This window comes from Cydia strobilella, chromosome 18 (genome assembly GCF_947568885.1).
Source record: "Cydia strobilella chromosome 18, ilCydStro3.1, whole genome shotgun sequence".
Classification (NCBI taxonomy): domain Eukaryota; kingdom Metazoa; phylum Arthropoda; class Insecta; order Lepidoptera; family Tortricidae; genus Cydia; species Cydia strobilella.
The window spans coordinates 9659663-10236378 of NC_086058.1; the positions used below are offsets into that span (position 1 = coordinate 9659663).

At 37.1% G+C, this 576716-nt stretch overlaps 18 protein-coding genes and 1 long non-coding RNA gene across 30 annotated transcripts in view; 12 read left to right on the forward strand and 7 right to left on the reverse strand.

Moving 5' to 3' along the window:
* The first annotated feature begins 8240 nt into the window (after nt 1–8240).
* On the forward strand, nt 8241–167717 carry LOC134749208 (high affinity cAMP-specific and IBMX-insensitive 3',5'-cyclic phosphodiesterase 8). 5 transcript variants are annotated; one of them, XM_063684083.1, is made up of 19 exons: nt 8262–8399; nt 20585–20599; nt 74795–74883; nt 107676–107741; nt 110599–110804; nt 128047–128106; nt 147120–147177; nt 148937–149104; nt 150850–151049; nt 151427–151610; nt 152148–152324; nt 153457–153489; nt 155303–155395; nt 157154–157405; nt 157610–157826; nt 159122–159312; nt 160571–160704; nt 160911–161065; nt 162558–167717. In XM_063684083.1, exons 1-19 carry the CDS (start codon nt 8372–8374, stop codon nt 162752–162754), a joined length of 2523 nt encoding a protein of 840 aa, XP_063540153.1. In that variant the 5' UTR covers nt 8262–8371; the 3' UTR covers nt 162755–167717. The 5 variants fall into 5 exon arrangements, with proteins under 5 accessions (XP_063540154.1, XP_063540153.1, XP_063540152.1 ...); XM_063684084.1 differs by lacking the exon at nt 20585–20599 and having other exon boundaries at nt 8241–8399; XM_063684082.1 differs by lacking the exons at nt 8262–8399; nt 20585–20599 and adding an exon at nt 65428–66186.
* Nucleotides 167718–167750: 33 nt separating this feature from the next.
* LOC134749213 (ceramide transfer protein) lies at nt 167751–209717 on the reverse strand. The gene is made up of 12 exons (XM_063684096.1): nt 209372–209717; nt 209051–209167; nt 201375–201474; nt 199130–199300; nt 196292–196442; nt 195141–195201; nt 179169–179351; nt 176058–176164; nt 173958–174079; nt 173344–173525; nt 172728–172851; nt 167751–171027 (listed from the first exon to the last, which is right to left on the reverse strand). The coding sequence occupies exons 1-12, from the start codon at nt 209588–209590 to the stop codon at nt 170900–170902; spliced, it is 1665 nt and encodes a 554-aa protein (XP_063540166.1). The 5' UTR covers nt 209591–209717; the 3' UTR covers nt 167751–170899.
* A 217-nt stretch (nt 209718–209934) lies between these two features.
* On the forward strand, nt 209935–220533 carry LOC134749589 (RNA polymerase II subunit A C-terminal domain phosphatase). Of its 2 annotated transcripts, none has more exons than XM_063684591.1 (11): nt 209935–210270; nt 210633–210780; nt 211372–211509; nt 212085–212335; nt 215467–215609; nt 216223–216562; nt 216808–217043; nt 217684–217826; nt 218338–218505; nt 219622–219802; nt 220346–220533. In XM_063684591.1, exons 1-11 carry the CDS (start codon nt 210053–210055, stop codon nt 220480–220482), a joined length of 2103 nt encoding a protein of 700 aa, XP_063540661.1. In that variant the 5' UTR covers nt 209935–210052; the 3' UTR covers nt 220483–220533. The 2 variants fall into 2 exon arrangements, with proteins under 2 accessions (XP_063540661.1, XP_063540662.1); XM_063684592.1 differs by having other exon boundaries at nt 209942–210270; nt 220352–220533.
* A 1555-nt stretch (nt 220534–222088) lies between these two features.
* On the reverse strand, nt 222089–223104 carry LOC134749742 (small ribosomal subunit protein uS17m). Its single transcript, XM_063684766.1, has 2 exons — nt 222900–223104; nt 222089–222508 (listed from the first exon to the last, which is right to left on the reverse strand). Exons 1-2 carry the CDS (start codon nt 223023–223025, stop codon nt 222149–222151), a joined length of 486 nt encoding a protein of 161 aa, XP_063540836.1. The 5' UTR covers nt 223026–223104; the 3' UTR covers nt 222089–222148.
* Nucleotides 223105–224290: 1186 nt separating this feature from the next.
* On the reverse strand, nt 224291–225715 carry LOC134749232 (peroxisomal membrane protein 11B). The gene is made up of 3 exons (XM_063684119.1): nt 225374–225715; nt 225182–225297; nt 224291–225053 (listed from the first exon to the last, which is right to left on the reverse strand). The coding sequence occupies exons 1-3, from the start codon at nt 225427–225429 to the stop codon at nt 224512–224514; spliced, it is 714 nt and encodes a 237-aa protein (XP_063540189.1). The 5' UTR covers nt 225430–225715; the 3' UTR covers nt 224291–224511.
* Nucleotides 225716–226433: 718 nt separating this feature from the next.
* Nucleotides 226434–229410, forward strand: LOC134749310 (RNA-binding protein spenito). The gene is made up of 2 exons (XM_063684209.1): nt 226434–226613; nt 226707–229410. Exon 2 carries the CDS (start codon nt 226733–226735, stop codon nt 228983–228985), a length of 2253 nt encoding a protein of 750 aa, XP_063540279.1. The 5' UTR covers nt 226434–226613; nt 226707–226732; the 3' UTR covers nt 228986–229410.
* A 9346-nt stretch (nt 229411–238756) lies between these two features.
* LOC134749666 (adenylate cyclase type 10-like) lies at nt 238757–265849 on the forward strand. Its single transcript, XM_063684683.1, has 34 exons — nt 238757–239039; nt 239953–240053; nt 240265–240378; nt 241806–241857; nt 242298–242366; nt 242749–242968; nt 244197–244390; nt 244930–245003; nt 245328–245485; nt 245853–246003; nt 248095–248325; nt 249717–249881; nt 250434–250572; nt 250801–250930; nt 252502–252712; nt 253177–253333; nt 253464–253604; nt 253998–254144; nt 254629–254732; nt 255408–255515; nt 256318–256437; nt 257447–257501; nt 257931–258071; nt 258552–258661; nt 259336–259517; nt 259940–260099; nt 260712–260846; nt 261342–261463; nt 261805–262004; nt 262352–262517; nt 263136–263283; nt 263835–263941; nt 265135–265273; nt 265667–265849. The coding sequence occupies exons 1-34, from the start codon at nt 238853–238855 to the stop codon at nt 265811–265813; spliced, it is 4785 nt and encodes a 1594-aa protein (XP_063540753.1). The 5' UTR covers nt 238757–238852; the 3' UTR covers nt 265814–265849.
* A 1087-nt stretch (nt 265850–266936) lies between these two features.
* Nucleotides 266937–271742, reverse strand: LOC134749784 (neuralized-like protein 2). Its single transcript, XM_063684820.1, has 2 exons — nt 270865–271742; nt 266937–270671 (listed from the first exon to the last, which is right to left on the reverse strand). The coding sequence occupies exons 1-2, from the start codon at nt 271553–271555 to the stop codon at nt 270562–270564; spliced, it is 801 nt and encodes a 266-aa protein (XP_063540890.1). The 5' UTR covers nt 271556–271742; the 3' UTR covers nt 266937–270561.
* A 325-nt stretch (nt 271743–272067) lies between these two features.
* Nucleotides 272068–289833, forward strand: LOC134749211 (leukotriene A-4 hydrolase). 5 transcript variants are annotated; one of them, XM_063684088.1, is made up of 12 exons: nt 272068–272227; nt 273141–273211; nt 273666–273778; nt 280490–280632; nt 282581–282692; nt 283120–283340; nt 284342–284540; nt 285157–285378; nt 285976–286120; nt 287395–287566; nt 288897–289115; nt 289505–289833. In XM_063684088.1, the coding sequence occupies exons 2-12, from the start codon at nt 273166–273168 to the stop codon at nt 289728–289730; spliced, it is 1818 nt and encodes a 605-aa protein (XP_063540158.1). In that variant the 5' UTR covers nt 272068–272227; nt 273141–273165; the 3' UTR covers nt 289731–289833. The 5 variants fall into 5 exon arrangements, with proteins under 5 accessions (XP_063540158.1, XP_063540159.1, XP_063540157.1 ...); XM_063684089.1 differs by lacking the exon at nt 272068–272227 and adding an exon at nt 272571–272643; XM_063684087.1 differs by lacking the exon at nt 272068–272227 and having other exon boundaries at nt 273032–273211.
* Nucleotides 289834–295544: 5711 nt separating this feature from the next.
* LOC134749774 (large ribosomal subunit protein uL13m) lies at nt 295545–296674 on the forward strand. The gene is made up of 3 exons (XM_063684809.1): nt 295545–295704; nt 295783–296061; nt 296370–296674. Exons 1-3 carry the CDS (start codon nt 295681–295683, stop codon nt 296601–296603), a joined length of 537 nt encoding a protein of 178 aa, XP_063540879.1. The 5' UTR covers nt 295545–295680; the 3' UTR covers nt 296604–296674.
* A 1260-nt stretch (nt 296675–297934) lies between these two features.
* Nucleotides 297935–299443, reverse strand: LOC134749233 (calphotin-like). Its single transcript, XM_063684120.1, has 2 exons — nt 299294–299443; nt 297935–298745 (listed from the first exon to the last, which is right to left on the reverse strand). Exon 2 carries the CDS (start codon nt 298732–298734, stop codon nt 298066–298068), a length of 669 nt encoding a protein of 222 aa, XP_063540190.1. The 5' UTR covers nt 298735–298745; nt 299294–299443; the 3' UTR covers nt 297935–298065.
* Nucleotides 299444–300013: 570 nt separating this feature from the next.
* On the reverse strand, nt 300014–316691 carry LOC134749256 (sorting nexin-2). The gene is made up of 10 exons (XM_063684147.1): nt 316438–316691; nt 315390–315500; nt 312848–313091; nt 312153–312338; nt 311539–311660; nt 310537–310743; nt 308819–308935; nt 308105–308224; nt 306629–306956; nt 300014–306069 (listed from the first exon to the last, which is right to left on the reverse strand). Exons 1-9 carry the CDS (start codon nt 316528–316530, stop codon nt 306798–306800), a joined length of 1359 nt encoding a protein of 452 aa, XP_063540217.1. The 5' UTR covers nt 316531–316691; the 3' UTR covers nt 300014–306069; nt 306629–306797.
* On the forward strand, nt 309258–310620 carry LOC134749258 (uncharacterized). Of its 2 annotated transcripts, XR_010128474.1 has the most exons (8): nt 309258–309364; nt 309442–309545; nt 309623–309726; nt 309804–309907; nt 309985–310088; nt 310166–310269; nt 310347–310450; nt 310528–310620. It is a non-coding gene; the product is annotated as an uncharacterized LOC134749258 (long non-coding RNA). The 2 variants fall into 2 exon arrangements; XR_010128475.1 differs by lacking the exon at nt 310528–310620 and having other exon boundaries at nt 310347–310504.
* Nucleotides 316692–316829: 138 nt separating the features above from the next.
* Nucleotides 316830–325521, forward strand: LOC134749313 (protein PRRC1-like). Of its 2 annotated transcripts, XM_063684212.1 has the most exons (10): nt 316830–316912; nt 317344–317493; nt 319262–319407; nt 320075–320193; nt 320803–320949; nt 321093–321195; nt 321635–321805; nt 322648–322837; nt 324071–324199; nt 324621–325521. In XM_063684212.1, the coding sequence occupies exons 2-9, from the start codon at nt 317353–317355 to the stop codon at nt 324194–324196; spliced, it is 1143 nt and encodes a 380-aa protein (XP_063540282.1). In that variant the 5' UTR covers nt 316830–316912; nt 317344–317352; the 3' UTR covers nt 324197–324199; nt 324621–325521. The 2 variants fall into 2 exon arrangements, with proteins under 2 accessions (XP_063540282.1, XP_063540281.1); XM_063684211.1 differs by lacking the exon at nt 316830–316912 and having other exon boundaries at nt 317000–317493; nt 324071–324213.
* A 1253-nt stretch (nt 325522–326774) lies between these two features.
* LOC134749295 (cytadherence high molecular weight protein 3-like) lies at nt 326775–329401 on the forward strand. The gene is made up of 4 exons (XM_063684192.1): nt 326775–327037; nt 327383–327580; nt 328936–329034; nt 329089–329401. The coding sequence occupies exons 1-4, from the start codon at nt 326855–326857 to the stop codon at nt 329356–329358; spliced, it is 750 nt and encodes a 249-aa protein (XP_063540262.1). The 5' UTR covers nt 326775–326854; the 3' UTR covers nt 329359–329401.
* Nucleotides 329402–331535: 2134 nt separating this feature from the next.
* LOC134749384 (uncharacterized) lies at nt 331536–333174 on the forward strand. Its single transcript, XM_063684303.1, has 2 exons — nt 331536–331550; nt 332728–333174. Exon 2 carries the CDS (start codon nt 332738–332740, stop codon nt 333080–333082), a length of 345 nt encoding a protein of 114 aa, XP_063540373.1. The 5' UTR covers nt 331536–331550; nt 332728–332737; the 3' UTR covers nt 333083–333174.
* A 5397-nt stretch (nt 333175–338571) lies between these two features.
* On the forward strand, nt 338572–340175 carry LOC134749230 (uncharacterized). Its single transcript, XM_063684117.1, has 2 exons — nt 338572–338612; nt 339346–340175. The coding sequence occupies exon 2, from the start codon at nt 339360–339362 to the stop codon at nt 340092–340094; it is 735 nt and encodes a 244-aa protein (XP_063540187.1). The 5' UTR covers nt 338572–338612; nt 339346–339359; the 3' UTR covers nt 340095–340175.
* Nucleotides 340176–359764: 19589 nt separating this feature from the next.
* Nucleotides 359765–576716, forward strand: part of LOC134749204 (sodium channel protein 60E) — a 224917-nt gene continuing 7965 nt past the window's right edge. The window contains exons 1-19 of the mRNA XM_063684072.1: nt 359765–360045; nt 434679–435022; nt 438471–438694; nt 506704–506912; nt 533416–533636; nt 543326–543518; nt 546270–546489; nt 557386–557520; nt 558016–558233; nt 570684–570793; nt 572018–572268; nt 572593–572716; nt 573789–573923; nt 574556–574770; nt 575016–575186; nt 575404–575597; nt 575839–576070; nt 576283–576557; nt 576644–576716. The exon at nt 576644–576716 is cut by the window's right edge and continues 166 nt beyond it. Coding sequence (XP_063540142.1) covers nt 434770–435022; nt 438471–438694; nt 506704–506912; nt 533416–533636; nt 543326–543518; nt 546270–546489; nt 557386–557520; nt 558016–558233; nt 570684–570793; nt 572018–572268; nt 572593–572716; nt 573789–573923; nt 574556–574770; nt 575016–575186; nt 575404–575597; nt 575839–576070; nt 576283–576557; nt 576644–576716 — 3453 coding nt within the window. The 5' untranslated portion in view covers nt 359765–360045; nt 434679–434769. The remainder of the gene's footprint in view (nt 360046–434678; nt 435023–438470; nt 438695–506703; nt 506913–533415; nt 533637–543325; nt 543519–546269; nt 546490–557385; nt 557521–558015; nt 558234–570683; nt 570794–572017; nt 572269–572592; nt 572717–573788; nt 573924–574555; nt 574771–575015; nt 575187–575403; nt 575598–575838; nt 576071–576282; nt 576558–576643) is intronic.
* Nucleotides 518304–523615, reverse strand: LOC134749218 (uncharacterized). Its single transcript, XM_063684102.1, has 2 exons — nt 523189–523615; nt 518304–519275 (listed from the first exon to the last, which is right to left on the reverse strand). Exons 1-2 carry the CDS (start codon nt 523585–523587, stop codon nt 518316–518318), a joined length of 1359 nt encoding a protein of 452 aa, XP_063540172.1. The 5' UTR covers nt 523588–523615; the 3' UTR covers nt 518304–518315.

Below are 576716 nucleotides of genomic sequence, written 5' to 3' on the forward strand. Positions count from 1 at the left end.
AATTTTATATGTATAAGATAGACAAACTAATTACGAATTTAAAATGCGTAAAGATTATTTATTGGATTTTGTCATCTCTTGCGTATTTAAGTGCTTTTTAATGAAACAGCGAAGTGCCTCAAAAATACGCACGTCTTGAAATGAAATGAAATAAAAACATTTATTGTCAGACCACAGGTAGAAATATAAAAGATGTTAATGGTGATAATTTAAGTCCTTTTCCGCAGTCTACCGTATTTACGGTGTACAATATTTAGTGTCATGCACAACATGCAGGCAAGTTATTTACACTATTTACATATGTCACAGTATTTCATACAATAATGTCCCCAGTTTTGTGTCACTTTATTACGCTATATCTGAATATGTCAAGTTTTCACCGCCTCCGTCGGGAATTTCGACCCCAAATTAGCTTTAAAATTTCTTTCTTTAAATGTCGCTGCCTTTGGGCCCCGCACAGTCTGAAAGTCTGAAATCATCGACACGAACAACAAAATTCTCCAAAGTTAGTGAAAAGGGGGTTGAGTTTGTACCTAACAAACTCAAACCCCTTTTCACTAACTTTGGAGTTTTTTTTTTAAAAACGCCTTATTTGGATTACAATAAAATATATTTTTACGAATTTTTACGAAGTTCTTAGCTTAAACTACAACTTGTACCAAATTCTTATTTCTCGTATAAATGTACCTCAATGTGCAAAATTCAACTTTCTAGCTTTAAAAGCTTTGTGTTTGTGTTGTGTTTTACATTTGTGTTTCGCTCTGTCGGTCAGTCAGGACAGGAGTCAGGACATACGCTTTTATACATGTATATATAGAATTTTCTTTTGTAGGTACCTATTAAATTCAAAGGATTCCACGACAATATAGCTGATTAGGCACAAATTCTATTAAAAGTAAAAAAAAATATAAATTCACCTTCTTATTTTTGGTTCAAGAGAGATTTTGTTAAATTATTCAGGGCCCTACTTATAGTTATCCACATATTTTCTCGGAATGAATGTGAAGGGTTTCCCTTTATTTCCCAGTGGAAAAGTAAACAACAAACAATAGTTATTTGTTTTACAATCGCTCGTGCTAATATTGATACCCGGGCAAGCGAAAGACTCCAAAATTGAACCACGAGCGTAGGGAGTGGTGCGAAAAATGCAATCTTGGATTTTGCGAGGGTTTCAAGACACGAGGGTTAAACAAATTTTGTCACCGAATGAAACACAAAAATGTTCACTACACCAACGTGAAGAAAATACTTACTGTGACTACATGACATTTGGCGCGACGCTGCATTACGTGATGTGTGAGTTGGAGCTTATCTGTTGTTATCAATGACGCAGTTCGCTGACGGACACCTTTTAGTTTTTATGTAGGTCGCCGCTGTACGAATCAATATGTAAATAAAATCTGACACTGTATATATAAAGTTCTGAATAATCTTATATATAGGTACAGTTAGGTCAAAATATAGTCATGTTTAAAAAAAAATCCCATCGGCTTGCTTTCTCATATCATCTACCTTTATAATAAATCCTTATTTCAGTTAGTGCCTGCGCATAGAAAAATACATTTAAACCTGCGCATAGATAATTACATTTTCGTGAGAAATATTATAAGTAAAGCACTTTGGTATCCATGTACACCCAAATGTTCGCAAATACTAGTTCTAGAATAAAATAAATGAGCACCAATAATCATATGTTGTAATTATTTTCCGCACCTATTACTGTTTGATCTCTATTTGGCATTCAAGTCGCCTTTTGTACATCTAAATAAAGTTTTACTAAATAAATAAGTAAATAATAAGTTCAACGTCGTCTCGAGATAGTAATTACCGAGACGTGAATAATGCGGTTAAGTCAGGTTAGGCGCTGAATCAAATTTGCCATGCGCGAGGCGACAACCACGGCGCCTAACAAGCTTTCCAGTTAAGAGTCGCCGATGCGAAATTTAATAACTTTACAATAAACTAGTTTCAAATTAATTCTATTAACGGAACTATGGAAACTCATACATTTTAAAAACCGGCCAAGTGCGAGTCGGACTCGCGCACGAAGGGTTCCTTACCATTACGGGAAAAAACAGCAAAAAAATCTCGTTTGTTGTATGGGAGCCCCATTTAAATATTTATATTATTCTGTTCTTAGTACTTGCTGTTATAGCAGCAACAGAAATACATCATCTGTGAAAATTTCAACTGTCTAGCTATCACGGTTCATGAGATACAGCCTGGTGACAGACAGACAGACGGACAGCGGAGTCTTAGTAATAGGGTCCCGTTTTTACCCTTTGGGTACGGAACCCTAAAAACGAGCGTTGCGTCTTCACCGCATTTCTGTATTGTCATTCGGCCCAATTCGAACAATGCTTCTAATCTCGTAGTTGATAATATGTGTTGCCCGGTATATTCTCGTAAGGCCCACAGTCCTACTTAGGGCCCATATCTCGAACGGTATTAGTCTAATATTATTAGTGTGTTGCCATGGTTACCCATACGACTTGACAGTCCGTGGACTAATAATATTAGTCTAATACCGTTCGAGAAATGGGCCCCTGTCGTAATACCTACTAATTACTACCTGTTATTTGAACCATTTTCAATTGTACCAGAGTTGCGTTTCTTTACTTTCATTCGATTTCAAAACAAAATAAATTAAAATCACTGGTTAGCGTTAAATGGATTTAAAACAGAGTTTTGGAGAAAATGCGTTTCAAAACCTTATGTATATATAACTATATGTATTCAATGTGGGGATTTATAACGTAAAAATTATTACGTCTTATATGTATTACCTACCTATATATGTATATTAAAAGTTCATGCTGATTAGCATATCTGTTAGGTAATCCGTAGCGGAATGCACTGATAGTATAATAGGATTGGCATGCAAACAAGGCTAGACCTAATCCAGTTTTCACGAGAAATCACGAACAGATTAGCATAATTTAATCTAACGCGCCAAAGCTAATGAATAGAACAATACAGTTTGGAAGGATTGTCTTTTGATTGTCGGACTGCGAGTGGTTAATTCATCGTTGTAAATAAATACTATAATACGTTAATAATATTGTCCTGGAAATTTCACTTTTTATCCAAATAAATAAAAGCTCTTTAGTTTTTTTAACCAGACAGCTAAGGATTACTATGGAGACATACTTTAAAATTCACATACATATTATGAAATGATACACATTATGACTGCGATTTTCCAAGAAATCCTCAAAATATCTCACATGCTGTATATGGGTTTATGAAACATATTATACATCGCATATTTCTATATGATATAATGTCATTAACTACCTACACAAACATTACATTAATTTAATATTTCTAAGTTATTCAATTCAATTTATTTATTTACTGAAGATAACAGTGATCTTATTTTTGTACATTCTTAAAAATAATGTTAGTACTTAAAAGCTAAATTTGACACATGATCAGCAATCATCTTTAGGATGCTGTTTGGGCTGTCCCTTGTTCTGATCAGCAGAGACGCTGCTGTTTTGCGAAAAATTGCTGCAAATCCATCGGTGCGTGACTCCGCGAACATGGTGGATGCGCTGCAGAATTTGGGCAGGCCAATCAGCATCCTAAAGGCATTGTTGTACTGCACCCTAATAGCATTGTATGACTTTTGGGTATATCGGACCCACAGGCTGCCAGATCAAATAATATGAATGTTATGATATAGGCCAATCAAAGTTTTTTTTCGTAGGATTAATTCCCAGCAGCAATATCCTTATTTGGTCCTAAATGCGAGTTTGCTCCATCCCAGGTAATGTGCATACATTTTTGTTCTTTTTCAGTTTTTTGTTTGTAGATCTAAAAACGTACATCCGACGGAAAATTTGTTCATGATGAAAATTGATATCTGAGGATCCGAAAGGTACCTTAATATTAATTCGTAGTCTAAATTGTAAAAAATGGCCCCCACTTTAAATTCCTTTTTTTTCGTAAAATCATGTTAAAAATCGGAAAACGCCTTTTTACCAGTCTGATCCACTAAACCTTGCTGTTAGTGCCATTGTAATTGATTGGTGGGTTCCTTCTAAATCGAGTGGTTTGGCAATGCAATGCAAGGATTCAAACGATATCCAGCTTGCTGGGAATAAATTCCTCAAAACGCTATTTTTGGACCTATTAATTTGATTGGCCAATGGCCTAATATAAATAATATATAGTAATAAATATTAGGGGACATCTTACACAAACCCCAAACTACGCAAAGCTTATATGGGTGCTAGGCGACGATATACATAGAAAACACCCATGACTCAGGAACAAATGTCTGTGTTCATCACACAAATAAATGCCCTTACCGAGATTTGAACCCAGGATCATCGGCTTCACAGCCAGGGTCACTGGTAAGAAGAATAATACTTTATTTTGTTCAAGTTAAAACGAACACAATGACGTTTCCATAACGTGTTCTTCTTGCCTCGGTGTTCGTATTACCCCATTTCATCTTAAAAGTATTTTTATTTTTTTTGTATAGTGTTAAATACGTTAATATTCCTTCGATTGTGGCTGGCGTGACCGGACATAAAAATATTTCTGAATCGTTCATTGCATTTAAGTTGTAAGCATCTTCAGGTGCAATCTTATAAAATGGCTTAACTACCGATAACAACACTAATTTAATGTAATTATCTCCTTAACCTAAACACATCAAGCTAAGAAACGTCATTTTAATCATCTTTACAACCTCCACCATCAAAATAATTTAAGCTAACAAAAAGAGCATCCTCTTTCCACAACAGAGGTTTCTTTGTTGGGATCATTGATTATATTATTAGGATTGTGGTGGTTTAAGGCTTCTTTGATTTCCCGAGAGTTAGAAGACATAAACTGAAATAAATGTCATATACAAAGAAAAAGTGCCCCAGGCTGGAATCGAACCAGCGTCCTCTGCTATCGCGGCAGGTGCCTGTGCCATTCGGCCACCGGGTCACGGCGGCATAAGTCGAATTTTTCCAAGTATATGCACTTCTTACTGAAGGCTTATGGCATAGCTGGAAGACATGTTATAGAGATATAAAATAGTGGATAAGAACTACTTAAGGCTCATTTCGACGGTGCCAGAACTAGCATGAGAGTTTCATTACCTTGTGGTATTTGATCGGTCTGCTAAATTGGATGTAACTTCAACAGTCCGCAATGTAACTAAAATCGCATGGGAATCGCGCGCCATCAAAGAGACGCACTGACAAGTGCTGAAGCATACCAAAAGTTAAAACACTCATGTGTTGATTAGGGTACCTACTATGAGTATAAGTATGTTACATACTGTATGTAGTAGGTACGAGTACATCCAAACTTTCACGTGTATACATAATATAAGTAAGTTACCTCGCGTCGGCGGCATGCTTATCACCCGACCTCCAGTCTCGTGTGCGTCGCTGACGTATGTTCGATTAAACAGTTCACTATTAGCCCCGATAAAGATGAAAATATTTCCCATGTGCTCACTTTGTTGAGAGACTCTTGGCAGCAAAATAAATACATTACACGAAGTAACTGAACTGCTTCGCGTGTCATTTTCAGAAATGCAACGTATTTAGGTACCTACCACGAGTAGTCACCGATCAGTTGCGCCCCGGTTTCATGCGTTCCGTCAGATGTTTGTTGCTAAAGTGAAAATGCGCCATAACGTCGTTGCGCTTGTAAAATTCCGTTATGTGATTTCTCAACATTTAAGATAAGAAAACCTTATACCTATAGCGTTTTATGTTTCATTTCAGTTTTCAAAGATTGAGCAAATATCAGAATTTACAGGCGGAGCGACTATAATTAACCATAGAAATTGAACCAAAGTTAAAAAGTAGTTTCCCAATCCATAAATTGCTCTCGTGAGTAGGAATTTAAAAACCCATGGAGATGATATGATGCTTTGATTCAACGTGAATTCAACCATATCAAAGGCTGTGGAGTTCAGCAAAGTAAATGCACGCTCGAAAATCATTCCCATTTCTTCTTTATCTGTTGGCACAGTATAGGGGTATAAATTTACTAAGTTTTGACAAGTGGGTAGGTACCTAAATACTTACTGAATACCGAGACGCGTTCCCTCTCACATTGCCTCAAAAGTAGACCGAAAGTCAGTCAAAGGACAATAAAGAGCAAATGCCTATTTCAAGAGATTGCTTGAGACATCAAATCGATAACAAGTTCTATTGAATGTTCAACTTGCGTATACATAAATCGAACTATCGAATAGGTACCGAAAATTTATCGACTAATTAATGGCCCGCAACATTAAAAAAATTTGAGCACGCACACGAATTACACCTATGTATGCAAGGTAGTTACCTACTTCAGTTTTATTTCACATAAAAGCAAGTAAAGAGAGAGTAAGAACCTAAGTAAATATTCATTGTTGCTGGTAGAGTTTGTTTAATTTTAAAATAATGTATTTTTGGTCTTTTTTAATGTGCTATTTATCTATGCTCTTTGTTAAGTACTGAACGTCTTTTAGCTGATATAACAAACATTAGATGAAAGTGTTTGGTACTAGAAGATTACCTACTTGCTGCTTATTACAACGGTTCAACCCACTTCTCCTTTTACACTTGACAACAGTTCCACATTAATTTAAAAGCTCCACGAGGCGCAATTCTCTCCGGTGTATTCCATTTTGCGGAATGCTTATTAAGTAAATTGCACTAAAAGGAAATAAGTCCGCTGGGTACTATTTCGCACGTGAAACGTAAGCCGACACAGCAATGTGAGAATGTTTAACCCTTTCACTTCCAAGTAACTCAAAAAAAATAACATTTAGACGTTTTATTTTATTTTATCTGCTATTATCGAATTAGAGTTAAGTTATTTTACGAGTGATGCTTGTCTTGGGGTTTCTCCGAAATAACCAACCCATTGAACATGTATTCAGTAAGTAATCACAAAATTAATTTCGTATCGTGGGATTCGTGGGTAATTTCATTATTGTGTGATAATCCCGTTGCCAACTTATAATACGTTAATCAGGCGTAAGATGTGTCTTCTGTAGCAAAATGGACCGTATGGTTGTAACAACAAGTATATTAATGAGACGTAATAATATTTGCTCAAGGCTGAAGGGTCAAAAACATTTCAACTCGAAATTACTAGAGAAGCCTATTTTATCCTAATTTTTAATCAGTTGGTAAACAATATCAGCAAAACAAAGCTCTGCTTCTAATGTATCTTACGAGTTAATATTTTAACCATAAGCTCTACAACATTGCTGAAAGCAGTTTAACAAAGGTCTTTTCACTGCGAACGATCACTTTCACTGCTATTGTAAATATTTTCTAAAGAGGAGGAACTATTGTTGTATAACTGTTTGCCTACATTACAAAGTTGTTAAGAATCTTTTCTTATTTTTTCGTTTAAATTTATATATTTTTCTCATTGCTTAATATACCTAACAAGACGTACACATAAGTGGAAAATGATCTAAGGTATAGCAAACAGATATTCAATATTCATGACCACGTCCATCTCGGATGATTACTAGAGTTTTTTAGACACTTGACATGTGTGTACATTATGTATGACTTACTTAATCTTTAAAAATTGGGTGTACACAATTATATGTACATACATAAATACGCTCATATAATTTACATATTTGCATTAATGTACATACCATGTTATTATAGATATAAACTACCTTATTTCCTCCCTATAGTAAGGCAATTACTTCATTGAATGACCTTTTTAGGGTTCCGTACCCATAGGGTAAAAACGGGACCGTGATAGTTAGACAGTTGAAATTTTTACAGATGATGTATTTCTGTTGCCGCTATAACAACAAATACTAAAAACTGCGGAACCCTAGGTGCGCGAGTCCGACTCGCACCGGTTTTACTTATATGATTGGCCTTAAGACAAATAGACCAATTAAATCGAAATAATAATCTCCTTTTCAAAGTTGGTCAGAAACTCCTGCAAACTTAATTAACACGATCAATATATTAAATGTAGTTATCTGTGTAACTCAATCTATCTCCGTAAAGTTATCGGCGTGGTTTGTCGAGCACACGCTGCCGTATTGTTTACGAGTGTATCATATGACAAGCGATAAGGCGTCACCGACTCGATCGCTTCGCCGCGATAGTGTTAGAGTTAGAGCGACGCCGCCGCGGCTACCGCGTCTCATCGTGTGTACCGCGCTTTAATTACACTCGCTGTTCTTGTTTCATAAAATCTGTACAGTAAATCCGCATTACTTTTTTCTTCACTTTATAATCAGCCAATTGCATAAAGGTTCCTTAAAGTCATCGAATTCTCTGTGTAAACTTTTTTGTGTATGTTTAAGTGGAAGTGTAATGTGTTAAATTTAGTGTTATGTCATATGTATTATATTCATAGATCGAAGCATGCATAGCTGGAAATGGAGATAGATACCTTGGAATTTAAAGGTAATACATGAAATTTTAAATTTTTGTTAAACTTAGTTTCGAGACAGAGCGTTGTAATGTGCCATCATTTTCAGATTTTCGTTAAAATGTTGTATATATGTATAACCTAAACACAATAATATATTGAACACTCAGCTAAGCCTTGTCAATGGTTCAATAATAATCAATTCACGCAGTTTCGCTTGAAGCCAATGTAATGAATTGACCATTCAATTAAGTGCCATATTCCTCGCATTTAGAGCTGAATTTAAATCGCCCGTGTTATAGATAAAGTTCACGTTTTAGGTTATCTAGCTACCGTAGCTATAGAGATTTCAACAAAAATCAATAATAACTTCTACGCGCACTCTTGCATAGATAACGTTTATCTTCTCCTAGATAAAGATGCTCTATCCTAGGTCATATATGTATTATTTATATATTCTAATTAATCTTTTTGCAAATTATTAACTGCGGCATTTATTATGACCCAATCAGAGCACATGTTTATCGATTCATGCAATTATTAGTTACATTGTTTTGTTACCGTGTAGGTACTTATGAGTTATGTTACATAACATCAGGCGGGCCGTATGCTTGATTACCGCCGACGTAGTATAAAAAAAAATCATAACCATTCAAAGCGAAATATTTTCCTGTATGCAAATCCAAAATTATAAAAATAATTACGTTGATCTTGTAGCCCCGTAAATTAATCAAGAAAATATTTATTTAAACTAATTTTATTAATGAATAGCGTATAATCATTTTAATTTAAGGTAAAGAAACTACAACTAAAATGTGATGTTTTTATTCATGCTGATAAAGTCCTATACAAATAAGTCAGTAGATAGAATTAAAAATACTTTACAATATACATTACCACGATGCAAGTGTAAGACTTTCCTCACGTGTGCAAGTTAACACCGATATTGGCAAAATTACCCTGTTCAAATAGAAGTCTGAAAAAAATGTGTCAGAGTAAATATGTACTCGTAAGTGTGACCATTCTTTCAAGTCAGTTGACGTCATAAATTATCGATAGGTAGGTAAACCGGGTAAACGCATGAACTTCCCGTTCATTTCATCATGAGACAATCGTTCACGTCCGTTGGATTTCCATCATTCTAACTTAAGGTCGAGATACCTACCTTAGTTCAGTAGTTAACCCGGAGAGCAAAACTGTCATTGACTAGTACCGATTGGGAACCATAAAAATTACACACATATAGACCGAGCAGCTAAAATCATAACCCGTCCTTATTGATAAAAGTATGCAAGTTGCAATGCCGTCATAACAACAGATAAATATAAAAAAGGTAAACGTCCTAATATAATGCCCAATAGAAGACACTCTGCTGTCACCTCTAACTATTGAGGCTGACGAGCATTCGGACGTCTTCTTTATTATGCCAACAAATTCTTTATGTAAGTAATTATTTCGTCCTACACAAGGATAAAAGGCACGAGACAACAACATAATAAGGAACGCAAGGTCTACAACCCTTTAACAACTTCAAAGATATTTCGTATTGGCATGACAATATAAAATGCTTCAGACGCATCCAAGCGCGTACTGCGGTAATTGTTTCAGTCATATTTTGTAAGACATCAAAGTGAATGACGTTTACAGCATATAAAGTTCTAAATAAATTAGCTACACAATACGACGTACAATTTAAAGAAAAGTATTTGTAGACCGTATTCAGAATTATACCAATATATACCAATTGAATACTATTTTTTTTTTTGCATAATTATTATGTATAATGCAGTGTTATGAAATTCCGGGTTACACGGGGGAAGGGAGACGTGTACTACACATAAAAATAATTGTGTTTTTATGTTGCTTGTACATATTAGAATATAAAACAAATTAATGTATTTAAAAGTAATTTTTCGCTACAATAAAATAAAATATCGAACAGCCAAAAGTCAATTAACAATAGTCAATCAACTTACACTGTGACATCAAAATGATATCTAAATGTTTTCTGTCGTCCGTGCGTCTCGACCGCCAATACAGGTATGGACAAGTACGAGCGAAATGCCCGCGCGAATGATATCATTTAGATAATATTTATGTTTTTAGATATAATTTTGATGTTGTTAGATATAATTTTGATGTTTTTGATATAGTTTTGATGTTACAATGTTAGTTTGAATTGGCCTCAAAGTTTTGCAGACGCTGCCATCCTTTTCGTTTCTGTGCGTCAATGTGCAATGTCTGTACGACCACACACTTGGTTTAACCCCTCGAACGCCTGTGTCAAAAATTTGCTACCGAATTAATAACCTTGAAATTGTTAATTAAAGTTCAAATTGTCTGTGACGTATACGGGACAAGGCATTCGAAGGGTTAAGCAACAGAACTACTGATCCTGATAAAGGATTCTTTCGCAATGTCACGTGTGTTACTTAATGTAAGATGAATGAAAATTAGAAAGGCCCTAGCTAGAGTAAGCGAAAACAAACAGTCAATGTGATAGGTACACGTCATCATTTTGGAGCGTCAAATAGACATTAAAGAATGATTCCAAGTTTCATGCTGCGGCAAACTGTGCGTGAACTCGTCGGGACGGTGTTTACGATTATTCGAAATAGAATAGTATCACGCTGGACAGCTGCCAATAGTGACAATGCCACCGCGGTATGTCATACCTTAGCCACCATCACCCTTATGTTTTCATTCGATAGCGTGACGAGCGTTCGCGTTTGCGTTATTTTTAACAGCGCGCCAAGCGGGACGTTTTGGAAACTCAAAATCCCGTACAAAATGACACTTAACGCAAACGCGTCGTCACGTCATGCTATCGAATGAAATTTACACTAGGGGTACTGATGACAGTCTAATCTGCTTTATTTCTACATTAAATATTAGATAGTAAACATTTAAAATTCTAAATCTTCCTATTTATAATTATACGAAAAAATCTTAATGACCATCCAGTCATTAAGACTTTTTCGTATAATTATAAATAGGAAGATTTAGAACCATGAAAATAATAGTATCTTTAATACATAGAAAGCCTGGATTTTGTTCAGCTTACTCTATCTAAATACTGCTGTAGATAATAGAAGATGTTATATAGAAATTGAAAAAAACGCTAAAATAGTTAAAACTCCGCTTCCAGAATATCTTGTTTGGTTTGAAAACAATCAGTTTGGCTCCACATTATACTATAGCTATACCTGTAGTAAATATATATAAACCCTCTAAAAACGCAAATGTGTAAAGAAAATTATTTTTGAACTTTACAAAAAATAATTGTGTCATATTAGTATTGCGGGTATTGTGACACACAAGAATTGCATACGTAACTGAGTAAAAGTTTCCGAGTGAAGTGCATCGAGTGAAGTGCATCCAGAAATGAACTAGAAAATGTAAAAGCTTCAGAGCTCCCAAATTACATTTACTACAAAACTCCAGTTTCTTAAACGCGAAACCTCTACGAACCACATCTCTGAAAGAATCGTTGGCTGATGTAGGTATACGTCCAGGAAGCGAATTTAGATCTTAAAATATAATTTTGATTTGATTTTTATCTCAGTCCGTCTTACTGACACTCATATATTTGTGTAAGAGGGAAGCATTGAGAGCAATATCAAATCCGTAGTAACTAAGTACATATTTTTACAACCTGAATCCGTGTGATTATTTGCGCGATGGCATGCATTAGGTATATGCAAGGAAATACCAAATACATATTACTTATATAGTAGTCAAAAGGTAAATGCGAACTTCACGCTCGTTCAACTTTGAATTTTACCGACAGGATTCTTAGTTCATATTTTCCGAAGCAGTCACGGTAAAGACAGACTTCAGTTGAAATGTTAAGTTTAAATAAACTCAACCGTGATGTTTAAATATAAGACCAATTTTGCTGTGCGATGAATATTCTTTGAAGTTATTTTTGTTTGGAGGATCATTCTCTTTGTAGAAACTGCATTTTAGATGTAAATCAACCTTATTCAGACGCCTTTTATATAGTTAGTTCGTGTTAAACAGTTCCATGATTTGATATTGCAATTTGTTATTGTCCTTTAAGAGCGCTTTTTATACCTACTTCATTTTTTTTAATCCCAAGTTATTGCAGAGTTTTATTGAAAGTTTATGTTTTGAACATTACTGAACCCTTGCAATGTTAAGAAATGGAAGAGAAATACGACAGGGTGGAGAATACGATTATGTTGTGTTCTGCTAAAATCAAATAAAATCTCTTTTCGTAAGTAAGTACTTACTAGTTTTAGTATTAACTATGTATGTTTATATTAAGTAATATGCGTGCGCTATAATAGCAACAGCAACAGACATCGATGATAACAATCATAATTTATTTTGAACCATTTGTATAACTATTTATTATAACTGTTTAAAGTGGTTGTAAATAATTTGCACGCATTTCCGTTGTAAAAATAACCAAAGTACTCACAAAATCAATTAATCTCTTCCGTGCAATCTTACTAATTTGTCAGAATATAAGGCAAGTATTCTGACAAATTAGTAGGATTGCACGCATGTTAACACGCGAGCGGCGTGTTTGTTTATTAATGTATTAGTTTGTTATTGGCCGCGGGCCACGGCTCGATGAAACTGTCCGCGTTTACACGCCCTAACGCTCCAGTAATTAAACCCGTCCTGTTGCTTTTCTAAGGAAATCGCCGCATTTAACGATGCGGAATCTGTTCGATAATCTGATGGAAAAATATTAATGTAAATGTAAATGCCATCATCGTCGCTCGTCCCATTCGTTTTTTGTCTATTTTCTTCTTTATTTATCTTGTTCGGGGTATCCTCCTTTGATCAAACTCTTAATTTTTCACGGTTTTTCTTGGTCTCATTCGTCGTTCGTTTCTTTCTTTGTCTACACTCTATTTTAATAACATTGACACTAACGTAGACTTTCCATAAAACTTTGTTCTGTTGTTAACTAACGTTATGTTGCTTTTTTTGTCGATCTAATGCACTTTTTTTATTAAATACATAATTCTCCTGTTAACCAATTGTTTTCTCTGTGGCAAGCTGTAATCTATCAATTAAAGTGATTTCTCAATAACGACTATGTAATGGTATAAGTGCAGATTGCTGCCACTATAATCATTTGTTTTTACGACCATCAATCATGTGGAAATAATGGATATTTGACATCGAGTTTCAGAACGATCTCTGTTACTGTTTAAATTGGTCTAGATTCAATTTATTGAAATGAATGAATTATAAGGAAAATACATTGCCCTTTGCCCTAGTAACAGTTAATTTATAATGTGTTCAAAAAACCGTTTATTAATGTATTCTTGCAATTGGGTGGATGCATTTTTAAGCAATGGAATAAATAAAACTCGAATATAAGTTTCGTACATTTTATATATAATTCAAACGTAAACGATATTATTTTTCACTCTTGGATATGATAATGGTATAGGTACTCGTATCTACTTATTTAATCACTACGTGTTCGAAGACGCGTTATTATAAATGCGTAACGGCCTCCTAGCCTAGTCGGTAGTGACCCTGCCTACGAAGCTGGAGGTCCCGAGTTCGAATCCTGGTGGCATTTATTTGTGTGTTTGTCACAAATATTTGTCCTGAGTTATGGATGTTTTCTCTGTATATGTATAAGTATTTATATATACTCATGTATAATACAATTACATTGTTTTTTATTTGTTTAGTGGTCAAATGGTATAATTTAGCTTAATTTTTAATTTTATTTGTTTTATTTATTTTATTTACTATATAATTTTTATTATGTTTATGTATCATATATATCGTCGTTTAGTGCCCACAACACAAGCCTTATTGAGCTTACTTTGGGACTTTAGGTCGATCTGAGTAATATTGTCCTATAATAATATTTATTTATTCATTATTATTGTAACTGATTTAGTTTTACTTGTAAAACGCTAATTTTGAGTCAAGAAGAGTCACCTGCATTATCATCAATCAGTTATTTTTGGTAAACACAATTAATGTTTCCTTTCTTTTTAAGCATATTTCATGCTGTGAAGATTGTAAGCACTCAAACTACAAGTTCGGAATATGATTCAATGTATACATACATAGCAAATCAGATGGAATTATCTCAAGCAAAAAAATATGCAGAATCAAGTAATTTCATTTCGTTGCATACCTGCTCCTGCTTTTATATATTAACGCATTCACTGCCAACGTTTTCGTTTTGTAGTGGACCTACGAACAGAGAACCCACCGAGCGGGTTCCCGGCAGTCAATGTGTTAATGAGCACATGTCGTACTGGAAGAGTCGCTATTTCAGATGCAAGTATGTAGTTGGATTGTCTAGTAGTGGAAACCTCATTTCAAAGTTTGTCTTAACACCCGCTCAAATGGTAATTCTCCCAGCCGTGTGCCGATAAGCGGTATGATATTACACGTTGAACCCGCGACCTCGACCACGTTAATCACGGACTGACTCGAAGGAGTCACTATCGTTATCGGTGTCTACGTCAGATCGCATGCTGATAACACGCGCAAGGAGAATTCCTCTCCTTTTAGTTTTTGCGTTGAACCGAGACAATTGTGCTAATAGTGTTGATTTTTTTGTGCTGTGGGTAATGACATCGTGAGGTCACTATGTACCGGCCTTGCAAGATACGCAGAGGTAACAAACATGCGATTTTTACTCGTCCATTTTTATAAACGAGCACGTTTAGGTAGCGCGCTATAGCAGTATTATCATATGAAGGTACATATAAGTACGTCATATTTTTTATAAAGTAAAGTATTAATTCTAGTAATGAACACATAATTATTAACACCTAGAAAATGTACGTGCTTTAAGAAATGTTTAATAAATTATAATGCTCTTAATACGACTTGCTCGCATTTCCTTAAAATAATAATTCAACTTTGACAATTGATACGTCTTTCTTTTTTTCTAGTACCTAAAACATGTATTTATTATTGTGTATATTTTATATTATTATCATCTGATTACTACTGTCACTTACACAAACGAGTTCGGTACTTAAATCAACAATATTCAATTTACAATCCTTCATTTGTTGTTGGCAATACGCTTAGAATTGAAATGCGCCAATGCCCATAACCTAATAACCCTTCTAAGTAAAGGTTGAAGAATTGGCTTCACGCCACTTATTTACTGACCTCTAAACATATATGTAAATCCGTAAGGACAGCTTTATTATTGTCACCGACCTATATACGTCTCCATGCCACCTCTCTTTTTAGGGTTCCGTACCCAAAGGGTAAAAACGGGACCCTATTATTAAGACTCTGCTGTCTGTCTGTCCGTCCGTCTGTCGCCAGGCTATATCGCATGAACCGTGATAGCCAGACAGTTGAAATTTTCACAGGTGATATATTTCTCTTGCCGCTATAACAACAAATACTAAAAACAGAATAAAATAAATATTTAAGTGGGGCTCCCATACAACAAACGTGATTTTTTTGCCGTTTTTTGCGTAATGGTACGGAACCCTTCGTGCGCGAGTCCGGCTCGCACTTGGCCGTTTTTTGTTAATCGAGGGAGGCTAGACTATTAGTCCTCATACTGGCTCAAAGAGAGTTGAAGACTTAACAATCTTAACATACACCTTTGAACTCTTGTAGGTTTTTACACGGTCCTTTATATCTATTATAGTCTGTTTTTTTATTTCGTAGACTAAAATGACATTTCATGTGTTGCTAGTTTTTTACGTCTTATAAAATAGTGATGTGCTACAACCGGTACTTACCGAAAATAAACTATTGGGAGGTACTTATATTTGTTGATGAAGATGAGAGTAAACGCACTGAATACATCCGATCACTATTCGAGTAAAGTAACGAATGTCGAATACGTAAACCAAAAATACCAAAATGGCGTTACGTCAGGTCGGCGATACGTCAATATCATTTTTTAGGGTTCCGTACCCAAAGGGTAAAAACGGGACCCTATTACTAAGATTCCCCTGTACGTCTGTCCGTCTGTCTGTCTGTCACCAGGCTGTATCTCATGAACCGTGATAGCTAGACAGTTGAAATTTTCACAGATGATGTATTTCTGTTACCGCTATAACAACAAATATTAAAAAGTACGGAACCCTCGGTGTGCGAGTCCGACTCGCACTTGGCCGGTTTTTTTAATGTTTGAGTAGATTAGTAGTTTACTCAAGATTTCATTTATTTTTATTTTGAATCTAAAATAATGTAATATTTATCGGTTATTAACAAACCGAAATCAAAGATCAGCACTGTTTGTTTTAAGCTGGTCACATTATTTCTACGTTTGACATTTGTGGTTGTCATTTTTTTAGTCTACCTACGGAATTAAAAAAAACAGACTATTGGTTTAGTCATGGTTGATACAGACTATAGGTTTTACCACCGAACAACGTCGTGCTCTAAGAGCATTTGGTATTTCTACCTCTAACCGTGTCTGGCTAGAGCCCTAGAGGCCCATAATTTTATTGTTTACCGTACACTGGCTATGGCCGATGGCCGATATGTTTTAATCAAGAAATATTAATTCGATCCCACGTGGATCCCACTTTGACGTTGGCGAAATCATCGACAGTATCGATGGAGCCATACTACCTGAAAAATTGAATTAATTGACTATAGGTTTACTGGTTTATTTATAGAGTTAGACCAAGCTAACTTGATAGCACAGACTTTAAGTTTAGAAGTAGGCAGAGGTAGATCCTCAGCAGTGAAAAAACGTCGCCATTGATCAGATCGCCTCGCCAGAAGCGGCTTTACGCCGCAAATGATCTGAGCGCGCAAATCGAAGTCACGATTCAATTCCAAAGTCCCTAAAGCCATTAGTCCTAATAGGTTGTCAACGTACACTCGGCAGAATGTACGCCACAACATTGTTCTACCCCAACCTAAGGCAGCTGTCCAATGTGTCTATAGGCTCAGTTTTACAATTCCGTTAAACGTCAGTTACATCATTTTTTTTAAATGTCAGTTTATATAATTTTATTGAAATAAGTGGCTAAGGGGTCTTAAAAAAGTAAAAACACATATGTTTTTATAATCTGAAATGAATATGAATATGAATAATCTAAAATCTGTATATTTAAATAATACATTGTTAACAGTTACCAGGCCCCTGTTTCATAAAGGTGACAACTGTCACCTGACAGTGACAATTTGCCGTACATTGCAGGTTCGACAAGTAAACATCGACGGTACCATCGTTACTTATCAATCCCGAAATGGACAGGAAATTGTCAGTGCCGCATGTCAATTGTCAGTTTGCTGATATTGTTGAAATAATTCACCACACAAATAGTTAATAAATATCATTGATGTTGACTATACACTAAAGGAGCAGAACTTACGTTGTTTAGCTGTTACATTTTCCGATGATGGACTGTACGCATTTGTTTGTTTAGGCCTGATGGAACTTTCAATTCGGTTACTTAGGGACGAAATTGGTTTACGGTACGCTTGCGCTCATGTCGTTATTACCTACCTTCAAACACAAACTACACAGATATTGGATCACAGATAAGACACCGCATCATGAAGAGCAAGCGGTCACCACACGTAGGTACATTTTACTTGTAAAATCCTATGATTCGAGCAGCACAACTGAGTTTAATTTGCACCATTTTATACTATAACAGCTGAGACTGGTAAAGCTCAATTTTGTATATCTTTTTAATTTACATGAGTATGGGTCGTAACTGTGGTGGTAGTGGTGGCGGGTGTGTGTGTGTGGTGCGAACACCGAGAAAGATGCCCGCAATTTGCGTACTTCGTGGTTTTGATGGCTTGCTACCATCACGTACACGTATTTTTATGGGAAAAATAAATTACATAGGTACGTAACCTGAAAATATTTAAAAATTAACAAAGAAACAATAGATAAGCATCTACTTAGTATTAATTTGAGTTCATTTTATCTTTCTCTATCTCTTACAGACCAATTCGAACGTGCACTGACATCAAACCGATATTGGAATGATATTGAAATCATATCAGTTAGCTGTCATTCGCGCGTTCAATTCGCTCATGCAGAACTTATCTGCACAAGTATTAGCGCGAGCGAGACGCCCGCGCGAATGACAGTTAATGTGTTGTATAGCTGTTTGCGTGAAAACATTTATTTATTTATTTATTTAATCTTTATTGCACAAAAGAAAATACAATCGTACAAAAGGCGGACTTAATGCTATGAGGCATTCTCTACCAGTCAACCTTCGGGCAAAGCAGATAATTTGTAGGCGGTGCAACATAGTGATTACATATATATATACAAGTATAGTTAAATAATGGACAGGCATAGACATACATACATATATCTGCATATATAATATTCATATAAATACATACAATATACATACATACAAATACATAAGATATCAGATGAAACTTTCAAAACAGAAACACTAAGAATTCATCGTTCTGCCAGCAAAGTACTCACGTAAGGATTTTTTAAATGCAAATCTATTCGGACACTGTCTAATTTTAACAGGGAGACTATTCCAAAGGCGAGCTGCCTGAATAGAGAAAGAATAGGACATGAAACCTGTTCGGTGAGATGATATGGACAAAGAAAGGTTGCCAGTAGAGCGAAGTTGACGGACACGAGAAACACCATAGTAGTTGAAGAAAGATTTGAGATATTCGGGAGATTGGGGATCATTAATAACAGAAAAGAGGGTGCAAAGCATGCGAATATTTCGACGAACACGTATAGGAAACCAGCCGAGTTTAGAGCGGAAAGAGGAGACATGGTCGTATTTACGAAGACAGAAAATGAAACGAATGCAGTTATTTAGTAAACGATCTAACTTGTTCAAGAGCTCTTCATTTAAGTCTGGATAACACACATCACCGTAGTCAATTATAGGTAGGATTAATGTCTGTGCTAATAATATTTTTGTTTTAACGGGTAAAAAGTGTTTAAGTCTGTTAAGGGCATGTAGAGATCCAGTGACTTTTCGGCAAATTTCAGCTACCTGTATCTTCCAACTCAGGGTGCTGTCTAAATAGACGCCTAGGTCTTTTACACTCTGGCTGTAAGGAATCGGAGTGCCATTAAAATATACGGGGGGTGTAGAATCTATTTTCGCGAGCTGGCGTTCGCTACCTATGACAATGGCCTGACACTTAGACGGATTGACAAACAGACCGAACTTCTCAGACCATCGCTGGATATGTAAGAGGTCTAGATTTAATTTGTCAACAGTAGCAGCTAGGTCAGTAACGCTACAATGGTCATAGAGTTGCAGGTCGTCGGCGTAAAGATGGTACGAGCAGCGAAGGTCAGGAGTAATAAAATTAATAAATATGGAGAACAGTAGTGGTGAAAGGATACCTCCTTGAGGCACGCCAGTGGCTAGGTCACACCATTCACACCAGTCACACCAGTCACACCATTCACACCAGTCACACCAGTCACAACATTCAAACCTGAAGACTGTCTATGGGATGGCACGACATCTATCGGTGTGATATTTTACGTTAGTTATCAGTTAGTCTATTGTGCCGGTAAATAAATACTTCACACATTATATTTAAATAAGTTTTTGGCAAAAGTTTCATTTTTGGTACAAGCAACTCATCGGGACAATTTTAAAAACCCCAAACACAATTAAGTTGCGTTGTTTTATCAAAGAGTTCCTATGGACACCTCCTGTCTAATATGTCTCCATCATCAGATCACCTCGATGGTACCATAATATTGCATTGTTGCCCGACTTACATAATTATGTATGCAAATTTTCAGCTTCATCGGAAACCGGGAAGTGGTTCAAATTTAACTTGCAAGATTTGACCTGTACAAACATAGTTACATAGATACATAGGTACCTACACACATTGCAAGTTAATAAAAAACTTAGAGCAAAAATGTTTTTTTATTTGTTTCAGGTAAGTTTTTCACATTCTGCAATGAAAGAATCTGGTAAAAATTACAGTAATTTTATAAAAAACCCTGATTGTGTTATTGATAAATTAAATAAATTAAAAGTTAAGCTTAGAATAAATTTAAAAGTGGAAAAATTACTGCCTTGGGTGAGACTTGAACTCACGGTCTCTGGAGCCAAGTGCAAGTGGCCAAGGCAGTAATTTTTCCACTTTTAAATTTATTCTAAGCTTAATAGCATCGATCGCAGACGTTTCTGCTTGTTAAAAATTAAATTAAAAGTTATTGTAGTTAAATACCTACTAACAATTAGTTGCTATTAATACTCATTGAAATTGTATTTAATTGAAACTATTGTTTTAGGTATGGTCAAGTGGGGTAAGTGGAACATTACCTGTTTTTATCCCTACTGGGGTAAGATGCTGTTAAACGTTTCGTTCCTTCCTCCGTTTCTATCACCCTTATTCCACCTGACTTTATCTCATATTACATTTTTACCTAATAGCGATCAAATTATGATTCAATATACAGTAGATGTTATAAAAGTAAGTGCTGGTAGCTATAGGCGAGTAGATAATTCATAACTACCTATAGAGTCGGACCACTCGGACCAAATTAACTCTACGACGATTTTGACGTAACAAGTTGTGGAAGAGCTACAGTAACATCATATTTATTATAGAAACGTTTATGGCGACACGTCCACACTTTGTCATTGCAAAATCTGTGCAGTGTTAGCTTAGTTGCTGTTATTATGTAGAACTGCATAATTAACAAGTGTGTTTTTGGTATCGCAAACACACTTGTTTGTAATTGCTTTATTAACATGCTTTTTTTTATTTAAAACTTTTCTCATAGTTCTTTGAATAGATACTAACATTTCTATTCTGATGGTAGGTATATTTCTAGATTCCTAAAGTGACATCATTTTCCGTACCCTGAAATTTTAACATGTGGTTTTAAAATACAGTCGATCGCTCTCTTTGACATTTGTTATTCCAAAATGCCGCTTTCTACAAAGTTACTGTAATAGTTTATCCGAATTTTCAAACATTAATAAGGGAATTTTCAACTCCGAGCCTCACTTTTCCATTTGTCTTATTGTAATTCTCGAGCGCCATGTATTCTCGACCTCATCGAGTTGAGTTGACAACTGATATTGAAATACGGATGTCTCGGTGAGGGTCTATAGCTATCGATAATTAACATGTTGTAAATAACTATCGTAAAATTAGCAACTTTTCTCCAGATTTTGCTTTTAGTTTTAAGGTTAATAATTATTATACTGTGGTATGTTTATATATATTATGCCGACATTTGACTTGTGTCGTTTCCAAGCAAAAAGGCCCACTTTGTCGCTTGCCCTAACGACATTTCGACAGGTTATTCGTATAAAGATACAAGCAAATCTCGTCCTTATAGTAAGCGACAAAGTGGGACCTTTCACTAGACTTCGACACATTTTATGATTTTACGGTACCTACACTACCTACTCAAAACGTATAAAAATCTATGCTCTATAAATACCTATCAAGATCATTTCGCAAATGTATTACAATACAGTACCTATCAATGCTTGGAAACATTTCGCTATTAGATATTAAATATACGATAGTAGGGACTTCCCTCGAGTATATAATACCTGAACTACAATGATTATAATTGCATTAATAAAGGGAGATAAACAGTTTTAATGAAACTTAAAATAGTCGTTACACCATATAGATGGTCAAATTACTTTTTATATAAATTTAAACTACCTATACTATTCTCTATAACTATATATTTTTTATTAATACAGCATATATTATTTAAACTTTTCTTTTTACGATTATGTAGATTATGTACGATTACTTATGTATTTTTACATCCTTGATTTAGAAACCTATACTTACCTAGGTACGTACTTAGTTTGGCACTCAATAAAAATTATGGAAAACTAACCAGCCTGTTAATAGTAGGGATGCTACCCCAGCATTATCCTGAAGTTAGTTTCGATAGAATTAAAAGAAGTAGGTATAAGTAAAATTTATTAGTACGTATTTAAATTATTATACTCGATATAAACTCTCTAAATAGCTACTTAAAGGTAAAGTTTGAATAGAATACAGGTATCTACTGATAGTAAATAGGCATTTTGTAATTTCTTGTCGATTTTTTCTGGCAGATTTTGTTAAAATTTGCTAAGTTTTGAGAGCTCCTCATTCTGGGCGGAATAATATGAAATCCCAATTTGGGACATAAAAAATATGTAATTTTTCGTTGCGTTACGCCAGTACCAATGTTACAAGTACCATAGAGTAACTTATACTAGAGCGGTACTGTCATAGTAAATTTTGTAACCCCTTTAAATTCACTACCATCTGTCGACACACTTTAAAACTAAAAATTAAGATTTATAAAAATACGATAAAATGTATCTAAATATAGATAAATGATTTTTTTTATTTGCATTAATTATTTTTATGATTTTGACCCATGTTCTTTCACTGATATGCGTTAAAATTGTTAAATAACAAACGAAACCGTCAGCGCCATCTATACGACTGTAGGCCAAAACTAGTAGCGCCCTCTGAACGAGAATCAAATTTTCTTGATTTTCGAGGCACGTTTTTTCCTTAGACTGTATCCATCTATTACGGAGTTATATCTATCTTTGCAAGTACCAAACATTTTCTTAACTAGGATGAAGATCTTTTAGGACACTAATACGGTGAAATTGCGCTTATACTGTGGGTACAGAATAGGGAACTCTAGCCATCCACCAAATTTTATAAAAAGAATAAATAAAAAAATGGCCTAATTTTTTTTCATCATTTCAAGTACCGTCAACCGGGGTGAACATGAATGGCTGAGGTGAATAGCGACAAAACTTAAAATGTGATTTATCTGACAATTAAAAAAAACCGGCCAAGTGCGAGTCGATCTCGCGCACCGAGGGTTCCGTACTTTTTAGTATTTGTTGTTATAGCGGCAACAGAAATACATCATCTGTGAACATTTCAACTGTGATAGCTGACTAGCTATGAGACGGCTACGGTTCATGAGATACAGACAGACGGACTGACGGACAGCGGAGTCTTAGTAACAGAGTCCCGTTTTAACCCTTTGGGTACGGAACCCTAAAAATACCCACACAAATTGTATCATTCGATTGAAAAAAAAAGTGGATTTTGTTATTGATCACATTTTAAGTTTTGTCCCTATTAACCCCAGCCATCCCTATACACCCCGGGTATCTAAAGAATGTGCGTTGAAACTCATTTCTACCTAAACATCAAAGACTAGTATCGAATTAAGATTTTACGTAGATTGAAATAAAGTTGAATTTCGAAAGTTATTTGTGCACCCTAATACATGAACACTTTATATGGACATGACATGCTCATTAAATTGACTGACGATCAGCGCTTGCCCTAAATACTGACAGACAGATTGATAATGTGGAGCTCGATTTAGTTAAGATACAATTTAATGGAATACGAAGGTAATTCACTTTGAATTAACATATTAAATGTTGAGATAGTATTAAACTTGCTTTATGGAATAAGTCGCTACGAGTTCAAACGTAATAAACCGAACAGGGTCCTATAGTTAGCGACTAACGTACTATAAATGTAATTCAAATACAATCTGATTATTACTCGTAATGGAAACACTAAGGGCCGTTTGCACCATTGTTAGGCCAAGAGCGCACAACGATTTTTGTCGTGCCTCGTGCGAAAATTTTGTCGCAGAAATGCATCGTATGTGTTTATATGTCAGTATAATAGTAGTCAAAAATATGTATTACAGCGCGATTCTAAAATCATGTCCCAAAAATTAATATCGTAGTTAATTAAAGTTAGATTACGGCATAGAGAAATAACCTCACTCCATACATACCTATATAAAAACTCATCTGTAATAAGCTTTAAGCGAGCTTTGCGAAAACTTACTTATTAAATATAACATTGAAACTTAATAAGTATCAAGTTTTAAATGAGATGGCTCTCTTTATACTTAAAAAACAAGAGTGAGTTTCCTCATATTGGCTATAGACCTGTACCAATAACTTCTGAGGTTATAAGAATATTAATGTTGCTTATTTTTTATATATAGTTTCCAGACCATATACTAAACCTAAAAATAATATTTTGTGTCATCCTAGGTATTTGCTTAGGTAGAAATTTAGGTATTTCTTTTTTCAATCAGCATTCTGTAAAAGAAATATTCGAGACGAAATTCTTTGTTTCCCTGTAAAGGCAAAGTGGCTTCCGACGTACACACGCATTTTGTGTCATTTTCATCCACGGGTATAATGGCATTTAATAAATACCTAATATTGATCCTAAAACGCCTAAAAAAATATTAGAGTCGGTAAGTGAAGTGTTGTACTTTACAGAACATTGTTATATGTTATTCAAACAAATCTGTGTCAAATTCATCCACCGCTTTTATTTAAAAAAAATTTTTTTCTAATTAACACCCTGTATCTGCCACAAAAAAAAATTCATATTATTAAGTTTACGTCTACAATATTATAATACCACATTGAGACATCATTCATAATTTGGGTCATTTTGATCCACGGTTTTTTTACTATCTGGCAAAATAAAACTCAATTGAGCAAGAAGGGCGTGCGCGGGGAAGGGTACCTACGCGGGTGGGGTGCTTATTATACTTGCCGCAATATCAGCTGGCGACTGAGATCTTAATACTATCTCCTTTACCCTTGTTAAGACCAACCAAGAGATGGCATTATGAGCTGTCTCGCCACTTAGTTTTGCGATACAGTGTATTTATTTCATTCGGAGGCATAATTACATTGTCTTATCAATCTTACCGTAGTAGGTATATAAATATAATTAAAAATAAACTGTAGGCTGCACTCCTCATACTGACCAACATTTGTGACGTTCCTAATCAAAAGGTACCACTTTCTCTGACAGGTTATTTGTATAGATATAATCAAATTTCGTATTTATGGTAAACGACAAAGTGGTACCTACCTTTTGATTGAGAATGTCACAACAGCGACTTAAAAATTACTTTTATTTCGATTTTTAGTAGACTTTTTAAGTTTATTTTAAGACGCAATTTATTGTGATTTTTGTTATGTTTAAGCGTGGCAAGCAACATTAATTACATTGATGATGATGTTCATTAAATACAATATTTTTTCATATTATACTGAACTGTCACCCTATACATGAGAATGAACAGCGCCCTCTTGACAATGATCATATATTACTGGTCAGGCTTTAATATGTGTCATAATTTAGTAAAGTCCTCTTTGTGGATTCTAAGTTTCCGAGTTACAGCAGTTTAGTGAAAGCGTTTTTTTTAAATATAAATTAAGGGTTGAATAAAGAGGAAAGAAAATTTGATTATTTTTGCGCTACGACGCACGGTTTAGGAGATACAGCCCTATAAAGTTTTTTTTATTGTTTTTTTCTTTTTTACGTTGTGTTTTTTGTATATTACTTTGGGGTTTCATAAAGGGGAACGAAAATTTAATTATTTTTGCGCTACGACGCATGGTTTAGGAGATCAAGCCCTATAAAAAAAAACTTTTTTTTTGCGTTTTTTTTTTGTATAAATTAATGGTTACATAAAGGGGACCGAAAAGTTGATTATTTTTGCGCTACGACGCACGGTTTAGGAGATACAGCCCTATATAGATTTTTTCTTTTTCTTTTTTACGATTCTAAATCTTAATTAAGGGCTTCTTAAGGGGAACGAAAATTTGATTATTTTTCGCTACCATGCACGGTTTAGGAGATACATCCCTAAAGTTTTTTTTGTTGTTTTTTTTTTCTTTTTTTTGTCATTGCGTTTTTTGTTATTACTTTGGGGTTTCATAAAAGGGAACGAAAATTTTATTATTTTTGCGCTACGACGCACGGTTTAGGAGATACAGCCCTAAAATGATTTTTTTCTCTTTTTCTTTTTTGTGTTTTTAAATCTTAATTAGGGGCTTCTTAAAGGGGAACGGATATTGATTATTTTTGCGCTACGATGCACGGTTTAGGAGATACAGCCCTATAAAGTTTTTTTGTTATTATTTTTTTCTTTCTTTTTCTTGTGTTTTTGTATATTATTTTGGGGTTCCGTAAAGGGGAACGAAAATTTTGTTCTTTTTGCGCTACCACGCACGGTTTAGGAGATATAGCTCTATAAAGATTTTTTCCTGTTTTTTTTTTTGTTTTTTTTTTTAAGTATTAATTAAGGGATCCTTAAAGGGGAACGAAAAATTGATTATTTTTGCGCTACGATGCACGATTTAGGATATGCAGCCCTATAAAGATTTTTTTGTTTTTTTTTTCATTGTGTTTTTTGTATATTAGTTTGGGGTTCCACAAAGGGGAACGAAATTTTGATTATTTTTGCGCTACGACGGTTTAGGAGATACAGCCCTATAAAGTTTTTTTTGTTTTTTTTTTTCATTGTGTTTTTTGTATATTACTTTGGGGTTCCGTAAAGGGGAACGAAAATTTTTATTATTTTTGCGCTACGACGCACGGTTTAGGAGATACAGCCCTAAAATGATTTTTTTTCCACTTTTTCTTTTTTGCGTTTTTCAATCTTAATTAGGGGTTTCTTAAAGGGATTTTTTAAATTATTTTTGCGCTACGATGCACGGTGTGGGAGATACAGCCCTATAAAGTTTTTTTGTTATTTTTTTCTTTTTTTTCATTGTGTTTTTAGTATATTACTTTGGGGCTTCATAAAGGGGAACGAAATTTTTATTATTTTTGCGCCACCACGCACGGTTTAGGAGATATTATATCTATATATATAGCTATAATAGCTCTATAAAGTTTTTTTCCTGGTTTTTTTTAAAGTTTTAATTAAGGGTTTCTTAAGGGGAACGAAAATTTGATTATTTTTGTGCTACGATGCACGGTTTAGGAGATGCAGCCCTATAAAGATTTTTTTCTCTTTTTTTTCTTTTTTGCGTTTTTAAATCTTAATTAGGGGCTTCTTAAAGGGGAGCGAAAATCTGATTATTTTTGCGCTACGATGCACGATATAGGAGATACAGCTAATACAGCCCTATAAAGATTTTGTTTCTTTTTTTTTCATTGTATTTTTCATGTATTACTTTTGGGTAACATAAAGGGGAACGAAAATTTTATTATTTTTGCGCTACGACGCATGGTTTAGGAGATACAGTCCTATATATTTTTTTACAATGCAGGTGCTCGAAAAGTGCGTTTCCTACGGAGCCATATCGTGCGGAAAGTACTGCTTTTCCGCACTAGTGCTTTTTGTTTTCAATTTTTTTTTACAGTACATATGGTGCTACTTTCTCGCACTAGTGCGGAAAAGAGCACTTACCGTGCATATGTCGAAAGTTTAAAGGGCCATATGTACTGTAAAACGTACGATACAAGTGCGAATAGGTAATTTGCAACTCGTGTCGATTTAAAAAACTCCTTTTAATAATTAAACTTATTTGCCATGACATGTTTTTTTATTTACTCGCACAATGCATAGTAAAACATTGTATGATACACGTGCGTAAAGATGATTTCCGCACTTGTTGCATAAATAGCATTTTTTTTTATCAAAGAATGAAAGAAAGTCACGGTATTAATAACCAAATTTTACTTTAGTGGTACCTTTTCCCTATCACTGTCACAAATGTATGTGGCGTTCACTAAACGCGATATTTTTAAGATTTCCCTGCGCAATGTTGCCAGCTCGCTCGCAAATCAAACATGTACTTACAGTTCTTTTGCATAATGGTGACATTGTACAATATCTATGAGTTTTAAATAGGTAAAAGATAATTCGACGCATTCTTTGCTTGCTTGTTGCTTGTTGTTGTGTTGTTTGCGTAACTTCTTTGAATAAGTTGCGTTTATTTGGCGCACAGGCGAAGTAAACATGCGTTGCGTACGGCAAGGTCACGCCGCGGCCCCACCCTGCACGGCCTCCGTTGCCCATTCAGACCGCCCGCTAGCTTCGTTTGAACGCAAATAATATTTTTGTAATATTTGTTTATGCAGTGGATGCAAGTGACACAAATTCATACATCTTATTTATCCCGCATTTCAAATTAATAAGATGTAAACTCTAATATCTTTAATATTCTTTTGTAACGGTGACAGCCTGTTACAACAAAATCATCAAATATCTTATGAAGCTATGCCTTAATAAGACACAAAACCATTTAATGGACCTATTTAAACGATTAAATTCGACCTAAGTAATTTTTTTTAACTCTAATTTTTTTTTGTGTCATTTAGAATATTATGACATAGTATCAGATTGCAGTGGACGTAATTGACACAAACTATGTTTTCACACTAAAAACACTATCCTAAATGCAACACAGTTACATGTTTTCTCTCGAATATTTTTTTCTCCAAGATAATTCAAAATAAAAAATAATTACCACAAAATAACAAATTACTAGAAAAGCAAATTATATATATGACACAAAACAAAATGTAAGATTTACATCTTAACAAAGTATTCATAAGCGAAAACAGAATAGACTTTAATATTTTTATAACCTAGGGGTCAAAATATAGCCAGCGGTACAGGTCTACTAGTAGAATTGAATTTGAAGTGGTAATTTTGAAACAAATATTTAATAGCGTTCACGCTGATTTAATTTGTAATGTTTTCAGTTAGTATTTTCATCGCGTTGGTGTGGTGAAAAATATTCTGTTTCACTCGGTACTCTCGGTAGCAAAGTTTGTTTAACCCTTGTGCCTTAAAATTCTCGTAATTCAAGATTTACACTGATCAAATCTTTTTTCAATGTTGGAATCTAATTTTTTTTTGTTAAAGGTTCTTTGAATATATTAAACTAGTACATATTGGAAGTATTTCCTTTACGGCTTTATTAGCTAACTCCGAGGTTTCTCCGCGAGATAAGATACATCCTAATTAATTATTGTTATTAAAGATACGAAACTAACTAATTAACTGAGTCTTTACAAGGCTTCTGTTTCCATTTCTAATTTGCTTTTGAAATTCAAAATCACCACTTCTTAATTAAAATACCTTAAAAGACTCCATTCCTTTCATAAATAAAGCCATTGGCATGTCAATCGCTATAGATATCTGTACCAGTGGCTGTGTATGGGCCGCGCCGAGTCTTGGTCAAGGCGTCTGGGCTTAGCACCTACGGTCTAATTGGAACCATGAGCTCGATGTTTCTATGTAGCGAGTATATTTTGTCAGTGGTTCCACTATCACTGAGTCTTATGGAATTTAAGTATGAACCTATATTCACAGCTTTTTTTTTCACAAGAATCTAAATCTGTTTAAACAATTTTTATATGTTAAAGAATTTTCGCTAAAATTAATAGGATCCCAGTGTCTTTTTAAGTATAAAACCCTAAACTATATGTATTGGTATATATAGGTTGATTCTAATTTAAAAATTTGTTATGGTTATGAACTGGTTTCGATACGACCTTGACGATCCTCTGATTGGCGCGCATCTCACGTATGACTTTCACTTCATGTCGCATGTACCAATAAGTGAGATGAGAGCTATCTTCTAGGTCGTATCAAAATAAGATCATAACGGTAACAAATTGTTAAATCTGAATCGGGCCCCAGATCTTGTTTTAAACAAGCGTGCATTATATACATACTAGCTTTTTCCCGCGACTTCGTCTGCGTTCTTCGTCTTTCTGGGATAAAAACTACCCTATGTCCTTCCCCGGGGCTCAAACTATCTCTATACCAAATTTCAACTAAATCGGTTCAGCGAGTTTAATATTTTCGCATTAATAATATTAGTAGGTATGAATTTACAATTTACTACTGTAAGTAGTAGGTCTATACCTCTTATGCCGAATGATGGTTCCTATAACAGTTCCTTCAAGTCTCTTTTGGTTGAGCTTAATTTTAAAATAATTATCGAAATATGTTTTATGTTGTGTTTAATTTATATGCAATGTTCCTTTTCATATTGGAGAGCAATAAAGAATATTTGTATTATAATGTATGTTTTTACCGTATTTTCATGACTTAAATAATACATTTCTAAATAAATTTATGTTGTAAACTTCCAAATAATGTCTTGTTCCAAACATTTTACGTGACAACTACTCCATATAAAAATTAAGTCTCCCAGGGACTATCATTCCACGCGACAGGTTTTCTCTATTAAATAGAAGAGCTTTATATTCTTTCTTTTGAAATACTTTTATTTTTTCAATTTATTGTTATCCCCAGACGTGTCTACGACCTATCTTGTCACTATATAAACAAGGCGCGACCGTTTGTCGTGAAACAAGCATTGTGCGAGCTCTGACACCCGTGACTACTCTATACCGCAACATGCTTACAGAATAATTCTGACAGTTTATCACGAAACTCTACGCGATTAACACGCCTTTTCTAAACCGATATTGCACATACCGGTGCAAGCCAAAAACTACATATCAGTGATATACATAAAGTGCAAAATGGCTTGATAGACGCTAATTTAATAAAATCGCCGTGTAGAATAAAAGCGTGTCAATGCAAGGTAGTGCGCGCAAATTACAGTGTCAGAGGTGTTATAATGTAAGATAATGGTAACCTTAGTAAAATAACACTTAGTCAATTGCAGATAATGACAGCTGTGCATTTAGGTATTATAGTTCGTTTTTTTAGCATTAGACGCGAGGTAAACAATCTTGACGTGTCTTTTTATTGAAAAATATTAATAACCGCTTTTAAAAAAATTGCTTTATATTACTTATGAAAGCAAAATAATGTAAAAGATCGTATGATTTATAATTGTAACATATTTGCTATGACTTATTTTCCAAAAGTGATTTTTAATAAAAAGATACGTCAATATCGCTTAAAACCTTCTTTCTAATGCTAAATAAAACGAACTATAGCAACAATATTAGAATACGTCTAAAGCTGGGTTACGCCTGCAGTTCAACTGCACAGTTGAAGCTGGTTAGAAAACTGCACAGTCGAATGCTACATATGCTACTTTTTACCTGTGCAGTTGGCAAAACTGCGCAGGCATACCCTAGTGTGTATAGCCAGCTTAAACTAACTATACACCGACTTGAATAGAACAAAGTGAGATAGTGTCATTATGAACGGCATGTTTTCTTATAGAAATTTGACATTTAATTATGACATTGCCTTAGTTTGTCATTGCAAGTGCCATGAAAGTTAGCTTGGTCCAATTCTAGAGTCATAAATATCTTAAAATAATAAAGTATCGGTGTAGATACTTCTGACTACATTATTTACATTATTAGGTTATTGGGTTAATTAGGTTAATCTATTACAGGCAACTGTAATAGATTATAGAACATTTACTCTAATAGATTATTTTATGCAAAGAAAATTTTGAGGAAAATTGATGTGTTCTGTTTCAAAGTTTCCTTTGGTTCGAAGTGATCATTTTACAGTTATGTAAGTCTTGTCAAAACCAAAAAATATATAGGTAAGTGTCTAATAATAATATTCAAACAAAACCAACAAATAAATATAGGTACCCAATTCAATAATATTCACATTTGTTTGTATTTTTACACCTTTGTCGAATATAAAAGTTGTCACGGCAGGTAAATATGAATTTTTACTATAGCCAGTGGACATGCAGCGGTACCGGTAGTTTTCAAGTGTAGCGAATCTGGAAACTACTTATGGCGTATCTACGCTGTATGTTACGGGTAATGTTAGAAGGTTAATTAAACTCAAGTTTACCCTGGTATAACTAGCCAAGCCTTTTGGGTAAAGTCCGAAAATTTAAACAACATTAATCCGTAATATGTATTCAAGTAAATAAGCATGGCGTCCCGCAAGGGAGTATCTTAGGACCTCTTTTATTTATTGTTTATATAAACGATCTACCTGACTCAACAAACCATAACTGCATATTATTTACCGACGACACTACATTAGTAATTAAGGGAATAGACATAGATAATTTTGAAAATGAAATAAATACAGCTTTGCGAGATGTTATCGACTCGTTAGAATTTAATAATCTTAAAATGAATGTGGACAAAACCAAATTTATGTTATTTAAAGTTTCCTTTGGTTCGAAAATGTATAATTTTGGTGCAATAAAGAATATTTACTTACTTACTTACTTACTTACTTAAATCATATAAATCTAAAAACCACCAAGTTGTCATTAAACATAACTTAGGTTTAGTTGAAGAAGTAAATAACACTGTTTTCCTCGGTATGACACTCGACACACATTGTAGTTGGAAAGAACATGTAGACACAGTAAACTAAACAAATTTATTTTTGCGCTTTGGCGCATTAAACGAACTGTTTCATTCAAAACTGCCTTACTAATCTATCACGGATACATTATGTCTACTTTACGATACGGTATAATTATGTGGGGTAACTCTGTAAACGCTGATCGCGCCTTTGTCGCTCAAAAAAAATGTATCCGAACCCTTTGTGGAGCAGATAGACTGGCGCCTTGCAAACCATTATTTATTAAACATAAGTTACTATCCTTCCCCTGCCTCTTATATTTACGAGATATGTGTTTTTGTAAAACTCAATATTCAACTATTCACGTTCGTAGAAGATAAGGAAACAACACGGTCATATAGACGCTGTAGGTTAGCATTACCAACTAGTAACAAATTAGTACTAAGAAAAAAAAGCGCCCACAACATGTGTATATATTTAATAAAATACCAGCTGACATAAAGACATTGTCTATAAACGAATTTAAAACAAAATTGTATAAAATATTGATTGATAAATGTTTTTTTAGTATTAACGAATTTTTATTGTATACATTTTGAATATTGACTGACATTTAATTTCTTCTTCTTCTCTGTCGTATCGCTCTTGACAGAGCGGTCGTGGTCACGTTGAGGCGTCCGCATCGGTAGTAGCGGCGGACACAGCTCTTCGCACGATCTCCCGCCATCTCTCCCTGTTGGCAGACTGTCTAGCACACTCAGACTACTAGTGCATAGGTGATTTGCCGCCATTGGTGACATTTAATTTACATGTATTTAAAAGAACTTAACTTATTCTAATTTTAATTGTAATTTCTTCTTTTTTCTGTTAATCTGATTATCATCACTCTATTGATTTCTTATTAAATTAATTATGTACTATTATAAATATTTGCGCCAAATTGTAATTAATCGTGTAATTGTATTTAATTCAAATTTTATCAGACTGAGTGACATATATATATCACTGACAAATATTTTCACATGTCTATCTTGACTGAATGTATAATGGGAAGCAATGTATATAAATTAAGATCATATGTTACCATATGTTCATTGTGAATAAACGATTTCATTCATTCATTCAATACTAGTTATACCAGGGTAAACTTGAGTTTTATTAACCTTCTAACATTACCCGTAACATATACAGTACTTGAGTACAGAGGATATATGTACAGCATCGGCACTTACCATCAGGTGAGATTGCGGTCAAATGCTTGCAGTTTCGTAATAAAAAAAAGCAACACGTAAGGTACCTGGGCCATAGAAGGCCCGTCGCTATTTGTGTTCTTATGTTTAATATGAACTTAATGGTACCGTCAAACTAGCCAACTTTGCCCGCTTTTTTCGAGAAAACACAATTGTATGAAAAAAAAATCTATGAAATGCTAACATTTATTATTGCTTACTGTATACATTGCGATCATACGCATCATTTTATTTACAATTTTCTTTTTTAATTATCATTTGAGGCCACTTTTTTGCCAATTTTGAGGGCGGGTATCCTAAGTTTTAGACAATATTGTCTGCGACAATTTCGTATAGAAAATTAGAAATACAGCTCGTAGCAGCGCGAGTGTAGCCCTAAACTTTTAATTTATTATCTGACGTCTTGAATAGGTAGCCATCAAAATCAATTATTCCTTATCATTGTTTCACAGGATTTCTCCGAATTTCGCTGCTGCTACACTAATTTATTGTATCCTACATTCCGGTTAATCCTCTTAACCCTGGCCTCCGCTCAGCGCCGCAAAAATCATAGTTTCATGTTACCCGGGCGGGTAAATTCCTTTATTTTTTTCCCACTTTGCACCGCCGGTTTCACGTTGAGCGATTTCTTCAAATAACGAACAAGTTAAATAAAGCGCAAACGTTTAAAAACACACACTGAATAGTCAAATGTGGTAAATTTATGAGTATAAGTATCAAATACGGCTGTCACATCGGTGATAATATAAAATATGTAAAAAAACGGGCAGTCCTAACCATAAATTAATTAGTAAGTTGCACACAAACCTATATATATATTTTTTAAGTATTTACTTATATGTGTAGCGAAATACATTAAGTAACGCCATTGATAACTTACTTAAACCGTAAGTCATCAATAATCAAGTTAATTAAACGTTTGGCGTTTGATTTTGATCATGTAATTAATGCAATTATCGGTAATATCACGTTCTCAGTAAATTGGCTGGTGTTGTCACACTTGTGATTATCGTAAATTGGAATTTTCTTGTCACTGGCAGGATTATTACGCCAATCGAAAAGGAAAAAAAATGTATCAGGATGACAGATTTGAACGAAAGCCACGTGATCTTTTTCATACATAATTTTAATTTTGATTGGCGTTTTCTGTAAACGATTGTTAGTTTGCTATATCAATATCACCTCCGATATATCTGTATTTGATTAACGCCCGATTGCAATCAGACCCGATGGTTACCGGAATATCTTATATCTTATCTTATGGTTTTCGGGTGCCCTTGCGACTAAACAGCAGCAGTTACCCCCTAGCAATGATCCGTCAAACTACTCAAGAGCTTTTTCCACGATCTCCCTGTGCCGGACGATGGAGCTCATAGGTAGCATTTTGAATTCCTTTGGTTCTAGATAGCCTGCTCCAAAGTCCTTCATTCTTGGTCTGGCGAGGGCGTGACATTCACACATTAGGTGTTTTACTGTCTCTTTCTCTTCGCCACACTTACGACAATCGGTTTTGTCATCTTGGCCAGAATTCCTTTGACCCCGTAATGACCAGTAAACACCCCTGGGCCTGTTATGATTTGGAGTTGTCTTTTGCCAAGTTTCCAAAGCTTTTTGCTCCAACCGGAGTCTACTTCTTGTATAAAGAGCTTTGAGTGCTTTAGACCCGTCAGACTGTCCCATTCTTTTTGATGTTTGGTCTTAGTGAGGTATTTGATAGCCGTTATTATGGTTCCCTGTGAGAGCCCCACTAATGGTTCCGGACCTATAAGGCTACTTACAGATCCGGCTCTGGCAAGTTCATCTGCATTTTCATTGCCTATGAATCCCTCGTGCCCTGGGGTCCATACCAGTTACACTTTGTTTTGCCTTACAGGCTTGTTCAGAGCTTGGACGCCATTGTATACCAGTCTAGAGTCCACTCTGGTCGCCTTAAGCGCTTTGAGTGCAGGCAAACTGTCGCTGAGTATATAGATATTCTTCCCTTGGGTCTTCCTAACAATATTCTCATGCACACAGGCAATTATAGCGTATGTCTCGACTTGGAAGAATCGGATCGGAATAAGAATTGGCACCTTAATTGGCGGTAGTCTTTAATTGGAATGACAGTATTTTATTCCACAGATTTAATAGGCTAGATGACAATTTTTTATTAATGGTATCAATCGATCAGGTTTATTTTTAGGATCAAATGTCTATATGGGACCCATTGCATTAAAGCAATACAAAAGTCAGAAATGATAGTCAAAGCCCGACAGTCGTCCTTCACTCGCGAAACGCTTCTAACAAAACGATAAGTGAACGTGACGTCAAGTTCACTGAGAGCCCATTTTGAATGTATGGACAAAATAAGAAAAAAAAATTTTGTCGGTGAAATATTGCGTATATGTATATTATGTATATAGTTGCTGTACAATATTTAGATAAAATGTAAGGAATCGAATGGTACCCTTTTTTTTCCTTTTTGAAAGTTGAAAAATTACTTAATTAATTAATTAAATTTTGAAACTTTCAAGGTCTGTGTTTTTGTATTATTTCCATATTATATTTTAATATCTACATTATTGTGATAAATTGCTCATTTGCTATCTATGTTACTAGATATTGTTATAAAATTCAACACGTGTCATCCCTATTATTTAATTCAATTCTTTAGTTTAGTATTAGTAGCAAAGTATGCTATTTAATTAGTCATTTTCACAGCTTTTTAATGTATGTATAAGAATATAAAGGTATCATTTTTAATTCAATTCAATTATTTATTTAATTCGAATCATTTTGATCCATATAGTGTTAGTAAGTAGTTAGTTAATACTTTCTCTACTTTTTTTTAAAATAAGCTCTTTGTTTTATATTTCTCAATCTTAAAAGCTTCTTAGTCCTATTATCCAATGTTCCCAAAATATCTTGAATAAAATAAAAGGTGTGCTGAGTGCCTTTGTCACGTTTTATTTTATGGTGCGATGTGGGATCTAATATGTATCTAATACTTCTAATAGGTACTTATTAAGTGTAGAACTCTTCACATTCTAAACATCTCTTAACAGTTGTAAGTTATTATCATTTTTCATAATTTAAGGGATCTACATATTCATTAATTTCATTATATTTACACACACCAAGTCACCTAAAAATGTGTCTTTTTAGCCAAATGGTTCAGTAATCAGTAATCAGTGTGTTTATTGCTGTCATAGGTATACAAGTTGGTACATTTATTGGTTTAGCTATGAAGCCCTGTAGGGCAATGCAATATAACTTAAATCTAACTTAATTACTATGGCTTAAAGCTAACCCTAATACATTGCTTATAATGACCATGCATCATATTATATTATATTATATACATCTTTCACAAATATTTTTAACTTGCGATATCAAAACTACTATACTATACATGTTTTGTCACAAAGAAATGCAAATATTTAAAATGTCATATGTATTGCATGCTCAAATTACTTATACCTACTCTATTACAAATGTATATCATTGAGATATTCTTGAATAGTATAATATGCCTTAGAGGCTAAAAAGGTATACAATGCAGTTTTAAATTCTTTAATGTTTTCTAGTTTTAGGATGCTTAATGGTAAGTTATTAAATATTCGGGGCGTCATACCAATTATGCTTTTAGACACAAAGGCGGTTCTGGATGACTTATAATTATTTTTTTCCTGATGACGCAGGCTATTGTATTTTGTAAATTTATTCATATTACATTTGACATAGGTTGCTATTTCATACACATATAAACAAGGGACTGTCAGTATTTTTAATTCTATAAAATGAGGTTTACATGAATCCATGGTTGTAATACCGCATACTGATCGTAGACATTTCTTTTGACTCATAAAAACCGCTTCACGATCAGTGGCATTTCCCCAAAACATTATTCCATACCTTAAAGTAGCCGTTACATGTGCATGATAGACTGTCAGTACAGCTGATTGATTAACTACTTTCCTTAAATTATACAATGCATAACTAAATTGATTAAGTTTTGTACATATAATGTCAATTTGATTTTTCCATGTCAGACTACTATCTAAGCTTAAACCTAAAAATTTTGTAGAGTCAGTTTCATTAATTATTTGGTCTTGGTAAGTAACAACTAGATTAGGTGTATTTTTGGTCCGCAAATTAAAGTTCATAAAATTAGTTTTTTCAAGATTTACATGTAGGTTATTCTTATTAAGCCAATCAATAATACTATGTAGGGCTTGATTGATATTGTCCTGATGGACCTGCATGTCTGTCTCCGTAAATATAATTGTGCTATCATCGGCAAACAATACCATTGGGTGGTTAACGGCTTTAGGCAGGTCATTAATGTATGCAAGAAATAGGAGTGGACCTAAAACACTGCCTTGTTGTACGCCGGTACACGACTTCCTTTTTGGTCTTTGGACATATCCTATCGATTTGGGTGCATTGTTTACGTCCACTTAAATATGATTTAATAAGTTCATAGACATTGCCCCGTACTCCGTATTTGTATAGCTTTGACAAAAGTATTTGGTGGTCAACAAAGTCAAAAGCTTTGGACATGTCCATGTACAGAGCGCAAACAGGTATCCTTTTATCAACTTGAGCCATAACTGTTTCTAGTAGATTATAAATAGCCATATTTATGGATTTATTTTTCCTGAACCCTTTTTGTTCTGGCGCAAATAGATCATTTTTTTCAAAGTATTGATATAAACTACTGAAAATTACTTTTTCTATTATTTTAGAAAATATTGGTAGTAGGGACTGGTCTATAATTACCTACATTTTCTCTTGCACCCTTTTTGAATAATGGACGAACAACTGCTATTTTTAATCTTTCGGGAAATGTACCTTGTTCAATGCATAAGTTTATGATATAGCTTAAAGGTGAGGCAATGGCAAATACAGCTTTTTTCACGACTTTTGTGGCTATCCCGTCGTAACCTGTACTATTAGAATTTTTTAGAGAGGTAATAATTAAATGAATGTCATAAGGATTGGTTGGACGCATAAATAATGAATTTCTCGAATTATATGTCAATGTGGAATTTTTATTGTTCAAATTGAAAGATTTGGAATTTATTTGATCAATGAAATAATTATTAAATACTTGCGCAATTTGGCTTGCATCGCTGATCATATTATCCCCACTTTTTATTTGTGTTATACAGCAATTAGGGTATCGTGTTTTGTTCTTGTTTACAATATGCCAAGTTGCTTCAGATTTATTTGTGGAGTTTTCAATGAAATAGTTATTTTGAGATTTTTTGGTTAAATTTATTATTTTCTTAAGCCTTTTGGAGTACTCCTTGAAATAATTACGATCCGATTGGTTTGGATTTAATCGGCATTTCCATAATAATTCACGCTTTCTCTTACAGCAGTTTCGTATACCTTTAGGTTCGCATAGGTCATTTTTAGGGTTCCGTAGCCAAATAGCAAAAAACGGAACCCTTATGGATTATATGTCTGTCTGTGTCCGTCCGTATGTCACAGCCACTTTTTTCCGAAACTATAAGAATTATACTGTTCAAACTTGGTAAGTAGATGTATCCTGTGAACCGCATTAAGATTTTCACACAAAAATAGACAAAAAAACAATAAATTTTGGGGGTTCCCCATACTTAGAACTGGTTTTTTTTTCATCAAACCCATACGTGTGGGGTATCTATACTAATAAGAGAATGATAAAACTACAAAAAATATATGATGTACATTACCATGCAAACTTCCACCGAAAATTGGTTTGAACGAGATCTAGTAAGTAGTTTTTTTTAATACGTCATAAATCGTAAACCACAATTTACCTTTCACTCACGTTACACATAAAAAATACATTGTTTAAATTGAGTAATGTACGGAATCCTCGGTGCGCGAGTCCGACTCGCACTTGGCCGGTTTTTTGTGAAGCGGGTGCGAACGAACTAATACCATTCACTTGAGAATTCCTCGCGCTTCTAATACTGCCCCAAAAACCAGTTCCATCTATGTCAACTAGGTCAGCATTTTATTCCCTCTTATTAAATCAATATTAAATTACCATGACAATTCATACTACATCACTAATAAGTGCGTCTCACGACAATCGTGATGAATCTGCATTGTTACAAAAGTCAAGTTCGTTTGAATCCCACTATCGTGACTGCCACTGCCACTGCCACTGTCAAACTAGTTATGACCCTTGTTTACATGTATGGAGGATTTAATTTAGGTTAATGCGGGAAAGAAATACGAACTACACCAAAACACTTTTGTGAGAAGGGCACGAAAAGGGTATCCAATTTGCTTGTTTAATACGCCAGTTCGCTTCGCTGAGTGTTATAATGGAAGCTCTTAACGCTTGGCGAAATAACAAAAACATGTAAACTCACAGATAGTTAAAAAGCTGAAAAAATATTTATGAACTACAAACTACAAATGAGTGGTACAATCAGCAGGTTATACCGCCAAACACTCCAGAAGTTTGTTTGTATACATATACCTATACAATTGTGTGCAATATAATAGCAGTACATAAGAAACTGAAAATAAGGAGAAAACTATAAATAGATCAATTGTATTGGATCTTTTTTTATAATTCTTCTGTATTACTTGACATTGTTTCAAGATTAACTGTAGCCTTTACTTAAATAATATTGAAAGAAAAAAAAAACAGGCCAATAGCGAGTCGGTCTCGCGCACCGAGGGTTCCGGACTTTTTAGTATTTGTTGTTATAGCGGCAACAGAAATACATCGTCTTTGAAAATTTCAACTGTCTAGCTATCACGGATCATGAGATACAGCCTGTTGACAGACAGACAAACGGACAGACGGACAGCGGAGTCTTAGTAATAGGGTCCCGTTTTTACCCTTTGGATACGGAACCCTAAAAAGAAACATGACCGGTTTTTTTACTAACTCGCGGAAATTCTTATAAAAACGTAAAACCCTACGAAAAAAAATTTTTTTTTTACTATTATTGTAATTTAATATTTACAGATAAGCTTTACATCTAAACCCATGTCAAGTCAAGTAATGCAGAAGAATTATAAAAAACCGGCCAAGTGCGAGTCGGATTTGCGCACCGAGGGTTCGTACTTTTTAGTATTTGTTGTTATAGCGGCAACAGAAATACACATATTTGTGACATTTTTAACCAAAAGGCACCACATTGTCGGTTGTCGTTAAGGCTGATTTCAAAAGCTATATGGAAATATCGCATTATTAACAACCGACAATAAGTACCCTTTTGGTTGAAAATGGCACATTTAATCAAAAGAGAATTATACCTTTCATGCCGCTTATTTACGTCATGCAGTAATAATCAATTACGTACTACATATAATAAAAAAAACGGAGTATTTTGTGTGTGTTGTCCGTATTTTCATTATAATTTACCAAGTTATTTACATTTAAAATAATAGTACTTACCTTCTAAATATAATTAGATTATCTTTTTAGTTTGTTATTCGGCCTCAGGCGTTGCATGAGGCGTTATGTCACGAGTGTCATGATTGTCTGTTATTTAGCTCAAAATAAATTACTAAAAATTTGTCATTTAGTATCTAATATTTAGACTATGATTATTACTAAAACTGTAATAGATGTCATATATTAAAGAAAAAGTGACGAAGCCCTCCAGTGGTGAAGGCCGGATTCGAACCGCTATCGCGGCTAACGTCATGAACCCCTAGGCCACCCCGCCACGGCGGTGCCCTTTTTCTTTAATATATGACATCTATTACAGTTTTTAATTTATATATAGTAGTGTGACTACTTAAAAAAACACAAATCAAAATATTTAATAAAAATAATTTGATTTGTTCCCAAACTTGTTTATAATTTTATGTCTAGTTTCTTTTTATTTATGATATAGGAGGCAAACGAGCAGACAGTTATTACGCGGTCAACCTCTGCTGTGTACCCCATGGTAATCCCCAAAACGAGGTAGAAAGGAGAGCTCACAGCGGTCCAGTTTGTGCTTTTTTCTCTGTGCCCAACGCCTACTTTCATTAAATACCTATAGTTTGTGACCATGGTCGAAACAAATACCTAAGTTAATAAAAAATAGAATTTTTAACTAGTCTTAATTCGACTTACCTTAGTAGTATAATAACGCATTACACGTCATCTATTCATTAGTGGAAACTGTGTGGCTTGTGAATGTGTTATCTGATGTACTATGTTTGTTGTTTTTGTCTGTTTGTTTCCCAAAGGTTTAAAATAAATCTAACTATTAAACTGGCGAAGTGTGCATGTTGCGAAGATTAACTTGCTGAAACTGAGTTGCGTTGCGTGCGGTTGCAGTTCGACTGCAGAGTGCACACAAACAACGGATTCGAACAATGTTCGCTTCAACTTGTGGGATTGTTCAAATGGCATTGTACTGTAGGTAGATTATCCTACTTATAAATGAAACTTAGTATGTTTACGTATTTGGATGTTCAAATCAGTTTCTTTTTTCAGAATATTAAAACGATTCACCAGTCATATGATATTTGTATAAATAACAGGCGTACGGCCTCCTTTTTTGTATATAAGTATCTAATAGTAGTTTTACGTGATTATTTTTAGGGTTCCGTACCTCAAATGGAAAAAACGGAACCCTTATAGGATCACTCGTGCGTTTGTCTGTCTGTCTGTCCGTTTGTCACAGCCTATTTTCTCCAAAACTACTGGACCAATTAAGTTGAAATTTGGTATATATATGTAAGTTTGTGACCCAAAAACGGACATGTAACGTAAACAAATGAATTTTAAACATCGGGTCCACTTTTGGGGGGTAAATGAGAAAATTAAAAATTAAAGTTTTTCTAACTATATCGTGTTACATATCAAATGAAAGAGCTCATTGTAAGAATCTTAAGTATATATTTTTTTATAATTTTAGGATAAACAGTTTAGAAGTTATTCTAGAAAATAGGCAAAAAATGACCATTCCCCCCCCCCCCCTTTTTATCTCCGAAACTACTGGGTCTAAAATTTTGAAAAAAAAATACACAAAATAGTTCTTTACCTATAGATCACAGGAAAACCTATTAGAAATGTGCAGTCAAGCGTGAGTCGGACTTAATTACTTAGTTTTTGTTTCCGACCCCTAAGGGTTTTTTAAAGACGTTTCACATTTAAAAAATACATTGTTTAAATTATGTAATGTACGGAACCCTTGGAACGCGAGTCCGACTCGCACTTAGCCGGTTTTTTATAATGTTGGTATAATAGTATAAAGTAAAGGTTTATTATATTCTATGTATTTCCTGATGTTTCTTTTTAGTTGCAATGCCATAGCTTATTTTGAATACACGCCGATTTTCATTTTTTTTTTGGACATATTATGGTTTACGTATTAACCGTAATTCTCTTGAAGACGTTCACTTTTGATTTATAGCAGAAATGTTTATCTTATACGTTATACCTAATTATTAAAAGGTTACTCCGTATTCAACATTGTTTCTCTATTACCTACCTACTATACTTATTGAAACAGCCTCAACTTACTTTGATTTTTTCCACCCACACTATTCCAGTTATGTACCCTTTTATAAAATTTTGCTCCATTGACTTAAATATTCTATGTATGGATTCAATATCTTAGAAAAACTTATCGTATCTTTTACTTAATACGAATCAATGAGCTTTAGTAGGAAATCGTAGCAACAAGAAATCGGAACTGAAAATATAATATTTTATTTGCTAAGAGGCTTTACTGCCACTATTAAGTAGGTATATTTATCAATGAAAACGGTTCTCTGATCAGATTAGCTCATTCATGTGTGAAAACGTTACGTCACTCGAATATAGTATTAATCATTTGTGACCAGTTCGCTTAGATAATGCCAAATGATTTATTACACACACCTGGGCCCAGACCGGTTGTATGGAGCGGACCTTACGAGTATGCATTCGAATCTAATGCAGGTCTGGTACCTATCTATTCTCATTACTTGCGATAACGCTGGGCAGCTAAGTTCACTGAGACGCTGGCACCGTGAGGCGACGCCGGCGGCGCCTCGTCGTCTAAGAATAAAATAAGATGGATTTGATTTATGAAATACATTTATCAAATATTTAAATCACAAAATCAAAATTCTTACATACCGACCATTCTTATCGTGCGTGGTATGTCGTCAAACGTCACCATTGGCAAAATCCCACCTTCCAAAACCTACATAGGGGAAAGCCATAATAATAAAAAAGTACGTTTTTATATCTGAGTTTTTGACTGGCCCATGCTCGGTATACGATTGCAATGAACCCCAGTTCGAGGCCTATCTATTTAGGAGTGACGAAAGCGACAGTCTGCTGATTTGTTAGCCAATTCCGGTATTGTTTTACCCTTTTATTTTGTCTAATGAAAATGTTGATTGCATTCGGATTTCGTATCACAGCATAAATTACATGTCAAAGTCAGTTCTCACAGTTCCCAGTAGGTTCTTATAGGTAACAACTTTTTTTCAACACCAGTAAGCTCAACATATTGCATGCACACCTGACATACCTTACAATGCAATATTTTGAGGATAACCGAAGGTAACCGATAATATAACCGATCCATTCGACCCTCTTAGAAAATATCTACCCTATTACCTTTTCTTAATACCAAAATCACAAAATCTGACAGTTGGATTTATCCGAGTTAGAAGTTAAGCGACTCATATACACTTTAATAAAACGACTTCGTTAATTAAAGTGCATATTCAATGATATACGTACTTACTTAACATCATCGAATTTGGGAATACCTACTCTTTAGAATCGTTACAATAATTATCAGAATCGTCAGAAGAACAGTAAGGTCGTCAAAAAAAACGAATACGTAATAGGTACCTATCGAAAATATTTAATTCATTAATTTTATTATATTTTAGTATTATCCATTAATGCGAATGTGGGCTAATGGGGACCAACCTCTATCTAATGCTCCGTAAAACTCGTGCAATTAACAATATGTTCTACGATCATGTGACAAATTTGTTGGCGAAAGTTTTAATGGGAACCTTGTTCTTTGTGCAATAGAACACAGATTGTATATGTGGAGCAACAAGTTTTCATGTTCTTCTCTCACTGAGCGTAAGCGTGAGTGAGATGGAAGTGCGTGCCCGGGAGCTCGGTTATCATGTTTTTTATTTAATTTTTTTGGACGTTTCAATAAAATATAAAAACTTTTATAAAAAAAAGATAAACCGCCTTCAAAAAGGATGAAATAAAATATTATCCTTTTTAGGGTTCCGTGTTTAAGTATATGCGTTACCAACTGATATGTTTGAAGTCGGTGCCAAGCCAAATTTTGAACCAAATATTCATAGTGATTTTGGTGCAATTCGATAAGGCTGCGGCTATATAAGTATGTACGTTGGATTGCCTAACGCAGCGTACTACGTAGGTGAACAACATGCGAACGCTAAGCGGCGCGGCACGGCGCCTTAATTAATCCTTTGATACCTATAGAAGTGTCCTACGTGGGCGATCTCTTTGCGAACGCGAACGCCTTGGGCCGGCCGCACCGCGCCGCGTCGCTTCGCTTCGCGTTCACGAGTGTTCGCCTATGTAAGACGTAGCGTTACACGACGACAATAAATGAACTTTCTGTAGGTATTTAAGAACACACCTCAGAACAGAACACACGGTTGAACCTTCTTGGTGCAGTTCGTACCATGCTTGTCGGCACATTAGTGTAAATCTAATGCGTTTATTTATCGTCGTATTTTTTAAAGAGCATTTCTTACTAATTCTTGAACAGTCCATAGCACGCAAGTGTGGGATTGGGACTGAGTTATTTTCTGTAGCTTATCCAGAGGACTACATTTCAAAATATAAAAAAATTCAAGTAACCTTCATGCCAAATTTCAGCTAAAGCGGTTCAGCTGTTTAGCCATGAAAAGGTAACAAAGAGGCAGACAGAATTACTTTCACGTTTATAATATTTGTACAGTTGGTAAATTCGTAAACTTTATTAAATAATCAGATTTTTCCTCGAGTCCGTCTGGGAAATCATTTGTCATTAAATCCATTCTCCGCCCCGCCACTGTCCCAATCCCTCAAACCCCCCGATCACTCAACCTCACGGCACATCAACCCCTGATCACTGAACCCCTCGACCCTAAACCACCAACCCTTCAACCGCCATTCCCCGACCCCTAACCCCAGACCCCTTAACTCCTAACCCTAACCCCCAATACCTTAACTCCCAACCCCTCAGTCCCCGACTCATCAACTCACCTCCCCTCAACCCCCAACCTCAAACCCCCCAAATACTACTATATACTACCCGCTACCTTCACCTCTCACACCTACCCCTCACTTCTCAGTCTCTTTGGTTGTTTCAACTTGTTTCCAACACTACCCATATAACCATTCCGGTCGCAGAATCATCAAAGTAGTAACAAAATGTCAGATGTGTCGAAACGGTGTCGTAACCGTTACTACACTTTGCGACTGTGTTCAGTTTTGGTAACTTAGTGTGGTCGCCGTGTGCACACAATGTGACCAGAATTGTTTCAGTAACTAAGTGTCGTCGCCGTGTGTACACTTTTCGGTAACAAGGTGTCGACACATTGTGTACACTTTGCGTTCAGTTTGTGACCAAATCTCTACACAAGGTGTCGTAACGGTTACTGAAATGTTTCGAAACATTGTGACCGCAAATGACAATATAAAATACCTCTTGAAAACCAAGGTTTGTCAAACTGTCCATTAATAGCAGTGTTGCCAGATCGTCCCAAATAGGACGATTTTCCGTCCTTTTTAATGCCACACCGTCCTTTTGTCGTCCCTTCCGAACTACCGTCCCTTTTGGGCATCGAGCGTCCAGTATAATAGTTATTTGTTATACAAGGGTGCAAAGTTGTATTTTACCCGCGAGTGTAGAATTGAAACACGAGCAAGCGAAAGGATTCTATAGGTGAACCACGAGCGAAGCGAGTGGTTCTAAAATAGAATCCTGAGCGTAGCGAGTGTTTCAACACACGAGAAGTAAAATACATTTGCGCTCGTGTGTAACACAAAACTTTTCACCTCACTATAGCGAGGAAAGTGCAACATCCACAGGCGTTTAGATCATCTTCATCACTGGAATCACTCATTTCTTTACGATATTATAACAGAAAACTCTGGAAGTTGTGTATTTTTACGCGAGTCGGTGAGAAAAGGTTTTAAGTAAAAAAATTGTTGACAATGTTGACATTTCTGATGTATGAAATGTCAACGATGCGTTTTGAAATTGCACCGACTCAACTTGTGCGTTCAGAATTATATTTAACATCATTATAAAAAAACAAACGTTTCTTATGGAATTTTAAGGTTTATGACTTAAAATCATTAAATAAAGCTAAATTTGGTATTTTTATTAGATTCTCAAACCATTTATTTAATGATAATTAATATCGAACGAACCATTATCATGAGCGATTTACGTTTTGTTATCTGTCAAGCTACTTAAACACGCTCCATCCAAGGTCAAATTACTTTCCCCACTAGTGGATAAAACGCGTTTTTCCCCGCTTGTATTGAAGGATAAACGACAACTTTCCGAGCTAGTGAGGGGAAAAAGATTTTATGCCATGTTGTCAATGATTGACGTTATGAAGTTCGGGTCTCTACCTTCTCTTAGCGCCTATCCTTTTGAAGGTATGCTTTACAGTATGTATGCTTTACAGTATGTATGCGGTATGCTTTTTTAATAAAAAACCTGTTACGAAAAGGGGACCAACCATTGGCGCAAGTAGCGAATCGCATACAAGAACTGTCGAAATTGAATATAGAGACTACTTGCAAAAAATCAGATCCCGCCCTCAAAAACGAAATTTTACTGGAAACTGGTGAAAAAGTCTTTAAGACAGTCAGAATTAGTAAAAAATACTCGATATCTAAAAACAATAAGGACAAGTGGTTTCTAACTACTGACAAAAATTTAACAGAAATGCAATACGCTACTTGTGTAGAAGGAAAAATAAAAGTCTCCGGCGGGAAAATAAAAAACAAATATAATTTTTTTGAGTTGCCATTTAAATCATCAAACATAAACATATATGCCACAGCGCTCATTTATGAAACTGAAGAATTGAGAGAATATAATTTAGACGACATTAAATGCAAAGTTTTTGATATGGATTGCAATACCGAAATGGTATTCTTTCCAATATTATCAACGCTTCTATAAATAAACATTAATTATTAACATTCTCTAAGCATACTTTTTTAACCCTTATCTTGGCAAGGCTCAAAATATTTTAAATTTTAATATTTGTTTAGTGGTTGACCATACTAAACTATTAAAAAATAACAAGAAAAAAACCAGGGTTTCCACTTTACGAGTTTTCGCCCGGGAGGCTATTGGTCATTAAAATCGGTTCGTGTCTCGCAGTCTATATATTATATCACAACCATCCGTTTGTACTTATTTAATACTTATTTAAAACTTAAACTACTAAAACGAATTGCTGAAATCATTATACAGGATAATTAAAAATTAACGACTTAATTATATTAGGTATTCTAGTGAGATCCTCATAGATAAAGAGTACATATTTAAAAAATGCAAGAGATGTCACGGAACGCTCACTTTTTGTATGTACTTTATATGTAACAATATGTGAAAAATAAACTTTTATGCCAAAAAAACTTCTGGACACAATTCAAGAATCACCAATATAGTACCATGTTTTGTATGAAAAAAAAAAGCTTTAAATGATCTAAAATGACTTTTCACTAGACTTATATTGACCGGTATATAGACCGTGATTACCTTTTGTATTGTTTTTGAGCTCCCGATATCCCCGATATGATATAATGAGGGTAGACAGAGCGCAGTCTACACAACTTTGACACCCACCCGCTATCTTCAGTCACCCGTGAATAAGATGCATGTAACTGCGTCGAAATATCGGGAGCTCAAAAACAATACAAAAGGTAATCACGGTCTATATAGGTAGTGAAACTAGCCGTGAATCATTCAAAACTCTTATAAAAACTTTTATGACAAAAACAAAAAATCTGGACACAATTTAAGAATCACCCGATTGCGTCGAGGAATCATTTGTATTTTTGTTTGTTTTATTTCCTTCTTGCTTCTTTTCTTTGTCATTTGTATTCTGTAGCAATTGGTTAGATCTGAAAATAAAGATAACTTGCGGTCACGTTGGGCAAAAAACTATGTTTAGTTTGTTTTTCTCGGGGCAAAAGGAACAGTATTAATATGCAAAATCGTAAGGTACCAAAACAAAAAAGTCGCAAATTTTTACGCAAATAAATCGTACTTTTTTGGTCTGTCACTATTATTTCTACGCCATTATATATTATATATATATATATATTTTTGAATCGCTCATACGAAAAGTACGTAAAATCGTACTAAAATGTGAGGTTTAGCCAAAAAGTACGATTTTAGTACGGTTTTGGGCGAGGTACGTTTTAAGTACGTATGCTATTCAAAAAGTACGTAAAATCGTACTAAAAGCTCTGGCAACACTGATCTGAAAACAAATGAGTACAAGGAGCCATTTTGCAAATCCAGTAACTTTGTTACTACTTTTGACATATGTCTACACAGTGTCTACACAGAGTCTACACAGAGTCGTAACATTGCGACTACTTTGTGACTGGAATTTTTCTCAGCCTTAAACCATATTTTTACATCATAACTACCAAGTTTAGTAGTATGTAAAGCGTTTTTTTTTATTATTTAGGTATAGTATATGCATCGGAGCACTAAAATTGCATCAAATAATGTAGTTATGAACACATGCACTGAGAAGTAAATAATTTCATTTCTGGCTAAACTAAAATAATGAGGTGGCGCGTTGATAACATTACACCTAGTTAATCAAATCACTCGAGCAGTTTAATTTCCCATAGTATTTAAAGCCATAATGTAATATAAATGCAAACAATAAATACTTACGTCTTGTAAATCCTTTTTAGCGATGGCGTTTGTCACTTGTTTATTTTTATTTAAGTATATTTCCATCTGACAGTTCCCATTTGAAACGAACAAAATGAACGAATGAACGAATGATTTTGAGATAACTAGTCGCAAACTGGTAACAATGTGTGCACACGGCGACGACACTTTGTGACTGAAATGTGTCTGTGTCGAGCCTTCCCCATTTTGGTAACGACGACGTAACGGCGACCACACTGCGACCGTTTTGTGACCGGAAAAGACGGTGTCGACGCAAGATGTGTCTACACCGTGTCGTAACGGCGACCGAAAATGGTTGTTAGGGTACCTACATCCAAAATCATAATACACATACGAGGGAAGTTCCACATTTCGTCCGTGGTCTATCATCATCAGTAGCCTTACCACGAGTTTGACATTGATATATTCGCTATCGTGTGCGTAACTTACTGTTTATGCATCTCCCTCGTACTGGCATATTAGTGTACAAACTTACGAACACGCTAGCGAATATTTAGTGTCAAACTCGTGGTTAGGCTACAGTTGCACTACATCAAATTGGTGGTTTTTGGGAGGAAATGCTTGAGTTACTTTAGAAAACACCGAAATCACCATACACGTGCCTTTAAAAATTGAGGAGTTCCCTTAATTCCTCACGGATCAAAACCAAAAATATTACGAAAACACCTTGGAGGTAAATTCTTTCAAACAGAAAAAGAATTACTCAAATCGGTTAACATACATAAAAAAAATTAGCCCAAACCGAATACAGAACCTCCTCCTTCTATGAAATTGAAGTCGGTTAAAAAAGGAATCGATACGTTCCCTCAAACATGATATTGCCGATTTTTAGAAGCAACTTTCATATGTTTTAGCTTTTGTGCATAATTTGTTACAAATGTTTAGTGCATTTTTTTTTCGTGATTTATTTCTTTCGAGCGAAAGTCAAAAACTCAGGATTCTAATCGATACATCCCTCAAGAAAGGCCTCAAGATTGCAAATTAAATTTATGGCAGCCGTATTGTAATCCAAAAAAGCGCTATGTCTTTTTACACGACTGCCCAAAAAAAGGAGTGTATTGTTTTCAGGGTTCATGTTTGTATGTGAGTTTCTTTATTCCACCATAACTTCTAAGCCTTAACCGATTTAGATGTATGATATATCATTAGAATCCTTACGTCATCCCGGGTGACATAGGCTATATGACGTCATAATAAAATCAACATGGCGGACGTAAAACACAATAACGCGCGACATTTGGAAAAAAAATCTTGCAAACTTATCGAGTGGGATATCAAAATGAAGAGCTTTGAGAGACGATTAAAATTCCGCAGTCGTCTTTTTTAATTTTTTAATTATTCAAAACTCCTTTTTCTGAACCTACTGCACTTTAATGAGAATATATCTATCATACTAGCGAAGCGAGGTTTGCAGAGAATAAAGTACCTAACATTGAAAATCTGTCGTTTTCAAGCAAACTTGTCGTTACAAATAATACTAGGTAGAATCAGACACTTCATTTCATTTATTTAATATGTAATATTAGCACTAACAGATAAACCTTATATGCTAAATATTCAGATTACATTTATGACTTTGCGGAAATCCATAATAATAATAAAAACTGTCGCTAAAAAGGTAGTAGGTAATTTAAAAAATCGGCCTACTCTTGACAATTAATTATATCACGGATTAGGATATACGTCATTGTCAATATTGACAGTGATAGAGCTTTTTTAGATTTGATATTTTTGACATGGGCAGCGTAGAGTGACTTCAGTAGGCCGAGCACATGATTGGCGCGACAGTATCTCGCCGCGAGATAGACTACCCGTCTTTTACTAACTGTATGAATTAAAGGGGGACGGGTAGTCTATGTCGCGGCGATATACTCTCGCGCCAATCATGTGCTAGCCCGGCAGATGCGTTATCATAACGTAGGTATCGGGTATTTTACTATAAATAAGGACACATAATTGTGACGTTTTCAACCAAAAGGTACCACATTGTCGCTTGTCGATAAGATTGATTTCAAATTGAAGCTTTATGGAAATAGCGCTTTATTGACAACCGACAAAAAAATACCCTTTTGGTTGGGAATGTCACAATTTATTACATAATGTGATAATAGTCTCGGTGGCTTTCGCTTTCACCAATATCAATATATCACACCAATGTGTGAGAGGGACGCCCCATGATTGATATTATCTTTAGCGTTCCGTACCTCAAAAGGAAAAAAACGAAATCCTTATAGGATTACTCGTGCGTCTATCTGTCCGTCTGTCACAGCCTATTTTCTCCGAAACTGCTGGACCGATTAAGTTGATATTTGGTACACATATGTAAGTCTGTGACCCAAAGACAGACGTGTAACGTAAACAAATTAATTTTAAATATGGGGGCCAGTTTTAAGGGGGTAAATGAGGAAATTAAAAAATATAGTTTTTCAAATTATATCGTGTTACATATCAAATTTTTCATTTCTGTGTGCTCTTTCATTATGAGAATTTTAAATATTTTTTTTATAATTTTATGATAAACAGTTTAGAGTTAAGGCAGTTAAGTTATTCAAGAAAATAGGCAAAAAATTACCATTCCCCGAAACTACTGGGTCTAAAATTTTGAAAAAAATACACAAAATAGTTCTTTACCTGTAGATGACAGGAAAAACGTATTAGAAATATGCAGTCAAACGTGAGTCGGACTTAATTGCTTAGTTTTTGATCCGACCCATAAGGGTTTTTTAAAGACATTTCACTCACGTTTCTCATAAAAAAAATACATTATTTAAAATTGTGTAATGTACGGAATCCTTAGAACGCGAGTCAGCCTCGCACTTAACCGGTTTTTTAAATCTAAATATGCTTACAACCACTTTGGCGTTTTGTTTTTCGTAGTTCTCCAAGGGAATGAATGTTCATGTTTATATTTATCATTCCTCATATCGATTAAAATCCGAGTAGTAATTTGATGTATAAGTAGTTAAGGTTTTAAAATTTAGAGAAAACAGCGAATAAGAATTCTAACATCATTTAATTAGTCGCGCTCAAGAAACCCTCATAATTTATTCCACATATTGAATAACTTTTTCACTGTTACGAACCAAATAAAATTTTAATGCAACATAGTACTTAACATAGCATTTTAATGTTAATACGTCCAGATTCTTAAGGATTTAGTAAGATAAGTTTCCATTTTTGGTTAATTATACAAGTAAATATAGATGCCAAAGAATCTTTTAAAAGCACTTGATTAAATATTACGACAAAAATCCATACTATCCATACTAATATTATAAATGCGAAAGTGTGTCTGTCTGTCTGTTATCTCTTCACGCTTAAACCGCTGAACCGATTTAGTTGAATTTGGTATAGAGATAGTTTGAGTCCCGGGGAAGGACATAGAGGGTAGTTTATATCCCAGAAGTCATGGGGAATCAATAAAAAGCAGATTGGATAAAAATAAGCTACCCAAATTACTAACTCCACGCAGACAAAGTCGCGGGCGAAAGCTAGTATTTCCATGAAGCTACGTGATGTTTAAAAGCAGCGGAATATAGCACAATTATACTAAATAAATTAGATAGCTCATATTTAATTATACGATACGAACGGGTCTAGTCTACCGCGATTTAAATTCATTGTTTTTATTGTCTTTCCGTGATCACAGCTGGTGCAACTCAGCTGAAACGTCGGAATTTAAGGTAAAAACAATGGAATTAAACTGCGGTATAGAACCGTTCGTATAGTTAAATATGTGTTCAAAACGCGAGAGTTTAAAGTCTTAAATCATACAGCTGCAGAATATAACTGTTCCTATTTAAGTGTTAACCACATCATTGATCATTGCCAAGGTCAGAAGGCGGCATTGACCCATTTTGGCAACATGTTGTTTTTAATGCAGTAAACACGTGTGTAATAAACACGCGCGGTGTGTTGTGATCTGCGGTTGGAGTTCATTTACATACATACACACAGTGGAACCCCGATAACACAAATCTCAACGGAAATGCTGAAAACTTAGTGATAACGAGTTTTTGTCTTATAGAGGGTATCGACTTAGGGTTCTCATAATTCTTTGTACGTTTTAAAGAGGTAAAATGCTTGGAAATTCGTATTATTGTATATTGTTAGAGGCAATTATACAACCGCATTAAATAAGAAAAATAATTTTTCAGTCATTTTACCTACACCGTGTCCAATAAGTCCGAATACAGTACATACATTGTATAAAATAAATGTACGAATAGTTACTACAATTAAAATTATATTTTATTAATGGCACACTTACTAGTATAATATAAGTGTAGTTTCCGCAAAGTGCTTTGGTGTAAACTTGTTTTTTACAAATTATTCAACAATTAATTTCCGTGATATGAAAACAATATATTATTTTTTTATTTAATTAAAATAAGTTTTTTTTTACGAATAGAACGAAAACGATATTCGAAACGTCCCAAAAAGTCAATTTAGGTCAGAATCAGTAAGTAATTCGGAGTAAGATACAGATATACAAATCCGGACAAGTGCGAGTCGGACTCGCGTTCCAAGGGTTCTGTACATTACACAATTTAAACAATGTATTTTTATGTGAAATGTAAGTTAAATGTCTTTAAAAAACCCGTAGGGGTCGGATCAAAAACTAAGTAATTAAATCCGACTCACGCTTGACTACACATTTCTAATAGGTTTTCCTGTGATCTATAGGCAAAGATCTATTTTGTGTATTTTTTTCAAAATTTTTGACCACAGTTTCGGAGATGAAGGGAAGGGGGATGGTCATTTTCTGTATATTTTCTTGAATAACTTCTAAACTGTTTATCATAAAATTATAAAAAAATATATATTTGAGTTCTCACAATGAGGTCCTCCATTTGATAAGTAACACGATATAGTTTGAAAAACTTTATTTTTTAATTTTCTCATTTACCCCCAAAAGTGGTCCCCATGTTTAAATTTTATTTGTTTACGTTACATGTCCATCTTTGGGTCACAAACTTACATATGTATACCAAGTTTCAACTTAAATAGTCCAGTAGTTTCGGAGAAAATAGGCTGTGACGGACGGACAGACAGACAGACGCACGTGTGATCCTATAAGGGTTCCGTTTTTTCCTTTTGAGGTACGGAACCCTAAAAAAGTTTCGAAGTTTTTTTTTGTACAAAAATCTACTATATACTATACACGCGTGACGGGGCGATTAAGCGCGCACGCCGGAGAAAACTCTCAGCCTTGTGCTAATTTTGCATATTATTATTATTTATAGTGGTCGTTATCCGCGGTGACCATGCCACTGAAATAGACTCGTAAATTTATGCTCAGTTTTCTTATCCACAAAATTTAGAAGCAAGTAACAATTAATTCAATACCAACTTGAAATTTAGTTTGACTTTAAGGCAAACAAAATTCCAAATATTTAAAAGATTTTTTAATTATCCACAATTTAGGACTCCGTACGCTAAAGATGACAATCACAATTCTTAACTAAGATTACTTATCGCACTTAAACTATCGTGAGACATATTTCAAAATATTTATCAGTACGGTTTTTACTCACTATTATTACATGTCGCCAAAAAGCGACTAAAAATAATAGTGAGTAAAAACCGTACTGATAAATATTTTGAAGATTACTTATGTTCTACAAAAAGTAGTAAAAGTAAATAAACTAAAATAATAAAAACCTCAAACGAATAACTGATGTTTAATATGCTGCAGTCACGAGGGGATACTTAAATTGGAGTTCAATATAAATGGCAAATAAATAATGTAGCCAAATATGACAGATTTTGTTAGTATTTGACAAAGGTATAACCTAACATTTTTACAAAAGTTGATTATACTGAAATATTAATAACTTTACATATATTTACATTTTAATTTAACTAGAAACCGTTTGTAGCCTAGCCTGTGCGTGGCTTCACGCATTGCCTTCCCCTCGCTAGCCACACTTTTAGATAACGATTCTTTAAGACGCGCGGTTGATGCCTTGCGTTTAGGGTGTAAGGTGCGCGAAGCACATCCTTGCATTTGTGGTGTCATGGTTGAAGAAGACGGTCATCATGGTTACATGAAGTGCAAGGGCCATTTTTCCAAGCATCATGCCATCAATGATGTCATCCGCAGGGCTTTGGTGCTCAGCCAATGTTCCTTGCGTTTTGGAGCCCCAGGGTTGTGCCGCACGGATGGCACGAGGCCTGATGGTCTGACATTCGTTCCATGGCAGAAGGGACGATGCCTCTTGTGGGATGCAACATGCGTGAGTACATTTGCGCCGTCCCACTTGAGTCTCACTGTCAGTGTCAGGTCTGCTGGGACAGCCGCGGAGTATGCCGCCAAAATGAAGCATGCCAAGTACTCTGCCCTGGAACCAATGTACGACTTTGTGCCAGTTGCAATCGAGACTGCGGGACCACGGGCTGTGGAGGCCAGGGACTTTGTGAGGGATTTGGGTCGGCTGCTAACGGACAGGGGGTGCGACCCTCGGTCCGGACCGTACCTGGTCCAACGGATCTCGTTGGCCATTCAGCGCGGTAACGCTGCCAGCGTAATGGGGACATTTGAGCCAGGTACGAAGTACGATTCGTGACGGTTATTTTATTTAACTAAGATTATTATTTAAAAAATGACGAGGCTTGTTGCAGATATCACCATTGGTATTTTTGGGACAAAGCATGTTGCTGATTTGCATTTGTAGCCATTGCGAATTTCTTACATATAACTAGATTATTTATTAAGATTTTGTGTATGTTGATATAAGATATACCTAATTCGATTATTGTCTACTACAAATTAATATATAAATAAAAAAAATTAAGAAACTAAGGACCATTAAGGCATGGAACGTCACAAATTGATTTTAGTATTGCGTACAAAACAGGATCCTAATAATGTATTCATAAAGATGGATCGTTTAAGCTCAGGTTTGCTCACTGGCTTTCCGTTAAACCGTGAACTATATACTATCTGACTACGGAGCCCCTGTGTTCGCTAACCATTAAGTCGTTGAATATTAATGAGTAAGACCTTAGTATTTATAGTCTTGTCACTTAGTTGAGTGTTCCACAGCTGGGATAAGACAAGCGGGTGCACCAACGAAGGATAGTAGTGCGACTTTGAACTTCGGATAGTTCGGATTTGAAACGTGCGATGAACGATTATGCGACAGATTGTTATGCGACAGAACGGTTGCTCGACAGAATGGTTTTGCGATAAAATTTTGTTCGAAAGATCACATAAACGATATGATGACTATTATGATGCAGGCAACGTAGCGGCAGTCTCTATAAGAATTAAAAAATCTATAATATCAGCAAAAACAAAATGTAAAAGTAATTGCTTGTATAAACTATTGCCATTAAAACCAATTATTGCCACAACGTGCATGTAAATCTTTATTTGCTTGCACTTTATTAGTTCCTTTTATTGAAATTAATATAATATATGTATTATAAAATATTCTTAAGTTCACCGCTTAGTAGCGTAAGTACAAAGTGATCTCACTGTGTTTATGTATTTCGGTGAATAACTTAGTATGCACAACTACTCAATTAAAGTGTCCTGTTCAATAAAATCATACTGATTCTCATTTGGTTTTACGAAATTGAGGAAAATAAGAGATGCAACTTTGAATGTTTTGCTTTTAAGAAGAAAGTGGAGGACCTATGCGAAATCGCCTTTTCATACAAACGTAGTCCTCATTTTACCCTCTGAATATTAACATTATTGAAAATATTTTAACACAATTTATTGTTCATTAACCACAGCTATGCCCCTACGTTTCATTATTATTATAAGTTAAGAGCATTTAAAAATATATATGAAAACTGTTATCGCTCCTAATTTTTACAATAAGTAATCCAAAACGTAGGGGCATAGCTATGGTTAATATACTAACATCAAATGATGTAAAATATTGACATAGAAAAGACTATTGGTCAGAAAGTCAAAAGACATTAGCGAAGCGACAATCAAAATCGAGATAAATTTGCGTTATCTGATGAGGTTATCTGAGCTTTATCTGTCCCATATAAAAAAATTGTACAAAATTTTAATTCAATGCCACACACAAAAATAAATATTATTGTTGTTTTTTTTAATAAGCGTTTAATAATCACATTTTTTAAGTAACTTCTTACAAATTTTTGATTAGGTTTTGTCGAGTTGCCACCACACAAATTGGATTCGGCATTGGATTTCGCCTTAACACGAATGTAAATAGGAATCTATTTGATTGAGAATTTATGTCGATGCAGCACTCGCTGGAGAAGTGTATCGTCTCTTTATTTGAGAAAGGAAATAAGCAGATTTCCTCCCTGTTTTGATTTAAGATTGTTTTTTTTTATTGGTTTTATGTAAATCACCAAGACGATTAGAGGTTATCTTATGTAAAATGATAAATTTGGAATTAGAATATTGGTAGGTATTACGCAAGAAAACGGTAAACGAACATTAGTATGGCTTTTATTCTTACGTGCTGGGGTTTTTTCGTTAATAGTTCCTAATCAAGCTTAGCGTTTACTAAATTCCAATCAATGCTGATTTAATAAAATAACTTGAAAACATAGGCTCTCATAGTCTTGAGAAACTGACGCATAGGGTAGGTAAAGGGGTCTTTTTCACGCATTTACCTTTCAATCCCCTCTAGCAGCACATTATAACATTAAATAGGTTGAAAATATCTAGTCTTGCTCTTGCGAACTCATGAAACGTAGTATCTATACTATAATATTATAAATGCGAAAGTGTCTGTCTGTTACCTCTTCACGCTTAAACCGCTGAACCGATTTAGTTGAAATTTCGTATAGAGATAGTTTGAGTCCCGGGTAAGGATATAGGGTAGTTTTTATTCCAGAAATTATCCTTTAAGGGGTGAAAAAGGGGGGTGGAAATTTGTATGGGAAATCGATAAAAAGCAGATTAGATAAAAAATAAGCTACCCAAATTACTAACTCCACGCAGACGAAGTCGCAGGCAAAGCTAGTAGAAAATAGAAAGATCTTTTTATAACCTACTATTGTCTCGAATCCCTTCAAAATAGGTATTTTAGCATTAAATAATATATCGGCTCCTTTATTCATTATGGAGGCATTAGTATAAGATTACGCCGTAAAAGTCAGAGATCACGGTATTATCAGACAAAAACTGTTACGCGCGTCATGTGGATATAGAAGTCTAAGGTGAAACACAATGGTGAGGTCAGCGGTATAACTGTATCAAGTTTCCCACAACGTTATATTAGTAAGTAAGTCGTTTATTGCAAACCATGGTACAATACAATAGATGTTACAATTAAAAAAGATCACATGGCACCCTGGTAGGGTATGACAATTATCCTTAAAACTACATTAACTAAATACTAAATAAATTAAATTAAACGTAAGGATGAACTATGTAATCGTTAGATTTACAAATTTAATAAACGGCAATAATTTTTGAATCTTCTTCTTCCTCGCCTCCCTTCATTTTAGGCTCTCCTCGTCTTTAGGCGCCAGGATCGCCTATCTTGGGTTGTCTATGTGTTCAGATGAGCCCTTTCCAGGTCTTTGGATACGGTCGTCCAGCATGCAGCATGGGTGCCCTCTGCCTTCTCTCTTTTCCGGTATAACTAAAGCCTTTTTAACTGAGTACTCTTCGTCCCTTCTCATCACGTGTCCGAACCACCATTTAATTTTGATAGAGTGAAATGCTTGGAACACAATTTTTGACTTCGTAGCTTTGTTTGGACTAGATAGGAGGTGAACATATCAAAAGTCCCCGGTCGTAACCTTTATGCTGGGGGTGGGGGAGAGGGGGGTTTAAAGGTTCAATTATTCGGTTTTTCGATTATATCTCGGAAACTATTCGTCAGAGCGACTTGGCCACATACCTACAAAATGAAAAGAGATTTAATTTGTTACAAGTTTTGTTTTGTTACATCACTCCGACTACAGCTGTTTTGCTGGATTTGTAACCACTAAATAATTAAATACCACATTGTCTGAAACTCCGACTTCTCAACCTTCAAGAAGGTTTCGCATAATGCACTGTGTTTTTACTTTTATCTATTATCCTGGCTAACGTGCATCAATACTTATACATTTTGACAAAAGTATGTATACACAATTACACAGTGACTGTCATTTTTAACCGACTTCAAGATAGCAAAGGAGGAGGTTCTCAATTCGGTTGTATGTTTTTTTTTGTTTTTGTTTTTTTTTATGTTTGTTACTCCATAACTCCGTCATTTCTGGACCGATTTTGATTGGTCCCGTTTTTGTCAAAAAGCAGTTCTGATGATGGGATCCATGAGGAATCGAGGGACCTCCTCAAATGTTAAAGGCATACATATAGTGATTTTAGTATTTTCATCAACAAATCAAGCACTTACATTAAAAAAAGTGACATTTGATGAAGTGGAACTGCTGATGATGATCAGAACGGAACGCTTTAATGACGCATAGCTCACGTTTGGCGATTTGTCCTCTTCGTTATGTTTGTTAAGCAAGTTAGGTTTTCAAGAAACATTTTTGTCAAGTTCGAGTTCTTATGATGGGATCCATGAGGAATCGAGGGAACTCCTCAAATGTGAAAGGCATACATATAGTGATTTTTGTATTTTTATCAAAAAATCCAGCATTTACATTTAAAAAAGTGACATTTGATGAAGTGGAACTGCTGATGATGATCAGATTGTACTTTTCAATGACACAAAGTTCACGTTTGGCGATTTGTTCTCTTCCTTATGGACCCAGACCCAAACTTGGACCCGGACTCGGACCCGGACCCGGGTCTGGACATGGACCCCAACTCGGACCCGGACCCGGACCGAACTCTGACCCAAACTTGGACCCGGACAGCCGGACACGGACCCGGACTCGGATCCGGACCCAGACCCGGACCCGGAAATGCTACTAGAAAAGTGGGTTAGGTGGGTGGGTGGCTTTTGAACTGCGATTCTCACAGAACAGAACTGCTATCAGAAAAGTAGGTTAGGTTAGGTTAGAGCTGTGACCCTTACAGAAACGAAACGCTATCAGAAAAGTAGAGGTTAGGTTAGGTTAGAACTGCGAACCTTACAAAAACGAAATGCTACTAGAAAAGTGGGTCGTTTTACCTCCTTTTCTACATAATTAGGCAAAAGATGCTGTCTTTTTCATTTCATTGTCTGAAATCTAAGAGTGCACCATCAACAATAAGTGAACTTTCAGCGGCATCCCCCATTGAAGTCGGTTTTTTTTCTTAAAAATTATATATGTTTGCTGTCGCTGTCGCGGTCACCTTGTCGCAATGCACTCATTGATAGTTTATTGTCAATAAATATTGACGAGTTTTCTTGCAATTTCCATTTCCACTATTGTTACCCGCCGCCGCATAGAATCAATTCTTAAGAGCTGTCTGTCATATCAATGCACTTTGTAGCAGACATTAACGTTTTTGACACAATGTATTGTAATATTTGTAATGGTAGCTGACTTTTATTTGGCAGCAAATTACAAATTACAGTACACACCTACATTCATTTTTATATTAGTTATGGTTACATTGATGTTTTTTAAAACAATATTTTGTTATTAAGACTTCTATTCGTTATAGAACAAGAGTCTCGAATGTCAAGTATTTTTGACTCCAGTTATTAGGGGTTAACTTCACTTCAATACAGTTGATATAATGATAACGACTGAACATCCTGTCAGTAAGTATCTTCAGCTATGACAAGTGAAAACTGTTTAGAATCCGTCTAAGCTATCATTGCACCGATTTGAATAAAACAAACTGAGTGAGTGTCAATATATTTTCATAGAAATAAACGACATATTTTCATAGAAATTTCATTATTTGACATTAATGATGCCAGTGCCACACTTTGTCATTGCAAATGCCATGCAATGCAGCGTTATCTTAGTGCGACTCTATATTCTCATTAGTACCTATATTGTCTTTTTTATTTTTAGGTGTGCGAATCCCCTGTCAAAAAATAATTCGGCTCAAGACCGAAACTTCATCTTGACTCAAGAGGCAGCTTTATCGATTTGGGCTTATGGATTACTGTATTGTAGGTATTTTTGTAATTCGTTTATTAGCTTTAGCTTCGGTCTTTTCTTATAAAATAATTTTGGTAAGGTCAATGCGGGGTCTACCAGGCAAGTCCGTCTACTCACTATAACTTTTATATTACGTACGCTTGCAGAGATATCTGACGGGATCGTAGGTAATTACCTACACTTATCACAAATACAGCGTAACTGTCATGAAGGTTTGAAAAAAAAAACGATTAATAAATACATCACATTCTTACATTTTAAATCAGCCTGTTTTCGATAAATACGTATTTATTATGAAAAAAAAGAATAAAGCCCAAGGAAACAAGAATACCTACGTACTTTTATTCGTATGTACTTTTTTCTGTACTGTTGTGTTTAGGTATATTTTTGTTCAATAATATTATAAATGCGAAAGTTTGTCTGGCCGTTTGTCTGTCTGTCTGTCTGTCTGTGTGTTACCTCTTCACGCTTAAACCGCTGAACCGATTTCGTTGAAATTTGGCATAGAGATAGTTCTGGTCCCGGAGAAGGACATAGGATATTTTTTATCCCGAAAATCATCCCTTAAGAGGGTCAAAAGCGGGGTGGAATTTAGATAATTATTGAAATGATTGCCATTAGACTTTATCAAGGCGCTATTCTTACTCTAGCTGCGGTTACTAAGTCCACGCAGACGAAGTTGCGGGCAAAAGCTAGTTAAAAATAATTGGCTTACCTAATCGTATGCTGCATTATCAATCATTAACATTTGTAAATATTAACATACATAATAACTATATACATTTGGTCCCTCAGTCAAGGAATTTGAATTTAGTATCATTTCGTACCCTGTCGCAGTGACAATGAATATGAAAGTTGCTAAGGGGCTTCATACTATATGTGATGTTATTGTGATATATATGTCACTGTGACAAGGTACTAAATGGTACTGAAATTAAATTTCTTGACCGTACATTTGCGCTAGTATGAGTTAAATTTATTTAAATTTAATTGTCATCCCTACCTTACCTTTACGCCGGACTTATTCTATTATATAACTATAACTACGCTGACCAAGTTAAATAAATTCCACCTAATTCCTTTCATTGAATTATTGGCGAATTTTACTTCCTAAATAGTTACTGACTTCTAAACTAAATGTTTCTGATGATATTTTCTAATGTAATTTCTCGATGTAAAAAGGGGTTCGCCTCGGGCTTACCAAAGTGAGGGTCGGTTTAAGGGTGCCCATCGCATTTTTCATGTAAGTATCTTGCCTTAGGCGTTTCTTATCCAGGAGGCCAATTTAAACTTACCTATACATTTCGATATTTAAATGATTTCGTTTTGTTTTCATTCGCTTGTCGTGCGTTGTGCGTCTCGGTCGAGCCAAATACATACACGGATAAGTACGAGCAAAATGCGTGCCCGAATGATAACTAAATGAAATCATTTAGATATCATTTTGATGTCAAATGCACGTTCGTATTGGCCTCGTACCTACTTCGAAAACGCACGCAGAACCTACTCAATGCAAGGTACATTTGGCATGAAACGAAAATTAAAAACAATTCGGAAAGCGTACTAATATTCATGGGCCTCATAAGAAGGCTCAAGGTCACGCAAAGGGCAATGGAGAGAGCTATGCTCGGGGTTTCTCTGCGTGATAGAGTCAGAAATGATGATATCCGCAGTAGAACTAGGGTCACCGACATAGCTCGCAGAATTGCAAACCTTAAGTGGCAGTGGGCGGGGCACATTGCTCGCAGAACTGATGGCCGGTGGGGCCGGAAGGTTCTGGAGTGGCGTCCGCGTACCGGAAGACGAACTGCCGGTAGGCCTCCAACGAGATGGAGCGACGACCTGGTGAAGGTCGCGGGAATTCGGTGGTTGCGAGCGGCACACGATCGGTCGGAGTGGCGAGCCTTGGGGGAGGCCTATGTCCAGCAGTGGACGTCTATCGGCTGACATGATGATGATGATGATGATAATTCATGCGATTCTATACATCTCGTTACGTACCTGATTCACGTATTTAAAATTAATATTGCATTTGTACAAAATCGAGGTAAATGCAACACACTTTTATATGTTTTTCTAATGCGTTCTTCTAAGTTTCAACCCTTACCTTACGTCTTATACGTTAAACATTAGATTTAGTTAGACATTCTAATAGAATTTTAAATATGCATGCTCGTTAAATTTAGCCACCAATTTACTTTCAACAGATACACGAATATGGTATAAAGCAATTTGGTTGTTACATAAGTTTGGAATACCTATACGTACCAGATACGTATTCCTTGAGCAAGGCATTCATCACGACAACAGCAAACTAATTAAAGGGTGGGGGGTTTAGAAACCAACTTTTATAACTATTGTATGTGTCCCTGTTACTCGAAATAAATGAATTTTAATTTAATTTATAACTAAATAAAGTATTCTCAGTCTGTTGTACCACTTGTAACATTTACAATTAATAAGCAGCGGTAAGAAGAAGTTTCCCGTTTTTAACTAGTTAGTGATATTTTACGTCATGCTCTCTGGCAACCCGACATTGCGTATTGGCATTTTTTTTTGCATGAGGTGAGTGAGGTTTTATGTAGTACACAATTTGTACTTACTTGAAAAAAAAATGTACCTCTTGTTTGGGAGTACCTACAAGCCAAATGATGTTGGGGTTGCTGAAGAGCATCTCTCTAGCAAGTAGCAACCCCTACTGAATTCCAACACAGGTTCTTTTCAGCAAACGAGAGGCTGGAATTTGTACTTGTAATTTTTTTCTCAAATTAATAAATTTAGTTTAGTTTCATTTAATACAATCTGTTAGTTGCCAAGAAACTTAAAATTGGGCCAACTCTTTATACTGATTTAAATTGGTTGTGTCGTGGTACTAAAGTACGAAATAATTACTACATTTATATAGAAAGAATGCTCGTAAAAGGTAAATCGTGATATCATGATTTCGCAAAAAATACCTAAATGGGAGCCAGAGGTCATTATAGCTAATCTTTTGACGAGGAGATTTAATTTGCAGGTTTTATTTGATTAATCACAATGAAATGAAACAAATGAAAAAATAAATACCAATTGTTCCTCATATAATAAAAAAAAATTATATCACATTTACAACCGAATATCTATCGCCAATTTATTTTGTTACCTTTAAATGTGATTTAATATGTGTTCAAAACGCGAAAGTTTTAAATGTAATAAAAAAATGCCAAAACGTAATGTGTGGTTGCCATTGCCAGAGATTATGACGTGATATTTACATACTCATAGGCCTAGGATTCAAACTGGAACATTATTTTTTCAGCATTATAGGCATGCTTTATTAATGTGCTATAGACAACATTTTACATTACTTTAGATCAGTTTTAGTCTAAATTTTAAATAACATTGTTGCTGCAGTATTTTATGTGTAAACCGAATCCTAATGCAGTGCATGCAGTAAAGGGTTAAGTAGGTAAGTGTAGGTTTAAGATAAAGTTAAGTTACATATCAACCGCTAACACAAACGCAAAGGAGCCTCGTCTGCCAACAAACCACTGTGTGGTTTGGCAGAAGAAAATATGTATTTAATTGTAAATCTTACTTACAATTAAATACATATTTTCTTCTGCCAAACCACACAGTGGTTTGTTGGCAGACGAGGCTCCTTTGCGTTTGAATAAACGTTTATTTAATTTAATATATTTTTTTTAATGTGAATAAATTATTATTGATATATGTGTATATACGTAAACATGTTTGAACTATTGAATAGTTTTGCTATCATCAATCATCAAATAATGCACGCTAATACCTTGTAAATTTAGTAAATTCCTACGTTTAGTAAATTGTAGTCATTAATTTACAATTTACTAAACGTAGGTATATTTTGCGACTTCTAATGAATTACTGGTTTGCAGACGAAACAACGTTAAACATTTAGGTATCTATTTATTTGTGATTTTTTATTCAAATTATCAGTATCTTAACTTCTAACTTATCAATACATGACATAAAAGCGAAATCGCGGCTTTAAACGGAATCTGCTGAGATTCTACGCTCGTCACATATGAATTCCCCTTTTGCCTATTATGCATAACAAGCAGTGTCGCAAGCAGTCGCTTCCAGCACACGGCAATCTCACAGACGTACGTTCGTCCTACATTCACCCCCCTTCTTCGATCAACTGTCTCGACTTGACGACCATTACCTAACCGGCCGCTCTACAAACTCCTCGCTATAACAACAAACCTATCAATCGCCGAAATGACACACAGCTCTTAATACCTGAATACTAAGGTCAAACATCCCATGAAAGTAAATTTTGAAATGGTAATATTAAACTTGCCTTGTCAATCTGTTTACACACGCTTGACGATCGTCATTTAATTAATTCAATACTCGAATGCACGCGGTCATATATAGAAGTTTTGTTTTAAAACGTTTATTTTTATCGCGCGTGTAATTTGTGCAACTGCCAGCATTCATAAAATAGTCTGTGTTGTATTTAACGTAACATTACCCGTTCTGTTTTTGAAGTTGCTGGTGTAATGTGAAACGAGTTGCCAAAATACTGGCATGATAGAAAGTGAAACTTATGAAGTGAAATGAATGTGAATATGTGAATGGAAAATGCTGGCTGGTGAGGAGACCAGCATCGACATAGTGCAGCGATGGTTGATGCGACGGAGCAGCGGCGATGACACGGACACAGGTGCTTTATTTTTACTATATTTTATTAATTTATTTTTATTTGTACAGTGTGTATAAATTGAGACAAAAAAATACGAAAAAACAAAAAAAAGGCCTTTTAATTTAAAAAATGTATAATTTAACTTTTGGAGTCTAGACAGTCTTCTGCAGCAATTTAGAAAGTTTTATGGTAGGCACCTATAAGAACTTCTTATTTCTTGTATTTCAATGATAGGTTGCAAAACAGCTAATGAGCGGATATGAAATGTAATAGGAACTTCAGACTTTACACTAGGAAGACTAGCGTTAGCTTAGCTTTACATTTGCTGGTAACTGGTAACTCACTATAGGTAGGTACTTTTCTCGAAGAGTTCTCGTTAAAAGTAAAGTAACTAAACTTAAATAGGAATTTATGATTTCTAAATTCAATTTCACTTAATTTTTCAGTCAAACTTTAAAAAAGTTACTTTTCCATCTTTATTAAGCTGCTAAAAATTAATCATTCAATACTGAAAGCCAGGCGATCGCTTCTGGCGGCGTCATTCACACAACTTCCCCAACTAACTTTCATTCCGGGAATTTCGTGTAATGTATTCAAATATTGTTTTTTCTTTCGTAACAAATTTCGGTACCTATTGTTTGGGAACCTGTTTTACAACGTTTAAAAGAATTTAAAACATCTTGCCTGATTAAATAAACATTATAGCGTTTGCCCGGGTACCAAAACTGTTTTCGGGTGGAAAATGTAAATTTATCAGTTTTCTTTTAAGGATGATTTTTGAGTTGATAATGTATTTTATGTCAATCTATGTTATGAGCGGCAACGGCATTAAAAAAAAGTCATATGTCAGTCTCTTGGTGGTAGACATCGTTACTTCACAAAATCAAAAAAGCTTATTATCGTAATGTCACGTGCTGTCATTAAAATATGTCGAATTCAGCATCTGAGTGCGCAAAACAAATCTGTGGCCCTAGTGAATAAGGGTACAAGGATTGGGCAGCGCAGCTGAAAAGGGTGTAAGTTCCACGTAACACTTCATATTTCATATTTATTTATTGCAACCATGGTATTATAGGTATTACAAAGTCTGGGTAGTTCCACATGGACCCCGTGCGCAATATTACATGCAATCTAATCTTAAATCTATGTGTAATATAAAAGTAGGTCAATTTAGTAGTTTTAAGGGTTCCGTACCTCAAAAGGAAAAAACGGAACCCTTATAGAATCACTCGTGCGTCTGTCTGTCTATCTGTCCGTCTGTCACAGCCTATTTTCTCCGAAACTAAGTTGAAACCAATTAAGTTGAAATTTGGTATATGTAAGTTTGTGACCCAAAGACGGACATGTAACGTAAACAACTGAATTTTAAACATGGGGGGGGCTACTTTTGGGGGGTAAATGAGAAAATAAAAAATAAAGTTTTTCAAACTATATCGTGTTATATATCAAATAAAAGAGCTCATTGTGAGAATCTCGAATATTTTAGAAGAATTTAGAAGCTATTCAAGAAAATAGGCAAAAAATGACCATTCTTCCCCTTTATCTCCGAAACTACAGGGTCTACAATTTTGAAAAAACCACACAAAATAGATCTTTACCTATAGATTATAGGACAACCTATAAGAATTGCAGTCAAGCGTGAGTCGGACTTAATTACTTAGTTTTTGATCCGACCCCTACGGGTTTTTAAAGACATTTCACTCACGTTTGACATAAAAAATACATTGTTTAAATTGTGTTGGAACGCGAGTCAGACTCGCACTTGGCCGGTTTTTTTATACATATAAGTCGAATTGAATCAGATAATTGTCAGTGTATTAAATACAAAAATAAACGGGCAACTAATTATTTTAAGTGATGTCAAATTATATAAGTATTAAAATAATAAGAATGTAAATGTTTTAGAAATAGGATTAATAGTAAATGGCCTTTTAGACCTAAGCTGCGCGAGACTTTTCACTAGGGCCACAGAAATTAATTTGTCGAGATGCATAATTTCCATTGAGTTCGTACTGTCGGTATAAGTCATAGACATAGTATATAAATACAAGTAGTTATAGACGCGCCACCGAGCGACCGGGGGTAAGAGAAAAAAATATTCATATAAAATTTGGGCAGCATAGGATTTTTTCTCTTTCACTCTTGTAAATTTCGGTAGGTATTTCGCCATCGGCATCGCCTCCTAACTATGATGCCACCCGGTCGGTGATAAGGACAAAGCATGGCACTATTTTCTCCTTCCTCTTATAGGAATCGCAATAAGACTATCTTTCTCTATCAAAGAGTGTCAGGCCCTTGGTATAGATATAAGTATAAGTAGATATTTTGTATCATAGTCATCTTGGCCACGACATTGCGCGACTGGCTTCGGTTAAGGCGACAACCATTGGAGGTTGGAGCAAGACACAGCGATTGGACCTTTCGTTCCCACTTATGATTTTCGCTTTAGCCGAAGCCAGTCGCGCAATGTTGTGACCCAGACGTAACACAATATACGAAGGTTAATTAGCTTTTTAACAAGATCCGATGATTGATATTAATACCATTCGTATAAATATCAATTAGGTTAATTTATGAAATATTTTTAATCACATATTTAGTTAATGTTTTCGTGTATTATGAGTGCGCCTTATCAATATACAATTCATACTGCACAAAGTGAAAGCAAATTAATTGCTTACGTATGTTTTAATAAAGCTGAGCTACCAATTATAAGTTTATCAATTAGTAATTATTGATTAATAAGGACCTGATCCACTTTATTATGTAACAATGCCGGTCGATTTGGCTTTTAATAATGTGTAGCTATTCACAATTATTGTGTATTATCCTATATGCACAATTTCCACAGGATATTGGGGACTTCTGAGATGTCACATATAATGTCTGACGACCGGTCTGGCCTAGTGGGTAGTGACTCTGCCTGTGAAGCCGATGGCCCTGGGTTCGAATCCCGGTAAGGGCATTTGTTTGTGTGATAAACACAGATATTTGTTCCTGAGTCTTGGGTGTTTTCTATGTATTTATGTATTTGTATATTATATATATCGTTGTCTGAGTACCCATAACACAAGCCTTCTTGAGCTTACTGTAGGACTTGGTCAATCTGTGTAAGAATGTCCTATAATATTTATTTATTTATTAAATGTTAAGGATTTAAATGAATAAGATATGCGTTATAAAAGGTTCCGGAGGGCGATTAGAACTTAATCATCATGTTATGAAACGGTTATGGATAATTATGATTCTGTCAGCTGTCAACAGTAACATTTCTTCAACTAGAAAGGTCCATATACCACAGAATAACTAATAGTACTACCGCATATACGTTACATATAACAACGTTACGTTACAAATAAAATATATTCTGTTCTATTCTATTCTATATATTATGTTTCGTTATTCTATGTTTTCTTTTTATATTATGTAATGTTTGTTTGTGCTTACGAATAAATTTTTATTCTATTCTATTCTATATACAATAAACACAGTACCTATAACACAGACCACCCCCCTATAAGTTCCTTCCAGAAAACTTATAAAAAGTACATGTATAAGCCGGGACTAAATAATTAGAATAGATAGATATACATGTACCTAGATAAATAATTTATTGCCACAACAAAGGTTTTAAATAACAATATTTTTACACACATCTATCAGAGAAATATATGGGTATATTAGTTACAAAGTGGTCAGTATCCTCTGGAATGAGAGATGAATTAAGGGGATCCCATGCCCCAATGACCTTCGATTTGAATCCCTTAGTTTTCTAATGTTTTTTGTAGCTTATCACTTTTTACTTTATTTTATTTACTTCAAAGTTCATTTTTTTCGAAATATTTGGCATCAAAGTTGAACAATTTTAGGCCAAAAAACTGGTTTTCTGGCCATAACTTTTGTGTTAATTAGTTTAAAATTAAAACCTTAGAGACGTCTAAGACGAACCCAAATATGTAGATTTCGTATAAGTAAGACCTTTCACAGCAATCGAGATACGAAAAAAGTTGTTTTTTAGACAATGTTTAAAACAATCATAAATAAATAAGTATTCATTTTTTTCACAATCCGGTAGACAAAAATGGAGATAAAAGATTGAAGAACCGATAGCCGCTTGTCTTATAATTCTATATGTAGTGCAAAAGTAGGAGATACGATTCAAAACTTGTCAAAAATCGATGAAAACCTCAGGTAGCCCCTTAAGAAAAGATTACAAGATATTTCACGCACACAACGTAATACTAGGTTGATCAAGTTGATTTATTGCTACGGCGAATAGGAGCAGGCCGATTTGTGTATTTTTTATTTTCTTTTCTCCATACGAATTTTAGGTAATCTTGTAACTATTTAGTGATGTCACTAGTTAAAGTTGACTAGCTCACTTAGCTTTTAAAGACAAATTAGGTAAGTATGTACTGACATGGTAAGTACCTATGCTTACATTTTTAGTAATCTTATTAAAACATGCAAATCATCAAACACAACAAATGATAGTTGTGAGCGTGGCGTAGGTGTTCTGGAGAGGGACGCGCAGTCAAGAATGGTTTTAAGAACATAAGATTAACAAATTAAACAATAAACCGATTTAATCGTGTCGTAATAATCGATCGAATCTAATCGATAATACAAGGTGGTTAAGCCATATTTTCAATTACACAAGTAGGTATTTCACCTACTTTATTTTAATTACTTTGACTCTTTACACAAGACAATAATGCTTATACATACACATTCATTACTTACATACATATATTGCTTTGTCAAATGAACTAATCGTTATCGAGTGCAATTTCGGTATTAGTCTCGTTTGCACTATTCTGGGAACCTAGGCTAGTTTGAGACTACTCAGGTAACAGGCACGGGAAGATGGATAAATTAGGCACTAAAAAAAAAATCCTAGGTAGGTACATATAATAAAGATCCAAAAATGAATACACAACCCTAAGAAAATATTTTGTATATAGGTTAGAGTTATGAATAAGAATATATTTGAACACGAGACAACACTCGTATGGAAAGGTCTATTTTAATAATAAATAATAATAGTTATTTGTTATACAAGGGTGCAAAGTTGTATTTTACCCGCGAGTGTGGAATTGATACACGAGCAAGCGAAAGGATTCTATAGTTGAACCACGAGCGTAGCGAGTGGTTCCAAAATAGAATCCTGAGCTTAGCGAGTGGTTCAACACACGAGAAGTAAAATACATTTGCACCCGTGTGTAACACAAAACTTTTCCCCCTCACTATAGCGAGGAAAGTGCAATATCCACAGGCGTTAGATCATCTTCATTTCTGGCATCACTAATTTTTTTACGATAATACGATATTATAACAGAAAACTGGAAGTTGTGCATTTTTACGTGTCGGAGCCGGTAAGAAAAATTTTGTTGACAATGTTGACATTTCTGACGATGCGTTTTGAAATTGCATCGACTCAACTTGTGCGTTCAGAATTACATTCAATATCATTTAAAAAAACAAATGTTCATTATGGAATTTAAGGTTTATGACTTAAAATCATTAAATAAAGCCAAATTTGGTATTTTTTATTAAATTCTGAAACCATTTATTTAATGATAATTAATATCGAACGAACCATTATTATGAGCGTTTTACGTTTTGTTATCTGTCAAAAGCTACTTAAACACGCTCCATCCAAGGTCAAATTACTTTCCCCACTAGTGGATAAAATGCGTTTTTCCCCGCTTGTTTTAAAGGATAAAAGACGGCTTTCCGAGCTAGTGAGGGGAAAAATAATTTTGTTTCGGACAATAAATCCATAGTTGAGATTTTATACAATCTTCTTTTAGCGAAAATCACACCAGATCGTGCAGATCCGCAGTAAGCAAATACCAGTGAATCGATAATTGCAGAGTCGCAATATCAGAGGCAGTATGTTATTGTACACCTACGTAAACAACTTGAGCCGAATGGTTTAATATTGATTTGACATTATTAGTACATCTCGCTCGTATCTTCTTACTAACATTACGACACACACAATAATATGCACGAGAACTGTGGTGCTGCGAGCTATGCTAAATCAATATCAAATTGAATTGAGAAAGTGGGAATTTAAAAAAAATGTGTATAAAAAAAGCTGTATTGTAGTGGATAAAAAGGAGATTGTAAAGAATCGAAAGAACCTATGGTGAATTTAGAATAAAGCCTAGATATACTACTAATAGAAGGAATACTGATGCTGCTTTTAGTTGAATACTATATTTTATACCCGTCCTCGCACAAGCAACCAATTTTATGCATTTCGCAAGAGTTCATTAAGCTAATGGGCGAGTATTTTAACCATCTGGTGTTCAACAGTTCCGAGTAAAATATGTCACTACTATTGGGTTATTACCGGGTTGATGATGAAAACTATACTTGTACCAATATTTTAACTTTATTCATTTGTTTTTGTTACAAACATAATAACAACCAATTTACAATAAATATTTCAAGACATAATTCACTGTAACTTGTCCTTACTCGAACTGGCCAAATGGCGGGAACCAGTGACAAGTAAGAGTCAATTGATACTCTTTTATAAGCTAATCATAAATAAAAGTAAAATGGTCAACATATAAGCTATAAATAAATAATCAATCAATCAATTAATTTATTTTGCTATAATAAGGGTTGGTTTACAGGTGTTATTACAATAAGTATTTTTATGTACACTCCTTAATTAGCCATAATCTATAGCATGCAAAATATTCACAATTATTTACATATGTACAAATACAATTAAATTTAAACTTAATTAAAAAATAAATAATATTATGAGCCCAATTAATAAATATTTCTAACCTTATTGCATTATAATATACATTAATATAGCAAAAAATCATTCAATTTATAAAATCTGCGTTCTAAAAGCCACTCACGTATTTTTTTATTAAATTGGTTATCGGGCACTTTAAGCTGTTGTGGTATTTTATTATATATGTTTACACACATCACCGTACAATTCTTCTTAAATCGGCTTGTTTTTTGTTGTTTGCCCACCACAAGTCGGTTACAGTTCCTTGTGTTCCGTGGAAATAAATCACTAGCAGTCTTAAAAAGTGTTCTGTGCTTTCTTACAAAATAAGGGTTTACATGATTCCAAAGGATTAACTCCACAGATAGCACGAATACATCTTTTTTGGGCAACAAACGCTCTCTGAATGTCACCATCATTGCCCCAAATAATCAAGCCATATCTTAGTACAGATTCAACATATCCATAGTAGGCGGCCATAACTGTTTTGTGATCTGTCGTTTTTCTTAATCTACGAAGGACATATACAAATCTATTAATCCTATTACACACATTATTTATCTGGTCATACCAATTTAAATTACGGTCAACAAATATTCCTAAAAATTTTGTAATGTCGTTTTCTTTTAATTTATATCCATTATAAAGTATGTCTAAATGCTGATTATTATTATTAAAATTAATAAAATTTGTTTTATCTAAGTTAGTCTTTAAGTTGTTACGTTCAAGCCACTCGACTACAATATTTAATAATAATGATCCTTACACTATATATATTATTTCGGTAGTGCACCAAGTGTCGCAGAGGCTTGGTAAAGTAAAACCTAACTAACTAAAGTCTGTGACATACCTGCAGACATAGTAGGTACAACGCAGAGTTGACACTATAAACTATTAGTTGCAGGTTTTACAATTATTTGTTAGACACTAAAAAAATATTGAAACGCAGTATAATTTCGTAAGCGTGGTAACAGAAATAGTTTTTGACATTGACAGCTTTGGTCAGAAATTAGTAGGTATATTTCAATACATAAAATAAAAACAATAGATTACCTAGTACTTAATAAGATAAATGACGTAACTTTTTTTTTTCAATAACATAGTTGATATTGCACACAGACGTGTTATGTTTTTTCTGGAGAAAAAAAACTAGTGCGTTAAAAATCAGATTCTTACTTAGATATTTTTACTTGGAGCAATTACAGCGCGGTCCAATCGGTCCATTAAATCCGTTAACACATGATCGGCGTGTGTTGTGTTTATCGACAATCGATATTTGTTGTTTTTAATAGGGATGACTTAAACCGGCCAAGTGCGAGTTGGACTCAAGTCCCGAGAGTTCCGTACCATCACAATTTTTTTTATTTTGTCCGCTGCCCAGTTATTATTATTATTATTATTATTCCTTTATTATCATACCGAGTTCGAGGTTTGAATCTTTAACCTTTATATAGATAAAAGGAGTTGAATAACACGTAGTGGCGCGATCGAAGCTGGAACCCCTTCAGCGTGTAGCCGGTCTTCTGGTGTACGTACCACTTCAGCAGCCATGTGTACATTTATTGGAACCCGTTTCTCATATCAAATGATAAGTAACATTTTAGAATCTGTAGAAACCTAGGTAAAATGGTAGGTCATTGTGTGTTTTGTGTTTAGGTACTTATTTCCACAAAAATGTGTTAAATAAAAGTAATTGCGAAAACTGGAGCGAATAATTACCCTAACGTGGTTCCTAATGAGTAAAAATATAGCTGATTTAAATCTTCACCTATGTTCCACAAAAATTTACTACGTGAAATTAATTTCGACAAATTTGAAATTACCCGTAACTATTCTTGCCCTAACCGTGGTTCCTGTTGTTTGCAGGCAGCTCGAGCGGGTCGCCGGGCGCGCGCGCCGGCCGGCGGTCCTCACTGGCGCTCACGCCCGAGGACGAGCCCCTAGTCGACGTCACCGTAAGTACGCGTCTTCTTTTCACTATCTCTTATCTCTGACAGGTGCGATTCGTTTTAAATATCATGTAGTCGTACTTCTACAAGTACATACGTCATTTATGAAGCTTTAAATGCCAATACATGCTTATGCACCACTATTCCAGCTCTTTGCGTAGAGTCGCGTGTGCAAAGATGGGTGTAATGTTACTATATATGTCAGCTGTCATATTGCTTGCGTTGTGCGCCCTGCGTATTACTACAGAATAAGTAATTATCATACAGAACGGCCACGCACCGCTCCGCACCGATTGGGATTACTTCGCCCCGCGACAGCAGATTGATGACCTTTTGCCGACCGCTCAGTACTGTTTTTAAGCAACTTACTCAAACAATGACGCATGCCGCGTGTACAGACGTGCCATTCACACATAGAAACGCAAGTGATTTTTGATGTATAGCGTGTCCGCCCCGGATTACGTTGCGAAGCGAACATTGCATGCATATGCAACTAGCCAACTACTGCGGTTCAACTTTAATTTACTGGACTCGGACACTTACCTTACGGATGCATATTATATCATTAACAATATCTCGATCAGTTATCAATTAGATCATTAAAAATTATCTTCTAGTTTTTACCATGGACCTAAGAATAAACTGTGTTCACTGTGTGAAACGAAAATTATAATTGTTTTTTATAACTGATTTTTTATTGAACTATAATTATTACTTATAAAATTTGTATTTCATTTTGTCTTGTAAAATGTACCTTAATTTTACCAATAAAAATCTGTATTCTGTATATCATAACACGCCGATTTTCTCATATTTATATATACAAGTCGAGAGCTCAGCGCGGTGAATGGGTAAACCTGATAAATCCTGTCTCAGCATCGATGCATCCGTGTATTCCGGGGTTCGTGGGTTTTACTTGTTTCCTCGGCAAATCGAGAATCATAGTATAAGCGCATTCAAACATCAATTGTGTCGTTGTTGACGTGTAAACAAATAAATTATTAGAAATTTTGGAGGCTGCAGAGGGTGGATTAAAATATAAAAAATAAACCCATTTTTCATATCTAATGCCATTAATCAGGGAGAAAAACAGGAAAGTACTATTCCACTATCCTCTTAATCTGCGAACGGCTTAGTTTAGCAATTCTACAGAATGGAGCAGCGACCGAATGTTTTATCGGAACTTATACTCTGTAGCTAAGCTATGGAGACTATGTAGGTACACGAAAAAACTGGTTTATTAATGTATGAAGAAATACCATGGTGAAAGACTATAAGAGCTAGCCCAGGATAATGGTCAAAGGTTTCAAGAGCAAACCGGTAGTTAGATTGTTATTATTTTTTCTTTATTATCATCCCGAGTTCGAGGTTTGAATCTTTATATAGATAAAATGAGTTGAATAACACGTAGTGGCACGATCGAAGCTGGAACACCTTCAGCGTGTAGCCGGTCTTCTGGTGTACGTACTCCACCACTTCAACAGCCGTGTGTACATTTGAAACCCGTTTCTCATATCAAATGATAAGTATCATCTTAGAATCTGTAGAAACCTAGGTAAAATGTTTTTGTCTGTTGTTGATATGTTGCTGTTATATGTTGGTATATTGGCTTGTCTTATATATTTGTTATGTATGTTTATCTATCTTTGTCTATCTGTGTCTTCCTATATAGGTAGGTATGTTTATCTACCTTAATTATGTGTATGAAAGTAGGCTTCACGACGTTTTTTGCAATACCTTACTCTTTTTGATTCATTGTTTTGTTTTCTCTACTCAAAGGTTGTCTAGAAGAGATCGCTCTTTAGCGACAAGACCGCCTGTTGTCTGCCTCTATCATTACTTAATCAATATTATTGTTTTTCTTTAAGCTGTATATTTTACTGAGATTTGATAATAAAGATTATTCTATGAATTATATCTTCTATCTATCTATCTACTATCTACGGTATCCAGGCATCCGGCAGCTGGAGGCCAGAGAATGCAGGCCACTTGAAGGATGCAAGTTATAGAATTCTGGGTTTGGTATTTATTAATCTGTGGTTTGGTTTAGTGGTCTAGTTTCGTTGTTCTTGAAATCGTTGACCATTTTAGTATTTAGACATTCCCTTTAAATAAAAAATCATCTTGTACGCTAATAACAGAACAGGCTAAGACGAATAAATAGAAAACCGGCCAAGTGCGAGTTGGATTCTCGCAAGAAGGGTTCCGTACCATTATGCAAAAAAACGGCAAAAAAATCACGATTGTTGTATGGGAGCCCCCCTTAAATATTTATTTTATTCTGTTTTTATTATTTGTTGTTATACATCATCTGTGAAAATTTCAACTGTCTAGCTATTACGGTTCATGAGATACAGCCTGGTGACAGACGGACAGACAGACAGACAGCAGAGTCTTAGTAATAGGGTCCCGTTTTCCGTTCCCGTTCATGACTTGTACCTATTGTCGTATTTGCATATGTGTACATAGTAATCAATTTTACCTATCGCCACTATTAAATAAAAGTTAAAATAATTTAGTTATATTAACTCACTTAGAAGGTATCTTGTCTAACTATTATCTAGGTTAACAGCGCCGATTGTGATAACTGATTCAAAATACTTCGGCATACTGATGAAAATCAATGATTAAAATATTTTAATCAGCAGGGCTCTGATTGATAATACTGGTGGTATATTCTTATCACGACTATCGGACATTAAGACGATCATTATTATGAATGGTTGTACTAGTCTTTCTTGGAGTCCGCCATTGCGCAAACGTCTGGTGGTGCTTTAATTTTATTTAGTTATTTAATTATTGTACAATGCAAAAACATGAAAATGTGTACAAAATGTGACATGTGACATGTGTTAAAATAAGATATCTGTGAATGGGTTGCAAAAAGTGTAATAGTTGTAACACAACGTGACTAGAATAGTTGAACTAGTGATCATCAGTCCAATTTATCAAATGGTTGATCGAATAGCTCCATGACGTTTTAACTTTGCTTGAGTCATCGAAAGTGAGTTTACAGTCTACTTAGGTAGTAGGTAGATACGTTTTTCGCTATCGAAATCGTACTATTATAGTTCGTCAATCAGGAAATCACGCTATTATCGGATAATAAGCGGATTAATATAATACTTCCCGTGGATAATCCTCGAAAACCTCTTCAGTAAAGCAGCATCGTTTGTACGATAAACATTATGGCAAATAATGTGGATAAAACTCGCACTAAGCAAGTTCAAGTTGAAAATCAAGAAGAGCGAGAAAAAAAGGATTTGGGATGTTGGGCGAAATTCAAAAGCTTATTTGAAGACAGAGGGTTTGATTTGGAATACGAATACCGCTCTCCTGCGCTGCACGCCTTCGAAACTGGCCGTCACTCTGATGGTTTCAGACGTGTCACTGAAAGACGGCGTTCTTCTGAGGAGAAACGGAAATCTTTTCAAGAAAAAGTGGCACATTTAGAAGAAGAGGAGAATGTTAACAATTTTTACGATCAATTTGATAATAATGATAATTCGTTAGAAATTACCGAGTCTCAGAAGAGACACTCGAAGTACAGAAATCGGGTGTCCATTAGGCCCAGTGTTTACTTGACGAATATTCAAGAAGAAACAAATAGTATGAAAGATTCCGAAGTGGATGAGTTAGAAGATGAATTAGAAGAGGTAAGTAATTTTCAAGTGTGCAACTTAGTTTTGAGAGAGAATGATTTGGTTCAAGATTAAGTACCTATATTTAAGACGAAAGTGGAGGACCCGCGCGAAATCGCCTTTTCATACAAACGTAGTCCTCATTTACCCCTCTGGATATTAACATTATTGAAAATGTTTTGACGCAATTTGTTGTATTTCAACCACAGCTATGCCCCGACGTTTGATTTTTTTCGAATTTTTAATTATTATAAGACATATGGTTAATATGCATATGTAAAAATGTTTTCCATAAGGTCCAGACAGGAAAATGGGGACTACGTTTGTATGGAGAAGCCGCCGTCCCCTTTCCTCTTAACCAAATCCTATACGGTTTTCTTTTATAAAACAGCAATAAGGCAAAATAAAGGAAATGTAGTCTGCCTGCGGAGCACGACTCGACTAATTACATATATTGGGACCGCGTGGCCTCAAAAATGTGACTTGTCCGGTAACGGGGGATGAGAAAATTGTGCGGTTCGAAAATACGATAATTCCACTGATTTAATTTTGTTCACTGAAGTTAAAGCGTTTCCGATTTCGTTGTTCATTAGGGGCACATTGTCTGAATTACAAAGTGAAATTAAGGTAAGCTTGTCGCACAGTTAGATATAATACCCATATCTTTTACGTGTTTCGCTCTATTTATTTAGTAACCAAAACATTCACCTAACAGATTTTAAGATATTTTCGTCTCGTGCATGGGCACTTTTTAGCGGTTATATAGAGTTAATATAGTTATATAGAGATAATATTGTTTGTTTAAATCAAAACCCTGCAATAATGTAAAATAATAAAAAATGCAAGAATTAGTAGTTTTTTAAGAGCTGACATGTAAGTATGTTCAGTGCTTTTCAAAATTCATCCCCTAACAAATTTAATAATGGGTTGAAAGAGTGTATCGACAAATGATAAATCCAAGCGAACGAAGTCGTGGGCAACAGCTAGTATTTTACATACTTCTTGATAGGTAATAAAGCCAAGATACTATTGTAACGCAACCGACAAAACCTCAAAGTATTACATCATCACCTCATACAGTCAGCATCAAAAGTAGCGGATAAGACTACGCGTCCAAAGTTACATTCTCAAATACTTTGACTAAAAGAGACAATTAAGTCAAAGGGACATGACTTGTATGTAGCATAATTTCACTGTACAGAAAATATTGAACGAGAACTAGACATTTATCTCCATTTGGATAATTTTAGCGGGTGGCAGATACTTTAGGCACTCTGATTCATCATTCATCCGCTAGTATTGACGCCGACTTTACCTAGGTAATATTATTACATTTGATAGATTTATCATTTTATAACGAAGAATTCTAATGTGCAGACTCTACGCCATATTTTATGTTTATGTAACTATATAGCGAGGTTTAGACTAGCAAGAACTTGCTTGCAATTTACTTTACATTGCCGACTACTAAGGGAAACTGCATTCAAAAGTTTGGACAGATACCGCAATGTAATGAAAATTACATGCAAGTTCTTGCTAGTTTAAACCTCGCTTATTAACGCTTTTTAGGGTTCCGTACCCAAAAAATAAAAACGGAACCCTATTACTAAGACTCCACTGTTCGTCTGTCTGTCTGTCACCAGGCTGTATCTCATGAGCCGTGTATGTATGTATGTAAACACTTTATTGTACATAAGACAGATTACAAACACAATAAAAGAACATAAATATATACAATGTACAAAGGCGGACTTATCCCTATAAGGGATCTCTTCCAGTCAACCTTTGAGCAATTGAGAATAAAACAATAAACAGATCAAGATAGACAAACGAACACTATGAACAGAAAGTAAATTATGGTTCAATTATTACAAACGTAAATAATTAAAACCTGTAATCTAGAATATAAAATAAACATATATATAAATATACAATACATATCCATATAAACACAAATATATACCTATATATATATATATATATATATATATATATACATATATATATATATATATATATACATATATATATATTATCACAACTAAATAAATAATCTTAGTACTCAACTAAGTACAACACAAGTCATCAGAAAGCCGTGATAGCTAGACAGTTGAAAATTTCACATATGATGTATATCTGTTGTCGCTATAACAACAAATACTAAAAACAGAATAAAATAATTCCCTCCCTCTCTCCCTCTCTCTCTCTCCCATACAACAAACGTGATTTTTTTGCCGTTATTTGCGTAATGGTACGGAACCCTTCGTGCGAGTCCGACTCGCACTTGGCCGGTTTTTTTACGATTAACCTCTAACGCGAATCGCGAGTTCAATCGCGAATAAAAACGGTATCATTTCCATCAATGTAAAACAATACTCGGACAAAGCCTACTAATTTACCTAGCATAGTTTCACACAATACGAGACCTGAAAGAATTAATCTATTGTACTATATGACGCAGGAATAGCTGCATAATGTATGTAAATATCTGTTATTGAAAGAAATCGCAATCTCACCGGTAGCGTTGTGGGAGGCCGGAATCGATATTCTCCCTTTGTTCAAAACCACTAGTCACATCATAATATGAAGAAAAAACTTGAATATTTAAAAAAAAATAGAGCTAGGGGCATGAATGAAACTATATTGTAGATCATTCTATAGTTAATAAAACCAAAACAACAACAACACCAAGGTTGAACCGTTATTCATTTGTTTATTAAAGATTACATAGAAAACAAATTATCAACAAATTTAACGTAATTATCCAAACATTATTTTGTAATTATTATAACATTCATTTTGTACAAACGGGAGCACCTCAAAATATGGTCTGACCAGACGAGACCATATGCATCTGGCACGCATCATTCTACCATAATATTATTCTAAACTTACGTAATAAACGGATACTTACGTAGGAAGTTTTTACACAATTCAACCAGGGAATTATAATTTTTGAAGAAATATTTTTGGGCGACAAATAAATTAAAAAAGTAACCATTGACTTCAGCTGCAAAATTTAAGAAGCTCGTATTATTAAAGTCTATAAGAGTTCAGGCCACGTAGTATTAGACCATAGTTTACCTTACCAAGTTTAGGTTCAGTACCTCCCTTATGTAATTTCAATGGCCTTTGGTGCCAAATTTCAATGGCTTCCTAAGTAATTGTCTCATTGTATGAACACGTAAAAGGAGTAAATACATACATAATCACTTTAATCACTTGAAGGCTAGTTAGATTTTGACACTACATCGTATATGTAGGTATATTCTAGACGTTATAAACTTATGGAACAGTCGCCATCAGTTATATCTGAACGGCCAAGGTGCTAATAAATACCTGATCATGCAATTTAACGTAGTCTTGATAGAGACTTTGTTCGGATATTTGTAAACATCTTGGCCGCTTCGAATCTTCAATGTATCTGGTGGCGACTGAACAAGCAATTAGTTTATTATGTATGCATGTGTGGTCCCCGCGCCTCAGTCCGCGTGTCCGCTGTATCCTAGCCTGCGCGCCAGGATGCATGGATGTGTGGAGTATTTGTTCCATTCATGTAGAAAATTAGGCTTAAAGTCGACGTTAAGCTAATAGTTACATAGCTGTGTATTTTCAGACCTCATCAACTTACGCCACAAGAACTTGATGCTAATCCAAGTCCCATCAAGTGTGGCATTGATTTTAAATGTGGAGTATTTCTCCATTCGGTGGATTAGACCTAAATCCTGGCATTAAGCCCGCATCGCCATACTCCTACGTGACTGGAATGGGATCCTCTAAACAAATCCGCCGTCTGTTTGTGCGCTAAATTGAAATTTATTTACACAGATTGTTGGGGATATGTTCAAAATACGAGGCGTGTCTTTGAATATCTGCTAAACAATTAGTATAGTCTAGTGTACTCGTAAAGTGAATTAGTTGTTTAAAAACGACCAAGGCACAAATAGACTAGTGTATTTGTTGCACTTTATGACTAAATAGTTTTAACAATTTATTTATGATAGCTAATGGTAAAATCATTATCAACAGTCAAGATATTATGATATTTGAAATGGGTGAGTTCACCATTTGATTCATGTGTACATCACAAAGTTTGCGATTATTCCACAAGTTGTCTTAAAAGAACTTCAAAAACATCATGGATTTCTTTGTCATCCATCATTATCACTTTGACTAGGTAGTCGTTTACTAGTTTTCTAATTCATTTTTGTATCAGTAAAATAACATAGAACATACGAGTATTCTTATATACCGAGTAGGTATGTATTGCCTACCCTAGCATTATTAAGATAATAACTAGCTTTACGTGTTACACCAATACCTATTGTAAAAAGTAACATAGAATCTGATTGTTCAATAAATAGTGATTGGCAGTTTTAGGATTAAGTATTCCGCCTGCTTATTGTTTACCATTCGACACCTGTCTCGTATATCCAGAGACCGGCTGGCAAGCCTCAGTCCTGATTTACTAACCATAAATAACGCTTATAAAACTCTAACGAGAATAAATGATCGCTTACACTTTGTTCAACAACGTAAATTACGAGGATGGTCAACAGTTTACTCCCGGGAGAGTTGTTGTTGCTTTTCGTTGACAATTAATAAATAGAATAGGTGTAGTGTAGTGTCAATCACAATGTTTTTTCATTGTGAGTGACATCTGTATATACAATTTACAGATTTTATTGTTGACAATTTGTTTAATGATTGTGTTCCGTATTCGTAATTTTTTTGACAATTTCTTACATCGTAAAACTCAACTTAAACCTTTTATGATTTATGATTATACCTACTTATTTTATATTGTACGAAATTGAGAAAGTGCTAAGAGAGGAGACTTATATATATTATGTATGTACGTATGTATGTATTTATAAATATATATATAAACATTTAATTAAGTAAGTTGAGCGCGGCGCGCCAACAAACTGGTTACTCCAGTTTGGCGCATTTATAGTATATATGTAACTGTGTAATTGTTTTATATGAATAAATGAATTAATAATATATCTATATATCTGATATATATTTAACTATTTGGTTGTAGCCAGTTCGTACGTATTTATTTAATTGTATATGTGTGTAATCTTCTTATTCCTGTAATTTATTCGTGCACTACCTGTTTTTTAGTTTTCTGTTCTTTATATCCTGCTACCCTAAGTATACGACAGCCTCTGTTGCTACCTTTATTTACAAGGTATATCTGTTATTGAATTTTTCTTTTGTGGTGCAATAAAGTGTATTTACTTACTTACTTACTCTTTATGTCAGCCCTTACCCAATTTCTTACTTTGAGTCTTGGGCCTGCTTTTGGCAACTACATATATCTAAACTGGTTGTTACCTGATTTCCTAAGCCAGATGGCTAGACTTCTTATTGAGATTACTCCGATTTCCTTGAGACGTTTTCCTCCATCGAAGAGTAACTGATAAGTATAGCAAATGATGTTTCGCATTTTCATGAAACATATTGTATGAGCCGAGGTCTACGACCTTCGGCTTGGAAGCCGCACGATTTACCGCGACCAACCCTCTATACTGTACATCAATGTATAAAAATATAGTTAGGTACTTACCTACCTGTATTTAACTTCTTGCCCGTTTGATATTTAGGGTGTAAATTAATTCGATTCTAGGTACAATTTAAATATAAGTATTATTTTTATGAAATTTATCTTTTATACAACATGAAATTATCTATATAGAATAGAATAGAATGGAAACAATTTATTCGTGAGCACAAACACAAAAATAGAAAATTATACAAAACAGAAATACATAAAAAAACCGGCAAAGTGCGAGTCGGACTCGCGCACCGAGCGTTCCGTACATTTTAGTATTTGTTGTTATAGCGGCAACAGAAATACATCATCTGTGAAAATTTCGTCTAGCTATTACGGTTCGTGAGATACAGCCTGGTGACAGACAGACAGACGGACAGCGGAGTCTTAGTAATAGGGTCCCGTTTTTATCCTTTGGGTACGGAACCCTAAAAATGAATATATTGATATATTGAATGTTATTAACTACAATATCGTGGCGTATTCAATGTTTAAATCATAAGTCACAAAGTCATTACATTATTTAAGCGACAACATAAAATTATAACCTTATAAAATAAATTACAACTAAATAAACACTAAATTAAAACCAACTAAAATAGTCCCCCAGATCTGATCCCTGCGGAAGGGTGCCCATAATGCTGGCTACATTCCCTCGCTGAATGACAATTCCGATTCTTTGGCCAAGGAATGAGCCAGCCCTAGGATCTCTGGTGGTGTCAAACAGCATCTTCTTTAATCTTTAAAAAAACTTAGCGCATCCTGACACCAAGGTCCCAAAGTCTCAGCCGCAAACGCCGCAAATACTCGATCGATAGTCCAGCATATTTGCGGCGCTTTAGAGCTTCAGCTGCTACCACCGCTCCGCCAGGCCTCAATGAAGAAATTAAAGTTATTAAGTTTATTAAAGTCAGTGGCGAACCAAAGGCAGCATACACGGTACTCCCAAACACTAAATACCCTGAATAGCCTAGGCCGCACCAAAGACGGCGGCCAAGACACGTTCCGAGCACTATAGCGACATCATCGTTGGCATCAAAGCAATTAGTAAACAAAGACGCGACAGTACTGTTGCTATGTACCATCGACGACACAATTTGCTGAACAATCGTAAACCTTTTTGCAATAAGATAAGGTCTACCAACAGTCAGTTTAGGGTGCTGCTGTTATTACTTATATATACAGAATGTTGTTTCCTACCAATAGGTTGTAAACAACTGAATTATCAAAATCATTCCATCTTTGGATCTTCCACAAGTATTTTTTCTGCATTCGATTGTTTAGGTACACAAACAGACAAACAACACTACACACCACGCGTTAAACAGAGCGTTTATTGTAATATATAACACAGTCAAGTTTAGTCAAAGATTGAGTCTCGTCCATCGCCGACGTCGGCTATAGGTACTACCTTTGAAAGTAGGACTAACAGTTCTTCCATGACTGACTCAAGGGGATGGTGCCTAAGGACTAGACTCCAAAAGTTTGTACCTTTATAACATTCCTTTGCATATTTAAAGGCATAATTGCTTAATTATGAGACCCCTGTATATTACAGGGTCGCTTGACTCGCTTGTGTACACAATAAGACATTAAATAAACCGTGGAATCGTGGAATAAAGTACAAATTTTACTTCAAGACTCTTCATTGCACAGAAATTTGCCAGCAATATTGTGTGCGAGAATGGGGCACTGACATATTCGTATTCGTATCATAACTGAATAAAAAATTACACCTACATATGGTATAAGTCAACAACGTATTAAAGAGACCGGGAAATACGGCGTTATTATTAATAATAATCTTGTAATTACAAGTTAAATCAGCACAATCATAAGATAATGAAATTATCACTATAACTGTCGGTAACTTCCAGATATGTAGTGTTTAATTATTATTAGAAACGATTATTATTTTTTACTTTCGGTACTTGATTTAACGGAATTATTTTTCTCAACATAAAAGTTGAATAGAATAGACATAGTTACTTGACTTTCATAAATACTTACTCGTAAGAAGTGTTCTTGTGTATCTTAGTCCATTTTCATCCTTGACAAAAGAACTACATATTATTCTTCGTGCTAAATCAAAAGAAATGTTTTTAAACTTTTCTAAGTCTGTGTTTTTGTTTGTTTCTAATCAAGTTCACGGCATTTCTTTGAAGAATTTTTCATAACCAAAAATAGCGATTTGGGTAGTTTCTTTACCCGAAAGAAGATACTTCGATTTCATGGCCACATTGGCATCGTTTTAGGAGTAGGTAAAACAGTAGTAGATAAGGCACTGAATACTAATTACCCTGCGTTTAGTTGCTACGTGCTACTCCACCGAGCCAGTCCGAAATGTCGTAAATAAACAAGGAATTGTAATTTATAGGCTCTATTGTGTTAAGCAGCACCAGCCATTTACATCCCAATTTGCATTCAAGTTAGCGCGGACTATTATTGTTCAGATGACATGACAGTTGACGACCGCTGTTAATGCAAACATTCAGATACTTATTCAATATACACACACCAGTGTGTTTTATATTTAACATTTATCTTCAACATTCAATTCATATTGCTTGTCTTTCATGTCTTATGAAGTTATGAATCGCCATGACAACGTATGAAAATTAAATACGTGCTCTTTGGAGTTTGATCAAAACTTAAGGTAAACATGAATGCGTAACTGTTTTGCCTATTTGTTATTCACAGCAATATAAAGAATATAGCACTTGATTGATAAGCTCATTAACTAGCTCTATGAAGTCATTGTTTTTTTAAACTTTCAACTACACGGAATATCAGGGAATAGGTCAAATTTAACTTGTAGGTAAGTTTTGATTACACACCTGCCACAGATACCGAAACAGGTGAAACTTAATACGAGTACTTAATGAAACCAATTTATCGAAGTAACCTATACTTTTCCGAGGAAAATTAACAAAAACTGTAAATTAGAGGTTCTTCTCCTACGCAACAATATCTTCGCATTAACGCGCGTGATAAAATATCCATTTGGGAGACGAAATTGACGTGTCCAGACGGGGAGGTGGGAGTTCGGTGGAATTTTCATTAAGTGGAATTCGGGGATTTCATTAATAACGTGATTAGAGATCGCTACGTCGCCCATCTTCACGTTCGATAGAGTCTGTTCGAAAAGAGAAGAGTCGTGGAATATATTGGGCCCCATACATTCCACGACTCTTCTCTTTCCGCACAGACTAAGCTGCACAGGAGGATTAAGAAAAACAACACTTTTTACAAGAATGGACCTCTTTTCTCACTATCTTTACGGCAAAAACTGTCTAAGCTTAGACTCTACGCACAGGAGGATTAGGAAAAACTACTTTTTACAAAAATGGACCAATTCTCTCACTATCTTTACGGCAAAGTCTGTCTGTACAAATTTTGAAGTGACAAAGTGTGGAAGTCAAGAGTTTGACGTTTATGATGGAATTTCTACTCTTTCACTGCAAAGTTCGTGCAGATACGCAGCGGAGCTCAGCACACGGAGCGTAAGCGTAAGAGACGCGTAAAGGTGACTGTCCAATTGTAACTGCCGCTGCACTGCAGTTGCGACGTTACGCGGTGCCGCACTACTGTAGCAGCACGACTGCGGCTGTTGCGGCGTGCAGTCGCGACAGCGTTCGTTGATGGCTTGTCAATGTCAAGTCATATAATGTCATACGTACAAATAAAATACTAATTCACTTTTGTATTTTTTACGTGAAGAAGCGAGTGACGATAATGCTACATGCTACATGAAAAAGAAGACCAGTTTGCCTTTCTACAATAGTCAGAGTCCGACGAAGGCAGCTACGCAATATTAATAAAAAATCTGATATTTAATGGTGATCCTTTATTCAGATAATATTGCCGATTAAATGAAAAGCAATTCAACATTGAATGAGACTTAATAATTGACGAAATACAATCAAATTACTCAAATAAAATTAATGCAGAGGAAAAATTATTCTTAACATTAAGGTAAGTTCACAATGTGAAATTTTCTTCCCCATCCTCTTGCCTAAATGCGTGACCACCGCACACAGCAATCCGACGGAAACGGGACTCATGGAGTTCGTGATATATACGGGGGGAGTGCGCACTTGATCCACCTGCATCACGTATAGGTACTCGGCCGTCAGAAACGTGCGGCTGGAGTTAGAAGTCTGTAATAAACGTCCCCTCAAAACCATGCCAGGTAGGCTCTTTTAGCAGGCCTTTTATTGATTTCTGCAAAGTGATTCGTGGGTTCTGGAGATGACGATGCGACACGTAAGAATAAAATTATCCAATGGTGGGCAGGCAGTCGTTCGGTGTTAGCAAAATATTACAGATTTATCTTTCTAAGTATCCATATTAAGCCAATTTTACTTTCCTTAGGTACCAAACAGTGAAGCATGATGAATAAAATAATTTGTAATTTACACTTCATATTGTCCAGTTGCAGGTGTGAATGGGCGACGGCACTCTATGATATGACCGCACCATCCATATAAAACTTGACGGGCGAGACAAGAAATCCTTTATGAAGAAAGATATTTCCCTCGCCTTGGCCGATAGAAAGAACTTTTAATAAATTAATTTGAATAATAAATGGTTTCCTCGTGTTGGTGTGAAGAATTACGTGTTGCACTGTAACAAAGTTTGTTTAACCCTCATGCCTTGAGACCTCCGCAACTGTCAATATTCTAAATTTTAAACCATTCGCTTCTCTCGTGGTTCAATTTTGTATCGTTTCGTATGTTTGGATATCAATATGTTACCATGAGGTATTAAATAACATCTTTGCCCCTTGTAATAAAAATAAATGATTGCTTCTTTTATTTAGCTCAGGAATGGCTTTGCAATGACAAAATGAGAAATTGTCACCATAAACGACATTATATAATATGATATATTACAATACAATTACAGTTGCCAGGAATATCTATTACACTCCTCTATTACAGTCTAGTACGCAGTCACTTAGAGTATGGTAGTATCGTCTGGCGACCACATTATGCAACTCATTGTCTTCGGATTGAAAGATTGCAAAAAAGATTTATGTGGCACTTAGCTCGATCGGTAGGTCTTGCTAAAAGATCTTTCTCTTACAAGGATAGGTTAAAACGTTTTAAAATGATATCTCTTGAGAATCGTAGAGATTTACTCGATTTCAAATTTCTCACTAAGCTTATAAGAAATAGTATAGATTGTCCACAACTCCTGAGTAGCTTTCGATTCTCAGTGCCTAGAAGAACACCGCGTTTTGCTATCAAGCCACTGTCTCGCCCCCAGCAGCAATATTTAGTTTTAATTCCATATTTAATAATACAACTTAAACAGTCGACATCATAGTTGCGCTTTGCTCCTTATTCTACAATAATAAGGTGTTCAAATGTGTCGGCTTTGTCGTTGACTTTGCTTTTATATTATTCGCATGTGGTGTTTACCAGTAATTAGTTATACATTTAGCATATAATTAATGTTTGAATATATGTAAGCCTCAATGTAATAACTGTCGGTGAACCTTAAAATAAAATAAAATAAAAATAAAAATAAAATATTCGGCAACTATTCGGTATTTGGCCACTTTGCCGGATATTCGGTATTCTATTTGCCTCTCTATCGCTCGTGCCCTGTCGAGCTTATAGCTATCCTCGCAAAACTACGAAAAAATAAAAGAACAGTTTATTTAATGAATCTATAAATAATATCGTCGTATTATTTGAATCCCTAAATCAATAATCTCAAAATACGCTAAATTTGTGAAAACTGATTCCACAAATCTGCCTTAAGTTATATACCTTAGTTTTATTGGATGTATATAATGTACAAATTTCTAGAGAAGGCGGAGAATGTAAAGTTATAGCAAGAATAGTGCCTGGGCGTGGGCATAGATTTAATAATAAACTATACAATTATTTTCTGGATCAACAAGAGTAGAACCTAAATCAACTTCAACTGAATGCTACTAAATAAAGCCCTCAATGTCAACCTTACGTGCAGAACATGTTGAACATATAATGTATGCACTTTTTTGGGAAACAGGTTTTTCGTAAATTAATAAAAAAGTAAAAAATAAGACATGTTTTATTTTTCACAACTCTTTATTAACTTTAGTTTTGTCCGCCATGATCGTGATATCAGCAGCTTGAGCCTTGAACTGCAACTTGTAGGTACCTGGAAATTAGAAATTATCTTTTCAGTTTCATGTTGTATTTTGAATATAACTATGTATTTTTGTATGTATATGATTTATTGCTTGCAAGTTACATATATGTATGTCTGTTTGTTGAATTTAACTTCAAATCAGTAAAACGGAGCTAGTAGCGAACAAGCTGTGTTAAACGGTTTGTCTTTAGATATTCTGGCCACATCATCACAGAAAATAAATAGGTAATAGTGACCCGACCACCAAAATGGACTTTTAAATATTCGTAGTAAAATAATATTAATTTTATACTTACATCGACGTGATCCTCACAGCAATATTGTGTGTAACACTTGAAGTATTCCATTCCATATTTACTTCACGACAACACCGTCTTTCACGTAGGTCTTCGCGGACTATAATTTTTGTAAATCATTCCCACAAGTGGAAACAAGGTTTTTGATATATTAATCAATCAAAATCTACTGTTTAGGTATTAAAAATTATAAATCAAATCGTAAGAAACTAGCGGTTTAACTGAATTTTTTTATTATGACAATTGATGACAATGACATCTTTGACAATTACGTAAGTGACGGATTTATTTATTATGGTTCGATAACTTTTACTATACGATGACATTATTATATTCAGCCTCGCGAGAAGGTCAAAGGTTTGTTGAAATATCTTCAATCCTCGATTATTATATCGCAGCAAATGTCGGAAACTGTTTAAAAACCTAATATCTCGAAATGGTTTTCGAAATAGAACATTAAAAAAAATTAACAATCCTAATTAGAGATTGGATTTTGCAAGTAGTGAGTGAGAAGTGCGACTGTGTGCACGTTTTCCCCCGCAAAAAATGGCAGAACGATTTGTACGGTAAGATATCGCTTGGGCTCCTCCCTTCCGACGTGTCGGAAGCCGGTGTTGCTCGAAGGGTTTGCCAGACTATAGTTAACTTCCGAATTTGACACTCTCTTTTTCGGACCTATCATTCTAGTTTCCTAACTGGCTCTGTGATACTCGTATGGCTCAATATAGATTAGCAAAAAAGTTTACAGTAGTACTACAGTCACCATCAGATATGTCGGAGCGACCGAGGTGCTAAATATATCTGAACATGCACTCTAGCGCCTTGACAATAAAGGCGTGTTCAGATATCTGTGAGCTCCTTGGCCGCCCCGATATATCTGCGATATATGGCGACGGTACCATCGGGGTTGTTTATCCGTGGGTGTAATAACTCCTTAGAACGTAGTGGTTATATCCTCTTTGCTTAAAACTACTAATATCTGTGATCTAAGACAATTCAGTGCAGGTGACAGATTTGACGTGCGGTCTGCAGCCGCAGTTGCAATAATACACCAAATACGCAAAAATGGCCATGCTACGTGCAGTCGGTCTCGTCATTCATTTTACTATGGAAATTGACAATAACACCGACGTGTCGGAGCAGTAGTGCAGCTGCGGTCGGGAAAACGTTAAAATCACCATATTACGTGCAGTCGATATCGTCATTCATTTTACTATGGAAATTGACAATAACACCGACGCGTTTGGGCCGCCGCAGTAGTGTCGGAGCAGCAGTGCAGCTGCGGTTGGAAACGGACAGTCACCTTAAGCGTATCGTAATACGCCCGTAGAAAGAAAGCGCTACGAGCACGTACATGGTCAAACAAGTCCGCACTCGAAGCGCGTCGTCGTAGGGTGGCGTATGAGATTTTTGTCGTCATTACAACAGGCGTAGGTGTAGCGTAAGCGTAAAGAACTTTTTATGCAAACAGAACGCTTACACGACGCTTGGTGCCCAGATCTACGCGTCTCGTACTCGTAATGTTTTTACGATACGCTTACGCGTCTCTTACGCTCCGTGTGCTGAGGGCCTTAAGGTTTACTTGTTCGACAAAACAAATCTCATTCACAGTAAAATGCCTTATGCTCTTTCGTGTTTGCTTGCTAAATAGGAATATTAGCACTAAGCGCCACGCAACGCAACCAGTAGGCACAGTCAACTGCAGCGAAACTGGTCTCCTCGAATAGTTTGTAGGAAATTAAGTATGCTAATGTGTAAAAAATCTTTTCTAGTTTCTAGTTCACATATGTCTGGATTTTCAATCAAGAAATAATAAATATAGGTAGGTTCAACCGGGCTCAATGCAACTATGGACATTTGCGTCTTTTATTTATTTCTCGAATACGATTGGCCGCCCTCTATGTTTTATTTTCAAGAAGCTCAAGCTTTTATCACTAGATAACGGGAGCTTTTGTAATTCACGTTGCTTAAAAAACTCCATAGTTACATTTATCACTGCCAACCTTACCTAAGTATTGATTTTTTTATCTATGGGTATATTACATAATATAAAATAATGATTTCTAAAGCTCATTGAAACGAAAAAGCCGACCTCCTTGTCTATCCATCACTATCAATTACCCAAATCCAGAATTGACGCAAAATCTATCAAATTCATAAACCCAAATAGATTACAAAAGTCTTATATTGACCGGGATATATTTTATGGACCGTGATAACCTTTTGTATTGTTTTCGAGCTCCCGATATTTCGGTCCCTTCGGTTAATATAAGTCTAGTGAAACTAACCGTGAATCATTCAAAACGGTTTTAACAAAAGTTTTGTAAATCCGGGGCAGCTCTATTTGCTCACCATATTTGAACTAGGTATATAGAGATATTACATAAGTTTCGATACTATTGCAAACGGCTCGAATACCATCACATTTGTGGTGGCTGGTTCTGGATATACTTACAATATAAATATATTATATTGACATGAATAAATCTGGAGCCCGATTGATATTAATTTAACGTTGACGGTCGTTGTTGACATCGCATCTGTATACAGTTTTGATATCATTTATTGTCTATGTTTTAGTTTAAGTTCTTTTTCTATTCCATATTTAAATATTGAGGCTTGTTTGTTTATTTATCTTTTTAACGTCAGTTCGTATTAAAATCTGGTTCTGTATAAAGTCAATTGCTTGTGTTTCTCATTAATTTTTCCACTTTTCTAAAAGCTATCGAAACCCCTCTTCTTCAGTCGTCTAGGTGATAGGCGCGCATTTCACGCTCGACTTTCAATTCATTTCGCATACACCAATTAGCGTGAGCGTAATTCAGGGTCGCATCAAAATAAGATAAAAAACATTAACTTAAATCGAATCGGGCTCCTAGCAATCGAGGCGGTTACACGAAACGGACTCTAGGGCTCCATTAGGAAGGTAAAATCGGCCAGGATGAAAAGCACTACAACATAGAGCGACAAGGTGATTGAATTTGACATATGTACTTAGGTATTGCAAAGTGTGTCACAAGAAACAACGATCTCAGTATTTATAATATAAATACTTTTCTGCGATGTGCTCGGAATTGTTCGTCGTATTGTAGCTAAAATACTAAATAAATATTAAGGTGGATGGTAGTGTTTGATGTTTTTTATGTTAGGATTCGAGTGCACGAGTCATGCACGGGTGAAGCTTGAATACTTAATTGATTATTTTACCTTATTTCCTGGCATGTAAATATGGAGAAAAGCACTATATGTTCCTCGGCGAGAATAGCAATTCGTGGCTTCGTCTCTTTGTCAGACTTAATTTCGTCCGACAAAATCGAATCTCATCCACGAATTGCCGTTTTCCAGCCTTTTTATAAGCCTTTTCAAAAGATGTGTTTATGAGCCTATGTTATCATTGTTCATATGATGTGATTAATTGATTATATATTATCTTTCTGATTACTTACAAAGTACTTGTAAAAGTAATAGGTAGACTAACGACTAAATTAAGCCAAGGGAACCATCTAGAATACGCAAACTATAGACCTACCGCTATTCTGTCTGCCGTAAATAAAATTATAGAGAAAGTTATCTTCGGTCAAATCAGTCAATTCTTAGAGCGTCATAATATAATCTCGGACTCGGAACACTATTTTCGTAAAGGACGCAGCACTGTGTCGATTCAAACGGAGTTTGCGGACTATGTAAACGACTGCTTAGACTCATCATGGACTATAAAAAGGCCTTCGATACTTTGGATCACGATACTTTGCTACAGGCGGTGGTCCCACGAATAAATGGTTTAAAAGTTTCTTGACGGGCAGGAAAATAAGTATGCTCGTGCGTAGCATCGCGGGGGAGACGGGTCAAGATGCGGCGGTGGAGCTCGGAGTGCCGACCGAATCCGTGTATGGTCCCGTGGGATATGTGATGCATGTCAACAGTGTCGCGAATGTTGTGAAATGGTGCCGGGTGTTCATGTACGCAGATGACATGTGTCTACTTTGTGTCGCAAAAGATATAACGGAGCTGCAAAAGTGCATACAAGAAGACTTTGAAAGTATCACAAAGTGGGCTCATGACAACGGAATCATCATAAACTTAAACAAAATGCATGTACATTCACTCGCCATATAACCAGGTCGCAAAAAAGTGATTAAAGAAAATTTGGATATAATAGGACATACATAATATGATTGCCTGCATGCAGATAAAAATAATTGTAGTAGTACTAAATTGTTATACGTGGAAACATTCAAATACTTGGGTTTAACTATTGATAAAACTTTAATTGGAAACCGCATATTTACGACGTTTGTAATAGGTAAGATCTGTGCTAGGCAAATTTTACCAATTAAACAGAACATTGAGTAAAAAAACCGGCCAAGTGCAAGTCGGACTCGCGCACCGAGGGTTCCGTACTTTTTATTTTTTTTATTTTTATATTCGAGTTGATTGAATGAAAGGTAACTTGCGGTTTACGATTTATGACGTATTAAAAAAAACTACTTACTAGATCTCGTTCAAACCAAGCTTCGGTGGAAGTCTGCATGGTAATGTACATCATATATTTTTTTAAGTTTTATCATTTTCTTATTTTAAAAGTTACAGGGGGGAGGGACACACATTTTACCACTTTGGAAGTGTCTCTCGCGCAAACTATTCAGTTTAGAAAAAAAATTATATTAGAAACCTCAATATCATTTTTTAAGACCTATCCATAGATACCCCACACGTATGGGTTTGATCAAAAAAAAATTTTTTGGGTTTCAGTTCTGAGTTTGGGAAACCCCAAAAAATTATGTTTTTTTATATATTTTTGTGTGAAAATCTTAATGCGGTTCACAGAATACATCTACTTATAAGTTATTTATTTATTTATTCAGACAAAACTTATACAGTCTGACAGTATACACCAAATCACTGTACAATCTAGAGAGCTTTTAACTTATTAGCTAAGGTACACAACACTTTACAATAACACTTTCCCAAGTTATACCAAGTTTCAACAGTCATACCAAGTTTCAACAGTATAGTTCTTATAGTTTCGGAAAAAAGTGGCTGTGACATACGGACGGACAGACAGACAGACAGACAGACATGACGAATCCATAAGGGTTCCGTTTTTTTGCCATTTGGCTACGGAACCCTAAAAGCACTAATGTTTGTCTACTACGCCCTTGCCGATTCACTTATTAGCGATTCTAGTTGTATACGGGGAACATTCATAACTTCATCATCATTCATAAATATCATTTAGAAATATGACGTGTAAAAGATTGTATTATTTTTGCCAATAAATAATCGAATCTGAATCTGAATCATAATTATATGTATTAGAAATATAAAAAATTTGCACACAAGACTAATTAAATTCCTAGTTAGTAAAAAAGTTAAGCCAGAAACGAGCAGAAGTGAGTGTCAAAATGAATATGATAAACTATTTCCCTTATGTAAAATTGTACCCGTAGATAACAAAGTCGCATACCTCATAGGATTAGAGCATTATTAGAGTGAAAAGTACAAATTATTCATTAACAATAAATATAATACTAGCGAGTGTAGGAGAGAAAAAGCTAGTGCAACCGAAAATTTAAAACTATTACAGCAAAAGAAAGCTCTAAGTACCTGGTACCAATAATATAAAATAAAATTAGTTTGTTAAAAACTAGATTGAAAGAATGTCTTCTCAATTGATCATTATTATAAAGTGGACTTAATTAAAAAGTGAGATATAATGTAAACAAACCAATTTATATTTGTAACTTTGTAGCCTTGCCTTGCACACTTGATGAACAATTTATTAATATTTCAGTGAAAATAACCTGCGTAAAAAATATTTGTTTACATTATTTGCCATTTCTATTGAACCATCGTTTTTATATATATATATTTATATATACACATACAGGATGGCTAAAAAATAATTCCCGTTGCCAGGGAGGTTTTGGGATTATACTGAGCAACTTTTACTATGGGACCAACCACGAAATAGCGAATGCAGTATTTATTTGTTTCTTTAAAAAAATAAAAGAATGTTTTCTTTAAGTAAAATGAAACTGTTAGTTTATGTTATAAAAATAATATAATAGGTTAAGTGTATATAAACTGAGCGCATCTCGCTATCAAACGTAGCAGTTTGGCGAGAATATAAATGTTTAGTAAGTCGTGAATTTGAATATATAAAAATGAGCATGATTTTCATAATAAATTAATCTATAGTATCAGACGAATAATTACCTTTCCGTAGCTAAAATTGAGTGAGAACATGTAAACCTACATATAAAATGTATAGTCGTAAGTCGTAATTAAAGAGCCGCGCAGGGAAGTAGCCGGCGAAATTGCAGTGATTTCGCACAATTGCCGCCCGAATGAAGTGTTTGCCGTTGGCCTTGGAGTTACAATACAATTTGACGTCATTCTTATGTTAATTAAAACTTTCGGATACTAAGACGGTGAAACTAGATGAACCTATAGTTTTCAAATGACTGTCTCATTTCAAACATAGACAGAGAATCATACTATCTTTGTCTTACACTAGTACTAGCACCCAAAGGAAAAGGATAAGTATAGTTTTTTTTGTACTTATTTACTGACAAGATTTGCTTGACCAACTATAGATTCTATAGAATTATCCTGGACATGTGGCAATCGTGGGAAAGTACATAAAAATATATTTTATAGAATTGATCGTCTGTAAGTTTTACTCTTAGTAGTTAAATAATTCGTTTTCTTTCTTTCAAACTACCATCATTCATCTTATTTGCAGTCTTTGCATCATATTTTGTATTTATTTGCTGCCCAGTTGCATTTGATAGTGCTAAAACTTTATTTTTATTGTATGTGTGTACTTTATATATATACCTATATAACATGGTTTCTGCCCAATCCTGATATAAATAACTGGCCATCTAGATAATATTATTTTTAGACTATATCACTCCGAAAATGAATTGAAGGCATTATATTCATTAAAACACATAATAATCTAATGCTTTATCATAGCTTAATATCCCATTAAGCTTTTATTTCACCTCTCGCTTAAAACCTTGGTTCCAGTGTTAATTAGTTCATTAAAACCCTGTTAAGCTACTACGGGTACGTAGAAATAATAAACTGTTCGGACAACCTTTTAAAAAAAATGAAGACAAATTAAATTAAATATAGGCAGAGGCATGATGGCGCTAATAGCCTTCGATGTGTTTAAACATATTGATAGGTTTATGTAAATATTATTAAAACACTGATATTGTTGCGATTTAAAATATTACAAGGAAAAATTAATGATTTGAGCGACATCGGATTGAACGGCAATCGCTTCGCTATTCGGAAACATCGTGAAGAACCCGGAAAAATCCTGTAACCGGGGTAGGAATAGAGTAGTAGGTCGAAAGTCGAATCTCCTTTCGGGAAAACATTAAAAAAGCAAGGATAATTGAGCAACAATATCTACAATGTGAGACAAAAATAGTGGGGATCCGTTTAAGGGCATATTCGATATCGTGGTCTGATTAGGAAAAAGTAGAAGAATTTTTTTTTTTGACACAAAAGATTTTTTTTTCCATGGGGCAGGTCGTCCAAGATCCTCCATTCAAAGGCCAACAATTATTTGCGTCAAAAAAAACTAAAGATACACCTATAAGAAATTTCCATTTTATGTTTCGGAAACTTTCAATCTCCATACAAAAATGTTGAGAAGATTCTGAAATGTGAAAGGCAGAGCCTACCTACAAAACTGACAGTTTTTAGTTTCGAATCCCGCTAGGCGCAATAATTAAATGAAGATTAAGATTATTTGCTTCTAAGCCTACGGTAACTTCCCTATAGTAGGGCGGCGGAACAGGTTTTAGATTACTTTTCGTTCATGTTATCTCGGATATGGGTGAATATGGTATCAATGCATTCAGTTTGATGTCCTGAACACAAATATATGAGATGACAAGCGCGAAAATGGTGAGGGTAGTTACTGTGACGTCATAAAGTCGGCAGTACATCGAGATGACATGAGCGCAAATCGATTACTAGAAGACTTCTAGACAAAATACCGACTCATTACTAAGCCTTATCTAACTGTGGGGCTATGTCAATTTGTGTAATCGTGCAATAATGTTTTTTTTATTATTATTACGTACATCATAAATCCACTACACAACTTTCCTATAAGTAGCTTTCCTTAAAGCCGTTACCCACATTTTCCATCCTTTTAAATTCTAATGCATAGCCGCCTAGCACTATAAATAATCGGATCATATTGCCACTAGCATCCCGGCCACCTCCAAGATACTGATCGCACATACCCGGCAATGCCGCCAGGAATCGGCCCCCTCGGGGGACTCGACCGGGTTCCGTAATACGATCATTGTCACCAGAGATAAGTAAAACAGACAGGCCAATTCGAACATACAGTGACATCAGAATGATATTTGAATTATGTTATTTAGTTATCGTGTATTTCACTCGTACTAGTACGTCCATGTATTGGCGAGACCGAGACGCACGATAACAAAATTATGTCTACTTAAACAATGTAGATCGTGATACAAAGTTGACTTGTCATAGTGGTTAGAAATAACAGCGCAATGCTATGGATTTAAACTCTCTCTTAGAGAGCTTACTTTAGTATTTTTCAAACAGCATGGGTACGGTTGCACATGTCATCTCTAAATAGTACTGAGATGACATCTGTCATCGTACCCATGCTGTTTGAAAAATATTATAGTATAGGTGACGGCATGCGTTATGGATGTTTTATATGTACATAATATATATGTACCTTTTTATCGATTCTATCTGAGTATTGCCTATAAATCGTCGTCTCATACCTGCAAAACAAGCCTCATCATTTAGCTGACTATGCGACTAGAACGATATTACTTATATATTTGGTTAATATTTATTTCTAGGCCTCTGTTCTCTGTTACGATTTTACGAATATTATTATTTAATTGTTATTAACGATAGAAATCGATAATTCATATAGATACTTTCAAATTAAATGTTTTAATGTTTAGGTTTACATAAATTTAATTAAGGAAACTGTAAGTCTACAATATTACTAACTACCCTTGTACCTAATGTTACATATACGAGACTGTTTGTTTCATAATAAATAAAATAAAAATAAATAATAATGATACTCACTACATTCTTAATGTGACTTTTATGGAGACTAATTGTCTTTATTATTGACTAGTCTCTGGCCATACGATCATGCCCACAAAGCGTAGTGTGAACATTATTTCTCGAGGGAAACTTTAGAGACGAACATCTGTGCTTGGTAATGACTGCAATCATCTATCTGGGTTGCAATCTGAAGAAAATAGGACACCCTTTTCCTTAAAAGAAAAGACTAATCATCGAAAAATGTGGTTTATGATCTGTCTGCGGTTAGTTTCTAGATGAATAATGTAGTGGTCGGCAACTAACGAAAAAATTTAATGGGCCCTGAAGGGAAAGTGCCTTAAAACCTTAAGTTAGCTCATTTTACCTAAATGAAACATTCTTTTATTTTCAAAAATAAACAAAACTGCATTAACAGTTTTTTTTAATTCGCTTTTATTTTATTTATTTATTAACCAACTTTACATTTACAGTTAAACCAAACATGCAAGTTATGGGTTATAAACATATATGTACTTAAAACTAAAATAATATGCTTATCACTAAATTAATTAATATTAATAGTTGTGGGCGTGGATATTGATTCTAGGTAGCGGGCTGCTGTGGCTAGGAATTTCGGTTCTGATTGCGAGAATATGTCAAGGGTGGGATTATGTAAAATTATGTTATTAATATGGTTAAGTGCGATAAATAGAGGACTAGTGACTAGTGTCATTGTGCTTTGTCTTTGCTTTGTTGCTAAATCTTTGAATGCAGTTTTGATTCTTTTTAAAAACAAAAGAATGTTTCCTTTAAGTAAAATGAGCTAACTTAAGGTTTTAAGGTACTCTCCCTCCAGGGCCCATAATTTTTTTCCACACTGTATAATATAGCTCTGTAAATAGTAATTTTCTTAATATTGAATTAGTTCTGAGTAATAACACTAGACCCTACTCGTAATTCTGGAGTTGCAGGTTGCAGGCGTCCATAGGCTAGCGGTGACTCCTTACCATCAGGCGGGCCGTATGCTTGTTTGCCACCGGCATAGTATAAAAAGAATGTTGCGAATTGCGTCCTAAGGGAGGCGGTCATAACATTAGCTAGTTAATAAACATAACTTTGGTTCTTTTATGCAAATTCTTGCTGATCTACGTAATATCTGACATGTCGCGAATGGTAATAATGATTGCCTGATGTTATGTTTATGTTACTAGATACACACTCCATATATTTAGCTTCAGATACCATAGTTAAAAAAATACAGCGAATTTAAGTTTTTCATACTAAACTTGTTTTTGCTCTATTTTGTTTGTTTTTAAACTGGAGCTATATAAACTAATTTGAGACCTAGATATACCACATGTCATTCTATGTGCAAAGTTTCATTACAATCCAACACGTAGTTTTAAAATGAGAGTGGAACTACGTTTGTATAGGAAGGTGCAATTCGGCCGAGCTTGCCGGGGACTCTTAATGGTTAGAGACGGTTTGGTGCAACCGACCCTAAGTACCTACCTAAGTACCTATGTAGCCTTACCTTACCTAAGTAGTAGTAGCCCTATAATATATTGTTCTGCAAAACACCTCGAAAGGAATACTGTCAGTTTCCTTACTCTAGTGAATCCTTCGCGTTTAGGTGGATAAAGAATCAGACATTTTTGAACGCTCGCGTACGTCGACGAAGCATCTCGTTCACGCTCATTGTCATTTTGTTTAACACAACGAGGGGGCCGTGACACGTATGAATGTCAATTCCGAACAATATAAGAGGCACTTTCTTATTTTGCGAAATAAAAGAAATTGTACAAGGAGGGAATACTTAAAATTTACTTGTGCTGTAAACGAATGTGATATTACACTGGTTCGTATATTACATCATATTTGCTTATATATTTTGACTTATAACCTACAATAATGTATATTAACCGAAGATAGAAACAGTAGTTTGCACAATACATATGTAGTACCTACTAAATTACAGGTTATACTCGTAATGACATACGCATATTATCCTGTTTCATTTTCGTACCTAACGTATACTTACAAATAATATTGCTTAGCCCTAACATATTATGTATTCATCATATACGACTGAACATAGAACATATCATATAAAATTATATGTTTAATGTTATTTCTGAGATACTTTAATATTTTTTTACTTCTACTTTAAGTTATTAATATTATTTTATTTAGTAACCAAAAAAAAGGCACACCATCAGATGATTTCTGAGATGATTCATACTTTTTCTCTATTTGCTATGGGATTTGTAAATCTACACGAGTGACTTTTTTGAAAAAAGATGTTTTATTTTAGGACAATACTAAAATGCAGCAAAATGAGTGTCGTTGCTCCGATCATGAAGATGTTACAGTCGACAGTTCGAGTCCTGCCAGCGTTACATATAAGTATACGATCTTAATTAAATACTTTTTTGCAGTTTCATAAGCAAAGTAACTAAGTAATCTCAAGAATAACTATTACGTTAGCTAAACAAAAAAAAACAATAATATATTGTTGTACAATTAATTTTACCTTAGCTGTAATGAAACCCACGATGCATTACGATTCTCATAATATAACTATAACTCAAGAAACGTTTATAAATTATTTTTTTCTACTCGTCGACTGTAATGGTTGAATTAAGATTTCGTATAGGTACCAAACTATAATTGCGTACTTTTCATGTATGGACTCCGAACTCAACTATTATATTCATTTCGACACGCTGTAGTCAATTTTAAAATAATTTGACCAATCACCTGCCGCCGTGCTCCCATAGAAAAGAAATAAACGAGCGCCTATTTTTGTCGTACAGACAGACGGACAGACAGACAGACGCACGAGTGATCCTATAAGGGTTCCGTTTTTTTTTCCTTTTGAGGTACGGAACCCTAAAAAAGTATTATTTTAGATGGCCCGTAGAAAAAACATTTTTTCTACTCGTCGAGTATAATCTGTGTATTACAACTTCATATACAACACTATAACCTTATTCTTTTCAACGTTGGATAGTCTATGGCACTTCCGACTCAAGCATAAGAATTTTATCGATACGGTTTAGTCAATTATATAAATTTTGGAAATAGAACTTCATACATTTCGATAAAATATTTCTTGTTTAAGGAGACTCAATTCAATGAAAATTAGCCTACTTGAAGACGCTGCTGCGTCGCATCTGCTTTGTGATTGTTGGCCAACAAAAACATTTTATTTTATGTTGTACCTAGTAGAAACAATTGCTTCATAAGTCAGAAACGCACATGTGACACTTTGAAAATGAAACTACGGTGGCCAAAATCGAGAAAAAAACTGTCTTAAAATTGAATTTAGCAAGGAGCAGGTACCAGGGCCTCATGAGTTACGAGGAGGTGTCGTTGTCCAACCCGCCGGGGGCACCGGGCCCGCGGCGGCCGCGGCCGGGGCGCGTGCGAGTATGAAGGTATCGCGGGCTGCGGCAGCTCGCGTATCTTAGCTGTATACTTTTGGTTTGTGTAGGTACCTATATGATTTCACTAATCGAATTTAAACTGTTGTGAGACATACTAACATTAAATCATTTTACGGTTCAGGCTCACTTGTTTAAGTCACTCGCGCGATGTCATCAAAATGATTTAATGATTTCACTAGTTGAAAGTATTATTTTATTGTCTCGTAGAAAAAGTATTGTATACAATAGTGATATAATCCAGCTTTTCAATCTCGTACTTAAGCAACTCAGCAAGCTTCGTTGCTTAAACACGGTACTCGACTGAAAAGCTCTCTATTATATCACGATTGTATAAAATACTAATATACAATAGAGATATAATCAAGCTTTTCACGGTTCTCGACTGAAAAGCTCTCTATTATATCACGATTGAAAAAAAAACTATAATCAATGAGGATATAATTATAAATAACAAACGAAACCGTCAACGCCCTCTATACGAGAGTAGGCCAAAACTAGTGGCGCCATCTGATCGAGAATCAAATTTTCGTGATTTTCGAGGCACGTTTTTTCCTTAGACTGTATCCATATATTACGGAGCAGCGGCGGCTGGTGATTCTATATTATGGGTGTTCACTATCACAGTAAAAAACTACACATTCAATTAACCGACACAAAATACGGTCATTGAACTCTCTTATAGAATTTCGCTATTACGAATATCTTGACGACCGATAGACGCTAACTGCAGTTCATTTTACAAATGGATTCTAGGTTGTGAATGTTGTTTTAAAATTTTATGGAAATATGTGCTAAATTGTTAACACATCGGTTTCGGTCCAAGCAAACTCACCGCACAGCCGTCGCCCGGCCCGCCCGCGCCCGCTCCAAACAAGACATATGTACTTAGGTAGGTAACACGATAAACTAAAACACCTAGTTACTTTTATCACAGCGACATAACACAACCACGGTGTTTTTGCATATTGATCTTATTTAATGACATATAAGTTTTTGTTTTTGACGAACATTGTTACGAAAATTCAAGGTTTTCCTTTTATATTGAACTCGAGTCGATTTTGTAAACTTTTTTCACATTCTCCCGTTAAATTCATTCATTTTAAATACCTCACAACAAACAAATTATGTGCACTTACTGCTTAAACTCTTGGTTAATTATTTATAATAAAAAAATGCCAAAATTCCATTCACGCGCGTACTTTAAAATTGACTACTAACTAAGGTCTGTTTACAAACAAGTGACAATATGGCGCGCACAATGCGCGCGCATTCGACGAGAGGGCGCAAGGTCAAACGGGCTACGGAGCGCCGCTCCAATTTTACCTCTTTCTTCATAGAAAATCTTCTGTTTCACGTGCGGAACTGTAGCGAAACTTCTCTTTCGCTCTCATTGAATTTCCTATTGATTTTATGTACTAAATCTTTTTCATAGGAGCGCAATCCAAAGCGCTCCGCTTCGCGCGTTACCTATGATTCCTATGAAATTATAGGAGTAGGCCGAGTAGTATAGGCCGTCTATAAACTTATAATGAATAAAGGTAATTATTTAATTGGTATTTTACTTTTGTACGATAGATCTTAAAGAGTAATATATTAATTAGGCACTATAATTTCATTATGATTATTTATGGGAGTGCACTGCACAAGCGCTCCTTAGAGGAAGCCGCGCCTGTTACGGAGTTATATCTATCTTTGCTATAATTAAGCAACAGTATTTAATAACGTAAAACTGTTGTATTTGAATGTAATAATATTACGAAACATCGGTCTGAAATTCAGGGAGAGAAAGCAAAGGATAAAGGATCCGAACATATCTGTAGCGATTATTAGCGCGTCGTAGCACGTATCCGTTATCTACACACGCGTTACCAAAGTCGCCCTTGAACTCTACGAGGCCATGAACTCTTAGTCATCATTCAATTTAAGAGCTGGGCTCTTGTCGGTGCAGCGTGATGAACTTGTCTCCACCTTGGTCGATCCAAAGCCAGCCCTTTAGTGTCCTGGTACGACACGGCCCCTACATGCTCCTTTATTTGGCTCATATAACTTTTTCCCTTCCCCTCCCTCTCCTTCCATAAAAGTCTAAATCATCATCCTGCTAGGCCTTGTTCCCATTTACTTGGGGTCGGCCTTCCCTGTTCTTTTCCTCCATTCTGCACGATTGAGTGCAATGTCGGCGTCTATATTAAGCTCTTTCAGGTCTCGCTGAACCGTCGTCAGCCAGGTGGTAGGTGGTCTTCCACTTCCTCGCTTCGTCGTTGGAATATCGAGCGCTACCTTAACCATGTAGTCTACTGGACGCCTCTGTACATGACCGTACCACCTCAGACGTTTTTCCGTCAGCTTTTCTGTTATTGGCGCTACTTTGAAACTACCCCGGATATACACGTTTCTTATTTTGTCCATCATGGTGACACCCGCTGACCAGCGTAACATGCGCATCTCAGTGGTGTGGAGCTTGTTCAGGTGGGGTTTATTTGTAGCCCAGCACTCGGATCCATACAGCATCGCTGGTCTTACTGCTGTCTTGTATACATGACCCTTCACCTTCAGAGGTATTTTTCTATCGCATAGGACGCCTGTGAGTTCTCGCCATTTCATCCAGCCTGTCTGAGTTCTATGGACTACATCGCTGTCAATCTTTCCGTCGTTGCTGAGTACGGAGCCAAGATACTTAAACTTTGTAACAGTTGGCAGGCGGTCATTTCCTATATAGAATTTGAAATCTTCTGGGTTATTAGCCGTTTTGTCGAACAGAAAGGACATATGTTCGGTCTTTTTACGACTTATTTTTAGGCCGTGTCCTTCTAGCGCTTCTATCCAGCTATTCAAATCGTGCTGAAGGTCAGTCTCAGTCTCTGCTATTAAGGCCACATCATCGGCATATAAAAGGTGCCAGGGTACAGTCCGTTGGCATTTTCGAGTGAGGTAATCCATCGTGACATTAAAGAGAAGTGGACTAAGTGTGGAACCCTGGTGTACACCGACCTTGAGCTCGAAGCTATCACTCACACCTGCTGGGCAAATCACCTGTGTAGAGACGTCTGTGTACATGTCCATAATAAGATTGATATACGGCATAAAAGTCTAAATAAAAGGACAAAAAAAATAACTCTTGACTCCATTTAACTCTAAGTCTGTAAGTGTAATCTTAATTAACAAGTTACATTACATTTTTCATCTGCACAACTACATCCGACCTCGGTCACTGGAGGGCTCACCTCTCGCGTGGAATGATGGTGGTGGTGGTATAACAATTCATTTTTATATGGGGTAGCTGTCATTTAATATTTTTGTAGTTCTTTTATTGAAAGTTTTGCACATTAATTTATTTAGAAATGCACAAGGTATTTAAGTTACGACAAAAACATATTTTTATTTTTAACATGAACGATAAAACAACGTGGGATTAATTTTGATCATTAATTAATGGTTCCATGGTTGCAATAAACGATTATGATTATGTTTATGATTTCAAACGATTAATTATTTATTAGGTATATTTGATTAATGATGAGGAAATGGATAATCCAATGTATGTATAATTTATTGTATAATTGATAGCTGTTGGTTCTCCGAAAAAAATAAATAAATAAATAAATAATAAATAAATAAATGTACTTCTTTTGTTGTTTTTTTTTTTTGTCATATGTACCTATACATATTATTCACCATTCATAAGTGCTTGTTGCTAGACCTACATGAATAAAGTATATTTTAAATAAATAAATAATAATAAATAAATAAATATTAGGGGAAATCTTACACAGATCAACCTAGCCCCAAACTAAGCAAAGCTTTTACTATGGGTGCTAGGCGACGATATACATACTTATATAGATAAATACATACTTATATACATAGAAAACACCCATGACTCAAGAACAAATATTTATGTTCACCACACAAATAAATGCCCTTACCGGGATTCGAACCCAGGACCATCGGCTTCACAGGCAGGGTCACTACCCACTCGTCGTCAAAATTTTGAACTTTGAACTGTAACTTTACTTTATCTTATTAAAAAAAGAGCACTCCAAGCTCTAAAACAATCAATCTTCTAAAATTAATGGAAGTAACGAGTAGAATTTCGGTCCGATTTTTTCCTAGAGTGGTGGTTTTCTAAGCGTGTATTTCTGTAGCCACGTGTACGAAAGCCACCGCAGAGGATTCCACTTGTAGCTCCAAATTTCCCCCGAGGCCTTATTTCGAAACGTGTAAATTAATAAGTCCCCGATATTGCCAGCGGTTCTCAACGCTCTTATATTAAATGTACGCCTAACTCTCAAAATATTAAGTGTTAATAATAATCACTCACGTCTTGAATACCTATACATTAACCATCAAATATTAATATATAATATCTGAGGGAATAAAGATGCTCCCATTCATAGATATACGGAACGCTACTCTATTGTGAAGACTACCTTCACGAAGTAACTGTCGTGTTACGAGTTTTATTAAGACGTATTTTAATGTATGTAAATAAAGTCAAAAGGTTTTGTTTTGATTTGTTTTTTTTTTGTTCTCGAAAGTTAGAACATTGATGAATGACCATTATTTTGAGTTAGCCCAAGTACTTCTTGTTTTTCTGCGTGTGTATGACCCGGTTGTCTCTTTGCAGAACAGGTCGCCGCCGCCCGCGCACATCCCTACTGCCCTGCTCTACGCGCCGCCGGAGCCTCTCGAGGTACCTTTTAAGTATAAATTAATTAGGGCCAGTTGCACCAATTGTGAACTAGAGTTAGACCAAGACAAGTGTTCAACGATTTTTATAGCACACGCAGAGCAAGTGTTTTATACGTCAAACTTCTATGAAATTATGAATAACACTTGCACTGCGTATGCTATCGAAATCGTTGCAGACTTTATATTAATTGTACTCTATGAAGTTTTCCATACAATAAAATTTAGTGCAATCGAGCCGTAGTCCTGTTAAATAAGGCTGTTATCACCCTGGTGCTGCATTCGGAAGTCGCATCAGCATGATAACCGCCTAAAAGGACACTTCTTACTTTAGGTCTTAAGTCACGAGAACTTAGTCGCCTCCATACAATCAAAGTTACACTCTTTTTAAAACGACATGCTAAAATAACATGAAACTTGGCATGAACATGAAAGTATTATATATCTATATTTGATATTACTTTTCGTTGCTAGAAATAGTAATGCAAAAAAGATATAGCGAGTAGAAATTGCACTCGCAAAACTTGTAGTTACTCAATCTACTTTTTATGGCTGCGGCAAAGTGGTTGTGACCTTTTAATAAACTGAATAACTTAAAATAATTTTAAACTAACACCAGTCAACGTCAGGCCATATAGATAAATGTAAGTTTGTATGCGATCAAGTCCCGTGTTAGTTTAAAATTATGAGTGAAAATCGTTTTAGTTTAAATTAATATAACTTAAAACTGACAAAGGCACCTTGGTATTTGACATAATAATTTAAATGTCTGCGTTCTTATTACTTAGGTACCGTGTTGTCGACAGGCAGTCAGACGCAGCCGCAGACATGACAATAATGTTGATTATCGCGATAATATCAGTGTGGCCGTATGAAAGACGTCCATTATCCCGATAATCAACGGCGTTTCCCGTTAGTGTAGCCCCGGCATCAGAATGACCGTGCATTCCGTACACCTTAGTACTAGCGGTACACCCCGAAATTCATTAAAATGCTGCAAATGTTGTTAAAAGTGTTTAGGCCATTTGAATCAAATTCTGCGTGCCTACCAGTGTACTAAACGGTTACATTTTTGACTCCTTTTTCACGACGATGGCTGGTGGTTGGCTAACTTTTTAAGATGACATTATTTTAATGTTCTATCTTAAGTTCGAATCTTGTCCGAAGTGCTGTGTATATAAGCATTTTTCCTTTAATTTAAAATAATTGTAGGTTGTATTGTGGCAAACGTATCTGCTTGATAAAAATTGGTTTCGTGTAGATGGTATTTGAAGTTAAGTCTACGGCGTAGCATTATTCATGTAGATTGTATGGAGTTTTTGAATGAAATCGTAACTCCTAGATACGCAACCTCTACGCCGTAGCACAACATCCATATTTCAAGTATAAAACTTACAAGGTAGCGTAAAAGTATCTCTTTAGGATTTAAAAAGTCGTGGTTGCTAATATCTACTAAACTATTATTACATATTGTAACAACAGTATGCTTAAGATGCCATGTAATAAGCGTTGCAGTAGCGATAGCTTAACAAGTGTTGCTAAAGTATGAAATGCTTCTGGTTTAGTCGATATTAGCCATTTACAAAATTATCGTGCATTCGAAGTTACTCTAATGCACTTTACTAACGTTTTCATTTTGCAGCTTTCTTTATTCTCGTATCTTTGTCTACTCGTAAGTAAAGATATATAAAAATAACCTTATCAGATCTCACATCATCAAAAATTCAGTTACGGAAAAGCCTTTTCCTTATTCTTCTACCTATTTATACATAATAATCATTTCTGAGAATATCTTGCTTACTGACGAATAATCCGCAGATCTTACGCGCAAATACGCATGATTTATTGTGTCCACCTGTTTCAATAATCATTAATCACGAACTTTGATTTAAAGATAAGACTGCTTCTAATGTATTTTTGAATGTTTTTCGTGCGATGTAAAAGGATGACTCATGTTAGACCGGGTCGTGTCCGGGCCGGAGCTTCCGGCGCTTACTTTTCTATGACATGACATGTGATCACGTGATGCTTTCCATAGAAAACGAAGCGCCGGAAGCTCCGGCCCGGACACGGCCCGGTCTAACGTGAGTCATACTTACAAGAAGGATACAGATTTATCTATTTCTAATTCAAAATGAAAATGTTATAAATTATTTAAATTTCAAAATTTTCTCACGTCAATATAATTGAGGCAAGAGGGTCAGTTGAGCATGCCGGGGCGGCAGATGATGGGAGGAGTACACGAGTAGGCCCGAATACGCGTCCTGGTTTGGAACAAGTTTGTCTGGAGGTCTGGACGGAGGTTGTTATAGCGTACCGTAGCATATGCCTCTGACCGACGGCCTGGATCTTGCCAGAACGTGCATTTGAGCAAGCTTGATGAGCCTCCCCGTCCCTCCCTGTCTTGTGAGACCAACGCCTCTGCGTCCTTGCAGCAGTAACTGCTGGCTGGTGTACCTAGTCACTTACGGTAACGGTGTGAGGTTCATAATAAGCTACAGATTATAAATATTATAATGGTTCCAACTGTAACGCAAAAAATACTTTCGCACCACCGTCATGTGCGATAAACTCGAAAATCACGACACAAATATGCAACATTGATAAAAAAATAAAATAAAAATATTTTGAGGGGTTTTTATTACCTCCATGAGCTCATGAGTCCTGAACAACATAAACTTAGGGTCGGTTGCACCAAACTGTTTGTCATCGTTAAAGAGTTAGTTTCATAGTAAACCGCCGCGGCGCGCCAGGTGACGTTGATCAGTCTGTCCAGTGCGGATGGTGCAACTGATGGTTATCTGAGCTTACTTTTGCGCGTTTATCCTTATTAAATTAAACTTATACTATTTCCTGTTCAGCTGCTATGCGTGTTCCCGGACCGTGCCTCCCGCGTATGCGCAGCCGCGTGCGCGGCGGCGGCGCGCTCCGGCGGCGAGGCGCGCGCGGTGCGCACGGCGCGCGAGGCGCTCGACGCGCTGCGGCGCGACGGCGACGCGCGGCTACCGCATGTCGCCGTGGTTGACGCGCGGCAACCGCAAGCGCTTGATGCTGCGAATCTCGCCAGGTTAGTTTTAAAATAAGATGACCTAGTAATGTACCACCATCACATAGCCCGCCTATCGACAACATATTCGTATTCTTAATGATATTGGTCCGATTTTATTATTTTTCTTTTTTGTCGTTATGTAGGACATTGTCCTTAATTTTACACGTCATGTATAGTCTGCTGTCGTGTTTAACATGATTCCAAAGTTACGCGTTAGGTAGGTAAACCAGTGGACACAATGCCATGGTAATGGTGTCAGTAAGTACATCCAGTGATGGTGGTAAATTGGTCCAGTATTCCTATTGCTTTCCGAGCGTAGACGATTCAAAAGCTCAGGTCACGTTTTATAAAAGGCCTGTAAATATTTGAATCTCTTTGTAACATATAAAAAGAGGCAAACAGCGATTACAGGTTATCGGCCTATATAGATAGATAGATAGAGAGATAGAGAGATTTATTATTCAAAAGTTAGTTTGTCTGCAGGTAAGATAGTTAACTAAATTATTCTACTTGCTATGCTACTTAACTTATTGCTTGTTATGCTAAAAGTTAATTATTGGCACACTTAGGCGACATCCTGTTTGTGATACAGGTGTCACTTTATAGGTACACGATAGGTACATATAAAATGCGGCCCGAGCTGAAGGGCGAACTTATAGATAAATTATTATTGAAGGTTATTTATTGTGTGGAAAACTCAGATGCAATACTCGTACCTGTACTATACAATACTAGCTACCTATATAACCTTTCAGGGGCTAAACGTTTTTTGCACTTAAATTATGTACCTTCTACGGTACTATCTTCGGTAAGCGGTCGTCACAAAACCAAAGGATAATATCAAACCGTATACATTTCGTAAAAAAAGAAATAGTTAGAGTAAGACCAAGATAACTCTGCAGCGATTTTAATAGCACAGCCGTGCAAGTGTTATTTAAACGTCATAATTTCATAGAAGTTTTACGTTTAAAATATCACTTGCACGTCTATGCTATAAAAATCACTGCAGAGTTATCTTGGTCTGACTCTAAACGTGACTTACCTTTTACTATTTTTCAATTAAAAATGCTTTCACGGTATCCCAGAGTTCCATTTTGCGAAGTGAACTGGCTGTTTGTTAATTATCATTGTTCAGCGAACAATTTTAAGACGTCGTCATTAGTCCATCGAGGATAATCGCCAGCCGCGGTAATAGCTCGTTAGGAGTCCTCTTAAACTCGGGACGCATTCGATGCGTTCGCTAAGAATTTTATTGTAGGTACCAAGATATCATCATAATTTTATTTATACTTATCAGAATTTATTTTCTACCTACCTCTCTCCCGTCTTCGTATCTACGATTTTCCTGGTATTGGGGTATAATCATATTAAAAAAGGCAAATCACCTCAATATGACGTAAAAATATAGTAGCGTTAAGGCGACCATATTTACTTTAAAAGATCACCGAAATTGCGTAAATAATTGCAAAATGTTAATTTTTACTAACCAAAATGTATGTATCGGAGTCGGGTGGATCTTATGAGCTTTTAAATATTTAACATACTATTTGTATATGTAAGTTGTCTTATTTTAAAATTTTAACACTTGCTGGTATCCGATTGAGCTGAAATTTGATAAAACATGAATGGCAATGTAATCGATCATATTTTAATGGAGTTCGTGTTGTAGGTAATAAAAATTCTACGCGGTCTTAATGATCATTACTTAATAGGTTTAATGTAATTACAATGCAATTAATATACACGCATATAATATGCGTATCTAAAGGTAGCATAAACTAGAAACGTTAAGTCTACGTATATGTGACGTATTAAGCGTCGCTTACAAAGCCGCAGTGCAATTAATTTGACATTCAGCTAGTACGTGGAATTAATTTCTAATATCGTGTTTCCTTTGAAGTATCTAGCTTTGACACGGATGCTCGTGATATACTGAATAAATCATAGACCTAGCATTATATAGATCAGCTATACGCGTGCGCCCGTGAGGGATAGACATAGATGACGTCATAAACGTGGGGATACCATATTGGTAAAAATTACCCCAATATTTGATATCACGTTGGGGCGATTACCCTGGAGGCAAAGTTAGCTTGTTTGACGGTATTAAAATATTGTTAAATAAAATGTCAATGGGCCGTTCTTTTTAGGCGTATGAACAATGAAATACCTCCTATAATTCACGCAGGAGGTACAAAACTAAACGTGTTTAGTAAATAAAACGTACAATAAAATGTATTATGGGTTTTAATTTAAAGAAATCACAAATCGCAATCACACCAATTAATGTACACCACATTTAATCTTCACAACATTTGGTTTTTTTTTTGGAATTAGAAGTACGAAAAAACTTCGAGGTCAAAATTACCCATAAAATTATGATATTTTCATCTGGTATCCCTAACATGATTGTTATGCAGCTAAATTAAGAAGAAGTTTAAAAATGGCTGACCTCAGACTCTCTACGTAATTTGGGCGGATAATTTTACAAATAATGTTTTGTTAATTTGCGTAAATAATTGTGATGTTTTTATTGAAATCGTTTGATTCTACATTGCTTTGAGTGTAACGTAATTTTACGATGTTATTCTCACATATTGCGTTAAGAGGAAGGTGTAAAATACCGTACTTACGTGTGAAAGGTTATGATCTCATATTTTTGCTCAGAGCGGCTATTACAGCCGATTACAGAACAATTCACCATTATTTTATCAAAGTTCAAGCATTCATAACGCTAACCATCACTATATGTCACGTACTTATTTGTTTGCCACAACCTCGGTTGTGGCAGCGGTGGAAAATTGAAACTATTTATGACAAGGACAAACAATAACAGCGCTTTCTCTGCTACTCCTACTGAAAGATACATAAGACTATCCCGTTCGGTCATTTTCCCCCACCCCTCATGACCGATCCAGTTTATACTAGATTCATGGAATAAATACAGCGTGTTCATAGTTCTCTCGATGGTATCCATTGACGTACTACGTAAAAATATTAGTGAGAAATCCCACAATTTTACTTTTTAGAGGTACGTTGCCTAAGGGTGCTAATAGGACTATGTTATTAAGTCTCCATTGTCGGTCTGTCTGTCAACGAGCTTTATTTCACGAATCGTAGCATGCAAGACAGTTTAACATTTTACAAATGTGTATATTTCACATTCATAATAATAATAAAATAATTTAACAAAGAAGTCCTGTCAGTATATAGTTCATCTTTAAAACCACTTTGGTTCGAATACAATCCTTTACGCCTCGGTGTGCTAAAAAAATATTTTTTTCTTGTTAAATATAATATAAATATCTGCTTAATTAATTAGATTGTAACATTTCCTGGTGAACATAATTATTTTAAAAGAAAGAGAAATTTATGAAGACAGCCCTTCCCCTAAAAATAAACCGTATCTTCCTGTCTATTCTTGCCTCCCTAAAAGTAAAATTATCCCTTCACTTCCTATTATACAGATAAATTTAGTGTAAAAACAGGCATATTCTGCGTACATTGTACAGGTGTTTGTTATATCTTATAGGGTAGGTATATTGAAACCTTAAGTCAAACAAATATTGGAACAAAAATTTACCTTTTCACTAGGCTTTTTTGTTGGTAACATAAGCGGATCTCTAGCATTAATATTTAAAACTCACCCACCAGACATAAAAGTACTTTTATAGCATATTTTATGCTGATGGCTGGGAATGGGATACGCTAGAATTCCGATAGACGCGTCAATGGAATAAGCTTATTACTACGCTTTCCTATTCCTATTTAAAGGTTATTAAATACTTTTAAACATTAAAAAAAAAATTAATAATCTCCGTCTTAAGCAAAAGTCGACGTGCTCTTGATTTTGCACTGAACTATATTCTTTTTATTATACTTTAAATTAATTTGCTAAGGTCGTTGTTTTTGCTTGATAAATTATATAGTGCGAATGTGATTTAAGAATCAAAAGGTAAACCTTTTTCAAATAGAAACAATAATAACGTGATATAGTATCGCTTCTGAAACCTTACATATACACAAAGGAACATTCAACAATACATTTTAAAATAAACGCATATGTAATATAAATATAACTGCGTTGCGCTCGCACAAATGAGGCTCCACTGTAGAGTACGATTAAGCCAGAGCAATCAAAACCAATGCAAGAATATGAACGCTGTTGCCCCACCGCCACCGAATTGCGAGAAGGGATAAGCGATGAACGAGTTTTTTCTTTGTCGATTCTAAGGTAAATACTAACTCTGACAGTGTTAATTTTGACCGATCGGCGCTTATTTATTTACTTCTTACTTATTTTTTATTCGCACTACAGCTCGCTATGTCGACGGCTGTGGGACAAGTTTTTGATGAATCTTTTTATTTGCCAACATTAAAATATATTCAACTGATAAATCGCTCAGTCAGTATTTCCCCTTAAGGAACGCGAAATATTCGCGTGAATTGCGAATACCTATAGTATATGATATCACAAGAATTTCTACAGCTACACATTTCCATATATTTCGTTCCCTTATAAATTATCCGGTGACGGAAAAATCACAAATACCTATGGGCCCCTTTTGCGCGACTCGAGTAAAAAATCGGTCAGGTGGTAAATTTTCCCGCAAAAGGGTTTAACACTTTGCAGGGGTGCTGACGCGTCCATGAAATAGATTGCTCGTGATTCTTTTGTTATTATTTGATGTCGCACGTGATCGCATCAGATAAATACCTTTTTTTTGTTTCTTCTTTTCACTGATGTAGGCATTAAGTATTTTCTGTATTTTATTTTATTTATTTGGGGCATTTTGGGCAAATGAGTATACGCATGCTTTCGTAAATAAAGATTGTTGCTCATGATATTGAAATTACCTAATATGATCCGTATTACACTGATTTAAACTTTCACGATTTTTACTCATTATTATTTACAACGACGGGACTTACTCCCTCCCCCCCTCCCTTCCTCCCTTCTTTTTCTTCTCCGAGACCACGGGGACAACGCCGTCCTCGAAACGTCGGAGGTGGGTTTAATACTTATTTTACGCGATTAAGTCCCGTCGTTGTAAATAATAATGATCCGTATTATTTGGATGGAATACTGAATCTGTATTCAAAGATATATTTACACCATTATGTGAGGCCCCATATTATACGAGTACCTACTATTATAGGTACCAAGTACGTAGGTACATACCTAGAGTTAGACCAAGAAAAGTCTGCAACGATTTTGATAGCATACGCAGTGCAAGTGTTATTTATACGACATAATTTTATAGAAGTTTGACGTATAAAATAACACGCACTGCATGTGCTATCAAAAATTGTTATTACAGTGTTGTCTTAGTTTAACTACATTTTTTATGTCTGTGTTACCATGTCCAACAAGGCAATATTAAAAAATGGCATCATCATGTTTCCGCTTATTTAGCTCGCAGCACAATGAGGGTCAAATTTCATTATTGTCAGACTTAGCTATTAAGCGGGCGAAATGTTATACCTACCGAGCTTGTAAGACGATAAAATTCTAAAAAGCTAGAATATGAAGTACTACATTTTTAATTAACATAAAGTAAGCAAACCCCGTTACAGCGGACAATAACCGTACAATCCAATTAACAGACTATGCAATAAGTACGTATGTTACATATTTTTGCTAAAAAACTGTTATTTATATTGTACTTTATTTACACAAATACGAAAAATCACTAGAGTCAAATTAATATACACGGTGTTTCCAGTAACAGAAGGCTGTACGCCTCAAACTGGCCAACATTTGTTCAGCATCTTTTTTAAATTATGAAATGTTTAGATTATACCTTTTTCATACTAGGTAATTAAAAATTATTTTCAATGTACGCTGCCATCTGTGTGTTTGACGTTGCTTGTCATCCTTTATATTAAGAATAAACTTTAAAGTGTAATGAAAATCAAAAGACAACTTACTTTTTAAAGTTGCTGAACAAATGTTGGTCAGTTTGAGGAGTAAAGCCTACAGTTTAATTTAATGCTCCTGTTACACGAAACACCCGGTATATGTAACAACAAGATTACCTAGTTTTCTAAAAGTAACTAATTATTGAAATGGGAATCCAATAACAGTAACGGTTAACAGTAACGGTTTAGGTATTAAGTCAAAAAGTTTAATCCAGCTTGTCAACCCAAAATCATAATTAAGTATACTTACGCAACTTTAATAACTGATAAAACTGGTCTTGGTGGCTCAGTTGGCAGAGCGCTGGAGTATCGATCCAGAGGCCGTGAGTTCAAGTCTCACCCAAGGCAGTAATTCTTCCACTTTTAAATTTATTCTAAGCTTAATAGCATCGATCGCAGACGTTTCTGCTTGTTAAAAATTAATTTAATAACTATGCAGTAACTTTTTGTTACAGACCTTCACTTTTTTAGTGTCATGAGTGATCGTACTCATAACAAATGCTGCCAAATGAGGAAGTCGGTATACAAATGGTGTTCACGACGTTGGTTCCTTTTTATATAGGAAATTGGAGAATACAGTAGGCAATCAATTTAAGAATTGTTTTCCTCATTGAAATTTACATACATGTTAATTTATTTTGAACCGACCTCAAAAAAGAAGGTACTCATTCTCAATTCGTCGAAATCTTATACCTACTTCAATGCAAAAATTGTCAGTTCGCTGGTGAAATTGCCATTTTATAGTAGTTAAATAAAGTGACATTATTGCCATCATCGTCATCAAGATGTTATTAAGAGAAAAACAGATTTCCTACTCTTACTCATATCATGTGTCTTGTCTTATTAACATTACTTATAAGTACAAATAAAACAATACAACTATGCCTATTTTACAACTGCGTAGAAAAGCAAAAATCACTACTTATACTACTTATACATTTTATTATTTGACTCTTGACAGAATAGTCGTCATTTCAGCTTTGCTCCATTCTTCTCTGATAACTAACTGCCTGTCATATCACGTATATTATTTATATTACACCTGAAATATTAACGTAGAATAAACAACCCACTCTTGATTTTCTCTGTAATAATGCAGTGACCGTTGAAGGCTGGCGTTTCCGCGTAATTTGGCCCGACCGAGCCCGTCGAGTCGAGTTGATGGACTGAAAACGCACCGGCGAGCGCGGACATTAACGAATGGGCCAATTAACTGCGGGGATTATGACAAGTTATCATTTTACACCTACTCCATTTGTCAATTAATAAACCTATATAAATTGTTCGTTAACTTTTGACTTCTGTAACACAGGTTTTTACCTAGCTCAGAAGTCAGGGACTTCAACACCTATTTTGTACTTGCTTCTGTCAATAAACTTGAAAGGATTGTATTGTAGCTGAAATTGTGTACTAAAGAAATTTTGACTAGTTATACTACTGTCACCGTACCCAAGATATGTGAAAAATACTATAGTTTAAATCAAATATTTCATGTAACTGCATGTTATAGATATTACCTAGGTAATTATTGAATAGGTATTAGGTAGTTTCCTAAATACCTATTCAATATGCGTTAAATTTGAGTCATCTTAATTGTCCTTTATCAGAGTGAGGTTTGGATGGTTCATTATTTAATAATTAGAGTCAAGGGCAGCCACGTCAAGCATTAAATAAAATGATGAGGCAAATCCGCAAAACCCATCGAGCTGGCTTTCAGAGGATCTCGTTATCATACGCATGAAATTTATAGACTGAATCCGTAGAGCTAAAGTCAACTTCACAGTAACACGATTGGATGAGGACATCATGAAATTAACTTGTTCAAATTTAAATCACTATTCTTATTTATTTTTAAATTATTGTTAATAATAATAACATCACATGCGTAACTATATTGCGTATATAAACAATTCTGGGGGTTACTTAAACTCTAAGCGTACTTAACTACTTACTTCCTAAATGTACATTTTATTTATTTAGAACACAAACAGTCATAATATGCATGTTACATATGTTGTACACAATGTACAAAAATTGAGATACGATACAAACAGACCTGGAGGTTCATAAAAACAATATTAACAAAATAAAAGGGTAGGTTAGAACAACGTAGTAGTTTAAGAATACATAACCAACTAACAGAATTAATAAAATAGTTTACGTCTTACTAGCATTTTTAGACTAGACAAGGAATTATTAAAAGGATCAATATCGAACAAATATTTATTATAGAAACTGGGGACTCGTCTGAAAAAGGTATGTCTAGAATAGTTCTTGCGAGAAAAGCTTACATGGAATAAGGATCTAAGTCGTAAGGGGAGACGCGGACAACCAAACGTCACTAGTTTTAGGAGATCAGGACAGTTGATGTTACCTTTAAGAATTTTAAACAAAAACATAATATCTAAGTAATACCTACGATTAAGAAGAAGGGACACAAAAATGCTTTACATTAAAAATATCATGCGTCACGTCTTCATGCTTCAAACACCTGACGAGCATAAGCTTGAGTAGTATATTAACGAATTGATGATACCTATTTTGTAACATATGGAATAGATGTCACATATAAAAGAAAAAATGACGAAGCCCTTCCAATATATACATACCTATATATAGCAGTGTGACTACTTAAAAACACAAATCAAAATAGATGATAAAATAATTTGGTTTGTTCCCAAATTTGGCTACTAATCAAATCAGTTTCTTTTTCCGAACTGTCCAAACGATTTGCTACTATGGAATTTTTGTAAAACACTAGCATGTGACGTCACGATCAAATTACCTACTCTTTATAGTTTTATGCAGGTTTTAAAATAAAAATTGTGTCTAGAATTAACTGCTGTTTACGTTTCTCTATTATTGTTCTGGTGCTTTATTTCTTGCATTTTATTTTAAATACAGTTAAATACCCTATTTGCATACTGTATTTAGACAGTTGGAAAAGATTATACAATTTTATAATTACACTTACTAACACGTCTAATGCAGATTACCCATTTTCGCCAAATAAATTTATAAATTTCATCACACTTGCTCGAAAAAGTCTTATTTATTGCAGATGTACTGAAGGATAAGCTATAACTCCCTAGGGAGTTATACCTTCCTTTTATTATGTCGCCAATTCATACGCACCAAGTAGATTATAAGTGAGATACTTTGTTTAAGGTCAAGGTATAAAGGAGTTTTACTTTTAAAATACTGGCGTTTATTATTAAATATTTTTGTTTATGTTTAAAAATAATTGTGTAACTCCGGGGGTTAGAATATTGTAAACTCGAGTCTTTAATTCACTCCATCCTGTGGCTGTCGTGAATTATAGAACTCGTTTGCAAAATTTCGCTTACTATTGTTTCTAGCGGCTACGAGTAGAGCTTAATTACTTAGTTTTATTTTCATAAAAATTAACCACGGAGTTATTCAAAGTTATGTGTACTTTGTTTTTAACTTCTAGACGAACGAACAGCTCTTTCAATGTTCATGCCTGCCTCATATCTGCCATCTGCCTCATAGACTTCCTTCCTAGACTCCGTTTTACGAAGCAACTCTCAGTTTATAGTTCACAATTTTGCTCAAATTTTTATGTACAGTAAGCTGCACAGATAACTGCCCTCCGCCCCCCTTTGCAAACAAGTTCCTATGCAGGGGGGGTAGGTTATCTCTGCAGTTTACTGTACACATTTATTATTATTAAGGCGGTTCCCTGAGCCAGAAGGCGAAAAATCTCCTTATATGATCATATTTTTCTAAGAGACGTTGATATTCGTAGACGTGGAAAAAATGTATGTAGTTTTTGATTATATTATCTTTAATTTATAAGCTTCCGATACACGAATTATGACACTTCGCTCGATACAATTAATTCCCAAAGTAACCTTTAACTAGGACTTTTAATCCAACTTTACTCGGTTATTTATTATGTGATACTATAAACAAATAAAAGAAGAAAAAACAATCTTAATTTAAATAGTAATTTTACCGCTATAATAAAACTACTAAAATAAAAATAAAAACAACAAAATTCGCTCAAAATTGACACTTGGCGCGCATGACTTCCCGTTCTTTCTTGTGAAATGTGAGTGATAGCGGCAAGCCGATGGAACGACCTTAAATGCGACGCAAATTTTGTCGCTATCTCTCGAGCCTTTTGGTGGTAGGTAAGTAGATATGTAAGTGATCTGTGTTTCACCCGCATAGCGAGTTAGCGAGCTAGGACCCTTATATCACCGCCAACTCGTACAACTCTTCCACGCGATAAATATATACGAATACGGTACAAGCACGGGGTACAACACAACACCACGTTTTCTGGACCTAAAAATGTCTTTATCATTACATTACAGCTAAAAAAACACCGGCCAAGTGCGAGTCGGACTCGCGCACGAAGGGTTCCGTACCATTACGGAAAAAACAGCAAAAAAATCACGTTTGTTGTATGGGAGCCCCATTTAAATATTTATATTATTCTGTTGTTAGTGTTTGTTGTTTTAGCGGAAACAGAAATACATCATCTGTGAAAATTTCAACTGTCTAGCTATCACGGTTCATGAGATACAGCCTGGTGACAGACAGACGGACAGCGGAGTCTTAGTAATAGGGTCCCGTTTTTACCCTTTGGGTACGGAACCCTAAAAACAATTGATTCACATAATTGAACAACATAGATAAAAGAACGTTTGTTCTATTACGATGGTATAAATTATTCAACCTTCTAAGTCCCAGTCCCACGGATTGGTATGTGTTTTATTTTATTTTACTTTATTTTATTCATCACTACATAGTATAAAACAAAGTCGCTTCCTGCTGTCTGGATGGATGTCTGTCCATATGTATGCTTAGATCTTTAAAACAATGCAACAGATTTTGATGCGGTTTTTTTAATAGATAGTTATTCAAGAGGAAGGTTTATATGTATTCCATTATTTTTCTTACCTACTTGTTATATAAAGTATGACGTAAACGTGCTTAGTCAAACGTTTTTTTATAGTACATCGAATAATTAACTGTTCTTTCTTCTGCCAACCATTGCATATTTTTTTTATTTTGTTCACATTCTACTACATTTAGTAGTAGAGTTAAAATTAAAATAACATAGCCAACGACATTATCCATAAATTACAACAAAATAAAAAATTGTGCAATGGTTTTTACACTGCTCCCTGCAAAATATCGGACGATAAAATTTATGTGTTTTCAGGCGAACAATACGAACATCTCTTCTAAATACCTAAAACTGGTATGGATGTGTTCCTCGTGGTCTCAAGAATACGAATTGACCGGTTTTAGTTTATGGAGGGAGGGACGGGTCGAAAAAAGGGTGCGGAAAGATGGCGGCTGACCATCACTGATATTTAATAACATTAATTGCGGTAAAGTTATAATTTACTGAGTTAGAAGAATGTTTTATCAGTATTTATGCCATCCATGCACGGTAAAAAATCATATACTTTAAAATATTTTGTACGACGACTCTCTCAAAACAGGCCGGTTTCCTCCAGTCTGTGTAGGTAATATTTTAACAGTAAATTAAAACCTCTCTGTAAGGCAGCCATCTTTTTTTTGTTTTTGAATTGCCATTACGTTTTTAGAATTTATGTAAAAGTGAGATGACCTAATCTGCCACATTCCTAGAAATGAATAATACTTTTTTTTACTCACCTGTCAAGAGTAGAATTTATATTACCTTATGTGTTTCTACTACAGTCGTACTCTATAAAGACCTACATCTAGAAGTGGTAGGGATCAACAGATCACTTTATTTATAATAGTAGCTTCAGGAAGCTACACTTTGGTGAAAATTGTGAAATGCTCTGAAATCTGTAAAATAAACCAATTAGTGGTTTTAACGCCACACCGTAAATTTGATCCGTTCAATATTTTCGGCTTTAATTAACAATAAATAACTTCATTTATTTATAATTCATATTTAACCTAGAACTAGCTCTAAGACAGACACGTTAAAGGGAAGTGTTAATGTTTAGGTACACATACACCATTTTTACCTGGGTTCCGATTATTGTTCCTAGTAAAAAAAACTGGGGGAAAAACATTTCAATTAGCGTTTCTGAAAATTCCTGGCTTTCATTAAAATATAGGAAAAAAATAATATGGGTACCTAAGTGCCTTAAATTACAGAGATATTCCAACTAAATACATTAGGAATTAGAGCCGGGTCGGGACCCTCTACTCAGGATTATACAGCGTAACCAACTGAAATTAATACCTCCTAAGCTCCAAGCAAACCAACACGCCTACCTACGAAGTAATTAAGCATTTCATAAACTCCTCATTAGAATATGCTAAAACACTCAGTCATTAATTATAAAGTATAATAAAGTGTAAAAAAACGTAACACGGGTTCAGGGGTATATTTTTATTTAAGTAGAACCTTTTTACGGAGTTTAACTTCTTCTTCAATTAAGAGCAAAATACCTACGATGAAAAATTCAAATTATGTCAATTTAACGTACGGAGAATTATGGAGTAAGGAAATAGAGACTAAAACAATGTCGTCGGCATTTCACTAGCACTTATTTTATAATTTCTTTTCATTTTTGCTAATGGTGTTGGAAATTCGGGTTTATGGGGTTGGTCTACAAGATTATGCTGATTTGAATTATTGTATTGAATCCAGATATGACATTTATTGTAACAAAGTTATAATTATTATGGAAAAATTTAAAATTAAATAAACTAAACTAAACTTATAAAACTTAAAATAAACTTATAAATAAAAAATGCTCCCCAGGTCGCTATCATGTGTTATGGTGCCCAGAAGACTGGCAGCGTTATCTCTTTGGATGGCCAGACTTAGTCTCTATTTATCTTAATATCACTACATACTATAAATCAAAATCGCTTTCCGCTGTCTGTCCGTCCGTCTGTCCCTATGTATGCTTAGATCTTTAAAACTATGCAACGGATTTTGATGCGGTATTTTTTTTAATAGATAGAGTGATTCGAGAGTAAGGTTTATATGTATATTTTGTAAAGGTTTTGGGTAAATTAGGTGAACTACCCGTGCGAAGCCGGGCGGGTCGCTAGTTATCTGATAAACATACTACCTACTTGGCGTATATCAGAACTTGATTTCGATTAATGAATATCATTAAATATAGTTTGCCGAAAGGACTGTCACGTTTCAAACATAGACAAAAGAATCATATACTATCTTTGTCTTACACTAGTACTAACATCCAAAAGAAAAAGATGAGTATAGTTTTTAGGGTTCCGTACCTCAAAAGGAAAAAACGGAACCCTTATAGGATCACTCGTGCGTCTGTCTGTCTGTCCGTCGGTCACAGCCTATTTTCTCCGAAACTACTGGACCAATTAAGGTGAAATTTGGTACACATATGTAAGTTTGTGACCCAAAGATGGAAATGTAACGTAAACAAATTAATTTTAAACACGGGGGCCACTTTTGGGGGGTAAATGAGAAATTCAAAAATAAATTTTGTCAAACTCTATCGTGTTACATATCAAATAAAAGAGCTCATTGTGAGAATCTCAAATATATTTTTTTATAATTTTAAGATAAACAGTTTAGACTTCAGTTCAGTTTAGACGTTAGAGTTTTCGACTTAAAATACGTGAGTGACCCGTTATTAATATATTTAATAAGTTTAGAAGTTATTCAAAAAAATAGGCAAAAAATTACCATTCCCCCCTTTATCTCCGAAACTACTGGGTCAAAAATTTTGAAAAAAATACACAAAATAGATCTTTACCTATAGATCACCGGAAAACCTATTAGAAATGTGCAGTCAAGCGTGAGTCGGACTTAATTACTTAGTTTTTGATCCGACCCCTACGGGTTTTTAAAGACATTTCACATAAAAAATACATTGTTTAACCTGTGTAATGTATTACGGAACCCTTGGAACGCGAGTCCGACTCGCACTTGGCCGGTTTTTTTTTTTGTTCTTATTTACTGACAATTTGGTTTGACCAAACATGTATTGATTTCATTTTATGACTATCGCATTTGCATAATATTTCTTTCTAAGGGTTGGTTGCACCAAACCATCTGTCACCAATGTAATAATTAGGTACTAGATACGAGAACAATACGAGATCTAATAGATACGTTATAGTTTAGTTCTCAACTAGTTATCTTTTGCAGTTCGATTCGAGAAACCAATTGTCATTTCACGCTACAATTTTTGTTTTGTTTTGGGATATCCATTATATATCCATTGGATATCTAAGTAATATCTTAAGCAAATCTTAAGGCCGTTCCATAGGTTTGCTGCTGTCACTGTCACATTTCGTAAGAAAGAACGGGAAAGATCATGCGCGCCAAGTCTCAATTTTGATCGAATTTTGTCGATTTTTATTTATTTTAAAAACGTTACCTTACAATATCGAAATTCGAAAGCTATGAAATTACTATTCAAGGTAAGATTGTTTTTTCTTCTTTTTTGTTTATAGTATCACATAATAAATAACCGAGTAAAGTTGGATTAAAAGTCAGTTAGCAGTTACTTTGAGAATTAATTGTATCGAGCGAAGTGTCATAATTCGTGTATCGGAAGCGTATTGAAGATATTAAAGGTAATATAGTCAAGAACTACATATATTATTTTCACGTCTACTATTATCAACGCCTCTTAGAAAAAATCATATAAGGAGATTTTTCGCATTCTGGCTCAGGGAACCGCCTTAAAGAGATTGTTCAAGAGGACATTCGGAATCGCGGAAATGTCAAATTTGACATGACTTTCTTAAATATCTCGTTATCGTTTCTGTTTCATATCTAGTGGATATCTAGTTGATATCTAGATCATTGTTCGGATTGGCCCGATAGAGTTGACTAGACGCCGACGCTCGGGAGACGCTAGTGGGGTGGCTCTAAAGCGTTCGCTAAATTTTGTTATATGGGAAGTTCCATAGTTCACTGCTGAGAGTGCTGAGTGACGTTGACCAGTCCGCTAAATGTGCAACCGGCCCTAAATGTTACTATGTGAGTACCTACCTACAATTTTTCATAACAAACTTCATCGTAATCGAGCACCTACCGAACCTAATATCCAACCGGCCAATGTTAATACATTCCAGAAATAACTCAATGCCAGAAATAACTAAATTAATCCTACCGATTAATTAAGAACAGAAAACAAACAGAACGGGGGTAGCAGAGTTTGATCTGGTACTTAACCAAAAAGGTTTTCCAAGTAATTTTGTACCCAACATCATAATTTCAAGTGCCAATTAAAATGTAATATTAGCTTGTACTCGTAGTGGTGAAGTTTACGTAAAGATAATATATACTGTGTTATTACGTGCGCTTCAGAAAGCTTACCTTCATTTTGCGATATATGATAGCTATAACAAAACTGAAGAATATATGACAAACTGTGAAATTTTGATTGGTCAAGAAAGAGTAGAACAAGTGAAAGATATTGTGTATCTGGGAACATTACTCACTAGGGACGGTAAGCATGATAAAGATATTGAAAGGAGAGTGAGTGCTGGAAATCGCGTGAATGGAGCACTTAACGCTTTTATGAGCAGCCAGAAGGTGTCGCAAAAGGCACGGTTGGCTGTGCATAGAGGGGTGCTGGTGCCTACACTTATGTATGGTAGCGAAAGTTGGGTATGGCAGAAGAGGCATCTGAGCCAAGTGAATGCAGTGGAAATGAGAGCGTTGAGAAGTGTGTGTGGTGTGAGATTACAAGATAGAATTAGGAACAGTGTTATAAGGGAAAAGTGTGGACTGAGCGAAGATGTAGTGACAAAAATTGAGAAAGGTATGTTGAGATGGTTTGGACACGTGGAAAGAATGAGTGAAAGAAGGCTAACAAAGAGTGTATAAGGGAGAGGTAGAAACGGGAGTTGGAAGGGGCAGACCTCGGCGGACTTTCTCTGATCAGATCGGGGAAATCCTGAAGAAAGGCCAGGTCAAGAGCACCCTAAACCGGCGAGCGTGTATGAGGAATGTTATGAAAGTGAAGGAAACGCGAAAGAGGTATGTCAGGATCGTAGCAAGTGGAAATCCGTGGTCTCTGCCTACCCCTCCGGGAAATAGGCGTGATTATATGTATGTATGTATGTATGTATAACAAAACTCTTTGGTATATTTTAGGCTTATTTTAAATACTTAAATACATAGAAAACACCCATGACTCAGGAACAAACATCCGTGTTCATCACTGAATAAATGCCCTTACCAAGATTTGAACCCAGGACTTTGGCTTCACAGGCAGGGTCACTTCCCACTAGGCCAGACAGGTCATCAAACATGGTTTCTTATATAAATCTACACATGTTTTTCAATTGAATTATCTTTTTATGAATTCGATTTCTCACCTCTGTCAGCTTACTTTATCGCGCAGCTCGCGCTCTGTCATAATCCGCTTGTTGAGAAATCGTTCATGGCGGATCGGAGGGCTCTACCACCGAACACCGCACACCTTTTAAACGTGATTCGCTGAATATTCCTAGGGGATTCTTATGGATACTACTGACCTTTAGCAATACGTCGCGTAGGCGCCGTTAAACCATTCAACCCTTCCAATTAACCCTTCAAAGAAACATTTCTTAGTGGAGCTGTACATTATTTAAAAACTACCTTTGTTTTAAATTTATATTGCAACCTTCAGAGTTTTATCATTTTTAGTAATGTAGCTAGTTGGAATATTAACTAACACTACTAATACTAAAAGGTAATTATTAAAGGTAAAAATTAAATACCTAGGTTTAAATGCTACTACAACTCTACCTCGAAGCTTCGCCAACTACATCATCCAAGTGCGGAACGTATTATAAGTTTTAATAAAACTTAAATTACGTAGCTCCAGATTAGCTAGGTAAATATTATAATATGTCAATAACTTGTTAAATGGAAAGTCTCTCACCCTGTATTTCAAGTAGGTACATATTTCATAATTTACAACCAGGCTAATTGCTCACATCCACTTCTAAGATTACTTAACTTTTTTTTTCTTGTTATGGTATTTATTTAAGGTAACAAAAACATATTTAGGTTACAAACTATACATATATATAAAAGTCAAAAGTCAAAAGCATTTATTTGTTCAACATAGGTAAGGTACATAAGTACAGGTTTTTATTATAAAAACTTCTCATAATAAAAACTAAACCAATCTAAATTAAAATACATCTAAGTAGGTAAGGCCCCCGGCGGAATTAACTTTAGCATTTTAAATAATAGCATAATGTCATCATTTTTTATGAAATAAAATATTTTAATGACAACTGGAAAATTATCAGATGACTTCTATCATTTCACATAAGTACTTCTGAAATATACGTGTATTTCAAGGTGTTCACATTTTATACGTTCATTAACTAATAATATTTTTCTTCTTTTCAGAACAATACGACAAGCCAAAAACACTCAGCACATAATTCTCATAGCAGTTGTCAAGAAAAGGTGAGTCCACATATTTATTTTTATCTTATTTTAGAGAAAAAACTCTTCCACGAACGACAGAACCCATAAAATTTAAAGCCTCGTTAACAGGCCTGGTATTATATTTCAAAAGTTTTAAGCCTTCACCAAATAATATTTTCCAACATCGCGTGATATCAAAAGCACAATTTGTTTTAATTAATAGCGAAGTGGCAGTTATAAAAAGTATAAAAACCGCCCGTAGGTACGAGTACGCTTGTCGGGATTTACATAGAGTCTGCATTTAATTAATTATCTATGGTAACAATACCTCTCATATCTAATTGCCTACAGTTTTTTTATCGTTCGTTGTTCCCTTTGACATGATTTAATTACTTAGTTGTGTTTTTCATGTTTTTAATAAACACACGTCGTGTAAAAGGTTATTATTTATTATTTGATGTTATGTAGGTCCTAAATGACTTATTGATCGGAATAAACTTTTCAATAACTACCGGTACAAATTGTCGGCAGATCAAAGTGTATTGTTACGTGGGGGCCTAGGCAAGATGAAAATCGTTGATAGAAAACTCCAATCGAATTTTAAATAATGTATGGAAAAAGTCACGAGACTTTTCGTAACTCCTGTCATCCCGATACACTTTTTCTCTTCGTTTGGCGTTTGTCGATGTACGATTGTCATCTTGGCTAGGCCCCCACACAACTGACATTCTATTCGGCGAACGACTTAGAATTGGCGCAGTGTAATTGCGCCATTGATTGATTGTAACGCAAGTAAATAGCAGCGCAGCATTGAAAAAAATTATAATTAATAATATTCTATGAGTTGTCCAATTAATACTGTTACACGGGCTAACTTTGGCCATATAACAAGTGGAAATCAAGCTTAAGCAATAAAACGTATAAAGTCTAATACTTACATTGCTCCCTAAAAAAGTTTCGATACTCATATTTTGAATCGTTAACCAATGTACTTATATATTTTTCTTCATAAACATTTTGAAGTTACTTAACAACTTAGCCCGTATATCTCCTGGAAATTGTTAAGGGAGTTTCTAACTTTGCGAGGTACAAAGCCAACGACATTTTAGAGGTATAAGGAAAATCAATATTCCCACGCAGATATTTATTTTAAAAGTTACAAAATTCCGCCATTTTCCAAAAGAAAATTAGAAAATGTCGCTGCCACGTTGTCGTGAGCCGTTGACACGTTTAGTTGAAAGGATCATAAAACGCAATACCGACAAGAGGGTGCAAAAACACCACGCAGTTTTTTACAGACCTTATATTTCATTTATACAGCACAACTCAATATTATATTAACTCGTAATGTCATAGTCGTAGTCATAGGCATTTATTCATAGAACAATATACATTGCGCTTGAATTTTACATTATATCACAACATGTTTACTACTACTATTTAAATATGAATGGATGAAAAGACAGTGTGGCTATCAGTCAACTTTATACAGGAAATCAATATGTAGTTAACAACTTTAAAGCAAACAAGACCCTCGATAACGGTCACAAATTGATTAATAAATAGACAGAATAATTAAATCGTATTGTTGTTGGCCAGAGCAGCTGCCCAGAATAAAAGAGAAGACAGATTTTACAAATAAGTATGTACCTATTGATACACTGACGAGAACGCAGGCTGTGGCTAACCTCTACTTCTCTGTATGCGTAGATGCTGCTACAACTAGTTAGTATTTTCATATTTTGAAAACCTCTATTCAACAAACCGAAATAAGAATCAAAATAAAAAAAATATAAGTAGCTCGACTATCGAAGAAGACTAACTAATTATAAAGGACGTAAGATTAAAGTCAGTTTTCTAGATTTATGAATATTGTATTCACCGTAGGGTACTTAGTTATGGTTTCCTTGCATACATTTGTCCCGTCTGCGTTGAGATTATGCAAAACTAGCAGACTATTCTTTGAATTTAAATTCGCTGCGCTTGAGCTCAAGTCTAATATGTATTATAGTTTAAACGACGCTAATACTCGTGAACTCGAGTTTTACTTGCATTAACTTCAATGTTAAACCTTGCTATTTTAACTTGTAACTTTGCATAACATCTATCATCGTAAAATATTTTTTAAATCTAATTCTTAAAAATCGTATTAATCTACAATTGGGATTTAAGTGTAGAAGATTGTAAGTGAATACCTAATCAAATAAATTATAATATGCATTAAATCAAAACTAATCTGAAACTCTCAGAAATAATTATCCGGGTAATGCTAACTATTTAAGAGTGTAAGTAATGCGATCATTACCCAATGTTTTTGATTAACGCAGTACCTAGCCATGCATATAAGTGGTATTTTGGGCGTGGACAAATAACCCAAACGCAAAACTAAAAACTTTTACTATGAACAAGTTCAAATGATTTACCTTTAAGCAATTTCAACTAAATTGCACAAGAGATTTATTATTTATACCATAGAATTTACTCTTCTAACAGGCATGGCTCGAGGGAAAACCCGAGAGTTGAGAAAGTCATCATTTCTTTTTGTTACTTCTACGAGACGCTTGAGAAATAAAATTAACGGATAAATAGACCGCCATTTATGTAACTAATAAGTTGTTATATTATGTTACCACTTCGAAGTAACTTGCGGAGTTTATTAGTGACTTGGCGGAGTTGGGTACTAACTTATATTGTAGCTGCGAGTACCGGGCCTGTATGATAGATTAATTTTTATGTAGATACGTGTAAACATTTTCCCTTCTGTGTTCTGCGCCCTTTCAAATAGATTCAATAGGTACTTAAATACCTATACAATTCATTCATTCATAATTTAAGAGCATGGCTCTTGTCGGTGGAGTATGCGCCAGTTTTCTCGGTCCTCGGCCAGGTATAACCTATACAATAAGTATCGTAAAATATGTATTGATGATATTACTAATGTGATCGTAAAATGAACGGTAAAGAGTAGTACGGTCACCATCAAAAGTAGCGGATCAAACAACGCGTCAAAAGTATCTACCATTCTCCAGTAACTTGACAAAAAGAGATACGAGTCTATATTATGTAGAACAATTAGACGGTTACATATACTTTTAAAATGCAAACTGTAGATATATATCTCTACTAGTTTTTTCCCGCGACTTCGTCTGCGTGGACTAATGGAGTTAGTAATTTGCGTAGCTTTTTTTTTCCCCATTTTGCTATTTATCGATCCCCCATACAAACTTCAACCCCCCTTTTCACCCCGTTAAAGGATGATTTCTGGGATAAAAACTACCCTATTTATATCCTTTCCCGGGACTCAAACTATCTTTATACCAAATTTCATTTAAATCAGTTCAGCGGTTTAAGCGTGACTGTACAATTGTACATACAAAAAATAATTTAAAAACGTAAGAAAAAATAAAAAGTCACTCATATTTCAGTACTTCAGTCATAGTCAGACAAGTTCTTCAGGTTTGATTCATTATGCCAGACAAAAAAAAAACTATTCAAATTGTGTTTATAACATTCTAAAATATAAGATTCCGAGAGGTTTCTTTCATGATTGACAAATTAATAAATGAAATGCAAACAACTGCCTTCTTAAATCGATAATAATTAAGACACAGATTTCGCTTAACGTGTTTTAAATATCATTAATTATAATTAGTCACAACGTAATGTACATTCCTTAGCTCGTGTATTTCTATAAATACCTTCACCTCGTCTTAAATTCAATCTAGTACCTACTGTAACCGAAGCGCGTGAAAACATGTAAGTATATATCAATCTTAAAAGAGTAACGTATATTCGACATACTCGTGTCTATGCGAGAAAGGCCTCAGGGTAAGTTCAGGCATTTAAAGATTTTAAAAATACGTTACGTATACCAATTTCAATGTCAGGGTCTACTGCTCGCACTTAAACTTATATATTTGTGCGAGAAGGATGCGATGAGATCGGTATCATTTATATTGACATTTTTTTTTTCACCTTAGCAGCTCGAACAAGCCTACTTTCGTCACTCCATGGAGTGAGGAAAGTGCGACTTTCCTCACTCCAGGGAGTGAAACAATGAAGCTTTTTAATTTAGTGAAGGCCTTGTACTTTTTTACATTTTTTTTATGGTACGGTACGGTCCGGTCCGGTCCGGTCCCGTATCGTACATATTATAATACTTTTTTTTTCTGTTTATTCTGTGTAATTCGAAATACATTTTAACCTTTAATATGTTCTCACTACTGAGGTGAAAAATTATGTGTGCAACACGAGAGCAGTTATTTTACATCTCGTGTTTTTGAGTCCCTCGCTACGCTCAAGATTCTACCTTAGAATCACTCGCTTCGCTCTTGATTCAATTATAGAATCTTTCGCTTTCTCGGGACTTAAAATAAACACTTGCAAGAAAAACCAACTTTCCTCTCTTGATGCACAAATAACTATTTCTGAATAGACGCTTTAGACATCGTACACGGCACTGATTTAATTATTATCTGCTTGTCGCGTTCTCTAAATTTGATGTTTGGCTGCCAATCTCTTCGGTTCCATATATAGTTAAACATGAATATATTTATTCGAGGAATATTTAGGTACTTACCTAAATAAAATATTTACTCAGAATAAATGTTTTTCTTGCAACACAAATTTTGTGTTACCTACAATCAATCGATCATTGCATACCAAACAATCGATTGTTTTAAAAACCGAATAAATAATACAATTCTCACTGAAACGTAACCTTAAACCGAGCTTAGAGAGTTTAATTAATCAATAATCATACACTTTTAGAACGTGTTAACTATTGTTTATTTTTTATATTTAACAATTTTGTGTAAAAAAAGTAATTATTTTATCACACAGGTGAATAGAACCTGTATGTACTGCTCCTTTTGCGTTTTTCACTCTCTTCTATTCTTCATCATCATCATCAATCATCAACTTCAAAATCAAGAAATAGGCATTCATTGATGGAAAATTATTTCTCCATGGATTTTCATTACGTAGGGAACTATCATATCCACCACGTTAACGGGGTCTCTTATATATTCCCGGGCACAAAAATACTTTTTTAAAGAGAAGTAAGTCCATAAACGGATACTGATTGTACTCGTACTCGTACCTACTTATCGGGCCACGTGACGGCCATGTTGCTTTATGATCAGGTTTAATGCGGCTTAAGACATAAAACACCCCTCTCCCCCTGAAAGCTGGATTTGCTCTCCAGCGTGCCACTTTGCTCTTACTTTTTCAAGGCAGTTTCTGTGAGATTATGAATTTTCAGTGACTACCTTACTTAGAACGTCTTCTAGCATTATTTTAGTTACATACTGCTGTGTATACGATTATTTACGTAAACTTCGGTCGAGATAAATTGAATAGAAGTTCACTGATTTAAACTTTCACGATATTTACTCATTATTATTCACAACGACGGGACTTAATCGCTTAAAATAAGTTTATTACTTACTTATTTAGTTAAGTACTTATTTTACGCGATTAAGTCCCGGTGTTGAATAGAAATTACCATACAATTTCTTAGAAATATCTCTATACAGCTTTCACTTATACTACTAATATGTAAAAATTGCAAAATATTTTTCACCACCCCAGCTGGTAAAGGTTCTCTTGATTGTTCAAAAACTGATAAGAAAGTTGCATTTCATTCACACGTGAAGCAAAGTAATCAAATGCAAATTTTGAATTGTTTTCTTATGTTGGCTGGTATAATAGAATTGACTTTAAAATCACTGATTTAAACTTTCACGATTATTACTCATTATTATTCACAACGACGGGACTTAATCGCGTCAAATAAGTTTTAAATTTACCTCCAAAACTTATTTTACGCGATTAAGTCCCGTGGTTGTGAATAATAATGACTTTTAAATGATGATTTTAAATGATAAATATTTAATAACATTCATTTTGAATCGATTTGCTTTGATTTTGTTTTATATTTTACAGTTAGTATATAGTTAGTGTGGTTAAAAAAAATTCCCCTCACTAGCTCGGAAAGCCGTCTTTTATCCTTTAAAACGAGCGGGGAAAAACGCATTTTATCCACTAGTGGGGAAAGTAATTTGACCTTGGATGGAGCGTGTTTAAGTCACAGTCCTAAAATTTATGCTTATGTTATCCTAGTTCTGTGGTTTAAGTAGCTTTTGACAGATAACAAAACGTAAAACGCTCATAATAATGGTTCGTTCGATATTAATTATCATTAAATAAATGGTTTGAGAATTTAATAAAAAATACCAAATTTGGCTTTATTTAATGATTTTAAGTCATAATCCTTAAATTCCATAAGAAACATTTGTTTTTTTAAATGATGTTGAATGTAATTCTGAACGCACAAGTTGAATCGATGCAATTTCAAAACGCATCGTCAGAAATGTCAACATTGTCAACAAAATTTTTCTCACCGGCTCCGACACGTAAAAATGCACAACTTTCAGAGTTTTCTGTTATAATATCGTATTATCGTAAAAAAATAGTGATTCCAGTGACGAAGATGATCTAACGCCTGTGGATGTTGCACTTTCCTCGCTATAGTGAGGGGAAAAGTTTTGTGTTACACACGGGTGCAAATGTATTTTACTTCTCGTGTGTTTAAACACTCGCTACGCTCAGGATTCTATTTTAGAACCACTCGCTACGCTCGTGGTTCAACTATAGAATCATTTCGCTTGCTCGTGTCTCAATTCCACACTCGCGGGTAAAATACAACTTTGCACCCTTGTATAACAAATAACTATTGTGTTTCACTCGGTGGCAAAATTTGTTTAACCTGTGCCTTGAAACCCTCGCAACGCTCAAGATTCCATTTTTCGAACCACGACGTAAGCTGGTGGTTAAGTTTTGGAATCTTTCGCTTGCTCGGGTTAATCAATATTAACACGTGAGGTTAAACAACAACTTTGCCCCTTGTAAAACAAATAACTATTATTTTTTCCCCGTCAGTTTGGGAACGCATATTTTTTTTTCTTCTTAATCATCCAGTATCTTATCAAGGTTTAGAATCTACCTATACACACAGCTCAACAGGAATACAATTTTACTTGTAATAAACGAAAATTTAGCGAAATTTAATGAGCAGTTAAATTCGTATTTGCGGATTATCAACCACAGATCCGAATAGTTCAAACAACATAAGAGCTCTCGACTTGGCTTGTTAGGATGCTCAGCAGCTCGCAGATTTCAAATCGTAAATATCCGTCTTAAACTTGGGCCACTTGCACCATTCACTAACCCAATACCTTAACCGGGTAAACCTGGAGTTACCATGGTTACCAGTACAATTTGACACTGGGTTAATGGTTTAACCGGTTAACCCCGAGTTAGTGGGATGGTGCAAGTGGTGTTAAAAAGCGGCAGTGATTAGTATCGAGTATCTTATTATTATCTTATCTTTTACACTAGCGACCCGCCCCGGCTTCGCACGGGTCACACAAAACCTTTACAAATTATAAACCTAAACTTTTCTCAAGAATCACTGTATTGATAGGTGAAAACCGCATGAAAATCCGTTCAGCAGTTTTCGAGTTTATCGCGAACATACACACACACAGACAGATGCGGCGGGGGACTTTGTTTTATAAGGTGTAGAGATTATCGCCGAATAACTCGAAATATAAATAAAATACTATATAGTATAGGTACAAATATAAATAATACTTACTAATTGGGCAAGAGTAGCTGTTTTTTTTAATACGAAGGTTCCATGTAGAGCAAACTTAAATCAGGCATTAAAAAGATATTATTTGTCGCATAAAACTCCTGACGCAAAACAAGTAGGAAATAGGAAAGCATTTTGGCTTTTTGACGGCATCATAAAAACGCTTTTACATTTCATACATGGCCTGGATTACCATAGGCTGATATTATTAAGACTGATTCTACTAGATAAGCTCTATAAGGCCACAAGGGGGCACGATCATTGTTTCTTTTATGTATTTGACACCTAATTCAATTTATAACTTATACAATATACAGTCTGTAAATCCAATAAGGGCAATAAATTAAAGCAGATATGGGATTTACCCGTGTAATCATTAATTAAGAAGTTTTCTTAAGTTACACTTAATTTTGACCCTGTATTTTTTTAATATACCGAGCAGCAATGTGCCTACTGCAAACATCGAGGCATAAGATGACAATGACATTACGAGATACGAGCTTTTTACAGTAACTGCCAACAAGCTGTCAGTTACCTTAAAAAGCTCATATCTCGTAACTTGTGTGTTGCATTACATTGCGGGCTGAATTATTTTGTATGGTTAATATTTTCATTGTATTTCTACGTTTATCTCAATATACTTCTTAGGTCCTATGCTAACCACCGTTTAAATATGCACAAATAAATATGTTTAAATATGTATTGGATTTACACACTGTAGGAACATATATGTATAGTAGGGTAACTACTTAAAATAATTCGAAAAATGTATCCCTAGTTGTAAATCGAAGTTAAGAACGTCAACTATAGTGACGTGACCATACTAAATGATTTGTTAAATAGAGTTTTCTAGATTGAAATCGAACCGAAAATAATTATCACAAATAACGCCTTAGCTCCTTTATTATTTTACAGTTCTTGTTTCCACCACTGGAAAAAAAATACACAAACAAAAACGATGTGATAATTTTCAAAATAAATTTTAGGGAAATTAAGTAAAAGTATCATCATCCTCGCGTTATCCCGGCATTTTTTGTCCACAGTTCATGGGAGCCTTGGGTTTGGGTCCGCTTGGCAACCAATCCCATGACTTGGCGTAGGCACTAGTTTTTACGAAAGCGACTGCCATCTGACCTTCCAACCTAGAGGGGAAACTAGACCTTATTGGCATAAGTCCGGTTTGGTCACGATGTTTTCCTTCACCGAAAAGCGACTGGTTAAAACCAGTCGCTTTATGTATGAATTATCACTTGATAAAACATATATTCCGAAAAACTCATTGGTACGAGTCGGGGTTTGAACCCGCGACCTATCCGTATTGAACTAGGCTAGGCCACCAGCGCAATTTTTTCAATTGATAGTAAAAGTATTGTGCTAGCGAAATATATTACGACATACAATCTTTGAAACCCGGTGAAATATTCGATAAACATTGTAATATTAATTGAAGAGCCATTTGATTAAACAGCCTGTGTTAAATATTTAGACAGTGGTAATTTAGGGGTCGTCCAATAATTACGTCACACAAAATTTCGATTCCCTCCCCCCTCAAAAGATAGGTCTAATACGTACTGTCACACTTGGCATGACCCCCCCCCCCCCTGTTGCTGTGACGTAATATGTGGATGAACCCTTATGGCTTTACTTGTCAAACAAATAAACCGTTCATACAGGTGCACAACATTATAATATTATTATTTAAAAAGAAAGTTTCACTTAAAGCTTCACAAAGATTTCTAAATCTGCACTAATACAAAAGTTTGAATACTCATAGTATGTACTTAAATACTAAAAGATAAAATACGAAATAAATCTGTTATCAGTGAATCTTATCAGATTCACTCCAATAAATATTGTATGCATAAAAAAATCACAATCATATTGGAATGCAATAGTATCCTTATCTTATGATAAGACTAAGTCCAATATTGCTTCCCATTTTGTAGTCTATAAAATTACACATTCCTAACTCTAATGGAGAAATAATGAATGTAGAGGCGAGTAAATAAAATAGGTATTTATAATTTTAAGACGTAAGCGAAATCGCCTTTTCATACAAACGTAGTTCTCGTTTTCCTCTCTGGATATTAATATTATTAAAAATATTTTGACACAATTTGTTGTATATCAAGTATATCAACCAAAGTTATGCCCCTACATTTGGTTTTTTCGAATTTTGAATTATTATAAGAGTTAGGAGCATTTAAAAATTTGTATGAGATCTGTTTTCGCTCCTAATTTTTACCATAATCAAAAAATCGAAAAAAGTCAAACGTAGAGGCATAGCTATGATTAATATACATCCAATTATGTAAACATATTTTCCATAATGTCAATATCCAGAGAGTTTTGTATGGAGTTTACGTTTGTATGGAGAAACTTCCGTCCCCTTTCCTCTTAAGCGCAATGAAAACGAGTTTTCAAGCTCTTGGAACCTGTTTTCATGTCTCGCCAGTGTATTTTCTACCTTTTCTATTCATTTATTTAAAACTTTCACGGTCTTTTAAGTTAAAATTGCTTTCATTTCATGCACAAAATTGCTGCTGCAATGTTAAAATTCTGCAGCAATCTACACCTGAATACTGTGACCATATTCAATGGAGCACGTTCGATTCAATTGTCAATAGAAACCATTTTTTCAGCTGAGAAGGAGAGTGGCCCCGCTTGGCTAGACCCTGGGGAGCAATTTCCTCGCCGTGTTTTCACATTGGCTATCTAAAGCGGGAATGAAACCGCGAACTCATCCCTTTGAGGGATCTCTTCCAGTTAACCTTTGAGTAGATGAGAGGGGAGAGTGAAAAGAGGGTGACAAATGCAGCAAAATGTACAACGAGGTACCAGAAAGACAAAAGATATAAATAATTAAATACATATAAAATGTATAGGATGAACATATATTACACAAAAAAGAATGGGAAAAATACACTTTGCCATACCCTACCAGGGAGCCATGTGATATTTTTCCTTCGTAACATCTATTGTATTGTACCATGGTTTGCAATAAACGATATTACTATTACTATTTGAAAGAAGTAGAAAAATATAAAGCAACTATACAATAGAAATATAGGTAAAATAATAAGTCAGATAACCATAGCTTCTCCTTGAGCGACGCAACCGATTACGCCCGTCTGAGCGAAACAGGCAGCTCATTCCACAGCTTCGCTGAACGCACTGCGACAGGGTTAATTAGTTGTTAAAATAGTTTAAAAGGTGTAGTGACAATTAAACAAAAAGATAAAATAATATATCTTTTTTTTTTTTAATAGTAAGCATAAACTATCGCCATGCATGTTCGCTTTTGGATAGTATCTAAGTTTAAGTTTAGTTTAAGTTTAAGTTTAGTTTTTTAAGTGCATAAATGCTTAAAATGTAAAAATGAACGCTATCTCGCCAACAAACTGCAATCGCAGTTTGGCGAGAAATATAATTATAAGAAAATTGTTGTGATGTACATTGAGATAAATAAATTAAATTTAAAAAAAAAGGGACTTGTTGTATCCACGAGATTTGTGAGGGGGGATGGCCGTGATGCGCTAGAACGCAGACGGTGACCACTGCCTTCAGGCAGAAATTGAACTTTTTGAGAGAGGTATAGAGAACAAGGTGTAAAAAGAACAAGTTCTCGGGAAAACCAGTGTAACGTGGCATTAAGACCGTTAGATAACAAGTATGCGGTTTTCTCCACTCTTGTGCTCGGCTAGCTATTGCATTAGGACATTTAATATCTGTATATTAAATCGTAAGTCAGCGGAGGCGTCCAAACCGACTTTTACGACCATATAAAAAAAAATTGAATTTTTTACAATTTATGAAGCAACCTACTAATTCGCATTTACATTACGCCCTTCAGCGGTTAATTTGGTTGTATGTTGGTTATATAAGTTTATTTTGTGACGAAACTTGACGTGCAATTAAAACATATTCTATAATATTAAATGAGTTTACAGTTTTCAGGCAAACAACTCCTATAATTTGTATTCCAAAAGTGAACAAAATGAACCTACCTCCTATTTCAACGACCGACGACGATGTCGGGCCGTCGGGTATCCATATATATGACGATATAAGCGTTCATATAGTTATCGATGACTTTATTTATATCATAGAGTAACTTATACTAGAGCGGTACTGTCATAGTAAGTTTTGTAACCCCAGTAAATTCACTGCCATCTGTCGACACACTTTAAAACTAAAAATGAAGATTTATAAAAATACGATAGGATGTATTTAAATATAGATAAATGATTTTTTTTTTATTTGCATTAATTATTTTTATGATTTTGACCCATGTTCTTTCACTGATATGCGTTAAAATTGTTAATAACAAACGAAACCGTCAACGCCATCTATACGACTGTAGGCCAAAACTAGTAGCGCCTTCTGAACGAGAATCAAATTTTCTTGATTTTCGAGGCACGTTTTTTCCTTAGACTGTATCCATCTATTACGGAGTTATATCTATCTTTGTTTATATGCACAAATCATAAAAACAAAAGTCGAGCTATAAACATGGGTACTTACTTGTTTATGTAGCGGGTGACCGAGAATAAAATTATCCCATAAACATGAGAACCCTTTCATAATGTTTAATGGAATCATATCTAAGGGCAGTTGCACCAACTAGAACTAGCGGACTCATCAACGTTACTCAGCAGTAAACTGAAAATTTCCACAGAATAAAATTTTGCAAACGCTTTAACGGTCACAGATAGTCTAACTTTAGAGTGGAATTCTGGCAAGGTTTCTTTCATGGGAAATTTCTCTAGTTTTCTTGGTAACTCAAATATTTACCTCTACGTTGTGACGCTCCACAATAAAAGGTTCCTTACGCTTGACGCTTTACGCCTATGCTACTTAACAACGCTCTAATACTAATGCAGTGTTACGCGACGTAAACGCCAACCACCTTACGGTACTATTACCCGTAAAACGTCACATATACTTAGTAGCTTCTGCCCGCGACTTTGTCTGCGTGAAATGATGATGATGATTGATAAAAGCTATCCTATGTCCTTCCCCGGGCTTCAAGTTATTCCCGCAATATTCCCTCACGATATAAAGATTTCTAAGTTATTTCTACCTCTTAACATAGTGTCTTCTAAAAGTCCTTAACTTTTGAACGGACGAAATTTTTAGGGTTTCGTAGTCACCTAGAAAGTAGAAACCCTTATAGTTTCGCCATGTCTGTCTGTCCGTCTGTCCGAGGCTTTGTTCCGTGATCGTTAGTGCTAGAAAGCTACAGTTTGGCATGGATACATAAATCATGAATTGCGACAGAACTGTAAAATAACAACTATAAAAAAAAATTTTTTGGGGTACCTCCCATACAAAATGTAAGTTTTGTCCCTATTCACCCCAGCCATCCCTATTCAGCTATTCACCCAGGTTGACGGTACCTACTTTAGTAAGTACAGTGATAAACTCCAAGTAGCCTTACGAAAAAATACGATGCAATATCCTCTGCCTCATCGGGACTCCCAAATTTAATGAAGCAATCCCTTTTACTGGCTATAAAGGGTCCAGCGACCGGCTGAAAATGGTAGGGCTGCCACATTTAAAACACTTACGTAATACCAGCTTCTGCCCGCAACTTCGTTTGCGTGGAATGATGATGATGATTGATATACGATACGATACGATACGATACGATCATATCGATCGATATAAACTATCCTATGCCCTTTCCCTGGCCTCAAAATACCTCTATACTAAATTTCATCTAAATATGTTCAGCGATTTAAGCGTGAAGAGGTAACAGACAGACAGAATTAGGTAGGCACATTCACATTATGTCCTACCCCGGGCCTCAAATTATCTCCGTACCAAATTTCATTTTAATCGATTCAGCGGTTTAAACGTGAAACGGTAACAGACAGACAATATTAGTAGGGACTATAATTATAATTATAATTGTACCTAAAATATAATTATTACATTACATTGTAGTAAAGTGTATGGGAATTTCAGATGGAAGTCTGCAAGTGTTCCTGTTACAGGAATGGCCTGATTGTTTATAGGGTGTTTTAGGATAGTATCAATAGTTCAAAAGAAACTCTTTATGTTTGTTGTATGCGCGTTGTTAATTGTTAAAAATAAAAATAATGAACACCCTATTACTTATTATAGTAATATATATATAGTACAATCGGATTAGGTTTAACCTCGAAATCCTTCCAAAGATATGAAATTTGCTATGTATGTTAATTAAAGGTCTCTTTTTCATGTCCACACTATTTGACATTTGGGGACCTCGAGGAGTCGCAGCCATCTTGGAAAATCTGTACCATCCTGGAGAAATTTGCGTTTTACTCTAAATATACGTTCTCTATGACAATATGGTGTAAGGCAACATTAAAGCGTATTAAATTTTACACAAAAAAGTCCTAGATATCTTTGCGGAAAAAATACATCTTGTTATAGAAAAATAATAGCTGAATCCAGATTTAGCGCTTATTTATACCCTTTCAGGGGATATACTCTTAATAGGAAACTTGTAGGAATATGAATTCCAATTTTGTCTATACATTTGTACACGTTATACCCCAATATCAACATTTTACTCGACTGCGACTTAAACAGAAAGTAGGGTCATGGGTTTAAATACTGATAATCAGATAGAGAACTTAATAAGCTTTCGTTTCGCCATACACAGTATTCACATTGCCGGCCGGCTGAACAAATGCGCGCCATTCCGTTCTACGCATCGCAATTTCCTCGGTACCTTGCAAGTCATATAAGAGCGTTTCATGTTCCTAATTAAAAACAGAGGAGGACTATATAATATAGGGACCTGAAAATTGTTAACTTTTCGAAACTTTAAAATGAAAACTAAGCAATTCCAACCCTGGACCCCCTTTGAAACTCAGCACAAAGGTTGTTCACTTCTATCAATATATGTAGTAGGTATCTTGAGCCCGTTCGCGTTCGTTCCTACCCCTTTAATCCGTCTGCAAGACTCCGATAATTTAAGACAGACACATTTAATGCCAGATGCCACTCTCGGCTAATGCAGTTTTAAACTTTACGAAAGTTTCACGTTAACTACATTCATTAGCAAAATGGTATTAGCTTGTAACGTTTCAAAACATGTTATTTATTTTCAAGCTCCAAAAATACCTAGTATCAAATTGTTAAATTGTTGCGTCGAAGAAATGTATACATATTTATGAACTCGACTGTACAAACAATAGGTACCATTTATTTATGAAAACAAAACCTCCCGTGTTTCATTTATTTCAGCTCTTTAATAAATTTTATCTACATCCATATCATAACGTCCCTATAATATAAGTATTCAGAACCGATAAGCAAACGGCTTATATTAACAAACCCGTATCTGTGGATGCATCGTAATTTTAACTTTACTTTATCGATAACCGATACCTTAATTACATTCCAATTTAGAACATCTCTGAGAAACAAAGAAATTTGAATTGGGGTCTATTCTAATAACAGTCGAGATGACGTTTTATTCGAAATGAAGTGTCAGTTGCAAACAATTTCGACAAATTTCGCATGTTACTTGATATCGAACGATATGGCAGTCGGCCCCCGACTCTAGTTTGAATAAATTAAAAAAAAAACAGCGGATGCGTGATATGCGCGATAAAGTTTGCATTACCGCCATTTGACATTTAATTAGTTTGTATGAAATTACTTTGTTTTGTTGCAGCTTATGATATTGATGTAGATAAAGCATTGTATGTACTCGTAACTGTACATAATTAGACATTAAAATACTCGTGTGATCCTTTTATGAAACTCATGTCATTCGTTGCATAAACCCACACTCGTATTTTAATGCCTTTCATTATGCAGCAGTCACATAAAATACTATACATATAATTGTGCACCACAGTAACAGCTACTTTGGGTTATATAACCAATTGTAATAAATTTCTTGTCTTCGCAACACGTATCTCATACGGCATCATCTCCTTGGCAATTACATTACATCTCATCCTTGTTCTAAATAAATAAATAATACAAAAATTCCAGCCCGTTTTTTCCTTTCTACAATCTAGGCTGACGGTCTCTTGAATCATATCGAGATCAAACAGTGTGAATATAGTGAATAGCCTATAAAAGTTTTCTGCGTTAAAGCCGTGTGCAATAACTGCAATACTATATAAAGGCCTACGTATTGTTAATATACTTTTTCTTTTAAATGCATAATATTTCTTTCGTAATACCTAATATCATGAATTTGCTATACAAATCACTAACCTAAAAAGCACATAGGAAAAACTCATAACAAAGCATATTTTTTCATATGTCAATAAATATGGACCTCGAAAACACAAAGGAACAAGCTCCAAATAAACCTCTTCTATTTTGTTTGGTAGGTACGCTGAACAAGCATTTTATTGAAGTTCTAAATGTAAAACTGTAATATGTGAATTTACGCTTTTATATAAATTTTGCACGTATTGATCTTGTAATTCATTTATTTTAACTTGTAATAAAACCATTTGACATTCGTTAATTATTTCTGGACATTGAATTTATTTCTATTTTATGTCGGCAATTGTACCATATTGTTTGTAATTGTAAGTATGTACATAGGTAATTTTATAATGTTAAATGCTAGATTATAAGTAAAGTTTGCGTGCCTACACCCTCGACGAGATGTGATGTTCGATTCTTGCAAATAAAAGATATTTATATTTCTAAATGTGTCTACGTCTTCTACCTATAGTCTCGTGGCTAGGCATTGGTTACAAATATTTTAGTGCTGGTACATGTATTGGGAATCAAAAACTCGTTTTTATTTATTAGTTATATTTGAGAATCAAATATTTATTTACATAAAAGATATATACAGTGGTACTACTAAGCTAAATTAATAACTAGCTTAAATCTAAAATAGGCCCTTTTGTACATACCAAGAATGCTTATTTATTTACGTGATTCAAAATATTCCTACAACTTTTAACTAAGCATACCATATGCCTAGACAGGTAGGTAAACAAAACTATAATTTTCCTTCGGGTATTAAAACTTTTGCCAAGGGTTTAGTAACCGCTGAAAATTATGCTCCTTTACAACATTTTGCGTAAACAAAAAGTTTACACCGTCATAAAAGCAAAACACAAACACGGTGCGTAACAAAAGTAAGAATTCTGTACATACACACACACACTGTATGTACACTGAAAAGAAAAATGTATAAATTGTACTCTTTTTTTTTTAGACATTACATTATACTTAAGTAATGTGAATTAAACTGAAAGAATTAACAAAGTTTTGCACGGAACACTAATTATTTTTAAGTTGTTGTAGCAACGACATGTTGAAACATGGTTCAATAGGGGCATAATGTGGGCATAACTAATAAAACGAAAAACTATGTCACTTTACATTTACTTTTAATTATAATCATCCAACCCGTTTTGTAAAAAAAGTCGTAAAAGCTTTAGAAAGAGCACAATTATAAGCTATTCAAGCTTTTCGCGTATAGTTTTAAATCAGGGATAATGGAAAGTAAACAAGCACTCAACGACACGGCTCCGACACGACGTGTGCAAACATAGGATATCCGGAAAACGTTACTGGTTTTACTCGACCGCTTTGTCCATGGGGTTTTAAGCACATAGCGTAAGGTCTGTTAAAGTATGTACCTACCTACCTATCTACCAGAGCGTTTTACTACCCTATTTACATTTTATCCTCTCATTAGGGACCAAATCTTATTTGAAGTGCATCTGAACATTCTAAACCATATATATGCTCGTACCTATTGGTGATGTATATCGGCTTTCGTACAATTTGTCTGTGCTGCGGTTCTCAATATGAAGCAGGAAACTTGATTGTGACAAGCTTGAAATAAGGGGCAATATTATACATACCTAACGTCCACCTTAAAATGGGAAGGGATTCAAAGCGTATGTCAAAACTGACGTCATCCCGACCTCACTAGGTATAAATCCTGTTTCCGAATTCAGAAGTCCGAGGCATTTACTTCTCACAATAAATTAGACATCTATGTATATGTAAAATAATGTAGGTGCTCCTGTTAAATATTTACCTATACATTTAAGGCAAAGTAAAATTTGTATTAACTATGACTTCTACAAGTACTATGTTGTTCGTAATAATACTTTTACCTATAGTTTAAATAATACAATAAGGCTGGCTGTGATAATTTTATCTGTAACCCTTAGATTCCATTGTCAAATCATCACAATATTGTATGAGCCCTTGCAGACCGGACACTGGACTTGCCTTTGTCGGCTTTGTCTCAGCCTTCCCTTGCCGTATGTGGCTACAGTAATGAAATTATATAATATACATAACTATAGATCGGATATACTCATACATAAGGAGCACAAAAATCCCTACTAATATTAATATTTTAAATGCGATTGTAACTCTGTCTGTATGTCTGTCTGTCTGTGTGTCCGTCTGTTACCTCTTCACGCTTAAACCGCTGAACCGCTTCAGATGAAATTTCATATGGAGATAGTTTGAGGGGGGGATAAGATAGTTAAGGTGCAGTAAGTTCGTGTATGTCTCTCACTCTAACTGAGCGTAAGCGTGAGCGAGATGGAAGTGAAGATATACCTATGTCTAAGAGTAAAAATAAAAATCTATAGTTTCAAAAACAACCTGTTCACATGTAGACCTTTTGTGTAACTATGTCATGTATTATATTAGGTATTATACGACCTACTTACATGTCGGACGTTGGTGCTATGATTTGTGAGTGACGGGCCGGCGGCCGGGTCTCCAACACTCTCACGGACACCGCATTTACTATTGTTTAATACAAGAATATGCTTTCGTTTTTATACTGTGTTGCTGTTTCTCTACCGATACGTAGGTAGAGCTATTATTTCACGTAGCACTACTGCTACGTGAAATAAAATAATAGCTTTACCATACGTGCGTCGGTACTTAGGAAAATAAAATTAAAAATTCTCAAAATTTTATCCTAGGCAAATTATGTAGGTAATATATAACTACGAGTAGGTACAGCTACCTGTGATATTTTGACAAGATATATATATAATGTTTACGTATTTCCTTACCTATTATTTTTTGGGTGGAATTATATCATTCTATCATGGTGACACTGTCATTACAGTTAGGTACTTTATTTGCTCATAAAACTCATTATCTCTAAAATTTTAAAGATGAACCAAGTGATAACTCGTCAGTCGTAAATCGATAGACTTAATTCGTCAAATTAGATCAAGATTATCAACCTAATTGTTCTTAATATTTCTAAAACCATTTAATGAATTGTTGCTGCTATTCGGCAGTTGTTAATCACTTTATAGCTAATTATAAATTCAATATACGCGATATAATCCGATGTCATAGTTTTATTTCATGAGTAACTATCGCGGTAACCGAAGACAATATTAATTACGGTTTGTTTTTGTTTTAGCGCCTACCTGAAAGATGACTTCGCTACTCTGCCTTATCTGGAAGTGGGCTTCAATAGGGTAAGTACACACCTATTTTTTAAAGCTCATTACGAGTTGACCAGTATAGTAAGACCCCTCATCAAATCGCTTTTGGGCCTTCAAGTTCCATAACCTTAGAACCAGAGAACTTAATAAATATAATCCCCTATATACACCTACTTACTATGTTCTTGCCTAATTTCATTTCAATTGGAACGAAAATAACTGTAAAAGTATCACGAATCAAACTATCCAAAATCAAATAACTTTGAAATGCCACATGAGGACCATCTAGCCTCCAAGTTGAATGAAAGAACTTCGCTTCCTTTCATTCACTCTTTCGAGAATATTGGTAGGGGCAGTTAAAACTATTGCAGAGCACGATGGGATGAAAATGTGTAAAGAGCGGGAGAATTACAGTGACTGTTGTTTACTTAAAAAGTAATTATTATGCCCAATTGTCCATAGGTGCCGGCCTGCGCTCTGGACTATTTCCTTACGAATATATTTTTGTAATAACGGATTTCATTCTTTAACATTTTCCCTGACTTCACTTTATTATTTGACTGACCCTGACTTCACTTAATAGCATTCTTATCGATTGTTTATTCGCTTTCAAATTTTTCAGTAGGTACAGTCAAGGGCATAAATATATGTATATACATTCCCAAAGTTTCAAAAATATGTGTACGCTCTTACACCTTAGACAATAAAGTCGCGTTCACATATTTTTGACCCATTAGTCTGGATCGATATTTTTGCCTTCGACTGTACATCCGCCCATAACAAACGGGTATAATAATTAAACTTTTAAAGTTAGGTGGAATGAACTATTTACGTTTAAAATGGCTACTTATATTTTTTTATTCCTGCTTTGAAATGTAATAAATAATCAGAAATAACTAACAGAAATTACGTACCTATGTTATGCAAATTTTTGTTTTCTTAAAAACTTGTACTTGTACAATCAGCAGCAATACTTGCTAAGCGGGCGAGGTGTTCAAAATGATCTTGACGCGACTTTACTGTTAAGAGAATAAGAGCGTGTCAAAGTAATTTTGAGCACCTCGCCCGCTTAGCAACTTCTGCTGCTGACTGTACAGCTATTCATTTGAAAGCTTGAAGTTTTCTTGCTTCTAAATAGAAATACAAAATCCTTACTATATTATATTCTGGTATTAAGTACTTAAATAACTACCTACGGTTATTTCTTTGCACGAGTGATTCAAAACAAGTTACTGCGGGTGCCTCAGATTTGCTTTGGATAAAAGAAATTGAAACTGGTAACCTGCCTACTTTACAGGCATTATGCCAAGTGGAATTACCCTAAATTACGGACAAAGAACGTCTTTACAATTCGGTAAATTCCTTTCTCCTTGTTGGCCTACATTTCGGAGTTGTTACAAGGGATATTTTATAATTGCGACGTTGAGAAGTTTGTCTATCTCCTCTGTAGGTACATAATTGTACTATTATTTGTTAAATAGATACGCGACCTAACCTTCATATCTATGATTTTTCATTGAGCGGTTAGACGCTGACATGACCTGAATTAGTTTTTAGTTTCGAAGGTATTAGGTACATGCGACTTTCATACTTAGGTCGTAGGTTCGAACCCCGACTCGTACCAAAGAGTTTCTTAAAATTTATGTATGTACCTACGTCCGTACAATCGTCCTAGTTTTGTGTTTTGTGCTACTTTTAGTCAGAGAAAGGAGTCTTAAGTTATCTCGCCATTGTCGACGAGGTCTGCCGGATCCCTGGTATAATACAAAATGAAGATCCTCCTTAATCTCAGGTGATGGTGGAGACAGTGGGCGCGACGGCGTGGTGCGCAGAGGTGCTGCAGGCGCGAGCCGCGGCGGCGGCGGCGCGCGCTCAGATCGCCGCCATCGCCGCGCTGGCCGCCGCCGCCGACCGCTGCCGCGACCTCGTCGCCGTCACCGACGACCAGCAGAGGATACTGGTAAGCTAAACCTTATGGCGGAGACACTTTTCTCGACATGATGTAGCAGATACCACACGGGGAGTAGTACCTACCTACCTATCTACATGGGATGCGGAGAAGGCGAATAATATACTCGTACTTTCCAAATAGATACTTGTTAAAATAAGTGTTCAACCACAGAGGTGTCTCATCTCATAAGACATAGGATAAGACTGTAGACAGCTTCTAATTAAATTCTAAAAATAATTCTGAAATAAGTAGTAGTAGTATTAAACACTTTATTGCACAAAACAAGTACAGTCGAATGCAAAAATATCAATCCAGACGAATGGCTCAAAAATATCTGAACACGACTTTATTGTCTAACGTGTAAGAGCGTACATATATTTTTTAAACTTTGGGAATGTATATATATTTATGCCCTTGACTGTACATAACACCGAGAGAATACAGTAAATGTGTACAAAGGCGAATAGGTACTGCTAAGTTATCGCGTTCCTGAAAGTTGAAAACACTGAAGTCTTATTTCTCGGAATGTATCTGAATTTAATAGGAATTGAAAAAAGGAATTTATTTTCTAATTTCTTTAATTAACCCTTAAATGCATAGTGATGGATGCAGCCTACACAACAAAAAACATATAGTTTTATTGCATAATTAGATAAAATCGATTTGGTCCTTATTTAAATCGTAAAATAATACACTTTTCATTGTTTTAATTAAATTTGCGCAGTATATGTATTAGTTAAAAAAATACATTTGTTTTAAGACGAAATGGGGGACAATTCGGAAAATATGGAAAAGTTGGTGATTTTTAGTATTGTAATTTAGACAGTTTTTTTGGGGTTTGCAATTATTTAATATTTAAAATCTTTTTTATACATATATTACAAATAGCGTAAATTTCTAATGGTAGTATGATTTTTCATATGTCTTTTACCAATAGTTGTATATTTGCATAAATTTTCATTTACCCTATGTAAATTCTAACACTGATTTAGCTGTGAAAATTGATGTTTTATTTTATTTTTTTATTTTTCCCAGAATCAGTAAACAATTATGTAATACATATAGGTATTGGCTGCTACTGTATGAGCAAGGCCTCCGCTGCAACTATTTAATTAGTGTTATAGCTTATTAAATTTTAGTTTAGTTTAGAATAGTTAAATTTTATATAGATAGCATGTACAAGTTATAACTATTATTATTTTACCCATTATCAACCCATTGGTTGATACCTAAATAAATAACATTTTTATTTTATTTATTTATTTATTTGAGACAAAAAGAAAAAAATATGCATTTAAGGGTTAAACGTACAGATGTAGTGCATAATTGTTTTCCATCGTATTTTCTCGTAAACGTTCGTATTTGTCATGCTAATTCAGTCAATATCAGTACTTTGTGTACCGAGACTGACAAATAGAAAGACACGTTCGTAAGTTTCCGTGAAAATACGATGAAAAATAATTATGCACGACATCTGTAACACGTTATAACATACATACATGTCAGAAAGAGTAGGTAAGAAACTTACTAACATAAGATAGTTTTCGTAGGGTACACACTACACACAACCCACATGGTTTTGGTTTGGTACGAAACAAAAAAAAATTATACTATCAACACCGTTAATGTTCATCGCATATCGCATGCTCTGTGTCAGCCTCTGGGTCGCATTGCTTCTTAAAGTGTGGCGAGAATTATTAAGCGCTCTCGTGTACGCTCTTGGCTCAATAACTGACAATGTGTTATAATGTAAGGTGACAAACAAAGCCTGGTGCCGGGTACTTGGCTGGCGGGCGGAAGACGGAGCGCGGCTCGCAGATTCGGCGGGTGGCGAGGCTATGAGACTGGCTGCTAGCGGCGCGCGCGAGTGGGAGGCACCGGTCACGTTGCGTCGGCGCGGCGCTCCAGATCCGCTGCTGCTGCCATGCCGGGGTGCTTCTATAGCCTTGAACAGGTAAGCATGGAGACTCGAGCCGAGCTTGGAGATTTTGCGGATGTCGAGGCGATAAGATTGGCTGCAAGCGGTGCGCCTGAATGGAAGACGCCGGTCACGTTGCCTCAGCGCGTCACCTCGATCTTGAGGTGCAGTTATCCAACTATGAGCGGTATACGATGAACTACAATACAACCGCTCGACCAACTGCTCAGATCATAGAAAGTACAACCCTATTTTCCATCTTTAAATTGTAGTTTCAGCAGTGGTGGCGCATTAAATTTTAATAATTTGGCCTTCAACTCAACTCTTACTTTAATTAGGTAAGGATTCTCCGCTGAGTCTCAATCTCGTGAGCTCCCATGTGAATTCCACTTTACATTTGCCATTGTTCACAGGAGCACATCTCACCTCGTTCTGGTGTGCGAGCCTGGCAATGCCACCGAGGCCGGTGCGGCGCGCGGCTCGCTCCACTCCATCCGGCGCGGTTCGCTGGACGTGCGCTCCGTGGCCTCCGATGGGCTACGGCGGACTTCGCTCGCCAAACTACAGGGACTACCACTTGAAGCTCCTATCACTAAGGTACGCTTCATGTTAGTGAGTCCAATAAGACTGGATGCACGTAGCTCGCATCTACATGATTTTAAAACAGGCGTATTCTAATTTTAATTATAGGATATGAATTCGATCTGGATTAGACATGAATCCGATGTGTCAGTGTTTGCCATATCCTATAATTAAAACTAAAATACGCCTGCAACAAAGCTGGGTAAAGTTATGGGATTTGGCGTACTCAACGCTTAGAACAGCTACAGTCGATAAAAGGCACAGTTCTTTATAATCTCATAAAAATGCATAACATTATCTCTACTTTGAAAAAATCTCGTATCTCACACCTGCTACTCAAAGTTGAAACGCAGTAACTCTATTATGCATCTTATACAATTTTTCCTTTCATTAACAAAACAAGATACGAGTTTTTTTGTTTTCAAAGTAGTGACAATAAACATATTGTCAGCAACAGCTGACGATCACACAACCTTGACTATCGTGCGAGGTAGAACAAGGTAGGCTGTTTGAAGCTGACCCCAGTTACCATTCACGACCATTACGTTCCAGGTGATATCCCTCCTATCCACGGCCACAGACGGCGCCCCTCCATCCACGATAGCTTGCATCGAGCGCGCCGTGGACATGCTTAGGACCTCCGAGCTCTATTCTCCACAAATGAAAGATGAGCCCAAACTGCGAGTCGAAGATCCCATCGCTACTGACCTTATTGGCGCATTGCTGTCGGTGAGTGGCTTGTTTGAATTTTACTTCTAACTTATAGTTGTTATTGCCTTATTCCCCAGCTAATTCAAAGCCAAGCAAACTTGTAAAACTTATACAACTCAAATAAAAAGCGCATAATCTAGAAAATCTCTCGACTCCAAAAGTTGTTCATAAAAATGAGCTATAAAATCTTTTGCTGCACTGGTTTTATGTTGATAAAGTTTTGGCGCAACGCGATAAATTGGACGTCGAGTCTGCATTGCGGCATGCAGGACTTATAAAATCTCATCCTGCTGTAAATACGAAATAAGCCATAATTGGAGAAATACGATCACGCGAGCCTGAATAAAATAGAGGAGTTGGATCCGTTTACTTTATCTGCTTTGGTTTTGGCTAATGGGTTCTTGGTTATTAATATATATATATATACATTATAAAATGACGATGTAAATATCTTTCACGATTTTATGAAAGATGCTTATGCTAAATCACTTCTGGTTTGGTACGTAGTTTGGCGAATGTTTACGTCTTCCCCGTAATTAATACATATGTGAACTTGTGAAGTAAAGTTCCACAGTGTTTGTTTATAACTACCTACGTACTTATGTAGGAAATTAATGATTAAATAGCATGTGTATGTGAGCCGAAAAATTGAGTTGTGATAATAGATATCCACAATAATTGCAGGCCAGACACAGAATTGATTATTTAAACATGGGGAAAATTCAGCGTAAGTATATTTTGTATTGTTCACAGTTTGAGAGATAATGAAACTAAGAAATATAAAGTTTACAGACCAAGTACACCACCACCACCACGACGACCATATCTACCTACTTCTTAACGAAAGACGATTGTGTCCATATAGGTCGATAACTTTTTTCTTTCATAGGTATAACAAAAAAAAAAGCGACTGGAACTCATAACTTGTGAATGAACCATGAGATAAGACCCAAGATGTTCTCCCGAACATGTAGAGATTAACTAAATTACGCGATGGAGTTTTATTACCGTTTTACCGATTCTACTGACTAAGGTCTTGAGCAATATTGTCACAACTCTTTTTCAGGCTAAATATTGACCGTAGGTAGATGGTACTGTATTCACTAACGTTGATATTTATTTGTTTATGATCCTGTTCGGCCTGGAAAAGCGGGAGCAAGTGAACACAAACCTATTTTATATGGTAGGAGGTTTGAATATAGCAAATGCTGTACCTACTTCACCCTAGCCTCTATTTTCTGCAGTTCATTACAGTACACTTATCAAAAATAGTACAGTATCTTTATACTTTGAAATATTCATCTCTTTACGATATTTTTGGTTGCATCTAACAAATCCGGACCCGTCGTTTCGGGGGCCTAGCCAAGTAACAAAAGTTTGTTAAAGACTTCAATAGAAATAGAAACTTAGATCATGTATTGAAATGTAAGTTTCTGTCCAATTAAAACTTAATAAGTAAATTTTAACACAACAACAACACTTGTCGTAGACAGAACTGAATCTGAAATCAACGGTTTAAGGTACAAAAACAATGCGAGCTATCTAATTATCTATCTGGATCACTGTACCTATAGTCCTATGCACAAAAACTCCCTTAATACATTTGTATCAAGGTACTTTACTGTTGGAGATCTGTGTACTTTACCATCTCTCTTAGCTGATTAGTTTCTAAGTGGTTGAGTATCTTTTCGTAAACCTACCCGTGCAATAAACATGTGCTGCTATCCCAATCGAACCTTAGTTGAAAAAAAGGGATACCTAATGCGATTTAGCTGTACGTTTAGGCCTCATCGAATTGTACTCAATCAGTGGTTAGATTAGAAAGCCACATTCTGGAGCTTTTACTACCAGCAGCATTCCGATTTTAGGAATCTATTATGTTTCATATTGATATGAAAATACACTGCATCGCGCTTCCACTAACGCATATACGCTAGCGAAATGCACTAAGAGTTATGTCAATATCAAATTAATAACAGATTTGTAAAATTCGGAAGCCGCTCCCGGGGCCCGTTTATGAATGATAGTAACTTGTAGTAAACGCGTTAACCTGTTTTTAATACAATTTTTAATAGAAAGAGATTTCCGCTTCTATTACTAGTTACAAGCTTTCATGATTCCGGCCTAAGGACCGTATTTTATAGAGCTAATACAATTTTACGGGTGTAAGCCTGCAACATTGAAGCGATTAAAACCCGCTTGACCAATAGCGAAGGCCTTTTAAGACCAGTGTTGCTGTGGTTTAGACATAAAATTGCAATTTGTAGCTTTATGAAATGGGGTCCTTTCCCTGCTTTCTTTTCCATAAAGCAGAGTAAATAGTATTTTGTAATAAAAATGTTTACAAAATAGATTGTTTTGAAATAATAATTATAAACCCAATTTGAGTATCCACTGTCAATTCCAACCTATGTACCGTTTTAGAAACGGTACCTACTTATTAGTGCTTACATATTATCAGTACCTAATCCACATGGCGCTACTGCCATAATCGATCTTATTCACAAACCCTTTTACCTAAAACCGTCCCGTTTGTACGAATTAGAACTTTTTCCTCCAAATTACTAAACTACCTATATAGGTACCCTTTACTAGGCTTTCCCGAAATTAATGCTTCTAACAATAACAAGTAAAAAAGGGTCATTAACAATTAACGTAGCCTGTTAATTCACAGTCGTTACTAATTATTCGACTCGCCGCACGTCGCCAAATTATATTAATCCTAATGTTAGGTACTAACAATAATCTGTTTTAATTTAGATATTCCTAAGTTGCCCATAATTACCGTTACCAGTAGAACAAAAATACCCTAAATGTAAACAGTAATCGTCAGTAGTTTGCTTATCTGTCACTTTTCTCTTGTAGATAGAAGTCATAAAAGTATTGTAAGTTTAACACAATTGGCAAATCTTCTTCCAAAATTGTCTTTAGGTACTTGGACTTTTGTCTGGGTTTTATTATCGTTAAATGTTACAAGTTTAATGTTAATGTTCCAGCAAGGACCATCAAACGTGTTATCATCGCGGCGAAGCAGCAACGATTCTACCGTCGTGCGCTCTCAGACCAACAGAACAAACATTAAGCATAAGGTAAAATCATAAACAATCAATCGTACCTGGTCCAACAGATCTCCTTGACAATTCAACGGGGCAACGCTGCCAGTGTCATGGGGACGTTTGGGCCGGCTACGGTCCGGGGTGGCACCATAGCCTAAATAGTTTAATTTAGTGGTTAAGATTGACAAAGCCTGTTGCGGATTACATCATTTGTAAGTCGATGACGAAGCCTGTTGCTGATTTGCTTTTGTGTCCACTTGACGAAGCCTGCGTTGCCGATCACGATCTATGCATGGACTTTCTATTTACTGTTTTATTTATTGTGACGTGAAAATAAATGATTGAAATCATAAAACAATATTCTTTTCGCCACACCAGTTCGTAAAGGCTTTCTTTATGTTCGGGCCCTCTGCGTGTTCAGTTAGTAGGCTGCTTGGCAAGTGTGAGAGGTACGGGTGGTTCATGGACTTAAGTACCTACAACGAGGGGTGCGAAACTTCCTTTCGGGTATTCTCGCCTCTCGGCTCCGTTCGGCTCAGCATTGCTCCGAGCAATTATTAGGGTTGATACAACTTGACGTCCCTTTGCGTGTACGACCACAATTAAAATAAATACAAATTACTTGATAGTGCCATACATTAGAAAGGAACAGCATGACTCGTCCTTGAACCGCTGTCAAACATCGGTTTTGTAGGAAGTTTCCTTTCTGTACGGTAGTAGTACTATTACTTATTCTGTGGTACAACATGACGACGAGTGAGGTACTCGTATTACAGTCGCGCGGTTTTAAAGTGGTCAGGATCCCGAATATTATGTTAAATGGAGTTCCACTAAAAAGAGCCGCTAAATTGAAGTACTTAGGTCACTAGGTCACGAGTGCCTCTCGGACGACCTGGACATTGAGAGGGGCTGTTCGAGGAAATTTGTTGGCTCGCAGGTATGCGCGATGCAGTAATAAAGTAAAAAATACTTTATTTAAGGCGTTTTGCCAGTCTTTTTATTCGTGCTGCCTGTGGGTGAACTATATATACTCAGCGGGCAGTCAGTGCCTTAAGGGTGCAATACAATAACACGCTCAGGATGATGTTGGGAGTGCCCAGGTACTGTAGCGCATCAGGCATGTTTGCGGAAGATCATGATAGAATAGAATAGAATAGAATAATATTTATTCAGGCAACACATCATTATTACATTACAAAGATACATTAACAACAACAAGAAAGAAAAAAAAAACAAAGGTGAAAAATACAAAACTAACAGATAAGGATGTGAGGCTGAAATGATCATCATCATATCCATCATGCGCCGTGTGCGTGGTTGTAACAACGACATTCTTGGCGTAATTGCTAACAGTTTGGACTCCCCCATAACGAGACACTGGAATAGTTTGACTGCACTACTAACTAGTATTAATATTTATTTTGTGTTTGTTTGTAACTTTTATTTGTATAAGACTAACATTTTAATTTTAATAATTTTAAGTGTTCCTATTTATTGTTATTTTAATTGTGTAGATAATTTTAATGTAATATACTTAGATCATTTGATCTGCAATCCACAAGAGCGGCAATTTTTTTTTGTTGTTTTCTCATGTTGGCTGGTAGAATTGACTTAAAAATTATTATTTTTTGAATACTAATATTTAATAGCGTTCATTTGGATTTGATTTTTAATGTTTTAGTTAATATTTTCCTCGTATTGGTATGGGGTAATTTTTTGTGTTTCACTCGATAGCAAAGTTTGTTTAACCCTCGCAACGCTCACGATTCCAAAATGGTGATAACTTTTCAGACATCGGGGCAACTCCGAGAACTTCTTGATACAGCGCTGAACTGGGACTTCGAGATCTTTCGACTCGAAGAGCTAACACGTGGACGGCCGCTGGCACATCTCGGCCTAGCTCTCATGGGAGGTCGCTTCGATGTGTGTTCGGCGCTCGAGTGTGATGAGCGTACGCTGCTGCACTGGCTGACTGTCATAGAGACCAATTACCACGCCGTCAACACGTACCACAACTCGACTCATGCCGCTGATGTTCTTCAGGTGCGTTACTGTTTCTTGATTTATCAAGACATTATCAAGTACTTATGATTCAGTCCAGTGGTATTGCAAACCAATGAAATTTCATCTCCCACATTAAGGCATGGCTCTCGGCAGTCCCGCACTCAGATCAGAATCTCTGTGACATAAAATACTTTCATTAATATGGATCAACTGTAATACTATCCTATGAATCATTATTTCCAGGCAGTAGCATACTTCCTCGAGAAGGACCGCCTGAAGACAGTGCTAGAGCCCATCGAGGCGGCAGCTGCCCTCATTGCTGCAGCGGCACACGACGTGGACCACCCCGGCACCACGTCCACCTTCCTCTGCAACTCGCGGCACCCACTATCCATCCTGTACAACGACATCAGCGTGCTCGAGTCGCACCATGCGGCGCTCACCTTCAAGCTCACATTTAGTAAGTGTTCCTTTCAGGCAACTTCCTTGATAAGGACCGCTTGAAGACAAAGTGCTAAGACTTATGGAGGCGGCGGATACACAACAAGTGGACCACCCTGGCACCACGTCCACCTTCCTCTGCAGCTCGCGGCGCCCTCTATCCATCCTGCATAACGACATCAGCGTGCTGGAGTCGTATCCTGTGGCGGTCACATTCAAACTCACACTCAGTATCCATTTACTGAAATAAATGTCAGATACGAAGGAAAAAATGACCAAAGCCTCCAGTGTCCAGAGCTGGAATCGGGCCGACACCGTCCGTCCGTCTTCTGGGTCGGGACATTTATTTCAGTTTATAGTTTAAATAGTAGTGTGTCTACTTGAAAAAACACAAATTAAAAATATTTTCATAGAAAATAATTTAATTTGTTCTTACAGTATCCATTTCATTAATAATATTTTATTAGTTTCAGACTGTTGTGATATCCCAGATTGCCAGAGATACACCTTTTACTTACTTACAGATTTGCTTTTTTCAATTAAGCAGATCATTTCATTCATTTCATTTATTCATATACAAATACATTGTGTTTGAATGTTTACATTATTAAATAAAACATGCCTATTTACAATTAATTTACAAATTAAATAATTTCATTTACAATTTCTATATTCAATAACCATACCTATAATCACATTCACAATACAAAGTAAAAATTGATTACTTAATATTATTGATATTATTGATTTTATTATAATATAATTAAAATCCATAGAACACAAAATAATACAATATGTCAAAAATAATAGCCAATAGTCGAATCCATGATTAAGTCAAATAATAAAAGTTAAAACTCGTCAACGCTGTAATATTTTTTTTTCCAACAGAAATAATTTAAGTTTCGCTTTAAATTTCTTGTGACATGTTTCTTGTTTCATTTAAACACGATAGGCAACTTGTTGGACAACTTCACTGCTTGAACTCTAGCAGTCACTCATGTCAACAGAAATGCGACACAACATTCAATCAATCAATCAATCCCCTGGCTTTTATCCCTATTCGGAGTCAGCCCTCCTGATACTTTTTCGCCAATCTAGGCGGTTTTGCGTCATTTTTGGCGTTAAGCCCGTCGTCAGCAATATTTTTTTTTTTGGTATCAATAAATAAATATATCTATGTAGTCAGTTAAGTAACTACAATAATAGAGCAATTTGTGTGTTGTTTATGTAGTTTTTTTGAGACACTAAAGGCAATTATACAATCTCAGTGCAAATTTTAATTGTTTTTTTAAACCTAAAACACAATATCCGCAGATGACGACCGCGTGAACATATTCAAGAATCTCGACCGCGACACGTACAAGACGGTGCGGCACAACGTCGTGGACATGATCCTGGCCACGGAGATGACGCGTCACTACGAGCACCTCGCCAAGTTCGTCAACGTGTTCTACGCCAAGGGCAACGTGGGGGGCAGCAAGGAGGACAACATGAATACTGATGTGGTGAGTGAGATCAAGACGGAAGAACGTGATTCAGTAAGTACATGAAACAGACGTGAAGCGCTATAATTTTTAAGAAAAAAATCTTCTTGGGGGATGCCGCTGAAAGTTTACTTATTGTTGATGGTGCACTCTTAGATTCCAGACAATGAAATGAAAAAGACAGCATCTTTTGCCTAATTATCCTAATCCATCTCTTGCCTAATTGCCTAATTATTATAATATTGCCTAATAATGTCGAAAAGGAGGTAAAACCACCCACTTTTCTAGTAGCATTTCGTTTTTGTAAGGGTCACAGTTCTAATCTAACCTAACCCACTTTTCTAGTAGCATTTCCGGGTCCGGGTCTGGGTCCGGATCCGAGTCCGGGTCCGTGTCCGGCTGTCCGGGTCCAAGTTTGGGTCAGAGTTCGGTCCGGGACCGGATCCGAGTTGGGGTCCATGTCCAGACCCGGATCCGGGTCCGAGTGCGGGTCCAAGTTTGGGTCTGGGTCCATAAGGAAGAGAACAAATCGCCAAATATGAACTATGTGTCATTGAAGAGTTCCATTCTGATCATCATCAGCAGTTCCACTTCATCAAATGTCACTTTGCTGGATTTGTTGATGAAAATATAAAAATCACAATATGTATGCCTTTCACATTTGAGGAGTTCCCTCGGTTCCTCATGGGTCTCATCATCAGAACTCGAGCTTCACAAAAATATGTCTTAAAAACTTAAGTTGCTTAACAAACATAAAGAAGAGGACAAATCGCCAAACGTAAACTATGCGTTATTTAAGAGTTCCATTCTGATCATCATCAGCAGTTCCACTTCATCAAATGTCACTTTTTAAAATGGAAATGCTGGATTTGTTGATAAAAATACAAAAATCACTATATGTATGCCTTTCACATTTGAGGAGTTCCCTCGATTCCTCATGGATCCCATCATCAGAACTGCGTTTTGACAAAAACGGGACCAATCTGTATATATATAGTTACAATCAAAAAAAGAATTTTCAAAATCGGTCCAGAAATAACGGAGTTATGGAGTAACAAACATAAAAAAAAAAAAAACAGAACCGAATTGATAACCTCCTCCTTTTGAAATCTAGGAGAGATGGAGCTGCGAGAGATGATGGATTAACATTCTGGATTTTAAATTACCCCCTATACATTCAAAGAACTGAAAATACAAGCAGTGCCTTCTAGTACTGCATTGACAATATTCTATAAATCCCGATCCGGTAAACCTCTTCAGCTCCCGATTTTAATTCCAGGATCCACCCTCCCTGGACCCGGCAGCCATCACTCAACCGGAGAACGTGGTGCTGGTGAAGCGGATGATGATTAAATGCGCTGACGTGTCTAATGCGTCGCGTCCGCAGAAGTTTGCCTTTGAATGGGCTAGACGGTAAGAGAAATCCTTATTAGTATGACTTGAAAAGTGTAGTCAGTAATATTGACTAAAGAATTTTAAACTTATTCACTGGTTAGAAGACACAATTGACCCTAACAAATAGATTAGTACATATTTGGTACAAATAAATTAAAGTTAACATTAAATTTATAAAGTTATCATAAAGAACCATGATGTCTTTACAAATACCTTTTTCACAGAATTGCGGAGGAGTACTTCCTACAAACAGACGAGGAAAAGGCAAAGGATCTGCCAGTGGTGATGCCGATGTTCGACCGAGCAACCTGCTCTATCCCACGCTCGCAGATTGGTTTTATTGACTACATCATTAAGGACATGATGGAGGCCTGGGCCGGTAAGTGCTCTATTTTCTATGGTCCCGGTGTTTAAAAAGCGGAATGAGTATGATGCGAGAAGACAAAAGACTCACCATTAGTTTATGCAAATATTTGTGCGTGCTCGCAGAACGGCGTCGCCGGTTCTATAGTCAAGGGCGCCATTAGATAGACGATCTCGTTCTTTTAAGCAGGCTGATAATAGTATTTTATACAATCGTGATATAATAGAGAGCTTTTCAGTCGAGTACCGTGTTTAAGCAACGAAGCTTGCTGAGTTGCTTAGGTTAAGGTACGAGATTGAAAAGCTTGATTATATCACTATTGTATACAATACTTTTTCTACGAGACAAAAAAATAATACTTTCAACTAGTAGAATCATATACTTAGGTAAACAAACTAAAAGTATACAGCTAAGATACGCGAGCTGCCGCAGCCCGCGATACCTTCATACTCGTACGCGCACCGGCCGCCGGGCCCGGTGCCCCCGGCGGGTTGGTCAACGACACCTCCTCGTAACTCATGAGGCCCTGGTACCTGCTCCGCGCTAAATTCAATTTTAAGACAGTTTTTTTCTCGATTTTGGCCACCGTAGCCTAAGGAGACTAACAAGCAACGCTAAGCGGTTTTCGTAGGATATGGATGTTGCTATACGAAGGGTGTCACATGCGCGTTTATGACTTATGAAGCAATTGTTGGCCAACCAATCACAAAGCAGATGCGACGCAGCAGCGTGTTTAAGTAGGCTAATTTGCATTGAATCGAGTCTCCTTAAACAAGAAATATTTTACTGAAATGTATGAAGTTCTATTTTCAAAATTTTTATACTTGACTAAACCGTATCGATAAAATTCTTATGCTTAAGTCGGATGTGCCATAGACTATCCAACGTTGAAAAGAGTAAGGTTGTAGTGTTGCATATGAAGTCGTAATACACAGATTATACTCGACGAGTAGAAAAAAGAGTTTTCATTTCTCATGCTCTGAAAGAGGGTCATTGTTGTTCTAAAAGGTGTGCAGAAAATGATACGTGTCTGCACTAGAGCATTTTACGTTCGAAGTACGATTTTTTGAATTTTTTTACGATAAGCAATTGAAATTTGAATTTAAATGTATTTGTTATACAATTTCCATTCTGATATTTGACTCTCCATTCTATAAATAGAGACACTTTTGCCTAAATTGTTAACTGAAGGTAGGGTACCTAAAAATACTATAAAAAATTATACTTGGTCATGTTTTAAAAAAGACATGCATTTTACTTTCCTCGTATTCGAAATGAAAAGTAGAGTGTTTAACTCGGGTGAAAGGCATCATTTCAGCCTCGGACTATTGGCGCTCTCACTGCGTTCGAGCGCCAAAAATACCTCGGCAGAAATGACTGCCTTTCATCCCTTGGTTAACAATCTACTATTACAGATCTAGGGGGCGGGCGAAATTATACATTATGTCCCTACTTACGTTATCAACCCTAGGGCATTCGAATACATTTCTCATTTGTTCTGTTCCAGTATTCATCGACATGCCGGAGCTGGTGACGCACGCGAAGCAGAACCACGCGCGCTGGAAGGAGCTGGACGAGGCGGGCGTCACCACCACCGCCGACGTGCGCCGCGCCCTGCGCGCCGCCGCTGGGCCATCCGCCGCGTCCGCCTCCACCGCCACGTCCGCCTCCACCGCCACGTCCGCCTCCACCGCCGAGGAGTAGCCGAGAGGTCAACGGCCGACACCCTCCTGAACACAGGATGATTCTCGCTCGAAAATATATTCTAATTTGTCTGTCCTCTGATTCGCTAACGTGCGACTAATTTCGTAGCGATTCTCTCGAGAACTGATTGAAACGCCCGAAGACGCAGTCTCGCGTCGTGTGCGGTGAAAGAGTTCGATATCGACACATCGAGACATCGAGTGTGTTCTGTGCTGCTGCAGCAGATTTCTACAAGTAGTGATCCGCCAGATACAATTTTGTGAAAAGTCCTTCGGGTTTCAAATAAATCTCTGTAATAGTCTTTTAAACAATGTCTGCTGTGGTACCAGTTTCATGCCTAGTATGACGTCAAATAGGTTATAAAAAAGTCAAAGAATTATTTTACATCTGATAGACTCGGCAACACTGAATGACAACTTTGGTTCACTGTGAACGTAGTAATCGCTCATTTACATGAGATTCAAATAAACGTGTTGACGTCGGTATATAAGCATTTTGTAAAAACTAAAACGGCTTCTACATTAATATTCATCAGGCGTGAGGATGATGGGAAAGTACTTTCTTCCTTTTTAGGGTTCCGTAGTTGAAGTAACAGATATGACAACTCGCACTGAAATAGCTTTGAAGATAATCAAGTGAAATATAATTCACAACTAAATGGTTTATAAAAACTTGGGTTTCTACTATTAGTAGGTATGGTCGTCTCTACTCGGAAACCTAGAAAAAAGATCAATTACTAAATGTTTTTGTACAATCGACATCAAAAATAAATCTCGATTTTACTAAAATATAGGCAAATTTAAAAATTACGGGTGTAACAAAATTCTGAAGATCTATAAAATTTATATAATGTTCTTGTGAACATGTAGTGCCTAATTGAAGAATTGGATGTGGCACTTTAAGGCCGGAAACGAGACCAAGTAAAATATACTTTACTTGTATATGGAATAGGGTTGAAAGTCCAACAACTTTCTGTTGTCTGGATTAAATTTGGAGTGTTCGGGTAAAGACTGGGCGTCTAAGACTACCCAGTTGCATGCCGACCGATAACTTTTTTCAATTTTAAACCTCTTTATCGTAATTTTGGAATTCATACTTTATTATGTTAGAAGAAAGGTTGCTTTTGCACCGGTACCAATTAGTGAAAAAATTGATAAGGTAATCAGTTTGGGCACGAACTGGGTAGGTAAGTCTGAAATGGAACATAGAATACTTAGACAAGAACGACGTCTAACGGACGTGTCCGAAAATACGCTTATTTTATACTTATATCCATGTTAGTGTGAATATCATTGATATAATAGTTAATCTACTTTTTTAAGTAGCCATATTTATTAGGTAATATTGAATCCAAAATATTTACTATATTTATACCCCATCATACCAAAACTGATTTTCATTATTCTACTATAGATGTTAATAATTGGCATAATCTTTAATAGGTACAAATATTATTTAGGGTGACGATGTTTAGTAGCCTTCTACTATTCGTCGTGTACTTAGCTACTTTTATTGTTGTTTTAGAGTAAGCCGTGATAAAAGTGCCATATATAACATTGGCCAATCGTATCCACTGATCATTCTATCCCTCATATTTCACTGCATCCCATGACAGTATATCCATTTAGTTTTAATGTATTAAAACCTGCCAAACCATTCTCAAACTATTGACTGTCACTTTATAGTATGAAAATTGAAAACATTGGTCCATTTATACACTTGAGCTTTCAGAGAATTCCTATTTTTATAAACTTTTTATAGTATTTCTAAATTTTCGGATTCATATCAATCTTAATAGGGACTTTTTAAGTATTTTATTCTACCAAATTCCAAATTTTCCAACCACTAAGTTTTCGGTTTTTTTCACTCCTGAAAATGTATACTTTTTCAACCGACTGTACTTTGTATACCAGTGGTGAGGTGTTTTTATTATATCTCGAGACGGGCTTGCGTATTAGTAAGTAAGTAAGTTCTTTGTCCAATGTCATTGCATCTCACTCTTACATTAAGCAAAATGTGAGACGCAATACAATACACATTGGACAAAGAAATTGAATAGGTGGAATGCCACCCTTAGATACAGCATGATGTGATTGGACACGATTTATTGAAGGAGCCTAATCCTTCGGGAATAGTAGATTGTTAACCAAGGGATGAAAGGCACTAATTTCTGCCGAGGTAGTTTGACCAATAGTCCGAGGCTGAAATGATGCCTTTCATCCGAGTTAAACACTACTTTTCATTTCGAATACGAGGAAAGTAACATGCATGTGTTTTTTTAAAACATGACCAAGTATAATTTTTTATAGTATTTCTTAAACGCTTATTCTTCGGTTAACAATTTAGGCAAAAGTATCGTTATTTATGGAATGGAGTCAAATATCAGAATGAAAATTTGTTATACACAAATCCATTTAAACTCAAATTTCAATTGATTATCGTAAACAAAATTAAAAAATCGTACTTCGAACGTAAAATGCTCTAGTGCAGACACTATCATTTTCTGCACACCTTTCAGAACAACAATGACCCTCTTTCATAGCATGAGAAATGAAAATAATTTTACAGTACATATGGTGCTACTTTCTCGCACTATTGCGTAAAGAGCACTTTTCGTGCATATGTCGAAAGTTTAAAGGGCCATATGTACTGTAAAACGTTGTACGATACACGTGCGAATAGGTAATTCGCAACTCGTGTCGATTTAAAACGCTCCCTACGGTCGTGTTTTAATTTATCGCCACTCGTTTCGAATTTCCTCTCTTCCGCACTTGACACTTGTATCGTAAATAACTATTGACACCTCATCACTGTTAAACCTACAACGCTAATCTAATCTAGCCTTTACTTTCTGTTGTGTAATTTGGAAGAGTAAATATTGCCAAAAAGCGATCTTTCAGATGATTTCACGGCACTGTTGAAAATTGTTATGAAGGTGTTTATGTCTTCGTGGAACAGAGATAATAAGTTAATTACTTTTCCCTACTAGTTAATTAGTTTCAGTTATTTCCCGTCAAACAAAAATAGATTACATATATTGACAGAAAGATGCTGTAAATTCCAATGTCAAAAACTAGCCAAAAACGTATGACGCGATTAATGGATGTCTAAGTGGCATGTTTACAAATGACAATGTGCAAATTAAAGTCTAGAGAGATTAGCGTTTGTACAGTTGGGTCCATATTTGTATAAGTAGTTGTAACATTAGTTACGAATACATTGTATACATCAATCACTTGAATATTTGCTGTAGCTACGTAATTAATTTTCGAATAAGGTCTACTATTATTGATAATCATTTGTTCTGTATACAATCGTCTGCGCGACGCTGGTCTAATATTAAATTAATTATTACCAACTTGTATTTTATAGTTAATATTAATAATTAATTAATGAGAATAAGAATACGCTTCCTTGTGCTCAATGTCAATACATAACGGTCTAACATTAATATTTACTATTATATTCATACCTTTCTACTTATTTATATTGTGTAACCACTTATTTCAATGTGTTACTTGTAGGTCGCGGTTGTTCAATCTCATTAAATGCCCACTTTATATTTTAAATATTTGCCTACTAACAGTATAATATGATACCAAATTAGATGATTGAATTATTATATTGTTATAATCGCTGTTTAGCTCAATTTACTGTGTAGACTAACTGGCTACATGTTAGTTTTAGAAAGCAGGACGAGTTTTAATAACAATAATAACCGTTGATATCGGCAGTGTCATGGTATTCTTTCCCAAGTATACAACATTATATACCTATATATTGTATATTTGAAAGTATATTGTCGCTATCGCGTGCCAAATACACGCAATAATCTCTAAATGTCTCTAATAGGTCTATCTCTAAAGCAGTCTGTTCAGAGGTAGTAAATAGTAGTAGTTTCATGTTTGACATGTTCTTATTATTACGCGATAAACGACCTTAACTGTACTTACCTCTAAACCAATTATCGAGTACAAAAACAGTCAGAAGATCGTGAAATCTTAGTTATATAGTTGTCAGACTTGTCTGCAACTGCATATTCCCACAAGGGAATCGCCAGGAGTGTACGAGTACCTAGCTAACATTGAAATAGCGACATAAATTCAATGAACTATCATAAATTCCTTCTTTCTCAAACCAACATGACAGTGTATTTCTGTTAATTTACTTTTAATTGTCACGTTTTAGTAATAACTAATTAAGAATAAGGGGGCTGGTCCCTATGTTTAATTGTGGAGGTAAGTAATTACGTTGTTGTGAATTTTATATGCGAAGCTATGCGTTGTATAAGTACCAATTAATCAATGTTATTATAAAGTTTAAATTCTAATACTTCCCAAAGAAGTGATGCATCAGGTCGTCGCTTTATTCCTTAACCTTTTAACTGCCGCGACTATTTTATATAACTCGCCCTCAGAAAACCTTACTGGAATGAGTAAGTGAATTTAAACTACTCGCTGTTACGATCGCTGGCGGTCGAAAGGTTAATACTTATTGATTGAGAGTTTCTAAGTTAACGTGGCATAATCATATTTTTTTAAGGCGATATGAACTTTGTTTCCAAAAGAATGTAGTTTTACAGATCTGAAGAATTCTGACAACTCAATACAAATCTTGCGCCAGTTCTTACAAATCGACCTATCTACGTAAACATCATAAATCGGCCTACTTACCTCTCCTCAAATTAACGAGTTACCTAATAGATCAATACAGTATACAATAAAGGTATAAAGCGGCGAACAGTATTTCTTTCTTAATATAGATAAATGGAGACAAAAATTGTTGCTTGAGATTTAACTATGAAGGATTTTGACAAAATATCTTACTTGTTCTAATTTAACATTAAATCTTAAGCAACAGTTTTGAATAACACACTAATACCTACATTTTGAATGAATGTCTATGTTTGAAGTAATATGAATGCAAATTGTTAAGTGTTGTAAAATAAAAGAAATATTTACAATTTCAGTTTTTCATTGGACATAATTAAAAACAGTTTTTCGATAATAAAACATTTTATTACAAACAATAATTAAAAAACATATTTATACATTATATAACTTATTACAATTCCAACATCGCGTTATATATTATAAATGCAATTTATATATTATCCCGTAATATTTTGTTATAACCGGGATTTAATTTACATGAAATCCTGTACAATATCAGCGTCAAACAACTGGAATGGAAATAATATGTAACTTCAAAAAGTATGTTTCATAATTACAAAGAACCACTATGATAACAATATAAGGAATTAACCGAATACCTACTTAAATAAGGTATAACGTACGTCATCATGTAAAAAGGCATCATTATTTATACAACAACTGAATTTAAGTTTTCGAAGTATGACTATACTTCAAAAACATAAATTCAGTTGATAAGGATTCAACTATTATAGTTGCCCATGTTACCGCCAGTGTCATCTGAATGAAGGAGAAAGCTATCGAGAGGTGGGTAATCCCTTGGTATGTATCATTCTTTATTTACATGTAATGGTGCCTTTAAAATATTATTTATATGCAAAAACATTCATAGTTTCAACATTTATGGTATAACAATAATCCCTTTGAGTTTCCAGCCCAGATGTATAAGCATCTATTAATATAAAATACATGGATACTCGTACTTCGTGGAATTTGGCATTCAATAATTTCAATAATTGCCTTTATTTGGACAAATTACGTTCGTAAATTTAAAATGTAAAACCTGTTAGCTTTTCTTAATTGTATTGACTCGGGTTTTAGCGCTTTGCGTCCTTTGCGTCAGTGCTCAATTATAATAGTAAAAGCAGCATGGAATCATCATTCATATCATCAATTGAAACTACATTCAGTATTCTGGTTTGATTAGTGATTGGAAGAGTGACAGTTCATAATGCTGGTACAGTTAGCTTGCGCTGTTCATATTCGCTGTAATCTTAAACATGACGATAATATACATATATTTTACTCGTTGGAATAATATTACACCACGAAAACGAATAAAACTAAATAATGTAGTTTCTGAATACGAAACGACGGTCGTTGCATTAAAAAAAATTAAGCGGTAATTCTTACTTTTTATTATCGAGGTTCTTTAAATTTTCTCCGTCCTGCGCAAATTATTATTAAAGTAGTGCCTATAAGAGATGTACTGTACCGATAGGTTAGGCACGCAGTTAACTGATAAATCGTAAACCTTATCGCAAAGACATAAGGTATGCTAATGACCAGTATTGCTGAGGAAACATTTTTCGAACAAGTACGTTTCTTATACAACACGGAGAACGTACATGGGAACACACTGTACTATACGCAAACCAAACTGACGACCGCGGCCATATTTATTACTGCCTCTTTCACTGCTGCTATGTCCATGCAAATGTGAATGAGAAGTTTTACGACACCGGTCATCAGGTTGGTTTGCGTTTAGTATAGTCCCTACACGAAATTTCAGTTAACATTTATATAACATAAATCCATAGATAAGTAGTATAAGCCTCGGTTTTATAAGGATCCCTTATCTATTAAGGCTTATGATAAATCAAATAATCAGTACATTTTTTACTTCACTTGCTGACATACATCTAAGTGATCTAAAGGACCTTTATAAAATCTGGCCTTAAAAATGCGCGTCGCAATCCTAAAACGAGATCATTATCAAGACTGATCGCCGGACGAGTTGTGCGATAATCAGGTACAACAAACTGAGTGTACACTCCTGTTCATTTACATTCAAACCACTCACGTTTTTGATTAATTTGCGATTATTTAACCTTTCATATGTGTGTGTGGTGGTCAAATATCGTGGGTTCAAACCTCGGTGCCTGAAACCTCTGCGGTATATAGCAGAAAAAATCTTTTAGAATGGCCAAATTAGTAAACAAACTGTTCCTTGTGTGAGGGCCCATTTGACAGCCCGGTGATTTCGATCGAATGTAAATGAACTGATCTGTAACTCATCATGTCATCACACTAAACCGACGAAAACCGAGAAAATCTCAACTGACTACACCCATGTGCGACACACATAACACCTTTACAATTTACAACAATTAAATAATGATCTAACCTGATTACATACAAAATTTAACTATAGTGGACGTAAACAGTCGAAGAAAACGTGTAGTGGCTTCAATATCTGAAGTCATTCTGAACTAGATGGCGCAGCCGGGTAGTCGTACGGTCGTGGTAACTAAATTGTCTTCGTGCTATAATTTGGTAATTTTTATGTCACAAAAAGTACAGCGCCTTGCAACACCATTTTCTTGCTCGTTGCCTCATTGCTGAGGATGGCGACCATCTGTGATTTGTCTCAATTTTGAGCGGTCACAAGGACTGCACGGTGCAGACTGCCACCAGCCGACCTCTTTATAGCGTTCAACCATCTCATACGAATCCTACCCCTAGCACGTTTGCCATTCACGCGGCATAAATTATATTTTTCTTTCGTCTATGTCTGCTAGCAAAACTACGTCAATATTTAATCTTCAACAGTGTACGTCTACTATAGTTATTTTGTTTTTGTTGACTATATCTACGTGCATATAATACAAATAGGAATTTACCTCACATGCCGCATGTAACGGCCGTTGATCCCTTCAATGAACCATACACTTGATATACTACATAACGTAAGACCGTTGGGAATTGTGTTGACGACTAATGTATTTTTTCCCAACATTATATTTACGTAAAGTTCGTAGCCTAAACCAGTCATAAATCTCAAAAATACCTTGAAAGATTTCAGTTCGGAGGAAGAGCTCGACGATAAAATAAAAACAATATCTGTATAATGTATGTGCATAATACGTGGTCACTTCATTTTAAAGCAGAAGACATTTGTATTATTCAGACGTAGGTCTTTGTCGATGCTTTTTTATGACAAGTAAACACCGAAGACATTAGAGCGCGTTCATATTAATCTTATCGCCGGCCACAGTTCGAACTCTTCGTTCTAAAACACGGGTGTTAGTTTCACCGCGAGCCGAAAACTTTGTGAACGCGTCTCTAACAGCTTTTGATTGTTGAAATCTCCGGGTACGCAAGTGTCACACGACATGTACTCGTAGCATTGATTAACATACAGTCCACTCGGGTCACAGTCGGAAGTCACGTGACAGTTCCCTGGCTGGGGTGTGTGAGCGGTCAGCGGACGCTAGATGGCGAGCGGCTTGCCCCGGCACTGGTCGACCACGTAGCCGGTGAAGCGCTTCAGGAACTTCGGGTACTCGCGCTTATACACGGCGCGCAGCACGCCCGCCGGCGCCCAGCCCCCGGGGTTCACTGGGGGAGAAAAATTACTGCGTACACTACAAAGTTCAAATTCCTTTGACAATAGTAAGGCTCCAGCCGGCCAGTTTGATATGAATCGTACATAAAAATTACGAGTTGCTGCTTGCAGAGCGAAGGCCTCCAAATCGTTAATGATTTGGACCTAATTATTCTCTGGCTTATCATATCTACTCTCCTCTAGACTTAAGACGTTATTCATAAACGCGCCCCAAGCCTCAATTACCTATTAACCGTTTGTGGCTCATCTGTCACTTTGACGGGTTACTGACGTATTACGGATTTTTTTTGCCAAATTTTCATATCCCAAACTATCTTTCCCAAAAATTAAAAATCCAACTAATCATTTCCCAACTTAACATGTCGCATATAAATATTTCCCAAAAGAACGTTATCCAAAAAAATGTTTTGACATTTCCTTACTTTGGCAACATTTATTTTACCAAATTTTAATTACTCGAAATGATTAGTTGCCAAAGAATACAAAAACCATAACAAAACATGACAAACTATTGTATTTTGTCAATTACTTAGGGTCATTGCGCTAGTTTCCAGCCATGCTCTAGTTTTCGTCCACTTGACGAATTAGCAAATAATATATTTCATTTTTAATTTGCTACTTGCGAAATATAATTTCTATGTATTGTTTAGACATTAAGGGGTAAGGCAAAGGGGGGCCGCTCTTGGGACTTCGAAAATTTCAGTGTAATTTTTTATTGCCAACATAACACCAAATTTTTATTATTTTGTCGTGTAAGAAATATCAAATGAAGTGTATTTTGTTATGTAACATTTTTCTCTAGGATCAATAATTATGAAGATAGGTGAGGTGAACAATAGTAGGTAGGTACAATAACATCTCTGTTTGATCGCGGTCAACCTAACACACTCCTCCTCACTTCGCTCGTCGTCGCACCTATCTTGCCTCTGCTACTTAAATTTACTGTTTACACATTTTTTATAACACAAAGTTGTGGATAGACATAATTTGTCAAGTAGTGGTTGTGCAATACAGTTATTTGAACAAACATTTTTTGAGTAAAGATATCTTTGGACAAAATAATTTTGTCCAGTCATTTATTTAACAAAAATAAATTAGAGCAAATATTTATAGTCCAAGTAAAACATTTGGGAAAGAAACAGTCGGTCTTATAAAAGTTGCTAAGTAACAGTTAGGGAAATGATCATTTGTCGGATTGTAAGTTTGTCAAATGTTTATATGGGAAGGATTGAGTTGACAAACGTACAGTTGGTAAAGTTTGGTTGGGAAACGAAATTTGGTCAAAAAAAAATCGGTAAAATGAAGGGATCCCCAATTTGACTCGTGTATTTGTAAGAAAGGGATTAAACATAAATTAACTGAGACCTGTAATTATGAATAAGGCCCACTTGCACCATTCCGCTATCCCGGGGTTAACTGGTTAAACCTAAAGTTACCATGGTTACCAGTACAACTTGACACTGTGTTAACGGTTTAACTACTTAAGTCCGTGGGCCTAAGGGGGTTAATGTCGGCTCGAATTTATTTTTTCTTCCTGTCTACACGATCTTTGGAAAAATCCAAAGATCGTGCCGATCATGTCGTGATTTTTTTGTCTAGAAAAAAAATTCTAGACCTATTTTTTTTTTAATTCACTAGCTGGTTGTGCTATATTGACACACCTTAGATTCAGTCAACAAAACACGAAACCCACCTGTGCTGCAGTAGGCGATGCTGGTGGTGATGTTCTCGCGGGTGGGCTGCTCGCCCGCGGGGTACGTGCTCCGGCACGCCAGGCACACCGTCACGAACAGACGGATGCAGCCGCTGGCGTTGGCCTACGAACAACATACAACACTAACTATATTTGCTTGTTTCAAATTAGTTTATTAGTTTACAGGACACCATGTGGCTGTATTTCGACACAAGGCGAGTATCAACCTAACTGTACCGAAGGTATTCCTGTAGATAATATCCCAACTAATCTCATAGAGACGGTAAAATCTTACAAAAATGTATTTCATTGGATTAGATACGATTTTCGACGCCCCTTAGCTCGCTGGAGCGACTATTCTTGGTTGCGGTTCGCGCTTGCCGATGCAGAAACGAAAAAACTAATGTAGTTTCATTTCGGACGAGACTAGGTCTTTACTCACCGGATAGTAGGGGTCAGTTTTGGAATGGTTGATGACTGTCGGAGGCTCGCACGTGCGACCAGAACGTTGAGAAACGGACCAGATGCGTTTGGACTTTTGTTGGAACACCAATCACGTCTGACGTTATCTCTCCTATGTTCATGTTTCGGGTGAGACTGGGTGGTTGTTACTCACCGGATAGTCGGGGTTGGTGGTGGAATGGTTGATGACCGCATACGTGTCGTCGTCGGAGGCTCGCACGTGCGACCAGAAGAGCGCGTCACGTTGAGAAACGGGCCAGATGCGCTTGAACGTCTGGTGGAACACCATCGCGTCTGACGATATTTCCTCCACTATGTTCATGTTCTCTAGTGTCGCTGGAAAGTTAACGTTTAATTTTAAAATTCTGACTACAACTGAACAATAAATATACGTTGCGTGTATAGGCAACGTAAAGGTGTTCGATGTATAAACATAAAAAGAGCTATCGGTGCCATGAGCAAAATAAGGGGCTTTGGATGGCCTTTTTTTATCCTTTCTTATAAATCATACCTATGCCGTAATCAATCAATGCAATCTTTAGACAAAATACGCTTTTTAACGTTTTTTTTTGCATTAGTTTTAAGAACTAGCTTTAAGAACTATTTTTAAGAAGATACGTGCTATACCCTGCCAGGGTCCATGTGAAACTTTGATCATCTATAACAACATACGTACCATGGTTTGCAATAGACATTTATGATTTACGATTTAAAATCCAAACTTACTTGACTAAACCGTTTATTAAAATAAAATGAACATCGACTTACTTTCCCACTCGTACCGGTAGCGGGGGTTGAAGAAGTAGTGACACATCTCGCGCGCCGACACTCCGCGCACTTTGTGCATCGCCTTCAAGGGATCCATCACCATCCCGTCCACTTCTACCTCTCTGAAACAATATTTAAGATATTAGCCGCGATAAAAGTATAATATAATATAGCTTTGTAAAAGTATTTACGGATAGTTATGAGATTTTTCTTTTGATAGCTTCTGGATAAAAAAGATCGACGCGGGAATGTAGCCTCTGAACGAGCATGTTTATTATTGAATTACATACACCTATGTCACATATGCACATGAGTATGTAGCATATTTAGCGAATATTTATAATAGTTTATATTATGTATATCGTTGATTATAATAATTTGCTTTTGAAAGTGTGCGGTAAAAAAAAACAAACTCGAAATCGCGAAAAAAAGACCAACTTCGCAGCGTCACCGTTTTTTAGACAGATAATTTCAGATACAAAAATAGATAAAACAATCCATTAATTTGGATTCACTGTATCCATTCCATTAAAACAATTATCGTAAATCAATCTAATAAAGGGTACACAATGTTGTTGAAACAAACAAGTAACTCCAACAATCATGTATAAACGGCACGTGATATTTGTTACAAGTAAATCGCTTAACGCAAACTTATCCAGGGACAAAGCAATATTGTGTAATAATTACATAGTTTAAGATAACACCACATATTTACATAACAATAGGAATTGAGTTTATCTTCGCTAAATATACCCGAGGCGCAACGATAACGAAGAGATAATTTGTTACGATGAATATCCTTAAGGTATTTGAATAACTTTATGGTCATGGCAAAGTCCCTCTAACTCACTATTGTCATCACCTCTCCTGAGAAATTTCTCTGAATACCGGGAAAATTTGCCGAGTATAGATGGAATTATACCTATGCCCAAAATACAACCGAATACAGTATTTTGAATAAACTCTCACAGCACTCACTGATGTGTCAGTACAACGCGTCTATCTCGAACAGCTAGAAGTCGTTACTCGCAACTAAATTTTAAATTATTTTCTAGTTATTAATTCCCTGCTGAATAAATTCAGTCTGCCTCTAGTCTATTAGTACAGTACGCCAGTCAGTTGCAACGCCGTCCATTTTTATCCCGAATAATAAACAAGCCCAGCGCGCGATCAACCTTCGCCACTGTTTACAAACCAAACTGGCCAGGTTTGAACCGCTTGGCATAATAAGAAAATTCCCTTTAAAAAAAGGACGACAGAACGTAATGTTATTATTATTAACGTTATAGTCCCGATTACAGTGTCGTCTATAAATGTCGCGAATGTTGCGATCATTTTCGAGAAATGCAGCTTGCATTGTCATTGAGATAACAACTGTAAGTTCATAGAATTAAGGCACATTAAGGTTTGACAGAATTCAACTAAAAACCCTCTGCCCGTTCCAGCGATGTTTTGAGGTGGTTCAAAGTATGTGTGTATACCCTGAACTTAATTGCCTCAAACTAGGCTAGACAAACACAGAATAAGGTCAGGGAAGAGCAATTGAGTTCAGCACTATAATTACACCTAATTACTAGAAAAACTGTCGTGTGAGGTTTTATTTTAAGGTATACGTTAGATTGTTAGATATGAGTGTCTCACACTGTACTGCGTCCATGTTCGGCTATCGGGTGGCTTTAAAGCGGATAATTTGTGTGACAGGCAAAAGTCAAGATTTCGTTGTCGTTTATTATTAAATAATTATATGACTCAAAAAACTTGTTCTATTTTCAGCTAAATAACATTCTACTTGTTAGAAGGAAATCGCATCATAAATATTTACAAAACAATGATTAGCGAAGCTATATCTGTAAATTATATTATTAGTACAAGGTGTTTCGAGTGCGAATTCTCACAATTCAAACTTTTATATTGCTTTTGCTCATTATAAAAAGAACTCATGGAGACCGTAAAAATTTAGTCAACATGTGAATTGGATGAGTTTGCAAAAAAGAGGTACGGTTATAGGGCAGAGTTATGCAAAGTGAGGCAGAGTAGCGCCATTTATGTAGTACAATGTGGTAGTTAGTTGTTAATATTAAGAATAGAAACGCGTACCTCCTGTACATCCTCATGTCGCCTTCTTCAGCGAATAACTGCCAACCATTGCCGCCTCCGACGTCCTCGAACGCGGCTTGAATCTGCTCCGTCGATATCCTGTCGATCTGGAAACAAAATATTCCTGTCAAACCACACGTGGAACGTAACACCTAACACGTTTTTTGGCATTTGAACTACAAACATAGGTATGTAAGTAGACAACGCAATACGCACCGCAGTCTTTTTCTATTTTGGCAACCAAATTGCACAAATACCGTATACTATGCAGATACGTCTGAAAGCAATACCACAAATTTTTAAGTTTTTTTATTTATTACAAAAAGGCAAGCATTTGACCGCAATCTCACCTGATGGTGAGTGCCGATGCAGTCTAGGATGGATCATGCTTACCTAAAAGATGTCTATTCACTCTCAATTTAAAAAGATCCAAGTTATAGTGGACCTCCTAGTTAACCTCCTAAGCCCAGCCATACTAATGAAAAATCCAAAATTTGCTACAGAAAATTGAACCTATAGTGTAAGAAGTAGTTGATTTTGCGTTATTTGAAAATTGAAACAATCAAAACAAGACCGACGTCCAATTGAATATGATTTAAATTTCATCGAACTGAAGAAGTACTATAGGTAAATAGGTAGGACCTTGGGCCTTAGGAGGTTAAAATAAAAATGTAACTGACGAAAACATCTAAATTAAATAAAAATCATCTAAATTTTTGCGATTTTATAAATAAAATCACACGCTTCTAGTTAAGCTTTGGTAGCTCAGTTGGTTAAAAGCGGAGTTTCAAAAGATGGCAAGTTCGAGTCTTGCCCAAAGCGGTACATATTTCAATATTTCCTATAATTATAAACATCCTATATATGCCAACACACATATACGTTTTAAAAGCTCTTAGAGAAAGGCTAGGAGCTTGTTCAATATGAGTACGCTCTGACTGTAGAGGCACTCATTGCGTCACTTCGTTAGCGGCGGCCGAACTGCGCCAATTTCGCTATGAATAAATTTACAGAAAGCATTTTCCATGCATTTACGGGTAAACACAGTTCTTTTTCACGGACGTTTATTTAATTATTTAGTATTTTCGAAATTAATCTAAACTATTTTCTCTGGATGGGAATAGCTATAAGCCGTGTAACATACGTCGCTCAGAGCCGCTTAGTTTTCAAAGGAATGCAAACATATTTCGATGCATGCAACATAAAGTATACCTAAGGGGCGAACCTTGTAATAAATAAAATAAATTACCATATTCTGACGAGACCTGAAATATGTACCTATTAATAACTTACTTATGATTAAGGTTATAGTAACATTTATAGCACCAATTTAGATGCTACGTTTGAAATGATTATGACACCATACAGTACCGGCCAATAATTAACCTTTGAGTGTTTTTGTATGAGCTTGTATAGAATAAACAATATAGGTTAGTTTGTACATTGCATATTTTACTAGTCATTTTATACAAATATATGATGAATATTGCAATGAAATACTGTGAATTACAATAGGATACTCAGCATATTACTAAAAAACCTCTTGTAAAAAAATGAAGTTAACAATACATTAAAAAAAAAAACTATGAAAAAAACCATTACATGAGACCAATTTTTCTCATCGCCCGTACAAAGGAATACTACTAGACTGCCTAAAGCAGTGAGGTGGAAGTCACTCACAAATACATATAAAAAAGTTATACCGTAAAAACATGGAGGTGATATATTATTGGCCGGTACTGTATAAGTGATATACATGACGTCACGATGGCGTGCGTGTCATACACCCCAAGCCATTAACGCGAGCGTTGGGAGCCGAGTTGCCCTGTTAGCTCTATTAGTATTTGGTCCCCCCTAATTGTTTTTAAACTTATTAGTGTAGGTTTTATGTTATAAAAAAATAAGTTACTATTGGGTACTAACAACATCACTTAATTTAATCTTATCGTTTAGCGTTTAGGGTTTTACAGTAGGAGATAAGACGCAGCAATTATTTTTAGACATAGTTCCAGAGTACAGTCAAGGGCATAAATTCTTGCCTTCTACTGTACAAGATCACGATGAATTTCTAACGCCCGTATAAGGCCGGTACTGTATAAGTGATATACATGACGTCACGATGGCGTGCGTGTCATACACCCCAAGCCATTAACGCGCGCGTTGGGAGCCGAGTTGCCCTGTTAGCTCTATTAGTATTTGGTCCTCCCTAATTGTTTTTAAACTTATTACTGTAGGTTTTATGTTATAAAAAAATAAGTTACTATTGGGTACTAACAACATCACTTAATTTAATCTTATCGTTTAGCGTTTAGGGTTTTACAGTAGGAGATAAGACGCAGCAATTATTTTTAGACATAGTTCCAGAGTACAGTCAAGGGCATAAATTCTTGCCTTCTACTGTACAAGATCACGATGAATTTCTAACGCCCGTATAAGGCCGGTACTGTATAAGTGATATACATGACGTCACGATGGCGTGCGTGTCATACACCCCAAGCCATTAACGCGCGCGTTGGGAGCCGAGTTGCCCTGTTAGCTCTATTAGTATTTGGTCCTCCCTAATTGTTTTTAAACTTATTACTGTAGGTTTTATGTTATAAAAAAATAAGTTACTATTGGGTACTAACAACATCACTTAATTTAATCTTATCGTTTAGCGTTTAGGGTTATACAGTAGGAGATAAGACGCAGCAATTATTTTTAGACATAGTTCCAGAGTACAGTCAAGGGCATAAATTCTTGCCTTCTACTGTACAAGATCACGATGAATTTCTAACGCCCGTATAACCACAATGACAGTATTCCCGGTAAGACACGTAACATACACCTATTACACGTGACAAAGAGAAGAGACACGAGACACGTATCGAACCTCGTCAATACGTCACTTCACAGCGAATGCACGGTCAGCACGTCAGCACCCAATACCCTGACATTTTGTCAGTCGGTCTATGTCAGTGTCACCTTAGTCAACAGCGGGTGTACGATGAGCCGGTTATCAATAGCAGGGGGCGGTAGGTCGACTTGGTCTCGCGTGTGTACGGTAGGAGACACCACGCGGACACACCGCTCCTCTTCAATTTTGTCAAAACCTATCTATTGTAGCATTACCTCAGTCCACAGCGGGTGCACGGTGAGCCGGTTATCAATAGCAGGGGGCGGTAGGTCGACTTGGTCTCGCGTGTGTACGGTAGGTGACACCACGCGGGCGCACCGCTCTTCTTCCATTTTGTCAAATCCTGTCTCCACGGCATCGTAGAACTCATCGTCGGGCAAAGTAGAGTGCGGTCCCTCCTGAAGAAAAAGGCGTTTATTAAATACTTAGTTGTATTCATAATATGTTTGTAACAAATGCGACAGGAAGATAATAAAACATAAATTAATTCATACGTATATAACAACTTCATTAATGCCGCGGAAACGGCGCCACATTTTGTGGTTGTGGGAACATGAAATTTGGGAAAAGGACAGCCCAGTGGAGTAGGTACATCTTACATCTTTAATACCGAAGATGGGGGTTTTCAAAAAAAATGGTACCATTTACTTTTTTTCGAAAAACCATCAACTTATTTAGACTCAAAATCACGAGTACTATTGAATGACACAAAGAAAAAAAGTGGGCCTAGTTTTTCATACAAATTTTGGGTGTCAGTTTTGTAACGGTCCATACAAAATGTATGTGAAAATGCGTTACAAAACTGTAATGTTTTGGGGACACATTTTTTTTCTTTTTATATCGATAGTCCTCGTAATTCTGAGTAGAAATAACCCAAAAGTTGATGGATTTTCGAAAAAAAGTAAATGGTACATTTTAAATGAAAATGCCCAGATGTGAAATCGAAAACATAACAAAACACAAAACACCTGCTGCATCCAACGAAACATCAATTGAGGGATATTATAATTCCTCGCACGTTAACCTAGATACCAAAGGACGTCGTTAGGACACGAATTCTGTTGATTACATGTAGTTGTATGCCTAGCATGACAAGTTAGGCCTAGTTCTTGTAGAATAGTGTTACTACACCATAAAAACAGTGTCCTTGGACAATGGGCTGGTATAACCTTTAACAAAAAAAGAACCGACTTCACTACACAGTTTAAAATGCCATCATTTTATGGTCGTCATTAGCAGATCAATTTCGCAAAATAGTACTTCGTTAAAGAAAATGCACGTGTTACTCTAAAAATCACTGAATCACTTATGCCGAATCCACATATTCGGCCAACGTAGGCCAATCTAAGAGACGCAGCTATGCGGTGGAATAAGATAGCATTATCACTTGCTCCCTCTAACGAATAAATGCGTCCCTTAGATTGGCCTACGTTGGCCGAATATGTGGATTCGGCATAAGCGATTCAGTGATTTTTAGAGTAACACGTGCATTTTCTTTAACAAAGTACTATTATGCGAAATTAATCTGCTAATGACGACCATAAAATGATGGCATTTTAAACTGTGTAGTGAAGTCGGTTCCTTTTTTGTTAAAGGTTATACCAGCCAATTCTTAGGATAAGGTTGCAAACATACCAAGGCTACATTAGGAAAAATGCCGAGCCGTGGCCACTGGCCACAAGCCAGACAAAGTTAAAAATGAAGTTGTATAGTGACTCAATAGCATTGATCTTATTATGATTTTATCGTGGTGCCTTACTCTAAATAAATATAGAAATTACGAAGAAGTGCAGGGTAATAATCTAATAATTTCCTGAACTAAACTGACCGGAAGTGGACTCGGCTCGGATATCATCAATCAGATCTGCATTGGTAGGTAATTAGGTATCATAAACCGATCACCACAATTATGTTATGTTGTTATGTAGCATGACAAATAATGTATCGTTTTGTATAACAAGATACCCTGTACTGTACTGTGTCTGATAAAGATCTAATATACACTCAAGAAGACAAAAAACGCTTTGTGTTTCTTTTTAGTCACTAGGCCTCATTCTGGCCCATTTTTTTTATTCGAGCTTCTAAACATGATTCATCATTCATTACACAAAATATGATAAGGTGCGTTGACCTTATGATTTATTTTCATATAACCTTGATAAGCGTGGCGATTATGGGTTCAAACTGGAACGGAAGCATGGCCGCAACAAATAAATGATGTTAAAACTACTCGCACTAAAGTCTTTTTAAAATGTGCTACTGTTGTAGCTAATTAAAGATAGTTATCTGTATAAAACGTTTACCAGTTGAATGCCTACTAACAACTTTAGTATCGATTGATGGTACAAATTCACGAAAATCACAAGGTCACATTAACTTCGAAACAGCATAAATCGTTCCCACCAATGACATTGAAAGTATAAACAATCACATTGATCAGATATGCAAGCTCAGTTTAAATACAAAACAAATAATAACAAAACGTGCAACTATACCAACTTATGGTCAATGACGGATAGTAAAAAAACATAAGCTAGGAATACCTAGTGTAGTTATCTGGTACCTAATTCCTATTGGAATAACGACACTTCCTAAATTAAATTAGGACTAACAGACTTAAACATAATCACATTATCATTATGCACAATGGTAAAAATAATATGTATGTAGTTGTTACAAAGTGAAAAGGATACCTAAAAATTTAGGGCAACTATCAAAAGGTGGGCAAAATTTGTATGCTCAATTAAGAGAGACTAATTGAGTCCAAAGATGTTAATTGATACATAAAAAAATTAACCCAAATCTGTCAAATTGTAAACAACAGACACTATTAACTAAAGGATTTCATTAATAATAGTAGACATAAGTTGGGTCTGTTCTATGACGCCACAGGAAACGCTGCCTTCCTTGTTCCTTGACTCGACGCTAGTGATGTACCTACTGTCCCGAATCACAAAGCTGGTTATCATAATTTACTTCAAGAGATAAAACGCGGTTTGTTGTGTTATGTGCATGCACAATAATTATGCTTACGTAATAGTATGCAAATCGTCAATCAGCAACGCCCGAAAGCCTTTGGAGTTCAGTATTACATATATAATGCGTACATTTTTATAACAACAAAAACCTTTGATGAAAGAACAATACTAAACCTAGGAAGATGTAAAGTGCTTGCTGTTTTGTTTTTTATATCATAAATAACTTAGGTCTTAAAATGTTAGACAAGTATGTTGGAAGAAAACTGCCAACCCTAGAGCAAATACATTTATACAAGTCGGTAACACCCAACAGCGCAACTTGTAGTTTGTAAACTATCCACACGAACTATCGAAGGCGATCCCTATTGTGGACAATGTAGGTTAAGCGGGTTTGCACCGGTGACCTATATAGGAATAATGAAATGGATTTACTCTTTTAGTGACACGGTGTGGCATCGCCCTGATACGCTTGGAAGCTCGTACCTGGACTGAACAATAAACAAGATGACTGCCTTGATAGATAAATACAAGTAGCAGAATGGACTTATGAAATTTGTTGTGCTTTATTTGTGTTACGTTCAAACCTTAATGAAATGTGATACTTCGCAAGCGAAGCCTAGTTAATTGTTTAGGTAACCTATCTGAACGCCGCAAAACGTCGGTCGTCGATTCCCTAATCCCTGTGATGAAACAGCATGTGAGGTGTGTATTAACATGGTATGGTTTCGATAGTTCGTGTGTGCGGCTAATATTAGGCACGTTTTATATTAGACTACATATTTCCGGTTGTGTGTGACGTGACAGTCTCCATCCTACATAAATATATTTATTTATTTATTGATAAAATAAATAAGTAAATAATATAGGTATTTAGGTAGCTGACTTGCTGGTTGTTTATGTTTACTGTGACATCTTTTATTACGTTGTTAAAACATAAAATTCCCACTAATCTAATCATGTTTAAAATAATGGCTTAGTCACACGTCACACTGCATCCCTGGCTTATCTTGCTGCAAGATAAGTATGCTGAATAATAGGGTATTTGACAACAAGTCAAATCAGTTTCTTTTTTCGAACTGTCAAAACGATTTTGCTACTATGGAATTTATATGAAAAACTAGCATGTGACGTCACAATCAAATTACCTACTCTTTATAATTTCATACGAGTTTTAAAATAGAAATTGTGTCTAAAAATAACTGCTGCCTACGTTTCTGTATTAATGATCTGTTGCTTTATTTCATGCATGGTGTAAAATAATTTATTTTAAATACAGTCAAATACCCAATTCATGTGAATGTTAAACGCTGACATAATACTAACAACCACTTACAAGCACATTTTTCTACAAAAATCAGTTTTTAAATATAAACAAGTGGTAGAAAAACTGCCATAAAGTTCATATAATATTCCGTAGCAGAGAAGGTACTATTTACTTTAACTGAAGATAAGAAAACACGCCACAGCCGCTATCAGTCATTTGAAAATAAACAATATCTCGGCCTTTTCCGCTAAATATAACTGAAGACAGCGGCATTGGTGCGTTTCAGGGACGCGCACAATTAACGGGCATACTGAGCAAACTGCGTAGGGACCTTCGAACGTTTGCTTACGATGTGATCAGCAGTGGAGAATTTAATTAAAAACAGCATACGGTGGAATATCAATATTAATTTATTACGAAAATGTGCACTAGCTAGGCTTATTTTAGCCTTTTAGAGCTTGAAATTTTATAAATGTAAGCGACAGATGCCATTTTAGAAATTAATTAAAAGAAAAGGTTCACTTAAATGTTCAATTGTTGTTATACAGTGTTTGCAGGATTATCGCCCAATGATAAATTTATAAGGTTGCAAGTCGATAACATTCCTTAAGGATCAATGTTACTGAATTAAATGATTTTATTAATATTATTAAGGGTACTAGTGTCGACAATTGCTATGTGCGCGACTGTGTTGCCCGCTTTGCGGCAATGGTCCGCATTCATTATTTTGCAAATTACACATGTAGGTACATTTACATTTGGCGTTGTCATACTTGTCACAGTTTTCAGCTCCTAGATATATTTGCTGCGCTTTCTTGCATACAAACCCCTAAGCAAAGAAGCGCGGAGAAAACACGACATTTAGGATTGGCAATTGTACGTCTAGCAAGGAGATAACTATTTATTTTCAGGGACGACACTACGCCACGCTACAATTATTTGGAAACTAATCGAAAGCAGACGCGGCAAGGTATCATCGTTCCGAGGGAGGCACACCCCTTTATGGCGTGTCGGACCATTTGAACCGATGACGTCACTCCGCACCCCACTGAACACAACTATACCTTCAACCATCCTGACCTGACAACGCGTATTTTTGGACGGACAGACAGTTTGACTACCCATGACTGACATAATAGCCATTCCCATGTCTCATTTGGGTGTGAAGCACGCAATCTAAATATCATGGACGCTCTTATCCGTTCATTGAGCTTTTCAGTATCATGGTAAAATTTATATATGCCTATGCATATATAGCTCGTAAAGTCGTGATAAAGTTCGTACATAAAAAAAATGTTACCTATGAGCAATTAACAATGAGATAATAAATTCTAGCATTAGAAGACAGTCTTTTTTTGATTTATAATAGTAATATCATCAAGGAAACGCACGAACATGTTACGCTTTTTCAGCCAGTCTCAGTACAAAAAGTACTAAGGTTGACTAAAGTAGCATTGTTTCCGAGAAAATACGATGGCAAAGGATTGTTTACTACAAGTATAAATTACGTTAATATTTTAACAATACTTTGGCTATGCATACAAAATTCCACTGTACCTAATAATAATTTACTACTTGCAACAAAAAAAAACATAAGCGCTCGAAAACCGGAGCACATTTGCTGAACATTTCATATTGCGAGAAATTTGACATCTTTAACGATGCTCAATACGGCTTCCGAGAGAAGCGATCTACAACCCTAGCAGTGTACAAGTTTGTTCGAGAAGTACTAAATATAATTAACGAAAGAAAATACGCTATAGGCGTTTTATTAGATATGAGCAAGGCTTACGACCGAGTTAAGTATAATATATTATTAAAAAAACTAAAAGATATAGGCATAAGAGGAAATGCTCATGACTGGTTTTCCTCATACCTTTCAAACCGTGTACAATATGTCGAAATAGAGCATCACAATCACAACACTGATACAATAAACTATGTCCAATCACAAATAACAAAAGTAAACCAATCGATACCCCAGGGAAGTGTCCTTGGGTGTATTTTATTCCTTCTCTACATAAATGATTTGCCCAAAATAATAAATAGCCCATGTACCTTGTTTGCTGACGATATTTCTTTTGTTATATCGTGCGAAAACGAACAAAACTTGAACAGTGATCTAAACTCTACCCTAAAAGAAGTTGTAACCTGGCTCAGCGACCACAACTTACAAGTTAATTACGAAAAAACTAAAATTATACAATTTAAACCTTTCCAAAAGCGAACATTAAACATTAATTACTCTTACAACAATAATAAAATAGAATCAATAAGTTCAACGGTATTCTTGGGTGTTAACATAGACTCAGCCCTTAACTGGAAAGATCACATAAATAAAATAAGTAGCAAATTAAGTAGCTTCATTTACGCACTATATCACCTAAAAAAATGTACTGACATAAAAATAGCCACAAATGCATACTACGCCTATGCTCACTCTTGGTTACAATATGGAATTATACTGTGGGGTAATAGACCAAGTGTGAACAATCTTTTTTTATTACAAAAACACTGCGTTAGGATCCTTGTGAACATTCATCAACTGGAAAGCTGCAAACCTCACTTCATAAAGTTAAGAATCCTGACCTTAATCTCCATGTACATACTGGAAGTGTGTCTATTCGTAAAGAATAATGAAAACCTCTTTCCCCAATACTCGCGATCGGCCAACCTACGACCTAAAACTAGACTAGCCACACCAAACTCTACTTTGCAGATGATCCATAAAGGCCCCTTTGGCATGGCCATAAAAATATATAATAAAATCCCAAACGAAATAAAAGAAATAAATAATTATAGTAACTTTAAAAATGCATTAAAAACTTACCTAGTAAAAAAAGCATACTACACATTAAATGATTTTTTTAACGATAATATGGACTAATAACGTTACCGGCACCGATAAAAGTTTGAAAAAAGGTTACAAGAGTGACCATTATAAATTATACACTAGTCTTTAGGAATTGGCTTATGCCTATGATGCATGTTATGTCATAAGTTAGTGTTAAGTATATTGCTATACCCTTACAGGGTTCATGTAGAACTGTATTAAATAGTTTTAAGAACTGTATACTAATATGAGTGCAATAAACAATTCTAATTCTAATTCTAATTCTATTGCAGTTCCAAAACAGCATATACACATTCTTAACTCGAAAGTCTAGACGCCTCTCCGGCTATAACAGAGACCAGAGCCTATCTATCAGCAAGACAAGGTCAGAGATTTACATTACATCACTGCCGCCGGTAAAAAGCCGGGCCCGCCACAATAAGGCCTTTGTTCTGGGACTCGTGTGGGAATTAGCATATTAAAGGCGTCATACATACAATCCTGTGAAGTCTTGGGGTAAGAACGAGGCGTAAAGTTTTAATGCATTGTAAGTACTTTCTTCTTATCACTTGAACGAAATATACGTATACCCAACGAGCTTACGCTTACTAATTTCGCTAAAGTAATGCAAAATCATAGATAACGATTTTTTTTTTTCAGAAGGAAGAGAAAATATTGACAGATTCATTTAGTACCTACCTATCGTGTGCCAACGCTCAAACTACCTCTTCTAACTTAACTCCTGAAATAGATCAAAATATTGAATACACGTCACCGTTAAAATTAGTCACCAATGACATACTACAGCGTACTGGACTATAAAAAACATCGTTATCAATAAAAACAATGAATAAGAAACTATAACCCACACAGAGGCATGAGTCATGGGTCCTGACTAAATAGATCATTTTATACATGACTGGTGTTATTGAAATAACATCGCTGAGTGCAAACGAATTCAGGCTAACGCACTTCAATAATCTTATGATTCATATGGTAAACTACCCAATGATTGGCCCTTTATACCAAACTCCCTTATTGTTGTAAGAAAGCCACCACGGCTGCCTTTAAATAGAGTTAAAGGAGCCATTGATTAGACGGAGGACCCACACTAGTATAATTACTACTATCCTACCATATGTACCATACTACTATCTCGAACTTAGTTACACATCTCAAGCGCTCTACTTAGTTGCTTTCGATAAACAAGCTCATTAAAAAGGTTAAAGAACTTTAACCCGACTTAGGATTTTTCGTAAGAGACACATATGTCACTATGGCCACAAAAACGATACGATCGATACCTTATTCATCAAAATCGCGCCAGTGGTTTTGACACTATGGTGGAACACACATAAGTACGTATCCATTTACTCACCCACATAGGTATATATGCTAAAATCATGTGATCATAAATCCTCCATTTTGTTTTTTTCGTAGTCTGATAAAAAGGGAATACACAGCCACAGCCAGTGCAGGTAGAATTAACTATTTCAGCGACGTAATAGCCACAGCAAATGCCACGAGGTCAATGATATGAATCAAATCAGGAAGCATTTAAACGTATGAATAGAATTCCAATATCAGTTCAATCACATTAAATTAAATTCCGATGGGAATGTACTTATCGATACACGGAATTTCAAATATTCACTTCAAAGATTGCACCGTACGTATGAAAACTTTTACCTTCTTTCACCCTTTATGTGATTTTTTTCAATGTCCGTCGTAATAGTCAGTCAACGCTATTGAAACCAGATATAAGTTAAGTGTTAGTTTGAAAAGAACTTTAAATTCTTTACAAACACATACAGCTCCAAAATTCCTTTCGTGGCTGCTTCTCATGTCAAACGTGGCAAGAATAATATATAATATTAATAAACAAGGACAATAAGAAATTTCTTTACGAGAGGAATTTCTAGCAGTTGGCTACAGTAAACTTTACGATTAGCACAATAAAATTGAATTTCGAATGTAGACTGCACGAGAAAAGGCGCAATTGATTGCTGCCAACAGTGCCAACCACTAAAAGGTACACAATCGTATACCCCAAGGGACTGTTGGCACACAGTATGCATAAAGGATACTAATTAAATATAATCAATAGTTCCAGTAACTATTAAGAAACGAGCGTAAGCTTTATTAAATATATAAATGTACATTTTTTATATACCATGTCGGTGGCAAACATGCATACGGCCTGCCTGAAGGTAAGTAGTCACCATTCATTGACTTTAAAAATCAAAAAGGACGATTAACAGTAACTGTGTGTCAGAATTTATGGCAAGACTAGGCTACAAGCTACAACTTAAAACCAAGCGCAGCGGGCGACCTAGGCCCGTTGCCAGATGGACTCCATTATGATGTGCTGTGTGATAGCGTATCGAGTTACGGTAACCGCAGCCCTGCTACGTAATAAATGTGACCCTAATATGATTTCGCAATGCACTGCTGTTTTCGCACGCGTAATTTAAATCGCCCGCATTGAGGGCGACGTGGTTATAATGAAGAATTTCGTGCTCAAAATCATTAGTTGTCAACTTGTCATTGTTGCGAAATGCAAAAAAGGTAAACAGATTTTTTTGTGACGCGTTCAATGACGGACGGATTAGATTATTGTTCAATTTTGTGATTTTTAGCACGTATCTGGTTCTGGTCTAGGTATGTGCTAAAACTTGATAAACACACTTGAAGAATCTTCGCGAAAACACTGAGCAATGGGTCGGCGGTCGCGCTTTGAATTTTTTATTTAATATTTATAGCATAATCTGCATAATACATGATAGTACAAATGCCAGGACAATTATCTACCAGCCAATGGGAAGTAAAGTAGAAAGAATATAGTGGTTCAAGTTCAAAGCATGGTTCGTCCAACGTTTTAAATCGAATCATTGTTGAATTATCGTTTTATCCTATTCTACCTACTAGGGGCATAAAAACCCTAGCCCACATTCTTTGTGCTTTTGTCCCTTTACAAAAAAAAACGAATCTACAAAATTCAAAGTGGGTTCTTCGAACGTGCCTGTTTATTGCGCTACCCAATAGAACCAAGTGTTTCGATTCGCTTCAATGTGAGGAATGTTTTGATGCTCGATAATTAAGTTTACACTGAACTCTTAAAAGCGCTAAACGCTAGCTATAGTAACAAAAGCTTTGCAGATACTTTCTAATTCATAAAAATCATGAAAATGTTAACCTTACCAGACAGAAATGTAAAGGTATACGAGTAGGTGAATTGTTTTTAGGGTTCCGTACCCAAAGGGTAAAAACGGGACCCTATGTATGACTAAGACTCCTCTGTCCGTCTGTCTGTCACCAGGTCTGTATCTTATGAACCGTGATAGCTAGACAGTTGAAATTTTCACAGATGATGTATTTCTGTTGCCACTATAACAACAAATACTAAAAACAGAATAAAATAAATATTTAAGTGGGGCTCCCATACAACAAACGTGATTTATTTGCCGTTTTTTTGCAGTTTTTAAAAATCATTGTACACCTTTGCCAGTATTTATATAGGATTCGTCCTGGATTGTAAATTGAACATTATAAAATATAGGTATTTGTATGATATGAACTTATAAGTAAGGGTTTGTATAAAGTAGTGATTTTTTCAACTTTTTTGGAACTTATTGGCAGAAACCTTATAGATCTAGCGGTTTCTCCCGGAATTACACCATAAGAATTCTAAATATGTCAACTACATTGTCTGATTATAATACCAATTCTTATTTAATTTCTTATACATTAAGTTTGATGTACCGACATTCTATTATGTCCCGTTTTGAAGTGAAAATCTCGTAACATGAATGTCCCGTACATAAAATTGTTATGGTAGCCCTATCGTTAATGTGGGTCAGAGAAAACCGGCACTGGCATTGCGATGCAGCGATGCACATGTGAAGCTTTTAAGCCAAGGAATTTCTCCATTTCTTGAGCAAACTTACATATGTCGTTAAATAGAAGGGAATTTAATTTTTAACAAGCAGAAACGTCTGCGATCGATGCTATTAAGCTTAGAATAAATTTAAAAGCATTTATCGATCCAGAGGCCGTGAGTTCAAGTCTCACCCAAGGCAGTAATTTTTCCACTTTTAAATTTATTCTAAGCTTAGAAGGGAATTTAGTTAAGGAAAACGTCTGCCATAGAACCATGTTGTATTTTATAACTAAATCTAGTTAAACAGAAAATAGAAAATGAGCAATTTATAACAATAAATTGGAAACCTAATAAATATATGATAATAATAAAAAAATACAATACCTCAGTTTTAATATTTATTTATTTTTTTACTTCCAAATAAATAGGAAAAAAATAATGGTACCATTTGATTCCTTACATTTTATTAAAGAAAATATTGTACAGCAAAAATATACATTAACGCAATATTTCACCGACAAAATTGCAATTTCCTTCTTTTCCATACATCGAAACGGCTTCCAAGCAATAGCGACGTTACGAGTACATCGTGACATTCGTGACGTCACGATGTATTGCCATTTTGTTGGAGCGTTTCGTCAGTAAAGTGCGGGTGCCAGACTTTGACCATCATTTGTGACTTTTGTATTGCTTTAAGACAATGGGTCCCATACAGACATTTGATCCTCAAAACAAACTACTCAAAAAATACCATTAATAAAAATTTGTCGAATACCCTAGTTAGTCAAAGGGGTCACAGTACTAAAAAGGTTAGGAACCACTGCCCTAGTGGGTTGCTCTCTCGAAATTTTTGCATTAAGGTAGTGTTTTGGCACAAATAGCTCGTTAGCTCCGTTCAAACTCAAAAGCAAGTACACATGTAAAACATATTTGTATCGAAACTCAAATGGTATACCCGTTTAATTCTCGTGAAGAAAGGACGAAAAACAGCCGACAACGAAACATATTAAAAATATTATTTGTTATCTTTAAAATTGGTCCGTATTCTATTACCTATACTAAGTATTTGTGACTAACACTAGTGGAATTCGGTTATAAATCACGTAAGCAATTTGGTTGTCGTTGCACAAAAAAAAACAGCCTAAAAACTATTGATTCTGCAAGTATACTATTTTTTTACATATTGAAAGCGATAGTTAAGACGATTGTTTAATAACTACATCTACTTACTAAGGTAAAAGTTTCTGAGATTTAAAAAAAATGAACTATTAAACACATTAACTTGAAATACTTTTGAATATATAGGTTGAATATCATAAAGCAGAAAATATGCACAAAGAATGTTTGACTGATAAGAATACAGGACTTATAGTTACACATTATATAGGTTATATTATAATTATAACAATGTTTTATTAACGAGTGCCTGTTTAAACTTAGTTAAATATGAATGCGTTGCGGATTTATATCTCGTAACGAGCTAAACTAAGAAATGTAAGAAAATAACGTAGTTAACTTTAAAATTTAATATTTATTTCTCTTATTAGGAAGTTTAGGTAGTTAATTAAAATGACGTAAACACTGAAACACATCTGTTTCAATAATCCTCACCTGACGAATGCTCTTCTTGAAAAGTTTGAACTTCATTCTGATCCAACAAAAATATTTTCAGTAGCAATTTATCATCACAAAACACATCTGAACCGATTGATTTCACGCACTTGATCGTATATGCTTACCTATTAATTTCGTTTACGATACGATGTTTACGATACGCTAATTTTGTAAAGCGGTAGCGCGGTAAGTACGTCTGGCGGCGTCGACCGGTCCGCGCCGAGTGAGGGGTACAAAACAAAACACGATGCGCCTTTTACATATTTATCTATAGTCTTTAGTTTATTGTTTCAGTTTTACGTAAGCGCGAGTTAATTCAGCGATACTTGCGGATAATCGAGTTTATTAAAAAAAATCAAGGAATTCTGCACTTGAAGTGGAACAACACTGATATCAGTATCACAAGCGAGTAATGTTTAATTCATGAGACGAGTTTTATGGCTTTAAGAGTATACAAATGAGAAAGTTATGATTATTTTCATGTTTTAATGCTGCTATTGCTATAGCATAATCCTACTTTATACACGCTGGGTACTTTTATTATCTCATCTAACGCTCACAATACCTAAATAAAGAACCTATGGTAAAAAAGTTTACTACATGTCATAGAACATAAAGTGAATAAAAAACCATTGATGAATGTCACAATGCGAATAATAAATGGGGCTGGCAACTTTGCATAGATGGCGCCATCATAGCTTGCCCCGTTCTCTAGTTTAGTTTTATGAGATTTGGCTTAAAGGGCTGGCATCCAGGCCATACAATTCCATTAAAAAAACATGAATTTGACACAATTTTAGGGATTGACAATGACAGGGCAAGCTATGCTGGCGCCATCTGCTAAATACTTCGACTGGCCAACCCCATTATTAATATACAACACAATACACATGTACGAGTATGTGAGGAATGCTTTCACATGTCATGTCACATGCATTTATAAAATTGGGAAAAGCATTGACGTATATCTGAGGACGGGTCTAACGGGCACAAATAATGATATATACTAGTTCAGCGGTGTGCCTCAAGAATTCGAGCCAATCGTGCTGTCGCGCGTTGTAGCTGTGGCACACTAATGTACTAGCCCCATTCTTATTGTCCACGAATGCCCGTAAGGCCCGTCCTTAAATATAATACGACAATGGGCAGAAGGTATTTAATATTGCGTGTATAAAAGGTTTTATACGTTAGAACTTTAGCAACGTACAGGGTTACTGGGTGGATTTATTAAATGGGGCACTGAGGGCAACTATCAGATTCTTTGCTGCTACGCCAAAATGGTCTTAGGAGACCTTCCTTAACTTCAATGATTTACCATTGCAGATTTTGTAAAAAAAAACGACAGTCAGCGACAAAATCGTACATGTTGGCTTTATTCTTTATGTGAATCGATTGCATTTCTGTACAGGGTGCGTAGCCAACGTGCAATCGTTAACGCTCTGTAGCGAACGAAAATGTAACTGTTACTGTCACACTAGTGTGGAAGAGTGATAGAGAGAGATGACTACGATACGCTACGGAGCTTTGACGATTGGCACGTTGGCTACGCGCCCTAGATCAATTTTCTTAGAAATCAACCTAGGTTAAGGCGGCATTAGAAAACCCACAAATAAAGAAACATTTAGATAAACATTTACTTTTTTAAAGATTATAGCACAGTGGCTTATGATGCCATCAACAGTGTGATATATTGATTATTACTCATTTCGGACTAATTTGAATTATTGTACAAATATTTCTAAATATAATAAATTAGATCACCTATTGAAGTATTTCGGAAAGAAATAAAACGGAAAGAAGTGTTGAAGAATGCTCACTAAAAAAATTTTAGTTAACAATATTTATTGGTATGCAAATTTATTTTATTTTTTGTATAACAAACATCTACATTAGGCCAAAATTAATTTAGTTGCCAATAAGAGGTTATTGCCCCCCGAGTGTATCAGTAGTATCGATGCAGTGCATTAAATATGCATAATAAGACAAATATAGAGCAACAATGAGCGACACTTCGATATCGCTGACCTATTTGAATCGTATTGACTGAAGTTAGTACTATAAGCGCCACTTGCACCATCCCACGAACCCGGGGTTAACCGGTTAAACCTTTAACCTAGTGTCAAATGGTACTAGTAACCATGGTAACTCCGGCGGGCTGAGCACGGTCGCATTTTTATCGCTTGTCACCATACCTGTCACGTTCTGACAAGTATGTAAAGGCGAAACTGACATACATACTTAACAAACAATTAGGCGACACTAAGCACCTATTTTATAACCTTAAAAGACATAGAACGGCGGTAATTGTACCGTTCTTGAGCTGCATAGTTTTAGCCTAAAGGCTGAGGTGATATAAACAAAAAAAAAATCTTATCTTAAATAGTAATGTGATAGCTTTCGAATTTCGATATTGTAAGGTAAGAAGGTAACGTTTTTAAAATAAATAAAAATCGACAATATTCGTTCTTTCTTGCGAAATGTGACAGTGACAGCGGCAAACCGATGGAACGGCCTTAAGTATCATGAGGGTTATTTTGAGTTTTCGGTATTTTTCTTTCGTTTTTTCAGAAAAAAATTAGAACTGCTGAAGGAAGGCAATAAAACAATATAGCTAAATTAAGACACGCGTCATTAAATTATATTATTATACAGACCTATACTCTGGATAATTATCAATCATACTCTGGATAATTGGAAACTCGAATAACCGGTTACGATTATTTTCGGTTATTTATTTATGACTTCAATTCTATGGATTGATCTTCTAATCACTACAAAATCCTGCCTTTTTGGCTGTGACGCCTGTGACTACAATTTGTGTCATTCGTGTCTTTAATAACGAAAATATACACTTTCCTTATTTATGAATTATTTTGATTGAATATTGTATCAAATCCATTGTCATATTTTCACTTTTACTGTAAGTTTTTCTGTTTGTGTGTTTTATTTAAAAACGAAGACATACTCACATTCCCTAATATTTACCTTTATTTCGTATTTTTTTAATTACTTCAGTGTAAATTTATAATTTTTTGTCGAACGAAAATAACCGTAACCGATTATAATCGATTATCGGTTACATTTCGGGCATAACCGTAACCGAAACCGGTTATGAAGATTGGCCGGTTATTGCATTCCCTAGTTACGACCAAAGATAGATATAACTCCGTAATAGATGGATACAGTCTAAGGAAAAAACGTGCCTCGAAAATTAAGAAAATTTGATTCTCGTTCAGAAGGCGCTACTAGTTTTGGCCTACTGTCGTATAGATGGCGTTGACGGTTTCGTTTGTTATTTAACAATTTTAACGCATATCAGTGAAAGAACATGGGTCAAAATCATAAAAATAATTAATGCAAATAAAAAAAAGCATTTATCTATATTTAAATATATTTTATCGTATTTTTATAAATCTTCATTTTTAGTTTTAAAGTGTGTCGACAGATGGCAGTGAATTTACTGGGGTTACAAAATTTACTATGACAGTACCGCTCTAGTATAAGTTACTCTATGGTACGACTTAGGGGGCAGTTCAAGTATCAGTGAAAGGTTAGAGAAAACCTGTCCTATTTAAGACAGATGGTTTAGGCTTTCGTTTAGCGATGAACGTGACTTACCTCGTGATCAGGCCCTGGTTTTGACGCCAACCTTGCTTCTGTTAGTTGGTTCTTCAAAGCCCTGCAACAACAAGAATGTTTTAGATTTCAATTCAACAACATATTTAAACATACCTACATTAAGAGCCCGGTATCGATTTTAGTCGCAAAAATGTAAAATTGATAGATTTATTCGGTGAAATTGTACACCTTTTGTTACGTAATAGAGATAACAAGTACTGGTTTCTATTAACACGTCTTCTCATCAAAGTTTTCCTGTTTTGAATTTGAACTTTGTAATAGTAAACTAGTGGTCCCGTCCCGGGCAAGCAGTGATCCGTGTAGTCATAAACAGAACACCCCTTTGTTGAGTTTATTCTTCATACGTTTCTTTCAAACAGTTGGTGTTCCGTGGCAAAATAGTTTTTTTTTCCGAATGGCCCTGGCAAGCTCGGCCGAATTTCACCTTCCCATACAAACGGAGTTTCGTTCTCATTTTAAAACTACGTGTTGGATTGCAATGAAACTTTGCACATACAATGACAGGAAGTATATCTAGGGCTATAATTAGCTTATATAATAGCTCCAGTTTATAAAACAAACGAAATAGAGCAAAAACAAGTTTTGTACGAAAAACTTAAATTCGCTGTATTTTCTAAGAACAAATTAAATTATTTTCTATGAAAATAATTAAATTAATAATTAATTATTATTTTAGTTTTCGCTGTATTTTTTTAACTATGGTATCTGAAGCTACATAAAATAATTACAGACATAGCCTTTATACCTTATCCTATTGTAAGTACAAAGTTTCAGAGCAAACTAGCTACTCGTTTTAAAATGAGAGCATTTGTATGGAGATCCAAACTTGCCGGGGATCCTTAACGCCAAAAGGAAAAAACGCACGCGGGAGTACAGAATAAACAATAGTACTTGGTACAGAGGGTTCACTCTCTAACAAAACGCGTCTATTACGACAGATATGACGGCTAGGTGGCGCAAGCGCGAGCAGGCGTCCGTTCCGTAGCAGTGCGCGGCAAATAATATGGCTAGACACCAAAATTGGTGTGGGCCGCATGTACTTGAGCGACGATGTAGCGACGTGACGAAATCGCGGAGTGACCCACGCCCGGCGGGAGCTAGGTCGGGAATAGTACTCGTAGTAGACTCACATGTACAGCTCCTCGGCCTGGCGCGCCTGGCGCTCGCGGCGGCGCATGAGCGAGGCGCAGTGCTGCAGCGTGCTCAGCGTCGCGCCCACCGTCGCCTTGAACGACGTGCTCGTCGCGCGCACTTCGCCTGCGTGGAGGCTAAGCGGGTTACCTGCACAGAGAAAAGGAAACTTAACACAAGTTAACAACATTTAGATGGAATTCAAATGGAATGCTATAAACGCGAGTTCGCAACGAGCGTATCTTAAGGTTAATCGCTAGTCGAAAGGCGAAATCTGCGAGTGTGTACAATTTTATTAGCAGATGATTGTGCTTAGTAGGTACACAAAGTCGACGTTGCCGGTTAAAAAGTGGGTCGCGAAGTGCGTAGTTTATGGTCAGTCAAAAAATTAAAAAGTTAAAAATATTGCAGTCTCGATGTCGGGACTGCAATGTTGCATACAAATTCCATTATTTCATTATTTGTAGTTCCAAACTTTTTAAAAGTTGAAGTGGCCATATCAAATGAAGGCATAGGTCCATTATACAGCCAAACAGATGATCAGTACTTATTCTTATAATGTTGGTACCGCGACTATTTAGGTGTCTCAAATAGGTTGGCGACTGGCGTATTTTCGGCAGAAAAATACACTTCCATTTTTTATTTAAAAAATAAAACGGCGGCAAAGCAAATCTTTTTTGGCTTTTCTGTAAAAATATATACATAAGAACGTTGCTTCTGTAAAATATTCCTATTATAATTGCATTAATTGCGCCCTTTTTGAGAAAAGCACTATAAATGACTCGGCTGGAATGCTGGCTTCGGATTCAATTAAACGGACTCCCGAGGTCGTCCGTTTTAAACGAATCCTCAGCCAGCAAGTAGCTACTTCCGAGCCTCGACAATAATGTACTATTTTCGTTGCATTGGTGTGGTGAAAAATTTTGTGTTTCTCTCGGTGGCAAAATCCTTGAAATCCACTTGAAAGATTCCACTTTTCGTATCTTTCGCTTGCTTGGGTATCAATATTAGGACGAGCGGTTAAACAACAACTTTTCCCCCTTGTAAAACAATAGTACATTGTGCAACATGGGGCGTAAGTTAAATATTGCAAACGAGAGTATAGTTAAATCGCGACCGCTTGCCGGAGCGATTTATAGACTCGAGTTTGCAATATTATTACGCCCCGAGTTACACACAATGTTTTTCATCACACTTGCGATACAAAAGTGAAGTATAAAGACAAAAAACTGTTAATTATAATACTAGAAACTTCATAACTCCCTAGGGAAAACTAGGAAAGACGCTTTTTCTATAGTTCCCGCTAAGCCTGCGTGCAATTCCACAGTTACTGAGCGAGTGTAATGAAAATAACTATTGTAGTAGTCAGCGCATTAATGTGCTCTAATTCTATTATAATTCTAATTCTCACTGCGTGACTCCGGTAGCTTAATAAAGAGGAAAATATGGAAAGAATTTTAGCAAAAGTTCACAAATCTACACTATTTACAACTGACACACGATAAATAATTCACTCATTTAAGTAGAAAATTGTACCTACAAATGAAGTACACACCATGTCATTGGAACCTATTAGAAGTGTGTATGGTATTGGAACTAATAATATTTATATTCCTTAATCGGCGTAAATTTACGATCCATTAACACCAATGTGTCAAACGAGGACACGAGGACACTGCAATATCGTTTAACGCTTTTAGTACCTATAGCATCAAAATTCTAACTTCTAAACGCCAATAATCTGGCTTAGCGACATATTAAATAATAGGGTACTTGACTACTAGTCAAATTTTTTTTTTTTGAACTGTCAAAACGATTTTATTACTATGGAATTTATATGAAATGCGACGTCACAATCAAATTACCTAATCCTTATAGTTTAATACGGGTTTTCAAATAGAAATTGTGTCTAGAAATAACTGCTGTCTACGTTTTTCTCTTAATCTTCTGTGCTTTATTTGCATAGTGTAAAATAATTTATTTTAAATACTAATATTGTCTTCGCTTACCGCGATAGTTACTCATGAAATAAAACTATGAAAACTGATTATATCGCGTATATTGAATTTATAATACATCCCGACGTTTCGAACTCTTTACAGCGTTCGTGGTCAACGGGTGTATTATAAATTCAATATACGCGATATAATCCGTTTTCATAGTTTTATTTCATATTTTAAATACTGTTAAATACCCCTTTCGAAAGCAATTTAACGTAAAGATTTAAAATAAACCGGACCAGTGCGAGTCGGACTCGCCCACCGAGGTTTCCGTACTTTTTAGTATTTGTTGTTATAGCGGCAACAGAAATACATCATCTGTGAAAATTTCAACTGTCTAGCTATCACGGTTCATCCGCACGGCTGGGCCTGGTGACAGACAGACGGACAGCGGAGTCTTAGTAATAGAGTTCCGTTTTTACCCTTTGGGTACGGAACCCTAAAAAGTGAGGCAAGACATTGGATTCCAATGTTAGGCTTGTGTAAAATGTGTTTTGATTACGGTTATATTTGTCAAGTAGGTGACAGACATAAGCCTAACAAAAAAATCCTTACAGTCACTTAACTCTACCGTAGTTGCGTTTATTACCATACCGGACTTACCGGTAGCTTGGCCACGCATGCAAATGTCAAAGTATTGCTGTAGTTGTGTCGACAGCTTTGAAAGTAGTAGACTAATAAGGTCTACTTATCATCAGCCAACTCAACAGCGTCGATAGCCTCGGTGTCGTAGTCTCCGATCTCCGGTAGCTTGGCCACGCAAATATCAAAGTACTGCTGCAGTTGTGTCGACTGTTTTGAAAGTGGTAGACTAATAAGGTCTATGACAAAACTTACCATCAGCCAACTCAACAGCGTCGATAGCTTCGGTCACGTCGTCTCCGATTTCCGGTAGCTTGGCCACGCACATGTCAAAGTACTGTTGCAGTTGTGTCGACTGTTTTGAAAGTAGTTCGCCATATGTGTCCAGTTCGGCTATCTTTTCGGCCAGCCGGCGCGATGTGCGTCCTGCGAAGTAAAAGCAATTTATTAACAAAGTTGCAATAACAGACCTCTGAATTTCTAGAAGACCTTTTTTAGGTATTATTCGAAGAAATTGCTTATTCAACATTTTGTCAATGAAGTTTGGAATTGAATTTAAAAGTATGTAGTTAGTATACTCGATCCTCTCACATTGTAACTTGAATAAAAAGCAATGCCTATCATTGTGTGTGTGCTCAAAGATAATATATAACCACTACGTTTTATTTGTGCTCTTCTAATAGTGCGCGTCGGAGGGTCTACCATCTTGTAGCCTTAATTGTAAACTTGAACTTCACATTGAAATTTCACACCAATAAGCAAATAAGGCTCCTTGTACTTCATGGGCGCTTTAAGTGTCCCCCTATAGTTCACAATCGTTTCTTACATAAATATTCTGAAATTCATATGCGCGACTTAAAAAAACTTACAAATCATATCTTTTGTTTTCACATACTTAAATTTGTGATCACGTTTTCATAATGTTAAATGTCTAAAACGTATTTAAGCAGAGAAAAACCTAGTAGATTAGCGTTGTGTATACATTATACATACATATGCATATACATGCCTACATATTATATAGGCATGTACTCCTACTCTCGCTTCGTTACGTGTTTTTTTAGGGTTCCGTACCCAAAGGGTAAAAACGGGGCCCTATTACTAAGACTCCGCTGTCTGTCTGTCCGTCTGTCACCAGGCTGTATCTCATGAACCGTAATAGCTAGACAGTTGAAATTTTTACAGATGATGTATTTCTGTTGCCGCTATAACAACAAATACTAATAACAGAATAAAATAAATATTTAAGTTGGGCTCCCATACAACAAACGTGATTATTATTTTTTGCCGTTTTTTGCGTAATGGTACGGAACCATTCGTGCGCGAGTCCGACTCACACTATATTTTCCTAAATATAGTTGTGAGTCGGACTCGCTATGTTATAAAGGAAAAATGAACAGTCCCTCATATCCCGTAAAAGTTCTGATTTACAAAAGCATGATCGCAAATCTAAAAATAAATTATTGTTGATTATTCGCAGGCCCGGGACAAATTCCTGTGTTATCTCAGTCATATTAATGAGGTTGATATAACAGACGCCAACGTAGTAGCGAACGGATTTAATTGCCAGTTCATTGTAACTGGCGAGCAGCAATCACAGCAAATAACATAACATCACATCACCATAAAATTGAGAATTAAAGACAACTAGCGGTACTGTACCTACAAATTTAGTATGACAGATGCGTCCACGTTTACCTACAACACCACCTGCACTCGTGTAAATGAAAGATATTTATGAAACTTGAGTTCTAGGGGTGAGCGTGGGTTGTCGACTTGTCGTAGTATAAAATAGTGTACGGTATGCAAATAAGTGGTGGCACTCGGGACGCTCCTCATAATCGCTTCCTAATGTAATATCTGTGTAGTTTATGTATAACATTGAAACCTGAGACTACGATTCCCTGTAGCAAGGACTACATTCCAAGACGAGTAATGAGGGCAAATTATTGTAGCCGCTTATTTCTACGGCACTGTACCAATGAACTGCCCTACCAAGATTGAGAAGGTTTAAAGTTGGATCTCGATTACATATTTTTTCGTGAAGAACCTTAAGAGCTCACTTATTAAAATAACCTTGTTCATAACAGCCTATTTAATGATATAATTCGTAATGGAACATTTGATAGAATTGTATAATAACAGAAAGATGAATATGTAGAATTATATTAGTGTATAATCACATGAAATAATTACTAACAACACTATTAGCACGTAAGGTTTATCTGTAAGTGCTGATATGTATAATAATAAACAAATTGCAATGGGGAACCTACGTAACATGAATACATATACATAGACCGCCTGAAGAGCGCCACACCGGAACAGGGAACTTGAAACCATATACAGGCAGTAACGTGTCATGCATTGCGTTTTTGTCATACATTTTGCTGCGTAAACGGGTTAACGTCTTTAGAGCAACGCCTTTGGTGTGGTAGATCCTCAAATCATAAGTCTTCCTATTAATTGCTGTAGTCGGGTGAAGTAAAGAGAACCTTACCATGAGAACCCGTTGACTGTAAGGATGTGACGGACCCGTGACGCCGCAAACCGCCGCCGTTGGAACTGCTGTCTGAGCTTGTGCCATATCCCGACTCCACCTGAAGAGAGGAAACAATATTTTTTAGAGCCGGAACTGAAATAAACATAAAATTAACACATATTTAAAAATAATGCAATCTCCACGGCTGACTCTACTGGGTCGTCTAGTGCCGCTAATGGCTACGAGCGTCAGTGAAACACCGCCCGCCGAAACATTTATAAGTTATTTAACAGTCATAAATATTAGTTTTATAAAGATATAATAATACAACGAAAGTGTTTCCTCTAGCACGCGCTTCGCGCAAAGCCTCATGAGATTAGTTTTCAGTTTCGTCAAAAAATCTTAATTCTTGACTATAGGATATAATAAAGCTGTGTGGTGATATTCTACTGGAAGGTAGCTTGGGTTTGGAACTAAATTAGTTTATAACTACATTTTGACTTATTTAATATAATACAAATCAGCTTCATACAGCCAAGCCTTTAATCATAATACCTATAATTTAGTCGGTCAAATTGTTTAGGCTGATTGTGTCACAAAATAGACAGTAGATACTCACATAAAAATACAACATACATCCAAAAAACATTACCGTCGAGACAATTTGCCTTTTTTATTTATGGTATACGAATGAAACACAGATTTTTCCGTTTCCCTAAAACTTTAATATGCGTTTATCATTTATATATTGTTATTACCTTTCCTCTCATACATATTATACAATAGGTACCTATAATATACCTACGTCACGTTTTCAAGTACCTGTTCGGCTTATTATCTTACTAGTCATCAATATTGAAATCCTCGTCGATACGATTGATAAAGTGATAAAGCGGGTGGAAATGGTACGAGTGCACAATAACATGTTTAGTCTGTGAGTCACACAACCGAATTCGTAATTCAATTACCACTGATTACGGTTATATGTGTTACATTAGTAACTCGGCGAGAATGCTATACAGATGTTACGCATGACCGAATCAAAGCAAATTAATACAGAGATTATAGAGACAATCCATTAAATCGCTCGAGTGAAGAACCACTTTAAATTCAATAAAGGAAAATATTATCGTATTATGAAATAACCTTGACAGAAAAGTGGCGGTTTCATGTTATATGCAAATAACTTGATTGTTCGATGTTTACGACTATAAAAATAATTTCAATTGTAAATGCAGGTACTTCCTATCAACTTGCTACACACATAGCTAAGATGGTATTTTATTTCAATTCCATGTGGAAAAATAAAAACCGTTTTGGGATTGATGCATTATGTCGCATTTGTATTGAAGCGTTACGCGAGAGAACGTTAGAAAGCCGTAAACCAGAACCGAAAAGGACAAAATAGATAAAAGATTTCACAGAATGGTACACAACAGGAAAGAAAAGACGCCTTTATTATTATTATTATCGTATGGCTTTATTGATGAAAAACACAAAAAATCTGATATTACAAAGATAAAATTAACATTATGTGTGCTATAGTCTTAGATCTAAGTTTGATAGCCATTCCTGGCATCCGCAGTTATCGCGTGCAGTTCTTTCTAAGATAACTTTATAAGACGCCAATGTAAACCGTACACAAAAGAAGGGAAGATGACTTTCCTGAAGACTGGAGAAGACTCAAAAAACCGCGAGGAGTGGCGCCGCCTAGAGGAGGCCTATGTCAAAGACAGCCTGACAAAGAAGAAACAGAAAAAGAAAAGAGTAAAAACATAAATAAATAAAATATACATACTTGTATAATTGTAACAACACGCAATTGTTTATACACCAACATTGAGTTATTATTACTTCATAAAGAGAAGTCAAGTCATACCAAACAATTAAACTGTCGCAATTGCAACCTGTAGGCGAGGCGTGAACCACGTGTCCAAAACGTCGTAAGCGCCGTGAAATTCATGGCGCTTACAACTTTAGGACGCGAGATTTACGCTCCGCTTCTATAGTTTGTTGTCGGCCGGCAACAACTCATAGCGCAAAACACTGGTTCTCTGTGCCGGTTCTATACTTGGTAATAATAGTTCAATGGTCGCCATTAAATTATGCATAACGTAAAGAAAATAGAATAGGCTAGGATAAGCTTCACATGCTACAGTAAATGATAGCCTGCTCAGTGATTCATTCTAGAGCTCAAATTACTTTAATAAATCTTGCCTAATTAATCAGATCAGATTTCATCAACTTTCTTATGATAATGAGGTATAAATTTCAATGTCTCAATTTTTATGCACCTTTTATGCTAGTCAAAATCAGCTGACAAAAAACCGGCCAAGTGCGAACCGGGCTCGCGCACGAAGGGTTCGGTACCATTACGCTCAAAAACGGGAAAAAAATCACGTTTGTTTTGTATGGGAGCCCCACTTATAGGTTATAGGTTTATAGCCCCACTTAAATATTTATTTTATTCTGTTTTTAGTATTTGTTGTTATAGCGGCAACAGAAATACATCCTCTGTGAAAATTTCAGCTGTCTAGCTATCACAGATACAGCCTGTTGACAGATAGACAGACAGACAGACAGACAGACAAACAGACAGGCAGACAGACAGATAGCGGAGTCTTAGTAATAGGGTCCCGTTTTTACCCTTGGGGTATGGAATCCTAAAAATGATTCATTGCTTACATAGGTGACAATTAAGAGCCCGTAGTCGATTTGAAAACGCGCGAAGATACGACTTTTACACAGTAACCGAACGCCGGCCGCTGCTTGAAATAACGCGACCGCCTAAACAATATTGATACTTTCGCAACATTATGTGTCACTTTATAACTTTAATTAGGTTATAATAAAACTTTCGGTAAATTTGATATAATCGTTTATTACTCCTAACAATTTACCTATGTATTCATATAATACATACAAATTATATAGCATGATGATAATGATTTGCACTAAGGCAATATCTTATATATATATAATCATCTTACTCGCGTTATCCCAGCCTTTTTGCCACGGCTCATGGAAGTCTGCTGGGGTCCGCTTGGCAACTAATCCCAAGAATTGGCGTAGGCACTAGTTTTTACGAAAGCGACTGCGATCTGACTTTCCAACGTTCCAACCCAGAGGGGAAACTAGCCTTTTGTTGAGATTTGGTATACAGATACTTTGAATCTTAAGGGGGTGGAAATTTGTATGGGGAATCAATAAACGCTGAACCGATTAAGATGAAATGAGGTATGGACATAGTTTGAGTCCTGGGGAAGGACATAGGATAGGTTTTACCCCAGAAACGGGGGGAGGGTGGGTAATGGAAATTTGTATGGGATCCAATAAAACCGATTTGGATGGAATTTGATATTATGGAGATAGTCTTAATCGTTGGGAAGGGTGATAATAATTTTTATTTCCTAAGTCATCCTCTTCTCTTCTCCACTCTTGTAACACTCGCTCAACGTGTGGTTGGTTGTACGATGAATACTGCTCAAGACCTGGAACACCTGGAGTGCTACTGGGTGCAAAGGGTCAGGGGTAACACTCGCTCAACGTGCCGCTGGTAGAGTATGATGGGGAAAACTCAAGACCTGGAACACCTGAAGTGCTGCTGGGTGCAAAGGGTCAGGGGTAACACTCGCTCAACATGCCGCTGGTAGTGTGTAGTGTACGATGGACACAGCTCAAGACCTGGAACACCTGGAATGCTTCTGGGTGCAAAGAGTCAGGGGTAACACTCGCTCAACGTGCTGCTGGTAGTGTATGATAGGGAAAGCTCCAGACCTGGAACACCTGGAGTGCTGCTGGGTACAAAGGGTCAGGGGTAACGGGTAACACTCGCTCAACGTGCCGCTGGTAGTGTATGATGGGGAAAGCTCCAGATCTGAAACACCTGGAGTGCTGCTGAGTGCAAAGGGTCAAGGGCAAAGGGTGGGTAACACTCGCTCAACGTGTTGTGGGTAGTGTATGACGGAGACAGCTCAAAACCTGGAACACCTGGAGTGCTGCTGGACGCATCGGATCAGGGGTAAAACTCTTTTAATCTGAAGTTGGTAGAGTATGCTGTAGGCAGGTTAAGTTCTTCAAGACCTGGAACACCTGGAGGGCTGCCAGATGAAGCAGGCACCTGACCAGAGCTACCACACGTTTAACATGCAGTAGGTACTGGGGGTTAAAAGGGGGTGGAAGTTCTGATAACAATAAATGAACCTGAGTTCCACTAAGTACAGCCAGGGTACATCATCAGCTCTATCTTGGGTACTGCTCTCCCATTTGCTCATCAAGACGTGTCAGAAGACCAAAACAGCGTGTGCCTATATTGCACCAAACCTGAGTTCCACTAGGTACAGCCAGGGTTCAGCATCAGCTCCATCTTGGGTACTGCTCTCCTAATTGCTCATCAAGACGTGTCGAATAACCAAAACAGCGTGTGCCTATGTTGCACGAAACCTGATTTCCACTAGGTACAGCCAGGGTTCAGCATCAGCTCCATCTTGGGTACTGCTCTCCTAATTGCTCATCAAGACGTGTCGGAAGACCAAAACAGCGTGTGCCTATGTTGCACCAAACCTGCGTTCCACTAGGTACAGCCAGGGTTCAGCATCAGCTCCATCTTGGGTACTGCTCTCCTAATTGCTCATCAAGACGTGTCGAATAACCAAAACAGCGTGTGCCTATGTTGCACCAAACCTGCGTTCCACTAGGTACAGCCAAGGTTCAGCATCAGCTCCATCTTGGGTACTGCTCTCCTAATTGCTCATCAAGACGTGTCGGAAGACCAAATCAGCGTGTGCCTATGTTGCACCAAACCTGCGTTCCACTAGGTACAGCCAGGGTTCAGCATCAGCTCCATCTTGGGTACTGCTCTCCTAATTGCTCATCAAGACGTGTCGAATAACCAAAACAGCGTGTGCCTATGTTGCACGAAACCTGATTTCCACTAGGTACAGCCAGGGTTCAGCATCAGCTCCATCTTGGGTACTGCTCTCCTAATTGCTCATCAAGACGTGTCGGAAGACCAAAACAGCGTGTGCCTATGTTGCACCAAACCTGCGTTCCACTAGGTACAGCCAGGGTTCAGCATCAGCTCCATCTTGGGTACTGCTCTCCTAATTGCTCATCAAGACGTGTCGAATAACCAAAACAGCGTGTGCCTATGTTGCACCAAACCTGCGTTCCACTAGGTACAGCCAGGGTTCAGCATCAGCTCCATCTTGGGTACTGCTCTCCTAATTGCTCATCAAGACGTGTCGGAAGACCAAAACAGCGTGTGCCTATGTTGCACCAAACCTGCGTTCCACTAGGTACAGCCAGGGTTCAGCATCAGCTCCATCTTGGGTACTGCTCTCCTAATTGCTCATCAAGACGTGTCGAATAACCAAAACAGCGTGTGCCTATGTTGCACGAAACCTGATTTCCACTAGGTACAGCCAGGGTTCAGCATCAGCTCCATCTTGGGTATTGCTCTCCTAATTGCTCATCAAGACAGACCAAAACAGCGTGTGCCTATGTTGCACTAAACCTGCGTTCCACTAGGTACAGCCAGGGTTCAGCATCAGCTCAGCTCTATGTATACTAAAACCTTCTCCAGAATGTAACAAACACTTTTCTAAAAACCGCATCAAAATCGGTTCAGCCAAATGCGAGATAATCGCGAACAAACATACATACATACATACATACATACATATACATACAAACATACGGGTCAAACTGAGAACCTCCTTTTTTTCGAAGGCGGTTAAGAAACAAGTACTTACAACCCAAGGATTAAAGTTTCTGGTCGCAGTTTACACGCACACAGTACAGCCAAACACGCAACAAATATAACTTTTTACACGGCGAGCGACGCACACAATGATAAATAACTTCGTCGTCGTCGATGCAACGTGCGGAGCCGATCAACAAACGTCCTGCCTCTACCAGCTCCCGCGCGGGACTGAGGCCGCGAGCGCGTGTCACCGATGTTATACCAGAAAAAGGGGAAGTTTTTAAAAAATCGTCAGAAAATAAAAGTTGCAATTTAAATAAAATGAAGTACAGCAACAGTTTAAGTAAACATTGCAGATTATTTGAGTATGCAATCTACGTCGAAAATAAGTAGATTTTCGGAGAAATTGTCACTTGTTTTGAGGTCATTTCTGGAGAAAATTGAATTCGTTTAACTTTCATTTCCTCGAACTCTAAGTCATATAACAACAATGTAATCTGATAAACCTAGAGTACAGAATATGTGTAATACAAATTTACCATTTTTAGCAGTCCAAACTTTACGAAATTTACAAATAAGAGCATCAAAGTCAGTGCTTTACACGCGTTTACCTAAACGTCCATCAGAAAAAAATTCATTACTAATTTAGTAAGCCTTTTTTCAAAAAAATGATCTGATAAACCTAGAGATAAGAAGTCGTGCTAATAGAAACCAGTACTTGTTATTTCAATTAGATAACAAAAGGTGTACAATTTCACAGAAGAAATCTATCAACTTTACATTTTTGCGACTAAAATCGTAACCGGGCTCTTAAAGAAAGTAGATAAGATGATTACCTTAATACTTATATCTTATATTATGTACGATATAAGGATGCTTTGTCAGAAGTGTATTCTTTAATTTTATTGATAGATATAGATATTGATTATTAAAACCTCTAGTTCCCCTTGAAACAATTCAATGTGTTGTTTCTCACATGCATTTGAATATTATATGGCATTGGCTGAATTTAATATGGTGTGTGGTGTATAGTGGATTTCCATCAGTAGCAGAGTCCCTATAGAAATCTATAGAAACAGGCTTGCCTAATATCTAATATTAAGCTAATTTTACAGTTTAACCTGTCGTCTGCCCAGAACATATCTCGGGCCAATTGTTTGTTGCCCTTATCTGGCGCTCCCCACCCGCGTGAGCCACCCCAGATTTGTTACAAAATTTAAAATGGCCGGATCTCCGTCCACAAAATACTGGATGGAGATCTTCAGCCGGGGTAGTTAAGAGGGGTGCTTTTTTTTTGACAGCTTGGTAGTCAACAGGTTAACTCACATGTTTTTAGTCACTCAAGTGACATGTTTCAGAGAGCCTAGGTCTCCATTCCACCAGCTTTCTGTCCAACACCCACTGGACAATGCTCAATTTACATAGTATGTCTTTGATGAAAACCCAGGTTTCAGCTCCATAGGTGAGAATAGGCAAGATACATTGGTCAAATATGCGTGCTTTTTGTTCGGCCTTAAGGTTCATCTTGAAGGCAAACCGGATGGTGAGTTTTGCTTGTCACCTGACAATATTCATAAATGTAAGCCCACTAATCATTAAGAAGAATAGTACTTGTTGGTCAGACCAATCTGCATCTAATTTCCATTGCATTGTGATCTTTAGTCCTGCCAATCCATCAACTCAATATGGCTCGAGATGAAACAATCACAGGCAATTAGTGGAATTACCTAGTCATGACCTGTTGCTAATTATGTATACACTTAAATTGCACTTGAATTCATTATTTTAGGATTCATTACCTTTCAAGCCATGGCTATTGGTCGCTCCATAATTATGGTTGTAATAACAGGGGCGATAAGAACTTAGTTGATGTCTTGTTGGTTTGATTGCGCGTTTACATGCCACGGCGAACCTACATGATACACTCATGTTATAATAGCTTCTGAAACATATGAATACACCTTAAACAATATAGGGATTCAGTACTCACTTTAAATGACTCCAAAACATCAATCCATTGCTGTTTCTCCTCGGGATTCGAAGCTCGCAAGTACCACACGCAATCACTGACGGAAACATCAAAACGACAATCGTCAAACTCATGGGGCTGCAACAAAACGTGGAATCATCAATCTAAGTATATAAGAGGTAATAATAAGCAATCACAAGGCCGTACCGAACTAAATACATTAAAACTAACTTGTTTATCTATTAAATAGTATTGGAGTGAGTAGGAAGGAAACCAGTCATTGCAAGGGCAAATACATTTTTTGTGCGGCGAGGATACGGACGAGTAATTAATTGTATTTACCTTAACTTTGGCTTTTTTCAGACATAAGGCACCGCGACATCCAAGATTGCTCTCTAATTCGCTTTTGTAATAGGATAAAGTTGAATCCTTCAAAACAATAAACCTGTCCTGCCAACCGTGGATATAGTTTGTCCATTTACTCAGATATCCACGAAGCTCAGCATTCCCGCCTTCCTCGATGTCTGAGTTATCACTCATAGTTAAATTATCTTCAGACATAGTGAAACCAATTTCACAGATATTTTTACATAAATTCTACACAGAAAAAAAGTAGAAAATAAAAATAACAACAAATATTCGACCGTCAGCGACGACGAATGAAAAGTTGCACAGATAATGTCACAATAAATTGTAAATAGTCACGTTCCGTCATCAGTAAATCAGTATGACAACATAAAAACTAGAATTAAAATCGATTTGAAATAATTTCAATTCGATTTCACCGCCGTCGATAGTATTTTTTTAAAGCGTAGTAACATGGTAACATCGTAGTTATTTGGCACATTGACGCAGTGCGTTACTTCCGGCTGTCATGTGATCGAAGAACTGAGCCAATCAGAAACATACTAGTTTTGGTTGTGTATTATTTGATTGGTAGATATTAAGATACCGCCAAAATATATTGTTACTGACCAATAAGATATCGGTCTTTCAATAAACAAAGCGCAATATCCGTTCAAAATGGCCGACCAAACTGTGCCTATTTCTGTTCCATCAGAAAAGCCTCTGAAACTCACAAAATGGAAAGTGAAAGAAGGTGCATTCGTATCACAAGGCCAAATATTATTTTTATACAACGATTCGTCGGGCCAAAGTAGTGAAACAAAGAAATACAAAGCTGTTCGCGCTGGTACGATATCGTGCATCAAGGTAAAGGAAGGCGACATTGCAGAGCCGGGGTGAGTGACGTCACATAAACTAATCTTGTACATTTAATCTTTTAATTATGCTTTCATATTCCAATGCAATTTCATTAATAATAAACACGTTATGTTCTCGTGTAATTAGCTCTTATCTCTTTCTGGCACGGCCATGTTAATCTTACTTTCCCGCCAAATTTGAACTACTTTGGTTTATTAAGTTACTATACTCATATTTTTATAAATGGGTTTGTTCGGTGAGTGTTGTAGAACTTAGTAGTATAAATACTTCTAAATTTCCTTATCAGTGTTACTTAATTTCATTATCATTATCAACATTTTGTGGACATGTTATCGTTTACACAAATAACTAACTGCTAACCAACACATTACACTTACAGGACGGCCATAGCAGAATTAGAAGAATGTCGTCACCCGACAGTGATGAAGGAGATGTGTGCGGAGTGCGGCGCCGACCTGCGGACCGACGAGGTCTCCAAGAGGGACGTGGCGGTCGTTCCCATGGTGCATTCCGTTCCTGAGCTTATGGTACTTTGATTCATCGATTTATCATTACATCAGGGGACAATATTTTTCAGTGATTTGGTATAATTTTTCTCACTGTAAAATTTATGATTCATCAGACCTATTCAATACATATAAATGAAACGTAGAAGTAGGTAGAGCGAGTGGAGCGGCTGCTCTAGGCGCCGGATGGCAAGGAGGGCGCCAAAATGCCAAATGAGAAAAATAAAATAAGTTTTAAAAGACGCGAGTGTCACGCAGGCCCAAAATACGGTTCGTTTTGCTTTTGGGCGCCAAAACCCGATTTCGCTCTACCCTGATCAAGGACTCGGGCCGGCACTGCTTACATAATTACTAACTCCTTATATCTACTGCATATTTAAAAGACTCATAATACAGACATAATCATACTAATTGCTAAAGTATGAGATTTTTTCTGTTATGACTATATTTTTGGATCCCAGCATTCTCAGCAGATGCACATGTCCACAAATCAATTAGTAAAACCTGATTGATTATTTATTAATAACACTTATTACTTTTGTATTAATAACCATTGTATTTTCCATCGATTGTCATTTATTGCTCTATTTTTGTAATATGTATATTTCCCAGGTTTCAGAGGAGCTGGCTCAGAAGTTAGGCCGGGAAGATGCAGAGCGCCTTCTTAAAGATCGCAAGCTGGTGCTGCTAGTAGACTTGGATCAGACATTAGTGCATACAACTAATGATAATATTCCACCTAATTTGAAGGTAAAGTTTTAATATTATTTGGCGCATTTATACATAACCCTTTGGACGCCAAGCCTTTCAAGTGCGGCGCGTCATCGTGATCGACAAGGAATGCCCAAAGGTTAATATTGGGCTGTACCCGCGCGCGTCTGTTGACGTCTGTAGCAGTCTAAGGGTTAGTAATAATAGTACAGTGAAATCTCGATAATTTGGCATTCAGTGGTCCAATATACCTAAACACGAGTCTAGGTTTTTCAAAACACTATTTACAGAAATTGAGGTACAAATGGGAAATTATCCCAAACACAATGAAACACACAAACACTTGAAGGAAAAAATTCTGAAGTTGATTTCCTACCAGACAGTAGTACAATTAGAATCCTCATTTTCCATAAGCAATTCTGGGATGTGGATTTGTTTGACTCCACAAATATAAGTCAGCCACAAATAAAATAACAAAAATATTTATTTACTGACAACTTTGCTTAGGCTTCATATTGCTTGTTCTACTTCTCTAAAGAAGAAAATGATCAGGTAAAAATTAAAATTATATGTAGGTATTGCTTTAGTAACGCTATTTTAATACTTGATTACAGGATGTACTGCATTTCTTCCTGCGAGGCCCGGGCAGCCCAGGGCGCTGGTGCCACACCAGGCTCCGGCCCCGGACCCAGGAGTTTCTTGAATCAGCTTCTAAACACTATGAGCTCCATGTTTGTACATTTGGCGCCCGACAGTACGCTCATGCTATTGCTGACTTGTTGGATCCTGAAAAGAAGTACTTTTCCCATAGGATATTGTCAAGAGATGAGTGTTTTGATCCTAGAACAAAATCTGCAAATTTAAAGTAAGTACTTAACTTTTTTTAATTTAAGACACATTTCATCACAGATATAAATATACCATAGATGACGCAAATTCATCTACTTCGCGTGTCCGAACCCCGACCAAGCGTCGAGGTTGACCGTCGCTCTTGACAGTCCACGCGCGTCAGTTTTTGCAGCCAGACGTCCGTGAAAACTTAAAAAATTCTTAAATTTTGTATGGAAAAGTTGGCACGCTTGGTTTCAACTTTCAACACAAATCGTGATATTTGTCATCTAGCTTATATATTCAATCTGTGCATCTCACTTTATTGCAGAATTTGTAGATAAAATATGTAGTGCTAAACACGCATCCAATATATTCATATAAACTGTAAACGAAAAGCATTTGTACTACTTGAACTTGTTTGTATTAACCTTTTGAACACCAAGAACGCCTAAAGGTGTCGTAACTAGCAGTGCCCACCGCGCCATGGACACAAATAGGTGTTAGGCCAGGATTACACTCGTAAGTTTTACTTACGTAAGTAGGGACAAAGCTATTTGCTAGAATGAGATAACCACGAATTAATAAACTAGTGGATGTGAAATGACTCCTATTTAGTATGAAAACCAGTGTCGCTAAACTCACACATTCATAGCCACGTTAAAATACGTCACACACTTACAAAATTGCTCTGATTCGTAGCAACTTTCCATACCAAAAGGTTATTACCGGTGGACATTTCTCGAACGAATATCAACTGTAGGCTACATGAGTGACGGTTTAAAATATAATGTCAAAGCTATATGACATACGACTCTTTCATTATCTCATTAATCTCACAAAAGCTCGCTCAACGTTCACCTAATACAACTACTCAACACCAGATGGCGTTATTTTATAGTTTTAAAATCACTTACTTATTACAGGCGAGAAAAGGGCTAAAAAACCAGTATAAGTAAGGTCTAATTACGCATGGTTTGTTACGGATCTCACGGTCACGTTACACTGGTCTTTTCGAGATCTCTACACGCCTGCGAGTAGCTAACTGTTGGAACTTCTTTCCATTCCACGATATAGGGAGGGGTCAGTGTAATCGGAGTGTTTTATCGATATTTGTGTGTTCAGTTAGGTATTGATATTTCATTACCGTATGTTTTAACACATTTAGATGATACTTTATTTATGATTATAATATAGGTAGTGATAATCGTGATTGTATGAAAAATAATATGTAGTACAGTACAACAAATATCTAACTAGAAATTTGTTTCTTATTAATTGACCAACTAGGTTGTTAATGTGAACATTAAATATATCTTAAAGTCAAACAGATAAAATCATAGTTCTTTAAAGGTCTATTAACTCAGTATTGCTGTTATTTTGTAATCACAAATCTGCAATTACTTACATAGGTAAGTATTCGTCTTTAACAATATATTTACTTGTAGCAGCATTTAAGGCCAATCTAGACGGGACAACCTGATTAAATTGTCAAATTAATTGTATGGTGTGAAAGCATACATGAAACTGGCTCATCGATCCCGCTTGATTTGATTGTAAGATTGTGACCTATCAAATCAGGAAGGGGGGCGGCAAAATTCCAATATTTGACGCTAGTTTGCGTGGTACGGAACACTTTTTATTCATTTAGTGAGCCCGAATGTCACTAATAATTACTAAATTAGTAACTAAGTTTTAGGCGTGTGGACGCTAGATGCGATGCACCGATGTATGGCAATTTTATCCCCAGAGATCTTTCTCTAAGAAATGCTCCTAGCAAATGGTGCTATATTTTTGCGGAAACTAATTTTCTTGCCCAGTAGCATTGATCCATTTATTTTTAATATCGGCATCTTGTGGTAACCTACAATAATTAATAATAAAGAAGTAGAAAATATAAAACGTTTATTCATGGCACATTGCATGCATTGTACGCATAAGTGCATTAAGTACCTAGTCTAATTATATTAACGATGAAAATATGATGGGTGTAAAAAACAAAAACGTATGTAAAAGAATACGAAGGTTTGAAAGGTTGCCATGAAATGACCCCGACTTAACTTAGTGCTTGATGACCAGAGCTGCCATATTTACTAAGACATTGATTATCCCAAATAATAATTAGAAACGTGTCTAAAATAATAATTTATTACCGAACCAAACATCAAACTTGAAATATCGTAACTTTAACTTTATCGATATAAATATCGACATTGCGCAGCATCTGAGTAGCGAAGTTATTTGACATTTAGGATAGCGAATATTCCAGATAAACGTAAAGAATAGTGACAAAGGATTGTGAACTCTAAGTTCTAACTGATAAAATATAGATTTACTTAACGAACATTCGTAAATAATGCAAAATAAACAGATTTTTCGTATTTATCGGATTATATTTAAATAAATAACCACCGGTGATAGGAAATACCTCCACGTGAAAGATTTTTTAAACCGCTGTGATTTCTGCAGCTTAATACTGCACAATACGGCATTTTAAATTTAATTATCAATTTTTGTTAGACGAGTTTTTTGAGAGACGTACGACGTGAATGTCATTCGAGCATAAAGTTTACACAACAACTGAGCATAGTCTGTGCATAAAGTGAGTCGGTCGCTACTAACTGTCGGATAGACGGGAACGCCCACTTGCCATCTCCATCCTACTCCGTGGAGATAACGATATTCATCTCTCATTCTGTAGAATAGCTGTGTCCCTACTTACGTAAGTAAAACTTACGAGTGTAATCCTGGCCTTAAGGTGAACGCTGTCAAACTAACCTTCACACTTGGCGCCCCGGACCTTGGCGTGTCAGTGACGATTTTGTTTATAAGTAACGTAAAGCGTTCAAAGGGTTTAAAGAAGTTTCATAGAGAATAATAACTGCACTTGGTCCGTATTTCTTTATATAAATTCAAATAGAAACAATCATTAGCTGCCTTCCACTTCTCTACCAGTGCGACTTTGCGGTTTAGAGTTCGTCAAAACTAACTTTGCACCGATTTGAATAGAACAAAGTAAGGTGGTGTCATTTAAAAACATCACATGTTCATAGAAATTTAACATTAATGATGTAATTGCTAATGCCACGCAGAGTTAGCTTGGTTCGACTCTAGCTAAAATAAACATTGTTATCTCAACGTACAGAATTTTTTTGTTTTGTTTTTCAGGGCATTATTTCCTTGTGGAGACCACATGGTCTGCATCATAGATGACAGAGAGGATGTGTGGCGGCACGCGTCTAACCTGATCCATGTGAGGCCATACTCATTCTTTCAGTCCACGGGAGACATCAATGCACCACCTCAAGCCAGTAAGTATATAATTAAAAAAGTAATTAGGCGGATTCACACAGGCAGAGCCGCATCGTGAGGAAATTGCCGCGCGAAGCACATCGGCCTCGTGTAAACGTGCCTCGGGCGAAGTAAACTCGCGGACGCAATGCCTCGGGCGAGGCAAGACTCCACTGATCGAGCTGTTCGCGCGGCAATTTCCTCGCGAGGCGGTTCGTTCTGTGTGAACCCGCCTAATGGTGACGAATTTGTCATTGGTGATCCACTTTGTATATAATTTGCTGAGAATTACACTGAGAGCTTTGACATTGGGATTTTACGTTACAGCGCGGCAGCTTCCTGTATAAAAAGGAATATTGGTGACAGATTTAGCATAGATTCACTATACCATCATGCCTCTCACGAGAAACGCAAGTGGATTGATTGATATTACTTAATAGATACATTTTATACTGATAACATATATCCTTCCAATCAGTCCAAATATGAAATAAAGAGTCCTTCTGAAGACTCTCTTTTGTATTAAGCCTTAAAAGGGAGACAGATACGAGGACTACATTACATTATCATGCTTCTTTTGTACTTAGTACATTTCATAAGACACATTTTAAATTAGATCGTTTTTAATTGCAGTGGATGAGAAAGCAAAGCTTATCAGTGGTAAAAACGGTTCCCAAGTATCCCCTGCCAATCAAATGCCCACATTAGATCCCGAACCAGAACAAAAGAAGGACAAAGAAAGCAATAGTGATAAGAAAGAGAAGGAAGAAACTGCCGAGAAGGATGGTGATAATGGGAAGATTGTTAATGATACAGATAAGGAAGATAAATCGGAAGCAAAAGAAGACGGAGAAGATGTAGCTGATGAGGCTCAGGAGCCTAAATGGGTGGAGACAGCTGACGGACAAATAGAAGTTGAGGATCCTGATGACTATTTAATATACTTGGATGATATTCTATTGAGAATACACAAGTAAGTAACAATAATAGATCATGTTTTAATAAAAAGTTCAAGAAACTATCAGAATTCTGAGTGTATGCCTGAAAAGGCAAACGAAAATTTAACTTAATGTCACTAAGAAACGATTTGCTAAAAGCATTTTTTTATCAAAAGTTAAACTTTGCAATACTTACCTAGGGATATCATACATATCAGACCCAAAATGACTTAGGAATTTTTGGCAAGGAGTAAAAAAATTTTATCATGTTTTTTTTTAGGTCTTTCTACGAAGTTTATGACAAAATGGATGGTAAACAAATACCAGACTTGAAGACCGTCATACCGGAAGTGAAGAGCAAAGTTCTTGAAGGGGCAACCTTAGTTTTCAGCGGGCTGGTGCCCACGCATCAGCGATTAGAAACTTCTAGAGCGTATTTAGTAGCAAGGAGTCTAGGAGCCGAAGTGACGCAAGATTTTACTGAGAAAACAACTCATTTAGTAGCTGTGCGGTCAGGTATGTGACTATTCATGAAGACTGCTTTTTTAGGTTTCTCCCATTAGCACATTAACACTTTAACGGTTAACACATAAAGAGTGTTAGAAATTATGCAAACCTGAACCCTTTCACTTTCCAATAAAGTTCAAAATCATAGTGGGAAATATATTCCCTCAATCTTATAAAGGCTTCCTGTGGCCCTAGTGAAAAAGGGTACAAGTCTCGGGCAGCGCAGTTGTAAAAGGGCGTAAGTCCACGTACCACTTATGCCCTTTTATACCTAAGCCTCGAGGACTTGTTCCTTTTTCACTAGGGCCACAGCAAAGAGCCTCAGATGGGAGAGAAGAGGCTAGATTATAGCCTCAGCTAGAATACCTCAATCTTGTCAACCATAGGCGGAAATCGCGCCAAACAAGTCTACTGATTCACACTGGACTTGTTCAATCACTGGGCACCTACTGGCTTACTTTCTTGAGTCCCAGACAAAATCAAAAATCTCCAAGACTCCAGAGGTTTTTAACTTTTCATACATTTTGTATGAAATCTCTTGTACGATAACGCGTCTGTGGGATTTAGAGGTAACTTTTTTGTCCTCGTCCACTCGGGCTCGAGGGGTTAATTGTACATGAATAACTGATGGTTTAAATTTAATTTTTAGGAACTGCAAAAGTGCACGCAAGTAGGCGTATGGGCGAAGGAAAGAACAAACTACACGTTGTGACACCAGAATGGCTGTGGGCGTGCGCGGAAAGATGGGAGCGGGTTGACGAAAGACTATACCCCCTACAAAGGGGTGGACAGGTAAAGTATATAAAATAATGAATATAAAAGTAAAACATGTGTTATCAATTTAATTTTGGGTAAATAAATGCAAGCTTATTTAAAGAGTGTCAGCCACTGAGATTAGCTCTAAGGCATCTGTAAAGTCTTAGTTAAATGATTCCGATTTACCAATCTGTTATGGTTTTGATCTCGTGATGATACGATTTTGACACGACTCACAATTCATTTCACGCGCAACAATATAAGAGCGAGATGTCTAACGATACGGCTTCCATCGCACTTCGCTCGCACCAATGAGCGTGAGCTACCATCAAGATTGTATCAGAATAATATCGAAACCGTAACAAATTATCAAACCGTAGAAATACATCATCTGTGAAAATGTCAACTGTCTAGGTATCACGATTCATGAATCGTGAGATACAGCCTGGTGACAGACAGACGGACAGCGGAGTCTTAGTAATAGGGTCCAGTTCTTAAACCTTGGGTACGGAACCCTAAAAAGTAATGGATGGTGCCCATTCCACAGAGCAGCGCGCGGCGTCCGCCGGCGCACTGCAGCAGCCCGCCGCCCGCGCCGCCGCCAGCGCCACCTGTCGCCGCCGCGCGCAAGCGCACCGCCTCCGGCCGCTTCGCCGACACCATCAACCCGCTGCTCTCCTTCTCCAGTGACGACATCGCCGACATGGACCGGGAGGTACCCACACCCCACACCCCACACCCCACACCCCACACCCACCGACCATTCCCTACATCGAATGTGAATCGACCAGTTACGGTGCCCCCGCCCGAGACTCATTTCACGGGAGCTGTACGAATTCTTAAACCATCATTTGACAAAAGAAACTTTGTTTATTTTATTAGCTTTAATAAGCGGGCCTCGAATCTGGCTAGCGTGCCGCCAGTCGACAGTTTTGTAAGGTATTGATATGCTCCCGATCGTTTCATAGTACGATTTGGCAATTTGCATAAAATGACGCGCATAAACAGCGCATTCGCCGATATGGATGGACGATTAATCATTATGGACCCCGAAAGCCGACTTGACATACATACAGATGTAATAAATAATTCTTCCCCATCGTATTTTCTCAGAAACGTACCAACTTGTCATGCTATATCAATCAGTCTCAGTACAAAAAGTACTAAAGCTGTCTGAAGTAGCATGACCTATACGAAAATTTCCGAAAGAATACGATGGAAAAGCATAATAAAAAAAATTTAACATAACATCCTTCACAAATACCTACGTATACTTATAAACCAAATATAAACATAAAATTTTATTATCATCATAAACCAAATATAAACATAAAATTTTATTATCATCATCGTCATCATGTCAGCCGATAGACGTCCACTGCTGGACATAGGCCTCCCCCAAGGCTCGCCACTCCGACCGATTTTATTATGAAATGAAATGAAAATCTTTATTTCAGGTCTGTCGGCCCATATTTTGTTAGTTTACAGTTCTTAAAAGTATATTAGTAAGCACACATAAATTGTAAAATAAATTAATTAAAATTAATAATAATAATTGTAAAATAAATTAATTAAAATTAATAAATAATACTTTACTATTATTTCACGTACAGTCTAAAATTTACTTTAATTCTCATCTTCAACCAAAGTGACAGAGACAGCCTTCTTTAAAATCTTGACCTTTTTACCGCCAGAGACGTCAACTGACGCGCGCGGCTGCAGCCCAATATCAACCTTCGTGCATTCCCACAAGGTTCAGGATGGCGCGCCGCGCACGATAGGCGTGGCTTTCAAAGGGTTAAAATATGATTTACATTTTGTAATTATTTAGGTCGAGGACATCTTCAATGAATCTGATGAGAGTTCGTCCGACGACGAAGCGACCGGTGCGAAGGATGACGATTTGGATGATGAAGAGAATCCTCCGGAAGACCGGCTGATCACACTAGAAAATGAAGACAGTAGACTAGAAGACACGCGGGATGGTGAAAACTCCAGTGAATCAGACACAGGTTAGTTTGCAAGAGACCGCGTTGTATTAAAAAGGTTCATTACAAATCGTGTAGCCATTATTCGATGAATTGAACGATGTAGGTCATACAAAAGGGCATTATAGTATTAATAATTAGTGCAGTTGGTTAGGACATAATTTTAATCATTTTGAAATGTTTTCAAATAAGAATAAACTTTAGGAAAATGTGACTTGTCTTCAAATGAATTATCAAAGCTTTTGATAATTCATTGGAATAAATTTGGCTTTTTTTATTCAAAAACCTTGTAGATTGGTGCGGCCTGGAAAAGGGTTAATAATAGGCTTAGAAATAATAGGCTTTCAATTTAAAAAATCTGCAACCTATGCTATGACACTAACTTAACCGAAATAAATGAGAAGGACAATTTTAAAAGTTACGAAAACTGCATCTAGCAACTGATCCAAATCTTCACCTTTGTGATACCAGTACTGATACTGGTAGTAGCATCTGATTTGACTATTATATGGTTGGTCCTTGCCAAGAGGCGTCCTCTAGTGTGTTTCCTTATTAACTTAATTTTAGGTACAGACGGTGAAAGCCGTCGCAAGAGGCCGCGCCGGTCGCCTCCGTCGGACTCCGAGCCGCCCGACGACGCCGACGACGATAGCTCCTGGAACCTCATGGGCGCGGCGCTCGAGAGAGAGTTCTTGGCTGAATGATGCTGGTTTACTTTGAACAATTGCGGGTTGAATAAATTAATTTTTGCGTTATCACTTGTTTCATTTCATAAGTAAACCCAATTAAGAGCCCATCAATGTGCACACTAGCGCCACTGCTAAATAATTGTGATTTTTTAAAATTTAAGGCCTGGATTACACTTGTAAGTTTTACCTAATCGGTTCTCGGCATCTTGGCTAGGCACCCTGAACAGACCCGATCACCTAGGCGAAAAATTTTAATATTTGTGCTATAAAATGTACCTATGATCACATTGATCACCTAAGGATCAAGATTTTCTAATCGCAGTATACACCACTTCTCGGAACTAGCTCGCTGGGTACGAACGAAACAAACGTATGACGATCGAGCACAGGTCCGTCCCCTAAGCGCGCTCGGCGGAGACTGAGCGGCGAGCGCGCAGCGTCGGTGCAGCGTGATTTATACTTATACGTCTTAAAAATATTTAAATTTACGGGAAAATAGGTCCTATAGTTATGATTTCTTTTTATGGGTTCACATAAAGTTAGAGTTTGCTATAATATTATTTTGAGGGTAAAATATAAGTACAATTTGCGATAAAAAAATATAATGCGACCCTGTTTTCACCGAAAAAATGAAGAAAACTCTGAAGGTATTTTATCAATTTTTTTAAATGAATCTTTGATTTTCAATCATTTCAGCCCCTCGTACAAGATATGGTGAATTGAATTGTAATCATTCATGTACCAAATGATTCTTGTTTACTGCAAAATTGGCAACCGAAACGACACTTCTCACAATAAATTTTGAAAAATACTTTCAGGAAAACTCATTTATTTTAGGTTTTAAAATAGAAAATGAAAACTTACTATTTCAGCCGCTAGTTTAGGAAATGATTATTTAAGAACGTTAACAGTTTTTGAATAAATACTAATAGTTACGTCGTAATGTTAAATGAAAAAGGAAGCATTTTGCAAAATACGCTCGTTTGTTGGAATAAGGCCTCTTAACAAAACCTGAATCGCGCTATCAAGATTTTTCTTGGGAAAAGCTCTGGTTTCTCAGCTGGCCTGGCTCAGGAAAGCGGTGCCGAAATACAGCGGTGAATGACGTCACTAGAACGTTGTCTATGTCGTCATTCCTAAGAAACCAGACTTTAAGAACCCCAACTCGTACATATTTTATTTAGTTTACGAATTGTACGTTAGACGGCGCTGTTCAGTGTAGTTATAAAATCCTGAATCGCGCTATCAAAGCTTTTCTTGGGATAAGGACCTATCTAACACGTACACATTTTATTTATTTACGAATTGCATGCCAGATGGCGCAGTTCAGTGTAGTTCTAAATCCTAAATCGAGCTATCAAGATTTTTTTGGCCTAATGACCCCCAACGCGTACCTACTTATAGGGAGCGTACATGAACTGTAGACGGCAGCACAGACGCCGCCTATTCATTGGCGCGAATCATTATGTCAAGTTTCCATTTTTAGATTTACGCCACTAGATGGCAGACCCTACTATGCGGTGAAGGTTGTTTGTATATAATATATCTACTATTTTTCTTATAGGTGTCACACTATGAGTAAAGGTTGCAGGTAACTTCACATTGGATAAAATAATACCAATTATAATATCTACATCATTTTATTTACCTATGAAAACTATAAAATAACTAAACAAACTACTTAAATAGCATACGGATCATTTTCATCAAATACATGGAACTTCGTGTAAGTAGGTTTAGAAGAAAAGTCTTTTTTATTGTCTTGCCAGCCTCTTGGAGGTGCTTTCTTATAATCAAATGTAGACTTCAGTTTTCCATACAGCTCCGCTTCTCTATCAATATCTTCTCTGTATTTTTCCTTAGCCACTTTCTTGCCTGTTACTGGATCGGTTACATCGCCAAATGGATAAACAACCTCCTTTACTTCATGGGTAATAAGTTTAGTCAGCTTTTGAGGTAATGCTTGGATTAAAACTATGTCTCCAGTTTTACATTTCTTTGCAGGATCATGGCAATAGTAAAATTCGTCTTTCCTGAAATACTGTAACAGAACAAAGAATGCGAATATGAAGAGCATTACTGCTTATTTTAATATAGAACTTTAATTTGTATCATGTTATTATTAGTATAGGTATTGTTTAATTACTATTTACTGTGATTGCAAAGCTAATGACTTGAAATGTATTTAAATTATTTTGAAAGTATACGTGGTAAATTTAGATATTAAGCAATAGGTAATATATTTTATAAGGTAATTTTAAGTATTTAGCTATTAAGGTAAACTTGCTATACCCTATTCAGGGTTCATGTTGTGACAATTTAGTTTAGGATATCATCTGTAATAACATATGGAATGCAATAAATAAATGAAATGAAAGAATAACGAATTATTTTGTTTTAAGAGTCCCTAAAAAGTATTATTTTATACTAACCATGAGTAAGTTTTCATCCAATTCTAACCTCTTGACTCTAATTTTAGCTGCATTTTGTTTAACAGACGGGACGCATTGTCCCATTAAAAGGAATTTTCTTGCCGTTTCAGCCACATTACGGGCCATTTTAATTTGTAGTTAAATTGTTTTCAACGATTATTGAGGATAATGAAGATATGAAGATCTCTATTATTTTATTTAGGTTCTTTTGACAGTTATATTGACATGACACCATGACAGAAAGTAAAAGTAGTGCGTTTGGATACCAAAAACTATGTGTACCAAACTATAGCCGGTCAAACGACTTTATCAGTAGTAAAAGGCGTGAAATTCAAATTTTCTATGGGACGATTACCGCTTATTTCTACTGACAGTCATGGCTTGACAGACTATACTCTGAACGCGTCCTAGATTTTAAATTGCACATGACGCACCTTATTCGCTCGCGTAGGCCCCATGCCCACGAGAGCTTAAAAAGCGTTGCGTGTTGACGCACCCATAAGTAAGAGCGAAAAAGCTATGGGGCCTAAGCCGGCAATTATCTAAAATCGAATGCATGCAAACAAATCACGATTTGTTGTAAGGTCTGTGGAGGCTTTATAACCCTCCCAGTGCTTCAACGGGTTAAATGCACCATGTGCTAGAACTTGACCAAGTAAACTATTGTATAGTTAAAGTGTAATTGATCGAGGAACCATATTAATGTGTGGTATGAATTTATTAAGTTGTCGTGCTATAGGGACCAAGTGCAGAAACAGAATTTCATCTTTTTATCCGTAACAGACAACCGCACCTAGGTGCGGTGTGGCCCGCGTGTCGTTAATGTTTAAGGTGGTCGCCGTACGTGCGTTAAGTACGCAGCTATAAGTTAGAGCGAGCTAGAGGTAGTTTGACCGCACCGCGCACCAAGGTCGAGGTGCGGTAGTCTGTTACGACTATTTAGTCAAACAAGAAAGACTGATTTTTAGGGTTCCGTACCCATTCAAATGGTAAAAACGGGACCCTATTACTAAGACTACTCTGTCAGTCTGTCTGTCACCAGGCTGTATCTCATCAACCGTGATATCACGCTACATCACAGTTGAAATTTTCATATATTTTCGATACACTATGATGTATTTCTGTTGCCGCTATAACAACAAATACTAAAAGTACGGAACCCTCGGTGGGCGAGTCCGACTGGCACTTGTCCGGTTTTTTCAGAATCCGGTTAGCATGCTCATAGTTGGTAAATTACATCACTACTAAACTGACTGTTTACACAATCAAATCATTTTTGTTTAAATGACAAACAAAAGTGTTTACCAGATACCAGCTACACAACACAACTGAGGACATGTAAAAGGCATAGGGGGCCTTTACCAAGCAGCAATGAAATAAAACAAGAGAAGTGATAAATTCTTAAATTGTGACATTTAATTAACATGATTATAATGATGCAACATAGAATACATTAATATCATAGTATTTATGATTAAAAAAAACCTAAAAAATAACCCTCGCAATATAAATGGCATTTAAGAAACATCACAATCCTTACCCAGCACCACAAAACAATATGAAACCAGCCTTATAGTTTGATTTCATTTAGTAAATTAACATATGTATGAGATTATGGAACTAACTTTGTTATTGGTTTTATAATAGTGACCAAGGCCGCTATTGATGATACAGCTCCTAATGTACCAACGGCACTTGGACTGAGCTTTGTAAAACCCAGAGCTGTTAAAGGTATAAACAAATCACAAGAATTCTTAACAGTATCTATAAATATATCTTTGTGACAAGAAACTAATGCATGCACATGTTTTAAACTGGAAGACAGATCAAATTGCCTAGAAGTTACACCAAGTAATTCTGATGGTTTTAAGAATGATGACCGATTTAATTCTAAGACATGTAATATTTCATATAAGTCTCTAGCCAAATTTGCTATAATAGATAGTAACCAAAATCGGTTTGCAGTTTTGTTCCAGTTATCAGAATCTGTTTTTAGAAAACCACTTTTTGTTAGCCATACAATGTGGTCAGCGTATAAGTATAGTCCATGAGCCAGTTTGCTTACTGTAAGTGATATTCTGAGAAAGGGGTCCTCAATATGCATGCTGTCCAAGGCAGTGTAGCAAATATCTATGCATCTTCCCAGACGCAAGACTAAAAAAATAAGAAGTTAGTTATCTGGCATTGAGAAACTCTTATCATATAATGTATTAATAACTATTTGATCAATTACTTAGGTACTATCTATATGTATAATGAAATGAGGTATGTTGTTTACTTACTTTTACGGAAAGAACTGAGAGCAAGTTCTAGATTTCGAATTCTGTCAATTGAATATTTATTAGCATTTCTAGTTTCTAGCTGATGCCATATTAGGCGGCTAGTATACTGGAATAATCTGAAATTTACAAATTAATTAAAGACCAGAAAGAACTTTTTTAGTATTGAACCATGTTAATATTTAATATGCTTACCTGGCTAATTTATCTCTGCCGTTGGACTGATTATTTACTTTAATTATAATATCCATATCTTTGCTATTCGAACTTTACCCTCTAGGATCAGTTTATATTTTTTTTTTGAATTCTATACCTAGTTGACTTTTGCAAAAAAATTGCTTTTTGACTAACTGATCAACTTGCTCTTAATATCTTCAGTTTTATCTCGAGTTTGTAATCCGTTTATGAATTTCCTTCATCAACAGCAATTAAATTTAATCAAACTACACAGTAGAAGTTTAGTTAGTGGACTGACAAGTGAAGTGTAGGCTAGGCTTGAGTCGGTCATGAACTAAGATCTGTTAAGAATGAAATCCCGTGAAGGACCGAAAGGAACTAAATCTTTTTGCACGCTCTTAATCGGTCTTTAGGTCCTTTAGTTCAATGGAATTGGAGAGCGCATGACTGAGTGAAACGGTAAATGGATGGAACGAAACGGTTGACACTGTTCGGCACGAGTGTGAACGAGATGAATGAACGTCGTGACCCTCCTAAAATATGTACGTGATTTTTTTTGTATTGTTAAGGTGTTTAGGTTGTTAAGGTATCCAATGAAAAACCGATTCCTATTCATTCCCGGCTCTCAACAACCGAACTGAACTAAAGCAACTAAAAGACCGAACTAGTTCGTTTGACCGAGAGCGGAGCGCTCTTAGTGACCGAGCAGGCACAAGCCTAGTGAAGTGACATACATAGTACACAACTACACTCTACACATATTATACTACTCTTTGCTCTACGCAGTCCGAAGTGTCTGAACTTCCGAAGTCACAGACTAAACTAGCTATAGTTGCCATATATAGGCTACAAATGTATCATAAACAATGTAGACGAATATTTTTTTTAAAACTTTGGCAGGAATAATCGAATCGGAAACAATAAATCGATTTTTCTTCATCCATATTTTTCGATTTGGTAACATTTTTTTTCTCTACCAACCGCCCGAACGAACCAATCACCAATCATTTGCGTTGCGTATTTTGCGTCGCCGTCGCAGAGCAGAGTGAAAAGTGAAACGGGTGGGGCAGGCGCGATGACGAAGGCGAAACGAAATACAACGTAGTAGCGATAGCGACGCCATTTTGATTTGTCAAGAAATGTTAGTGAGTGACACTGTAGTAGTGTTCTTGTGAATTTCAATAAATCGCGTGTTATTTTCGTGGAGTGGAGGTGTTACGGTGTTGAGTGATCCGAGAAAAGTGACTAATAGTTTGTGGTAAGACTTCCATAACTCTGTGTGCTGCAGTGATTGTACATTTTCTGGAACAAGGCGACATTTTGAAGTGACGTGTAATGTTGTGCATTTCAGATAGTGGTTCATCGTACTGAGCTTTCATGATTGGATTACCGCGTAGCGATAGAGATAGAGATCGTATAACGGTGAAAATTCGTAACATGAAGAGGAGCTCGTCCAGGGATAGTATGCCGCGTTCGAAGAGGACTCGCAGTAGCATAGGCAGGTACGACGACAGCTCGGATGAGCGCGTCACACCGGAGCGGGTGCGACGGAGGGTCCGGTCCCCGAGTCCCCGGGGCCGCTACGTGTCACCGCATCGCGACGATTATGTGCGCTCTCGTGAAGTCCGCGAGGAGTCTTCAAGACCCTACTATAAGGTGCTCTGCGTTAGTGCACTTCACCCTAAAGCTTCCGATGAAATCGTAAAGGATACGTTGTATAGGGAGTATAAAAAGTTTGGAGATTTCAGCATCAAAATTTCCCATGAGTTAGATGAACGAGTCGCCTACGTATGTTTCCGCAGCGTTGAAGATGCGCGAGACGCCAAACATGCCAAACCGCGTATAATATTGTATGATAAAGTTGCAATTGTTGACCCTGTTTATGAGCCCGTACGTTCAGAGTACCGGAGCAGACCCCGCAGTATTACACCACCCGATTATGACCGCCCCTATTCCTACGCTTGGTCTCCAGTTCCGGAGCGCCGTCGTCCCCCACCTGATGACCGAGCTTATGGCATTCCACCCACTGTGCCTCCCCATCACAGAGATTTCCGCCCACCCATGCATGAATATCCCATGGCTGGTCCTCATGGGCCTCCAATGCATCACCGCCCACCCATGCATCACCCTCCGCATCCCCACTACATGCCTCGCCCATACATGCCAAGACCTCATCACCCACCTTTTGAGAAAATGGAGAATAAGAAAGACAAGTTCCCTAACTATTTGCACCATGTCCACCCCGAAGATGATCCATTAGCTACCAGGACATTGTTTGCAGGCAATCTGGAGATAAACATATCTGATGAGGAACTGAGACGCATATTCGGCAGATATGGTATTGTTGAGGATATTGACATTAAACGGCCACCACCAGGCACAGGTAATGCTTTTGCATTTGTTAGATATCAAACTCTTGATATGGCACATAGAGCCAAAGTAGAGCTCTCAGGTCAATACATCGGCAAATTCCAATGTAAAATTGGATATGGTAAGGCAACACCAACAACAAGAGTTTGGGTTGGTGGTCTAGGACCTTGGACCTCAGTGGCGCAGCTGGAAAGAGAATTTGATAGATTTGGAGCTATAAAAAAGATTGAGTATGCGAAGGGTGAAGCCCATGCCTACATTTTGTACGACTCCATTGATGCAGCACAAGCAGCAGTCAAGGAAATGAGAGGATTCCCACTTGGTGGTCCAGATAGGCGCCTTCGCATAGATTTTGCTGATGTTGGTAATGGTGGACCATACAGACCTAAAACCTATGCACCACCAGTTGGTGAAGATGGTAGGCCCGTGGAAGGCTATGAAGGATATGAGGGTACGTGGGAGGATGGATATGCATATGGTACTCCTGGTTACAGAGGAAGAGGCAGAGGTGGCCGTGGTCGCGGTGGTATGTTTAGAGGCGTTTATCACGGCAGTGGAGATTACCGTGACGACGAATGGCGCCGCCCTCCTGCTGATGGAGAATATGAAGGGCGACTTCGTCGATCTGGTTCACGAGAGCCTGGAGTGGACCGCTCGCGTTCACGGTCGCCGCGGCGCCGCTCTCCCGATAGCGATTCAGATGGCTCACCGCGCCGAAGTGGAGGCATGCTAGCTTCGGCCCGTACACTACCAGAAGTTGTACGAAAAGCAACCACAATTTGGAATGGTGCACTCATTCTTAAAAATTCTCTATTTCCAACAAAATTACATCTCACAGATGGTGACTCTGAAATCATTGACAGTCTAATGAAGGACGAAGATGGCAAAAACCAGCTGAGAATTACACAAAGATTGAGACTAGACCAGCCAAAACTAGATGATGTGCAGAAGAGAATCGCTACATCTAGTTCCCATGCTATATTTTTAGGTGTGGCAGGTTCTACAGCTTCTATAACCAATGAAGATACAAGCATTCAGACAAGGCCAATGAGGAATTTGGTATCATATTTGAAACAAAAAGAGGCGGCTGGCGTCATCTCACTGTTAAACAAAGAGACAGAAGCCACCGGAGTGCTATACTCTTTCCCCCCTTGTGACTTTTCCACAGATCTACTGAAAAGAACTTGTCACAATTTGACAGAGGACAGTCTGAAAGAGGACCACTTGGTGATTGTGGTGGTACGCGGAGGCTCTGCTTAAAAAATATGAGTTTAAATTATGTAAACAAAATGATTATTAGTTAAGATTTTTTTTAAATTCAAAATGTTTTCCACTTTTGTTCTGTATTCTTGTGTTGTGTAGTGCTGTTGTGAGGTGTATGTAAAATTAGTTAAGTGGAGGTTTCATTAACCAATTTTAAATTGTGCAAGTGCTGTGTTTGTTCACAGTTTTAGTGTTCAGCAATAATTGTTACAAATAAAATAATAATAGGTGTTAGTTTTTGCTAGTATTGTAACAATCAAAAGATGGTAAACTGATGACTAATAAACATTGTTCAAGTGTATTTATGAGATAGTGACATAAATTCAGTTTTTTATATGTTCAGTTATAGTGTAAAACTAGTGTATGGTAGGTGAGGTGCTAGTGTAAGTGTGTGAACATGCAAATAGATTACCTATTCCTTCTGAAGTTGTAGTTTTTTTATACCTTGTGACAGTGAAAGCGGAAGTGCAACCTTCAGTGTCTCATTTTGTGTTGTTCAAGATGTGATGCACTTCAGTGGGTTACCCAAGCTGGGGTGACAGTGATGTAGCTATTCAATGTGTTAATGCCCACTGATGTTTGTGCTGTTATATGTGCCTGTAGACTTCTTAAACAAGAATGTTAAGTTTTGTGAAAGTTGAATTAGAGCTTATTTAGACAAAGGTGCAACATTTGCAGTGAAAAGTGCTATTGTATTGTTCTGTGTACCCTAGTTGAGTCTTATTGGTGAGTAACAAACAATGGATGCAAAGGTCTGTTATCATATGAACCGAATTCTTACTATTATGGTTTGGCCAGCAAATATGGATAACCAGGATGTATGGCCATAATATTTCCTAATTCTGATTCTGAGGGTGCTACTGGTCACTTCCTGGTACAACTAATAGGTATTGAAAACAAATGCCTTACTGAAAGCCATTACATATCCTTTTTTTGGCAGTTTCAATGACAGTGTGCTGGCCAGGCTTGGTATTGTTGTTTTTAAGGGACACTTTTATTACTGATTCTAATAATTTAGTACCTTCCTAATATTTCTTAGCCTGATTAAAACTGCCCCCCATAAACAGGTACATTGTTATAACTATCTACTTCTTTCAAAAATATTAAATTAACTTGCATTCCCTTTTATGATCTACACACTGTTCTTTGACAAGAATAAGTCTTGCCGGGCTCATTTTCAACACCTCACCCACCTACTTCTGTTGTTGAGTGCACCTAATTACTTCTTTTGTCATGTACATGCTCTTTTTTAGAGAATAGCCAATAGGTACAGTCGCCATCAGATATATCGGAGCGGCCGAGGTGCTCAAAAATATAGAGGCGTGTTCAGATATTTATGAGCACCTTGGCCGCTCCGATATATCTGATGGCGACTGTACTAATCTATGTACATACACATCCCTAAGTTATCAGCGGGCTGAGCACGGTCGCATTTTTATCGCCTTTCACTATGTGCGTTCTAACAAGTATGTAAGTGCGAAAGTGACAGGCATATTGACAGGTGATAAAAAAGCGACCGTGCTCAGCCCGCTGATATCGCTGGATCGTAAAATTAAGGTCTTTTTTTATTGGTAACTAATTAGGCAAATTCCCGCTCATTACATTATGGGGCATACCAACCTACCTAAGGTTTAATTTGATCTCTGCAACTATTTTTATGGAGCCACGCGTATAATATACATACGTACTTAACATTAGCAGAGGCTTGAGCTTGATACACCTCCCTGAATCTAGTCTGAGGACGCAGCGATACGTTGATGCGAGATGGAGATATCTTCTTGTTTCATTGCGGCATCCCTCTCGTCAGTTACTCAATTCAGGAGGGTGTGTCAATCGCTTTAGTTACTTAGGCGCCATTCATTTATTACGTAAGACCAAAGAGGATATAATAGGATAGAGCGGTACTGTCATAGTAAATTTTGTAGGCACAGTAAATTCACTGCCATCTATCGACACACGATTAAAACTAAAAATAAAAATATCAAAAAATGTATTATGTACATATATGGATAAATGATTTTTTTTACTGCATTAATTATTTTTATATGATTTTGACCCATGTTCTTTCACTGATATGCGTTAAAATTGTTAAATAACAAACGAAACCGTCAACGCCATCTATACGAGAATAGGCCAAAAGTAGTGGCCATCTAAACGAGATTTTTTCCTTAGACTGTATCCATATTCCATTTATTACGAAGTTATATCTATCTTTGCTAAGACTTGTTGCCAGTTTTTACCCTCTCCCTCCCCTATGTAATAAAAAATAAGAATAGGCCGACCCTCTCCCCCCTATATTACGTAAGAATCAGAAGGAAAACTTTAATTACACGTTTAGTTTTTATTAAAAAAAACAAAACATTTTGAATGTTTATTTGTACCTACAAAGGTAGTGGAGCCCGTCTAAGCTAACTGCACCGTGTTTGATAGCATAGTGTGGGAGTATTATTTTAAACGTCATCATTTCATAGACATTTCAAGTTTCTCATCTTTGTAATCTTACGTAAGAACTATGAAAACCGCCCCCCAACCCCCTTGTAAGAAAAAATAAGACATGTTCGATTCGACACTCCTCATTCTCTAAATCGTCTTACGTTATAAATGAATGGCGCCTTACCTACTCAAGGATTCACGAAGAACTAAGCTGTAAAATTATGCTGTTGCTTATTAGGTACGTACGCACCTACGCCATAGGAATAGCATTCTTGGCTCTACGGGCACACCGGGAACGTTCAACGGGGAAATTGTTATATTATATGTAAGTAGGTAGGGTAGTTATACTATTTTGTGCTTGGATTTCCAGGGAATCAGCATCGACTTTCCGATTGTAGACGTCGTACCTGGTCGGCGCTCACCTCACCATCTACAGGCCTACGTCATACATAAGAGGAGTATAATATTGTAAAAATTACTAGGAATGGCCTACGTCATAAGAGGAGTATAATATTGTAAAAATTACTAGGAATATATGGCCTACGTCATACACAAGAGGAATCTAATATTGTAAAAATTACTAGAGTAAAAATTATTAGAGTTGGCTTCAAAAAACTGACCGACGACCTAGCTACTTCGATGTAGCTTTAAATTAATACCTAGCGACTTCTTTGCATTATGAGATTCAATTTCACGTTATAAATAAGTTGTGGTGACCTGGTTCCAATATCATGTCATTGACTTCTCAGCTATTAAGTAGGTACCTTTTATATCTGGCATAAGGCAGATGAGTCATGCTATGCTGTTATAAACGATATTAAAGAGTTAAAAACGTCGGAAATCTGAATCTACTTCTTATTCTTTACGGTATCTAATTTTCTAATCTAATACACTAACTAGTATCAATCTTTACTTCCAACTGATTTAACAGCAGTTACAAACGTTTGTCATTGACATTTCTCTGCTAAAGTATCTCTTTTGGCAACTATAAATTTTGATTCGTCGGTTAATTAAAATCGTTTGTCCCACAGAACTTAGTTATATTCGAATGGACATAAATTAACCTTAGTTATTGAGAGCTGCCATCTTGCCCTGCAACAGTTTTATTTCTTTGATCCCGAATGGATGATGCTGAACTTAGAGAAGAGCTACGCGACACGGTTCCTCTTTACAACTACAGGTCAACCTGCAACGACGTTGGAATTATCTAGTAGGTATTCTTGGTATAGGTAAACTACAAGAAACGAGCGATTTATTCGATTACCAACTCTATAATGTGATATGAAATTAATAAAATAATTAATGTTAAGTTTTGTTTTATTTTTATACTCGACCAGCCCTGTTATTGAGGTATTTGATAAGTAGGAGTAGCATTATTATTTAGTCTCTTTTGGCGACATGTTTCGGATTCTTTGGGAATCCATCCTCAGGCACGAGTGTCCACGGCGGTTGTACGTCGTGCACGTGCACTGCCCGCGCCGTACCCGTACTGATAAATATTTTGAAATATGTCTCACGATAGTTTAAGTAGGAGTAGGTGTTACGAGTCAGGCCAAGCTAAGTGTAAGGCCTGAGTGGACGCTCGAGTTGAACGTACAGCGGGGCGTGCAGCGTGCATGTTTAACAAATGCAAAGTTGCAAACGGATAGGAGCGGCCTTTGTGCACGCTGCTCAAATTACTTGTGAGCCCGACGCGACGCTGCACGCCCCGCCGAACGCTCCGCTTTGAGCGTCCACTCGGGCCTTACACTAACTGCAGCGATTTTGATAGCACAGGTTGCAAGTGTTATTTTATATTTTAAACGTCCAACTTCTATGAATTTAACAAAATCGCTGCAGTTACCTTTGACTAATGACTGTATTTTGTTTTTTAGTTCTCTTGAGGTCCTTATGGTCCAGAAGTTAAATCATTTTTTGACTGATATGATGATGATTGATGATAGCCATATGGTTGCCGAACTGACCTCAGGTTCACCGTGAGCCGTAGCAAAATGCCGAAGGATGATGCTGATAGAGTTTGGCTAAAAAAACTATCAGGCGGCTCTTTGTTTATGATTTCTAGAATATTAAAATTATATAAATAATATTGCTGTCGAATATCTGCATCTACATTCATCCAGTGCTCAAATTAAACATGCCTTAATATTTAATTAAATCTGTAGGTACCTTTATAATTTCTTTCCCGTAAAGTGGCCCACTGTCGCTGCCTATGGATGGTGTAGAAGTCGCTGCCAGTATAGGTATGCTCTTCAATATTAGTTACTCTACCACTTTGCTCTACCAACTACCAAAGCATGTATTAATTGGACATCACAGTAAAAACCAACAAACCTACTTGCACTTTCTAGAATACTTGTAAAAATATTAAAAACGTCAGTATGAGATATAATATGACAGAAATATCTTCTGTCAACTCTTCGGTCTCAACGGAAAGTGACCAGAATTTTGTAAGTATAAAAGATAAAACTTTAGGAGTAAGTATTCTTTATCAGCATTATTACTATGTAAGTATGTACTTGGATGAGTTTTGTATAACAAGAACAACTTTTTCCCCTCACTAGCTCGGAAAGCCGTCTTTTATCCTTTAAAACAAGCGGGGAAAAACGCATTTTATCCACTAGTGGTGAAAGTAATTTGACCTTGGATGGAGCGTGTTTAAGAAGTGACAGATAACAACACGTAAAACGCTCATAATAATGGTTCGTTCGATATTAATTATCATTAAATAAATGGTTTGAGAATCTATTAAAAAATACCAGATTTAGCCTTATTTAATGATTTTAAGTCATAAATCTTAAAATTCCATAATAAACGTTTGTTTTTTAATAATTATGTTAAATATAATTCTGAACGCACAAGTTAAGTCGATGCAATTTCAAAACGCATCATTGACATTTCATACGTCAGAAATGTCAACATTGTCAACAAAAATTTTACTTAATAACTTCTCACGTAAAAATACAGAATTTCCAGAGTTTTTTGTTATAATATCGTAAAAAAATTAGTGATTCCAGTTGATGAAGATGATCTAACGCCTGTGGGTGTTGCACTTTCCTCGCTATAGTGAGGGGAAAAGTTTTGTGTTACACACGGGTGCAAATGTATTTTACTTCTCGTGTGTTAAAACACTCGCTACGCTCAGGATTCTATTTTAGAACCACTCGCTTCGCTCGTGCTTCAACTATAGAATCCTTTCGCTTGCTCGTGTATCAATTCCACACTCGCGGGTAAAATACAACTTTGCACCCTTGTATAACAAATAACTATTACCGAGGGGTGTGCGTGGAGGATCCGTGTCCAGCATTGAGTTATTATTACTATAGAGAACCATAACAATCAATTGTCGCCTAAGATTGTCGCAATCACAACATGTACCACGCGACCAAAACGTCGTAAGCGCCGTAAAAATTCATGGCGCGAGATTCACGCCCCGCTTCTATAGTTTGATATCAAAACATCACCTCATGGCGCAAACCTACGAGGGTTGATCCGTATGCACCACCCCTAACCCTCTTACAATGAAACTACATTCAAGATTTATTTTTCTACATAGTCTCCCTCAACACTAATACACTTATTCCATCGGTGCTCCAGCATTTCAATAGCCTCCTGAAAAAAATAATGTCCGACCTCTGAGAACCACTCCTCCACAACAGATATCACCTCTTGATTATTCAAAAAAAATTTTCCACGTAAAAATTCCTTTAATTTTGGGAATAGCCTGTAGCCGCTGGGGGCCAAGTCAGGCGAATACGGTGGGTGCTCCACCAATTCGAAGCCTGCTTGGTGTATGGCAGCCTTAGCGACACAGGACGTATGGACGGTAGCATTGTCTTGGTGGAAGAGTACGCCACTTGTCAACTTGCACCGGCGTTTCTCTTTAACCCTTAAATGCATAATGATGTATATATGCATCGTATATTTGATGGTCCGTGGCTCAATATGCAGCTATCCAAAATCACATTTATTACTTTTATACAGCATGACACATCTATTTCAATTTATTAAAAAGTTATACAAAAAATCATGCATTTAAGGGTTAATAGCCTCTCGCAATTTTACAATTAAGTTTGCATAATAGGCCCCTATAATAGTCTCTCCCTTTTTCAAATAGTCAGCCAGGATTATTCCTTGAGCATCCCAGAATACAGACAGCATAACCTTTCCTGCAGACGATGCCACTTTAAATTTACGTGGTGGCGGAGAACCACTGTGTTTCCACTGCTTACTTTGAATTTTAGTTTCGGGATCATAGTGATGTACCCAAGACTCGTCCATGGTTACGTATCTATAGAGAAAATTATCTTTATTAGCTTGGTACATATCCAACAGACGCTGGCAAATCAATACTCTATGTCTTTTCTGATCAATGGTCAACATTCGTGGCACCCATCTTGCACTGATCTTGTTCATACCCAATTCTTTAATAAGTATCTGTTGCACTACATGATATGACAAGCCAGTCTCTTCAACAATTTGCCTGATACGTATTCGCCGGTTTTGTAACACCATATCGTGAACTTTATTAATGTTTTCGTCTGGAGTGACCGTTAACAGGTGGTCCACCGCCATGTTGGTTTTCACAACTTGATCTTCCGCACTTAAACTCTCGACACCAACGTTTTACTATGTAATAGGATACTGCACACTCCCGTACAGTTGCCACAATATCTTGATGGATTTAAGTTGGTGTAAAATATATTTTTTGTAGATATTTTATTACCGCCCTCTGCTCAACAAAATCCATTTTCATACAAAAAAACCACGACTCAACAATTACAGTAAGCTGTAGCTCAATAATAGTTCGACATTTAAAAATGTTTTTTTTTTTTTATAACCTCTAAATGTCTATAAACCTACAGCAAAAAGGTTTTAATAACCAAGTGACAGCAAAGAGGTCAGGGGTGGTGCATACGGATCAACCCTCGTACTGGTTCTTGCCGGTTCTAATACGTTAGAAATAATAGTTCAATGGTTTTCAGTAAGTATTCTCTTTGATTCTATCTTGTGGCATAAGTGGCTTTAAATCTAGATTGAAAAGAGTGGCGCAAACGCACGTTCCCTTATAAGGGCTCAAAGACTGCATTAGTTATCATCATAATTTTTGCCACTAACAAAAACAATACTTTAATTACGGAACTCAGCGCCGTGTGCTAATCACAATTGCTAACTGAATTAGATGTACAGCGCCATCTACTTAGGCTATCAATATTTCGCACTATACTTAATTTGTGTTAGGTTTAAAGCAGCGGTCGGTAACAGTTTAGCAACAGGCGGCCCGCGAGCCTCCCTGGCTATTTTGTATGTAATATTGACAAACGACAATATCTGATAGTCACAAAATATTAGCGGCCCGCTTCAACTTCGTTAACTACTATCTACTATGTGGCCCTTGGCTGAAGTTGGCTGCTAAAACGTTGCCAACCGCTGTAAAGCGTGCGCACAGTTGAATGTGTTAGGTATGACTTATTTAATAATTTAAAGCGTCAATAAAATAAATCGATATTATTTTGTACTGAATCGAGCGACCTTTCGTTGTTATTTAGAGGTTAAGGACCGAGAGTGACCTATAGATATTGAACATTGATCATTTCTAGACAAAATGGAGCCAGGCGACCGATATAATGAGTGTCTGTTAGCCATGAAACGAGCCCACAGGGAGTCAGCGACCAAAACTACGGCCGAGTCACCGCGAGAGCGGGACGAGGGACCTTCGGATTTGTAAGATACTACATTATACACATCTTAGGTAGTATGCAATCAGCAGCAGAAGTAGTTAAGCGGGCGAGTTGGTTAAAATGATCATCGCATAGATGGCGCCAGCATAATTTTTCCTGTCTCTAGTTTTGTTTCATGGGGTTTGGCTAACGTTTTGGACGCAAATGACGGATATTAAATCACATTTAGTACATTTACAATCGGGTCTAACGCGAATTTATTTTGTTACCTTTATTTACCGACGTTTCGACACAGGTCAAACTTATGTTTGCGCCATCTGTAAAATACTTAAGACTGGCCAACCCCCATTATGGTCCTTGCGCCATTTTGATGAGTTGCCATAAGTATTTATAAAACCATGTCTTCATAAAGCAGATATTGACCTAACTATAATGTTACCAGCCGTTGTAGTACTTGTTGTGCAATACGTCGGTTCCGACGCCATCTGTTGAATGCAAATTGTCAGTGTCGATATTTTAGAACTACTTTAAATTAGATATCAACCTATATTCCGTGTTGGATTAGCCTATATAAATAAATGGAAACAATATAATCTGATTAATGACGCTGAAGAAAGGGGGCCGCGCACCACGGCTTTAAAGTGACCAGCACTTGCTGTCGATCTTAGGCCCTCAGCACACGGATGACACGGAGCGTAAGCGTATCGTAAAAACGTTACGAGTACGAGACGCGTAGAGTTCTAGACAGTAGACACCAAGCGTCGTGTAAGCGTAATCGTTCTGTTTGCATCAGTTACTCTTACGACTGTTAAGACAGAACTATTATGATCAACAGCAATGAAGGCAACATGACCGACGCTCTAGAGACTGCTAGGCGAGGAAGCATCATCGCGTCAATGGTGCCCGACGAGATAATACGCCAGCATTCTAACTACTCAGTCAGGCAGTACGAGACTGCACTCATGTTGATAGATGTCTCAGGTTTGTTCATTCCCTTCGCTTATATGTATGTGTGGGGCGTTCATAGCATTATAGAACTCGCTGCTTGCCTATTTTATGTATATTGAGCAGCACTGTATAAAGGTCTTGAAAAAAAAATCTGTAGGAGTACCTATAGTAGAAACGTGCTGGGCCCATAACCTGATGGATTTAGGACACTACTGGTACTAATAGGCACTGATTCAATTTGTCTGTTTGGAAACCGAGTAGTGTAAGTAGTGTGTGAAAATCGTTACGCGAACAAACATATATATTAAAACCTTTGATGGCCACCGGCTATAATTATGTAAATCTACTAAACAAGATAGTCTGCGTTTGCGAAGTTACGTGCTAGTCCAACGCTCAAAAAACCAGTGTAAGTGCGCTCTCCGATAACGCGCCTTTGTTACGCATCTCGAGGACACATTATAGACTGGTTCTGTAGCGTTCGACTCGCCGGCATTTAGTAACCGTAGTGGGACCACCCAAGAAATCGCAAATAATTTTTCCATTTGTTCATTTTGAATCTTATTGCAATTTCCATAGGAGTTATAATTTAATAATCGGCTATAGGGACCGAAACTTTTTTATGCAGGTAAGTAGGTATCACGTGCGGTGTAACAATAGACAATGAGTTAGCTGTAAGGGCCAGCTTGAAAACTAAAGACTACTGTATTTATGTATAGGATTCACGGATCTCTGCGAGAATTTCACTAAGGCTGACCACGGCAGCCCCTCCCGGCTCACCCAAGTCCTGAACTCATACATCGGAACCATGGTCCAGGAGATACTCTCACACGGCGGCGATATACTGAACTTCTCTGGAGACGCTATTCTCTCCATGTGGAAGAGATTGCCTAGCTTGTCCCTGCAGAGCGTCGTGCACTTGGCTATAGATTGTGGATTGAATATTCAGAAGAATTATGGGACGTTGCATTCTGATGTTGGCGTTGTACTTAGAGGTTTGTGTTGAGAAAACTGATCAAAATATAGTTGGTCAAGCAAATCTTGTCTGTAGAAAACGGCGCGAAATTTAAATTTTCAATGGGACAATAACCCTTTGCGCCTACATTTATTAAATTTGCCGCATTTTTCTACTGACAAGATTTGCTTGACCAACTATATGTAGCTAGTTTGAAGATGGTATGCAAGTATTAGGTTAGGTTAGTACGGTTAGTATTAGGTTAGGTTGGGTGGTTAGGTTTGGCCAATCTTATTCTAGAACGCAACTTTTGATAATATATATGTAGGTAGTGCTGCCCTTTGCGTAGTGACGAGCTATATAGGGACGATCTGTCTTATTTCTATTTCATTTACTAATACTATCCTAATTTTCCTGTTCCCCTTTAAAGAATTGAAGCTAGGAATTTCGTACATTCACCCGCCTGTTTCTAATATTTCTCTCGCACGCGAGATTGCTGTCTCGCTCGCACAGTGTCATTGTCGTCGATATCATTGGCGGGACCGGGACAACAATATAATTACGCTACACGCGTGCGAGAGGGATATAGTTAACAGGCGGATCACGAATTTCCTAGTGCTAACTAGCACTAGCAGCTTTACGCAGCGTCTTACGTAAGCGAACAACTCGCGAACGCGAAGCGAAGCAAAGCGGTGCGGCGCGGCGAGCCCACGGCGTTCGCAACGAGATCGCCCACGTAGGACACTTCTATATATAGGTAGGTATCAAAGGATTGATTTGATTTTCCCCGCGCCGCATCGCTTCGCTTCGCGTTCGCGTGTTGTTCGCCTACGTAATACGCTGCGTAAACATCCTCGCAATAAAAGTAGCAGTAGTGTGCGACCTACTCTATATAGGGACTATAGGCAGCTAAAACATCAGCATATCTTTCAACACTGCATGTATCCTCGCAGTGAAAGTAGCGATATCCTGCGGCGTGTCACACTTCGCGCTCATCGGCGACGCCGCGCACTCCCACTACGTGGTCCTAGGTCAGCCGGTGTGGGACATCAAGGTATTAAAAATTACTGTTTTTATTATAAAGACTGATTTTTCTTTACTTATTGACCGAGCGTCAGCGAAGGTCTGCGTTTCAGCTTGGGCAAAAATGCTTTCGTACCTATGTCCGGATGTTCTCCTACTACCTACTGGGTCAACTATCTCTGCTGCTGACTGTACTTACATATGAACATATGAAGGCATTAAATAAATACTAAATATTGAAGGTGGCGGAGTACCTCGCCGTAGCCGGTGACGTCATCGCATCGCCCAGTGCGTGGAGGCATGCCAACCAGGCGGAATATATTTCGGAGTCGTTTGGAGATGGAACTCATACGAGGGTGATTTGTTTAATATTTTGAATTGGAGTGCGTCTATTTCATATTAAGGGCCACCCCACCCCCACACTATCGTCTTTTGAGTATCGGAATCTAGTCAGCGCTATGCAAAATGGCGTCGCTGCGCAGTGCGTCAACGTTGTGTCGCGCAGCAGCCATAGAGTTGACTAAACGCCCGACGCCGAAGCTCGGGAGACACTAGGGTGGGGTCACTGTGGCCCTTAAGTGGATTTAGATACTGAAAGTAAGGACCTATAGCTCGGTACTTGCCATGTACTTGCTGTTTCAAATCGCAGCTTTGCTACGAAGTGCTACGCCGCGCCGTAGCACGTAGCAAGTAAATGCCCCTTGTAGCGGAAAATTGTGACGGTTGCTAGTGTTTCATTCATCCACTGAACTGAATAAAGTATTGATTTCGTATGATTTAAATTTATGTGACTGTCTCTCTTGCACGATCTGCAAGCGAGACGCATGAAGCTCAAAGTTAATAGGGTACTTACTTAGTTTAATTTAAAACCTGAATGTGCCTTCGGTAGGAAACCGACGTATTAGAGCATTTTCACATTGTCCGACCCGATATCGGATGTCGGAAGGAAGTAAAATGTAAGAAAATATGTGTTTCTCTGTATTTATTTGTACATATAATAAATCATTATTACTAAAAAACGATAGACAACTCAAAAAAGGCGGACTTATACCAATGGCACTCTCCTACAGCTGTTTTTTGTCATAGGCGCCTTCCGAGATCCGATATGGCGTTTCCGATAAATTCAGCCATGTCGAAGCCCCCCGTCAGCTGTCGGACCGATAATATTTAATTTTGTTTGTGTGCGTATGTGTAGGCAGAATGTTTATTGTAGTGTGCTAGTGTGCGTGACCGCTAAAGCGGCGCCCGTGCGCGACCCCGCGGCCCGATTACGCGGATGTAGGATCCTACATACAATATCGGATCGGACAGTGTGAAGACGCTCTTATTCTGTCTATGTGCGAAGTGCTATATTTTTTTTTTGTAAGTGCTAATGTGAATTGAGTCACGAGAATATACAGAATATATATACACCGTGTAGAAGCAGTCAGCAACATATCCAGACAGAATTACAACAAAAAAATATTTGTCGCGACAATTTACATATTTGTATAAATTTTCCATTACAAATTTCGTGATATGCCCAGTTGTATTTTATACGTAGTTGTAACTTGTAATAGTTAGTTTCGTGGGATAGGTTAGGGCCCAGTTTTTACCCGTGGATGTTGCTGACTTTGCTTCTAAATGACTCAATTTACATTACCTTTGACAAGTTTCACAGATTATTTGTTACGAATAAATATGAGATTGATGCATCAAGGCGGTATTCTTACTGTTTGTGCTAGTGGCGCCCCCTACGTAGAGTTTTGCGTAATATTTTCTATTTACATCATTTATTTTGTAGGTGCTACAAACCACAGGTCCATGGAAGAGATTCAGCCCCTCTTTTATTAACGGTAATCGGTTGTATATGATCGTATTTTATATACAGGATGGAAACAATGAGGGCTAACGCGTATGAATTTGCCGCTAGGGGCGCTAGTGTAGATGGTGGTCTTTTCCATAGTCATTCAAATGTCAAATGTCACTTCAATGACTGACAGCTGTTCTTTAGTCTTTTGGACCACCATCAACAGAGGCGCCAACTGGTGAACAAAAAAACGATAGCCCTCATTAATGGACCCTTCGTTTTTTCGGATATTTTGTACGACAAACGAGTGTAAGACCTAATGTTTGTTGGAGAAATGTTATCATTAACATTAACTGTATCGACTAGTAGAATAAAATAGCAAGTGTTTATTTTTTAGAATTTTTAGTCGGCTCGATTCCCGGGCGAGACAAGCTAATTTAAATAAATCATATATATATATAATATCTGGCACTCCATTATTTTTAGACAAAGAACTGCTTCTTCCAGCTATCGACTTAACTGGCGACCTGGAGCAATACTACAAAAAATTTGCACGTAAGATTTTAGTGCTACTCTACAGTACTAGACTGTTACTAATATTATCCAAAATCCAAATATCTATTAAAAGTCGCGTGCCTTGCGTGTTAGATGGCGCCACTTAGATAGGCCTCAGCTCAACAGACATAAACAGAGTTATAAAACTAGAATTGTAAAATCTAAGAAATGTTACCGCTCCGAATTTAACAGCTGCGATGGCGTTATACGAAAATGAGGAAACTGGTTAACAAAATTTGACTGTTTGCAATTTAGTGACCACAAAAAATATTGCGCAATGTAACGTGATTTACTTTAGCTGTCAAACTTTGGAACAGTATTTTTTTTGACTAGAACTCTTCTACGAACAATAAATCTTTGATATAATTATGAAATTTTTCAGTTCGGCCAGTTATAGTATCAGCGTTACGTAGCCTATGGTGGCCTACGCTTCGCAAGTTCATGGCGCAACCCGTGATTTGGGCCGTAGAGAATGACGAACCCATGGAATTCCTGACCGAGATACGCCGAGTGGTAGTCATTTTCTTGAACATTGTGACCAAAACTGTGACTGATGAAATGCTTGTCGAAATTGTGGATACTGCATATAAATGCGTTTATCGGTTGGTGGAGGTTATGGTTTACTTTACAGAATATAATACTTTAGCATATCCGTTCAAATGACGTTCATAACTGGACATAGGCTTGCCTAACCTATTAGTTAATTCCTTGGCTACCCAAAGGTGAACACACCAAGAAAAATACTGACTCCAGTCCATTGCTGCCCAATGTCACCAGTTCGGGACAAATAGTGAAAATATTAATTTCCACTCGATTACTCTACGTAATATGGTTCCCTTTATACAAAATTGGCCTTAGCTTTAAGAGGCCGGTGTCGATTTTAGTCGCAAAAATGTAAAATTGATAGATTTAGTCCGTGAAATTTTACACCTTTTGTTACCTAATTAAAATAACAAGTACTGGTTTCATTAGCACGTCTTCTTATCTTACCTTTTATCAGATCAGTTTTTTTAAAACAAACTCACTAAATTAGTAATGTTTGCTTTTCTGATGGACGTTTAGGTAAACGCGCGTAAAGCACTGATTTTGTCGATCTTATTTGTAAATTTCGTAAAGTTTGGACTGCTAAACATGGTAATTTTGTATTACACATATCCTCTACTTGACGTTTATCAGACTACATTTTTATTATTATGACTCTGAAGTAGTGTAAATGAAAGTTAGACGAAATCAATTTTCTCCAGAAATTACTACAAAACAAGTGACAATTTCTCTGAAAATCGACTTAATTTCAACGTAATTTTGATACTTAAACAATCTTCAACATTTGCTGAAACTATACTTATACATCAATTTGTATAATTTACCACCATGATTTTTTGATGAATTTTTAAAAACGGCCCCTTCTCTTCATGCATTACCGGTGACGCACGCTCGCGACCTCATTATTTAAAGGCAAGATGAGAAGACGTGCTAATAGAAATCAATACTTGTTATTTAGATATTAGTAATATTATATTACGTAACAAAACGTGTATAATTTCAACGACTAAATCTATCAATTTTAAATTTTTGCTCCAAAATCGACTACGGCCTCTTAACTCGCCTTAATCGTTCATCTTAAGGTGAGTTTTGTCATGGGAAATTTTCCGTACACAGTGCTACACACTTAACGCCGAACTTTAAGGCGGTAACAGGCGTTCATCAACCAGTGCGTAGCGAAGAATGGCGGGATCTGCATTCTATCGAGAACTGTCATTTGTCGGTGACTGTACTCGGTATCCCCGTGATATGAGCTACCATCTACCATCATGTAATCCATTATTTCAGCACATCGTCAGCAGCAGGCGGCCTTTTAAACAAAGTGTCCTTGTTCGACAAAGACCTAATGTTTCTACTCGTTTTCGGCCTCCGAGGGATGTCCCACGGTGACGAGGCCCAAAAGAGCCTGCTCTGCGCTCAAGCTTTGAAGGAGAGGCTGATCGACCCTAACATTATATCAGTCTCAATTGGGATTTCGTCTGGTGAGAATGTATTAAGTTCTTTATTTTTCCGTTGACGGCTGACCAAGATTTTACGTAGTCGAGACTGGAGTCGTCTCTTCCGTGGATAATGACCATCTTGGTCATAATAATTACCTACCTAAATGACCTAAATCCCTTAATTTTGATTATTTCCACCTGTTACCACCAAGTTGTTATGTTACCGTAACAGCTAAGGTGTTTTTTATCTGTTATTCAACAAAAATATAGCGTTAAATTCAGGGATCGAATACCGGTATATTTTTCATACAAATTAACCGGTATTCAATTTCGGTATTTCGGTTGTTTGTGTATATTTTTCAATTTCATTTAGGTGATCTGATAATTCATTGTCCTTACCTAAATAGCTAAAAGTTATCAAACATTATCATGATAAATATGTTCTTCTTTAGCTTTATCAGAAGTGTTAAAAAATCACTTACCCGACACTTTTCTGGAATACCCCTGTTACAACAGGTTACCGTGGCTGTTACTGTGGGAGCAGGTGGGGGTGGTGTCTGGGAATAACTTTTGGTTTGTAGGAACAACATACTGCGGTGTGGTTGGTCACGTTCTCCGGCGGGAATACACAGTTATAGGAACAGCAGCCAATAAGGTAATCACCTCGTGATAACAAATGTAAAACCGTTGTTTTGGTTAATTCACAGTTAGTTTTACAACATAGCGTTATGCTGTTGAGTTCGACTAAGGTACCTGAACTCAAACTAAACTCTGCGCTGATTTTGAAAGGAACTGGACGTTAATATGATGGCACCTTCACACTCTGTCACTGCAAATCGCTGTGCAGAGGGTTAGCTTGATCCGACTCTACCTGCAGTTCTAGCGTCATACCTGGTCATACAAAATATATTTTCATTTCTCATGCTCTGGAAGAGGATCATTGATCGGACTTAATTATTTCGTTAACACAATTTTCCAGGCAGCACGATTAATGACAGCGTATCCCAACAAATTAGTTTGTGATAAGGAAACATTCTTAAGAAGCAAAATGGATCAAGACTTTTTTAGGTTGATGGAATTCATCCCAATGAAAGGCATTCAGAGGCCTGGACCAGTTTATGAGTTCAACAAATATGGGTCAGTAAATCGATACATTTTAAAACCTCGCTCTCTTAGCTACTTCTTTAAACAGTATTTTTATTTTGTTGAAATGCAAACCTTCGGTATTTTGGATCGGTGATTGGGTGCAGAGGTAAAAAAATCACTGGCTTCGTGCAACGCTAAGTTTTTGTTGCCACTGATTATCTACAGCGTAGAAGAAGCTACGTGTGTAACTACAATAAAATGACGGTTGAGTGACGTAATAAATATACCGTTTTCAAGGGCTCAGTGGGCGTTGCAAAAGTCATAATGGCATATTAGGTATAGATAGGTACTACCTAATCGCCTGACGCACTTAAATTTATTGCCTGAGTACGACATTATTGTTCAAATGTTCACGCAGATGGCCTGAAAAGCCAAGCGGCAGACGCCAGCCTATCCTAGGCAGAGAGGAGGAGTTGCGAGCCTTCATACTGGCTTTCCAGCAGGCAATGGAACAGCAACATGAGCCGTTTGTAAAAAAACGGGATCTTATCTACGGAGTAGTGCTCATTGTAAGTACTTATTGTTATATAATAGTACATTGTGAATTTGTGATATGCTACGTTGGTTACTACACCTGAGGCGATATTGTGCGCGCGAGCTATAAGCGAGCGCGCAATAAGAAAGCCGATATGTGTAATGACAAATGCACACGTGTTTCATACGACGTTTTTCAACACACTTGCGAGGAAAAAAAAAGAAACTTTCATATTAATCAAATTTTAATTGTTAAACAGTATAAGTGTAAAATCTGTCATACTGCCTGCCGCCCGTCTCGCCTAGCTGCCACTGGCGGCTCGGCCGGGTCCCGGCCGGCGGTCGGCGGGGCGCCGGCGCCCGCAAGTCCGCGTGGTAAAATCTATTTGACCAATTTAAGAAGGCTCCGTTTCCATTTCTATACATATTATTAGGATCTTCGACTGCAAGCACCGACTGCGCTGTCTACTAATCGAGCGCGAAATTTAAAATGTTCGAGTCTCACGACAGTTTAATAGTAAATTGTAAAGTAGTGGCAAAAATTCATTTATCTTGATGAAAAAAAAAAAAGTGGTTCTAGTTTGACAGCTATCTAATGTAGATGGTGCTGTACGGCTTCGTTGCATTAGGTATTGCGGTAACTTTTCGTTGTTAGATGCAGATGTTGATACTTACTGACGCCCTTGAGACGCCATTTAAAGAAAAAATACTTTCTCCGCAGGGACCTCCTAGAATAGGCAAAAAACGAGTAGTGGAAGAATGCATATATCTTACGCCAAATTGTGTAAGGATTGTAAGAATATCTTTAACGGAAACTGAAAAGGTGAGTTTTTTTTCCTTGTTAGGATTCCGTACCCAAAGGGTAAAAACGGGACCCTATTACTACGACTCCTCTGTCCGTCTGTCTGTCTGTCACCAGACTGTATCTCATTAACCGTGATAGCTACACAGTTGAAATTTTCACAGATGATCTATATCTGTTACCGCTGTAACAACGAATAGGTACTAAAAAGTAGGGAACCCTTGGTGGACGAGTCCGTCTCGCAGTTGTCCGGTTTTTTCATAATTAAATACATCATCATCTTCCTCGCGTTGTCCCGGCATTTTTGCCACGGCTAATGGGAGCCTGGGGTCCGCTTGGCAACTAATCCCAAGAATTGGCGTAGGCACTAGTTTTTACGAAAGCGACTGCCATCTGACCTTCCAACCCAGAGAGGAAACTAGGCCTTGTTGGGATTAATCCGGTTTCCTCACGATGTTTTCCTTCACCGAAAAGCGACTGGTAAATATCAAATGATATCTCGTACATAAGTTCCGAAAAACTCATTGGTACGAGCCGGGGTTTGAACCGGCGACCTCCGGATTGCAAGTCGCACGCTCTTACCGCTAGGCCACCAGCGCTTCATAATAACCGAGGGTCGGTGAAGTCACACAAATTTTAAAATGATCCTAACTTTGATAATAATAAAAACATCGAAAAAAAATCTAACGGAGGGGCAATGTTGATATCCAGAGAGGAAAATGGGGACTACATCACAGATTAATAAATAGTTACTACATTCACTGAAGTGTCGCTAGGTCAGTTGGTCAGAGCGGCCGCGCGATCGCGTGTCCATAGTCCATACAAAAAATGTAGTGGACATTGCCCCTTGGTTAGGTTTTTTTCGATGTTTTTATTATTTTATTATCAAAATTAGGATCATTTTAAAATTTGTAGGTATGGAATAGATTTTACGCTCCTAATTGACTTTTATATGTAAATACATAATAAAAAAGTCAAACGAAGGGGCATAGCTACGGTTAATATACATCAAATTGTGTGAAACCCTTTCCCATAATGTATGGAGAACCGTCTCCGTCTTCTGTAGTCTAAGTGACCCTTCCACGAGCGCTTTTTCAACGCGCGTTAAAAAAGCGCTTGAATCTGCCCGCACGCTAAATTCGATTTAAAGATCAAGGCTTAAAATTGAAAATCCAACAACGCTCGGTAAAAAGCGCTAACGCCATCGTGTGAAAAAATTGACACATGTTTCCATTTGTGTCATTCAAACGCTTTTTTAACGCGCGTTGAAAAAGCGTTAATGAGGCATTGTTTATATTATAATTATTTTGTGTTCACCATCCAGATACCATATGGATTGTTCCGTCAGATTGCTCTCAAAACACTGGCAGGGAGTTCCTCAGAACGAGATAAGTGCGAAAACCAAATACGGACAAGGTTTACAAGCATTGACTTTGATATTGGAATAAGCACACTGCAGTGCTGTTATACAGGGTGTCCCTGGAAGTATGGTCAAATCGAATGGGGATGTAGAGAAGGCCATTCTGGGAATTTTCTACCACATGTACTATTATGCTAAGTCATGCGAGTTCACATTTTATCTTGAATTTTCATAAATTTATCTTAAAAATGTACCATGAGAAATCTTACTTTTAACGCTTTCAGAAGAACACAATGTTTTACAAACCTTTATTTTGTTGGCAAGTCCAACAGAACATACTTGTTATATAATGTATTAACTCCTTTTTACACTCTGTTATTTTACTTTTTCTGTTTCCATGTAAACGGATAACAATTAGAATCTATCCTTCACATTCACCTTACAGGTGCTTACATTGTGTGTGCTTTAAATATAATAAATTGTGACCATCAAGACGGGCTTTCCTTCCTCGCCTTACTGAACCAGCCATTCCACCTCACCGCTGAACATATTTAACTTTCAATGTTGTAATGTGTTCGGGTCAACTCTTGCAAGCTAAATAATTAGACCCACTTCTTATTATCCGATTGAGCTGTAACTTCACATACATATGTAAGTTGGGTTCTCCATAGGAACTCTGTGACCCATATAACCATTCCGGTCGCAGAATCGCAGAAAGTAGTAACTAAATGTCAGATGTGTCGTAACGTTACTACACTTTGCGATTGTGTACAGTTTTGATTACTTATGTGGTAACAGTGTGCACACAATGCGTTCAGAATTGTTACAGTAACTAATTGTGGTCGCCGTGTGTCTTTTCGGTCACAAAGCGTCGAAACCTTTTTTTATACACTTTTCGTTCAGTTTGTGAGTTTTGTGACCAAATCTATACACAATGTGTCGTAACCGTTACCGAACTGTTTCGAAACAATATGTGCAAACGGCGACCACACGTAGTGACAAAAATGTGTCTACGTCGACTCTTCCCCATTTTCTGGTAAGTTGGTAACGGTGTCGTAACGTCGACGACACTGCGACTGGATTGTGACCGGGAAAAAACGGTATCGACTCATCAAAATGGTTGTATGGGGATAAAATAACGCAACCTAATTACATGTGTTTTCTGAGGATTGGTTGCGTGTTTAAAGAAAAATAAAGTAAGTAATATTAGCTTGTACCAAAAATGTAATTTTTAACAAAAAAACTTCTGTTTCCATTAATTCACAGCAACTGTTTGAAAATCTGGAAATCGAAAATGGAAATCTACTTAATTGAAACATCTACAGAGGCAATAAAATGCAGTATCCATTTAGGATTTACGTTTGTGTTTTCGACACAAACTGGTTAAATTGTATGTGAACCATTGTACGTTTCTGTGTATTTCTGATAGCGTTAAAACATCGATAATTCATAATAAAATGTCATATATATATCAACAATTAGCACTTGTATAATAGTAAATGTTAGTCGAAAATATTTAGAATAACCTCCTCTACACCCCTATCCGATTTAATCCATACTTCTGTGGACAGCCTGTATATTGTTAAATTGAACACTCCAGTTTGGACCTCAACGCATTGACTCCAGTTGAGCTTTATGCGATAAATATCATATTCGGTTGTCGCTTGGAGTTGCCCGACAACTTTAAATTTCCGGATGACATTCTCGAAGAAAGTTGCACGAAAAATTTAGTGCGTAATATTTTTGAAAATGTAAGTACATACTAATAACAGTAAAATGCACTAGGTCTCGAGTAAACGATTTATTTTCGAACTGGATATACGACAATGCTTCAGACCGACGCTACCGTGGATTTCGCGGAAAGCCATCTTTGACTCCGTAGCCTGTTTTTAACCGCCTTCAGCCTTTTGCTACGCGGCGCTCGTAGTGCCCCTGTACCGCGTAGCAGCATTTTCCCCGCTTGGTAACAAACAACAACAACAGTCTGTAATGATCTACTAGAAACATATGTGGATGTTTTTAAGTGGAAAAAAATATCTACTTAAAGGAAGTTAAACAGAAGATGTCAATTGAGTACCACGAATGCTGTAAAGGGTTCGAAACGTCGGGATGTATTGTAAATTCAATGTACGGGATATAATCCGTTTTCATAGTTTTATTTCATGAGTAACTATCGCGGTAACCGAAGACAATATATTGATTTTATTTAGTCAATCTTGAAGTAACAAAAGCTTAACCATAGCTTAACAGATAAATGTTTTTTTCTGCTAAATCAAAATTCTGTAAACATTGGTTCTTTACAGAATATTCCTTCAATGTGTATAGTGGCGATAGAAGAGGGAATGAACATGGATGATGAGTCTTGGAGGTTACTTTTGGTTCTATTGGATACCAAAACAATTTTCGTCATCTTGGCTCTTACTGATCAAACAAGCATGTCTGGTAAAGTGCTGTCTAGTGTCTACCTATTAGTCGATCGCACTTTGTGACATCCAGCAACATCTACACACTACCCCCATTTTTTTTCTTAAGTCGGGTAGTTTAAATACTATTATTGTCTTTTATTATCTTCTTACATATTTTGCTGGGACGTCCAATATAGTCAGGGAAACAGTTGATGCACAATAAAAACCTATGCACTTAATTGTACAAATAAATTTCCGTCTACAGAAGTGGCCCTCCAATGCTTATCGAGCAACAAGCTGCTTCAAATGCCGATTTCCGGACTGAGCCATTGGTACCAGTTGGTTATTGCTTGCCAGTTCCTTGACGTACAAGCTGTTCCGACAGATTTGGAGAAGTATTTATTTATTCTTATGTTACTTTTTATATGTTATTTTGGGTAATGCAGACCGCAATGTACGTTTCTTTTCTACGAAATTATAATTTGTACTAGCTAATTATTTCCCCCAATAAATTGCGCCACGTTGAAAGTACTGGTAAAACCTAGCCCCTTTCATTTATAAAGGCCGGTACAGACGGATTACAACTTGGGAACTTGACGCCGACGAACACGAGCGCTTTTTCAACGCGCGTTAAGGCCGTTCCATCGGTTTGCCGCTGTCTTTGTCACATTTCGCAAGAAAGAACGGGAAAGAACATATACGCCAAGTGTCAATTTTGATCGAATTTTGTCGGTTTTTATTGATTTTAAAAACGTTACCTTACAATATCGAAATTATAAGCTATGAAATTACTATTTATGTTAAGATTGTTTTTTCTTCTTTTTTTGTTTATAGTATCACATAATAAATAACCGAGTAAAGTAGGATTAAAAGTCCGAGTTAGAGGTTACTTTGGGAATTAATTGTATCGAGCGAAGTGTCATAATTCGTGTATCGGAAGCTATGTTGTTAAAGATAATATAGTCAAGAACTACATATATTTTTTCCACGTCTACGAATATCAACGCCTCTTAGAAAAACGCTTGAATCTGCCCGCACGCTAAATCCGATCAAAGAGGATATAATAAGATAGAGCGGTACTGTCATAGTAGATTTTGTAACCACAGTAAATTTACTGCACTTATTTTATTTTATCGACACACTTTAAAACTAAAAATGAAGATTTATAAAAATACGATAAAATGTATTTAAATATGGATAAATGTTTTTTTTTATTTGCATTAATTATTTTTATAATTTTGACCCATGTTCTTTCACTTATATGCGTTAAAATTGTTAAATAACCAACGAAACCGTCAACGCCATCTATACGACAGTAGGCCAAAGCTAGTAGCGCCCTCTGATCGAGAATCAAATTTTCTTGATTTTCGAGGCACGTTTTTTCCTTAGACTGTATCCATCTATTACGGAGTTATATCTATCTTTGATCCGATTTAATGACAAAGGCATAAGTTGTAAATCCAACAACGCTTGATAAAAAACGCTACCGCTATCGTGTGAATAAATACACATGTTACCATTTGTGTCATTCAAACGCTTTTTTAACGCGCGTTGAAAAAGCGCTCGTATCTAAGTATTAAGCCTTACAGTTGGCGTGTAGTTCTCATACAAGTTGCAGTCGGGTTGCAGTCCGTCTGTATTGGCCCTAAAGGTAGGCTATACTTTGACCGTGTTCATCCGTCTGTTTGCCTGTCAAATTGATCATTAATATCAATATCATTATAAAGTGCTAAGCACATCAAATTGAGCATTGGTGCTATGCGGCTGTAATTTGGCATAAATATATTCTCGTCGACGAAGTATAGGTAGTGGTAAATAATATTAATTTTATAGAAATAGATGTCACTTAAAATTAAGCAAATAAGCTAACTGCATCGATTGAATAGTGTTGTAATTACAAACTCTCCCTCGCCAATTCGTTGCAGACTTGCAGAGGTAGCTTCGACAGACATAACTGTGACTTCAGGTTAATACAAAGCGCAAGCAATGGTGTGCCCGGCTGGATCCAGGACTTCATCATATCGCTCGTCCAGCAAGGAGACTTGAGTGTAGAAACCACGACCAGGGCTAAGGCGTTGGAGCTTGGAGCCGTGATGCCTACGCCGTCTTTACTGTACACGACGGTGGCTTTAGGAACAACTACCGACAACCAAATTTCGTTAGACGCGTATTTTAAGGTGAGCTTAAGCACGCAATGTTATGCGGCCCACCTCAAACTGACAGTGACAGGTACAGTCGCCATCAGATGTATCGGAGCGGCCAAGATGCTCACAAATATCTGAACACGCCTCTATTGTCAAGACGTTAGAGTTCAGTTATTTTTAAGCACCTCGGCCGCTCCGATATATCTGATGGCGCGACTGTAATATTCATGTAGACGGGCCTCACGGGCGATACGAAGTGGTCCAGTAAATTGGTGCGCAACACGCGTAGTGTTCACCAATGCGAGCCAGTCGTGCAGTGTAACGCAACAACACGCACACGACGCGATTTGCGCACCAATTTGCTGGCCCACTTCGTTTGGCCCGTATATATCGCTAGTAATATTTATAATTTAATGGATGAATTTATTTTATTTTCCATCTGTTTATCTACATCAGAAAAATACTTACATTATCTTTGTTTTATATTAATGTTTTAGGAAGTTTTGGATAAATTGAATACTCATGAATCTCATGATACCGATAAATTTAAAAGTAGCGAAATACTTGGTTTAAACCCAAAGGAGCACATTCAGATAGCAGTTCTTGCGGACACATTTGACGTTTTGAATATTCGCATGACCGCTGACGCGGATGGTAAGAAAATATTAAGTTTTTTTTATAGTCAGGTTTAAACTGGATTTGGTAAAACAGTTTTGTATAATGTATAATAATTTTAGCTTATACCTATAAAAAAAACTAAATACCTAATGATTATACCTTCCAGTAATGATCATGAAGACTTATGACTCACTGACTCCGTTCGAAAAGATGCTGTTAAAATGTTGCTCCGTTTTGGGTGTTGTTTTTCCTCGACAAATGATGGAATATCTGGTAGAGTGTGATTCCAGAAGAAAAATTGCAAAAGGTAGCAAACAAAACATGAAACTTCAAACAATTTAAATCTGTTATTGTATTATATATAGGACTATATAGCCCGAACCCTCTTAACATGAGAGCAGGCTTATGCCCGGCAGTGGGACGTGATGATTTTTCTTTTTGTTATTATTGTATTATGATGAGATTGATCGAGACGAACAAGAATTTGTATGTGATTGTGTAGTGTAGCTAAATGTACTAAAGGTATTCACTCACGTGACTAATAATTGCATTTGTTTTTCGTTACGGCATTTATTCGATTGATTTAATTATTTGCGCTTGCTTAGCCGGCAATTATCTGAAATCACATGCAATTTGTTGCAATGTGAGTGGAGGCCTCAATCGAACAAAGGAGTAACATAAACAAACATTCTTATTTTAGCTGTAGCGAAGTTATTCTCAGTTCGTGTTCTGGAGTGTGAAGGGGGTGATTTTACCCAAGAGACATCTAAGGTGTTGGTGCATCGATCACCGGAGATTCAAAATGCTCAGCCACCATATTGCTCCTGTCGGGGCACTGAAGAATTGAGTAAGAAATCTGCGTTAAAATATAAATGGTTGTTGGAGCCGTCTCGGATTGGCGTGTCCTGTAGCTGTAGTATGATATTGATGAGTTTACAAACCCATCATATCATGTTACATATAAACTGAAAGAGCTCATTTTGAGACTCTCAAATATTTTTTTTGTAATTTTAAAATAAATAGTTTAGAAGTTATTTAAGAAAATAGCCAAAAAATTACCCTTCCCCCTTTATCTCCGAACCTACCTACTTATAGATGACAGAAAAACATATTAAAAATGTGCAGTCAAGCGTGAGTCGGACTTAATTACTTAGTTTTTGATCCGACCCTTAAGGGTTTTTTGAAGACCTTTCACTCAAGTTTCCCATAAAAACATACATTGTAAAAAAATGTGTAATGTACGGAACCATTGGAACGTGTTCCAAGACTCGTGAGTCCGGCTCGCACTTGGCCGGTTTTGTCTATATTTATTGCCCATATATTTATTTCAGTCAACTGCGCTGACCTTCCCAAGTATGCATTTTGTGGTTACATAAGGTTTAAATCTACTTTGTTCCAAACCACCACATACGATTTACTCACGGAGACTCAAAAGGTAAAATATAATTAAAAATAACTTTTATTCTTTACTGGCAACACTGTAGATTCAACCGAAAAATAACCATATTATTATTAAGGCTTCTACAAACGTCGCCGATGACAATTTTTGCATCCGATGTGAGTAGTCCTTTAGGCGCATCAATTTCAGAGAGAATTTGAGCTTATGTTATCTATGTAATCGTTTCAGTTTTGTATGGAAAAATCCTAATGGTCACGCAATATCTGGTATTAATCCGTGCCCAACTGCCCATAAATTCAGGCTCGAAATTTCTCTCAAAAATCGGTGTAGACTCGCCTTAAATAGAGACATCCCGTAAATGTTAGTAGAAAAAAATATAACTGTACCCTTTTTACTCTTTTTGGGGTAATAATACTAGCATAAGAAAAGCACTATCATGATTATTTGTGCCTAAAATGCTCCTTTCACAAACAACTCTTACTAATGTATACTTATGGCTTTTCATCAGAGAATTTTCTTCTACGCATAAAACATAAGGACCCTTAAATAATTTCTTTAGACTCACTTGAGTTTTAGTCACTCGCGCGACATGTTTCGGAGAGCCTAGCTGTCTCCTTTCTCATCTAGGTATAACAATGAAAATAGGTGCATGCAGGAAACTCCTGTTGAAATCTTTAAAAAGTGCGATTCTGAGGTTTTTTTTGTATTCAGTATGATCTGCACGCTCGAGCTGTGCTGTATTTGAAGCAGTACACTCGAAGGTGTTGGTACTGCGGAGAAGGCTGTTTCCTCAAGCTGCTCGGCAGGCGCACTAATGATGTAAGACACTTTGTTAACTCTTGAATATGTTTTCATCGTGATCATTTCAGCCCCTTATTCATTACATACGCCTATTTTCAAGGACACTACTTATGTCCGTCCAGCCGGCCTAGCCAAGGTGACTCGCTATCGCTACGACAACGAAACGCTTTGTATCTCTATTGCCCTTCCATATTAGGGCGACAGTGACAGTTGCGTTTCGATCGCTACGGAGTGTAAGCGATTGGCATGTTGGTTCCTGCCACTTGAAGGGGTCTTCAAGTGGCAGGAACCGGCTCCCGGAAAATTTGCGTTATTTAAATTTGATTAATTAAAATAAAATCGAAATTCCAATTTCCAACAACTCAAAAATGACGTATATATTGAAAAGCTACGCGGCCTGGGATAATCTTATCAAGAAGTGACCGGCAATCTTTGAAATGTCGTCCGATTAATACGGACGTCAAGTGAATCTTTCATTTAAGGGGCCCACTGATATCGTCCGGCGGGCTGGTACCACCGGACGATATCAGCCTGTCAGTTAGAACAAAAAGTTGACAGTTCCAAACAACTGACAGGCCAGACAGCAGGCGGACTGGTAATCAGTGGGTCCCTTCAATAGCGGCCTCCGATCCGTCAACATTTTGGTCCACCTGCCGGCCAGGCAGAGTGCTGTGCTGCCTGCTGTCTGGCTACGTGTCCCGTCCCACCTAACGAATATAAAACAGAGTTACGTTACAAATTAATGAGCGTGTCGATAAAAATCATACAATTCCATATAACAGGTCGGCAACTAACTATATTATAATGTGTTACCGAACAGGGTCTCGTCAAAGAGTCGACAGACTTGAAAAATACGCAAGAAATGATTAAAAGTCTGGCAGAGGAGTCGCATCATGTGACAGGAGAATTAATTCGGTCCCCGAAGTCGATGGAACACTTGGTATTTTCAGTGACGTTTATGCGTTATTTATTATTTACTTTATTTAAAATTTTAATCGGGCAACAAGGCCCTTAAGTTATTTGTATTACAGACTAATATACATATGTATAACCGGTGTGGCTCCGTTGAATCGGCTGCTCTTGTATCGGTTTCGGCAGTTTGCCCCGGAACCTCCGAATCCGAAACGATACCCTTCGGCGACACCCCACTAGACACGCGCACCACAAAAGAGTTGAAGGGCACTTGTGTTATATTCTCTGCTTGTGCTTTATTTTTATTTTTTTATAACATATGTCCCCATCTTACACAGATGAACCTAGCCCCAAACTAAGCAAAGCTTGTACTATGGCTGCTAGGCGACGATATACATAAATATATAGATAAATACATACTTATATCACACAAATAAATGCCTTTACCGGGATTCGAACCCAGGACCATCGGCTTCACAGGCATAGTCACTAGTCACTACCCTATCCCACTAGGCTAGACCGGTCGTCAATATTAATAATATAAGTGTAATATTAGATTTAAGCAATATCATAAAAGCGTCCTGGATAAATTTATTTTCTTTCTTTCTCTCTTCTATTATTACTTTAATTAATACTTCTATTATTACTTTAATTATGTGTATCTTCTTAAATGATTGGAAAACATCATCCATAACACATCTGATGTGCTTAGGACTTCCCTGACTTCTGAAGCCTATGCGTGGGTACCGATACCGACAGCGCCGGTTTTCTTCTCGCTGAGTAGGGCTTGCTTAGAGGAAACTCATCAGGATTATTTCTTACATGTTTACCTATCTCAAATATAAAGAGCGAAGGTACAGTCATCACCTTAAGGTTAACAAATAGCTGCCGTGCAGGTTCGTCTTCAGGGACTCGGGATATCTGTAGTATAATATTCAATTCATTTGTAACATCTATTCATGTATCTATTTATGTAAAGAATATTTATATAACAACTCATAAATGCATTATATAAGATAATTCTATTTTGTTATCAGTTCCACTCATCGGTAATGCTACGGATTTTCTCGGAAGAATTACTCCGTTTCCCAGGTACTTACCTAATTTTGACATACCTAGTTTATAATTAGGCATAGTTCTCTCTAAAGTATTACTTAGTGTATGTGACGAAATGTATACAGTGTCGCTTGCATAATGGATCAGACGTACATTAGGTAATAATTATATATGTAATGTTAGCGAAAATTAATAGTTTCGGAAGCGTGCTGGGCCCATAACCTAATAAAACTATTTTAATGAACTCTGTTAAATTACATTTGAATAACATAGTTAATAGTTATGTATAAAAAGTATGTAGCTGATGCCAGTTTCAACAGAAATCATTACTGCCGTGTTTGTCTAGCAGGCTCAAGCCAAACCTCTACAATTGCTACAGGGTGGATCGCTAATTCGAAATGTGACGGTGTCTCTGGGGGTGTATAGGGGTGGTACCCAAATCATAAACAAAAACATTAATTACAGGCCAAGGAAGTGAAATTGGAGTTCTACAGAAATCTAATGCCTACGTGCGGTCGTTCTCCTCGCTCGACGTGGCCAATTGTGAATGTCTTTCAATAGCTTTGGCAGCTTATGTTCAGCTTATTGATCATTGCCGTGGAGCAGGTGAATTGCATTTTATCATACGTGTTTTCATCAAAAGAAAGCATTATTGTACGTAATACATATGGTACTAAAAACTTCTATTTATCTCTGGTTGAAGATCTAGAGGCAGACCCAAAACAGACTCTGTTTGATGAAATAATGTAACTTGCAATCTAAGTGAAAGTCTCTCTTGAATGAAAAGACTTGTTTGAGTTATAGGAAGAAAAAGCTTGTATTAAAAGTTAAAAGCTTTTATGACACAGAATCACAGAAGGCTTTCCTTCCTTCGAGATAGTCAAGACAACCTTCAGAGATAAATCAAATCAAATCGTTGTAAGCAACGACACCCCCCTAAGCCAAGGGGGATGTTGCTTTCAATGATTAGAGTATTTCTGTAGACATCTTACTCAACTGCGCTTATGTTCCCATAAGCGCAGTTGAGTATGTTTACTCTAGGTGAGTACTTTTATCAGTTTTATCTCATGATTATGATGATTACAGGCGAGCACGAAAAATTATTTGAAGCTTACTTAGAATATGCGGATTTGTGTGTGAATTCAAACACAACACAAGCACTCTGCTTGCTGAATGAAGCGGAAACCGTTATTATGGTAAGCTAGTCGCCAAAGGTTCAGTAAGCCTATAAGCGACAGGAGATTAACATTAACGTTATACAATTAAACCTGATTAGATTAATGTAAAGGCAGATAAAGACTGCTAATAACAAAATAGCACGGCGTGGTCTCGACACAAGCTATTTAGCAGTGCGTAACTGCGTAGACAATACGCAATAACTGCACTTGTATATCTGTGGGACTAGTAAACATAACAATCGTACATCGACACACGCAAAAAGATTAGAAAGTATTGGGATGACAGATGCTACGAAAATTCACGTGATTATTTCCATATACATAGTATTCAAGTTTCGATCGTCGTTTCTAATTTTTATCAACGGTTAATCATCTTGGCTAGGCCCCCGTCGCCGTATCGTCTTGTGTTTTTCCTTTAGGCGCCACTGCCCCGCAGGCCTGTAAATGTGCTGTCGCCCAGCCGTAAGCATAAGCCTATGTCACTCAGCCGTAGCCGTACGTACATCTTCGAGGTGTGGAGCCGTTTCTGTTACCTATTATGGTTGATGCCTTGTTGGCGGCGATCCGAGGAGTTGGGGCGACGTTTACTGCCCCAACCTTAATTCTCATTGAACCTTGTGAATCTTGTGATGGACTACCTGACCTGACTGACATATGTTCACTCAGTTAACTCAGCTATATGTTTATTGCAGAGTGACGAATACTGGTCCAACTGTCGATTACATTGCAAGATTAGATGGTTCAAAGACTTCTGCTTGGGACGTATTGTGTCGCTCCGAGGCGGTTGCATGCTTGCGGCTGGAGAACTTATCGAAGCTAGGAAACACCTACATCGCGCGTTGGGGCTGTTTCGTGACCCGTTCCCTACGACTAAGTAAGCTGTTTTAACTGGGCAATGAGCTCTGATGCTTTTTCATAGACTTCAAATTTAGCAATTTGTGGTGGCCAACTCACGTTTTATTACTCATAGAGTTTTTACATTGACCACAATGTTTCATAAGGCAAATCTACTACACCTTACTTATTACTTATTGTACCTATGTCCTATGTACCTACGTTAATAATGACACTCCCTTACTTTGTTTTGTTCAAGTCGGTGCCAAGTTAGCTAAGACGGACTAACGATATTTAGGTACTTATTTTATCCGACTTCATAATACCTATCCAAGGAGTTTCTCAATTAGTCGCGTTGTTTTTAATGTATTCAGATCCCCGATTTCTCGACGACTGGGCTGAAAGGGTTTTTAGTTGATCCCATTACTTCACTTTCAATTTTTAATCTTTCGTCGGTGTTTTTAGATATCAGCAATTGATCCGCAATATGCACATTACCGTGCGGCAATGGATGGCTTTCAAAGTTGCGCCGAAAGCCTTTGTCGGGACAGAGGACGGCTTGATTGGCTTTTTTTACGAAGAAGTTGCAATTACATTAAACCGGCTTTATACATTATTTATAGTATGTATCTTGAGCTTATCGTAATGCTGTCTGTATATAGGTACTTGTACATTTAAAATATGGCAATTGATAAAAATATTTTTATACCAACGGAGCGGCTGCTGACTATAACGAGGTTCTAATTTTGCATCAAGCAGAAACGTCTGCGAACGATGCTATTAAGCTTAGAAATTAAAAATTAAAAGACCGTACCCAATGCAGCGAATATTTCCACCATATATTAGCCATTAGGGAGGCTCTAGCGACACCGTAAGAGTGTTACACTTCTTAAACGGTTACCGGAGTTTGGAGTCTTGGTGACTCAGATGGTAGAGCACTGTACTAGTGATCCAGTGGTCGTGGGCAAGTCCCACCCAAGACAGTGAATTTTTCCACTTTTCATTTATTTCTTAGCTTAATAACGAGGTTTTGTTGTACAATTAACCAATTGTCAATTGGCGAGTTATCAACCTTGATGAAGTAGGTATGGACGTTAACAATCTACATTCCCCTCATTAATATGTCTCCTAGAATATATTTGTAGAGTTATGAACGTGTGATTATATTTATTACATATTGGTCGCTTCGTTGTACATGATTATTGCAGATGGATGTACCTGGTTTCATTTTTAGGCGTGCAAAGAATATTCAAATACTGAATTAACGGCGAAGTGGTCGTTTGACTACGCCCTACGGAGCAACTCGAACTTCAAACTTCTCTGCGAATGTTATGGAAACATGATTACTACTCATTTCAACAATCAGGAAGTATGAATTCGAGCAAGTTTTACACTCATAACCATAACCGTAGACAAGAATACCTACTAATAAAGACGCGTAAAGTAGTGCAAAATATTGTTGCTGCCATTAAATTACGTTCTGCCCGAATGTTGAGACTAGAAACCACAAAACAAATCTAAGCGTTGTTTAAGTTGTTTTTCACCTCAATCTTTAACTCCTTTAAATTTAAACTCTATTTACACCGTCGTCGTAAAAAGGCCTAGTGTCAGAGGCCCTACCTTGAAAAAAGGAAATTGGAATTTCGTTATCTGCCTCATATTCGAGCGATAGAGAGGCGGATAAAGAAATTTAAATTTTAGTTTTTCATGGTAGGACCTCAGGAACACTTTAAAGTATACGCTATCAATGTACACATCATCCTGTTCTGTCAGGCAAGGTCAATATGCTCGCTTTACCATAATCTTTCCGTGTCTGACGATTTTGTAAATGATGTGTAATTATATGAAATTGTGTTATTTCCAGTTCTCTAAATGTGTTAAGATAGTAAACATGGCCATAGAGCTTTGTCGGCGTAAGCGCGGTAGATTGGACGATGCGGAAGCACGCGCGGTCTGCGTTCTCTACACCACCGTGTTTTTGTTTTAGTTAGTACCTTACTAACTAAAATTTTAGAAAATGCAATCGCATGTTATTATTACGGTGTAATTAGTGCCCCGAATGTTCCTGTAAGGCGATAACCTAGGTAGGTATTCATACCAACCTAGTGGAAAAAAATTAATGCCAGTAATGCCTCACCTAGTGTTGCAACAGTGCTTTCTTTCACAGGAAAACCAGTGGTAAATATAAAATTATAACTTCATCATTCATTTGTCCTTTTCCTTTTTACTTCGGGTCGGCGTCATCTCATGAATCTCATCACTGATACATGATATGAATCAATTCACCTTTCCCTGGTGTCTGATGTAATCTAACTTAATATTTTCAGTGTCGAATACGGTAAGAAGAACGAAAGCCTAGAGTTCGGTTTGCCGGTGATGCACATGGTGTCCATGCTCCGAGAGTCGAGCATGCGCGTGCGTCTCGTGGTGTCTGTGTTGAGGCTACTGCTCAGTGATCTGCGCATTAATGAAACGGTGCTACTTATGAGAGAGAACTTGTATATGGATGGCGAGTTTGACTTGAGCTGTATGTTTACTTAAACTGCGGTTTTTCAGCCAGTTCTGTCGCTTAATGCTAAACTTGAACTTGAGAGATGAGTAGTAGAGCAGAGGAGTAGTAATTCTTGCTATATGGCAGATAAAGTCATTTATTTTCACGAGTTCAGTTGTCTGGAAGCTATTTAAAATTTAACGTATACATATTTTTTCAAGGAAAAATTGAGGGTTATTTTGTAAGTTGTCAACAGTTTCTTACTCCGAATATGCTTTAATATGCCCGTGTAAGGCTCGTTCTGCTCAGGTGCATTAAGTATGTGCCAGAGACAGTGCAGATCTACCAGATCTCGACGCACCTTTACATTCCTGTCCTTTCAGCGACAACCTGGTACTACACGTACTCGTTAATGATACTAATCGAGACTGGCTACTGCGTTGAGTCGTACCAGGAATGCGAAAGGTTCTACATGCAGCACGGAGACACCATGCTGGCGTTCAATAGTAAAGACGCCGCGTGGGACTATTTTGGTTGTATGTGGCTTATGTAAGTTCCCGCAGCAACCTCTGTTTGTCTAAACGTAAATTCCAGCGGTTGCATGATCTCTATTAACCTTCCATATGTGTGTGGTGGTAAAAAATCGTGGGTTCAAATAAATCTCAGTCGTGCCGGTTAAAGCAGAAAAATCCTCCTTATCATGCACAGACAAGAAGTTAAATATTAGATACAGCTCCGGAGTCCACGGTGCGAGTTTCCAGTTTTTCATTGTCCACTTCGCAGTTATCGGAATTCTATTTTGTAAGACCACACACGAATGCAATGTCTCCCTATTATATTATTATTTCTTAAGGCGGGATTCCACCAGTGTGCGGCACTGTGCGGCACAAGCATTTTTGTACAGAATTTACTTGTGCCGCACACTGGTGGAATCCTACCTTTAGGGACACACTATGGACATTCGTAACTATACACCTACCAGTACAATCACCTGCAATAATATGTTACACAAAGGCCGCAAAAATATCTGACACGATTTTATTAGTAGAGCCCAAGAGCCATAAGAGCGTGTCACATATGTTTGCGGCCTTCGAAGAGTAACATAGTGTAGTGCAGGTCCCTGTACCTACTAAAAACTAATGCTCCTTCAAAGAATGTTTCTTACAGAACTGTCAGAGTATGCGCGTGGGAGACGTCGGTTATATGGGAAAAGAAAGTAAAAGAAATAATGTCCACCGAGAATAAACAAATTGAATACAAAATTCATCTGCAATTAATTTTGTTGGAGGGATGGCTTATAATGTTAGTGAGAGAGGTAAGTTTTGTTTTCTGCCAAATACTTTTGCTGAAGTAGATGGCGTTGTACTACGTCAGAGAAGGAGTGGTAACTGGATTTATCAAACGTAAGCGCGTGGCAACATTAATTGCTGTATATGTAGCCATACAGAGCTATCTACTATAACTGGCAAATTTACAGTCACGTTATTTTGCACTCCTTCCTTTACGCGTTTTAGTTACTTTGTCTGTATTCATAAACGTGATAAGGTCAGACCAAGCTAACTTGGCACCGATTTTGAAAGCACATACTGTGCGAGTGTTATTTTAAACGAAAATCGCTGCGAAGTTAGCTTAGTCTGACTCTAATAACATTTTTTTCATCAGAGGCGAGGCCACTGCTGGGCAAAGGCCTCCCCTCCTTTCCTCCACAAGCTTAAGCTTAATAGTTTTTCTCTAAGTCTAATATTAATTAAAGGTCCTTCGATCCGGATTGCTAATATCATAATTAAATACAAATAATTTCAAGATATTAGTAACTGTAATATACTAATATACGATACGAACTACTAAACATACAATATATTACAGATTGATGCAATGAACGAGAGCCAGATTGCAATTATTAAAGAAACAATTAAGAATACGTTCGAAATGTTAAGCAAGTCTTGTCGGAGAGCACCAATATATCAACCGAGGTTAGATTGTTTATTTTAAAGCCTAAAAGGACAATTAAAGCCGCTCGAGAGACGGTCAGATATTGAGGAAGTAGATAATTTCAAACTCTTAGGTATTACCCTTGATAACAATATTAATTTTAAAACACACATAACATGCACTAAAACTAATATATCCCAGTTTCTATATGGACTTTTTACGCTTCGCAAAACCACAGATTTAACAACAGCTCTAACTGCCTACTACGCCTTTGCAAATTCATGGTTACGATATGGGATCTTAACATGGGGTAACAGTACTGATGCACACGACTTATTTGTGATGCAAAAAAAATGCATTCGTGTATTAATGGGAATTCGAAATAGGGAATAAACCATATAAAAGCAGAGGAAAGAGACGCGACATACGAAAAAAAGTTGAAATCATTCCTTGCAGAAAAAGCATACTACTCAGCCACAGAATTCCTAGATGATATTTTTCATAAGTAATTAATATAATTTTGATATACCGCTATTATAAGGCTTGTTAATGTTCCAAAGTTAGTACGTAAGTAAACTTATTAATACTTAGCTTAAGAAAATGTTTGCAACACCCTTCTGGGGTCCATGTGATACTTATATACTCTGTATTTTTTTGTAACAACTTTTTACCATGGTGCAATAATCGATATTATGATTATAAAGATCCTACGTAGGTATTACAAGCACACGAACTCTACAGTCTACTAATGTCGTCCCTCTCCAATAAATTCATTTCAGTCTTACATTGAGACAGTAATGGTAAATTGTTCCCACTAAGGGGCCATTGCTTGAGAGGGCCAGTCATTGATCATTGGGTATATGGGAACGGTCTTTCTAGATTGACCTTAATAACCTGTTAAACTTTTAAAACGAAGAGCCAACCGCAGTAGAAATCAACGAAGCAACAACCGCAATAGATTATGGTGGATTATGGTATTAATTTATTGGGAGAATGAAAATGCCGCAATCGTATTCTACCTAAAGCTTGCTTGACGCACACACACGGGCGGAAGCGGGAGCGGGCGTGAGCGTGACCAAGCGGATCCGCGGCGCGTCTCATCAGCTGGTGTTGTATGTCTAAGATGTTAAGAACCGCATGCGGCTCGAGAGTCGCTGTCGCTGTGTGTGAGTCGCTTGCAAACCCTGACCTAACCGTATAATATTAAATTCCCTGATAGTGATTTTATTTACAGATATTTTCTTCTCCTGGCCTACTTCAACTTTATAAGAGGCAACAAGTTTCGTGCCCGTAGCTATTTAGAGAAGACGTTTGAACTTGCAAAGGAATTAGCTGAAGGAACAATATTAATGTGGGCGGAGCATACGCGGCAGGTTGGTATCTACAATCGGAATTATATTTTTTGACCGTAATATTAAGGTTGAAATTATTGTGTACATATTTCACAAATGAGACAACGCGACATACCCGCATTAAGTAAACGGTGTCAAAGGTCAGTGAACTATCTCAATTATTCACGAGTAATCACAACATGCATAATGATCTACAATTGCATGGCAAATATGGGACATTCGAGATTGTATTTTATGAATTATGGTTTGGTAATTGCACATGGTGCGCTCGCTTGCACGTCGAACGACGGCCAAAATATGGTGCCCCGTTCATCTAAACAATAAAATTGTTACTCTTGTTTTTGTTATTAAATAGTCCTTAGGGCTAGGAGGCTTGATACACTACATGTTAAAAATATATTATGTTTTTGACAGCACTGGACGGGTACACTGGACCCAGAGCTTGAAGACTATTGGGTAGAGCATATCGAGCCGGACAACCTTTTGGATTACAGAAATTTCAACAAGAACGTAGGATTTGTACCATTTACTCTACCTTTACCAAAAGCAGTATTGAGATAGTACTTCGATTTAAGTATACACTTTTATTTTAGTTCCAACAAAGGATCTCGAACCTTTTGACCCGATTCGCTATGATATTTTTTTATCTTGATTTTTATAATCTGCTATTCCGAGATTCTTTTAGCATAATAGTTTTTCTCTAAGTTCAATATTAAATAAAGTTCCTTCGATCCGGATTGCTTTGTCTTGATTTTTAGTTCTTATATTCGTCTGAACACAAATTGGTAGGTTATTACGTACAGAGGCCGGTGTCGATTTTAGTCGCAAAAATGTAAAATTGATAGATTTAGTCCGTGAAATTTTACACCTTTCGCTACCTAATTGAAATAACAAGTACTGGTTTCATTAGCACGTCTTCTTATCTTACCTTTTATCAGATCAGTTTTTTGAAAACAGACTCACTAAATTAGTAATGTTTGCTTTTCTGATGGACGTTTAGGTAAACGCGCGTAAAGCACTGATTTTGTCGCTCTTATTTGTAAATTTCGTAAAGTTTGGACTGCTAAACATGGTAATTTTGTATTACACATATCCTGTACTTGACGTTTATCAGACTACATTTTTATTATTATGACTTTGAAGTAGTTTAAATGAAAGTTAGACGAAATCAATTTTCTCCAGAAATTACTTCAAAACAAGTGACAATTTCTCTGAAAATCGACTTAATTTCAACGTAATTTTGATACTTAAACAATCTTACCACCATGATTTTTTGATGAATTTTTAAAAACTGCCCCTTCTCTTCATGCATTACCGGTGACGCACGCTCGCGACCTCATTATTAAAAGGCAAGATGAGAAGACGTGCTAATAGAAATTAATACTTGTTATTTAGATATAACGTAACAAAACGTGTATAATTTCAACGACTAAATCTATCAATTTTACATTTTTGCTCCAAAATCGACTACGGCCTCTTAATTTGGTTGTTATGTAATCACTTATATTGTTTATTTATATCAATATGTCGCTCCGATATCTATCTATCTACATGTCTCGCTTAGTTTGTGAATGATCAATTATTGTGGTTATGTCAAGCAAATGGAATTAATTATGGAAATAGATTAAAGGTAAAGTAAACAAAGTAGAAGCGAGTTAGATTTAACATTTAAAAAAAACAACGGTCAAGTTTTAAACAATAAATTATAATATATGAATTTTAATCATACTTAACTATCACTAACTACATAGTACAATCTATGTTTTCAATTTATTTTAGACATTTGTTTAACAATCAAATAAATGGTATTTGTCTGACTATGAACGAGGAACGCATTTATGTAATGGTCGTGTCAATTCCGAAGTGATAGGGTTCGTCCAAGTCAATAAGTCTGCACTGCAATAAAAAAATTGGCTAAAGGCTTTTACAGACCGTGCAACAAATGGCATGGGATACAGATAATTGCCGGCTTCCGATTATCGGTGACGTATGTAGAGGCCATAATCCACAGTAAGGACGGATACCCACAGCGGCGCACGGTGCACACGAATGCAAGAAGGACCCATGATTTTTTGAACGATAATTAGAAATGATAATTGATAAGGATAGGTAAGTTAAAAAAGATAAAGGCTGCATAAAGTGGCTAACGATGTTACTCGTTTTACTTTCGTAAAGACTCCACTCGTAACTCCTTTTAGCTTGTACACTGCATGCAACGCAATTACGTCAATTACCTACCTACCCCGTTTTAAAAGCTTTAGTTATTAAATACATAGGTTTTCGATTCAAATATTTAATACTCGTAGTGTGGTCGTGCGCCGCAGTGGGCTCAATAGAAGTCGGATTATAATTTGGTGTTAAATATAAATTGTTGTAGACTTATCTTAGACATTTAGTTTTGTTTTTCTGATAGGTATATTGCGAATTTAAGATGATTTTCAAATGATATGAATACAGGTCCCTTGTTCACATTGCAACTTTAGGAGATGTGCAAAACCACAGAAATAAATATACCATAGAAGACGCAAATGCATCTACTTCGCGTGTCCGAATCCCGACCAAGCGTCGAGGTTGACCGTCGCTCTTTACATTACAGTCCACGCGCGTCAGTTGTTGCAGCCGGACGTCTTCGTTGCATGATAATTAACTGCAACAGCCCAAAAATTGCGAGCACCCAAAGGCAATTTTAAAATTATATTATGCGTAAATTTTGTATGAAAAAGTCGGCACGCTTGGTTTCAATACAAATCGTGGTATTTGCGTCATCTAGCGTATATATTAAATCTGTGTGCAAAACTGAGTATTGATTTAAGATTTAAATTGCTGATAACCTAACTATTACAAAAACTTGTACATATATTGTTTAAAGGAAAAAGGATCGTATGTTATTTTAGAAATTGAATTAGCTTTGTAAAGTTTTGATATCTATATTCAAAAGATAGTAATAATTATTTACAAATTTCAGATCAACTCTGGCTCATAAAAGCATCATAAATTATATTATGTATTGCCCCAACCAAACCTGTTTTTAAGTGACTACTCCGCAAGCATCTTCTGTCAGAAGAATTTAAATAATGTTTTCAATCATGTATGTAGTAATATGTATCACTTTATCTTTTGTATATTATATAAGTATTAGTATTTAATCATAATTTTGTAGGTTTATTTTATTACTAGCTTTTGCCCGCGACTTCATCTGCGTGGAATCAGTAACAGCAGCTAGAGTAAGTTTAGCGTCCCGGAGAATGGCTAATAGCAATCATTAAATTTGAGCATAATACAAATTACACACAAATTTTTAGGCAACTCATTAATTATCTCAATTCCACCATGATTCCACCCCGCTTTTCACCCTCTTAAGAGATGATTTTCGGGATAAAAACTATCCTGTGTGCTTCCCCGGAACTCTAACTATCACTATGCTAAATTTCTAATAAATCGGTTCAGCGGTGTAAGCGTGAAGAGGTAACACAGACAGAGACAGAGGAGACAGACAGACTTTCGCATTTATAATATTACCATGGATGTTTATATTTGTCTTTTTGGTTCAATTTCTTGTTATAATTTATGAATCTCTCCTACACCAACATTTATGTCCTCTGTTTGACCCCATGGTTGACTGGTAGAGAATGATTTTTGGCATTAAGTCCGCCATTTGTACATTTTTATATGTTTGTGCAATAAAGTTTAAATAAATAAAAATAAATTAGGAAATTCACTGAAATTTTCATGATCATACATAATACACATACACATTTTTATGATCTCTTAGTGTATAGGTATATATAAATCAACAAACATTTGATACAATTATGTTAAAACATAGGTGGAATGTTTTGATCGTTTTTATAACATAATCACAAGTATTATTGAATAACTACTCAATGTTAGGAATTGAAAAATGACACAACATAAATTCCTGCTATTAGGATATTCTATCTCAAAGAGATCCAATATCAAAGACATAGAAGTAATGGCAAAATGCAAGCAAAATATTATAGTTCAAGTAAAACATTCAAGTAAAACAATAAAATGTGGAATAAAAGTGACTTATAATTATTCAAATAAATTAATTTTAAACTGTGCTCCAGCTTGCAAAGCCTATGTTATCATGAGACAATGAAATACTAAGTTTGTGCAGAAGTACCAAAGGATTGAAGCCCTACTTGTAATTAGAATAGATTTTTGCCACCAGCATCCTCAGCAAAAACAACACGTAATTTAAAAGCAGAAAAATAAACTAATGAGCCCCTAGTATATGTTACTTATACGGAAAATGAAGAAAAAACTTGGCTGTACCCTGTATCTATGTTCCTTTTAAACATAATTACTTTTAATAACTTTTTTATCAAACAACAACATAAACACGCTTATCTGACCATTTATGGAAAACAATGCCTAAGGTTATTTTACACATCGCATATGTCCAAGAATACCTTTATCTTGGCCAAATAGTCTCTTTCCAGACGCGGCAGGACAAAGAAGTCCAAAGACGCACCGAAAACGCCTGGAAGAGCTATTGGTCAATGAAACACCTGATGAAGGGAGACCTACCTCTGTCACTCAAGCGTAGGCTCATGGACATGTGCGTACTTCCAGTTCTCACCTACGGTGCTCAGACCTGGTCCTTGACGGAAGCTCAGAAGTCCAAACTCGGGGTTTGCCAGAGAGCTATGGAGCGCAGCATATTAGGTGTAAAATTAAGAGATCGAGTCCGAAACACCACGCTGCGCTCTAAGACTCAAATAATAGACGTAGCTCGGAAAGCGGCCAAGTTGAAATGGGACTGGGCTGGTCATGTCTGCCAAATGCCGGATGACTTGTGGGCCAAGTTAACCACGGAGTGGGAGCCCCACGAGTCTAACCGGGGATCCGGCAGACCTCGTCGGCGATGGCGGGATAACTTGGACTCCTTCTTGACAGGCTGGCCGGATATAGCATTAAACAGAGACGAGTGGAAAAAGAGGGGGGAGGCCTTTGCCCAGCAGTGGGACACAGTGGGCTCTGAATAATAATGAATAATAATAAGGTTATTTTAAACTAGGACTATTTTGGACATAAACTTCTTTGAGTCTGTTAAGTTTTACTGTAAATAACTCAAATTCATGTTTATTAATAGTCCCAATAGCCCCCAGGGTTTCGAATAGTCCCATAAAAAAGTATTTCGAAAATGTACCGTTTATACTCACACTACAGTCAAAGTTAATGAAGGACCTGTTAAATCCTGTGTTGTGCCAATTAAAACTACTACAGTTGTTCAGTACCAGCCTTATTGTCTTCTCGTGACTTGTTTTAGCTTTTAGCCTCATCTATGAGAGTAGAAAGTCTTTCATGCATTTTGGCAAGGGCAATGACTTCACAGAACCATCCTGCACATATTGGAGTATTGCGTCTCTGCAGACTAACTGTAGGGTTTTCACTGAAACAAATAGGATCCATATAAAAAATGGTAATAAACATTGACAACAACAGTACATATTTAATTAACTTAGCACTGTGTATGTATGAATTTGAGAGGGACAATATATTTAGTTTATTTGAATGTACAAATCCAGTATACAAAAATTAAGATATTCTATTCTATTAAGTAAATAATCGGAATTAAATCTTACCTCCGTAAATTTGAACAATCTTCACTTGTTTTGTAGTTCCATAAACATCAACCACAGCATGCAGTGGTCCTCTTGAGTATGGTATAGCTTTAGTACAAGGGCCCTGGTCTTCACCGTTAATAATGAAATGCATCTCGGCCAAGTCAGGATCATCTTTACTAGTCTTTGGGCATGGGACAAACATAACACCAATGCGACTGCCAGCATCCATAGGCAATATGCCTTGTGGTGTACCATTTTGAGATAAAGTTTGTGGTTTTAGAACCATTTTAGATATGTAGCCGCGGGGCGTTCTGACGCTGTGACCGTCGCCTAGCACAGATACGCGGGGCTCGCACTCGCGCCGCCCACTCGCTTGGTTTACAAGTTCAATTAGTACATTGTTCTGAGACTTTGAAATAGGGAAAATCCAGGACATACCCGTGTTCGCCAAATCTGGGAGCGCATATTGCGGTAAGCCCTTATCTCCTAAAGCTGCTGTCTGTGGATCAAGAAGCGTGAGACCCAGCCTCATATGGCCGCTCCATCCGCGTTCCGTTTTCTCTATCTCTACTAAAAATATTTCCCCTGGCAGCAGAGGCTTCTCACTAAAAGTCAATCCATGGGCAAAACTGGCCTTCCGATAAGCTACTGTGTTCTCTTCAAAGAGAATAATGTTCGAACCGTGATAGTGGTGAAATCTGGATAACATGTTTACTGATACATCAGGTGCACTAACACAAATTAACACTGATTTTAGTTACGTATTATTGGGACGATAAAATAAACAGTTTGAATGTCCCATTCTTAGATATTACGAACTGTAACAATGATCATCAGGCTTTTGCGAATTTAACAAAACCAGGAAATCTGCAGCTTTCTCATCAGACATCTACCAACTGACAATGACATTAGACAGTAGACACATTAGTGAGTGACAGTACTAACATGACATTGACAACTGTTTTTTTTCTGCTATCGACATATGTAATTCATTTCTAATCATGCAGCTTACATGTTCTATACGGAAAGTGGTTAAGGGCTAAATACGAATTAGATTTTTCCTACATTTAAGTAATATAGAATAATAATAATATTATCTTTTATGTAACAAGATGCCAGCATTCAGCATTTTTGTGCTGTCTTAATTTAACTGCTACATTTCCATTCAATTCAAAGGTTAGTGAAATGAAATGAAACGAAACGTAATCATGGCTGTCACCGGTAAAGTGTTTACTTTATTTCGCCCTACTTTACGTTTATCCGTATTAACTAAAAGTAGTAGAACTTATGGTTTATTATCAGCTAATTTAAGATTCAAGAATACATTGAAAACTCCTGTGCAAAGTATTGTTAGCAGAAAGATAAACCCTATAAACAAAAGGTAAATTGAGAACTGCAGCAGTCATTCTAACCTCACTTTTGTACATTTAACTACGTTTAGTTATTGCTTTAACTAAAATGACGATAGAAAATTCTTTAGTTATAGTTTCATATCATATGGAATGTCTGTGACTGAACTTTTGGTATCTTTTATGTACACTTATTTTAAAACTAAAAATGATAATACAGTATTCATTATATTACATACTCATACTTATATTAAACCCTTTTCTTTATTGTGTATTTCTAACTAAACAAAACGCAACTGCCACAGGTACAAAATGGTTGTTCTCTCGTGATTCCTTATCAGCAATATTTTTTGATTACTCACTTAATAACAAATAGTTTTTATTATTAGCGGAATTACTTTCATCTCATTAATCTCTTGCATCAGTATTTTATTTTTACTACACGCCGGTAAGTTATAATATCATAGTACTTTTAAAATAAGAACTTAATAAAATACAAACTTGGTACCGGAATGATTATCATACTTAACACAAGATCATTTAAACAACAAAAACTTGAGTAATTTAATTTCATAATCTTGTTATATAAACAGATCTTACTATAACTAACTGAATAACTGGAACAACCTGTTAGGTTATCTAATATATCATCATACATATACATCTGTAGTATATTTATATATATATCTGTATCTGCCTCTTCTAAACGTACACACAACCACTCGTAATGTGTAGCCATGTAGTGATAGTGACCAAAAGATTGCGTATACCTACTTGATTACATTATGTACATTATAGGCAGTTGCTCCCGGCATTCTAGTCTAGTTGACTACTAGATGTATTAGCAGTAATAACTGTAACTCGTAAATTCGTGGGCAACTCTGTGAATACAATGGGCAATATAAATAAAATACAATTCTTAACATTAGTTGAATTCTTTTACAGTTTATTCTTAAGTCACGCTTCAACCATGAGTGCTTTGAGTCCTTTGGATCCTTCTTCGTACTCACGGCCTGGTAAGTGTATTTATAATATTGATATATTAGGTATATTTACAATCTGTATTTTAAGCACATGTGTTAATTTATTTGATGCCCTTATTAAAATTCAGCGGTAAAATATGTTTAAAACTACTTTAATTGACTAATGACTAAGTTTAAGTAACTATTGAATATTATTATTATTTGATTGTGATGGTAGTAAGACTGTCAGCTTATATAGTGATTATGTGGTGAAATTAATCACTTTCAATCAATACATGAGCTGTTTTCAGACAAAAGGTACCACATTCTTGTATGTACAGATGATTTATTTCAGAGTAATATAGCATTAGTACAGTATTGCATTTCTATAGTAGTAGGATTTATTAAAAATCACTTGGCTGAAAATGGCATAAATACATGGCATAATAATAATATGTAATAGACAACAGTAGAAAATTAAATTAAGATGTTGAATTATATTTTACAGAGATTGCTGTGGTGAAACACACCTCTTTCTCCCTCAATGTGGACTTTGAGAAGAAAGTACTAAGTGGGTCAGCCTTAATCACTGTAGATGTTTTGCAAGACACTGGTGAAGTGGTAAGATTTTGTTATTTTTCTCAATTTTTCAACATGTGACATACTTAATCGAATTTAAACTATCGTGGGACATTTATTTCACATATTAACCTAACTAACATAGCGGTTTGTGACATACTTACATATCAGTGTTATATCTAAGTATGTCATTCAATTTAAAGTCTGTTTAATACTGAAACCTGATTTGTCCTGATTTTAATAAACAGGGTAATGTGACATCAGTGTCATCACATACATATATTATTTTTCATCATTTATGTGATGGCCATTACTACAAGGTTGGCAAAAGTTATGATCATACTAAGGTAAAACTATAAGGGAAATTCCACCAGTAAATAAATTTATCAAAAGCTAAGCTAAGTGCCATTGTTATCTAATCCAATAACATCTTTAGAGCTGTCATCCTATTGACACTATCATTTGAGAGTTAATTTTATTACATTTTTCTGAACTTGTTCCCTTGAGAAATGATATTTGATGTCAATATGTTTTGACCTTTTGTGGCAAGTTGGATTATTAGCTATATTTATGCATCCGTTGTTATCTTCAAATATAATGATTGGGTCAGTTATTTTTAACCTTTTGAACGCCAAGCATTGACGTAACTCGACGTGACACCGCAATGAAGCAAAATAAAACCTTAGAGAACAATAGTGATTACAAAACAGGATATCGATATTTTCACTGATTTCGTTTTTGACATACTTAGATTAGAAGAACCACTACACAGGTGTTTTACAATATAATATTAGATAATTCTGGCTTTTAGCTCTACTAAAAACCTTTAAATAACGTATTTAAATATCAAAATGTACTTGTAACTTCCACTCAAATCTCTCAATAATGCCACATCACTACTTGGTGGTGACGTCAGGCATCGGACGTGAAGTGCCGTCATGGGCGCACGGAACACTGATAAGCGCGCGTTACTCAGAGATGTGCAAACCCGTTGTCGATTATTATTACCTACTAATTAGCAAACTGCAGTATCGTTACAATAAAATAAATGCATAAGGGGTTACATTATCACAAAAGGTCAGTACCGTCTTTCAAACCAAGTTGTTTAAATTAAGCACGAAAACAAGTACCGTAACAGCACAAATAGCAGAGTTATTTTAGCAAAAACAACTATTACAAAATGTATGGGATTAAGCCATATCTATTATTGATGGCGCTAGCGTGTTTGTCGGAACTGCGCGAAACGATTTCTATTAGGAGATTGTTACTTTCATGTAATAATATTATTCCTCCATGACTCGGTCACATCACTAGGCGACGTGAAGTGCCGTTTTTGGCGTGGCTAGCTATGCTATTTACTGGGTAAGTCGTATTATAACATAATGTTGTTTTTTTTAAACCTTCTATTCATAGTTGAATTGTAATAAAGTTATACAATAAAGTAGAAGGGCAAAATAAAATAATGCAAATACAAACAAAGAAATATAGTTATTTATTAAAGAGTCTTTGATAAATTAAGTTTGGACGGCAAATGACGTCGGCGGCGTGAGTGGCACAAAATGTCGACGACGTGATTTACCGTCTTTGGCGGTCAAAAGGTTAAATTAATACTGTTTGCAAGAGACTTAAGCCACATTGCTTCTTTAACTGCTTCATATAAAGCCATATATTCAGCTTCAGTAGACGATGCTGCTACTGAAAGCTGTCTCTTTGTACACCAAGTAATTGTGCATCGCTCAAATAATTGAAATACATAACCAGTAGTACTTCTTCTGTCACTAGTATCACTGCCTCCCCAATCAGAGTCGGCATACCCACTTAAAAGGTTTTGATAGCTACCTCTTTTGTAGGTTAATTTTAAATCCATAGTACCTTTTATATACCTAAGTACCCTTTTTAGACATTGCCACAATTCTTGATTATTATTATTTGTATACCGACTTAGTATATTTACTGAAGCACTCAAATCAGGTCGTGTACATAACATGAGATACATTAAACATCCTATAAGGTTACGACAAGGGGCATCATAATTTGTTTTTGAGTTTAATGCCTCATAGTTTAGTTTTGCTTCAGTGGGGGTAGACACGGGATTACATTCACTCATGTTAAATTTACTAAGTATAGTTTGAATGTATGCACTTTGGTCTAAGGTAATAGTGTCACTGTACCGTGTTACTTTTATACCGAGAAAGAATTGAATGTGCTCAAGATCAGTCATTTCAAACTTAGTTTTTAAGTAATTTTTAAAATCATTCATTATTTGAATATCGGCACACACTATGACCAAATCGTCAACATACAATACAACGTATATATTTTTATTGATGTCTCCTTTATCTAAAATATATATACATCTATCGACTGACGAATTTTGAAAGCCTTTTTCTTTAAGTGATTTCTCGAAGACCTCGAACCAACACCTCGCAGCCTGTTTAAGCCCATACAAAGCTTTGTTTAATTTACACACGTAATTAATTTTATTTAAAACACCGTCTGGAACTTTCATATATATTTCTTCTTTTAGAGTTCCATTTAAAAACGCTGTCTTAACATCCATGTGATGAATCAACAAGTTATTTTGATTAGCGAAGCTAATTATAAATCGAAAACTAGCTATTCTAGCAACAGGTGCAAAAGTTTCATTATAATCAGTCAAGTATTCTTGGCTAAAACCTCGAGCTACAAGACGAGCTTTATACCGTAAAGGCTTTCCAAATCCGTCACTTTTAATCGTAAAAATCCATTTACAATCGACTATGTTTTTATTCGCGGGTCGTGGTACAAGTGTCCACGTGTCATTAATTTTTAATGAGTTTAATTCATCCCTAACTGCCTTCTCCCACTGAGGCCTATCATCAAGGGTTTTAATTTCATGAAATGTTTTCGGTACTTTACTTGTGATTGACTGTACACTATACAAATAATCATCATCAATTTCATTATATGACACAGGCGTACGACCTTTAAGCCTATCACGTCGCCTAGGTGCACTTAGGTTCGACTCATCACTATTTACAGGTATCTCCGATGTATCAGAGTTTATCTCAGTTTCAAGTGGTTCATTGGAATTTAATCTGCGAATTTTACTTGGCCTGCCTTGCTCATCAACTTTCGAATACGTTGATTTAGGAACGTGTGTATCTTGAGACTTTTGCGATACTGATTTTGGCACAAGGGCACTATCAGTTTTGTCCTGGGAATATTCAACTTTACTCCCTTCTGGCCTTGGCCTGGACACAAGAAAATTCGTCTCATCCACCACAACATCCCTGACGGTAACACACTTTTCGCATTCTGTGTTCCATACCTTATAACCGTTTGGCTCGTACCCTACCAATATGCCTTTCCAAGATTTATCATCAAATTTAGTTTTACCGGTTTTATTATGGTCAAACACAGTTGAACCAAACACTTTAAGGGTTTTGATACTAGGTTTTTTGTCGTGCCACATCTCATATGGTGTTTTAGTTTGTTTTAAAGCCCTTGTTGGTGTTATATTGATTAAGTGTACAGCAGTTTGAACTGCCTCACCCCACAAACATTTATTCAATTTAGCACCAGTTAACATAGAACGAGCCTTTTCAGTTATTGTCCGCACCATGCGTTCAGACACACCATTTAACTGTGGAGTCCTAGGTACTGTTAAATGATAAGTTATACCCTTTTCCTTGCAAAATTTTTTCATGTCGGTAGATAAATATTCTCCACCGTTGTCACAATACAAATTTACTAATTTGAGGTTAAACTTTGCTTCACTTTTTGCAACAAAGTCCTTAAACGCTGAGAAAACGTCTGATTTATACGTTAATGTATATACAACACAATAATGTGTATACTGATCAACAAACAAAACAAAATAATTTTTGTTGTCATTTGTCGGTGGAGTAATAGGACCGCAGACATCCGAGTGCACAATGAATAAAGGTCGTTTAACATAACTTTTATCCTTAACCTTATTAAAGGGTAGTCGCGTCTGTTTCCCATTTATGCAAGCTTCGCACAAATTGTCATTTGGAACAACTTTTTCAATTTGTTGCATGTCTTCAACCATATTATTCCCTTTCATTTCAAGGAATTTAGTTTTACTTATATGACCTAAACGTTCATGCCATAATTTGTAAGAATCATTACTGCTTTGACATACTTGGGAAACAGACTGATTTATTCTGGCAGGCAAATCAAAATCTACGACAATTAAATTGCGCGAAGGTTTACCTGTCATGATGACCTCACCATCCCTCGTGATGTGGCAGGTCCCATCTGGATAGAATATTATTGTGAAGCCAGCCTTTTGCATCTTCGAGACTGACAGCAAGTTGTGTGGCACCTCCGGGCTGAACAGTACGTTCTCCAAAACACCAGGGACACCGACATTGCTAACGACATTAATATGGCCTCGTTTTGTTGCTGAAATAAATATATTAGTTTTAGCAATAGACATTTTTACAGGTGTACTTAATGTTTCGCAAGTATTTAAAAGATCATCCCTGTTTATAAGATGTTCCGCTGCACCGGAGTCCAATAAAAACGTCACTTTATTTGCGTTATTTTCTTGCAGGTGCTCGCCGGCCATAAATGCAAATCCAGAGAAATCATCTGACGTCGACGCTTGATTTAATTGAACATTTTGAACTGTTCTCGGCCTGTCCGAGTTATTTTGCTGGTTTTTGTTCCTCTTGAAGTAATAACAATCATTCTTAGTATGCCCTTTGCGACCACAGTGATGACATTTAACAAAATTCGATTTAAACTTTCCTTTGAACCTTTTATTATTTTGTCGAGGGTAGTTATGATTAGGATTTTCATCGCTAAATTTCCGTTTTTTGCTTGTTTCACCTTTCTTCTCAACATGTAACACTTTTAGGCTTGTATCACCTCCATCATTTTTCAATTTAATTTCATGATCTAACAGCCTGGTTTTGACAAAAACCAAAGTCAGGTTATCTTCCGTCAAAGTTTCAATAGCCGTTATAACGCCGTCATAGGATCCAGGCAGGGTCAGCAACAAATGCGCAACCTTGTCCGTTTCGTCTAATTTTGCCCCGGCCGCAATCAACTCCGTGATTAAATCATCAAATATAGTAAAATGTTTTACTAGGGACATGTCACCCTGTAGCTTCAAACATAACAGTTTTTTTCTTAAAGCCAATTGAGTTGCTAAACTTTTACGTTCATATAACAAATCAAGATTTGTAAACACTTCTTTGGCTGTAATTGTGTCATTTACAAATCCAATATACGAATCAGATAAATACTCAACTAGGATGTTCTTCGCCATTCGATTGTTGCTCATCCAGTCCTCGTCTTGAACTGCGGGAATTTCGTTGTCAATTACATCAATCACATTTAATTCACTGAGCAACGATCGCATTCGAAATTTCCATATACTATATTTTTCACCATCAAAAGGCTTAATGTTCCGTTTTTGTTTAAACTTGTCCATTGTTAACGGTTATAATTTTTTTTTTGCTATGACACTTTCCCTTTACACTGATTTTAATATTTACACTTTTACAATGACCATACTACTTTTAAAATGCTGGACACATAACCTATTGTAATTTAAAGGCCGTGGAATAAAAGATTATATGCGGATTAGATAATTATATTGATTTATCTTTTATAAACACTGGGAAGCAAGTACAGGTCTGTTCATGTTCAAAGAGAGGGTATATAAGAATTGCCACAGTAAAAATAATGTAACTTAGTGTTGCTACATTTCAATGATAACTCGATTTAATTAACTATCGATTTGCGTTTGATTAAATTATTGTGATTGATTTTTGTTTATAAATATTAAATAAAACCAACAATAACATGTCAACTTTGACATCTACCTCTTTATATCTGTTTTTAGGGTTCCGTACCCAAGGGTAAAAACGGCTCCTATTACTAAGACTCCACTGTCCATCTGTCTGTCCGTCTGTCTGTCACCAGTCTGTATCTCATGAACCGTGATAGCTAGACAGTTGAAATTTTACACAGATGTTGTATTTCTGTTGCTGCTATAAATACTAAAAAGTACAAAACCCTCGGAGGGCGAGTCCGACTCGCACTTGTCCAGTTTTATATCATCATTTTTTAAATGAGTACTTACAAGAGAGACTTAACTATAGGAACCCATAAATAAATATATATAATATAAATATTATAGGGACATTCTTACACAACTTGAGTAAGTCCCATGGTAAGCTCAAGAAGGCTTTTGTTGTGGATACTCAGACAATGATATAAATAATATAGAAATACTTAAATACATAGAAAACATCCAGGACTCAGGAATAAATATCTGTGGTCATCCCACAAATAAATGCCCTTACGGGAATTCGAACCCAGGACCATCGGCTTCATAGGCAGGGTCACTACCCATTAGGCCAGACCGGTCGTCAAAATGTTACTTATTATGTTGTTACAACTTTTTGACCTCAAATTTCGGATAACTATACACTATAATGATTATAATTATTTACCACTCTAAAACCAAAATCTTAATCCAACCTTCACATTTTCTTAGCAATAAATTTAAACCAATTAAATATTATATCTAAATTTCATAAAAATCCGTATATACAATAATAATTAAAATGAAAACTTTTTTTACAAAAACATGCATTGTTCTAGTGTTGGTATTTCGTGAATTAATATGTTATGTTAGGATGAATCACTCAATAAAAAGGACAATAAATTTCATATCTGGGATTGGGTTTTCTTACAAATCCGTGTATACTCTATTATAAATATTGTTTACAGATTCTAGACACAAGCAATCTTACCATCCACTCAATAGAATTAGAAGATGGCACCCCTTTGAAGTACACACTTGGGGATGATTTACACAACTATGGCTCCAAGTTGACTATAAAGCTGCCTAAAACAGAGATAGCGGGAGAGACGTAAGTAATTCAAAATCTTTTCAAATTAATACAGCGTGGTCCTGACTAACCAAACCAACTTAATCTTATATATTTCTTAGCCTCGGTAGAGAGTATAATTTCATTCCATTTGGAGTTGAAACTCTAGGTCCATGGGGTCCCAGCGCGCATAAGTTGTTTGCAGAAATCGCGAAGCGTCTGGTTGACGTAACTGGTGACCGAAGAGCTGGCGGCTTTCTCGCACAACGTATCAGCATTGCGATACAGCGGGGAAATGCCACCAGCATCCTTGGTACAATGCCTCAAGGGCCTATTTTAGATTTAAGCTAGTTATTAATTTCGTTTACGTAGTACCACTGTATATATCTTGTATGTAAATGAATAAAGTTAATTTCTGATGTTAGGTGTAAATAATGTTATTCAACATAGGTTCAATTTTGCCAGTCTTATTTAGTAATTTTGGGGATCGGAATAAATTTTAGACCAATCCTTTTTTGTAGACGGCATCTTAGGGTGCGCTAAGGTGATTACGATTAACAACTGACGCCAAATGGATTATGACATTGAATCGATTAGAATGAGTTGCCTGAATACAAAACCTTGAAAACGTATTCTAGATAGAGTATTTCTATTACTTTCTAGTTAATTTAAATGTAATTAAGGGTTAAGTGACATTTTCACTCGGAATATGAATGACAGACTGAGAGGACATTCTGAAGCTGGCACGGACGCAGAGTAGTAGCAACCCAAGACGACACTTCCTGTCTAACCGTGTAGTGAAAGTGTGGAACAGTTTTCCCGAATCCGTAATCAGTGCGCCTTCAGTGAACTCCTTTAAAAACAGACTCAACAAACATTTTACGAATGGACAAAACACAAGTGCAGGACATTGATATGCACGTATCAGCTATTTTAAGCTGCCTGTGCATTCGTATATAATAATAATATATATAATTTATTCTAGATAGGTTAGTTTTCTAAATATCATAATTGATAATTTTGAAAATGTTGAATATAATACTAATAAAGTAATTTTAGGCAGCGGTATCTATCGATTGTCCAACCTTGCCACCCTTAATCTTATTTTTAGTGTCAATACATGTCCTAGGAGTACCACATCATCTATGGCAGGATGTACATCTTTGTCGTTCCACGACACCTTTTACAAAATAGAAAGCACCCAGTGTCCATCCTCACCGTCGCTAACAAGTCCGTCTCTCGGCTGTCGGTCGTCGGTCGCTCGGCGGCGGTCGGTCGGCTCGGTCGACTCGTCCACGTCCTGCTGTTCGTGCGAAGTGTGTCGGAAGCATGGCCCGGAACAGCCACCCGACATTAAGAGTAGGTTAGCAATAAATGTTGGTAGTATTTGTAGGTGTAGGTAGTGTTGCTCAGTGTATAGTAGTTATTGTCAATTGTCGTCTTTCTGCTCGTGTAATATAATATTATATATATTTCATATTAATGGCGGTAATCTCACTAAATACACGCCCGCAAACGTCAGTTAAGTGTAGATATGGAATATTGTCACTGGTTGTCAATTTATTTATTACTTTCGCTACATTCATTATGATAAGAATTTTGTGATTTATCAGTATTTGTGCGTTTCCCATTGTTTCTTGCAACGTAAGTAAATGTGTAGCGAATATTGTTGTAAGTAGTTGTAAAGATTGATTACTTACTTAGTTACAAGAAAGTATTAAATTAGTACTTGAAGATGTGATATGTGTCTATGTGTCTAATACTCCACCGACAAGAGAATACCTCTCAAGTTCATGATGATGACATATATTTTTCTTATATCTTGTATTACAAATTGATTATGTTTTGGAAGTACTTAAAGAAAGTATGGTAAAATCACTGTCTCATGCAAGATTCGAACTCTCACCCACTCGCTCTACCATACCAACTAGGCTACCAAAGCTTACCCTCAATACAACCTTCATTGTTTACACTAGTTATGTTGTTGCAGGTTAAAGATTAAAATAGACTACGCATCTTCGCAAACCGCGTCCGCTCTGCAATGGCTGGAACCAAGCCAGACCTCGGGCAAGAAGCACCCATACCTCTTCAGTCAATGTCAGGTGAGATGAACCGTATATTTTCTGTTTTTCGATGATTAGTCTATTTTAAAATAGACTAGACCAACGTCCAAGAGGGGTGGCAAATATCTTACCTGATGCTTTCAAACAAAGAGTTATCGATTGTCAGAAAAATTCTACCGATATTACTGGCTCTATATAACTCGATATATTATGTTGTAACTCTGGTTATCAAAAGTTGACGTACGACAATATATTTACCACAAAACGTTTCGTCGAACAGCGTCATATATCGGTATACTACAGCTGTCAAACTTGGAGACACGATTTTTTCTTAAACTTATATTACGCCTTTATAAGGCAGAGATACATTTCCCACCTGATTTTGAACTTTATTTCAAAGTGATAGGGTTCAATTTTGCATAATTTCTGACATCCTTATTCCTTATAAAGGGTGAACTGTTTACAGCCTATACACGCTCGCTCCATCATCCCCTGCCAAGACACGCCAGCCGTAAAGTTCACATACGACGCGGAGGTGACAGCACCTGAAGAGTTCACTGTCCTCATGAGCGCTCTCCGCGGAGAGAGCCGCAGTGCTAAAGCCACCTTCCGGCAGCCTGTGCCTATACCAGCGTATCTGCTGGCTATTGCTGTGGGCGTGCTGGACTCTAGAGAACTCGGCCCGAGGTAAGGATACTATCAGTTAAGGTTACATTCAGGTGGCAGCTCCTGAAGAGCTCACTGTTCTCATAAGCGCTCTCCGTGGAGAGAGCTTCTCCGTAAGAATATTATCAAGGTTACGTACGATGGGGAGGGAGCTCCTAAAAAGTTTACTATTCTCTAGTTGTTCTGGTCCAGGGAACTGAGGCCAAGGTAAGGAAAGTCGTTCTACAGTATCGCGTACTTGGTGCTCATTAATGGTCTTTTAGAGAAGAAAATATCAGTGCCACTATGGGGGTCGTATTAAGGAAATTGATAATTCAATGTATGTACTTCTTTTGTTGTTTTTTTTTTACATTTGTATTTTATTCTAGTAACATTGAGTCTAGTATTTTTTATACATTTTTTTATGTTTGACGATCTTTTTGTGAAATTATTAGTAATAAATTTGATCTGTATAATTCAATATTATAATGGAATAATATTAACATCAATAAATTGCTCTGATAATAAGCTTAAGATAATATATATGTACATATTATTCACCATTCATAAGTGCTTGTTGCTAGGCCTACATGAAAAAAGTATATTTGAACATATTATGTATGTTCATAATACCAAAGAGGATATAATAAGATAGAGCGGTACTGTCATAGTAAATTTTGTAACCGCTGTAAATTCACTGCCATCTATCGACATACTTTAAAACTAAAAATGAAGATTTATAAAAATACGTTAAAATGTATTTAAAAATGGATAAATGATTTTTTTATTTGCATTAATTACTTTTATATGATTTTGACCCATGTTCTTTCACTGATATGCGTTAAAATTATAAATAACAAACGAAGCCGTCAACGCCCTCTATACGAGAGTAGGCCAAAACTAGTGGCGCCCTCTGATCGAGAATCAAATTTTCGTGATTTTCGAGGCACGTTTTTTCCTCAGACTGTATCCATCTATTACGGAGTTATATCTATCATTGATAATACCAAGAGGATAATAAGAATAATACCTAACCTTCGCAGGTCCCGAGTATGGTCAGAGAAGGAAGAGATCGAAAAGAGCGCTTGGGAATTTGCGGAGACGGAGAAATACCTACAAGCTGCCGAGCGTTTATGCGGGCCGTACGTGTGGACGCAATACGATTTGTTGGTGCTCCCACCTTCTTTCCCGTACGGGGGGATGGAGAACCCGTGTTTAACGTTCGTCACTCCTACTTTACTGGTGAGAAACAATTACTTTTACTCTCAGATGAAGTGGAGGGGGGGTGGATAAACCCGTGTTTAGCGTTCGTAACTCCTATATGTCGGCCCTACCTGTGGACGCAGTACGTTCTCGGTGCTGCGTCTTTCATTCCCTTAGGGAGGATGGAGAACCCGTTTGACGTTCGTCACGCCTACTTTACTGGTCATAAACAATTAAACACTTTAGGGGAAAGGAATGTTCTAAAAACAATTGAAAAGTTTTGCTTTGCCTTTTTGTAAATAAAAAATAGAAGTGTATTTTCCTGCTGAATATACGCTAACCTATTTGAGGCAGCTAAACACTATTGGTACCGCGAACCAAAATTATAATAGTAAGTACCTACTGATCATCTGTTTGGCTGTTTAATGGACCTATGCCTTCATCGTGTAATATCAAATGTGATATGGCCATTTCTACTTTTTAAAAAGTTTGGAACTCGACAAATAATGGAATTTGTATGCAACATTGCAATCTCGATTTCGGGATTGCAATGTTGCATACAAACTTTTAATTTTTGATTGACCATAAACTACGCACTCGCGACCTATTTTTTTACCAGCAATGTCGACTTTACCGTCCATAAATATATTTCCAGGCTGGCGACAGAAGCTTAGCAGACGTATTAGTCCACGAGATCATGCACAGCTGGACAGGAAACCTGGTCACCAACAGGAACTTCGAGCATTTCTGGCTCAACGAGGGCTTCACCGTGTTCCTGGAGAGGAAGGTTGGCGCCTCGCTCATCGATGATAGCGCAGAGGCCAAGAAGAGCAGGGACTTCCATAGCTTGCTGGGGCTTCAGGAATTGACTGAGGCTGTAAGTATTACCGAACCGTATTGTGGTGGTACTTCCTGTCGAGTTTTTTTTTTTCGAAAAACATAGCATAATACAATTCTTTGAAAAAGGAGTGTAGGTACCTACAGGTTCTTAAAGTTAGAGGACATCCATGGAGTTGCACAAGTAGGCAGAGGCACAGAATAAATAATAGTACTACCGTACAGAAAGGAAACTTCCTACAAAACCGAAGTTTGAGAGCGGTTCAGGTTCAGGGTCGAATCATGCTGTCGCTTTTTAATATATGGACTATCCCTTTCGATTATTTAGGGTTGTCAAAATTCAAGTCATTATCTTATCTGTGGTCGTGCACTCAAAGGGACGTCAAGTTGTGCCAACCCTAATAATTGCTCGGAGCAATGCTGAGCCGAACGGAGCCGAGTTTGCCCGAAGCGCCGAAACAACAACACAAAATAGATATAAAACTGTCAGCGTCATTTTAAACTCCGTACTTTTTTAACAATGTGACCAACCATTGACCCTTACTATAATATTAAGTAAATTAATTAAAACTCTAACTCTAGATAAACTCATTAATATATCAGAGCCATTGAATCTCTATATCCCCTAATTTTGCAGGTGACCACCATCGGTGCCACCAACCCCCTAACCCAGTTACAAGTCAACCTCAAAGGCGTACACCCGGACGACGCATTCTCCCGGGTCCCTTACGAAAAGGGCTCTCTCTTCCTCCGTTACCTCGAAGACTTAGTCGGTGGTCCTGGTAAGATGTTCTAACTTCTCACACTATCTAACATTTCAGGTCAGTGACCTTGGCCAGACCAATCCGCTGACACGGCTGGTGGTGGACCTGAAAGGAGTTCACCCTGATGATGGGTTCTCGACGGTCCCTTATGAGAAGGGGTCGCTGTTTTTGAGATATCTAGAGGATCTAGTCGGCGGGCCGGGTAAGGGCAATTTGAATTTCCGTTTTGCACTGTGGGGTGCTTTTTAGGGTTCCGTACCCAAAGGGTAAAAACGGGACCCTATTACTAAGACTCCACTGTCCGGCCGTCCGTCCATCTATCACCAGGGTGTATCTCATGAACCGTGATAGCTACAGTTGAAATTTTCACAGATGATGTATTCTCCTCGTGAACAAACGTGATTTTTTTGCCGTTTTTTTCGTAATGGTACGGAACCCTTCGTACGCGAGTCCGAATCGCACTTGGCCGATTTTTGTTTTATTAAAAACATCATCGATTTATCATTATGAGCATTATATCGTCAGGGGACAACCAAAACTCACTAATTACTACCAGAAGTTAATAGCCATAGTGAACCATATTATTACCTAAATAAGGTTGATTTTTGTTTAATAATTTTTTTAGTAATTAGTGAGTTTTGGTTATCACCTGACGATATACTTGACGTCCATAGCTTAATATACTCCGGGCACTTACATATAGACATACTGTTATATTCATTAGCATTTTTCGTCTAAGCAAAAATTACATTTGTCACGTTTTCGTCGAATATAGGCACCATATCGACCCAATACTTAAAGTTTTTTTTTGTATATCTACTGAGTTGGTCCAATTGTAAAAAAAAAACACAATATTACCTGACGCAGTATGGTTAATGATTGAAAAAGCTCCACAAACCTAACTTAAACCTAACCATTGATAGCTTACGCCATATCAAGTATACTTTTAGCCGTTTTTGGCGCTATCTTGCTCTCTGCGCTATCTATCTCGTAACATCTTTTTGCGTCCTCGTCCTTGCTCCTAAAAGGGTTAATAATCTTCACCCTTAGCAGGCGTGGCTCACTCCGCGATTTCGTCGCGTCGCTACAAGTACATGCAGCCCACACCAATTTTGGTGTCTAATAGCCATAGTAGTTGACGCGCACCGATACAGAACGGACGCCTGTTCGCGCTTGCGCCACCTAGTGGCCATATCTGTCGTGATAGACGCGTTTTGTTAGAGAGTGAATTTTCTGTACCTAGTCCTATTAATTATTCTGTGCCCTTAGTAACATCCTTTCTCCCTTTACAGAGGTTTTCGACGACTTTCTCCGCTCGTACCTGAACCACTTCGCGCGGAAATCCCTGGACACGGACCAGTTCAAGGCCTACCTGCTCAAGTACTTTAGCGACAACGAGAAATTAAACGCGGTCGACTGGAAGGCGTGGCTCAACACCAGCGGCATGCCTCCGGTTATTCCTGAGTGAGTTGACATTTTGACAATAGATAAAAATCGTCTGGTGACAACCAAAAGTGACTAATTACTACCACAAATTCAGAGGCATAAGTCAACCGTAGTAATATCAAAATAAGGTTGATTTTTGTTTAAAGGTGGTATTTCTCTCACACATTTTGCATTGGACAGGCGGCATATCATCCTAAGTTATTACTTAGTAATGAGTCTTTTTTTGCAATTAGGGAGTAGTGGCTGTCACCTGACGAAATATTAAGAACAAAATCTTACCGCCGTAAAACTTGGCCGCTGAAGTAGATGGTCACTGGCCTGCTGGACACAAAGTGGGCTACAAAAATATTAAACGCTGCTGTACGATGTGGTAACTGAATTGTCAACCTAGTTACCGCATAATGTACTCTTTACAATGGTACTACGTAAACGAAATTAATAACTAGCTTAAATCTAAAATAGGCCCTTGAGGCATTGTACCAAGGATGCTGGCGGCATTTCCCCGCTGTATCGCAATGCTGATACGTTGTGCGAGAAAGCCGCCAGCTCTTCGGTCACCAGTTACGTCAACCAGACGCTTCGCGATTTCTGCAAACAACTTATGCGCGCTGGGACCCCATGGACCTAGAGTTTCAACTCCAAATGGAACGAAATGATACTCTCTACCGAGGCTCTTATATTTATTACGTTTTAAAATTTCGGCGCTTTCCGCCGCTCCGCCCGCTTTTACATTAGTCCGTTGGAGGTGGGACGGTGCCAGTGTGTCTACGCAGGTAGCATCCCACACCAACATCCGTCCCAAGCTCCAAGGAACCAAGGACATCCCATCGGGCCTCTTGCCATCATCTCTGATAATGCCAGTCGGCTCAAGAAGAGCGGGTACATTGATGGTGGCAAGAGACCGACGGATTATGTCATTAAGCGACGCATGTATATATCTTATATTACCACTGTATATATCTTGTATGTAAATAAATGCTCTTTACAATATTCAACACTAATTTACGCATCTTAAGGCCCGTTTTCACGTTGTTCTGAACAGTTCAGTTAATGGAAACACACATTTGCTTAACACAAAATGTTTGTTCAGAACACTAGTGAAAATACGGCTTTAGTATTATGTTCTCTTGTCACAGTTATTTTGTCCACTATTTGGCGCCACTGGCGAGCAACTTTATGTAACTACAAGGGCATGAAGACTATATTTAAGGGGTAAATCTAACGATACTCACATCTGTTATTTTTTGAGACACTCAATTCATCATCTGTCATCTCTCCACATAGAAAACGTCCGTCAGCATCATTTCATCAAGGGCATTCGAAATACTAATTCCATTTTTTATTCCAGCTATGATACTTCAATGACCAAAGCGATCACAACACTATTGGGACAAATCAACGACAACCACGAGTTTAAATACGGCGACGTCAAAGTGTTCACGCCCCACCAAATAATTCACTTGCTGCAGGAACTGATTGAGCGTCCGCCGCTGTCTGTGGATAGTCTGCGCAGTATGGGACAGGCGTATAAACTGGATACGAGTAAAAATGCTGAAATTAAGTACAGGTAGGTCCCAAGATTCAAGTTATATTCTATAGCCCCGTAAGCCCCTTGTACTTGTACAAGTACAAATTCGATTCGAATTTCGAACTTTTATAGAAATAAAAGAGTTCGAAATTCAATAACAAAAATTGCCCTGGCTCTTACGAGGATACGAGGTTACGAGGATCTTTAGATACTGGAGTTACGTATATTGTCAGTTTATGCAATAATAGCGCAAATCCTTATTATTATCAGATTTACTAGGCCTCAACAATTTAGACAAAAAAATGTCAAATGTCAGTGGTTTAGTTTGAATCGATAATAAACGCAAAATGAGGATAAGCTAAATACACAATGCCTGCATAATTTGTAATTGTAACGTAACCACGTTAATAACGTTATTTTTATTTTAGATGGCTGAGATTGTGCATCAGAAGTAAAGATCTAGACAAAGTACCCGAAGCATTAGATTTCGTCAACAAACAGGGCCGCATGAAGTACGTGCGACCGATATACAGGGACCTCTACGCCTGGGAAGAAGTAAGACAGCAAGCCATAAACAATTTCTTAGAAAACGAAAAATACATGATGCATGTGTCTGCGTACACAGTACGGAAAGACTTGCATCTCAATAATTAATGAAATAGTGTTAGATAAATACAGTTTTGTATTCTTTTATTCATGTAAGCTGATTATTATTTTTACATTTTTGTTAAGTGAATAAAATAATGTTCTATTGAAATGTTTTTGTTTATTTTGAATGTCGATATAAAGCCCGACCAGAAATATATGATTATTGTCAAGAGGGCGCTGTTATTCTTATGTATGTGGTGACCTCAGAATAATGACTAAAGCATAGAAGTCGGGCAAAAATGCTTCGCAAATATGTATACCCGTACTTTACTTCCTTACGAATTAGATAATGTGCCGAAAAGAGATGCATATATGCTTGTTATTTCTCATTTACGTACGGTGTCATAAGTTTGATAAATTGCTAGGGATGTGACTGTGTCGACTTTTTATATCGATAAATTATGCATAAGTTTATGTGCCGTGTAAAAGAATAATCACGAAATTGGCAAATTGATAATAGTCTGGCTAATGAAAGTTGAACCTGAAAAAACGCGGCAATTTCAAGAAATCTGTAGCAGGCGGCTCGTTGAAATGAAATGAAATGCGTGGAATACAAGGATTGCATAACTTTTATACTTTTTATAATTTTCATATTCTAAAAATCATTAAAAAGTATAAAAATTATGCAATCCTTGGAATCAAAGAGCCGCCTGATATGAGGATTAATGCATGTACCTAATATAGCTTTTATCTCATTTGCAGTCTACCACTCAGAACCGTCTAACTATACCTCTCGTTTTTTTATCATTAGAAAGAAGGCGAGCGATCTTAACGTGTCGTTTTATCGAAAAACACTTTGAAAATAAGTCACAACAAATATAATATACGATCATTTACATACTTTTGCTTTCATAAGTAAAATATTGCTATGAAATAAAACTATGAAAACGGATTATATCGCGTATATTGAATTTATAATACATCCCGACGTTTCGAACTCTTTACAGCGTTCGTGGTCAACGGGTGACTGAGGAAAAATTACAAAGTGCAAAAATACCCACATACTAAAATAATGAACAATCATAGACTACAAACTTTAAGGCTGGTTGTACATGCAAAATCGGTTCATAAGGCTAGTTATACACTATAATTATTTTTCAAGTAAAGATATATATATATACGCGATAAAAAAAACTATGCCGGCTCCAACCCTACACCACGGACCCGAGAAGATTTAATTCCCTCCTAAATTGTAGGAGGGTATCCCAATATGGGACCGGCAACAAACTCGGCGGGACACATCTTTTCAAAACATCAGAATGTCCAGCATCATCCAACACTAAGGTCTCACAGTCTATGTCTCGCTTGCTCCTTTATCAGGTGGACTACAGGATCCCAAGCTGGTGGTAGAGAAAAGCCATCTTCCCTATTAAAGTTTGGATATTTCTTAATCTCAATGGCCTCGCGCAGCATTCTGGGTATGTAACGCTTCTCCTTGGCAAGAACCAGAGGCTTATCAAACTTGATTGAGTGATTGGCTTTATCCATGACATGCTCACAGACAGCAGACCTAGGTCGACGGTGCTTGACATCAGCTATGTGTTCCTTCACCCGAGTGGAAATGCTCCGTTTCGTCTGCCCGACATATGATAGGCCACACTCACAGTCCAGCCTGTACACTCCTGCAGTCTGTAGAGGGGTATTGTATTTTACAGGCCTCAGGAATTGTGACATCTTCTTCATTGGCTTGAAATATGTTTTTATAGAAGCACGCTTCAAGATGTGGCTGATCCTGTCCGTGACCCCCCTGACAAAAGGCAGAATGGCAGGCCTGCGCTCGACTGTGGGGATCTTAATGTGGGACCTCTGGTTGACCCGCGGTATCCTGAGCTCATTTGCCTGGAGCGCGCGCCTGGCATGCTGGAGCTCCGCGGCCAGATGCTGGTCATCACATATCCTCTGGGCTCTCTGAAACAAAGATTTGCCTACTGTAACAAGTTGACTGGGATGGTGATGCGATTTGCCATTTAAGTACCTATCAGTATGAGTAGGTTTCCTATACACAGTGCGACCTAGGGTATTATCAGGATTTCTTTTTACCAATACATCTAAGAAGGGGAGAGAACAGTCTTTTTCCAACTCCATAGTAAATTTTATTTTGCTATGGATGGAATTTAGGTGATCCAAGAAAGTTGAAACACTACTTTTTGGAAGTATAGTAAAAGTGTCATCTACGTATCTTTTAAATATCTTCGGTCGCACAGGAGCCAATGAGAGTGCCCTCTCCTCGAAGTCCTCCATAAAGATGTCAGCGACTACTGGAGACACCGGAGACCCCATGGCCTGCCATTCTGCCTTTTGTCAGGGGGGTCACGGACAGGATCAGCCACATCTTGAAGCGTGCTTCTATAAAAACATATTTCAAGCCAATGAAGAAGATGTCACAATTCCTGAGGCCTGTAAAATACAATACCCCTCTACAGACTGCAGGAGTGTACAGGCTGGACTGTGAGTGTGGCCTATCACATGTCGGGCAGACGAAACGGAGCATTTCCACTCGGGTGAAGGAACACATAGCTGATGTCAAGCACCGTCGACCTAGGTCTGCTGTCTGTGAGCATGTCATGGATAAAGCCAATCACTCAATCAAGTTTGATAAGCCTCTGGTTCTTGCCAAGGAGAAGCGTTACATACCCAGAATGCTGCGCGAGGCCATTGAGATTAAGAAATATCCAAACTTTAATTGACAGCGAAGATTTTACTTAAATACATTTATAAATAGGATCTTTAATGTTGAATTCCCTTTCCCTTTAATCCTTTCAACTTTAATAGGGAAGATGGCTTTTCTCTACCACCAGCTTGGGATCCTGTAGTCCACCTGATAAAGGAGCAAGCGAGACATAGACTGTGAGACCTTAGTGTTGGATGATGCTGGACATTCTGATGTTTTGAAAAGATGTGTCCCGCCGAGTTTGTTGCCGGTCCCATATTGGGATACCCTCCTACAATTTAGGAGGGAATTAAATCTTCTCGGGTCCGTGGTGTAGGGTTGGAGCCGGCATAGTTTTTATCGCGTATATATATATATCTTTACTTGAAAAATAATTATAGTGTATAACTAGCCTTATGAACCGATTTTGCATGTACAACCAGCCTTAAAGTTTGTAGTCTATGATTGTTCATTATTTTAGTATGTGGGTATTTTTGCACTTTGTAATTTTTCCTCAGTCACCCGTTGACCACGAACGCTGTAAAGAGTTCGAAACGTCGGGATGTATTATAAATTCAATATACGCGATATAATCCGTTTTCATAGTTTTATTTCATGAGTAACTATCGCGGTAACCGAAGACAATATTAAAATATTGCTATATTTATAAAAAAAATTGTCAATAAAAAGACACGTGAAAATGGTTTACCGTTTTTTCTAATGCTAAGACTAAGTATAGTTTCTAGTCATGTACAGTCAGCTGCAGAGAAAAGGCACCCCCCCCCCTGCATACAAAGTTCTGTAAATTAGTATGGACGTGGGGTACCTTTTCTCTGCAGCTGACTGTACCAAATAGGAAATGAAAAAAAAAAAACGTTCGTGTAATATATATTTTTTTATTTAATAATAGGCAATATTACGCGAAACTCGGCATAGGTGGCGCCACTATCACAATCTGAGGGTCTATCGCGAAACAAGAAAATCGAACTTTCGTTATCTAACATCTCTGTCACTCTTGCGTATTCGAGCGATAAAGAGGCAGCTAGATAACGAAATTTTGGATTCGAGTTTTCCGGTAGGTCCCCTGAAAACTTGTCAAAAACCTGTTAAAGGTACAGTATGAATAAGTTACGATACGGTGCACTAAAAAAGCTAGTGCTGCACTCTGGTGGCAGAACATTGCAGTAATATCCCCTATTCCTCGTCCTTTGGAAATCTGAAATAAAAAGTTGAGTTTTGTGACCAACAATATTAATAAAAGGAACATTCATCAATGATCATTAATGTCTTTTTTATTAGGGTTCCGTACCCAAAGGGGTTAAGACGGGACCCTATTACTAATACTTCGCTGTCCGTCTGTCTGTCACCAGGCTGTATCTCATGAACCGTGATAGCTAGACAGTTGAAATTTTCACAGATGATGTATTTCTGTTGCCGCTATAACAACAAATACTAAAAAGTACGGTCCCCTTGGTGCGCGCGTCCGACCCGCACTTGACCGGTTTTTAGTATTAAACTATAGTCTGGCAAACACAATCTGTCAGTAAGTAAGAACAAAGAAAACTATAGGTACAGTCGAAGGCAAAAATATCGATCCAGACAAATGGCTTAAAAATATGTGAACACGATTTTATTGTCTGAGCGTACACATATTTTTGAGACTTTGGGAATGTATATATATTTATGCCCTCTACTGTACTCATCAATTAAAACGAGACAGTCCTGGGCCAAACTATAAGAAAGCTGTAAATGTCGATAGGTTATTGATCTGAGGTCGATACATCACTATGCCAAAAATATAACCTTTCATACTTAGCAGAAAAGTTCGAAAATTTATGCAAAAATCTATATAGACTTGAATGCAAGTAATAATTACATAAACAATATATCGATTTCTATGTTTAGGGTCAGGTCCTATAAATTAATTTCTTCAAAATTGAACAAAACTCACCGATTAAAGGTTATCGGTTCGTGCGTATTTTCTTTTCTTCCTGTATGCGATTTACAGCCCTTGTTACAGTTGACACCTACCTGTGAAATAACGAACTTATATTTTATTTGGCTGGATTATATTATAGAACCACATAGGACCATTTGACATTTCCCTCAGTTCATCTTATGACAATACTGAAAAAAACGAAAGAACTTGCGGATTGTTGTCTCACTCACTCATAGACAAAAAGTAATAACGTGTTGTGAATACGATATCTTTTACCAAGCTTTTATTTTTGCCCGGCTTCTTTGCTTTAGTCATTATTCTGAGGTGGTGACAGTTCAGTTTAGTATGAAAAATTTAGTTCCAATGAAATTCCGCAACATGGCGCGTGATCATATATTCCTGGTGAGGCTTTAAAACTGTAGAAGTCTCTTTCAAGAAGTATTTGACCGCTAAAGACGTCCACGATTAAACTTAGAAGAACGAGATGTGGGAGTTGAAAGAGGAAAATAAAATATTGGTTGTTATGAAGTAAGAAACCGAAGGCGAATCTAGGGCGTGTACCCCGTTCCTACTGGATTTCTATAAAATAAAACCGGCCAGGTGCGAGTCAGACTCGCTCACAGAGGGTTCCGTACAAATTTACCTTTTTTTTTAATTTACAGTTTTCAGACTACATACTAAAATTAATGTTTTTTTTTGTTGTGCACATGCACCAGTTAATATTATTGACATCATAATTAATTACAAAATAAATTACGTATATAGCTGGTCAAGCAAATCTTGTCAGTACAAAAAGGCGGCAAATTTAAAAAAAGTAGGCGCGAAGGGATATCTTCCCATAGAAAATTTTAATTTCGCGCCTTTTTCTACTGACAAGATTTGCTTGACCAAATGACCAGCTATAAAAGATATCAGAACTGTAATGTAAACTATGTAAAGTAGTATCTTTTTAACATTGGCAACATGTGCGAGTGAGACACAGCTCCACTTTTGCTGTCTCAAGTGGACCGTTTTCCCTAATCTGGTAATCGTAGTCTGGTACCTTTCTGACTGTGATAAAGTTCAATTTAGTATGGCAAAAAGTATGACAGCGCCCTCCACTTTAATGGATTATGCACGTTTGAATATTTAAATCGAATGGTTAACAAAAGTATCGATACTATACCACTCGGACTAAAGTATTGCCTTGGTCTAGATTAGATATGACTCCAAAGAAAGAAAACTGTCATTGAATGTAGTCTATGGTTGTTCCTAACCTAACCTCAAAGTAATTAAAAATAAACAATCACAATAGAATTATTTGTTACATACTAAAATAGTGCTCTTTCAGCCTTGTTTAAGTTTTATTTTTGCATAAATTCATTAGAATGTCAGCAGCAAAACGAGTCCAGGTAATCGGCGGTAAATCAAATTTTGTACTTAATCTAACCCAATCCTTCTTCTGTTCTCATGTTAAATTAAAATTTCAGCAATGGGCTACATTCGCAAGGACTTGGCACGTATTCGATTGCAAATGGCAGGACCCTTATGAGTCTGCAAATATTATTAAGAAGTATCTTATGGGATTGCACAAACCCATCTATCATCCAATGAATGACTGCGGCGATGTTGTCGTGTGCATAAACAGCCGGGACATTGCGTTGCGTGGTGATGATTGGCGGCAGAGAGCGTATTTCCACCACACCGGGTACCCTGGTGGTGCTAGCTGGACTCTTGCTTGGGAGTTGCATAACAAGGACCCTACTATGGTTAGTATTTTTGATGTTGAGTCTTCTTTCTTGTATTTGAGCTCTGGGAGACTATCTTTTGTACAAGAACATAAGGATATTTGCTTTTCGCGAATATTTTCTTATGTGAAACAGTGTTCTTGATAAAATGAGTGCTACAGACTCTCCTGAGAAAAAAAACTATGGGCAAGATGAAGCATATAAACTCCAAACTACTATTGTATTGTAGCCAAACAAATATTGAACTCATGTAAATTTAAACCCTTATTTGAGCAAGCCTTCATATTATCAGTTAAATTTAGTTACTTACTCGACTCGCTTAATTCCAGATTATTAAGAAAGCTGTCTACAGATCAATGAAAGGCAATCTCCAAAGACGCCACACCATGGAAAGGCTGTTTGTATATCCCGGTGGAAATATTCCAGAAGACATCCTCCAGAATGTGAGCAACCAGATCCGGCAGATCCGCAGAGTTCCAGACAGACTAGACCACATACCTGAAGAGGAAGTGAAGAAATTCCCTAAAGTCATGGAGTATCCTGATGACTATGTCCTTAAATAAGTTATTTTTAAATATTTAAATAGATTAAAGTGTAGTCAATAAAATGTTGAAGTTTAGTTTAGTTGTTTATTTACTGGTATTTTTAATTATACCCACCTATTTTTATTGTTAAAAGTATGGTACATTTTAAACTTATAAGTTTACCGACCTACCAGTTTAGTAACCTAGTATACTAGGTTCGCCAAATTTACGTTTAACGGCGAAATGATGCACTCATATTCAACGTTAGTACCTTAATTTAAATAATTGATTAACTTATATTACTAAGGTTAATACCTGCTTTTATATCATATTAACAATGACATCATATGGATATTGTTATATTAAATTTGCATTCATAAGTGCATTGCTAAGTATGTCTCTAGATTGAAGAATAACATTTTTCATTTTCATAAAATGTATCACAATATAATATAAAGTTAGCCAAAAGAAACTTATTTCAGTTATTTCTTTTAGTTAGACCTTTTAATCTGAAATAAATGATTTTTATTTATTTATGTCATTTTTCTACAGTTTGTCTATAATTGATGTGGTTCCAACTGTCTGGCTGGAACCCAGGAAATTCTGTAATCAATGATTTATGTTTCTTTGAATTCGTCATATTTGCTGACATGTTTTTAGGGTTCCAAATTTTTTAAACGATTGCAGCGCCATCTACGTTATGCCTTGGTTTGTCCTCATTACATATTATATCTGCGTTTGTATAATTTTGGTCCTTTGCTCCAACAGATGATGGTGTTCTAAATTCTGTAGGCTCAATTTAAATGGGCAGGATTCATAATTATTAAACATCATAGAATGATAAGATAACGATAGGATACATAGAACTGTTAAGTTTCTCCCTCTAAAAATGGCTGCTTCTCTTTCTATCGTTAGCTTTCGGGAACTGTGACATTCTAATTCTAACCTGCGTAATATTTGAAGTGCGTAATATGACATCAGTTCGGCTTCGGATCAATAAGAAACGGAAGGCAATGCGTCACTGAGGCCAATCGCCGCACTATCGTATAGGGCACAATTTGTATGCCATTATATCATGTATAGTTGAGTATCATCAGCCCTAAGAACTGGTATTGACCATGCCTATTAACTGCAGGCGGCATCCAGTTTTGGATGCCAAGGCGGCACATTTTGGTATATGAGGCAAACGAGCAGACGAATCGCCTCATGGTAAGCGATTACCTTCGCCCATGGACACCAGAAACACCAGAGGGGTTGTACGTGCGTTGCCGGCATTTAAGATGGGAGTTCGCCACATGCTATCGACCATGACTGATTACGGGGTTTGTGAAAAAAATGAAGAATGACTTCAAGTAAAATAAAACTATTACTCTTGTTGTCTTTGGATGTTTATTTTCTTTAGAAAATATGAAACAAAAAGATGATTCATAATCATTACAAAACAACGTAAAAAATCCTACACTGTTATTGGTAAACCCTGAAATTTAAAAATAAACTATTCTTAACGCCACATTGGGTCAGGGTAACCCTTAGGTAGCATGTTGACGGGAACCTCAGGAGCCACATCCACAAACTTAACTGCAAAGTCATTGCTCTCTATGGGGGCATCTGCAATCTTCACAGGCTCTAGGAGAGGCATCGCTACTGAGTCAGGGAGGGGCATATCCACAATCTTAATTTGGAAGGGGGTATCGATGGGGATGTGGGAGGGGGTCTCTTCGTCAACATCAGCGATATCAACGATTTTGACAGCTAAGTTTTCCACTGGAGCCTTGGCGATGTCAGCGGCCACATCGACGTCAGCGTTATCAACGATTTTGACAGCTAAGTTTTCCACTGGAGCGTCAGCGATCTCAGCGGCAACATCTACGTCAGCGTTATCAACGATTTTGACGGCGAAGTTGTCCACGGGAGCTTCGGCGATCTCTGGGGCTACATCAACGAAGTTGAGGGTGAAGTCGGCAGGGACGGCTTCAACGGGAGCGTCGACAACCTTTACTGCCTCTACGGGTGCGGCGGCTTTAGGGGCGTCGACAAATTTGAGTGGAGACGCGACAGGTTGGGGGATCAGCAGGGGTGCGACTTCGGGCAGCGCGGGCTGCGGCAGACGCACGGGCTCGGGGAGCGCCGCGGCCACGGCGACGAGGGCGAATGCTAGCAGGTATTTCATCTTTGTTGCAACTGTAAGGCATATTCATTTTATTAGATTTATTACATAATTATATATTTTTACTACGGCGAACGCAAGCAATAAAAAAAAATGTAGAGGTAATTTAATCTTAACTAGATGGTGCTAGTAGTACCGTACCTATAGGTATAGCAATTAGTTCTCTTTTTGTTGTTTTATTATCTTCTGCATAATCATAATATTAGCTTCTACTTCTAGTAATTAATTACAGGTAGAATTATGTACTAAAGCTAAAATAGTGATTTGTTGATATTTAAATTATTTCTCACGACTGACGTCGCGGGCTAAGAAACGAAACGTACGGTGAAATTCGAGTATGCTCATAATTCATATCAATGCAATAAGATATCAACGGATTTTTCATCTTGATCCGATTCGCCTCGGTCTACTCTACTTGCTTTCAAAATGCGCCATAAATAAAAATATGATAGGTAATTGTTTTTATAATTTGGTTCTTCAGTAAGCATATACAGTAGAATACAATTGCAACTACCTTCTTCTCGAAACTTCCACAAGATTTTTTTTAACAAAACACACTCACCTGTCACTAATTGTCCAACAACACAGCGATATCTGATATAGATTACTTATTTATATAGTTTCTAAGTGTTCTGTGATATCGCTTGATATGATAAGGGGCCATGAGTTATCAGTTAAAAGTGATTAGTCCACGTATGTACTGATTTCATGTAACTGATTGTTTTTCTTAATCTTCGTAGCTTAAAGGATCAATAGGTACATTCGCTAATTAGAAATGGAAAAATATAATTTACGTATTTATCAATAGAACTGATAGTCGTTTTCAGATAAGGGACATACAAACAATTAGGTTTATGTCTCCCCTGTAGCCAAAAGTTAAGGGCTATAGTCTAATTTTCTGATTGAACCCTCATCCGCATAACTCGCGTATTAACCGTGGTCCCACTGCTTTGTACCACAGTGGGTCTACGGGTATTTTTTTCCCCGTAGACCCACTGTTCTAAACAATGTTCGCCAGTGGGTCTACGGGTAATTTATTTTAACCAAGGTCCCCCACACTGTTTCTTTTCCAAAAACATTTCCTTCACAACTTAACTAGACTTTTCGCATATCTGAAACTACCTAACAATTCTAACCAACCTTACCTACGTACCTACCTTTCTCATTTTAATCGTTTGTGATAATTGTGATTTACGATGATAGCCCACACTTACATTTACAATAGAACAAGGGAAGGGACCATCAAAATAAATATTCTGATAAAATACAAATAAAACAAGTGTTCGTATTTGAAATCAACATTATATACTTTATTGATATACATATTTAGGTATCCGTCTCTTCCAATACGCAGATTACCGCTAAATATATTTGGCAATATAAAAAATAAGGAATACGTTAGACTCGAGATTTACAATCATGCTAACTAATATAGATCTAGGGTACCTATTATATACATTCATTTTATACAATTTCTAATACGCGATACCTATTATTTCATTTATTTATAAGTAATAAAAACGAATGACTATAAAATATACAGGGATATAACAAAATCTGAATAGTCTTAGTCTAAAGCATGCTCACAGTGATGTCATTTCTGATTTGTAAGGAATAAATCCCAGCTTGGAAATATTCTCTATACAAATTAGAAATTTCACCATGCTCTACATTCCCAAGATAAAAAAAGTCAGGAAAGGATAAAAAAAAGTATTTAGGTATTCTTGATCAAACAAGTGTTACCATTTGCGTTCCAACTCCATGGGAATGTAGAGATAGCGCAAAAATAGAAACAAGCTCAAATAACCTAATGAAGAATGTCGAAACAGTAATGCCTTCTGGCTTCACCACAGGGTCAATAATCATATTTAAATTGAAATTACACGGCTTTAGCATAAAAACCCAACTACTTATTGTAATTTGTATATTAGTACATATTTTTGGGGATATTATATTATTACCCATAAATAGCATTTTGAAACTTTTAAAACTTTTTAGGTGAAAAAGTTTAAACAATGTGACCATGTTATGGAACTTAAGGAATTGAGTAAAAATTATTTGAAGCTATTTAGTGTAGGTTAGTGTGAATGAAGGCCACCACCATACCACCATATGGAACCATAGGTACGTGTACAACTTTTCGACTTCAAAGTACAACACTTACTAAGGCGAAAAAGTTTATACATAAATTACATTTATTTAGTCGTATGGCATATTACAATTCATAGTCGCTTTACAAATTAATAAATGTAATTTATAAATAATATAATTATTATTTAGTGAAAAAAGTTGATGTTGTATTGTGGATGAAAAAACTGCCATGGCGATATTATGAAAAGACTTTTGTGAGTACGTCAAAGCGAGATTTATTGAATTGAAATGGACATTTTGACTCTTTATGTTAGATTATAATCAGATAATGAAAGGATAAAATTGTGCCACAATAATAATGGTATCAGTTTCACCACTAGTTGTAACTATGAATAACTTCAAGTAAAATCGAAAATGGAATGATAATTTTTTTTTTTTTTATTGTAGACAGATAATTTATCTACATATAATGCAGAATGGAAATCTAACGATTCGAGGTAGTTTATGTAAGTAATGCTATCTCGCCTGTATTAAGCACAAAACTTAAATAAATTACTAAATACATACTTAGATTTTGTATATTATTTTCTTACCGAACGATTTTGGAAATGTAAATTAAATCTCAAAAGCATAAAAATAAATCTTACATCTTTCTTAACCCTCTCAAATACTTATCAACTCTTTCAATCTTTTGTTAATTTTATTACTTCTAAAATACAGTGTGTAAATCCAATACGGGCGATAAATTAAACCAGATATAGAATTTATTCGTTCATTAATTAAGAAGTTTTTAATTTACACTTAATTATGACCCCGTAATTATGGTGGTGTAGTCATTGGTTTTAGTCCTTTCTCATGCTTTTATATGAAAATAAAAAGCAAGAAAATATTTTTTTCATCTCAGTGGCTCGAACAAGCCTACTTTCGTCACTCCCTGGAGCTAAAGTGCGACTTTCCTCACTCCAGGGAGTGAAACAATGTAGCTTTTTAATTTAGTGAAGGCCATGAACTTCATACTTTTATTACATTTTTTTTATGGTACGGTACGGTACAGTACGGTCCGGTACGGTCTGGTCCGGTCCGGTCCGGTCCCGTCCCGTCCCGTCCCGTATCGTATCGTATCGTAATCGTACATATTATAATACTTTTTTTTCTGTTTATTCTGTGTAATTCGAAATACATTTTAACCTTTAATATGTTCTCACTACTGAGGTGAAAAATTATGTGTGCAACACGAGAGCAAAGTTATTTTACATCTCGTGTTTTTGAGTCCCTCGCTACGCTCAAGATTCTACCTTAGAATCTTTCGCTTTCTCGGGACTCAAAATAAACACTCGCAAGAAAAATCAACTTTCCTCTCTTGTTGCACAAATAACTATTTTTTAAACTGTCACTTTAATAGAGTTACTTCGGATCGGATACTACCCTCTAGATGGAAATAGAAATGGGACCCTTTTCTAACATGAAACTAAGTCAAAAAGTCTAGAATCAATTAGTAAGGAATTTACAGGCAAAGAGTTCCATTATGATGATTGTAAAACGAGAGGAATGAGGTATATTCAAAGTATTAGATCTGCCCAAACAAAAGTAACCCTGCAGCACCAAAAGTAAATAGTACAAATTCTTTACATTAAAAAAAAATCTATGAACGAATTTCGATACACTAAAAGTATTATAAACAGGTAAAAAGTAAAAATTACTTTTTTATTCGAATTTATAATTAGTTGTTCTTTGTTGGCTTTATGTGGGCTTAGGTAAAATACCAAAGTTTGGTCTGCGATAACCAGACAGCTATAGAGCATTCAATGCTATTTTCTAACTTCAGAGTATACACGTAAACTTAGGCAAAAGCATTTTAACAGATCTCTTTTTTTTAGATAAATCCAGTCACCGAATTATGCAGACCTGGGGGCCTAGCCAAGATGTCAATTGTTTGCAAAAAACGAAACGAAACGTAAACAATATATGGAAATGATAAAGTTTTGTTTCGTTTTCTGCGAACGATTGTAATCTTGTCTAGGCTCCCTGTTTAATAAGTCTCATCTGTCTGATTGTGGTTAATAGAAACGGTAAAAACGCTCTTAAACCCACTCGCGTTAACTACACTGTACTGATGTATATGAGTTGAAATAATAAGTCAGTCAAATGAGGTATACTTTCATTTAAATAATTTCAGACCAGCCAAAAACGACCTTGGAATTTTAGGCCAGGAAATAAATGCCCAAAAAAAGGTATAGAGGGAAATGCTTGGAACACAATTTTTGACTTCGTAGCTTTGTTTGGACTAGTGAACATATTAAAAGTCCCCGGCCATAACCCTGGTGCTGGGGGGGAGAGGGGGGTTTGAAGGTTCCAGTTTTCGGTTTTTCGATTATGTCTCGGAAACTATGCGTCTGAGCGACTTGGCCACTTATACAAAATGAAAAGAGATTTAATTTGTTACAAGTTTTATTCAGTCAAGTTTTTCGATATCTTGTATAGTTTTTGAGATATCCGCTCGTGAAGGTTTATTTAGGGCTCTCATTTTTATCTTGATTATCTACATCAGTGAAGCTGCTAGGCCGGGTTTGGGATCGTTTTCTTATAAATCGGGGGTGCTGAATTCATTTATGGTATCAACATTGACACCATTCCTAAGTAAAAACAAAATTAAAAATAACGATTTTTTTATAAAACTCCTCTTTACGCTTAAACCGCCGAACCGATTTCGTTGAAATTTGGTATAGATATGGTTTGAGTACCGGGACAGTACATAGGATAGTTTTTATAACCAAAATCATCTTTTAAGGGTGTGAAAAGTGGGGTGGAAGTTTGTATGGGGAATCAATAACCGCTGAACCTATTTAAATAATATTTGGGATGGTTACATGTTTGATTTAGTTGATAATGATACCAAACATGACTTCAAACCTAAATTTAAACAGTATTAACCTCAGGAATTCAACTTCGGCAAAGAAGCTGAATTCCCCTCACTCCAAATATCACACCTTCAAAGTATGATTTTTGACATAAAAAACTATAATAATATAGTTTTTGTTTTAGATATAAATCCTGTCTCGGGACGTAAAACACCTATTTACCAAATTTCAACTAAATCGGTTCAGCGGTTTAAGCGTGAAGAGGAGTTAAAAAAAAGTTATTTGTTTAAAGCTTATGTGTTTTTACTTCAGAAAGGTGTCAATGTTGATACCATAAATGAATTCAGCACCCCCGATTTATACGAAAACGTTACCAAACCCGGCCTGCAGCTTCACCGCTGTAGATAATAAAGATAAAAATGAGAGCCCTAAATAAACCTTGAAGAGCGGATATCTCAAAAACTATACAAGATATCGAAAAACTTGACTGAATAAAACTTGTAACAAATTAAATCTCTTTTCATTTTGTATAAGTGGCCAAGTGGCACAGACGCATAGTTTCCGAGATAAAATCGAAAAACCGAAAAATGGAACCTTCAAACCCCCCTCTCCCCCCAGCAACAGGGTTATGGCCAGGGCTTTTGATATGTTCATCTAACTAGTCCAAACAAAGCTAAAAAGTTAAAAATTGTGTTCATAGCATTTCCCTCTATACCTTCTTATTGCTTGGCCTATTTTACTTAAATGTGGAATTAATTCAGTTTTTTTTTCCTAGCGTTGTCCACGCGTTTGGTCGGGAGTCATGGGAGCCTGGTGTCCGCTTGGCAAGTAGTCCCCATAATTGGCGTAGGCACCAGTTTTTTTGTGAACGACAACTCACTTGATAACGCGAAAATCACTACATAGGTATAAAACAAAGTCGCTTTCCGCTGCCTGTCTGTCCCGATATATGCTTAGATCTTTGAAACTACGCAAAGGATTTTGATGCGGTTTTCACCTAGGGTTTTGTGTAACCCGTGCGAAGCCGGGGCGGGTCGCTAGTATATACCTAAAAAACTGGAGGTGTCAAATTTTCATCAGAACAGTTTAATTTACGCTATCTTTCGTAATAGTAATGTACAGATACAGTAACAAAAAATTATTTTAAGCGCTTGGACTTCCTACTGCCACGAAATATATCAAATAAACAATGGGAATGAACATTTTACATTATATATCAATAAACAATTATTCCTTTTATTTAGCTAAAAACTAAAACGTAGTTCAGTAGACGTCGCTAATATTTAAGACAACATTTTGGCAACCATTAGAGAACCATCGAAATTATTAATATACAACGAAAACCTACCTAACTGTCCGGCTCCGATTTGATTTAATTTAATTTTATATATGTTATAGAGTAGTCTAAAATAACAGACTTGTATTTTTTTTAGCTGCTCAAACAACCTATTGGGAGAAATTGTTCTAGTCTCCCAATTGTCAAATCCTAGAGGGCAAGAAGTATGAAATTTTGAAGTAGTTTTTTTTTTGTGTAAAATATGAGTTTGGGCCGAAATAACAAAAAACGTGTCCATTGCTATTTCATGTTCAACATATAATCAAACAGAACTTTACAGAAGTTAAAGGGTTTGGTCATTTTTCAGTAATTTGGAGGACAATTTCTCCCAATAGGTTGAGTTTGGGCAGCTAAAAAAATACGTGTCTGTTATTTTATACTACTCTATTACATATATAAAAATAAATCAAATCGGAGCCGGACAGTTAGGTAGGTTTCCTTGTTAATCACATTGAAGAAATACTTAATTCCAGGGAAATTCGCGATTAAACCTATCTTAAGCTATATTTAAATTCTTATTTATAATTCTAAAACAAAATGTATAATATTGTTCATCAATTTTGCGGCTGCCACTAAACTTATTTTATGTGAACAAACAGTCAAAGGAGTTTCCTAATGTAGTAAATCTATAGTGATTCGACTTTTCGAGTCATACCATGAAAAAGTAACACGGGTCACGATTTCATTGGGTGTTTTAATTAATGACGTAAATTTAAGTGTCTATCTACGGACAAAAGCCAGCTAAAGATTAAAAAAAAATACAATTTCGTCATAAATAAAAGGAATACGCAATAAAAAGGTGACCCGCGTTACTTTTACCGCGGAGTGACCTCGCTACATTGCTTAATTACTTACTGTTAGCGACATCTACCGAGCTTCGTTCCAACTCCTCGGTCCCAGTCTTGTCATCCGAACGTCAAGGTAGAATGAGGTCTATTCGTAGGGCGCTAGGGTTCGGTTTGCGTCGGCCTCGCCGGTGTGCAGGCGCCGTCAGAGCGCGCCTCATTTGATCGCGCGCGCCTCGGGCAGGAATGCGTCCCAGTAGCGGATAGCCTAAAAACATTAATAAACTTTTAAACATTCGTAAACTTTTGTCAATTTTAACACACCGTTGATAATCGTTTATCCCTATCCGTCATTTTGACATTTCTGTTTGTTAGAAAGAGCCAAAATTTAACAGAGCTTTGTAAGAGGTTGTTAAGTTTTATGAATAAGGGGGTAAGGTAAGACACGTGTCACTCGTGTCAGAGCATTCCCCATTTAAGCTTTTAAAAGGGGGCTTCTGTGCGGTCTCCTATTGTTCGCGCCATACAGGGGATTCCTTGAATAGGTTTAAATTAACACTTTCAGTGCCAAGCGCCCCATTTCCAACACAAAATGAACAGAACAAACGTGTTCTTGGCAGTGAATGTGTTATGGAAATATTAAGATTCAAATCTGTCCCTGGTGCTTCATGTGTCCTTCAAGGTACCGCAGCAGTGTGGCTCCCATCTCTACAACTCGCACCTCGTCCCAGCGCTCGAGCTCCTTCTTGATCACTCGCGAGATCTGATCGATCTCCTGTTGCCCGCGTTCCACTTCCAATTCCCACTGTAACTATAATGGTTCATACCTGTGCCTGGTGCTTCATGTGTTCCTCAAGGTACCGCAGCAGTGTGACCCTCATCTCTACAACCCGCACCTCGTCCCAGCGCTCGAGCTCCTTCTTGATCACTCGCGAGATCTGATCTATCTCCTGTTGCCCGCGTTCCACTTCCAATTCCCACTCTAACTATAATGGTTCATACCTGTGCCTGGTGCTTCATGTGTTCCTCAAGGTACCGCAGCAGTGTGACCCTCATCTCTACAACCCGCACCTCGTCCCAGCGCTCGAGCTCCTTCTTGATCACTCGCGAGATCTGATCGAACTCCTGTTGCCCGCGTTCCACTTTCGATTCCCACTGAAAATAATAAATTTAAAACTGCTGCAAATTGTCTAAAGTAGTCCCATAAAATATTCCATATCTTCATGCAAAGTGTAACTGATTGTGTAAGAGGTGTAAAATCTAATAAAAAATCCTTGCTCCCAAGATTGGGACCCGAACTAGATATTTCTATACAACGCTATGTGTTTTGTGGTAGCTAAATTGTCAAACTCAACTATTGACAACCAGAATAACTGCATCATGTATGGGGCTCTTTGCTTCTTCTTCTTCTTCTTTGTCGTAACCTCATGGCTGAGGGACGTGACGAGTGTGGACACTCTTCACCAGTGCTCTCCAGGCCGCTCTGTCTTGGGCCCAGTGCATGCTAGCCTGCAGTGTGGCGTTTATCACTGATGTTATTCTGTCCGCCCAACGCGTGGCCATACGTCCATCCCTACGCTTCCTTGCCATGCGGCCAGTCCAGCATTATGAGCCTTTCCAGGCTATCTGGCCCTGTCCTGCTCAGATGACCGAAGAAACCAAGTAAACGTTGGGAGCAAACAGTGGAGAGCCTCGTTGTAATGTTAAGTTCGTCGAGAATAGACGCATTTGTACGGCGTTCAGTCCATGAAATCCGGAGCATTCTCCGCCAGCACCACATCTCGAACGCATCTATCCTGCGACGGGTAGCGGTTTTGATGGTCCAGGTTTCGGATGCGTACAAAAAGATCGAGAAAACAAGGGTCCGCATTAGTCTGACCTTTGTTTTGCGGTTCATGCTTCTGTTCTCCCATATTTTCTCGAGTCTTTTCACCGCACCTTTGGCCATCTGTGCTCTTCTAACCACCTCTTAGCCGCATTCACCATCGTCGGTTATTTGGGATCCCAGGTACACAAACTTGTGTACAACCTCCAGATCGTGCAACTCGTTCGTTCTCTGCGTATGACCAGGGCGATAGATAAACATCAACTTAGTCTTGCTTCTGTTCATTTTAAGACCATACTCATTGCTGATGAGCTCAATCCTTCGCAGCATCAATGCAAGTTCTTTTTCAGAGGCACCTATTATAGTCGTGTCATCTGCGAAACGGAGGTTATTAATTTTTTGGCCACCAACCTGGATACCACCCTCCCAGTCTTCCAATACTCTTTGCTTCATGCGATAAGAACTGTTGACCAAATACCTCGATGATCTCCTGCGAGGCCTGCTCGATCTTCTCGGGCCGGTTGGCAAGCTCGGCCTTCGCTTTGTTTTCTCTCCGCTTCGTCAGCTGCATTTGTGCATGCTGCCAGTTCTGGAACACCTGGGGATAAAACACATCCATTAAGGACATAATGTTGGAATGTTGTAAGCACATACTTATGCAAACTATATTACAAATTTTGAAATTAAAGCAAGGGTTTTTTTGTCTTATGGTAATCGTAGCAATGTGCCTTCCTAAGGCGTAAAAACAAAAAGGAAATAAATAAATCACATGGGTTTGGCAAGCTCTGTTCGAAACAGTTGCGAGTTCGAATCTTGCCAAGAGTTTTAAAATTTGGTTTTATGAGTGAACAGAGCGATAGTAGGACTGTGTAGTAATTATTAACTTCCAGTGTTATGTAAAAGACTGTTTGTTACTTAAATAAAAATAAAAAAAATATTTCATTAGAATTTGCATTACCTTGACTCGTTCGTGAAACACGTCTTTGATGGCTTGGATCAGCCCGAGGTAGTCCTTTATGTGCTCCGTTAGCACGTAGAAGTTATAAAAAAATTATTTCATTAGAATTTGTATTACCTTGACTCGTTCGTGAAACACGTCTTTGATGGCTTGGATCAGCCCGAGATAGTCCTTGATGTGCTCCGTTAGCACGTAGAAGTTATAAAAAAATTATTTCATTAGAATTTGTATTACCTTGACTCGTTCGTGAAACACGTCTTTGATGGCTTGGATCAGCCCGAGGTAGTCCTTGATGTGCTCCGTTAGCACGTAGAAGTCGGTGTTTGACTGCTCAATTCTTAATTGCTCTATCTGAAATATAAGACATTTAATACATTTTGATTAATATTTTAATAAACTTTGACTAAAGTACGTACGTATTGTCGAGTACGAAAAATTACACAAGAATATGATTTTCTGCTTTTGTACGCGGCCAGCTAGTAAATATATTACAAAATTAAACTGGTCAGCTAGATTCGAATCTATGGGGTATAAAAAGTTGGGGAAGGTCTCCTGAGACTGCTTTCGCGGAGCGGTAGCCGCCCTCGGTGCCCCACCCAATCAAAACTACCAGCCAAATCCACCCTGGAGGGTCCCTACCTCGCACGCGCCGCACAGGCACGCAGGCGTGTACTAGTGTCCCTACCTTCTCGTGCAGGTCGGCGAGGTGGCTGAGCGCCCGGGAGAGCGGCGCGTGCGGGTCGGCGCCGGACAGCGCGGCGGCGGCGCGCGCCGTGTCGTGTGCGCGTGCGCCGAGCTCGCGCCGCTCGGCCGCCAGCGCCTCGCACGCGCCGCACAGGCACGCAGGCATGTACTAGTGTCCCTACCTTCTCGTGCAGGTCGGCGAGGTGGCTGAGCGCCCGGGAGAGCGGCGCGTGCGGGTCGGCGCCGGACAGCGCGGCGGCGGCGCGCGCCGTGTCGTGTGCGCGTGCGCCGAGCTCGCGCCGCTCGGCCGCCAGCGCCTCGCACGCGCCGCACAGGCACGCAGGCATGTACTAGTGTCCCTACCTTCTCGTGCAGGTCGGCGAGGTGGCTGAGCGCCCGGGAGAGCGGCGCGTGCGGGTCGGCGCCGGACAGCGCGGCGGCGGCGCGCGCCGTGTCGTGTGCGCGTGCGCCGAGCTCGCGCCGCTCGGCCGCCAGCGCCTCGCACGCGCCGCACAGGCACGCAGGCATGTACTAGTGTCCCTACCTTCTCGTGCAGGTCGGCGAGGTGGCTGAGCGCCCGGGAGAGCGGCGCGTGCGGGTCGGCGCCGGACAGCGCGGCGGCGGCGCGCGCCGTGTCGTGTGCGCGTGCGCCGAGCTCGCGCCGCTCGGCCGCCAGCGCCTCGCACGCGCCGCACAGGCACGCAGGCATGTACTAGTGTCCCTACCTTCTCGTGCAGGTCGGCGAGGTGGCTGAGCGCCCGGGAGAGCGGCGCGTGCGGGTCGGCGCCGGACAGCGCGGCGGCGGCGCGCGCCGTGTCGTGTGCGCGTGCGCCGAGCTCGCGCCGCTCGGCCGCCAGCGCCTCGCACGCGCCGCACAGGCACGCAGGCATGTACTAGTGTCCCTACCTTCTCGTGCAGGTCGGCGAGGTGGCTGAGCGCCCGGGAGAGCGGCGCGTGCGGGTCGGCGCCGGACAGCGCGGCGGCGGCGCGCGCCGTGTCGTGTGCGCGTGCGCCGAGCTCGCGCCGCTCGGCCGCCAGCGCCTCGCACGCGCCGCACAGGCACGCAGGCATGTACTAGTGTCCCTACCTTCTCGTGCAGGTCGGCGAGGTGGCTGAGCGCCCGGGAGAGCGGCGCGTGCGGGTCGGCGCCGGACAGCGCGGCGGCGGCGCGCGCCGTGTCGTGTGCGCGTGCGCCGAGCTCGCGCCGCTCGGCCGCCAGCGCCTCGCACGCGCCGCACAGGCACGCAGGCATGTACTAGTGTCCCTACCTTCTCGTGCAGGTCGGCGAGGTGGCTGAGCGCCCGGGAGAGCGGCGCGTGCGGGTCGGCGCCGGACAGCGCGGCGGCGGCGCGCGCCGTGTCGTGTGCGCGTGCGCCGAGCTCGCGCCGCTCGGCCGCCAGCGCCTCGCACGCGCCGCACAGGCGCCGCAGGCACGAGTCGAGGGCTTCGATGCGCCCGGCGCGCTCCTCGAACCACTGCGGAAACGATAAGTACGTACATAATCATATATGGTCCCATGTATCGTGCTACGTGGAATGTAAATCTTCTAAATAATAAAAAGAGTACTATAGTTTTACACAAATCGGCTTGTATTAAGTAATTTCCAAAGGGACATTTATTATAATGTTATAAAACGTAAACAGATGCGAGATATTTTTCAATATCGATCTACTTCATGTTGTAAAACCTTTTACCTGTAATAAAATAAAACATTAAATAAATAGGGTATTCCTTAAGGTATCAGTCGATCGGGTTTGTTTCAAGGATCAAATTTTTGTGTGGGACCCATTGTCTTAAAACAATACAAAAGTCACAAATGATGGTCAGTATGGCACCCGCACTTTACTGACGAAACGCTTTTAACAAATTGGCATTACATCGTGACGTCAGCATGTAACGTCGCTATTAATTAGAAGCCGTGAAAAAAAAAAAGAAATTGCGATTTTGTCGGTGAAATATTGCGTTTATGTATATTGTTGCAATACCATTTTTTTTAATAAAATGTAAGGAATCGAATGGTCATCATCATCATCATGTCAGCCGATAGACGTCCACTGCTGGACATAGGCCTCCCCCAAGGCTCGCCACTCAATTTTTGGTGATAAATTGCTCATTTTCTATCGATTTAGTTATAAAATTCAACATGTGGAAACAACCCTATTACATTAGGAAAGTTCGTTTTCAGAAGTGAATAAAGGATGTTCTAATTTTAGCCGGCGGTTTACCGCATTAATACAATATGGTGACTTATGTACTGTAAAGATACTTACAGCGTCCGACTCATCCATCCTATACGTAATCTTGTTAACGGTCTCGCCCACTTTGTTGAAAAACCGCACCATCCCAGCGCCACTGAGCGCAGACGTGCTTGTCGCCTTGGGCAGCTCTGTGTCTAAACGCAAACACAATATTATGCTAATACCATTTTAATATAACTTAATAACAAATTAAAATGTTATTAACAGCCCAACATTGAACACCATATTAAAGCAATTCTACGACACCACGATATAATTTGGCTGGTTTACTCCTGGTTAGCTCCTCATTTATTCTTCATTTAACCCACCATATTCACACTTTGGTGCAGTGGGATGAATTACCACCATTTCCCAAATTATTGAGTGGGCCCTGAAACTACTATAGGGCATCTCAAATAATATTTTATGTCCCCTTTTTAAGACGGCCAAGAGGTGGGTCCCGAATTTGGCAGTTTTTGTTAGGTGGGTCGGAGCCCAGTCAACTTTAAAACCACTGCCTTATATAATTCTTTTGCGGTGCTGCGCCACTCGGTTGTGGAACTTGAAACGCTCGGTGCCGCTTGACAAACTGCGACTGGTTGTTGGTTGTAGTATTTATTCCTTTGTCAATGACTGTATGTAGTTACCAGACTCGAGGAACTGCCGGAAGTCCGGGTCGATACAGAGCACGGGGTGCTGCGCCACTCGATTCAGGAACCGCTCCAGAGACGCTCGCCGCCGCTCGACGAACTGCGATTGGACGTTGGCGGAGGCTGAGCCGCCGTTGGCGCTCTCCGTTGAGGGCGTTGATGTCATTTTTAGTTTTGTTGTTCCTGAAATCAAAACTCGGTAAATTTTTTGAAAACTATAGAGCAACTACGGATGTTTGTTGTATAAACTTCGTCTCTTTAAAAAATCATAACACTTCCCGTCGTCAGGTAAAACTTGAAATTAGTATTACCACTACTGTTAAGAAGCTTTTTTGAGTTTAACTTTTTGTGTAAGATACATACAAGTACAAATACGTATACGAATACGAAAGCAATAAAGAAAGATAACGTCGAGTAAAGGTGCTTTGGAGTGGGTAGCGCGCTTAAAATTACGCATCTATTTGATACTAGAATTCAGTATCTATTGTATTGGTATATCTGATAGGAAAATTATGTATAGCTAAATTATATTTTCCTGTAAGATATTAGTTGTGAAAATATTTCCTCTTTACCATTAACGAAAGAGGTTTATTTATAGGTATTTATATATTTTTTTTAGTGTTTCTGGTCTGGTCTAATATAAAACGTTATTATATATGATAATGTGATTGAATTTATATTATCTTCCTTACCCACAATACTTTTCTCAGGCGCCGGCGGTATGATTCTTCCTGAGCGTAAATATTTCTCCATCAACTTCTCATAAAGCCCAAGGAAATCACTAAAACGTCTCAACACAGAGAAGTCGTGTTTACTGAATATGGGCATATTGGTGTTGGTTAGTACTCTATACGCTACGTAAGAGCTCATGCCTTCTCCAATTTTTTGTGGCTCCGTGACTGTTATTATTATGTTGTTGGCCCTTTCTGTAGCAATCTGAAATGATTTGTGATATGTCAAAAACAGCATTTTCAATTATATTTCATTTCAGTTTTTAGTAGGGTTCTATACGAATACAGTACCGGAACCGGGAATTCCCGCTTCTCGCCATACAAACTCAATACCGGGAGCATTCGCTAGTTCTTACTGTGGCTGTGACAGCTTACACTCTGGTACAATTTGTGACTTCATAAAGCAAAATACGACTTCCGGTTCGAGCGCCATCTTGATAGTTAGCATCGTGATTAATTACTTTGTTTTTTGCTTATTAATATTGTTTAAAGTGTAATATCGATAGCTTATTATACAGTAAACTAATGTGGTAGTGTGCAGTGAATGGAGAATTAATATTGAAGCGCGTTTAACCACCATCTTGGAGTCAACGGCCGGTAGTCCACGTGCTTTTCTTGTAAAGTCTAGCTATCGATTTACAAGAGCTAACAAATCACCGTACACTGTCTTGTACAACCGTACAATTTTTTTCGTTTGTAAACCTCTCAATACCTTGATACTGGCGAAATAGTCCCACTGGGCTGAAGCCATAATTTTAAAAAAAGAAGAAGAAAGCAAAATACTTGGCTGGTACTTGAGTGACAGCTCACTAATCCCGATACAATAAGAAAATACCTCTTAAATGGGTTTTTTATTTACAAAAACGGGACTACTCGCGTATAAGTTTTAAAATTGCCTCCACCAAGAACACGGGGACAATGCCATTCTCTAAACATCGGAGGTAATTTTAAATATGCGACTAATAATAATAATAAATAGGCCTTTGTCATCTGTGTCAGATGTTTCAAGCAGCATCGCGGTTACGAGTGTTACGACACTTGCGTTCGTGGCTGTAAAGCCCTATACGAGAGAGGATCCCTCGGCCACACACGCAGCAGGTGTATATAGGTGTATATAATATGCGACTAATAATGTGTAAAAATCATGACTGTTTAAATGAGTGTTATGATTTTCATATGTTATAAAGTGTAATACTCTATTTCATTGCTATTAATGGGTTACATTTAATAATAAAATACCTACAAATAATAAATATGTAATTCACCCAACAAGATTTGTGTCTAACTAGGCTCTTTTGAGTTATGTTCAAATCCTACTGGATTGACTTTCATTATTTAATCTACCATGCTTGCATGCATTTTATATTATTTTTATATACCATGCTTTCATATTAAACTGTTTGTATTAACTAGTAATGTAAACAAGCCTGCACATAGTTTATCATTCCCAATAACACTATAGAAAGATAACAACTGTTTCATTATCAGTGTCAAAACAAAGCCAGTGACAACATTATTTGGCAATCATTGTTCAAAACATGACTATGAATACAACTGTAGTCTGATTACACTAATGAAACATGACTATGAATACAACTGTAGTCTGATTACACTAATGAAACATGACTATGAATACAACTGTAGTCTGATTACACTAATGAAACATGACTATGAATACAACTGTAGTCTGATTACACTAATGAAACATGACTATGAATATAGTCTGATTACACTAATGAATAACGCACAAATTTAGCAAACCTGGCATCATTATTGGAAACCTTACTAATGAAAAATGAAAATGAAATTGTTATAGCGGCAACAGAAATACATCATCTGTGAAAATTTCAACTGTCTAGCTATCGCGGTTCATGAGATACAGTCTGGTGACAGACAGACGGACAGCGGAGTCTTAGTAATAGGGTCCCGTTTTTACCCTTTGGGTACGGAACCCTAAAAACAACCAATTTTCATTGCTTTTGAGAGTAAATATTATAAGATTTATAAGCTCTATTGGTAAATCAAAAAATTCGACAAAGTTTATTTGTTTCACTCATTCTCTTGTGAATTAGACATTTATTTATTGTTGAAAAATAATACAATAACTTTCAATTTTGAAATGTTGCCCTTTGATAATTATCTACAGCCAAGTAGATAGTTGGTTGGTTGGTGGTGTTATAGTTGGTCAAACCAAATTGTCAGTAAATAAGAACAAAAAAAAATACTTATCCTTTTCTTTTGGGTGCTAGTACTAGCAGGGGTGCGAAACTCCTTCTTTCGGGTATTCTCGGCTCCATTCGGCTGAGCATTGCTCTGAGCAATTATTAGGGTTGACACAACTTGACGACCCTTTGCGTGCACCACCACAGATAAGAAAATGCAAAGGGACGTCAAGTTGTGTCAACCCTAATAGTTGCTCGGAGCAATGCTGAGCTGAATGGAGGAGTTTCGCACCCCTGCTTTAGCTGTACAGTAATTTATGATTAAAAATTTTGTAACATACCTCCTCCATGATAGGGCTTCCAATAGATCCGGTGTTGACAGGAGCATTGCTGACGGAAATCTGATCCAGGATCTCTCGGGTCCCATTCACTTCTGGGTCCAGGCTGACTTCCTGTAATAAAATAAATAATATTCTTGATGGTTTAGAAAATGTGTTTATAGGTTCTATTGTGAAGTCACATTTATGTCTATTAGCTTTATAACACGGTAGCATCCACTGTACACCCTTATATGCTGTTAATTGTATACCATCAGGTGATCCGTCTGCTCGTTTGCCTCCTATTTCATAAAAAAAAAAAAAAACAAATAAGTAGTGGGTAATCATGAGTTACAGTTAAGTCAGTTATTTGAAACTACATTGACTTTTCAATTGAATAAATAGATTATTGATTGCTAAAAGGGATCAATATAGTCATTTTATGCATTTATGGAAATAAATCATGTTTTATTGTTTTAGGCACACTATGAATGTTGAAAAGGACTGAAGTCAGCAAAAATGTAGACTAAAGTGAGAGTAAACTATTTATGTTGATATGAATGATATGCCAAAGGCCTTATTATAAAGTTATGAATGTGTTTCATTACAATTATTATGATACAAGGTAAAAATTACTAAGCTGTTTCATTAGAATAATGCATTGCATAGAAATATAAAGATGATTCACTGGATTAATTATCATCTGCAACATTATCTTAGATACCTACCTAATCATACTAAAGCTACAAACAAGTTTTGAAGTTTGTACCTGTGATAGTAATGAGACTGAACTTGTTTGGCATCCTAAAACTACAAACAAACTAGAAACTCAATGATGTTCAAGGTGACTGTTAACCTGAAAACGCTAATTAAGTATTCAGCAGAGCTGTAATAATAGCCAATTAGTAACATCCCCATTCAGACATGTAATTACAATTTAAAAGAAAATAATGGGTGTATGTGACAGGAACAAGGGGGCGTTGACGGCTGCGGAGCCGGCTCGGCGGGATACGATTAGATTTGGGGCGGTAAAGGCACCTATAACGAAACAAACAGGATTCTTGTAAGATACCTGGACCGCTGATGCAAAAAGATCCTCGTCATCACGGCTCTCATTGTTAATATCGACGGTGCTGAAGGGCGGCGTATCAGGCTCCTCAGACATGATGAGTGACTATGCACGAATTAAATAATACACTATTTAAACTACAAGAGCAACGTTATCACAAACAGCACAGTATTCACTTCAATTACACCGAGACGAGCTAAAATGAAAAGAAAGATAACTGTTTTTCTCTTTTTCTATAGACATGTCGCAGTTGTCTGTTTGAGACAACGTATTAAATGCTCATTTTATTGTATGACACTACAGTTTGAAAAATTAAAACGCTCATAAAATAGAATGTTAATGATTTCTGAACTGTCAGCCGAGCTGTCCTGTGTCCTGTCACTGTCAGTGTCAATGTCAAACAATCCGAAATTCCGTCAACACATTTTATTTTTCAGTTTTTTCAACATAATAGAAAATCAATCATTCTTTGTTCCCTGTAGGTATACACCATTGTGGAATATCTCGAATTTAATTATTTGTTACACTTTCGACTGTGATATGAACTATTTAATGATACATAAATAGTCCGTTTATCAATTTGACACCACGCAACTTACGTGTCCTAGATAATAAGCGTTTGATGTTTGTTTGATGTAAACCGCACAAGCGAGCGAACACGGTATTCTTCACTAGCGCTCATAAAGTAATTGGAAATGTTTCGGAAATTGACAGCCTTCCGAGTTCCGAATGTTAGAAAACGAATATCTGGAGGGAATCACTTTAGCTTCTCTAAGAAATAAATCAGAGTTGAAAACATACTGAGAATTTCAATCGCGTTCATGTTTTTTTAAATTATTTACTTCATTTCTTGGCAAACTTAGTGTAATGGTTATAAACATGTTTATATTTCAAAATGGCTGGCTGTAGAAAACAAACATGAGCAACAATGAGAAGAAACGCATCCCCGACGCGCCGGTGCCGGCGGCGGCCCCGGGGAACTTGCTATCAAGTGTAGCACCTCCTTCACAGCTCCCCAACTTTGTGATGTCCAGTCCGGCTCCTGTGCCAGTTGCTGTGGTACAGTTATTGTTTCTATTAAAATGTGTAGTGCTTGAAAATTTGTTTGATATGTTTTTTAAACAATACTGTGAAATCTCGATAATCCGGCACTTCCCAGTATACCCAGTAATCCAGCACTAAAATTGGGATACAAAGAATCATTTTATGTCCTAATTTATTATGTGCGCTTATATTTTTGCCCTTCAATCTCTTTATAAATGCCTACATTCCAGATAAGAGTAGAATTTTCTTTGAATTTAGTATTTTAGTAAAATGTATTTCTACGACATTACTAAAAAACACATCAATAATATGCAGATTTGCTCTAACTTGCAGTAATCCGGCTCTCATGTGTCAGCATTAGTGCTGGATTAGTGAGATTGAACTGTATTATTGAATTGTATACATTAACATTTTCATTAATAGTATCAAAAAACCATGGGGTGGTCCCACTTTTCTGCCACAATAGATTTTAGATTTAGATTTATTTATTTCAGGATAAAAATTACACTATAAATTTGCATCAATGTCAAAACTATGCTTATCTTCTTATCATGATCGTCAATAACTGGAGTAGTTGCAGTTAATAAGTTTTTACTATTTCAGTAACATGACTTTATACATTACATCATTGAACTCATGGGTCATGTTCGCCACAAGTCCCTTAATCAAATACCTATGGAAGAAATGTTTAGTTTAACAATAAAATATAACTACCATCCTGATGACCGGCATCTTACATATATGTACATATGTGGCGTATATATACATACGCCACATATGTTAGGCTCCCATCAAGTTCTGACTTTTTTTTTCAACTTAATAGGTTATCAAATTTAAACTGTTGTGAGACATACTAACATTAAATCATTTTACGGTTTAGACTCACTTGTTTTAGTCACTCGCGCGACATGTTTCGGAGAGCCTAGGTCTCCTTTCTCAAGCACTAATAGTGCGAGCAGCGTTCACGACGACCGTGTATTGCGTACTGCCGCTGCCGCGCGCCGCGTCGCTCGCTGCGCGCGCGCCGAGAAAACCGGTTGGGTAGGTCTTGCGCTATCGTTGTAGGCGGGCACAGTGGTGTGTTTGGGTTTGGGTCACCTAACACCCATAACAAGGTGGTCCAAGGATATTATAGCCACAGCCGGAGAAAATTGGCTAATCAAGGCAAAAGACCGAGAAAGGTGGAAAGATATGGAGGAGGCCTATACCCAACAGGGGTCCTTAAAATAGTAAAAATGGAAAACAATAATATTAGAAAACTTTTTTATCATGTAAAACTATTTAAGGAAAAATAAAGGCTTAAATAAAATAAATAAATAAATAAACACTTGTAGCGCCACACAGCACGAACTCACTATGTCCACTACACTGTCACAACACTCACCGGCATTCTGCTGAGGAATCACAGGCTTCCATGCTGGCGGCACAGCCCAGCCGCTATCCCGAGTGAGTTCGTGCTGTGTGGCGCTACAAGTGTTAGGTGACCCAAACCCAAACACACCACTGATACACCGATAGCGCAAGACCTACCCCAACCGGTTTTCTCGGCGCGCGCGCAGCGAGCGACGCGGCGCGCGGCAGCGGCAGTACGCAATACACGGTCGTCGTGAACGCTGCTCGCACTATTAGTGCTTGAGAAAGGAGACCTAGGCTCTCCGAAACATGTCGCGCGAGTGACTAAAACAAGTGAGTCTAAACCGTAAAATGATTTAATGTTAATAGGTTAATTTAAAGTAGCAAATTTTATTGCCCAGTCATCAGGAGGCTATATTAAAAATTACAGGTACCACAGCTACCACCACAGTTGGCAGCTACTTTAGCCCCTGCTCCACCTGCATCGGAGCCAATAGCCCCTACATCAGTGCCTATTGCGCCTGCACCAATTCCTGCTGTCCCAGCTATGCAGTCTGATTCACCTGAGAGATTCTGGTAATCATTTCTTATTATTGCACTAATGATACATATTCAGAAGTCCATATGCATAGTATGGTGAAGTCTATACATACCTGGTGTCAGGTAATTAATGGATAACCTTCTAACCACCTAGGGCACCTTAGGCTGGACCAGGAAATGGACTTATAGGTTTAGTAAAAGTTTTGTGGTGATAATCAAACTTTTAGTAAAGTAGCTGGCTATTAAAAAAGAAAGAAAGGCGTCCTGTATAATGTATAAGGTTTCTAAGCATCAATTTTATTCACAAGATTTTTTTTTAGTTCTACTTTCATGCTTTTGGTTACAAAACTTTAAAAAATTGTTTGACTCCTCATTATGCACTATAGCCGCGGTTCTCAAACTTTTTTGGCGATGGAACCCTTTTGGAAAGCGGAATATTGACGGAGCCCCAAATTAAAAACGTTCGTTCGTCACTATTGTCACACAATTTATTTATTAATTCTAAACTATTGAACTGTGGACTAGACATAGAAGAGCTGGTTATTGTTTTTTTTTTTCGTTATTTCGCGCGGAGCCCTCACAGAGGCTTCGCGGAGCCCTAGGAGTCCGCGGAACACCTCATTGAAGTATGCTATGTAGGTATTGTTTAATGTGGCATTAAATATTTGTAAGTAACAATAACAACTATACATATTTTCCCCAGCCCTGCAATACCACCAAGTAAAGGAGAACCTATGCTGTCAATAAGGTCTCCAGAGGATTCCCAAACTACTCAATCACCAGATTCCATGTCAGATTCAATGTCTGATGTTGATAAACTTGGTATGTTATAGTTTTATGTAACTCCTACTAGAGTTATCATGAAATGCTTGCTTTATAACATTTTGTAGGCATTATTTTTAGCACTTTCCTATTTCTAGCGGTCAGTTCATAATAAATATTTATTTATTTATTTTAAGCTTTATTGCACATCAAAAAAGGTACAAATGACGGCCTTAATACTTACATGAATTGAAAATGCTAGTTTCCTAACTGGTTAATCTAGCATGTTTTTTAGCATGCTAAATAAATTCAACATTAAATTGTTTATTAGTCCATATGAATTTTGTAAGCATTTACATTATGCAACTAGCTATCAACTTGATAGTTCCATATTATAATGCTAATACAAATGTAAAAGATAAAAAATTAATAATCCATTTAATTTCATTTATGAAATATTTTTACTTGGATTCAAAAAAATATTCCATAGGGACAGAGATGTCACAGCAAAATTTTTAACAATGTTGCATTTAACTGATATATCTTTCATTGATTACTGTCACATGCAAATTTGCACCCAAATTGTCTAATATAAGTTTAAATTCCCATTGATTTGCAACTGCTTTTCGACTTGGCACAAAACTGAAGCATATATGTATTTGTTGGCAGGTGACATAATGCCCGGCAGTGGCATATTTACTTGGGTAAAGGGAGCTGTATCGTCTGGCGGGATCCTGCAGCGTGTGGCTGAGAAGGCCAAGAACTCCGTTGACTCTATGATCACCACGCTCGACCCGCAGATGAAGGAGTACCTCAGTACGTATCTTATACTCGTAGGGCCCACCATACAAAGATCATTCAAATAGACCTCAAAAGCATTGTTCAATTCTTAATTTTTTATAATTATTTTTAAAATAAAATATACTATTTTTATTATAATACTTTGTTATTACGTACAGATAGCGGTGGCGACGTGAACGTAGTGGTAGCTTCGGACAAGGATGTCAAAATATCACCAGTTCGAGAGGCATTCCAAATTGTTTTCGGCAAAGCAACTGTCACGTAAGTCCTCTTGGCAAATACCTATCTTATTGTCTCGTAAACCTTAAAGTTACATTTTATTTATTTTATTTAGTAAAATTGGATGCCTTCTAACTAAATAACGTAAAAAGTAACCACTATTTCATACCAATTTTAGTTTAATAATAATTTAGAAGTTGTAGTCTTTCCCCAAAAACCCCAAAGTAACCATTAACCAACCTGTTTTAAAAAAACTTTATACACCCCAAGCCAAAAGATGAAACCAAACAAACTTCGTGCCGTTGTTTTGGACAAATGTGGCCACATAAAAGCTTTTGATTCGCCCTAAAAATAAACAACATCTTCTTGTCTTGGGCAAAGAGGCTCCAAAGTTGGATATTGGAACAATGTCATAGTTTTGTGTTTCCAATTTGTCATACTTTCGGCCAGGGGGATTATAGTAATGTAGAGTATTTTCCAGAGGTTACGAGGCCCAGAGCGACGTAACAGCAGCGCAACCAGTAGGCTACGCCGCTGCTTATGCGGCCGCCAAGCAACGCATCGCGCACATCCGGTCAGCATATACCGAAGTGCATAACAATATACCCATCGTAGCCATCGAGGGGTTTTTGCATGAGGCTGTCGCTGACAGGTAAATAACTTTTCAAATAGTGCTGTTAAGTGCAACACAGTGACTCAATGTGTTAATAATATTCGACGCGGCGGCCAAGCAGCCCAAGCAACGCATCGGGCACATCCTTTCAGCACACACCGAAGTGCATAACAATGTACCCATCGTTGCCGTCGAGGGATTCTTGCATGAGAAAAACGACTTTTCAAATAGTGCCGTTAAGTGCTCAATAACTATTCAAAATAGCGACTTGATGTACTATTACTCGACGCGTTACAATTTGGTGCACCGACCAGGATATTGGGATATTCTTACTAATTGTTAGCGGGGTAAATATTCCATACTTGAAATGAGGGTAATTATTATTTCGTACCTGCTTTTGAGACGTCGGGATGCTGGGCGTCAAGAGGCTATATAGCGTTTATTAAGGAAGTGGGGCGCTGAATTAGAGAGAGGGGCTCTGATGCTCGCACACAGGTTCTTACCTGATGCAAAAATTGTGCATGGCCATCTAACGTGGTAACGCGGCGAGTGCGACGGGCACCGGGCCCGACAGCGGGAACTTATTTGACTAGTTAGCTTACATTTTTTTTAATAAGTTGTAGTCTTAATTCATGTGATATGTTGATCTAGTATATTATCTGACCTAGTATATTTTTTGAATATTATTCCTTCCCTAAGTTAAAAAAATTTAATTACTTTACTGTAACAATACATTTTCAACTTAGTGCATACTTACGTGTTTACCTACACACGTAAAAAAAATAATTACGAAAATTGGTGCCGTGACCAGGATATTTTTATTTTAGTAGGCTGCTAAACGGCAACTCAAAACTAAATAAACGATGCTCATTTGTCAATAGATGGTACGCGATAGACCTGCTAGTCCTCTCCCAGCCTTCCCTCGGCATCGAACTGCAACTACAGTCCCAAGGATGCCCAGTACCCGCGGCCGCAGTCGCGGCGGCGCGCGCCAATACGCCCGAACACTACGCGCATATACAGACGGGGTTTAGCGTCACCGTGCCCTCTGTCATGGCTGACAGTTTGCAGGTACCTTACAGTTACAGACAACACGACTAGTGCTCTAGTCACAAGGCTGCCCCGTACAAGCCGCAGTCGCAGGCAACGCAGCGGCGCGCGCCAACACGCCCGAAGACTACGCGTATAAACAGATCGGCTTCAACGTCACCGTGCCCTCTGTCATGGCCGACAGTTTGCAGGTACCTTACAGACAACAAGACTAGTGCTCTAGTCACAAGGCTGCCCCGTACAAGCCGCAGTCGCAGGCAACGCAGCGGCGCGCGCCAACACGCCCGAAGACTACGCGTATTAACAGACCGGCTTCAGCGTCACCGTGCCCTCTGTTATGGCCGACAGTTTGCAGGTACCTTACAGACAACACGTATAGTGTTCTAATCACAAGGCTGCCCGCCCGACCCGCCCGAAGACTAAGCGCAAGCGGTGTAAGCGCATAAACAAACCGGCTTCAGCGTCACCGTGCCCGCCTCATGTTGATGTGCTATGTACGCAAGCGGTGTGCCTGCCGATGTAATGGCCGGAATAATAAAATACAAACTTAATAGACAGTTAGGTAACTTGTGATATTTTTAAAATGAAATAAAACTATGAAAACGTCAAACATCAAACGGATTACAAGATACTAAAATTACGGAATGATTGCCCCAATTTTTATGTACCAAAATTATTGTGTACCTAGTAAATTTGCCAATGTGACTGTCATTTTAGTGTCTGGGGTATAAAAACAGCTTAATTAACGTAATCTTAGGTTTCTTATCTTAGCTTAGAGGATTCTCATTTTTATCTACATTGTATTGTATACTCATATCAGCTTGTAACCGCATAATTTTATGCAACGATTGCCTAATAGCCTAATATAACAACATATAACACGGAGGCTTCTTATTGGCACAGAATAAGTAATAGTATTATCATACAGAACGGCCACACACCGCCCCGCTCCAATTCGAATAACCTCGCCCCGCGACAGCAGATTGACGGCCGTTTGCCGGCCGCTCAGTACTATTTTTAAGCAACTTACACTATGACGCATGACGCGTGTACAAACGTGCCGTTCACACATAGAAACGCAAGTGATTTTTGATCTATAGCGTGTCCGCCCTGTGCTATAAATTTAGTATCATTAAAGTTAGCAATGATTCAAGACAAAAATGACAAATTTCTGCTTTGATCCTCAAGTAAAAATAGACTTGATTATACTTAATTAGTAATCTAATAAAAAGTTACCTCAGCCAATGTCCGCAGGTCCCCCACACGCAGTGGCATGAAGCTAGCACTGGTGTAAGCCGGCGTGAACTTCTACTGCTAGCGGTGCGGTCGCTAGCTGGCTCTTACAAGAAACTACTGGCGGTGTCCGCCGCTGAAATATGAACGGTATGGTTTGTAGTGTAAGGTTCATTTCAGTATGTACTCCACAAACAGTATAGACAGTACGGGTTTAAGCCGGCGTGAGCTTCTACTGTTAGCGGTGCAATCGCTCGCGGGTTACTGCAAGAAACTACTGGCTGTATCCGCCGCTGAAATATGAACGGTATGGTTTGTAATGTAAGGTTCAGTTCTGTTTGTACTGCACACGCAGTATGAAGGCAGTCCGGGTGTAAGCCAGTGAGCTCGCTGGCTCCTAAAAGAAACTACTGGCGGTGCCCGCCGCTGAAATATGAACGGTACGGCGGCGATGTAAGATTCATATTTGCACGTGCTTCTCATACTTTTGTTGACATATCTTTACGCAAATTAAGATTTACTTTAAGAAATGTATGAATTTGTAATGATGAATATAATTTTGTTGTTTCAGAATTGCTCCTGGAATTTTGACTGATGTACCTACCTAGAGACGAGACCATATTTGTATATTACGCTAATAAGATCTACCGGGAATATTCCTTAGATTAAGTCAATTTCGTGTGTATACAAGTAACAAGAATATAAATATCATAACAATCTCCTCTTGGGTCTGAAAATCAAATTGGTTACTTTAATTTGAATTACATGACAGTGTAATATACCTATGGGTACTTTAAAAAAAATGCTTTTGTAAGGTAAAACTGTAAATTAGATATTTACCTCCACAAAAAATAACGCTACTTCTGAATTGCAAGAAATATGTTGTTTAAGTATTACTGTGAAACCACCCAACGATAGTCCAAGATCTCCGAACTATGGTTTAAAACTTCTAAATATTATTTTAATGTCGCAGTTCTGAGACAAAATATTTTCATAAATGAATAAAAAAGTTTAGGCAACACCAATAAGAAGATGGTGTATTGAACTTTAAGACGTTAACGTTTTTAGTGTGGTTTTCCGGTAAGTATAATTACGGCATCTCATAATTAGCTTCTTAGCCCTTTTTGCCACGGCTCGCAAAGGAAGCTTAGGATACGCTCCACAAGAATTGGTGTAAGCTCTAGTTTTTACAAATGCAACTGTCGTCTGACCTTCCAAAGTAGAAAAAAAAACCATTTTGAGATCGACTTGGCCTCATTTTTAGCCTCATAAATTAAACCCGTCTGGTTTTAAGTTTTAACATACGAGTCTATTAAATTATCAATAATATAATTATTATAATTAATATGAAACGGTTTAAAGGACAACTGTTACGTGTAAATGTTGTTCACTATATATGAGGTTTTGAAAACTTACTATTATATAATATAGATAAACATATACATACTTAAATTATATTGATAAGTTACGCATAATTTTAAGATAAAAATTAATTTACGAATAAATTTTATGAGGAAATAAATTGTTTTATTTTGTACCAACCGCCACCACACACACTAAAAACACCAAAACTTTATGTGACTGTACAGTTGAGCTCTGTGACAAATCTTGAATACAATAAAACCTTTTCACCAAGATAATTTTTATTAATCATAAAGTTATCTATCATAAATTTTACACTTAAATCTATGGTCGTAATGCAGGCTGATTAATTTGCTAATCCCCTCACTAGGTACTGCCAGACATTCAATAATCATTAATCAATTTAAAATGGTATAAATATTGAGAACGGGTAAGCGATAATTAAATCGTTCAGCGATTCGGTAAGTGCCTATCGTCTTCGGACAATAATTGATAAAATTAGTCAATTAATTAATTAATTGACTTATTTTATACAATTTCATTAAAATATATTTCGTTTTACTTCCGAACTTTAAGTAGGTATTTGTTGCTGCTATTTAAACAGGGAATACTTAGTTGGATTGGGGTTAGCCGGTCGAAATATTTAGCAGATGGCGCCAGCATAGCTTGCCCTGTCAATCCCTAGAGTTGTGTCAAATTCTTGTTTTTTTAATGAAATTATATGCCCTGGATGCCAGTCAAATCTCATCGGACTAAACTAGACAAAGGGGCAAGCTATGATTGCGCCATCTGTGCAAACCTACAGTACTACAGTATGGGGTTCTTTAAAAAAGGAGTGTACAGGTTTTTAAAGGGTCGGCAACGCGCATGTAATATATCTGGTGTTGCAGGCGTCCATAGGCTACTACGGTGACTGCTTACCATCAGGCGGGCCGTATGCTTGTTTGCCACCGACGCACGTGGTATATAAAAAACATTTGACATTTGCCAATCACATTCCTGGATTACAGCACCTAAAGTAATTTCAAAATTAGTAATTAAACTTTTTTTTGCGTTCCTCTCATTCCTCTGTCCATGAGTGTAGGTATATAGTATAGTAGTAGACCGAGGTGAAGTGGATCACAGGGCGAATCGGGTCAGGCTAAAAAAAGTCAGATATTGATAAAAAAATTGAAATATTGCTCTGCCTGGCGTCGCAGGCTAACTAGGTAACATAAGAGATGTGATATACAGCGCCATTTTAGTGGACTCAGGAAGCAAGAGGGTGCCCATTGCGCTGGTCGCGGGGCTAGGCTATGATTCCTCGGAATTCGTGAGCAGACTGTATTCGAAAGCTAAAAAGTTCAGAATAACTTCATTTAGGTAAGATTTATGAAGCCTCGTTGATTTTTCTCGCATGAACATTGACCAGTACGTTTAATTCCAGCAAATATAAATTTCACAATGAAATTCTTCGCCGTCTTCGCTGTCGTCCTGGCCCTCGCGGCCGCCGCGCCCACCACCCAGTGGACCCTCAACGAGCTGTCTGAGGCCATCCAGAACCCGGCCACCCCCGCCGAGTATCTGCCCTACCTCGAGCACGCCCTTAACAACATGATGGAAATGCTCTTTGTTGGCCAACCTGTTGTAAGTTAATGGATATTTTTTTGCCATATTATAGCAGGGCAGGGTACCTACTCCTGCTAAAATTCATAATTATAAGGTTATATCTAATATGTCGATTGAGCCCCGATGTGTAGGGCTTCTATTCCTATGAGATACCCGAAATCTAAAGAGACCCAACTAACTTATCTACTTCACAGACCAACAATTAACCCGCTTTTCACGTAGGTTAAAAGCCGCTTAAAAGCGGGAGAAAGGAGTGAAAAAGGGTTGGTAAAGAAAAAAAAAATCTAAATAAAACGCTTGTCAATCCTACGTACCTTGCACTTTTTTCTTGAACTAAGTGTAAAATATAAAACAAATCCGCAGGATTCCATTGTCGTGCCCAGCCCCGTCGGCCTCCTGCCCGTCAAGATCGGTTCCCCCGCTGTCGTGATGCCCGTCGAGGTCGTCGACACCCCCATCGCCCCCGTCGCCCCCGGCGTCGTCGCTGAGCCCATCGTCCCCGCCGCCGTCAACGACGCTTCTGGCAACCCCCTTGTTCAGATCATAGTCAACATCAACCAGGTATGTTTAACTCCTTTATCGGTTTCGGTTCTAAACGAGCCCAGGGGTGCGTAGACAAGATGTCAATCGCTTACGCTACCTAGCGAACGAAACGCAACTGTCTCTGTCGCTCTAATATGGAAGAGTGATAGAAAGAGATAGCTATGCTACGCTACGGCTACGGAGCGTTAACGATTGGCATGTTGTCTACGCACGCTTCCAGGGTTTGCTCAGAATATGGCACTACTACTACTACTAAAGTAAATGAACTGTGTAAAACTTTCTTATGATATTTTATTAATCAATCTAATTAAAGAGTTTGGCTAGTGAAAGATGAACCTAAAAAAACGCGGCAATTTCTAAAATTCTGTTGCAGGCAGCTCTTTGATTACAAGGATTGCATAATTTTGATTCTTTTTATGATTTCTAGAATATAGAAATTATAAAAAGTATAAAAATTATGCAGTCCTTGTTATCAAAGAGATGCTTGCTCTATATCTTTTGAAATTGCTGCGTTTTTGCAGGTTCAGGTGTCATTAGCCAAACTCTACAATTGAGAAATCGAAAACTGACGAGTAAATAGTTAAATCAAAACAGGCCACTAGACAACTGGGTACCTATTAAATTATTTTACAGTACATATGGTGCAACTTTCTCGCACTAGTGCGTAAAAGAGCACTTTTCGTGCATATGTCGAAAGTTTAAAGGGCCATATGTTCTGTAAAACGTTGTACGATACACGTGCGAATAGGTAATTCGCAACTCGTGTCGAATTAAAACACTCCCTGCGGTCGTGTTTTAATTTATCGCCACTCGTTTCGAATTTCCTCTTTTCCGCACTTGTATCGTAAATAACTATTTCATTTCTCATGCTCTGAAGGAGGGTCGTTGTTGTTTTAAAAGGTGTGCAGTAAATGATACGTGTCTGCACTAGAGCATTTTACATTCGAAATACAATTTTGTTAATTTTTTTACGATAAGTAATTGAAATTTGAGTTTAAATGGATTTGTTATACAATTATTTCCTATAGTTTTTATTATACAGTCTGATATTTGACTCTTTATTCCATAAATAACGCTACTTTTGCCTAAATTGTTAATTGAAAGTACCCTCAAGAAATACTATACCTAAAAATGTATACTTAGTCATGTTTTTAAAAAACACATTCATTTTAATGTCCTCGTATTCGAAATGAAAAGTAGTGTTTAACTCGGGTGAAAGGCAACATTTCAGCCTCGGACCGGAAAATACCTCGGCAGAAATGAGTGCCTTTCATTCCTTGGTTAACAATCCCCATAACCCTTAACCCTATTCCTTGCATAACTATTAATATTCCTTATATTATTTATTCCTTGGATAACTATTAATATTTCAGGAGTCCCCCGCCGCCGTTGAGGTGCCCTCACCCGTGGTCGTCCCTGAGGCTCCCGTTGAGATCCAGCCCAACCCCGTGATCGTTGTCGATGAGGCGCCCGTCGTGATCGCTCCTACCCCCGTTGACATCGTGCCCGCTCCCTCTCCCATCGAGATCGTGCCCGCTCCTTCTCCTATTGAGATCGTGCCCGCTCCCATCGAGGTCGTGCCCGCTCCCTCTCCCATTGAGATCGCTCCCGCTCCTGAGAACCCCATTGACGTGATTGCCGTCGAGATCCCCATCCCGGCCCCTGAGCCCATCGTCATCGCCCCCGAGAACCCCATCGATGTGATCGCCGTCGGTGCCCCCGAGGTTAACCCCGCTGATCTGCTGGCGCCCGTGCCCGTCGTCGCCGCCGGCGATGCCGACGGAGACCGCGTCTAAGCTGAAGAATTTTATGTAAAAATATATTGATTTACTTTTATACCTACTAAATAATTTACTTTTTATTTTTCTAAAGTTGACATTTTAGTACAACCTTAAGCAAGTAGTACAGTCAAGTGTAAAAATACGGGTGTAGAACTTACTCAAAAATATGTCCAAAGCGCAAGGCCGCACTGGCACGATCGCCATGTGAGGCGGGGCGTTAAAGGATAACTACATCTGCTGAAGTATAGGTTTATTGTGTTTACTCGTATAATGACTTAATGTAAGAGCTTATATTATTATGGTATTTAGGCTAGTAATTGATATTGAAACACGGAGCTCACGTTAACAGTTTAATCTATAATTACAGACTCACTCAGGGTAGGTGGTAGAAATCCCAACTACCGACAACATCTACCATAATTATACTATCGGTATACACGTGTGAGGGTAAGGCGTAGCTCGCACTACAGTATTGTATTACTACAGATTAGAAATTATGTATATGATAAATTTATTTAGAAACCGAATTTTCATTGCTAATTGTAATTGTAAAAGAAAAATGAAGAAATAAATAGGTATATACTTGTAAAGTAAAAATTCCTATAGGGCTGAAACGTACCTATCACTTTCAACCTGCTTCACTACATAGTATAAAACAAAGGCCTTTTCCCCTCACTAGCTCGGAAAGCCGTCTTTTATCCTTTAAAACAAGCGGGGAAAAACGCATTTTATCCACTAGTGGGGAAAGTAATTTGACCTTGGATGGAGCGTGTTTAAGTAGCTTTTGACAGATAAAACGTAAACCGCTCATAATAATGGTTCGCTCGATATTAATTATCATTAAATAAATGGTTTGAGCATTTAATAAAAAATACGAAATTTAGCTTTATTTAATGATTTTAAGTCATAAACCTTAAATTCCATAAAAAACATTTGTTTTTTTATGTATGTAGTGTAATTCTGAACGCACAAGTTGAGTCTATGCAATTTCAAACCGCATCGTCAGAAATGTCAACATTTATTGTTTGTATAAATTGACATGTAAAAGTGCCCCTGTGGCCTATTTGCTGAATAAATGTTTGATGTTTGATGTTGATGTTTGAAAAATTTTCTCACCGACTCCGACACGTAAAACTAAAAATACACAACTTCCAGAGTTTTCTGTTATAATATCGTATTATCGTAAAAAAATTAGTGATTCCAGTGATGAAGATGATCAAACTCCTGTGGATGTTGCACTTTCCTCGCTATAGTGAGGGGAAAAGTTTTGTGTTACACACGGGTGCAAGTGTATTTTACTTCTCGTGTGTTAAAACACTCGCTACGCTCAGGATTCTATTTTAGAACCACTCGCTTCGCTCGTGGTTCAACTATAGAATCCTTTCGCTTACTCGTGTTTCAATTCCACACTCGCAGGTAAAATACAACTTTGCACCCTTGTATAACAAATAACTATTTCCGCTGTCTGTCCGTCTGTTCCTATGTATGCTTAGATCTTTAAAACTACGCAACGGATTTTGATGCGGTTTTTTAAATAGAGTGATTCAAGAGGGAGGTTTATATGTGTAATTTGTAAAGATTTTGTGTAAATTAGTTGAACTACCCGTGCGAAGCCGGGGCGGGTCGCTAGTTAGGTATAGATAAACATTAAGTAACTTTCAGTACAACATCGTACATATTATATACATAATACATATTCTATGATTAATTTTTTTATTTAATTATATAATTCGTTTGTATCTAATAAACAATCGAATATTTAGAACACAAAAAAATTATAAATGTGCCGCTATAGTTTTTGTTTTAACGGAAAAATTAAATTATGAACTTTGTATTACCTGCTGGAAATAACATAAAGCTATTTAAGTGATAAAATAATAATCAATAAATAACTGATAGTGTAGTGTAATATTATCTACATTTGTCAAAGTAAGTGTGACTTGTAGTACCTACTCACGAAAAATGCTATTTTGAGAAGCTTTTGAATCGACATGGTTCGCATGAAAACATTATGAGTGCATAGGTATTTAGGGCTCGTTATCACCTGCGAATTTTATCGCGCTAGATAACTCGCGCTTCGGTTTCGACCGATGACAAGCCAGACCCTGATTGTGATTTGTTTTTAAGAGTGGTGACACATTGAGGTGACGCTAGTACGTAACTGTTATTGTGCCTGTGATATCCTGTGTTCTCGATCGTCCCAACATGTGAGTACTGAGTACTTAACTTCAGTTAACTGAGTTAACTTACTTTTTCATTTAGTTCCATGTTGTGTCGCTGATGATAAAATGGATTATAATTAATGTAAATTATTATAAAACATAGGTAGACTGTGCATACCATTTAAACATTAGATTACCTACCTATTATGTACAAGAAAAACAAATCGGAGGAAATATGCTAGTTACCAGAGTTCCTAATGCTAAAATAGTACATTTCGATGCTAGTGCGGAAAGTATGTCATTACTTCACGAGTACCGAGATATCGGGACGAGTGAAGAATGACATTTCCGCGCGTGTATCGAACGACGTTTTTTAATACAGTTGCGAAAAAATAAGAAAAACAACGAAAGAAATTCGAAACTTTTATATTATTAATTTTGTGACATCATTGACATTGACATTATGAAGAGGTGTTTTTTTTAGCTTTTATTCGACTAGAATGGATTTTGTTATTATTATTGAACCCACTTCAATGAAAGTTTTTTTTCAAATGCATGTTCTAAAGGGCCCTCCACACTCATGCGCGAATCACGGCGTGGAGCCGCGAACGTGAGTGTGGAGTCTAGTTCGCTAATCAGCGAAATCGACTCCACACTCGCGTTCGCGGCTTCGCGTCGCGTAGTCTGGAGCGAGCTTATAAGACAGAAACAATTGTAAATATTAAAACATTGTACTATTATTAAATATCGTTATTTACGATTGTTTGTGTATCGTATATTTATAAAAACAATATCGAATGTTGCCTTTGGAAACTTAAAACATTCTTGCAGTAAGAAAATACGCCTCTTCTTTGAAAGGCGTTCCGTTCCATTCAGACAACTTATTAAGAACGGTTTTTAAACATTAAAAAATAATCGTGTAATGATGAAGAGGTAAGTAATGAAATATGCATATTTTTCGTATTCTTACATTAACAGTAGGTTTTTATGTTGATTACGACGTTTAAAGGAAACTAATATTAACACTCATCAATAAGTAGTCATGAATTGGAACAAGTAAAAATTTAAAAAAATTGGAAAAGTAAAAAGCACTAGTTCGCGAAAACCAACTTTCCGCACGCTAAACAGCCACGAAAAGTAGCACTTTTTGAGCAACTGTATTAAAAAAATATTTTACTTAGTAAAATTTTCTGCTGTAACTAATGGAACCCCATCTTCACAGAAAAATCATCATGGCCACTATAACCATGGTCGAGCTTTCTGCTGGCATCGAGGACGCCAACGCTAAGGCGCCCTGTAAGAAGGTTTTAGAAGGAGTCCTAAACGATTTCATGGATCTCGCGTACGGAAAGGAAACACCATACACCACCGGAAAAACTATTGTCCCCACAGGATCTACCATTGAAGATGTAGATAAGGCAATCGCTGATGGCACCACGAAGAAATCTTACAAAGATGTTTGCGTCAGAATCTCTGAAAAAGTAAAGAGTGGAGATCTTACTCCTCAAGAAAATGATGGCAGTTGGGATGCCAAGCTAACACCAGTTCTGGTGCTTGTAAGGGCTAATAACATTTAATATTTTGGCCAAGACTATGTAAGGTAATTTTTTGTAGTAGAGTCCACTGAGAGCATGGATTTACGCCCAAATTATGCAACTCCTTATGCTTTAATACTGTATCATAACCACTTTGTTATATCATGTCATTAATTTATTGATGTCCATTTTAAATGTACCCAGGTAGCGTTTATACGTCATTATGACGTCAGCGACGTCTTTGTGGCGTCATAATGTCGTCATTGTTACGTCATTATGACGTCGCTGACGTCACTTTGCTACTTGGGTACCTACTCGATTTTGTTTATACTAACAAATAAATATTTAAGCCATATGTATAAGCGTTTTATTATCCTGATTGTTCTAAATAGTGTAGTATACAATACAACTATACATATACTTAGGTACCGGGTGTTTCCTGTAACAGGAGCATTAAATTAAACTGGAGGCTGTACTCCTCAAACTGACCAATCTGACAGTTTAATTTGTTGCTCCTGTTACAGAAAACACCCGGTATAATCAGACATATGGGATTGGGTGAGACTTTGAGCCCATGCCGTTGTTCTTATTAGTAGGTACTCAGATTTGACCTAGAGGCTATTCGACTCAGCAAATGAAAGAGCGTAACATTTCCACCATATGTCAATTTTAATGTAAATAAAAAAAAAACATTAGGTCACGCTACAGCTGTTGATTTGATAAGTCGAACAGACCCCTATTTCTATATACTCTACGTATTGTTGCCGTATCCTAAGTAATCAGCTCCATGCATGTATTTATTTTTATTTTTGGATTCATAATTTATATCGTTGGAACACCGGAAATGATAAAAATACTTTTGTAAACCTTAACATTATTTTATTAAAAAATATTAAAAATGTTGAAAATTTTTGAGCGGTTGAAACGCTTATAATTTTTGGCGCGAATTCGACAGAGCGTGATGACGTCACACGTTGGGCGGCCCAACTGACGTTTGCTACTAATGACACTAATCTGTTGAACGCGTGACGTCACGTGGCGTTTCGAGCGTTTCGCTCACTAGCTTTTCGCGGGCAAATTTTTGTAATTTTTATTTATAATTTTAAGTAATTAAATGGTAATTTAAAAACGGAAATGCATTTGTAACATGATATAACGGTAACAAACATCCGAATAAAACATATTTCGTTCAAATATAAACTTCATGCATGAGGCTAATTGCCCTAGGGAGCGGCCGAACAAGCCTCGAGTATAGTTATTCGCATTTAGATCTATTTTGTTTACGTGAACTGATCTGTTACGATCAGTCGTAAATAGAACGCTTGTATACAGTCAATGCCATACGTTTTGCTGAATCACAACACTATGTAATCTATTCTAATCAATGTAGGTATATCCTTTTTGAGAAAGGCCCAGTCTCTGCCTAGTCTAGCTTGTCTACCACTGTAAGCGTAAACAGAATAACAGAAAAAAATAGTCATGTGAACAAGATGTCAGACTTTAGCTTGAAGCACCTAATAAGTAATAGTACTACCGTGCAGAATGGACACTTCCTCCAAGCACGAAGTTTGACACCGATTCAGAATCGAATTATGCTGTCCCTTTCTAATATGTTAGTGTGAATATATGAGTATGAGTATGAGTATGGCACTATCCCTTTCGGCTATTTAGGTTTGTCAAAATCCAAGTCATTACCTTATCTGTGGTCGTGCACGTAGAGGGAATTCAAGTTATGCCAACCCTAATAATTGATCGGAACAATGCTGAGCCGAACGGAGCTGAGTTTGACCGAAAGGAGGAGTGTCCCCCCACTGCTTGAGGGAAATGCAATATTTTTTTGTGCCAGTGCCAGTGTAATTACGCTTACGTTTTTTTTACGTGATTCATCACGGCAAAGTCATATTTAAGTGTTCGAAATGTTACCACACTTATCACAGTAACATTTTGACTAATGGATAAAGTTATTTTTATCATATACTGCTATGGCATTAATTATTATTTAACCTTTTGGACGCCAATGACGGATATATCGGCAACGTAGGTCCAACGCCAAAGACTGATTAATCCGTCACAGACCACAGAGCAACATAGACCATCGTGCATTCGCATAAAGTTCAATTTCAGTTTTGACACTTCGGTGGCGTGGCGTCCGAGTTACAGCTTTTGTGTTTGACACGGCGTCGAGAAAATTAATACGACCGATACGACCTTCACAAGATGAGAGTCTCACACGTGACACGCGTTATACGTGCGAGAAAGACACGACTCCCCAGTGCATTTTGCGCGCACCAGCCAGCGTGAGCTATCATCAATGTCGTATCATAACAAGATCACAATCATAACAAATTTTTAAATCAGAATCGGCCTCGTTAGACAGAAATCTTTTGTTGACTGGTCTACATCGGAACAATATAACGGAATGTTGAGTAAATCTGTTAAAAGCAACACTTTGCAGTGATCTCATTTGTTGCCGTTTCACTGACATCGTGATAAACTGACGGCAATATAACAGCATTACAAATCGCTATTTTATGGGACATATTATATAAGGAATGGAATGCGCTCCCGCCATCTGTATTCCCTGATCAATATGACCTCGGTCTCTTTAAAGCAAGAGTGAAGGCTGTTACTGAACAAAAAACTGAATAAAAAGTACCTACCTATAAGTCTGTCGAACAATAGATAATACCTAAGCTAACTCACCCAAGCTAACTTTAAATTTAGCTCCCCCATAGAAGCTAAGAAAGTCCTATCAGGGTTGCGAAACTCCTCCTTCGGGCATTCTCGGCTCCGTTCGGCTCAGCATTGCTCCGAGTAATTATAAGGGTTGACACAACTTGACGTCCCTTTGCGTGCTCGACCACAGATAAGATAATGACTTGTATTTGGACAAAAATTGAGTTTACGGAAAAAAAAAATCCTAATTGGGTCTTGTCCATTACTGGTGCCACCGCCTAAATAATGTTTAAGATGCTAGAATAAATGTTCCGGTTACTTTTTTAACCGACTTCAAGATTTCAAAGGAGGAGGTTCTCAATTCGGTTGTATGTTCTGGACCGATTTTGAAAATTATTTTTTTGATTGTAAGTATATACATACAGATTGGTCCCGTTTTTGTCAAAAAGCAGTTCTGATGATGGGATCCATGAGGAATCGAGGGAACTCCTCAAATGTTAAAGGCATACATATAGTGATTTTAGTATTTTCATCAACAAATCAAGCACTTACATTTAAAAAAGTGACATTTGATGAAGTGGAACTGCTGATGATGATCATTACGGAACTCTTCAATGACGCATAGTTCACGTTTGGCGATTTGTCCTCTTCGTTATGTTTGTTAAGCAACTTAAGTTTTTAAGACATATTTTTGTCAAGCTTGAGTTCTGATGATGAAACCCACGAGGAACCGAGGGAACTCCTCAAATGTGAAAGGCATACATATAGTGATTTTTGTATTTTCATCAACAAATCCAGCATTTACATTTAAAAAAGTGACATTTGATGAAGTGGAACTGCTGATGATGATCAGAATGGAACTCTTCAATGACACATAGTTCACTTTTGGCGATTTGTTCTCTTCCTTATGGACCCAGACCCAAACTTGGACCCGGACTCGGACCCGGACCCGGGTCTGAACATGGACCTCAACTCGGACCCGGACCGAACTCTGACCCAAACATGGACCCGGACAGCCGGACACGGACCCGGACTCGGATCCGGACCCAGACCCGGACCCGGAAATGCTACTAGAAAAGTGGGTTAGGTGGGTGGGTGGGTGTTTTTTTGAACTGCGATTCTCACAGAAAAGAACTGTTATCAGAAAAGTAGGTTAGGTTAGGTTAGAGCTGCGACCCTTACAAAAACGAAATGCTACTAGAAAAGTGGGTCGTTTTACCTCCTTTTCTACATAATTAGGCAAAAGATGCTGTTTTTTTCATTTCATTGTCTGGAATCTAAGAGTGCACCATCAACAATAAGTGAACTTTCAGCGGCATTCCCCATTGAAGTCGGTTTTTTTTTCTTAGGTCCTCTTCATGAAAATACATAAGTTGCGATTCTACAACGCGGCAGAGTAACTATAGAGTTGGGCAGATTAAGTGATCCAGTTTAAAATAGCCATAAAATTAAAACAAAACTTCAAATTCCAATATTAAACTTGTTTTTATTTTAAGCATACTCTATATTTACAAAATTAATTCTTCTTTAACCTGTACAACTGTACGCATTCTACCATAGAATGAGTTGCACGCAGCACGCACTACCTCATATATGTTATATCGTCCCATATCTTGACCAACCGATGCATGAGAAAAGTCCAACGGATTCAAGTCTGGTGAAGATGCAGGCGATTCTTGCCACGGTATAAAATCTGTCTTTGTTCGACACCAGTCTTGTTGAAAGCAATAATAGTCATCCCCATACAACTTTCGGATATTTTTTAGCATATGACCCTGCAACAGGTTCTGAGTATAATACTCGTAGTCTTGGTTAATTTTTACTCCCCGATCCATGAACAGTATAGTGGTAGTTTGCCCCTCTGACCCCTTTGACCTAGAGGTGATATGGCACCCCATACCATGACGGCCGATGCGCTTTGAAACCGCTGTACGGCTATAATTTGTCTACTGGAATATCCCACAATGAAGCACCGTAAACACGGTCATTTTGTTGATTGTGAAACATCTTTTCGCCGGTAAAAAAAAAATTCATCGCCCTCATGCCAAGCTAGCAAGTCCCTACATTTTTTCCACTAGATTTTTTAGGGCATCTGTTCATCCATCTTTTTTTTTGTTTTTTGTATGCCTTCAAACCCAAATCATGTCGTAATATACGACTCATTGGTCGTCGGGATATTTTCATATCTTCAGCGAGTTTACTTGCCGAATACGCCCACGAACGCTTTTTAATTATATTTTTGACACGAACAGACGGTTTTCGACCAGGTTTGGGCCTGATTCTTGAAAATCCTGTTTTTTTTTAAATCGCTTAATGGTCCGAGATATGAACCTTACATTAATATCTAAATGTTTTAGTTTCTTAAATATCTCGCACGGTCGGAATGTTTGCTTGTATACATTTACAACGAGCTGAGATTTCGCGTCCATATTCAAAACAATATTAAAAACAATATATATCAAGCTCACGTCTGGAAATCATATAGACGCATGCATTCTCGTATAATAAAAAATTATATAGTTAAAAGAAGTTCCGCTATATTTAAGTAAAATTACAAATTACAAAAATAGGACACTTAATCTGCCCAACCCTGTATAGTTACAAAACTTTGCATGTATACCAACTATAAAGTTTTATGTAGGTACACCTATACCTATAATTAATGGTTTAATTTAGATACGGTAGGAGTGCATATCTAGTAATTAACAGGACAATAGAAGTTTTATCATTGACAAAGGTAGTTTATTACTTATCGGTTTATTGCTTATATATATCACCATTACATTTTTATAGAGCTGGCTGATCTAAATCCATGGAGATTAAGCTATCGCCGGCTTTAATGTTGGCGATATTTGGTTGTATTCCATACGGCTTATATCCTTCGTCAAGAGCGCAGGTAAGACGACATGTAAAATAATATTGACATGATATAATTTATTATTAAAATATATTGTAACTGCAAAAGTAACTTTGTATATAATTATTACAGTTACTTTTTTATGCAGTTCTTAAATCTTTAAAATGTCACTGATATTGCAATATTTGTAGGTTTTTTTATGGCTTGATAAGCTAAAAACTACTTACCTATGTTTAAAATTTAAAGCTTGTTGGTCTGCTTGAAGTACCTTAGAATTATAATGATCGTGAGGAACTTAGACGTGCAATAATTCTTAAACTACAAGTTCGAATTGAATGTTCTTGGGAATATATCTAAGCCATATTATGCCCTATATGCTCCTGAAAATTCAGGTTTCCAGCTGAAGCCAACACAAAATTACAGGACGTTGAAAATGGCCTGAATGGATACGAAAAAAGGAGATATATGGTACGGCCATGCCTCTTTGTTTTGCTCGACTTGGCAGGGGCACTGCCGTGCCCCCAGAAAGTCAGGCTGTGATAACTAATTACTTCAATATCACAGTGATATTGAAGTAAGGAAGTTCAAATAAGACTCTTTTATCCTTGTCCGAATTGTATTCGAGTCGGGTGCGAATAATTGCATACAAGTTAGAACCAAATTACAAACCCTAAGCTCAAGTTTATTCAATGACTTATATACTATTTTACTTCTATAGTTCGGTACTACCGAAAACGTATCTTTACTAATTACCCAGTAATGTTTATTTTAGGTAAGTGAAACACCATGAAACTTCTACTGTTGACTTTGTTCGTTGCGGTGGGCTTCGCCAACCCCATCCCCGCGGATCCCTCCGGAGATGCCGTGGAAGTGGTTGTCAACGGCTTAGCCGAGGGCGAGGCTTTGGACATCGGGCATATCGTCGACGTCAAAGTGAAGGAAATCGTGGATGGAGAGGTAGCCGCCGTCGCTAACGCTCTCCATCCGTTCACCGCCCAAGGACTAGCCGAGGCTGCCGCCGCCGCCGAAGCTGAACAAGCTGCTGCCATGCCTGAAATTGCTGAGCCTGTTGTCCCTGAGGTCCCCGAGGTTATCGTGTTGCCGGAGCCTGGTACTCCTGAGGTGGTGCCTGAGCCCGTAGTTAAACCTGAGCCCGCTGTCCCTGAGGTTATCCCCGCCCCCATCGTGCTGCCTGAGCCTGCTACGCCTGAGGTGGCTCCTGACCCCGTTGTCCTGCCCGAGCCCGCTGCCCCTGAGGTCGTCCCTGCCCCAATCGAGATGCCTGAGCCCGGTGCCCCTGAAGTCGCCCCCGGAGTAGTCCCGGAACCGATTGCCGTCGGGGAGCTCCCCGAGGTTCCCGACACTCCCCAGATCAACGGCGAGATCTTTAACAACGGCGTCGTCTCCATAATGGTGAACACGCCCGAGGACACTGGTGTCGTCGCCACGCTCTCTTCTTGGGTCAGCATGATGGTGAACTACGTCCACAGCGGAATTGCATACACTCAGCAACTCATCTAAACAGTCATATAATATCCGTCATACTACGAACTCTTTGTAACCATTCTAATATTGACTTAAGATACATGAATTCGACGGATATTACTTAAGTTTTATTGAATTTCTTACATTCCACCCCTGTTTCTCCAAGTGTCAAAGAGAAATTACCATTCTGCTGTGCGCCTTGAAGCCGTGCTAGATCCTACACTAAACTTTTCTGCCAACTTTCTTGGACACTGCGCAGCATCTTGCTTGACAAACTTAATCGTTTAACGGCCCCCTTATGGTCACAGATGCAAATATATTGGGGTGTAAATCGAGAGGGCCGTCTGCCTAATAAAGTTCATGGTCCGGCGCGACCTGGCAGGCGCCCAAGCAAGCCGGCGACAACCACGACGTTAGCATTGAGTTTGTTATTTCACAGTCAAGTCATAAACAGTAGGTACCTACAAAATGTAATAGCCTGACCTCTTCAATCGACAAATCTATCTCTAGTCGAGAAACCTTAATTACGCAGAAATCCCTGAGTAAGATCGCAAAAGTATTCAACTTAATGAGATGGTGGTAACCTGAGGGAAAAGAGAGCACAACCAGACCAGGATGGTATCAATGTCATGCGTGAGATTGTTTTTTAGAACATTTAAATTAGGTTATGACATAATTTATTGTGATCTCTGTATTATCTTGTAGAATAAAAATTTACGAATATTTCAGTGCCTCGTTATCCTGTTCAGTAGTAAATCAAAGTACTGTAAAAGTACTTACTTTGTGGCCAATCGACGATAGAATCGATCTAACGGGATTATGAAGCCACAGCGTTGGCTAACTTTGACCGTAGACTTTTTATACTACTATTACGGTTGGTATAGATAGACTGTGTGAGAGCTTAGAAATGAAGTTTTAGTATACAGTGTGGCTTGGTTAAAGGATGATTCACGTTAGAACGGCCCCGGCATCCGACACACGAACAGTAAGTGGTTCCTGGTAAACAACGTAATATCTTTTTTTTTTTTTTTTTTTTTGTTTATTCATTATAAAAACACAACACAAATTTGTATCACAAACTTATACGTATTTTAAATAATTATCGTCAAACATCATAATATTCATAATTATATAAGTACATATGTACATTACAATTTATTTGAACTTAAACTAAGGACAAATTATATTTACCTACTTACACTATTTTTTCTTTAAATCGACGTCAAATTTGGAGTAGTCATTTGTGAGGTATTCTTTAACGCTATACAGTGTGCGAGATAATAGCAGCGTTTTCAGGCGTATACGAAAAGAACTCTCACTTTCGATATTCTTCACATGGTAAGGTAGTTTATTGTAAAGTTCACAGCCCATTGCATTTGGCAAGCGTTTTGAAAGTTTCAGCCTGTACACATTCGGTACTATATCAAGGGATCTTTTGGTATGGCGAGGGTTGCATTGAGACCGTGTCTTGAATTCGTGGATGTTCTTTCTCATATGCATGATTACCTCCATTATGTAAACTGAGATAGATGTTAAAATACTCAATTTTATAAAGTGCTCTCTACAAGAATCTCTAAACTTTGCACCAACAAGTACTCTGATTGCTTGTTTTTGCATCTTCAGGACGCGTTCATTATCAGAAGAGCCCCCCCACAGAATTATTCCATATGATATTATTGAGTGAACGTAAGCGTAGTAGGTCTCTTTCAAGCTATCATCCGATACCAACGTTTTCAACTGTTTCAATGCATAAACACCCTTTGCCATTTTATTGCACACCATTTCTATGTGTTTATTCCACTTTAGTTCAGAGTCTAACCGAAAACCTAGTAGTTTAACTTCATTTACTGTTTGCAGGAGTCTATTATTACCTAGATTTACATTTATTGATAATGTTGGTTTTGTGGGGTGGAATAACATTATGTTCGTCTTATCGGAGTTCAGTTTAAGGCCATTTGCACTAAACCAATCTTCACACAAGTGTATGGCTTTAGCAATTTTAATTTCTAATTGTTCTAGTGATTCAGCACTCACTATGATCGATGTGTCATCAGCATATAACATGATCGTGCCATCAATATTCAAAGCTGTTAAATCATTATCAAATATGAGAAATAGTGTATTTCCCAATGCGGATCCCTGCGGTACGCCAATTGAAATATCCTTAGCGGAAGATCTTACTCGCATTCCATTTATATTTAGTTCAACTGATTGTTTTCTGTTTGATAAGAATGATTTGGTTAATTCTCCGCTTTGACCCCTGACACCATATATTTCCAACTTTTTTAGAAGTAATACGTGGTCTACGGTGTCAAAGGCCTTTGACAAATCTAGAAATATCCCTGCTACTTTCAGTTTACTATCCAAGCACTTACAAACATGTTTTATAAATTGATGTGTCGCAGTTGTGGTTGATTGACCCTGTCGGTAAGCGAATTGCGCATCTGAAAGTGCACCATTGTATGTTACATGCCTGATAATGGTATTTGACAAAATCGCTTCAATTAATTTTGATATTGTAGGTACTATGGTAATGGGCCTATAGCTCTCAACATCAGACTTTTCTCCTTGGCCTTTATATATAGGACATATGCGGGTTTGCTTGAGAGAACTTGGGTACACTGTTGATACTAAGATTTTATTGATAAGATGTGTTATTTCCATGTGTAATGTGTGTAACACCGCATACACCAATTTGCCTGAGATATCATAAAGGTCCTTAGTATTGGATTGACTAATTTTAGCACTAGCAAGTTTCATTAGTTCGTCTACGCTTACGGTACTGATTTTGCACTCCAGTTGTTCAGATGTATAATTTATCAGATATTTCAATGCCTTTCTATTATCGGGAACATTATTGATGGCGACCTGCGACCCTATTTCACTAAAGTAATTGTTGATGTGTTCTGGGGCCGCGTGATTTGGAATAACTTTGCCGGTAGTTTTATCTGTTAATTGCCATTCCCATTCTTCAACTGCTTTATTAGTCTCCTCTTTTATTATTGACCATACTTCCTTTTTCGGATTTTTTGATTTATACAGTCTGCTCCAGATATTTTTTCTTGCTATCCCAAAAAGTACTGTCTCTAATGATCTTTTTATCTTTAATCCGATTTTTAAATGAGATATTTGGGAATTGTTTTTGTAGATGGTGCAAGTCTTCTATGTCTTTTTGTAAATTGCTTAACTCGTTTGTCATCCATGGTAATCTTTTTCCTTTCGTAGTTTTAATGATTTTCTGAGGGAAATGGTTATTTAAAGCAAAAATAAACTTATTAAAAAAAACGTTAAAAATATTTTCGGAGTCATCTTTATCTAAAATGGTTTCCCAATCATAGGATAGCAAGGTGTTCATAAAATCTCGCATATTTGAATCGGTGTAGAAACGTATTTCTTTAAATCTAGCGCGTGGAGTCGCATTCTTGACTTGCAATTTCACAAGTTGACCATCATGATCCGATATACCTGTTGACAGTGGTAGAGCTTTGATTATATCCATGTCGATATTAGTGACTACGCAGTCAATTGACGTACTTGCAGTCCCGTCTATTCTTGTGGGGAAGTCCACTATATTTTGAGCACAATACGGTGATAGAATATCAATAAGGGATGTTCTCTGTACAGAATTTGTTAAGAAGTCCACGTTCCAATCGCCAGCTAAAATAACACTATCAGATACGAGGCGCGATTTCATTTACATATTAAATAAATTTGAGGTATGAAAGTTTAGTTTACGCCATTATGGAATGATGTAACCCACTTTACAATGTTCTCGTACTTAGCTTCGGCATTGCTACTTAGTTGCTGCAATAGAAAGCTCGTAGATTTCGCGTTGCGGGCAGCCTACATGTGAGAGCGGGACGCACATAATATTGATATTGGATTAACATTTTTAATCGGTACATATTGTAGGTACCTATGGCAAGTACATATGGCATTTTAGAAAAATAATAATAATAATACAACATTTATTTACATAAAATATGTTAGTGCTCGGCTTCCTTTTGAGCGCTATTCGTGGGAATTTGTAGTAGGAGGGCTGAGGTCTTCGGTGAAGAAAAGAAACTTCGTTGTAAAAAACTATTAGTATTTATCGTTTATTTATAACTTTATACAACACACTTTTCAAACTATCAGCACTAGCTATTTTGGTAATATTAGGAGCACCATCGTACAGCAAGTATCAATAATACACTTTTTAGGACACATTTGTTAGCACAGGCTGTCTTACTCCTAAGGCTGCTCAGATAATAATCGTCTCTTCAATGAGGTGCCCGGCCTTTTATTAGATCATTACCCGTCCAAGCCTGACCGCTTTTACCTGCTGGTCAGGTGGGCTGACCGGTAGTGACGTCACAATGATTTATTCATTCTAACTAAAGTTAAATTGGGAAGTTAGATCATAATACTTTTTAGAAATGAGCACTTTATTACTCTATTTTTGGAAAGCCGCTAACATATAGGTATATACTACTAAACTAACAAACATTACATTTTGTTATCATTGTCAATAAATGTACGAACAAGTATGAGCGACATGCACGTGCGAATCAAGAAGACATCATTTTGATATCATAATGTAAGTTGGAATTAGCCTGTCAGTCACATTGTGGTCCACTCGTATGGGTGCATACCAACGAAATAAATTTGATTAGTATTTAGTATAGTATCGAGTGTTATGATTTGTGAAGCTTTTTCGTAGTAAATACGTAGGTAAAGCGTGTAGATACGTAACTTAAATATTCGTTTTCAGTGGATTCTCTCATTGCCCCCGACTGAGAAGTCTTCATACATCTTCATACGGCCACCAATCTTAACATCATCACCTTAACGGAAATGGATGTAGACTATTATTGTAGTATATTTTCCTATTCAACAAATGACAGTTTGTCATAGATTAAAATAAGCGATATGATATACTGTCAAGCGCAATCACCATTTTTGTCTATAATATTTTCTGATTGCTGAAGACAACTGTTTTATACTAACCCAAGTAAAATGTCATTGACATTTCGCCGACAAAACGGCCATATTAGCCCCTACCGATTTCCCTTAATCTAGATAGGTACGAGTACATAAAATAAAGAGGGGCTATTATCATGAAACGCGACCAAAATGCCGCCCGCGTTTTAGTATCCCTAGCGTTTACGACCGTAAGTACGTAAACGTGGCCGAATTTGTATCTTATATACAGACCATGGGGAACCAGTAAAGTTAATCCTGAGGGCAAGTGAGTAAAAATTAAACTTCAATATAGGATAGGACTCAACTTATTTGATAAAGGATTGTTGAATAATATATACAGTACCAACCTTATGAAGATATTACCTCATTGCCATTGACATTTGGAAAGCGGCTATCAAGCACGATTCATATCTTATGAAAGATATTTGAATAGGTACTTATAAAAGTCTGTCAGGACTGTCTCATTTCAAACATAGAGAGAATCATACTATCTTTGTCTTACACTAGTACCAGCACCCGAAAGAAAAGGATGAGTATAGGTTTTTTTGTTCTTATTTACTGACAAGATTTGCTTGACCAACTATACCTATTTGAGATAGATAACATAAGAGAAAGCTTTAATAGTGACTGTCAATAATTTCTATTCTATTTCACCACAACCGAGTTTTGTTTTATTTAAATTGATAGCCATCCTATTTAGGTAGTTAAGTACTTAATATTTTTATGCTTATAAATTTTATTTCAGACCAGTTCATAGGAAGGTACATAGCTGGACTGTGCTTAGAATAACTATTTCATAGTTTTTCCTTAGAAGTACGTTTCTTATTGAGATAATAATAGCGTTGATTCCAAAAAAAAAGGTTGCTTGCATTAGCTCACATTTTTTGCAAAAATACTCTTAGAGCGTTTTCACATTGTCAGATGTGTTTCCGATAAATTTAACCATGTCGGAGCCCCCCGTTAGCTGTCAGATCGATAATATTTTTGTTTGTGTGCGTATGTGTAGGCATAAGATAATTAATCACAAATTCTTCTCTCCTAGGAATTGTAAATTATAGTATATTGCAGTGCCCAACAGGGTTCACAAAGACCTAGCTTATAAGTTTACCACCTGTACAACTACTGTGTGAATTTGCAATAAAATATTGAGTACTCATACTCATACTCATTTATTTATAATAATATTTCATATTACACGTCATAATTGGATTTACATAAAAGTAAGTAAGTAAGTATTGCTTGTTGTAGTGTGCGTGACCGCCAAAGCCGGCGCCCGCGCACCCACGGCCTGACTACCTACGCGGATGTAGCTACCTACGCGGATGTAGCTACCTACGCGGATGTAGCTAACTACGCGGATGTAGCTACCTACGCGGATGTAGCTAACTACGTCCGATATCCTTTAAAATCGCTCTCATAGTTATAGCGCTACACCGTAGCCCAGGCATGAGTTTCCCGTTATCTATCGAAAACGTTTCATAACAAACGTGTAGGTAAAAAAGGTTTGTTGAAAAAATCTTATACCTTTAAACGAGCAATTCTTGTATATATTTATATATTGCGGGGATCTCGGAAAGGGCTCTAACGATTTCGATGAAATTTGCTATATGGGGGTTTTCGGGGGCGAACAATCGATCTAGCTGGGTCTTATCTCTGGGAAAACGCGCATTTGTGAGTATTATATGTTTATCGAGCAAAGCTCGGTCTTCCAGATATTACATATATTTAATTTGAGCTAAGTGTTGGTATTGCGTATATTATTACAAGTGTGCAGTAAAGTCCATATAGAATGCAATATTTCCACCGTTTGCCATTTAAGCGTCCTATCTTGCAATCCTTTTACGAAAAGAAAAGCCAAACGCTATCCGCATTTCCTACAGATTTGTAGAAACCCCAATGCTATGTAAGAAGGTACTTGTTGCTTGTGGAATGCTATCGTAGCATATAAATCCCTAACCTAGGTACCGATGAATGAACAAGTAAGCACCTACTCAAATCACATGTCATTTGATTACTTATAACTCTTAAGTAATATGAGTAATATTAAAGTGCTCCATTTCCAGTAAAACAAACGTACCGTAAAATGGGGTGAGTAGAAACAAAACTGACATTCAAAATTTCGATAACATTTTATTTTTACATATGCAAACTAATGTATATTATAAGTGTTCCGGACGTTTGTATTTTAGTTTTTATTTTATTTTGGGTAGTTCCATTTCATAACTTTGACGATAAACAGGAAATCCCACCTCACCCCGTAGTCCCTCGTAATTGGGGTGAGATGGGTTATCATACAAAAGTGATTTAGGAAGATTGTTGGATCGATTTTTTTTATTACGAGTATTACTATAGCTCTATTTTAAATTGGAATACGTTATTTTTGTAGCAGTAGCCTTAAAATACTATCTCACCCCCCTTTCATACCTTCTCTCTCCATTCGTAACCCAACTCTCCCCGCGAACCCTACTCCCCCATTTTACGGTACCATTGCTCGACGTGCTAATGCTCCATGACACCTCTATTACTCAGCTGTAAGTTTGAAGGTGACATGTACCTGGGACAGTAACGTCTGACGTCTACCAAATTTTGTAACCACTGTAAATTCACTGCCATCTATCGACATACTTTAAAACTAAAAATAAAGATCAAAATATTTATCAGTACGGTTTTTACTCACCATTATGTTTAGTCGCTTTTGGCGACATGTTTCGGATTCTTTGGGAATTCATCCTCAGGCACGAGTGTCCGCGGCGGTTGTACGTCGTGCACTGCCCGCGCCGCCCGCCTCGTCGCTCGTTGCACACGCGCTGATGAATATTTGATGAAATATTTTGAAATATGTCTCACGATAGTTTAAGTGCGATTAAAAATAAAGATTTATAAAAATACGTTAAAATGTATTTAAATATGAAAAATGATTGTTTTATTTGCATTAATTATTTTTATATGATTTTGACCCATGTTCTTTCACTGATATGCGTTAAAATTATAAATAACAAACGAAACCGTCAACGCCCTCTATACGAGAGTAGGCAAAAACTAGTGGCGCCATCTGATCGAGAATCAAATTTTCGTGATTTTCGAGGCACGTTTTTTCCTTAGACTGTATCCATCTATTACGGAGTTATATCTATCTTTGCGTCTACATTATATGGCAAGATAGATGCTGTTATCCCAAGCATTCATAGCACGCTCATTCTCAAGTCTGATTGCCGCGACCCATACAAAATATATGAATAGAGTCGTGGCAATTAGACGCAACCACAGATTAATAAATAGTTACTATGCAACCGCAGACATATTCTCAGAGAATGACCAAGCCCAGCATAAGATACCTATTATTAAAAACCACAATTTCAACAGAAGAGTTAAACTTTACTACATACTATATTAGGCGTAGGTATATTAGCGGTTATACGTTTTCAATCCGCACACGCACCGCCGGCACGCGAACACGAGGGCTGCGAGCCGCGCTGGTCAACCGCAATATGCAACCTATATACGAACAACCATACACCAGCAAATAATATACATTAGGATGCCTTTCCAAAGAGCGCGGGGGTATAAACCAATAGCATTCACTCAGAGCAGAAATGTGGATTAGGTTCAACTACTTGGTTCCGTTGTTTTATTGATACTGACTGTACGAGTGAGTAAACAACGCGTATGAAACAACTCGCCAAAAGTATCTGCCACACTGGAATAGGTACTTTTCCAAATAGATATATATCAACAGGTAGCGTTCAAATGTATCTGTAATAGTTTAATTGTTCCATAATATGGAACAATTAAACCTGTTGTCTGTGCCCAAGCGAGCGAAATGAGATTATACAGACGGTCTAAATTGTCATAGCTGTTCCTGAAAGTTAAGGATATGTGATATTTAAATGCCAAATGCGGACCCAAATTCCGTCAGAAGAATTTTTTACGGCCATATAACTCACTATGATAGTGATACAGAAACTCTGTATATGGAATCCATATACAGGATGGCTAAAAAATAAGTGCATTCCCTTTACCTGGGAGGTTTTGGGATTATACTGCTCCCATAGAAAATGGACCAGCCAAAATGTATGAAAAGCCAATTTTTTTTTTGCGATTTCGGGGTTGGTCCCATAGTAAAAGTTGCTCTGTATAATCCCAAAACCTCCCTGGCAACGGGAATGCACTTATTTTTTTGCCTTAGGTAGATACTTATGACACATAGTCTGATACGCAAATACTTTTGATGCTCACCGTAACTTGTACTGCTACTGCTACTACTTGTAGTACTAAGTGAGCCAAAAACACCTCGTGTGATGTTATAATAAGTAATATGAAAAGAAAACTACACCGAGTACTGATTACTTATTAGTCACTGATGAGATAATATGCACCATTTTTGCACCTAATAACTATCTTATACCTTTAAACGAGCAATTTCTTGTAAGTATTTATAGTATATATATATATATATATATATATATGTTGAGTTTCAAATTTGATATTTTTTGTTTAAGGTAGCTATTTTTTTTCTTAATACTTTAAAAATGTAGGTACTTGTGAAAACGCTCTAAACCCTTCCAAGCTACCTATCCCTTGCCAACGCGCACAAAGCCGTATCGCCGTCTCGTTTTACGGCACTTATATGAGACGCCATCTTGGCGAAGTCAGTTCCCGAATTGGTGCTTGACTAACAGCATCGTCTCTAATTTGAATAAATCAAAATGTGTGAAAACTAGCAAAAACTGTTGAACTGGAGTGAATGTGATACACGTGATTGACGCTGAAGTCTTGGTGAAAGTTTTATGAAGTGCTGGCCAGCCGAAGAGACACACAACGAGCTCCAAAGGTATGTGCGCAGGCATTTCTTCTAACACCCTTAATTCTAAGCGTCAAACAAGTACTTCTCGTTAATTTTAGATACAGTCCACTTAATATTTCAATTCCCTTCTGGTGTCTTGAGGGCTCCCATACATATCTCCCCGCATCTTTTTTTTCTGCTTAAATATTGGTATAAAGGCACTACCATATTTTTTGGTCCTTCGAACCGGATCTATATCCATTTGTCATAAATATACCGCTAACTATATGGTCATTGTGTTTACGTAACTGAAATATACTGTCATTTATCCTATTATATCTCCCGCATCGGCAGTTATTTCGTTTTGTTTCCGCTCCGCGTTGCTAAGCACGACAGATCGTAGGTTATTTCCTAATTTATTTTAATTTTATGACAAACATACTTATACACGTGTTCCACTTTTTCTTTGTTCACATTCCATAATTGTTAGCCATCTTGGAAATAGTCTAAATAATTATTTCAATTCATTCGTGATAGTTCGGATTTGTTCGGCTAGTTCATTTATTCCGCTCGTTTCGCACCTATACGATTGCACGTTCCACGGCACAGTTAACGTCACACCGCTCGCTCAAATATTTCGGGTAGAAAAATATTCCGTTCGCTATATAACGTCGTTGACTCGCGGCTTGTATTCGTTAGGTATACCTATTTTTAAAGGGAACTCATTTATTTAAACCGCATATATTATATTCCATTCACATAAATACGTTTAGTCAAATTGCTATACTAAATAGTACACTACACCTGCATACAAATAACTCGTAGGTACACTATTTATTTACGACGTTTTAATTTAGTTTTATTGCAAAACTTATTCATACCCAATAAGAATGACAAAACAAACAAAGAATGGAAAAGGCAGCGAGGACGCTCATAGCGATACAAACAAAAATCAGCTTGCCCTCTATACAGTTCGGCGCGATGTTATATACAAGCGCGTAGAAAACATCTTGGAACTTGCTTATAAGGCGGAAACCGATGCTACTCAATATAGGCCATTTCACACGAGTGCATTAAATTTAGATAAATTGCGTGAAGATTACGAAGCCGTTTTGGAGTCATATAATTTATTGCAATTACAATTGCATCCTGACTCAGAAATAGATTACGAGTCATGGACGGCCTTTGAGGAAATGTATTGTTATATCAAGCAAGTTCTGATAGATAACGAATCCAAGGTTCCCTCTGAACCGGCAAATTCGTCGAAACCAAAATGCCGCCTGCCTAAATTGGAGTTAGTTTCTTTTGACGGAGATGTCAAAAACTGGCCTTTGTTTTACCAACAGTTTAAAAGTATTATTCACGAAAACGCATCGCTGACTGACAGCGAAAAAGTGTACTATTTAGTTGGCAAATTAACTGGCAATGCAGCAAATGTTTGCTCCGGCTTGCCCACAACCGCGGAAAATTATCCAATAATTTGGAACGCATTAATACAAAAATACGATGATCCACGTTCGTTAGCGTCAGCGTATTTTAATCAGCTGCTAACATTTAAACAATTAACCGCAACCAACGCCGCCGGCTTGGATTTGTTTATAAATAAATTTAACTCGTCTGTAGAAGCCCTTAAGCAGTTGCACCTGAATGACTTAACCGACTTCATGCTTTTACATTTAGCGCTGCAAAAGTTGGATTCCGATACAATTAAATTGTTCGAAATTACATACCGCAAAGAGAAAATTCCCTCTTATCAAAATTTGATTGAATTTGTTAAAGAACAAAATAAAGTTTTATCTCGTTCGCCAAATGCGACAATTAATAAACCGGTTGATAATTCTGCTAAACAACGCTTGTTACAAAAAACTAAGTCGTTTGTAAACACAGATGCGGCCAATAGCACAAGCGCCAGCGATAAATGTTCATTGTGTAAAAATAAACAACATGAGCATTTATATTCATGTCAATCTTTTAATAAAATGACACCGCACGATAGGTTCAATTTCATAAAATCAAACTCTTTTTGCAATAACTGCTTAAGTGTGAAACATAAGACATTAGCTTGTACTTCCAAGCATCATTGTTCTCATTGTTCGTTAAGACATCATACGATGTTACATTTTAATACGAAAGAGAAATCTCACTGCAACGTTAGTGCAGTGGTATCCGCACCCGCTTCTAATAATTGTTTTCCCGCAATAACAAATAATGTTGTTACTCCCGCACCCGCTACCGCTTATGACTCGACCCCAGCCTTTTCAGCTGCACGGGCCGATAACCCCGCTCAAGCTAATATAGACCCTGCAATTGCCGCAGTTAAGGTCGAAAATAGCTTGCCACCTCCTCGTGAGGTAATTTCCGCGTCCATCCGCACAATGGCATGTAAGGACAATAGTGGTCCATGCCTAACTACCGCTTTACTCGCAACCGCTAAAATTAAGGTTATTGATTCCTTAAACCGCACGCATATCCTTCGCGCATTAATTGATCCGGGATCAATGTCGGATTATATTACGTTCGCTTGTTGCAATCGCCTTGCGCTTGCTATAAATAAACCGCTACACGCTACTGAAGCCTCTGGCTTGGGAGAAATAGCTCTCAAGACAAAGGGCAATACCGCGCTCACCTTTTCATCTTTATTAGATGATTCACATAAATATTCGATCCGTCCGTTGATAGTAAATCGCATAACCTCACAGTTACCCGACTCGCGCGTAAATAAGGAGGTTATTGATTTTGCTCGCAACTTACCGCTCGCCGACGGTGGCTTTTCGGAACCTGGACCCATAGATATACTCTTAGGGGTTAATATTTATTGCAAAATATTGCTGTCTAGGAAAATTGAGAGTTCGGATCCTACAATACCTACCGCGCTAGAAACGACCTTAGGGTACGTAATAATGGGTGACGCCGCTATAGCTAACCCGCCCACCGCTTCTCGCACGCTTTGCGCGTTTACTAGCGATCCGCTTCATAGGCTCGTTGAGAACTTTTGGGCAGTAGAAGAGATACCTTCGCGTACCTTTTTGAGTCCAGAAGATCAAAAATGTGAAAATATTTACACTTCTACCACTGTCCGTAATACTGACGGCAGTTATACGGTGGACCTTCCGTTTAAAGACAATCCTCAGACATTGGGCGATTCTTTTAATACCGCAAAAAGGCGTTTTTTACTTTTAGAAAAGAAATTCGCTAAAAATCCTGATCTTAAGTCTGGATACGACGAAGTTATTCACGATTATCTTGATAAAGGTATACTCACCCGCGCGTCAACTGATGACGAATCTAATATTCGTGGATTTTATCTACCGCACCACCCTGTATTACGCAGCGATAAAATAAGTACAAAAGTGAGACCTGTCCTAGACGGAAGTTCAAGGACAGATACAGGTTTATCTTTAAATGATATTTTACATACCGGATGTAACCTACAGGCTAATATTTTTCACATTTTATTAAATGTGCGCATTTATAAAACAGCATTTTTCGCTGATGTAAAACAAATGTACTTATGCATTTATGTGAACCCTTCGCACCGCAAATACCAACGGATTTTATATCGGTTTTCTGATACCGACCCGCTCGAAGTGTTAACGTTCACGAGAGTGACGTTTGGACTTCGACCTTCAGCCTTTTTGGCAATTCGGACGTTACGTCAGTTAGCGGCCGATGAGCGGCACAAATGGCCGAAGGCAGCCTCTGTGCTCGAAAGAGATGTCTACATGGACGACCTTGCTTCTTCTGCTTCTTCACCCGAGGAAGCTGTTAAGATAGCAGACGAATTGATCGTCCTTTTCAAAGCAGGTGGATTTGATTTACTCAAATGGTCTTCCAATTCACGCGAATTGCTCGAACACATACCTGAGTCGCACCGACAATCTAAATCTATTTCCTTCGACGATGGAAGTACTTTTAAGGTTTTAGGTTTGAAATGGTTACCTGCACGAGACAGCTTTGTTTTTGATATCTCGAGTCCTCCGTCCGTTTGTACCAAGCGCGCCATTCTTTCGGCTACCGCACGCCTGTACGATGTCTTAGGACTCGTCGGCCCAGTTATTTTGTACGCCAAATTGATAATTAAGCAGCTTTGGCTTCTTTCTATCGATTGGGACGAAGAGCCCCCCTCGCATATTGTTAAGCAGTGGCAACAATATTTAGCCGAGCTACCGCAAATATCTCGCCTTAGTTTTCCTCGACATTTAGGCATTGAGATGAGGTCTCAAGTTTCGTTGGTTGGTTTTTCCGATGCCAGCGAATCCGCATATGGGTGCGTAATATATTCCCACGTCGTGAATGGCAACGAGCCGCCTGTGGTCACGTTGCTTTGTTCGAAATCGAGAGTAGCTTCCGCTAAACCTAAAATTACTCTTGCTCGTTTGGAACTTTGCGGGATATTACTTCTTTCTAAACTTCTTAAGGAAGTTCACGACACCATGTCGAATAGGCATAAAATAAATAATATTTTTGCATTTTCAGACTCAGAGGTCGCCTTATGTTGGTCGGTCGCCTCTCCACATAGATTTGACACTTACGTTGCGAATCGCATTTCGCAAATTCAAACCAATATTTCACCTGACAACTTATATCACGTTGCAGGCTCGCAAAACCCCGGTGACTGCGTGTCACGTGGTCTTACTCCTTCCCAATTGCTCCAGCATGAGCTTTGGTTTAAAGGACCCGCTTGGTTATCACAACCTACAGAGTGTTGGCCCATACAAAGATTCGTTCCGAATCGGTCACACCTGCCCGAGGAGAAAACCTTGTCCCACGTGACCATGGAGGTTACTAAAATTGAACATCCTCTATTAACGCTCGCCCTCCGTTGTTCTACTTGGAACTAACTTCTTCGAACTACTGTTTATGTGCTTCGTTTTCTGAAGAAGCTGCCGCGATATGATGTAATTACCGCTAATGACCTAAATACCGCTGAACTTAAAATTATAAAAGCGGTACAAGATGCACACTTCTCAGCTGACATCAAGTCCATTTCTAAAGGACGTAAATGCTCGCTAAAGTTACAGAAACTGTTTCCTTTCCTTTCTGATGGGATTTTACGCGTTGGAGGTCGCTTATCGAACTCATCGCTGGATTATGGATCTAAGCACCCTATAATTCTACCTAAAAAAGGTCATATAGTAGAATTAATAATTGATTGCTATCACCGCAAAAACCTGCATGCAGGGCCTCAGCATTTAGTTGCTATATTAAAAACTAAATTTTGGATTATTTCCTCGCGTCGCATTGTTCGGCACCGCACTCAAAAATGTAACCGTTGTTTTAGGTTGAATCCTAGACCTACTTTTCCTCTTATGTCAGATTTGCCGAAATGTCGCTTAGAGCAATGCAAAGCCTTTATGCATACAGGTATAGACTTTGCTGGACCCCTGTATGTTACTCCTTACCGGAAACGCGGCATACGCAGCGTTAAGGCTTATATATGCCTTTTTATTTGCCTTGTAACTAAAGCCGTTCATATAGAATTGGCCTCAAATCTAACTTCTGCATGTTTCATAGACGCTTTCAAGCGCTTTCTATCGCGACGAGGTCCCTGTAACTTTGTTTACTCGGATAACGGGACGAATTTCGTATCCGCAAAAGCTTATTTTAAAGAGCTTCACGATGTTTTACAATCGGACGACTACTATAAGTCTTTCAGCGACGAGCTCGCGAAACATGGTATCACTTGGAAAATGAATCCTCCTACCGCTAGCCATTTCGGAGGTATATGGGAAGCTAATATAAAAATCACTAAGACCTTACTGTTTAGAGTCATAGGAAAGCAGATCCTAACCTTTCAGGAGATGGAAACCGTCCTTACTCAGGTAGAAGCTTTGCTCAACAGTCGACCTTTGTATGCTTTAAGCTCGGACCCTTCCGAACCGCTCGCGCTTACCCCTTCTCATTTTTTGACCACGTCTCTGTTGGAATTTCTACCCGCGGCTGATTTATCTGATGAACGCCCCGACTTACTGTCTCGGTTTTCATTAATGGACTCGCTAGTGCAGTCGTATTGGAAGAGATTCAAATCGGAGTATTTACATAATTTGCAGCAACGGGAAAAGTGGAATACTCCCTCAAATCCAATTAAAATTGGTACCGTAGTAATATTAAGCGTTGATAACGCCCCGCCTTTACAATGGCCATTAGGAATCATAACCAACGTCTATCCTAATAGCCAAGACGGAGTCGTACGCGTGGCGGAAGTTAAGACGAAGACTGGAACGTATAAACGTCCCGTCATACGGTTATGTCCGTTACCGACTCAATAGTAGTCTTATGTTTAGTTAAGAATCTTAGGTTTAGTTCACGTCTAATATAGACCAATTAAATATAATACTTAAGTTAGCTTAGCTTATACTTGCGTTTTACGTAACTTACTTAGTTATTAGCACGATTGTTGTGCATTGTTATTTAAACCTTTTTTCTTTGGTTGTGGTGTTCGGTAAATTTTTTGTTTGAATTTTTATTACGAACTTAGCAAGTAACTTGGCACAATGACCATATGCCGCGATTATATTATTATAGTTTGAGCACTTTTGCTCTCCCCTTCCTTTTCTTTGAAGGGTTCCTTCAAGGCCGGGGGGATGTTGAGTTTCAAATTTGATATTTTTTGTTTAAGGTAGCTATTTTTTTTCTTAATACTTTAAAAATGTAGGTACTTGTGAAAACGCTCTAAACCCTTCCAAGCTACCTATCCCTTGCCAACGCGCACAAAGCCGTATCGCCGTCTCGTTTTACGGCACTTATATGAGACGCCATCTTGGCGAAGTCAGTTCCCGAATTGATGCTTGACTAACAGCATCGTCTCTAATTTGAATAAATCAAAATGTGTGAAAACTAGCAAAAACTGTTGAACTGGAGTGAATGTGATACACGTGATTGACGCTGAAGTCTTGGTGAAAGTTTTATGAAGTGCTGGCCAGCCGAAGAGACACACAACGAGCTCCAAAGGTATGTGCGCAGGCATTTCTTCTAACACCCTTAATTCTAAGCGTCAAACAAGTACTTCTCGTTAATTTTAGATACAGTCCACTTAATATTTCAATTCCCTTCTGGTGTCTTGAGGGCTCCCATACATATCTCCCCGCATCTTTTTTTTCCGCTTAAATATTGGTATAAAGGCACTACCAATATATATATATATATATACACACGGTGTTACTTATTACTTCTGGGAAATCGCGCATTTTTGAGTTTTTGTTTTTTGAGCAAAGCTGGTGTCCCAGATATTTATTCATATGTAAACCAAAAAATCGAAAAGATAAATTTCCTCATAACGTTTATGGTTATTTGTAATCAATGCTTTAAGTAGTAGTAGTAGTAAACTCTTTATTGTACAAATATACATATTAAAAATTACATGGTACAAATAATAAGATGTACAAAGGCGAACTTATCCCTTTGAGGGATCTCTTCCAGTTAACCTTTGAGTAGATGAGAGGAGAAAGTGAAAAGAGGGTGACAAATGTAGCAAAATGTACAACAAGGTACCAGAAAGATAAAGGATATAAATACATACAAAATTAATAGGATAAACATATAATATATTACACAAAAAGGAATGGGGAAAATACACTAAAAATTGGAAAGAAGTAGAAAAATATAAAGCAACATACAATACAAATATAGGCACATTAATCAATCAGAATAACCATAGCTTCTTTAACCTCTCCTTGAACGACGCAAGCGATTGCGCCTGTCTGAGCGAAACTGGCAGCTCATTCCACAGCTTCACTGAACGCACTGCGAAGGCTTTAAATAATGAAACAGAGTTTACTTCCACTAAACTTGCAATTCAAACCTTTCGTACCTTACGTAGCTTCATATAAACCTTGGCTAGAAGTTGAAATTCTCTCAAGAAAAGTGTATAGCAAAGAGGTTGCTATTTCCTTTTGAGTTCTCTAGTGTCTAGTGGCAGTTCAGAACGTTACATAAATTATTCGTTCTCTTTTGCATTTGCAGCTTGTAAAGGACAGTTTTCAAGACGCGACATTTAATACATAGCTGTGACTGTCTAACACACTTGTAACAAACAAACAAACAATATAGGTAATAAAATCTCGCATGACGATTTTAACCCACTTATATACATATATGTTAATAGCGCGATTTGGAAATTTGCTTTATTTAGCATAGTAGATAATTTATTAATTTAGATATATTTAAATGAGAAATGAAGCACATGTATAGTAAATAATAGGCTTGGCGTTATTTCAGTATCGTATCAAGGCTTGGGGCTTAATTTTGATCTCAAAATATTTTTTAATTAACCCTTAAATGCATAAATTAAAATTAAATTAAATAATAATTTATTTCGGAATATCAATTTTCATAATCTATTAATTAGTGATGGATGCAGACTACACAACAATAACATCTAATAATATACCTATACATAATTAGATAAAATCAATTAGTTCCTAAATTTATTGTACATATATTATTTCAATAGTAAAACTAATCCGTTTTCCGATTTTTTACTCAAATTTACGCAGTATTTTAATTTATAAAAAATACATTAGTTTTAAGCCGAAATGTCGGAAAACTTGGAAAAATCCAAAAGTTGATGATTTTTAGTATGTGATTTTGAACATTTTTTTCGAGGTTTGTAATTATTTTATATTTAAAAACTTTATCATAGGTATATCACAAATAGATCCTTTCTGATTGTAGTAAAAATTTTCAAATATCTCTTACTGAAAATTATATACCTATATATGTAATTACATAAATATGATTTAGCTTATGCAACTTCTAACACTGATTTCGCAGTGAAAATCGATGTTATATTTTTAGGGTTCCGTAGCCAAATGGCAAAAAACGGAGCCCTTATGGATTCGTCATGTCTGTCTGTCCGTCCGTATCTCACAGACACTTTTTTTACCATTTTCCCCATAATCAGCAAACAATTACGTAAAACATAATTATGTATATTTACAATGCCATTCCGAGTGACATTCAAAATATAGAAAATAATAATTCATTCTACCAAGAATTAAAGAAATGGTTAATTAATAATGCCTTCTATGACATACGTGAACTTTGTGTGAATTTTAATTGTAATTTTTAATCTGTTATTATTTTTCATTATTGTTATTACTAATTTAACACTGACATTGTATTATGTAATTTATTTAAAATGAATTTTCTTTATTGTAATTTATTTTAATAATAGAAAATGTATTTTCCTTTCTCGAACTGTTTCTGACGTGTAATGTTTTGTGGGCATTTACGAAATAAATGATTATGATTATTAATTTCAGACAAAAAAAAAATCTTACAATATTTAATTGTTAAGAGGCCTTCCGAGACGTCTTAGAGGCTTCCCGAGGGCCGTCCCAGGCTCACAATAAAGAAAACAGAACATCAACTTTATACAACCATAAATGTGAGTAAATTCAATCGTTCTAGACGTTGCTCCACTGTTTCATTCCTTTTACTCTAGTAGGAGGCATTTCGTTAAAACGACTAGTTTAATGAAACCTTCGTATAAGAATCGCTGGAGACGAGATTCAGCTGTATGCTGACATTTTGATATTATTTGGCTCTTATTTATATTCATTCGTCGTAGCACACGTAGCAGCGGTGACGTAGCAGCGTAGCGCCGTAGCAGCGTTGTAGCCTGTCATGCCATCCGTAACCGCTGTCAGGTTACCACAGAAAGCTTTTATGCGGTCAGGCAATAGTTTCAACTTTAACCAAAGATGGGTATTTTTAAATTTAAACTTATCTTCAAAACTAAAGTTAGTGACAGGTTAGATAAAAAAATATGACTGTAGGAGGAGAGTTAAGGAACTCATTAAAAAGTTTTCTACCCGGCTACGACCTAGAAAGCGGGTTCGTTTCCGATGGAAAACAGCTCAGACCGCATTGTGTTCGATCAAGTTAACTTTTTACTTTCACGAAACGTACACGTTACGGAGCGAATCGATAGGCGGCCGTCGCGGCTGCAGCTGTACGACAATTATTGTGCGGCGGCTGTAACGCGAATTTAGGGCGCGGGCGGCGGCGCGGGCGGAGGCCCCCGCCCGGGCCAGTCCGTGCCGCGCCGCGCGCCGAACGCCCGCTCGTACCGCCGCGACACCGCGCCGACCGCGCCGCGCTCGCCTCCGCGACCGCGTGCCGTGCTGTGCTGTGTGTGACCATGCGCGCGCCTGCCGCCGCCGCGTGCGACCCCGCGCCCGTCTAACACCTACTTAACTGGACTAACATGAACGTTACCTACCACGGAAATCACAGGTGAGGATTTCTTACTAATTGTAGTTTAACGAGAAATCGATGTACTTTGCGTCACGAGATCGATATTAGTCGGCGTAATTGCCGCTACATTATTTACGAATGGTACAGTAATAGATTTCGGTCAAAATGTTGACGAGCTCTGCGGAACCGCCGATGCCGCAGCGGCGGGTACTTGTGGAGCCGCGAAGGGTAGGACAGGTAGCACTAGACCTGTCCTGACCTATTTCAACATTAAATCGATTGCAACAACTTCTCAACACTTGACGCAACACCGATACATCTCCCGGCTCCGATCACCGACACTAAACATACCCAAAGGTAAAGGTCAAAGATCAACATTAAGACGCGACTATGAAAGAGGACTCGTTTGCCTTACTCCAATATTTCATCAAAAGTAATGCAGAATCAGAATTCAGGACACGTGTTACTGACAAATATATTTTTCCTTGAATATTAAAAAGAAACGGTTCCATGAAATTTAAAACTCGGCTCGAAGAAATGAGTAAACAGGTGGAGAAAATAAATTATTCTTTTGAGGCGGAAAATAAGAATATTTATTTGAAGTTGGTGGGAAGGAGAATACCAACAATTATTTAACGTGCGTTGGTAAGAGACATGCGGTGAGCACTGGCGCGCACAATAGGCCTTTGTAACATCTTACGTTGTTCTGAGCTCACAAATGTCACCAAATCGTATCGATTCCGAGCTACTCAAATAGGACATTTACCAACCAAATATCAAGCACACGTAAGTCCATGATGTATACTGGTTCGATGATTTTGAGCCACGTTATGAAAGTATATCCAGTTTATGAGTATTGACGCTGCATTTATGACTACCTACTAAACACAAAATTCGAAATCTGAGTGTTCCTAACATGTATAGAGTCGGGTCAAGCTAACTCTGCATGGCATTTGCAATGAAAAAGGGTGGCAATGTCATCATTAATGTCATGAAAATATGACGTTTATAATGTCACTGCCTCACTTTGTTCTGTTCAAGTCGGTGCAATGTTAGCGTACGCGGACATTGCAAAATATGTAAAAATACCTCCATAATATACATAATGAAATATTTACACTGATTTAAACATTCACGAAAAAAGATAAGATTGCAATCCTACAAGACAGTAGCCGCGTGATCATAATTCCCAATGCATTAGTAGATAGTATTCGAGAGTATCTAAAATATGTACGAGTACATCTTAATCGATTGGAAGTTTCGTGTTACCAAATTATCCGAAAGATTATCCTTATCGGAACATTAAATAAAGATTAGCGTACAATTACATACAATATTGTATGGCCTCTCCGAAAAATCGAGATCATAGAACACCATTAAGGCGCTCTGGAGGTATTAACTTTATATTGAAATTAAAAGTGTCTATATTTTTAGTTGTACATTGTACTAAAGCCATGACGTCTGCCGTGTTCTACTGGTAATTTAGAAAGGTTTCTTGAGTTGGCTTCCGTAAATAAATAGAATAATTAATGAAGAATGAGATTAGACAACGTTGGGTGCAATAGTACCAGAATGTGCTAATGAAGTAAACTTGTGTTTTTACAAAGCCACCGTCTTTGTGAACAAATTCTGGAATAGAAGGAATTTAGATCATAGCGTGTATTTTTAATACAACCGCAAATCGAAACAAGACGTAGGTATCAGTGCTATGAAACGAATTTAAAAGGAATTTGTATTGAATTAAAATATTTCCATTAAATTTTAATTTTTTTGAGCGTTAATGCGTAAGTACATTCAGTCTGTGAAATTTCGAATAAAAACAAAGTATGGATACAATGCGTGCTCAATCATTTTATAAGGAAAAAGAATAATTATTAGTCATAATTTTTTTGCAAGTACAACCTATGTAAGCTAAACCCTTAGAATTGGTCGTCTTAAAATACTCGCAGTAGACCAATCGTATTCGCCCGTGAAGGGACACTAATTTATATTTATACAAACATCAGAAAGAAGTTCATAGAACTGTATTGCAGGTTTATATTAAGTTTATTAGGTTTTTCTTTATATTAAGTTCAAATATCAAATTGTAAATTCCAGTTCAGTAGGTATTAATTATCTGTTTACGGTTTCATACTCGTACACTGATCGTGATCTGCTTCAACATTCAGCCTCACAATTGGGAGTCTCAGGCTGAAATGAGACCAGAGTGGCGTCGAGATCTCAAAGCGGGTGTGGACAAACATGACGAGGACTGGTTAGGAAACCTTAGGCAGAAAAGACTCTGCGCTGCTAGACCTCCTCCCTTGGACTCACGTCATGTTTGTGATTGCTGTGGCAGAAGATGCCGCTCTGGTATTGGACTCTTAAGTCATCGCAGACGTTGCAATCAACCTCCCCGTAACACCTGATTTTACCTGACGCTGCAACAATCATCTGCTATAGATGTCGTGGCCAATGATGATGACCGTACACTGAAAACTCTCACTGAACACTCGTTTACTGTATTTTTGGTAAAACAGTAATGCATACAGGATTAAATGAAATAAATTAAATACCTAATCATTTATATCAGGCGTAACAAAACACATAACCCATAGGTATATGTGTTAGTAACTTACATATACCTAATAAAAAATAATATGCAAATTAATTGACTAGGAGCTTACTTAGAGCTAGGACAAAACCGGATGAGCCTTATAATTTAAATACAACATATATAAAATAAAATAAAATTAAAAAGCCTCTTATTTCTTGCAACTAAAACACAACGATTTTACGAAATACTAATTCTATCTTATGAATCTTATGATTAACATTTATAATATTGTCTTCGGTTACCGCGATAGTTACTCATGAAATAAAACTATGAAAACGGATTATTCAATATACGCGATATAATCCGTTTTCATAGTTTTATTTCATAACATTTATAATTAAATTTTATGAGACTATAAAAAATACTTAATCTGCAAGAACCCCTCCGCAGGTGAAGGCACAACAACATATCATATTATTAACATTAGGATTATTATTATTGACTAGGAAATGCAGCAAAAAATGATCATTTTAATTAAAACTCAAAGCAATTCAAATTAAACAATTAAAATCTAATTAAAAATTCAATTTGTTTTGACAAGGAAATGCAACAAAAATGGACACATCAATTAAATCTCAAACAATTCAAATTAAACAATTAAAAAACAAATTTAAAAAAGTGTGTGCGTGTAATCTTTACGCACGATTGAAGTAAAACTTCTTTGATTATGACGTTTATGGCTATGTTGGCACTTTGACGTGTGTCCTATTGTGCGTGTGTTAGTTAATAGTTACAATTATTCCGATATTTATTCACTTATAAACATCAACATTTGTCAGGAACATACAAGGTCAGGAACTATAGACGGAGAAGTAGGTGGAACTATAGGAAGTAGTCTATAGAGCAATGATTGTCGCAAAAGTATCCATATTGAGTACAAACTGTTATTTTCGTAGATCTTTTTGTCGCATTTCCCTCAATTTCCTTGTTTTCCTCAGGCTCTTCGAGCAAAAATACGTCGAATACGTAGCATTGTTACATTTTGTATACGAAACGTGACTTCAAACTTTGCGGGGCTCCGGTTTGTTGTGCAAATTTGAAAAATGCCATTTTGTAATGAGCCTTTTGAAGACGTGGCGTTAAATGCGCATACAACTAACAATGATGAACATAAAACTAGATGTACAAGACTTATTTATACCACCAGCCATACTCTGCGTATAGTGACTCCCTGAGTGATTTCACCCTTATAATCCAATTAAGATAATCATGATAACTTTGTTCATCAAAATAATTTACTAATGGATTATGCTTCGAGTAGAAAATAAGAATGTCTGTGTAAAAGTCCTCAAAATATTTAATTATATTTACCAAGTGAACCCCAGGCTACCAGCATGAGGCGTGGCAAAAGGCCGGGGTAACGCGAGTAAGATGATGATATTTTGGGAATAGACACTGATTCTTTACATGCGTTTCATAAGTTGTCATTTTTTCCAGAATAATTTAGGAGTGTTACTAGTAGGTACAATAGGTATCTTTGTTGTTTTTAAGCAAAACGCTGTTACACGCTGGGACTGCAGTAATGAGAAAAGTTGCGCAATATACTTACTCGCAGCTCGATTGGCGCAACGGTTTTGGGTTTTGCATATGGGAACTGATGAGAGTGTTTACGTTTTTGAAGAGGTTTTAGTAAAGCTGGTATTTAAACAATCAGCAATAATACTGACCTTATTTAAAAACTAACTGCACAGCAAAAAAACTAGTCGTATAGCAAAACAGCAATCCGCTAGGCAAATCAGAACTTTTTGAACGTATTTTTCTTGAGGGATGATAAAAAATATTATATCTTTTTATAATACAAAAATAAAAAGAGGTACCTACCTACGGAAACCAAACCAGACCAAAATATTTTCTGTGAAATGCTATTTTAATTTTCGTTACCTACACATTTTTCATCGTTTAACATAGCTTCGAATATTTGGGTCAAAAAGTTTTTTTCCCCTCACTAGCTCGGAAAGCCGTCTTTTATCCTTTAAAACAAGCGGGGACAAACGCATTTTATCCACTAGTGGGGAAAGTAATTTGACCTTGGATGGAGCGTGTTTAAGTAGCTTGACAGATAACAAAACGTAAAACGCTCATAATAATGGTTCGTTCGATATTAATTATCATTAAATAAATGGTTTGAGAATCTAATAAAAAATACCAGATTTAGCTTTATTTAATGATTTTGTCATAAACCTTAAAATTTCATAATAAACGTTTGTTTTTTAATAATTATGTTAAATATAATTCTGAACGCACAATTTTCGATGCAATTTCAAAACGCATCATTGACATTTCATACGTCAGAAATGTCAACATTGTCAACAAAAAATTTACTTAAAAACTTCTCACGTAAAAGTACAGAATTTCCAGTTTTTTGTTATAATATCGTAAAAAAATTAGTGATTCCAGTTGATGAAGATGATCTAAAGCCTAAGGATGTGGCACTTTCCTCGCTATAGTGAGGGGAAAAGTTTTGTGGTACACACGGGTGCAAATGTATTTTACTTCTCGTGTGTTAAAACATTCGCTACGCTCAGGATTCTATTTTAGAACCACTCGCTTCGCTCGTGGTTCAGCTATAGAATCCTTTCGCTTGCTCGTGTTTCAATTCCACACTCGCGGGTAAAATACAACTTTGCACCCTTGTATAACAAATAACTATTATTATTGCGTCTTTCCTGTAGACATCATAAAATAAAAGGAGTTTCAACCTTCTACTTCTTATATGCTATTTATATGGCTTTAGTAAGATATACCTAAATTGCTAACTATTGTGTTGTCCACGGAAAAGACTTTGTTCGCTCATTGTTTTCCTTCTTCTTCTCTTTTAAATATTTATGCAATCATATTAATGGAATTGCCGCGTACACAAATCACAAAACTCAAGGCACAGCAATAAGAACTTAACCCACGTCAGTAAAGCGCAGTAATTTAGTAAATAATTCATGCACACGTTCCGGAGGTAGCATCAGGCGGGTAATATTATTACTCCTTATAAACAGCTTGTTATTAGCCCTTTTCCGCAGTTGTTTGACGCAGTATTTATTATTTACCCGGTAATGTTTTGATTTTCGCGTAGGGTGCAAAGGACCTTTTTGGAGTTAGTTAAATATTTACCAATAGCACAATTGGTTCGAGCTGAAATGAAGTTCCTTATTGGATTTCCGGTTTCCTTTTTCTCATTTTGTTTTTAATAAATATTATTTAAATTTTTGAAATATTAATTAGATGTAGGGTGCGTACTCTAAATTGGAACAAAATATTCAAATAAAACAAAAGAAGTACGATTGATAGAATGAATGGTTGGTTGTTGGAATTGAGGGTTTTTTTTAAAGGTTTCTGGGTAGGTTCTTCATAGGAATATTTATAATATCTAATATTTATAATTCATAGGAATATCAAAAGCAACAGTGGAGAGTGTACACCATTATTAAAAAGTAATAAAACTACGAGCCACTTATTCTTCTTAATACATTTTTTATGGGCAAACATACCCTCCAGGGCTAAGATGGACGTCACGGTACCCAATCTGGCATAATAAAAAAACAACAACAGGACGAATTGATCCTCCCCGGGGACAACACCGGCAACCGACGTTGTAACAGATATTAATGACTCCGGGAGCGATCGAAACTTAACGCTGTTACTTGCGAATCGAGGATTTATTACCTGAGTTTAACAAGTCCATATTAGGTTTCCCCCTCTGGGTTGGAAGGTCAGATGGCAATCGCTTTCGTAAAAATTAGTGCCTACGCCAATTCTTAGGATTAGTTGTCAAGCGGACCCGAGGCTCCCATGAGCCGTGGCAAAATGCCGGGATAACGCGAGGAAGATGATGATGATGATTAGGTTGATGCAGGGTAGAGGGAGCCCGGGAGACGAACCATTTTATTAAAGGAAAGTACCAAAATCACAATGTTATTTTTACAGCACTCATAACCACCGTTCGTCCGTTAGGTGGTATTACCTAACGATACCATCTAACTAAACTTTACGGGCCTGATTTAGTAAAATTATGTTATATCCCTTTCTTACAAATACATAACTCTAAATGACAGATGAAGACAAACGATTCATAGCTAATTCAGGCCAGTAACACGTTTATGAATAACACCATAAGTCTCCCACACGGGCAAGTCTCCCGGACTGTGCTATTGTGCATGGCAATATGGCTGCCAAGTACATGTTTGAAAATGACCTTAGTATATCGATTTGAACTAACACGATTTTCGTTTACGTTACAAATAAACGTAAGTTTTAGGCGTTTAGTCCCGTGTTAGTTTTAAAATTATGAATGACCTTAGTGTTTTAGTTGCCTCGAATACTGTGGGTTGTAAGACACAAGTTACGGTGTTGCCAAGCGTAATGAACAGCATGACGTTGCTGAAAGTAAAATGCTTAGATATAAAACATTTCAAATGAAATTTAAACTCGATTTTCATTGAGGTATCGTACGTTCCTCATGCTATAGCGATTTTAATGCAAGTAAAAAAAAACACCCGTGACAAAAAATATATACAAAAAGGTGTGACCAAGTTTTGGCGTGTTCAAGCTTTAGTACTATTTTATACATTATACATGAATCTTTCTAATAACATTCCACATTTAAAATCAACAAATACCTGTCATTGTCACACTTACAAAACAAACGAGAAAGTAATTCTATCGCTGCAGTGTATGTGTGCGTTAAGGTTTATTCCAGCAACATAAATTGAAATGTTTTCCACGCTGCCTCATTTATTATTAACGCCTTTAGCGTAGTCTATTGTTCCACGTCTCTCGAAAAGCGCCGCAACTAGAGATGTTCAACGGCATATTCTTCGTCGTTATTTAATCTGTTTTGAAGTAGTGTTAATGTTAGGTGTAGGTAATAGTGTTTTATGCAATAGTTGTATAAGAGAAGTCTAACCAGTGGTGTGGGTTTCACTTTTAATGTGAGCCGAAGTTGCTGGCGAATTTAGTCTATCTAAAGACTAAGGACAAAATCCGGGCATGCATGATCTGGTACATCTTTTTATCGGATGCACATATTTACGCGGTTGTTTTATTTTAATATTTTGTAATTATTGTACTATCTACTCGTACTGAAAATACAACCATATTACAATAAATGGGCTTCTGTGAGTTTTCGCTTAATATATTCCATCATACTCATACCTTACATTTTTTGTACATCGTTTTTTGACAATCTTCACTCGCTTCCTGCCACAATGCTACAACTTTATTTATATTTTTACAAGCTGTTTTATTCTCACTAGAATGTCATCTTATCAAAAACATACTTTTTTTAAAGTCTTTTCTATTTGAGGTAGTCAGGAAGACTCGACTCAATGCACTGAAAGTCGTTTTATATGGCCGGCATTTTTTTGACAAAAAGTCAAATTCACTAAAGTTAAAACACCTCAGACTATTTCAATCTGAGTACAATTAGAAAAGTTTGAACTATTATAAAAAGATAATGTAATGAGATATAATTTGGCTTGTATAATTAAAAATAATAAAATGTTTTTAATAGGAGAATTTGGTAAAGACTGTCAGAAGACCGTGTACAAAAAATACAGGTACTGTGGAATATATAATGGTCACAGACAACCTAATGTTAAATTATGTTTATAATTTTATTATGTACTTTGATAACCACAAATTATTAAAAAAAAGTGCTGCTTAATAATGCACATTCATTTAAAAGATTTACCATATCATGCATGGTCGGATTTTGCCCTGTACAGTCTTTACATATTATTAGGGTTCCGAACCCAAATACCAGGCTGTATCTCATGAACCGTGATAGCTAGACAGTTGAAATTTTCACAGACGATGTATTTCTGTTGCCGCTATAAAAACAAATATTAAAAACATAATAAAATAAATATTTAAGTGGGGCTCCCATACAACAAACGTGATTTTTTTGCCGTTTTTTGCGTAATGGTACGGAACCCTTTGTGCGCGAGTCCGACTCGCACGTGGCCGGTTTTTATTTATGTGAAGTCTCCAAGTCTCCAACTCACTTTGGGCCAGCGTATAGGAAAATCCCTCTCGAGCATGACAGGGGACTTGTGCCCAGTAGTGGGAAGTATTTATACAGGCAGAATCATTATTGTTCTGTGTCTACCTGTGTTCCAAACTATCTACAATATTATAAAAAAAACATTAGGTATACATATAGATTAACTGAAAAAAAAAAAACCGGCCAAGTGCGAGTCGGACTCGCCCACCGAGGGTTCCGTACTTTTTAGTATTTGTTGTTATAGCGGCAACAGAAATACATCATCTGTGAAAATTTAAACTGTCTAGCTATCACGGTTCATGAGATACAGCCTGGTGATAGACGGACAGACAGACAGAGGAGTCTTAGTAATAGGGTCCCGTTTTTACCCTTTGGGAACGGAACCCTAAAAATTATTACGAGGAAAATTAATGGTTACGTGTTTCAAAATTGGTTAAATAGGACTCACCGCTAGTATTATTTTAGTATTGCCTACTGTTAATTGCATTTGACAAAGCGCTTTGTGGCCCGTTAAGCCTATAAAATTTCACGTTGTTTCCCATAAACGCTAATAAATTTGCATATCACGATTAAATTGTTCTTTTTGGCACTTAACATAATTTACGTAGTTGTATTTTGTTCATTTAAATCCTTGCTAGGTAAATACTTATTGAAAAACGCCTCATTCAGAGCCTGCCTGACCTTTGAATAATAACATAAATATGACTCTCAATATACGTGTAAGAAATTTCCCTCATACCTGGTACCTTATTTATTAAGCGCTCAACTTGATTAAATACGTTATTCAACCAATATAACAAAATGGGTTCCCCTTAGTGCGAAACGTTTGTTATATCTCAGTTGTTTAGACGTTTTTCTTCGTTATCTCGGAACTAAAAGGCAGAGGTCGTGACTTTTAAGACGTATTGTGTTATAAGCAGCGGCCATTTGTGTGATACCCCTGCCTTAAAGGACTTAACTGGCGCGGTTATTCTAGAAAACCCATCCATGTCTGTAAGGTAATGTTTTATAAAAAAAATGAGTAGGTATGATAACAAGCGGAAATATGACGTCGGTCATGAATTTTAGCGGCCCTCACAATCTATTTGGCATTATTAGGTTAAACTGGCTAGTTTCAATGGTGGCATTTTGGATGAAAACTAAAGTACCTAGTTCAAATGAGCATTACTTAGTTAGTTGATCAATTCATATCGGCATATATTTTAAGTCCCTATTTATTCTTATTTAGCTTCTTACCCTAATTTATATAATATGTGTTTTGGAAATTGTGTTGATTTTATTTGTTTATAAAGCAAATGTTGGTGAGGATAATGGTGGAAAATGAATGTTCTATTGATTGCAGTAGTTTTCTAATTGCTGCAATTAAGAAGTTCTTTAGCAAGTTTTTCGTACCAGTGTTGTCAAGATGCAGCGGGTATTAGCAGAAACTTGTCAATAAATTAATTTATTTAAGCCGTTGAACCGATTTACAAGTAATATGGAGATATTTTGAGTCATACTAAGTATTCAACGGTAGTTTACAATATATTTCGTACTTATGTACCGGAACACGCAGACGCAAGCAATACTTATTCTGCTGGATTGGGGTTGTACACTACTTGACCGTTCATACCCGGAGACTGGTGGAGGCATCTGTTTAGAAGTTGATGTCTAGCTGATGTCAAAGAATGAAAGAAGTTTTTGATAAAAGTTCACGGCGGCGTTAAGTTACTAGGGAAGTCATCTTATTTTTTGTAGTTTACTATGTGTATATTTTATTGTCATTGCATGGCTCATGTCTATGTCTATATCAGCAAATAAAGAACTGAATACTGAATGTTAAATAGTTAAATACTAAAAAAAGTGTAATTTTTAGTACTTTATCATTTATCGTGAACCCTCTGACAATTCAGTTTTTTGGCCTGACAGATAATAAATCATATCCAGGCGTGATTAAGCATAATAGTGCTGGTAATAGAAAACAGGAAACGATAATTTATACTGGCTTTCAAAGTAAAAAGGCTGTAAGGTATTTATCTTACACATTTATATTACCTTTCACGTACTGTAATTTTCCTTAGAAAGTTTGCAGGAAGTTTGTATTTAAGTGACATTATATAACAATTTTCACACGGACAAAGCCGTGTTCATGTTAGTAGTACATAGATGTGAAGCCTCGTTATTACCCTGTTTCTTCAGCGTCGTAAGAAAAATAAAGTTATTTTTCCAATAACTGGATACCTTCTAACAGCGCTCTAAGCTTTATTGTTCGATCGGTTTACTTTCCTGAGGTATTGGTACTAAAATAAAATATTTTATTTAACTTTACTAAACTGGAAAAATAAATGAAACTAATAATATTAAATTAATTTCTATAAAATCTTGAATCCTTATATTTACTTTATCTAAAATTTATATACGGGAAAGAAAAAATAATAATATTTTGAGAAACAAGAACTACCATCATCGATAAAATGTATATCCCATTACTTAGATCGATAGGTACCGATGTTTACTCCATTAACTTGCCGATCGGGAAATCTGATAACAGATTGACTAAATGAGCAAACGGCTTAGCGCGCGAAGCCTTATTAGCTTGGCGAACCCTCTTGCAATGCGTAAGCTGTGCCTTAGAAATCTTAGAATATACATAACAAGAAGATAATATGGCGAGCAGTGTACTTTCGTTACGCGTGTTCTATGGCAGGTATATTATTGGGAGAAGGTTTGGAAGATTTCGGTATGTTTGATGGGAAGTTAACGGTTTTATTAAATACTGTTTGTTAGTTATGAGGAAGGGTTCTACGTTATGTGTTATTGTGTTGTTTTATACATACATACATATAATCACGCCTATTTCCCGTAGGAGTAGGCAGAGACCACGGATTTCCTGACATACCTCTTTCGCTTCCTTCACTTTCATGACATTTCTCATACACGCTCGCCGGTTTAGGGTGCTCTTGACCTGGCCTTTCTTCAGGATTTCCCCAATCTGATCAGAGAAAGTCCGCCGAGGTGTTGTTTTATTAATTTTTTTCATTTATTTTAAGTTTATTTTAGAGCTATGACCATAAAATATTATAGGTACCTACTATAGGAAGCATATTTTATATATTGCGGGAGCATATTTATTATACCTAGATCATAAAAATTAAATATTATAGGTACTATTGGAAGCATGTTTTATATATATTGGAATGAATTCTTTGTTTTCATCATACATAAAACAAAACAAGTTTTTAATCCAATCGAATAAAGAATTTGCACAAAAATATGTTGTGTACATAATGATGACGAAAATACTTTTTTAATAAATAAATAACAAGAAATTGAGAGCATAAGTTGCGGGTTACGGGCTTTTATTTCTAAGATGCTGTGAGCACCTGATTTAATCTGGACGCAGCGGACTAACCACCACATTCTTAATTGACCGACGGTGGACCTTATACCGTTGCAATAAGGTTTAAAAATTGCCGGTGAACAGTGTGAACGATGGCAGTATTAAGAGTTGTTGGGATCTCGATAAATAATCCCTCCCTACACTTATTTTGTTTCAGAAGAGAAAAGACGTAACTTAGATGATTTGTCAATGAATGCAGGTCTTTTGTATACTGGGAAAAAGTACTTGTCCCGCAGGACCAATCGCTGATATCCAATACTTTCGCCTTCTTACTTTCCACTTTTATGTGTAGAATTGTTGTAGAGCCTGCTCGTTGTCAGGGCTTACTTTATGACTAGTTTCGTTAGTTACTTGACGAAGAACTTTGAGTGTTGTTTGATCAGTTGAATAAACATAAAAAAAGAAATTGTATACGTACATAATGTGTATATACGAGGTTATGTATAATTTTGGGCATGCCACTGTCCGTAGCTACTTCTAACTGGTGCGGCAAGCACTGCCGAAGCTCTAACTTATCACGTACCCACGGATATTTCAAATGCAACTCCACTCGTAGCAGTTCGTAGACGCCTACGGCGTAGCATGAATTTGTTAGGTGAGTGGTAAGACTGGTAGGCTAGTTGTATATCGAGTGGAACAGAATGAGGGACTTTTATGCAAACGGGGAATTGTTTAGGCACGTAGCCTAGCTTTATTTTCTATTAATCACGTTAATATTTCTAACAGTTTGTGAGATTCAGTTTATTAAACATTAGTGCAAAAATCCACATGTTTCAATCCTAGCAATAAATAGATCCGAGCATCGAATGTAGTCAAGTTAATGGCATGTGTCAATTCAAAATGTAAATAAGTTAAATAAATTTATGGTGGTAGGGTTATCACTGATATAAAAAAAAAAAAAATTTCAATGATTTTGTTTTACTTTTTGAACCATCTTTACGATTAAAATAATGTGATTGTAGATCACTTAGATAATACTATCCTTTCAGCTCAGTCTCTTCAAATGTTCCAACCTGTATAATACTAGCAAGCAACTACACATAAATAACTTTTTTTTACACTACGTCGGTGGCAAACAAGCATACGGCCCGCCTGATGTTAAGCAGTCTCCGTAGCCTATGTACGCCTGCAACTCCAGAGGAGAGGAGGAGGAGGAGGAGGAGGAGGAGAGGAGGATAACTATTTGAATACATTTAATTGTCACTATTTATAAAGTTCCGGACCATGTAATATTTCAAATACTGTATGGTGTCCCGGAGGCCAATATTAACTTACATTTCGATATCAAAATGATGTCATTTTATTATGATTGGCCGTGTGAATAGCTTGCGCAAATTAATGTACGAACAAGTACGAGCAAAATGCACCCTTTTAAAATTTTAATGGAATGTGAGGAGAACACCGAGTTAAAGGCTGTTGAGGGTTAATGGAAACTACAATAACTGGGCTACCACACAAAGCGATATGTAAGGTGGCTCAAAGGTATCAGTGTAGAGGGCTTTAAATATAATATAGTAAACTTGCGACTTATGGTTCCACATCTAGCCTCCAGAACAGTTTTTTTGTTACAAGTATTAAATATTATCTGCACAGAACATCAAGTCTGAAACAGGAGAATGTGAATATAGGTCAGAGTATAAATATCATCGCTACGGATTAACGTAAGGCGGCGTTTTTAGCCCACTTGTGTGGTTATTCTTTTTTTCGTCCACTTTGCTAGCTGGCGCTATGAGAACATTATGCAGGCAGTTTTTTCCGAAGGGTCGTTTTAATTATCTCGAATGTTTGTGACATCAAACTTTTTTTTGTCAAAAAATATTTGTAAGCCATGAAGTGGAAACTTTGTAAGAGCGGTGTCTACTAACTAGGTTTTAACATGTGTAAATGCATAACAATATGTTTAAATTGAAAAATAAATCAATATACTGTTGTCTAAATGTTGTCAGGAAAAGAAGCCACTCACTTCTGTGCATTAGTTTAATAGAGATTTGGCATTAATTATCCAAACATTCAAAGTTAAATAGAATCGATTAATGTTTGAGTGCAAAAATCGGTTTGCGTCGGTGTTTGCTTCAACCGCAGCGCTGCGGCCCTGCTAGTTAGCGGCTCGACGGAAACGAACTGCCTACTGCTACGTGCAATAACCGATATCCGGTTTGCGGTGGTGAACGTCAGAATACAGCCATTCTCCAGTCCAGTCATGGTCCAGTGACCATGAGAGTACAACGTCTGACCAAATTTCTTGTGATATTTTTCCTTAGTTTACAAGATACCTAATTATTTTTCTATAAACGACCTGTTTCCGTTGCTTAGGTTTTTTGCTTAACTTAGGACTGCCAGGCATAGAAGCCTACTTCTTTGAAGCAGTCAAAGTGAAAGGAAATTTGGCTCTCATTTCCGAGTGCAAAAATCGGGTTGAGTCGGTATTTGGTTCAACCACAGCGGTGCGACCCTACTAGTTAGCGGCCGGTCATTGGAAACGAGCTGCCTGTTCATACGTGCAATAACCGATATCCGATTTGCGGTATGAACGTCAGGATGGCTGGACCGTTGAGAAACTTTTGTTTTAAATTAATTTCAGCAGTAAAATTAATAGCTGACCAATTTTGTTGTGATATTTTCTAGTTCGAAAGGTACTTAATAATTATCGTATATTATGTAACCAGAAATATTTATTTGAGTACTCAAAAATGGATCGGCATTTAGACTTATTAATAAAGGCGACAAATAGATCCAGCTAAAATCGTTCTCACGACCTCACAGGTAACCCCTGTAGTATTTGTACCGACATTGTCTATTAACCAGATAGAGAATAGGACAAAATACTTAGTCTAAATAATAATAAGTTAGTATTGATATGTGTAATGTATATGGAAAACAATAGAGAGACCCAGCTATTCTGACGGACATAGGGCAACCAAACACTAGTCTATATTCAAACACGTATTTGACGCATCATTACATCAAAAACGTATTGCTATATAAGGTAATGTAGGTAGGTATAAGGCTAGGTAAGTATGGTGCTCACACTTATTCGCTCAAGCTTGCGAGTCGTACCAAGGTCGTATCATAACAATGACAAATCAAGTCAAAATTATAACTTAGAATCTTCTGAATGAATAGTGAACTGCAGTTGACACGCGGTTACATTTTCCTAATCACCCCCTAAACTACCCTATTATTACTTCTAAGTCTGTAATGACTGAACCAGACCTTTAATCATTGTCCCTTATGATCGCAAACAAACCGTTTTCGTGTAATAATATTTGTTAACGTGGCTAGGGTATCGCTAAACTTCGGCTTCGGCTTTCGACTACAAGTATGTAGCAAGTTGGGGTGAATTGGGAAACTTTGGATACTGCGGGAAAGTACTCCTTATTATCTGAATAAAAACGCCTATTCAAACTTTGGTTGACACTTTAGCTGAGGGTGTTAGCGGCACATATTACATATAAGTATTTATGTATTAACGTTGTGATGAAATTTTACGCTAAACTTGGCAGTTTATCTGATGTACTATTTTTTATAATCTCGTCCTATAAATATATCAAGTGCTTTAAGACGGTATTTTGCTAATTATTCACGACCTATTTAAAATACCTTGACATGTGTTGAATGGTTGAATGATAAAGAATGCTTTAGACGTTGAGTCCGTCATCTATACTTTAATGTATTGTGCAAGAAAGTTTAAATAAAGATAACTATCGTGCACTCTAGCATCGACATTTATTTAATAATTCGCATGTCGCGGTAGGTCGGTACCATTTCGTTCGTTTAGTTTACCGTGAACCGTTATTAAGCACAAAAATAGCATCATGCTCTGATGTTGTTAAGTGCATTTACCGTTTCAAAACTAGCCCCTGCAAGAGCGATAGCGTTTATGTCCGCTTTCTCTAGCATACTTATTTATCAGTAAGAGATGTATGTTTAAGACATAAACTTGAAATGTGAAGTGGCTGGCTAGTTCGGTATGGACATAGTTTGTGTCCTGAGGATATATAGCATAGCATAGCATAGTTTTGTCATAGAAATCATCATTCTACGCAGACGATGTTGGGATTATTTTCTATATGAAATGAAAATGTGATAATCAATAGTGTACTCTAGCTCGTGTCGCCATTGCCGCCCATTTCCGACGGCCGGAACGGAGCCGCTTCCATCGTAATTAAGTATTTGCGTCAATCCGAACCTTTGTCCGAACAACCACTCTATGTATAATTAATTCATTTGTATGTAAAGATATTTAAATCGGATGAATGATCAGCCAACGCTGGTAGAAGTTAGTTAAAAATCGCTATATAAGGTACTCTGAAGAATTGGAAGGAACACGAAGGATTTAAATAGTGTATTTGTTGATTTACGAAGGTTGGCATGAATCAGAATGTTGACAGTGAAGTACAAATCCCACTTCAGGTCTTATGAATTAACCCTTACTTTGTATTATTGCGATTAATCTCTATAATAAATTTGTATTTTCGTCAGTGCATTGTTTGTTTAGTGCTCATAGATCCCGATACCAGTTTTTGTTTTTGAAAACATTAATCTTAGATTTATCTCCCGAAGATGAATGCTCGGTTTATGAAGCATGTTATTTATAGTAAATTTGCTCACAGTCTAAAAGCCTTATAAAATAGGCATGGAGTGTGCCTGAATAGCGCATGTTATCGAGTCAATCGTGCCTGCCGACGATTTGTGTCTAACCATTTGTCAGTCTCAGTGGCACATCTTGCGACGGACCAAGCGTATGTGATAGATTGAAAGTATTTCTTTGGAACTCTTTAATAAATAAGTTGTTTCGGCCCTCCTTTAATTTTTTCATTTTGTTTTTACAGTTGCCTCATAAAGGAACCTATACTTTAGGTTAATGTATAAACATTCGAAGGATGAAACCCTCAAATTTGGTTGCACGGAGGAACAGCGAATTTAATCTACAATGGAACCATCTAGTTTAGAATACCTGTATAAGGCAACACGGAGCTTCTAACTTGACAAATTACGAAAAAATGCCACCGCCTAGGCAAAGCATTAGAGTAGTTTCTCATTATTGTAAATGCAGGAGCATATTAATCATGTTTTTCTAGTGTAGTTATTGATAGCGCGAGCTCGTGGCACGCACCAGTGAAACGTGAGCTTGAGATCCGTAATTACTTTGGGTAGAGGAGTGCACATATACACTAACTTAACTGAGCACTTTTGCACTCGCCCACGATTATTTAGAATGAAATGATTAATTTGAATAGTTTTGAACTCTGTTTTGTTAATTGTATCACACTTGGCCGTGTATTTACTGAACTCAGTAAAGGTCTTATAAATGGCCAAAAATATATTTAAATATTTATGGGGCCAATCATTATTATATACTCTAAATATTAAGACAGTCAATATATCACCTGGATTATGTTTGATGAATTTGAGAACTTTTTTACTGACAAGAACTTTAAGACATAAACAAGAACAGTAGAAACAAGCGATATTTGTTAAAAAATTAATGAATGTGTTCATATAAATACCTTTTTCTAACTGGACCTCGAGCTTCGTGAACAGAATCATAGTAAAGGCGATTAAAACTCTATATATTTAAACAATAAACACGTTGAACAAGTTTGGGAACAAATCAAATTATTTTATTAAATATTTTGATTTGTGTTTTTTTTTTTTTAAAGTAGTCACACTACTATATATAAATTAAAAACTGTAATAGATGTCATATATTAAAGAAAAAGTGACGAAGCCCTCCAGTGGTGAAGGCCGGATTCGAACCGGCGTCTTTAGCTATCGCGGCTAACGCCATGAACCCCTAGGCCACCCCGCCACCGGCCACCGGCGGGGTGGCCTAGGGGTTCATGGCGTTAGCCGCGATAGCTAAAGACGCCGGTTCGAATCCGGCCTTCACCACTGGAGGGCTTCGTCACTTTTTCTTTAATATATGACATCTATTACAGTTTTTAATAAACACGTTGTTTATTAGATTCAAGTTAGTTATTAATTTCGTTTACGTAGTACCACTGTATATATCTTGTATGTAAATAAAGAGTATTATTTATAAAAAAACACGTCATAAACTTACTAAAATGTAGCATCGTCATAAAAGCCTTAAAGATCCCTTCAGTTCACTCAATTCAGTATCGGATTAGTAACTTTTATATCCGCGTCGTGTTTGGGCGTAGGTAGCTTAATCTTTTGCTTATCTCCTGGAGTACCTACTGCATGACCGTAATTTCCCGGGGCAAATGTCAGGCACTTTACGGTATTCGTAACACAAGGCGTTAAGATAACATAAAAATTGGTCAAGAGCATGTCGGGCCATGCTCAGTGTAGGGTTCCGTAGTTACCATTCTGTCAAAATATTGGAGTAACATTTATTGATCAAAAATGTTAAAAGTTAAATTTTAGTTAAAAGTTAGATCCCATAAAGATTACCAATGTGACTGCCAGTGTCAGAACACATTTTAAGCGTTGCTTTTAGCTTAATCGACAAATCTACTTTTTCAATCAGATAAAAACTTGCCTAAAGTGAACGTTACCGTTCTTGTTTTTAGTGTACAAAACTAACTGCTTAATTACATCGTATAAACTGGTTCGTATTTGTCATGTGCCGCGCTTAAGGCTTTGTTGAGCAAGAGTCAATTTCGCCTCCTCACTAAGCTCGGTAATTCGGCGGATCAGATGGATTTGTCCTCATATTAATTTGTAAATACACTCTGTCTTCGTCCTTTGAGTTCATTACATCTTGGTAAAACAACCGAGGCCTGGTTTTATATTTAATTATAATAGGAAATGATGGAAGTATTATTCATAAGTAAATATTAGCTATACAATTCATGAAATAAAACTATGAAAACGGATTATATCGCGTATATTGAATTTATAATACATCCCGACGTTTCGAACTCTTTACAGCGTTCGTGGTCAACGGGTGACTGAGGAAAAATTACAAAATGCAAAAATACCCACATACTAAAATAATGAACAATCATAGACTACAAACTTTAAGGCTGGTTGTACATGCAAAATCGGTTCATAAGGCTAGTTATACACTATAATTTTTTTTTTTTTTTTCAAGTAAAGATATATATATACCGGCAACAAACTCGGCGGGACACATTTTTTCAAAACATCAGAATGTCCAGCATCATCCAACACTACGGTCTCACAGTCTATGTCTCGCTTGCTCCTTTATCAGGTGGACTACAGGATCCCAAGCTGGTGGTAGAGAAAAGCCATCTTCCCTATTAAAGTTTGGATATTTCTTAATCTCAATGGCCTCGCGCAGCATTCTGGGTATGTAACGCTTCTCCTTGGCAAGAACCAGAGGCTTATCAAACTTGATTGAGTGATTGGCTTTATCCATGACATGCTCACAGACAGCAGACCTAGGTCGACGGTGCTTGACATCAGCTATGTGTTCCTTCACCCGAGTGGAAATGCTCCGTTTCGTCTGCCCGACATATGATAGGCCACACTCACAGTCCAGCCTGTACACTCCTGCAGTCTGTAGAGGGGTATTGCATTTTCATAGTTTTATTTCATGAGTAACTATCGCGGTAACCGAAGACAATATTATATACAATTCATTTTAACATAGATCAGATCTGCGGAGTTAGTAAACAAGTGTTTTTTAAGAACTGGAATAATTGTCAAATTAAATCCGCGCCAGCTTTAGTGAATCTACCTATACCTAAATTGAATTAAGCTATTTCATTTTTTTTTCCTATAAAGTGTGTACCAAAAACCTTATGCATAGGGACATATTTGGAGGTATGTCTAACGGTAAAACATAATTTCATATGTACTACTTATAAAAAGACGTAAAACTTTTATACTCGTACTTACAAAGTTACCTGCTTGTCTATCTTCTTTTGAGCCTACCTCGACATGTAAAGCTATCTCGATGTTATTTAAGAATAATAGTCTCAACCACTCTTCTGAGCATAGTTCACAGTATGTTAAGCGGCCCATGTCTTTATACGTTAAAGATGGGTCGGCCTCTAGCGACCCACGTCAACATTGACATTTCGGCCATCGACGTTTTCTATTACGTTAGATATGAGGAGGAACACGTGCAGAAACTGACTTTTAATTCGTGCTTATTGTGAGATCACCCTGTTTAAAAAAGGTTCAATTTTCACATAAAATATACATGCGCAGCTATCTAAGATGTATGTATATGTAAGGAATAATCACGAGCAGTCGGGCATATTTGAGTAAAAATTATTGTTATATAATCTATCTATCTCCAGTAACTCTAAATCTCTTTTTTTCATTTGAACTTTGACATACGGGACTAATGTGATGAGAACGCGCTGATTTGAACTTTATATTCTTGAAAACGGTTATGAATATGATCTGTCAGCTGTCAGCAATGACGTTTCTTCAACCAGGAACTGTCACTGTTACTGTTTGCAGCTGACAAATCGCTCTCCCTGGTAGTGCTGGTAGTGGATATTGGAATAACATAATATTTTGTAGGCATATACGTAAATATATGCAGGATGACCAACAAGTAATGGATCTTGATATGACAATGTCGTAGCTTTATTAATTATCAAAAATCTGAGAAATTTATTAGACACTAAATAACAGCAGCTATTTGATTTTGATTTGATTTCGCAGTCTCACTGGGTGACGTTGTCATTTGTTTCAGCAAATTTAATAAACGGATATTTGTAACATTTCTGTTGAAACTGTAAAATATAAGGAGGCCGATTCCGATTTAACAACTTGCTTAAAGTTTTGATCTTACAGATATTGACACTATAGTCTCTCTCTCTCTCTTCTACCTAGTGTTATCTCGGCTATGGAATGTTTTATAATGCACCTTTAAGATGTGTCCCGCCGAGTTTGTTGCCGGTCCCATATTGGGATACCCTCCTCCAATTGAGGGGGGTTTTAAATCTTCTCGGGGCAGAGGTGTATGGTTAGAGCCGGCGTAGCTTTATTTGACGTTCATAAGCGCATTGTAATATGCCTACTTGAATAATAAACTATCTTTATTTTTACCTTTTACCCTTCCCGTGGTAAAGTCCCTCAGCAGGAATATCTATTTGAAATTTAATTATTTGAGTGAATGTTATAATTCCAACAAGTCAAATTGTTGTATGCCATCTGAGTTATAAAAGGATCACTACTCAAATGTAATGTTTTCAAATGTGCTCAGAATTACGATATTACGTACCTACTCCCTGCTATATTACTTACAGCCATAAAGTTTGAAAAGCACATATCACCCCCGAATGACATCTGGTCCCGATATTAAAATATTATCGAGGCCGACAGGCGTAGGCGCTGCTCTTGACACGCGCCTCTCGGGCTCTCGTCTCGAGCACCCTCGGCCGGGGGCTAAACAGTGACACCGTGTTTGTTGCCAACAAAGATTTAATTCTGGTACTGGGTTTATTTGTTTTTTTATTGACAAGAGTAAATGTTAGATCTACACCCGTAATTACTTGGGCATGCGTTAAGTGTCTTGATTTTATCTAAATACATAGATTTAATCTATTTGGTTGCAAGTGCTTTCCGCTTACATGCAATAACTATCCGCATTTGGGAGGCGTACTAAACGTAATAGGCTAATAGGATTTAGAAACAAATATGAGTGCGAGAGATGCGTTGAAATTGGTATAGTTTTGGTATCATGAATGTAACATTCGGATTTAGACTGCAGCCGCGTTGTTGCTGGTGTGCATTGCTACAGCAAATGTCTAAAATCCAGGCACCAATATCGGTTTTGACATTTCCTGGCCGCAATTAAGTACGTCATTGGCTGAACGACTGGGTGTTTTTTTTTTGTTTCCATTATTTAAAATCCGTATAATCTACCCAGGTCTTACAATTGTAAATAATTCGCATTTAATAAACGTTTAAAAACGCTGAGACGATATTTACTAGATATACACTGTTATCTCGCTTACCAATATTATGTAAGTTTGCGTGAAAGCACTGCGAGTAATATCAAAGTAAAAACAGGTTTTTTTAATTAAAAATACTGCTCTTTTATTTGCTTCTGTAGGTGGTTCTATTTACTGAAATGATGATTATTTATAAATCTCAAATAGGGTATACGACAAATTTTTATTAATTGCCTTAAAGCGATATAAAAGTGACAAATGATGGTCAAAGTCTGACAATTGTGCTTTACTGAAGAAACGCTTCTAAAAAAATTGCAATACAATACATCTTCACGTCATGATGTAATGTCACTATTGCTTAGAACCGTTTCGATGTATACAAAACAAGGAAATTGCGATTTTGACGGTGAAATATTGCGTTTATGTATATTGTTGCAGTACAATATTTTTTAAATAAAATGTAAGCAACCGAATAGTACCATTATTTTTTCCTTTTTGGATGTTTATAAAAAAAACTTAATAGTTTGAGGTCTTGTATTTTTTTTAATTTCCTTTTTTATATTAGGTATATATTTGAAGTTTCCAATTTATTGTGATAAATTGCTAATTTTCTATCTATCACTAACAACACACACAACACAGATACAATACAGGTGCAACCTAGTGCGGGGGCCCCTGGTAACTATGTTTTGTAAATCTGTTTGTGAAATAAACTATTCTATTCTATCTAACTAGTTTAGTTATGAAATTCAACATGTGTCAATAACCCTATTGTGTGCAGGTTTTAAGGGTAAGAGGAACGAAGAAACAGTTGATTGCTTGTGTAAATTTAAGTAATGATTATAATTATTACATAAGTTAAATACATAAGGAGTACCAGTAGCCCTACCGCGAGTTTGACACGGACATATTCGCCAGCGTGTGCTTAACTTACTTTCTGTGCATCTCGTTCGTACTGTTATATTAGTGCGAGCGAGATGTATAGAAAGTAAGTTACGCAGACGTTACCGAATATGTTAGTATCAAACTCGTGGTAAGGCTACATGTTATAAGGATAAGGTATTAATCAGAAAATTTGGCTTCCAAAGCCATTTAATTTGGGCGTGTTACGAAGGAACTCATATCACTTTAAAAAATCCCGGCAAACCAGTTTAAATTTAGAATTTGTTAGCTCCAATAGCTGTTAAGTGCTACAGCTCAAATGCGTGATGGATACAGATCAAAGTAAATAAGCAGCCACTTGACCATGACTGTTGCTGTGAGGCATCTAGCACCGCAAAGCTATCGAAAAACGATTTACCGCCTCTGAAACTAATCCGGTGCCGCTGCAATCTCACAAGTGCACGTCAAACATCGCTTAGTGCTTGCACCAAGCGAACTTTCCCTTGGCATAAGCCAATACGTGAAGGTTTTGGTTCCGAAAAGAATATTTTGTAAATCCGCAAAATACGAATTATGTTCTACAAGTCTACTCGCGCTCTTGGTTTGGTATCTGTTACTTTTCTTTTTTTTAGGGTCCGTAAACAAAGGGTAAAAACGGGACCCTATTACCAAGACTCCACTGTCCGTCTGTCTGGCACCAGGCTGTATCTCATGAACCGTGATAGCTAGACAGTTGAAATTTTCACAGATGATGTATTTCTGTTGCCGCTGTAACAACAATTACTAAAAAGTACGAAACCCTCGGTGGGCTAGTCCGACTCGCACTTGCCGGTTTTTTCGCTGTTTAATACGCGCCAAGGATCTAACATCCGCCAGCGTAAACTTACGAGCATTATAAGACCTAGCAAAAGGGGTCCGTTTCGATATTTTTAGTTCTATAGTTATTTACTATCGAATTCGCCATTCATTAAACACACGCCAAGACACCTGTGGACTTATTAGCCTAGGAGTTAGTAGCATTACTTTGCAGTGTATGCGAAATTTCACAATCGCTTTCAACTTCAGTAACACAAAGCAGAGCTTAATTTGTTTGTTGTGATGTGAGTCATGATATCAAAGGTACTTAATTCATAAATTGTCATGGCAGTCTTATACATGTAAGTAGAAGTTATTTTGTTACATGCTAAAAATAGTTGTCGTTTACTGGGAAAGTAAAGCGAGCGGTATCTCGGCATGCACGCTGAAGTATTTGGAGGGATTCTGCCGAGAGCCTGGATCTTTAATGTTCAATGCGATATCGATTTGCTTTCCCGACCTGGCGCGCCTTCTTTTATTTTGAGAAAGCATGTTATAAAAACTAAGTTTTATTATTTTACGGAAGAATTGACTTCATTTTAGCTATGTTTGATAAGAGATAGTACAGGAGACGTGAATAAATGTTAGGGAGTAAGTACCTAAAATATTGAGTAATTGACTGATTCACAGATATAGAAGTTTGTTAATTTTTTTAAATCTCGTATCATCATCACTATCATTAACCTTGCCTTATCCCATTTACTCGGGGTCGGCACGTCTAACACTGGCGCCATTTTTGGCGGTCTTTTGTCACATCCGGCGTCAAGCCTTGCGTCAATAGATCTTTTTTGATGGTCGCAGCCCGTTTGTCAGTGGTTGGCCTCTTCCCATTGAGACCTCAGTTCTTTCGGTCTAGCTGAGACTTAAATGCTATCCAGATAAGTTGGCTGGGAATACTGTCAAATGCCTTTTCATATTTCTTTCCTACATCATTGCAATGTTTACGAAAGCTTGACGTCCCAAACGGACGCGAGGCGTTTTCGCGTGAGTTTTAAAGTTGCTATACAGAAATGCAATTATTTATGTTAAATCTTAGGAGTATAGCTGAAATATTGCGTTTTTCGGAACTAATACAAGTGTACCGACAATATTAAAAGGATTTCAAAATTTGTCATCATGCCAATTCGATAAATATAACATAATGATACCAAACAGTATTTTGTTCCCATTTTTTCTTGTGGTTGACCTGACCTTGTGAGCGGTCCCGGGTTCCTTCCCTGGCTGTAACGCCCACACTTACACCACAGCTAATCATATCACGTATTTATCTGATTTATAACCCTGCGTGACTGCCGCCATTGCTCAAAACTGATTTCATGAAACCATCTCTCAAACGAATCTGGATTTTAAGCCTGGTGTGATTAAGCTCAATGTAAAGAACGCGGAACAAAAAATGGTGTCATGTTGGCGCAGTGTAGCCCTGAAATTAGGAATGGTAAAACTAATCAAAATATCATTACTTTCTCCGTGGGAGCGGTTTTCTCAAGACAAAAGTTGGTTTGTAAAGTTGTGAAAAATAACAACCAACGTTTTGAAATTATGTCCAATAAGATTCTTCTATCCCTATTGTACAGCCGTTGTTTGTTTGTTGTATTGTACAGACTACAACGCTAACAGGGGGTGGACGCAACTATGGACTACTGCAATGGCTGGAAAATTTGGATCAGGGATTATTCCGGGTAAGAAAATATATGGATTTGAAGTGCCGAGGCGGACATGGTGTAACCTTAATAGATTGCGCACCGGCGACGGTCGCTGTGCCCTATATAAATATCGTTGCGGGTGGGTGGAGTCTCCTGCATGTCACTGTGGTGAACAGACTATCCGATTTATAATAATAGTAGAACTTACACCATCGCCCGCATATTTATCCACTGATTATTTCATTGCAGCTCTTACACGGTACAAGTGCTTACAAAACATCAACCTAATCTCGCCTTCTCTCCTAAGCTCTCCACGCAAACAATCACTGTAAGGCTTTCTATTAAATGAAATAAAACTATGAGAACGGATTATATCGCGTATATTGAATTTATAATACATCCCGACGTTTCGAACTCTTTACCTACAGCGTTCGTGGTGGTGGTGGTGGTGGTGGTGGTGCAGCTTTCTATTAAAGTTTAAAATCCTTTACCGCAAGCTCGTTTAGTGAGTTTCTGATGTCAATAGTCGGTAGGTATTACGCAAGTTACGTAGGTATACCTACGATAATTGCCCACGATTAAGGGAAATTGGAAAGGAGTAAAGCCGACTTCCTGATTAAGGTTTCTGAGATAAATTTTGCCCTTTGGCTGAGATCGCCCTGACAATTTACCTCACCTCGTAATTGCAATTTTAATGAATCAACGAAATTTAGGTGAAAACAGCTGTCCAGTGTTGTTCAACTAAATTAAGGAATTGATTTAATTTAGATCCGGCCTCATAGGCAACGTTAACGGAATTTACTGCTATGCTAAAATGGCTGAAGTCTGTAGTTTAAGGTGGCTGCGCCTAAGAAGGCCCATTGTTTTTTTATTTGTTGTCTTTCTTATTTTTAATGTGAACTTGCAGTCTATGGTACTAGCGAACATGGACACACAATGTGAACTCATTGACACATTATAAAAAGTATAAAATTTTGAAAGTAGGCAAGCTTAAGAATCGGGTTACCTTATAAAAAGTCTATAAGTAATGATAAGATATTCCTACCTAAAAAGTTGGTGGGTATTGATGTGAAGGTATGAATATAAGCTTATACATAAAATGATAAATGCGATATGTTGCGTTTATTGAAAAGTTTAGTAGATAACAACACCTAAACATAAACATACGCCTTTAGCACAAGTTAAGCATTTTAAGTATTTGGGCCACTGGGTCACTGATGACATGTGTGACAACATGGACATTGAGAGGGAACGCAGAGCGCTGGCTGTGCGCTGCAATATGCTGGCTCGTAGGTTTGCACGATGTACCGAAAAGGTGAAGGCTACGCCTACGCTTTTTAAAGCATATTGCCAGTCCTTCTACACGTGCAGCCTAGATCAGTTATACGCAGCGGGCATACAGCGCTCTGCGGGTACAGTACAACAACGTGTACAGGGTGGTGTTCGGGCTGCCGCGACACTGTAGCGCATCGGGTATGTTTACGGAGGGACGGATCGATGGCTTCCACGCGATCATCAGGAAGCGGTGTAGCTCGCTGTTGAGGCGGTGGCGCGCCAGCTCGAATACCCGACCGGTGGGGCTCACCGTAGCTGAAGCACTGGGTGCAGCTACATGCCCCATTATGTAAGAATCTGTTTTAATGTTATGTTTGTACTAACCCTATAGATTTAAGTATTAGTATGTTACTAACACATTATGGGCTTTTATTCTAAATATTTAATTGATTGTTGACTGATAAAAGTTTACAGTGGGCTTGCGATATTTCAATATCTTTTTCGTATAAAATTGCACAAGTTCCGACGGCCATTTAAAAAAATCAAAACACAATTTAAACATCGCAGTAATGACTCGCACAAAAACGTTCAGCACGCCATCCGCTAATCGATGCTTATCGGATTCACGTAATGTCAATTCACTTTGATGTGACACGTTTATTGCCGATATTCCCATTTGTGAGAATATCCCCATGTGGGAACACTGCCCGTGCCCGGAAAATTTGTTATTTTCTAAGTGAAATAAATAGAAAATATGTGTAATGTTTAAGCAACTCATTTATTATTTGCTCAAATTAAAGAATTGACATTTTACTTTGCGGAATAGAAATGTGCTGAATGAATGAATTGAATCTGTGTTTTCTAAGTTGTAGTTCAGTGAGACTGGAAAATATATTTTTAAGGGGTGTTTGCAATTTGAATAGAAACCTATATCTTTAACACGATTGCTATAGTAGGTAATTCTGCAATCACTAATATTTGTACGTTGTCGAATCAACCCTGCACCGCAGTGAAAAGTTTTGCTTTTAAAAAGTACTGTTCGAATTGGCGAACCGATATTTTGATGTTATTTAGTTATCATTCGCGCGTGCATTTCTCTCGTAATTGTTCCTACGTGTTTTAACACGAGCGAGACGCACGGGCACGGGAGAAGTTTAATTGAATTGGCCTCTGATTTGTATGTGGTCGAATCAAACCCTTACCGCAGCTTGAAACAATGATAGTCAATTTAAATCTGGCCATAGTAGACCAGGGGTGTTTTAATTTCGTATTGGCCTTGTTATCGTAAAGTTTATATGCTCCAAGGATCAAGCGCCTATTTTACCAACTTGGCAATTAACACCTAACACAGACCATTTCCTGTTCTGGGTCGATAAGTAATAACGTCAGTACGGATATGATGGTCGTTCTTGTCTACGTGACAGCGTAATAAAACGGTGTCCGTCACTTTCTATCCCACGGTGTTAAAAAATTACAGTTATTTTATCACGTGAATAAAGCTATCCATAATACGCCTGCAGGTGACATTAGGTCAGCGTTGTGAAGTTGTGAAATAGGAGCCTGGTGGAATCTTTGGATTTATGTGAGTGTTCTCAGATTTAAAAGCAACCAGCGTATAGCAAGTTAAACCAGAAGCGAGTCCGTAATCTCTAGAGATGCCGCCGCGGAAGTTTTAAACAACTACTAATTTTTGTAAAATTTCTCCAGAAATAAGTCATTGTTAATACTATCTGCGATCCTAGTGAGCATTACCAGTTATTTTTTTAGTTGAATGCTAAAATCATAGTTCCTACCTACTTACAATTATTAATGTCCTGCGTCACAACCTACAACGATTTGTCAAAAGTGAAAGATAAAAACACCCAAGTCATAGGAAATACATGTGGTTCTTTTAAATCTATATAATCTATATATAAACGTAAAAGTCCTGACTGACTCACTTAAATCAACGCCCAGCCCAAACCGTTGGACCTAGAGAGCTGAATTTTTTACAATAGGTAGTTTTTATAACGTTAGTATTAATATTAACGATAAATGAATAAACACGTGTTTCAGGTTTTTTGAATATTTAACCCTTAGAAGGGGGAAATGTGCCGACAAAGTCTGAAAATCAACATGGGTATTGTTTCTATGGTTTATCGTGGATTACGAAAACAACGATTTTAAAATCCAAGGCGGGACGTAAAAAACCATCTCCCCTGTTGGGGTGCAAAGGGGTTGAAATGTCTAAATATCAATATGGGTGTCGTTTTTATGGTTTTTTGGGACGTTAAGTACGAAAATGGCATCGATTTTGAAATTTAATAACGTGGTCATGAAAATTCTTGAAAGTTAAATCATTTTACGGTTTAGACTCACTTGTTTTATTCACTCGCGCGACATGTTTCGGAGAGCCTAGATTAATGAGCCTAATGATTTAATGTTGGTATGTCTCACAACAGTTTAAATTCGTTTATTCTTGAAAGTACTCGTATTTGTGCCAAATTGCAATTCAAACGGTCCAGTAGTTTCGGAGCAAATCGGTTGTAACAGACGGACTGACAGACAGCCACACGTGATCCTATAAGGGTTCTATTTTTGCTTTTGATTTTTAACTTACTTACCTTACTTACCTTAACATCAATATACATTTTGGAAACATGTAAGTTTGTAAAAAAATACCCTCAATTTTATACCAAACATTCAGACATACCCCGACGCTACGCCAGCAGGTTTGAAAATAAGTTGGTGCAGGTTATCCCCTCGAAACTAAAACTACATTCAAAAAGTCCTAACTCGATGGCAATAAAAATATTCAATAAAATTAGTAACGAAATAAAAAACACCAAGTCCGACAATGAATTCTTTAAAAAATTAGCAGAACACCTGATTAAAAAAGCCTATTACACATTAAATGAATTTTTTCACGACCAATAATTATAATTAATAAAGTACCCATTATAACCTTGTACAAAAACCTCGTTCTCCTCTTGAATAAACTGTTTGCTGTGCCCTACAGGGTGTCATGTTGTACACGATTTTATGTTAAGTATAGGTTAAGATACAATGTGATATGCAATAAAGATTATGAGTATTAGTATGAACTTTGTATTTGGTGCCATGCCATCTCGATCGTCGTCAATCGGTACTTAGGTGCGGGTGGCGCAGCGGGACGGACGGGGCGGGAGTAGTAAGTCATCGGGAAACTTCCTGCATCCGTAATGAGTACATTCAAGGTGCTGCAAGGAGGTGGTTGTCTGTTTGCTTCTTATAAGTTTAGGTTTCCATTGTAAGTAAAATGCAAAAAAACTTAAGTACCTACATATATATATATATTCTACCTACGAACCATAGACCATACAAACCATCTTTTGTAAGTCGTCATAAAACCATATTTTCTTAGATCGCCTTCCCCTGCCTCCCCAGCATCCTATACATTAGACAAAACGACATATTGTCAATATTGTCATAGATTCTTAAATCACGCGGGCGAAGCCGCGGGCAAAAGCTACTTAATAATAACTAGGTAATTGTGTTTTTATTTACCTTTTAGCTTTTGAAAATGTTATTAAAACGGTAGTTACTATATTGTGTGTTAAAAAAAATACATCAAAAAGCTTGCATTTAACTTACTGTAAAATCAGCTATTATTGAAAGCTTTCCTCGGAAAGAAAAAAATAACCCGATATCAAATTAGTTGGTTGTTAATGAATAATATCGCTATTTCAAATTACAGCGTCTATGGTTGAGCTAAATCGAAATATGCCGATGTTCGGTCCATACTGTTTATCAATAAAATTACTGCGCAGTTTCATTGAATTGATTACATCGTAGCGTCCGATAAGCCGATTTTATATAAAGGGACGGACAATTTGATTTAAGCGGCTTAGCTGCAGCTAAGCTAAGCTGCTGCATTAGATGCAGTAGCATCACTTCAGTAACTTCCTATTTTAAAAAGGGCTTTTGTAACGTTCACCACTTTAACAGGATCAGAGCTAGCTACAATTACAACTTCTCTTTTTTTCCCTGCAGGCCAATTTGCAAAATAGTGTTGTATTAGGCAAATTGTAACGCATATATTCTATTCTCCCAATTGTTTGCATACTAAGGCAAAATGTAATCGACAAAAAAATTGCATACGCCGATTAAAAATATCGACTATTCTTAGCTGTCTTTTTTTTTGAGATATATTCGTGCATTTTATTCAAATTAATTTTGAAATCATACGTCATTTGAAAATGGTCTATTAATTGATTCGCCAACAATGTTGTCACGAATGATTATTCCAATACCTAATTAGTTCATTAAAATGTATTCGTACAACACCCATCTCATTGTGTCAGCCTCTGTCTTCCCAGAAACTTGGCATACATAATTCCACAAGTCGAACTCATCTCGAACTTCAACTTGCCCAACGTCACTCAAACTTTCTGACTACCTATTTACCTACAGCATATAAGCGTATGTTCATAACCTTTTAACGATGCTTAGGACCTTTTTCTTGGGAAACAGAGAAGCCAGGAATATTCAAACAGTGATTTAATATCTACTGGATGCGGCAAGCGAAGACAACGATACGCTTGTATAGGAATGTTCAGCATAAACAAAAGAAAATTATGATGTGTGCATTTGTGTTTTGTTTGACACAAAACGTCGGCTGAGAATACGTTTGTGCCATATCCATAGGGATCTATATGGAAAGCTTTTATTTAATGAGTACAAAAGTTTAAGGTAAGTTTATAAAAAAAATAACGAATTGTAGTTACATTTGTGATTGTTGTTTAGCTGGGTGCTGCGGTGGGTTAGTTAATCCTATATCAGTCATTATTGGCCACAGTTCTATAAATTTACCACTAAAAAAACTTGTAATATTATATTCGATAAATTTTATTGCGAATTAGGCTAATCAGATGAGAAGAATAAATTCCCAGTAAGCTGGAAATCGTTTTATTACCTTCATTTGGTCCTAAATGCGTGTAATCCGAGTGTGCGCAATCCCAGGTGCATACCTAAATATTTGTTTCTTTTTCAGTTTTTTGCTTGTAGCTCGAAAACGGTGCGTCCGACGAAACATTTGCTCTAATCACAATGAAAATTGATATCTGAGAATCCGAAAGGTTAAGGTACCTTTCATTCATGTATTCGTAGCCATTATTTGTAAAAAATGGCCGCCATTTTTAATTTTTTATGTTAAAATACGAACACTTCTTTTCACCAGTGTCTGATCTACAAATTTTGCTGGTAGTGCCATTGTAAATCATAGTAATGATGGTGGGTTCCTTCTACCTTGAGTGGTTTGGTAATCCTAGGAAATATTTATCTTCCCAGGCTCCCAAAATTTATGCACACCTCTTGGATTACACGCATTTAGGACCAAATTAAGGTATTAAAACGATTCCCAAATTGCTGGAAATTAATTCCTCAAACGCTTTTTGTGGATCTAATTTGATTGGCGATATGCAGTACGCATATTTACACCAGAAGATTAAATTTTTATATATGATGAAAAATCCTAACCTGACATTAGTCTTAATATAGCAGGATCGGCATAGTTTTAACGATCCCAGAGAAGGAGCAGATAAGACCCTATGACAGAATGAGCTTTAGTAGCAAGACACGTGAGGGCTTTGCTTTAGAGAGTAAGACACAGCGGGGATGGCAACCGCCATTTTTAGTAGGTATCATATTTTAGTATAGTCTAGCGGAAGGTCGACTTAGATGGTACGGGCATGTAATGCATCGCCCACCCGAACACATGACCCGACAAGTACTCGAAATGTTTCCGGCGCCAATAAGAGTGAGTGTCCTCCAAACATGGATAGCTACCAATACCATTAAACAAAGACATGAAAGATGCAAATGTCACATCTGAGACAACCCAGGACAGAGCATCCTGGCGAAAAAGGACTAGGAGAGCCGACCCCAAATGATGGGATAAGGCTAGGCGGAGAGAGATATATTTTAGTATAATCATCAAAACCTAGAGACAACAAGAATAGGTACCTACCTACTTAAGCTTCGAAAAATATGCATTCCATTTGACATGTAAGTTATTATCACGCACTGTGTTATGGTTCACTAGTACTATCCTGTATTGTACAATTAAGTCTAAATAAAAATACAGTCGTCATCCAATTTTTCAATTAAATATGAGAACATATTATTTTATTTCCACAGGAAATAATACGAATATTCTCTATCCAATCCAATCTCCGATCGATCTGCCATTTCCAGTCGTCAGTTTTCACACTTCCCACAAGAAATACGTTTTATGGGCAAGAGGTGGATTCTGATTTAACAATTTGTTACAGATTTGATTTATTATTATACGACCTTGACACGTTTCGTTTTGACTGACAGTGTTTCTCACGCGCACCGCGCACCAATAAGTACGAGCGAGGTGCCTAAGTAATGACACGGCTACCACTGCATTTCGTGGTGCGCACCAATCAGCAGCGTGAGCGATGGTCAAGGTCGTATCATTACCAAGATCAAAACCGTAACACATTGATAAATCAGAATCTGTCTCAAGTTCCGGGATATTTGTAAGCTATTTGTCCAACTTTGGTCATCAGTTAAACTGTCGTCAATCATCCGATGGAGCTGTAAGCCGACGTTGGGGCATAAGTCGATTAAACTGTGATCATAACTCATAATCAGTAAATTGTTGACGGAATAAACGTGTTGTTTGAAGTGGTCTTATCACTATCATGACGTCAGTTTCTAAACAAACTTTAACCTCTAGCCGCCCAGAGTTGTATGTAATACTTGAGCTCCAGGGGGGGGGGCAGGCTGCCCTTCTCCCCTGCTCCTGCGCCCATGTCAGTAAGTGCAATATTTTGAATAAATACAAAAATAATATTTTATTTGTATGTCTTTTCCATCACGGAACAATGGTGTTCCGGACCTTTGGGAGGCGTGCGCGGAGCCGTAGCCAACACAAGTCCTCGGTAATTAGTGCTACAGGTTTGCGCCATTATTATTAAACAACATGTAATATGACACATTGCTTGAGATGCGTGTGAACCAGTGCAGCAGTGCATTATATACGCATAAGTATATTGTGGAAAAGCCTTTTTTTATATATACTAGTCTAATCTAAGTAAGCAAAATCTGAATTCGGGTCGAACCACTATCCTCACTTAATAACCTTGGATCTTGAAAAACATGAAAAATGAATCCGCACCCCTGCTGAAAAGTAATTCTGTTTTTGCCCCCAAAGGTTGGCTAATTATGAACCAAGCGCGTCAAGGCCCATTTGTAGGGATAGAAACAAAGGCTCCTACAAATCCAGCCGTAACATTTGAAAGCTCGCAGTGCGCTAAATTTATTCTTTCGAATAACAAGCTTTTGGGTGCTGTAATAAGGTGTAATTTTAAGTGAACGATGAGGCGTGGTACGAACTTGTGGCTGTTTTCATGAATGCTTGTCACGGCGAGTGTTGCTGCGTCATCATGCAGTGGCGAAGTCCGGGCTTGACTAACCGTTGATTGTGTTTTGTTTCATTAAAACGTTTTGTCAGCTTTTTGTATAAGTTACTGCTGTTATGATTAAAACGGGAAATGTGTATTTAATCTGGTATCTATTTCTAATAAAATTTAGTTCGCTTCATACTATTTGTTTAATTAAAGGTTAATATTGCAGCTCTCATTAATTCAAGTTTTTTTTTCTTTCGCAGGTAACACCCAGTCCTGACATATATAATCAGTCATCAATATCATCTATGGAATCAACGCAATGATTTTGGAGGTTACTATATAATATTTCAGTTCTGACATTTAGAGACTTTATACCGTATACGTCTAAGTAATTGTAATACTTTAGTTTGAATTGATATTTGCAGTTAGATGGATTTTATAATTGTTGATGTATTTTTATTGCTTGTATGTAAATTCAATGTTGACGTGTTAAAGTGCCCTTGTGGCCTATTTGCTGAATAAATGTTGAAGTTTGAAGTAAGCTATTAGTTTCTGAGAAGCATTAACAAAATTGACTTACTTGCACTTAATCTGTCCAGTGTAGATAGGACAGAGGGCCTTCACAATGGTCGCCATTAAGATCGGTCTTGAGCTTTGTTTTCAATTCGCTCCAGATTAGGTAAACTGGTTCTACCCCTATACAGGGCTGCCAGCTGTGAATGACAAACACACAACATTAGAATATTTGTCTTTAGGGAAACATTTTTTTTACAACGCACACACAGGTATTGAATATTGTCATAACTCAATATTCAACATATGAAAAGGAAGGAGGTAATTAGGCGCAACCACTGGCTTTTTTTCTTTATACAATAGAGTAATTCAGTGTGCTCCATTGAACCCATTAAGCGACAGCTTATTTTCTTTAATATCACGACGGTCTCAAAGAAATGGACCGGAAACCTAGTAGTTTAAAGGATAACTCACGTTAGACCTGGCCGCGTAGCCAACATGCCAATCGCTTACGCTCCGTAGCGATCGAAACGCAACTGTCACTGTCGCACTAATATGGAAGAGTGATAGAGAGACACAAAGCGTTTCGTTGTCGTAGCGATAGCGATTGTTACCTTGGCTAGGCCGGCAGGCCGTGTCCGGGCCGGAGCTACCGGCGCTTACTTTTCTATGACATGACAGGTGATCATGTGATGCTTTCCATAGAAAACGAAGCGCCGGAAGCTCCGGCCCGGACACGGCCCGGTCTAACGTGAGTCATCCTTAAAGTTCGCTTGCAAATCTTGCAATTGCACTAACGACTACAAAGACTGCTCTGTGGAGACAGGTTAGAGACAAATGCACTCCCTGTGTGTCCTCTGAATTTCCGACAATACCGGGGAGTTTTTGAAATTGTTTTATACTATGATTATTCAAACTGGGTACCTACAAAATTCAAATTCAAATAATTTATTTCAGAATAAAAATTCCATATACAATTACACTTACATTTAAAATAAAATAACTAATCCAGAAACAGAAACAGGCCAGAAGGCAGAAGTGGAAGCTAGCGTTTACTATCAGCAAACAAACAAAAACAAGGCATTCAAAGGACTACAAACAAGAAGGAAACCAAGCGTGAATAAAGGTACTAGGTGTTTCTGCTGCGGGGGTGATAATCACCTGCGTTCAGAGTGTACGCTGCGCCAAAAATACTGTTCGGAATGCGGACAGCAAGGACACATTTTTAAGGTCCGCCCCAAGAAGAAAAGTTTCAAAATTAACAGTATAGAGAAAGAGGAAACCGAGGAAGCATCTGAAACCTTAAAAGTGGATGAGTACCAAATGTACTATGTAAATAAGCCAGAGCTACAATAAAGAAAAGGTTCGCAGAAGTATTTAGTGAAGGATGGGGCAATGTCAAAGGTGAAACCATCAGCCTCAAATTAAAAAAAGATGCCAAACCAAAGAACCTGCCGGTACGCCGAGTTCCATTTGCACTCCAAGACAAGGTAAAAGCTGAAATTTCTAGACTATTACAAAATGGTAGAATTGAACCTGTGGAAACCAGTCAGTGGGGTACACCCGTGGTTCCAATTTTAAAGGGAGATGGTTCGGTAAGGTTATGTGGAGACTACAAATTAACTGTCAACCCACATTTAGAGGTGGATCACTTTCCATTGCCTCATGTAGAAGAAATATTCAATTCCCTAAATAATGGAAAATACTTCTGCGAGCTGGACCTGAAAGAGGCATATCATCAGGCACCATTAGACGAAGCCTCAAAAGATTGTACAGTTATTGTTACAGAAGTGGGCACATTCAGGTATAATTACCTGCCTTATGGTGTGAGCACAGGACCGGGCTCTTTTCAGCGGCTCATGAGTAAAAAATTATCAGATATTCCAAATATTGCAGTATTTATAGATAATATTTATATTAGTGGTAAAGATCTCCAGGATGCAGTAGACACCTTGTCTAAGGTTTTAGCAAGGCTACAACAAAGTGAATTTAAGTTAAAAATACAAAAATGTAAATTCTTTGAAAAAAGCATTGATGTGTTTGGTTTTACGATTGACAGCAATGGTATACGGGTAAATAAAGATAATATAGAACCATTGTTGCAGGCCACACCACCCACAAATGTAACAATGTTAAGGTCATTTTTAGGCAAAGTTAACTATTATTCTCGTTTTCTAAAAGACATGGCCAGCATATTGACACCACTATATGAATGTACCAAAGAAAATAAATTTAAGTGGACACCTCAATGTGGTGATGCCTTTGTAATGATAAAAAATAAGCTAGCTAGCATGGAAAATTTAACCCACTACGACCCTAACTTACCTTTAATTCTAAGTTGTGACGCATCAGACACAGGCTTGGCCGCAGTAATTTCAAATAGAGACAGGAACGGAGTAGTAAAACCAATTGCTTATGCAAGTAAAAAACTTAATGAGACAGAGATTAAATATTCTACTATAGACAAGGAGGCTATGGCTGTAGTGTTTGGTGTGACAAAATTCTATAATTATACATATGGTAGGAGTTTTGAGTTGGAAACTGATAGTGCAGCTCTAGTACGCATTTTTGGCCCAACTAAAGCCATTCCTAAAATGGCAGCAAAAAGGCTGCAACATTATGCAATTTTTTTTGTCGGCATTCAACTACAAAATTCGACACATTAAAACTGATAAGAATCCAGCTGATTTTTTATCACGCACCTCTATATTCATTAATAAAAATCAAGAGCCTATGCATCCTATTTGTACCGATGCAGAGATAAGTAATATTTATTATATTCAAAATTGTGAAATTAATAATTTTGACTGGAAATCTATACAAGAGGCAACCAGAAAAGATGTAACATTAGCCAAAGTTATAAGATACACCATGGACGGATGGCCTGACTTAATGACAGACAAAGAATTGTCAACCTATGGTAATAAGAAAACTGAAATACCCATCCCATCTAAACCTACATGACATTAACCTACGTAATGTTATCTTGCTTTCTGTCAAATCATTATTTTATATCAATTTGAATGATTCTTAAAAATGTTCGATGTAAGTACCTACTCATACAGTGGATTTACTATTGGCCGATGATAAGTAGATATATTATATTTATGTCAGAACACATCGTGTGTCGCTGGCATGGACAGAATGATACACCCATGGGACTTACCTTCTCGGCATTTCTGACAAATCTTTTGCAATCATTTTAAAACAACTAGGATTTTCAAAAGGATTTTTTTTACTTTCTATCAAAGCATATACCTATATACCTTTCTACCTTTAGAAGGCTTCTTAAAAAGGTTTGACATAAGTCATACAGTGGGGTTATTATTGTCCGCTCATTAGGTAGTATACACACACACACACCGTGTGCCGCGGTGCGTGCGATCGATGTGACCTTCACCGCCGTGAATGGCGTTGCCGGCTGTCATGGCTCCTAACGACCACTAGTCCTGGCTCATTGATAAAGAGGGTAATTTGATTTATCATGGTCAGAAAAAAGACATGCTTAAAAGGAAATTAGGAAAGTAGGTACCTTAATAGGACCATTGCCATAATAATACTGCTTCGTACTCTGTAAGCTCTGTTTTTAAACGATGATTCAATATTTTAAAATTACTGTTACATTGCTCAATACATAACTGTATTCATAATATTTACTAACCAATTTGTCTAGTTTTTTACTAGAATTGGATAGGGCAGATTGGAATCTATAGTAGATGTGCCAATCGATTCAGAATTCAGTTCTATAATAAAAAAAAACAGTTTTAGGTTTTATAATATTGTCTTCGGTTACCGCAATAGTTACTCATGAAATAAAACTATGAAAACGGATTATATCGCGTATATTGAATTTATAATACATCCCAACGTTTCGAACCCTTTACAGCGTTCGTGGTCAACGGGTGACTGAGGAAAAATTACAAAGTGCAAAAATACCCACATACTAAAATAATGAACAATCATAGACTACAAACTTTAAGGCTGGTTGTATAGGTACATGCAAAATCGGTTCATAAGGCTAGTTATACACTACAATTTTTTTTCAAGTAAAGATATATATATACGCGATAAAAACTACGCCGGCTCCAACCCTACACCACGGACCCGAGAAGATTTAATTCCCTCCTAAATTGTAGGAGGGTATCCCAATATGGGACCGGCAACAAACTCGGCGGGACACATCTTTTCAAAACATCAGAATGTCCAGCATCATCCAACACTAAGGTCTCACAGTCTATGTCTCGCTTGCTCCTTTATCAGATGGACTACAGGATCCCAAGCTGGTGGTAGAGAAAAGCCATCTTCCCTATTAAAGTTTGGATATTTCTTAATCTCAATGGCCTCGCGCAGCATTCTGGGTATGTAACGCTTCTCCTTGGCAAGAACCAGAGGCTTATCAAACTTGATTGGCTTTATCCATGACATGCTCACAGACTGCAGACCTAGGTCGACGGTGCTTGACATCAGCTATGTGTTCCTTCACCCGAGTGGAAATGCTCCGTTTCGTCTGCCCGACATATGATAGGCCACACTCACAGTCCAGCCTGTACACTCCTGCAATCTGTAGAGGGGTATTGCATTTTACAGGCCTCAGGAATTGTGACATCTTCTTCATTGGCTTGAAATATGTTTTTATAGAAGCACGCTTCAAGATGTGGCTGATCCTGTCCGTGACCCCCCTGACAAAAGGCAGAATGGCAGGCCTGCGCTCGACTGTGGGGATCTTAATGTGGGACCTCTGGTTGACCCGCGGTATCCTGAGCTCGTTTGCCTGGAGCGCGCGCCTGGCGTGCTGGAGCTCCGCGGCCAGATGCTGGTCATCACATATCCTCTGGGCTCTCTGAAACAAAGATTTGCCTACTGTAACAAGTTGACTGGGATGGTGATGCGATTTGCCATTTAAGTACCTATCAGTATGAGTAGGTTTCCTATACACAGTGCGACCTAGGGTGTTATCAGGATTTCTTTTTGCCAATACATCTAAGAAGGGGAGAGAACAGTCTTTTTCCAACTCCATAGTAAATTTTATTTTGCTATGGATGGAATTTAGGTGATCCAAGAACGTTGAAACACTACTTTTTGGAAGTATAGTAAGTGTCATCTACGTATCTTTTAAATATCTTCGGTCGCACAGGAGCCAATGAGAGTGCCCTCTCCTCGAAGTCCTCCATAAAGATGTCAGCGACTACTGGAGACACTTTGTAATTTTTCCTCAGTCACCCGTTGACCACGAACGCTGTAAAGGGTTCGAAACGTCGGGATGTATTATAAATTCAATATACGCGATATAATCCGTTTTCATAGTTTTATTTCATGAGTTTTAGGTTTTGTTTCGTTTATGATCGATATAGTATTATAATCCTTCTTCTTCTTCTTCAGGTCTTATTCCCATCTCTATTTGGGGTCGGCTCTCTTAATCCTTAGTCTCCAGAGTGGTCTTATCTGGGTCCGAGTTGAAGTTTTTGAGATCTTTCTTTATGACGGATAACCACGTAGTTCGAGATCTCTCGCGATGCCCAGGTTTCGGTTCAAGTTCCAGCACTTTTCTTATCATGTGGTCGGCAGGCCTCCTCATGACATGATCATATTGACCATACCAGCGAAGTAGTGTTTTTTTAGCTTTATTTTGAAGCTGCCACGGATATACCGGTTAGGTACCTTGCCATGAAGTGTAACTCCTGACTCCTGACGACCACCTCAGCATTCTCATTTCAGCAACGTGAAGCTTGTCGGTTTGTTGTTTCTTCAAGGGCCAGCATTCCGCTCCATACTTCATAGCTGGTCTCACTGCTATTTTATAAACTTTTCCTTTACCCCGTACTCTAGTGTCGCACAGCACTCCAGTTAGGTCTTTCCACTTCTGCCATCCGGCGCCAATTCAGTTTGTGATATCAGCGTCAATGGTGCCGTCGTTTGCCAGTACGCTTCCTAAACACTTGAATGTGGTTACGGTACTTATGGCAGTATGTTGGACGTAGAAGGTATAAAGTATCATAATCCTAAGAGAATATAATCACTTGGGCCCATCTAGGAAGAAGTTTGGTAGTATAAGTCTCTTATTTCCTGGTTGATAGGACATAATCACAACGAGAAATATTGGATAAATACATTGAATAAGAACCGGTTCCCAGAGGCGTATTCTGCATGTAATAACTGGTTATTATTTGATGATGAAGCTTCGTTTTTTTTTTCTTATCTGGCTTACTCCCTGCAATTTTGCTCAGGGTGAATTTGCCCGCGTCGTTTTTGGTTGAAGAAATATCACTTTCGACACTGACATATCATACCCATAACAAATCCGGATCAAATTCATAATCTGTTCTTACACCCAGAATACGCCTCTGAGTCACAAACAAGGAATTGAGTTCAGTTTGACGACGCCTAATTTATCGCTTAATAATTGGATATTGGAACTCCTCGTTTCCGTTCTGCCGTCAACTGTCTATTTAAGTATTTTCGTACTGCCAATTCTGCTAATAGTTTTGTAACAATTCAAGCGAACTTTAGCTGAATACAATTGAAATGCTACCAATGTTACTTATAACCAGGTTTAAGTTTAAAAAATATAATATTTCGTATTATCCGAAATCATTGGTTACGGAAATTGCCTTTCGTTTGTACCTACTCCTCATTCGTTTCTCTCTCACAAGAAAGAGGTTAGGCAAAAAGTAACCTCGAGCATAATTTAGCTTCATATTTACCCATTTTTGCCGATTGTATTGCAGAAAATAATAATGTACCTACAGGAAAAAAGATACCTCATTTCTCCCTTCTCTTTCCTCATCGGTGCTGCTATGAATTCATAATTTGGCGGATATTTTTAATCATCATCACTAGTTTTTACGAAAGCGACTGCCATCTGACCTTTCAACCCAAAGGCATAGAGTAACTTATATTAGAGCGGTACTGTCATAGTAAATTTTGTAACCCCAGTAAATTCACTGCCATCTGTCGACACACTTTAAAACTAAAAATAAATATTTATAAAAATACGATAAAATGTATTTAAATATGGATAAATGATTTTTTTATTTGCATTAATTATTTTTATATGATTTTGACCCATGTTCTTTCACTGGTATGCGTTAAAATTATAAATAACAAACGAAACAGTCAACGCCCTCTATACGAGTGTAGGCCAAAACTAGTGGCGCCATCTGATCGAGAATCAAATTTTCGTGATTTTCGAGGCACGGTTTTTCCTTAGACTGTATCCATCTATTACGGAGTTATATCTATCTTTGCCAAAGGGGAAACTAGGCCTTAATAGGATTAGTCCGGTTTCCTCGCGATGTTTCCCTTCAATGAAAAGTGACTGGTAAATATCAAATAATATTTCGTACATAAGTTCCGAGAAATTCATTGGTACGAGCCGGGGTTTGAACCTGCGACCTTCGGATTAAAAGTCGCACGCTCTTACCGCTAGGCCACCGGCGCTTGCTGAATATTTTTTTATGATATAATAAAAAAACCGGCTAAGTGCGAGTCGGACTCGCGTTCCAAGGGTTCCATTACACAATTTAAACAATGTATTTTTAACCACCTTAAAAAAAAGGAGGTTCTCAGTTTGACCCGTATGTTTGTATGTATGTATGTTTGTTCGCGATTATCTCGCGTTTGGCTGAACCGATTTTGATGCGGTTTTCAGAAAAGTGTTTGTTACATTCTGGAGAAGGTTTTAGTATACATAGAGCTGAGCTGATGCTGAACCCTGGCTGTACCTAGTGGAACGCAGGTTTGGTGCAACATAGGCACACGCTGTTTTGGTCTTCCGACACGTCTTGATGAGCAATTGGGAGAGCAGTATCCAAGATGGAGCTGATGATGAACCCTGGCTGTACCTAGTGGAACTCAGGTTTGGTGCAATATAGGCACACGCCGTTTTGGTCTTCTGATACGTCTTGATGAGCAATTGGGAGAGCAGTACCCAAGATGGAGCTGATGAACCCTGGCTTTACCTAGTGGAACTCAAGTTTGGTGCAATATAGGCACACGCTGTTTTGGTCTTCTGACACGTCTTGATGAGCAATTGGGAGAGCATTACCCAAGATGGAGCTAATGATGAACCCTGGCTGTACCTAGTGGAACTCAGGTTTGGTGCAACATAGGCACACGCTGTTTTGGTCTTCCGACACGTCTTGATGAGCAATTAGGAGAGCCGTACCCAAGATGGAGCTGGTGCTGAACCCTGGCTGTACCTAGTGGAACTCAGGTTTCGTGCAACATAGGCACACGCTGTTTTGGTCTTCCGACACGTCTTGGTGAGCAATCAGGAGAGCAGTACCCAAGACGGAGCTGATGATGAACCCTGGCTGTACCTTGTGGAACTCAGGTTTGGTGCAACATAGGCACACGCTGTTTTGGTCTTCCGACACGTCTTGATGAGCAATCAGGAGAGCAGTACCCAAGATGGAGCTGACGCTGAACCCTGGCTGTACCTAGTGGAACTCAGGTTTGGTGCAATATAGGCACACGCTGTTTTGGTCTTCCGACACGTATTGATGTGCACTTGGGAGAGCAGTACCCAAGATAGAACTGTAGTATTTTGGTAAATGTAGGTAGCTCGTAAAAATATATCAAATGTCAGTTTGCCGTAAAATACATGTCCGTTACATTGCTATCCGAGTGTTTTAATTATAATTAAATCCCAAACACAATATTTGGCGACGAGAAGTACCTAACGCGTTAAAATAAGTGACAAACTAGTGAAATAATTGTTAAAAACGATGGCGGCGAGCGCTAACGTGATTTATGGCGGCAATCTCACGTTCGACCACAACGCGCAAGAATGGAGGATTTTTAAGGAGCGGTTTGAAGCCATGTGTTTTGCAAATGATTTGACGGACACCACCGACAAAGCGGGCACAAAGAGGCATTTCATACTTCTTACGACGTTTGTGGAAGAAACTTAGCGCGTTGCAAAAGATTTGGTGTATCCAAAAACGTTGAACACCATTGAATATTCTACTCTCCTTAAAAAGCTAGATGCTCATTTTGAGTCACCTAGGTGTTAAGAACTGATGCTGAACCCTGGCTGTACCTAGTGCTTAATCAAAAACAGTAATTCCAAGTGACTGAAATGAAAACAATTAGTTATTTTAACATTTTAACTACCAGTACCTACTGATTATAAAACTCACGTGATACTCAAACATATCAAAACCGATTGAAACCTGTCAAGAAATAATTGACTTAAATCACGTGAGTAACCCGTTATATATTTTGCTTGATGTTTTCACCTTAAGTGCTCTCTCGGCTGCATTTTAAAGGAATCCAGGATCCGTTTAACTTTTCACTTGATTTAATTTAGGTAGATATTCACTTTAGTATTACTTTTTAACCGATTTAAACCCTGAGAGCAAACTTAAAAACCCCAAAGGGTTCGCGTGAGATTAGTTTTCAGTACGAAAGTACGTACCGTACCTCCGTACGTTTTGATTTATATCGAAACAAACCTAATTTAACACTATTTGTGAGCTCCGTCTATTCATCTACTATCAATGATACTGTAATTTTCAAGCAACTAGATTTACAATCCAATAAAGCGCAATTAGAATAAAACTCCCAAACGGTTCTCCTTTGACAGCTCGGAATAATTAAGGTCAGTTAAATTGCACGCATTGAAGCAGAGACGTCGATGGTGGGCGGAGGGGCTGGAGTTTTAGTCACAGATTAAATATTGCTAACAGATGCAGCATTGTATAAAAAAATAACCTCATATGATCCGAAAACCTAACTAACCTATGCTCGAAGTTTAGTGGGCTAACTCTCTATTCATTTATGGAAACTAAGAACTGTGTTTTATATTGTTTAAAATTGGTGCTTTATAGCATCGCTTCAGTATCAAGAAGGTTTAATATCATCTGTGCATCAGGCCCCAGTGACTATCCGTTATCGAAAATGTAATTAGGGACCCGTGGGAGCCGGCAATCGCACCGCTGGCTTCCAGCGAGACTGGATGTTTATTTCTATTAGTAGCGTGTGCGGCTCGAGCTCGTCATCCACCAACTTAACGTGACCTCGAGATTTGTACCAACTGTTCGAAATCAGCGAGCGTGTTTATAATGGTCCTTCTGAGCCTTCTATTGGAACGATAGCTTTGCTCTTCCGTTGTACAAACTTTGTACTTTGTACAAACGGGGGACTTTGAAGTTGCAATTGGAAATGGTTTAGGTACTTTGAAATTAATCTGCGTTGAGTGTCGAGTCTTGATTTACAGAGAGATAAAGATTAATAACTAAATTATTATTTCAAAACGGAAAGCGAGTATCAGTTTCAACATTTGCAAGCATAGGTAACTGAGGTCAATTACCTAAAGATTAAGGTGCAGTAGGTTCAGTAAACGGATTTAAAAAAAGTCGTAGCGCCTTTTTGGATCACAAAACGTCTGCCATAAATTTAATTAGCAATCTTGAGGCCTTTCTCTAGGGACTTCAGCGAATCGAATCCTGAGTTTTTGACTTTCGCTCGAAAGAAAAAAAGTTACGAACATAGGTCTAAAATGCACTTTTAAAAAATATAATAAATTTTTCACAAAAGCTAAACATATGAAAATTATTTCTAAAAATGAGCAATAGAATGCTTAAGAGGCCGCGCGGTGTTGATTTTAGTCGCAAAAATGTAAAATTGATAGATTTTTTCGGTGAAATTGTACACCTTTTGTTACCTAATTGAAATAACAAGTACTGGTTTCTATTAGCGCATCTTCTTATCTTACCTTTTATCAGATCAATTTGTTGAAAACAGACTCACTAAATTAGTAATGTTTGCTTTTCTGATGGACGTTTAGGTAAACGCGCGTAAAGCACTGATTTTGTCGCTCTTATTTGTAAATTTCGTAAAGTTTGGACGGCTAAACATGGTAATTTTGTATTACACATATCCTGTACTTGACGTTTATTAGACTACATTTTTATTATTATGACTTTGAAGTAGTGTAAATGAAAGTTAGATGAAATCAATTTTTTCCAGAAATTACTTCAAAACAAGTGACAATTTCTCTGAAAATCGACTTAATTTCAACGTAATTTTGATACTTAAACAATCTACAACATTTGTTGAAACTATTCTTATTCATCAATTTGTATAATTTACCACCATAAATTTTTGATGATTTTTTTAAAACTGTCCCTTCTTTTCATATATTACCGGTGACGCACGCTTGCGACCTCATTATTAAAAGGCAAGATGAGAAGATGTGCTAATAGAAACCAATACTTGTTATTTAGATATTACGTAACAAAACGTGTATAATTTCAACGACTAAATCTATCAATTTAAAATTTTTGCTCTAAAATCGACTACGGCCTCTTAAGGGAACTCAGTGTATACTTTTTTTTTAAATTTTAAAGCACAAAAAATTAAAATTAAAAACATGATATCCATGCTCCCGGGCACGTACTTCCTTTACTTTCCATCTCGCTCACGCTCAGAGAGTGAGAGAGGAACACGAACATACTACACCTTAACATATTTTATTTCTATAAAATTCATGCTCAGGTCTGATTACATTAAATTAGACAGTAACATTTCTATTTCATTTCTTACTAACGCAAGGCTGAAGGTACATTTGTAGAAGTATTCTATGTTGTATGTATACAAAGTTAAAACACAAGAGAAAAATCAACTTCATAATTTATCGTATCATTTATTCAGATCCTATTTTCTGTTCGCTTTCGGAAAATTAGATGTATCTTGAACAGAAGATACCCAAAATTCATTTTTATAATACCTACTCTTTTTTAAATCATATAATTTCATTTCCTGAATTTCCATTCGTTCAGTATTTCCTGAAAGCATCACAAAGTTACTCAGCTGTAATGTAATACTCGACAGCGATATGCATGCAAGTATAAGTATTCCATTAAATAGTTAAGTTTAAAATCTGCTGTAGTAGTTTGAAACTAAAACATGAAGCGTAAGGCAGGAAGAACATGGAAGTAATGTCATTACTGTTCCCCGTGGAAACTTTAGCAAATATTTGTGTTTAGGACTCCCAAGTATTTGTCTCAAGTCTGTGTACTCTGCACTTTTATGTTTAGTGCTACTTTCCTGTTATGAACATGATCTAGGTAAGTAGTTTAAAATAAATGGTAAGATAGTTATGATTTTATAACGTTTTTATAAGTCATGTCACTGATACATGCGTAGCTGTAGCGTTTTATATTCACAACGTTATCGTTACTATGTTTACAATGTAATTAGGACAGTACCTGACCTACATAGGACATAGGATTCATTGATATAGGATTACGCATGATATGCGTACGCATGGCTACGGTATGGTGTTATTCTGTGGGGAGAAAGCACCGATGTGCATCAACTGTTCGTTATGCAGAAAAAATGCATTCGTATCCTAACAAATACGCGCGTACCAAACAGCTGCCGCTCATGTTTCAAACAACTTAAAATACTAACACTACCCTCCATTTATATAATGGAGGCGGCACTTTTTGTAAAAAGTCACCTTCAGTTGTTTGAGATAAAAAAACTGTCAAGACCAAATCGCAAACCTGTCGTTCCCCAACTATTATTGCCACCCTCCAAATTAGCTATGGTAAGAAACGGCCCTTACTGTCGATGTGTGCGTGTAATGAATAAAGTGCTTGGTTTTCTGAATCTAGAAGTTAGCGATAAATTATTTAAGAAACAGTTAAAGGAAATTGTCGTATATAGCTTTTAAGATAATTTTATTGTACGTTTTGTGATTCTCTAATTTTGTGTTTTATTATTGTGTAACTTTCTATGTCTTTTAATCATTGTGTGTTTATGTTTTTATTTCAATATTTCGTGCATAGTTATAAGTCAATCAGTGTGTATTATTAAGAATCAATGTCCCACAATAAATATTACCTATTCCCTAACTTTGTAAAATAGCGTAAGCTGATTGGCCAATAAATGGAAACTGACTCTGCACAACTCACCCACGTGACACAGTGGGCGGGGCGCGGTCGCGCTCTCATATAAATATGACTGCCCAATCTAGCCTCGTCAGTCTTTCTACAACACCTCTACACTTAACATCTTATTAACCCTAAAATAAGTGTTCTTACTAACCCTCACACTAACCCGGTAACATGGTGGTGGTATTTCTGAGGTAATTGGCAGTGGTAGCTTCACTTCGGCCAGCGCGTTCCAGTCTTCGGCGTACGAGCTTCAAGAAAAACAGTCTACGCTCAACAATTATGGTCCTTCGAGCCGGATAAAGAACAAAGAAACAAGTACGCGCTGAGTGTCGAGATTTTTCTCAACTCAGATAGAAAAAAGAAGCTTGAAAAACGAACGCGCTGAGCCTTGAAGTACGCTTCGGCTCAGACCCTTACCCAATTAACCCTCACACTAACCCGGTAACATGGTGGTGGTATTTCTGAGGTAATTGGCAGCGGTAGCTTCACTTCGGCCAGCGCGTTCTAGTCTTCGGCGTACGAGCTTCAAGAAAAACAGTCTACGCTCAACGGAAATGTTATTAGAAAAATGTTACTATTCAATGGATGAATTTTTTAATGATGAAAGTCTGGATAATGCGAAATGATTAAATTGTTTATGAATTTTATGATCTATTATTAATTTATTGTTAAATTTCATTCGAGTATGAGTATGACTATAATTTATGATTATTAATGATTAACGCATGAATTAGTTTTATCTTATTATTATTGTTATTTTTATTTTTTTGACAATTCTATTTTATTTAAAGTTTATATAAGAAATTAAAACTAGGTATAAGTTCAAAATAAGTAGTTTAAGATCCAATATTGTACACCCTAGCAGGGTATCATGTACCTACTTGACCAATATGTAAGACCAGTATGTACAAATGAACATGATTACAATGGAATAAATGATATGATATGACATGATTAATATTACTATTAACTCCGTGGGTAAATACACTAAATAACTTATAGTGTGTTTCTGATTGTGAGTAAAGTTGCCAGGGCTCTCGAGGTTGCACTGTCACCGGTGTAGATATCGGCGGTGAGAGTAAATCAAAAATAATCATTGTCAATTAGGTATCATATCTCATCATCTCGTACATTTAGCATCATATTTGCATAGTTTGCTTAGCACAGTCGGGTTGACAAAGAAAATAATGCCACATTTAGAGAACAAAAAAGTATGTGGCTTATGCTTTTTTGGTACTGGAATTGTGCTCGTTTCGTATCTCGTTGGTGCACTGTCATATGCAGGATTAAAAATTAAGGCAGCGTTAAAATATCTAGCGACTGAAAGAATGTTTCAGCAGTTTGTTTGTGGGAACTATCATCATTCTTTACTTTACAAATATACAAATCGCGTATTTGTTGTAGTGTAGTTTTATCATGAGTTTAAGCCATGTCGGCTATTGCCCAGTTGTACCATACCTTTACGGGTAGGTATGTTCTTCTGTTACAAAGGAAAAACAATTAAAACACTAGCATGTATTATGTTTGAACCGATTTATTGTTTAACACCGACACGGACGAGTCTATCGACCCTACTAACTACTCTGCGACAATGACAGAATTAAACGCATTCGCCTTTCAATTACAGAAACTGGCATTAAATACGTTTCTTTTGACTAAACAAGGAAGAAACTAAGTACTCAAGACTCCGAAAAAGGGACCAGCCTGTTATTTTTAGTACTTACAGAGTACTCGTAGAGGACATACTGTATAAATATGATTTGGAAACTACGTTATAGTTACTACCTATTAGTGCATGGATTTTAGTCTATGACGGTATGAAAAATTAAATGATGGGAGGACAGTGCATTCGTTTTCATACTACGATCACCACCATCAGTCATGATGGCCAGTTCGACATAGGACATTAAGAAGAAGGAAAACATTGTGAGAAAGCAGACTTCATCTTGACTACTCTAAATCTCACGACGTCAAACGGTTTAACAAAGAAAGGAGCAAACCTTTCGGAATGAATCCTGGAAGGCTAGGATGGGGCTTAAACTATCCCAAGGTTATATTTCTTCTGGACGGCTTGAGGCAAGTACACGGAAAGCGACAGGAGATTCGGGGCCAGATGGAATTATCTCGCTAGGGCTGCGTCGACCCGGCTTAAGCAAGCTTCGTTGGGCACCATCAACCCGATTTAGCTGGTTCAAATGATGCAGCCTTCGTCCGCCTAATAATTCACATGACGCTGACTGAGGATTTTCGGAACATTTCTTCTACTATTTGAAGGTCAGCTGGTATCAAGGTCGAAAATAAAGCAGAGATACAGTATCAAACTCTCTTTTTCATGATGACTTTATTCGCAACGCTTTACCCATGACTGTGGGATTCAGTTAGTCGTATACCTCGTCGTCTAAGGGTCGGTTGCACCAAACTGTTTGTCATCGTTAAAGAGTTCGCTAAATTTTATTGTATGGAAAGTTTCAGAGTAAACCGCCGCGGCGCGCCGGGTGACGTTGATCAGTCTGTCAAGTGCGGATGGTGCAACTGGCACTAAGTAGAGCGAAAAACGCTAAGTATCAAACTTTGCACAGACTGTAAAATGACAGTGTGGGAGTGTGTGTCATAATAAACGTTAGATTTTCATGACGTTTATGGTGATAGTTCAATACATTTTCATTACAAAAGTCTGTGCAGAGTTAGCTTGGCCCGACTCTAGGCTTCTGCGAATATTGTTGCTCCGAAACACTCTTGAAAGTGCTTAAATTACATGCACGTAGGTTCATACGGTCGCATGACTTTTTATGCAGATTCTGTTTGTATTTTGAGACGTTAAACCTTTAAGTTTATGAGTTAAAAATTACATATAAGTGTTTACTGCATACATTTGAACGTCTCAATATACTGAGAGAAAAAAGACATTTAGGCACTGATTGTCAGATAATCATCTCTAAAACCTGTAGGCGACGAACTAGGTCATCCGGCCTCCGTGATCCCTTAGGGCGGCTATAATGGCAGGGAGGCCGTAAGTCTAGCGCCCAACTGTCTGTTGCAAACGTTGGAGACATTAGGAACCAATGGATTATCGCGAAACTTACCTAAGCTATTCAACAAACTAGGTCTAATCGAAACAAACCACAATTGAGAAGACTAGAAATTCGTTCAAAGTAAGTACTACAACATATTAATTATTGTAAAATTATTAAGAAAACTACAAACACATCACAATTTTGTTGACCTGTAGAGTGGAATTTTCTGTTAACTGTAAGAAGGACTGAATATTTGATATCATATTACATCTTACTTTGGTATCTAACTGTTATCTCCATAGCCAATAATGTGATCACTTTTATTGTAACGTAATATGACGTATATTAACGTAAGATGAGTGAATCCATAAGTAACGAGATATCCAAAGTCAGATAAAGTAGGATTCTAGGATTATAGGTGGAAGTACCTCCATTTTAGTTTTAAAAGCAGCTTCTTTTGTAGTCTGTTGTGTTAGTAAAAAGTCAAAGTCAAAATATTCTTTATTCAAATAGGCCTAGCAACAAGCACTTTTAAATTGTCAAGTTTTACAAATATTGCCTTAATTTAAATATTTGAGCAATTTATTGATACAGTTATTATTGTTCTTCAAACTTAATAATAAGAATTTTACAAAAGGATCATCAAACACCAAAATAATGTAGCAGATCCTCCCCAAGGCATATACGTTTTTAAATAGCCGGTCATAAAACGCACATTTGTGTGAACATCATAAAATGCATATTAATATAAAGAATATTCCGGTCAGGTGTTGGCCCACTGCACTGGTCCGGCAACATGACCTACTTTTTATTTTACTAGGGTTTTCTTTCAGCGTTATTCGTTAGTTTTTATGCTTGGCTTCATTAAAGCCTACTTTAGTTTAAGTTTTGTTTTAAGTTATATAAGTTTATTGCAGATTGAAATGATTACATAACTACTCAAATCAAATTATGCTTACTACTACAAATATGCTCAACTTAATGCAGAACTTCTTTTGAAAAGTTACATTTTGTTAAGTTAAAATCACTGCATAGTAATTACATTTAAGGAATGTCCGTTGGCTGTTTACACGCGGTGCTAGTTCTTGGAATGTTAAAAGTACCTTATCATGTGTGGACGTTACAGTATAGGCCAAGCAATAAGAAGGTATAGAGGGAAATGCAAGGAACACAATTTTTAACTTCATAGCTTTGTTTGGACTAGTTAGGAGATGAACATATCAAAAGTCCCCGGCCGTAACCCTGGTGCTGGGGAGGAGAGGGGGGTTTAAAGGTTCAATTTTTCGGTTTTTCGATTATATCTCGGAAACTATGAGTCTGAGCGACTTGGCCACTTATACAAAATGAAACGAGATTTAATTTGTTACAAGTTTTATTCAGTCAAGTTTTTCGATATCTTGTATAGTTTTTGAGATATCCGCTCTTGAAGGTTTATTTAGGGCTCTCATTTTTATCTTGATTATCTACATCAGTAAAGCTGCTAGGCCGGGTGTGGTAACGTTTTCGTATAAATCGGGGGTGCTGAATTAATTTATGGTATCAACAATACACCTTTGCTCGTTGTTTTCTCGATAAATAGAGTGTGTTTGTGAATTATTCTCGTGTGGTAGGTACCTAGCTTTGTATTTACAACGTTTTAGTTAGTTTCTCCTGTGAAATAATGTAACAATTAAATGTATACTTTTCTGTATATGGTGTCATTTACCCCGGGCTTAGCTTAGGTAAGTATCTCAACTACCACATGGTTACAATCGATGGCCATTCCCACGATGGCTCGCCAGTAAACTGCTAATGATATCGTTGGACACAATTATTATTAGTTATTCCATCGATCTCGTATGACGATTGATCAATTATATATACTGCATAGATATTGTCATAAAGAGACAACGCGATTGCATTGTGGTGATATCTAATAAAGCGACCATTTTCAAGGTCAACAATTAGATACTGCAGAGTCAGCCAAGTATACTTAATGGGTTAGGTTAGAACTAGGCACATGAGGCCCCATGTAGACGGTTAAAGAACTTGCATGCAATACTCGATACATTGCTAAATACAGAGTACAATTAATTCAGTCGATCGACTAAACCGCAATGTAATGAAAATCGCATGCAAGTTCTTGAACCGATTAAGGGCCTTTTTAGGGTTCCGTACCCAAAGGGTATAAACGGGACCCTATTACTAGGACTCCGCTGTTCGTCTGTCTGTCTGTCTGTCCGTCTGTCACCAGGCTGTATCTCATGAACCGTGATAGCTAGACAGTTGAAATTTTCACAGACGATGTATTTCTGTGGCCGATATAACAACAAATACTAAAAACAGAGTAAAATAAATATTTAAGTGGGGCTCCCATACAACAAATGTAATTTTTTTGCCGTTTTTTGCGTAATGGTACGGAACCCTTCGTGCGCGAGTCCGACTCGCACTTGGCCGGTTTTTATGTTTTTGTCGATTTTATTTTTTTGACAGTTTTTGAACAAAATTGGTAGGTTTGAAAAGCTCCTTATTCTGGCCGGAATAAACACGAAATCCAAATTTGTGACACAAAAAATGTATGACAATTCCCATTGAGTTACGGAAACCTTTTATCAAAACCGGAGAAAAATGACAACAAAAATAAAAATGACCCTTAAATGGGGCTTTAGTGCCGTCAGACTAATGTTACTATTTGAGTACCTAAAATGGTCCTAATTTGCGCCAATAATTGCTCCACTTTAAGGAAATTTTTAATAATTTTTTACACTGTTCATAATTAAATATTCAGACGAATTAATATTAAGAAGAACATCTTATGTAACATATTTTATCGGTAAATCAACTTTATGAAATATTGTTTTATATGAAACGAAGCTATGAATAAGGAGCACGAGATACCAATTGTTTGGGTATTTTTGCTCCTACTTGTAGTTTACTTAGGGGTGCAAAGTTACCCCATTGTGCGCCAAATTAATAGGCCCCGCTAAAAAAGAAAGATTAATTTTATGTCTAACGTAGCAAGTCAAAATATATATACAATTTCGTTTATCTAATTATATAAATAATAATATAGAAATATTACTTATGTTGGAATATATTAGACGTATTCATTTTATGAATTAAAGCAAAGTTCCTACCAAGGAGCGAAGTAGGACCATTTTACTTAGCTGCGGAAGATATTGATGATTATTGTACGATGGAGTTTTGTACCATGTTTCAAATAAAAACCTGATTCTGTAAATAGTTAAGTATGGGCCTTTTAAAACAGTGCATCGCGCTCTCATCATAGGCTTACGTTACGTATAACTGAAAAAACATGCCAACAAGTATAGTTACCTAGATAGGTACTAATACAACGAAATACTATACCTAATTACATACGAATTTTTATTTACTCTTCTATCAATAATCGCATTACAAAATAGAGCTTACAAAATTACTTGTAATAGCACGTGCGTTGCCGCGGCGGGCGCTACCCATAGTACCCACGACGACGGAACCAGAAACCTCTAAAGTTTGTGAACTTTGACCGTTCTGTAGTGTTCTTATTGGTTAAATATTGAAATATTGACTAGACATTGTAAAAGCATAATTAGGTTTACTTTAGTAGACATAGATTTACAAAAAATACTACAAAATGCAATAGACAACAGATGACATGTTTCCTTTTCTACTTATTTTATGTACAACTTTTATATTTAATAGTAATGATCACAATGCACGCTGTAGCATAAATACCATAATAAACAATAAAATTCTCGGTCCAACTTCATAACATCGGTATAAGACATACAATGTTAACTCCCAAATAAATAATGAATTCCAAATGCGCCAGGCGGCACCACTGTCATGCCAGTAGGTAGTCATTTTATTTTATTGGTTATCCAATTTTTTCTAAAAGCTACTTACGAGGAAAAATAAATGAACAAACATCTCTCACGTGTTAAATTATGCATCAAAATCAAATCAAAATATCCTGAAAATGCAATAAAAATGTTAACCTCGCAAAATTGAAATGGCGAAAACATTCATTCAGAGGAATAATTCCAGACAAAGCGGCGGAAAAACGTTACGCGTACGAAAGACAAATATTTACTTTGGGAAGATTGCCAGATGGTAGGAACTCGGATTGAGATTTAATATAATTTCAATCTTAGTGTAAATAAAATAATATGCACGTTGATACTGTAAATTCAGAGGTAATTTAAATCGTTCGGGGCCTTCCCATGCTTGCGGATCGGTATGCGGCCAAACGGTCGTTTAGAAATCTTACTAGCAGTTAATTTTTAGGGTTCCGTACCCAAATGGTAAAAAGGGACCCTATTACTAAGACTCCGCTGTATATCTGTCTGTCAGTCCGTCTGTCACCAGGCTGTATCTCATGAACCGTGATAGCTAGACAGTTGCAATTTTCAAAGATGATCTATTTAGATAAATATTCAGCTAATAAAAAAACTTATTTTTTGGAAAACATGTAACTTTTTCGTGACAAGTTATATTTTAAAGTTATACAAGTTATCTATCTATACCTAGAGGCATTTTCTGGGCATTATAAAATAAATTATCTGCGCTATGTTTGCAAGCTGACGTCAAGTGCGTGAGTTTATTTTAGCACCGTTCAATGTGCACTTAACTAAGCAAGTGCAAAGAAGGGCTAATAAAACGTGCCTTATCCGCTTCTATGAGAGCGTTTATGAGCTTTCTCAAGAATCTCAAGATTCACTTGGTAGCTCCTTTTAATAATATCACTTAAACGGAATATTGTAAGTATTCCTTTTGATTTTTAAGTATCGTCGAACAATGGCCGGTTGGATGGAAATTGAATCGTGCCACGGGAAGTGGGGCAAGAGACTCAAGATTTATTTTACTTTCAAGAAACGCATGCAGTGGTTTTAATTTATTTTCCGTCATTATAGGTGTTTATCCTGGGTCATACCAAAATGTTTTATGGATTCTGTACTTATGTCATTTAGTATTTACTAGTTGCTTTTCAGTAAAACATCGCTATAAATAAGAGGTTTCGTAGGTACTTTGAACCGTAAATCTTCTCTTTCGAGCTACAAAACGTTCACGATGCACTTATTTGTCTCTGAGACGTGCTTTCAGAATTTAGTTACATTTTTGTTTTGCTAACATTATGAAATCCAAATCGACGAACGCTCGGATACTTCGCGCTCCGGCGTCGAGACACCGCCGGAACGCTTTGACGCATAGTTGAGGTGCCTCAACCGTCGACCGGCGAATTTAAATACATTCTTCTTAAAACAAATATTACGCTCCCCTTAGGTTTGCAAGGTGTGTGATGTGTGAGAGTTGCGTTATAAAAAACGTACGTTCCCTCTAACGTATTTGATAAATCTGATTCATTTTGCTTGCATTTTAGTTTCACTTCATGGCTTCGTGATATTATAGTAGGTATACATATATTTTCCGGCCAAGTACAAGAATTACATCTTCTCTTTTTCATCTTTACGCTCTGACGATTGCTTCCTTAGCAAAAGATGAAAATTTATGCCATCTGACCTTTCAAGGCTGAAGGAAATCTAGGCCAAACTGGAATTGAGAAGTCCAGTTTCTGTGTCATTGTTTTATTTACGAAAAATTGCGTAATTTTGGTGATTATCAAAATACATATATTTCGTACATAAAATGCATGAAACTTATTGATATGAGGTGATTCTTCGACCTCCGGCTTCGAGGCCGCCTTATCGCCGTAGGGCTTACTGTTAGACCACCGGTGCTTGTGATACGTTACTTCCGTCTGTTTTCTATGTAACCACATAACATGTTATTTAAAAGCATTAATATTATAATGGAACATAAAAGATATAAATATAGGTATGTATAAACAATTAATAAGAACATTAGTTGTTCCTGGTATATCGGAGGAGTTAGAACGAATACTTGCAAGTAAACCTGAATAGACCATTCCCAGGCGACGTGGACGGGCCGATAAGGAGACCCATTCACTGCCACGAATGAATTCTAGCACTGTGTCTGAGAGTATGAGATCGCTGGGCTATTCATGATCTTTTCCTTTATTCTTAATACAATGTGAGCAGGGTTTGTCGATGCTTAAGTATTTACCTATTTTCTCGAATGACAACAAGACGTCACACAGAAGATAACTTAACAGTGGCAGTGGTAGGTAACTTCACAGTAACGGGTTTCTTTTATGGTTCTTGCTACTGTTGCCGGGTTTGCTTTATTTAAAAAAAAACCGGCCAAGTGCGAGTCGGACTTGCGCACCGAGGGTTCCGTACTTTTTAGTATTTGTTGTTATAGCGGCAACAGAAATACATCATCTGTGAAAATTTCAACTCTCTAGCTATCACGGTTAATGAGATACAGCCTGGTGACAGACGGACAGACGGACAGACGGACAGCGGAGTCTTAGTAATAGGGTCCCGTTTTTATCCTTTGGGTACGGAACCCTAATGATATTCGGATGACGACTGTAACAGCATTAATAAAAAAAACATTCATTTCGGACGAAATTACAATCCATATTTTGTTAGTTACAAAAATACTTAAATTACTATGTTAGTACCTAAACTAAGATGTTGGGAGGTCCAGTGCCTAATTAGTGTACTGTCACATCTCCCTGCCACGACGGCCAGGAGACTGTGGCGGCTGTCGCGCACCCTTCGGAGCGTCGCGGCGCAGCGCTTGCGCAGCGTCGCTTGGAAACCATCCACATGCGCGTCGGCGAACATGCCCGATGGCATTCATGGAACGCTGCGTGTACCTCGTCCACAGGCTGCAGGCGTACAGCGAAGCATTGTTGTTACGAAGTTACTGCTGCAGCATTGACGCGGGAAATGCCACTATTGACAGTGACATTTCCGGCCTCCTTCCTTGATGATTGGCGTTGGTGTCGTTGCCGCATTAGTGTCGCGATTAGCCTTACTATATTGTATTTTTAAATCAGACAAAATAAGATTTAATATTGTTAATATGCAGTAAAAAATATATATCTGTTTATTATGCTTTTATAGCTTTCTTATTTCTCTAGCTTTCTCCGCAGTAGCTTGACGACTTTGTATCTTTATTAGGGGTTAAAGCAGATTATATCTGGGTACTGATAAATAATGTGTGTTGTGAACATAAGTATATTGTGATTCAATATACTTATGTTCACAACACACAACAAATTCAAAGTTACCACACGAGTCAGTCATGTGGAGGGATAAAGAAACATGTTTTTGCTACGTCCGTGAAGTCACACGAATATTTTAGATAGTATATATACATATTTAGTTAGTTTTACTTTAACATTTATCGTCTCATTCAAGGCGCTGAATTTATAAAACTACCTACAAGTTATAACTTTACAAGTCTAATCTGGAACAATTGATGTTTGAAACAGATTTGATATTAACGAAAGACACAGTCAGTCAGTTCTTCCGGTTTAAATAAATAAAAAATAACATACAGCTTCAATGAGATTAATTATGTGAACAAAACGCGAGAGAAACGCGTAGCTTCAAAACACAAAATATTGTAAAAAACGCAACGACTTGCAAGTGACACGTGTCAGAACAAAAAAATGGCTTATATCTCCTGATGGGTCGAACAGGCCCCTCTTACTTTAAATCTACATTTTATGGTCTGTTCAAGACGTCACATCCTATATAGGTCAGTGGTAAGCTCTGGGCAAACACCTTTATCCACCGACTGCGGAAAGCTTTTACACCGAGTTCTCCAAAGGGATGAATACGCCGACACCCTTCCATTCATCCATTCACCCGGTGAAAGAACGGAATGATTACTTTCATTCGTTCGTTGTTCTCTTTAGAAAGGGCGATTTATTTTATATATCGCTAATGGATTTATTTTTTACTTATCCCAAGTTTGATTCATTTTTTAAGCACGTGCCAATCCATTCAACTAATCAATCGATTTAACTGTAATTCAGCTTATTTGCTTTTTAATTTGGCCTTACTATTCCAGTTTAATTGAGTATTTTGGATTGAGATTACGTTTTGGCAGCGGTTTTGTTAAGTTTTAAGTTTAAGGTTTTTTTTTTGACGAAGCTTGTTGTGAATTTAGTGTTTGTGTATATACTGGCGAAGTGTGTTGTATATACCTACTTATTTGCGCTATAGATTAAAGGTTTTATTGTCAACTATTTTAGAAAAAAAAAGTTTTTTTTAGTTACGAATTGGTACTTCTAGATACTACTACGTAGTAGTAGTAGTGATTACGAGTAGTCTTTGGAAAGACATATATACTACTTAAGTTAAATCCGGTATTAGGAAAGATAACAATAATTTAAACAGACATGCAAAAAACTCCGTTACCTATCCGTATACGATACGATAAAATGTATCAATAATAATGGCACAGATAATAATAAAGAGGCATTTTATTGACATCGAGGCCTTATTAACGTCAGGATCGATTGAGGCCACATATGGCCCGCGCGCGGTAATACGACAGGCATAGAGAAACGAAACAGAGTAACAGCTTCGTATAACATTACCGTAAGAGCGCGTTCCTCAGAGGCGGTCATATGTCGTCGGTTCATGAGTTACTTTTGCAAACGCTCAATTACTTCTTAGGTACTTACTCATGTTAGTTTTCTTAATTCTTCAAACAATGGTGTGCTTTCTGTATACGGTGAACTTTTTAGCGTTAACGAAAATATAGCGTTCTAAAATAGAACACCTCTAGTACTTAAACTAAAATAGCTCGAAGGTTAAAATAGACGGTCAAATATTCATTATTTAACGGAGCAAAACGCGGAAAAACTTTAAGAGGAGGTATGAAAAAGGCAAGTTTTGGAACACAATCGTAATAAAAGTTTAAAATAACTTATTATTCTACCCAGCAATATAACTTAATTTCCTAAAAAACAGAACTCGAAATGCGCGCACCAATAGGAACCCCTTGATAACTTGTTCAGCTCTGCCGATTAGGTTACCCTTAACCTAAAAGTACCTAGATAAAAACTTAACTTACATGTGCAGTGCTGTGTTAGAAAATGTAAGAAAACAACAATATGATTTTTTCGGTTAAATTCGAACAATGCTTATAAGATGTCCTTAGCGATACGATACCGATCTGCCAGTGTCAGAAGTAATAGGTATTCCTTCAACCAACTTTTTTATTTTTTGTTTGTGTTTCAACCTTTTAAAACCTGTAAACGCTCATGTGACACCCCTGGAAAGCAAGAGTACCAAACAGCTTACTTAGCCTTATTTGCCTACAAAAACAGGATCGGGCAAGGATACAATAAGACATTTAACAAAAAAGTACGTAAGATTTGAACGGATTAATGTTTGGTTTCTTACGTTTTTATACTTTTTTTTTATTACAGTAAGAGCAGCATGCCGCTCTAAAACATTTCATAGCGAGGACAGGCCTTAATAAATGTTTGTTTACAGTAAAAATTCCTAACGAGCGGCGACAGCGCGCCTGCAAGCCTCGGAGAAGGAGTAATGAAACTTAGATATGTCTGCTATTTCACCTGCATAGCAGCAAAAATACTTCTATTGTTTAGTCAGTTTGTCATATTAGTTAGTAATTGAATCAGTTGTTAGACATAGACATTTATTCATAATATTTTTAAATATTCCATGTCAAGCATTAAATATTCAGTCGTATATAGGTAACATTAAAATTCAATAAAATATGAGTGAGTTTGTTGTATATGTTATATACATTTTAAAATTCTTACAGTGGAAATGCATTATATATTTACTCTATTGGATGTACTAGCTAGATAATTTAATACAAAGTAAAATAAAAATACGCAAATATTGTTGTCCCCTATAGATATTTATAATAAACAAACAAGGTTAGCAAAAAAACAACACGATAACAAAATAACCGCCATATTACAAAACAAGAATAGCTTTAGGTACTAAACCGTCATGTAACTTACTTCAAAAGGAATATTTTCTGCAACCGCCCCGTAAGGTATAACCCGTATAACTAAATTGGGTCACATCTCAAATTTGTAATCATTAGTTTGAGCTCCCAGCGTATAAGTAAGAAAGATGTTCAATAATAGGCGGCCGTAGAAGTATACAGTCAAACCGTATCAGTATTGAGCTCTGGCGAGATGCCAGGTTGGGTAAAAGTGACTAAAGTGAGCCAAAACATTGCTTCCGACAAGGATGATTAATATCACGTACTTGTTATAAACTTGGTTTTATCCAATATTTTATTACTTTTGCCAACAATTTAAATAGTGTTTTTATTTTGACAGGCATACGCTTTAAGTATGCGCTTATTTGTAGTTACGTCAACGACTTATTTATTTTCATGTAAAGTAACGAAGAAGCGTGTATACTTAAGATATACAATAATCAATAGCAAATACATTGGTTATGCGTCAGCGTAATATTTAAATTAAATTTGAATAGACTACATAATACGTGGACTACATAAACAACTGAATTCGTATTCAGTTGTTTATGTAGTCCACGTTTCGTTTCACACAATAACGGTGCCGTTATAGCAAATTCACAATTTGTTACCATTAGCGTAGAAATGGTAAAAGGCTTTAATGCAAACCTAAATAGCTCGTATATAGTAGGTACAATAAACTGCAGCACGAAATGTGAAACATTTCAACACAGAAATCCTTTAAAAGCATCAGAACGTGACTTACATTGTTAAAAAAAACGGACGTAACACCCTAATTCAGAACAATAAGTCTTCTGAGATGGAAGTCGTTAATCAAAACTGTTGAGCTATTACCGGCTAAATGGAGCCACGGCAAACACCATAGATAAATAGGTAAACAACGAGTTATCCAGCAGAAATGATGAATGGCTGCTGACTTGAAAGTAAATAACATTGGTTTTGTCTCACAAATTAGCTTAAGTTTGGAAAGCAATAAAACGAGTTTGGTGTTCAGTATACATTTTGGAATTCCCATTCAATTGTTGTTTTGGACCCATTGAGATCTTGACTTCTCTATTATTTCAAGGTGTAGGTATTAAGTAACATATGTTGTATGTAGTAGAATGTATCTCACTAAAAACCTTTTCATGTAAAATGTTGCCAAGACGAAACCATAAGGCTCGCACTGTCAAAAAGTTATCAGATCTCTTGTAGAGCCAAGCTTCTAACTCTACAAGCCCTAAATTCACAAACTCTACACCTTAGTTAAATTATGTGGCTTAGCCGTTTCGCTACCGTCATATGGACGTAAGGTGAACAATTGATTCACTATTCATTATTTTTTATTATACAGTAGTTCTTAGGGGCTAAAAATTTCAAGTTTTTGAATATTTTTCTGTTGTTTGTGTAATAAGACTATACAACATACCAAATTTCAGCTTCCTTGGATTTCAGGCAGTACCCTAAAGGTTTTGATGATCATCAGTGAGTGAGTGAGTGAGTGAGTGACGAAATCGGGGATTTTAGATATGAATAAAATCCAAAGTACAGAGCTCTAATTGAAAATGTTTACGCTTAATAAGTCCACTAATGACATCATATCCCTAGAATTTTGTTTATCTGGTATAATCCAAACCCAAGTTATGAGGGTTCAAAAAATAGTGCCCTTATGCTTCGCTTTGCTCGTCTTGGCTCGTCAGATCCAGTACATTAAAAAGTATGGTTCATGACAATCAGTTATTTTTTCTTGTACATGTTTCCATTCATACACAACTAGAATTAGAACACCTACTTTGTATAAGTAAATTCAGCATATATAATGTAAGGTGCCACAAATTTCAACCACTGATCAAATAACGATCATACTCCATAAAACATTAGGTAACATCAATTAGAACGTTTAAAATATTACCAAAGAAAATGCAAAGAAGACGCTACAAGTTCGAACAACTGATCAATTAGCGATAACATTGGTACGAGTAAGGGTCGAGGCAGTTAATTTTCCGATCGGTTTCTTGTTTCTTGTTCATAGGCTCAGGTGTGCTGGGGTGGTAAGTCAAAAAATAAGTAACGATGTGGTACTCGTGTGGAAAATTGTATTAGCGAACAATATGTCTGATTTAAACTCGATGCTTACTCGTACAGTCGCCATCAGATATATCGGAACTGCCTAGGTGTTCACAATATCTGAACACGCACTCTAACGCCCTGACAATAGAGGCGTGTTCAGATATTGTGAGCGCCTAAGCCGCTCCGATTTATCTGACGGCGACTGTACATCGTGGAGTATTGAAAATATTAAAATGATTTGTATAAAATCGTTTTGAACTCTTCGTTTAGTTACAGATTTTTATACTGTACGCGCATGTTATGATCAGATATCGGATTTTCGAGGGCCTGCCATAATGGAATTCTCAGTCACAGCTAATTACACAGTCATCTTTTTTTTAAGCTATTAGAGACTAGTAGATATTTTTGACGCGCAGTCTGATCCGTTACTTTTGATGCTGTACATGTAATTGTGTTCTAAATTATCAACTAGCCAGTGCTCTTACTTAATCTGGAGAATATTTATAGCTGCATTTTTAATATCGCTTTATAGCTTCACAAAATAACATGCAACATAACATGCAGTTAAGGTATCCAAAAAACCAAGAGCCAATTTAAACTTACATTTCGATGTCAAAATGGTGTCAATTTGATATCAAAATATGTTCGTTTTCGCCTCCAGTGGCTCAACACGGGTTATTTGAATATTTAACCAAGTGCATTTCGAGAATTTATTGGCGCGCTGGACGCGTATTTCGATTGTAGTAACCGGTTACAAATTTGATCTGGATTTGTTATAGATATGATCTGTCAGTGTCAAAAGGTTTCTGGTTGAAGAAATGTCACTTTTGACACTGATAGTTATGAGTATATTCACAAAAAAAAAACACATCACGTTTGTAACCTGTTATTAATATCAGAATACGCCTCCTGGACTTCGAAAACTGGCTTGTCAAATCTACTGGCGGCAGTTTTCTTTATATTTCTACGTAGATAAACATTAGATACCACGTTAACGAAAAAAGTGATTAGATTTATTTTTAAAGACATTCTTAATCAAATTACCTAGTTCTAAAATCGCTATACAAATCTCTGTACTCTTACAGGCCAATTCTAGATTTAGTTATTATATCTCATTCCAATACTGATCTGTCAGTGTTATACCAGTATCATATTGGAATGAGATCTAATAACTAAAACTAGAATTAGCCTGCAACTGAGATTCTAAATCGCGACCAATATTATATGTAGCTTCGCAAGCAGATTCGCTTGTGATGTAGAGTGATTAGAGTCGGATAAACTAACTCTGCAATCTCTGCATGCCGCCATTCATTTATTACGTCAGACGATTTTTGCCAGTTTTTGACCCCCTCCCTATATTAGTTATATTACGTAAGAATCTAAAGGAAAAAATGAATACACGTTTGGTTTGTTTTAGTGTATATAAAAAAAAAAACATTATTGGAACGTTTATTTGTATCTACAAAGGTACTGGAGCCCGTTTAAGCTAACTCTGCACTTTGTTCGATAGCAACATAAGTGTGGAAGTATTATTTTAAGCGTCATAATTTCATAGAAACTTAAATAAATCGCATCTTTGTGATCTTACGTTACGTTACGTTACGTTTGTGTTCTTAGTTCTTAAACTATGAATACCCCCTCCCTCCTCCCACCCCGTTGTAAGAAAAAATAAGATATGTTCAACCCACTCCCCCCTAAATCGTCTTACGTAAATGTAAATGAATGGATGGCGCCTTTGTAATGACAAAGTGTGACAGTGTCATCATTAATGACAAATTTCCATGAAAATATGATGTTTACAATGAATGACAGGCGAATTCGAACGTACACTGATATCAGAATGATAACTAACTGATGTCATATATTTAAAATGCACTGTTATTTAGGTAGTACTAGAAGTGAGAGCACACTGATACACAGAGCACGTCTAGTATATTATTTATCCTTGGCGCTCCGAGTTTATAGCCGCGCTGGACGCTCGGAACTGGTCCACGGACGCCGTCCCTGGAGGTTCTTTGCTACGTAAAATAACTAGTATGTGCAAAAGTGAAATATTTGATTACAACAATATGGGTAGAAGAGTACCTAGTTGCACTTTTTTCAATTTTTCTCTTACAAAAATCAGACATTAGAAAATCAGAAGTACCTACTCTCATACTGTCTGATTAATAATAATTTTAAGTTTTATAATGATTGGTATTCTTAGAAGTATTGTCAGAAATTGCTATGTGGACAGACCTCCCGCTGTAATATTTCATTTCAATATAAATTTCATTCCATCCTTTTTAATCGTACTTAGCCCGACCGGAGCCCGGAATAATATTAAAAAGAAATAATAATCCAGTTGTATCACTTTACTGTCATTTACATAAAGCATGTTATAGCATTTTATACAGAATCAATCAACATAAAAAATTATTAAATCAACCGACATTGAAACAAAAATCTGTCAGCCAAAAAATATTTCTCAGAATAATTTTCGTGGAATTTAAAGCGGACATTAAACCGACAATATTCAGTCGTATATCACCAACACCAATTTAAATGCAGAGCTGGATTTTTCATTGGGAATGGGATTGGAATTTTATTTTTTGGATATGGTTCATATAATGTGACAAATTAGAACGCTTTTTGTGCGTAATAATACATATATACATTTATAATAGGTAATTTCATATGCAGTAATTATATAAAATTCACGTAATGAAATTTCTTGTGATATCATAAAATGTGTAGTAATAAATAAAAATACGGGCCGTGTAGCTACTTTTACTGTTTAGATTTATCTCTACGGCGAACTAAAGCAAACTTAACGCGCTACGAGTTTTGTAGCATGTCTACGAGTAGGTACAGCAGCCTAGTACTACGGAGTGCTTCATGTGAAGTTCAGCGAAGAGCACAAATGAATGCTGTGATGAAAAGTAGCATATTATTGTATGCAAGCAAAGTACGAAATTACAATAAGAAAAAAAAATGTATTAGTTAGTTTGAGAATTGCTTTGTTCACCTGGATCCGTATCACTGTGTAATAGGCTGTTTAATATAGCTTAATTTATGATGCAATTTTCTTTTACCGATAAAGTTTGAACTTTTTTTTTTTGCGTTGTCATTAATTTTTATTATGATTTAATTTAATATATATACTTAATTGTTGTTTATTCATATGTAGGTACGTGAAAAAATATATTTTAGGAGTTTACACACTCTCTCTGTAATTATGTGTTGAACGAGTCCTACGTCACTGTATGATATAATATTTAACGTATTAACACCACGGGCCCGTCAAACTGTGAACAGGGTACGGATTCCCTGTCGGAAATGAAATTTAAGGGTCCCGTGTCGCGCGCAAAACGTCACCGCGTCGAAAAGTAAAAAGCAACAATATTATCTGAGCGTCATTGCAATATGAATCATAAAATATGTCATTAGGAGTCAAATTGAAAGGTATTATTTCAACAAAAAATGTATAGCAATGAGTCGACATGATGAACAATTCAAATTTGAATTTTAGTATCCGTTGTTTAAAGTTATAATTGTTTGTCACTTTATTGTGGAAATTACCGTATTAAAGTCACAACCATTCAGTTGTGATTATGTACGTTACGTTTACGAATGTAGGACATTTGCTAGCAATAAGACTGGGCTTACCCGTTTTTCCCGTACGCAGCTGGTGATTCTGATTGAAACAAATTGGGTTATTTGATCGAGGAAGTATGCGATGTGATGCTTTATGTACAACTCAATTTCATCTTCCCGATTACATGTTGTATTCCAAAATAACTATACATTAAATAATTTCACGGTTTAGACTCACTTGTTTTAGTCACTCGCGCGACATGTTTCGGAGAGCCTAGGTCTCCTTTCTCAAGCACTAATAGTGCGAGCAGCGTTCACGACGACCGTGTATTGCGTATTAACGTGAAATTATTTAATGTTAGTATGTCTCACAACAGTTTAAATTTGATAACTATGCATATTGGTATTAGAAATCAATGAGCTTTTAAAGTCGGGTGCTACCGTTAAGTTTAAGAAAAGTTTTGCATTTTAAGAGCTAGGTAATCATCAGGTACAGGTAACTAAGGAAAAGCTGTATGATAGTAACTTTCTGGCTCAATATTATTTTTTAAATGCATACTGGTGAGTTAATAAAGTATTATAAAATACAGACCGACTATTATTGTATTTGTAAGTACTTGATACATAGTTATCACAATGATGCAAAGTTTTTATCATCTGTTGTCCGCGGACCGCGACTCCATTCGCGTGGATTTTTATATTAGTTGTTGTAATGCTACTTAACATTTTGCTGCAAAACATAGCACATTTAAGTGGGGCTCCCATACAACAAACGTGTTTTTTTTGCCGTTTTTTTTGCGTAATGGTACGGAACCCTTCGTACGCGAGTCCGACTCGCACTTGGCCGGTTTTTGTTTTTACCACCATTTTATAGACACCGTAAAATAAAAGATAACACCAAGTTTGAAGCAAAATAAAACACTTCGCGGAAAATTACACAGCAGAAATATTCTTTTACTCGTACATTCCAAAATTTGTAACTGAATCATTTATAATTTTTAAACTCGCATACGACTGTGAATTATTACTTCGTCGCTTTAACACGATATAAAAATTTGTCTGCAAGGAAAATAAAGCACAACTATTTTAAAGTAACAAAGCGAAAATTGCTTACGTCTTCGCGCTCGAAAATACAGAACTTTATACCACTAACGAAATACATTTAGAGTTTAAAACCTAGTAGTAACGTGGAAGCCCACCGACCGTTAAACATACATTTTGTGGTCTAGTCAAATCAAAACTTACGACCTCTTGGCTGTTAGCCAAATGAACATTAAAGTCATATTTCGAGCGTTCGTGGCATATTTTTATACAGATACGCCGAGCAAAGTTTCCCTCTGTAAAAATACTTCCTAGTGTCCGGACAGTGCCGCTCTGAGACAATGGTACAATGGGGGGAGATGGGGGCGGTCTCAATAACGAATACCTTTTTATGCCAACGAGTGAAATGCGAACAGATAGACGTGGGCGCTGTAAAATTACCTACGTGGGATCAACGGCGTATTTGAAGGAGCATAATAAAGGTCGAAACTCAAAAGATTTAGTTTCTTTTATGAATAGTAAGTATATCCTTAGTAAACCAAATATGTATAAGGTAGTGCTAAGCTAATAGTTTTACTAACTGTACTTATTTAAAAATAAAAATAAAACTGGCTAAGTGCGAGTCGGACTGGCGCACCGAGTGTTCCGTACTTTTTAGTATTTGTTGTTATAGCGGCAACAGAAATACATCCTCTGTGAAAATTTCAACTGTTTAGCTATCACGGTTCATGAGATACAGCCTGGTGACAGACAAACGGACAGACGGACAGAAAGACAGCGGAGTCTTAGTAAGAGGGCCCCGTTTTTACCCTTTGGGTACGGAACCCTAAAAACGCCTTTCGCACTTATCTACTTGTTAGTGACTTTTGTTAGAGATAAATGGCTATATTATGTAGCTACGGATGTGTACAACGGAGTAGGCACCTATTTAGTTGTGGAATTCTCAATGACGATAATATTTAACTGTAAATAATGATGATTTCTTACTCCCCTATTCATAAAACTTCATGGCTCAATTAATTAATTTGTGTTTTATCCCTTTCTTACAGACACTTAAGTCAAAATGACAAACTAAGACAAGCGATTAATAGCGAATTGAGGCTTGTAGCGCGTTTATAAATAATGCCATTAAACTTTTACGATTTTTCAGATATAAAGTGATGTATCGTTCATTATCAGGTCCTGTACCTATGTATGTTGTAATAAATTAAATGAACTAGAGCAGCACGTATCCAAAGATTGCGTTAAATTAAATACGTGATGCTGATGACTACTAGTTCACATTGTTTTCCTTAAGCCGGAGTTCCCTAGACAATTGGAAAAGCACGTTTCTAATAAAGCAAACCCGTGTCAATCACGGAACCTAACGCGGCCTAAATTTACCTATTTTAAGGACAAATCGTAACATGGCAAACATATCTCTTTATGGGCGATATTAAGTGTGAACTATCAATTTTTGCTGTTCGAAAGGAGTCATAGAAAGTTGTAATATGTTACAAATTCCGTTCCAAAGTCTCGAGCTGTCTAAGAAACAAACGTTCGCAATCGCTTTCCAAACTCCATTTCTTATTTTTGCACCTCATTAATTTCTATAGGCAAAAAAATGAGGTATATAAAAAATCTTTAACTGTGTTTGCCGAGTCCTTTCGACGCCAATATAAAAAATTCAAGACATTTTCGACGAAATTTTTTAAGAGATTTTTCAATATTCATTTCTTAAGGCCGCGGCGGAAAGATAAGGTTTACTTTTCTTCTTAAACATTTTCGACAAATCGTCGCTCCAGACTGCGAATGCGAAGTTACCACAGACTTATCCGGATAGCTAGACTATGTTGAGTTAATTTTCACGTTTTCACTTGTTAAACTACCATAAATTTAGTTGATCAAACAAAAATCTAATTTGTTAGACGGTTTGGCGCTCCTTTTACAAGACAAATACATTTAAAATATCACGCGGTACGATTGAAGTCACACAATAAGCTCTCGACATGTCGCCGCTGCTTTTGTCGCACGAGCTTTATGCGGTCTCATATACAATGAATATATGGTATAGGAATGGCTGACAGGGAGAGAAACTATGTAGCTACTTAGCTTCGACGGTATGAAATAGCTATCCGATTCGAGGACCGACCCGACTTTACATAACTTAAGTTTTAGTATACTTGCTAGTGATATTGTATGAGGTAGACGAGTTTTATTAATGACTGCTTGCTAGTAGGTACCTATTTAATTCTGAGAAAAGGTTAAAACTGTATAAATACAACATTATTCGGTGAATTATATAGAAGAGAAAAACTTGGCGATTTATATAATAAAAGTATGTAAAAGGATTTTACCGCGTTTACAGCGTTCTTGAACCCTTTATAGCGTTCGTGGTCAACGGGAGACCACAAATGCTTTAAAGGGTTCGAAAAGTCAGGATGTATTTTTAAATTCATTATGCGCGATATAATACGTTTACTTAGTTTTATGACATGTCACTCATGTGTTAAAACGATGTATCGTGTTAACTGAAGACAATTTAGCGGATTATGCCCAAAGTAGTGTACTTATATTATGCAAAGGTACCCGCGAACAGATCATAAATGTGCGTCAAATAATTGAAAAGGCTTATGAGTTCAATTCACCAATCATTCTATGCTTCATCGATTACAGCAAACCTTTTGACTGCGTTGTTTGGTCAACAGGTATACGGAGGATACTGGAGTTTTTCGTTCACATAGCCAGGGAAAGAAGGGTATAATCTTGAACAACTCATAGTTACTGGCAAGGTTGATAGCAAACGACCTGGAAGCTGTAACCCAACAAGGTGGGCAGATCAAGTTCCTTCTACCCTGGACACCCAACTGCACGCCGCGCTTCACGATGCCAAAAACAGGCACAGATGGCGGGACAACGTCAAAGAGAAGCTGATTCCACAGGGATTTCACGACCCTCAGCAATGAGGAACACGACACGAGGAGGAGGAGATGGACTTATAAAGATAATCCTAATAATATTGCAAGTGAATATTTAGTTTTAAATGGCTGCTATCAAAAAACTCATTAAAATTGTCAGCTATCGAAAACAAAGTGGAACTACGATGGGTAGCAAATATTACTTCAATGTGCATGTCGGTTGCTGTTAATGAATGTACACACGATCTAAAGATTCTAATTTTACTTCGGATGCCCCATATTGCGATGCATGCATAATGACGAGTATTCATGCAAATCATAGTTTCCGAGGTCGTAGTGTTTACTGGGGTTAATTCTATACACTGAATTTGTATACGTAGTGGATTACCGTAAAACCACCGAACTTATGGTCTAATACGACAACTGTGGTTCAAAGGTTCAACACATATAATTTGGAAGACTGTCTCATTTCAAACATAGACAGAGAGAATCATACTGTCTTTGTCTTACATTAGTACTAGCACCCAAAAGAAAGGGATGAGTATAATTTCCTGGTTCTTACTGACTGAAAAGTTGTATATGCCAGACTGATTTAGGTATTAATACCAATTTGGCTTTTGTTTTTTTTTCTGAGTAAATGGAAGAATCCAGTTATGAAAATATTTTGCCTTAGGACTGTGTTTCTCAATTAATAGTTACCCTAAGAAGAAGAATTTCGGGTTAGTTTTGGCCCATAGTTGGTAAATTTTGGACTATAGTTTGGAACAACATTTTCTCACAGAGTTCGTACTTTAAAATAATAAAAACTCAGCTTAAATAACAAAAACATTTTAATCTTAGTCCTTCAAAATGTACATTTGAGGATAACGACAAAAACTAGCAATTAAACGCTTTCTAAAATGCAGGATAGTGTCCCTGGATGTGTTTGGTACATACGTTTTGGTATGCTGATTTAATTTGACGAATTAAACGGTTATTCGCATTTCAATTTAGTATTCATGTACAGGCTTGGTAGGAGTAAAGGTATGATTTCAATAGTATTTTCATTAGTCTCTAGAGCTCTGACTATATCACGACGGTTGATGTAAATTAAAAGATAAAAGGTTTTGTAAAGAGAGTTTAAATATGAAGAATAGAAGCCAGATATGGCATGGCTTATGAGGTAATAATGATACCGAGTGGGAACCGCACTTACAGCGCTAAATATTTTAGATTGTCATTGTGTCTACGATGTTTTTTTTATTCATAAGCGTTTATAGTTAACAAAAAAATATGTCTTATTACCCGACAGTGCGACGCAACAGAGGGTAATGTGTTTATCAGTCTATGTATGTATGTTTGTTCCTTTGTAGCACTAGAGATCAAACGCATGGGCCGATTTTGACGATTTCTATTGTGGACAATTTTCCTTTCAAATAAACATGTGGAAGGACGCGTCACTGCTGGGGTTTTTCACGGGGTCTAAGCACAAACGTGCCGGATAAGCCCGGTTAACCGGATATCGAGTGTGTCCGGGTCACTGACCGCGACCGTAATGGCAGCTAATCGGACGCTAAACTGACGCGTCGGTGCCTACTAAACCTGTTTACTATACTATAAGTAGATAAAGTATGTTTTAAACACTATTTGTTAAAAAATAATATTTTTAAATATGTCTTTCTTTTAATAAGACTTTTAAGATTACTTTTTATTTAAACGAACCAACAAGGTCGATTTTAATTTAACAATTTGTTACGAACTTAAACCGGTTTTGATACGACTAGTGTTGTGCCGGCAGTAAATTACCGTTATCAGTAATTTCCAATTTGGGAAACCGGTAAATACGATTTATGGCAGGTTTTTACTTCTGTTATGGTATTACTTTTGATAATATACTTTAGAGAAAAATATGCTATGATAAAAGTAGTGGTTCTGTGAGCTGTGGACCTCGCGATAAGTTTCACCTGTTTAAAAAAAGTCAAGATAAAAAAATGCATTATTTGTTGAGTCGTTATCACAGCGAACTCACAATGGTCTTATGTTACATAGACGCTACTGGCACTTAAGTCCTTTGTGCCAATTTTTACCATTTTGAAACATGTTTCAAAAAGACAGAAAAATTAAATCTAACTACCTAATTCGCAAAATTTCACGAAAATCAATTAAGAATTGTGACCTCCAGAGGAGAACATACGGGCAAAAATGATTTCGTGTCTGGATGTTTTCCTCTAAAAGAAACATTTTTTTACCGATTTTAGTGAATTTTTGCTAGCAAGTTCGGTAGTTAGATTGAATTTTTCTGTCGTTTCGTTTTTTGGAACATGTTCAAAGTAGTAGAAAATGGCATAAAAGACTTGTGCCAATGGCGTCGATGGAACATAGGACCAGTTGTGAATTCGCTGCGTTAATGACTCAATGAGGTAAGGACATTGATTTTGTTGAACAAACCTAATTTTTACGTTTTGTTTCATTTTCTAGTAAAATCTGTAATTATTTAACATGTAATTAGTTTTGAGTGTGAGCAGGCAAGGAGTAAATTTACTGGTAATATTGGGAAGTTTACCGGTTAATTTGGGAAATTTCCCAGTAATTTCGATAAACTTTTTAATTAGTAAACATACGTAATGTTGATTTATTTAATTTCATATGAAGCAATAGTGTATGTGTAATGTTTTAATGAAAACAAGAAACATGGTTTATAATAGAAAAAATATAGTTTACCGTAATTTACTGTTTTTTTTAACGTTACTGGGAATTTACTCGCCTTGGAAAATTTACGACCTTTACGATCGTCTTGGTGATCGGCGCGCGTCTCACGCACGACTTTCACTTCATTTTGCATGCATCAATCAGCGCGAGCGATCTTCAAGGTCGTATCAAAATAAGATCAAAACCGTAACAAGTTGTTCAATCTGAATCGGGCTCCTAGACTTGAAGCTAGGCCTTGTTGGGATTATGTAGTTCGGTTTTGCTCCGTTGGTTTTGGGTTCCGTACCATCATCTTCCTCGCGTTGTCCCGGCATTTTTGCCACGGCTAATGGGAGCCTGGGGTCCGCTTGGCAACTAACCCCAAGAATTGGCGTAGGCACTAGTTTTTACGAAAGCGACTGCCATCTGACCTTCCAACCCAGAGGGGAAACTAGGCCTTGTTGGGATTAGTCCGGTTTCCTCACGATGTTTTCCTTCACCAAAAAGCGACTGGTAACTGTCAAATGATATTTCATACATAAGTTCCGAAAAACTCATTGGTACGAGCCGGGGTTTGAACCCGCGACCTCCGGATTGCAAGTCGCAGGCTCTTACCGCTAGGCCACCAGCGCTTTTAGGGTTCCGTACCCAAAGGGTAAAAACGGGACCCTATTACTAAGACTCCGCTGTCTGTCTGTCTGTCCTTCCGTCTGTCACCAGGCTGTATCTCATGAACCGTGATAGCTAGATAGTTGAAATTTTCACAGATGATGAAATTGCCGCTATAACAGCAAATACTAAAAACACAACAAAATAAATATTTAAGTGGGGCTCCCATACAACAAACGTGATTTTTTTGCCGTTTTTTGCGTAATGGTACGGAACCCTTAGTGCGCGAGTCCGACTCGCAATTGGCCGGTTTTTTGTTCTCTAGCTTACACTTTCAACCAAACCAACTCAAATCTCTTATGTTTTATTGTGTAGATATTTATAACCGTTGTTGTGATATCACTTAATAAGTAAAGATATATATTTTAAATCACTAAACTAGTAGGTATCTATAGCTAAACTTACAACACGAGATAATCATGATTCTCGTAAAATTCGTAAAAACGCCAAGTAGATACCTCTTTAAAACTAAAAGTTTTCCTTTCAATCTTAGTTGTAATAGTGGCCGTGAGCGACTGGGCTTCTGCCATCTTGTGGCCTGAATTGGAAACATAAACTGTACATTGAAACTTCACGGCAACGCAAAAGCAAGTGCTGCCTTCTACAGTACACGTAATTTTTCGCGTGCATTGTAGGTTCTGCCATCTTGTGGGCTACATGGGAAGCTTAAACTTGACATTTACACTTCGTGCCAATAAACAGAGGGCTCCTGAGCGGCCCCCTACAGTTGTTATGCACTTTCCCTATACATTTTACAAAAGGTTATTCCACCAATTTATAACAACAACTGACTATTCCGAAGTGTGAATCAACGCATGCATATTCAGTTACAAGTAAATCCTATAATTAATAACCAACTGGTGACGCTGTCAGTCAGTACACACAGTATAATCACCCAGTGAAATTAATTGTTACTCTAACAGGAGGCATATTCTGAAACGAAATATACGATATCAATAATATGTTATATTTTAGTGCGACGACTGGCTTTAACGTTGCTTTTTTCAAAGCTGATCCAACATTGATAAGACCCATACATCAAGTAGTCTTGTCAAGGCTTGGAAAGCAAGGAATTACCTACTTCATAAAAGGATCTCATAAACGAGCGCAATGCACTAGTTAAATAAAATATATATAAATAAACTTCAGGGAAATTTGTCGAGGAATTATTGGGCTATTGCAAACCTAGACAATCGGAAAGCCGGAAAGCGGTAATGATCATAATACGTCGGTTCACTCGCTCGTCACGTTATTAGGTATGATATTGACGCAATCACATTAACATTCGGAATAGAATAATGCAACTAAGGTAATTTTAGCTTATAATAATTTCTATTAGTAGGTTGCACAGTCATTTAATTTACTGCTATTTATGAGTTTAGGTTAATAATAATAATATTGCGACAAGTTACCTACAACTACCTAATTTTGATACTGATCTCACGAAAGATTATTTCATATGAATTAAGTATTTGAATGTAATCAAGCGAGTGTATAGTGGCAATAACTGTTACGAAATAGATCTCACCTAAAATTAAGACATGATCATTGCCATATTATTTTTTTTACGTTTTGACATAGATGCTCAACTAACTTTGCGTTCTCTTTTTTTGCAGGCAGTAATCCAAAATGGCGTCGACATTCGGTGCGAGCGTGTGAGCTCGCGCGGGGCCGCGTAGCGATGGGCGATCGCACGTAGCCCCCGACATGGAGGAGGACGAGCGGCGGCTCTCGTTCCCGCCGCCGGCGCCGCTCAACTCGCCCGGCGAGGAGATAGACGGCTCGCGGCTGCTCGGCGAGATCGTGCGCACGCTCGAGGCGACCAACCCGGAGGCGGCGGCGCCGCTCGTCGCCTCGCAGTCGCGCGATGCGCTCGACGTCGAATGCGAGCGGCCGCGGCGTGAGGAGTTGCGTATACCGCTTGAGGGTGTCACCTTCTCCAGCGATGCGCAGGGAAAAAGTGAGTCTATAACTTGTTATCGGTAGTATCATCACTGGATACCCGTTGTGCAACTAGGTATATGACGGAGTGGCAACAACAATACCTATGTAACTATATTGAACAAAATCACCACGCGGAAAGCTAGTGGCCGCGACGAGAGGAGTTACCCATATATCGCCCGAGAGCGACACCTATCAGTTTATGAACTTTTTAGATACGAATGGTAGGAAAAACATTCACCCAACCTTACATACCTACTATCATGAATTTATATGACAGTGCTTATCATACTACCTGTTCATCATATTGCCATTTTTCTCATCAACCGAACTCCAAAACCGTTACTCAGCAATCACAACGTAATGTCCCTCGAACGCTAATCCATACGTTACCTACCCGATTGATCGAAGAAAAACGCTTTGTAACGCTGACGCGCCGATCACACGCGAGTGAGCTATCCGGTGTTGATCCAGCTTGATTGATAGCGCTGGGTGACAGCAGTCGATGTCGCATCTGGAGACACATGGACGCTACACTCTGGTAAACGAACACCTATGCTGAGTGTTTTTTGTGAGATTGAAAACCGTCTCGTCCCGTTCATGTTGATACACCTAATCGGGATTGTAGTATTTTTTGGGGATACCGCCGTTTACCCAAAATATTTTTCGCCAAATTTCACTTCCCAACAAACTTATGGCATCAGTTTCATTTCCCAAATGAAATTTTTGCAAGTTTTTTACTTCGCAACCATTTCATTTCCCAACCCCATACTTGCGAAATGAAAATGACGTACTAGGTTGGCGTAGGGTAGGTTGGATTATGAAAATTTGCGAAATGAAACTTTGCCAGATGATAATTTGCGTAAAATAGTTTGGGAAGTAATACTTTGGGAAACGATTTTTGGCAATACATTAGTAAACCTATTTTTTGTAAAGAAAAAGAACGCAAAAATACTATAAAAAGACCTTCGGCTCTCACCTATTTCCACTATTAAATGTTCCACTATCTTCGGTTTTGGGCATAGGGAATGTGTACAGTAAAAATTACATACAATTTCGCGACGTTTCATACATTCATACATTTTCTTGATTTTCCGAGGCACGTTTTTTCTTAGACTTCACTATCTTATACGGAGTTACATGTATCTTTGGTAATACCTACAGGCAATTATCCGCGGCGACGTCGCTGCACATGAAAGAGCACGGATTAATTTTATTGCACATAAAACATCAATGCCATGGGTTAGTTTACGTTATCGTGTCTATTAATAATCGTTGTAATTTTATTTAAAAGTAAAATGCAACTTAAGTATATTGGTTATATACTGTAAATCCACTGTAAATGCATCTAAACATAGCGGTACTTATATTTATAACAATACCTATTTATTTGTCAGTAGGTAGCACATTGTGCCTGCTTTAGCCGGGTTAGTCTTGGGGCAATTCAAGTGTTAATATTCTCAGGGGCATTCTCAGGGGACGTAAGCTAATTGCTCTGAATTCTGCTACGAATTCCTTCTGAGACCACGACAACTATCCTTAGTCGCCTTTGACGACAAGTACCTACGACCTTTGCCTGTTTCTGATTGAGGCAGTAAGGTGAGCTGACCTGCAGTCTCAACTTACTTAATTCGTTTACGACTCCTACGTTCTGCGCATGTATTTTACATTACACGGTAAGTCCTTTAGGTATTTTCTATTTTATGGTTAGTTTACATGCAAAATATAGGTATCCATTGTTTTTCCCATTCAGTCGATGATAAACATTTTCGCGCGTGCTTGTACAGTTTAGTGTATTTTAGTGCTTGTGCAGTTTATCCATTAAAACGAGTGACTCTGTGATGCAAATACAACTCTGCCATTTTGAACAAGAAAAACTGATCGACCAAAAAAAATATTTAAGCTGCTCACAAAATCTCATAAGCTTGAAACAATTGCCTAATTTTTGAATAAAATGATTATCGCAATGTCAAAGTGGGTTAACTTCTTGCCAGCTTTCATTTTAAAATAAACCAATGAAATTAAATAAAACTATGAAAACGGATTATATCGCGTATATTGAATTTATAATACATCCCGACGTTTCATGAGTAACTATCGCGGTTACCGAAGACAATATTATAAACCAATGAAACTCAAAATGCTTTCGAAACCACGAAATAGTTCCCGTTTGGAGTTACTGACGAAAGCCCTTAAGAAATTGGACTTGAAGAAGACGACAATGACCAATGATGAATGTTTCAAGGTATTACTATAATAGTTAACTGAATAGAAATTACAAAAAGTGATGAAGATTGACATTTTTACTGAATAGCTTTTTCCGTTCAATCATCCAACTTATCAAATGAGTAGGCGTAAATTATTTTACACTGAGATTTGTATTGATATAAAACTTCTTAGAGCTTCAAGCGTACTACAGAAATATTTAAACTTCTGTACTTCTAGTTTAATTTTAATTTCAAGATGATTTATACTTTTAAGAAAAAAGATCTTTGAACGGAAATAAAAAAGGCGATGTGCTACGAGTCGCTGCATAAATGCATAGATATGAGTGTGGCCTTTGACACGACGCTATAAGTGACCTATGGGTGTAGACTTGAGACTAATGCACCTTTAGAGTAAAGCTCAACTACTCCGCTTCAAACAAGGCTAAGATATTATGTTCTCTGTATTAAAAAAATCTATACAGTGCGGTAAAAAACTATGGACCCTGGAGGGAAAGTGCCGTAAAACCTTAAGTTGGCTCATTTTACTTAACGGGAAACATTTTTTTATAAAAAAACTGTAGTGCTTAGCGTCGATCGAAGACCAAAGCCTAACCTGAGATTGATTAGCCAGGGGTTCTCAAACTTTTTTGGTAACGGTATGCGAAATATTTGACGAAGCCCCAAGTTAAAATTTTCACGGTGGACCAGACATACCCATAGAAGAGGTGGCGTGTTTTCCTTTTATTAGAAGAATTTTCGCGGAGCCCCTACAAAGGCTGTGCAGAGCCCTAGCTCCGCGGAGCATACTTTGAGAATGGCTGGATTAGTCGGTGTATTATGCGCAGACTTTCTGTATTAATATAAGGTTAAGTTTGTGATCGTTGTTGATGAGGGAAATAGGAAATTAATGTCATTGTCAACATACATTTTCTCGATTAAATTAGCGAAAGAATACTGAACGTTTCAATCTCAACAGGGAAAGGGATTGACAGTGACATCGAGGCCAATTCAAACTTAAACCTGACATCAAAACGATATCTAAATGATGACATTTTGTTCTTATTCACCTGTGTATCTCGCACGCCCTAATACATGTACGGACAAAAGCCGGAGCGAAGTGAAAGCGCGAATGATAACTTAAATCACATCATTTAGAAATAGTTTTGATGTCAGTTCACGTTCGTTTGGCCTCATCCGCATCAACACCGCAACAGTAAAGATGCTGCAGCAATCGGATCTAACCTTAATGTGTTGTTCCAGCAGGCGGACGCGAAGAGCCGCGCGCCGCCGTCACGCCGTTCACGCGCGAATCGGCGCGGCGCGCGGGCTCGCGCGGCGCGCAGCTTGTGCGCGAGTTCGGCTTCATGCCGCGCCGGCGCCTCAGCGTCGAGGACGGCGCGCGGCTGCCGCGCAAGTACGAACCCTTCCCGCCCAAGCTCTACGGACGCCCGCTTGAGGAGATCGACAACTTCATTTATGATGAGGTCAGTGATACAAACTGTATATTTTTACGTACGTATTGCGAACTTCTTTAAATAGTTGCTGATTCGATTCCTATTAGTGCTTGTCAAATACTAAATAATACGGGCAGGTTTATTTAGTACAGTAGGCAAAAGGTACTTTAGGTAATAGGGTAAAAAACACGCGTTAAAAGAAAAAAATAGATACATATAATGTAGATAGGTATGTACAAATAGATACCGAGGCTGTAACGGGTCCGAGTCCGTTGGCCGAGCTAAATGACGGGATTGTACGGAATTTTGAATTAGTGTAAACTTTTATTTCTCACCACGAAACTATGTAAACAATAGTAAAGTTGAGCTTCGTCGAGGCCTCAGCCATTCGCAGATAATCGGATTAGATCAGTCTGTCACAAACAATTCCGTACAACATTTCCTATTTCGAAAACGCCGCCCATAAACCGTTGTTGTAAAACTATCTCCCTAGTTTTATATTACTACCAATCCGGCAGCGCATAATAACTCTGAAAAAGTTGTCGGTCCATAATCATAAAATTCTTTGTTCGCCTCCTTTTATGATAATCCGTGAAATATTTCTCCCGGCCGGAGGCGGGTATGATATTTTTTGAGTTTTGCATATTTTGCGTAACTCTATGCATTTCCACTCAAATTAGGGTTGAAGTGGGCCGCATTATGCATCTCATAAATCATTTTTCGTAAATGTGGACAGGTACAAAAATACGGCTAAAAGAGTAAAGCCCGCTCCACACTCTCGACAAAAATACACGAGACTTGCCGAATACGAGAGTGTAGAGTGAGTATTCGTTTATGTTCGTATTATCTGTGGCCATGCGAGCGAAATGAGATTATACAGACGGTCTAAATTGTCATAGCTGTTCCTGAAAGTTAACTGTTCCAATAACACGACCGATAAGAGCCTAAGTTCCAAGAAAAGCTACTCTGAACAGTCTGAACGCACACTATAAAATATAAATACGTGTGCATTGTTAAGAATAAGAGGTTTTCCTGAATCACATTGTCGCATTATTGGATTCCGTTACGGCGTACCATTCTCACATCCACAGTCCACCTTTCCGTGTCCCATTAACCTTAAGTCCACTACAGAAACACCAGCCTTACTTGACCCCTGTTCAGTGATACTGACTTCATCAGACAATTCTACTTAGAATTGCCAGGGTCAGTTTGACGAGCGAATCACACGTGGGATCCGGATGGCGCCGTAAAAAATAATGGTATTTACGAGAATGTGTGCCGGCTTGTATGGCAATTATGTCTTTTGATTTGAGCGGGACGAGACATTAAACAATTCGTGAAATATATAGCCGTTGCCGTTGTATTAAAGCTATAACATGAATGGTTTATTGTGAAATAATAGCGATCATCGATGCTTAAACAAACCTGAAGAATTGCATTAATTTAAACCTTTACAAATTTTAAATCGTTATACTTATACTTCATAATATACTTCAATGGGACTTTAAAAAATTTCCTCAAGGATGTTCGTAAAACTATGCTATATTTTTACTACCCAATGTTTTTTATCGAAAGCCTACCGAGGCAGGCGCAGATTTCTAACTGGCGGTATAACGGAGTCCGCATGCATGGAGTCCAATAGCCCAGCTTTTCCAACCGATTGCCCTCGCTATACCTTCGGTTGCGATTTTCTGGCTGTTTTCCAACTTCTGCTGAATTGGCCGTCAGTTTTCTGACAGATATAAAAAAGCCCGGGTTTAAAGCAAAATTGCACAATCTACGAAGTAAACCTTAGAGTTGCTTTTTTTGTCTATATTAATATAAGTATTTATAAAAGTAGATCCTTTATAGGTACTTATATTAAAATGTTGGGGCACCTGATACGGCACGATACTTACATAAAGTCTATAATAGAAGGAAGAATAGAAAAAGGAGAGGCAGAGGAAGACCGAGACGTGCGTTTTTGGACCAAGCCAAGGAGAAAATCAACGTAGTGACGTATCAGGAGCTCGAAACAGTGGCAGAAAGAAAAACGGAGCGGCGGTTACTCCACCGACAAGAGCCAGGCTCTTAAGAGTTATGATGATGATATTAAATTATAATGCGTAAGTGATTTAATTCAGAATTAACTGAAAAAAAATTAAGTAACAATTATCTACCTAAGTTATAATGATTACTTCTTGGACACATCCCGCGCAGCAAAATCATGTTACGCGCGAAATAGACCGCTCGCTTTTTATACAATTTGCATGGTTGGTGAAGTTTTATTTTAAGATAATATGATTTTCATGTGAAGCATCGACGATCCCTCAGTAAAGTAGGTATTAGAAAAACTTGCTCGACGTGAAAGCTATCAATTTTCGACGGACCAATTTAAAGTTGATAAGATGATTCGAGTGGATATCGATTGCCAAACTTCGCCAACCTAAAAACTTTATTTATTGGGCTGGGCATCGAATGTAACTTTGTGACATACATTTTGAAAGTAACATCATAATTAAGAAGTAAAGTTAATAATTTTATTTATAAAGAAAATCTTAAAAAATAATAATATTTAGTTACATGTAAAAAATCCGCAACGCAGGCTTCGTCAGGTGGCTACAAATGCAAATCAGCAACATGCTTCGTCCCAAAAATACCAATGATGATATCCGCAACAGGCTTCGTCACTTTTTTTTTTAAATAAAATAACCGTCACGAATCGCACCTGGTTCAAATGTCCCCATTACGCTGGCAGCGTTACCGCGCTGAATGGCCAACGAGATCTGTTGGACCAGGTACGATCCGGACCGAGGGTCGCACCCCCTGTCCCTCAGCCGCCGACCCAAATCCCTCACAAAGTCCCTAGCCTCCACAGCCCAAGGTCCCGCAGTCTCGACTGCAACCGGCACAAAGTCGTACGTTGGTTCCAGGGCAGAGTACTTGGCATGCTTCATTTTGGCGGCATACTCCGCGGCAGTACCAGCAGACCTGACGGCATCATAATTATTTAACTATTTAACTATTTTGACTATTCTAATCGATTTTAACGTGACTCACGCTACGCCGTAGCGTCTCCATCGGCTTTCCATACATTTACCAGTGCCGCATCCGCGCGTCGACCAGAAAAAAATAACACCAGTTTAGCATGGAAAATGCAATGCAAAATTTATAAATTTGCCAGATTTTTAAAATTACATAATTTGAAAATGAACTTAATAACCGTAGTATTTTGGTGTTTTATTTGTCATATTTGTAATGTCCGAGCAGCAATCAACGTGACGCGCGCCGGTTATCCCCGAGCTGTCGCTCACTGCGACGGCGCCTGACGGATTGCTTATTGCTACACTGTCGAGAGTATGTCGAGAGCCCGCGGCGTGGATTCGACAAACCGGCGAATATATATGTATTGACAAAAAACTACTCATATACATTTGAAGCTTTATATAACATTTAACCCTGCAGATATCCGCAGGATGTACAAACATTTTAATGAGACAAGTGAAGAGAAATTTTGCTCTCAAGCTTTACGATTTGTTTACTGTACGAAAATGCCGAACTATAGTTTGACTTTCGCTCTTCTGACTATTTTTTGCTGAAGAGAAAGGCCGTTAAAATCGGAATTAATAGGTACCTACCTAACATCGCTGTTATGTTGCTAGAATAAAATTGATGCCGCCTTCTCAATTTGAAGGCTTAAAATAAAGTACAGTCAACTTAATAACGATATTCAATGTTGTGTTCCATAAAATTGTGAGAGTTGAGTACATACATCATTATAAAGCATCAATAAATATAATTTACACATGTATCTATACATTATAGTATACATAACATCAACACCGCCACAATGAAAGTATATATGTCGGTATTTAGTGGACACAGGCCACAGGTGACCGGAGGCAGCACCGCTTATCTGATCAGCCGCCAACGCTGACGCGACTTGTTGCGCCTCTTCAGACGACTCTTTTAACGATGGCTTTTCGGTCGCCCTCTTTTGTGTTCAGTCTTTATGATGGAGTACAACTTTAGTTTGACTATTTTGGAATAATGATTTATTTTAAATATTTATTAAAATTTACGCCTCCAAAACGTATTCCAAAGCTTATGCACCAATTGCACCATATTATGCTTGACATGGTATCAGGAATATTATGGGCTCACTTGTACCGTATTTAGTACGACATAAAACAGTAGAAATTGAATAAAATGGAAATAAATCATGTCTATACTAAATTGTTGCCATGTCATCTTACATCAAAAATGTGACAGTTACGTAGGAAGTGGCGCCCTCAATAATTTTCTACAATTTCTTGTCGGACTAAAGGTACATACCTGTTACCATTACCAATGCGCAATGAAGTTGACGTTTTCTGTATCATGTCATGCACAATCAGTGGGATCATAATACGGCTGCACCGCGTGTCAAAGAATTATTCGCTCTATGACAGGACTTTATCAGCCCGCCGGACGATATCGGCCTGTCAGTTGTTCGGAACTGTAAAATTTTTGTTCTAACTGACAGGCCGATATCGTCCGGCGGACTGATATTAGTCAGTCATAGAGCGAATAATTCTTTGACCCTTCGGGCCCCTTTAGATAACTGTTGACTGTTAAATAAAGATGATACCGTTCCATGAAGTTTCACATTTTCCCAATGCCGTGTGACCCGTGTGTTGTCGTCGCTCGTATTTCCCTCACCAGGAACAACCCAACCCAATACAAACGTACAAGCAATCTCTTCTTCCTCGGTTGAATAAACAGCACTCAGTTTTCCAACATTTCGGACTAAATATTCGCGAACAGCTTGGTCGGAAGCAGGGTGATGGATTGGCGACGTTAAAATAATTCCAAATGCGCTCAACACTGTCTCAACAATTTCCGCTGAATCTGGGGTGACATTCACATAGTTTACAGAGTAGCGGCAAATTAAAAGCCAAAACACAAAAAAAAGTTTTGGAAGAGAAGATAAAGAGAATGGTTTTTTTCGAGTTGTAATAGCGTTACTAGAATACGGGGTGAAATTTTGTAAATAATACAAAATATATTTACGCGACTGTACTCATTACTGTAAGCTTTTGCAATGAGAAGAGAGAATGAGAAGAACCCTGAAATTGTTTAAAAAAATCAGGCGTTCCATACTACTAAAGTTCAATTCGACACAAATTGGCACTAAGTGAATGGAGACTAGGACTTTTTTTTCCGAGTTGCTGCTATAGTTAGTAAAACCTTATCATAGAAATGAATGTAAATGCACTCAGCATTTATATCTTGTATCATCTAAAAAATATCAGCTCGTATATTTAGACGAATTCAAATTTCATTATTGTCTCTCGTATTTATTTACCGTTTCGTTCGTTTTGTCCCTTTTGCTTTGCCATATTACTTCTTTTAATTTATAATTTTAAGTTTATGTTAGGATTACGTCTTATGTCGCGAAAATACCATTTAGTTGAGGTTATACCGTGCTTGCAGTTGCAGGCAGTTTTAGTTTTGCCAGTAGTCGCTGGCGCTAGCAGCTGCAAGCTGGTTTTTGACAGATGGTATGGTCGCATTCATAATTATTAATTGTATATGGATTTGTTTGTTTGTTTCTTGAAAGTTTTTCTTTTTTTTCTTGTATACTTGTTTTTTTATTTTTGTTTGTGCTCCTCATGTATTTCTTTTTGATTTGGTTAATATGTTTGTAATTTGGTAGTCTTTGTGTGTATCTTTGTAATGTTTTAATATGTGTCTTTAGGTGTTATCTGTCGTGGCATCACCGAATGGGCCCTACAGACGACCAGCGCTGGCTTTATAGCTAGCATTATGCTGAGTTGGGTCCATTTCGTGATGCACACTTGATGATCTCTTCTTTTCTTGCTGTTGTTGTCTGTACATGTTCGTACTTGTATTGTGATCATCACGAATAAATGTCTTTTATCTTTATCTTTATTATTTTTATTGTGATGTCGCGTATTTTTTTTGTGTAATCATGTTCTAATTTTTGACGTTATGCTAGAGAACTCTATTCTTGCACCAACAGGAATATACGGCTTGGGCGCAGCGCCGCGCCGTAAGTAAATGAAATTAATTTCAGCAGTTTATTTTGAGCAAATCCCTTGTTTGTTGAGTGAGAGTATCTGTTTCATTTATTTCTAATGGATCCTATAGAATTCAGATCTGTGTTTATATTAAACACTGTGGGGTCGTAAACTAATTCTGCTTTGAATAAAATAGATAACACCTACTTAGTACCTACTTTCCTAATTAGATAAATCGAAAAGTTCATACGACAAGTTTTTGAGACGAAATTGATTGACATATAATTGCTAAATTAGAAAGTACTAAACAAAAAATACAAAGTCCCTGCACCAGTTTCATAAACTAAAAAAATAATCTATAAAACGGGAGAATACCAATTTTTATTTTATCCTTTTTGAAGACAGTTTGACTTTTTTTTATTAATTTTATTTTTACATTTTATTTTTAAGTTTTTCTTATCATTCTGTAAGCCTCGTTCCTGTCTGGCCAAATTGTCATGTCACTAAACATTTTTACGCTTCGGGTACAGGTAAGGTCTGGATCTAAAGCTATCACGATTTGAGGAGTTTGACCTCATGGAACCCATCATCAGAACTAGATCTTAATACAAATGTTTCTTCAGAACTTACTTGCTTGCAAATCGCCAAAAGAGAAATATGCGTTGTTAAAGAGTCCTGTTTTGGTCATCATAAGCAGTTACATTTCATCAAATGGCACTGTTTTGTGTGAAAGTGCTTGGTTTGTTGATGAAAGTACTAAAATCGCTATATATATGCCTATAAGTTTGAGGAGTTCCCTAAATTCCTCACGGATCCCATCATCAGAACTGGGTTTTGACAAAAACGGGGCCAACTTGGGACTATATTCATTCGAACAAAAAAAAAATTTTCCAAATCGATTCAGAAATGACGGAGTTCTGAGGTAACATACATACAAAACTTTTTATGAAGTCGGTAAAAAAGGAGGGAGTATAAGAACTGAGAGTATAAAAATCATCACGTTTAAGGAAGCGTTCGAAGACCGTTCACTGAAGCGATTATTGTCATTTAGGTATTACCAAACATATAAATTCTAAAATAATTGTATTTGAAGGAAATGCAAACCTAAATGAAAATTAATTATAAAAAGAATAGAGCAAATTTAAACTAAAAGTAATGCAATCAACTAATTGAATTTTCTTATTCAATTACCCGAGTCCAACAGTTCACTTTAGTTGGATCCGGTCCAGGCTCTTTACATTAATTTATATTTTTTTTTTTTATACTAGCTGTTATTGTATTTTATTTTATAATTTATGTGTGTGTTTTGTGAATTGTAATTGTATGTCACTAACCTTATTTCATTCTAAGTTTTGTTGTATTTACTAACACTATATGGATCAAAATGATTCGAATCAAATAAATAATTGAATTGAATTGAATATTTAAAAGAACAGGCTACTAATAAACGAGCCATTACTTTTTTCCGTACGCCAAAAAATATCGAGTGTCAGTCTCCGATATCAACAAAGAGGCTGATTCTGTTATAATAATTCGATATGGTTTTCATCTTATTTTGCACCACCGTGTGTCGTGTTATCAGGCATCTCACGCGCACTAATAAGTGCGACCTAAATGCCTTATGTTCAACAGTATCAACAGTGACATTTCTGCGGCTTTAATGTCTTATGTATGCTGCCAAATCATATCCATAACCGTAAGAAATTAAAATCTGAATTCAGGTTACATTTCGTCAACCCAAAGCCAAAGTAAGCCGCTAACGTGATTGATGTTGTACGGTCAAAGTCGTATCAGAACAAGATAAAACCACATCAAATTGTCAACAGAATCCTCCTCGAAGTAGCTGGAGTGTGCCACTTTAATTTTGGACATATTTTATTCACCGCGTCAGCACCACACTCCTGCCGCTTATCCAACTCAATGTTAAATAACTGAATATTTTTACATCAATTTGGTGTCAGCAAAAAACCTATCAGTTTCAAAGGGAATGGGTAATTTTAAGAAAACTTGTTCAGTTGCTGCTGTTAGCCAGCACACCGTTTGCAATCAAAAAAATACTTGGTGGATTCGCATTCATATGAATTCGTTTGGACCCAGTAGTTCTTTTCTTAAGACCGTTTTTTTAAACATGTCTAATACCTATTTGAACTTCTTACTCAGAGGAGAAACGTATTGGTATAATACTGGTTTCCTCTCGATGTTTCCATTCCTTAGGTACTCTTTGAATGAAAACCAACTTCGGGAATCACAGCCAATTTTGACAATTATTTGTTTTGCTAATAGATTCATTCTACAATTTTTTATATGCTCCTACCTACAAAGCGCAGATTAGAAAATAACTAATGCCCACCGCCAACTACATTTCACTCACGGCCAACCACATTTTACCATTGAACTGTACGCATACCTATTGACGAAACTACGAGAAAATTCTCGTTTTTTGGTTCCGGCGGGCTTGTAACTTTATTTCCATTAGTATAAGTTTGCATTTATGTCTATAGGTTTATTTCAGATGTTGAGAAGGTTAGTGGGTATGGGCTCGACTGGGGACTGGAAAATTTATAGGCGGACCCAAATTCAAGTAACCTCCGAGTCTATGGAAATAATGCATGCATGCCTGAGATTTATCATTTAATATTTTTTCGGGCGAAAGGGTTGAGTAAAAGTGAAGTATTTTTATGTACGAAATAGTTTCACTTTACATTCTCCGCGGCTTCGCCTTACTGAAAACTGGTTTGGATTCCCATTAAAAAAAAATCACCTGCCAATTAGAAACGGGTGGCTCACAAATTTGTTGACAAATATTTTTACTGCCGCATTTTGTTGATAATATTGTATATGTAACAAACCTTTTCATTTGTGTTTTGTGTATTGTAGCTGAGATAATTCGGAGGGCAAACTTACATTACATCCAGTAGCGCCTGGCAGACCGCGTGCTGGGCTGATGTGTGAAGATCCTCGGCTTTTTCGACAGCTGGCATATATCAGATAGGCACTGGGTTACGAAGGAGTCTTTGGTTGATTTTCACTTAAATTGCAGCGACAGAACTCGAAATATGAATTAGTTTAACCGGAGCGCGGCGCGGTGCGTGCGTTCGCTTTCAAAGGCAGGAGAAGTTTTTTTTTTCTTCACTAGGTGGCGCGTATGTCGATACCGCGCCGGAAAGCAGGGCTTTGGGACAAATGCAGTTGCCAACACAAAAATATCTTGCTAACATACATGAAAATTATATTCTTTCCTACTTGTGTTGCTTTGTATGTAAGAAAAAATACCTATTTAAATATGCATAGAAATTAATTATTACTTATCTGTTCCTCGCCGGAACATGCCGCTCACCTTAAAAGCACGTAGTGACTTTTAAAAGAACATGCGAAAGTTTAGCAAGATAAGAAACTTATACCTAACTTAAATGCTAACATTAAGAGTCGTAACGAATGTACGAATTATTCTAAGGGCAAGGGACAGACCTTAACTACGGGTCGTTTGAACAATGTGTTCCCACTTTTTAAAGTTACGACGCGAATAACTTGATCAGTGCCCGGATGGACAGCATGAACGCGCGCGAGTTTCCACTGTAACGGCGGCAAGTGGTCATCGCATACCACAACAACAATGCCTTCACGGATGGCGGGACCGCGATCTTGAAGCCACTTTGTACTCTGTTGCAGTTGATGGAGATATTCACGGCTCCATCTACGCCAGAAATGCTGGACAGCTTGTTGTACCCAGCGCCAACGCGTAAGACGATTAGGGTTGTCGTCGATCAAAGAAACGTCCGGTAGGGCCGTTAAGGGCTCTCCGATTAAGAAATGGGCCGGCGTAAGGGGCAACGGATCAGAAGAGTCCGAACTTAACACGCAGAGCGGACGACTGTTAAGTACCGCTTCAATTTGACAGGTCATAGTCTGAAAAGAGTCATACGTTTGCGCTTGTGTACCTATTACGCGATGTAAATGGGTTTTGAAACTCTTAACAGCCGCTTCGAATAGTCCACCGAAATGGCTAGCATACGGTGGCTGAAAATGCCAAGTTAACCCTTGTTTTAAGGTTTGTTGGTTGAGAACGCTCATGACCGAATCGTTACGTAAGAATGCGTATAATTCTTTAAGGTAATTATTACAACCAACAAAGTTACGTCCGCAATCGGTATATATATCTGTACAATATCCTCGACGGGACGTGAAACGTCGCAACGCGGCTAAAAAACCTTCAGTAGAAAGTTCAGAAACTACCTCGAGATGTACAGCCTTAACGCTCATACATACGAAAACCGCAACATAACATTTTATTATTTTTGCATTACGAACTTTATTAGCGCGAACGTAGAATGGCCCGCAAAAATCGCACGAAGTTTTACTAAATACGCGCGCGGGGCGCAAGCGAACCGAAGGTAGCATGCCCATACGAGGCTGGATGCGAGTGGGCCGTGCGCAGAAACATGGTATACAACGATGCACGCGCAGACGCACAATATCGCGACCCGAAATAATCCAATATCGCTGTAAAAGCGAGTTTTGCACGCACTGCGGACCGGCGTGCAATTCGTTTATATGAGCATCGTCAATAATAAGATTTGTAAGATGATGTCGTTTAGGTAAAATCAATTGATGTTTTGACTCATAAGGTAAAAACGATTTATGAATACGTCCGCCGACGCGTAATAATCCCTCACTATCTAGAATAGGTGCGAGACGCCGCAAACGTAAAGAAGGGGATTTATTTGACGAAATATTTTTAATGTCGTCATCGAACATTTGTTGTTGCGTAATGAATATAAGTCGTTTTAATGCAAAGTGGTACTCTGGTACGGTGACGTACTCAGGGAACGTTTGTATATGTTTTCTACATTTTTTATAGAAACGAAATATTAATGCCGTGACGCGAACTAATTTACCTAGCGACGAAAATCGCGTGATAAGGGTATCATCGTCCGGGGAAGTAGGCAGTGTGGACACACATGCGCAATGAACATTTGTTGATTCAATTTTATTACGTTTTTCCTCCGTTGTGTTTATTACCGGTTTTTGTATAGGCCAGGAGTCGTGACTTAGTTGGAGCCATGTAGGACCATGGAACCACAAGTCATTTTGTACGAGTGCGGCGGGCAGCAGACCGCGCGACGCCGGGTCAGCGCTGTTGTCAGGTGACGGGACGTGACGCCAGCAGCTCGCCGGGACACGGGACAAAATCTCACTGGTGCGGTTAGAGACAAACGTTTTCCATTCGTGCGGGGGTGACTTAAGCCACGCGAGCGCGACGGAACTATCTGACCACGCGTAAACTTGGTCGGGGCGAATGCGATCACCGTAAATACGTATTACTCGTTCTATCAATTTTGACAGGATCACGCATCCCATTAATTCCATTTTCGGGATAGTAAGGCAAAGCCGAAGTGGAGCTACGCGGGTCCGAGCTATAACTAAATAAGTTTGAACCTTGCCGGTATTGTCCGTAAGACGTATATAAACACATGCGGCATACGCAATTTGACTTGCATCTGCAAATCCGTGAATTTCGATTGAATCGAAGTCGTCAGTATTAAAAATATGACGCGGAAATGAAATTTGAGATAAGAGCGACTCACGAACAAAACTCGTCCATGAGTTAACTATATCGATAGGGATTTCTGAGTCCCACGGAACCTTTGCTAACCATAGCAATTGAATTAAATGTTTGGCAAACAATGTTACCGGAGATAATAACCCGAGGGGGTCGTAAATTTTTGCAATTTCAGATAGGATTGCCCGCTTCGTACTGGCCTGAGAAGTACTCTGTACTTTGAAACTAAATGAGTCTGATCCCGGATTCCATTGAAGTCCAAGGACTTTGACCCCTTTATCATTTTCCATTTCGGCAAAATGAACATTTTCGCGCCGCTCACCATGAGAATCTGGGGATCGCGTAGCAGCGAGAATAGCGGGCGAGTTACTTTGCCATTTACGTAATTCGAACCCGGCCGTGGCACAAATACCTATCAGCTCCTGCTGCAGAGCGAGGGCCTCGGCTGTGGTATCTGCACCGGTTACCACATCGTCGACAAAGACGTCATTTAGTAAGACTGGTGAGGCGTGCGGGAAACGCTCAGCTTCGTCGTCAGCCAGCTGTTTTATTGTGCGTAATGCGAGATAAGGGGAACTACTTACACCGAATGTAACGGTACGAAGCCTATAATCGCGCAGAGGTTCCTCGGGCGATTGGCGCCAAAGGATGCGCTGAAAGTCCCTATCACTTTCACGCACAAGAATATTACGATACATCTGTTTGATGTCGGAACAAAATGCAATGTTATGCACTCGAAATTTTAGAAGAACGTCAACGATGTCTAAGTGTAACTTAGGACCCGTTAACAAAGTGTCGTTCAAGGAGTGTCCACTTGTCGTGCGACACCCCGCGTCGTAAACTACGCGCGTGCGGGTAGTTTCGGAAATTTTTGACACAGAATGGTGGGGTATGTAGTAACTCGCGCCAGCGGGGGGGTTATCGTCCGCGAGCTCCATGTGGTTAAGATCCACGTACTCTTGGAGGCAAGCGTGATAATCCGCCTTCAACTGGGGGTTACGTTCTAGACGGTATTCCAATTTATGGAATCGTGCTAAAGCAATTTGCCGAGACTCACCGAGCGGCGGTGCATCGGGCTTGAATGGCAGAGCGACAACGTATCGCCCTGTTTCATCGCGCGTATGCGTCTTTTGAAAAAAGGATTCGCATAGCTTTTCTTCGGGAGTGTAACTCCGCATCTCTGGTACTGACTCCAGCTCCCAAAACTTCTGAAGGTTGTCGTTGTCGAACGACGTAAAACAAGTATGGCGTGGAGTCGAAACATTGGAAGTAAAGTTCACTTTACCTCCTAGCAAATAACCAAACACACTATTTATTGCGGTGGGCGTTCCAGGTTGACCCCTGACAATGCCATCGCGAACAATATCCATGAAAATGTCCTCGCCGAGTATCATATCAACCGGCTGAGGTTTATGAAATTCAGGGTCGGCTAAATCGAGTCCCTGCAAATGAGGCCAATCAGCGAGAGGTGCTAGTGGTACACTAGGCATTTGGCGGGTTAACTTCGCCAGAATAGACGCCTCTAATGGAATAATAGGATTTTGTTTGCCCTTAGGCGAAATTGAGCACACAAAGGTACCCCTAGGTTTCAGCGGCAAGTCGCTGATACCGAGCAGCGGCTCGCTAACATGTTGCCGCGGCAAATTAAGGCGTTGCATACACGATTCTGTAATCAGAGCTGCTTGTGAACCCCCATCTATCATACAGCGAATAGTAGCAATTTTATTGCCTTCGTAATAAAGGTCAACCAATGCTGTTGACAATAGAACCGTGCTAGGCAGCTTACCTAAAATGCCTAAACTCTGAGGTGCGTTTACGCCGTGGACTGCGGACGGGCTGCTCGTGCCAGGCTGCTCCGTAAGAGCGAGCGAAACAGCAACGAAATCCGCAGCTTCGTTGATAGGCGATCGCGGAATGTTTGATTCGAAATGAATCAACGTATGGTGTCGTTTATTACACTTACGACACTTAAAACTTGATCTACAATTCCTTAAGTCGTGCCCGGGGCATAAACAATTGTAACATACATTATTTGTTTGAACAAATGCAAATCTATCTTTGACTGATAAATCCAAAAACTGCAAACATTTACTAAGTGTGCATTCCTTTACACTTCAAGCAAGATCGAACCTTATTTGTATCGTCGTAAGGTCGACTTTGGGCTGACGCCGTACTAGTAGCAAACATGTTTATTATGGCTTGATTGACTTGAATTTAAATTTGTGTTATTTTTACCACTTAAGGAATTGTTTCGAGTGGACTGTGTATTAGAAACTGAAATCATCTGTTCCGCCGAAAGTTCGCGTTCGAGGAAAGTAATTAGGCTTTGAACTTTAGGTATTTCACTCGGGTTGGTTAAAGAACGTTCATATTCTTTTCGCGTATTGACGGGAATCTTACGTAATAATAAATTTAACAGAACGAAGTCCCATTCTTTAACCGGAAAGTCCATTACTTCCAACGCCTTTATGTTTTCCTGATAAACATTTAGTAAATTGCGGATAGCAACAGCTGACCGCGCGGAACAAATATCTATATCGAGCAACTTATCCAGATGTTGTGATGCAATAATGCGTTTATTGTCATAACGGGATTTTAGAATATCGAGCGCAATTGAATAATTACTTTCCGTTATGGGAATTGATTTAATCAGGTTATGTGGCTCGTTTTTGACTGAAAGTAACAAATACCTAAACTTCTCCGCATCCGTGTAGGCATTGTTATTGTGTACCAGCGATTGAAATAAATCGAAAAAGGCAGGCCAACCAGTCGGTTCGCCGTGATATTCGGGAAGCGATAGTTTAGGTAAATTTCGATAATCGTTTCTAAGCGTTTCGTTGGGGGTCAGCGCCCGACTAGCGCGACGCCTTTCCACGTCTACCTCCTTTATGTTATTTAAATGGATAACTATCGCGTAATACAAGTCATTAAAATCGTTACGAATCTTAATATTAGCTTCTTTGTTGAAACTTTGCAATTTAATTAACGCTTTTTCGATTTTAGTTTGAATCTTAGTAAATTTTCGCTGATGCACAGTTAAATCTGTGGTTCTAGAACGAAATTGATCTGTATTTGTCGCTGCGAATTGTAATGTTCTCTTTAATTCGTCGAGAATTAAATCTCGTTCGAATATGTCTTGTGTAATACACGATGTGTCGGCTTCAGTAAGGCCTTCTGTAGGGTTAGGAACCATTTTGCGAAGCAAAGATGGCGGAAATGACAATACTAAATTGAACTACAAACGTGTCTTAACGAAAAACTGGGTACGTAATACCGCAAAATACAAGAGCAACACAAACAGAGAAAGAAATATCCGGCTCGAACGGATCAAAAAACTATGTAGCTGAGATAATTCGGAGGGCAAACTTACATTACATCCAGTAGCGCCTGGCAGACCGCGTGCTGGGCTGATGTGTGAAGATCCTCGGCTTTTTCGACAGCTGGCATATATCAGATAGGCACTGGGTTACGAAGGAGTCTTTGGTTGATTTTCACTTAAATTGCAGCGACAGAACTCGAAATATGAATTAGTTTAACCGGAGCGCGGCGCGGTGCGTGCGTTCGCTTTCAAAGGCAGGAGAAGTTTTTTTTTTCTTCACTAGGTGGCGCGTATGTCGATACCGCGCCGGAAAGCAGGGCTTTGGGACAAATGCAGTTGCCAACACAAAAATATCTTGCTAACATACATGAAAATTATATTCTTTCCTACTTGTGTTGCTTTGTATGTAAGAAAAAATACCTATTTAAATATGCATAGAAATTAATTATTACTTATCTGTTCCTCGCCGGAACATGTATTAAAACTAAAGGAGAATATTTTGAAGATAATACGTTTTGTTTTAATTAAAAGACAGTATACTTGTGCCATGAATTTCAAGTTTTAACTGGTTTTGCAATGGCTGTTACTGCTGTTATGCGAGTCAGGGCACCTACGTACGTGTACGTACATTCATACGCATGTAACAGACTGCAGCTGCATTACCAACCGCTACATGGTGCATGTCTACAGGGACGCACCTAGCACAAAGACTTGTTTTGTACAGATAGCACTGCATTTGTCTATGTTGCATTCCACGGCGGAATGGAGGTGCACATTTTAGAAGCGAGAATTTCTACAGCATGTGAACTGATTTAAATATTTATACTAAGTATTTACAATCGAATTTAAACTGTTGTGAGACATACTAATATTAAATCATTTTACGAGAAAGGAGACCTAGGCTCTCCGAAACATGTCGCGCGAGTGACTAAAACAAGTGAGTCTAAACCGTAAAATGATTTAATATAAGTATTTACATTTACTTCCCTTGGTTTTATAACAGCATGCATAGTGTGCTATAATTTTAATTAGGTTATTTAGTGTAAATAAGTATAAGTACACTTACTATGAAGTTCTGATACAATTTGTGATATTTACTTAAGAAGTATCTGTAATGAATTATGTTGGTATAGTATTCTAACTAAACACTTCTTAGGCATTTCTGAGTCAAGAAAACGACTAGCTATCAACTCTGTAGAAGGACATTATATAGTGAATGAAAGAAACATAGCCATTTATTAACAAAGCTGGCGAGTACTTTTTTTAAGAACAACACACTCACAAGGAAAAAAATCACTCATCGCTTTTCTTTCAAAATTCTTTATTGTAAGAAAAAAAAAATATTTTCCACGAAGTAAGTATGATTTGAAACATACGTAACTATTGAAACATTTGTAACACTTCAGCCCCTCCCCAAAATTTAACCATATATATCATCGTGTCATCCCCTGTACAATAAATCTCCCAGAAGTTCTACCACAAAGAAGCAAATTCACCAAACGTCTTTTTAAAAGGCCTAAACGAATTTCCCGAAAAATGCAAATCACAGTGTACACTACGGGGTGGAACAAATGGATAATGCGACCCCATTATGACGCTTACACTTTCTCAACCTCATATCTCTTATCAACGCTAGGCTCCAAGAAAAACTGTATTTCGTAGACGTAAGGTTGTTTTTAAAATAATCTGGTTTTGATATGAAATGTTGTGATAAGAGCTTTTGGGACGTAGCGTGAGTAATGCGAAGCGGGCGGTCGTGCAATTTGTTGCAGTGTCAAACACAAACGTCTCTTTATACGGTGGGACGGATAAGATGCGACTATACTTATAATTTTGCAGATTCTCAGTTTCAGCGCTGAAATTTAGATGTAGCTTCTAGATATTCCTATTAGAGACTGGTAATTTTATCTGATAGTAGGTACTAACACAATCGAATCTACCTGTTCCTGATATGAACTGAGACGGCAATAATTTAATAATCTTATTTTTTTAATGTGTACGATACAATATGAGAATAGGTACTATAAGTGTAACAATGGCTTATCCTATCTCGCGTTTAATTTTACTTTTCTTTGAGCTATGATAATTTATAACATAGCTCTTCAAGCTTTAAGCCATTTATTTGACATCGATAACTTGTATTGACTGCATAAAGTCTTTTATCCCTTGGCACTGAAACATTCGCATTTATCGGCTGATGTAAAAATATTTTATGCACCATAATCACGTGCCGTGTACGTGGAGTTTTCTTTTAATTTAAAGTTGATGCTGGGAAAAGGCTGGCTGGAAAAATTGTGTACCAGGCTATTTAAAAGTTCGTGACAATAATAAAGTGACTGAATAGCTTAATCTTAGCAGACTTGTTAGCGACGTGCTCAAAATGTTTAGATGTTTGATTTAGATGTTAGCCAGGCGCCAAATGTTAAGTAAAATTTACATTATCAAATCTTAGAAGTAAATTCTATTTAAAAAAACATACAAGGAAGTAAGTGCACGAAATGATGCACATAAAATAATATTTATAATGCATTTAAAAATATCGACCGTGTATTACGATGTTTTTAAATTCAGTCCTACTTTCGGGTAGTTAATCATTAAGACCTAAACATATTATAAGGTACTTAATACTTATTCCCAAAAAATACGGTTTAAATGAACGCAATTTTAGTCACTCGCGCGACATGTTTCATGACCTACTTAGGTATATCTAACTACATAAATCTTTATTTGGCAAGTTGTATTTATTAAACAGGATAAAGACCCTGTTAAATATGGAAAGAAAAGCTAAACAGTTTTACACAAAGTTATTCGTATTTAAGTCACTAAATTCATCTGAAAACTCCAACCCTGTGTGCGTATGCCTCAATCAATATGAGCTCTAATGCCTCACAGATCCTTAGTACGATCGTGTTATTCACATCTACATGACTGTATTCACAGCCCATGTTTTGAAATTAAAACTCAATGGTATTATAGTTCCAATTTAATGTGCATATAGGTACATAAGTGCTTAGCTGGGCTTCAAGAATGAGTGCACGTCACAAATAAGTTTTCGTTTTCATTTTGACACAGGAAAAGCGCATAGAGAGTAAAGCTTCGTGTTGTAGGGTGCATCCGAATGCACCCGGGCCGTGGATGCAATTAGTCGCCAGCCTCAAAGGCACCGAGTGAAATGCATTTTGTGCTCACTGCAGCCACATTTGAATGGTATACGATAGTTGCAAATGTATATGCTGAATTAATACTACGGATATTTTATCTGACATTGCCACTGTTGTCTGTTATATGATTTTAACATCTACCTATCTCATATTATACTTTCGCTGCAAATTGCTTAATTAAAGTGGAGAATTTACAGCTTGAAATATGCTTAAAACTGATGTTTATTTATACTACAAAATAAAACGATTTAAGTTACAAGAATGTCAAATTATACTTCCAAACCTCATTAATACATTTTATAAACAATATTTGAGGGATTTATTAAGTACTTCTTTGTAGGTTAGTACTTACATACCAAGTTTAGTATAGGAAACTTAGGTTTTGATAAATTTAATTCATTCGCGGACACTCGGCAGAATACAAAGTGGTCACCCATTCAGTATCGCGTCCGTGTGCTCTGTAGCGGATCGCTACGATGGACCGGCAGGCGTTAGGCTTAGAACACACTGCGATTAATTTCTTGCGGTTTCAGTCTTGCAAGTGCGTGCACTTATGTATGAAGTATGCCGTATGACTTTTTGCGGTTCTGAAACCGCATGAAATTAATCGCAGTGCGGTATAAGCCACAGGCTTACCACGCATGATATGACATTATATAACGCTAACCTCTCGCTAACGTCGGTGTTAGATAAGGTGATGCGCACTCAACAGCATAAGTAACTAAGCGGGCTAGGTGGTCATAATGATAAAGTGTGTGCTCACCTCAAATGAACACCTCGCTCGCTTAGCAACTTCTGCTGCTGCCTGAATGCTGTGTATTATATCTTTCATGTTGTGAGCAATAAACTCGACCATAGTACCTACGCCTGTTGTGTCTGTCATGAGAAAAATTGCAGTGAGTAGTTTAATTTTCAACCATTATCATTATGATACATTTCATTACACGCTGCGCCAGTCCACTTTACTGTTAAATACAGGCCTTAATCTCATAGGAACTGTTAGAAAATGGAGTTGTAGTCATATATAACCTGTGTATTCGTGATACATATTCGACTACAAATGGTAGGACTCTAGAACTCGAATGCATAAACCTCGCTATATATTTGCTACTCGCAACATGCATTTGGGAGCGAGTCTATAAGTATAGGTACCTACAATCAGTTTAGATTTGTTTTGTCTAACCTTGAAAGATAACCTATTGAATGAACTGAAGAACCTGCTTCATTTAATTCAATCGAGGAGGAACGGTGGGGCGATAGAGCGATAATATCGGGACATAACACTTCCTGTTTCCGCTGACATGGCACAGAACAGATAATGCACCCCGCGGTGGCAGGTTAATAATAATAATAATAATAAGCCCGCAGGGCAGCTTGTGGCGAGCTGTTGGGGAGTGACGACCCCACGGACCCGAGTGCTCCAGAGAGTCGGTCAGGGTCTCCGTCTCCGGCGTGTCTTCGTCGGTCGGAGTGGACCCCAAGGGGACCCGCAGGACTCTCAGCTCTGGCTTGCCTTCATTGGCCGTCCAGAGGGGCGTCGTAAGAGCTATATACTCCAGGGGTGGAAGTGAAAGATGCATAAGACGCGAGTTGGCACAGTGGCTGTTAACAGTCACTGGGTAGAAAGCGGCGCACACCTCTCGACACCCCTGAGCCGCTCACACCGGTGTTGCTCCTGGTCGTCTTCACGACGGCAGTTTCAGGGGCCCATCTAGTCAGCGGCAAGTCACCACCTGCCGCGATAACGTGTATTAACATTGTTATGGCAGGTGTCCGGAGTTCTTTACAATAGCCCAGTCTCATTGCCCACCCAAACTTCAATCCATAGACCGGTATACTGTTCACTTTTTCTGCAATAGTCCCAATGCCTGCTGCGACCGGTTCATGGGTGTCTATTGTTGCGCCTGTGAACGGGTTCCAGCAGGCGTTCTACATGACATTAAAGCTCTCCAAGGGGCCTCTACGTGTTGGATCTATATCCCCACGCAAGCCTATCAAAAGACCGGGATTTATAGGCCCGTGATATCCAAGGAGATACAAATAATAATAATAATAATAAAATACTTTATTGTGCACTACAAAGAAAAATACATGTTACAAACAATGACAGGACATAAGTGAGTAGGTAACAACAGGCGGACTTATCGCTAAAAAGCGATCTCTTCCAGACAACCTTCAGATAGCGATTCACTGGCTAGAAATAAGTTAATGGGCAGTGCAAAATAACAAAGGTGTAAAGTTTACAAATCAAATACCTAAGTATAATTAATAACAAACAATGAAAAATAAACTACATAAACTACATATATTATTTAAGCAACAATAATACACTACATAAACCTACACAAAATACATAAATACATAATGAGAATTCAAGCAAGAGAAGAATAACGACCAGGTAGCGTGAATAAAAAGAAAAATATATATGTGTAAGTGAAAGGACCAAGACTAAGAAAGAGATTTTAAATAGTGTTCTTTTAGAAGTTTTTTAAAAATGGGTAGGGATTGAGCACGTCTTATATCAATGGGCAAAGCATTCCACAATCTTACAGACTGGAAAGTGAAGGATTTGTTGTAGAACTTACTAAATGACCGAGGGGCAGCAAGAAGGCGATTCTGAGAACACCTAACAGACAAAAGAAAACTAAACCGTTTTTTAAGGTATTCAGGAGTATTTGGAATAAATAAAGTGCGATAGAGTAGAGACAGGATATGTGTATTACGTCGGAAACGAATCGGTAACCACCTGAGCTGTGACCGGAAGCTGGAGACATGATCAAATTTTCGTAGCCCGAAAATGAAGCGAATGCACACATTTTGAAGCCGTTCAATCTTGTTCAATTGCTCTTCGGTAAGATCGAGATAAGAGATGTCGGCATAGTCTAAAATGGGAAGAAGAAGGGATTGGGCCAGCGCGGTTTTAGTGGAAAGTGGTAAAAAGTTGCGGAGACGCCTAAGAGATCCCACAGCGGCAAAAATTTTACGACCGACTTCATTAAGTTGCGGACCCCAGGAAAGAGTACGATCCATAATCACGCCCAGATTCTTTACTTGGGCCGAGTACGGGATCTGGACCCCATCGAATAAAATAGGAGGCAGACTCTCAAAATTCACCTCAGGTTCATTCATTCAGGTTGTTTACGGATTGACAGAATCTCAGTTCGTTTAGCAACGCGATGACGGAAAGTTCAAAATGCCCGTGTAAAGATAAATAAATAGTTTATTATTCAAGTAGGCATATTACAATGCGCTTATGAACGTCAAATAAAGCTACGCCGGCTCTAACCCTACACTTCTGCCCCGAGTGTGTGTGTGCGCTTGTCAATTTCAGTAAATAGCAACTTTTTCTACTACCACGTTTCCATGGCTACGCCAAAATATTTTCAACTGACTGTCCTGTGTGTGTTTTTATGTATGTCTATTGTCTGTGTGTTTATGAATAAAAATTATTAAATTATTGCGCTACATCATAGAGTAACTTATACTAGAGCGGTACTGTCATAGTAAATTTTGTAACCCTAGTAAATTCACTGCCATCTGTCGACACACTTTAAAACTAAAAATGAAGATTTATAAAAATACGATAGAATGTATTTAAATATGGATAAATGATTTTTTTTATTTGCATTAATTATTTTTATGATTTTGACCCATGTTCTTTCACTGATATTCGTTAAAATGGTTAAATAACAAACGAAACCGTCAACGCCATCTATACGACTGTAGGCCAAAACTAGTAGCGCCCTCTGAACGAGAATCAAATTTTCTTGATTTTCGAGGCACATTTTTTTCCTTAGACTGTATCCATCTATTACGGAGTGATATCTATCTTTGGCTACATATAAGATCCTGTCAGATAATTTCGAGGCCCTCGTTGTGTACAGTGTAACATATTATAGACACTGGTGACTGTACACACATTAATGCGTATACGGACATGTCGTGCGCACATAGATACTTAACTGATACGGAGTGGCATAATTATATGACGTGTCCGCTTACTGAAAAGGTTAACTGATTGACTCACCCACAATTTAATAGCGACGGGAATATGAGACCACCCGCGCGCTGATGTTTCGCCACGATTCTTGATGGAGTTTACCTTTTCCTGAACTTTGAACATTTTTATTATATCGGTGAGACGAATAATGACGGTGAGTATCCGATAAGTATACATAAGTACATTTATATACATATAGATGCGTACGTATGTATACTTATGTAAGACTGCATTGGTTGTTAGACAATATAATCCAGCGCTGGCATAAAGCTAGCATTATGCTGAGTTGGGTCCATTTCGTAATCGTGATGCACACTTAATGATTTCTTCTTTTCTTACTGTTTTTGTCTTTGCATGTACATGTGTTGTGATCGTCATGAATAAATATATTTTCTTTTTTTAGGGTTCCGTACCCAAAGGGTTACGGGACCTTATTACTAAGACTACTCTGTCCGTCTGTCTGTCACCAGGCTGTACCTCATCAACCGTGATAGTTAGACAGTTGAAATTTTCACAGATGTATTTCTGTTGCCGCTAAAACAACAAATACTAAAAATAGTACGGAACCCCTTGGTGGGCGAGTCCGACTCGCACTTGTCAGTTTATTTTTATTTTTATTTATATGTAATTTATTTGTAAACAACATATTTGTGATTTTGCTACCTATGAAATTAGTCTTGTGTTAGTGTTGTGTGATGTGTCGACCGACATGTCTTTAGAAATACCTATATATCTACTATAATTAAGGCGTGTCTCATTGAGGCTTATACCTTCATAATTTAAAAGCCATAAAAAGCTGTGTTTACGACAGCTACCAACTAGCTTATACGTTTTCGGCCCCTTTCTAATATTCACGTGTTAAACCCACGTGTTTTTTAGGGTTCCGTAGCCCAAAGGTAAAACGGGACCCTATGACTAAGACTCCGCTGTCCGTCCGTCTGTCTGTCTGTCTGTCTGTCCGTCTGTCACCAGGCTGTATCTCATGAAACGTGATAGCTAGACAGTTGAAATCGTAACGGTACGGAACCTTTCTTGCGCGAGTCCGACTCGCACTTGACCGGTTTTTAATTTTTAAATACCCTACCCTACTAGAGGCCAATTCGGACTTACATTGCAATACCAACTTAAATCATTTTATTATCGCGTTCGTTTCGCTCGTACTTGAGCGAAACGCACTAATAATAACAAAAGAACATAATATTGACATCAAAATGTACCAAAATCATTTATTTACATACAAGATATATACAGTGGTATTACTAAACGAAATGAATAACTAGCTTAAATCTAAAATAGGTCCTAGAGGCATTGTACCAAGGATGCTGGCGGCATTTCCTCGCTGTATCGCAATGCTGATACGTTGAACAAGGAAGCCGCCAGCTTTTCGGTCACTAGTTACGTCATCCAGACGCTTCGCGATTTCTACAAACAACTTGTACGCGCTGGGACCCCTTGGACCGAGTTTCTACTCCAAATGGTACAAAATGGTACTTTCTACCGAGGCTCTTACATTTATTACGTTAAATGTACCTAAGTTCGAATTGGCCTACATATCGTATTAAGGAGGGCTTAAATTTGATTAACAAAATAATCCAGGAATTCATTCAATTACATTATTCATTATCTTTTTGTATATTTTACAAACACTTAAGCCTGTTTTATCGTGGGGATCGTGCTAGGAGGCAAGTGCAAGTGATTTAGGTAAAACCTTTGACAACAGGAAATTGTTAAGGAAAATAGCGATTTTTAATCGACAGGCAATAAAAGAAAGAAACATTTGTGTTTACGTTGAAATAACATTTTTTGTAGGCACCTAATAAATAAAAAGAAACGTGGTAAAGATTTCTAGTTAACCCTTTCAAAGCTTGCATACGAGTATACTACTCACATACATACATACTTGCATACTCTTTAAACTAGGGAGGGTGCCACTTTCTTTAATACATACATACATACATGTTACTGTAAAAACCGGTTTTAAGTGAAAACGCTTTTCACTAGTTTTTGCAAAATGCCTTGGTGCAAACTATGCCAAGCGCTACCTACCGATTTTATGTATTTTATAATGTTAATAAAAAAAGTTTGGTGTATGTGTATCGTTTAGTTAAAACTAGTTTTTACTGAAATAAATGTTCGAACCATTAGTCAACACTAGTTTTCGCCAAGGAACTGCGAAAACAAGTTTTGCCAGAAAAATCCAAGACAAGTTTTCACAATGTGCCTCAGTGAAAACTATTTTTTTTTAACTAGTAAAACTAAAAACGCGTTTTCACCGAGGCACCTCGTGAAAATTTGTTTTGTTTTAACTAGTGAAAACGCGTTTTTACTGACGCGATACGGAAAACTAATTTTAATTAGAGAAAACGCGTTTTTACGGTAAGACATATTTTCAACAGTAGGCATAGGTATCTACAAAAACTTGCTTAATACCGATTTGATTAGTTAAACTCTTTGCTTCGCATATGAAAATCTAACTAGAAAGAAAATAGATACATGAACCTTTAGCAAAAATCAATATTGCTTATTGTGACAATCGGCTTGATTCGAACAGCTTGTAAGTAGTACATTTCTTCAACCAAAAAAAGTCACTTTTGACACTGATAGATCGGTATCGTATCGCTGTGACTTCTTAGAAGCATTGTTCGAACCGGGCCGAATGTATTTAGTTTATACCGCCGACATAACCGCAATTTGCCCGTTCATTTACCGTAGAATTCATAATTCATACCCATTAATAATATTTACCACTTCGGCCCAAAAGCTTATTAAATATCTAACAAATAATAATAACTCAATTTTAATTTTATATTCGAAATTACTCTACAACCGCTTTCTGATACTGACATAGGTACAGTCAAGGGCATAAATATATATACATTCCGCTCTTACACCTTAGACAATAAAGTCGTGTTGACATATTTTTGAGCCATTTGTCTGTATCGATATTTTTGCCTTCGACTGTACCGTAAAACGGGAAAGACGGGATGGCGGGGACAGTAGGGATGTGTATCCTGAATTATTTTTTGAGTTGCTACTTTAATTATTCACCATCACCGTTTGATTACCTATATTACAATGTGTAACAAAACAGTGGGGATCCGTTTAAGGGCTGATTCTGATCCACCATAACTCTGTCAACTAAAATTATATTACGGTGATATTTTTAGGTACCTATATTTTTACTTTTTGGCTGTAAATGCTGCGAAATAAATAGACACAGAAACAAACATACTTTCCTTTTTTTGTCAGACGGTGAAAATATATTTAATCTTATACATTTCTGATCTATTTATACGGATAATGGGAGATTTGCTATTGGTCATATCTGCTTTTTACCAAAAATTTATTGGAAAAAACCACAATAAAATAAGCTATAAAGTGCCTTTTTTACACGAGACGACCAGTAAAAAGTGTAATGGATTCGTGTTTGTTTACCGTGTTATTTATTCCATCATGAACGGGTTCGAAAGTGTGTGGAATGTATTTTAAGAATTCTTTTGGCAATACGGTATAAAAAGATCGTATTCGAAAATCTTTGCATCGCTAAGAAAAATCGAGGTAGGCTGAAGATCTTTAGTCAATATTTAGAGACACGTATTATGACGATACGGATTACCTTATAAAATGAGATCTTCACAAGTGAAACTTGAATAAAACAGACGGAACCCTTGTAAACTAGCCAACATAAAGCTAAACTAAAGGGTTCTTAGTAGCTAACAACAACGGATTCAATACAATTAAGTAGAGTGATTAAAGAAGCGTCTTCGAGCACCGAGCGCCGAGATAAATTCCAGAGCAAACATTAGACTCCCGAGTGTATTGGCGGATTGGCGCCAATACATCGACGGGGAATGGGATATAAATCTACGAAGTTGTGCTGTTTTGTGATGATAAAGCAATGTTTGGGAGATGTGTTTTATTGTGCATCTGTTGCTATATTAAGAATCAGTAAATGCGCTAGAGTTCACGTTTTTGATGAAATTTAAGCAAATAGCTTGAATTAACGTGGCATTTCAATCAATTGTGTAAAATTCCTTATTAGGAATTTCTACCCTCCTATTGTTATTTGACTGTGAAGAAGAATATATCCTAATAATCTCTACATGTGTAATTACTTGTTGATAAATTGCACACGCGTTGCTTAGTTAAATCCCTGTCTGAGTAGTGAGAAATAGGTATCTGATATTATACACGTAATAGCAAAAATTACCGACCCACCGAAATCATAAACACTTGGAAGCCTTTAGCTAAACCAGTAAAAAGTCAATAAATGGGCAGTAGAGGCGTCCGCATCGCGTGACCGCGCCACATAAACAACGCGGCAACGCGCAACGCGCGGCAAATGTCCTCAAACATTATTGACCTCTTGCTACAGTATAAACCTTCTATTGTCCTATACTTAAATAGGATGACAGTGCAACTGAAGAATGGGACCCAAATTGACTCGAGAACGTGAAAAAAGATGACCAAACCTTTCGATATCGCTGTTGTCTTTCAAAATTTGGCATAGTATATAATTATCGCAAAAGATATGATTATCATAGCTGCGGGCGGCTACTATACTTTCATTTTGATTAATCCCTAATCGATTTATAATTCCATGAAATATTATTTTAAATACACTACATAAAGAATTTAAAACATTATTAGGTATTAATGGATTAAATGGATCAACTTTTATTTTTGTTTCAATATTTTCATTTATTTTATTTAATATTTTTTTAGGATTATTCCCCTACATTTTTACAAGTACTAGTCATCTAACTCTTTCATTATCTATTTCCCTTTCACTATGATTAAGATTTATATTTTATGGATGAATTAATAACTCTCAACATATATTTGCTCATATAATCCCTCAAGGAACTCCTAGTATTTTAATACCATTTATGGTTTTAATTGAAACTATTAGTAATATTATTCGACCTGGAACTTTAGCTGTTGGATTAACAGCAAATATAATTGCAGGTCATTTATTAATGACCTTATTAAGAGGAACTGGACCTTATATAGCTTCTTATTTTATTATTGTCTTAGTGGTAATTCAAATATTATTAATAATCTTAGAATCAGCTGTCGCTATTATTCAATCATATGTAATCTCAATTCACTTATGGCTGTCAAGCCACCTTCTGTCGTTTTGGAAAGTCGTATTGGCCTCAGAACGGATTGCGCTTCATTCGTTTTTCATTTGTGGCCGTTGTGTAAACTGTGCATGGAATCCAAATATTTACCGTCACTTTCATGACTGCAGGAGAGTAAAGGGTACGAAAACTGATTCGTTATTCGAATTTCGCTGTAACGAACCGCAGTGGCAGCGCGCTCATTATGCGCAGTTGATTTTGTTAACGATAGCTTCATTAACACCGGGAAGTGGCCCCAAGCCGGGCACTTTATCGATACAACGGAATCGAACCGATACGACGTTTCGAATAAAAACCCGTTGTATAACGGAGCGTGCTTCAGCATTTTGTAAAATTAGGTGCTCGGAACAAAAACTCCGATCCAGGTCGGCCATTGTTTACTCCGACATTGTGGAACAATTCTACAGAGCTGTCCAATGCTGCGTGCTTTTCATTAAAACGTATCGGCAAAAACACCTACGCTATAAGAAAATGTTTTTCCATTTTCATTGTGAATTGCGATTTAATTTTGATTACATTTTTAGAAAACTGTACTAGTCATTTAACGTGTTTGCGTTGGGTGTGTTTTGATGTGGCCAGCAGGGTAATTCTTGCATATGATATGAATGTTAAATGTATGAATATTACAATTGAATTGAAAATATAATGGTTTGCGCGATATTAAACGATTAACTAAATCTGTAACGTCGACGCACTAATTAATACATAACCAGTTTGAAATGCCATTAATAGTACATTACTACACTCTACAGAGGCCGTGAAGTAAGGGGTTGCCGGTCGAATAGAATAGTTATGAGGCCGGCAACCCTTTTTCACGCCAAAACGACTTTCCAAAACGACAGAAGGTGCCAGCCATAAGTATAAGTATAGTAGCCGGCAGCAGCTATGATAATCATATCTTTTGCGATAATTACGATGCCAAATTTTGAAAGACAACAGCGATAGTGCGGTTATCGAAAGGTTTGGTCATCTTATAGTGGTTTTCTCAAACATGCAATGAAATAATACTTTATACAAATATGATGATGATGATGATTGTTTTATGTCCTGTAATGTGATAGGTTATTCAATGCGTGGGGAATACGTGCGTATTATAGGGGAACGAATATTATATTATTTTTGCGCTACGACGCACGGTGTAGGAGATACAACCCTCTAAAGATTAGGGTTTTTTTTAAAGGGAAACGAAAATGTGTCGTACAGCTGCGTTCGTTCGTGGCCCTCAAAATGGTCTCGCTGGAAGATCAGCGCTGACTTATGGGTTAGCATGATGCTGAGGCGGGACCATTTCGTGGTAAACTATTTATTTTTATATTTATATTTCTTTGTTGTTATTATACTTTTTGTATGTCATAGTTTATCACGAATAAATGCGATGATTTCTGATTTCTGATTTCTGAAAATTTGATTATTTTTGCGCTACGGTGGTGCACGGTTTAGAAGATAGAACCCTATAAAGACGAAAAAAAAAGAATTTAGCTGTTTAGCCTGTTCATGAACACAGAATTAATAGTTCATGTTTAACATCTTGCCTTCAATTTTGTATGATATTCCTTTGGGTTCTCTCGAGTTGCTCTGCCCGAAACGTATGATACTTTGAAGCCTGTTGTAAAGTACGTAATGACGACATTTCATTGTATGTTTGAGAAAATTTATATTTTATATACGCTATATACAGTGCCAGTGAGGAAAAAATAATGGGCCCTGGAGGGAAAGTACCTTAGAACCTTAAGTTAGCTCATCTTACTTAAAGGAAACGTTATTTTATTTTTGATAATTTTTAAGAAAAAAAAACCGACTACAATGGGGGATGCCGCTAAAAATTCACTTATTGTTGATGGTGCACTCTTAGATTGAAATGAAATAAAAAAGACAGCATCTTTTGCCTAATTATGTAGAAAAGGAGGTAAAACCACCCACTTGTCTAGTAGCATTTCGTTTTTGTAAGGGTCGCAGTTCTAACCTAACCTAACCTAATTTTCTGATAGCATTTCGTTTCTGTAAGGGTCACAGCTCTAACCTAACCTAACCTACTTTTCTGATAGCAGTTCTGTTCTGTAAGAATTGCAGTTCAAAATCCACCTACCCTAGGTGGGTAGGTGGATTTTTGGATTGGGTCCGGGTCCGAGTCCGGGTCCAAGTTTGGGTCTGGGTCCATAAGGAAGAGAACAAATCGCCAAACGTGAACTATGTGTCATTGAAGAGTTCCATTCTGATCATCATCAGCAGTTCCACTTCATCAAATGTCACGTTTTTAAATATAAATGCTGGATTTGTTGATGAAAATACAAAAATCACTATATGTATGCCTTTCACATTTGAGGAGTTCCCTCGGTTCCTCGTGGGTCTCATCATCAGAACTCGAGCTTGACAAAAAGAAGAGGACAAATCGCCAAACGTAAACTATGCGCCATTAAAGAGTTCCATTCTGATCATCATCAGCAGTTCCACTTCATCAAATGTCACTTTTTTAAATGGAAATGCTGGATTTGTTGATAAAAATACAAAAATCACTATATGTATGCCTTTCACATTTGAGGAGTTCCCTCGATTCCTCATGGATCCCATCATCAGAACTCGAGCTCGACAAAAATGTTTCTTGAAAACCTAACTTGCTTAACAAACATAACGAAGAGGACAAATCGCCAAACGTGAACTATGCGTCATTGAAGAGTTCCGTTCTGATCATCATCAGCAGTTCCACTTCATCAAATGTCACTTATTAAATGTCAGTGCTTGATTTGTTGATGAAAATACTAAAATCACTATATGTATGCCTTTAACATTTGAGGAGTTCCCTCGATTCCTCATGGATCCCATCATCAGAACTGCTTTTTGATAAAAACGGGACCAATATGTATGTATATACTTACAATCAAAAAAAGAATTTTCAAAATCGGTCCCGAAATGACGGAGTTATGGAGTAACAAACATAAAAAAATAATAATAATAAAATACAACCGAATTGAGAACCTCATCCTTTGAAATCTTGAAGTCGGTTAAAAAGAAACAAAACTGCATTCAGATTTTTTTAAATTCGCTTGTCTCGCCCCGGAAACGAACCGACTTAAAATAAAAAAAATGTTTCTTGTTAAAAATATAATAATGTTTTCTTTAAAATATTTAGATCAGTACGGTTTCACTCACTATTATTTTTAGTCGCTTTTGGCGACATGTTTCGGATTCATCGGGAATCCTTCCTCAGGCACGAGTGTCCGCGGCGGCTGTACGTCGTGCACCGTACTGATCTAAATATTTTAAAATATGTCTCACGATAGTTTAATTTCGATGAATGTTTTCTTTAAGTAAAATCAGCTAACTTAAGGTTTTAAGGCAGCACTTTCCCTCCAGGGCCCATTAAAATTTTTCACCCTGTATATGTTGACATAAATGCAGAGCTATTGTCTAGTATGTAGCCTAGCCTAGAGCATGTGTGCATGTGTGTGCAGAGTGCATATTTCATGAACTGCAGCAAAATTACTCGACGCGTATGTAAAGCTCACACTTGTGACATTGAACCTTAACTTTAGGAGTCAAGGTCGTAACAGAAAGTAACAAAACTCCGTTGTTTTTAATATTCTGCGTTATGACCTGGTTATGACTGCCTAATATAGTTTTGCAATATTTAGGGGCGATATTTCTTGCCAGTTCTTTTACTACATACGCATACGGCATAGAAAGATCAACATATTGATTATGAAATACTGATAAGCATATATTTATTTATTTATTTAATCTTTATTGCACAAAAGAAAAACATATCGTACAAAAGGCGGACTTAATGCCAAAAGCATTCTCTATCAGCCAACCTTAAGGTAAAGCAGAGAGATATACGTAGGTATTTATATGATCTTTACTTTATTCCAACGACATAAGACAAATAAATGTTTAACGTACTTTTTCAGAATTGCCTTTAAGTTCAGATAAAAACTTCGTCATAACATTGGAACACTAAGTAAAACAGGGGGTTACTGTATTTCATGTGGAGACAGTGCGATTTAGAAAACTTTTGTAAGTCCATAATTTGAGTTCTCTTTTAAAGGCTCAAGTTTTTACAAAAAAGACTCGATCGAATTCAAAACTGAATCAAGTCTAAGCAGATGACTCAAAGGACTTGATAACACTAATTAATACTTGCTAATACTCAATATTTAGTCTTCCCAATGCCACTGCCATACACAGGTACGGCATTAGACGGCTGAATAGATACATAAAATGTGGTCAATATTTTATAAAAATATAACAAAGTTAATATTCCGTAATTGGAATTCCTTACTGGCTGCCGTCCACACTAAGTCCCTGAGGAGCGCGGACCAATTTGTCTCTTGTAATAATACTGCAGCGAGACGCAAAAAGGACATCAAGTTACGTCAACCATATTATATTCCATTATAAATTTTATCAAACAGGCGTAACTGTTCAATTTATAGGAGCGCATAAATAAATGCAGTTAAGGCATTTTGGATTCAAGTGCCTTGAAGGCTCATAGTTAGTTTAAAGCTAGCGTTTACTTGTTTCGCTGAATGCTCTTGCGTTTCACCTCGAGGGATAGTTACTGAAAATATTGCACTTTTTCCTAAGTCCGCTGATTGGTTGCGCCATTTTTTTAATGAGAAAACCTTTCATGTGCTCACAAGTACACTTGAACGTATTTGTTATTGATCAGAGTATACCTCCTGGCTACACAGATATTGAAGATTAGTGGAGTTAGCCAGCGGCTGATATCGAATGTATCCTCGGAGGACTGCAATACGCACTATACCTAAATTATGCAGACCGCATTTCCGACTCGTGGTATTGGCTTCGCTTACATCTATTCATAATTAGTAGCCAGTAAGTAGGTATTGAAAGTGTTTTTATTAGTGGATTGTGTACAAACTGTATAGATATACAGATATCTATCACAATGGAAAATTGAACTTCAACTATGTATACATCGTTGGAATGGATTACCGGTCAAACGCGGAATTTATAGTGCGTTGGCCCAGCAATCGAAACATGTGGGTTCGAATCCCACGTTAGCCAAAGTTGATCAGTTAATTTTTTCATTGTGATAGACATCTGTATCTATAATTTATAGAACCAATGTATGATTTTATACCAGTTGCGGTGGAGACTGCAGGACCTTGGGGTGCGGAGGCTAAGGAGTTTGTGTGGGAATTGGGTCGGCGACTGAGAGATAGGGGTTGCGATCCTCGCTCCGGATCGTACCTGGTCCAACAGATCTCCTTGGCAATTCAACGGGGCAACGCTGCCAGTGTCATGGGGACGTTTGGGCCGGCTACGGTCCGGGGTGGCACCATAGCCTAAATAGTTTAATTTAGTGGTTAAGCTAGACAAAGCCTGTTGCGGATTACATCATATGTAAGTCGATGACGAAGCCTGTTGCTGATTTGCTTTTGTGTCCACTTGACGAAGCCTGCGTTGCCGATCACGATCTATGCATGGATGTTATTTACTGTTTTATTTATTGTGACGTGATTTATAGATTGAGATGTGAAAACAATATATTATGTTTATTAAAAGAAATATCAATTTAATAACAGTATAGTAAATTGTGTTTTAAATTAAAATAAATAAATATTAGAGGACATCTTACACAGATCAGATCAACCCAGCCCCAAACTAAGTAAAGCTTGGGCTATGGGTGCAAGGCGACGATATACATACTTATATAGATAAATACATACTTATACACATAGAAAACACCCATGACTAAGGAACAAATAGTTGTATTCATCATACAAATAAATGCCCTTACCGGGATTCGAACCCAGGACCATCGACTTCACAGGCAAAGTCACTAGGCCAGACCGGTCGTCAATTAAAGGAAATATTTAACTATTCACCACCCACTTGGACTCATCTCTGTTTAGTACAAAAAATATATGAATGTATGTGTTATTTGAATTTGGCTTTATTTTCTCGTCTAATTATCCTTATAATCCTAATAATCCTTAGTTTCAGAAGTCCCCATGTTAACGTATTTAGCATTATTTTTAAATATGATTTAAATAAGTCTTAAAGTAAATGATGTTCCTAAACCAATTCTTTTATATTTGTGGATTTGTGAAATACTAATTGATAGGATAAACTCAAATTAATTGGTAATAAAATCATTCTTTTAAATAAAATAATCACTATTAATTTGTTTTGCATTTTTAATGAACGCAAATCAGTCTTTCATTAATTTATTACACGACATTATTCAAAAATCGTTTTTTACCGTTTGCATTTCCAAGTCATCATCGTTTTCCTCGCGTTATCCCGACTTTTTGCCACGGCTCATGGGAGCCTGGGGTCCGCTTGGCAACTAATCCCGAGAATTGGCGTAGGCACTAATTTTTACGAAAGCGACTGCCATCTGACCTTCCAACCCAACGGGGAAACTAGGCCTTGTTGGGATTAGTCCGGTTTCCTCACTATGTTTTCCTTCACCGAAAAGCGACTGGTAAATATCAAATGATATTTCGTACATAAGTTCCGTACCGCTAAATTTGGCTTTATTAACGGATGGTTATTGTGTAATTTGTCGAATTAAAACTGTAGCCATCGTTCGCCCCAAAAGTAAAGTAAGTTATAAAACATAGTGATGTGCTGACGAAACATTCCCTGGGCATTTGCCCATAGGAAATATTCGCGTAGCGCTATAGGCGACGATATATGCACATGACGACTCTGATTAATACATACTACATACTTACATACATAGAAAAAATATAGTATATCTTTTGTGTATAAACACACAGTTAAATGACCGTAATTGTATCCAGGAAACTGAAACATGATGCATTTACAAGTCTACACTTAACATAGTACTTATTTCATTTTCTAGGCAAAAAATTAACGAATTGAAGTATATTAGATTTAGATTTAGATATTTATTCTCATAATATAAAATTACAATATAAATTATCTTAGACTCATCTACACGAATTTATGTTATGATCGTCAGTATATACAATTTACATTATTTCCATGGAATTTTACGTTAAGATAAAACATAATAAGACTAAACTTTTCCGTGACACTTCCTGCAATCGCGAATTTATCACACTCACGCTCCAGGTGTGGAATGAACTCCCTTCCGAGGTTTTCACGACGGACTACAGTGTTTCTTAAAGGGTGTATACAGGTTTTTAAAGGGTCGACTAATGTGTCATATCTAGAGTTTTAGGCTTTTATACCCAATGTATATAACTGTTTATCATCAGGCCATAAGTTTGTTTGCCACCACAAAGTAAACGTTTTCAACACAGCTCATCACTAGTAACAACAGAGTGGAAAGTGTTCCACAGACGGAATAAATAATAGAGCAGCTGTGAAAGCGATTTGATTTGGTTTTCTTTGTTCCGAAGAATGAATTATTCTCGGGCAGGTAAAAACCAAGGGGCGAGCAAATGAAAACAGCAAACTTGGACGCTCCATTGTTTCGTATTGTAAGGCTTTCAGAAGTTTTGCTGGTGTCTAGTCCAGATAGTTATGAGTGACTATGATTTATGTTCTAATACAAACGTCTAATTCTTTTCCATTTTATTCGAATGAATAGTAATGCATTTAGTTTCGAGTTGATTGCAGAGTACCTATATTTTTCATACATTTTTAAAGCGATGCTAGAAATGAAAATAAACCTCAATCTGAGCATGTAAAACTAAATCGAATTAAAACTTGAAAAATGATAAGTTAAATCGTTTCAATTTTAAACTGCAAACATCTAAAACTAGTGGCGTTGAAGATTTATACAAACTGAGTAAGTCCGGCAAGATTCTTAGGTATACCCTTTCGAGATAAATCCCGTGATAAATTTCGACATCATTAAAATTCACTGTTATTTTTTCATGAGAGTAGGTAATATGTAAGAATAATTTATCATATTAGCAAGATGGTACTCAAATCAAAAAGAAATCTTAAGAAAATCACACATTGAAACAAGAATGGTCCCTAATTACGACCCAATGTTAAACCCTAAAGCCTCTCGTTTAACAAATTGAGCTATAAAAATATTTTTAGCAGTAACCCGAGCTCTGAAATAGACTAAACTGGCTATTATCTCTCTATGGCAGAAAAACCTCGGCGGTGACAGATTACTCGTTCGGGCGGAATTTTTTATGGAAAATTAGTTTCCGAGCCGATAAGCTGCACGGTCGATATCAATATGTTCAGAAAAATTTATTTTACTTTTTAATTGTTTATTTACGATTTTGACTGCGTTGCACATTGTCACTGTAAATTACAAATGGTATATAAACTTCACATAGCATTATTTTTCAATCAAATGTTGAACAAAATCTAAGTCTACATACTTCGTTGTAAATGTAACATTACTTAATAAAATTGTACTTATTCTATAAATATCGTAAAAATTTAAATCGATACCTATGTATACTTCGCAGTACTTATTTGTGAATATGCAAACTTTAATTAGAGTTCGTTTTTTTTTGTTGGTGTACCTATATTTTTAGGGTACTTAATCTGTAACACGCCATAAGGGTGAGGTGAAAAACAGTGTTATAAGTCCTACAGTGCGTAATTCAGAACATCATGCTGTCTTTAACATGTTACCGAGCATCTTGTAAATATTTTATAATTATTTTGTTTAAATGTTTTACGAAAACGTACTAAATATGTGTTTTATATAATTATTTATATATTTAAAACACATAAGGTAATACTAACATGTTTTATTTTGCTCGAGGCAAGACTAACAGTATGAGGATTCCATACAAGTGATAGTCCTACATAATTCACGGATAGTTTCACTAGACTAATGCGTCGAAATATCGGGAGCTCGAAAACAACACAAAAAGTAATCACTGTCCATATCCCGGTCGATAGTTATTACAAGAGTGAAGCAGCATTATCGAAAAGATGGGCCCCTTCGCTCCACCTGGCGCCTACGCCTGAAGCAATCAAAACGGCCCTTCTTTTATTAAAGTCGGGGTAATTAAATTGACGACATAAATTAATAAAAGGAGAACCATCGAGACGTGCTGATGATTTAAGGTAATTTTTCAATTTAAGATCGCGGGAAGAAGAAGAAAGTAATGGTTAATAACTTTATAAAATACTGGTTCGGAATATTTTATATATTACGGAATATTTCTAAGACTCTGGGTAGATCACGTCTCTTATAATCGTATCTTTAATTTGAGTGATAATATTAGTCAACTAAAAATGAATAATGCGACAAAAAATGTCATAAACTTACAACAATCACTGAGGAAATAAACTCGACATTTGAAACATTTTTTAAATTAATATAAATGTAAACCGGTGTAAACCGGTTACACTATTTAGAAGCTATGATTTTACAGATATAGTACTCGTATACGCAAAGATATACTTGTTGCAACAGATACGTTTCAATCATGAGTTATTCAAATACCCAGTATTTATTGTATAATAAGTTTTTTTTTATAGAGTATATCCCAGTCCCACTGCTGATGCCTCCCCTGCCTTCCGCCACTAGTCACGGCTTTGTGCATGTTACCGCCAGGCGTATAACAAGTATAAAATATATATATTGAAAAATATTTGATATGTTGTAAAATACTTTAACATTTGTAAGCAATTATCGTAAGTTAAATAACATCATGAAATTGCTTGATATTTACTAGGGTTAATTGTGAATAGCTCGGAGTGTCTTGCTAATTTAATTTCAGTATTTTCACATGTTTATTTTGTTTACCCAGTAAGCACCTACTTTACTTTTATGATAAAAACGGCAAGATCACAGGTTGACTGGTCAAAATGGTACATTAATGGTTTGAAGTGGCATTATGGTTACGTTATGTCATATCACGATATTAATCATATTATGTATGTTAATATTTAGTTTATAAAGGTTGTTTTTAAAATTAAAACTTAAATACAAACTCAACTAATTGCAATTCATTCTTTGTCCACAGGTAATGTTTTAATTTCAAGATCAGTTAGACAAAGGCAAGCTGAATATTCGGGCCGCTCTCATTTCTGTGCCGGCTACAAACGTTACAAATTGCGATTATGTTATGACTCTACCGGTCGCAAAATAAGAGCTCCATTAAAATAATAGTCAATGTGTAACCTAGTTGCTGCTATTATCTTGTTTTTTATTTTATTATATTATTTATACAGTAATTTCATTTTTAATATCCATCGACGTCAGATTAAATTCAGGCCAATTTTTTTTATAACACGTCGGTGGCAATCAAGCATACGGCCCGCCTGATGGTAAGCAGTTACCGTAGCCTATGGACGCCTGCAACACCGGAGATATTACACGCGCATTGCCGACCCTTTGAAAACCTGTACACTTCTTTTTTGAAGAACCCCATACTGTAGCCCCTCGGGAAAACCTCGGCAGGGAGCTCATTCCACAGCCGAAGCGTACGCGGGAGGAAATTCCTCTTAAACCGCACAGTACGCGACCATTTAGGTGCTAGGGTGTGAGGATGAACACCCTGCCGATGGCGAGCAGTGCGGTGATAGAAGGCGGCCGTTGGCATCATGTCAAACAATTCTTCAGAGCACAGCAGATTGTACAAGTGGTAGAACACACACAAGGAGGCGAAGTCTCTCCTTAGAAAGAATTAAGTATAATTTATTTATTCTATCAATACGAGTAGGTACGGTGACTTTTCTATTTGTGGATTTACTAAGTGCACCTTTATGTTATTCGTAATCAGAACTCACTCACTACAGAGGACGCTAAGGGGAAAAACGTCCCTTTGGCAGGTTTGCCTATAGTTTATCTTTTTTGCTGTCCTTCAGAAGAGGGCTCTGCAAAACGTCAATCGGAGCAATATTTTTCTTTTGTTAGCTCCTGTTATCGGACTTTCAGTGCAGCATTTTCCCAAGGGCACCAGCTGTATTTGTGACAAGAGCTGATATAATGATACCAAACAGAGTTACAGACACAAATTGAGAAATAAATTAAATAATTTTACAAAAATAATAAAACAATCATTGTATCAGACCTCATAACATAAATAGACTTTGTCGGTTGCATCAAAATTTACGATTACATGAGCTGCACTTTAAACTTGGTGGTTCCATGTCAATTTGCTGTTTGCGTCATTCACTCTATGCTCCAGCAAATATGACGTCACGTGCTCCTCGGCATTATACGATGAACACACGCTATTTACTAGCCAAGTTACAATACAGACGATCGCCAATGGGTTGATGTTAGAAATTTTACAATCTAAATGTTACAAAGCTTCGCATAGAAAGTAGAAGAACAAGACCAAGTTTAACTAAATATTCTACAGAAGATAATAAATAGTGTGCCTCCCCCAACTATTGTGCAGAGTAATAGTTATTTACGATACAAGTGCGGAAAAGAGGAAATTCGAAACGAGTGGCGATAAATTAAAACACGACCGCAGGGAGTGTTTTAAATCGACACGATTTGCGAATTACCTATTCGCACGTGTATCGTACAACGTTTTACAGTACATATGGCCCTTTAAACTTTAGACATATGCACGAAAAGTGCCCTTTTACGCACTAGTGCAAGAAAGTAGCACCATATATTATATACTGTAAAGTATATTTAAGCGGTTTTAAAAACCTATGACCTATGCTATCCTGTGACCGAAAAAAAAAATTGATTTTGTAAACAGTTGTCTTAAAAAATATACCCTACATAAGTACTATACATTAGTAACCAGAAAGGTACAAACCTACTTTCAACTACTTAACATTGAAATGTTCTTGCCTATTGTAAAAAACAATATATTTCTTGCAATATAATAAAATTTCAGAGAGGAACTCAACCGGTTGTTAAACGAAATCAGATTTGGTTTGAATTGTAGAATCTGTTTTCTGTTAGAGAGTTTTTGTAAATATCATATTCTGTTTGAAGTGGGATTCATATCGGTAATATCTTTGATGAAATTTGGTGCTCCTCAGTTCAGAAACCACTTTGTGGACGCATCGGTATATTTGCGGATACATTGTAAGTACGTTAAAAATGAGTTATGGAGTTACGTTTCAATCACGGCATTGCGGCAACGAGAATATACAGGATGACCCTAGCCATTGAACAAATCCGAAATGTATGTATGCATTAGGATATTTAGAACCAGTATACAAAGTATCATATCAACCGATGTAGCGGTTACGAAGAAATTAACAAATTACGATTTTTTTACTTTGGAGCAGCTTGTATGTGTTAGTAGCGCCTGAAGTAATAAATAGTATGAAACCTTCTTCGACCTATTTGATTATCTTTTTATTTATGACACTAATAAGATTCTGACTTTATCTTTGCCGCATATTTTCGAACAAATTGTCAAAAACACTGCCAATGAATAATACAGTATGATTCTTTTTAGCAATAACTTTTGTTTGAAGTTTTTTTTTTGTCTTTTGTTCTGATTAAAAAAATATTAACGTTAGAGCATTCCTGAGAAGTAACCCTACGTGGGGTTTCAGGGTTTGTCCAATAGCTAAGGTTACCTTGTATAACTCAATTTATTAGGAAAATTGACAGTGACATCGCGCGTTTCCCGGTGCTGCTAAACTGCAATAGCAATGCTGTTATATTATATGCCAAATCTCTAAGTTACAGAAACCGGTGATTCTAAGCCAAATCTGGGCTGCGATCGGTAATCGTCGGGAATACAGCCAGAAGCCCTTCACAACACGATTCAGATCAAAGGCGATTTCTTGAATAAATTACATCATTATCCAGGTTTTCTGTTTTGATTGATTTCTGTCCTAAATTATTGAATTTGATGATGGCGTCGGAGAATATGGCTCTTCATGGTTTTATTTGAAAAAAAAAATGAATTAAGGTTTCTTGTTATCCGTAAATTTTGTGATGAGAGGTAAATTCAAAGTTAGATGTGATGAAATGAGACAGAATTAATATTTTCAATATTAAATAATATAAATACTCATTACTAAGTACCTATCGATACCAGCTGAGTATTTTGACATAAGAGATAAAATACAAAAGGCGATTCTACTCTTTTATATACATTATCCGATGATTTTTAAATTAAAAAGTGAAAAAAGACTACTTAACTAGTTTTGGAGGAGTGAGTTTCCAGCTGCCACATGAAACTGCAACTATAAATATCAATGTCTTACGAATGGGATAGGTACATTAGTTTTAGAATGTTGAATTGGACCACAGCTTATTCATAGATTATATTTTTTCCTCACATCTTGATGATGACTAAAATAATTTTGATGAAAGTAATTGTGCCAGTGAAGTCACTTAGGGGCGTCGAGTGTGTCGATAGAATTACGATTTAATTGGATTCCCATATATCCCATATATCGTGCGGCATCATTGGTGCTCAAGCGCCGTGAAAATGTCCCCTATTATGAATGCATAACGAAGGCTTTTAATTAAATTCCATCTTATGTTAGTCTTTCTCTTAGCAAGATAAATATTATTTGTTATAAATAAATATTAAATATTAGAGGGCATTCTTACACAAATTACTAAGCCCCAAAGTAAGATCAAGAAGGTTTGTGGTGTGGCTACTCAGACAACGTTAGGTATATATACTATACAAATAATTAAATACATAGAAAACATCTATGACTCAGGAACAAATATCTGTGCACATAACACAAATAAATACGGTAACCGGGATTCGAACCCAGTTGACTACCGAACACCGGTCGCCAAGCGTCGTTTCGATTCGAATTTGTTATTACGACAGATCAGTATCATATTGGCATGAGATCTAATAACTAAAACTCGAGTTGGCCTGTATATTTATCACGGGCAGGCCATAAAGTTTTTCGATGACACTCAAAAAATAACATAGCATAACGCTAAAGTCGTCAACAAAACTTGCAAATTTAAACGAACCATTTTACCTTCATTATACTTCGTAATCTCGCTCTTTAAAAGGACAACCATGACCTTATCAACAGTCTGTATAGTTAAATATTTTATTTATATGAATTGTTAGTTAAATTGAATGTTAATTATTACTATTTCAGGGAAAATATTAGCCTTCGTAAAAATGTTAGGTTATGTGACAAACGCTAACAAAATCTGTCATATTTGTTTACATTATTTGCAAGTTCTATTGACGACGACTTTAATAGTCGAGCAAACTGAATTGAGCGCACGGAACCTAATACCTAAGTCGATCGACTTGGAAGCAGCCGGAATGCAATTTGTGCAAGCAAAGGGAAACTGCGGCGCGGCGAGCGGCTGAGTGGAATAGTTTTCACATGTTCGTTTTGTCTCAGGTACCTTAGAAATGTATCTAATCAGATCACAGATAGGAAGTCATGCTTTACTCAATTACGTTTTTTGGAAGCTATGTTTACAAATACCTATCTATACTTATAAATATTAACAAATAAAGAATTCCAACTAGAGAATAAATCAAATTATTTTATGAAATATTTTTCGATTTGTGTGCTTTTGTGTATTTCATATTATAAATAAAGAAATCATTAACAAATAAAATTAAGGCGGTATTCACTCTTCATATTGGATGTGAACACTTCGATGTGCGACATCGCTATACATGCACGGTGCTGTCTCGCTCACACATCAAAGTGGTGTGCGGATACGCAAGTGTGATAACACTGATTAGTTACTGCATATTACTTAGCAGGCTGACCAAGAAGCGGCGTAGCGCTACGCCGTAGCACGTAGCATATACACATAAGTGATTCAATCAATCAATCAATCGTTTATTTGCAGATGGAACCACCACCGGTAATGTCAAAATGTCAAAATTAATTACACAAATCAAAAGAATAAAAATCCATTACAATTAAAAATATAGTTAAAAAAATATATATTATGTATATTAAATGTCAGTTAATTCGTGAATTGCCAATAAAATTAAGAGAATAAGTTAAAACAGGAAAGCGAAAAGGGTTCCTGGTTTAAATAAATAACGCATTTATTATCAATTATCATACACAAGTAAATCAAATATCTAAACAATGATCTTCAAAAAGTTATTAAGTTGTTAAATAATGCAGTGATACCTGGATAAATGGTATGGGAGATTTAAATACATATAAGTATCTTTCCGAGAGTTCCATTAATAAAGGTTATTTCAGTAATATAAGTGCGATTAAAATGATGTATTTTGTAAACATTATGCATGAGCCGTAATCTTTAATAATCAATTTTAAAATACGATTTATTCCGAGTGATTCTACAACGAATAGATTGTGATGCATTCAATTGAACACAGACTTCATTGTGTCCGGAGCAAAAGCAAAACCAAAACCAAAGTAACACTTAAGTCATTCAGGCACAATTATCCGAGTGCGGAATTCGTGGGTAGACTTTTAGTCTACTATTTTTTTAAATAGTACTTGAAACGGAAATTGATTTGCTATAAAGTCCGAGTGTGTTATCTTATCTCAGATACAGAGGTTACCAACTTAAATCCATTAAATTTAAAGCAAACAATGAACCAAAATTAATTTTAAAATGTAGTATCAGTAAAAGAGGTAAAATACACTCGCTATCTCAATTATAGAAGTAGTTATGACGGTAAAATTGAAAGAACTAATCTCAGATACAAAGGAGGTAATTTAGTGCTAAAGTCTCGGGACCTCAGCGTGAGTTCTAGCTATGGAGGTTTCTCACTTATGCTGAGGCCACACTAACGAGAAATGCCGGAAAACACGTTAATTCGACGTTATTCTTACGGCCACACTGAGATTATCGCGATAATCAACGGCGTTTCCCGCCGTTTCCCATTAGTGTGGCCCTAGCATTAACGAGGTCCCCTTTAACCAAGTTTTACTGTTATACTCTTACATTAATACTGTTCGTTTAATGTGCTTGGAATTTTAGCCGTGGGACAGCTAAAAATGCTCATTTGAATATGGTCTGTATGCATGTTTACATAAGTATCTATTTCCAACCAATTACTTCCACTTTTCCCAAAGAGAATAAAAGAACGATTGCGAAATATCTTTAAAAAAAGTACCCACAGCAGTAATTGACCGTGACCGACTTCACGGTAGCGTCAAGCCTTCCCACGGGGGTCGTAGGACGCAAACAAGTGGATTGGGACGAAATCTACTGGATAACTAGCTATCAGTACGTGCATGTCCGTAATCCACGTTCAGATACGGATTTGTTTCCAATATCATACTGATCCGTCAGTGTCAAGTGACGTTTTTGGTTGAAGAAATGTTACTTTTGATACTGACAAATCTGTATCATATTGAAAACAGATCGAATAACTAAAACTCGAATTGGGCTGCAAGCGCTGGTGACCTAGCGATAAGTCCAGAGTGCGACTTTCAATCCGGAGGTCGCGGGGTCAAACCCCGGCTCGTACCAATGACTTTTTCGGAACTTATGTACGAAAAATTTTATATCATTTGATATTTACCAGTTGCTTTTCTGTAAAGAAAAACATTGTGAGAAAACCGGAGTAATCCCAATAATTTATAGTTTCCTCTCTGGGTTGTAAGGTCAACAAAAATAACATACGTACAACGTTACAAGTGATAATGAAGCCTAGTTCACATACGACTGTTTTCTAGAACATAAAATATAACTAGTTTAATATTATTGAATTGTAAGGATATGTAAAGAACGATAAATAGAGAGTATAAAAACGAACCGAGAAAGTTCTAAGAACTGAGGCAACAAGCACGGATATGAAATAGTTTGATGTGTCGTGAGTTGCAAGATATTGAATCTAGTGCACGCGGAAATTGGCTGGAAACGTTGCCGCGGGGAACACACTGATTAAAGTTCCAGCTACAATTTATTTTACAGTTATTATTTATCTAAAGGTGTGGTAAGTATTTCTCGAACTCTCAAGAGCGATAAAAAGAGGTACTTTACATACACTTTGTTTAGAAATTTATTGCAAACTGAACTCATTTTATATGTACAATCGAGGACATTCCCGGTGAACCACCTTAAGGGCAAAAATCGTTTACGTCTTGCAAACGGTCAGGCGGTATCATAAAAGTGATAACTGATAGTAATGAAGTAACGTGGTTCTACATACCATACATAATTGACTACATACAAAAACATTGTGAGTCTACGGAGCATGTATTTACCAGTATCTAAATATTTGCTCCTGTTTCAGTCCCCACTGAGAGCGAATTTTAACGAATGCTATCTCGAAGCTTAAATTTAGCATTACGTTGTGATTGTTTTACTTTCCTGTACGTCTGTGTAAATTTCTTAATTTCATTTGATAGCGTGACGTGAGGACGTGACGTACGTGTTTACGTTAAGCGTCATTTTGTATGGTATTTTGCACAGATTTAATATATAAGTACGCTAGATGACGCAAATACCACGATTTGTATTAAAACCAAGCGTGCCGACTTTTTCATACAAAATTTACGCATAATATAATTTTAAAATTACTTATCTGTGATAGAAAATATGTTCTTGCCTTTGGGTGCTCGCAATTTTTGGGCTGTTGCAGTTATCATGCAACGAAGCATTTTTTAAGTTTTCACGGACGTCCGCTTGCAACAACTGACGCGCTTGGACTGTAAAGAGCGACGGTCAACCTCGACGCTTGGTCGGGGTTCGGACACGCGAAGTAGATGCATTTGCGTCTTCTATGGTATATTTATTTCTGTGGGATTTTGAGTTTCCAAAACGTCCCGCTTGGCGCGCTGTGCAAAATCCCAAACAAAAATAGACAACGCGAATGCTCCTCACGCTATCAAATGAAATTTACACTAGGGGTTCTGATTGTTTTAATTTTGTTCGCGTTTTCATATTACACGCCACACTGACTGGGCCTGAATGAGACAGTCTCATTTTGTATACTGAACTACTAGTGATGTGAACTCGCACGATTGCGATTTCGTATGTGTGTGTAACATTAATGTACTCTTAGGATCGATTGAACCAAACCTTCAGTGACCATAATTACATTCGCTAACATATCGTATCGTATGGGAAGTTTCAAATAGTTTTTTTATCGAATTACGTTAATCAGTCCGTCGATTGTCCTTGATAGAACTGGTGGACGTCTAGCCAAGGTGACAATTGTTGATAAAAAACGTAAATCGAAACTTAAATAATGTATGTAAATAGTCACGTGACTTTTCGTAGCATCTGTCATCCCCTAAGAACAAATAAAATTACTTTCTTCTGAAAATATTTTAATTTGTGTTTTTTTACAAGTAGTCACACTACAATTGTGTGTATGTATGTACGTATGTCACTTTATTGCACATAAACAAATTTACACAAAATAGACATAACAGAATAAAAGCTGTAAGAATATGTACAAACAACAATTGTATATGTATAATTTAAACTATAAACGAAATAAATGTCATATATTTACCAAGAAAAAATGAACAAGGCCTTCAGTGCCCGGGGCTAGGCGGGGGTGGTTGAGGCATCTGTCGCGTACACGGAGGACGCTGGTTCGATTTCAGCCCCGGGCACTGGAGGCCTTGGTCATTGTTTCTTTTGTATATGACATTTATTTCGTTTCTGTCATCCCGATACATTTTTTCTTTCTTTTATCTTGGCTAGGCCCCCTGAATTGATATTTCAAAAGAATAACTTCACAAAATAGTTATAAAATTGCTTGGTTGTTAGTGAAGAGCGAGAATTAGTTTATGTAGGATAGTAACATCACCAAAAATATTTTACCTTTCTTTCACCAGACTGTCGAATTAAGCAAGCATCGTAAACATTCCTTAACTTAGACGACTTCAACATTAATGCAATATCAGGCGGCGACCGCAAGTAATCAGGAGCGCGCGCCATCGGGCGCTGAATTAAGCGGCCTCATTACCTTTGACGCGAGTGACGCGACACTCGTGAACGTGACGCATACGTATAGTAACGAGGCGGTTGAGATGGCCGGCCGTGGCTTAAGAGGTGTGAAATGCCATCTTAATTTTTAGATTTTTTGGTGGGAGAACCTATTTTATTTCTGTTTTGGAAAGTTAAAAATTGTTTAGGTGTAACTTCGGCGCGTCTTTGTGTACGTTGAATGGGATATCTGAAACATTGTTTAAGTTGTGTCTGTACCTACGACGAGATAGAGCGACAAATCGCTTCAAAGAATTTTTACTCTACTAGGAATCCATGGAAACCCTTTTTCACAGTCATTAGATCATTACGAATCTAATATTCAAATAATAAATATTTAAAAATAGAACAAAAAAACATACAAATATCAAACAAACCGACTTTTCATAAATTTATTAAAAAACTTCCCAGGTTTTCATAAATATTGCCTATGCGTGCCTTTTGCTGAATACACAGTAGAAAATAATTATGAGCTCTGGAGGTAAAGTGTCTTAAAACCTTAAGTTAGCTCATTTTACTTAAAGGAAACATTCTATTATTTTTTTAAAGAAATAACACTGTATTCAAAGATTTTTCTTTATTTCTTCAATTTCGCTTGGCTAAAAATTATTTAGAATTTTTAGTCCGTTCGATTCCCGGGCGAGACAAGCGAATTTAAAAAAAAAACTTGAATGCAGTTTTGATTCTTTTTAAAAATAAAAGAATGAGCTAACTTAAGGTTTTAAGGTACTTTCCCTCTAGGGCCCATTAATTTTTTCCACATTGTAATATAAATCCATAGAAAACATTCAAGACTTTCAAGGAAAAAATATGATAAATATAAATAACTGCCCTGTCTACTCAAAACCATTGCTTTTTAGGATTCCGTACCCAAAGGGTAAAAACGAGACCCTTTTACTAAGACTCCGTTGTCCGTCTGTCCGTATGTCCGTCTGTCCGTCTGTCTGTCGGTCACCAGGCTGTATCTCATGAACCGTGATAGCTAGACAGTTGAAATTTTCACAGATGATGTATTTCTGTTGCCGCTATAACAACAAATACTAAAAAGTACGGAACCCTCGGTGGGCGAGTCCGACTCGCGCTTGGCCGGTTTTTTTAAACAGGGGTTGTCGAGGTACCTACTGAACATCACATGCCATAAGTAAAAAAATAATCCCGAATATTAGTAGACCATACACAGACAAACATTTAAAAACACATTTGGCTAAAAATACATTTCGATAAATACCTCCCTTTGGCTGGTTAGCTTTTTTAAAATATAGTAAAACACGCTTAAGAATATCACCACCACAGAGGACCACGTCAAAAACGCATCATAGGCGGGAAACCGTGAGAAATAACCGTAATAAACCGTATGAATATAAGTTGCAGGAACCAGTGTAAAATACCGTACAACATGGGAAATCGTATCAAACATATCTAATCATATTAAGCTTCTACACTAGGTGTAATTTAATCTACCTATAGAAAAAAAACAAAGTGATCCTGAAGTTTCTATCTTTTTTAACGATTCTGAATAAATTTTGAGGAAGAAGAGCACGATTTAAACGTGTTAAAATAATCTGATTGGATTCGGAATATTGAAATTCTTTTTAGCTCATGTAATATTCAAGCTTGCGATTGTGGCAGAATTCAACGCATAGCGAGATATAAGATAATTCCTTAAATAATGAATGTGTAAGTTCTACCTAAAGTCAACTATAAACATAAAGCAAACAATTAGTTATGGATTGAATAACATGGCTTCAACATGAATTTGCCTTGATGTTACTCTGTTATTAATCCTTTCAGTAGCTACATTTTCCAGCGGGCTTAGCACGGTAGCATTTTTATCGCCTGTCACCATGCCTGTCACGTTCTAACAAGTAGGTAAGTGCGAAAGTGACAGGCATAGTGACAGGTGATTAAAATGCGACCGTGCTTAGCCCGCTGGAACCCAATTTCAATAACCAATTCCAATCGATATTAAACAATAAATATAAAACTCACGAAACTTCATTCAAGTTAACTACCTATAAATCAACCTCAGTATAAATCGAACCTTGTTTGTGAATATTGAAAAGTAGACATTAGCGTGGATGTCTGTAAGTAAGGTAATGTAATAGTGTTGGAGCACGTGGGCGCGACGGCAATGCGACATCGACATGCCGTGACGTCACCGCGGGGAGGAGCGGCTAGGGTTGCTTAGCTGTTGCGTCGGTCATACTAGTTCTGTATGCGGGTCAACTTATAACATTTCAGACGCTATTTTTGTTGTTTTAGAAATTTTCGTCAAATTTAAAGTCACAGGGGCAACTAAGAGCCTACCCGCCAAAATCAAGAACGCGAGTGCTTGATACGGACAGGTTTCCACCGGTGCACTTTCATGTTCAACAAACGTCAGTATTATATGCGCTAAGTAGACGTATAAAAAGTTGAAAACGCAAGTTGATATACACAGATATATGGTATAGATGGAAATAAAATATCTATTATCGTCCTGGAAAAGGGCAAGAATTCATCCACTATCAACCAAATGTCCGTGTCCATTCTCCGTGTCTGCTAAAGATTGATAAGTCTGCTGAAACGCTATTGTTATTTTCTCTATAGGCTTAATACTTTTGTGTTTAAGGTTGAAATTAGTTTGAGGTAAATAATGGTAGCGAAAAATATATTTGGCAGGCTGTAAAATATGGCAGATAAAACTAAGCTTCTTATTTAAATACTTAAATTTAAAACCAATAATATTTAGTGGTGATAGAGCTTCTAGAATTTCCATGGCTCTGCCAGTTTGGAAAAAGAAATCAAAATGCGATTGACTAAAAAATCCACTGGTTAAAAAATTTCGGTTGAAGAATGTGACCTGTAGAGGAGAATATGAATCGGCTATATTAAATATTTTTTGTCCAAGATGCAACGGAGAGGCTTCGATGTCCAGCCCATCGCCATTTTTGTGTTTGGGCATGCTTGAGGGCGTCTATTAGTTTTGTTACATTACATTACAGCTCTTATATTTATGTGGGGTATCCTTTGGACTTTTTTAATGTTTAGCAAGCTTCTCTCCATTGCTATCTGGCATGTAGTTATTTTTGATTAAATTTTTACAGTAAACAGCCAGGTTTGACTTGCATAAGTTATGAAATAAAACTATGAAACAAATACAATACATCCCGACGTTTCGAACCCTTTACAGCGTTCGTGGTTAACAGGTGAATAAGGAAAACTGCAATGTGCAATGTGCAAAAGTACCCACATACAAAAATAATAAACCATAATAAACTATAAACTTTAAGGCCGGTTACCCGTTGACCACGAACGCTGTAGGGTTCGAAATAACGGGATGTATTATATTCAATATACGCGATAGTATCCGATTTCATAGTTTTATTTCATTAGAATCATTAGAAACTATCGCGGTAACCGAAGACAATATTTTGCATAAGTTTGTGAAGGCAAAATACACATATTCATAACTTTCTTCTTAATTTTCATATTCATATTACATTTCAAGATTTCCTTTAGGCTCCAGTATTTATTCCAAGTTTTCAAGCTGTTTTTACTCGTCGGTCTACTTCCTCTTCGTTACGTTGACTGTTAAATGGTATATGCTTACCTAGGTAGATAAAGCTGTCTACGTACTCTATAGTAGCGTCCCATCAACGGTTGTATCCTTTTGAGTGTATTGGCCATAAGTTTTGTCTTTTGAAAGTTAATTCTTAGGCCGACTTTTGAAACACAATTTCGGATTAAAATATGATTGTAAATGTTTAAAAGTAGCTAAGGTGACAATGTATGCATATTAACATTAAAATTAGGTACCTAATTAAAATTTACACCCAAAGTCTAAACAACAATTAAACAATCTGTATATTCATTTGAGTTGCTGAAATAACGTTTTCCAGGGTGTTTTGAGGGTACAAAATGAGATATGCCCTTATTAAGAGAGGGTAGACTCGTTTCAAATAATGTAATTCCGTCCCTGGAATGAACCCACACTGCGGGGAAACTGTTTTGTCGGCAATAATAAAATAAAGGTATTTCATACATATTATTAAATGAGGGATTCTATTACTTAAAAACTGAATTCGATTTTCAACTTGGATATACAGCTGCGAGCGATATAATAGTAGACAATAAGACAAAGAAAATTAAAGGAAAACCATATCTTTATTACAGGTCACATCATTTAATTAAATACCTACATTAATTTTTCGAACATGTCAAGCAGCTTTAGAGAGAAGTATTTTAAATATTAAAAGGAAAGACAGAATACGCAACGTCGATATCAGGGAAAGAACGCGTGTTATAGACGCCCTAGAATACTGCAAGAAACAAAAATGGAAGTGGGCTGGCCATGTTGCCCGTATGAACCCCGAAAAATGGACAAGAAAAGTCACTACATGGACAGGCCCGCCCAATAAAAGCATGCAAGGAAAGCCGAAAGACAGATGGAATGATGAGATTATCAGAGTGGCGGGAAAAGACTGGATAAAAAAAGCAAGAGACAGAGACACCTGGAAGTGTATGGAGGAGGCCTTTACTCGCGAAGAGGTCCTTAGAAAATATTTTAGCTAACAAAAAACTGCATGTTAATATAAGTATTTTTGTTTAATTTTAATCTTAAGTTTACTAACTATCTATTCGAATGAAATGAGTTTGAATTATTTATCTATTTTCAAAATTGAATAATAAAATACAAACAAAATGTGAACTAATCTTTTTAAAATACAATTTTTTTTGTCTATTTATTAACTTTAAAACTGTGATATAAATATGATTATTTCAATATTTCAAATTAAATCAATCAAATTTTAAATAATTTTATACAACAATTTTTGCTCATTGATTGAATTAATTTATACTAGGTATTTTTTTAATGAAATTTTAATTTTGGATTTTATTCATTCATGACTTCCCAAATGTTAGTGTTGAAGTAATTTAAATATCATTTTAACTATTAATTTAATTGAATAATTTTTTTTTTATTCTGAAAAAAAAAAATTAAACTATTATTAATTGTATCTCCTTCTGGATTTCACGGGCCTATAAATCCCGGTCTTTTGATAGGCTTGCGTGGGGATATAGATCCAACACGTAGAGGCCCCTTGGAGAGCTTTAATGTTATGTAGAATGCCTGCTGGAACCCGTTGACAGGTGCAACAATAGACACCCATGAACCGGGGGCAGCAGGCATTGGGACTATTGTAGAAAAAGTGAACAGTATACCGGTTTATGGATTGAAGTTTGGCTGGTCAAAAGATTGGGCTATTGCTGAGAGGTCCGGACACCTGCCATAACAATGTCTGTACACGTTATCGAGGCAGGCGGTGACTCGCCGCTGACTAGATGGGCCCCTGAAACTGCCGTCGTAAAGACAACCAGGAGCAACACCGGTGTGAGCGGCTCAGGGGTGTCGAGAGGTGTGCGCCGCTTTCTACCCAGTGGCTGTTACCAGCCACTGTGCCAACTCGCGTCTTATGCATCTTTCACTTCCACCCCTGGAGCATATAGCTCTTACGACTCCCCTCTGGACGGCCAATGAAGGCAAGCCAGAGCTGAGAGTCCTGCGGGTCCCCTTGGGGTCCACTCCGACCGACGAAGACTCGCCGGAGACGGAGACCCTGACCGACTCTCTGGAGCACTCGGGTCCGTGGGGTCGTCACTCCCCAACAGCTCGCCACAAGCTGCCCTGCCCATTATTAATATTATTATATAAAAATTAGTATTCATTTAAGCATATTTGTAATTAAATTGTTTTAGAAATAACGCTTGTATACCTATGTTGAAATGTGTTACTATTTTAAGCTGTAAAATTATATTATACCTATACATGTAACCAAATGTGATTTTTTTCTAAGGAATAAAGAGGCTATAATAATAATAATAATAATTTTGCTGGTCAAGAGATTAATCATCTCTCAACAATTATAATTATGCATAGTAGACGGTACATTAGTATCAGTTCTACTTGAATGTAATATGTAAAAGGGTTTGTTAGAATAACCATAAATAACCAGAAACACTTTCCCATTATGCGAAGGCTCACAACTAAATCTGGTTGTAAATATGAATGTAACTGTCGTCGACACCAGGGGCTTTGGATTCACATTGCTAATATATTTATTTTTTAAAACGTATTCAGGTGGGGCAAATAATAAATAACACTGATCCAGTGACAAAGCTTTGTGTGTATTTCAGCATTTTTTTCTAAATGTTACTAGAAATTACTTATTTAACAATAATAGTGATCTCAAGAAAAAGAGTTTTAAGTTTATGTATGTCGATTACTTTTAATAGATAGGTATGCTACTTGTCGCCGCGTTTATTAATGAGAATGTAATAGACGACAAGACTAAAAATTGATATTGAATAAAGTATCTGCATTTAGGTTTTAGAACTGCAATATTTACATAAAACTTTGTGAACATTTATTAACATTGTAATCTGACTCGAGCGACCCGTGGCTTCTGCACGGCTACGGTCTAGCCTCGCCTAGACGAGCTATTGACATCACGGGGAACTAATCTTGCCACAACACGGGGTCATGGCAAGGTGTGCAATCACTACATTGATCGCTTGTGTAACATACCCTAACTCGAGTCATATTTGGTTGGAACCATTTAGGTCCCCACAAGTCTCCTCGAACCACTTACAACCTGCCCTGATATTGCCTCACTTGATATATTGACTTGACTTGCAATGAGTATCACACTCGACTTTGCTTGTACTACATATTGCTGTTCCACAACCGTCCAGTGCGGACTTGAATACTTGTTATATGCTTTATTCTACGGTTCATTAGAGAATAGAAATTGTATAGGAAACTTACCACAGCTGGTAATCTATTCTTTATTTTATTACTCACTCAACACAACTTTACCTATTTTGTTCTGTCTGACATTGTTTTCCCTCCTTCTTGAACTAACCTTTTTTTAATGTCCATCGACAACATTGAGGTTAGTGTTGCAAGCAGGGTTGAAGATATAGAAAATCTATAAATTATTTGTTGTGCAACTTACCAACTGCTTGATACTCGCGGTTCTTCGCGACACTACTTGTTTCTTGAGATCTTACTTTCCGAGATCTCAAAAGAAATAATTTTTCCAAAGGTGTGATCTCAAGTAAAGTTTTGTTGTTTTTTTATAAGAATTACGCATTATCCTCCCTTTGTTTTGTTTATTTCATTCAAATAAAAAAAACCTGTAGATTTGCACAATGTGTTTTTTAAAATTGGTAAACTGCTGGATCCGCGCTGGATCCAGCTGGATTTATACCGGTCCAGCAAAAAAACAGCTGGATTGAAAACGCTGCTTGATCCCTATATAGTCATGAAGCTCATGACACGACTTTGAGGTTTATTCTTATTTGAATAAAAGTTATGAATTTGATCTCTGGTTGAAGAATTGTCAGAACTATTGTCAGAATCCAGATCAAATTCATAACCTGTTAATACAGCCCGATAAGCCTCTTTGATTGCATTTCGCGTACACCAACCAATCAGCGTGTATGAGCGATTGCCAAGGTCAAGCCAGACCAAAACCTTAACAAATAAGGTGAAATAAGTAGGTGAGAATCGGGGTTAAGAAAACGTTAGTATTTAGGTATATCAGGATCTCCAGACATTATTATATATTTCGAATTCAAACTAAGATTCCAAAACGCTGATGCGACCTTAAACTTTTGTGAGACATATTTTAAAATATTAGAACACAACGGTTACACGAACTTAAATGTTTAGTCGCTATTATCGCTAAATAATAAATAAATAAATATTATAGAACATTCTTACACAGATTGACTAAGTCCAAGGAGGCTTGTGTTATGGGTACTTATACAAGGATATATATAAATACTTAAATACATAGACGACACCCATGACTCAGGAACAAATATCTGTGCTCATCAACAAATAAATGCCCTTACCGGGATTCGAACCCGGACCATCGGCTTCACAGGCAGGGTCACTACCCACTAGGCCAGACCGGTCGTCAAAATATAATAATATAGATTTAAATTTTACGATTTTAACAAATAAACTTTAATTTCAGGACAAGTAGCTAAACATAGTCTCAATGTATAGGCAGCCTCTGCGAGGTATTAAAAAAATTAACAGTCTTAATATGCCTAACGTAAGTATGATATTAATACACACAATAAGTACCTAATTAAAAAAAAAACACAACGCGCCAGCTTATTGTTTTGAGACGTGAAAATAAAATCCTGTCCTTTCAAGAATCAGTCAATGGTCCACTTGCCCCAAATGTTAAACTATTGGCTTTCCCTATTGCCCTCCATCGAGATTCATCGCACATGGATATATTGAATTGCCGACACTGAAGGGTATGCAAATTGAAAGGTCGGGTACTGTACCCAATCTAGGGTTCCGTAGTCAAAACCTTTATTTACAAGGACAGATTATTGGTGCTGAATACCATTTTTTGGGGTCGGTTAGCGAATATTTGTTGAAGTACGTAATTTTTTCCTCTTTCATATTTAAACGGTTGTTGTTAGATACCTACCTACGTGGAAAATTTCAAGACTAAGGGCTCATTTAGACGGTGTGAAAGCTCGTATACGAGTTTCATTACAGCGGTATGATCGGTCGGCTGAATGGATGTTATCTCAAAAGTCCGCAATGTACTTTAAAATCGAATGCCAATTCGCGCGCCGTCTAAATGAGCCCTATCCACTTTTAAAATGTGTATAATGAAGTTAAAAATAAAACTATCAGGAGTAAATAGAGCATTCGTTCATAACTGAAGACGATGAATGTATTCACCTATTAAAATACGGAACCCCTACACTAAGCAAATCTCAATATTTATGCTCCAGTTTATTATAACACTGCGGGCCCGGCAGCGTTGTTTGAACAAGCAGTGATCGATGTTAACCAAATTGTGAGTTTTGTCGACTTTCAAAAACGGGACAAATTCGAAAGCTATCTCAATGCATTTTTGCATTTGTTTTTTGTTTAGCTGACCCTGAACTCTTACGTAAGATCAGTACTACTAAAGGGTAAGTGTAGCTACGGGACAAGGGTAACTGACTTTTATATTACGTAAACTAATTGAGATTCTGCTATTGCTATGATCTGTGGTCATGATCGTCATTTTGAGATCTGACAGTTTGTTTAATACGAGTTGCGCCGTGGTTACGCCCCACACGAGCCATTTCGCTTTGTAAAAGTTGAAGCAAAGTCGTCAAATCCATTTTTAGGGAATAGGTAAGTACTAAATGTTATTATTTAATTATCAAGTAACTTTTAAAATTTCTTTTAAATTAGGGATAATAAGAGATTTGTGTGTATTTCAAAATATAGCCTAAATAAATGAGTGACTGGAAAAGTGTGTCTATCTCACTTGAGGCAATTGTATTTTCAATGACTAGATTTTGCTCGCGACTTCGTCTACCTGGAATTATTAAATTAGGTACCTACCTTATTTTTTATCTCACTGCTAGGTATCATGTATTATGTTTTATCTAATAACCATATTTCGTCGGCGAAGACAACGAGCGCGACAGCGCTATAGAAGTTTGTTCCCTTAATCCGAGAGTACCGCGACGAGTAGATCCCTATTTTTTTTATTAAATATAGGTAATTTTTGCGTGTTCACATATTTTTTTCAAGGCTCTAAATAGATTTTTCTTAAAAGTATTTTTCATTAAAAAGGGTTTTCCACTCCAGCTTGGAACATAATATTATATGCCACAGTTACTCCGGATTATATTTTATCATAAATGATGATAACTAAGTATTAATTTAATAAATTATCATCGTTTAGTATCATGGTTATTGCGTATTCATATTAAAAATTGTTGTCTAGCGTGCACTTACAATGTAGTCACACTAAGTGTCCTACCTCATTTTTCTAGGGAAGTGTGACTCTGACTCTGCTTTCATTAAAGATCTTAAATAATCAAACTAACATAAAACACATTTTTTTCAGCTAAAGTTAAATATTTAGTTAAATATTTAGTTCGAAATCCAACTGTTGATCCGACTCTTGATTTACGAGTATGTGTTCAAAGTTAACTTTTACAAAAGTATGTCACACACCCATATTGACCTTACCTATTTATAAACCGAATCATACAGTGACTAAATCCAGTACAGGCGATAAATTGAAAGTTTTTTAAGTTATACTATACAGGTTGTCTCATTTAAATCGGTCAGTATGGGAAAGTCTGAAACTATAAGACATACGAAGATCTGTTCGTAGGAACCATGTCATCGATTAACAAAACAATGCATTTTATTCATTTTAGACATCATGTTTCATAGAGCCATTTACTGCTTAAGACCTACACAATCGATATCTAAATAGAAATAGTGTAAGTTATTTTTTTCAAAACAACCGGGTTCGATTCCCGAGCTGAGTACAGGTTTTCTTAAATGTATGAATGCAGTTTTTCTTCATATTAAAATCGATGACATGATCTTCGTATGTCTTATAATTTCAGACTTTCCCATACTGACCGATTTAAATGAGACATCCTGTATAGTTATATTTTTTGTACAATAAAGTGATTTACTACTACTACTACTATACTTAATTATTACACTTAATCAATTTTTGAAAATTTACCGAGCTGCAAACATTGAGACATGACATGACATAACTAGACATGACAATACGAGATACAAGCACTTTATTTTATTTATAGTAACTATCAACAAGCGTTAACAAAAAAATACATATCCTATAATATATGTCGTTCATGCAACTTATTCACAATTGTATCACTTCGGGCATTCAATTCGTTTTGAATCGTGTCAAATTGACAATAAATTATATTTACTTATCGCATCCTGTGTTTAAACTTCATTTGAAGGTGTGATTTACACACACACTAGTACATTTGTATCCCTCTTGGGGTTCCCTGGTGCTTTCTATTTTAATGTTCTTTCCCAAAATAGCACTGACGGCCAACAAATACGAATTTACAAGAAAAGTTTACAGCAATTTGGAGCAACAAATTAATTAAGCCGACGTTGTGGTTTGTGTTTCAGTTGGGAACCTATTTGTTCAGAAACTAAGCTTTGTACAGGTGTCGACACAGTTATCATAACAAATACAGCAAGCCCGAAACGGCGAAAGATAATAGCAATCATTTTCAGAACATTAGTAAAAGTATTTAGTGGAGAGCATTATTTTTTAGCGATAAGGCTGCCTCTTACAAACACTATAACAGTTTCTTTGTTATATTTTACCATATGGTGCCACTGTTTACTTCCTCTCAAAGTCTCAATACAATCCCAAAGAATCATTTTGTAGTTCCTAATTTCATCTTTAGAGTATCACCAATAATAATTTACACATTTTTAAAAATTTGTTTCAGGAAGAATTTGTTCTTTCGGAAAATAATAACGTTTTAATTTATAAGGATAAAAGCATCGTAAAAACAAACAAAATAGCATTGCCGGGGAAAATAGTAAATCGAATGGTATGATATTATTTTCATATTATGTGGCTTTCCGTCAGAGAAGGGTCCTTATGCTTCATCTGCAAGAGGGACCTTTTTATCGGAATTTCTATTGGAATTTCAAATGGTCATTATTGCACTTGAAACATAGGGACTATATGGAAAGCCACATAAATATGTCATTGCCATTACCCAGAATAAAAACAACTACACCATGGAAAAATGACCATCAATTAGAATTCATCTAAGCTAACTTTGCACCAACTTGAGCAGAACAAAGTGAGGGAGTGTCATTATTAACATCATATTTTCATTAAAAAATGTAATTAATGATGACAAAGCCACACTTTGTCATTGCTAATGCCATGCATGCAGAGTTTATTTCCGACTCTCTCGCGGTGTCCCGGCTTGCCACGGCTCATTGGCGCCTGGGGTCCGCTTGGCAACTAATCCCAAGAATTGGCGTAGGCACTAGTTTTTACGAAAGCGAATACCATCTGACCTTCCAACCCAGAGGGGAAACTAGACCTTATTGGGATTAGTCCGGTTTCTTGACAATGTTTTCCTTCACCGAAAAACGGCTAGTACCTAAATATCAAATGATATTTTCGTACATACATAAATTCCGAAAAACTCATTGGTACAAGCCGGGGTTCGAACCCGCGACCTCCGGATTGGAAGTCGCACGCTCTTACCGCTAGCTCTCTATTCTCTTATTGGGTTAACTGCATCAGTTCCAATATTTTATTCTGGCCTGCTGTACATACTATTCATTGTAACGCACGCCCATACTTTGTGTACTGTTTGCTTAATAGGTACCCTAATGTTGTATGACGGTTTTGAGCGCGTACTTGCCATTGATGTTAGCAGTTAATTTGTACGGTAGCAATTAAGCACTGGGTTTAACATTTTGCAAAATTATACGATTAAAATAACTTTCATTGGTATGGGAAACACTTAAAGAGTACATGTTGCTAATTGATACTTATTTTGAATAAGTATGTATTTTGATTACAACCACATATTCTAAGGCCCTATCCTAAGGTTTAACAAAAAATAACGATTTTTATTTTTCCTTACCTATATTAAATTTGAGGCATATTTTCAGAGGCCTATGTCCAGCAGTGGACGTCTATCGGCTGACATGATGATGACATTAAATTTGTGCTTAAATTTTAAAAACTAAGTAATTGCACTCTGTTAGTTAGGGATAATTAAAAAAATTCTATTAAAATAGCTTCATAGCACTAAACCCTACGCCTTGTTTCAATTTGCGGTTGCATTAAAAATGTACGCTGTATTAACTGGGTTAGTAATTAAAATAGTCTCCTATTGGTTATCGCCTCGAAACATAGCGTTATCGTTAGAAAGTTACGTTAAAGACCCATGATATTTTTCAGACGTTAGAAAAGAGGTTTTAAGAATTTAATGATGCGTAGCATATTTTCAAAAGCAGTTACCCTTAAGTCCATAGCGGCAACATGTAAAAACGTATGCTTAAATTTCAAAAACTAAATAATTGCACTCTGTTAGTTAGGGATAATTAAAAGAATTATATTAAAATAGCTGAAGCTACGAATAGCACTACCAAAGATAGATATAACTCTGTAATAGATGGATACAGTCTAAGGAAAAAACGTGCCTCGAAAATCAAGAAAATTTGATTCTCGTTCAGAGGGCGCTACTAGCTTTGGCCTACTGTCGTATAGATGGCGTTGACGGTTTCGTTTGTTATTTAACAATTTTAACGCATATCAGTGAAAGAACATGGGTCAAAATCATAAAAATAATTAATGCAAATAAAAAAAAAATCATTTATCCATATTTAAATACATTTTATCGTATTTTTATAAATCTTCATTTTTAGTTTTAAAGTGTGTCGACAGATGGCAGTGAATTTACTGGGGTTACAAAATTTACTATGACAGTACCGCTCTAGTATAAGTTACTCTATGGCACTACTAACAAACCTACGCCTTGTTTCAATTTGCGGTTGCATTAAAAATGTACGCTGTATTAACTGGCTTAGTAATTAAAATAGTTACCTATTGGTTTAGTTATCGCCTATAAACATAGCGTTAGAAAATTACCTTCAAGATACATCCATGATTAATTTTTAACAAGCAGAAACGTCTGTGAACGATGCTATTAAGCTTAGAATAAGTTTAAAAGTGGGAAAATTACTGCCTTGGGTGATACTTGTCTTGAACTCACGTCCTCTGGATCGATACTCCGGCGCTCTGCGAACTGAGCCACCTAGACCTCATACACCCATGATATTTTTCGGACATTAGAAAAAGAGGTTTTAAGATTTTAAAAACCGTTTTATCTATGATGCGTAGCATATTTTCTTAGGCAGTTAACCCTTAAGTCCATAGCGGCAACCACCTATGTAGTTCAAGAAACATAAAAGTGAGAGCGCACTATTCGCCAAAAAACTGTCTTCAGCTTGGCGAAAATATTGTAGTTTTTTTTTTTATAAATAAATAAAAATAAACCGACCAAGTGCGAGTCGGACTAGCGTTCTAAGGGTTCCATAAATTACACTATTTTCAACATTATTATTTATAACGTGAATAAGCTTTATTATTTATCATATAACACTATGTATCTGTAAATCGTGTGTTGAATGTCTTTAAAAACCCGTAGGGGTCGGATCATATACTAAGTCCGACTCACGCTTGACTGCACATTTCTAAAAGGTTTTCCTGTCATCTATATATAGGTAACGACCTTTTGTGTGTATTTTTTTTTTTTTAATTTTAGACCCAGTATTTTCGGAGATAAAGGGGTGAATTGGTCATTTTTTTCCTATTTTCATGAATAACTTCATAATCATCGAAACTGTTTATCCTAAAAAAAAAATATTTGAGATTCTCACAATGACCTCTTATTTGATATGTAACACGATATAGTTTGAAAAACTTTATTTTTTATTTTTCTCATTTACAGATGGCAAAAGTGGCCCCCATCTTCAAAATTCATTTGTTTACGTTACATCTCCGTTACAAACTTAATTGGGTTACAAACTTAATTACATATGTGAACCAAAATTCAACTTAATTGGTTAAGTAGTTTCGGAGAAAATTGGCTGTGACAGACGAACAGACAAACAGCTACAGACGCACGAGTGATCCTATAAGGGTTCCGTTTTTTTCTCCTAGGTACGGAGCCCTAAAAACGCATCTCTACAATAAGAATTATGAGTTATTAGAGTTCGAAATCGAATGTGTAATGTGGCAAATGTCCTCTTTCCGTGTTTGGCAGTAACGATTTGGTTTACTGCGACATAAACGCATATTGCTTGTGTCAGCGACAACCTACATGTATAAAAGGTTAGGCATTATCAAATAAAGTGTTCAATAACTACTTGAGACTAGCCTTGTCACTGTGCTCCGCCTAATCCCTATCACGTCACGTTGCGCACCCTACAACGATATCTGGAGTAATACTTCAGATATTGAAAATGACTGGAAAGCAATGACAAATGGAGACAAAGTTTTCGGTGTGACGATCACTTCCCTACTGGACAAAAACGTAGACTGACAATTTGGTCAAGATGAAGAGAAAAAGGCAGGAATATGATGGCGGATGAAAGCTGAATGCAACCGGTCGTTGTGTGGATCCTTGACATTCAAAATAAATGCCCTTTGTCCAGCAGTTTATTTCAGTATTTATGCTTATGATGATGTTGATGTTAATGATGATCCCACGTTTAACATGGACATTAGAATAAATCCAGTAAATGTACGTATACGTATGTGTTGTCTGTATAGTTCTGAAACCGGGGTTTGTTTTGTTAGATAAGCAATGAAGTAATTGGCTAACAACCACAAATGGTCGGATGCCGTTTCCATATTATAGAGCTATTTGCGGTTCAGATAGAGGGGAATTAGGAACGTTACCTACTGCGTTTTCAAATATAGTTTACAACGATTTCTCTACATGCGGTCGTTTAACTTCTACATCTATAGGTAGGTACAATCAGTGGCAGAAGTGACAAAATACAAAATAGTAGACAAAATGTAAAAGATAACCTTTTACTTTCTTTAACAGAAATAACGTGAACTTAAAAACACAGAACTATAAACTACCTAGGTGTTCGAAGTCAAAATAAATAGGTAGGTAGTAGTACTTGGTAGCAGAATATATAAAAATAATACAGTGACTAACAGCTGACAGTAAACACGCATATTTATGCTTGTGACATTAAGGAGGGATAAATGTGTTTTTTAAATAGCTTCACAACAACGGACAAGCAAAATGAAGCCGGTACCTACTATATAAGAAGATAGTTTTTACAAGTTTTTCGTATGGTTTGATATTGCAAATGCTTTTTTAAATTTATTAATCAAGGCTGGCGCAACCAACCATTTAACACATAATGCTCACCTAACCAATATACGAACAAACATTTACGTCATAAAACACCGGTGTAAGGCAAAACCCGGTGAAATTTAATGATCCAAATAACAATGTTGGCTGAGTATTACACCGGCATAAACACGAAGATATTAAATATTAGGTAAACAACTGAGTTTGACGAAACCCGTATTAAGGGGAAACGTGAGTTAGGGTTTAACTTATACATAAACTTCGATTTAGAGGTTTCTTATCAATTGTGTTCTGCCTTCCTCAATGTTTGATAACTTATCTTAATAATTTATCGAACACACAACAGTAAGTACACCCAACCGCAAGATTGCATGGCCACTTTATGAATGTATCCATAAAATGTAATATACGTAGAATATAGGCATTTAGGCCTCCTTCATGAATTTCCACAACGACCGGCCATGTGTTGTGTCCACTTTTTAAGCAGTCAATCTCCTGCGCTATAGGTATATTTGATTTGATTACTACTTCGGAGATAAGGGGGGAATGGTATTTTTTTCAGATTTTCTTTCATAAGTAATTTTTTTTTCACTATGAAAAACAAATAAAAAATTGTTTTCTAATGCTCTACTATGCTTGGAGTGTCATGACCTTTCAGATCACTAAAGAATTTAGATAATTCCTTATAGTAATTAAATAGTTTAGAAAAAAGCTAAATTATTTATTTAAATCAATCATTCCTTAAATTATTATGTAATAATTCCTATCAAAGTTAAAACAATTTCCTTCGATTAATCTTAATCTGATATAATATTTCAGAGTTCAACAAACTGTTGGTAACTATAAAAATATCAAATGGACTTTCATGAGCTACATTAACTCTGTTATTTGTTTGAATTTCAGAATTAAGAAGCTTCACCCACCCAATAATATGCTTGCTACGGGAAGAACATATACTTGTAAATTTAAATAGATAATAACAAATGGTATAAATATTTCACAAATATCTATATTATAGAGTTAATATTTTATAAGAATATAGATTAAATTTCTTTATCGCTGGATTGAATTCTAGACTGGATAGCAGAATAATGGTTACTTAATTCTAGAAATTATCAACTCAAATGGGTTATGATGAATTTATTTAATTAAAAATACCCTGGAATAATTATCTTAATTAAAAGTTAAGTACTATTCCTGAATGTCCAATTTCCTGTTGGCTCTTAAGGAAAAACAAAAACAGAACTGGATTTATCTCGCGAAAATAGTCATTTTCAACTTTGCTTGTACATAATTGCCTCAGAGAATCGAAGAAAAAGATAGAGCGCGAAAATTCATTATAATTTATGTTCAGTCTACTTATAATAATTAAGCACTTTCAATTAAATATTCTTGGGCTGGTTCAACTAATTACCGCGTCGCTGGCGCGCTCTTAATTATTTTACCAACGCTATTATATTTGCGTTTTATGAAAAATACGCTTGAAAGTGAAAACAAGCTATTTGTTAACACTAAAGATGACGCACATTAGCCATGACGCTCATTTGCAGAGACACTTCCGTTCCATTAAATGCAGTATTTAAAATAGCTACCACCAGATTTTAATATTTTGTAAAGGCCTTTGACTCAGCCTTTGATATCGGTTTAAGCTAGCCAAATCCGGTTTTCTCAAATCTCGTACATTTGGACCTGAATAACGAAATGTCACGTAGTGAAACTTTCAACCTAGATAGTGTAGCGGTGGTTAGCAGAGCCCAAAACGTCAATTATTAGTAACGTATCTGTTAATATGTACTGTGTGTAAACATATTTAACCGACTACAATTCTAAGAAGTATTCTGTATTCGGTTGTGGCAATTTTTTATTATTGTATTTTTATTACATGTAGAGCATTTTTTTGACGCTTATCAGGCATGAAACACCGGATTGCCGGGGGCAAAAGTGCACCAGTGCTAGTGATTAATTAAAAATCGACTAAATTTATCGACATCGTAAAAAACAATTTTATCCATCATTATCAAAATGGCTAATGGCTAAGTTTAAACACATTTAATTGTAACTTCTTTCATTTATACTTATCACAAGTATAAACAACCGATATCTGACATTGACGGTGTCGAGTCACTTGTGACAAGTATTGTAATTACATTGAATAATTAATTCAGTACAACAATATTATTTAGCATTCCAATTAATTAAAAAATGGATATTGTCGCCCAGGCGACGAAAATTATAGTCTGAAAATGTGGAAAAAATGTTGATTGTATTTTATGAAAATTATATAAAAAAAAATACTGCGTGAAGTCCCTCCGCGCGGAAGAAGTGAAACTCTTATATACATATACATATTGATTTAATAAGAAGAGCATCAATTACCCTACTTTCGGGAAATTACCCTATTCAACTTACTGGTCACACTCTTGTTTCAAAGTTTGATAATTTATAAAAATTTGAGCGTAAACCTCCTTCATAGTTATGTTCGCCTGGTACATGTATGTATATTCAAACAAGTATACAAACAATGTTTTCGATATTACTGTTTAACATATCTATGTTTTCGTATAAGTAATTTCTGAGAACATTTTCATGTGTTGATATGAGTAATCGTGTGGTAAATTAATCGTTGTGTGCAAAGTCAGGTAAGGGCGTAATTTTACCTGAATTCAAATTCAGGAATCAATGCTACATTAGTATACGTACCTACCTCATTACATTACTCCCGTGCAAATCGGGAAAATAACACTGCGTAATGTTTACTATAGACCAAGCATGTTATTCTATTGATGCTTTTAGGAAAGAGCTTATTTAAAATTTTGTTGTAATAACAGCTAGTGCACAAAAATTATGTAAGGAACCGTAAACTTTGATCTATGTATTTTATCTAGAATTGTATATAACTAGCATGTTTCTAATGTACCTGTAAAATATTTTTTACCACTAAAGAACTAAACTAATGCATCGATTCTCTGCAACTTATAAAAGGCCGTAAAGAAAAAAATGGAAACGCAACCATACGGCTTTGTGCGTATCAAACAGCGCCTGCACGTGACCTGCATACCACAGTGTGCCCTAATTAGGGTTTGTTTCGGGACTTTTGCGTTACTTTCTTTGCAACTGTATGAAAACCAGTAATTATTCGACCATGTTTTAATTCTTGAGCATAATGGGAAGTATTAATTAGGCCTTATAGACAGTAATTTACGGTAATAGACACGTTATTAAGACTCACTGAATAATTTATTTAAATTTAATGCTTTGTCTTGCTGGACGTGAGTTTAATTTAAGATTAATATGATGAAGTAAGTTATGACTAAATACCAAATGCTCTTAATACTTGTTAATTTTCACATTTTTTGGATCCATTACGTACTTATTTAGTACCTACACGTTTCACTCAACTCCTTTTCAAATGTACAGATTACACTTAGGTATAACCTTTGTTCAGATTTTGATCTAATCAAAGAAATCAATCTCTTTGAGCTATTTTTGTATTTAAATTGTTTAATTTGAAATCGGATCTCCTAAAATACCTAGGCTTTGCTGTTCGAGTAACATTCACTTTAGTAGATAAAAATAATATTGTTTCACTTTACTTTATAAATATCACACTATAAAGTAGGTAAATATAAGTAAACGTCTCACACCTGTTACTTTGGCGTTCGAAATAAACCCACAGTTCTTCTTAGAGCTTTAGAGTCATAAACTCCTGTCTTAACTAACACTACACTTACTATTTATTAAAGCAAACGCAACAGTAACTTTACTTATTTTCCAAGTAGTAGTTTTCATTGCAACTAGAATGCAAATAAATAACTCGGCGAATAGACGTATAAATCGAACCGTTCATCTAAAAGTTAACCATCGCAATGCATTTGTTAAAGTTTACTACGTGCTTACTGCTTAGTTAGATTCTTGAGACTTAGCAAACTTCGTTATGTATTGACTACAAACCTGAATTATTTAACTTATATTTCAGATTGTTTATGTGTATCTATCGAAATATAGAGTATATAGAGTAAAAGCAATGATAACATAAACATAATTGCGAATCGTAAAAGAAGATTTTTTTTACCACGGCTTTGTATGTACTAATTAAAATCTGTTGTAAACCTCTACACTTATAAAAACCGGCCAAGTGCGAGTCGGACTCGCGCACGAAGGATTCCGTACCATTACGCAAAAAACGGCAAAAAAATCAGGAGCCCCCACTTAAATATTTATTTTATTCTGTTTTTAGTATTTGTTGTTATAGCGGCAACAGAAATACATCATCTGTGAAAATTTCAACTGTCTAGCTATCACGGTTCATGAGACACAGAGTATATAGACAGCGGAGTCTTAGTAATAGGGTCCCGTTTTTACCCTTTGGGTATATACGGAACCCTAAAAATACCTCAAGCTAAATGTAATTTAAACAAAACGCCGATTGATTGACAGTCAATCATTGACTGAGGAAGATTCAGCGACACCTCCCACGGTACTCATTAAATCTTCTAAAAATATTATTATAATTAAGGTAAGGTGGGGTAAGATTATCACAGGGGTAAGACTATCACGACTCATATCGACCGGGATATGGACCGTGATTACCTTTTGTATTGTTTTCGAGCTCCCGATATTTCGACGTATAAATCTAGTGAAACTAACCGTGAATCATTCAAACCTGTAGGACTATCACTTGTATGGAATCCTCATACTGTTAGTCTTGGCTCGAGCAAAATAAACTATGTTAGTCTTACCCCACCTTACCTTATTGCCTTGCTTTTCAACTTTTAGTTTATCAATTAAACCAAAACCCACTTTTCGCATTATCAAAAAAAATAACAAAAAAGGATGGGTGCAAAAGCGATGCTTTGGTGGAGTGCTCTAAGTTCAGTTTTAGTATTGACAAACAAATGAGTCGCCTAACTTCAAACTCGGGTAAATCCATTCGACCCTCTCAGCAAATATCTACCCTATTACCTTTTCTTAATACCAAAATCGCATAATCTGACAGACGGATTTACCGTGGATTTACCCGAATTTGAAGTTAAGCGACTCAAATAAGATAAGCAGAGGCTAAACCGATTTAACCACTCAGGGAAAGCCTGCGTTCTTTATTTAGCGCGTGACGCAGTGCGGCGTCTCGAAAGCACTCCGGCACGCGCCGCTACCCCCCACACGTACTATCCGAGCCTGGTGGCGTTTCATTCCCTAGCTTTGCATTGGTGCGAGGGCGAGTTCAGTCCTAAGGTAGGTACACTTACGTTGCTTGACCTCGAGTGATAAACGTTTTAATTTTTACACAGATCGCGTAATTTTGAGACTCGCCAGTGATTTGTATTTCATAAACTTCAGAATAACTAACATAAGTAATATCCAATCACCCACAATCACAGTTGTTACGGATCTTGAGGTCAGATGTATCCTGCTATGTTCGAAGTAAACGATTCGATTATTTGCATTCACGATAAGATTCACCATGAGTTTAACAACCATCAGTAGGTTCATACCTAAATCATCATATTTTGCCATGAGGATGAGCTTGTCACGTTAGATACTGACGGTTTATCAGGTTAAACCCGATACATATAATTAAAACGAGACCCTGCTTTCTTTTACATGTTATATGTATTAATTGACTATCCACTGACGTCATCAACATGTACTATAATTTATTAATTTTGTGAATTAAACTTTGTTACACGAAATACAAAAGACTGTACAAATGGCGGATTTGAATGCAAGATAAGAACGAATAAAACGGTATAATTACTTAAGTATTGTTGCTAAACAAAAATCCGACATTATACGTTACCTACATTACGACATGTAAGCACAATGCACATCATTTTTTAGGGTTCCGTACCCAAAGGGTAAAAACGGGACCCTATTACTAAGACTCCGCTGTCCGTCTGTCTGTCCGTCTGTCTGTCAGGGAGTGAAGAAAGTGCAACTTTCCTCACTCCAGGGAGTGAAACAAAGTAGCTTTTTAGTTTTGTGAAGGCCATGAACTGCCACTTCATACTTTGATTACAATTTTTGTTTTCTTTGAATTATTCTGTGTAATTCGAAATACATTTTAACCTTTAATATGTTCTCACTACTGAGGTGAAAAATTATGTGTGCAACACGAGAGCCAAGTTATTTTACATCTCGTGTTTTTGAGTCTTTTGCTTTCTCGGGACTCAAAATAAACACTCGCAAGAAAAACTAACTTTCTTCTCTTGTTGCACAAATAACTATTTCACCTCTAAATGTTTTTCCCTGCAGATTTCCACTTTTGTAGAAAAACATAAGCTTCGTTGATCTGATGGCTACTTACTGTTAAACAAACTACCTCGTGCAAATCAAATATAATTGACCTTGTTTTCAATTGTTCCAGACATTCTGCGTGGTCTCAAAGCGTTTCCGCAAGAACTACATCCACCGCTTCACCGCCACGCGCTCGCTATTCTGGTGGTCCCCGTGGTCACCGCTGCGGCGGGCGTGCGTCTACCTCTCCACCAACCAGTATTTCGACTACATCGTTATGGCCACCATCCTGCTCAACTGTGTCTTCCTAGCCATGTCCGAGACTATCGAAGAGGCTGAGTAAGTGAACTGTTTACAATGCTTTTATACCAGTTAACCCGTTATGCATCTCTCTGTTTTGGTAGTCCCCCTGGTCACCGCTGATATGCGTTAAAATTGTTAAATAACAAATGCAACCGTCAACGCCATCTATCCGAGAGTAGGCCAAAGGTAGTGGCGCCATCTGATCGAGAATCAAATTTTCTTTATTTTCGAGGCACGTTTTTTCCTTAGACTGTATCCATCTATTACGGAGTTATATCTATCTTTGGTTGCGCTGTTTCTATAATCTATGAACTTATTTCAGGGCCCAAACACAATATCATTGTTTGAACTGAAAACAAACTGTTTTCTTAAAGCTTCTTCATTCCCAGACGTTTTTGTCATAAAACAAAATTTTCGTAGCGTCACGCAACGCGTTAATTTTGCGGGGCATGGCTCGTTTTGTTTAGGAAGGGAGAAATAAATCTTAATTACATCTCGATAAATTATTCTGAAATTTATGAAAAACCCGCCGTAATTTGCGAGTTTGAATTTTCAACATAAGTATTTGTTTAAAGTAGAGGCTTTCATTTTAAGAGCGCGAAAGCCTATCGAATCTTTCTCTTAATGTCTGTTATCGAAATATTTGGCAGAGTTAGACTATTATAAATATTTTCACATTTTTATTAAATATCTAAATTCAAACACATACTGTTGTTCTGTTTCTTTGTTGAATATTGGTATAATAATAATAATATATTATTGTCCAAGAGAGTTTGAAATAAAAAGAAACCGACAACCATATTATGATATTAAAAATACAGGAAAATGCCAAACAACTTTACAAATTATAAAAAGTTTTGTAGATCTGAACAAATAACTCTTAATTAAAGGTACAATGAGGGCTATCGTTTTTTTGCTCACCAGTTGGCGCCTCTGTTGATGGTGGTCCAAAAGACTATAGAAAAGCTGTCAGTCATTGAAGTGACAAGTGACATTTGACATTTCGAACTATGGAAAATACCACCATCTACACTAGCGCCCCTAGCGGCGAATTCATACGCGTTAGCCCTCATTGTAACGCAACGGCAGGACTTGACAAAGTTTCGGCCAATAAATAGACGGAACGTGCGAAAAGCAAGATTTAACTAATTTACTGAATACTTTGAAAATGTTTATGATACTTAGGCAAACACGACCGCACATGCCGGTTTCCTTGATAGCTAAGAATATACGTACAAATGTGATTTCTATGTTTTTTACATTTGTCTGGGCTGGCAGATGTGTCTGGCGGACAGATTTGTCTATTTCGCAAAGCGCCCTAGTGAAAACTAGTTTTGACTTGACGATACACATAACAACAAAACTTCGCGTGCTGTTTAGTCAATTCGATCCTAGTCAAAAATCCCAGGTACGAATAAAACTAGTTTCCACCAAGGCGTTTCGGTAAACTAGTTTAGTAGTTTTAACTAGTGAAAACGTAAAGAAAAGGAAAAATAGTACTAGGGAAAACAGGTTTCCACTTAAAACGGGTTTTTACGACAGCAGATACATTGACGGGTTTCTTCGCCTGACAGTTTTAACTGTAACGGACACATCTGTACGTAAGATACCTATGTCCATAGTTAGTTAAAGCACAGTTACCTAAGGCCTTAAAAGTCTATGTATGGATCACTATGACAATGGCGAATTCTGATTAAACAACTTACTAAAAGTGTAATCGTGTTATGATACGACCCTGACACGACTCGCAATGCATCTCACGCGGACCAGTAAGTGTGAGCGAGATACCTAATTACACGACCCCAATGCATTTCGCTTGCACCAAGAATAACAAGAAGAAGAGTTGTCATCATCATCAATATCAGTGACATTAGTGTATAGACCCTTTTTTTTAAATGTACATGAGATGAACTCAAGTTTCCTTAACAAGTAGCGCTAAAACTGACTTAATTGTGTAACGTAATACGTTACATGTTTCATAAAAATAGACCTTAAGAACTACTGCTTACCTAATTAAAAATATATTTACAATTCTAAACTATATTACACACTAAAACATACAACAATACTGTCTTAAAACTGTGTAATTAGGATTATAAAATCATCATCACGCTGATTAATTCAAATATGTCGCGCCTTAGTTATAACATTCATTCACAATAATGTTCACATTCGCGAGTGCATGAATGACTATTGTATTACGATGTTAGGAGTCGAGTTAAGTAGTTTTATTCAGAAGCAAATTTACAATTTAAACAAGATATGTCTCCAGACCGGCATCGAGACTGTTCGAGATGACTCGAGATTGTATTTCAAATTAAAGTTAACTTGTTATTTTAGATACTGCTTGCGTTAATTAAGAGACTAGTTTTAGTGTAGTAAGTAATATATTACGAGTAATTATACTCGGGCAAACCACCTTTGTCAAGGCGGCCAATTTTAAAAATTTTGGCGCGAAGGATCTATCTCCCGTACAAATGTTGAATTTCGCGCCTTTTTCTACTACCAGAGTATAAATATTCATGACGGCTTAATTAATGCTTTTCTAAATTTGGTAGGCCATTTATTTATTATGAGTATCACCACACACTGGGTGGTGATTACTCATTAAAGTTATTAAAATCTTACTTAAAGTACCTACTTATTTATTACCTTACCTAATTTGGATTAATTCCCAAAAGTTGTATAAGTAATTTTTTACACCCTTTTGATATATTTAAAAATATTGAATTGAATTGAATATTAGGTAGTTCATTTAGAAAATTTTTAGTTCATAAAAATTCCGAGTACATTTTTACTTCAGAATATTAAGGTAAGAAAATATCGCCTATTTGATTCAGTGAAGCTATTACTATTGCGATTCACTACTCTCTGTTATTAATATGTAATATCAACTAAAGAAAGAAGGAAATGCTGATTGAAGTGTTTAATTATGCATACTAATAAATGTCTGTATTAACAGGACGTTTAGTCATATGATTAGACAGACGAATTATTTATTGACTTAGGTACATATCAAAATAGTCAATTCTTATTTATCCATTCAGTCGAAGTTATTGGCTCGAATGAGATGGCCTAATTAGCGGACGTCACCAACCTTATCAAAACAAGATCAAAATCTTAATAAATTGATTAATCGGAATCGGCCTTCAACTTGCCTAACATTACTTCAAAATGCACTCACTGAATAGATCTTCATAAAGTCGCATTTACACCAAATTAAATTTGTTCTCGCGTATATTTCATAGGATTCGCTTCGCTATATATAAAATGTTGTAACCGACACTGCGGTTTCTGCTACTTACGCCGTTTTCGCATTGGCAGGGTAATATAAGTCGGGACTTAGTTCAAGTCACGTCGCCAAATTTCCAGCGAAGATGTGGACGGACTTACGTCCACAGAGTTGAAACTTTATTGGACGTTTGCTTTGTTATCTCAACACGTCCATAGTTTCAAGTCATAATCTAAGTGGATATCAAATCTGCGTCCCAAAATTATACAACGTTGCATTAAAACTATTTAGGTAGATTTAAGGCATACAATCTTTAAGAAAAGTGTGGAAGTGTGTAGGTGTGTGTGTTTCCCAAATAATGGGAAAAGGACAAGGAGAAGGAGAAGAATCTTTAAGATATGAATTAGGCTATACAGAATGGCCCAAAAATACGTACAATTTTTTTTACTGCTGCAATATCCTTGATTGTTGATAATTTTAACAAATGTTTGTTTTTGTGTATCAAAGCTAAAGGAGAATATTTTAAAGATAATATACGTTTTGTTTTAAATGATTGTATAGTTTTTATTTTAATAGCATTTTGTAAAACAAGTGACAATTAAGAAAAATATTTTTAAAAAATGTTAACGAATTTTTGGGTCAGTTTTTTTTATAACGAACCAATTCACGATGCTGATCAGCTTTTAAAGCTGAGCTTTAGATACCTATATCGAATAGAAAAGGTAGCAAAACACACAAGAGAGATGAAAACGGGTCACTTTATTTAAAAATATCCATTCAAAATTACCCATTTCCATTGCTGATGGATTTAACTAGGTAACAAATAGGTATTTTTTTATTTGTGTTTTTTTAATGAGTCACACCACTATACATAAAATATAAACTGAAATAAATGTCAAATAATAGGTACTAAAGAAAACGTGACCAAGTCACGTACGTAGGTATATTTTTTATCAAACCTATAAACTATAGTTTAGTAAGTCTATAGGCACCTACTTATAAATACAACCTAAATTCAACCCTCCCATCCATCTTATTTATTGACTTGCCGTACACTGTAAATTTAATTCTCACTAATTCCAACCTACCGATTTGAATTAGCTCAATACCAATCATGCCCCAAATTGATTAGAGATTCGGATTAACGGCACATTGAATACTAGTTACGAAGAGCCATATCTCTGCCACTTGGTTGCAAAATAATTTTTGCTACATTGAATGTATAGTTAAAATTAAAGCTTGTTAAAATATGGGTACAGGGATAATTCATTCAGCACAAGGAAGCAATATGGATTTAGGAATTAATTTAGGCATTTTATTCATAATGACGCGTGTATGATATGCTTCAGTGTATACCTTGTACACACCAACGCAATTGTTTTGTTTTTAAATTTGGAATTCTTGGTTAATCAATCAATCAATCAATGTTTATTTCAGGCAAAAATACCCATAGGTAAAAATAGTATTACTTATCAGTCACATTAAAATTAAACATTACAAAAAATAAAAAGTTTAACTTAAAAATACATTAAATAAATCAAAATTGCATTACAATACAATTACATTAAAATTTATTTAAATTAGTCAATAAATGTTCAAAATAGATTGTGAAATATTAATACAAAATTGTACGCATGGTGTCAGGACTGTCAGGAGGCTTTTATGTGACGTGCCATGCCGTGTAATGCCGTGTAAAGATCCCTGAATTTTACCTCGTTTCGAAGAATATTTTATTAAATAATATATTAGTGCATTATTAGTGCATCTCGCTAGCACCAAAATATAAATACCACTCCTTCTTTCTGAAGAAAGCGTTTTTCTACGTCAAAATGCAATTTTTAGTAAAAGGTCCCAGCTGTACACGTACAGCACTCCTTCACAATGCGCTTCAAAATAGCAAGCTTGCAACTTTTCCGCAAGGCAGCTAATCCAAAGCGCATTACATTTGAGATATTAAACCCCTTGCGCGCGCTGACGGCGCAATGTATAAAGAAAGCTAAAAGCATTAGTTACTAGGATCGTCAAAGCGTGGTGACTAGACAAAGATGTTTTGGTAAGAGGATTACAATCATCTTATTTTTACTTGTCCTTTAAACTGTTGGTTACCTCTTAGAATTGTGAAAAGAGAATGTAATAAGGCATAATTTGGTTTATATATTTATTTATTTATTTATTTAAACTTTATTGCACGATATAAAATTGTACAAAAGGCGGACTTAATGCCTTAAGGCATTCTCTACCAGTCAACCATTGGGTCAAACAGAAACGTGTAGTTAGTGCAGGATTGTAGAAAGCGAGAGGAAATATGAAACACAAATCAAATTATTCTAAACAATATATATTTTGTTTATACACTTACACATATAAGAATAATAACAATATATACCTATATATATACAAACATGCATACATACATACATACATATATAAATAAATATTGTATTATGTACCCAAGTATACAAGTAACATGCGGATCATTTATTTTTAAGCGAGTTAGAGAGGTGCTTACGTAATTTTCTTTTAAAAGAAAATTTGCTCTGTGCTTGCCTTAAAGGAAGAGGGAGATCGTTCCAAAGACGAATTGCCTGAAGGGCGAAAGAGTTGGAAACAAAGCCAGTGCGGTGATGGGGAATGGTCAGTTTCAGACTTCGAGATGTACGCAACTCGCAACCGGGACGTGGTGCTACAAAATTGAATTTAGATTTAAGGTAATCAGGAGCGGCAGGATCAAATAATATAGAGTAAAGGGTACAGAGAATTTTTAGTGACCTGCGTTCACGGATGGGAAGCCAGTTCAGTTTGCGGCGAAAGGCCGATACGTGATCGTATTTACGAAGTCCATATATGAACCTAATGCAACTATTCAGTAGTCTGTCTAGTTTGTTGAGTAACTCCTGGCTTATATTAGAGTAACACACATCTGCATAATCAATCACGGGCAACACCAATGCCTGAATAATAAGAGTTTTTGTGCTAACTGGGAGAGAGTTCTTGAACCTATAGAGAGATCTCAGCATGTTGGTTACTTTGCGACAAATTTCAGACACCTGGGAGGTCCAAGTCAAACCACTGTCAACGATTAGACCGAGGTTTTTCACGGTAGACTGAAACGGAACCACATTATTTTCGAATTTAATCGGATCTAAGAATGTGATGTCAAGTAAGGACAGCAGACGAGGGCTACCCAGTATAATGGCCTGACACTTGTTGGGGTTGACAGAGATCCCAAAATTGCGAGACCACGCAGATATGCTTTCCAGGTCCTCATTTATTTTCAGGATCGCGTTATCTAAGGTACTTGGGCTTGCTTGGGCATAAAGTTGCAGATCGTCAGCATATAAGTGGTGTGGGCATTTAATTCGATCAGTGATTAAGTTTATAAATACAGAGAACAAAAGAGGAGACAGAATACCGCCCTGAGGAACGCCGAATATATAATTAAAAATAATAAAATATTTTTAACTGGAAAATTGGGTAAAGACTTTCAGAAGACCGTGGACAAAAAAATTTAGGTACTGTGGCATATATAATGCTTAAAGTCACATACAACCTAACTTTATAATATGTTTCTAATTTTATTATGTAGTTTGATAACCACAAATTATTAAGGGCAAAGTGCTGCTGGAAAATGTACATTCATTTAAAAGATTCACCACATCATGCGTGCCCGGGTTTCATCATGTACAGTCTTTATGATAGATAACAGACGTATCATCTTATCCTTAAAGAGCGATCTCATTCAGACAACCTTTGGGTAACTAGCAACGCAAATTATTACGAACTCGATTTATTTAAGTATTCAAAATTATTTACACACACTTTAATTCTTCACTACATAGTATAAAACAATGTCACTTCCTGCTGTCTGTCCTACCGTCCTGTAAGCCCTCCACTGAAACCGGTGACTTATTGGTGAAATTTAATTTTTTATGTTTTAAAACAAAGTTTTTCCCTCTATGGTGGGTAGCCAGTATACTAAGTGAAATTATATCTTAGTTATTTTGGCACCATTTTAGTTTATTTTTGTTGTGAGAAATGTTTTCTATCTAATCTCATTTTGTCATATACCGGTCCAGTAGAGGGCTTACCGGCTTCCGCCCAACACTGAAAACTGACCCTCGCCCGTCATCAGGCTGTCTTGGACATGGTAATTCTAACCAACTCCCTTGTTTGCCTGACCTCTACTACCAAAATGTGACCGTGCACTCAGCCCGGCACCTTTTTGTAAAATATTTATTATATTAGTATAATAGTCATTTATAAATTCAGTGATCTTTCAAATTACACGTTTCATTTATACATCTCTCACATTCATAATCCTCTTTCCTTTTACACACATCACACACACACAGCACATAGCATCACAGAACATAGCATATTTCTATGTCTGACTAGAGTTACGCGTTCCCCTTTACATTATTTCTCTGGGGTAATATTAGAGCTGCAGGTGGAAGGATCACGGGTCACCAATCCTATATCGCCTTTAACTATCATTGGAAAATGACCTGACCATAACACGTTATTCTTAACTGTTATTGATTTAATTGTGGCCCAGCCCGCTCCTGTTACTAAACAGTGATCCAACCACCTGCACCACCAATTTATAAAAACAATCCGACCGAAAAAATTGAAAACATTTCAATATTTCCCACAAACACAAACGTATCAACCGTCGGCTCTACAAAAGCACTATCGATAAACCGTAAATACATACATACGGCTAATATGGCGGTTTATCGGCCGCAACATCAACAGGTTATTGATTTAAACTTTACAGGCAGCGGTCGGATGCCGTTGCCGTCGCCGCACCTTTCACGCGAAAATAACTTGATATATTCCTCCTTCTCACTGAACAATAAAGCTTAAATTTCTGTGTAGATTTTCTCTATGCTGCGACAAACATCTTAGCGTTCAATAAAACCTTCTGCTATTGTAATAAAGTACATATTGCCTTAAGCAATTACGACGCATACTGTTTGGTCTCGATCTGAAAGCTTTACTTAGCGGTTTTCTAGATGACATTTGATTTTGCATTGTTCAAAACTCTGTGGAATCGGGCGATTGAAATGGATTAAAATAAATGTTTTATTTGTTCCTAAGACATATGTGTACAAACAGTGTGTAAATCCAATACGGGCAATAAATTAAACCAGATATAGGAAGCGTGCATAAACTGTAGGGGGCAGCATAGGAGCCCCCTGTTTATTGACGCGAAGTGTAAATGTCAAGTTTATGTTTCGAATGTAACTCAAAACAAACGTTAACTGTAGAGGGCAACAGTTTCTTTGTCGTGAAGTGTCAATGTATAGTTTATGTTTCCGATTCAGGCCACAAGATGGCAGACCTTCCAACGTGCACGGTCCCTATAGAATTTATCCGTCTTACACTTACACTTAAATAACCCCGTAATTTTTTATTTATTTACCAAGTAGCGAAGTACTGCAAACAGAGCAGTGAACGTAAATATCATAAGATGACATGACATTACGAGTTATAACTTTTTAATAGTAACTTGTACCAAATGGACGAAACAAAAAAAAGTAACTGCCAGCAAGCGTTAACAGTTACATTAAAAAGCTCGTATCTACGCGTCCCGTAACTTGGGTGTTGTAAAACATTGCAGGCCGAATTATTTTGTTTGATTAAAAATTCCATTGTATTTCTAAGCGTTGGCAAGTCCAACAGAACCTAATCCATACTAATATTATAAATGCGAAAGTCTGTCTGTCTGTGTGTTCCCTCTTCACGCATAAACCGCTGAATCGATTTAGATGAAATTTGGCATAGAGATAGGTTGAGTCCCTGAGAAGGACATAGAATAGTTTTTATCCCGAAAATCATCCCTTAAGAAAGTAAAAAGCGGGGTGGAATTGAGATAATTAATGAAGTGTCTGCTAATTTGTGTGCATAATATGCTCAAATTGAATATTTGCTATGAAATTTTTTCCAGGCGCTATACTTACTTTAGCTGCTGTTACTAAGTCCGCGCAGACGAAGTCGCGGGCAAAAGCTAGTATACATATATTAATTCCTTTTTACAGTCAGTGCTCTGTACTCTGTGTTCTTTTTACTTTCTATTTCGGTTACCATGTAAACGTTGATAACTTATGCTTCACATTTCACCTTACAGGTGCTTATATTGTGCTTATAAAATCCATACTAATATTATAAATCCATACTTAATATTATAAATGCGAAAGTCTGTCTGTCTGTCTGTCTTTCTGTCTGTGTGTTCCCTCTTCACGCTTAAACCGCTGAACCGATTTAGATGAAATTTGGCATAGAGATAGGTTGAGTAATTTGTGTGCATAATATGCTCAAATTTAGATTGCTATGAGAATTTTTCCAAGCGCTATTCTTACTCTAGCTAGCTGCGGTTACTAAGTCCACGCAGACGAAGTCGCGGGCAAAAGCTAGTAATATATATTGTGACCATATCAAGACGGACGATCTATTACTGAACCAGCTAGTCCACCTCTACCGCTTAACACTAAGCAAAATCTATCTCAATCCATACTAATATTATAAATGCGAAAGTCTGTCTGTCTGTCTGTCTGTGTGTTCCCTCTTCACGCTTAAACCGCTGAATCGATTTAGATGAAATTTGGCATAGAGATAGGTTGAGTCCCTGAGAAGGACATATGATAGTTTTTATCCCGAAAATCATCCCTTAAGAAAGTGAAAAGCGGGGTGGAATTGAGATAATTAACGAAGTGCCTGCTTATTTGTGTGCATAATATGCTCAAATTTAGATTGCTATAAGATTTTTTCCAGGCGCTATTCTTACTCTAGTCCATACTAATATTATAAATGCGAAAGTCTGTCTGTCTGTCTTTCTGTCTGTGTGTTCCCTCTTCACGCTTAAACCGCTGAACCGATTTAGATGAAATTTGGCATAGAGATAGGTTGAGTCCCTGAGAAGGACATAGGATAGTTTTTATCCCGAAAATAATCCCTTAAGAAAGTGAAAAGCGGGGTGGAATTGAGATAATTAACGAAGTGCCTGCTTATTTGTGTGCATAATATGCTCAAATTTAGATTGCTATAAGATTTTTTCCAGGCGCTATTCTTACTCTAGTCCATACTAATATTATAAATGCGAAAGTCTGTCTGTCTGTCTTTCTGTCTGTGTGTTCCCTCTTCACGCTTAAACCGCTGAACCGATTTAGATGAAATTTGGCATAGAGATAGGTTGAGTCCCTGAGAAGGACATAGGATAGTTTTTATCCCGAAAATCATCCCTTAAGAAAGTGAAAAGCGTGGTGGAATTGAGATAATTAACGAATTGCCTGCATAATATGCTTAAATTTAGATTGCTATAAGATTTTTTCCAGGCGCTATTCTTACTCTAGCTGCGGTTACTAAGTCCTCGCAGACGAAGTCGCGGGCAAAAGCTAGTAGGGAATATTACGCGAAACTCTGCGTAGGGGGCGCCAGGGCGCGCCCGTATTAAATTTACACACTATGAAGATTTGACTGTAATGCTAACGACTGTGTATCAGTCATTTTACATTAAGAATAAGAAGCATAAATAATTAAAACATGCGTTATTTCGACACCATGGAGTTGTTCTGTTTACGGCCATTCGCGACATCGCACTGACTACTGCGTGACAGCGATAGGAACATCTTTATTTGTATCATGTACTTACATAAGAAATGTTCGGTAATGCCAGATATGCACTTAGCAACTTCAAAGTTATTCGTCGTCGCTCTTAACATACCTAACCTACATTTGCATACAAAAAATCTAAAACAACTTATTTGTTATCGACTTTTATAAAGTGAAGGAATTGCGATATATTAACTATAAGCCAAAAATTTCATTTAAGCTTTTATCGCTGACTGTTCTTTCTCTTCTTCTTATACTCTCTGTCTCTCTCTCTCTCTCTTCTTTCCACAGGCAACTACTCATCGAGTCGAGATAATTCTAACCACCCCAAACACCATTAGTTTGCGTTGTTTTAACACAGAGTTCCCATGGCCACCTCCTGTCTCCATCATCAGATCAGCTTCATGTCATCATAATAATGTATAATCATCCGATTTACATATGTATGCAAAATTTCAGCTCAATCGGAAATCGGGAAATGGGTAAAACTTAGATTCCAAGATTTGACCCACACTAACTAACAAACTAACATTACAAACGAACAGGGCAAGTTAAATAAAAGCTTGTAATAATGAGTGACACAAAACGTTTGAAAGCTATTTATTAATAACATTGACAGTTACATTGCCGACATTAGTACAGTTTTTAAAAATTATTGTTATATTTTTTCCAGCTACAGTTATTTTTGTATCATTCTGGCTAGACGTTCCTTGTGATGACTCCTCCCGAAGGGCTTTCAATGGTCGATCGATGCTGGTCGATCGGTCCACGTCTTCGCTTATGATTCGAACCATATCTAATGAATCATCAGAATCCTCCATAACAACATTGGACAATTGGGAAGACCTACCAGAAGCAGAGGGTTTGCATGTTGTCACATCGGTTGTATCAAAAGCATTTATAGGATCCCCTATGGTTTCATCGAATGGTTCTGCTTTAACATAAACCTCATCGACAGATTCTTCATCTATCCTTTCAGTTTTAATTTTAACCTCATTCGCAAGTTCCATATTTGCAGCCTGAATATTATTCCCACCAGTAACAGGTTCAACTTCCAAAAAGACATCTTGCTCGACGGAATAACCTTTCCTGTATCGCCTTGCGAACTCCGATACATATGAAATCTCTCCCTGGGCTGTGCTTCGAAATTGTTCTCTGTTACTTTTGTCTACATTGCTTATAACCGCACCAACAGCATTCGCGGATCGCCGAAAACAGTGTCCAGTAAAACATTCTGGGTGCGGCAACTTTAAATAGGCAGCTATTTCTTTGGGCAAGTTTCCCATTTTATGACGTCCAATTACTTGTTTTGTACATTTACCATCTCTTAAGTTCAAGAAGAATCTTTCCGTGTCTGCGTTGGCAGGCCTCAACGCCTGATATTTTTGCACCCATGGAATGAATTCATCTCGAATGACGAATATTTTTTCAGTCTTGTTCTGGGCATCATTCAATACCCCAATCATTAAGCCGTCGGCGATCTTTATGTTGTTAGAGTTAAAACAGGTTAAATCGACAGCTCGCAGCTGTCCGCAAACACCCAGAATAAGCGCCACCTGAAACAAGAAGAACATAATGTACTTTAACAGAGGCTGCAACGGTTTGGATACGATATAAGAAATTGCTACAATATCTAACTCCCAACCCCAAACTAAGTAATCAATGGTAACGAAGCGAATTATAATAAAATATGATTTTATAATATACTCAGTTTAAAATGAAAATTATTAAACACTGTCCAAAATATTATTTACAGTTACATATGGTGCTACTTTACCGCACTAGCTAGCTAGTAGCTAGTGCAATAATTAGCACATTACGTAACTATGTCGAAAATTTAAAGGGCCATATGTACCTATATTGTAAAACGTTGTATAGTAATGTACTATTTCGGCACCACCGGCACACTTGCTCGTAACATGCAAAACACGCGTGCTTTTCATTATATTATAGTACTTGTTAGGTCATGAATGATAATCCGACTGACTTAAGAAGGTAACTGATTGCTAATAATATGTATGGAAACGGAGTTTTCTTAAATTTGTTGAGTAGATTTTACAACACGGACTGGCGGGCGCCTGCCTGGGCCCGCCCGGCCCGCCAGCGGCAGGTATAATCTTCATCTTCTCAAAATATGAAGACTATCTCTCACAGCTCGCGCGCACCATATCGCCTCGTGTGTAATAGTAGGGGAGCCGACGATGCTAAATGTGTAGTAACTCGAGCGTCGTAGAGACCTATTGGAATTGAAAGATTAGATAATATGAAGAAAAGAACGTTATATAATATTTTCTTATTTAGGGAGCAGGAAAGCGTCTACAGATTTATTTTTAAATGTAAAAAAACACCGTGTGGAGTTACTCGAGCGGGTCAGATATTGGTAGTGTCAGTTGCGCAACATGTCTCTGATAACAAATGTATGTTAATTTGCCGGTTTTCATAGGCCTGGTCATACGGAAGGGTAGAAAATTTGGAAAAAAAAAATTTCTCGAGCGCGTCAGATATTCAAAGAGAATGTTAAATGGACCCTACAAAAGTGTCTATTTCAATAATCTGACGATTTCAGCGATCCGTAGGCAGATGGTAGAGGCACAAAAATGCAAAAAAAACCGCCATCTTGAAATACTCGAGCCTGTCAGATTATTATACAGACAGGTTCAGCTTGATGTTCCAGTTATGTAAAACCTTAATCTGACGATAATGTGGAGCACTGCAGTATCCTTATTCTAACGATTTGAAAAAAAATAAAAACATTTCTCAAGATAATTTTAAAAATTCCTGTCGTATGTGTTTATTTTATTTGTAAACTTTTTTGTGATCAAAATCGACCGAGGGGTTCAAAAGATATAACAGTTTGAAGATTTCTAAATAAATGTTGGTTAACAACGAATTTTTTTAAGCTCGCGTTACTTCAAATTTAGCATTTTGGGCACCCCTGTTATTAACATTGATTAATTATTTCGTTAAAAGCGTATTATTAAAATAATTACAACGGAGGGCTTTAGGACGACAGTGTGAGAAAGTAAGAAAAAAAAATAATACAACAACTAAAAATATAAATAACAATTACATTTATCCCTCCCCCCCACTGGTACATATCTAGAGCCGGATACTTTACGTTTAGCCGTAAGTCTTAGATTAGGGGTAAAGGTCTGCGCCCCCCACAGGTGCCCCTGCGGCGCAACCGTCGATGTGCTTGGACACCACGGCCTTTCTTGTCAATTAAGCGCTGGTCGCCTCTCCAGGCACGCTGCCCTAAACGATATCATCCGCCGTTCTCTTGCCACCGTCAACGCGCCGGCTATCCTTGAACCAAACGGCGTTTTGAGGGCGACGGCAGGAGACCGGACGGTATGACCCTGGTCCCGTGGAAGATGGGACGGGTGCTGGTCTGGGACGCCACATGCGTCGATACACTAGCTCCGTCCCATCTACCAAGAACTTCGTTCAGGGCTGGGGCGGCTGCCGAGGCGGCTGAAGGCAAAAAGTTCGCAAAGTACCGAGGTCTCGGCCCACAATACCACTTTGTGACACTTGGTGTCGAGACACTGGGGCCGTGGGGTCCAAGCGCAAAAGTTCTTTTTAAAGAACTTAGCAAAAAGCTCGTCGACGCAACCGGTGACCAGAGAGCTGGCGGCTTTCTCTCGCAGCGCATAAGTATTGCCATTCAGCGAGGGAATGCTGCCAGCATCTTTGGCACAATGCCGCGGGGGCCTTATTTAGATGTTTTTTAATTAAGAGTAGTTTTGTTTTTTAATTTTTATTATTATAAGTTGTTATTCTATATAATACCTAGTCGTGATTAAATTGACCTTTATATTACATTTTACACCCGTAAGTTATACTTAACCTACATAAAATCTTAAAAGGAGCTTAATTTGCAAATGGAGTCAGAGATAGCGAAGAAGTTAAAGGGAAAAGGAGCTGGGTGCACTAAACTTCATAAACGATTTTTGACACTTCTGCTTGCTCAAATCGGAAGATTTTTTTTATTTAATTATTCTTGCATTATTCCCTTTAAAATAGAATAAAAATAGAACGCGCTCGAGTATTTCAAGGTGGCGATTTTTTTATTACTATTCTGACGGGCTGTCCTTGACTCATGCTCGGTGTCAAGGACGCATACTTGGTGGAGGTACTCAACAGGATGCAAGGTATCCCCCATGATCTTAATCTAACGCGCTCGAGTGACTTCAAAAATCTCCTCTTGGGCTCTCCGGCCATAATGACCAACGTAGCACACTTGTATCACAGTGTATCACAAGGTACACTAGCTAGCAAAAATACTTTAGTAGTCCAACTTTACGGGATGGCCCAAATATACGTTGACAAATAATTTTTTGAAATATTTGTGTTACACGTCTTTTACAAAGTGTCATTCAAATTAAATCTACAATCATTGAACTAAAAACCAACGTATTAAATATCTTGAAATAATAATATAATAATAATCTTTAAATTAGTAAATACATTTTTATGATTTCAATTGAGTTGATGACCTGGCGGCGGCCGAGCGGCCCAATTGATCATTGCCGGCGTCTGCGTCATTGAGGACAACTTGTTACTAACGCAACTTTACAGAGGTTTGAACACTAATTATCCAAGTTATGAATTCCACTTTTTCCGACAAAATTATAATAAACCGTCAACAAAAAATACTTTTAATGTAAACATTGACCTAAATACAAGTAAGTACTAATGGCTCAAATCGCTGTTAACGCTTTAAAAGTTTGTAAATTTAAAAATATAACACGCACAAGTGTTAGGTAATGTAATGTACATATTATTATTGCTACTAAATAAGCAGTAACAGAATATAGGTAGTTCAATAACCCGAGACGCGAGAAGCAGCGGTAAAACTCGCTGCCTTTCTCGTACACGCGACCGAGGTTAAGCTGGAAAGAGATAGCATGCAATGACGCAAGCGTATATTGTTGGAGGCCAGGAAATAAGCAATTATCAGCCTAGCGTACAATGTCGGCCGCGTGCCAACAATGTTGTATGATTATGTTGGTGATTTTATAGAATAAGTAATAAGATTACACATGCATGAAAGGAAATATAATATTTTGGCAGTTTCGATAAGAATAGAATAGCATTCATGAATATGTAGGTATAAAATTATAAATATATAATAAATGAAGATACTTTTCTTTCTTAATAAAATAGTAGGTAGGTAAGTATTTAGATGTAGGTAATTTCGTGCAATTCGAGATCATTATATTAAAATAATAAAACTGCTTAACTAAGCAGTTAAGTAGGTACTCGAAAAATATCTTCATAAAATAAATATTTTGTACTGTGGATTTTGTGGCCTACTATTGCCGGTCGGGTGCCCCTTTGTTAGGTAGGATTGTTGGCTTCCGTCCCGTCCACAAACGCTGTACTTTGCGCTCTCAAGCATTGTTATTACGTGAAGATTATTCTAAATGCTAATAATAATATAAAGATATATTTACGTTTCAGTACCTTTGTCGCTAAATACTTCGCGTCTGGGGCTTCGTCTATAAATTTCCTTATATTCTCTTGAGTCAAAACTTGACATTGACTGCTTTTGAATCCAACACTACGTTTTCTCAGCCACACACGAAGATTAAAATATTCCTGCAAATAAATGTTGTGTTTTGCACGCATTGTGGTTTTCAACATTGAATATATCCCCCACAAACTGCTCGGTTTCAATTTCTTGGCGATTTCGTTAAAATAATTCAAGAATACTTTCTCAGAGAAAGATTTTTCATTGTTTTGGTCTTTCCACTTGATAAAACCATCGTACACATTCAAATATTTTTCTTTAGATTTCGCTGGTATCAAAGTTTCTACTAGAACACTCTCCACTTCGTCGTTACTTGCTTCGCTGAAACTCATTTTAATTAGAACAACACAAACAAATTATTGAGAAGAAACGAAACACACAGACTACACAGATTGGTTTGCCGCCATTTTGTTAAGACCGGGAACGGTGTCAACGGTGCGCGGCAAGTCCGCTCGTTCGCTTGGCTCGGCTCTAAATGATCATTCTTTCATACGTTCCATCTCTCTCACTCTTTCCAGTCCCTTGATTCGTTTGTTCACTCGCACCGCGTAGATTGCAATTATAAATTTTTTTCTCCAATACGCTTTGTAATGTTCACTTTATTGTAGCAAAAATAGTACGAGAAGTGCGTTTTTATGGTCAAACTCAAATTAACAATCCATTATTGTTTTGTTTGAGCGGACGGGAAGTTATTACTGTATTGTTTTTTTTTACCTTTTAAAAATATAGCCGAGCAAACAACTTTGTCAGTAGAAAAAGGCGCGAAATTCAAATTTTCTATGGGACAATTACCCTTCGCGCGTACGTTTTTTAAGTTTGCCGCTTTTTTTTACTGACGGAAATGGCTTGACAGACTATATGTACCCACTAAGAAAAACAAATCAAGCTGCCAATTATTATTATAGCATTACACATAGCGTCTACACGGTTCAGCAGTCATTTCAAGCTATAGGATAGAGTGAGATAGGAACATAAACCAACTTACATGTCTCGTTCTTACAAGATTAATTAAAACTTTACTCTAGCACCATTCTAGGACATAGACATGTGTATCAATCTTAGCCAGAGCAAAACAATTTAGGTATAGATTTAACTACTTACCTACTAATATTGTCTTCGGTTACCGTGATAGTTACTCATGAAAACGGATTATATCGCGTATATTGAATTTATAATACATCCCGACGTTTCGAACTCTTTACAGCGTTCGTGGTCAACGGGCGACCTATCTACTAATCACACTACTAATACTACCTACCTACCTACCTAGTACCTAGTAGTACCTAGTAGTAGTAGTAGTACCTAGTAGTACTTACCTACTAATTGCTGCGGACCGTTTAATATGGTCTGTGTCAATTAGTGACAGTGTGATACTTTTAGGGTTCTGTACCCAAAGGGTAAAAACGGGACCCTATTACTAAGACTCCGCTGTCCGTCTGTCCGTCTGTCCGTCTGTCTGTCCGTCTGTCCATCTGTCACCAGGCTCATCTCATGTATCTCATGAACTGTGATAGCTAGACAGTTGAAATTTTCACAGATGATGTATTTCTGTTGCCGCTATAACAACGAATACTAAAAAGTACGGCAGCCTCGGTGCGCGAGTCCGACTTGCACTTGGCCGGTTTTTGCTTAAAAATGTCGCTAGTACGGTCAGTGGGTTACTAAGTAAAACAATGGTTGAAAATAGTTAGGTAAATGAGATTTCTGATAATATTGTATTGAGACAAAACAACATGTTAATGTACCATCTTATGTAAACATACAATTTATGGAAATAAATAAATGTAATAAAATGAAATAGTCCGGAAATTACTAATAATCTTGCTGAAAGTACGCTCGGGTCATTTGTATTGTAGCTACATATTTATCTATTTAAACGGTAAAAGAGGACAGCCTTATGCTATAAATATATTTCACCGTTCATCAATCAACACCAATTAACTGCCTCCGAGAATCTTAAATCTCCAACCAATTAATATCAAGCAATCCCAATCCCAATCCAATATCATAACTCAACCGTTTTCTCAACGTTAGTTACATTACATCTAAATCCCGAAGAAAACGATTCCGATCAATCTCAGGGTAAAGTGGGCTTTATTGAGCATAGTATAGACTACAAATTGGTATGGCTGGTGATAAATTCACGATTTGTCGTCCTAAGCCTTAGGGTGTTGTTCATGTTGCGTATCGAGCACATGCGAGTTGAACACTTAATCGAGTGCTCAGCTGACCTGCTAGCATGAGACATGCGACTCTATACCTACATCAAGCGCGACTTCAAGTATGCACACGCGCGCGCGAGAACGCAACTCATGCTAGCCGGTCTGATATACAATTTACAGGTGCTGCAAGTTAAATGAAAGCGCCGTAAAAACGCGATAACCGAAGGTCTAGTTCTAATTCTACTTCACATCATGGACAAATCATGTTAATTATTCGTCTCTGATGTACGTATTGTACACGCTTAGTTTTGGCTACATTCTGACAAGACCTGACCTTCCCCTGGGGTTTACAAAAATTGCAAAGATGCCCTATAGGATGGATCTTGAAGAGGAGTAGAATGGATCTTTATTATTGATCATGAGTCGGTTCCCGAGTAGTAACCTACCCTAAAAGTAACTTGCCTATTACCCTTCCCCTTCACAGAAGCAGGCGACGCAACAGAACAGAGCCACGCCGTTGTGTTGCATACGTGACGGTTTTTTAGTTTTTCTTTTAAATATCAACGAGTATGGTGTATATCTGTTAGTCCAGGAGGAATTGTACGTAGGTAGGTATTATTATACCTATACAGTTGGACGTTACGTTGAACTATATCCAAGTGCCTTGAAATGGCATTTAATTTAATTCATACCTAATCACACTGGTTCGCCTCAATGCTCGCAATGGGAACAGATATGAGGTACGGCATCCGTCACAGGATCGACTCAAATCTCGCTCGAAAGCCCGTTTAGTCTCTACACGGCGACTAACAACTTTATTTTCATACGGGTCAATGGAAACTCGATCTTTAATCGTTGATATCATGGTCTACAATGACCGCTGATTTATTTTGGTGTTTTAAACTATGCGGTGTGGAATTAGAATAAATCCGAATGAACATTGTTCGTTTTAATTAACTTTTATCGACGAAATTGTTCGGAACGCTTTGTTACAGTCACGTTGATTAAATGTAAAAATACATCAATATAAAGCCCTTAGCCCATTCCATGTACAAAGTTGCCAACCAGCTTCCGGCAAAGGTGTCCTTGCTGGTTTCTAATCGTGTAAAACAGGGGTCTCCAAATACTATGGAGTATTTATGTTAATGTAATGAGAATAATAAACCGAATAAACGTTTCATCTTTGTCTAACAACCCTAAATCTAGGTACCAATAACAATTAACTAGTACAATGACGGAAATCACGGCTACCGTAGCAGGCGAGGCACAATCTCACTCCTCACATTAAGCACCCCATTGGTCTCGCCATAAAATCATTACGACCCCTCTCCCTGTCTGTCTGGCCACTAATGCGTTTAGATACACTGAAGAGCAATGAAACCTGGTTACTTAATGTATAAAAGTATACATATAAAGCGTGTTGAACTTGAGTATAGTTAAGACGTTTTTCTATAGACACGATTAATTTTAACAAACGGTTTTAAAACCGTTGAATTAATTCAAGCTTTTATTTGACGCTCCTTTCTAGGGTTCCGTACCCGAAGGGTAAAAACGGGACCATTACAAAGACACCGCTGTCTGTCTGTCTGTCTGTCTGTCTATCTGCCCGTCTGTCACCAGGCTGTATCTCATGAACCGTGATAGCTAGACAGTTGAAATTTTCACAGATGATGTATTTCGTATTTCTGTTGCCGCTATAACAACAAATACTAAAAACAGAATAAAATAAATATTTAAGTGGGGCTCCCATACAACAAATGTGACTTTTTTGCCATTTTTTGTGTAACGGGACCGCCGGACAACGGGACAGGATAACAAAAAAACTTATCCACTTAAACAACGTGAAAATTCTGTACGTAGGTAGTTATAATATATATTTATATTCAGCACTATTGCAGGTGTAGTGTTAGTGTCGCATTGACCCCTTCATAAAATGATCACGAGCTCTTTGCCCGGGACTAATCAGTTTAGCCCCGAGTACGACCCGCGCAATTGCATTTAACGCTGGACGCCCCCAAGACGCAGAACAAATTCTAGTCATCGAACAACATTAGACCTTAAATGTAACAAAATAAGATTTAAAATAAGCGGATTTTTGGCGTACAACTGAGATTGATAAAGGATTTTAGGTGTGAATTTATGGAATGTTAGAGATCACAGTTAGAGATGCATGTTCTGAATGGTGAGTAGGATTGTATTCGGCAAAATTCCGCAGGTCAGGTTTTTAATTTATACATTTATACACACTGTTATAAAATTTTATCTTCACCACACAAGGTCGTAAAGACCCTCTTTATCTTTAAAAAACCGGCCAAGTGCGAGTCGGACTCACACACGAAGGGTTCCGTACCATTAACTATAAAAACGGTCACCCATCCAAGTACTGACCCCGCCCGACGTTGCTTAACTTTGGTCAAAAATCACGTTTGTTGTATGGGAGCCCCACTTAAATCTCTATTTTATTATGTTTTTAGTATTTGTTGTTATAGCGGCAACCGAAATACATCATCTGTGAAATTTTCAGCTGTCTAGCTATCACAGATCACGAGATACAGCCTGGTGACAGACAGACAGACGGACAGACGGACAGCGGAGTCTTAGTAATAGGGTCCCGTTTTTACCCTTTGGGTACGAAACCCTAAAAACGGAAGAGAAAGTTGCATTTTATCCACAAGAGTGCCGAAGTAATTTGATGCAAATTTTAAGTGGATTTCTGATGTTGGCTAGTAGAACTGACTTTTAAATAATGATTTTGAATTATATGTAACTAGCTTTTGCCCGCGACTTCGTATGCGTGGAGTTAGTAATTTGGGTAGCTTCTTTTTATCCAATTTGCTTTTTATCGATTCCCCATACAAACTTCCACTCTCCCTTTTCACCCTCTTAAAGGATGACTCCTGGACTAACTACCCTATGTCTTTCCCCGGGACTCAAACTATCTCTTTACCAAATTTCAACTAAATCGGTTCACCGGTTTAAGCGTGAAGAGGTAACAGACAGACAGACACTTTCGCATTTATAAATATTAGTATGGATGGATTTAATATGTTAATTTAGATTTGATTTGTAATGTTTACAGTAAGTATATTCCTAGCGTTGGTGTGGTGAAAAAAAAGTGTTTCACTTGGCAGTAAAGTTTGATTAAATATAATAAAAAAAAAAAAATTCAATTTAATCTTTTGTTTAATTATTTATTCATTAGGTAGAAAACTGGTAGAGTACATTCTTTACGTCAATATCTACTCTTTGGCTAATGTCAAACATTCCCTCACCGAAAACCCCGATGTGTGCTTATTAGTTACCTAGTTATGAAAGGAAAGTTTGTGAATAAATTATGTGTTCATCCAATTTTGCAGCTCGCTATACCTACCAGGAAGGTATTTTGTTCTTACTCGTACATAATTATGTTTGATATTTTAAACTCAAAGCGACTTAAAAAAACCGGCCAAGTGCGAGTCGGACTCGCGCGCCGAGGGTTCCGTACTTTTTAGTATTTGTTGTTATAGCGGCAACAGAAATACATCATCTGTGAAAATTTCAACTGTCTAGCTATCATCGTTCATGAGAGACAGCCTGGTGACAGACGGACAGACGGACAGGGGAGTCTTAGTAATAGGGTCCCGTTTTTACCCTTTGGGTACGGAACCCTAAAAAGAGGATATTAAAAAAAATACTAATAGTTCATAACGGTTAAAGAGTTCACCTTTTGAACTTGTGATATAGTTGGGTGGTTTTACGGTAGTGCACTTAATGTGGCTCTTTGGCTGCTCTTTCGGACAGGACAGGAATATCCAGACGAGGCATTCCCATTGTTCGAGCGAGCCTTGGCGAGTGGTGGTCTCGGGCAAACTACGAGTATCTTTAGAATGGCGTGTCCTCGAAATCAGTAGCAAACTAGCCGCTGTAGAAAATGTTTGCTTTCGAGAGCCTACCAGCTTGTGATACAACCAAATTAAAAATTATGAAAAACATATACTTAATAGTTTTTTTATTGCAAGCTAAATACGAGATACTGTTGCGGCCTGCCTGTGCTATACCTGTGCTGGGGATCTTCACAAAATCGTTGATAAAAGTGCCAATTTTTTAAATAATGACGCACATTAAACAAACGCCAAACAAAAAAAAATATTGGCATGACAGATGCTACGAAGTCACGTGACTATTTCCATCATAGACATAGTATATACAAGTAGTAATAGACGCTCCACCGAGCGACCGGGGGTAAGAGAAAGAATATTCATATAAAATTTGGGCAGCATAGGATTTTTTCTCTTTCACTCTTATAAATTTCGGTCGGTGATAAGGACAAAGCATGGCACTATTTTCTCTTTCCTCTTATAGGAATCGCAATAAGACTATCTTTCTCCATCAAAGAGTATCAGGCCCTATATTTCCATACATTACCTACGTTTCGATTAATGTTTTCTATCAACGGTTGTCCATCTTGGCTAGACCCCTGGTTTGTCTTAGCCCTCGACTGTCCATGCTCGTCAAGCGACTAGAATGGCACCCTGACTCTCATCCACTTTAGTGGCAGAAATACGACTTTTAGTGCCATCCTTTACTGCAAGGCCATAACTAGGTTGCTCGAAATAAGCTTGACATTTTCAACGGGAAACGTAGAAATTTGAAACACTTTAAAAAATACTAGTGTTTTAGGAAAATCGTGTAAGAAATTCGTGGAATTGTGATTATAGCCCGATACAACTAAGTAAGTCTATACCTATTTATATAAGTCAATATTAACGAGAAAGAGGCTTGATTTGAAACCTTATGATATAAGGTCAACAAATTACAAGATTTACCATTACGTAGAGTTGATTAAATAAAAGATAATAGGCTAAACATAAGCAATAAACAATTAAAGCAAGTAAAACATACCTACTGATTTTAACAGTATGTAAGTTACTTATCTCTACGTTCCCAACAAAATTATCTATTGATTAAAAGTATCTACAAAATGCAAAGTACTTAACGCTCGAGCGACATTGAAATTGGCTTGCATAAAAACTTTTTAAGCGATCCGTTGAACGCCGGGATAATCCCGCCAGATAACTTTCGGCAAAACCGTGACATCCTCGAGGCAAACTTTACGAGGGTTTATCGAAGTTAAAACATCTGAAATCTTGATATCGATGTGATTATAAATATGACATGTCTCGCAGGCACACGAGCACAGATAAGATGTAAGTACTTCATATCGTGTCAACTTCGTATCGTATCAATAACAAATCAAAATCAGACGTTTAAGCTTTGAATAGGCCCCCCCTATAGGTACTATAAATAGCTTTATATTTTCATAAGGATTTTGCTGGAAAAGAAAAGTAAATTTATGATCATAGTAGGTAAAAGGTTTATTTATCTTCTATTTTCATAAAAAATACATCTAGGTATAGACTAGAATTTGATATACTGATTGTGTTTGTGTAGGTAGGTATTATAACGCTTTGACCTTTTTAGCGCCAATTTTGCGAAAGCTGGCTTGACTTAACATGTTGCTTAATTCAGGACAATCAGGTTTAATAGTGTTCTTCTAGAGCACTGAACATCTGTTAGCGATTATTAGTTATAGAGTTCTGTCGCTCAAAGCTACTAGGGCTCAGTTCTGATCTAGTCTTTTCTATAATTTGAATTCGTTAAAAACTTAATAGTAATTAACCATAAATTACGACATACTAAAAAATAAAGTAACAAGCATTATTTAAATTAAAACTTGTCACTCACGCAAATTCAGTCGATACTCGATAGTCGGTTAAAAATAGGTAAATACTAAATATGGTTTTTCACTGACAAACTAAATAAAAAGTTATAAGTAACTATAGGTTCACGTTTCATTCTAAGTGTATTTATTTATAAAAGCTTACATATTTATTACAGTCGACACTCCCTGACGCAATTGTTTTATCTCATAGGAAAACTCAAACGGAAATTACTTTGGAAGGGACTCAAACAATGAATAAATAAAACCGGTCAAGTGCGAGTCGGACTCGCGCACGAAGGGTTCCGTACCATTACGGAAAAAACAGCAAAAAAATTACGTTTGTTGTATGGGAGCCCCATTTAAATATTTATATTATTCTGTTTTTAGTATGAAATGATGAGATGAGATGACGGGTGACAGAGATGTATGGAAGAAAAAGACATGCTGCGCCGACCCCAAGTGAATGGGACAAGGGCAAGCGAATGATGATATTTTTAGTATTTGTTGTTATAGCGGCAACAGAAATACATCATCAGTGAAAATTTCAACTGTCAAGCTATCACGGTTCATGAGATACAGCCTGGTGACGGACAGACAGACAGACGGACAGCGGAGTCTTAGTAATGGTAATGGTTTCGTTTTTACCCTTTCGGTACGGAACCCTAAAAATTTCCCGACCTTTTTTTTAAGAACGGTTGTATTTATTGTATTACGGTTGAACGTTCATCAAAACATCTCAAATGTAAGCATTTTTTTCGTAAATATTCCAATTTAAATAAATATTCCATTCATTGTCTAGAACATTTTTTTTTTAAATCAACCTTTGTCCGTTATGTAAGATTTTTCTATGCTTTAATTTGGTTGATCTTCTAAACGAAGGTTTACAACCTTTTTCTTCGCATTTCGAAATAGGTCATTTAAAATCTAAAATCTTATATAAAATCAATTTGGTACGATATTTTTAGTTAAGTACCTACTGAATCCGCGGCTGTTTCTAACATTGTACATATGATATAGCTGCGGTTATGCGTTAGAGAATTATATTTAGTGAAATAAGATTCTATTTGCCTGTCGTTTTCAAAAGTACTTTATGCAGAGTTCTAACACAAGTGCATTAAACCTAAATTGTCCACGCTTTAAACTCCGACGTCGGAGCGGAACGGAATTTAGCAACTTAAATCGCCACATGTTTTTCCGTGGAAGCTATGGCTCCTACAGCTAGTTATCAAACTAAAATATATACATATTACTAGGTAAATAAGTAAGTAAGGTAGGTGTTCAGTAAGTAGACGAATGCCTTTGCACGCAGGCAGGCAGATATTAAAATGCTGGCAGCATGCAGCAGCGGCGGCATGGGTAGGCTTTTTCTATAAATTGTATACGGGAGGGCTTTTCTCGTCATTTCGTGACTAGAGAGCGTGAAAGGCTATTTTTCTAGCAACATTATATCGAATTAACAGCAATTGGTAGATTTTATAACAATATTGATATATTAAGTTATTTTATTAAAAATCGTACCTGACCTGGGTACCTTATTTATAAATAGACCTATTTAAAACTGGTTCTTACTTAACTCCTATTGGTACAGTCAAACAATCAGACATGTGAGGACTTTGGTAGACGAAATTGTTTGTGGAGTAGACCTTGTTTTATGAAATCGATTTTGTACTACAGCGTTGTGGTTTTACCAACTCTCGACTGACGGATTAGAGTTCTACAGTGCAGACGCAATAGTTTACAGACGATATTAATTTTCGTGGCTTAGGGTCTGCCTTTAAACTAAAACATTCCGCCATGAAAAATTAAAAGCTAATGATTCAAAACTATTTTTTCGTTTTAATTCCATAATAGTTAAAGTATATAGTTTGTCAAAAGAATGTCTCATTTCAAACATATTTAGGCAGAGAGAATCATACTATCTTTGTCATACACTAGTACTAGCACCCAAAAGAAAAGGATGAGTATAGTTTTTTTGTTCTTATTTACTGACAATTTGGTTTGACCAACTATATATATGTATACATATTCCGTAAAATAGGGTGTCTTTAGAAAACATTGAGGTTACTTTGATAGTTTTAAAACGGTTACTATATTAGCATTATTTATTATTTTCTCGAGCTTTTTGTGTAACAAGTTCGATTATTATGAGTGTCCTATTATTATTATTAACCTTCTACCAAAAATCCCGCATGATAAAAACTGAAATTTCAAAGTCACCCCCGCATTTAAAAATTATCCTGGTCTGCCTGTTAATAATAGTGTATGCCACTGATGTCAACCTTTTCTCTCTTCCACAGGTACATATTCCTCGCAATATACACGTTGGAGATGATAATCAAGTGCATAGCGAAAGGCTTCATCCTGAACAAGTACACGTACCTGCGGAACCCGTGGAACTGGCTGGACTTCGTTGTGATCACGTCGGGCTACGCGACCATCCGCCTGGACCTAGGAAACCTTGCTGGTTTGAGGACGTTCAGGGTGCTGCGGGCGCTGAAGACCGTGTCCATCATGCCTGGTAAGTTAATAAGGCAATTTAATTACACTATACACATAACAGCTCTTCTCTCATCGACCTGAAAATACTTTACTTTAGTTTAAGAATCATGTAACTCATGGCAAGGCCTTCAAAATACCTAATAGCCGAGGCGGTACTCCTGTGAAAACCATACAAATATCTCTGATTGCATATGTTGTCGTGTCCGGAAGATAAGGATTCATGTCATTCTAAAAGTTGATTCATGTCATTCTAAGCAGGCGGATTCAAAACGTACTTCTTTACTGTGGCGTATTACGGGAATAAAGTTACATTCGTATGACGTACGTTCGTAACATAGGATACGCCTTCGTATTAGGGTAGGCCTTAAGTACTCGAAATCATAGACTCGCGAGACTGGCTGGACTTCGGGACACGCGACCATCGGCTTGGACTTGGGCTACTTGGTTCCGACCGTGTCTCAAAAATGAGTGGGATCCATGCGATCTAACCTATCTTACTCATATTACTCGAAACTAGAGTGATATAGTGGCCAAGCTTTAAGGAAACATTATACGAAGCACACAAAAACCACATGCATTGAAGTTAAATATCCTACCTATACAACAACCTACATAGGAACTCATACTAACCGTGTACTAGTGGTCATAAATAAATTAAAGCGAAACAGTTACCTAAACGGAACAGAAGCGCTTCAGTTATTCCGCTTCGACACATCTCACGTGCAGCCGTTATTTATCGACTGATAAATCAAACGTTCACGTGTAAGACTTGATTTACAGCCCTTTATTCCTATGCAGCGTTGACTAAAAACAACCGGTGTAGTATGATCCTCGATTACTCGTATTTTTTAAGGGTTTAGAGTTCAAACTGACACTAGGGTCTCTGAGACAAGTGCTTACGAAGAATTGTGATAGTCGATGCCACGTATCGTGTTTCGTAATTGAATAAATTAATAGCAACTTAAACATCTTGGGACTTAGGACCTGCAGCGATGCAAGTGGATTTTCTTTATTTTATTAACCCCTTACTAAGTTTATATCAAAACTAAAATAAAGTATTTTCAGGTACCTATAAGGTATAAGCAATAAAGACGTTTAATAAAAGTGCTGCAACAGAATGAGGGCAATTTAACTGGTTAGGCTAATGCTGCAGCTGCTGTTGTTGGTGGACTTTTGTGCTTCACACAGCTATCGTAGCTTAAGACACATATGCGCACATAACGCAAAACAAAAATGCAAAGGACACTGTAGAAATTACCTATGTTTTCAGAAACGAGATTTTGTTATTTTACGATATTTCGAGACACTGACGTTATACCACAATCCGCATGTGCTGTCATATACTGCTGTCAATTGTAATGTAGCATTGAGGTATAATAGAACTTAAAAAAATTCTTTTCAACTCAGCAGCTCGAACAAGGGTACTTTGCTGCTTAAAAACCGTGAGCAAAATCCTATTTTCCCATCGCTGGTGTTATGTGCTGTAGCGTATTTTATTTTATCATGAGTATAAAAAAAAAGAGAGATGAGCAAAAGTTGTAGAGAATGTAGTCATGCAAGTTCGCGTTTCACGCCTCCTTTGACGCGGGACAAAAACGAGGAACATGCGAGGAACGAGGCGTGAAGGCGTGAAAAACATAGACATAGTATATTACAACCGTGAAAAATGTGCAAAATCGACGACACACTTTGCGTTTACAATTTCGCGGCGTGATTCACGCATGAGTGTGAACGGTCCTTAATATCTGCAACAAATAGTATAGTAGGTACTTACTGCTCGTGTGAAATCAAAAAAGACTTTACAACACTTTTAAAAGCGCTCCTGTTAGAATAAACACCAGCAATATCGTTTACATCAAAACGTCAGTCTAAACGAACTCCATTAGGGCAAGTATAACGGCCGAAGGCGTATCTCATCCCAAAAGGGCGTAAGTTAGAAGAGTTTGTAGATAAACACGACGTTTTAACAACAGTAAGTGGGTGGTAATTAGGCATTATTTGGGTGTGAAATGACACGGGCCGTTCGCGCGGCACGTCGCTCGGAAGTCCGGCGAGTGACGAGCGGTTTTCGGTTATGTTCATTGCGAAAAGCACCTACCTACAATGGTTCTGATTTTTTCTTAGTATTCGCAAATATACTGTGGCAAGCCAAATTTGTCAATAGATAAGGCGCGAAATTCAAGATTTGTAATGGGAACTCAATCGATAGCGCCTACATTTTTCTGTCGCCTTTTTTTACTGGCAATCTATTCTATATCTATTTGTTTCAAATTTTAATGCAATAATACTTTGCTTATAAATAGTATAAGTACCTTACCTACATCAATAATTGTTAATAATTTGTTTGAAATAAAACTTCAATTTTAAGTACCTAGGTATTTCTTGTTTGCTTCACTGCACCATGTATGAACAGAGTGAAATGGCACCCAAAACTTTATATTTGCTACCTTGGTTTTCTGGCTAGATTTTAATTACCAGTCATAAATTAGCGCTACCAACAAGAGCTCAAATTGAATAAATATGCAACAGTATTTAATTATACAATCAAACTTGTTCGCGTTGACTGGCTCTTACTTGAAACGTTGCCAAGTCATCGGCACAAGTGCCAGGTTCCGATTTAATAAAGGCTGTCAATCTAATCGCTTCAAGGACGGACGAATTGAAGGCTCGAGCGAATTAGCAAAAACGCTATTTGATTATGCATACCTACTTGTTTTAGAAACCCTTTTTGTTAGTGTTTGTACCCAAAGGGTAAAACGGGGCCCTATTACTAAGACTCCGCTGTCTGTCTGTCCGTCTGTCACCAGGCTGTATCTCATGAACCGTGATAGCTAGACAGTTGAAATTTTCACAGATGATGTATATATTTCTGTTGCCGCTATAACAACAAATACTAAAAACTAATAAGTGGGGCTCCCTTACAAGAAACGTGATTTTTTTGCCTTTTTTTGCGTAATGGTACGGAACCCTTCGTCCGCGAGTCCAACTCGCACTTGGCCAGTTTTTTTATGTATACCATGTTGGTGGCAAACAAACATGTAGCCCGCCTGGTGATAAGCGGTTATCGTACCCTATAAACGCGTACAACTCCGGTGATATTTGAGCGCTACCAACCCATTCAAAATCTATGTACGCTTTTTCTTGCAGAAATGTACTATCATCTCCTGTGCAAGTTCCAGAATTCGCAAAAGGGATTTCTCAGAAAATGGAAAGTGAGTGATGATTAGGTTCCAGGGAATGAGAATGAACAGCGACGACAGAGCAGTTACACCACTGGTTGGTCAAAAAACTCGCCTACGCTGTTGAAGCCAATATTAGGAATGAATGCACATCACCGTTTAGCGAATCATGTTAGGCTATCGGTTTTCGTGTTCTAAAGCTACCTTTCTACCTTTGTAAGCTACCTTGTCAAGCGTGTTAGTTCCGTGGCTTGCTTTATTGCTTCTGTGGGAGTTTTATTTGTTGAACTTTAAGTTAAGTACCAAGTTACCTAAAGTCATAATAATAATGTTATACTTACTAAAGTCATAACTATGGTTATTCTTAATAAAAAGCTACCTTAATGCTTCTTAGAAGGTATTCATTGCCACTCTTCCAAACACACTTAGCACTCAAGTTTTATCTGAGAATGACGGATGTTGTGATGTCGGCGTGATGAGACGTCGATAATACTCTCAGTCCATTAATTCCAGACAATATTACAATTTACAACTAGAAAAACGTATGTAATGTAGCTAGTAAGTAGAATGTATTATAGGTTAATCTTATTTTTACACCAAAATTTGGTGTACCAAAGTTTATTAAATAAACTATGTATTTCTATTTCTAAAATTGTCAGTATTTGAGATATCGTGTGTTTTACTAAACTAGGTATATAAATCTTGTATATACCTAGTTTGGAAAGATAAATTTACATAGGCGCCAGCTAAAAGGGTATTATGTATGACAAAAAAATTTAATATATAATCAATTTCGTTCTTTATTAATTAATATTAATTGTAATATTTCTACAGTTTATGAAAGAAAATTTTATGTTATTTCCATTAACGGTAATGTTATTTCCTTGTCTTACTGTTTCAGGTTGACGATTTTCCTGTAGTGTTGATAAATCTATAGTTTCAATTTGTTCTTCAATGATATGAACAGAGTCGTTTTCATCAGGAGTATCGCCACTAATGTCTTTATTGTCTGAGACGCTATGGCGTTGATCAGAAACAGATGATTGCGACGGCGTTGGTACATCTGTACCGTATTCCATAGGAAATTGAAACTCGTTTTTTAACCGTTCTTCTTCAAACACATCCATTTCTTCAACTTTCACATCAACTGCATAATTTGTGTTCTCTGCTTGAACAGTTGAAGCCCGCTCTCTGTTTAGGCTCACTAAAGTCTCCAAAGGTCCTACTTGTCTAAGTCTATATGTCATAGAAGTGGTCCTAGCAGCAATCGCCGACCGTCTAAAGCAGTGCCCAGTATACCGTTCAGGATTGTTTAACTTTAAATAGGTAGCTACTTGTTTCGGCAATGTGGCAAATTTGTTTTTTCCTATAACCTGTTTCGTGCATTTGCCGGCCCTATAATTTACAAAGAATCTATCCGTCGGCATTTCCTTGGGCCGCAAAGCTTGGTATTTCTTGACCACGGGTACAAATTTCTCGCGGATTATAAACATACGGCTTTTCTGCTGGGAATTAATCTGCACGAGCATCACGTCTCCGTGTGTTTTGATATCATTGATAGTTAAATCGGTGAGTTCGTTACACTTGCACGCGCCGCCCACGCCCATAATGAGAGCAACCTGTAACAATTTTAGGCAAATCTTCACAATAATACACAAAAAAAAGTCATGCGTAACAAAACAATTTAATGAAGAAGATATTTTGATTGGTTGTTGAAGTGAAAAATAACGTCCTACACACTACACATTGCATTAATAAGAGTGATTAACAAATTCGTTAAACTCAATAACATTTACATACAATTGGGCGCAGTGGGGCGCAACGATGACAGGTCTGTCGACAAAGTAAACACATTTATACTGGAAAATAAAACAAATATAATTTCAAATTACCTTGGTCGCTAAATATTTCTCATCTGGAGCTCCGTTTGTAAACTGCAAAATGTTATCTTCAGTCAAAAGCTCTGATTTCTGGCTTTTGAAGCCAACCGCGTACCTCTTCAGAAACGACAAAAGTTTTTCATAGTTTTGCATGAGTAAGTGGTGTCTTACTCGCATAGTTGCTTTGAGCATCGAATACTGCGCCCACAGACTACTTGGCTTTTGAGACTTTGCCAATTCAGTGAAATATGCTAAAAACAAGTTTTCGTTTAAGGTTTGTTCATTTCTTTTGTTTTTCCATCTCATAAAACACTCATATGATCCTATGTATTTCTGTTTAGACTTAAATGGTAGCAAACATTCTTTTAAAATATGGTCAGTATCGCTATCTTCACTTGAACTCATATTTATTTATTCGCAAAATAAATTCACAAAGCAATAATTATAAAGTAGGTTCGACTGTAGTCTTAATTCCCGCCATTTTCTTCTTTAGGTTCATATTAAAAAGTCAACGTAATATCATTCATTCTTTTTTTTTATCATTTATGGCCAATCATTCATTCATATCATTCAATTGTATAGGGATGGGAACCTATCGTTAAAAATCGATAAAATCCCCATCCCCTTGATTAATCGATATCGTCAAAAAACGAAAATCGATTAATCTATTTTGCTTGTGCTAAAATGGTGCTTAAATTTGACCATAAATTTACCCATACCCATTAAATCGGTCAAACCAAATTATCATTAAATAAGAACAAGAAAAACTATAATATAATCATCCTTTTCTTTTGGGTGCTAGTACTAGTACTTATAGAGTAAGACAAAGATAGTATGATTCTCTCTGTCTATGTTTGAAATGAGACAGTCCTTCGACAAACTATAACAATATTTCTTGTCTTTCCTACTAAAGTCACTTAGCAATGTGACCATGCAAATCCTTATTCTAATCTCATAAAGCTCGCTAACAAAGCTGTAATGAAATTCACTTACGCCGCCAACAGCTGTAGGGCCGCAATAAAAGATTAGGTGCGAATTAACGAGATAGCAATCGAGCATTTGCATACACTGGGGTGTCATTCTGGTAGCTTACCGAATACGGGCGAAATGTATGGTGTTATTACTGTTATTCATGGCGTTGATAGTGAAGATGCTAGTATTTTTGTGGGAACCCAAAGGGTAAAAACGGGACCCTATTACTAAGACTCCGCTGTCTGTCTGTCACCAGGCGAATCATTCCACTGTTGAACTGATGTGGATGCCGAAACTGACAGCTGTATCTCATGAACCGTGATATCTAAAAAGTTGAAATTTTCACAGATGTATATCTGTTAATACTAAAAACAAAATAAAAGAAATATTTAAGTGCGGCTCCCATACAACAAACGTGATTTTTTGCTGTTTTTCTGCGTAATGGTACGGAACCCTTCTTGCGCGAGTCAGACTCGCACTTGGCCGGTTTTTTATTTAGTTTCTTTTACATTTGTGTTTGTTACAAGAAAATTACGGAGGTATTTTTTTTTATAAATAAGTACCTACTGCTGCTGTTACGCGTAACAGGACATATTCATTTTTAGGTACCTATTAAGGTTTAGCTGTTTAATGGCAGTTGTACCCATACCCATGGTATGTAGCATCAATAGGCCTGCTGTTAAACTCAGGTAATTTAGTTCAGTTATAATTATTTAGTTATTAGGTAGCGGAGTTTGGGAATAAATCTAGTTTAAGTATTGCGATCTTTCGTCACTTCTCATCAGGTAGGACAAGGGCCAATTGATATGAAACTCAAGGTCACGTTAAATTGCGACTGGGGGCCTAGCCAAGATAACAATCGTTGATAGAAAACACGAATCTAAACTTAAATAATGTATGGAAATAGTCACGTGATCGTAGCATCTGTCATTTCGACCATTGAGGTAATATGTATACACTAGAGGCGGCCTCTCGAAGAAAATGTTTCCGATGGCGGACACAATTTGTTCTCGACAGCTTGTCTATACATATATGTCAGTGAATCCGACACATTTTTACTTTTCGTTTGACGTTTGTCGATGTATGATTGTCATCTTAGCTAGACCCCCAAACCTGAGAACTCAATTTTTTCGAACTCGCTCTACCAATAGGAATATAATCCTGGCGTTTCCGCGCCCCGCCTCTATCCGGACCGCAAATAAACCTAGCCGGGCCGGTATTCCATTTTCTTTTTTGACAGCTCGTAGTACCTATTTATTGTGAAATTAACCATAATTTACGCTTGCGAGTTAGAATTGTTGTTGTATTTAGCAAGCTTTTCTATGGTTGTGCTTGTCATATTGGAATGGAAATGGAATTACGTACATGATATAGCGCTCGTATCTTACTAATATGCGGTGTCAGGAAGATAATAATTATTATGCTTGCGATAGTCGCTCTGTGGTAACTACAGATTTCATTGGTGGCAGAATTTTTTTTGTGTCCATATTTCCGAACATCAACTCACTCACATGATAATATTTTCTACAAACTACAAGCAACTACCGAAGAACGTCATGCTCTCCACTTTAGACATTGGCTAAACCATCATAAATTCGACGGAAGTCATGTTTTGAAATAAGATAAGGAGATAAATATTATGGATATGAATATTATATATACAGATATATGTATGTATGTCTATGCCTATGCATTATTTAACTATACTTGTATATATGTAATCACTATGTTGCACCGCCTACAAATTCTCTGCTTTGCCCGAAGGTTGACTGGTAGAGAATGCCTCATAGCATTAAGTCTGCCTTTTGTACGATTGTATTTTCTTTTGTGCAATAAAGATTAAATAAATAAATAAATAATATTTTCCTTAGTATTCATGCTCAACTAAAGGCAACGATTCAGATGTGGACTAATAGGGCCAAATGAATTACACGGCTTGGACGGCTAACAACAAAACTAAACGGTACTTACTTAAGATGTTAATGGCTAATTGCATCCAGTTTCGGTCCAGTCACAACACACACAGTGACACAACACAGCCTCACATATTTTTCAATGTCAGAAGTTATTAAAAAACAAAGCGAATTACTGCTATAGTTTTCCATTCACGCTTTTCCTCTTGCAACGCCTGCGGTACGAGTAGGTATTTTAACTCACGCTCCCGTTAGCCGATAATTTTGATTTAGGTTCGGTTATGGACACTGAAAACCTTTTACTGTGTTATGCAGAAATTGACTGCACTTTTAACGAGCTATTTTTAAGTTATGGGTAAATTGACGTGATAAAAGTAACAAAATAAAAGCTAAGATATTATTTGTTTTGACACAATCCCTACTAATATTATATTATAAATGCGAATTAAACCCCGCTGAACCGATTTATATAGGTGAAATTTGGTATGGAGATAGTTTGAGGCCGGGGGATATAGGATAGTTTTTAGGGTTCCGTAGCCAAATGGCAAAAAACGGAACCCTTATGGATTTGTCATGTCTGTCTGTCCGTATGTCATAGTCACTTTTTTCCGAAACTATAAGAACTATACTGTTGAAACTTGGTGAGTAGATGTATTGTGTGAACCGCATTAAGATTTTCACACAAAAATAGAAAAAAGACAATAAATTTTGGGGGTTCCTCATACTTAGAACTAAAACTCAAAAAAATTTTTTTCAACAAACCCATTCGTGTGGGGTATCTATGGATAGATCTTCCGAAATTATATTGAGGTTTTTTTCTAAAATAGTTTGCGCGAGAGACACTTCCAAAGTGGTAAAGTGTGTCCCCCCCCCCCATGTAACTTCTAAAATAAGAGAATGATAAAACTAAAAAAATATATGATGTACATTGCCATGCAAACTTCCACCGAAAATTGGTTTGAACGAGATCTAGTAAGTAGTTTCTTTTAATACGTCATAAATCGTAAACCGCAATTTACCTTTCATTCAATCAACTCGAATATAAAAATAAAAAAATAAAAACTACGGAACCCTCGGTGCGCGAGTCCGACTCGCACTTGGCCGGTTTTTATCAATCATTATCATCATTCTACGTAGACGACGTCGCTGGCATAAGCAAGTATTAAACAAAGAGTCGGCATAGCTCATTAATAACTTGCAAAAACTCCCTCTAGGCGCCTGTGTCCTCTTATCAAGTTATCAATCATCAGACGGCCGTGTAATTATAAGCCAATATCGCAGTGTTAAAAAATCCAATTTACACTCAATTTCCATAAATTTCCATTTGCATTTGGAATTAATTGTGCGAGAATACTTTTCAATGGCTATAAGTGCTATTTACTTAGAGTCTTAAGGCCTGTCTGTTTACACATTAATTAGTGTTTAGTGCGAGTTCATACATTTGTCACTAAACGCAAGTTGCAGATATAAGTATAAGTATAAGTACCTAGTACTATTATATATTCTGTGGTAAGTATAAGCTCGCACTAAACTTCGTTGTGACTGGTGATCGGCGATGACGGTGATCACGCGATCACCGAAAGCATCACGTGATCACCCAAAGCATCACGTGGTTCTTTCTATAGAAAACTGAAGTGTAGGACGCCTCGGCCCGGGCCCGGACCGTTCTAGCCTGAGTCATCCTTTACGCGTGATATGGCAGTATAGGTGATTAGCGACTTTAAAATCAGATTTTGACACTTTAAAACTAATTGTTGTCCAAAGGCTTGAAGACCATCATCAACGCGCTACTGCACTCCTTCAAACAGCTGGCCGAGGTCATGACGCTGACCATCTTCTGTCTGATGGTGTTCGCGCTGTTCGCGCTGCAGGTCTACATGGGGGAACTGAGGAACAAGTGTGTGGTGAACTACCAGGGCGTGGAGGGGGAGAATTTTACGGATGAAGCTTGGTACAGGTAATATCACAATTATTTCAACTTTATAAAGGCAAACCTCGGCAATCCACATATAGCAAACTATTTTCGACGCAATTAATTTGCAAAAGTCAACGCAACGCAATATTGACGCAACATATTGCGTCAATATTTTTCAAACTTACTAGCCTGTAAAGTCAGTAGGTACCTATTTAATCCAAATATTAAAGCGGAGGACTGAATGCTGAAAAATTAAAATACATAAAAGAACAGGTTTTCAAAAATTGGCTCGTCGTTGTCGTTCAGATTTTCCGTCAGTGCCCTATTTGGATGAAACTCTAAAGAACCAATATCGATGTCATTCCACATTAAAGTTAGATGCTCATGTTTCGGTTCCCTAAGGTACACTTATAAAGTAAATAACGCTGTATGCGTTCTTTTATTCTTATTTCTCGTTCAAACGGCATCTAACAATGAAAATCAGGATTAAGCTGACCTCGTCTGAATTAGGCCGGTCGTCGAGCAAACATGCACAAACTCCGTGCATCCAATGCATAATAATTCAGCCAGTGATTAGCTATGCTAGTCTAAGCAACGCGAGGGAAAGTGACCTCTGGAATCAGATTGCGGTATAAATGTTTGGAGCGTGGGTTGTGCACTGATGAAGTGACGTCACTAGCCATCTGTTGTGTATTCATGGAAACAATTAAGGCGGAAATTCGACGCATGTTTCACATGAATGTGGGTGGAACTGCGAAAATAGTATGAAACATTCATTTGTTAAGGTAAACGTGCTAGTGCTGGACATGCTAACACCAAAATAGATCATCCTGCTGTTACCTCTATTGACAGTTACTTAACTTTAACCCTGTGAACGCTTTACGTTATTCAAACAAAATCGTCACTGACACGACAAGGTCCCGGGCGCAACGGAGCTAATGTACCTAATCCTAGGAGGATATAACCAAACGGAGGAGTAGCCATTAACAGGCGTTCCCCTCTGTCGAAAATATTCGGCCAATGGTCATACACAATGTATGGACGGACGTTTATCTGACATGGCTATTTTTACGTTACGTATACATTTGACATTCCCCTCCCCCGCAAAAACGGCAGACTTTTTTGTACAGAAAATTACAGACGTGGCGTCTCCATTTGTTCTTATCCTCCTAGACCTAAACCTTACTTGAAAGTGTGAAGGTTACTTTGACAGCGTACGTCATAACACCTACGTATAGTTGTCCATGGCGCAGTGGGCACGACTATTAGTAACGACGACTTTAGGTGTTCTAGGCGTGCAAAAGGTCAAAGATGACATACTGTACTGGGACACTGACGAGTCGGACCTCTACCTATTTGTGTAAAGAACAATAAAAAAAAATGCACTTTTTTTGCTTTTAGGCAAGCAATAATGCACAAGCGGTTTCATTACCTACTTTGCCAACTATTAGGTAATAGGTAATAATACCTTTGTTACCCCAGATATGACTGGTTCGTAGCCAGGCAGGGGACCTCTTGCAAACGCTAGGCTTTACGAGCAATTCAGCGATCTTGTTCCAAGTTGGGAAGTAAAAACAAATGACCCGCCGCGCCGGTCGCGTCGTAACGACGCACTTCGGTTTATGTGCTTTAATAATGTGGTTAGGTAATTAGAAAACACTGATCTTTGCGGGAGTTCGAAAGAAAATGGCACCAACACGGTCTGAAACAACTTAGCTATAGAGCAAATTATGATTAGTGTCTAGAAGATTGCTGATTTGTTGGGCTTGAAACAATAGTAGTAATTTTCATAATAACATGCCTTTATGAGTACTTTTAGGTACTTTAGAAGTGATAACTCTGAGACGGAGAGGACAGTAAAAACCGATATAAACCACACGCTATGCATAACTAAATGCGAGCCATGTAGCGTAACTTATGATGTTTTAAGTGTGTCTATAGTCCGTCTAAGCTAACTCTGCACCCACTTTGAAAGAACAACATGTGGAGGTGTTACTATTATAAACGTTATGTTTTTTCATTGCGACACACTGCGCCACGCTTTGTCATTGCAAATGCCATGCAGACTAAGCTTGGTCCGACTCTATCATAATTTAAATACAAAAAAAAAACATTCACTACAGTGGCATTTCAGTGTTTTAATAGTACATTATGATACAAGTGTGCTAAGTTGGTCATTACATACGAGGCGATATTGTGCGCGCGAGCTGTAAGCGAGCGCGCAATAAGAAAGCCGATGTGTGTAATGACCAATGCACACGCGTTTCATACGACGTTTTTCAACACACTTGCGAGAAAAAAAAGAAACTTTCATATTAATAAAATTTTAATAGTTAAAACAGTATTGTGTGTTTCATCTGTCATACTCGTACTGCCGGCCGGCCCTCGCTCGCCCCGGCCGCGGGCGGCGCGGCGGGCGGGCCGGCCGGGACGCGTGCCGCGCACTACGCAGGCGGTCGGGCGCACCCGTGCCCGCCAGTCCGACCAATTAAAGAAGGCACCCTTTCCATGCATATTATTAGCAATCAGTTAGCTTCTTAACTCAGTCGGATAATATAATGAAAAAGCACGAGTGGAAAAATACACTGAAAGAGCACGCGTGTTTAATATCTAGGATTATGAGCCAAAAATCGGTGGAATAAAAACGTCGTTTTGAGCAAGTGTGTTGAAAAATAGTATTTCCTGTTAGGTACTCCCAACTTTACCAATAACACATAAAGAACAGTCAGCGGACCCTTATTTCGATAGGTAAAAAAGTAGATCTGCCCTAACTTAATCCCTCTTTCCCTGCAGATGGATCAACGACTCGCGCAACTGGTTGGTGGACGAAGACGGCGACTCCATCATCTGCGGCAACCTGACCGGCGCCCGGCACTGCGCGCCCACCCACACGTGCCTGTGCATCGGCCCCAACCCCAACCACGGGTACACCAACTTCGATAACTTCCTGTGGTCCATGCTCACAACGTTCCAGCTTATTACGCTGGACTACTGGGAGAATGTGTACAATATGGTGAGTCACTTGTTATGATACGATAAAGAGTTAGGTTGTAGTTCGATCAGAGAGGAATGATTAGTGATTGACTATTTTCCCTTTCAAACTAAGTAGAGAAGAAAATTAGGTATCTTAGGATTTAGGATGTACCCGTGCGAATAAAAGAGACATATTAAATTGGTGGGTGGACGGAGAGGCACCGCACCGCATCATCTGCGGCAACCTGACGGACGCCCGGCTCAGCGCGACCACGCAGAGATGCCTAAAATTATGAATCCAGCGTTGATCGCTGGCTTTTCACGCCAACGGCGAGTATTTTGTCTAAGAATTACCTCGAAGAAAAATGACTCTTATTGCTATTCACTGATCGCCACCAACTGGTTAGACACCTGCCTAAGGTAAGGGTGGACGCCCAAATTGTTCCCAAAATACATGCTGATCTGTTTTTGTGATGGTATTTGAGAAATTAGACCATTGTCTAATTACTCAAAGGTGAAGGTAAGGTTCATTAACCCACTTATGAAAATTTTGCTATATTGTAGAATAAGCAGATTTTTACACAGATTAAGTATTATGATTAATTATGACAATGGTGTCATACAGTATACTTATTGAAACAATTCTTGTGGAAACCGTTTTGATGTCACTCGTTGTATATGAGGCACTTTTCACTCAAGAAGTCCAAAACAGCGTCCGTTTGTAACAGCTCACAGGAGAATGATTTACCCACCCATCAGACCGAGAATTTATAGACGCATTACAAACGTGTAGCGGGAATTCGAAAAGATTAATGAGCCTCGGGTGAAAGAATCGGGGCTATTCAAGCGCACTTAGCCGAATACTTTGGTACACAGTTCACATTGGACGAGGGATGGAGGTACGACATCGAGCCAATAGCCTTTGCTAACTCATATCCATAACACAATGTACAGAACTATGTTAATTAATTTTCACCTCAGCAGCTCGAACAAGCCTACTTTCGTCACTCCCTGGAGTGAGGAAAGTACGAGTAGCTTTTTTAATTTAGTGAAGGCCATGAACTGCCACTTCATACTTTTATTACTTTTGTCTGTATTATTCTGTGTAATTCGAAATACATTTTAACCTTTAATATGTTTAATATGCTCTCACTACTGAGGTGAAAAATTATGTGTGCAACACGAGAGCAAAGTTATTTTACATCTTGTGTTTTTGAGTCCCTCGCTACGCTCAAGATTCTAACTTAGAATAACTCGCTTCGCTCGTGTTTCAAATATAGGATCTTTCGCTTTCTCGGGACTTAAAATAAACACTCGCAAGAAAAACCAACTTTCCTCTCTTGTTGCACAAATAACTATTGATCTATTCGCATTCTGGCTTCGTGATATTGGCGCTAATGATTAAGTTTATATCAAGATTTGGCAAATTTGTTACTGTAGAGTACCCTTAAATAATAATAGTTCATCATAGGTTTTACTGATATACCAATACAACCAAGTTGTCAACCATGAATTTTTATCCAGTTTGTTAACTTGTTTTATGGTAAAAAGTTGTTACAAAAGTGATAGGAACAGATAGGAATATCCCGAATTTTACAAAAATTAGCACTCGCAAATCGTTAGGTTTTGGTCTTCAAAATGAAAATACGAATGAACCTACGTAAATTAATTATCAGGTACGTACACCTCTGACTATCTACCTACTTATACCTAATGTTGTGTACCTATGCCCAATTTCCATTTATCCGCAAATTTCAGTAAAGCTTACACTCATTTACCGTGCCGCCATTGCTGCACTCGCAAATACTAACAATTTGTGTACCTTCGAAACTAAAGCGAACAGAATATAGGTACTAACAAACTTTGGTCTGGAATAATTAGCGAAATACGGGTAGCGTGTTAGTTTTTAAATTAGAAGAAATTGAATGTTCGGAATGTATGTTAAGGGTATTAATTTTGTGTAGGAAATTCAATTTTTCCACAAATTTGCCGCCTTTTGTTTTGTATTTTGCTTTCTACTGACAAAGTGGCTGTGCCAGAGTATACATATATATAACCCGATCAAGCTATCCTCAGTTACATTTTAAATGTCACTTTTAGGGTTCCTTACTCAAAGGGTAAAAATAACGGGACCCTATTACTAAGACTTCTCTGTCCGTCTGTCTGTCTGTCTGTCTGGCCGTCTGTCTGATGTCTGTCTATCACTACGCTGTATCTCATGAACCGTTGCTAGAGAGTTGAAATTTTCACAGATGTTGTATTTCTGTTGCCGCTATAACGACAAATACTAAAAAGTACGGAACCCTCGGTGGGTGAGTCTGACTCGCGCTTGTCCGGTTTTTTTAGACTTACCACTATTTTGTCCTAAGTAGCAATTACATTTACCTAGCAAAAGCAGTTGTTTGAACAAATTTCAGACATAAACAGTCCAAGTCAGTCAGTCCTGGCCAAGATGGGGCACGCTGACAACACCGATTGTCGTATGTGTGGCGAAGAGGAAGAGACAATAGAACACCTTATGTGTGAATGTCACGCCCTCGCCAGACAAAGAATGAAGGACTTTGGAACAGGCTACCTGGTACCAAAGGAATTCAAAAAGCTACCCATAAGGTCCATCATCCGGCATATGGAGATGGTGGGGAAGGCTCTTGAGTATTTCCTAGGGGGTAACTGCACAAAAGATCCCTATGGGTCGAAGTGTATCCGTAAGGGCCCCCGAAACTATAAGATAAGATAAGATAAGACATAAACAGTGGACGTGTCTGAATAAAACACTTTCCGGGGCAAAATTAGTAATGCTCCAAACCTCGGACGTGCATTCAGAATTTTAAAATATGATACCGATATACTCCTTCTCAATGCATCCCTTTATAACTCTCTCATCGAAATGATGGTTCCTTACAACAGTTCATTTTTATATGGAGTAGCTGTCACGTAAGATGTTTTGGAGGTTTAGCACATAATATAATAATACGGTAGGTAAAAACAATTTATTATTTTTTAATAAAGCTCAACCAAAAGAGATTTAAAGGGACTGTCATAGGTCATAGGGAACATCATTCAAAGCGAGAATGGTTGAGAGCGCCATGCACTGAAATTTAAAAGTTATTATCGTATTTTAAAAACTGAATTTGCCTCTACCCTCGTTACCTCGACACCTGTTACTCGATACAACTTTATCGCTGTGTTGTTCCGTTTTTACCACCGAAACTGAACGTTAATTGCTATTTTACAAGATTTAGAAATGAGCTCCACGTAACCACAGAACTAAGTTAAAACGTTTAATCTTTATTTTTCTTCACTACGAAAATCACGAAAATGTTGTCTGGTAGTAATGGCTTTAAAGAGACTAAAGCAATCACTCACTTCTACACTGCTTTTACCTAATCTAGTTACGGTAACTACTCATATGTGTAAAAAATATCCAACTAGGGTTATGATTTCAGCAGACTGAATTGCATTCTCTTTATATGTAAAGTAAATTGTACCTAAACTAAGTACGAGTTAAGTCGAGGTTCCAAAATTGCGAAATTTCCAAATGGACAAATTTTGGAAACATCACATATTTTTGTATGCAGAACGAAATTCCCCATTATCAAAATGAAACTCCTATATTTTCTGTGACTTTCTCCTGAAATTTCCGAGAACTTTCCTACTTTTTAGAAACTTTCTGTCACCTCGTTTTCTTTGACGGGTGATGGTGATAACCTGATGATTTCTATAGAAAACGAAGTGTCGGACGCCTCGGCCCGGGCCCGGACCGTTCTAGCCTGAGTTATCCTTTAGAATCATCATGAGTTATCCTGCTTTTGTGGCGCATCTCTACCCCGACGACCATGACTATAGGCACATGACCCAGACGACCGCGCAGGTCAAAAACTGTATTTGAATAGTTTTTTTTTATCAAAATTACTTAATAAACAACGAGATTGAAAACAATGAGTAGGTGATGTTTTCCCGCTAAAATACATATTTAGAATGACCAAGCTAACTCAGCATAGCATTCGCAATGACATACTTGTAGTGTAGAATTCATCATAAACACATTTGAAACAGTTTAAGTTGAAAAGCGCATTGTCCCCTGTGTGTAATATGTCTGTGCACCTGTTAGAATACTGCAACACGAGGGCGTTGTAATAACCTCACCGTCGTGACGTTATTACGAATCTCGAGTGTTCCGTTACGGATTCAGGACGCACTCTGCACAGACATTGTATTGTTTTCTACCCGGAAGTCAATTCTGATTCAACTATTTGTTTTGAATTTGAATTTGAGATGGTTTTGAATTTGTTTTGATACAACATTGACGATCGTCGTGGTGATTCGTGCGCATCTCTCGCACGCCTTTCATTGCAGTTCGCATGCACGGCGTGTACCAATCAGCGTGATCAATCTTCAAGGTCGTATCAAAAGAAGATGCTCCCATCCCATCTTACTCCTATCAACTCCCATCTTAAAAACCTGCAATGCACTTGTAACCCCTCTGGTGTTGCAGGTGTCCATGGGCGAAGGCAATTGCTTAAAATCAGGCGATCTATATTTTTGTATCTGTGTTACACTTCAATACCTATAAACCTTATTAACTTACATTTAAGGTTTTTATTCAAATGAACTCGACGCAGAACCGAGCTACTTAACTATTTTTTATGAAACTAAGAAACGTTTGCACTTTAGGTCCAGATACTTATAAATAAAATGTTCCAAATTATCTCTCGTGACTCATGACGCATTGTAAACTCAATTATCAATACAAATGTCCCACTATTTCTTTATCTATATAGATTGATATAGGTAGACAGCTAAAAATTCTAATTAACAAAGCACAATAAAGTTAGGGCTGAGACAAAGTGTTTTATAAAAAATGTGAAAACCGCCCTACTGCGTTAGCACCACTACGTCTGCAGATGATATCAACTCGGGGCACTTGCTCGCAGAATTAATTAAAGCCCAGCAAACCAGCCCTTACATTATGAATACGCTCAGACTAAAGTTCATTCCGGGAAGGCCCTTCATTATATCAACGTTGGCTAAGCTTCGGATCAGAGACGAGTAAATATTAACGACTGGGCTCCATGCAAATTCGACTTAGTTAATATACCGTGAGCAGATCAAATTTGCTTCATTAAAACACAGGCCTAATCGAACGCACACTGACGCTCACTGATATCGGAATGATGTTATTTTGCGTCTCGCTCGCGTTAATACATGTAAGGACAAGTACGAGCGAAATGCACGATATTATCAAATAAAATAAGCAGTATAAACAAGTTCACGGAATCACGGCTCTCTTGACGGTGAGCAGTCATATACTTTATTGTGTTTTAAGGTATCTGTTTATGGGCCACTAGTTGCCTGAAATAAAGATTCTCATTAATTCATTCACATGCTATACACTTTGCCGACCTTGTACAGTTCTTGAAATCTGGAGTCTTGTTACTGTGTCCCTCGAGAAAACTACGGCAGTTGCATTTCTGGCGGTCTAGCATAAGTTGCATTCTCGCGTGCGTCCATACTTGAAGTCGCGCTAGATGTATGGAGGCGCGCTCAAACGCAACTCATGCTAGCTAAAGGCTGTCCCGGAAGTAAAGAGACAACTTTCAAAGTCTTACTGGCTGAAATTATTATTAAAAGAAAATAAAAGTTTTGGTGTCGTTGCATCTACTATTTCGTTATTTGTCATTTAAAGTGGGAATTTCGTTACTGCATATTAGTTTTTCAAAATGAATGATCAGAATATGAAGCACTTGCTAATAGGATTATTCCCAATTGCCTTTTTTTTTTAACGAGTCTCATACAAGGATATAGTAAAACACTTTCTTCAAGTAAAAGCTAGACAAACTGTATATATACAATAAAAAGACTTTATGAAGAAACGGGTGAGATTAGTTTTAAGAAGATTCCAGGTAGAAATAGGACAATCACGATACCTCAAAATATTAACAGAGTTAAATCTATTTTTGATAAGACTCCTTTAACGTCCGTCAGAGTGGCAGCGGATAAATTAAAAGTATCAAAGTCGTCAGTCGCCAGAATGAAAAAAGAACGATCTAGGTTTAAAACCATATCAGCAACAAACTGCTCAGCTTCTAGATATGAGAAGGACCAAGAGGAGCATGCCAAAGCTGAAACAAATACTTACTCAACGATTTATTGACGATTGAACTTATGTTCCGGCGAATCCCAATGATGCTTATGAAGGAAACTTTTACGTACAACCATTCATTAACTTCCATTCAGTCGTATAGATGTGACTTAGGACCAAAAACTTGTACCAAAAGCCAATTTTTTGTAGGAAATACCTTGTATGGCAAAAGGAGTGGCTGCAAAATCGGGAACAGCCGTAGTACCTATGACAGGCCGCGAAAAATCTAAGAAAAAAAAATCAGTTTTCGTAGGAGCAAATTCAGTATGAATCTAATAACTTAATTAACTTTGTGACTACTTTCAACCAAAATCATTACTTTCAATGTTTACCTTTAATTTCATATTTTGAAAATAAATTTGTCTCTTTACATCCGGGACGCCCCATTAGCATCTCATTTAGGGAGCTGCCACTCTGCTGAAACAATGCAAATCTAAGTACCTACGTGTATGTTCGTTAGCGGTATCTATCGTGTCGACCGACCGTACTATCAGCAAATGTCAAACCGCATTGAAACGCGATTTTATATCAGTGTCAACAGTCTGTAGTATTTACCTATCTCTGTTTTAAATCATTAAGGTACGTTTCGCTAATGTACGGCTACAATTTGTTGTTGATTTAATGTTTGCTGGGATTTGATTAAGGGCCTATTAATTGATTTGAGTTAAGGCTCCATTTAGAATAGAAGCCATTTGTAGTCCGAGTGACTAAAAAGACAACTGGCTGACAGGCTGATTGATTTCTTTAAGGTACCGTGGGTGCAGACAGCGGTTTTTGAAAATTTGTAACGCTTTTTAGATTATAACACGGTTGCACGGTATATGAATACCAATCTCGAGGCCTTTCTCTACTACTACTTAAAAAGTTGACTTGGATAGCGAATACAATTAATATTGTTTTAGTGCTAGTAAAGAGTCAACTGTAAGTTCTCACCTTTAAGGCTCTATTTTATTATATCCTTTTAAACTTGTTAGAGACTTTGGGCCTTCCGTTCTGTAGAGACCAGAGTTCTCTCTAGTTCTTATTACTGGTTCGTCTATTCCGTGCTCAGTGTAAATGGCGCCCTAGCTCGAGTAGCGACGCCTGAAATAATACTCGATTAAGATTAAATAATCTATTCAGCGCGAATTTCACTTTGCAGTTTCTTGATGTCTTAACCATTGTTGCAATCTCCCTCTCTCTCTCTAGTCGGTCCCTCATGTCAGTCATGTCTGAGGATCGTGGTCAGTATCAGGGTTGCATCTGCATGGAGTGGATGATCTGCCTCCACCGGTTTCTCTCCAACGCATCTTTGACGACCGTGTAGAAAGCAGAGAATGACGAGTCTTTAACTTGATCGGTCCATCTTATTGGTGAACGACCGCGCGATCTTCTGCCTTCGGTGTTTCCAACCACAACCAGTTTTTCCAAACTTTCATCGCCTCTGCGCACTGTGTGTCCGAAATATGAGAGTATGCGTTCTTGGCATATGGTGGATATACGAGTTTTAACTCGGAGCTGGGTTAGGATTGATGCATTAGTACGCCTTGCAGTCCAAGGTATTCGCAACATTCGTCTCCAGCACAACATCTCAAATGCATCAAACCTTTTTCTCTCTGGCCAGGATAGTCCACGTTTCAACTCCATACAGGAAGATAGTGCTCGTATCAATATGATCTTGGTTTTGATACCAATTCCTCTTTCTTCCAAATGTTGTTAAAACGGGTCATAGCATCCTTTGCCATCCCGATTCGCCTTTTTATCTCGGACACACATTTACCATCATTGCAGATTTGGGAGCCCTTAAATTAGCGGTCGACTATAGCTATCAATGCCAGGAATGTTGAAGGTGACATTTGCTAACTTTGCTATTGTTACGATAGCCGTTAGTATTGCGTGGGCGAAGAAATAATCACGGATTAAATTGATTTGGAATTATAATTTTCCAAAATCTATTAACACCATTCGGAAATATATTACCATCTTGTTGAATTTCATACACAAATGAATAGGCAAAACGTATCCGTTATATATTAATAATTTAATCACAGAGAGATTTTGGACTATTATATTTGGACTATTTTCGATCTCTGCTCAGTTACCCAGCAGATTCTCTTTAACGAGCAGTTCGACAACCTTTCTACGTTCGAATCGTTGATTGTATAAAAGTCTCAATTTTCGATAATTTGAGGAGCTCTATTTCGAAATGTTTAATGTCAAGCGTCCAGAGATAACCATTTAATGCCAAATGAACAGCAAATGAAACATTTACTTCCCGCTATTTAATGAAAATGCGGAATTCACGACAAACTTTAATTAATGAGTAATTTGAAGCGGTTTATTGGCGAAACAATAATTTTATCGACAATAATTTATTAATCAGTACAGTCAAAAGTAATAACAGAATTTTATCACGCACAAACTGCACAATTGGTTGGAGCAATTTAGTAAAATTGGAATTCGATGTTCTTTTGATGAATAAAAATGATTTGAATTTTTAAAGGATTTTGCTGGCGTAAAATCTCAGCGTAAAATTGAATAACAGAGCCCGTTCTTTTTAAAGGGTTTTATAATGCTCATCCACACATGAAACCGCCCGCGACAAATATTGTCGCTGTGGCGAGATAAATATTATTTTAACAGCTATAAACTTTTTTTTGGGTTACTGTGCGAAAGAGATGGGGCATGTTGCTGCGTGCAATAAGAATAGTATGGTTTGGTATGCCAATTCCGTCCGTAAAAAAAGGCGGAAGATTTAAAAAGTGTAGGCGCGAAGGGTTGTCCTCCCATAGAAAATTGGAATTTCGCGCCTTTTTCTACTGACAAAGTGGGTTTGCCAGATTATAATAACTAATCTGACGATGATTGTTTTCGAGCAAATTTATATGCAGCTTAAAAATTTCACGTGATTTAAATATACCGACCATAGTGTGAAAATCGACTTGCAAGATTACATTACATTTTCATAATTATTTTACACTTGGGTCATATCTTTTACCAGTGGCGTAGCTAGGCGTGGGCGAAGTGGGCCGTCGCCCAGTGAAAGAAAATGGCCTCGCAAATGCGATTTCGCCCACGGATAGATTACTTGACGCTATCGTTCGTCTCGTAATCTCGTTCCTGTAGACATCGCTGACTTAAGTGAATCAAAACCTAATTTTTTAACAGCACCTTTTCAGGCGAAATATTTTTTGAGTACCGGAGACATAAAAAAGAAACACGTGATATACAGTGTGGAAAGAATGTATGGGCCCTGAAGGGAAAGTGCCTTTAAACCTCAAGTTAGCTCATTTTGCTTAAAGGAAACATTTTTTTATATAAAAAAAAAAAAAAAACTGCATTCAAAGATTTTTTTTACACCCAACACCCAATACTCTTTATTTTATTTTATTCCCCTATTCGACACAGTTAATGTTCATGATAACATTTCTCCAAGAAAAATTAGACCTTACACTCGTCTGTCGTACAAAATAATATCGTATTCAAGAATATTTTTAGACAAGCAAGATTGAAAAAAAAAACTATTTATTATTGAAATAAAACTATGAAAACGGATTATATCGCGTATATTGAATTTATAATACATCCCGACGTTTCGAACTCTTTACAGCGTTCGTGGTCAACGGGTGACTATTTATTATTATTATAAACGAATGTTTCTTTCCTTTAAGCAAAATGAGTAGTGATGTACCGACTATTGATTTGGCCGTTTTCATCTAAGTTCAGAATTGACACTTGACAAACAATCGTTTTGTTCCTTCAGTTGCGCTATTCATCATAGTAGCTTTGCTAAAAGGTGCTCTTTGCAGCTTCAAAAGCACTAGCACAGGGATTCTAATTCAACTTTAACGTTTTTTTTAATTTGCGATCCTGACCAGACCATGAGTACACCTTGTTGGGAGCATTTCCAAGGCTACGTTTCGCTTACCTACGTAGGTAGTCGCCAATCAAGAACCTATTCCCAGCAGCAACATAGACTTTTTGTAAGAGACCCACATGGTGAATCTCGCGTATCTTCATGGCTCCGACATTAAAAATAATTTAAAAACTGAATAAATAAATAAAACCGGCCAAGTGCGAGTCGGACTCGCCCACCTAGGGTTCCGTACTTTTTAGTATTTGTTGTTATAGCGGCAACAGAAATACATCATCTGTGAAAATTTCAACTGTCGAGCTATCACGGTGGATGAGATGCAGCCTGGTGGCAGACAGACGGACAGAGGAGTCTTAGTAATAGGGTCCCGTTTTTACCCTTTGGGAAAGGAACCCTAAAAATAACTATTGAACTTGACCATAAAATTACACGAAAATTGGTTGAGAGAAATGCGACCTGTAGAGGAAAACTCCAGGTCAATTATATGCTTGAACAAAAGTTTTCGTATGCCCCCTAAATAAGTATTTGAGTAAAATAAACTTAAAGCATAGTTATGGTAAATAATAAATATTGATGTTAATTTTCATTTTTTCCTGTTTTTCTGTCAATTATAAAGTGCCGATTAATCGGCTTTTTTTGCCGACTAGTCGCCGACTACAAATGTGGCTGGATAGTCGGCTTTCCCGACTAGTCGGCCATTTATTCTTTCCACGCTGTACCCATATGTATTTACCCGGATCGTTAATTTTTGATCTTAATCCACAGAAGTGACCTTTTACTATCGGTATATGTATACTTTATGTTTTAAATAATAAATGTAGTTTGCCATGAAAAAATTGAAACGATTCGTAATTCTTGATTATTTTTCTGAAATGTGTTTGACCGATTTAGTTATTAAAGCTTCTTCCCTAAAAAAATAACCATACTATATGGTGTTGCAGGTGCTATCGTCCTGCGGTCCGATGTCCGTGTCATTCTTCACGGTGGTGGTGTTCTTCGGATCCTTCTATCTCATCAATCTGATGCTGGCCGTCGTGGCGCTCAGCTACGAGGAGGAGTCGCAGATCACGCAAGAGGTACGCCGTAGTTACAAGTAGGTCGCAGGTCACTCAAGAGGTTGGTCGCTAATCACTTACCGTAGGTCGCAGGTCACTCAAGAGGGTCGCAGATCTTAGATCCTGAGGTCCGAAGTGAGTGTAATTTTTGACGGTGGTGGTCGGATCATTTATTTATTGCACAAAACATTGTACAAATGGCGGACTTACACAAGAGATAATTTTCAGATCACAAGAGATAGGACGCACAGGGCTCGGAACCGGTATTTTTTAAAAACCCCGAATACCGGTATTTTTGTATGGAGCAAATACCGGTTTCCGACCCCTGAGGACGCAAGTTAATATAGGTAGGTAGGTCGCAGACTGTCGCAGATGATTCTGTAGACGTAGTCTTAAGTGATATTATAAATTCCAATGAGAAATTAGCATCCATTATCCGTAGCTTTTGAAAGAAGAATCACCTTTATTTCTGTCTATGGCCCTTTATACGCACTAACAATACTTATTATGTCACAGGAAAGAAAAAAGGACCTAAACGAGCACAGGGACGACTCGACATTCAGTTTCGACCCCACGTCGCTAGCCGTCAGGACCCTAGCCAAGGACTCAAAGAAGAGGATAGACGCCCGCAAAGGGCTTCTATTAGCATCGTACTCTCGGAAGAGAACGAGGAGACGCAAACGAGGGAAGAGCGCCATACACCACGCTGCTGCCGTCGCTGCTGTGGCTGAGAGGTAAGAAAAGGATGGATGGATGTTGTTCACGTACTTTAAGTGGTGTGTCTTTGAGAATAGTCATGCGCAAAATGTGTCACTAAAAAGAAAAGATTAATCTTTCATACGCTATGAAGTACTTCACTCTTTTAGTTCACTAGATCAGTTTAGTTCAGTTGCTCAAAAGATCCATCTATATCAACAGTACTGGTTTTCTATCTCTCATTCGCGGATATAATGAGTTGAATGAAGGATTCGATTGATAATTTCATTCAATATGTATCACTCAAATAAATGAATTTATGAATCGAAGGTTTAAACGTGGCGTCCTTTCACTCTCTAAACGAAAAAGCATGTAAATGAAAAGATAATTAAACTGAACGGCTGAAGAAATATATAAATAAATCCGACGTGAACTAGTGAATGAAAGAGTGTCATCAAGTGAAGTTGTTCATTTGAATCTTTCATTCGCGAACTACTCATGTCTATTTGAGAACATACCGTTTGAAGTTGGTTTTGTGTCGCCGTTGATGTCGTGCACAGCTGCAGAATTCTTTCATCTAATGAGAAAGACGGTAAGCACACGACAGAGCTTACTTGTGTCCAATATAATTATAACAATAAAAATGTGTAACGACTCACGGAAGTTTTAAAGTTAGGTTAACGCTCCTCAGTTTATAGGATTAAAAAATATGTCATAGTTATATAAAGGAAAAATAGCAAAGGTTGAGGCTGGATTTCAACTAGCTTAACTGCTTTGGCAGCTAACATATAACCAGAACTTACATATATCTCTTACATTTTTGTTTACTATTTATTTACTCATTCATAGCGTAAAATGGAAAGCGATGTCGAAAACCCTCGGGACCATCAAACTATAGCGACTGAAAAGAAAACTACTTCGAAGTCCCGGTCTCTATCTATTATAGGTACTTGTCAGCATGCGCATCTTCTCAGAAGCTCGAAAGCGATTTCACTTGCGAAGTGAATCCAATATTTTTAGAAGCTTTTTGTTAGTAAGAAATCCAATATTTTTAGAAGCTTTTTATTTTAAATGGTTTTCAAATTTTTAACTCATTCCTTAATGAGTTAAAAATTTGAAAACCATTTAAAACCATACTTTTGACCTGAATAAATCGGTAACAAAACATATCTATAGAAAACAAAACAACCTCACTGCGTCTGACTTTTTAGAATCATCTCACTGAATTGATGTGGAAGAGAAAAGTACGTAATAGTTGGTAACAAAAATGAGAACTGTGACTAAAAACCGAACAAGTGCGAGTCGGACTCGCCCACCGAGGGTTCCGTACGAATTTATTATTTATTATTTAGCGGCAACAGAAATACATCATCTGTGAAAATTTCAACTGTCTAGCTACCACGGTTCATGAGGTACAGCCTGGTGACAGAACGACAGACGGACAGTGGAGTCTTAGTAATAGGGTCCCGTTTTTACCCTTTGGGTACGGAACCCTAAAACTAACTGACAAGAACCCCTAACGAGTTCTTTACTAGTACATAGATAGTTAGGGTCGGTTGCACCAACTCTTTGTCATCGTTAAAGAGTTCGCTAAATTGTATTGTATGGAAAGTTTCATAGTAAACCGCCGCGGCGCACCAGGTGTCGTTGATCAGTCTGTCAAGTGCAGATGGTGCAACTGGCACTAAGTCTATTAGAATATCTCACAAGCTCCAGATTTTTTCGCGCGCAAAGTAAAAAAAAAGTTATTACCTAGACAGTGTAACAGGTCAATTAAGGCGATGTAGTCACTGCATTAGATAATTTATAGCTATCGCAGCAACAGGTAGTTCATATGCCAACACTTCGCATCTATTAAAAAAATAACATTGTTCAGGAATAAAAGCGACAAATTTTTTACTGAAGTTATATATTAGAGAGAAGTTAATTTTGTTTCCTTTTACGGATATTTAATATTTCCTAATTTTTTTAAAACAAAACATATTTCTTCAGTTTTACTTTAGCTTATTTATACCTACATCCCGGTTTTAAGCGCAAGAAATACGTGTTAGTAAAAACATAGCCTACCAATGCTGTAGGTACCATACCAATATAACATTTTACCCCAATTATTTTTCTTTCTCTATGCCATACCCATTACCTGCGGCACAGATTTCTTTATCTAATACCTTCTCCATTGTCTTTTATTTTAAATCTGAAGTCAAACATGAAGATTTTGAGAGTAAAAACAGACGTTCTTCCTACAGAACCGACAGAAATAGTAAACCCTTTTAAGTAACTTCTCAAACTTCAAAAATCCATTTCATCCAGCGCTCGCGGCTACCGAACATTGACTTTCCGTTTAAACCCGACCCGACTAAGCTCCCGGCGTGTGTTCTCATGGTTACGCGAGCTCTGATATATCAAATTCTTAGGTTTTGGTCTCTGTGTGACACCATACGCTGCATACAGCATCGCATTGTATTGTATTGTAGTTCGGGCGATTTTCTGCAACTCGACGACAGGCGCCTATTTTGCGTGATACAACAGCATCGCATTCTTCCTATATTATGTGACGCTACACGCAGCGGTGTTAGCCGAGAAAAGACCTTTGCACAACGCGTAATATTGGGTCAGTATACAACTTTTAAACCAAAAATACGACTGTATCAATGGTGATATTGCCAAACCTGACTATTACTTGGTCAGTTTTACACTGTTTTTCCAAAGCTCGGTTAGCAATTGAAAGGACGCTACAAATGTCCACCGCACTCTTCGGCGTTTCATGCATCATTGGAATTGCAACATCTTTGTCACAGAGATCTGTGATTTGCATGGCTTTGCATCGGTACACGGCACACGGAGCGAAATGTTCAAAATGTCTAGCGGCGAATACTTATTATTTTGTTTTGAATAAATGCCACACATGACACTGTGCGAAAGTATGGTACATAAGAAAGTACAGAGATTAATATTAACGTAGAACAAGAACGGGAACTCATTAAAAGCGTTAAATGTACAGTAATTATCTGTACCTACTTCAAATGTGAAAGACCTTATTAACTTAAAATAGCCGATAAGTTAATAAGTACCTACATACAATCATCGTCAAATAGAAAGGACTAAAATTGTAAAAATTCCGTATAGCATTGATTAGTTTAACCTCGTATTTAATCCATAACTTATTAAATGTACGATTACTAAATGTACTTACGTGAAAATGTCAACTTCCGCAGGGGAATAGGTTTTAGTTTTTTTTTATTTTAAGGCGCTTCGCGCAGTTTTTGGCCAAAAACTGTTACTATTAGTTTTATTTATTTTTAGTTTTAGTTTTTAAGTTTTATAAGTTAGTTATTTAATTTAGAGGTGAAAATGTATATGCATTTTTAACAATATTTAACATTAGAAAGTTTATCTCCACTTCCGCTTAAGAAAACTTCTTAAAACAATATTTGTACTAAACTTCCTATCATTTCGCAAAAGCGAAACAAACCACACAAGATTTTGTGTTCCAGTTTCGCTTACAGCTATTGTTTAGCGGATAATTTCGGTATGATACGGTTCGTTTGTCGGTTATCGTGACGCACAATATACGAGGGCAGGGTTGCCCAACCAATAAATAAATTCCTAACCAAACATTCCGCACAAAGAGTGGGGTGTGGAGTCTTATTAATATGTAAAAATTAAATACTGTTCTTGTTGTTGTTTACTTATTGAAAAACTGAAGGCCAAAATGAAACTGACAAAATGGGGCCAATAATGATGGCAAATGTTTTGTTTAATTTTGAGGGATGAAGCAACTTTCTCACACTCAAATTTACTGCAAAGTGTTTCGGCGCAGTCTATACAAACACTCAAGAGCAATGAAAATTAGTCATTTTGTACGGATATTTTAATACAAAGTGATCCCGTTTCCTTTACAATTGCAAATACCTGATAAGGCGGAGAAAATTCTAACGTCTGGGTAACCCTACAAAGCGCCCCCGAGAAAACTCGTCCGTTGTCGCAAATTCAATTGAAACCAATGTTCGATATGTAGGAAATGGCCTTATTTTATTACCTGCCTCGACCTCTTTTTTTATTTCCCTACAAAGAGGTCGCGTTATAAAACTGCGATGGTTCGTATCCTTTGTATTTATACATAGATGTCGTGTGTTAAAAGGAGTTAGCACGCCTAGTGTGTTAGTGCGTTAGCGTATTCGTTTCCTTCTTAATTTATCAAATATTACATTGTAGGGTTCCATAGCCAACTAGGAATCCTTATAGTTTTGCCATGCCATGTCCCTTTATCTGTTGTGTGGGCGTCCGCGGTCTAGCTAACTGACCGTCAGTGCTAGAAAGCTGCAATTCAGCATATGTATATAAATATTATAAATCAATCACGCCGACAAATCGGTAAAGAATAATTTTTAAGAAAAAAAACCGACTTCAATGGGGGATGCCGCTGAAAGTTTACTTATTGTTGATGGTGCACTCTTAGATTCCAGACAATGAAATGAAATAGACAGCATATTTTGCGTAATTATCCTAATCCATCTTTTGACTAATTTTGCCTAATTGCCTAATTATTATAATATTGCCTAATAATGTAGAAAAGGAGGTAAAACCACCCACTTTTCTAGTAGCATTTCGTTGTTGTAAGGGTCGCAGTTCTAACCTAACCTAACCTACTTTTTTGATAGCATTTCGTTTCTGTAAGGGTCACAGTTCTAACCTAACCTAACCCACTTTTCTAGTAGCATTTCCGGGTCCGGGTATGGGTCCGGATCCGAGTCCGGGTCCGTGTCCGGCTGTCCGGGTCCAAGTTTGGGTCAGAGTTCGGTCCGGGTCCGGATCCGAGTTGGGGTCCATGTCCAGACCCGGGTCCGGGTCCGAGTCCGGGTCCAAGTTTGGGTCTGGGTCCATAAGGAAGAGAACAGATCGCCAAACGTGAACTATGTGTCATTGAAGAGTTCCATTCTGATCATCATCAGCAGTTCCACTTAATCAAATTTCACTTTTTTAAATGTAAATGCTGGATTTGTTGATGAAAATACAAAAATCACAATATGTATGCATTTCACATTTGAGGAGTTCCCTCGGTTCCTCATGGGTCTCATCATCAGAACTCGAGCTTGACAAAAATATGCCTTAAAAACTTAAGTTGCTTAACAAACATAAAGAAGAGGACAAATCGCCAAACGTAAACTATGCGTCATTAAAGAGTTCCATTCTGATCATCATCAGCAGTTCCACTTCATCAAATGTCACTTTTTAAAATGGAAATGCTGGATTTGTTGATAAAAATACAAAAAATCACTATATGTATGCCTTTCACATTTGAGGAGTTCCCTCGATTCCTCATGGATCCCATCATCAGAACTCGAGCTTGACAAAAATGTTTCTTGAAAACCTAACATGCTTAACAAACATAACGAAGAGGACAAATCGCCAAACGTGAACTATGCGTCATTGAAGAGTTCCGTTCTGATCATCATCAGCAGTTCCACTTCATCAAATGTCACTTTTTTTAAATGTAAGTGCTTGATTTGTTGATGAAAATACTAAAATCACTATATGTAAGCCTTTAACATTTGAGGAGTTCCCTCGATTCCTCATGGATCCCATCATCAGAACTGCGTTTTGACAAAAACGGGACCAATCTGTATGTATATACTTACATTAAAAAAAGAATTTTCAAAATCGGTCCAGAAATGACGGAGTTATGGAGTAACAAACATTAAAAAAAAAAAAAAAAAACCTGAAATCTTGAAGTCGGTTAAAAAGAAGAAAAAATCATTGTTAGGGAACCTCCCCTAAACGTTTTAAGTGGGGATGTTATTTTTATTCGTGTCAACCCTCTAGTGTGCGGTGCCGTTTATGTGCAAGGTCATGTGACTAGTGGCACTAAATAGCACCTAAAAAACATTGTATTTGTGCTTTAACCAAATTTTGTTAGTGATGTGGTCGGAGCAACATCCCCCGCCCGACTAAAATGCGGCACAAATTCATGAGATACTAAAAAATTATGAAGTTGTGCAATCATTAAATCTTACTATCGTGTCGTAGTCGTGCCATGATCCATGACGTCAATGTGGCTGACTCAGTAAATGCCGGTTATGGAAAAAAAATACAATGCTTGATGGTACCTAAACCGTCACCGTTAAAGCTATATGAATGCTCTTCCAATCCAATTCCAATTTCAATACCGATTTTTCGACACTGAACTTATCTGTCTGTTGGATCAGCGCTCAGTCAATGGAATTCAGTTTAGTTGTAGATTGAAAAATCATCCTGCGGCAGCAGAACTGTCAATTTGTTACACTAAAATGGACTGCCATTAATTTCTGTACTTACACTTAAATTTGTTTTTAGCGTTTTATATACGCTTGTCAAATGTACTAGGAGCCGGTATACATACTTACATAGAAAAATACATACTTATATACGTGCCCTTACCAGGATTCGAACACAGGACCTCCTTCTTCATAGGCAGGGTCACTAGTTCACTACCGGCTAGGCTAGGAGGCCGGCAACTACCTAGTTGAGATGTATACAGTAAGCAATTTTCATTTTTAAAATAAGTTAAGGTTGTAAGCACAAACTGTTGTACATATTTTAATTTTATGGGACGAATTTCAATTCAATGGAAGGAAGTATTAGTTAACGCGTAGGCGGACACAAATTACAATGTAGGCGTAACCTTTATACTTTCCGTTTTCCTCCTGTTTCCTTAGAAACGGCGGACCCGGGTATCTTTTATTTCCTTACCTAGCAATCTATATTACATTTCAAACAGTAGGTAGGTACATACCTAATACTTATGAGACGTTTCTTTTTTTTTATTCAATTCAATTTGACTACTACTGCTATACATATACCTACATCCTGTTTTTCTTATTTGAACCTCAAGTACCTAATAAAAAAATGTATCCGGTGTGAAAGGGTGCAGCATATAGATAACACCAGATTCCTTTAACTTTGTGATGTCTACCTACAGGAAAGACGTGAACGAGCTATGCATTATAAAATGTGTAAAACTCATTTTTATTGGGCAGATCGGGTAGTACTGTCATTTTAGAATTTTAGGGTCAGCAACGCGCATGTAACACCGCTGGAGTTGCAGCCGTCCATAGGCTACGGTGACTACATACCATCAGGCGGGCCGTATGCTTGTTTGCCACCAACGTGGTATAAAAAATCTGGTATATATATCTGGTATAGTTTAATAACAGGACTTAAATGTACTCGCTGTCGCTGTTGCCTCGTCCGTCACTCAGTTAGAACAATGAATTCACTTACTTCGTTATTCTGCGTGCCCAAAAGGCTTGTCATTCACAGTTCACGCGATTGATTGATCACGAGACGATAAATATCTATGGGTCCATTAGTCACATAAATGATCAAAGCTTTTTAGTGATACGAGAATACCTATGCCTTATAAAAGTAAAACAATTACACAGTTTTTTTTTAACCCTATTTTACATTTGAGTAGGTAAGTTAGTTTAAGTAGTGAATTTCCGTTGCCTGGGAGGTTATGGGAATCACACTGAGCAAGTTTTACTATGAGACCAACCACGAAATCGCGAAAAAAAATTTTACCCTCCCGTAGAAAATGGACCAGCCAAAATGTATGAAACAGCCAAAAAATTTTTCGCGATTTCGGAGTTGGTCCCATAGTCAAAGTTGCTGAGTATAAAGTATAGACTAACTGGAAAATGCATCAATAATTACTTGTGTAAAGTTACAAAAAGCGAAAAACCTATACGAACTAGATAAATTTGAAATGAAATGACTCCAAATAAAACATATTCGCCCGGCAATACTGCAAAACGAATTTTCAATATAGATAAGGCGCAAAAACCTGCAATTTTTTGGACCGCTTCACGGTGGCTAAAGCTTTTCACACGCGGATTTTTATAAAACCGCACCAGCTGTCACCGACCTTTTATTTTGTGCACTTGGCATATTTTAAAAGGATTTTAACTATTTCACAAGCTGCCATGATCGCAATATTCGCAATTTATCTTGCAGTGTTCTCGTTCCTGCCACTATCGTGTTATTTATTGATATTTTATTCACAATATTGGCGCTTTAATAAATTTAGCAGTACTTCGTACTCGTACCTATCTGTTCTACCCTTGAAGTAAGATATTTTGATCTTAGTTCAAGTGTACACACCTAATTTAATTTACTGCGAAAAAAACTAGAAGTGGATGGATGGCACAGCCGGTTTTTAAGCGTTTGCAGCATTCGTAAACTCAACTGAGATAACGCTGTCTCCATTCTATAGATTCCCTAATCATATGATAAGTGAAATTGTAACGTTTTCTAGTATAGTTTACCCCCTAAAACTTTCTCGAAAGTTAGAATCTAATTCAAAGGTGTATGTGAAGTCCCCAACCCGGGCTAGCGTGGGGACTATAGCCCAATCCCTCTCATGCTCGAGAGGAGGCCTGTGCCCAGCAGTGGGACGTATATAGGCTGAAATATTATTATAGGCCAAACTAGCCAAATTTGTTTTTTTGGGAACATTTGCCGAAATGAGACGTGGAAATAGACTCATCACTTGCTATACCTACGCCTTACACTACCTCGAGGACGGGACGGGGTTCTTTGCATTGGCCGCACTTACCTCCAAGCCAAGCTAGCTCAGGACTATTAGAACAAAATTGACCAAGTGTTAAAAAAAACATTATTTTGTACATATTTTTTATAGTCTGCATGTTCTCAAATGATTTTTACGCTTAAGACGGTAATCTGTTAAACAAAAGCCATTGTCTCTTTTCTGCGAGCGGTCGGCCATTGTGTGCCATTGTGTGTGAGCGCCGCACGCGCCAACGAGACATAGAGATAAAGAGACAATGGCTTTTGTTTAACACATACAGATTACCGTCTTAAGCGTAAAAATCATTTGAGAAGATGCAGACTATACAATAGTATCTTCTTAAAGGAACTTCAAATGTATTTGATAATTAACAACTAGTCATAAATGCGTGTGTCCTGACTGACTGACTGGCTGACTCATCAACGCAGAGCCGAAATTACAAATGTTACGAAGTTGAAATTTGCACACGGTTATATTTACAATATGTACAAGAGATAAGGAGTTGTATTATTTAGGACCTTATTTTTTTAAGTGTTATAAATTCGTAAGCAAATGTTTAGCTACTTATGAAGGATTTTATGTTTTAAACCTAAAATCTATTCCTGAGCTAAGCGGTTTACCCTCCTAAGCTTCAAGCTAATACACAGAAAACCAACACTCGAAAGCAGATCCAATAAATTCCCCACAAACTTCCACAAAGCAGAGTTATTCCAACTGGAAAATAAATAGGCTCCTCTAGCTTTATTTAACTGTTATTAATCAGTGTTTGAAAGCTTTTCGTTTGATAATGAAATATTTCAGGATTGGTAAACAGTTTCGAGCGTTAAATTAAATTTGAATGATATGTACATAATATGAATTCTTGTAAATTGACATGCCTGCAATTTATAATGTAATCTGTATTATGAAATAAATGAATCTAAATCTAAATCTATGAATTAAATGAACGACAAGCTCAAAAAAGCTTGCTTTTTATTAAGGGGAGTTTCTTGTTTCTAATTTATTTTATTTATCAGAATCAGAACGTTTATTGGTAAAAGCAATATTATTTTACATGTCAGGAATTGGGTATACATAATAATATATGTTACATGTTACAACAATTATGAAAATTATAAAAATTTATAGCATAATTAGGTACATTATTCGTTCATTATTAAGAACCATAACATAAATGTATTACATAATTTAACCAAATCAATACACATTAAGTACCAACAAAGTTAGCAATATCCTATTCGCTATTTCCTTATTATTCCTTTCCCCTTATTCATTGCTAAATACTTGCAGTTTTCCCGCCATGTAACGAAAATATTTCGTAGAGGCGTAATGACAATGTGTTGTGAGTGTTGTGACTAGCGCTGAAACAGCCCTACCTAGAGATATCTAGAATGTACGTGTAAGCCGGCTGATCAAAATGATCAGCAGTAAACTATGTAACTTCTCAAACAATAAAAAATTGCGAACACTAACGATGACAGACAGTTGTAACCCAGTAACAGGGAAATACTATCGAAAAAGCGGCACATCGCTTATTGCGAGTAAATAGTACATATGTCCTTCCTTTAAATTTATTGAAAATTCAATTCCATTTCGCTGCGGGAAGTTAATCGCGACACGAATCGACAAATCTAACCGCATCGCCGCCCTAAAAGTCCATAAAAATAATCAATGGCGGGTCATTTATTAGTTTTTCGATAGTTGCTGCTCGCGGCTACGAGAAATCTCATTCCGTCTGGCTCCTTTATGTACCTATATATAGATGGTATTCAGTGTGGGTCTTTAGTACTAATAGATTTTGATGTAATATCTAGACTTCTAGACATTAGCCATGATTGTGAAAGGGTGAGTCGCTAGGAATTGTACCTAATTCCTAAAGTAAAAAGTAGATACTTCTTTTTTACCAATTTCAACAAAGGGGGGATGTCGATTCGCCTGCTTTTTTTTATTTCTGCATAAGTATTTTAGGTATAGAGCATTTATGGCTAATGTTATGCTCATATTACCGCCCTACATACATAACAGCCGTAACGGCCAATTTTTCAATTTGTTGTGTGCGAGTACATGCAGTAAACTATTGAATGAGTTTTCCAATAGCTGTTGCAGCAATATACCTGAGGCAGAATACTACCCCGTAGTGGTTAATTTTACAAGCCTGCGAGCCGATAAAACTCAAGAAAGTAACAAATTGTTCCTTGGCTACCTTATTTATGGCAGCTCTGTGGTGTGATTTGGTACACTATATGTATTTCTATGGTAATTGGCATGGCCAAAATGTCATATCGTGCAATTTTCCGTATCGCATTATGCTCCGTTGCTATGACATCGCTACTTTAGCGCCAAGGAGTCACTTTGTTTACTTTTAAGAGTTAAATTGGGCCCTTGTCAACGTCCACCCTAGCGTAGCGTTAATTAAAATATTGTAGGTAGAGGCTTAACGTCAACGTGTCGAGATTAACGCCGAATGGGTTAACCGATATTTAAAACGTATTTGTTTCAAAACCTGAATGGACTTATTTTTTTTTTATTAAAGGAATAATGGAAAAATAGGCCGCTTCGGGCAAGATGGTCTCATTATTTATGGAACTGAAACTTGATGATGATATTCGTAAAAGCATCGAGTCACCATAATATCGTTACGCTTTCATTTATTACCTGACTGTGCGACGCAAAGGAGGGAAATGCGTTAGTTAATACACAAACATGTTCTAAATTGAGTTAGGTTGAATTTGCTCTTATAAAGCATCACGACTGAAACTTTGCTGTAAACAGAGTCGGACCAAGGTAGGTTTTCATGCCAAGTATTATGTCAAGTATGGCGATAATAGGGATATATGTATATGTAATATGTATTCTTACTACCAAGTTTGTGCAAAGTTAGCATGATCAGAGTCTATCACAACAAGATAAAATTGCCGCAGTTACATTACATTAATTAATCAAAAACTAACGTTCCAAATTATTGACGGCCTCAACTAAGTGTGTCAAATGACGTAGGTACTAGGTACACCTGTGTAACCCGGTTTTGGCGTCAACACGGTGGATTTGCATGATAATGTGTTAGCGGAACTTGGCGTGGTGAGCAGGAAGCGAAGGGTGCTGATGTTGACTTGTGCTACACATTTTCAATTTTACAAGCCTTTATTTAACTTGCAATTTATGTATGTTTGTTCGGGTCAAATCTTGCAAGCTAAATTAGACCCACTTCCCATTATTCGATGGAGCTGAAACTTCACATGCTCAAAGCTTGTTTCAAAAATGAAATTTTTGTAGTGCTAGCAGTACGCCAAAAAACGCCCAGCCCATTTGAATCAATTAGAACCAAAAAGTAAAAAATTGGAGATGGCGTCATCTTTTTTTGGTATAGGAAAATAAAATTGTACAGAAACCTATCGTGTGTGGTATCAAATGAAAGGGCTCTTTAAGCCGATTCTTAAAAATATATCACATTACATTTCAGACCCTTTTTTTTTTAAATTAGAATAAAAATAATTTTCAGAAAATACCAAGTTTGGGCTTCTCCAGATACGACCCGTTCCTAAGTTTTATATACCTTAAATAATACCTAACATACTCATCAACCCAACCCACCAACTGTGGTAACAGCATTAAACAGCGGGGGTAGCATGTTGCCGCTCAGCAATCTCATCCCAAGAATAGGGAATCCTAAATTAATTCCAAAATTCTGCCGCCAGAAGCACTAGCACCTATCGAAAACCATAGAGTAACTTATACATACTGTGCCTTAAACAGCTTTTGACAAGTTTTCACTATGACGTTGATGCATCAAGGCGGTTTGTTTACAGATGTCCCTGTGATTGTGCTAGTGACGCTCTACGCAGATAACGCAGAGTTTCGCGTAATATTCCCTATTGGTACAACTTTACGATTTTTTCTTAATTTTCTCGTAAACATTTTACAGGTCACGTTCCCGCTCGCGGTCGCGTTCCGTGACGCCGAGCGCGTCGCCGCCGCCGGCGCCCGCGCCGCCGCCCCCGCCCCCGCACACGCTGCACCCCGACAACGCACTAGGTAACGCGCTGGCTCGTTTGGCTGTTGTGGACCAACCTGGTTTGTGCCTTCCGTTGTTGTATGCACATTGCACATCGACACCAACGCCTCGGCCTCGAAACGCACTCTCCGTTTGATTTACCAATATATAATTATGGTATTCAGCGTTCAGCGTCTGCGTTGAGCGTGCGTTTCATGGCCTTTGGTTAACACGTCGCCGCTTTTCCCCGCACACTCTCCAACCTGACAACGCACTGGGTAACACACTGACACGTTTGGCTGTTTGGGATACCAACCTGGTTTTTGCCCTATATTCCATTTCCAAAATGCAAGTTTCCGTTGTTCCCTGTGAAACTTTCATGAAATTTCCGAGAAATTTTCCAACTTTTTAACCTACACTGAAATAATATGGCGCTACCGCCTTGTTCCCCGCACACGTTGGATGCCTACATCGCACTATGTAATGGACTACTTCGGTTTGAACGTTCGCATACGTATCCACAGTCCACACCGTACCCCGACAACGCACTAAGTAACGTGCCAGCTCATTTTGTCGTTGTGGACCAACCCGGTTTGTCTTCGTATTGTTGTTGTACCCAAACATATATTTACATCACGTCATCGCCTTCCTCGCACACTCTTCACCCCAATAACGCATTAGATAATGCACTGAGGTAACCCACTGGATCAATAGAACTTAGAACCTGTTGTGCCTCCATTTTGTTGTACCTATCCAAATCCCAAGTGTGAATAGCTACAGTTCGCGAACGAAGTCTGAGGGATTTTGAACTACAGGGTTCCTGTACGATCCCTCGAACTTTGAGCATTATATTTTCGGTGTTGATAATATCTATGTTTTCTATAGAGTACCCTAAACGTTCTAGTTGTGATCACGCTGCTTTCTCCATGTTAAATACCTTGGCATTTAGGTTTTTAGAATTCTTCCTTTTTTATCAACTAGGTACACTAGGTACCTTTAGGTAATAGCATAGAGTAATAGTCTCAAATACTCACAGAAAATAAAACCTACCTAAAACCTATCTTGATAAACTATTTTAAATTATGTGAATTGCCTCAAGATCATTCAACTTTACTATTTACTTTACTACTTTACTATTGAATACACAAATCTATTTGACACATCCCAAACTAACACTAAAACACTTTCAAATAGGTAACTATGATTTAAACGTGACTGGCTGTTAGAGCACTCTTATACAGTACCCTCAGTGATACTCTTCGCAGGTCGCGGGGCGCTGAGCGCGGCGGGCCGGCAGCTCAGCGACCACAGCAACAACCGCGAGTCGTCGCTGGACGACTCGGGCGTCGTCGACGACCACGACGACGGCGAGCACACGTCCGACGACCAGGCGCCGCATCCACATCCACACCCGCATCCTCATCCGCATCCTCATCCGCATCCGCGGCGGGCTCACGTGCAGTTGCCCCCGCCGCCGCCTCCGCAGCCGCCTACTATGCTGGCTTTGATGCCACGGGTAAGGACAATCTTTCATTCATCTCAGCGTTTTTCGAAACCTTTTCATGGTAGATTAAATTTTATCGTACTAAGCAGTCAACGATAAAGGTATAAATAACTGTATTGACTCGCGATAGTAAATATTTACAAGTACCTACTGAAATTCTTATATGCCAACCGCGTAATCTGAACAATATTTATATCCTACAGAATGCCTTTTAATACTAAAGATAGCGTTAAAACTCATGATTCATTATTGTTTCTAATATCATGTTGGTGCGATGCGATGTAGGTATGAAACGATAATAATGTTAATGATTCAAATTTTTATGATACTTTACAGGAACCAGCACAAACACAGCCACCCCAATCAAAGCAGAAATCGTCAGACAAGAAGAAAGGGGACAAGAGCATCCAAGAGAAGTATCCGCTGAACCCGGACTACCTCAACCAGATCGTGGTGCTAGGTAAAGAAATGCATATGCTTACTGCACAGCTTCTAAACCTGGAAAAATGTGTCTTGCCATCTATTGTATCAACAAGTCAGTTCCTCAGAGGATTTATACGTTAGCAGAATCTTCCTGATGTTTACTTCTTTCTACTGCTTAGTATCTAATAATAAATGAAGTATTTGAGTATTAGATGGCACGACACAAGAACACTTATTCCCGATTGGCACGGCTTCTCTGGAGCACAGGGCAAAGTTAAACGATGCTGCAATAACAGAATGAATGCTTACACCAACAAACAAACAAACAACAAGATACACGACATGCGCTGAAACGACATTGGCAAGAGCTGACTATAAATTACGTAGATTAGCATTAATTATGTAAGATATTTCTGGTTCTATGCATGGTATATTCCTTCTATACCTACTTTTGAATCTGCCACGTTTGAAATAAACATCTATTCTATGAACTTTCGACGCTTATGTTTCTTGCAAAATTGACTTTTGATATTTTTCGAAAACATTGTACAGACTACTTCCGCGTATTTTTCTAAATTTCTGTAATGTTATCTACAACTTCTAAACTTCTAATTTTTTAATTTGTCTTTCCTGTTCTAAGCCTCAATTTCAATTTGATGATTATTTGATTTTGAGCATCTTTTTCAGAACATCGCTCACACATCTGTTTTCTAAATTTTGAGCAAACAGTTTTTTATAAGTGAATTCTTCAGAAGCTAGCCGAATGTTCAAAAAATCTCACATATTGGTTTCATGGTCATTCTAACAGTTTCATATACAGTTGGCAACAATTTATTTATGTGGTTGGTTTGCATAAGCATTCAAATTTTAACCGGGGTTTTCGCAAATTCATAATTTAAGTAGTCACGCTAAGTTACGTAACGGCAATTTCGCTCTGTTTCAACATATCTGAATAATAACTATATACATAAAACTGGCATGATCAGAGCCGAAATAGCTGTCAAACGGCTGGTAATCACCTTTAGATTCACTTCTCGATGAGGCTCGACCTCGTTGAGCATTTGTTCGACACTATTGCAATCTCGCTTCTACCTCATTAATATCGTCAGGGGCGGACTGGCCATACAAGCGCGCGCCCGACCTCCCCCAAGCGGAGACGACGAAAATTAATGAGCTCAGTTTATTGGCAGCCACGCACAAAACTCATATGGGCAATTATGAACAAAATTGCACTTACTTCACAGGTTAGTAAACACAGACGCATTTTCTATACCCCAGTCCACCCCTGTTCCCCACAGGAAGACTGCAGGGTAACTGCGATTGGTTTTGCTATCACCGTCATTATCGGAGTCGCATGCTAGACTGCTGAAGAAATTGTCAGGAAAGCACTGAAACAGAGGTAGCCACTTCAATGTTACGAGCTGTTTCCTATCCAAACTTTCAGGCATCATAAAATATACTAACAATATTCTGAATATCTGTGTTTGATAATTTCTTCACGCAACTCTTCTATGTGATTCTCTTCCTGTAAACAAAATTATAACAATTACAATTTAAGTAGCCACAGCAGACTTTCACTTCACTGGCAATTGCACCGATTAGACACAGACTGTGAAATTTTTTACCAATTGGCGTGTTTGTACCGGTACTGTGCATTTTCTGCATTATCCTCTTAGTCCTGATCTATCGCTTTTAAATGCATGACACTTTCAGTTATAGATACAATTTTGGAATCACGGCTTTGCGTCCGATTTGAAACCGCTTCGTTACGCTTTGACTTCTTGATTGTTCAAATTTCGACTTGTTTATATGAATGTGATTATTGGTGTTAAGCCTTGCTGTTAGAAGTTCACTAACTGGAACAATGTTATTGCAGACGAACTGATGGACAGAAACTGTGAATGCTGCGTGACTTGCTGTATTGACTATGAGGGCTGGCTGCAGTTTCAGAACTGTCTGTACGGAATTGTGAAGGACCCACTATTCGAGTTGTTCATAACAACGTGTATAGTTCTCAATACGCTGTTCCTAGCGTTGGAGCACCACGGCATGAGCGAAAACGTTAGAAATGTATTAGATATAGGAAATAAGGTATGGTTATCAGATTTAATGTCCTCTCTTAGTAAGAGCATTTCAAGTAACTAGGTAAATGTTTAAAAGTTCTTTTCACATTTCACTACCTACTTAAATGGTTATCGAAGACCAATTTTTGAAATCATTAGATGTTCTGTTTTGAATAAAAGAACCCTATTCTTTATTTGTGCTTTGTTTTACTACTACGTATCTTTGTCTCTTTACGCGTCTAGAAATCATATTACCATTTGATTTGGTTCCAGGTGTTCACGTCAATATTTACTTTAGAGTGTATAATGAAGGTGATGGCGATGAGCAAGGACTTCTTCGCCTGTGGCTGGAACATATTCGACTTGATCATAGTGTCGGCCAGTCTGCTCGATCTCATATTTGAGCTTGTGGACGGCCTTTCTGTGCTACGGGGCCTTCGTTTGGTAAGAATTAATTTTAAATTAGGTTCTAGTTTTAATGAATAATCAAGTAACCTACGGTAATGGTACAACCGTACAATGAACCAAAGCTGTTTGGAGTACATATTTTAAAAAAGCATGGGAAACAGAAAATTGAAACAGAAATAGACAAAATGTAGGAATTAAGAAAAGAGACCAAATATAATTAGAAATGTGAATAAATGTCATTAATTTGTTTCAGTTGCGTGTGTTAAAGTTAGCTCAATCGTGGACTACAATGAAAGTGTTGTTGAGTATTATAATATCGACAATCGGTGCTCTCGGTAATTTGACGTTCGTGTTAGTGATAGTTATATACATATTCGCTGTTATCGGTATGCAACTGTTCTCTAAGTCGTATACACCCGAAAAGTTCGAGCCGGACGATGTGCCCAGGTACCACCCAACATCTGGTCTCACACCAGTTTCTTCAATTTTTTTATCTTCTACTGAACTGCACTTTTCTCCTTACACTTTCCTAAATTTCCTACTTTTTCTTCCGTCATTTTAAATATTCTATTGATATATGTACTTCAATGTCTGCCTTATTTATTTTAGTTACATATTTACATTCAATATATTCCATTCACTTGATCTCCTTTTTTCTATATATGTAATTGGAATATGCGTGTTTAAGGTGGAACTTCAATGATTTCTTCCACTCGTTCATGATGATATTCCGGATCCTGTGCGGCGAGTGGATTGAGCCGCTGTGGGACTGCATGCGCGCCGAGCAGGCCAACGGCGCCGAGAGCTGCTTCTTCATCTTCCTTCCCGCTCTCGTCATGGGCAACTTCATGGTGCTCAACCTCTTCCTTGCCTTGTTGCTCAACAGCTTTAACAGCGAAGAACTTAAAAATAAGAAGGAGGTAATCAAAAAGGTAAAAAGACTCTTTTATGCGATCACCGCACCGGCACTACACCGATAATGGCACAAACTTTATAGGAGCACAACATGCTTTAAAGCTGGGCGATGACACGCGCGTGAGAGAGGACACTTTTTACACCGCAGCCGCTTAAGTTAATGCACCATCCATGGTTCAAACCATCTTGCTAACAGTTTTGTTTCAACCGTTTTCAGGAAGTAGGCGAGGATTCCAAGCTAGCTAAAAGTTTCGATAGAATACGTTCCATAGTTAGAAAAAAAGGTTTTCTTATATCAAGAAGCAAAGAGGCTGAAAAAAAATCTAAGTTAGAAGAGCTAGTTAACGAGTTTATGATACAAAACCGCACGACGCAGAAAAAGGCGTCGATACCTAGCGACCAGAATGCTTACTTTTCCAATGTACAGGAGACTACGGTCCTGTTTCCTCACGACAATATCTATAGTCATAGTTACCAAGAAGCGTTAAACAGGTATGTATAACACAACTAACACGCACTACATTCCGACTTTGAAAAGCGAGTGTTTATATTACTAACCCGACTACTAACATTTTCAGGCCAGTAGTCGGATTTGACTACCCTACTATATTTCAATCCGGAAACAACTTCAATCACGGTAGCCAAGAAACT

Bases quoted from the DNA above. Each gene is read 5' to 3' on its own strand.
- LOC134749211 (XM_063684087.1), top strand. From the start codon at position 273,088: ATGGGCAATATAAATAAAATACAATTCTTAACATTAGTTGAATTCTTT. The intron at 280,633-282,580 runs GTAAGTAATTCA...ATGTTGTTGCAG, and splicing joins ACAGAGATAGCGGGAGAGAC to GTTAAAGATTAAAATAGACT. The intron at 285,379-285,975 runs GTAAGTATTACC...CTAATTTTGCAG, and splicing joins TTCAGGAATTGACTGAGGCT to GTGACCACCATCGGTGCCAC.
- LOC134749230 (XM_063684117.1), top strand. From the start codon at position 339,360: ATGAAACTTCTACTGTTGACTTTGTTCGTTGCGGTGGGCTTCGCCAAC.
- LOC134749313 (XM_063684212.1), top strand. From the start codon at position 317,353: ATGAGCAACAATGAGAAGAAACGCATCCCCGACGCGCCGGTGCCGGCG. The intron at 319,408-320,074 runs GTAATCATTTCT...TATTTTCCCCAG, and splicing joins GATTCACCTGAGAGATTCTG to CCCTGCAATACCACCAAGTA. The intron at 320,950-321,092 runs GTACGTATCTTA...TATTACGTACAG, and splicing joins GCAGATGAAGGAGTACCTCA to ATAGCGGTGGCGACGTGAAC.
- LOC134749256 (XM_063684147.1), bottom strand. From the start codon at position 316,530: ATGTCTGAGGAGCCTGATACGCCGCCCTTCAGCACCGTCGATATTAAC. The intron at 311,661-312,152 runs GTAACTACATAC...GTTTGCGTTTAG, and splicing joins CCGGCAGTTCCTCGAGTCTG to ACACAGAGCTGCCCAAGGCG. The intron at 306,957-308,104 runs GTATTTGGTCAA...TATTATTTTCAG, and splicing joins CCTCGCAGGAGATCATCGAG to TGGGAATCGAAAGTGGAACG.
- LOC134749218 (XM_063684102.1), bottom strand. From the start codon at position 523,587: ATGAGTTTCAGCGAAGCAAGTAACGACGAAGTGGAGAGTGTTCTAGTA. The intron at 519,276-523,188 runs GTACTGAAACGT...TTCTTGTTTCAG, and splicing joins CGAAGTATTTAGCGACAAAG to GTGGCGCTTATTCTGGGTGT.
- LOC134749589 (XM_063684591.1), top strand. From the start codon at position 210,053: ATGGCCGACCAAACTGTGCCTATTTCTGTTCCATCAGAAAAGCCTCTG. The intron at 211,510-212,084 runs GTAAAGTTTTAA...ACTTGATTACAG, and splicing joins ATATTCCACCTAATTTGAAG to GATGTACTGCATTTCTTCCT. The intron at 217,044-217,683 runs GTATGTGACTAT...TTTAATTTTTAG, and splicing joins TTTAGTAGCTGTGCGGTCAG to GAACTGCAAAAGTGCACGCA.
- LOC134749295 (XM_063684192.1), top strand. From the start codon at position 326,855: ATGAAATTCTTCGCCGTCTTCGCTGTCGTCCTGGCCCTCGCGGCCGCC. The intron at 327,581-328,935 runs GTATGTTTAACT...TTAATATTTCAG, and splicing joins TCATAGTCAACATCAACCAG to GAGTCCCCCGCCGCCGTTGA. The intron at 329,035-329,088 runs GTCGTGATCGCT...TCTCCCATCGAG, and splicing joins TCGTTGTCGATGAGGCGCCC to ATCGTGCCCGCTCCTTCTCC.
- LOC134749310 (XM_063684209.1), top strand. From the start codon at position 226,733: ATGATTGGATTACCGCGTAGCGATAGAGATAGAGATCGTATAACGGTG.
- LOC134749208 (XM_063684080.1), top strand. From the start codon at position 78,066: ATGGCAAATAATGTGGATAAAACTCGCACTAAGCAAGTTCAAGTTGAA. The intron at 151,050-151,426 runs GTAAGCATGGAG...CATTGTTCACAG, and splicing joins GCTTCTATAGCCTTGAACAG to GAGCACATCTCACCTCGTTC. The intron at 157,827-159,121 runs GTAAGTGTTCCT...CAATATCCGCAG, and splicing joins CACCTTCAAGCTCACATTTA to ATGACGACCGCGTGAACATA.
- LOC134749384 (XM_063684303.1), top strand. From the start codon at position 332,738: ATGGCCACTATAACCATGGTCGAGCTTTCTGCTGGCATCGAGGACGCC.
- LOC134749232 (XM_063684119.1), bottom strand. From the start codon at position 225,429: ATGGATATTATAATTAAAGTAAATAATCAGTCCAACGGCAGAGATAAA. The intron at 225,298-225,373 runs GTAAGCATATTA...TGTAAATTTCAG, and splicing joins GGCAGAGATAAATTAGCCAG to ATTATTCCAGTATACTAGCC. The intron at 225,054-225,181 runs GTAAGTAAACAA...TTATTTTTTTAG, and splicing joins TCTCAGTTCTTTCCGTAAAA to TCTTGCGTCTGGGAAGATGC.
- LOC134749233 (XM_063684120.1), bottom strand. From the start codon at position 298,734: ATGAAATACCTGCTAGCATTCGCCCTCGTCGCCGTGGCCGCGGCGCTC.
- LOC134749666 (XM_063684683.1), top strand. From the start codon at position 238,853: ATGGTCCAGGAGATACTCTCACACGGCGGCGATATACTGAACTTCTCT. The intron at 240,054-240,264 runs GTATTAAAAATT...TAAATATTGAAG, and splicing joins AGCCGGTGTGGGACATCAAG to GTGGCGGAGTACCTCGCCGT. The intron at 250,931-252,501 runs GTATTTATTTAT...CTGTGACTTCAG, and splicing joins GTTCCGACAGATTTGGAGAA to GTTAATACAAAGCGCAAGCA.
- LOC134749774 (XM_063684809.1), top strand. From the start codon at position 295,681: ATGTCAGCAGCAAAACGAGTCCAG. The intron at 295,705-295,782 runs GTAATCGGCGGT...TTAAAATTTCAG, and splicing joins CAGCAGCAAAACGAGTCCAG to CAATGGGCTACATTCGCAAG. The intron at 296,062-296,369 runs GTTAGTATTTTT...GCTTAATTCCAG, and splicing joins ATAACAAGGACCCTACTATG to ATTATTAAGAAAGCTGTCTA.
- LOC134749213 (XM_063684096.1), bottom strand. From the start codon at position 209,590: ATGTCTGAAGATAATTTAACTATGAGTGATAACTCAGACATCGAGGAA. The intron at 201,475-209,050 runs GTGAGTACTGAA...TCCTCTCTTCAG, and splicing joins ATGTTTTGGAGTCATTTAAA to GTGGAGTCGGGATATGGCAC. The intron at 179,352-195,140 runs GTAAGTCACGTT...CTTTTTCTTCAG, and splicing joins AACCAGGGCCTGATCACGAG to GAGGGACCGCACTCTACTTT.
- LOC134749742 (XM_063684766.1), bottom strand. From the start codon at position 223,025: ATGGCCCGTAATGTGGCTGAAACGGCAAGAAAATTCCTTTTAATGGGA. The intron at 222,509-222,899 runs GTTAGTATAAAA...GTTCTGTTACAG, and splicing joins TGGATGAAAACTTACTCATG to TATTTCAGGAAAGACGAATT.
- LOC134749784 (XM_063684820.1), bottom strand. From the start codon at position 271,555: ATGTTATCCAGATTTCACCACTATCACGGTTCGAACATTATTCTCTTT. The intron at 270,672-270,864 runs GTAAGATTTAAT...TATTTGTTTCAG, and splicing joins GATTGTTCAAATTTACGGAG to TGAAAACCCTACAGTTAGTC.